This window comes from Pleuronectes platessa, chromosome 14, assembly GCF_947347685.1.
Source record: "Pleuronectes platessa chromosome 14, fPlePla1.1, whole genome shotgun sequence".
Classification (NCBI taxonomy): domain Eukaryota; kingdom Metazoa; phylum Chordata; class Actinopteri; order Pleuronectiformes; family Pleuronectidae; genus Pleuronectes; species Pleuronectes platessa.
In genome coordinates this window covers 9,406,700-9,926,308 of record NC_070639.1, presented here as the reverse complement: position 1 = coordinate 9,926,308, position 519,609 = coordinate 9,406,700, and the positions used below count along the sequence as shown (strand labels likewise).

The following is a 519,609-nucleotide window of genomic DNA, read 5'->3' as shown; positions in this document are numbered from 1 at the left end:
AGGACTTGGTTTGACAGTCAGGACTGGATTTGACAGTCAGGACTGGATTTGACAGTCAGGACTGGGTTTGACAGTCAGGACTGGGTTTGACAGTCAGGACTGGATTTGACAGTCAGGACTGGATTTGACAGTCAGGACTGGCTGTAGCGCACCGACTGGATTTGAAACTCGGGGGTGGATTTGAAACTCTACTCCAGACTGCTCTCCTCCTCCTCCTTCTCCTCATCCTCCTCCTCTCTCTGATCATAGACTGTATTGCCCCGCCAAAATCATAGACTGAATATAAAGGTACCAATCTCCCAATTCACCACTTGGCCCTACCCCTTTGGGCTTTGAAGGGGAAGTGTTGTCCCATTTCTCTATGACACCTCGTTTTCCGAGAGGATCTCCGGGTAAAATCCGGAGATTTGGCTATGGACTTGACCCGTAGTTGGCCTTTCACACATGCAGAGGCTCTTTTTACAGACGCGTTCAAACCGCATAAAATCCTCTGTGTTATTCAGGCGAGAGGTAGAGCAATAGATATATGGTTAGAGCAGCCAGGTGCAACAGACAGAGGCAGGAAGTGACATATCACCTCTGCAGCCGAGATCATGGGATCATGACCCCGTTGTCGGCCCTTATCAACACAAACTCTCTTAAAATCATGGTTGGTGCTTCTACGTGTGAGTAACGTGGTAATGTTCATTACATCCATGTCCCATATATGAAGTTTGAAAAAAATGTCCCCGCTTCAGTGCCAGGCAAAGTTGAATGGACGAGACTAACAATCCATTGAAATAACCGATGTAAACACGCCGGGTTCACAACGGACGCGGTAGCAACGTCGAAGCGCCGCGCATTACTTATAATATCACATACTTCTGCTGTTATCAGGCTGCAGTAAAAACGGCATTTAATCATTTTTTTCAAGCATATACTTACTTGTTGCTCCAACATTAACTGCAACAGCGTCCCAACATGTGTCTTTTTTAGTGTTGTCTTTATACAACATATGCTGAGAATCATACAACTCAAGTTACTTCTCCACTTCAATTATTAATTTAATGTCATTCATGTTGAAGATCTTGGGACAGGGCCAGTATAGCCTCTTGGTTAAGGGACAATCGAGAAGGATTTAGTGACATCTAGTGGTGAGGGTGCAGATTACAAGGTGCCATTTCCCTCTCCTACAGCTTGTAAGCAAAATTGTGGCTTTCAGGAAACACAATCTGGGGAAAAGGATGTAGATATAAATGCCCTTTATCATGTGACACACTGTCGAGTCGTCCATTTTTATAATCAGTCTTTGCTGTACACACTTAACTCAGATACTACAACTAAAGCAAAAATCTAACAACACATAGGCCAGGATTGACCCATATTTTTTGTATTTTAAGGTATTTAAAAAAAAGCCATTTTTGCTCACCTATGTTTAATTTCTATTCTGGCCAAAATAGGATTAGTATTTCTGCCATGTTTCTTCACTAACAGTAGGGATGCACCTGTGAGTACTTACCATAACTCTTAATGTTATATTTCTTTCTTTCAATATCAACTATTCCCTGTTGTAAACGTTTTTTTTTTATCTCACTGTATTTTTAGATTTGATAAAACAATACAGCTCTAGTAACTCTTAACTTTAACTCCATAATCTGTTGACATGTCTCCCTTCTACAATCAGATTCCTCTCGGTGACCAAAAGTATTGAGTATTGATTAATGTTTGTAATAAAAATGTGAGTAATCTTTGAATGTTTAAGGAAATAAGCCTCTTTAATTGATCAGAAACACGTAATTTATAAGTTCCTAATGTAATGTTTCTTTTTTACCACAGGATGGGAGTATACAACAAGAACTGGTCAAACACAAGCTCTGACCATAGACGAATATAAAAAGATTGGCACACTGGCTCTGACACAGATTGACGCAGGCAGTGACACCAGATAATATCTGCTTGTCTTTCCCCCACTATTTTCATATTAATGGTATAACTATCCTTCATCATTCGGTTTTCAGGAAACAAACGTACTGTAACAATGCACATGCTATTTGGAAATGACAAACCATTTACTAGCTGTGCCTGTTTTCTGTTAAATTGTTATTTATGTACACTAGGGGGAGATATTGACCACAGGGGGTCACCGGTGATTTCCCTACTGAGCCAGAAGTAACCGGTTATGGGTCGATATCACGTCATTTCATTTCATATCACAGTCTGTGGGTCAGTCCAGGTGCAGTCTCACATCCATTTCTAACACTATGTTTGCAGCTTTATATATTTTTAATTTGCCTGTTTTCATCGTCATCAGGTTTCAGACAAAAAAAGAGGATGTAATTATCCAGCACTAGAGAAACATTTTATTGTGTTTTTTCATTATAGTATATCTTTAGAACTGCACCCTGAATTGCAGTGGTGAAGAGATAGAAAGTAAAATACCAAATGAAATACTCTCGAAATTGCTTCTAAGTTCAGAATTTGGGTCGTTGTGCGTAATGAGTGGAAGTATCTGATGTATTCAGAGACAGTGTTGGAAAGTTTTTTTTCCATCCTGCTCTGTTTGTTCCATCCAATGAACCACACGTCCAATTTTCAACAACCAGGTCAACCTGTGCCTGCACTGGGTGAACTGCAGAGCCGGTTTCTTTTTATGAGAAAAGCTCTGGACTGAAGAGAATGTTAATGAACCTCAGAGAGGTGCGTCATACCGATATCACTGTGATGATATCACGCTCCACTTCACCGGCAAACCATTGAGCATTCTGTGGGAGGCACTCCATTACCCAGTTTCCCCCGAGTCACCTCCTTAACCTCCCCACAATCAGTGACATGGGTCAGTATTAATGGCCCGGACACTAATTAGTATGAAGCAGCACAATGCAAGCATGATATGTTTTAAGCAGCAGGGAACCAGTTCACAGCGGGTGCACCCCTCCCTTCTCCCGACTGTCCTTATTCCTTATGCACAAATACTGTGTGTAACTCACACACACAGTTAAAACACACACTTAAATGAACATGGGTGTAAAAATTCAACTGATGCTCCAAATATAGACCAGAATATGGAATGTATTGCCGCACTAAAGAAGTCATACTGTGTTCAAATCCTGCAATTTAACAAGGAGTATATTAAAAGAGATACAGAAACACAAACAATGGAAATATAGGAAATGGTAAAAGGTGCATAGTGGAAATCTACTGTTGACTTAAGTCTTTTGTCAGGTTTCCCTTCGGCTCCCCCACTGCATTCTCCTTTGTTGTCATACATTACTGGTGCATACATTACCCATGATGCAACTATATTGCATCAGTTCAGTTGGAGATTAAGGTATGCTAGAATATGTTCAGGTTATCATACTCTGCCAAGGAAGCCATTTTTTGACACGTCTGACTAAATCAGGCTCAGAATGGAGAACTGGTTATGCTGGTATTCCTTCCATGACAATTAACTGTTTTCCACCACTTCAGTAATTCATATCGTGCAGCGTATGCAGAGCAGCCATTACATCTGAACAATCCGGATTCTAAATAACTGAAGATAATATTTTCTTTGTAATCCACAAAGATCATACAACTTTGTAAATGAAAAAAAGTCACTAAAATCGACTGAGACATTTAAACTATAGATAGATAGATTATAGAAACCTTTTAATACAGGAAAACTGCAGCTCCCCTATTTACTTATTTGAATTTACAGGCAATTCTTATCTTGTCCAGTCCAATATGGCGATTGCGTTCATGTTTTTGTTGTTTGTCATGGTCTAAAATGTGTTTGCCTCTGAGGGGACAGAAAGCCAAAGAGTCCAAAACTATTTCCTAGTCACTATAAATGTTTTCAAATTCAGGAGCTGTATCCTTCCAAATATGTCTCTACAAAAACAGATCCAAGAGCTGGATCCTTCTCGGGCTCAGCTATCCCAGGTTTCAATGTGTTCTGTTGATTAAGCTAACAAGCTAGCCATGCGTGTGGCTGAGCTGCAGGAAGTGCAGCTGCACTGTGTGGCCCCTGAATTGGGACACTGCCTATTTCACCTCGTTTCGAGAACGATATATTTCGCACAGAATTTTATTTATTTTTATCGGAAATCGCACAACCTATTTATAGTATAATGCAATACCACATATAAGTTCATGTACTTATATCTTTGTGAGGACCATTTTAAGCATAGATCCTATAGAGTGAGGACATTTTGTCCAGTCTTCACTTTTTTCAATGGGCTGTTTGAGGGTTAAGACTTGGTTTTAGGGTTAGGGTTAAGGTTGGGATTAGGCATTTCGTTTTGATGCTAAAGTTGAGGGTAAGAGTTAGGGTTAGGGTTAGGGTTAGGTTTAGAGTTAAGGGGCTAGCGAATGTATTATGTAGATGAGTTTTCTTAAGAAGTACAAACGTGTCGGTGTGTGAAAAAAATAATGAATTGAAGCCTCTTAGTCGGTGAATCACACTTGGTTCTGTTGAGTGTTGCCAAGTCTTGTGTCCTGATTTCTGTAGGTGGCTCTGACTATACACATCTGCACAGGAATGTCCGCTGATAGCTTATCAGCCTGGCCCACTTGACTGCTGTCTGTTTGCTCAGCTCGGCGTCAATGACCTGAAACTCTTCATTCAAGCTTATCTCAGTTACTTATCCCTGCCTCTTTGCGTCATTTAATTGAGAGGCTCCCGTTTGTCGAAACCGTCTCCCCAGTCTTCAGTTTGCACGTTTCAAAGGATTGTTTGCTTTTGTCTGATAACAGAGCACTGACTCAACTCCACACACACGAAAGAGGAATGACGCAAAGGTGTTAGGTATCACTTCGGTAAACAGAAGGGGAATTGGTGGGTTACGGACATCAGACTTAAATGGAAGTGAGTGAGATGATTTGGCTGCACCCTCTCTCCCTCCCTCTCACTTAAACATGGACAAAACCACACACAGTTCTACGCCGCTCTCAACCTCATGGTAATGTGCTGTACTCGTGTGTTTACGAGTTACTTAAATTGGTTTATGACATTTTATTGAGAATCCACCACGCTGCTCGAGACCTACGCTCACTCCTTTTAAAGCCAAAGGAGGTTGTAAGGCAGCATCAGATTTTCAAGCAGACTTAAGACAGAAATAAGCCATTAAATCCTTAGAATTATAGAAAATATTGGCGACTTTGATGTAGCCTTTTTACCTCATTCCACATTCCAATAGGCCACTTAATGTTAGCCTGCAGAGTGATTATTAAGTTTGACTCGTGTCCAACAGAAATACATCTGGCCTTGTTGTGAACTCCCAATGTAAACACACTTCAACAGGAGTTGGCGAAAAACTTAAAAGGGTTTATTTGAAAGGTTCCAGCAAAAGAGTTATCAACACTCCTTAGCTCGGCCCATTACCGTCTTGGTGACACACATAGCCAAAATATCCCTCAAACCCATTGTTCCATTCACACTGCCCATTGCAATAATATATAGCTAAGCATGTGCACTAACCTGCAGTACGGCATCTTCAACTGCCATAAAATTAGCACCTAAAGCAGAATATAAGTAAATATTTGCAAAAACACAATACAAAATAAACATTAACTGTTGTATAAACTTGAATAACTTTAAAACACAAGTGACATGTCAAACAAACATTAATATTTAGTAACAAAAAAAGCAGGTTGCTTAGTGGCTCTTACGATTGATGAAAAAATCCTAAAAACAGCCACTTTATTAGAATTTGCTGATGTATTTGTTTGTGGGCCTCTACCTGTCATATATAGGATTTCATGAAATAGTGTTATAGCTGAAATATGCTCAGAATGAACAAGTATGTACAACGTTCAGCATGATTTAAGTCCACTGTACCACTTGTCGATGTGATCAGGACTTTAAGATAATTGTGTCACTGTAACCCTGAAGTTGGTGTTATTGTCAGATGGTTGATTCCGAACTCCTCTGATTATGACACTGTAAAGTTATTGATAAGACATTTATGATGCTGTTAGACGAGCCGACAAGCCCCTTAGGTAAAGCATAAAAAGTTTAGGATGGTGTCAATTGTAACTCATTAATACATATAATTACAATTCTGAGTAGTATTAAATTAAAGGTTATTTTTAGACCTTTTTTTCTAATATTTTATTGGAAGTACTGAAATACATTTTCAATTTAATTTAATGTCCTTTTGGTCACAGTAGGAAAATGTACAATTCAACAAAGACATTTTCCACACCCATTTACTGAAGGTATTAATTAGACATATAAGTGAATTTTCAGTGAAAGATTTCTGTTTGTCTGAGTCATGATACAATCCTGAGCTAATTTTAATTGTTTTATTATAACTTTCTGCTTACTTTTGCTTTTTCAACCCATTCATTGGTTTATTTTGGCAAATCTCTATAAACAGTTACAAAGAAATAAACAATAATTACCGTTAATACTTCTATGGTTCCCCTAGTAACTTATATCCCTTTTGTATGTGAGTGTATGCAACCATGATGCCAGAATTAAAGCTCTTCTGTCAACAAAATGTGACTATCTTAAAGATATTGTGATTTCAGCATTTATGTTTGTATACATATGCCTTTACTTACTCAGTTCCTCACTACACAAGTACCAGAGCAATATATGCTTCATTTCCTTCTCTCTTCCTGCCTTTCTTTATCTGGGTCAAAGGTAAAACTTCTGCTCAGGAGACCACTGCCCCCTCCTGTTGTAAATCCTTTCTCAGCAGCCTGACCAGTGTTTCACACGTCAACATTACCAACATTTACGCTCCACTGAACAAGCTCACAAGTTTAATGTTCCGCCTTTTGGGTTAAATGGGAGGCTACATTATTACAACTGCATCATGTCCTGACATTATTTACACTAATGCTGTCAGAGTACCATTTAACCACACCAACAAATTATTACTATTATTATTATTATTATTATTATTATTATTATTATTTCAACAATACATCCAATAAAGGACATATTCAGAGACCACATATATCAAATTCAGAACATTAATGTGAATTTGACCTTTTTTTTGTGTAATTTGTGAAGTGAACAAGAGTTCTTTGTCTCTATTGTAGGAACTGAAAGTATCAGGGCCGGACTGTCTGTCAGTACCTGACTGAACTGTTCCCCCAATTCACTCTTGATAACTATGCATCATGTTACAAGGAGGATGTGCTTGTGTAAATACTGTTACAATGCTTTAGCAAAAATGAGAATTGATAGTCCCGGATTTGTAGGGGAGGGAATGGCGTACTGTTTATTTAAATACCATCTCTTAGGTCATTCTGGAGAAGACGTAACATAAGAACTTCACCATAAAAGTCCAAAGGAAGACATAAAATACAGTGACTCAAGAGAGCTTCCTTGTTACCTTCTAGTACTTTTTGTTTATCTAACAGTCTTCTACAGAATGGACTGCATCCTCCATGTAAGTGGATGGAACATGGACCGAACTAATAAGTCACATTAAACCCATTCTTGTCAAAGATGGTTTCTGTCATTTCATGAAGTTCTTATGACACTGATGTTTGTTCAAGTGGAGTTTTTTTTTCTGCTCCATTCCCAGATTGCTACTGCACAGACTCCGTATGCACAATGTACAAGCTGTTTTATTACATATCATTAGAATTCATTCATTCTCAAATTTGACATCAGTGAGAATAGTAGGTTAAGTTGATTAAATTTGATAATGACTGTTGATTCAGTGAATCTATCACAAGCCAGAAGGCGCAACTCAGATGATAAAAAAATATGATATAATAAAATATAATGAACGGGCCTCATATCTTCCCGTAAGCATTATATAGACATTACGCAGAATTTCATGTTATATCTCCCACACGATTATGATGACTGTTTTTATTTTCACATATACTAGTGCAGGAATGTGAGATCCTCCTCAATCACTGTGGCTTACAGATTGTTTTTTGGCCTTATCTCAGGGCTGCATGTGTTGGAGCCAAATTGACCTAATGTATGCAAATCATCTGAGTAATTCCTCTTCTCTCTGATGGTATTGTTGCACGGACACACACGCACACACACACTGTAACACCATCTCTTGAAAGTAATCATCATGCTGCATTAAGCTGCAGTTCATTGTTCTGTGTTTTATATGCTTGGCTATGAATGTTAAGCTGCAGAACATGAGTGTACAATAGACTGTGGAGCACCTGGGGCAACTGAAGCATTCTGGTTCATCAGGTTACAACACATCAGGCCCTGCACCTGTCTCCGCCTGAGACAAAAAAAGACGACAGGACTGCAGAGATGTACCTTTGGGAGGAGTTCATTAGTCACTATGCACTCAGTGAGGTGTTCTCCCAGGAGAAGTAAGGCGATCATCGGGCTCAGCAGTGATGCCTTGTGTGGGGGGGGGGGGGCGGCGGCTTTGGAGGTGACATCAGCTGCTTCTGACGCCAGGGGCTGGCTCTTACGCAGAGATTAGAATTAACACCTGTTGTCTTCCTTCCTTTGTCTATCAGGAGTCTGTTTGCAGTTTCCCCTTTTGCTTTGTAATAGTAATTAACTAATAATAAAATGTTATATTGAACTCAGATATCATCTACCTTCCTCACTGTCATTGAATCTCATTAAAAATGGTGTTATTCTTAAGTCTTCGACCTCTGTGCCATAGACTTTAACTGTTTCCAGAGCTGCTAATAAACACAATCACCTTCATCTGCTGATATGTTCCTTTACTACAATAAACATGGCCACTGTCGCTTATTATGAGCCACTTATTTGGGTGTAAATACTTTCTTGTGGATCAAACCTGTTATGATATAAAACTGAAAGTAATGCACAATTTAATTTCAATTTAAAATCCTTAAAATCTTTGTTTCAGCATTTTCATTATTTACATCTTCAATGGGGATACATATAGGGGTTGGGAAAGTTGAAAACTACAGAGGGGCAGACTGGTGCATTTGTTTTGGTCTTTTCACCACCTTTCTTCATAAAACACCTCATGTCATTTTCCAGTCCTGTTCCTCTTAACTTTGTGTGACAAAAAATGTGCTGTGTAAACTTTATGTAACATTAAGAGCTCACATTTACTGAGCTACAACTTTGCACAATGCTGTAACCATGCTGCAGAGCTACACACTGAGTGTTTGACCCAGTTAGTTGGGGCACACACACACACACCCACACACACACATACACACACACTTACACACACACAGACACGTAGACAAACACACACACACACACACACACACCCTTTCACACATCAATGACTCTCACTCCAGAAAAAAACGTGTTCTATATATTCTCTCCTATTACATTAGTCTACTATGACGTCAATGAAAGGAAAAGAAAACAATAGTAATGAGAGAAGTGTGAAGTACAGTAGGTGCAGACCACTTTTCTTCTTTCTTTCTCTTTCTGTTCTTTCTCCTGGTGATTTATTTCCCTACTGAAACCTTTAACCCCGTGCTGCATCAGTAAACTCAGTTTTCTTTCAGTTCTCCTTTTAATTCGTTCTGCTCCAGTTTCTGCAGAGGGGAGATGAAATGTCAAACAGCAGACGTCACTCCTCACCCCCCCCAATTAAAACAATAAACGCCATATATGAGCAGCCGAGATATTTCACACCCTCATGCACACTTGCGTTTGCTGTAATACACATGCGGGTGAAAGCCAGAATAATCCAGTCTTTAGCACGACATAACACCTGTTATAATCGCTCAGCCCTCATGCACTAAATGCCAAGGAATATTATAGCAGATGTCATGGATTATGAAAGCTTTATGTGTACATGTGTATGAATCTCTCTCTGTCACCTGAGTGGAAAGACCGTGGGCAACCACTTAAATCGAATTAGTGTGTCTGTGTGTTGTGTGTGTGTCTGTGTGTGTGTGCAATGTGGAGTGTATCGGCTTGTCCGCAAACGCAAACATATGGTCCCTTGCAGTGTTTTTCTTTCCCAGTCGTGCATGCTCGTCTGGCAGACTGTCGTAGTAACGCAGGGGGAAGGGATGAACCGCAGCTGCTGTCTGACGTAAATGCAGCACAAATGCTCTGTTTGTGTGGTCGCAGCCCCTCTGACAGCTCTAACCAGTTAATGGGTTACCTCACTCTGCCCGCCTCTCCCCAACAACCTACTCCTGCAGCGTTGCTGAGCCTTCTGATGGATGTCGCAGTCGAGCCCGAGCAGCTGCTGAAAGCCCATTGACGACCGGAGTGGAAACCAGTAATAGACCCTCATCTGTCTGTAGTGATGCCAGTGCAGGCGACCGAGGGCACATGAGCTTGAGATAATTTGTGAAGAGTCACTGTATTCACTCGGCTGTACCTACACATGGCAGCAGCCCAATTAGGGACAGAACTCACTGGTCCGGTTTATATCTCATGAGGAGCAATATTCTGCCTGTGAAAGCAGTTTTATAATATATATATTCATTTTTTTAAAAGGAGGGTTAAAAAGTTTCACAGCATAACCCTGACTCAATAAATATGTATGGCTCTAGGGGACGACATTCATTTTGGTCCATCCTAACAATGAATGGATGGGTTGATATGTAATTAGTCAGACCTGAATTTTCAAGCCATTTGGTCAGATCTTGCATCCGTCCGGGGAAATATGTAAACATTTGTGACAGCTGTGTTTTCCAGACAACTTTACTTAACGGATAATTTTGTTGATCCTTCAGCTTTTGTTCTGGACCTGTCATGTAAATGCTCTGTGTTTATATCGTTTTTTATATAGTCCTAATGAACACTGAATGCACTTTACAGTACAGTTTGGCCATTAACCCATCACTCACACATACATACAGTGCCTCTATGTGCACTCTACCTAACATCACTCACACACTGTCATCCCAGGGGCAATCTTGGGGTTTAGTATCTTGCCCAAAGACACTTCGGAATGCGGAATGTGGGAGACTGGGAACGAACCTGCCGACCTTCTGTCCATTTGAGGACGACCTGAGGAGCAACGGGCTCCTCGTCAGCAGGTCAGACTCGCGCACACACACGTAGTTCATTTGAATTATTATTCTTGATTCAATTCTGAGCCCATTTTCTGACAAATTAGTTTCTTGGGTCTATAACCAATACTTTGGGGCGAAGAAAGTGAACATCCGGGCCAAGACTCCATCTTCTGTACCAGTTACATGAGACCTCGAAATGGAGTTGAATTTGGGAGACACGTGGTGTGTTTAGGCTCCAGACAACTTGGCTATTCTCTTTAAGAGTTATATCCTAAATCCATTAATATAGATCTACATATAGGAATACATGGATAAGGAAATCTAGTATAAATCTACCACCTCTTGGTTTATTATCACAAAGCTGGAACAGACTTCCCTGTTGCTTTAATCCTGTCTACACATTCCTGTATGCTGTAAATAAGAACAGAGTCCATGTGCTGGATGTAATAGATTGAGAGTGACGTAATTTGGGTAATTACATATTAAACCCTGTTTTATAAACCTCCTTGATGATGAAAATGTGGCTTTCTTACATATGTGTCACCATAAAGTGACCTCTGATTTAACAACCTTGTTGACTCGTTCCACTCCACCCTTTGTCTTTACCAACTCTGAAAACAAACCTGAGCACATGTCGTGTTTATGACAATTTATGGTGCAGTCACGCACGAATGCAAACCACAGAACATCTGACTCAGTTGCTGGAGGCTCAACAAGAGCAGCACAACAACCGTACACTATCTGTGGCCTGCAGTCAGCAAAGTGGATCCTAAACATGGAGCTGAAGACCTGCTCTCTTCTGCAGTTAAATAAAAACTGTAACAGGGAGGGTTTTCTTTCCTTCTCAGCAAAATCCACCACTCACCAGGTCAAGTATGATGGATTGATGCACCTCAGTCACTTCCACTGATCAACCCAGAAGAAAAGGAGCCATTTCAAGGTTACACGCTATTTCCCCCCCTGTGTGCTTGCGTCTGTTTAGCACAAAGGCGCCACACATGTGCAGAGTCTGCCTCGCGATGAATTGAGGGGTTGAGCTGGAGGAGGAAATTGACGTAGATATGCACAAAGACTCTGCGAGCAGTGCAGATTTGATTAGGGTGCAGTGATCTCGATGGAAGGCTCAGTACGGTTAAGAAGATTGTAAACGTGCCCCGGAGACTTTGACGCAGGCTGCTGACATCATTGCCCATACGTCTCTTCGACCAAGCAGCCTGCTCACTGCTCGCTGCCACACGGAGGAGGGAGGAGGAAGGTGGAGGGATGGGGGAGAGAGAAAAGGAGGAGAGCAGTGACAATGACTCTCATATCCTTTAAAGACGAGGCCTGATGTGATTGACGATAGGTTGAATTAATTATATTGTGGCAGAAGAATATTAAGAAACTGATTGGATCGAACCAAAAGCGATGATGAGGAGGAAGAGAAGAAGATGTCCTGCTGTCACTGGCTTAAAAAAAACGAATGGTATGAGGCGTTCATCCACCCACCAACCTGCACGACCAAGATATATATACTGTTACTCCTTCATCTTTTATAAATCCAGAACATCATTAGGGGTTGCAGAAATGTCACCATGCAACTCATGTTAATTATACACAGTATCACGCTGAGGTAATGATACTTGACTCATAGTGGGGGAGGCATGGATAACATGAAAAGGAGAAACTTTCCTAGAGAGCAGCATAGACTGCTGACGATGAGGCTGACGTCATATGTCTTTCGTAGCCGGTGCCAAAAGGAGAATAATTTATGGATGAAATCAGTCACATCCTCTTTAATCACGTGTTTATCACAAAGAGCATGGAAGAGAGTTTTGTGCTGATTTAGAGTCGAGTAGCTTCATATCCCTGCTGCTAAAAAAAGGCATCAGGTCTGACTGTGATTTTTACATTTTAAGGTGGAGGAGCAGATGCTGCTGCGTAGTGCGGCAGGTGACTCCTCTGGCTGCTCCGCACTCTTGGATATTTATTTTTCTTCCCTAAGTGGTTGTCATTTGCGGGCTGCAGCAGAAAGTAGTGCGAGGAGATAAAGCAGGGGGGAGGGAAATAAATGGGGGTGTGGGAGGTTGAAAAGCCTGGAAACAAAGAAGGGTCTGTGTGCTGCAGTTAATCTGAGGTTAATGATTAAAGTGAGCAGTGGGTGGCCTGGTACTGGATGAAGGGAACAGGTCGTGTTGGACAAGGGAACAGAGGAGGAACCGAGGCAAACTATCTGCTGCCGGCTTTCATCTCACAGCAGCCCTTAGCAACAAAGCCAAACACAACTCTAAACACTGCGTGGTTCATACAGGGGCCAGCTCCGACACTTCCTGTCTGTTAGTGTGTCTGACAACATTTTGGACAGACCCTCTGGCAAAGGTGCAAATTAAGCTGCTTTCAGGCCATGCACCGAGCTCCAGATAATCTCCTGACATTCTCCTGAGGGGCTATATGTAAAAAAAAAACAAGTGAGAGACTCTTGGTTTTCCTGCCAGGCCCTAGTTAAAACTCTGGAGAATTTCCAATTGATCCCATGTGACAAAACAGCATGAAATCCTCTGGAGGATTCACTGTGTGCAAGTGGGCGTGTGGATGACGCTCCTCATGTCCAACGTACACAAATAAAAGCAAAGAATGTCTACAGATAAAGAGCGGTACCATACATCATGAAGATTAAGATACATTTATTTGTCCCAAACACATGCACAGACATGCACACTCATACAATTGTAGGGAAATTTAACCTCTGCTTTTAACCAATCTGGTGCAGGACACACAGAGCAGTGAGCAACCATGTACGGCGCACGGGGAGCAAGGTGCCTTGCTCAGGGGCACTAGACAGGGTAGGGAGAATCCTCCTGGATTGTTGGACAGATCAATCCAGGTTCGTCTTTTTGTTGTTTCTCCGTAGAGTCAAACCAGAGAACTTTTCTGCCCATAGTCCAAGTTTCTGCCACTAGTCCACCGCCTCTCCATGCCGAGAGTCATTGTGGATGTGTTGTGAACAAAAACCTGAACGCTCCAGTGACTTCTGTTTCCTTGTGAACAGGTCTGAGCAGAGAATCTCCTGCTGTGTTCTTAATATGTGAACAGCAAATCTACAGAGAAAGTCCAGACCCAATTCTCTGGCCATTCTGCAGAGTTCGTGTCTGAAATCAGCTTTGGAAAGGATGTAGTACCTTTATGTCTAAAGAGCTCAAGGTGACTGTACTCATGCTCTCTCTGCATATTGCAATCTCAGCTGTTGATTTGATAAATTAAATGCTAATGAAGATTTACTCAGAGATGGTAAGCTGTGAAAGAGCTGCACGCTGACACATAATTGCACGCTTCACGAATGCACACTTTATGTGCCTGGTGGTTTTAGTACACTGTGTTCTTCCCTTTTTTTCGCTCTGCGCAGTAGCATGTGGAGTCTGATACCACCAGTGAGTATGACACATCAAGAAATGAAAAAAACAGTTTCAGACTGAATGATCAAACAGTCCTGCAGCTCCACAGTAAGCTGGGACATATTTTCTGGATTTATTGTTCTGGCACATCAGAATCACTGGCATTCGGCCGAGGAGAAACAAACAATATGTCCTGCACCAGCTGTGGAAGTGTGTGTGTGTGTGTGTGTGTGTGTGTGTGTGTGTGTGTGTGTGTGTGTGCATGTGTGCGTTTGCAGAGATTGAATAAGTGCTTTTGTGCAGAAGATAAGAAAGAAGCTGAAGATTAAAGTTTTGTGAGTCTCAGATAATGACTACCTCACATTCTGTCACATCATCTTATTCATCTCAAACATTTATAGAAAGAAAATGAGAGAACACCTAACCTGTTGGTGTTGGCTTGAAAAACAATTGAATAAATATATAATTCTTTCAATAGTCTGTAATTAAATTGTCTGTGAATGTTGCGTCACTGTATGTCCACATACATTTGTTCCAGTTTGATGAAAGTAGATATAAGGGAAAGTTAGAAGAACTTATAGCCAGTAGACCTCATCATACAAACCATCCATGTATGTGTACAAATGACCTTTCGGCCCCGGCTCTAGCTTTCCTTTTTTGGCATTGGTGCAGATGCGGTCCCCCCCCCCCTCCCCCCCCCCCCCTCTTTTCTCCTCCGCTCTAGCCATTCAGTCAGGAAGGTCCAGTGCTCACATTGCTAGAGCAGGCGAACACTCAGATGGCCTGGGCGTCATTTCTGCCTCTCAGACACCCTCCTTCACCCAGCTTAGGTCTCCTAATCCACGCTTAGCTGTTCTTTTCTCTGGCAGACTTCTCTCAAACTCTCCGGCACTGAATCAAAAACACATTACGCTTCACGCCGAGCGTTTATGCCGGTCGCCTCCCAACTGGCAACTGCGCAGGACGATGATGGAGGTCAAGTGGTGCGCATTAACAAAGAAAATGAGGAAATGAGTAAAGTGAGTTATGACGCAATGGCTCTGGCGTAAACGAAAAGATTGATAGGTCGGTTTAGATGAGTGCTGACAAGGACGAGTTACTGATGATGAGTGTTGCCGGAGCCTACACTGCAATCCAAATTTAATCACCAACTTTAATTAATACCAGATGTTGCTTCCTTTAACAAACATCAGCCACAACTTGAAGCCCTGAAGCTGAATGTGTCTTTACCACACTTTCCCTTCTCCAAAGCTGTTGTTGGACTTAGGAGCTGCAGCTGAGAGACCATATGGACTCTGAGCAGAGAGGTCAGGAGCACAAGATGCAGCCTCACCTGGAGGGATTCAATTTACAACCTTCCTTCCATCTGGACTCTTGCAGTGTCACTTTCAAGTCGCTGATGTTTGTCTCCTCCTCTAATGAATGACGTCAGAGAATGACGTCTGTATAGCCGATTGCCAAGTCAACTGCTCTCAGGCTACATCCACAATACTGCATTTTATAACAGTCTCTCTCCACACAGGCGTTTTGGCTCCGTATCAGCTTTAATCCTTGACCTTTGTAACACGCCTGAAAACGCATTTCACGTGACCACTCATGGACACTGGGCATGCGTGTGCAGGTGTACATAGGCAGGTATGCGCAGCCCGTATATAAGCGGTTGTATCATTGTAAATGTTGAATTTGACTGATTATCCATGTTGGGTTCTACACTGGTAGCCGGGGCTGATACTGGTTGTTTTCTTCCAGAGGGGTTTTTACGTCATTACTGACAAGAGCCAATCAGCAAGAGGTTCTTAGGGTCTACGTGTTAAAACATCTCAGTTTCCGCCGGTCCAGACTTATAGTGCTGCCCTGTAGTTTTCAAACTAAAATGGGGCCATCAGTATTTCCAAAGTTTCCGTTTAGCGGCTCGAATATCCAGAGTACCATTGACGCCAGGTGTATCCATAGCGAATTGATGTGTTTTCAAATGGAACTGGATGTAGCCTTATAGTACAGACATTTATCATTAAAAGAGGATCTTACAGACTTTGATATTACCCTGAGTTTGGGCGACCATATGTTCAAACCCCCCGTGCTCATGCTGATGCATATGTCTGTGCTGATGCACGCACCACAGGTGTCTTCATTGGAACAGAGGGAAATTATTTCAGCAATTCATACACATACTGAGCACACCTCTTAACACAATGGACACCATGATTGCTGCATTTTTGTTGCTAGGTACTAACCAAGAAAAGAGCAAACCCACTTAAGCTGTTAAGAAAAGACGTGAGAGAGCGTGATATTTAACGTTAACACGCTAACAGATTCAGACTAATCGGCCCGCAACAGCCTTGACAGCAGCACTTCACTGAATGGACACTCATATATTCCAATCATTGTTGAAGTCAAACGAAAAGTGTTTATGTTAGGTAATAAGTGGGGCAGAACATTAGAAATGTTTATGTATATCAGGGTTGGGGAAAAACTGGCCCCCAGGCCGTATACAGCCAGCACAACAATTTGATCTGACTCGTAAAACAATTCAACTCAGGAACTCACAAACATTAAAAAATATCCTGACTGACATCTATTATTTTCTTCATTAAATGAAATCAACTTAATATAGTAGAACATGTCCTTCACAGTGGGCCCTTCTGGCTGTATGTGTCAGGTCACGGTCAGGTTGAAGGAAACCTACACGTCATCACTGACTAGCATCATGAAGCCTGTCAAGAACAAAAGATACAGTATGGCATACTTCCCAAGGGAAATGGACAAACCAGAGACTGCAGATAAAGATGGACGACATGACAGCTCCACAAAACTGAAGCAAAATCATCTCAATCACACCCAGGTGCCTGGCTGCAGTATAGATCACAAACCCCGCCCCCTCCATGTTAGCAAATGGGACTTAAACTACATTTTTCTCTAAGATGCTTTCAGTCATTTTAGGTAGATCCTATCGCTGGTAACCTTGGTTTGAACTTGATGGTATGAGAAGGGGGCTGAAAGGTCATAATTGGTAGCTCAGAGTGACTCGCGATTGGAAGAGTGCCACCTGCAGTTTCCTTTTTGTGCAATGGGAGAAAGTACGTAGACATGTCATCCATCTATGTGTACAGTCTATGGGCCAAGCAATAAAGATAATCGAGTGTAGTTTAGGGGAAAACACTCACATTGATGAAAAAGGTCAATCCTGAGTGTGATTACAACTGGCTAATATGTTATATGTTGTGGGGACAGATTAATTTAGATAAAAAACTTTAGCCCAATTTTTATTTGGTGTTGCACTAAGTAAATGTAAGCATGCTAATATGTTAAACTAAGATGGTGAACATTTAAAACCCCATCAGCATCTTAGCTCTTAGATTTGTTTGTTCACATGAAGAGTCCTTCAATCCACGATACCCTCAGTTTCATCCCTTTATCCCAGTCTACATGCTGCAGGCTGATGAGAGCTTTGATGGCTTTATTTGTTTTATACATGATTTTAATCAGGTCATGCCTTTCCACAGATTTTCAACTGTCTCATATATCAAATCTATTTCATCGTGAGCAAGTCAATTCAATAAATCCCCTGTTAGTTCAGATTGTGTGGTTGTGTGTGTGTGTGTGTGTGTGTGTGTGTGTGTGTGTGTGTGTGTGTGTGTGTGTGTGTGTGTGTGGATAGATGGGAGAGAGATAGGCAAATAAAAGTGACTCAGAATTAATATTTTTTTATTCATTCACTCTCTATGTATTTGGAGCAGGAATAAGAGCATTACATCACTAAATCACTACAAGAGGTGCATCATCATGCTCCACTCAGCGATGACCTTTTCCTCGTGTCCTCATTGCTGCTCTCTCTGTTTTTGTACCCTCTCATCTGTTCTCTACAAAATGCACCATTTTACTTACTTTCTCTTCGCATACTTTTAAATTTGATCAACTCATTGAGCTTTCCAACTGTTGTGCTTGATTTGCTTTTCCTTTCATTTTTATTGTCACGCATACGGTCACCTTTCTGGATACCCCACGTCCCCTTCTCCTGCCACACTCAGCCCGGGATAATAGGCTGATCCGCGGTATGACGCACATAGCTCTATCTCCGGAGGGGCTTTTGCGCACACAAGCATTCATAAAGGCTCTGTGTAACTTGGTGTGCAGACACAGGCAGAGGCCAGGTATTTACATCTTGAGATAACTGACACCACAGGACTACTGTAACAGCGGCCCTGCTGATAGTATAATACACTCTGCATTCTTTAGCAGAAAGGGATTTTGATTTTGTTAAACTACAGCGTTTTCTTTTTGCTGAGTTAGCCCTTCAAACGCAGACTGCTAACTCTCACATGTTTTTATGCTATTAATGAAGCTATCACTAGCAGTTTAGCTTAATTTAGCTTATCTTAACATCTGGAAACAAAAAAATAGAAAGCCTGCACAAAGGAACTAGTGCTTTAATAAACAGCTATAAACATGCAACACAACAGATAAGGCTAAAAAAGCTGCTGACTATTCATGCTAGCAAAAGAGCGATGATGTCAATGACTCCCTCCCTTTTCACCGCATTACTATCTTCTCCATTTGTTAACAGTGGTCTAGAGGCCAACACATTAATTAGTTCAAAGCCGTTTTTTTTCCCGTCATTTAATTCTCCATTGGCAGCAAAAAAAGAGAAAAGATACCTGTTTAGATAGCTGTTCATAGCCTATAGATGTGCACTAATAGAGAGCTTTCATGCAATAGAGGCTATGAAACATTTTGATGTCTATTTCCTACTAACCTGGTTTTTGGGGACATTAGGGGACAACAACTCCATCACTAACATAGCTTTAGGCGTTGTTCAATTCTCAACACTTTAATTTCTCTCTGCTATCCATGTCCACAATACATGTAGGTAGCCCAGAGGTATGCAATCTTTCAGCTCTGCTGTCAACAAGCTCACTGTACTAGCTCAAAGATAATCGGAAAAGGAACTTCTGCCTATCTGTAGCCTATCTTTGCACGTAGATTGCAATGCAAGTAAGATGAATATAGTTTTTCATTTTCAATGTTGAATCAAACATTGTCCATCACTCTGACACCCTCGAGGCCTGTACCAACAAACTACGGAACAACAACTAGATGATCACTTGATTACAATAATTTAATTTAAATTTAGTTAATCCCTGTCTCTCAGGCAACATTTGTGTTTCCACCACATAATAATATTGAATGTGTTTTCTGTAGAAAATAGTTATTTTCCAGGTCAACCTAGATGAATTCAAATTCAGTGTAGGGAAATCCATGGGAATACCTGGAATATTGTTGATAAATATAATTTTTAAAGGAATTCTGACCAAAACCCCCAAAATATGTGAGACATTAGCGAGTAGTTGTGGGTGAGAAATCTGTGAGACCTCTTCAGTGGAATTGTTTGTTTGGGGAGGGCTGGTGCTGGCCCTCCTGGATGATAGCTTGACGCACAAACTCACGAGGACAGCCCTGCCTGCCAAAGTCAACAAGCACAGACAGACCAGCGTTAATTACTGAGAAAGAATAGGTCTCCTGTCCTCCACACCACACAATGACACCGAATGATCAGACAAAGGCGCTTTTCACAGACTGTCGGGCCGTAAAACCAAGGAGTAAGATAAATGGTTAAATGGAGGGTGATCAGAAAGTGAAACATCAGCCAGGTCTGTCAGTGATGTGTATGTACATATGATTTTAAAACATCGGAAGCTGCCTTATGTTTCACAAATATACAGCTAAATTAAACTTGAATGTATATTTTCTTATGTTTAATAAGAACGTCTCATTCAAATTACACCCGCCAAACAGGAAGCATCCATGACCTCACAGCAGACCTGAACTGAGAGCTGCTGTAGTTGCTAATGATGTGAGTAAGCCTGTACTGTATCAGCTGGTGGGTTGCTGTGGTGATTATGCTATAGATGGCACGGATGCAACAGATCCTCCAATCTCAACACCTATGGGTCGTTTGTCCGTCCCCTCTCATACAACCCATCTGGGTATTTCCTGAAATAGAATGCCAAAGGCAACAAGCATACCAGAACTTCTTCATCATGGTTACAATAATAAACACGCTGTTAAGCTAGTGGAACCATCAAAGCTTGGTTGCGTGTAGGCACACCTTGGTTGACATTAGGAGTCAGTGATGAATATAGGTTTCAAACATGAAACAAAGAGCGGTTTTCTGGTTCAAAGGCGTATTTTGTTAACCCTTCCATCCTAAACCTACTCCTAACATGGAATACATGTTCTACAGCGATGTCACCTGAGGTCCTTGTTTTTGTGCCTATCATAATTTCTATGGTCATTAGAACTTGCTCAACAATAAAAAGCAAGTGTCGGTCATAGTAAGTTGCTTTTACAGGTGACTTTCAGTGATAACAGGACGGCAATCTTGGAGCACGAAATTCATCCAGACTCAAAATATCTCGTAAACAATTGAATGGGTAAGGTTTATATTAACGCGTTTGAGCTTCCCAATAACTTCCTTATAACTACTAGTTCACTTGATTTCATATTTGTTCCCATGTTCCCCACAGGATTTGAAGTAAATGGTTCGTTGGTGTACTTGTGTGTCACCAACCGACCGACCTGCCTGCACACATCCTGCCTGTGCTTGCACTGCACAAGAACAAAGTCTTTATAAGCCTGGGAGGCGGAGAGGCATACACCACTGAAGCAATGACAAAAGCCAAAAGTTAGCAAGTGACTCATGAAAGAGTCGGCGTCGAGTAGATGTCAGGCAACGCTTGTACATATGGGTGTAGCTTTGACGAGAGGGCAGATGAAAGATGGGGGGATGTGCATGATGTGATTTCGAAAGGGTAGCCTGCGTTTGCTAGCTTTTCCGTTACTACCAACGATGGCTTTAAGTTTTTTTTCAACTTCTTGGCTCGACTGTACGAATAAATCTAATAAATAGGGAGTTGCAAATATTAACCATGCACTTCAAATGTAAATTAACATTATAAAATATGAGGATGAGACAATATGTGTGATCAGCCTGGATACAGTCACAGCTGATTCTTTATAGGACAAGTTGTACGGATGTTGAATTACACAGTATCACGCTTAGAGTCTGGACGTGTGACACACTCTACTATCAGTTTTGAGAGGTCTCTGTGAGGACAGTCTTTGAAAAGCTTGTCCGGAAATTTAAGTCACACACAAGTAATGAAAATAAAAGCATTGATTCCAAAGCTGAACAAACTGTGGATGGGAAAAACAACCTGTCAGTTATAGTTTCTATTACGCTAAATGAAGAATTATGTGTTGCCCCACTTAAAACATGGGATTTGTTCCTCTCCCACAGTGCCAGCTTTAATCTTGTTTGGTAGACACATATCTCACCATCAAAGGCTTTTCTGCCGTCTTGTGATCTTGAACTCCAAGTCCAGATTAACCCTGATGTGTTTTGTCAGAAAAGTGCAGCCAGGGGACATTGGAATTCAATTAGATCTGGAAGATAGTCATAATTACATGACACCAGTTTACCAGACGTCGATGTTTGATCTCATCTCTGCTTCTCTTCAAACCCTGCATGCCTGCTGTTTATTGATATGTTCAGATATGTAGGAAGCGATTAGTTTCAGTACTGGTGAAAGACGCAACCACAAAGCAAAAGGTCCACGGGTAAAAGGTGTTACTCATTTAATCCTGTAATCCACCCATGTGTTCCTCGTAAAAGTATTCAACTCCTTTAAAATTCAAATAAATGATGCCAGGGACTGAAATACCCCTTGACTTGACCTTTGTGCGCCCACATTAGACAACAAAGTACCAGTAACACTAAATTGAGCAAACCCACGCATGGCTCTATCATTGTGGTAACAAACAAGCAGCGTGCAGGGAATTGTGTCAGATAAGTCACCTGTTTTCAGTCACAACTGATTAACTTTGATGACAAAACAACAGCTTGGTCAGTCACATTGGTATTTTTCATCGCAGAGAATCTACACATGATAAGTAAAGGCTGTATTTTATTTTCTTTACAGGGAATAACTGTGACTTGCATGCGTGACTTTAGCAAACAATTAATATCACAAGTGTGTGTGTATGCTATCAAGTCATTTCTAGTAAATAAAAGTTGCTCCCTTGAAACTATTTTTCTGTGAAAGAGGTTTGACTCACATTCAACACATGCTTTTCAAGTCTCCTGCTCACAAGACTGTTATTTATTTCTTCAGGGGCAAAAAAGATTATCTGCATGTGTTGTGGTTTGGCATCACAAACGCCCTTCACAGCTTGACCCCACATGTGGGCCGTTAGCTGACGATTAATTCTCATTATTTATTTATATTTATCAAGTCCTCATAAAACCAGTAAGTTACACAGACAAATAAGGGCAATTTCAATGCACAAGTCTCTTAAAACAACTACTTGTCGTCACAGTGTGTTGCCTGAAAGTTCTAGAATTTTGTTTTTCAATCTCTAAATTGTTTGACAAACAGAGGCCCAGCTTGCTCGCGGATACGTGAGCTCATGCTGACATCTCATCACACAGTTTATATTACTGTGTCTGCCTTATCCACACGCAAGCAGTGCAACAAATGCAGCACGCATGTGAGGCCGATATTGAAACGGCATCCGGCCGAGACTTTCGGTTATGACAGCGAGATGTGGAGCAGAGGGCTGTGGGGTTTTGTTGTGAGTGTGCATCAAAATATTGCGTGACCTTTCAACTGAAACATTTTGCATGTGGTTTGCATTTCTTTAACATTTCAGACTGAGGGAGCGGAGGGTCTGTCTCTGTGCTGAGGTGGATGTTTGGTGTTTGCTCTCAGCCGCTCTGACTCTGAGCATGTTATGAAATGCTGCAGTCTGTCCACCACCTGTTACGTGTTATGGCCGTCATCTTTTATTTGGTTTTAACTTTGTCTCCGGTTGCAGACCAGACAGTGGCTTGGGAATTAGATGCAGACTCATTTCTTCTTTCACATACCAGTTTCATCCGATTAAAAAAAAAATCAGGATTACCCCCCATCTCGGAGCAGAAACACACACAAATACAGGAGTGGGTACACCCTTTGCTCTCTGGTACTGCACCAGTGACCCACAGAGATTGGTCAAAATTGGTCAGGAAAATCCCCTCAGCTGGATCTCAATCTGAGAGAAGACATTGGAAGAGGGAAGCTCCACTGAAAGTCAGCAGTAATTTAGATGTATCCTTTACCAGCACAGCTGTGTGGACATCTGATAGTATAAACACGAAAAACCCAGTTGCAGAACCTGATAATTACAATATTGAATTACCTTCTTAATGGTCACCTGCAGCACATTTTTAAATTAAAAGAAACTTAACAAAGCATGGCATTGTGGTTTCACTTCGATTTTTCTGCGTAGTAGCATGTGCTTTTATGTGCTTTTTTATGGCGGTAATGCACCTTGACATCGGTTGCCCCTCACCAATAGACAACACAAGAAGAAGAAGAAGAAGAAGAAGAAGAAGAAGAAGAAGAAGAAGAAGAAGAAGAAGAAGAAGAAGAAGAAGAAGAAGAAGAAGAAGAAGAAGCATGTGCGTATCTATCCTCCCTGTCCCCCCTCCGTCTGTCTTTTCTGTCTCAAACTGCTTCGCTCTCTCTGTGTCATAGTGGTTTCACCCTCTTTTTTGTCTCACCTGCTTTGTGGCGAGAGCAGAGAGGGAGCTCTCTGTACTTTTCACAACATTCCATTGACCTGATTTATTGCTGAGCCACTGAGTAAAGAGCAAATAAGCTTTATGGTGTTTGATGAACTCTCACAGCATCCGAATAGACACGAGGATCTGAAGAAAACCTTCAATTAAAGAGCCATTGTCTCCATAAACCTTTTTTATGGTGACATCTAGGTTTTTTACATTTGGAGATGTAGACACTATTTATAAATAAGTCTAGAAGTTATAGTTTGTATTATTAGGATTAATTATTGCTTAAAAGAAATGACCAGTGATTTAATTCAATATAATTTACTACCACTAGAGTAACCCATCAACCAGACATGGTGTTTTATTGCAAGGTAATATGAGAATATATTGCCAGTGCCTGACTAACATTTGTAATTGGATTATGGCCAAATATAAAGCACATTCAACCAAATACCTGTTCTTCTTCAAAGCATAAAAAAATCTATAAAGAATTAGTACATCATTAATAAGCCGTTACTCAAGCCACGGGTTTATTATCCATATATCCATCAGAAAGGGGGACCTATTAGAAATAGACTCCTATGATTTAATTGTATGATTTCTACTGTAAAAGGCCCATACTTTGGCTATTAATCTATTGGAATAGATGAACAAGCTTAAATGTTCAAAATAAACATTATTTTTCTCAAACTTCATATTGCAGTGGTGCCACTTTCACCCTTTGCCTGAAACGCTCTGTGTCAGCTCTTGGTCCACATTCCGAAAGGCTTCTGGTCAGCTGGCCCACTCTTTTACGATTGCCCAGGGCTTCCTGATTAGCTGTTAATTCCACTATAGCTTTTTGCAGAAAAAAGTGTAAGAGGTAAAAGAAGTTATTCTGATTTTGAAAAGTGTTTGTAATGTTCCTTTAATTGAGGCGCAATAATATATAAAGTTTTAAAACTGATGTATTAAGTAAATATATAACAGTAACAGAACAGAGCAGGCTAAATGAAAGCTTAATTTGTGGATTTTTCTTAAATTAAAAAGAATACAGATTCATTAGTTAATGCTTTTCTGAACAAATGATTACTGTGTTTATTTCATTAAATAATAATAGGGGGAAAAATACAGAAATTGTGGCATGTGCTTAAGTTTTTGACTCTGCGTTAACACCCTCATTGGCGTACATCACATCCTGTCACCAGCAATGAGACTTTCAATTCATGCTTTAGGAATTTTCCTCCTCTCATCCTGCAGATCATCAGAGTTCAGAGATATATTTAGGCCGTCCTCTCCACACAACATGTGTTGTCTACACATTACTTCATGGTGGATCTCTGTCTAGGATAATTGCCCGGGCCCCTTCTTGAATGACTGCAGACATTTTCATCTAAGTCTATTGACATTAAGCAGAATCCATTCTTCTCTCTGTCTGTGCAGAGTTTCCTGAGCCTCAGGCTGCCTCAAAATCCCAAAGCAACTTATCAGCCTGCTCTAGTTCACATGAAGCACAAATCAACATTAACTTACTGTTTCATTATTTTATTTTTCAAGTTAATTAAGAGAGCAGGGCCCACAGAGCAGAATAGATTAGAAAAGAATAAGCAGTGAGATGAGCTCAACAGAATACAATAGGATGTAGTAGAAAGTGTGATGAGCAGAGCATAATAAAATAATTGATTAGAATTGAATAAAATCTGTGATGAGCTGAATAGAATAGGATATTATAGAAGACGTTGTGGGCAGAGCATAACAATAGAATGGAATAGAACAGCTGAGCTGATGAGCTGAGCAAAAGAGTAGAATAGGAATAGGATAGAGTAGAGTAGAATATAACAGAAAGTGAAGTGATCTGAGCCTGAGCCTGAGTATAGAATAGATTAGAATAGCATAGAATAGAGCAGAGTAGAATGGAATAGAACAGAAATTGTGATGAGCTCAGCATGATAGAATCGAATAGAATAGACTATGCGAAGAGTAAAGTAATCTGTGGAGTAGAATCTGTAAAATAGAATCTGTAAAGTAGAATCTGTAGAGTACAATCTGTAGAGTAGAATCTGTAGAGTAGAATGATGCACTAACCACTCACGGTGTCATATAAGTAAGCAGCAGATCCAGTCTGACTGTGGATCACCAGTAGCTTGGCTCCTGTCGGAGTCGCTCGGCGCAGTGAGAGCGCGCGTGCCCGCGAGCAGCGGCCCCGGCAGAGGGAAACATCACGTGGTGACACATCTCCTCGACTGACGTCAGCGTCCCCATCTCCAAAGCAACCCCACCATCAGCACACGCGTCACCGTGCGCCGAGCCGCGCGGTTGCCCGGCAACCCGTACCTTGCGCTCGGGCCCGGCCTTGCACCCAGCGCGGAGCTCTGACGCGGGTGTGACGTCAATAAGGTGGGTATCAATTTGTTATGGTGGCGCGGGGAGGAGGGAGGCAGGGAGGAGGAGTTCCCCTATTGACAGCAGAAGCCCTCAGCTCCGCATTCCGCCGGAGCGCTCAGACACACGCCGGCCGCAGCGCAGTCCCGGGCCCCGCACACAACAAGTCCAACTCAGCCCGAGTGGAGACCAAGGAGGAAAAGTTGCTCCGCGGTGTCTTCTGCTGGTCCCGCGCTCTGCTGGTGCTGGTGGACACTTGTCTCTGGTTGTGGAATGGTCGCCGCTTCCTCTGAGATCCGTGTGAACTGCGAGAGAAGAAGCTTCATGTCCGCTCTTTAAGGTAAAAACGGCACTTTTGACTTTCACTTTTACAGCTTTTCCAACGTTTCAGTCAACTCCACTTCCAATCTGCGGAACTTTGGGCTGTATTTTACCTCCTGCGCGTTTTTATCAGCCAAAACTAACACATTAGGAAACATTTAACCATTTTTATTTATTTATTTCACACTTAAAAACAATTCAAAAGAAATAAAAAATACTCAACAATTAAAACAAAATGATTACGCCTCAAAATACCTTTATTTTCACCAATACTGTTTAACAATAAAGAACAATTTAGCACCTTATTGACCCTATGCTTCTTTTTCCCATGCACTGAACTCACCAATAATGCAAAAGAGTTCTCACGCTGCTGCACCACAGACCAACAAACACTGACTCTTATTTTTTTGCCAACCCTGGATAAAAGCATTCGCCCAATAAATGTAAAACATTCGTATCTGTTAATACTCAGAATCGACCAGATATACTTAGTCTGCAACTCTGTCTCTGCAGGTTCGAGCCTTAATTCATTCCAACTGTGTAACGTCGGCCTGGCGCAGCATGGTGATCATGACGGAGAAGAGCCGGGGGACTCAGTCCAGCTCTGCCCAGGGAAGACCGCTGCAGGTCGGCTTCTACGAGATTATCCGCACATTGGGAAAGGGCAACTTTGCAGTGGTGAAACTGGCCAGACATAAAGTCACCAAAACACAGGTCAGCGTCTCTTCTCCCTAGTGTCGGCCTGTGTGTATTTTAGATGTTAAACCTTAGATATTAAATGTATCTGTGTTTTCCTTCTCAGGTGGCCATAAAGATCATTGATAAGACCAGGCTGAATCCCTCCAACCTGGAGAAGATTTACAGAGAAGTGCAGATCATGAAGCTGCTGAACCACCCCCATATCATCAAGCTGTACCAGGTGTGTATCCTCTTTCACCTTCCTGCTGTGGGTCTGGTTCTCATGCATGTGTGTGTATGTGCGCCCAATGCTGTGGGAGTGGAGCCTTGTGTTATTCACCTGGTATCACATAAGCAGTGTCTCCAAACCCTGCAGCCTGGAAGGCTCCGTGTGCAGGGGAGTCAAGTGCAATGTGGCGGAGAGCTTCGAAAGTGGCAGACAAATGTGTTTTTCCCCCAGTAACAATGTTGTGGTGCAGAGCGTTGTGCCTCATTACTGTTGACATGTGGATGCAGCAGTGTCATTGTGTGTGGCACAAATAAGGGGCATTTGTTGTCCAGGTGATTTGCACTGGCTTGTTTCGTGCTGCTGACTCTCAGAGCACATTGAATCATAAGGACAGCACAGCGGCATTAGTGCAATCCATTTGACCTCTCCCTGTGTGTGTGCGTGTGTGTGTGTATGTGTGTGTGTGTGTGTGTGCGTGTGTGTGTTTGTGTGTGTGTGTGCGTTGGCCTGACTGTGTGTTTGTGTCACAGTTAGAATAACCATGGGCACCAGGGAACAATGCATTTCTCAGATGTTTTCTTTTATATAATGTCAGCGGTGACTGCAGAGACATGGGAAACATGGCGGTCAGGACAGACTGGTTAACGCTCTGACCACTGGTCTGAGCGTTAAGCCCACTTAGCATCTGTTCGAGCCAAGTGCAATTTGTCTGCTCTTCACGTGAAGTACGACTACCCACAGCGACGCTTTACATTTAATCACAATGACGACTTAGTGGGAAGAATCCGCTTTTTCGCCCTCAGCTGACCTTGCGAGTGCAGTGCCACACGTCTGCTGGTAAACAAAAAACAAACTGAAAAAAATGAACACACAAATCCTCTTTTTGTATTTCATTTTTTTTCTTCCTGCCCTTTGTTGAACTCTATAGTTAATTCATATCTAAAGGTGAACAGTTCTCACTTATTTTCATGCAAAAATAAGAGCTTCACAATATATACCTTTATAAGCCGGGTGTAGAGAATCCATTATCAGAACAATATAGAACAGAAACAATTTGTCATTAATGATATTTGGATAATTGTTAGTGACTTAATATTAAATATCCCGGTGGTTTGTCTTTTTGGTCAAACCAAACAAGAATTTTAAAGGCATCTTTGGGCCTAAGGAAACCCCCAAAAACGGCTTATTTATTTTGTAATATATGAAATGATAAATTGACTTATCCCAAACAATATTGATGGATCAATCAATAATGAAACCGATCATTAGATGTTAAAATGCCTCAAAAGCATCATATTATTTACAGAAATAGTGCTTTCAAGAAATATGTCATTTAAATTATGGGTCAGTGATGTGACATTTCTTTTTTGTATATGTTGTTAAGAAGTCAAATAAATTACAATATTAGATCAGTAAACCATAAAACAATTGTAGGAACAGAAAAGACATTAGTAAGATATATATTACAAAGTGCTGATACATTAAAATCTCTGTTTAATAATATATAATACAGTTCTCAGATGAGGGGACAATGGGACGTTAACCAGCTGAGAGGTTTTAACTGCGTTTCCATTCAGGGCTGATATAACAGCTGTTGGAATTCAGTACCAGTGATATTTAATGGCACAATGTGTGTGAAGTGTACAAAACTAATTTGTTAGAATTAAAAACCGAGTCAGAGGTCAAATGTTCTTTGTTCGAGTGAAGCCCATTTCCAAAACTACACGTTATCAAAGACTTATCTCAACATGTGATCATATAAAGAGAATACGAACAATTAGACTATATCTGTATATGTTGGATCTATAAACCAACTTGGGTGAGCTCTATCTGTCTGCGCCCTGTATGTCCTGCATCCCTGTGAATGTCTCCATGCCCTTGGGTGAGGTAATGTTAGTCAGATGCTTGGTACTTGGTGAGTAACAGGAACGTCTTGTGATCCGAGCCTTGCATCCTGTTTGCTGCAGAGTTTTGGGGAGCCGTCTGAGATCTCTGGCCCTGATGAATCAGCTGCTGTTTCCACTCTCCCAGGTGGTCTCATGGGAACAGAATGTTTTTTTTCCCCCTTTATTGTCATTGAAAACTCTTTCCCTCTGTCTTTGTCTCATCCTCTATTTGACCTTGTATCGACGAGCCACCGCTCTGCTCTTTATCTTCTTTAATCCCCCGCTCCCACTGGTGTAGTGGTTGGTAGAAATTTTGCTGAGATGCCATGAAGCATAAATTTGTGCAAACCTATAAAAAAATATTTTTGATTATAGTTGAGATCCCAGTAGTTTACCAATGTAAAACATCTCCTTAAAGCTACTTCATGGCAAAGAAACTGGCAAAATCTGGATGATAAGGAGTTAATCCTCGTGCTGGAGGAAGTGGGGAGGGGGTTGGGGGCTGATGGCCCTTGACGTGCCGTGCCTGCTCTTCAGAGCCATGACGTCATCCGCACCTCAAGGTGACAGCCCCTGAGAGCTGCCCTATCTCACAGATTAAGACTACTGGCCGCTCGGAGGCATCTGGGCATTGAATCATTCTCTGCTCGGCTTTCTCAGGGGCCTGGTGGCTTGAAAAGAATCACGCTCCACCATTCAGTGGAATTTAGTGACATTTAATCTAGAGCTGGCTGGCAGCGTCGCCCAGACAGGGCTTTGTCATCTGCTGAAAAATTGTTTTGTTGTGGAACCTTTTTAGCGGAACTGCTTGGATCCGGAGCGCTCTCCCAGGAAATGGGAGGCTTCTATGAGCTCCTGAAAAGGATTGTTCACAGCGTCTCTCCCAGGCCCACAAAGTGCACTGCGCCATCGCACTGATGTTTTTTTGTGATGCCTTCGACGTGTAAACAGCCTGTGTGCATTATCTCTGTCTCCAAGAAAATCATATTAAAGGGGTAGCTGGAAATCCAGTGCCAAGCTTCTAACCGGTGTCAGGGAAACAGTTCTAACCATTTAATATGTTTGTCTGAGTGTAACTGTTTGGGTCTGAGTTTACGGGTATAAACAGGATTTTAACCAGACGTGATACAAAAAGCACACAGAAGGCTGCTGGTGGCTTGTGCAACAAAACATGTCATGGAAATCCAGGGTGATTTGTGTGAGTGGAACTCATCTATGGAGAAGTATGAGAAGGGGATTTCTCTGGGTATAAAATGTCCCATTCAAAGAAATGCCTAGAGCAGACTCATCGGAAGGTCTTGGAGCAAAACATATTCTTCGTCACACCAGCTGCCCATGGCCCAGTTGAAATTAACTGTTTTCTTTTCATCTCCCCTCCGCTCAGGTCATGGAGACCAAAGACATGCTGTACATCGTGACGGAGTACGCGAACAACGGAGAGATGTTCGGTGAGTTCAGCTCTCAAATTTGCAAATAAGAGTGTATTCTGGATTGGTTGATCCTGATACTTTGACAGATGGAGCACCCCATATGACTGACTCTGTTGTGGAACATTATCTCCCCTGCAGACCACCTGACCTCAAATGGCCGCATGAGTGAGGATGAGGCACGAAACAAGTTTTGGCAGATTCTCACGGCGGTGGACTACTGCCATCGACACCACATCGTCCACCGCGACCTAAAAACCGAGAACCTGTTGCTGGACGCCAACATGAATATAAAACTGGCTGGTAGGTCTTCCATACACTGTTCACCTTAGCATGGTAACAAGATGCTTTATGATGGGAGTGTTGATTTTTTTCTCCCCACAATATTTTTATTTACATTTTTAACATCATGACATTCAGCCTTTTACATGTATATACTATATCACAGCATATACAGTTGCTACATTATCAAAAAACAAAGATTAAAAGTATCAACTCTGTTAATAACTGGTAATCTAAACTAAATGTAATGCAAGTATATTATTTGCAGCAGATGCAGTCTATAGAATATTTAGAGAGAAAAGCTCAGGAACTGCATTGTCCACAGAGATAAGTCTTTCACCTGATCGTCTCGTTGATTTTTATTAGAAAACCATTCCTTAATCTGATCTCAAATCAGTATTCTGTTCAGTCTTCGCCCAGAGACAGTCGGATTCCTATGCTTTTAAACCATGGTCGTGCTGCCTTTCTGCTAATTAAGTGCGAATAATTGACTCATTTAAACAAGACTAATGTTGAGCAGTTGAAATGACTTTGAAGCACAAACAGACACTTTTGCATTAAGAAATATTCCTGGTCAACTCTCATTGCAGAGCCAGACAACTGGTCATTTGTGAGAAAGGATATGAGGATATGTTCAGATGAGCTTGATGTGGTCTAGCCTGTGAATACCTCATCATCAGGATGACAAATTACATAGAGACACATCTGTGTCCCAGTGCCCTAAGCAGCTCACGCTGGAATGCAGAGAAAACAAACAAGTTTAAATAACACAACTGTGGTGTGTTACCTCCTGTGTCTTCTAGACTTTGGATTCGGAAACTTCTACAACGCAGGGGAGCCTCTGTCTACATGGTGTGGCAGCCCGCCTTACGCCGCCCCTGAGGTGTTTGAAGGAAAAGAGTATGAGGGGCCTCACCTTGACATTTGGGTAAGTTTGCATAAAGAGACTATAGACATCATGAATCAATAAAAGATAAACATCAACATTTAAAAAACGTAACGTTTTCTTTTTCGCTGTTTCTTAACAGAGCCTCGGTGTCGTACTCTACGTTCTTGTGTGCGGTTCTCTTCCGTTCGACGGACCCAGCCTTCCTGCGCTCAGACAGAGAGTCACAGAGGGACGATTCAGAATCCCCTTCTTCATGTCCCAAGGTAACCATCACTCTGACATCTGACGATTACTGCCTATTACCAATTCTATCTAAATGCAAATTGCTCACAGCCATTTGTTTCTCCTGTCGTCCAGACTGTGAGAACCTGATCCGTAAGATGCTGGTGGTGGACCCAGCCAAGAGAATCAGCATGGCCCAGATCAAGCAGCACCGCTGGATGCTGGCGGACCCAACGGCCGCCCAGAAGACCCTCAGCCACTCGCTCACCGAGTACAACTCGAACCTGGGCGACTACAGTGAACCCGTGCTGGGCATCATGAACACACTGGGCATCGACCGCCAGAGGACTATTGAGGTGACTGAATGAGAAAAGAATTGGGGTTTTATTGTGAGCATTTTATAGTCGCATTACAAACAGAGAGTTCACAGTCTCAGGTGACTTCATGAGGTGAGGTCAGACATGTATGGCATCAAATTAGGGCCCATCATATATCCCTGCATGCTTTATCACTCAGCTTTCTAGGACAGTTATCCTTCTATTTTCAAAAGCAGAAACGACATCTCGCTTTGTTGTCACCAAACAGATAATTTTTATAGTCGTCCCAGGCTTCTCTCAAAGACGAACACAGAGGTGGAGGGCAGGGGAAAGCTATTAAGGGACTGAGGGATGGATATAAACTCGGTTCAGGAGCGACAGAAATTAAACAAAGGGGCCAAACCACTAATCTACTGTCTTCCATCCTTTTCCCCTCAGTCTCTGCAGAGCAGCAGCTACAATCACTTCTCGGCTATCTACTATCTGCTGCTGGAGAGAGTGAGAGAGCATCGCACCCAGCAGCTCAGCCGCCAGTGTGGAACCTGGAGCCAGAGACCCAGGAGCACCTCAGATTCCACTGGCCCAGAGGTGAGCACTCCAGCTGGGTGTACCGACTAGTCCTGATCCAACCTGCAAAATGTACTCGAAGTCTGAAACGCTGTGTGCTTTCTGTTTGCCCCCAGGTCATAATGGAGTCCACTGACAGCTTTAGGACCACAGCGTTTTCAATTCCAGCCAAAAATACTCCCCCTGTGTACCCGGAGATGGAGTGTGATCAAGGGGGATTGTTCCAGGTAAACACATTCGCTCAAACTTGACAGCATTGAGCCGCTCAGACGTCCCCCTCAGTGGCTCACCGTCGTCCTGCCTCTGTTTCAGCGTGTGGTGTTTCCAGTGGAGGCCAGCTTTAACAGATTGCTCTGGAATCGCTCCATTTCACCCAACAGCCTGCTGGAGACGAGCATCAGTGAGGAGGTGCGACCCCGAGACCTGGAGGAGGAGGAGGCATCGCAAGCTCTTGGGCCCCTGCTCCCTCCCACCAACACCTACCGCCGACACACTCTGGCTGAGGTTTCGGCCCGTTTCCATCAGTGCAGCCCTCCATGTGAGCATGACCGACATATTTCAAAGGCACATTTTAATCCTCGCTCTATCGGCACCACCCAATCTAACTCCTTCACTGTTCTTCTAAATGTAGGTATTGTGGTGAGTCCCTCTGATGGTGCCTCCTCTGACAGCTGTCTGAAGTCCTCATCCAGTCCCGCCCGTACTTTACAGACTGCTATGGGTGAGATGTCAGCGCATCCAGCCTCTTGGGCTGAAGGTGGAGCTCTGCTGCCAGCAGGAGCTCCTCTGAGCCTCTCCTCCCACCTCCTCCCTCCCGCCCAGGGCAGCCTGCCCTCCGCCAGCTTCCAGGAGGGTCGCCGAGCCTCCGACACCTCTCTTACACAAGGTAAAGGATCATGACCTCAAGCATCGACTGTTTAATCCAATTCAAATCTTTCTCACATCTACTGTGTCACAGTGAAGGATCAGAGTAGTAGCACTGTGTAACCCTTTCCCATGCTCTTTCTGCAGGCCTCAAAGCTTTCCGCCAGCAGCTGAGGAAAAACACACGTACTAAAGGGCTTCTGGGATTAAATAAGATCAAGGGTCTGACGAGGCAGGTGGTTCCTCCCCTCTCCTTTAACCGCGGCAGCCGAGGTTCGATGGGTCCCGCCCTCTCTGAGCACCGCAGCATGCTGGAGGAGGTGCTGCACCAGCAAAGGTGAGCGCTTAAATATGGGATCATGAAGCGCAGAATTTGTCAAAAACGTGTAAGGAAATCACCTCAGGATAAAAATCATACTCGCTTTGTTTATGCCCCAAAGCACTTTGGGAACCACAGTTTCGAAACAGTCATCCCCTATAATAGGTCCGATCTTCTGTCTCTGTTTTCCAGGATGCTGCAGATCCAACACCAGCCGCAGCCTCAGGTCCAAGCAGCTCAGACTGGACATACCCAGAATCCATTGCTCTTTCTGGCGCAGCAGCAGTCGCCCTCTCCTCCGCCAACAACAGTGTTTGCTCCCTCCTCCATGTTTTACACCCCCACCACCTCCACCCTGCCTCCTCAACCACCTTCAGTGGCCGAACAGCAAAGCCCCTGGCAGCAAACCCTCGAGACTTCCTCCAGCGTCTGCTCCTCATCCTCCTCGTCCTGCTACTCATCCTCGCTGTCCCCCGTGGCCTCCGCTGCTTACCTCCTCGAGGCTCGCCTGCACATCAGCCAGCAACCCAACCCTCATCCCCACTCCAGCCTCCAGCAGCAGCCCGAGTCTGCAACGCTGGGCACCTGCCCCATCCTGTCCAAGCCGGTGGTGTGGAGCCTGGGTGGGGCCTCCGGCACAGATCCCGACGTGCAGGAGTTGGGACTGGCCGGGCAGCAGCCGCTCAGTAGCTGTGTGATGGTGAAGTAGAACTTCCGCCATGTTCGAGACCAACAATTGCTCTCCCTGTGGAGACAGCAAAAATGACTTGATTTTGAGCCCAGAAGAAGAAGACAAAGAAGAAGAAGTGATAAAAGAACAAGAGGAAGGAAGGAAGGAAAGGAGAAAGAACAAATGCAACCGAAAAACGTACACTTTATTTTCCATCACGGGCTACACATCTTGTACACATGTGTGTATGTTGTGTTTATGCTTTTGATATCATATAAGCTAAAGACTAAACAATAACCAAACTCTGGATGAGGTGTTCAATCTGTATGAGGCAGCCAGAGAAGCAATAATAGACTGAAAGACTCTCATCCTGCCTCCGGACGGACTCACTTGAATGAAGTGAGAGCTGACGTTAGCCAATGTGTTATGTCCTACATATGTGGATGCTGTCTAAGTCTACTTTTTCATTTTCTGTAAAAAGAAAGGCCCCATCTTCCTCATTCTTTTTTGTTTTTGGTGTTATTTCCTGTTGTCAATGTTTTTTCACTTGACTGGACAGAAAACCAAAATTCTTTCTTTCATTTTTGTTTTTTTCATTTCTCCCACAATGTTGGCCTTTCTAAAGACACATCTCTCTGTAGCAGAGCAATGACCATGCATTATTGTGTCCTAAGCTTACATACATTCACTTATGGGGTCTATTTTGGATTGTATTGAAACTGTGATTTCTTTTTTTTTCTGTGCAGGATTATTATAGCTACGCAAATGCTGCTTTTACCTCAAGCTGCAAAAAGACTGCTGCATCCTCATCAGCCAAAACTAAAGGAGGAGGGAGTGTAGCTGAATGAGCAAAGCACAATAGGTACATCAGTCAGCTCGATAGCACCTTATGCACAGTATGTGGATACTCCGATCCGTATTCCCCTCATTCGATAATCACTTCTTGTTAGATGCTTTTTACTACCTCCTCAGGCAAGAATTTGGAAACAGAAGAAAAACTTCAAACAACACGTTGATCCCAGAATACTAGAGGAATGACATTTTTCATGTGGACAAGGCAAAGACTGTGGGAACAGTGCAATATTTCACATTGAAATACACAGGAAAGGCAAGACTCTACATAGGATGGTCAAAATGTAAATGCCTGAGGCTTGTTTGATTCTCAACTCGTCTGCTTGACCTTGCTGTGCTAGCTAGCTGACTACAAACGGTACGAGCTACGTTACTGATTAACTTGACACTGTATAAATTGAGAGCACGAGACTGGAAGGCATTTCAAAAGGCTGATTCTGCACACAGCATTCTTGGGTGTGTTTTTGTTTGTTTTTTTAACCAAAGAGTGAACAGCACAAGAGCTGGGTGATCGCTCACAGATACACTACTGACTTTTCACTTTGAATGCTGTCTCGAAATGTAGCACGGTGGTTCGCTCGCATTTCCACATGTTCTCCTTAGCTTTTGCTGTGAGAAAGAAACCTCCCGTCGCCACCAAACCTTAACGCTACACATGTGAATATCTCCAGCTGTTACTGTCAGGACCATGGTGGTATTCATTTTTTTTGTACTTTTCTAGATGAGCAGAGTGAAAACATAGCAATACCATGTTGTGCTGTAAGTGAAACTTTCTTCAGTTGTCCATAAGTGGCTAGAAATTGGTACAAATGATGTTTGTGTGCAGATGATGTGTTAGAAAGCTGCAGGAGACGTTTGATATCGGACGTTTAGCAAGTTCTCTCATATCTGTGAAAGATCTTGTGGAGGAGAAGTGTTTTTCCAAACCAAGCTCTTTGTTGGAAACATGCAGTATTGATATTTATACCCGACATTTTATTTTTGTTGATTGCACTCGTTACCAACACACGTGCCTTTCTCTGAACAAACCCACAATCAGAGGTGTCCGTCTCTGATCACTACACTGAAGAAATTCAAATGATGCCTCCGTTATTGGCCGTTCACTCAGAAGCCCCTTTTGACAGCTTCTTCCACCTGTGAACTCGCTGTGTAGACAGAAGCAAGAATTGCACTTTATTCATATTTCTTATTACCGATTAGTTTTTTCTCATGATGACGAAAATATTTAAACAAAACTATTGAAACACTAAGACTCTCGATGCAAATCTGTAAAAATTACCCTTTTTGATAAACTTTGGATAATAAGAAGTATTTCATGTTTTTTTTTCTTTGTCATTCTTTTGTTATTTGTTACTTGACTGTGTGAGCATGTGCATGTCTGTGTGTGTGTGTGTGTCTGTGTGTGCATGTGTGGTTGCGTGGAGGGTAGGAGGAGAAACGAAAGGACAGAGAATGCTAGTTTGAGAAAGATTGTTTATTTATGTGGCTATTTATTTAAATAAACTTCACTTCCTAAACTTGCTGTGGTTTGAATGTTCTTTATAACGTGGACATGTTTATGGATGGTCGCTGCTCTTTTATCAACTTTTCTAACTTTTCAGATGCACTATCAATCGTGTTTACATTTAAAGATTATAAGAGAAGAGCTTTTTTGCTCAAATCTGACTTGTTTTCACCTGCAGGCTAATTTATTTTAATATTCATATTGCACATATTCTCTGCCTTTTAAATTGATTTTTTTACTTACAATTTCATGATCCATATACTAGAATATGTCAATTCACTAGTTTTAAAGGATATCTCACCCAAAAATGAAAGTACACTCATTATCTACTCACCACTATGCCGACGGAGGGATGGATGAAGTGTTCTAGTCCAAAAATAACTTCAGGAGTCTCAGGGGTAAACAGTGTTGCAGCCACATCCAACACAATTGACGTAACCTGTGAACACTTCTTAAAACGTACAAAACAGAAAAGTCATACCAAGCCTCCGTACTGCTCCTGTGGTGTCATCCAAGCGTCCGTAAGCCCCGACAATCACAACACTGCATCTATTGCCAGACCTTACGAGTATCGCAAGATGAGATATGCTTACGATAGCTAACGTCACGCATAGAGGCTAGAGTTTGTCAGGTGTGTGCGCGAGAACATGAACCTGGCTCCAGGCTGAGGATAACAGTGGAGGCTAAAAACATGATGCTAATACGCTGCTTCGAGTCGAATTTGAATGTCGGGCTTACGGACCCCTGGATGACACCGCAGCAATATGAAGGCATGTAATGTTGTATTTCTGTTCTTGTTTACGTTTGAAGAATTTAAACCCCAGTTACTTCAACTATATTGGCTTTTGCTGCAACGCTCTTTACGCCTGAGACTGTTTTGTGGACTCATATACTTCACCCACCCCACGTTCGGCATAGTTGTAATTAGAAAATGAGTGCATTTTCATTTTTGGGCAAACATTCCCTTTAAGAAAGTAACTTATTTTGGTATAACTGGTAATTATCAGTGACTCATAAGGAAATAATGTTATTATTGTATAACTCATGATAATGTGAGTGTTGCTTAATTAAGTTATTTTATCCACTTTATTTGATTAATATAAAAAACCAGCCAATCTTAATGTAAGTCAATAGAGGATCTTTAAACACTGACCTTTAGTGACAGTATTTTACTGTAAAAAATATTTCTATTGCTTCATCTTCTACCAGTCACTGATGATCAAGCACAGAGATGATGCACATCATCCTCTGCTATGATGCAGAGCGATGATGCATCAGACCCCGCGACCCTCCTGCTGGTCGGCTATTCATGAAACCGGGAACGGACAGGTGTCTGACGTCTGAGCAGAATTTACCGGCTGGCTGGACGTGAGAAGCCGAACCATCCGAGAGTCACGTGAACTCTGCTGCTCTCGTCTTCTCTCCCTGCTCATTCATTATCTGCAGCTAGATTAGAGACTAAGACAGTGGTGAATCCCCTTTCTAATTTCTACTGGACCCAACAGGGTGCTGCCTGTTCCAAACTTAGCAATGCGTGGATTTGCTGTTCACTGCATGTACAGATTTACAGGGTGATGACCCACCACAAATCACAAACTCGAAAATAGTCCTAATCGTTTGTACATGTAACATATGGCTTGACATTTGGCAATTAACATCAGGAATGTGCTCCTGGAGGCTCAGGGTGAAAGGAGCACTGTGCATTAGATGTCCAGCCACCACAAACATAACTGTCATCAGCTGCTGCCGAAGACTTGACCCTGTAGTAACCGACAAAATCTTTGTAACATGCTCAACAACACTGTCTGATTTATAGAAGTTTGCACAAACATAAACTGTGAGTTGTTGTTGAGGCATATTTTATGAATGAAATTCCACTAAAACTTGTTGATATTAGGTAGAAAACCAACAACTTAAAACAATTGATAATGCTGTACATATTTGATAAGGAGGGAGACTTAATTTCCTTCCTTTTAACGATTAAAACAATACAGACTGTCAGAGAAAAGTTCAAAAGCAAATGTCAGAAGAGAAAGGGCAAATAAACGCTTATGCCTAAAAACCATCACATACTCACATTTTTTTTAAATGGCCAATATTTTATATTTAGATTTTTTTAATGCTGATAATGGAATCAGCCTAAAAAAATACTGTATGTGATAAACTATTGATTTGACATTAGTGCCAGTTGGCAAGCGCGTTTTCCCCTTTTTACTTCTGCTCACAAAAAAAAGGGGAAGTTGTTTTTCCACACACAAATAAATTCCGCTATCGTGGTTTTATACCCATGTAATATCTAAAAGCTGAAGATAGTATCGGTTTTATTTTTATTTCTTACACATCTGAATCTGAATCGAACTATAGTAAAACATAAGTTACGCATAAGTGTTGGAGATACAGTCAATTAAAAGGACTAAGTTTTGTTTGAACTAATTGCTACATGCCATTTATTGAAAATCAATACTAAGCTTATGCAATAAAAAGTAGTAGACATAAATTTAACCCCTGTGGAACTCCACGTGGAACTCTGGACATAGAAATTTAACTGACAGACTGAGGGATTAAACTGAAAGTAATTCAGAGCTTTGACTGAGTCACATTTTCAATATATTGGTAACGTGTTGAAACTTTCAGAGGCTGCTGTTAATTCCAAACACTTACTGACACCTGATGTGCTGACATGATCACACCAGGAACAAGTCGACATTCGGCTGCTTATGTAATCTTACACACATCATACTTGCTCTTGGGCCAAGGCCCAGCTGAAATGTCCTTGTCAGAGTCTGTGTGCTGAGTATTCAGTATCTGCCTCTGTGACAGATAAATGGAGGTGATTCTGTTTATAACTCTCTGAGGTTGGTTGTGTATATGTGCATGTAAACTGAGCTCCAGGGTCGGGACAGTTCAGTGCGGGTCACCCCAGAGTGAAGAAACACGGGACTCAGTGTGGATTGTACAGTTTGTCCCTGAGCTCCCAGTGCTACATGACTTGGAGGCAAACAGGAGGAGGTGCAGAGAGAAGAGGACTTGGAGATGAGCGCTGATGGAGGAAGTCGATTCGGATCCTTCAGATTCTTTACTTCCTAAAAAGTTTCAACACAGCAAAAGTAATATCAACCAAATTTATTTTAAGGTGTCGAAACTGAAATTCAAACATCATGCTTAAAAAAGGCCTTAGCTGGTGGTGTACTATATTTTGTTATGATATTTTTATCACTAATGAATTGATGTGTATATAGCATTTCAAGCAACTTATACAATAAAACATTGGAGGTGATAAGTTACTTTAATCCTCCCCATTTAACAAGCTATAATGTATGTGTAAGTGGCTTTAATGACATGTTTAAGTGGTACTTAACGTACACATTCTCTCATGAAGATGTATGTGTTTAGAGTCCAGCCTCCAGTTATTGAGGAGTTATAGCTGTTGACATTCACGTTAATATCCACTTACAACCACATTTCACGGAGTAATAAACCACATATGTTTATATATTTAACACTCAATGAGGTTTAAAGTGAAGTGTTATCAGGAACAGGAGTTTGGTTCCAGAGCTGATATATTTAGCTGTGTTAAATCTGAAACTGTAGAGTTACGACTATATATTGTCAGCTGTGGATGAATCCATTTAGTGCGACTGGGAGTATGGGAGTGAAAATAAACTCCTGTGTGTATGTTTGAAAAAATGTCCCTTAACACATTGGTTTGGCTCATTGATATCTTTTTATTTATGTTTATGAAAAATAATAGAGGAATAATCAGGATCATTGTTTTATTGTTGTTTTGTGAACTTTGTATGAAATCTGTGAGAAAGTTTTTTGAACAGCGCTAGCCTTGAACTTGAAGTACAGTACTTGGATGTTTGTACTTACAACAAAGTGTAAGAGGAAAGTTCTTGAGCTGAGAGTAAAAAGGGACTTTCAAGGCATTTGGGGATTTGGCCTGGACTGTTACGCACTTGAGTGTGAGGCCCACTCAGATGAACCTATCTCACTTCCAACTCTGTTCCATCTACACACACCCACACAAAATAATCCAAGGTTCAACACACAGACAGCTCTACATTAAACTTTCAGACGTTTTGAATAAGTAATTCACTTATCAAAAGTGAAAGGGCATCGAGCAAAGAGGTTTCCCAGAATCGTTTATGTGGGCAAAAGCAGAAGAGAGAGAAGTTTAGGGGAAAAAAGCAAACGCTGGAGAGAAGAAGTGCAACTGTGGAAATGTAAAAACAAAAAAATCCCAGTGAAGGCCTGATGACAAAAGGGAAATTCAGAGTCAAAATGCCAGTGATACTGTAACAGTCACAAGGACTGTTGCATAAGAAACTATAAAGTGTCAGTTATTGCATTGCTGTGCACCACTGGCCTGAATGTGCTGTAAAGCAGATAAAAAAACAATGGGGGAAATATTCTCTACCAAGCCAATTTAGCGGCTTGTGAAGCTCTCCCCTCGCGGTGAGATTAGCACCCTGCTGATTGTGTGTACGTGAGCGACGGACTGTACACATGCGTCACTGCCAATAATCGAGCCCTCTGGCAGGATGAGTACGAATACCAGAGGTTTTGTGAAACTCGTGGACGTTAGCAGCACTCAGTTCACACACACGACGAGGGAAACAGCCACAAAAAGCTCTGAGATTGTTAAAAAGGAGCAATGAACTTTGTTTTTTTTGTACAAACTGTGCAGTACACATTAGCAGTGTCACAGCTGACAAAGAGACCACTCCAAGTCGGCATACAGGATTATTTAAGCCTTTGTTTTGTTAAACTCTGCCATGGAAATTAAAAGCTCACGATTTTCCTGTCTGCCCCTCCAGACTAATTTTTACAATGGTGAAAAGGGGAAACGTGCTGAATTGTGTCATTCTGTGTGGCTGAACATTTAAAAAAAGGGGGAATCACCATTTCTCACTAGCAACTCGGACATGTCAGAAATTCGTCCGACAGCCGGTCAGGAACACTGTCCACTCTGCGGCAAATGACGCAAAACAAAGCCGAAATTCGGTCCAACTGTAAAATGAGTGAAGTTTGAGAAAATATATGGAACAGAAAATATCCAATTTAATTTGGTGCTACATTATCTTTTCATGTCTTCATCTAATTCTTTCTATTTGTCGCACCCTATGTCAGGGTTTTCATCCTTTTGAGTCTGACCATTGATTTTATAGTGGCTATAAACAATATTTACTCAATAAAATGTTAAAACAAAGTGAAAAGGTCATTTGTAATGATAAATCTGCCTGCCTCAGAGCATTAATTTGTCCAATAGAAAAAAAACGGGGAGCTAATTACTGATGAAGTTGTTCATTCAGCAGCTAAAGAGCCTAATATTTCTCTCAGGAGTTGGTGGAGACCAGAATTAAAAGTGCAATTGTGTGAATAGACCTGGGAGACCCTGTGAACATGTCAAATTTATCTCATTATCTGGCAAAAATATCCCGCTTGAAGTCATTTCCCACGGGATTAATAAAGTATCCATCTATCTATTACTTCTTCACATCATCTAATAGAACGTTGTTGACATTGTAAAGCTTTCTGAGTGCAGTCAGTGATTCTGAGCATCAAAACTGAGCTAATAGGAAAACTGGTTGAAGTAAATAACAAAGGCCAGAAAACAAAGGCTGTTTCAACAACCTGGGCAGGTTGTTTTGCATGGCTCTACAGATATTTTCTTAGCTTTGTCTGACAGGATAAGGTCACTTTCAAGTGATACTGTACAGCAGGTAGTGCGTCACCTGTTAATGAGAGAAATGTGAGTACACAGGTACTCGGTACGTGGCTTATATTAAGTTTAAGTGAACAATTAAAGGAGGCGGCACAGGCACAGCATGACCTTTAAACACACCCAGCAGCGGAATTAGTAATATCTCCTGGAGCTGGGTCACATCATGCTATTAGGAGCTGGAACAAATAATTAGCAATGACTACAGGGAGTTCCCTTTCAGCAGAACCACGCCTCAAGAAGAATTTTCACTGGCAGCCGACCAAACTGTACCAATTTTCATGGTATTTAAAAAAAAAGATTAACTGAGTTTTCACATTTCATTCATCATTTGTTTCACTGTTCTGTTATATTTCCTGAAAATTGTGTCTTTCTAAATTTCGGACCATTGCCGCTAACCTATCCAGGGTGTACCCCACCTCTCACCCAGTGTTTCCACTCATTACATTGGAGAGAGGTTGGGAGATGTACAGCTGTGTGTGGAGTGGTTGAATGAGTTATGAAACTGTCACGGGTAACTTTATCAGACGAAAGTAGAGAAAAAACACTTTTGTCTCACAGAAATTGATTTTAAACAACTACTTCCTTTTTTGAAACGAAACAAACATGTTGTCCAGTAACATTTTGCTAATACATTCACTAGCATCATGTTTACGACTGTTAAGATAATGAAAATACAAATCTTTGCTCACGATGTTAACAGTAAACGGATCTGATCACAGTGACATGTTCTCAGATCATACTTTTGCATGCAAATTAGTTTTATATAAATGTAATTTCCAGGAGACAGAATTCGGCTTAATATGGATATTTACACACCTTATTTTAAAGCCGGTACAATGTTTTCGTATTGGTGCAAAACTTTTATTATGACACATTTTCCCCCTGACTGACAATGTAGGATGTCTGTCTATTTTTCACATGTAAAAACGAAACAAATCCCCATTAGACGTAAATCAACCTGAACTGAACGTTATATGAATGTATCTCCAGGACACAGGATTCCAGATTCACACGGATGCTACACCACTGCTCAAAATGTCTGAACCAATGACTGGACTCTTCCTCTTCATCCTATAATAATACAGTATTTTGTGGATTGACTGTAATTGTTATCATGATCATAATTATCCCGTCAAATTAAAACCAGCAGAACGTTTTTAATGTCTTCAAAACACCCTGCAACTAATTGTCTCCACCCTCTAGTCGGAGCTGTAATCTCTGACGACGCACTCGCCCTGAATATGAGGTGAATGTGCAGCGCTGACATTGTTCCTGTCTCTATGGCGACACCACCCAGGGACTCGGATTGGGAGGCTCAGACTTCACCACCACAAGACCAGTGTGGCACTACAGTAGAGAGAGAGAGAGATTAAAGGGACACACACACACACACGCACACGCACACACGCACGCACACAGTCAGCTGTGAGCGCTATGACGCACTTTGGGCTCTGTTAATATTGTACAGCAGGCTTTGGCGACCGTGTGAGCATTCCATTACAGGCTTTACATTCCATCACTGTCTCATACTGAGTTCATCAAGCAGCTGAGTTGGTCTCCCTCTGAACAGTCACACCCACACACACCACAAAACAAACCGTCCGTGTTCAGCCCCTCCACCTCCACCCAGCACGCTCCCCTTCCCACCAGCCCACCCACCAAGGCTCCAACCACTCTGGTGTTTTTAAAAATGTCATTTACTGTTTTATGCCCGTTAAAAATGGACGATGTGGCCAGAAATAATATCAAGATTTAAAAAAAAGTTCATATGAGTCAATAATTTTCACTATAAACGTCTCCTGGTTGGAGGCTGTGAAATAGACGTGTCTTTAATAAGAGCGATTGATCGAAATAATATTGTGGTAATAATGATAGTGTTTTTATTTCTGTTGAATATGTATCTTTCAATCTCACAAAGGAAATTCTGTGTTTGAAATCACATGTCATTTTTTTGGGGGGGGGGGGGCAATTCCTCGAAATGCATTCACCAGGCTTCTCAGAAATACAACCCCCGCCATGTTTAGAGTTGTTGTTGTTGTTGTTAAAGATGGAACTAGAGCAGTCCCCCCCCCCCCTTGTGTCATCTCTCACTTCAGTGTCAGAGATGGAGCCGAGGAGGAACGGCGATCACAGACACAGTCAGAGCCCCTCGTCGCACCACGTGGTCGCACCATGACACAGGAGTGTCACAAGTTGTGTCTCAGTGGAAACTTGGGAGGAGTTGTCGGGTGACGGCTGCGTCACAAGGGGCCTGACTCGTCGGCCTCCAGCTCCTGTTTCACTCGTGAACCCAGAGAGAACGCTGCTACTTTGTCGCTACATGACCACATGTTGCGGGACGGTATCATGGGTATAAGTGCTGCCCAGACTCCTTCCTGCACCACAAAGAGACATGAGTTGTTTATCTCATCAATTGTTGGAGTGGAATATATAGTGCAGACTTTCATGGTTCCCAGATAATGTATCTTAATGAGCGAAGAGTCTCAGCTTCAGAGATTCCCTGATACTTTGTTTTTTACCCCAAATGACTTTTTGAAACCTGAGACATCTATTGGTCCCTGCACTTGCAAATGTTTTTCAAGACACACTGTGTGGTTTAATCAATATTCCTGAATAGATCTTCCGGGAATCCAACCCACGGGGGTGCACATGTGCAGTCATCCTCATCCCCCTCATGACTGTGCAGTGACTGCGAGGGAAAGAGGGCTGCAGCTGACTTGTGATGTAATGTTGCTTTTGAGCAACCCCAACCTAACCCATAACCGTATGAGCTGAACATAAATAAGAAGAAATTCATTAATGTTGTTAAGATACAATACAATCAGACACACACACATAAATTGCTGCTGGTTTTGGGGGGGGTTATCGGTCAGAGTGGCCGCCTCACACTCTCTCCTCTCAATGACTGGCTCTTTGTCTCAGCTCGAGCTGGATGCAGCTTGTTTGTTTACCTCTGTCAACACTCGAGTGGCTGCAGTGGACACATGAGGCCATCGGCCAGAGCTGGAGTCGGAGAACGACGGCCTCACAATGCAGCCGACAAGTCTGAGGAAAGCTAACAAGTCTGCCTTTCATTTCTCTGAGCTGTTTCTCAGAGCTGATTGTAGAGATATGTCTCTTTCTGTGTGTGTGTGTGTGTGTGTGTGTGTGGGTGTGTGTGTGTGTGTGTAAGCTTCTCTAAGTGGGTCATGAGTGTTTGTGCAACCAGACGGAGGGCAGAGAAATGGGTCCAGTCAGGGGGCAAGGGTTGGCATTAGCAGAGCTGATTATTTGAGACAAGGAGCAATAGTTTGTTCCAGCCTGGCAGTCATAAGGCTCTGCTGAATTTGTCGAGGTAATTAACAGTCTCGTCTGACAGATTTGCGCCTCCTGCTCCTCTTTTTCCCCCCCTCATCATCCTCATCTGTCCGTTGCTCTATGTTCTGTCTGGTATACTCAAATCCTTCCGGGCTGATCGTCTGTCACTCCGCGAGTCCTCCACTCGGCTGTGTCTCTGTTCATTTACAAGGCTGCAGCCGCTCTCCCGAGCTGCCCGGTCGTGTTACTTCCTCTCCGTCTTTGTGTTGCACGAAGTTACTGCACAACCACATGACTGCAAGTCAGATGACAGGAACGAGTGCCTCCGTTCAAGAGGAAGTGAGCGCACATCCTGTTGACGTCATGATCTTATGTGGGACATGCCACTTCACTGAGGGGAAACAATTATAAATGAGTTTATTATTTCACTGCACAAAAACCTGTTTGGAAAATGCCAGGGTCCGTAAACAAAAGAGACGAGGAAGTTGAGGAAGTTGAGGGACTAGTGAGTGTTCACTTTTTCCACTGAAGTATTCTCTCCAGCTTAAACGGAAAACTCATTGGCCCGTAAGACGTACAGTGATGAAGCGAGCCTGGCAGCAGCTCTCAGGAGGCATCGAGCGGGAAAACCCTTTCACTCAGTGACGGTCTGGAGGCATTGACGTAAAAGATGAAAAAAACAGATGGGGAGGACGGGGGCTCCCAAAATGGAAAACCTCCTCAGTCAGAAGAACATCTCATCCGGCACAAATACACACATGCGTCCACAAACACCTCCACACGTGCACTGGAATATACACATAGGCGTTTATGCACACGTGCTATTTGTCTTCAACTCCTCTCACTGTTATTTAAAAATGTGCTAAACTGAATCAAACGCACCCATCACAAAATGTCCCACCTAGCTGCTGGAAACCTGTGTTTGATAGCAGGTGTGTGAGAGGTCGCTACGCTTCTCACACACCACACACACACCACCCGGTGCGTTCAGACTTCTGTGTCGGAGCTCATGTTGCACGTCTGTGGAAACGGAGACCGCCGAGGTTACATAAGTCTGCGGTATGCAAGGTCACCGTCAGCGGAGACACTGAAGTGCATCATGTGACCCAGAAGTGACACATTTTAATTGCGCTGGAGCCTTAAACAACGCGGCTGATACTTAAAATGTCAGTAGGAAGTAAATGGATTAAAGTCTAATGCAGTCAACAGTGAGAGTGATAAAGGGAAACATCACACCTCCTCAGACTGTGCGTGACAAACAAAGGACATTTTGTTACGATCAAAAAATGCTAACAACCAGTTATTAGGACATAATCTTTTAAAGGGTAATAATGGTGCCTTAATTAAACTAATCAAACTAAAAGACAAAGTGCTCCAGGTGCCAAGGCCCAACAGTCACCTTAAATTCAATCAAGCTGCACCTTATTCGACACACTCATACATATCAGTTCCATAAATACATCTGATTGATTTCATGAGGATCCATGAATTATTCTCGGGGAATTTGGAGAAAATGTTAAAAAACACTCTATCTCAGAATGTTAAAGAAAGTGATGAGTAATTCCTGGATCTGCCCCAAGGTCTGGATCCACATCAAAATTGAATGGGGTCTTATATCGCATCCTTCTACCAGCTTTTGTGATAATTTGTTTTTATCGCAATCTTGCAAACAAACAAACAAACAAGCCAACAAACAAGATTAAGATTAAGATTAAGATGCATTTATTTGTCCCAAACACATGCACAGACATGCACAGGCACACTCATGCAGGTAGGGAAATTTAACCTCTGCTTTTAACCCATCTGGTGCAGGACACACAGAGCAGTGAGCAGCCATGTACGGCGCCCAGGGAGCAGATGTTGGGGGAGTAAGGTGCCTTGCTCAGGGGCACTAGACAGGGTAGGGAGAATCCTCTTGGATTTTTGAACAGATCAATCCAGTTTCGTCTTTTAGTTTTTTCTCAGAGGAGTCGAACCAGAGACCTTTTCTGCCACTAGTCCACCGTCTCTCCTTTTTTTTTTTTCTTTATTAAGAAACAAAGAGACAGTGCTGAAAACAAAACCACCTCTGGAGGTAAAAAACAAATTCCTTTACATATTTTACACATATACATGCGCATATTTCAAAAAGAAGAAATTAATCCTGAAAATCAAAATTATCACAAAGACATCAGGAGCGATTCCTTTTGAGTTTATCTTTCATTTCCCCAAAGAGAGAGATTCCAGTAAATCTATGACAAACGCTCTGTTGAGTCTGTCGCAACTCAGTTTCTCTGCTGAGGTCACAACTGCTGCTTTCGGTTTCAGTCCAGGACACCTTGGGTCAACAGGTAACTGTGAAGATTGATCTCTGAGACTTCCTCAATGAAATAAACCAAACTTTGACAAAGCTGTCATTATCACAGGATTCTCCATTGAACAACAACCGCCCAACCAGATTTTTACTTAGGGTCTATGGCTGCAGCTTTGACCCCATCTCAAACAACGTTTTAAAAAGTTAGATTTCTCTTATTTACTGTTGCCTAAAAGTCAACATTTTACATTTGTGCAGGGATATGACCCCAGTTGTATTTTAGTTCATATTGGGCAGACAGCTCAGAAAGGCTGTTTAAAAATGTATGCATTTGTTGGAGAAACTGTGACTTTAAAAGCAGAACATTTTGAGAGCAAACACCAAAGTACAGAACAAACGGCTCCTGTAGGACTTTGATCACTGTAGCTGAACGAGTAAATAAATGTGACTCCGAGCCGAAACAAAGATTAAAATGCTCTTTGTGAAAACGTCCTGTAGTAAAAAGCCCACGTAAAACAGCAAAGTGCTGGAGATAATCTGTTAATGGACGTGTGATTTCAAAAAAACATTTTGCACTGGAGCCCTGTGACCCCGCGCTGCCAACCAGGCGATGCAGGCAGCCCTTGCATGTCATGAAGAATTGAAGAGGTGCAGCAGCTACTGGCCTGAGCTCTGGGTTTCGTAACAGAAAAGCCTCTCGGTCCCCCGAGAGACACCTACACAGAGCCTGGAGAGCAGCGTCTGTCTGGACGAGCTGACACGGCAGCACAATCTGACTCACAGCGGCTCCACACTCCAACTAATGCACCACCTCTGCCTTTCACTGCACATCAGCATCACACTCTTCTCAGAGGCACCACTGGGTCTGTGTGCTGGTGCACGTGGGGTTCTCTGCCCCAGTTCCTTTTTTTTTTCTTCACATGCACTCCGCACACTGTTGCATTGTCAGCAACAATTAAATGCTTTACATGCTTTCCGCCCATCATTTTCATATTTCTAGATTCCTATCTGCTCAGCTGCTGCAGTGGGTGTGTGTTCAAAGTCAAAGAATGTGAAAGTACAGGTCGGTCTGTGCTCAGCTGGGTTCTCCTCGCTACCACCCAGATTTGAAAATTTAATAACATTATGCTACCAAACCACGACACATATCCTCAGTATTTGAATTTGTATACTCACTGAGTCAGAGGTGTCATCAGTATAAATTGTTGCAGAGCCATGCAGAGGAAATAGTTCATAATGCTGCTTGAGTTTATCTGATTTGTACAAATTTGTGGGGAAAATATGTGGAGTAAGTTTGACATGCAACAAACATACATTTATAATATGTCATGTTACAAATACACACAATCTGTGTTAATAAGCATTACCCATTGACTGTGTATAAAGAAGTTGAGCATGACAGCCAAACTTAAGTGAAGCAAAAGCATCTTGATCGCCCCCTGGCAGCCGGCTGCGGTACATAACTCATAAATCCAACCCTGTCCATGTTGGTAGATTGGACATGGACCAAATTAAAAAGTCAAAGTAAACGTTGAATAAATGTTTCTTAAATATAATTTTTTTTTTTCATTTTAGGTACTTCTTATCAAACTGATGTATGTTCAAGTGTTAATGTTTCTGATAAGTTTGGTTTCATAGAGTTATTTGATGCCATGAAAACATCATGATAGACAGCTGAGGCTGACTCGAGTGCATGTATCGGAAGGTTTTCCAAATGAGCGGGATGCCAGTGTTCGTCTGCAGAATATTTTGGCTTTGTTCCTGGATAGTTGGAGGAAGTGGAGAGACATCATTCATCTTTATACAGCAGTCTATGTCGTGATCTGGCACGTTTAGGCCTCCGTAGTCAATATGTGGATCACGTGTCTGTTCCTCCATTTGTTTTCAGCGGTCCCCTCTATATAAAACTGTTTCATCTCTTCACTTTTGCTGCCGTCCTCCATGGGGAGAGGTCTGCGACAATGTGGTCGTAGAAATGTGGGATTTTAGCCTCTTTTGCGTTTGTGGTGCTCAACGATGACACAGACGATGAGAGGATTCTGTTACTTATCTCTTTCTGTCAGAAATAAATCGAGGTCGCCACCATGACATCCATCGTCTGAGCACAGAGTTCTAGACTCCTCTAGTTGAGATGTATAAAGGGTTTAAAAGGTGTAATAAATGGCTTTATTACTGGTTGATGACTCATTTATAGAAGTGGAAGAATATATTTATTGATCCCAAACACACATGCACAGTCACACTACATGCAGATTCGGGAAATTTGTCCTCTGCTTTTGACCCATCTGGTGAACATAGCAGGACACACAGAGCAGTGGGCAGCCATGCACGGCGCCCGGGGATGAGATGTTGGGGGAGTAAGGTGCCTTGCTCAGGGGAACTTAGAAAGTGGGGGTAGGGAGAGTCCTCTTCGGACTTTTCGAACAGATCCAGGGTTTGTCCATCCAGGTATGTTTTTATTGTCACTGCGAGGAGTCGAACCAGAGACCTTCCGGTCTGATGTCCGTAACTTTCTGCCCATAGTCCACCGCCTAGGAACTTAGACATGTCTTCGTCGAGCCGATTGTACCACTTATCCTCGGGTTGGGCTGCAGGACATCAAGACTAAAATCCATTTGTAAACGGCTCATTTACGACAGCAGAATCCGTGCGTTGCTGAAGTAAATTTGTATTAAACAATTGACAGTTAATAAGAAATCAGAAATTCTTAAAACTGTGTTCATGACTTTAATAACTTAGATTGAATTCCATGTGAATCTATAGCAAAGTGTCGGGCTGGAGGAGGATTATCCACAACCGGCTAATCCGTGAGTTGTTATTACTAATGGCTTATAACTGACGAACAGAACAATAGATTAACTGGCCACTCAGCTAATAATCACAGTTTAAAAATGGAGCCTTATTGGTAAAATGTCAGTAATCATAAGTTTACAGTAGCGTGACTTTGTGGAGAATCAGCTTGACTTTTAAAAGAGAGAACATTAACAAGTCACGTCTTATTGACAGTTCTCCTTCAGGCTGAAACAACCCAGTGCGTCCTTGGCGCAGGACGAGTTTAACACTTGGCTGACATCAGAGCAGCAGCACAGACGTGACCATTCGACAGTCGCTCGCTCAGGAGGGACGCTCTATGAAAATATGGGAAACAATAAACACATTTTGGCAACCGACGCCACTGTAAGCTGTGTCCTCTTGGCCCTGCCAATAAAGTTCAGGGGTTAGTTTCAAACTGCTGTGCTGCTCCTGAGGGGCCGGAGTGTGACGCACGAGAGAAATCAGAGCAAACAGCTGCTCTGCTCTGCGTCCATTTGACTTCTCTCCTCTCTCCGACTCAGTAGAAGTCGTTCGCCCACCGTCCGTCTGTCGGTGTATATTCAAGCCATGCCCCCCCCCCGCTGTTAGAATCACACGTCTTTCATCTGTTTTGTTGTGTAAGTGCAGAGGAGCCGTATGGTAGAAGCCTGAGAGGACGTATAGCAGAGAGGGGATGAGACATGGCAGGGGGCAGGGGGTTCTTTCATTTCATTGGGTGACACACTTGTGATTTATACGTTTTGACGAAGGGATGACGCAAAATGAGAAGGCTAAAACCGGGACATGTTCCCATCCTCAGCACTGTCCCCTACTCTCCTCTCCCCTACTCTCCTGTTCGCAGCCTTAAATAAAAACCCTGTGATTCTTCACAATGTTCTCCATTGTGCTGTGTTCCTGTTGGCTTCAGAGGCATTTCCTATCAGGAATCAACCCCTAGATCCCCGGGACTCCTCCTCCCAGAATAAACTGTGGGTTCTCCAGTGGAAAGGCATCTGAGTGAGAATCAGGGTTGACCTGAGATAGCTCTGACTTCATCTGGGGAAATTACGCAGAAAGAATTTTTCTCTGCATTTTAATGGAAAATTTTCAAGTGCAATAAGTACAGGATTGTTACGGCGCTCTGTCACAAATTGCTGTAAAAATACAGGGAATTCTGTACAGTGCTGCAGTATAATAAAGTATTTATTGTTCAACTGTACAACTCAGGCTGAATAATTTCCATTACTTCTTTTAACACAGTTGACGCATAGGAACAAAATGGGCGTTAAATGATATAAGAGGAAGGATTGAAGAGGATGATTGCCACGATGACTGACAGCAAAGAATTGGATACTGGGCCTGTTCCTGGGTTACTTTAGAGATGAAGTCCAAGTCATGTGGATGGCACCTGACCCTCACAGCCAGTACACAACTGACTGGGTAAGAATCACATGAGCAAATCTAGAGGAAACACAGTTGATTGCTTCATCACAAATGTCCTGTCCTCTATGAGATCACCCAGCCCAGTTCTTACTGTCTCGTGTTCAACTTGCAATCTCAAGAGGAGGCCACAAGCTCTGCAAAGAATCACAATTTACATGCTTTTTATCTTATTATGTTTTTTACGCATTTAAATGTTGACAACCCTGAGAGGGGAACAAAGGCCCACTAGGGCATGTGGTGTTAGGAACACAGGAGAAGCAGGTCCAGACAAAAAGGGGGAGAGAAACTGAAAGACAATGAGAAAAATGTACTTTAAGGTTTAATGGAACCTAAATGTATCTCCCTACAGGAACTGTACTTTCACCAGGTCTCCGCACAAGTGTTCTGTTCAGCTCAGTTTACTCCAGTGCTGTTTTTCAATTGTGAAGTTTCAGGTTCATCTATTTTCATAGTTAAAGGAGAAAACTGAATTCATCCAATGACATGCAGAGTGAGAACCTGTTCAGCATGAGGGAGGGAGTTTTTTTTATGGATTACATCATCATGGAATATGTTTGATGCTTTGTCTTCAATAAAAACCTAAACATTTAAGGCCATTTCTTAACTGAACTATTTTTATGCTTGCAGTTTGAAGTGAAAAACAGTATGATGGCCACAAAGCATTATAGTATTATACTGTAAAACATCTAAATACGCAGTACAGTACTGTAATATTTGAATGGTTATAAACTGATGTTTGTATGTATATACTGTAGAGTAAAATTATCTTGCTGGTGACTATAGCTGCCAGTAGTTTATTGTAAATTACCGGGTACATTTCTTAAAATTGTGTAATCAAGTCTGAAAATGTGTAAATTCTGAATAAGAGGGAATTTCAGCAAGTTCATAAAGCTGAATGAGGAATGTTAAAACAGGACTCAGAGTTTACAGACATCTAATTATGTCTCGAGCAGCTTTCAGACATGCAACGAGCTCTAGAGAGTCTCCAGAGTTTCTCCAAAGGACATGTATGTGTAAACACAAATGGAAGAGCCTCCAGGCCTTTCTCCATCTGCCCCCCCCCCCCTCCCCCAGTACGAAGAAGGTCGTAGAGAGAGAAGTCGATGTGAGAACACAGCAGGAGATCCTCTGCTGAATTCACTGCGAGCAAGTGGGGGGTTGATGACATTTCTAAAACGCGACAGACGCAAAAAATGAAAAGACGAAACATGAAGAAAACAAATCTCTCCAGTTGGGGTTGTTGTCAGCCGAGCAGGAGTTCCCCCGATGGTCAGGTCTGAAAACGGCTTTCCTTTTCTTTAACCATGTTCGGGATAGATAAATGATTTAAGACCACTCTTGGATGTATGTGGGGGGCGGGGGTTTGACCTTGACATGTGTGCCCTCTACTGAGTACAGCTCTAGTTTTTGATGCAACCATTGATCAAACTGCAGCACTATGAGCTAAAGGCTAATATCATCAGGCCCATGTCCTCGCAGTGTTAACTGTTAACACACGGCCGGCCGGCGCACAACACCTTCCCTCTAATAACAAACATGCGGTTAAGGTTACAGGGTGGTCACGGTTCGGTGAGGTTGTTAGAATAATGACTTTGTTAAGGATCCACGACTTTTGTGGTTACCATAATTAACATGATATAAATTCACTGGTGTGTCATTGAGTTCAGTGAATAAGATGTAGCCTCTTGTAAACCTCTGTGTGAGTTCGGCAAGATCATTGTGTACTTTACGGTGCCTCATGGCAGCTGCTTTAAAGCGGAGAAGATTTCTGGTTGTGGTTTTTGAATCAGACTTTCCCAGAAGTCTTTCACAAAACACTTTGTTCCACGATTAGAGGTTTTCTATTAAAACGCTTATCGTTACATCTACATGTCCACGGGGTGCAACTCACAGCCAGAGCTGCTTTTAGAAGAGCCGATAATGACCAGTGTAAAGAACCATGTAACCAGCACGGGAGGCCCATTTCTTCTTTTCTTTAAGATTGTCATCTTACACAATTGGTTTGCACACTTGAGTTCTTGTTGAGGTTGTTTTATGTGTAATTGAGCACAAACAAACCGGAGGGAGGATCTCAGCACAGACGTTTCTTGGTTTAGCATGCAGGGGACACAGACGCTGTGGAGGGAGCATTCCTCATCGTTAAACACTGAGCCGTGCTATTTGTCATCCCTATTGAATTTCCAACAGGCGAACGCTAATGGATCGAGCCCCAACCATTTGGGGTGCTGACGCAAGTGTGACTTTCTAGGCGAGGGGTCGTGCCTGGCTGCGGCTGCCTTGACCCAGTGACTTCACTCCGGCGAGTTGGGATAACGGAAGGGCGCGGGGAGGCGCGATGCTGGGCCGCGCCAGCAGGGCTGTTAACTGACACTGGAGTCGACTGGGTGACACGCAACTGCAGGCAGCAGCCCAGTGACAAGCGTCCTACGTCATCGACCTCAGAATCTGACGGCCCTTCCATTTGTGCCACTCGGACAGGGACATGTCATTCACACCTCACTGTGAGCCTTGTGCCTCGGGTTTCATGTCGAAAGGCACCAAGTGCGTACGAAGGACACTAACTGTTTTCTAACAATTGCACAAACTGACGTCATGTTTTATTTTCACTAATATTATTTTTTGTGCTGGGCTAGAAAAGTGACTTATTGTTGTTTCCTTTTGAGAAACTATCCCAGAACATGCGTGTTTACATTCTGTGGTATACACCTGGTTCCAAAACGTGTGTCAAAACCACGTGCGGTCTGTTTGAGCAGTGGCCACGTGTGCTCGTGAAGTGGTCGGCCTGCTGAGGGGTCGGCCTGAACCAAAGGTTGAAGAGAAAAGGAAGAAAAAAGAGAAAAGGATGAAAAAAAAAACTGTGATGGAATATAGAGATCTCCAGGTGCTGCTGTGATGCTAAAGCTGTTGGGATGTTTCCAAAGATATGTTTGAGCTCGGGTAAAGGTCTGGTTCCGACATTTAAAAAGACAAGTCTGTGTGATTTCGTGCTTCAGAGAATACCCACTCTATCTGCACAGAGTTGCATCACATGATTGCATGGATAAGAACCCACAGGAGCTGATGCACACTTGTCTCTGTGTATCCATGTCCATGCCTGTTTTGTTTTGACACTCTGACTAATCATCCACAGACCGTTCAAAAATAATTTGTTTTTCAAACTTAACGATTTACCACATTAATACCGATTAATAGCCCCTTCTGAAATTGTTGTATTGGAAGTACAGCTGCTTTGTATTTCATGATGAACAGAATCATTGAGTTTCCTGACCCCTTCAGAGAATCTCAGATTGACACGTACTGTAATAAAAAAATTATTTTCTTCATCATTGATTGGAGCCTTGTTCAAACCTGAACACAAAATGTCCAGAAAACTGGGTCTGCACAGTCTCCGCACTTTGTTTTTCACAACAGGAAATGGTTGGGGTCAAAACAACAGGAACATGTGTGACAGTAAATGGTAAATGGTTTTGTATTTATATAGCGCTTTTCTAGTCTTGATGACCACTCAAAGCGCTTTACAGTACAGTTTTACATTCACCCATTCACACACACATTCATACAGTGCATCTATTCGCAGCACTTTGTTATTCTATGGGGGGGCCATTCGGGGTTCAGCATCTTGCCCAAGGACACTTCGGCATGCAGATGGGTCAGACTGGGGATCGAACTGCCGACCTTCAGGTTGGAGAACGATCACTCTACTCCTCAGCCTTAGCCGCCCAGCAGTGACATCAGCGTCGGCCCATGTCACCCAAAACACTCAATTCTCATTGTCCTTCTGACCTGAACATTTTGGTCGGCGCCCTCTTTGTGTATTGCTCTTCTTTTTCATGCCGAGACATTTATGTGCTTTTCTTCTTCTGTCCATTGCGGGTTAGAAACGTCATCCACACACCATCACTGCGAAATCTCCAAACATTTCCCCGCTGTATTATCGCATGGGCTCAATCAGACATTTCACTTGGGGGACAGCTATACTGTAGAGGGTGGGTCCCACAAAAATAAAGCGTGCCATCATCATTCTAACTCAGGTTCAGCCTACCAGGAGGTCATTTGAGGGTCTCTCTGTCTGCAATGTGAAATTAAACACTGGATGATTGAGAAACTCACGGCTCCCCCTCCCTGAAGAACCCTGAGAGGCAAATAATTAAACTCTAACTCTGTAATTACTCTCATCAGGCAGAAGGAAGCTATGAGAGGCTGAACCGCACCTGTGTCATTGCATCATTTCCAAACACACCCGCTGTTTGTGGGGATCTCAAGTGCCCTGTTGATTGTGAAAACAGTCGAACTTTCCCATTACGTCAGGAAGCAGCCGAAGCTGAGCGACTCTCCTTCCAAACTAAACTGACCTGATCACAGGCCACATTCACTCCCTCAGGAAAAGACACATTAACGTATTTACAAGGAGCAGAAACTCACTGGGACTTTGCAGATTAGAAGGATAGAAGGAAAACAGTCCATTCATTTACAGCAGAGACGTTCAGACACTGAGCTGTTTGATATCATGAAGGCAGAACAAGAGAGGTCTAATCCCCGGTGAGGTCAAACTACTCAGTTTAAAACCTGAAGATGTGATAATCCAACGCACATTATCACTCTGCAGATTTATCTCTTGGTATCTGTACTTCTGAATATCGGATTCATTTTCATATTTTTGTAGTTTTTCTTTACACTATTTAAAGAATCCTGAAAAAACATACACACAAAACTATGACAAAGTGTTGGGGCAACGTTGGAATTTTAGGCTAAAAAAAAAATACTAAAGATTTTGGAAATAGTCTGTTTAGTCTGAAACCACCTTTTTTCAAGACTGGTGTTTCTTGTTGTCTTTAAGATGAATTGTTTTGAATCTTTGCTCTGGTTTTGAGCCTCAGGATTCACCTCAGGGTGGTGCCTATTAGAGAAAAGCGAGTTATCGGAAATGAACAATTGTGAATGTATTGAAAAAGAAGGAAACCACAGTTGCACTGAGACACAGGTCAGAGCGAAAACAGGTCAACAGCAGTTCGTAACAGAGGTGTTGTGAAGAGAGGGCCAAACCCATCAGACAGTGACATGAAGCAGAAAATGTCACGTGGAGGCTTCACCACAGGACGCAAAACACTCGTCAGCAGGAAGACATTTAAGGCCGGAGAGGAATTTAAAAGTAGAGCAGAAAGTGTGTAGAAACAAATGATCTGCAGAGCAAAGGAGTTCTGTGAAGCAGGGTGGAGGTGGCGTCGCCGCTGCTTCTGGAACAGGCTCAGAAATCTTTACTCATGAGGGCAGCAGCCGGATTCACTCAGACACACTTTCACAGCCAATTGACAGTCACATGTTTCCCAACTGCTCAGGAGGAACTTCATCGTGCAGCAGGGGACAATGAAGCCAGAACACCCTGCCCACACACCGCAGCGGTTTGTCGTCATCACTGGGTCACGTTCCTTCTTCTCCTCGCCACACTTTCCTCTTTCCATTGTTTTTGACAGAGACTGGTTTTTTGTGTCATCAGACTATAGAACCTGGTTCCAGATCTCTGCAGGTTCTCTTTCTGTTTTTAATGAACTGAACCCTTTTTTTGTATTTCAGGTTTACCAGGGGTTTGCATCTTGGGTTGACGCCTCTGAGGTTATGACGTCACAAAGTCTAACCTTGAATGCTCACCTCCATCCATCCATACTGATTATCTCTTCCAGGGTTACAAATGGGGAGCTGAAGAAAATCCCAGATGACATTGGGCAAGAGGGGGGGGGGGGGGGGGGGGGGGTACACCCTTGAAAGGTCAGCAGCATATCGCAGGGGCCAACACATGGAGACAAACCACCATTCATCCTGGAGATCGTTTTAATTTCCCATGCATCAACCTGCAACTGATTTTCTGGTCATCAACTAAACAATTACCATAGTTTAGCTTGTTTAGAATGCCACAACTGTTTCCTCCTAATATCCTGACAAATAACTCATTCATTCAATTCATACTATTGTCTTAATCAAGGTTAATATCAGAATATAGGTGTCAGCGTTTCTTCTGGCCGATGGCGATAGATCATATGACCTCACACACATACACATACACAAGCAGAACGTCCTTCAGTCAAGGACACAGTGATTGTCTGTGGTTTTCCATCTGCTGTTATATTTGTTGAGCTATGACTGGTTTTGCCCCCTCACAGTGGCCCTGTTTAATAATGGAGTTGATGGTTACAGTTTCCAGCTCAGCACTGAGTGTCACTTCCATGCGAAGTCAATATTCAGTGACATCGGAGCTGACAGGTCATTTGAAACGTTTTCCCTTACCACCCCCCCCCCCCCCCCCCCCTGTCAGGAATGACGGAGCAGTGAGAAACACATTCTTTCACAGAAGAGCCACAGGGCGTTTCTGATTGGATGACACAGACGAGGATGACGACATCAAACTGAACTGATGGAGAATCTCGCCTTTCACTTCCAACGTGGCTTGTGACATGTTTTAATGAATTAGGAGACTATGGAACAGTCCAAATAATTGGACCAGATGGAAACGATAATAACAATCAATGACAATATTATTTCAGCTATTTCATACACGATAAATATTATTCGGATTTGTTAGTTTCAGAGGAAAGGTCATACATTTTCCAACTAAAGCTGGTTACTGGTTTATATAATCGGCTGGTCTGGACAGCGGCTGAAGCAGCCACTACTGAAGTGATCAGTTTGTTATGAATTTAAATTTGTAAAAAGATCGTTATTCTTTTCTTTTTCATAAAAAACAGAGACATGCCTGATTTCTCACTGTCATGCCAATCCACTAAAGTTCTGAAAGATGTAAACAGCACAATGTAGGAGTAATAAATTAAAATTGAATACAATACGTCTGTGGAGTAAAGGAAACTACGGAACTGATTTTCAGTAGTGTGGGAAAAACGACAAATAAGGTGACATCACTGATTTTTAAATTGTGAAAGTGTCGTTTCAATTTCACAATTTAAATATCAGTTGACTTTGATGATACAAGTTGATGGTGTGTGTGACAGTGCAGCATTATGCCGTTCTCCCATTAAGTATTTGCAGTCTTACACTAATGTAAAATCATTTTTCGCATTATAATCTCCATAATTATATACTAAAAGGTTATGTGTAAATCTTACTAAATGCTAAGATGTATAGTATTAAAGTGAATGTATTAAATGTATAATAAATGTAATAAGTGACTAAAGGCAGGTTGGGATATCATCCTGTGATTAACTGAATATAAAACTGTGTTTCAGTATTGTCATGTCAACACACTCTTTTCGGTCTATGCTGTGTCACCTCTGCCTCCCTGTGGTCAACTGAGATATTGCAAAAAGCCAGAGGACATTAGAGAGAAAGAACATTTGATGAGGTTCTTCTTCAGAAAAGGAATTTCTGAGTAATGAGTACATTACACTTTATTAGAGTTTAAGTCCAGGAGGTGAGCTATCTGATCATTCGTTTTAAACCGTGAGCTCTAAGCCGTGGAATTAGTTTAATAAACAGCTAATTAGGTTTAAAAAAGCATTGGTGTACATTCAGTTCTTACTTTATTTCAATACAGCTCAGGAATGAGAAAAGCACTGACATGTTTGAGAGTTAAGTGATGTGATAACAAGAAATAATCTTACGAGTCATGATAAGTAAAAATGTTCAATTTAATCAGGTGAAATCAAGAAAAAAACAAGGGTGTCAATGCTGTCACAGCTTCATGAGCGGGTACCTGTCTGTTAGTCCTAGAATACACCTTGGAGGGTACAAACTTAAAAAATAGACTGATACGGAGAGGGAAGGACAAGTAGTCATGGCCGGAGGTTCAGAATCGCCCTGAACGCTCTCTGTCTCTGGAGCGACGCCTCTCGTGGTCACGGCCACCTCCTCCTCCTCCACCACCTCCTCCACCCCCACCACCTCCTCCTCCACCACCACCACCTCCTGCTCCACCTCCCCGACCTCTGTCTCTGGAGCGAGATCGTCTCTCTCTTGATCGGGAACGAGACCGATGACGGCTGTGGAAGAGCAGAAGTGTAGATTATAAATACAATGACATTAGTTGAACAGGGTATCCTCAAGTGTCTCGGTGTAAAGGTAGTGAGTAAGTTTTTACCCCTTCCTCCGGCGCCCGTAGAGCTCTCTCCTTAGTTCACGCGAGATGGGCTTCAGGTGCATGAAGTTACAGAAGCCACCACGAGTACATTCCCTGGAGAGAGGACAAATTCAAAAAGGACGTCATGACATATGATTCACATTTGAGGTATAATGACGTCAACAGCAAACACGTTATATACAGCAGCTACACGAGAAAACAAGCTTGTTCTCTGACATCGACAACTTAAAAAGTGATCAACAATAGCTTAATGGCAGAAGATGAAACATGACCATCTGGGCTTTCTACAGTCACTATGCCCTTGATCAGGAAAAATCCAACAATACTGCACAAACTATAAAACATTACGGAATTAAAAGACCTAATATTAGTCCCATTTCAGTCACACAAAAGGAAACATTGAGAAAATCCCATATTGTTAAATAACTGCAGTATTTAATTTGAAGTTAACTTCAACTGCGTTCGCTTAAAAGACAACCCGGAGAGATCTACTGCAGTCCCCATGTAGTGATTGCGGTTTCATTACTGAGATACCCAAAATGGCCAGAATCGAATCATTGTCTAAAGGCCGGCGCATGCTTCTGCGTTTTCAGGGGCCGCAAGAGCAAGTCCGGGCCCTTTACGTATCCCTTCTTACGTGCGCCGCCCAATTTGTTTTATCGTCCGGCAAAGCTCTGCAAGCCTCCCGCAGCCCGCAAGGCTGTGATTGGTCTGCTAACTACATCCTTTCCAGAGTCGCATTTCTGGTTTCATGCCGCATAATACCGATCTAAAACAACGGAAGATTTAGAAGAACGAATATGGACTAAATAGAAGAGCGTTTGGCAGAAGAGATCCGAAAGTATGACCACTTGTATACCCGTCACTGTCTGGCGGATTTGTCCGCCAGAAAGAGGCTACGAGGAGCCACAGTGGCGATGTAAATAAACAGTCGACGACGACTGCTGCCACACACGAGGAGGTGTCTCTAAGGCCGTCTTCAACAAAGAACGTTACTCCGCCTAGTGTTCTGGCGGTGAATTGCTTTGTAACACGCGCAACGCTTGGGGAAGGATGAATGACAACGAGTCCTTTGACACAACTGTGTGAAAGCCGCAGTTGCGGGACATGCGCCGGCCTTAAGAGTATCATATTTTCTCTTAACTAGATCCCCACTCGTGGTAATAATTACTAACTGTTATTAAGTCACTACCGGCAACAAAAATGTATGTTAAAGGCATCACATCTTTAAATACAACACGCTCAGACTCCTCTTTGGATGTAGCACCGTAAGCTAAACTTTTCCTTGTTAAACAACCTTCTTAAACAGTCAATGACCTCGACCTCAGCTCGGAGCACTCACCCCATTTCATACTGGCGACAGCAAGCTTCTCTGAAGTCTGTGACAGGAGAGAGCTCAGCATGGATGGGCTGCCCGTTAAACCACCGGTTATTCAGGTCAATCACGGCCTTCTCCGCGTCCTCCTCATAACGGAACTAGAAATATAAATATACAGGCAAGACATCAGTCTCTGTATACAAGATAAATACAGTAATGCTGACTTAATTTGCTTTTAGGCCCGATACTCACCTTTACGTACACATTTCCGACTAGGTGGTCCCCGAGGTTGTCACATACGTTCATCTCCTCCACTTCTCCATATTTTTCTTCCATCTCTGCGAAGACTTCCTGAAAAGGTGGAAGAGAGAAATGAAATAAAATTTGTCCATAAAAGGACCGGCTTGAAATTTTGGGAAATAATTCTTAACTTTGCTCCCTGCAGTAAACATTGTTTTGTTTGCCACCTTTTTGAATGCAGTAATTCAGCTACACAGCTGCTGTTCAGCGACCCCACGGTTGCATTGTTAAGGTCACAGGAGAAGAGTAAATGGATCTGGATGTTTTATCTTTATTAACCTTTATTTGACTGTGAAGCAACTCTAATTCTGTTTATACTCCTGAAAGATTCTGCTTTACGTAAAGGTGTTTAGGAATCAGATAAAACAACACTTGAGTGTTCACATTTCGAAATGGTACCATTGTCCTTATATCTATGAGTTTCTCGTAAAAACTTTTAAAGTGATGCGTTAATGGTTTGAGAAAAAGCAACACAGGAAAAAGCTCCAGAATGATGTGAATTACCTCAAAAAACTCATCGTAGTGCTCCTGCATCTCCATGTCACTGATGGCACCTGGTGGTTACAGGAGAGAAAAATAAATAAAACAGATATCATTTATATTTCTGCAACATATTAAATTCCAGAGAAAGGCTAGAAGGAGAGGCAGCGGTAGTGAGTGAGAAAACATAGGGTTATGATTAGAGAAAGTTATATATCTGTCACAAAGCTCTGTTGTGGGTCGAAGCACTTACAGGTGAGTCCATCAGCAGACTGGGCACTGTTTTGAGGGTTCCGGTAAATGTTCAGGAGGGCAATTGTCTGTAACACAAAAAAACAACATTTTTTAGATGCAAAGAACATGGGAAACTGTCAAAATTCAATAGTTAAATGAAACTTAGTAGAGAAATTAGTTGTAAGCGTAAATGCAGGCAAGGAACAAGACATGATCGATGAACTTATACCCATTACTTGTCCATTTCCATATTTCTTGTTGAACAGGCTTACGGCTACAGAATCAATGTTTCATCATTCAGTGTACAGCTAGGTGACCAAATCCTCTGTGTTCGTAAACTGAACACATCGCCAAAGGTATAAGTGTTTTAAAGGGAGATCACCAGTTACTGAATACTTGGTCGGATATTTACTCCATTTTACAGTCTTTTCCTGGTATGTACATTAACATGGTTTACAATTATTATTATGATTGTTTTGCAGACAGTAATTGATAATATAAATAAACAAAGTCACAAGGATAATTTATTGTAAACACAGAAAGAAAGGATTCAAAAACAACGCTGAGTAGTATGTTTGTAATACAAACGTGCGACTAGTTGAAATGAACTGAGTGTTTGTAAATACACTAAGATAGTAGAAAAATAAAGTTTAAAATCTGTATTGATACCAAGTTCTTACTATTATATAGCAATGAAAACTTAGGGTTAAAGACAGGAGGACAATGTTACCTGGCTGAAAGTTGGCTTATTGTGCAATCTGGAGCAGCGGTCTCCATGTCGACAGGCTCCAATTTTAAAATAAAAAGAGCAGTTGACCCTGGGGAAAGAGAAAATATGATGACAATGAGAAAAGGTAAACAAAACTGTTTTTGTGGATCTTATGCCAGTATTTACATGCAACTTCAGTTTAGGGTTAGCCCAACTAAACCTACAAGTGAAACAAACTGTGGGAGATTAACTTTACACTATGGTCTTAACTGCATTGAGTTTAGGGAGCTTCAATCCTTGGTCCTCCCCAAACTCTGGCAGGTTAACAGACATTGTTGTTTTATAAACACCCATGTATATAAGCGACCCATATTTTCAAGCCATACATTTTCCTTGAAATAAGCATTCCCTAAACATTTTTATTAATTCCCCGAAGTGTGTGGGGAGTTGTTTTAATGTTACCGGGTTAATTTCCACTCAATGCTTTATATTAAATCTGATTTATTTAATGGAACGATCCTTGATGTTCATCCCATCAGATATAGCAGTCATCTAGTCTCATTATCTCATTCACACTGTTTCCACTGTGCACATAAAAACAGGGTTAGGGAGTCAAGTGGTATATATTTGATGAAACGCTCGTGGAATATAATGTTTATACAAACACCTACATTTATCCAACAGTAATACTTTCATTTGTGAAAAGCAGCCTGTGTCAATAATCATCAAGGAATGATTCAAATCATCCATCATTCAACTCAATTGTTTTCTGTTATCAATTAACAACTAATGAAAATGAAAACTGCACGAAAAAGAAGTTATTGCTCAAAATTTAATCTTATATAGCGTTCAAACATTTTGAATTACAATGAATGGATGAATGAATATATGGGGTGAAGACATGCTGGGAGGAAGAGACACTGAAATACTATAAGTTTAGTAGTAGCACAATGGCGTTGCAGGATATTTCAAGCATTGGATGTACACCTGGTCTCACTTGTTACTTTAGGTTTAGTAGACTTAATGAAGCAGTTGTGATCAGGAACCAGTTTAATCTGAATACCGCGACGAAGTCGCCCTTCTGGTCCGTGTTTCCCAGTGGAACAAAGACAGGGATAGGGTTCAAAAAGTACCTAGCTTTAGCTTAGCCTGACTCAAAGGTCGATAGAAGTAACCGGGTCGCATTTACTTGAAGATAAGTGAGTAGGTGAGACTATTCATTCAAAAAAAGGTAACTCGTCCTCCAGTAACAGTAGCTAACGACGGCGGCGCGGTATTTTCCTGGGGTTAGCATGCTAGCACTGTTAGCTATAGCCAGCGTGTCGCTTCCAGCCATCGAAACTAAACACCACACACAAATTAATGGAAGTCACAGTAGCCTTAGTAAAAGAAACACATAAATGTGTGAAAGAATCAATTAAATCAGCGTTAATCACTTACTTATCTTTCTCTGTCCCAAAAATGGACGCCAGGTACTCTGCCATCTTGGCCGCCTGCGTTCACTCAGCGGCGGCAGCAACCCAACTTCCGCTTCAACACCTTCAGAATAAAAGCAGGATCTTTACTTGCATGATAAAACTAACTTTGCCTTCTTGCACAAAACCTGCAACAATTATAGTATCACTTAACAATTTGTTGTGTGGTCAAATAATTACAGGTACAATGAATGTTATGAACCTTAAGTTCAAACATTATTTGGGTTAATTATCATGTACATGTACAATGTGTAGTACGTTCTGGTAACAGTTGGATTGGTTTATAGTATGCATATGTTGACTTGCAATAATACATAAATATTAATTGTTGAGCGTAATGTCAGCAATTCATATTATCCATATTTCAATTAAAGTGATCAAAAAGACATCGTGAATCAGAAAAGTAAGGTATTTCTCCCCAAATTTTTTCATTATATTTGACATAATAATTAATGTATTAATGCAACTTTTCTCCACTGGTTAATACACATTATATTCAATAATCTATCCACGAAGCTGGGTTGTCCTAACACTATCATTTTAACTTAAATTTTTTAAGAAAAGAGTTACTGTTTAAAAGTTTGTTTTACCAGATGACTTAAAGTTATCATTAAATCATTATAGTTTAAGAGAGAAAGTGCTATTATGACCATTCTCGATCTTTTATGAGCTGACATCAAAGTTATTTTGTAAAACGTATTCATCTTTACTTAAACATTACTCTGAAAGCCGTAAAAAAATTATTCTGAAGGTGAACCGGAAGTATTCTTAAATAAAGTTTACTTCCGCTTTTAGTGAGACTTTCAAAACAAAAGCCGAACCCACGCTGTACATTTTGAAATACCCATTAGAATAATGTGACCATTTGGCGTCCTGAAATACCCAGAAAACAAACATCTGGGTTAAGCATTCAGTAAATGCAGTTATTAATACACAATAGTTAAAATATTGCAGATTTTAACGTGGATATTTAAATTTGTTCATGGTAAATCATAACATGCTACGATTCATATTAAATCATGCGTTATAGAGTATAGCTCTTTCTGGGCCGCTTTTATGGTCCATTGAATATTTTACAAATTATTCCCCCAGGTGCAACATTTTGACCAAGAAAATAAAAAACATTAATATTTTTTTCTAATCATAAATGCCACATAGTAGACCACTTTCTTATTTGATAAAAGATGTTTATTTCATAAACCAGATTCAAAATCAAATATGAAAAGACAAATATAACAACAAAGCAACAGCATAACATGAATTGATACTGGACTTTTCAATTGATAACATTGGCTAGTAGAATAACAAATTCAATAGCTGATGATTCAGTGCATAAAAAAAATACAGGAAGCTGCCTTTTAAGGCAAACAAGGAACTTGTTGGTTTAGTCTATGAAATGTAAAATGACCAGAGTAGTGCGCATTCGTGTTACCAAAGACATTTAACAAAAGTATTGGAACCAAGGGAGTTTTTCTTTTCCGTTTGTATACAAGCTTTTGTAAGGAAGGGGGCTATCTCCCTTTCCTTTGCATGTATTGAACTAAAAACATATACATGTGTATATGGCTTTATAGGTGTGTATGTGACCTGTTTGTTCCTGCTGTTTTTATCATGTCTACATGTCACTATTTTGTATGTTGGTTTGGGGGAAAATAACCAATTTGAGAGACTTCTGTTTGAAATGTGTGTTAACATCAATAAAAAAAGGATCCAGGGTTGGGTTGAAAGCCAGATAACGGGCACTTGCCATGGGCCGTTAAGAGCCCCAAGGTCCACTTGCCTGTTTGAGAGTTACAGAGGCAGGTACCCGTGCCATTTTACCACATAATTTTGAAAAGGTCTGTGTGAAAATCCAGTTTTAATAAGTTGAAGGATGAGAAATCTCCTTCATCCTGTTGAGAATATTTCAAACTGCTTATATTTGACATGAAGGTTTATTATGGATTTAACACACAGTATTCTAAAGATAGAAAAAAAAAAATAACTTAACAGAGTGAAGTTTACAAAGCATGCTGGCTACCTGGTGGAATAAAATGGGATGTTTGTGTTTAGCTTAATGAGAATTGAATTGTGGGTAATCAGTTTAAAATGGGTGACACAAGTGAAACCATGTTGAGCTACTTTATTAAAACCACAAAAAGTTGATCTGCTTGGACACATGTGTTTACCAAGAAGGGGGGAAATGTGTAAAAAAAATATATAAAACTGCGAGTTGAAATAAAGATACAGTTCCCCAGAAAGATTGTGTTTTTTGTTTTAGTTATAACTTGAGTGATGCCAGTTAGTCTCCGCCCTCCTCACTGTGTCTGTACTTCACCAAATAACTTGCATGATACGACTCGACTGTGTGAAATTTGGCTGCTTATCTACCACAGTTGAACTCTCTACATCTCGGAGGGCCTGGTTTTTAACAGGTATGAATACTTCCACGGACACCCGTGTTTGTTTGTACAGAAACTACCGAATCGTGCTCATGTACGTGGTCGTGTTTGTCGTGCTCGGACTCTTCCCGCTGTTTTGTAGCTCGCTTGCTACCTTGCTAGCTAGATGTTGTTGGTTCCTAGTTAGCTTCGTGGGGTGAGGCCGCCTTTATACGAATCAGGAACAAAGCTAGGCTAACACGGACGCCTCTCGCCACACCTATGATACACTTCCCCTTATATGAGAAGGAGAAGTTAATAAAAAAGTTAGTTACGGTACTTCGGCGCTAGCCAACCATGCTAACAGGAAAGCTCCCGGGGCGCTCACCGTCCAGCAACAAACAGCGCGTTCACATCCGCAGACGATAAACTCTGCTTTGGATTCGAGTACATACTTCTGTTTAGTCCTGGGTGGTGTTTGGCTGGAGATCGTTCCGGTGAGTTAGAAACATCTCACTCGGTCTGCGGTGTTAGTTTCCCCCGCATAAGTTGCCTCTTTGCATCGGACGCGGCTGCTCTCGGAAGTCTTGCGGCGCTGTAAACCTTAGCCAGGATTTCCGGCTCCTTTCCATTTGCCCTATGCTGTTTTGTTTCCGTTTATTCTATTTCCGTTTCAAAACTTTTCTTCGCACAGAGTTAAATTGTGTCTTATCGGACATTTATTTCGCGGTTATGATTTCGCGGCGCGGTTATGGGATAGTTTAACCGCTGTTTAGCACGTCGGGAGCGGGGCTTGTGTAACAGGGCTGCCTCGCCCCGGTGGAGCGTTTGCTCGCTAAATCTAAGCTAACTTGGTTCACCGCGGAACAGCTCCAATGCGGTGACACGTGTCACCCGGTGTGTAACTATCTGCTGGATGTGTTTTCTCCACATGTGCGTGTGATGTACGTTTATGTGTGGTGAATGTTTTTGCTCACTAATGGCCTACCGTCTGGCCTTTAGACGCCAGAGCCTCGCCCTCGAGTTGGCTAGCGTTAGCAGCCGCAGCAGTCGGTGAACTGTACCTCACAGCCAATGAGGAGTCGAGGCTCAGAGGCCTTATTATTACTATTATCACTACTAGTACTAATATTGCAGTGATTACACCGCTGTGTTGAGTATTCACAACATAAACACTTAACCCGCTGTCACAAACTTCACTGCACAATTCCCTATCTGTGTTTATTATATATTAAATTATCCGTTTTAATGGATTAAAGAAACTTTGTTGGTGTTTATCAGTCGTTTTTGCTGCTTAGACTTACAAATAAACAGATTTATTGATCCCAAATTGGGAAATCATTGTGTTACAGCAACATGTCAAGGGCATTGTACATAGAGCAAAGTAGCAATAAAAGGATACGAATAATTAATATAGTTTAAAATAGACTGTTATAAACATAAAATGTACTAGTAATTGTACATACTCCCTAACCAAATGATACACAGTAAAGAACTAAATAGAGTACCACGAGGGTTGTTTTTATTTTATATAATAACATTTATGTATTGTGTTGTTACTGGCTACTGGAGGGAGGTTCAACATATGTGCAATGCAATAATGCTCTGTTTTAGAGTGAGGTACAGTACAGAAATGTATATATATATTATAATGTAATTTCCTTACAGAATGATAACAATAATTTCTGTATGGCTATCTATTTTATTTTAATATATCACAATATCAATACCGATAGCAATACAACTGAAGCTCAAAATATATAATGCTTATGCATTCTGTAAACACAGTGATGAGGTATAATACATAATGGATCAACCCCTGATTTGTAACACTACAACCTAAACACTGAAATTTAGAGCTATACAATTAATTGATTAATCAATTAGTATTATATTGATTTATTCAGTATGATTACTAACGTTCTCTGATTCTGTCACATAAAAAGAATATTTTATTTTCGTCATTTGAAGAATGTTGTTTTGAAGCCAATGTTTATGTTGTGACTGTTTTTTGGTAAGTGTTTTACAAAAAATATCAAAACACAACTGTGTAATTGTTTGTGTTTGTCCTGAAAAGTGGCCGTTAACCATCTCTTTAATTACTTTCCAACAGCTTGGCTCTCTGCATAAAACAAAATGTCTAAAAGTGAAACAGAAGAGATGATAGAGATCGAGATCGATGAGCGGGAGAAACAGGCGTGCCTGGAGGAAGGGTAAGCATAATGGTTGTTTGAGGTGCCGATTCTTGCACATACAGTAACTGCAAATTAACAGTTCTCTCTTATTCTGTAGTGTCGAGGAGCAAACAATCACTGCATCTGATTTGATTCAGCAAGACATTGACATCAATGAGCCCATCGGAAATTTGAAAAAGCTTCTGGAGCCACGCATCCAAATACCACTGGATGCGTATGAGATCTGCCTGCAGGATATTCAGGTAATGTGATGTGTGCTGCTTCAGTCCAAAATGTGTATTCCAGAGCCTATGAAGATCCCTTTATGATCTAATACATTTGTTTCTGTTGCCTGAAACACATGTATAATGCAGGCCTGATAGTTGTCCCTTTCACTGCAGAGTATGCTCAGTCTTCTCTCTCTTGACTTCTGCTGTTTACTCTCTTTAGCTTCACCCGGATCACAGCCTCTTTGATCAAGGGGTCAAGACGGATGGAACAGTGCAGCTCAGTCTGCAAATTATAACCAAAGCAGGTACTCATCTCAACCACACTGACACAATGCTAATGGAACATTTCAGAGATCAGCAAATATACAGTACTGTCTTGCTGCTTGTGTCCAAATGTTAAATCTTTGTGGTTTGTCTTTTTTCAGGTGAGGAGAAGCTGAACATTTTGGAAATTGTGAAGCCAGTGGAAACAGTAGAAGTGGTCATCGATCCAGATGCGGCAGGGGAGGAGAGTACTCTGGTCGAGGAGGGTCAGCTGATTGCTGTGGACAGGTCCGGCCTCTCTGATGAGACCTCGGAACAGGTGACACGCTGGGCGGCAGCACTTGAAGGCTACCGTAAAGAGCAGGTCCGCCTCGGCATACCATATGGTGAGGAAAGTCTTTCTTAAAACCTTTACTGTGATGAGAAACGGTTCTTAATGTAGTGAGAAATATAGGTGGATGTTTCTAAATGAGGTGTGTCTCTCTCCCCACAGACCCCATGCTCTGGTCAGCTGACCAGGTGATCCACTGGGCTGTTTGGGTGATGAAGGAATTCAACATTGACGAGATGGAAATCGGCAGTATTCACATTCCAGGTAGAGACCTCTGCGGCTTCAGCCAAGAGGAGTTCCTTCAGAAAGTGCCTAATGGAGAGATACTGTGGAGTCACCTGGAGCTCCTACGCAAATGTAAGTTAGATGGTGTGGTTGTCCTACTCTTTGACCGTGTGTTTAGAATTGAGCAGAGCTAATGCAAAGTACATATTTGATCTCATCTGTCCAGGAAAATTCTAATTTAATTTGTCCCATGTTCATATTTCAGATGTGTTGGCAAGTCAGGATCAGTCTGGAGGAGACGCCACAGTCACAATTGATCAACGTAAGTGTTCCTGCTAAAAATCTGTTTTATATTTGACATAGTCCTTTTAGACAGTCTCACCTATGATTTGGATTTATCTTGGCTGATGAAATTCAGAATAAGTCCCCTTTTCTTGCTCACTGGGAAGCAAGGGGATTCAAAAACAATAATATTTGAAGGAGGGACATTTTTCCATTTGTGTCATTACCCATGCAAAACCAGACATGATCAGTTAATCGAAAGAAAATAAACTATCAACTATTTTGACAAAATCATTTAGGTATCTTTCAAGCAGTTATGCCAAATACTCTAGTCTCAGATTCCCACGTTATTTTAAAACAGATAAGATGAGTAATTGCATAGTTTTGTTTTTGCATTAAAGGCCAGACACAATAATTCCCTGAAAATAGTGATTAGCATTAATGAAATGAAAACGGTTGGAGACTGAATTGGTTATGAAAATAGTAATTAGTTGCAGCTCTAATGAAAATTGATTAACTTTCCATTTCTAACTTTTGCCTGTGTATCTCCAGCTGTGCAGATCATCCCGGCTCAGGTCAGCACCCCCACGACCATAAAGGTAATGAAGCAGGGTCGTGGTCCCAGAACTCCAAGAATCTCAGGCGGCGAGGAACGCAGCTCACCTGGCAACCGCACAGGTAGTACACACAAATGACAAAATAATTAGCTAATTAGGTTTCGAAATATTAGTTTGCTGCAACCAAATGCCACAACTTCCAGTTCAGTGTTTATTGATGGCATATGCCTTTATTATTTTAGGTATATATCAGTTTATCTTGAATTCTGCATTTGTCTGCTGCCAGGTAACAACGGTCAGATCCAGCTGTGGCAGTTCTTGCTGGAGCTGTTGACAGACAAAGATGCGAGAGATTGCATCTCCTGGGTGGGAGAGGAGGGCGAGTTCAAACTCAACCAGCCTGAACTTGTGGCTCAGAAATGGGGCCAACGCAAGAACAAGCCAACGATGAACTACGAGAAACTCAGCCGAGCTCTCAGGTTAGTCTCTTCTTTTTTATCTGTTATAAGGGTACTCCGTCTTCCATACAGTCAGTGAACTCAAATTCACAGCAGCAGAGGCTGAGAAATCTGGACCTTAAGTCACTAACACAGGTCAAGCTCCAAAAACAATGACTGCCACAATTAATGGGAAACTCAAATACAAATGATGAAGATGCATTCTTCCTTTTTGGGCACTTCAAGCACTTGTACCGTAACACCTGAAGTAGACAAGCATCAAATTCTAAGCGGCAGGTTGCTTGTCGAGGTTTTAACAAACTTACATTGCACTATGACTTTGTTTGGGTTGTGGGGCTTTTGTAGTTGTGTTGTGACTTCAACGTTTGTGTTGTGGTGTTGCATTTGGGTTTTTCATTAATGAGATTGTGGAGACCTCGTGGGGACCGTAGTAACTACGTGGTAACTGATATTCATGTCTGCTGGACTGTCCTTTAACTTTCTGTATGTGTTTGTAGGTGGCTTGTTGAAAAAAGTCTTGAATACTTGACCTGATGCCGTAATTGTGTGAATTTTTTTTATTTTTTTATTCAGGTATTACTATGATGGGGACATGATCAGCAAAGTGCAGGGCAAGCGCTTCGTCTACAAGTTTGTGTGCGACCTGAGGACTCTGATTGGCTACAGCGCTGCTGAGCTCAACAGCCTGGTGACAGAGTGTGAACAAAAGAAACTGGCACGCATGCAGATGCACGGCATGGGTCAGCCCATCACTACAGTGACCTTGGCAACCACGACACTAGACAAGGACAGTTGAGGGAGGCCGCGTTACAGCGCCCTCTCGCTCCTCCGCTGATGGGAAATCAAATCCATTTTTTTGACAGAGCTGTGTTCACTGAGCACGGAAATGCAAAGCTGATCCCTGATCAGTGTGGATTGACAACTTTGGTAATTTCTCTGCAGTTTAAGTCCAATTAGACTGGGGCAGATAAAATGTTTGTTTTTTTTGCTTTAATTCTAACCAAGAGATGCGTGTGCAGGTCAGGATGAAGTGCAGGATATGTGTGTGATTATTGAATGATGCTGTTGTGCATGTGACTGGAATGTTTGAACATGTGACTGAAGAACCAGCTTTGTGTAATGTGTTCCTCGTCTATAGCTAAGAATTGCTCCCACTGTATATACTGGTACTTAATGTTTTTTGATAGCCCCAAGGGCAAGTGTATTTTCATATTTTCCATTTATAGAGGACCCGTTTTGTATTTTATTTAGTGGTTGTTCCCTAAACTGTTGGACCCTTTTTTGTCCACTAGGGGGAATAAAGCAGCAAGCATTTTTTCTTAACGTCTTGGAATCAATCATTTCAGCATTATCAACTTCATTACTTCAAAATTGAGTCAGTACAGTGCAACAGGTAGTTTTACGTACATTCAAAACTTTATTCATGGTATAGTGAGTGTAGAAAGCCTCCTCTTACTCTAAGCAAACGGTTCATTTAACTACACACACAGAAAGGTCACCGAATCAATTAGAAACAAAAGCATCTTATTTTTCATCACAATCCTTCAAAGACACCCAGACTGAGCCTCAATACAAATTTCAAACATTCACCTGATTAAGACCATCAGTTAGTGTTTCTGTACATATGTGGAAATAGTGTGCAGAGGTGATATGTGTTGTATTTCTGTGGATTAAATGCACAATATGCAGGTCACATTCATGTTTACCGCAGGTGGAGGCGTAAATAACTTAATTTAGGGGAGAGGGAAAGGTGCTGATGTGAGATGTGGTCATCATCCCGTTGTCAATGGTAATGGTGTGTCTTCCACTCTGTGACGATTATTAAGAGACTTTACAACAGATGTGCAGATGACACTGTACATGTATACACAGGAAATGTAGAAAAATAGAATGTGCACGTGTGATTTGGTGAGGAACTGGAGAGGAGATTGGACCATCGAGAAACTTGCTCTGATCTTTGTAGAACTATCGTGTCCCATCCGTTCCCATCATCAGATACTTGCGCAGACTCCAAAATGCTGCACTGTACAATATTGCTGACACAGCCATAAAGACAGGCTAAATATGAGAAATGTGTGAATAAGGGGAAAAGACCACGCTTGATATTGAAACTGCATTAATGCGAACTGGATCTCCATCTTCCAAATACTTACAATCAAGAGAGAAATTGGAATGAAAAAAAATATCTGGAATGACACACTATCAGAGAAACCTTCCTTCTGGAGTTTAAACCAGGATCCTCATTCTAATAACAACCCAATGTGCAGCAACAGTGTGAACTGGCATCAGGGACTTAACAGCAATAATATTTGGTAATAATAATAATCAGACTTCCAAAATGACAGAGTGCATAGAACGCAAACAGTAACACGATCGTCTTCCTTTCGGATACTATTACACTTCATAGATTACATACAGTATAGAGCATTTTGCCCATGCAGCTAACACAACAGTGAAGCATGGAGATGAGCATAAAGAGAAACGATTGAGTTAAAGCAAGTCTCTGTGAGCACGAAGCAGACCAGATTCTGAATACTCTTTCTTCTCCATATCACAAGATCACAAACAAGACACTACAAATGTACATCCTGCTGAAATATCTAGGAAGAGGACCTCAACATACAGTTAACTGTATCTGTCATCAATATTGCCATGCACTACATATACTTACAGCTAATCTCTGTCTTAATATAATACACATTAAAAAAAAAATTGAAAACAAACATTCAATGGTTTTTTTAGGTTTTACACATTTTGATAATGTATATTTTTTCAGACATTTTTTTGTTATGGTTTTTTGAAAAAGAAACCTGACACACTTGGGCTTTAATCGTGCGGAGAGGAGCTTTGAGAGCCTCTCCTCCCGGTGCCAGCTCTAAGAGCTGTTATGTCATCAAACAGCACAGCTGTCATCTGAGAGCAGGGGAACAGGGTCGTGTGGGACAGTTTGAGGAAACAAGGAAAAACGAATTACCAGCTGGACTGACGAAGGAGAGACATGGAATTAATCGGGGTTAACATATTTCTGCTCTCTGGTACTGCCCTGACTATGTAAATAGTCAACAGGGTGGTGGCTGTTCAATACAAACACGTTTTTGTTCTCATTGGCTGAATCGGGTAGTTGAGACAGGGTACCCTTGTCTGAACAAATGCAGGTAAATGTATGCTGTGTGTTCCTCTGTACAACCAAGGGATCTGGAATTTAGAAGATTTGTTCCATGTCAGTTTCCTTTAGCCCAAACCCCCCACTGAGATATAAACTGTATCCTTCACTAACTTTAAAACAAGATAAAAACCAGCCTGTGTCTCGTCTTCACGCCTTCCCTCCCCCCCCCTCATCAAGGTGAGAAATGGAAGTTTGTCGGAGCTGAGGGCAAAGGACCTGAGTGGAACAGACCCTTCGAGTGGTGAGAGTGTGTGGTAGGGATATGCCTGAAGAAAATGTTGAGCAGTTCTTTAATTCTGAATCTGCTCGAAGAACTTGTAGGTGGGGTTTTCGTAGCCGTTCTGCTGCATCTTAGCCAGATGACGCTCCTCTGGTGTCACTGCTGCATCCACCTGCAAACACAGGGAAAACAAAAAGGCCAGTGAAACAAAAGGAGAGACGGTGAAATAGGGATTTCTGTGCTGCATGTTCATCCAGCTCTTTATTCTTACCTCGATTACGCCGTGGTGAATAGACGTGTACTGTTTCTTCCTCAGCATCACCAAGGTAATGACAATGACAGTTGCTATGACAACCCCTCCAACCATAAGTCCAATAATGGCACCTTTATTGGACCCCACATCTTCAGCGAAAAACACCTACATTAGAAGATAAAAAGAAAGAAAAAGAGTTATTGTGCACAAAGCACAGGCCACTGCAGGACCAGAACAATGAGTCTGTTATGTCGAAATCAAATGGTTTTCATCACCAGTTTCTGATGGTACACTTCATAACCAGCATTTTGCCTCTCCTCAGTCTCCATCCGCACTTTTGGCATCTCCTCTGGTTTCAGGGCAGACACTGATAGGACCAGAGCAAGCACAGACAAAGTGGGTTAAAGGAACAAACATGCACAAAGTTAAGTAGGTGTGCATTAGCATTTCTTTGTCCTAAATACAAGATTATATTAGTTGTTGTCTTGTGTCCAATAAAATAACGTGAACACACAGAAGGGCAAATAAGAAATTAAGATAAGGGCAAACTCAAGAATGCAATAATTATTACAGACATATCTTGATATTAAAGTGACCTATTAATAAACTGATGTTATTTTGAATCGGTCAATATGGGTTTTAGTTGTTCACATTTTACATGGATGTACATCATATTCACATGTGGAATAAAGTGCTATGTACGTTTACATTTTTTTAGCTGGATGAGGTTTTGGGTAAAATATTAGTTTCTTGCCCTACAAAGTCCTTCTCCTCCCTACAGAACAGCTTTGGCCTCCATTTAAAGAAGTCAGGTCCTTCCTCTCTTGCAAAAACTACAAGGCCATACATGCATTTATACCATCATGTCTTAAGTACTGTAAATCACTGTATTCAAGGTCAAGTCAGAGAACAACCCGACGCCTTCAGCTGGCAACCTTTACTGGGCACCAGTCAGTTTTAAAATAGATTTTAAGATTTATATCCCTTCATAGGTTAGGTCCCAGTTCTATTTCTGAATTACTGAATCTTTTCAAATCTTCAGATTCCATATGTCCGTGGCTGTAACATGCAAAGACGTGAAGCTATGTACCAAGAGAGGTGGTGACGAAGGGTATGACTCACCAGGTCGTGTGGGTAGTCCTCTGTCTGGAATTGGACGAGCATCAACAGGCTCAACTGAATAAAAAGTGAAAATAAAGAGATGATAAAATGTGAAATCATCTCATCAATGACTCACTACACCTTTCCAAAACAATTTTTTTGTTGACTTTAAACTTTATATGGAGAATATCTCATTTTGGAACTCATCAATGAGTCTCAGTGTATTTCCATTTCAATGGTGTGTGTGTGTGTGTGTGTGTGTGTGTGTGTGTGTATGTGTGTATGTGTGTATGTGTGTATGTGTGTTGGTGTGGGTGTGGGTGTGGGTGTGGGTGTGGGTGTTACCGTGGTTCTCTGTGTTGGGCTGATTGAAGCTCTCAGGGTGGATGAAGCCGAGTCCGTCCAGGCCAGGGTCCATGGGAGCAGAGCTGTAGGCCTGATCAGGCATCAGAGCGTCGTTGCCGTAGCTCACCCTGCCGTCCACCTGCAAACACAACAGAACATTGATATCAGGTAGGGTTTCTTTGAAAATGTAATCCAATCCTGATGATTATCTGCTCAAAACGGATATCTCTCGTGCTTGCTGATGTATTATGGCTAAAACCCTTGCAGCTTTAATCTGGTTTGCCCTTTAGAAACAGTATCCTGTCAAATTAATCGGTTATGTTTCTACTTCTATTATATATCGCTTTGCCATATAACACTCACAGCTATATGTGATCAGCTGAAACAAACTCTGGGCAAACACCCTTTGTCTCTGCCCCCTTGGTGTTTCATTGCTTTCTGCAGCTAGCTTCTCTGAGTATGACTGTGTTGACTTTGTCTTTTATCATTCGTAGAGGGTAGAGGTGATTCTATTTATATATATACATGAGATGGAGGGTTCATAGAGAACAGGCTCCATGCATATGAGAGTGGCTGCAGCTCGACTCACCCGCCCGTCGCTCTGCAGAGAAGAGACTTGCTGAGACAGCTCCGACTGAACTCTTTGCATTATCACCGCTAAGAAGGAAAAACAGAAAGTGAGTGAGGGAGAGCCACTGTGATGATAGCTGGGGGAGAGAAGGGGGAAAAAGTGGGAGTGAGAGAGATGTAAAAAATGCATTCCAAGTGAAGTCCATACAGCATCCTGATTATTAAAGACAGCCTGTAAAGATGCTGCGCTATCAGCACGCCATTCATCACTGGACCCAGGGCACGCTGTAAAACTTGTTTTCATCCTCTCTCAGCACTACAGGAGGTTGCAGGATTACTTCATTAGTGCAGTATCGATTCTCCCAAAGCACATTTAAGGTGGTTTAATTGGACCTCGTCCTTGGTAATGAGCAGATTGAGATTGATTTATAACATCTGCATTAGATTACAACAGGTTAATGAAAGGTCTCTGAAAGCACATTTTCAAAGCCGGTAGAAGTTAACTTAAACGAATAGATTGATACTTTGGAAAAAATGCTGATCTGCTGTCTTGCCCAGTGTTGAATACTTTACATCCTGTTTGTGTTATCTGGTCAAAAACCACTAATGTTGTTCTACGAAGGGGTCAATGGGAACTTGTGCACACTTTCCATGGACCCCTTCGTAGAACAACATTTGTGGTTTTTGACCAGATTTCACAAACAAGATGTAAAGTACTGATTGGTGAGATTTTAAGGTGCTGGAAGGTGAATTTTTAGATTGACTGCTTCTAGCCTTTATGATAAGCTAAGCTAACAACCTGCTGGATGTTAAAAGAATGGCATTGATCTTCATGGCTGAGAAGATGAAATATCAAAATGTCACCGTCTTCGGTAAGTTTTTTAAAGAATCCGAAAAACAAATCTGTCTGTCGTCTTATTGTGCATAAAATATATGATATCATCCCATGAATCACTAAATGAAAGGATGAAGAACAAAAATATAACCTTTACTTTATTTTCTTGATAGAGCACTCCTCCCATAAATGTAGATATGTTGACACAATTTAGAAGAAGTGAATCCTGCACGAGTCCATTAAGAATAAAGAATGAAGATGACACTTACCAACTTGGTTCTGGATCTCATTAGCCACAGTGGGCACTTTGTAGAGGAGACCCAATGACTGATTCATCCTCTCATCTATCACACGGAGATGAGTCAAAACCTGAAGGTCGAAGGAAACTGAATAAGTTCCAGTACAAACACTAAAAATGGTTAAAAAAATTGTTGATCTTCAAATTCATTAGACATAACCCTGTATGTGAAAATGTACTTAAATGTACATCACTTAATTGTAGCTCTCTTTTCAAACATTTTAAATCTTTCTGTCCTGTTTAAGTTTTACCGCAGTGATGCAAGTACCTGAGGTCGGATCTGTGCAGCCCTCTTGGGATCGACTGTACGGACATGCTCGTAGTGTTTGAGCGTGTGCTGCCGGTCCTTCTGTTCAGCACGGACGTACTTCTTCAGCAGACTCAACACCTGACGAGCCTGGTGGTGGAAGGGGTTTATGGTGTTAGTGTATAAATGAATTCCTATGAACACACCCGTGGCCGCAAGTCATAAATATTGTCTTGATTGAGAAAGTGCAAAGGTGTGTTTGTGGCTGTGTGTTAACATGCACGTTTACCCGTGGAGGGCTGGCCTGCAGGGCACTCAGGTAGTTTTCCACAGCCTGGCGTCGGCGGCTGTTGAGCAGAGCTTCCACTCGGGCCATGTGGGTCTCAACCAGCTGCTGCCTCTCTCCTGCTGCCTCCTGCTCCAAAGCCTCCACCTTCTCCTGGAAGTGCTGCGGAGCAAAGATGGGGTTGAAAATGTATTTTTTTTTCCTTTTCAAATTTCAATCTGGTTTCTCTGCTTATCTCGATAAATAATAACCGTGCACTGAAAATGATACATATTGCAAGTTCTAAGCTTGTGGCCATGTGTCCAATACATGTCGAAACATGAAATATTAAAACATTTCAATGACTCATATTAGAACCTCAAGGCTTAATATATCTTAATGTGCTGAATACGATCATTATGTTGTCATCAGTAGTAATTTATAAAGGAATAAATTGAATGATTTGAAGCTTGGGGTCATGTTTCACATTGACTTTCATTTAACGCCAAGATGATGCAGCTCAAATGTTTTCATTCAAAATAGTATTGACATTCACAAATGATGTTATAAAACAAACACAATAACAGTAGAGGTTGTGGTGTGTGTTTGTGTGTGTTTGCTACCTGGATAACAGCTTTCTTGTCGGCACGCGGAAGGTTCTTCGCCTGTCTCTCTGCCTCCTCCCACTCCCTCATCACCTGGACAATGAGAGTCCCGTCAGGCACAAAAACAACCTTTTCATGGCCTTGTCACATGACAGTGGAAAAAAAGTCATGTTAGGGATGTAAATGTAGACACACACACACCTGGGACATCTTTTCACGGTGTTTGGCCTCCAGGCTTTCCTTGGCTTTCTGGAAGTCAGAGTGTTCACTGTCGTCGTCAGGGGTTTCAAGGTACTGGTCCACAGCGTCTGGAGGACTGGGGGCCATGGTGGGCACTGAGGGAGAACCAGCAAGGAAGTGTCAAGTGCAGGGCAGTGGAGAAAAGAGTCTGATGTAAGGCAGAGCGACTGGAACAGTGAGTCTAAAACACAGCATTCTATAAAGGGCAACATTAGTTTCAGTTCAAGACACATATACAAGACTTATGACAGAATTTAAAAGACAGTGAAATCTGCAATAAGTTTAAATGCTGGTTAATAACATATACTATGTTAGATACACACAGAAAAATGCTAGTTTAAGAGAGATGCAGATTGTAAGGGGAGTGAAGGTGATAGGTTTTCCAGTGTAAGTGTGTTTATATGTCCGCCTGTGCCTTTGTTTGACGTGGGAGCCTGGAGATAAGATGAAAAGTGTTGAGTCAGGATCAGGGCAGTCGCTGCACCATTGAGGAGTGTGGTGCTTCTCTGGGTGGAAACAGCAAATCTGCCCATTAATCTTTAACAACACTCTGTCCTATTCACAAGCACAGAGACACTTAGCTAGTTAACACGTGTTGAGGACACTGTTACAGGCCAAAAACTCCCAGGTTAGACTCCTGTACAACAGCGGCAGCAAACAAAAGACCTTGCAGCTGGAATGCATGCAAGCATACGTGTACATAGATGCATGTACACACGTAATGACATATAAGGTTGAGTATTTATGCACCATGTCCACATGCTGTAAGAAGTATCCGTTAGTGTGACTGGTTAGAAAATGATGAAAAGAATCATTAAATGATATGGAAGAGGATGACCGGCTTCATGTGTGAGTCACAGGCTGAGCATCTTGGCTGCTTTCCAACATGAACACTCACTCGTTCCAATTGCCTTTTTTACTCCTTTCATTTCACTGCAGAGTTCAAACAAACGTAATACCCTAGTATTGTCTGATTAAGTATTCATATTAGTCAACTGAACTGTTTCTACATTATGATCCACAAGGGCACTGTAGTTTATGTAAGTCAATCCCACATACACCAATCTGCCACAAATACTAGAGAACCAAACTGTGTATTAATCAACAGCTGAAAGTAGTCCACAACAGACTCTCTATTTACTCTTTTTTGCTCTATAAACTCTTTTGGCAATGTTTGCTAAAACCTTCAGATTTCCAGCTGCTTTGATAAGATAATAATATAGCCCCTTTAAAAAAAATAAAGACTGGCTCAACATTGTGGGATTTTATTGATTCATAATCTTGTCTAAAGCTGTAGGAGAAAATCAATCCCCTTTTCAGCTAAATATGAAGCTACCGCTAGCAGGCAGTTAGCTTAACTTAGAACAAAAAAATATTTCTTGATATTTGTTGAAAATAGGAAATGATCCTGCAATGCTCAACACAGTACTAGAGGATGAGCAGCCGGATCCACTGGTTAGTGCTCTGTGTGGTTAAGAGCCATCAGTCACTCGTGATAGAGAGAAACAGAGACAGCGAATGAGACACAGAGACGATCTGGAGAAGCCTGAGGACAGGAATCAGGCTTGTGGTGCAGACACTTCAGGGTTTAGATGACTCCGGTCCTTGGACTTACACGAGCTGCTGCAGACAGCAAGGCAGTACTCCTCCGACTCAAAGTTATTCCTGTTGCCCCCACAGCCCCCAAACAAGAAGGGGGCACAGCGGCCCTTCGCAGGCACGAAGCACCAGCGCTCCAGCATGGCATGACAAGGGCCTGACTCAGCACGAGCCCAACAGACAGCTGAGGTGTGTGCACACAGGCAAACGCATATTAATAATTAATGAAAAATTGTGGGCTTATGAATTTCATGGAAAACATAAAAATGTGGCATGTCACGTGCCCAACAAACATTTTCCATAAAAAAATATCCACAGACTGAACTCATGTAAACAACGGGTGTGTGATCGCTTGAGTTTTTACCTCGAACAACTTCTTCAACTGATTCAGTGGTTGTCGTGGTAGTGGTGGTCATGTCAATGTTAGCATTGCGCTCATCGCTATCCCGTTCATCGGTCACATCGTCTTCCTCATCCTCGTCCTCCTCATCATCATCTTCGTCATCGTCCCTTTCATAGGTTTCCGCCTGTTCATCCTCGTCTTCGTCATCTTCTGTAGCGGCGGTCTCTGTGTCTGCTGGACGTGACATGCTGGGAAGAGGGTGGCTGGTTCAGCATTTGTATCAACGAGTGTGTGTATATGTGTGTGCACATGTGTTTCTGGTGATGATGATACCTGTTATCAGAGTACTCGGCCTCTGCTCCACCCCACCAGACGTCAGACATCTCCCCGTCCACCTCAGTGCTTTCCGTCTCTCGCTCTGCCTCCGCCGGACAGCAGACAAACTCCACCCCTCGGAAGCGGTCAATGCCACATGGCAACAGCATCCCGTAGTCGTGGAGATTCATTGTGCGGTCTCCACAGGACTAAATTTAATAACAGACATTAATCAGGTTTTCTTAGCCTCAATTTCTCACATATGAACAACATCCAAAGAGAAACGGTGAAAACATGCCGTTACTTCAGTCCTCATACTGTAATTGGTTTTCGGGGGTGACTGCACATTGAGGTACCATCAGAAATAATAATAAAGGATAATAAATAAAGAATGAAAGAAACACAATCAGAACAAAGTGTCAATGGGGTTTTACAGCAGACACGAGTGGTGGGAAGATAAAATGAAGGAGTGCTGAGTCACAGTGTGAGCCTACAGAGGACTAGAAGAAAAAGGGACCAGTGGAATGAAAAAGCCACCGGTTCATATAATGATACTGGGAGCATAAAAAAACGACACGAAGTTCATGTGTTATGATGAAATGCTATCTTGTTTCTTCTCACCTCTTTGGCCACTGTGTGCCAGTGCAGGTGGCTCTCGCACTGGTCCATTCGCTCCTGGTGCAGGAACTTACACTTGTCCGGGACGAGCAGGGCATCGCTCACAAACTCCCCAACTGCAACGTGAACATGGATTTGTCCGTCACACGTAGTTAGTGCCCTCATTCACACATGCAATCCTGCACACAAACACGCCAAGTAGAAGACACCTTTATAAGTAAAGCTGCTTACCCAGGCAGCGGTACGGCACCGCAATGTGCGTGTGACTGCGGTACTGCTTGCGGCCTTTCTTGTTCCAGTTCTGGATGCTGACGGGCTGATTGGCCTCCACAACATTAGTGATCTGCAACTCTGGGTACACCTGGGGTCCAGTGAGAGATAGTTATGTTCTTTGTCATTACATTACCTGCCTTTCTCTTTTGTCTGCTTGCTAGGTTACTGATTCTGTGCGTGTGTCCCTATCTCTAACCGTCTCTGCTTAAATACCTCTTGGCAGTACTGAAGGATTCCCTCCTTGGTGCCAATGCAGCTCTTGGTGCCGGAAGGGTCAGACTCCCATTTGCCCGTCTGTACATTGATGTGCATGTTGAGCTTTCCACAGAACATGGCCACCTGGGGCTCAGTTAGCAAACCCAGGGAGTCATCCGTGGGCACCTGGTCATACAAAGGGAAAGAAAAGACAACAATCAAGACCATTTGCACCAAACTGGCTTAAGTATCACTTCACCACAAAAATCTCCTGAAGCAGCTTATTTATATTTAGATCCCCTCAGTTTATTCAACGTCCTTTCTCATACAATCCTGGACATACATCTGTCTGTCTACATAGAACAAGAACAATCCTTATCAGAAGGATATAGGCCTCTTTGAATCATTTCAAAATACCACTGTACTTATAAGTTATTATATGAATAAACAAATAAAATCATTACTGGTTCAAGCCTAAGCAAGGCTAGGTACTAAGTTTTATCCCATTGAGCCTATAAGCCAGAGAGCTAAGTATTAAAGCTGCTATGCAGCACATGTCCCCTTTGTTAGCTTGTCTTAAGAGGCTTTATCCATTCCCTATATGAAAGTGCAATGAGAGTGTAGATAAGACAATACAGCAGAGGGTGGAAAACGTATTCAACCACAACTATAAAACCAAGCTGTTTGCCCCTGCTTTCATCTGTTCCACCTGCTTTCATCTGTTCCACCTGTTCAATAGGACATCTCTCTCTGCACTCAATCTTCACCTTCATTCGGGTTTGAGGAGAAATTGAAGTTACACTGTGTTTAACTTTCTAATCCGTTTTTTTCAAGCTAACAAAAGCCACCAAGCCATCTTCTGTCAGTCTTTAAATTACTAATTCCAATTTGAGGCAATGTCTGCCAGTGAAGCTCTGCATAATATTAGCTTCCTGTGAGTGTAATAGATTATAATTATTCATCTCCACTAAACCAGTTTTCTGACCTTTATTGCATAATATATTCAATTTATTTCTATAAATGTACGATTCCATTTTCTATATGACCATCTTGGCATGTCCACTTCGCTTGTGCTGTTTAAATAAAAATTGAAAAACTGCAGCTGTAAGCAGTGAGAGCACGAACCAATGCTTGGTTGAGCACAAGGAGTGTTATGTCAACATGTTACAGGCTACAGGAAATAAAACAAAATGAGGTTTAAAGACTCTGTGGTCACAACTCAGAATGCTAGGGTAACCTCCCAAAACCCAATCTTTTGTTCGGAATGCGTTTTCTCAGAGCTATATTTTTATAAAAAAATAGTTTTGTCTAGTAATTGAACTCCAAGTAAGTAAGTCACCAGTGTGTTACAAAACAACCTGGTATTTCTAATGCCTGGTGTACAAAAACAAAATGGCAAAATGTCAAAATAACACCACATTTGTGCAACACCTATATACATTTTCCATTAGCTTTAAACCCCAGACATCTACATTTAAGTCCAGTAGAGGATATTGAGCTAAACAGCTTTTACAGTTTTTAAGAAAAGTCTGATGTTGTCCTGCATAATTGGTTCTGGGAACATTTTCCACTGCAGCACACAGGGGTTTGGCTGAGGACTCTGCAGCTGCTGTGTCTGCTCTTCAGAGAGACTCTCCCTCAATAACGTGCATCCACGAACGCAGCATGCATGTGGAAATAAAACACAAGGTGGGTCTTATAATTCGCAATGTCTGCCTCGGTCATCCCTTTTTCCAGCTGATCCTTGGCTGCATGTTTGTCCACGGTCCAGCAGCAGTAAGCTGCAGGCGCCATCTTGCTTGTGTCAAACCAAAAAAAAGGGCTGCATCCTTTATTTTTCCATTTTCCTCAGACGTCTCACCACAGCTGCTCGACCCGCAGCAGAACCCACAACCCGCTCCGCATCAGCACAACTGAAAAACAACGTCGCTGTTGGAGGGTGTTGGTCATGAATATGATAGCTGAGGTTCTAAAGATGTATTCGACGTGGTTGTAGCTGCTGTATGTTTCTAGTTTGTCTAAACCCGACTACATCTTTTTACATGACTGACATGTTGGCAGAGAGCGGTTGCCATGCCAATCCGAGCCATTTTCTAGACAAAGCTAGCCGATGTTAGCTTCCCAGATCCTATCCCCAGCACTGGCTGTGGGATGGAACCCAGCTCGCTGACCAGCTGTAGAAGATAACAGTGGCTTGGTACCATAACAAAGGTGAGATTTCAAAACAAATATCATCCTGAGATAAACAAAAAACACGTCTGACAGGAGCCAGGCTGTCACCCACTGACATCTCAACGACAGGGCCTGGTAGCATCGCTTTGCTAATTCTGCGCAGTAAATACCTGAACCCGGTGAAACCCGGTGAATCAAGGCGTTAAAACCCGTCAGCGGACAACCATCTACAGGGTCGAGCTCCGTGAGGGGGTCGGGGGTGCCTGGGGGTCATGTCAGCGGGGCTGACGTGTTACACAACATTCCTGACGTGTTAGCGAATTGCACTTTAGAACAATAACTTCATTCACGTTCATGTTTTAACCGTTATTTTGAGTACGCCCTCGCCCGCCCGGCCGTCCGTCCACCTGGAGGCCGCTGCGGCTTCACGAAGGCCCCGGCCTCCGATGAGCGGAGCTGGTGCGGGGACAGCTCAGCTACTCTTCCTCCCCCCTCACGGTCCTCCGTCTGTACTCACCTCGGCTGAAAGCGTCAAGGTCGCCACCAGTAACAGCAAGAACGCCGTGTGCTCTCCCATGGCTTCCTCCGGCTGACCCCCGCTGTGTTCACGATGTCTGCGCTAGTGGACAGGTGTGGATCAATGCACATACACGTAGAAGCGGACGGTCGCGTGTGTGTGTGTGTGTGTTTGTCGACGCGGCGGAAGCCCGAGTGTTCCGATCCCGATCCCGATGCTTCCTCCCGGTTGAGCTCCTGAGCTCCTGACGGTGGCGTGACGCTGCGTCCAGGGGGCGTGGGCGAGGGCGCGTGTTAGTTCGAAGGACATACATATCTGACGATGAGGTAGATCAGTATGGAAGAACATAACTGCCTAAAAGCTAACACAAAATTATGAAATGGTAAAAAAAACGAAATTATTAGATTAAAAACATACAAATTATGAAATAGTGCGTCGCAGAATGATACAATAGTAAGAGGATATCATGAATCAGTCATATTTATGAGATATCAGTCGCATTATTGTAAGATAGTAGGTAAGTAAAGTAAGTAAATCCTGATTATGATATCCAATCATTATAAAATAGCCAATTTTAATTATTAGTTAGTTATTATTGTTTTGAGTTAATAAGTCTTTAATTTGAGTTGTTAAGTCGTTATTTTGGGTTTAACAAGTCATTATTGACTTAGTAGGACAAGAACGATGGTAATATTTTGAGTTAGTGAAACATTATTTTGGGATATTGTTATTTTGACTTAGTGGAATATTGTTTTGAAATACCAAGTTATTATGAGTTAGTCATTTTTTTTAGACACCTTGTCATTATTCTGCGACCATAATTTATTAATTTGAGTTACTTATTCATCATCATTAGGTTGAGAGTCATTACTTTTGTGATAGTGAGTAACTATTTGGAGTTAGAAAGTCATAATTTCTTTAACAAATTGGCAGAAATGATCCTGTTATAATCTACCTGTGTTGCATGATTGTGGTTCCTGCAATGCTCAATTTAACTTTAGAATATTTGTAAATCCGAAGAAGGCATTTAATTTAATCTCTCAGCAGTTTGCCCCCTCACCAAACTTGAACTGCCTAAAAGCTAACACAAAATTATGAAATGGTAAAAAAAACGAAATTATTAGATTAAAAACATACAAATTATGAAATAGTGCATCACGGAATGATACAATAGTAAGAGGAAATCATGAATCAGTCATATTTATGAGATGTCAGTCGCCTTATTGTAAGATAGTAGGTAAGTAAAGTAAGTAAATCTTGATTATGAGATCCAATTAATTATAAAATAGCATATTTTAATTATTAGTTAGTTATTATTGTTTGAGTTAATACGTCGTTATTTTGAGTTGTTAAGTCGTTATTTTGAGATAGCAAGTCATTATTGACTTACTAGGATAAGAACGATGGTAATATTTTGAGTTAGTGAAACATTATTTTGGGATATTGTTATTTTGACTTAGTGGAATATTGTTTTGAAATACCAAGTTATTATGAGTTAGTCATTTTTTTTTGACACCTTGTCATTATTCTGCGACCATAATTTATTATTTTGAGTTACTTATTCATCATCATTAAGTTGAGAGTCATTACTTTTGTGATATTGAGTAATTATTTGGAGTTAGAAAGTCATAATTTCTTTAACAAAGTGGCAGAAATGATCCTGTTATAATCTACCTGTGTTGCATGATTGTGGTTCCTGCAATGTTCAATTTAACTTTAGAATATTTGTAAATCCGAAGAAGGCATTTAATCTAATCTCTCAGCAGTTTGCCCTCACCAAACTGTATGGGTTCTCCTACGGAAACTCATGACTCTATTCTGTCGCAACAAAGACCATCAATGGTTTCACTTTCTCCCACACCGCTCACAGAAGACGTGTGTGGACGGCTCGCTTCTGTTCCCTGAAGACTGGGATTTTCCAACACTTACACAACTTTTTGACGGATCTTAACTTTTAATCAAAGGAATCAAACAACACAGCACAGATTGGAGTCATGTTTACAGCTTCATCGGTTAACATGAGATGCTTACTGGGAGTGTTTATGGTGTTAGCTGTCTCAGGTAAGTGTTCCTGGTTCAAACTGCTCAGTAGAGTTTGACACTATCTTCCGCTGTGGAAGGATTGTAGGCCTGGCTTGTAAATTATTACTAGGGCTGTGAAATGATTAAAATTTTTAATCAAATTAATCACAGGTTTCTATGGATTAATCATGATTAATCACATTACCGATTTTTTCGGAATATTTTTGTGAAAACAAGATTTATGACATTTAACTTTTCTTTTGTGCTGCAACTCAGCAGTTCTTCAGCAGTTATCATTGCTTTTCCATATGGAACATTAATATAATCTTCATCCTAAACAGAATTCGGGTTCCTTAGCCATTGTGTGGTTGAATAAAACTTTTTTTTTTTAATTAAACAGAAATTATTTGAGCTTCTTAGCCATAGGATGGTTGACATTTTTTATATTTTTTGTCACACAACCATTAACCACACCATGATACAATCTAATGCCTCTAAAGGCCCTCTTAGCTACTCGGTCTTTAGCCAGTTGGTGAGGCAAACTAACTTGTTCAAATTCTCTGACAGTAAAGCTGACCGCTTCTTTTGCACAATGTGTCCGGCGAGTGAGTCTGGTTTGGCGCATTCCACTTGAACGCCCCTCGCCGACCAACACATGCTTCGCGTTGCGGTGGTTACGCCGGGTTCACACCGGACGCGGAAGCGACGCCGAAGCGTGGCGTAAACGCTAATCCCTGGCGCGCCGGCGCTTGGCTGGTCACACCGGACGCGGTAGCGACGCCAAAGCGCCGCGCATTACTAATAATATCACATACTTCTGCTGTTATCAGCCTGCAGTAAAAACGGCATTTAATAATTTTTTTCAAGCATATACTTACTTGTTGCTCCAACATTAACTGCAACAGCGTCCCAACATGTGTCTTTTGTGGTGTTGTCTTTATACAACATATGCTGAGAATCAACAACTCAAGTTACTTCTCCACTTCAATGATTAATTTAATGTCATCCATGTTGAAGAACTTCTCCGCTGTTAGCTCCGGTAAATGTCGGGTGTTGAGGGTAAAATACGTATTCTCCACTCAAGCCTATGTGGAGAATACGTAGCCCCCCCCCCCCCCCCCCCCTCTTTTTTTTATCTTTATGACTGCTTGTGTGGCTGTAGTGGATGGGCAGAGGGGGACATTAAATAATGTGGTTGGTAAAAGTGGTAAAATTAAAACTCCAAGACAACAAAACGTGAATACAAAGTATGGGATGCATATTTGATCATTTATATCATATAAAATATGTCATCTATATCGTTTAAAATCATTTTTCAGTGTGTTTCCTGTCGCGATACGCTCGCGTCAAGCGGAAAAAATAGACTCGACGCCGAAACGATCGCTTCACGGCGCTGGGCAGCCGCGGCACAACGCTACGCTTCAGCCTCCGGTGTGTTCAGCGCTGCGGTTTAACATGGGAGTGGATGGGAGCCAGAGGATTGGCGCTGCGCTTACGCCTCGCTTCGGCGTCGCTTCCGCGTCCGGTGTGAACCCGGCGTTAGGCGGGTATTGCTACGGTGAAACGATAACGTCTTCTCGCAGAGTGTGCATATCACCTTGGTTTTACTGAATGTTCGATCTTTGTTTTTCTGGAACACGATCTTCCCGTCCAGAAGGTCCTCAGGTTCATCAGAATTATCCATGTTGTTTGTTTGTTTGAATGGCAGCTGCCGTCGACCGAAACCCTAGAGCGGCGACTAGTGCAGAGGCGGCGGAATTGGAAGGTCCTTCTGCGCATGCGTTAAATGCGTTAAAAAAAAACAACGAAATAATCCTGTAATTTAATCATAACGCGTTAACGCGTTATTTTTCACAGCTCTAGTATTTAATGCATGTAATGAAATCAGTCTAAAAATTGAGAGAGAGTTAGGGTTGCGAATGTCTGGTGGGAGGGAGATCCAGAGGTGATGGGCAGAGCGGCTGAAAGCTCTAGTTCCCATGGTGGACAAACTGGCAGGTGGTACAGTGAGGGGAATGGATGAAGAAGATCTGAGGGTGCGGGAGGGTTGTGTCGACGTGCACGAGTTCAGAAAGGGGTAGTGGAGCGATTTTGCAAGCTGTGGAAGTTACTTAGGCATTTGCCACGTGAAACCAGTTTCTGTTCATTTAAGATATCAAGGGGAAAGCACCACAAAGCTATTTAAAATGTTTTAAGTATCAAACGTGTTAACTTGTATGCACAGGTGAATTTTACTGTTGTACAAATATTATGAAATTTATATACCGTGACAAAATAAGCGTAAAATAATAATACATCGACGATGTCATAGTAATATGAGATTGTAAGATGGGATGTGTATAATATATTTATTGTTGTGTAACTATTAACATCAACGCTATAAAGAAGAACATATACAAGTAGTCAATTTTCAAAGCAGCAGGGAAACTTGTGTTTTTAAAGTATTGCAGTGTATGTGTTGATCAGGTCTATCGTCTATGTTCCACAGCGAATAAAGATGAGAACATCGAAGGCGTCGCAGGAAAAGATGTGCTTCTGCCATGCAACTGCCCACGCAGTACCCTGAAAATAGAATTGCACTGGCAAATGGAACCATCCGTACTTGTGATTTACCAAGGCGACTTGGTTGGAACATACAAGGGCAGAGCCATCATATTTCTGAATGATAGAGAGAAGAGCGGCAACTGCTCTCTTCGCCTGGTCAACATCACCACAAATGAAACGGGAAGATACAGATGCAGTTTCTTTCAAGAAGGAGTGTACAAGAAATTTTTCATAAACCTCACAGTGTCTGGTAAGTCATGATGCATACCTGCAGTATCTGTTCACTCATCCATTCACCAATCAATCTACAGCAGAGTTTTTTTCTTCCAGTTTTAAACTACCATTAACATACACTGTTTGTCAGCTCAATGTTAGCAACCTGAATGGGGGTTTAAGCCTTTTCCAGTGTGATGTAGAAGGACGCTACAGAGAACCAGAAATTCAATGGTATTTGGATGGAAAGCTTCTTATAAATTCATCCACCACCAACATAGAGCACACGTTCCCCATGGGTGCTCCTACTGGCCTCTACCGTTTCAAGAGGAAACTCTCCACTCAATTCAAGTGGACCTCAGAGGTTAAATGGGTCGTGAAGGCCAAAGGCATTAACCCCTAACATTCACTATTACTGCATTTCAGGTAACTCTTTGTTTTGGAGAGTATGGGAGTTATCCTGTATCTCGTCCATTGCTATCATCGACAATTGTAATACATGATATTAGTTGCAAAAGCAGCAATAGGTGGGTAGGTATGTGGGTTGGTAGATTGGTCAGTATACAGTATGTGAGTAGGTTAGTAGATTGGTTTGTAGGAAGGCAGGCAGGTGGGTAGGTAAGAAGGAAGAAGGTAGGTTTACATGGTAGATGGATATACTACGGCATGTAATAAAAACATCTTAAAACGCAAAGAATTGGTTAGGATATTTAAAATTAATTATATATGACATCAATTAATTGAGAAAAAATTGATTTGTTGGTTATTAATTGTCATGTTTTTGCACATTTTAAGGTAGTGCAACTCAAACCCGTGTCGAAACAACATCAAACGGCTGCATTCGATTCTTCAAAATCATCCCCACTATGTTGCTGCTCGGATTTTGCCTGGTCTGTGGTGCCATGGTGAGAGAGTAAGTCATTAAATCAACCTGGACTCTTCTGTGTTGATCGGTCAAACTTTTTATTTGATAACAAGGACAAGAGAAGAGGAGGGTCACAACTTCTGTGCTGAATTCTAATGTGGAAACAGTTTCACCTGAACTGTGGTTAGTAATGAATGTGGTTTCAAGCTCATGCGGAGGCTGTTTCCAGACAGGTTTCATCCTGTATCCAGCCACAGATGGATTTTTGTCAACTGTTAAAAGAGAAAGAGGAAGAGAGGGTAATGTGTCTGACCTTGAACTTGTACGTTTAAATGTATTTGGTTACATCTCAGGTATAACCAAAAGCAAAGAATTGTGAAAAATCCTCTTTCAACTAAAAACAACTGCTGTAGTTCCTGTAGCATATGACCAACAGTGAAACTTCATATTAAAAACAAGTACTAACTACAAAGGCAACAGCATACCTCCGACAAGGCCCATAGTCCTCTCAAATTCAATCAAGCTGCACCAAATTTTACACACTCATGGATTATAGCCCCCCAAATACTGCAGAATTTATTCATCAAGATCCATTCAATATTTTCTGGATAAACTTGGAAATTGTTGAAAAACGCTCTCACAATGTTGAAAAAATGTAGTTAAATCGTGGATGTGACCACTGATTCTGATCCACCTTAAATCTCCATGGGTTTTTCACTGAGACATCCTTCCACCGAGTATCTTGGAAGTCTGTCCAGTTGTCTTTTTGTAATTCTCTTAACAAACCAACACAAAATGCCTTGACAGAGGTAAATCACACATTATTTGCGAAACCATATGACGTATGATGTATTCTAAAAGGATTCCGATGGAGTTACATACTTAATAGGTAGTGTGACAATCTTGAGTAAATCACAATTGCTTTCTCTGTGTTTTCAGTCTTTATGTTCTCAATGTTGTTCATCCTTACAGAATAACTGAAATGTGATCCATTTGGTGATTTAATACTTTCTGTCATTAATTACATGTGAAAAAAATATTATTACAGAGATTTACTATATAAGTATATTAATATGGTTTTGTTTGGAACAACTGTATAAAATATTCACTGCATATTATGAACACAATATTTTCGATGTTTTATAATTGTACCATCTACAGCAAATACGGTGTTTTCGATCCATTTATTGGGGGTTTTCTTCATAAGGTCCTATGACAGGCACTTTCTTTGTTTTACACCAATCAACCATGGCATTAAAACCTGTCACTTGAAATTGTGGCTGAGGGGTGCTCAAGGATATGTTCTGCTGAAATCTGTTCTTCTGTAACATGTGACCGGCAGGTTGATTTGAATGTTGTTGCTTTGCTGGATTTGTTACACCTTTGTAAATAAACAGGTTAATGTAATTTTATGTAATATGTAGTAGGTTTTGGACGGAGCCCCAGTGGCATGTTTGATCATATCATTCAACCCTGAGAACTGTAAAATAATCAGGAATCTGAAGCAAGATGGAGGAGAGGGACTTGCAATAATATGTGACTTTTTTTTTCATTTTTAAAAGTCCGGAAGTAAGCCTACTGTTCCTTGGAAATACGTTGGAAGGAAAGCATAATAATCCTTTCACCCATATGACCTCATTTTGAGTCTGTGATGTGTGCCAATCACTTAAAAGTCTTGGCCAAATATTTCATCATATTGGCAATCAGTCACTCTGTTGTTGGAGTTCCAACATGCTTATTGCTGGTTCAGGGAATGTGCACAGACAACAACTACAAACTTAATTTTTTTTAGCTGAAAGAGTGTGAACTTTCAGCAGTTTGTTTTTACAGATTTGTGAGCGAGAGAGAGATAACCGGTACGGCATCAAATAAACATATTCGTGTTGGTTTTCCGCATTATCTACCAGAAATTCGCGCAGACATTCCCCTGTACCACCATGAGGGCCAATATATGCAAGATAAGTTCATTAACTGAAAGTAAATAAACAAAGGCTGGTTCAAAAAATTTAAGTTTAGAACACTGATTTCATTTATTTTCTATTTTTTTCAGCAGCCACATGCATATTATTACATTACCTTACATTTACATATAAAGTAAATCGTTTTGGGAAATACACATTCACAAAACATGAACAGATGATAATGGGGTGATCGAGGACAATGGTCTCTCAACTGTAAAGAATGTCGGTTCCCTGAGAAGCCCCCAATGTCAAATCACATAATGAATAAATGGTTATTGTTGATTGCTGATGATTGAAATTTTATTGGTTTCTTAAAACATGATACACATTTAATATAATGTTTTAAATCAATATTACTGTTTCTTTATTTAAGATAATGTTCTTTATGAAATAAATATGGCTTTACATGTTAATATAAATTATGACATTTTTAGGAATAATATACATTTTCTTGTTCATTTTCTCATTATACTTTTTACAATCGGTTAATATTGCCCCTGGTGTGCTTAAAGCAAGGTGATTTAGGCTTCTTTTTTTTAAGTCTGACACAAGTGTCCCAGATGATCAAATTCAGGCAGAATTTTATTTATGGCATAAAGAACACTAACAGCTATGGCATGTCTCCTTTTATTATGATATCCTGATATCTTCTTCTTGATTGGTTGGAAAACATATTAAGGAATAGAGAAATGAATAATATGTTGATCTAATATGTAAAACAAATATCGGAAGATTAGCCAAATACAAATATAATTTGCATCAGGAAGTCCCTAAATGCATATTTACCCATTAAAGAACTTAAATAATTGTTACCGAAAGCATGCTGTCCCACATGATCAACATGACTGATCATGTGGTCGAGCCGAAAAATGTTTTGGAAAAATAAGTGAAAAACATTTTAAACAACTCCATAGACATACATTATTATTATGTTGTTGTTGTTGTTGTTGTCCTGTTTTACTGCACACCTAATTCCTAACTTCAACACAGATAATTATTTACAGAAGTTGAAATAGTATGCAATATTATTCCTGAATCGAGTTTACGCTTTAAAGGTACTTACTGAGAATAAAATCGGTGCTCATCAACCAAAACGTAAAGGAACGCCCAGTAGACGTGCTACGTCATCACTGCGTCTGACGTTGTGAGATAACAGGAAGTAACACGGGCGGCTACGGAGCTAGCTCGAGGCTAGTGAGCAGAAATGAATCTGAACCTAATACGTAGTTCTGTGTGTTTTCACAGGCCGGAACAAGAGTGACGTTTTATCCACGGTAGGCTACGGTTTGAACGGTGTAAACTATATGTTGATCATATGTCTGTAAAGAGGTTGTATCTGAAGGAAGGGGGTTAGCTTGATGCTAATAGATATTGATTCAGACGATGATACATAGAAGATAATGGCAATCTACTTAGAAATGTATACTCTGTTTGTGTTTTATCCTATGTCATTGTGTAGACCTTTATGTGGACCCTCATTTTGAATAATAACGATCACACAATCATCTTAACACGCTCAGGACAGTCAGCAAATCCCACATAAATACTGAACAGCAGAGAGATGTCACCCGTCAGTGAAGTGTCTTCTATACACACAGCAGCATAAAGGAGGTTCCTGGGTAATGGGGTGGTTTTTTTTTTTTAAATCCAGTTTTAAACCTAAATAACTTATATCACATGTCCTATGACAAGTGTTCATCCTGGACGACTTTAAAGTTGCAGTGTGTAGAATTTAGTGACATAAATTGGAAGTTGCCTGTTGCAGCTAAACACCCCTCACCTCATCCTCCCCAACATGAGCCAGAACCTGTGGTAACCTTCAGTTTTCATTAAAACTCAAAGGGTGTGTAGTGTGTCCAGTCTGGTTTCTATGAGAAACATAGTGGCCTCCATAAGGGCCCATTCTAGGGCAAATGAGATAACAATTTGTATAATTTAGAGGAAACACATTCGTGAAAACATCACTGGGATTATCTTATATAAAATTTCTGTCAATAGATCCTTTTCACTTTAATCTTATACACTGGACCTTCTAAGAGAGAAAGTAAAGTGTTGGTTTATCTGAAGTCTGCAATGATTCAGAGGATAATCAATTAGATGGTTGGCAGTAGAATACTTGTATTTACTACATTGCACAGTATTGTAAACTGAATATTTACGTTTTTTTTACAAATTATTTAATGACAATCTCATGCTGTGAGAACTTGTGATGATCATTAATCCTTCATTCAGTTTTCTAGGGTTGTATATCAATGTTCAACTTATTAACTGATTATTAAAATACTGTTGAGGCTGTTTTAAATAAATTGGTGTTAATGCACTAACAGGTGAATTAATTCATTACAGTACTGGTGCAGTGCACATCCACACAAGGAATCTGCCATGGGCCAACGGAGGAGAGCGGCAGCTTTGAGCAATCCTTCATCTCAGGGAAAATCTGGAGCTCCTGCAGAGTCTGTCAGGGTCCTCAACAGGAAGCACAGCATTTGCATGGTGTCCGACTTCTTCTATCCAAATATGGGAGGAGTAGAAAGTCACATTTACCAGCTTTCCCAATGTCTGGTTGAAAAGGGACACAAGGTGGTAATCGTCACCCATGCCTATGGAAGGAGGAAGGGTCTTAGGTACCTGACCAATGGACTTAAGGTCTACTACCTTCCCCTGCAGGTGATGTACAACCAGTCCACAGCCACTACCTGTTTCCACAGTCTCCCACTGCTGCGCTGTGTGTTCTTCAGAGAACGCATCACTGTGGTGCATGCACACAGTTCGTTTTCTGCTCTGGCCCATGATGCACTGTTCCACGCCAAGACCATGGGCCTGAACACGGTTTGTGACTCATAATGAACCAAATGAAACATTTTAAAATCTTTTCATCTACCCCTGTACCCGTGCTCCACATGATCTAAAGACCATTATCATTCACAGGTATTCACTGACCACTCACTCTTTGGCTTCGCTGACATCAGCTCTGTGCTGACCAACAAGCTCCTGACTGTGACGCTGTGTGATACCAACCACATTGTGTGTGTGTCGTACACCAGTAAAGAGAACACGGTGCTCCGAGCAGCGCTCAACCCAGAGATAGTATCTGTTATTCCCAACGCTGTTGACCCTTTGGATTTTACCCCGGATCCCTCCCAGCGCCCAGACGACAGAATCACCATTGTCGTCATCAGCCGTCTTGTCTACCGCAAGGGTACAGAGAAAAACAATTGTATAAGCTATGTTTTGGTATTTCCAGCTGGCTGTAGTCAAAGCAGTGGAGTGTTTAGGTGAAGGGACAAAACTCTTTAAAACAATTCATCTTCAGGTCTTCTAAGAATAAATGTTCATTTACATACTTTTATTTAAAAGCGAGAACATTGGCTGACATAATAATCATATTTCTTCATCCACATAAATCCAGTATCAGTATATAAAGTGTTGTGGTATATGTGTTGCATAGCTTTCATTGTTAACACCGATTTTCTGCTCTTCGTCTCATAAGGAATCGATCTTCTTGGTGGCATAATCCCAGAGCTCTGCCTCAAACATCCAGATCTGCACTTTCTAGTTGGTGGAGAGGGGCCGAAGAGAATTGTGTTGGAGGAAGTGAGAGAGAAGTACCAGCTGCATGACAGGTCTTGCACATAATTCTTGAGAATATTTGACAGGATGGTATGATTTTAACCTCTTTAAGGATATGGTCCCTGTAAATTATTTCATAGAGTGTCTTTGTGGAAATACAGTGAATTGTTGCATTATCCAAGACAAGAATGTCCACAACCTATTTATTGCATGTGCCTAACTTCTTTCAATTGGAACTTTGCAGGGTGCGTCTTCTTGGCGCGTTGGAGCATAAAGATGTCTGCAGCGTTTTGGTGCAGGGTCACATCTTCCTCAACACATCACTGACCGAAGCGTTCTGCATGGCCATTGTGGAGGGAGCCAGCTGTGGACTTCAGGTCTGGTGCCATTCATGCAACAGTTTAATGAGAGGAAATGATGATGTGTGATGGGGGGCGGACAGTACGAGGCTTTCCAGTCCAAAGATACAGTATCCAGCTGATAATTTACCCATGAATTGAATTATTTATGGTAGTGGATCTACATGGAACAATATTAAACAAAACTTGATTAGATTATGATTGTTTACATTTGTGTTTACATTTGCATTCTAAAACTCATTCCGACCAAAAAGCTGATATTAAGCTTTTTGGTATCAAGATTCTAAGTCAGTTTTAAATTTAAATCAAAAAAAAAACTTTTCCAACCATGGATATAAAAGAGGAACTTAACAAACCAACACAGCGGAAGTCTAAATAGAATTGGGATGATATTGCTGTAGTTGTTGAAATCTTGTCATAGATTTCCTGTGGGTGTGCTCATAGGTGGCTGCTCAATTCCCTTTCATAGCAAATGACGAGAAAAGGGGGGAGAGGCAAAGCGAGATTTTTGGTGGAAAATGGTGATCATTAAAAACAAGCCAATACGTGACAATAACGGTTACAAATGGAGGACAGAAGCTGCGGTGCAGGAGCCAGACAGTCACATGTGAGAGGGGAAGTTTGGTTAGTTGGTGTTTGGCCTCAGAGGAGGAGAAACCCGTACTGTCGGCAATTAATTGAGGAACAGAAATAACAGAATAATGTGACCAGGTTCAGCTAATCTAAGGGACTAGTGCCCTTTCTCTAAAAGGTTTCCTGATGCTGAGATGAGATCAAGATCCGGATGCATATTTGGAGCGTGTCTGTACACGCTCACAGCAGCACTCACACAATGCTTTCATGCTGAGGGAGTTCTGATTTAAAACGGTCAGAAACTTGTACCCAGAAGAGGTCCATGAAATTATTGTTTTCAACCTGATACTAAGACTGTGTTCTGTTTAAATCTTTCAAAGAATGTGTTCAAAACTTTAGATTGATACTAGAACAGGTTATGTTGTACTCTCATATATGGCATCATTCACACCTCTGGTCTATATGTCTTCACTGCTTGTGCTTCAAGTTTTTGTTTTTAATTTGAAGGTGGTCAGCACCCGTGTCGGCGGCATTCCTGAAGTGTTACCTGAAGATCTGATCACCCTGTGTGAGCCCACTGTTGGCTCGCTGTGTGCTGGCCTAGAAACAGTTATCGCCCGGCAGCGGTCCGGCTCTGTCCCCTCCCCCGCATCCATCCATTCACGTGTGCAGACCCTCTACACCTGGAGAAACGTTGCAGAGAGGACTGAAAAAGTAAGTTCACCAAATGGAGGACAGAAGCACCTCAGTCACATCTTATCGCCACTTCAATACATGGATTCACGTTAGAGCTTGTCGATGGGCTTAAGACCTTCTCGCTCTTTGTTACTTTGGAATGATACAGGAATGTATTCTCTCTGTGTTTGGACTTCACTGAGGTGTGTTGTTTACATGATGTGCGTGCGTGCGTGCGTGTGTGTGTCATCGTTTGACTCGTCATCATTGGGTTTCCCCCCCTCAGGTCTACGACAGAGTGGCTGGAGAGGAGGTGCTGCCTTTGGACAGACGGTTACGGAGACTTAGGGCTCACTGCGGCCCCGTAGCCGGCTCCATCTTTGCATTCGTGGCTGTTGTAGACTTCCTCTTCCTGCTTCTCCTGCAGTGGTGGTTGCCAGATCGGTTCATGGACATCGCCGTGGACGCCACCGGCCCTCACGGACTGTGGAGGCATGAAACGAGCAGTAAAAAAGAAACCCATTCTAAAAGATCTGCGGAACCAGAAGCAGAACTCCATCACTCTATACCTCCGTCTCACTCCTAGCTGCAACTACTAAATGCTGAATGTGCTCACGGTAACTCCAAACACTGTTTACATTTACTTATCAAAGGGATCTTGTTTGAAAGCATTCTATTTAAGATTTTATTTTTATATTTACAAATTAAAATGGAAATCTGCAGGAGCCCGAGCGACTGTAATAAGCACTTTTTTGATTTGGTAAACACATTATAAATAGCACTGACCAGGGTGAGTAAAAGGGCTTATAAATTGTACTCTTACCGTTTCATTGTTCTAAACTGCAGTGAATTATTTCCAGTGTACTTTTTATGTTTAGTGCAAATTTGTATTTATTTTATTTTGATACCACTAATTTTACTCCGGTTTATCTTTTCTCTCCTTTGCGATTTACTGAATATTAAACCCGGGAGTTTTCTAAGACGATTGTGTGACTACCAGACGTCCCACTCCAGAAAATAAAGTGTACTTTAATTCATCTGTTTGTACTCTGTTTTATTGAGGTTGCCTCCAGTTTTATCTTGCAAGGACAATACACCCAGAAAGACATTGCAGAGCCGCTTACTTAGAGTTAGTTTTACAAAAGCGCCGGCTCTTAGGAATGAGGAGTACCAGACGAAACACAAAGGATCTGTGAAACGGGAGGTGATGGTGATGGGATGGGGCCCTATTCATTGCTGACAGTTGGGATTTGCATAGCGTCATGTTTGGAGGTCGGACATTATATCACGCCTACAAAAACAGCCTTGTTATGTGAGTTGATGCAGACAGCTTAAAGTGAAAATACTGAACTTTGTCACGCGTTACATTTGCAACGATAACAAGAGCTGCAGATATGTGACCATAGAACAAATCTGTAGAGAGACGTAAAGAGCTGTGTGACTGAATCTCATCAGAATTCATTTCAGAGGACGGAGATGTGTTTTATTGTAAGTAAGTGAAAGAATATTTTGATCACACAACTTGCGATGGTAAGATACAACTGTCCCTTTAGCTGAAAATGGGCCGTCATAACAGAAAATAGTGCAAAATCACTCAAGACAGATTTGGCGAAATGAAGTACAGCACACAGCTCTTGTACCTCTCAAATATGGAGAGGGTGAAACTTATACAGGTCTTTGTTTGTCCCTCTGCTTGTAGCCGTTCACATGCCCATTTCTGAGTATTTTATTCAAGGTACGTCAGTGGAGCGCCATTCCCACAACATATTCTAATGTAGACTAAATCCATGGACTCGGATGAGGGTGGGCGGAAGGTGTTAATGTGGGGGAGGTGGCCAAGGACCCAAATAAGAAAGGGAGTAGGGCCGTCTACAGGATTGTGTATCTGACCGGCTGAGTTTGAGTCCTGGACAGTCGGGGAAAAGTCTGCTGCTATTTCATTTTCTTCATGGCTGCTGTTCAAACAGAGGTTTCCCTGTGCACAGCTTGGCAGAGGCCTTTGTACATCTATGGGGGACTGGTATGCAATCCACTGATGGCTGGTAGGTGTATTTTTATTTTCTATTTGGTCAATTCGACTCAGTTATTTTGGGGGAAATAAAGCTCACAAAACTGGTTCTGATTTCTCATTTCACGAACAATTTCACAAAACTTCCAACAATAGGTAGTTTGTCTTTGCACATATTTGCATGAAAGCAACAAATATATGTCTCTATAGTTTTTCCTGGTTCTTTCAAAGTTACATTTTTGTAAATACAAAACTGAAGATCAGCTGAAACAAAGAAACTTTGTATAGAGGTATAGAGTGTGTGTTGTTCTGGGATTTTGGTTGTTCATGGCTGGGCCGAGCCTGAAAAACAAGATAAACGTGTATTCAGACGAGGCCATCTCAACCTCACAGAGCACACCATCTGTCTGTGACGTTCTTGAAAATGGAAATTTACCGATCGTGTCCTTTGTCTCTCAGACTACTGGTCGGACAGGTCCCCTCTCCATGAGGCTGCCTACCAGGGCAGACTGCTCCACCTCAGAAGCCTCATCGCTCAGGTAAACATAACCCTGCTCTGTCTTGATATTTATGATTCAGGCTCATATGTTGAATTAAAACCCTGACCATTCTCTTAACCTCCTGCAGGGCTTCCACTTGGACACACTCACCATGGACAGAGTCTCTCCCCTGCATGAAGCTTGTCTCGGTGGACATTATGCATGTGCCAAGTTCCTGTTGGACAACGGTGCAAATGTAAGAGCGCCACCCATTTTTCAGTTGAAGGAATGAGATGACAATTGAGCTCGAGCATAAAAACTGAATACTAAACGAGGGTTTTCTTTAACCGTCATTTGAGAAATGTGTGTATTTGATGATGGACAAAATACAAAGTCTTTGTTCTGCACTTAAACAGAATGTTGACATTTATTTGGAGATTAAACAGTTAACTCAACAGGTCATCTTCCAGAATTAGTATTTTCAGTTAAACGCTTATGAATCTGCCCATGTGGCCTTTTCTCCTCTGAGAATCAATTGGATCCATGCACACATCCCACACCCAGGACTTTAGGTAGAGCTTTGCCAGTCTTATCGGCCACTCTAAGTGCTATACAGTACAAGTCACAGTCAGCCATTTAGGCACATATTCATACAGAGCTTCACTAACTGTGGGCACAGCCATCAGGGGCACTTTTTTTACCCAGGGACATTTTGGGCACCACCTACCTTCTGGTCAGTTTTCGAACCAGTTTATGCTCTAAACCACGGCTGCCGATAGAAGAAATTGGGAGTTCTGATGCATCATTGATGATCATTAAAGACATTCAGTTGGCAATCCAATATGGTGTGATACATAAGTTCTGCGTTAAATCTTCCTAAGTGAAGGTTTACTTTTATAGGTAGATGGATAGAAGTGGAAGTGTTTCTAATGTTGCATCTCCCATGTGAATGTAAGTGAGGCTATGGACTAAATAACCAACTGTGTACCAAGCAGTGATGATAATGCAGCAGTGGAATCATGTGTCTTCATTTTTCCCTCCAACCAAAGGTGAACACAGTGTCAATAGATGGGGCCACACCTCTCTTCAACTCCTGCAGCAGCGGGAGTTCTGCCTGTGTCAAGCTCATTTTGCAGCACAGTGCCCTCATCAGCGCCCCCTGTCAGCTGGCATCGCCAATACACAAGGCCGCAAAGAGAGGTGTGTATGTGTAAACATGTACTGGTGTTTAAGATTTGTCACTATGATCTGTCACTGCTCAGGCTCTAACACTGAGGCGCTTCTTCATCAGGCCACAGAGAGTGTCTGGAGCTGCTGCTGAGCTACGGAGCACACGTTGACATGGAGCTGCCAGTAGTGGGGACTCCGCTGTACGCTGCCTGCACGGCTGGGGCCGCTGTCTCCGTGGAGCTGCTGCTTCGCACAGGTACTCTCATCTGTGACCTCAGTCCAAAAAGATTTAGCAGATAAATGAACTTCTTTTAGGTGTTTCACATTCTTTGATTCACTATTGATGCTACATTTGATTTACAGGGTGCTTTAAAAGATTCGGTCAGTTACACAAGTAAAATATAATTTAAAAACACAATGCCGAGACAAGACTATTGGGAACCTGGATTTTAATTTGCAACAAATTTTACACCCTCATGGACATCACGAAATTTGTTTCTTTTGGTTTTGAACTGTCTGATGGAAATTTTGCTTTTTGTTTAACTCTGTGTTACGCCCCCTATTGGCTCGGGGTGGGACATAACAAATGCAACAGGTTTGGGGAAGTGAGGGTGCAGTCACACAGACACAATATAAGGCAAAAGAAAGTATTCATTTAAACAAAGCATCACAGGGATCAACAAGGAATCTCAGTGGCACCAAAGAAAAGAACACAAAGAAACCCCCCCCCCCCCCCTTTACAGGTGCTTAGCACCAAAAAGTACAGCGGGTGGTGCTCACTCTAACCTGGGGTATTAACAAAAGTAAACCTACGTGTGTGTGTTAGATGTAGACCCCGGAGTATCTTACCAGTCCTCATTGTCCCTGTGCGCACAACAAACAAACATTAACAAAGACAAAACAAAAGTAGGCGGCTAACAACTCAAATAATAAAGGTAAAACTAAATCAATGCACCAGCAAATATCTAAGCTCAACCAAACAAAAACCAACAGCGCTCTGCCACAGCTCCACCCAAAAAGCCTCTCCCTTCGCTAACCAAACACAAAGAACTATTTAAAGTGTAAGGGTTGATTGTAGATCTGGACCAGGTGTGGTGATTTGTTATTGGACCCAGGTGAGTTGAGCGGCCATGATGCTTCTTCCTCTGTTTCCACTTCAATGACGCTTCCTGCTGAGAGCTCCCCCTTCAGGTCCCTGCAGGCATCACCACCCACCCAAGAGGAGGAGACAAAACAACAACACAAAACAGAACACAATACATGTACACATACAGGACATAAAGAACATGGTTTGTAACACTCGGGATGGAATAAGCTTTCGAGGAACATATTTCTTAAGCAAAAGCTATATTGAAGCTCCATCGAGGAGAATAGCAATGAGCAATCCAAGTTATGTAATGTCACTAAATTCTGAAGGTAATCTTCCACGCAGGACGTAGTACAAAAAATGTACTACATGTCCAAATAATGACATTTTTCAAGGGTTCACAGCATCTATCCATACTTGTGTGTGAACACTCTGTTGGACATGAAGTCATGGGGACATTAGTCTGGTCTATACCTGGAAATGCATCAATTGTCCCTAAAGGGCACCTGTATTGTGACTGTTGACTCCAGCCAGAGACTCATCATACTGTACTGCTTATAGGGACTGTCATTGTCTCCACCCCCTTTCACAGATCAGAAAAGTGTGTGGTGTTTATGGCTCTTGTTGATGTGGCTGCAAATGATCTAATATTATTCATAGCTCCGGTTTAAGTTCCCATGTAATAATGATTCCATTATAGCCACAGATTTTCCCTCTGTATTATTACTATTTCTCATCAAAATGGTGGAGCCTGTGAGGTGTTCTTCAGTTATGTGGTGTTCTTCAGTTATCCAGGAGATAAACCCTCTGTGCGTGTGTGTGCACACAGGAGCAGACGTTCAAATAGGATGTGGACAGGACAGCCCTTTGCACGCTGCAGTTCGATTTGGAGGAGCCGACGTCGTGGACCTTCTGCTGGACTTCGGAGCTGACGTGTGTTGTAGGAACACAGAGGGAAAAACTCCCCAGGACCTGTCAGCACAAAACAGCCCACTGAGAACCAAACTACAGACAAGAGGTGTGTTGTAGAGTAGGAGGGCACTCGCATCCATACTACGCACACAACCAAACAATGATTGATTCGTTCCTTGGAATTTGTGTCAACTTTGCTCTGTCTCTTCTGCCCAGGTCCGTACGCTCTGTCTGAGCTGAGTCGGTTCTGTATTCGCAGACGTCTGGGAAGGAATCGTCTGCACAGAGTGTCCAGCCTGTTCATTCCTGGCAGTATCCAGGACTTCCTCCTCTACGAATGAAGCATCTCCAGCTTGATTGTGAATCCCGGCTCGGCCAGGTTCTTTCTGTAAGGAGTTTGCATGTTCTCTCTACATCTGTGGGTGTTTCTCCGGGTACGCCAGCTTCCACCCAAATGGCCGAAGAAAAGCAGCTTAGGTTGTTTGGCATTTCTATTTGTTTGTAGGTGTGAATGGCTGTTTGTATCTGTATATCAGCCCCGTGATCTGCAGGCGGCCTGTGAAGGGTATAACCTGCCCCTGACCCCTATCAAAGGATGGATGCGTTTAATAATTACTGATCACGAAAAGTTCAGAGATCACCTGTATTCATATTCTAGCCACTGTGATGTATATTTATACATTTAAGGAAAAAATAACTGGATGTTGAATAAATATAAAAACAAGTGAAGTGGAATTTAATTGATTTTACATATCAACACCTGTTTACAGTTGTAGGGGTGTAAAACTGCATAGGCAAAGCAGATGCATAAAATATTTTGGAGGCTCCAGGGAGTTTGGGTCAACACTGTAAAGTCTTTCTAACTGTCTGGAAAATGTGGCATGGTGGTGTGGAGAGAATAGAGCTCAACAAGGGCTGTTATCCCCGCCAGGTCTCTGCAAAAGTCAAGAGGGTGGGAGCCACATTAGCCGGCCCTCAGCTAGCATAACACATGTGAACGAACATCCAAATGGTTTATAATCAAAGTCGAATTGTTGCTGGTGCAGATGTATGAAATGTATATATATTTTGTGACTATTGATTATAATACACAATGGTCCACTTTGACAGTGTTGCAGGAGTGCAATACTAGATCTACACTTTGATATTGCAATACAGGTTTTTACAGAATGTGCAAACCCCTGTTTTCACTGAGGGTAAATTTGTATTTTGTCAAAAGCATTGCACGAAATAATAGCAAGCCATCAGTGTCTTTATTAAAATTAATAAATTGTGATATGCTGCAGAAGAGTTGTACAATGTGTTTTAATTTTCTGGGTGAGCATAATATAAGAAACATCTCACGCATGCTTTTGTAGAGTTTTCAACTGTCAAAGGTTTTTATCAATAACAGGAAGATGTTTGTATGAAATGTGTTTATTCAATTTGCTGTAAATTTTCTCCCAAGAACATTTTTACAAAACAATGCATTTGAGCACAACATCAGTAAGAGATAAGGAACTGAGGAGTGAACTTAATTTAGTGGCAGGGGTTGCTCAGAGAGAATTGACTTTCCATTCTCAAATGCCAACCTCAAAGGTCTCCTCCGCAGAGACCTGAACATCTTTTTTGAGCTGATCTCACTTGACGTTTCTTAACCTACACAGCAAGAGTTCTAAACGAGTCATATTCAGTGCTATGATGTATTTGTCTTTATTTGAACTGTGTATGTGTGTAAATGGTTTTCCTACTGCTTGTGTCTAAATGCAGTGGTTAATTCTTTACCTTTGAGGCTATATTACCTTTCATTGACGTCTCCATCCCCTACACAAGGACCTTTGAAGGTGCTGTACCCCCAGTTCACGAATGATTCAAGAACTTGGCTGTTGACATTTTCGTTGAAGCCAAAGATCCCAGTGGGTGTACACGGAGGGTCCAGGCTATACACAAAGAGAAGGTCCTCAAAAGGCAAAAGATAACATAAAGATTGGAGACAATGATGAACAAGAATGTTTATAAAGATGGATGCTGTCTCTCCACTTCCTCCCACTGTCCAGCAATGAAGACAAAATATCCTGGATACGAAGTCTTCCATCTTGAACATCTAGAGCAGGAGTATCGGGGGTTGGAACCGTGAACACACATCATTGTAATGAGTACTGCCTAAAATGACTCAAACCATCTTTGAGAAAAATGTGATAAACGTGTAGTTTGACTTTTAAGTTTGGGCCATTCCTATTCGTTTCGATAGGGGAGGGGGGATGTATTGTTTATACTGCAGCCAGCAATCAGGGAGCGAGGGAGAGGCTTTGGCTTTTCTTTTTTGGAGCTGTCAGTGAAACCGGAGGAAGGTAGAGTTTAATATTAATATATAATATACTATTTTGAAATAAGAATATTAAAAAAACAAAAGCAAATGCCTCTATACTGAAAGAAACTTGTGATTAAGGTGTTAAAAATCTAGTAACTAATTCCAAACACAGATGTAATTTACAATAAACATATTTGATAACGGACCTCATTTATATGTATATAGTATATTTCTGTGCTTGAATTTATTGGTGTGGATGCTAAAAAGGCCGTTACTCCTGCATACTTCAACTGGTTTTAACCATTCAACTTTCCAAATCCCCGGCTCATTAAGGACATGTCTGCATTTCTTCCTGTAACAATTTGTTTTATCAATTTTGACATTTTTGGATAATTAATTCAAATATTTAGTTCTTCTTTTTTGGGTCTATTGGCGGGTGGCAACCAACAATGTGACCCCAGTTTGGTTTAAGTGCAGATCTGGTAAGTTTATGAAAACCACGGTGTTCTCATACGGTGGTTATGTTCGTCCTTGCACTACTCTGGTGGTTCAACCGCCTGGGAGACGAGCAGCATAGTTGCTTGTTGAATTGTTTGCTGAAGCTTTTACTCATCAGGTAAAGAGCAAACGGGTTCACACAGGAGTTGGTGAAAGCCAAGATGCGAGCACACACGCTAGCAATGAAGTGGCCCAGCGACGTGTCCACCTGGTCATAGTTGAAGGAGCGGTACAGGTAGATCACGTGACTGGGCAGCCAGCAGACGGCAAACAAGCCAACAAACACCAGCACCGTTTTGGCCAATCGCTTCCTGGACCTGATCTGAAATGAGAGAGAAATGACTTTTATAAACAAAACTGTATAAGATAAATTATGTGCATATGGAATGTTTTAACCATGATATTTGTGTTTGTTATTACTTAATTGTCTTTTTGTCCATTCAAAAATAAGATACAAGTCTTTTTTGTTTAAAAAAAAAGCAGCGTAAAAACAATATTTTTTAGTTTTATATCTATGTCTTGAGAGGAAATACACTTAACGCTCTGAGAGACTGTTTGGATTTTCTGTCGGACACTTCAGATCAGGAACACTACTGTGTTTTCCTTGTATTCGTGATCTGTTTGGTTGTTCACGCTCAATTTTCGTTTTCCTTATATTTTCTTCCTTGTTTTTTTTTTTCTTAATAAATTATCCTTCACCAAACCAGCTGCAGTGTCCTCTGTGGAAACCTGTAACAACCAGCAGTGTCCAAGTGTAGAAATAGTCCTGAATTTTACAGCCAACAAAATGGCAAAATAGTTTTAGGCTCAAGTTTGTTTGTAGTTTTAGGAATTAGACAATAACAGGTAGGCTACTATGAAATGTTTTATCTTTCGGTAGAACCAGGCCTGTGGTTTCCATTAGTTTCAGTATCCAACTTCTAATCTGACTCTCAAAAGAGAAAGCCTATTTCCCAAAATATCAAACCAAGTATATTTGGAACTTAATAGATTTGAATTATTTCCTGTTATGGTTCATGCAAAGACTATGTAAGCAAAACAAACTCCTCACAGAGACCTGTTTCTGGAGGTGAAGGTGTCCTTCAGCTGGGATATCCACAGAGCTTCTGAGCAGGCTGCGAGCGATGAAGCAGTAGTAGACAGATATGATGAAGAGTGGGACGATGTAGAAGATGAGGAAGGAGGCGGTGGAGTGGATCTGCGGGTGCAGCTTCCTGGCGTGAGGGTAGGGCGCACAGGTCATGAACGTCTCATTGGTTTGGCTGGTGGTGAAGGCGTGCAGGTCAGAGAAGACAGCTTCAGGAATCGCCAGAGTCAAAGAGAGCAGCCAAATCACCCCCACTCGTAAACAGATGCTGGACCTGTGGATGTCCAGCGGCTTGACGATGGCTTTGTACCTATAGGACGAGGACAAATTTGTGGCTAACTGTTGTAACCTGTGCATGGGAAAGAAGCTTCAACTTCAACAAAATTCGTAATAACCTAAAAGCTAACTGAGCAGGGGAAGAGTAGACATTGGACATTGAGCCGGTGGAGGCCATTAGCCTTAGAATTAAGTATTAGTCCATCGTAGATCATGACAGTGAATGGCAATCCTAATGGTGAATTGTTATGGTGGAAAGTGATAGTGGATAGTGATGTTTAAATTATTAACAAAATAAATGTAGTGTAACTTTATTGATTTAACATATCAAAATCTGTAGGGAAGATGTATGAAAACGTTTATTTTTCAGTCGATATTGATATAATACACAATGGTCCACCGTGACAGTGTTGCAGGAGTGCAATACTAGATCTACACTTTAATATTGTAATACAGGTTCTTATACAATTTGCAAACCTCTGTATTCATTGAGAGTAAATTTCTATTATGTAAAAAGCATTGTGAGAAATAACAGCATGCCATCAGTGTCTATATTAAAAGGAATGAATTGTGATGTGCTGCAGAAGAGTTGTCCAATGTGTTTAAATTATCTGTGTGTGCATAATATAAGAAGCATAACCTCTCATGTGTGCTTGTGTAGAGCTTTCAATTGTCACAGGATTTTATCAAGAACAGAAGGATGTTTGAATGACATGAGTTATTTCAATGTGCTCTAAATGTTCACTCACAGTGATGGTGAAACTGGGGTGTGTTGAGAACCTGATTGATTTATTGACATGCTTTGTTTCTAAAACTGTGCTCGGGCAAGACTTTTTTTACAAAAAAAAAATTTTGAGCACAAAATCAGCAAGAGATATGGATCTGAGGAACTGAGGAGTGGACTTTATTTCATTGCTGGTGTTGCTAAGAGACAATTAAATTCCAATTCTCAAATGCCAACCTCAAAGGTCTCCTCTGCAGAGACCTAAAAATCTAGTTTAAGCTGATCACATTTGACGTTTCTTAACCTAAACAGCAAGAGATGTAATTGTTTTTATTTGTACTGTGTGTGTGCGAGTGTGTGTGTGTGTGTGTGTGTTTGTGTGTGCGTGTGTGTGTTTGTGTGTGTCTGTGTGTGTATGTATGTTTACCTAAATGTTTGAGGGCCAATTTTGGTTCAATACCACCATTGTCAGGACATGCAAACGTCCAATAGCTTTCTTGGATTAAACAGCTGTTACACTGTTTACCCCTGAAACTCGAGCAGTGTTTTGTGGACTCAAATACTTCGCTCACCACTAAGGGTGAGTAGATAATGAGTGAATTTTCATTTTTTGGTGAACTATCCTTTTAATTACACCAAGGTTTGCTTTTCATGTGATATGTATGAATAATAATGAGCTCATGTATGTTTCTATCTTTTAGACTTGTGAACCAGTCCCGTTAAGTGCCACTGAGTACACACAGCTCCTGGCAACTGTGAAGGGCCTCAGAGATTCCTTCTATAAAGGCAGGGCTATGATTAAGTCTGTGAAGGTTGGGCTCACTTGCATGAAAGCGAACAAAGCAAGCTAAAGGTGGAGCTGAAAACTACCCAGGGGCTCCTTGCAAGAGTGACTGAGAAAAGACGTGCACACACCAAAGCCCACATCAGCTACCTGACTGAGCTTGCTCAAAAGGAGAACGAGCTGAAGAGCAGTGAGCTACTGTGGAGCACAAAAGTGCAGTCTCTTGAGGAGGAAAATAGGTATCTCCAGGAGCAGGCTTACCTGCTGAAAAGCCGACAGAGCCAGCTTGAGGAGGAGCTGAAACAAACACATCAGCTTCTCAAGAGAGAGACTGAGAAAAGCCAGGAACCCCCGATGGCCCTCGTAGACTGCATGACTGAGCTTGATAAAAAGGAGGAGCTCCAGGTGGAGCTTGATAACGTGAACCTGTGCCAGAAGCAGGCTCAGAATGAGGAAGTGTGCATCACAACGGTGCAGAGGTGGAGATGGAGAGCACACTGCACACAGAAGATTTAATAGAGCGCAAAATGCTCACAGAAGAGTTAATAGAGAGCAAGCTGGCCACAGAAGAGTTAACAGATAGCAAACTGCACACAGAAGAGTTAATAGAGAGCAAGCTGGCCACAGAAGAGTTAATAGAGAGCAAAATGTTCACAGAAGAGTTAATAGAGAGCAAGCTGGCCACAGAATATTCAATAGAGAGCAAAATGCTCACAGAAGATTCAATAGAGAGCAAGCTGCACACAGAAGATTCACTGGTGAGAAAGCTGCACACAGAAATTTTGATGGAGAACAAGCTGCACACAGAGGAGTCGATGGAGATGAAAAGCAGGAAGCAACCCAGAAAAAGAAGAAGGTGAAAGAAGGTCCAAGAGTTAACAGAGAGCAAACTGCACACGAGTTAATAGAGAGCTAAATGCTTACAGAAGAGTTAACAAAGAGCAAACTGCACACAGAAGAGTTAATAGAGAGCAAAATGCTCACAGAAGAGTTAACCGATAGCAAACTGCACACAGACGAGTTAATAGAGAGCAAGCTGGCCACAGAAGAGTTTACAGAGAGCAAACTGCACACAGAAGAGTTAATAGAGAGCAAAATGCTCACAGATCAGTTAACAGATAGCAAACTGCACACAGAAGAGTTAATAGAGAGCAAGCTGGCCACAGAAGAGTTAACAGAGAGCAAACTGCACACAGAAGAGTTAATAGAGAGCAAAATGTTCACAGAAGAGTTAATAGAGAGCAAGCTGGCCACAGAAGAGTTAACAGATAGCAAACTGCACACAGAGGAATTGATTGAGAGCAAACTGCACTCAGAAGATTCAGGGGTGAGAAAGCTGCACACAGAGGAGTCGATGGAGGTGAAAAGCAGGAAGCAACCCAGAAAAAGAAGGAGGCGAAAGAAGATCTGAGAGTTAATAGAGAGCAAAATGCTCACAGAAGATTCAATAGAGAGCAAGCTGCACACAGAAGATTCAGGGGTGAGAAAGCTGCACACAGAAATTTTGATGGAGAACAAGCTGCACACAGAGGAGTCGATGGAGATGAAAAGCAGGAAGCAACCCAGAAAAAGAAGAAGGTGAAAGAAGGTCCAAGAGTTAACAGAGAGCAAACTGCACACGAGTTAATAGAGAGCTAAATGCTTACAGAAGAGTTAACAAAGAGCAAACTGCACACAGAAGAGTTAATAGAGAGCAAAATGCTCACAGAAGAGTTAACCGATAGCAAACTGCACACAGACGAGTTAATAGAGAGCAAGCTGGCCACAGAAGAGTTAACAGAGAGCAAACTGCACACAGAAGAGTTAATAGAGAGCAAAATGTTCACAGAAGAGTTAACCGATAGCAAACTGCACACAGACGAGTTAATAGAGAGCAAGCTGGCCACAGAAGAGTTAACAGAGAGCAAACTGCACACAGAAGAGTTAATAGAGAGCAAAATGCTCACAGATCAGTTAACAGATAGCAAACTGCACACAGAAGAGTTAATAGAGAGCAAGCTGGCCACAGAAGAGTTAACAGAGAGCAAACTGCACACAGAAGAGTTAATAGAGAGCAAAATGTTCACAGAAGAGTTAATAGAGAGCAAGCTGGCCACAGAAGAGTTAACAGATAGCAAACTGCACACAGAGGAATTGATTGAGAGCAAACTGCACTCAGAAGATTCAGGGGTGAGAAAGCTGCACACAGAGGAGTCGATGGAGGTGAAAAGCAGGAAGCAACCCAGAAAAAGAAGGAGGCGAAAGAAGATCTGAGAGTTAATAGAGAGCAAAATGCTAACAGATGATTCGATTGAGAGCAAACTGCCCACAGAAGATTAATAGAGAGGAAGCTGCTCACAGAAGATTCTAGGGCTTTTTCTTTTATCACATCATATTTTTTAAAGAACATGTGCAACAATGATCTGTATCTACTAACAAAAAATAAGTATTTTGCTACAGTCAGCTTCCCTCTTCTATTAGTGCTTTTGTCTTCCGACCAACAGTTATTCTTTTCTTATGAGCAAATTCTTACTGCATCGCTTATATTGTTTGTTTTCTGTGTGGGGAAGTAATTGAGTGAAAAATGATATTGTTCATGTAACTGTGTAGCAATTTGAATAAACATTGACACACCTCTCCATTTATGTTAGTCTTTTCTCTTTTGTGGATGTGCTCTGTTACACACATCAGTTTAGACTTCGATCCACCATGAGAGAGGAATCGTTCACATGTGTCTCTCTCTGAGGTTTCTACGTTAATACGTTTTTTGATAGTTTTCCTCTCTCTTGTTGAGGGTCATGGACAGAGGATGTGGCACCTTGTTAAGACCTATGAGACGAATTGTTATTTGTAATTATGGGCTGTACAAATAGCATTTGATCATTTTTTTGTTTAGTTTGTTTCTTTCCTTCCATTTTCTGATGTACACATAGTGAACTGAATATTCTTACCCATTGCTTCTCGAGATTGGGCCATTTTTCTGAGGCGAATTAATCACCAATTCCTACCATGCAGTTTTACTCTGTATTTACCTTCACCTCTGCCGTTTCTATTCAGCACTGAGCCTGCCAGGGTGAGAAGTATTCTGCACATCACTGCCTTTCTGGAGACAGGAGCAGGAAACAGGCGAGAGGAGAACGACTGTCTGATTCTGTCTCCGGAGTAAGTGGTCTGAATTCATCCTAACAAGGATTTCTCTCTCTCTCTCTCTCTCTCTCTCTCTCTCTCTCTCTCTCTCTCTCTCTCTCTCTCTCTCTCTCTTTCTCTCTCTTCTCTGCTCTTACAGTAAGTTGTGCCAGACTATGTTTCCGAGGTGCCTGCTGGAAAGATCTTACAAAAAAATCTGATGTGCTGTCTGACAACTTTTCTATAATAAATTATTAATTCCTCCAAATTTAGAAAAAAACTAAAGTTAGTTGGCTGCATTTAACTTGATGACTGTTGAAATCGTTCCAACTAAACCTCCCCAATGTCACCGGGTACGTGGACATGTGTGAGTTAGCAATTGTAATATAGAGGATCATGAAAAAGTTTGAATGATTTGTAAAATGACGGAATCTGATGCTTCCTGTTCTGATGCAATGTCAAAATAATAGATATAAATCAAAGTTATGCTTTGGGGTTGTAGGCTCCCCTGCAGGGCACACAGGGTGCATGTGTACTATTTGTAGCAGTGGGGTCTGTGGTCATGATAATGCATCCAGGATGATGCTGAGACTATCTCAGACCAAATCCACCAAATTAAAACCAAATTCTCTCCAGGCATTGGATTCCACAGTGAACTCATTGAAAGAATTTCTCATTCCTAATACAATTTGATGACTTTTTCATCTTTGCGAAATTTTATCCTGTTCATTAAAAACGTGATATTACCCAGTGCAAGCTTCAGATTACATTGTATCACTGATGATTGGAACAAAAGACAATCATGTTATTCTGTTTTCTTCTGCGTGGATTTCATTTATTTTTAAAAACCCATATGTTTGAGGTGTGAATCGAGAATAAATTTTTTGGGGGGGTAAATTCAAATCAAACTTTTTAAAACAAGCCCGTCATTTGTTGTCCTACCGATCAGCGGCGAGAGCAGTGAGGGTGAACACGGAGACTCCCACCGAGGTGAGCTGGATGAACGGGATCAGTTTGCATCCAACGCGGCCAAAGAGCCACTCATCCACCAGGTAGCGGCTGGCGTCCACCGGGGCGCAGGTCACCAGCAGCAGCAGGTCCCCCAGAGCCAGACTGGACAGGAACAAGTTGGGCACCGTCCGCATTGACTTCACCAACAAACATGTCCTCATTAAAGTGACATTTCCGACCAGACCCACGATGATGATGATCCCATAGACGGCGGCGATTACGATGCCGGGGAGCCAGATGTTGTACCGGTGCTGCTCGGTGGAGTCCACAGACACTCTGGACACATTCAGAAACACTCGACCCCTGAGGTCCTCGGGGTCTGTGAGAAATGAGTCGTCCAGAGACATAGCAGTGAGGGGGATGAGGTGTCCAGCGGGAAAGTCTGGTGTCTCCGCATGGTGACTGGCTTTTCAACTATACGCCCTCCTGCCGGCGCGTGCGTCATTTTACGCGATCAGGTCTGACAAGATTGCAGGGGAGTGGAATAATTGGTTCGACCGGCTTGAACATACTTTTTTTTTCTTTCAAGGTTGCAAAAAGCATATTCCACGTGAATTGCTCAAATGATCTGCAGTGGATCTAGTTCAGGAGGGAACACACACTCAAGAGGAGAAGAGTTGCTTCTGTCACCGCTCAGAGGGGAATTACCGGTCAAACCAATATTTTTCATTTTCAAAATGACTGCAGTCTCCATGCAGTTTCCAAATATGTTATGACTGTGTGATTAAATGCAGAGCAGGAGTCAGTGAACCATTTTGAAGAAAGTGAATTGCAAATTGGGGTGTAGTTGGTGGTGGCTGGGCTGGAGGAGGGTTGGGGTTTGAGTTTTGCTTAAGAAACGGTGAAAAAGAGCAGGTGGTATCAGAGCAGGATGAACGGCCGAAGCTGGGAAACAGTAAATCCAACAGGCCGGCTCCAAGGTGAACAGGAGTCATGGATGTTGTTGGCACAATCTGAATAGAAGCATTTGAATCTTGGCCGTGTAATGCTCATTATGTGACTGAGCAATGTTGTGGTGTCTGGATGAAAGAGACTATGGTTTTATGTTATGGTGCATGTAAAGCAGTGGATCCCAAACTTTTTACAGTCCCGTACCCCTTCAGACATTCGATCTCCAGCTAATTACCCCCCGCAGAACGTGCGATAGGACACGAAAGATGGTGAGCTATGCAAAACGCACACCAAATATTTCCCCGAGTACCCCCTGAACCACTTTGCGTACCCCTGGGGGTACACGTACCCCAGTTTGGGAACCAATGATGTAAAGCATTGCTTATTTGGTCAGCTGCAGGAAGGTTAAATGGCAAGAGAAGAGAACCTGGAAGCCTTGCCCAGCAGATGCACACAAATACACGCACACACACACACACACACACACACACACACACACACACACACACACACGCACACACACACACACACACACACGCACACACACAAACACACGCACACACACACACACACACACACAAACAGAACGTCAGGAGAGAGCTATGGCCTGTACCCTGACCACATCTCATGCTGAAGTCATAATGTGATGTTATTTTATGTGCTTCAGATGGCTCCAACTGGGTCCCATAATCATTTTCTAATATAAATGGTAATTTAGTTTTTTTGTATCAAGACTTTAGATAAGACAGACGAAAAATGGGCTTCTTGAAGCATGACTTGAGCAATTTTCTCCGACATCTGAGAACTTTACTCCAAATTGACTAAACATTTTTTCAAAGAACAAAATAGCCGCAGAGTTACTAATTCTCAGAAGTCATTCCCCACCAAATGTGTATAGTTAGTTTTCGACCATTTGTGTAAAAACCGAGGGCGGAAACGGCCGCCAACCAGGAACGTGAATGAGAGAGAAACCGATACAGATTCCACCGTCGGCTTTTTTGAGTCATAAACAGATGGACCCAATTATGTTTTTCAGAGCTGCAACTTCTTCTTTTCTTCTTTGATGTAAAGGCAGCCCTCCCCCCACCCCCCAACACACACTCACCATCTCTTTCTATCCATTACCCTCACACAATGTCTTTCCATTTCATAAAAGTTTTTTTTAATTTGCATATCTTTTAGCTTTATTTTTGTTTTTTATGAAAACAGTTGCCCTTTTGCAGTCAAAAACGTAATTAGTCGTAGATTCATGAGACGACCTTTATTCGCACGTCCATATCTACCTGGCATTTGTCCTATAGCTCAATTCCTTTCAACTTATTTCCAATCAAAATATGATTCAAAGCATTTCACACACATCTTGGCTTAGATAACTACTTGAATCATCATGGAAATGGCACGTAGAGGGATAACGCTGTAGCAAACATGGCCGACCCGCAAATCTCTGAATATTAAATACTTCGGCTACTATAAAATGGAGCAGTGCAGGGGTTGAGGATGATTTCCAGCGGTCAAATAAAACTTAAAAGTAAATAGAAAGAGTGAACATGTCCCCCTAACTGTTTTTAAGGATTTTGTATCTTCTAAGACGGTGATCTCCAGGCTTTTACTTCAGCCACCTCCAGCTCTTCACCTTGTTTTGGGGTCTCTTTGCCTTTAGTCTGGTCCCAGCCAGTGGAACGCAGCTCAGGTAGACTCAGAGGTGAACGTGTCAGCCAAAGAGCTTTTGAGGATTTTCAACCTCTTCACCCTGAACAGCTTTTTGGACGATTCTGTCATATGTTTTGATCATTGTTTTCCTGATCCTGTGCACATCATATGGATCTGTATACCTCTCCATCCATCCTTTTGCTTTTGTAAATCCCTGTGTCCTCGTTCCACTGGCAGCCATATACAGCATGGACATAACCAGCACATGTTTGACAGGTTAGGCTTTGGGTCAAGAGCTGTTCCTTATTTTTCTCCACAATTTCCCATTTCATCAATTTTCAACATGACCTCGACTTCTTTCTATTTGTATTTCATTTGAACTGCCCTTTCTGTTTTTGAGGTTCACCAGCATCTCGTGGTGACTCATCTGAGGTCATGGTCACACAGTTTTCTCCTGCTGGGAAGTTGTACAACGTTCATTAACACATATGGTTTTGGCCCACAATACTGGCTCACCTTCATCTTCTGAAAGACCTGAGTTTACCTATTTTATAAAACCCAACTACATTAGACATCTCTCTCAAACTTCCATAACAGGATTACGGAATATCCAAGAGTCCAATTACTTTGAACCCTTGAAATTATGTCACCGTGTGTTGCAGGGGTTTTAGTTCTTCAGCACCACGGACAGCAGCCGGCTAAACTGAGGTCCTCGGCCGCCACCTGCTGGTACAGATGAGGAGTTGCCTGACTCATGCAAGGGTATACAGTCCATCATCATCATTATCGATAACAACATGTAGTTTATGTTGGTGGCACTTTATTGTAAATAAAATGATGACACTGAGTAATAGATTACAGTAGAGGAGGGCCCTTGCTGGGAACACAAGGGCCCTGTTCTCAGTGGTCAACAACACACTGCGCCCCCCAGATTCCCTTCCCCCACACTTCTACTCTACTGACCACTGTAACGCCCTGATGTCCTTTTTTAACACAAAAATAGCTACTATCCACCAGCAACTGACCTCTCACATGTCTAGTTGTCCACCCCCTCTAGTTCTCCACTCCCCTCTCTCTCTACCACTTTCATGCTTCCAACTCCCCTCTCCCTCCGAATTATCAGATGCCATCCGGAAATCCAAAACATCCACCTGCCAACTTGACCCCCTACCATCCTCCCTGGTTATAGCCTCCCTCCCCTCTCTACTGCCCCTGCTAACTGCCATTATCCATTCTTCCATGACCTCTGGTTCTGTCCCATCGTCTCTTAAATCTGCTGCAGTGACACCGACGCTGAAAAAACCTGGTTCAGACCCCAACAACTTCAATAACCTTCGTCCCATCTCCAAACTGCCATTTCTCTCAAAAATCCTGGAAAAGGAAGTGGCATCACAGGTCTATGCTCATCTCTCCAACAATAACCTCTATGAACAGTTCCAATCCGGTTTTCGCCCACGCCACAGCACAGAAACAGCCCTTCACAAATGACCTCCTGATGGCAGCTGACTCCGGACTATTATCCATCCTCATCCTCCTCGACCTGAGCGCGGCTTTTGACACCATATCCCACTCCACCCTCCTTGACAGACTAGCCTCCATTGGCATAACTGACACACCCCTAGACTGGTTCCGCTCATATCTCCATGGCCGTACTCAGTTCATCCAGTTAAAATCATTCACATCCCACCCATCCCCCCTCTCCTCTGGTGTTCCCCAGGGCTCGGTCCTTGGCCCTATCTTATTCATCATCTACCTCCTCCCACTTGGACTGATCTTCCGTAAATTCAACATTCATTTCCACTGTTACGCGGACGACACTCAGCTCTACGTTTCCTCCAAACCCACTTCCACCTTCCCACCCTCCTCCCTCTGTGCCTGTTTAAACGAAATCAAATCCAGGTTTTCCTCCAATTTCCTGAAATTAAACAGTGAAAAAACGGAGGCAGTCCTCATTGGCTCCAAACACACCCTCACCAAACAGCCCAGTTTCACCCTCACCATAGACAACACCTTGGTCTCCCCCTCTCCCCAGGTTAAGAGCTTGGGTGTCGTCCTCGACAGCACCCTATCATTTCATACCCACATCAACAACACTATCCGGTCTGCCTACTTCCACATCCGCAATATCAACCGACTCCGCCCCTCACTCACTCCCAACACCGCCGCAATCCTGGTTCACTCCCTTGTCACTTCCCGCCTGGATTACTGCAATTCCCTTCTCTTTGGTCTCCCACACAAACTCCTCCATAAACTTCAACTGGTACAGAATGCTGCTGCCCGTATCGTCACTAGAACACCATCCATCAGTCACATCACCCCCGTTCTACATCAACTTCACTGGCTTCCTATTAAACACCGCATTGACTATAAAATCCTCCTCCATACATTTAAGGCCATCCATAACCTCGCTCCTCCTTACCTTTCAGCCCTCCTCCATATCAATGCCCCTACCCGGTCGCTCAGGTCTGCTTCCTCCATCAGCCTGACCGTCCCCCAAGTCCATCGGTCCACCATGGGACCTAGAGCCTTCAGCCACTCTGCCCCTCACCTCTGGAACTCCCTCCCCCCTGACATCAGGAACATTGACCCAAATTCACTCACTCTTTTTAAATCTTGCATTAAAACCCACCTGTTTAGGCAGGCATATAACTTTTAATGTTCCTGTCTGCTGAAGCTGTTGTTCTGCTGCTGCTCTGCTTTGTGCATTTTAAAATTTTTAATTAACTGTATTGTTGACTGTTGTACGGCGACCTTGAGTATCCTGAAAGGCGCCTTATAAATAAAATGTATTATTATTATTATTATTACAAGTAGAGAAGTAAATATATCAACTAACAGTTTGTTTAAAAAAAAAAATAAGTTCACTATAGAGGTATGATATTGAATAAAACTTAAAGTATCATTATAATTACTGATGCAATACTGTGTTTGCAGCACTACAATGATACATTGTTTATGTATATAGCTATATACATACATATATATTCCATGCATGTGTCCCTCATACTGTTGGGTCACTTCATCCCAGTATGTCAATGATGTAAGTCCATATGTGACGATTCTTTGTGTGTGTGTGTGTGTGTGTTTGTGTGTGTTTGTGTATGTGTGTATGTGTGTGTGTGTGTGTGCGTGTATGTGTGTGTGTGTTTGTGTGTATGTGAACTATGTGTGTGACCTGAGTGAATAGTAATATCCCAGGAGATAAGACACAGACACATGCTGAAGGGCTCTTTGAGGTCTTGGTCGGGGGAGGCGAGCACAGTCTCAGATTTGTGACCCTGATGTCATCTTTGCAGTTACACAAGCAAAAAATAAGACGCATAAGCAGAGATAATATTTAATGTTGTATAACTGTTCAGTTTCTTGGACCAATCAACATTTTTTTAATATAGCATTGATCTTTCCTGACCTGTAGCCAAGTGTTTCAGTTGCCTACCACAAAAAAAGTTTGACATTTTGAGAAATATGCTTTATTAGCTTTCTTGCAGAGCGTTGTCATAGACGTGTTACACTGCTGTCATGTCTGTCCACTTAATATGGAGCTACTGTCAGAAGCAACATTTTCTTAAGACTGGCAAAGGAGAAACCACTAACTTGGCTCCACCAAGAAAAGCATAGAAACACCTTCAAAGTTCCCTTAATAACATATAGTTAGATCTTGTTTGTTTTGTGTGTATTTAATACCGACACGTAACAGTGCTACATTATTGATTAACTAGCGATTATATGCTTGACTATCACTCCATTGAGAAGCATCTTTTGTTTTTTCAGCCCAGTTTAGTTAAAAAAACAAAACAACACACACTCAATTCCACACTTACATTCACACAGCCTGATAATAATGACAAACATAGATTTGATTTTCATTGTCATATTTTGAAGTTATAGAAGTTATCATCTTTCATCGTATAATATAGTATTTTATTATGATTTATTTATCTTCTTGTAGTTTCACAAAACAGAGACAAATGAAAATATCTCACATGAATCAATTCTGATATAAACAGTTAATAGTATTGTGCCTCAGAATTCCTAAGTAACTTACCACCTAAATTCAAGTTTTCTTGTACTTCTTTTCTGTCCATGTCCCTAAATACATCTGCACTTTGATAAATGTTAAATTTCAATTCATCCTTCTTCGGTTTATTGGCAGGTGGCAACAAGGTAAAGGTGCATTGACACCATCTTGTGTTTATCGTGTTACTAAATCAATTTCAATACATTTATTTGACATCTTAATAGTCTCTTTAATAACTTAAAAAATACAAAACGTATGAAAAACAGTGATTTATTCAATATGAATTGAACCACCTTGCAGTCCACAAGTACAGCTGAAACAGTCAATGGTGCCGGAAAATGAACTGGTAACTACTTACGTCATTGTTTGTCTTACTGCGTTTCGTTTGATTGTTTTATTTAATTATTCGAATGTTTAATGTTTTAATAATTTCAAAGTTTGTGCATTTACTTAAGTTGTGATCCAAATTTTTTTAAGTCGCCCTCAGAACATATTACATCAAGTTCTGCAATGTTGGCAAGAGCTACTTATTCTAAATCTGTTTTATGGAAATCTATTAAAAAAATATGTCTATTAGTGAATAAACAACTGAAATAAAGAGTGGTTGTGTTTTTTCACCGTTTCCTTTAAATGTATGAATTGTTGTTTTCTTATTACATTTATTTTAACTACATCCATCTGAATCCCTAGAACAGCAATTCCCAAACTTAAGAATGCGGCAGCCCAATTTGAAAACTGAAAAATGTGAGCAGCCCAACCACACCTTTAATCACAAATATTTGATCCCCACACAGGACTCGAATCATACATATTATTCATTTTATAGCAAAAAAGAATTGTATATGACCGCAGGCATATGCAGTGCAAATCCATTAACGTCCACATTTAAGCATAACAATTTGCAAAGCAACTAATGCAAACAAAAGAGAAGTGCAAATAGGGTATTGTTAAAAATATGTTCTTACCGTTTGTATAATAGAGCACAACAAGAATATCCGGGAGAAGACAAACACAATTGAGGCGTTACCAAATATACTTAAGGCGTTTACCCCCCCCCCCCCCCCCCCCCCTTCAAGCAGTTTATCTCGAAATAATTGATATTGAATCACACATCGCGTAAAGTGAGACATTGTCACTTTACTAGTTGTGCCGCTCAGATGCTTTCTCAGCGTGAAAGATGCTCGAGGCTTGGATAAATATTGTCTCTGTTCAGTTTGTAAATGGCGGCGGCGTCTCAGCGCACACATAGGCTTGGGGGTTGTCCTGGGCCTGCGACAGCTCCTCACTTGAGTCCTTTCTGCGAGTCCTCTTTTTAGTTTTGAATGATTCAGTTGGACTTTCAGATTCCCCTTCGTCATTAGCAGCTTTCCTCTGCTCCATTTTGCTCGATCCAGCACACAAAAAAGTTCTCCCTCACCCATGATTCCCCCGCTAAGGATGCGTCCAACCATATTGTTGACTGATGTTTGAGAATATCAGAGCTCAGCATATGTATAATAGTAGAATCTAAGAAGCTGTGGATGGAAATATCCATGTCACAACTGTCCCTTCAGTCTATAGCAGGTTGGGATTTGAGAAAAACCAGGACCAAGGAAAAAGTTATCTTAATTTTTAGGGTTTTCCAGTTTATTTCTTCATTTATATAGCTTGTTATGTTGTATTGTATCAACATCTACAAGTCCTATGTTCAGCTTCATCTTTGTTTTCATAATATCACATACAACAGTGACATGTGTTGGACAGAATAGAGGAAAAAACACCAAACAAACTAAATAAATAAAAATGTACAACTGATATCATTATATTACAATACATTCTATTTATTTCATACCAATAAATGACATGGGTATGAACACAGATCGTTATTATTATTTCCTCATTATTAAAAACTCCATTTAAAAATGAATTAGTAAACATGACGCTGCGGTGCGCACGGACGCCTCTGTCGCCCCCTGCAGTCTCTCGCCGGGACGACACCGGGCTGTGAAAACATCCAGCCTCCCTGCTGATGCTGCGGCGGCTTGTGCCCCCGAGTCCCCGCCGTCCAGTGTGGGCCTGAGAACGAGAGAGCGCGCTGTGGCTGCGGGATGGATGAACGGGCCCTGAGCGAAGCAGCGCGCCGCGTTCCCCAGATGGCGGAGTGAGCGAGGATGCGCCTCCCCAGTTCCATCTTTGTGTCGGTGTCCCTGTTCACGGCCGAGACCACGGCGGCTCTGTACCTGAGCTCCACGTACCGCTCCGCCGGAGACCAGATCTGGCAGGGGCTCACGCTCCTCTTCACGCTCCTACCGTCCGTGCTCGTCCAGCTGACCCTCACCTTCATCCACCGGGACCTGGGCAGGGACCGACCGCTCATCCTGTTGCTGCACATTCTGCAGTTCGGACCCATCGTCAGGTCAGTGGGGACTTGTTTATTTGTGTGTGTCTATAATGCCCCCCCCCCCATACACAGAAACACACACACACACACACACACACACACACACACACACACACACACACACACACACACACACACACACACACACACAAACATACACACAAACACACAGGGAACCACAGTGTTTTTCATCTACTCTGCACCAGGCCATGAAACCAGCGTCATTACGCACAGGTGTCGACTCCACGGATGGCTTCTCGCGTTAAAAACATGTCCGGCCTCTGCAATACATAAGCTGCTTACTGCCGCTGGGATCGAAGCGTTGCCCACATGCTGTTGTTTTCATTTGTTCTCGGGCCTTTTCGCCCCCCCCACCCCCCGAATGGCTGCACACGTGCCGGAACAATGAAAGCCTATCTGTGGCATCGGAATCAAACGCTGATCAATGCTCCCACTCCTCATTGATATGCTCCACATACAGTCTGCTCGGCCCCCACAGTCAGAGCTCTCTCTGCGGGATCTCCTCCATCTCCCTGTTTGATCATCTTCGTGGTGATCTCACAGGCCCGAGCTGGGGCTGATTTATTCATGAAATCACTCGGCATGAAGGCTGGAGCACATCCAGCGGCTGACACACATACATCAGTGTGGCTGCTGCGCTCGGATGTAGGGACCTTTTATAACATCTGCACCCAAGCGGAGCAGATGCCTAATAGGCCTGGTCTTTCCCTGGGTAAGCTCTGCCCTGGTCTGGCTGGACCGTCTGCTTCTGCTAAAGGAATCAGAGCCTAATCCTGCGGTCCACACAGATTCCAACATACAGCCAGCTCGAGATCTGACCACAGGAATCCCATGGGAACCAAGTCATCCCCTGGAACATGGAAACTAGAGTTAAAACTGTTGGCCCATTAAGAAATCCATGGATTGGATTGAAAGCACAGCAATCAGCAACTATTTAAATGATCTTTTCATTTTAATTTGTCAAACTAAGGATAAATATTTGATGATTTTAGTGTCTCAAAATGTCTTCTCTAACATTATAGTAAGCTGAATCTGTGGGTGTGGTTATTGGTCTTAGAAGCTTCTTGATCACATTAACTTTACATTTAATTATAATCATCAATCGAATCATTGAGAAAGCAGACTAATCAATCATTAGAATAATTGTTCATCGGGGCTCTAATGGAAACACATAATTACAGTTGAAATGACCATTGAGGAGCTTTACACACAAGTAATCAAAACAATCTGATGATAATCCACTAATGTTTTTTCTTTGGTATGTTAGTGTTTGTTGTGTGGCAGCAGGTTGCATTATGTTTTGTCAGGAGGTCAGTCAATTGATCAATTTAAAGAACACACACAAAAGGAATGAGAATACTTATAAATGAGAGGTAAACAGGCACTTTGTCAATTTGTATGTAGTTACAACAAAAGTAAAACAAATCGGAGGAGGAATTATTATCTGCCCATTTACCTTTTAATATATATATAACAGTTTGTATTGAGATCTGAATAATTATTAAAGTAATTCTTCATAGTCTATTAACCATTTGATCTGGTTCCAAAACGTCAAATGTTTAAGGTGCGCTGCTTTTCTCTGTGTTTTGTATCATTGTGGATTCAGCGTCTCTGGGGTTTGGACACAAAAAAGCAACTTGGAGACGTCGGTGTGGACCTCATCAAATTGTGTTGAACAGTCTTCAGACAAATAACAGTTAGGATTTTATTAATCAAGATGACAACCATCAGATCAATCTTGATAATGAAAAGAATTGTTAGTTGCAGCCATACACGCATCAGCTTGTGAGTATAAACATTCAACTTAGCCTTTGTTTTGTTTAATATAAACAGTATTTCCTTTGGTCGTCCAGTAGAGCGGACGTCTCACACAGCGTATGTTGATTCCCCCAGCTGTGGCCTCTGTGGACGTGACCCTGCCCCCCCCCCCCCCCCCGTTTCCCCCTCGAGTGTGCATTCGAACGATTATTTCTCGGACCTCCACGTCTTCCCTCGGTGAAGAGCTCAACCAGGAATAGCACATGTCACCGCTGGCGCCTTATCTCTGACAGCACAGCCACAGAGGGGAATGTCCGCACTTCCTCTTCTCGGTATCATCCGCCCAAAACAACATGTCGAATATCTCAGGCATGAGTTCTTTTAGTCTTGTGTCAAAGCAGGAATGACACTGTATGTTGTTGGGTTGAAAACTTCTATTTATTAGGTTTTAATCAGCAACTCTTAATGCTTCCCGGCTGTGCTCATAACCACAAGTGCAGTTTAATTAGCCTGTTGAGTGTTTTTCTCTTGGGAACAGCTTCACAAAAAAATTATTAAATGCTTTCCTGCAGCTTTAAACCACTAGAATTTGTCCTCAGCTGAGAAATGTGTTTCACCTATTGTTACCTCTTCTGGATGTTTGAGTTTCCTGGTTGATGACGTGAATGTACAAGCTTATTTTGTGCCATCACAACTAGTTTGTTATGTAAGAGGGGTGTCAAGTCAGGATCCATTCGTGCAATGGCCGAACAGTCTAATTTTGATAGTAGATGTATAATAAAAAAAAGGAAGTGGTCGGATAATGTAAATTATTTATTTGTTAATGGGGATCTGCCTTCCTCTTAATCTGCATCAAAATGTAATGGGTACTTGTCAGGCCCAGGGCTCAACCCTCCACCATGTTTGTTGGAAATTAGTTCTGTAGTTTTTGTGTAGTCCTGCCAACAAATAAAACAACAAACAGACCCGGGTGAAAACGTATCCATCTTGGTGGAGTTAACAATTGTTTATCAACAGTTTGTCGCTAACCGAGGTCGTGTTCAGTCAGTTTTCAGACCTTTGTCTCTGAAACAGCTGCTGCACTTTAAAATAAGTGAGACTGAACCAAAACTGTGAAGCTGCTGAGCTGAGAACACAAAAACAAGCCGTAAAATAAGATTATTTGTGTTTTTGTCACTTTGTGCGACTTCTAGTTATAATCAAATTTATTGCTTGAAAAAATATTGATTCTGCCGAGTGAAGATTATTTAATTTGATCAAACTCTGTCCGTTTTCAATAACCAAGCAAAACATCAGCACGTTCACTTAAAACTTACTGAACTCTCCGAGTGTGGGTCTGATATTTATCACTACATCCTTGAATGAGACTTTGGCATTTCTTTTAAACCTTCAGTGTGCGTGTGAGTCCGGTGATAATCAGTCCGACCGTCAGTTCCTCTGTGAATTAAACCTCCTGCCTGACTGGTTTTAAGTGCTTCTTTATCGACTCGGCGCCGCTTCGACCTCTGGCTCTTTGCCCACATCTGCATTTAAGATGTCAGCTGACGACTGTGACGCACTGTCTCCGACAGATCTTCTGCTATTCATAATAACAGAGACACATAGATATCAATTTGAGACCAGATTTTCCCACATCTTCTGTAATTTATCATTAAAAATAAACCTGATGGATTATTTATTTAAGCCTCGGAAAACACATTGAGGAATAAGACCCTCATTTACAATGGTGCCGAGGGTACAATGAACAGTTAATACATTGAGAAAATAAATAAATAAATAAGAAGTGAAATAAATATGCATATATACATACAGCAACACATGGGAAAAGGTCACAAGCAATCAACCCTGACGATTCAATAAAATACTATAAATTACTATACCTGATTGTTTATGGGGTATATGTTTATTGTTTGTGGGGTATATGACAATCGTTTGGCTGAAGCTGTACTGAAGGTTTTCTAAGTGCTTGAGTAAAATCTGCTTTCCTCCACCAACAGATATTTTTTCTGAAATCATTCCTCTTCTCTATTCGGGCCATGAGCAGATTCTGTTTCTCTAGTGACTCCAGTGTAAAAGAGATGCGGAATTTAATCCAGAACCGTAATTAAATGTTCTCTAAAGCTAATAAGAGGCCTCGCAGTCTGAGTTACAAAAAAATTAAGTGTAACACAATACTGCGTCTGTCCTCTCACTCAGCTGCAGCTCAAACATGCGAAGTCTACGATGGAGTTTCATACTGAAAGTCTGTCACTTTTGAGCCTATATAGTTTTGAAAGTTTCGGGATGTCGAAGTCAGAAACTTCATGTTCGGTCACATTAGAGCTGATTTAGAAAGGTGTAGCTTGTGTGAAGAATAATTCTATCAGTGTACAAGAGCATGAGTTGTTTTGAGAAAGTAGGAATCCACTCTTTAGGTCATACATTGTATTTCGTAGCGTCTCGGATGTGCCCAAGAAAACAATCGGTACAGTTTAGGATCTGGTTCCCCTGTAGTTCATGTTACCTTCACCAAGGAGGTTATGTTTTCATCTGCTGTTGTTTGTTGTTTGTCTGTTGCTTAGTAAGATAACGCAAAAAAACTACAAGATGGATTACCATGATCCTTCTTTGTGCAGATCTGGATCAGAAGGTGGATCCAGGATTTTTTTTTACATTTTCTTAAAAAATTGTGAGTTAGGGTGTTTTCCACATTTTCAGATTTCCATACTTCGGCAATGAGTGTGTACAATTTATTGGAGTTGATTCAAAATATATAAAATCTGAATGGCACATACAGTCCATGTGCCATTCAGATATAGCTGTGGTTTGTTAGTGGTGCAGCATCGGTTCCCAGGGAGATCTAGATAACACACTAATCTGACTGATAAACGTTCTAAACAAACTAAGCTAAACCACAGGCCCCTAAACATCCGCATGTTCACTCTGTCATTGATGTTGATGTTTGAATGTCATATTAAATCATTTTGTTTCTGTAATGTGTCTGCATTACATGAGTGTCTCTAAACGTCAGAGAGTCGGCCGCTCCTCATGCTCTCTGTTCTGCTGTTGCACTGCAGGTGTCTGGAGGCGTTCTGTATCTATGGCAGCGTGGGCCGAGTGGAGGAGCCATATGTCAGCATCACCAGGAAGAAGCAGATCCCCCGCGGGGGTCAGTCTGAGGAGGTGGAGCGGCAGGTGGGGCAGGCGGAGGGGAAACTGTTCACGCACCGAGCAGCCTTCGCCCGCACCTCTGTCATCCAGGCCTTTCTGGGATCGGCGCCCCAGCTCACCCTGCAGCTCTACATCTGCGTCCTGCAGCAGGGGGTGTCCATCGGTAGAGGTGAGGGGGGGGGGGGGGGGGACTCTGGACTCTTTGATTAGGCTTCAGTTCATCCTAATCAATTCTGCGTCCTGTATCTGATATTGGGGATTCTCTCATCAGATTGATTCAGATCAGGGGTCAGTCCGTGTGTGTGTGTGTGTGTGTGTGTGTGTGTGTGTGTTCGCCAGTGTTTCGGTCACTGAGATTACCTCAAGGGATCACACACCATCTGTTCTCTGCATTAGGGCCAAACACACGAGGTTATAAATACAGTGGGCCAGTTTAATGTTCTCTGCAGCTGCGGCTCTGACACTTTCTATTTCACGCCCACCGATTTAACGACCAGGAAGTGATGAACAAAAGCTTCAGGGCCTTGACGGGGTAGATTCGCAATTCGCCACGACTGTCTTAGAACCAGTCAGGTGTCCATATGTACTCTAAAGGTTTAATGTGTGACTTGTATGCATTAAACCGATAAGACGAGTTGAGATGTGTAGTTTAATCAACCCAAATGTCTCCAGAAATGTTCCATCCCTGAGAAATCTGTAAATTGAATCAAGGTAGGACTCCGTCAGTGTCGTCATATTCTCTTTCCACATGTGTCAGCTTTGTGTTTGCCAAAGTCTGTTTATTATAATGAGGGGAGGAGATCACAAAAACAACCTGGAAACCGTCAACAAGCTGCTATCTATTGTGTTCGATTGAGAGATGCCCCTTGTGACCGAAACTGACTGTTGTGCATTTAAAACATTGTTGGTTGCTGTAACCCCTCCTACCATTCACTGTAGAAGATTCCTTCATTGTGTGCCTTCAGTGCACGTGATGAAATCTATTTATCCTCATCCAGAGTTTGGCTGATGATAGAATTAGGCTACAGCTACAGCTCATCCAAAGTTACAGTATGTTAACTACTAAATTTCTTACCTTCTTACTTTTAACAAAGACAGGAGAACCAGATTTTGTGAAAATCCAAAACACAAAACATTTCCAATTTCTGTTGTGTAGTGTGTATGAATGTAGAAACTCTCAAACCTCAAACTGTTTTTAGTTCTGTTTTAGGTCACTCTCACTAAAGATGTGTTATTTTGAATAGGCATATTTCCTACTGTATATATGTATATCTTCTTGGCAGCTTTATTCTCTAAATTATTCGTATTTTCTAAAAGGTGCCAAACAATTTTCTTTCTTGCACAAAAAGAAACTGAACTCTCACTTCTGGAAAAGACTTGAACATGTGATTCTTTTCTTTAATTGATGTCGTCCTCGTATTTATCTGTCTGTCCCTGTCAGGCACACTGATGGTGATCTCCCTCCTGTCCATTGTGTACGGAGCACTGCGCTGCAACATCTTGGCCATTAAGATCAAATATGACGACTATGAAGTGGACATCCGGCCGATGGCGTATCTGTGCATCTTCATGTGGAGGAGCTTCGAGATCGCCACCCGTGTGGTGGTGCTGGTGCTGTTCAGCTCCGTGCTGCAGCTCTGGGTTCTGCCTGTGGTTACGCTCAACTTCCTTGTTTTCTTCTTCTACCCCTGGATCCTGTTCTGGCAGAGTCACTCGCCGTTCCCAGAGAATATAGAAAAGACTCTGACCAGGGTAGGAACCACCATCGTTCTTTGCATGCTCACCTTCCTCTACGCCGGCATCAACATGTTCTGCTGGTCGGCCGTGCAGGTGAAACTCAACGACCCCGACCTCATCAATAAATCCCAGAACTGGTATCGCATGGCCGTGTACTACATGCTGCGTTTTGTGGAGAACGCCTCGCTGCTTCTGCTGTGGTACATCTACAAAACAGACTTCTACAAGTTCATCTGCGCGCCGCTGCTGGTGCTGCAGCTGCTGGTCGCCTACGCCATGGCCATCTCCTTCATGCTGGTCTTCTACCAGTTCTGTCATCCGTGTCGGAGGCTCTTCACCTCCAACATGTCCCAGGGCCTGTGGGACTGCTCGGCACTTCTGTGTCTCATGTGCGACTCCACTTCACCGCAGAACAGGCCGATGGGAAAGGACGCCTTTGAGCCGCCGAGGGCCTCCACGGGCCAGGAGCCGGCCGATGATGGAGCCCACGACTCGGCCAGTGAGGCCACAGGCGACGCCCCTAATGACACAACGTATGACATGCTCGACGACACAGTCTGTGACATTCCCAATGAAATGGGCAGTAATGTGGGAGGCGGAATCAATGGCGACATCAGCCACAGTCTCACCTGCAATGCTTAGAGCATCACAATGTGTACGGTGCCATTCAGAGCATCCACTCTGACAGTTATCATACCCTCAGCTACCTTTTAAGTGCCACATGGATCCGCCTGTGAGTTGAGTTTATATTTTAAATCCTTCAAACTTAATCTCACACATCCCAACTGTGTTTTCTATCATAGTGGGTTTCTTCTACATGAAGCAAACGTGTCCTTAACTTGAGATCTGTCCTGGCTGCAAACATGCTTAGTGTTAATCTGTTAGAAAACAATACAGAGGTGGTGCTCGGCCATCTCATCACCCGACATCCTGACCGGTCATCCTGCAGCCTGTTACAAATACAAACCCATGGATGCCATTATTTTTCCTTAGGTTTGGAAACTTTATATGCTGCATTACTGATCACAAGGAGCCATGCATTTGAATTGATTGTATTTACTATGTCTTTGGCATGGAGGTGTGCATGTGTGGAGCCTCTGGGTGAGGTGCATTAGTCTCCCGGGGGGTGAGGGTCTGTTTTCAACAGTTGTATATCTCTCTGGACCTCCTGCTTGTTTTTGCGGCTGCAAGCAATCAGCTTTTTTACTCCTTGATAAGAGCTTTATCAGAACCACGTGCTGCTTCCTCTGTATTTGTGCTTGTCACTGAGACAAGAATCTCCACATTTTGCCGATTTTAAAGAGGCCGTTGAATCACCAAACACGTTACTGTGAAAGCACGCACATCTAAGTGTAATGTTTCCTGCACGTTTACAAAAAAAAGTGGCTTTGATTCAAACGCTGAGCAGCAAATGCTGTTGTGATGTAAAATGCTATAGTTGCGTCTGTATGTCTGTCGTCAGTTACAACATTAACACTGAGTGCACAAATCTGTAACACAGTATATTTCTTTTTTTCCACCTTTATGTATAGTTGAGGGAATGTCAGTGTTGTTTGACCTGGCACTCCCTTTTTGCATTGTATCTGCAGAGGAGCGACGACCTCGCCAATCACATGAATGCTCTTGACATTTGTACAAATAAGACGAGCAAGCCAAAAAGATAAATAACTTGTGAAACACATTCTGATACATTAACAAGACACAAGGCATTTCAAAGAGGATACTTCAAAAAGAAAAGAACAAAAAAATCTAATAAATTTATATATTTATATGTGAAAGTTGTGTGAACGGTTTTTTCTTCTTGGATGAGATGAGCTCACTCTTTATGATCCGATGCTGATCTCTAGTGGACAAAAGCCCAAACTGCACGTTACAAAAAATGTCCCCTCTCCAAAGTATTTAGTGTCTGCTCAAGAAAGATGGGAAAGAATGATAGCAACAGTTTGTGTTTGTCTGCATACATTTAATGAATCCACAGTTCATGGTCAGTTATTGGTTAATTCACAAACAGCTTCAATAAACTCAACCTACAGTAAAACATTACAGTTTCTGAGGGAAAAGTGCCTTAGTGTTTTGGGACAGATCATTTAAACGACTCCATCCTTGAAATAAACTCCCTCCTACCTGCACAGCTACAGACCAGTATAAATATCAAGAAGACGAATGCAGACGGGCATAAACACTTTACATAAGTAATTCAGTATCAATCAAAACTTCTCATCTTAATAAATGGGAAACTTTTCTCTAGCAACTGTTCAGTCCTGTCGGTTTGGGAATGGAATGAAGGATATGGACAAGTCAGGTTTCTACATTCAAGGAAAGAGTATTGGGACAATTTTAAAGTTGACGGATCACAACATTTAGTGTTAAAACAAAACCACAAGGCTAACACTGACCATGACTTTGCAACTTATTCTCGGAGACGAGTCCGTCAAAATCAGACTGTAGTCTCACAAACCACGACTCTTATTTTGACGTTACGCATTTCCTGCCTGTGGGAAGAAACAAGCCACTTGTCCGTTGACGTCCACCTGAAGATCTTCCTGGTTTCTTGGTCACAGTGGGACTGCACTAGAGGAAAGAGCAGGACAAAGCCCTGTGCTGCGATCACAGCGCCACAGCAAACACACTGACCACACAGTACATGGTGCGATTCTCCCACCTGACTGTGCAGTTTCCTGAAAAACAGCACGAGAAAGTACACTGAAGTTACATTATCCCATGAAGGATTTGAACAGAATTATTCAAACACAGATATTGGAGCAGAGAACACTGATCGGGTAATTGTTAATAAATATCATATATGATATAGCACCCTATAAATGTTTGTTAGTGGAAGAAAAATATTCTGCAAGATTTCATATTCCAGTCCTAATTATATTTTTTTAATGAGAATGACTACACTTTGGTGATGGCACTGAGTTCCTGATCAGAATCCAGATCTTGTTCATCCAATCTTCAATCAGATAGATTACATTAAGTTTGAAATGTAAAATAAATATTTTAATAATTTTGCCAATTAAAGGTGCCTGTGTTTAAGACAACTGTGATTTTCTCATTCTGAATAAACAAAAAAGGGTTTTGTAGTCAAACATTTTTCTATTCCTGAAATAAGATATTGTATATTCAGGTACTAAGTCATATAGTTACTGGTATTTAACGATTGCATGTGATACCAGCTCTGATGTAGGTTGTGTCTCACCGTCAGTGGCAGTGTCCCAGTAGCAGGAGTTGGCCGTGTGGAGACCAGCACCGCTCTTCTGCATGATGGTACAGTTTACTGCAAAAAAAACAGAGACCAATATCAGTCACAAGTTTACCTCCATACACAACATGAGGTCCGTCATGTGTTAGCATCTCATGTTACTGTATGTGAGAGGTGCATGTAGTGGGCTCACCTATGTATTTGAACGAGCGTCCCTGTTTCACAAGGTGTGTCAGAGAGTGCTCCACTATACCGGCCGTCCACTGGTTCACTTTATTCTGGTTATAATCTGTCCCTCCGAGGACACCTTCAATACACTGAGACCAAACCACAGAAGACAAACACCGTCATCACACCAAAGAGTGGATTTACACTGAAATACAGTTTACTGATGTTTCCAGGTTTTTTAAAAACTCACCTCTTTAACTGAGACAGTGGCCTCATCGGCATTGAACACAACCTGCAGAATGATTGAAATACATCAGTGTTAGTCTATTTGAGTTTTTGCAGCAAGTCATTTTCAGCAGAAAGAGTTTGACTTCACGTTTTAAAAAGCTTTATTTTAACATATAGCGTAAGAGGAAACACAAGAGGGAATTCTGTGCTTTAAAGTTACAGCTTCCTGAATCAATTACTGACAGTAACATGAAATCAAATAAACTTATCCAAAGAGCTTTCTGCAACGAGGCATTGTATCTCCTACAATACACCTCAGGATGTTTACAGTGAAATCTAATCAACAGCTTAAAGCTAAAGACAAACTAGGCTCACATCATATTCAAACACTTAAAATGATTATATCAATTTGTGGTTTTACTCCTACATATATTTGACAACAGAAGTTACCGTATATTCTATGATTGTAGATTAAGATTTAGTTTAGCTGTATTTTTGAAGCACCTTCCATACACAGGTAGATTCAAGGTGCTGAATAAAAGGGACATTTAAAACAATGTGATAAGATACAAATAAAAGATTCAAAATCAGAAAAAGTATTTTAAAACATTTCTCAAGCAAAATAAAAGATTCAAATAGGTAAACGAAATACAAATGATAAATATATATATAAAATTGTAAAATAAACGTGCTTATTTATAGAATATACTGCTACTAGTATAAATGTGAATGATCTGACCCCACCCAGCCTGTAACACCGTTATTTGCAGCCATGGCTGCTTTAGCTAACACAAGCTGCTTAGCTCCAAAGCGCCTCGAGAGTAAATGACAGCGGCAGCTTTGAGGCTACGTAAAGTGAGAAATAGTAAAGAATAGTTTCACCTCATCTCCAGAGTTAAATTCCTCCATCGTTTCCACCACAGACACAAACGTCTGCTTCCCTGTCAGTTGTTCAGATTGTTGTCGCTTAGCACTTCCGGTGGTTTAGACTCAGCGAGCTCAGATAAAGAGGCGTCCGCTCCTCCTGAAGCAGATCACTGGGGTGTAATGTTGCCCCCCTGTGGCTGAGTTCGCACACTGCACCATACGTGTTACTGTCACATTATATTATTGGATATTAATAGATATAGAAATGGCATTCAAATGTTTTAGTTAGTTCTACTGACTTAAACCTGTTTCATGTATAACCAGGTAGTTGAATGTGATAATATTTTACATGCTCAGTGTAAATATCGAAATCCTCACATAAAAAAGTATTGTTCCCGAATGTGATATATTATAGGGGAGCTGGAGCCAATCCCAGGTTACATATAGAGACAACCTTTCACACTCATTTTCACACCTACTGTCAATTTGGAGTCTCCAGTTAACTAGATCCTGCATGTCTTGGAGCGTGGGAGGACACATGACATATCTGAGAACCATTTCTTTGAATCCCTTACATGTGACATCTCTACATATGTTAAACATGTGAAACATAACCTCACATGTATTCTTTGTGTGGGTTGTGTTCCTGTAATGAAGTGATGGTCATGACTAGATTTACTTTAGTGCTTTATCCATCAGGGACGGTACAACATTTTTAAACAAAAACACTAATCTGTTGTGCTGTATCTGTTGTCCATGGACTGATGTTACAGAGTCACACTAAAAAGAGGCATGGAATTGAAATAGGACAGAGCAGAGCAGAAAGGGGAATATTAATGTTGGTAAAGATAAAGTGCGCAGGGCATCATTATGCTCATTAACATGCAACACAGAAGCATGCAATAGCCCACAGAGTGTAACATACATCAAACAGGGGCATACATATAAATCACTGAGCGGCACAATAAAAGAAAAGCTCAGTACATAGGGTTAGGGTTAAGGACAGATCGACAAAAACACGCATAATCAGGTTATTAGAAAGCATATACAGGCTGTAATGATCAGGTATAATGTTGTCTTGTTGTAATATTCATGTATTCATTTGTGAGGTGTTTTCCTCATCATATCTGTCCTGTTTCCTTCCCCCAGCTAAATCCACTACTATTACATAAGACGTAATTCTGCAGCAGAGAAACAGACTCCCAGAGGAGCTCATAGAGGAAAAGGGGGAAATCCATAATACATAATGTACCAGCAGAGACAGCAGGGAGTTCCCCAGAACATACAGAGTCCAGCACTTGCAGAACAGGGAGCTGAGTTTCGACGGAATCCCCCTTTTAACTGGATATTTATGTTTATTAAAACAGTAACTTCTAGCTTAGTGAGGACACCCCAACCCGAATTAAACCTAATCTAAACCTAATATTATCTTAACCTTAAAATAAACCTAATGTGAACCTAAATCTAATTCTAGCTAATTCACATCACGAGGACTTGATTTTAAGAAATAAAAGTCTCCATAATGTGACTTTTTAAACAGATTTTGGTCCCTGCAAGAGTGGGAATACCTGAGCGCGCGCGCACACACACACACACACACACACACACACACACACACACACACACATACACACACACACACACATACATTTGTACATCTGTCTTAGTGGGGACATTTATTGGCATAATACATGTCCTAGCCCCTAACCCTAACCTTAACCATCCAAACTAAATGCCTAACCTTTAATTAACCCTCAAACCTCAAACACTCAGAAAGTGAGGACCGGCCAAAACGTACTCATTCTGCAGGTTGTAGGCTCGACATGGCTCTCCCAAAGACATCTGTACAAGTACATTCAGACGTACACACACACACACGCACGCTCATGCACGCGTACACCACGCCCCCTCCTGTCGGGAAAACCCTGGCTGTGGTCCCCTGTCTTCAGACGGTGCTCGCTGCACCGACACGCTGACGCTCGGGCTCTGATCCCCGGACACTCGCTCCTCTCCTGCCCGCCGCGCTCCCCCCTCCAGCCCGCAGCCTCCAGGTAAGACCCTCGCCGCTCCGCGGGTCCGGGACACCGAGCCCCGCCGCGCCTTCCTCTGGCATATGGCACACACGGTCCGCCGCTTCCGCTTGTTCCCGGTGGACGGGTCTTTATTTGCCTTGTTTGATGATCTTGGGGGGGGGGTTGGGAAGGGGCGTAGTGTCCACCGTCACGACCGCGACCCTCGGAGCGTTAATGTCGGTGGGACCAGACGGAGCCACTTCACCGGCCAAAGTTAGGCGCGTGTGTGCAGGTGCAATGCAGCAAAAGAAGAAGAAGCTGCTTCTCCTGGCTCGTGGTCTCGACGCCGGGTTCTAACCGGCAGTCAACTCAGGTCAATTCTATAGTCTGTGGAAACAAGTCAACTTCAGGTGGAAATATGTGACACTTGCCATGTAACATGAAGAAGCAGGGCAGCAGTTTGAACAGACAGGATGTGTGGATGATGTTATCTCCTGGTTTGGTGAAAGATTTCCTGTCTCAGAATCGTTTTAATCGCTCTGATGTTCCTAGAATATGTTTGTGCCTCATAGTTGATATTTGATAATGACCTTGTCCATGTTAGTTTAGTGTTTAATGTGGAATCACACAGAAAATCCCACAGCTCCTCAGGGATGACTGGAGACAGGAAAATGTGACAGAAACACAGCAGAGCACTCAGATACTGAGGAGAGAGTTTCCTGTTATTTAGTTTAACGCTCATTGATTATTAACGGGCTGGAAAAAAAGAATAGAAGCACATCTGTATTGAAAGACACACATTCAAAAACTGCAGCGTCCAAAATGAGCATAAAGATGAATCTCATTTTAATGTTCACGATGCATTGTTCTACAACAGCTGGATGTAAATGATAAACTGCTGGTTCCTGTCATCATGGTCAGTGGGGGCTCCAGGACTGGGGAGGCGTTCAGGTCCAGCGGCAGCCCCACATGCTGACCTCACACCAATCCAGTGGTGGAGTTTAGGCTCAGATTAGCTGGTGTTTGATTCCCCCTCACTCTGAGCGCATTTTGAAAATCAGCAGGATTTAAAGTCCTGCCTCGATAAGGTGTGAGTCTGTTTTACTGAATTACATGATGCCGACAGGAAGCACATTATAATTGGGTTGTTGGAGTTGCATTGGTTTCTTTATCAATCAATTTAGGGATGCAGCAAATCTATATGACTCATTGATTGCTCCTGGTCACAAGATGCCAAAGAAATATTGAAAAGGGCTTCAAATGTCCCAAATGGCAAATAAAATATGCTTCTTTTGTCCAACCACTGAAACAATAGGTCTCTAATCCCTTAAAACAAAAGCAGCAAGTCCTTGTTATCCAGATTAAACCGAGAAATGTTTGGCTTTTCTCTTTTTAAAGCCCAAAGACACACAATTGAAATTTGCAGATCAAGTTTTGAACCGACTACTTGATTTAATAGTGATTGCGTGTTCGGGATCTTCGTGCTTTAGTCTCATCTGCTGCATCAGGTCTGCACATTTTTAATGAAGCAACTTGAGCAGCTACTGAGTGTGAAGAAGAGAAAAGGTCACATCAACTTTCAGAAGAGGTGATTAGGTCTGTCGCTCTGTGGCAGCCGCTGGTCAATGTGGCTCCTCACATCGACCTGAGAAGCCGATATGTGTCGCGATCCTTCCCCTCGACAGACGTCCCTCAGAAAACACAAAGTCCCTGTGTTCAGACCGCCGCCAATTAAAACAAAGCATTAGTGCTAATGAGTAAAAAAACAACACCCATGAGTTCATTCATTACAATTAGTTTCATTATGAGGCCCCGCAAGTGGCTGTAATACGTAAGGGAGCCGTCTCTTTAAGGTTTATTTGTGACCAACCCTGACCAATGTTACATCGCTGTTCCGGCCTACAGTAATTTGTCGTCATGACTTTGCCCCAAATTGCTTCATTCGGCTTTAAGAAACACACGCTGCGTCTGCTGAGGCTGTTTTATCGTTGTCAGAGGGAGAATGGCTCCCTGATGATAACTGAGTAATACTGCACACACACACACACACACACACACAAGGCTGGAGGAGGAGAGAATAAATGGGCGAGTAGAGCTGGAGAATGAAGGGATTCCCTGATTTCTCTATGTGCAGGCAGCAGAGCTCATCCAGTGGAGCAGAAAGAGAAAGCCCCGGGGGAGTGCAGTCACACAGCATTAGAGGTCTGCCGTCTCCAAGATCTGGCAAAGACGGAGCGGAGGTGTGTGTGCTCGTGTGCGTGAGTGTGTGTGCACATTCACACAGACACACATTATAATGCATTTCTGCAGGCTGTAGCTCAGGGTGCCAGACGGATATGCAGTGTCCGACAAAAACCACAACACTAGACTATAAATACCATATTAGTTCAAAAGTCAGAGTCTGGCTTTTTCGTGCAATTCCAAAAACAAAAAAAATGTCTCACCAAAGTGTTTCATCTGTCGAATGATTCCAGAAATCATTGTCTGTCTGTATCGGCTTTGGATATCTAAAAAAAAACACTCATCTTATCAGCTTACACTTGGCATGTGTCTGGTTAAAGGTCCAAAGATGGAAAACACTGTGAACAAACATCCAACCAGCGCTCTGACTTTCTCAATCTCAGTAATGTGCGTCTTCACAAAAGCAGATTCTCCCCTTTCTGGCTTCACCTGAACTTTGAATAAACAGGTGCACAGCTCCTCGTGCAGCTTCAGGCCGCTGCAGACTGAGTGAGGCAGCAGGTCTTTATTTGCCGCAGCTTAATTACTGCAGGTCACTTTTACCGTTTCAGAGAGAAATCTGCCACCAGCATCACCACAGGCCAACCAAACAGGCCGATTTAGAAGGAGGACGTCAGTGATGTTTCTGACACGTGTGATAGATGCATAACTGAAAAAAGCCACAAAGTTTGCAAATATCATAGGATAAATATCAAATTTCAAAGTCGATGAGATTTGACAGCTTCCGACACTGAGAACAGAGTTTGTTGTCGATGTGCTGTAAACAAAAATACATGATTTTCACAGGGGAATCAATACTTCATGTCCGGCCTCCCGCTGCTGTTCGCAGGTTCCACCTCTCGACTGAATGCTCTGGTCATTTTGCTGTTGTTGTGAACACGTCTGACCCAGACAACCTCCTCCTGTGTTGTTCCTATGTGAAAGGCGACCTCTGGAGAATGTCTGGACCCAACTTTCCAGACATTTGCCCGAGTTCATGTCTGAAAAACGGCTCCAGGAACCGGAAATCGAACCCAGAGCCTTCTCGCCGTGAGGCAACAGCGCCAACAACCACCTCTGCAATATATGATCAATTATGAGATGCTGAGTTCAAGAGTGGACAGGAAATGCAAAAATAGAGATACATTGAATCCCAACAAACAAACTATTTTAACACATTCTGATGGTAAGATCAAACGACAGCACTGCAATATGTCTGTGTGGGAAATTTTCTCAATCTCACTGTTTTTTTTTAATTTCTGTTGACTAGAGCTGCTGGCATCCTCTTTGTAGCTCACATAAATCCTATTTACATTGCCCACTCCCTTGTCTAACAAACAACGAGCTGTAACAAGACAAGCGCCGTGGAGATACACACACGTCTCGTCCACCCTGACGATTATCTTATTAAAGCCTATTGTAATGCATGTGATAATCTGCGTTATTATATCATATCCAGATAAAACCCTGTAAACTGCTGTAGCAGACTGTCTTGCTGCATTGAGTGATATCCGTGGTGCCGTTCTGTGCGGAGTTTCCCTCCCTCCCACTCATTGATGCCCTTCTCCTCCACGGCTCTCCTGTGTGTGCTGCGTAAACCGTTTGGTATGCAGTCTATAGCCCCGGCCTCAGAGATACATTGCGTTCCCCCGTTCAATCACGCAGATGTGGGAGGAGAGGAAAGAAGAAGAAGAAGAAAAAAAAAATTCTGAAAAGCAGGAATGTAATTTGGAGGCAGTGCTGAGAGGAATGACTCAGTTCAGTAATAGATTGCCGGTCAGGGAGCGATGCTTCTGTGTCGCCCTGCACCGAAAACCTTTAATGTGGATGGACACACGCCTCTGTGGGCGCCGTGTGCCGCTCATGCTGAACTGAACCTCTGAGGGCTGTGATGGAAAATGGGACACTTCAACATCGAAATCAGGCCAATGGCGTGGACACACATGCAGGCTCAAAATACCCCCCCCCCCCTCCTCCTCCTATTCACATTACATGATTATTTTATTATTTCCCAGGACCAGGATCTTGACCAGTGTTTTGGAAAAGTCAACACAGCCGAGTGTACATCAAACACGGACAGCAATTCGATTCCTTGTTTGCAAGACGTGTACATCAAGGTGTTGAGTCAATACACGTGTTTGAGCAGATCAAGGCCATTGTAATGGCATCACTGGGTGGAATGGATTGAGGGAAATGAAACCACAGTGCTATTTACTGATGAACATTTCTATGGGAAGGTTCAGTGAAAGTGATTCAAAACGAGATGAAAGAATCTTCCATCAAATTTCATTTTGTTCACATAATATTCATTTAAAAATCTGAACACCATTAACTGCAGTTTGACAAAATAACCTGAATAGATTGGAGTGTATGTTTAATAATTTGCTTCAGGGCTGTGATGTGTTTGAAAGCTAAAGTGGCACTTTAGTTAAGATTCATTCTCTCAAATCTGTTGGACGATTATAATAACATTTGCAAAAGATGCTGAAAAAATGTATGTATGTGTTTATATTATATATTTTTAAGATATATAATATAAATATTGATTATATATTGATATTATTGAAAGGAGATGAAAGGGTAATGCAAAGTTAAAGGAACAATTTGACAGTTTGTGAAATGTGTAATTGCTTTTTGCTTAAAGTGAGACGAGAGGATTGATACAACTGAATATGAAGCCATTACCAGCATTTAGTTAGTTTAGCTTAGCTTAGCATGAGGACTGAAAACATGGGGGGAAATTGTTAGCAATGCTCATATAGACATATGACAGCGTTGTGTTAATCTTACTTTCTCTGCGTGAAAACTAATAGCTGCATGGCGTGTGAACAGCACATAAGCTGTTTATCTTCTGCTGAGGAAATAGACGATATTTTGTTCTTCATCAGGTCAAAGCGATCGCTCTTATCAAGGCAAGGCAGAAGCTCAGATGGATTTATGATGTCATTATAGGTGGAGACCCACAGGTGGAGGATTAAAGGGTAATTCCCAGTGTCGTAATAAGTATTAATCATCAGTATCAGCAGGATTTCCTGTCAACGTCACCCGTGTTCGTTGTTCAGAGCAAAATCCATAAAGAAACATCTGTATTCATGGTTCCAAGCTACACAAGTGAGAGAAGTCAAATTGGCCTCTTTTGCTTTAGTCTTTGACTTCTCTGACCATATCTTGCTCTCTCTGTTTTCCCTTCACAGGAGTCGGATCACAAGAGGAGTGCATTAATTCGCGCACCTCTAGGTGGTCGTTTTATTTCCTCGGGTAGTGAAGTTTCATCGTGCGCCTGATTGTAAGAGCCATCTGGAGTGTCAGTACGTCCTGGGCTGAATGTTGGTACACACATCTGCTGTGTTTTATGTGCCCATGGCAGTCAGAGCTGAAGGTTGTGGTATCGCCTTCTAATAAAATGTTTCTAACCTGGAATAACTGATATTGTTAATTGTTTGGTGATGCTTTAAAGACTACTTACATTAATAAGTACAAGCTTTGTGTTGGCAAGCTGGTCAAATCCTCCTCCACCAAACTGGTTGCAGAACATCTGGTCTTAACAAGTCTGGTCACAGGCAACAGGCATTATGTTTTCAGCTTGTTTGTCTGTCCTAACGTCCCATTCTTGTGAACACGATATCTCAAGAACGCCTTCAAAGGATTTCTTACAATTTAGTACAAAAATTCACTTGGACTCATGCGTGAAGTGATTAGAATTTGGCTGTCAAAAGTCAATTTTGTGGTGACCTCACAAATCCCTTTTTGACTCAAGAACGTCTTGAAAAAATCTGTCACTTAGAGTCACCGATAAACTGATTGGATTTGGGTGGTCAGAGGTCAGAGGTCAAAGTCATGTTGGCTTTACTGAACATGTTTTTGGCCTCCTGGCTAGAATATGTCAAGTTTGTCTTTAGAGAATTTCTTCATATTGTGACCTGTTGTCACATGGACTCAAAGATGAACTGAATACACAGCATTTCAGCATTCAAAGGTCCAGTGACCTCATTGTCTGGAAAAGAGTCTAATTTGTGATTCTGTTTTTTGACTTGATACTGTAGATAAATGCAGGCTGAGCTTTTCGAGCTGGAGGATTTAAGTACCACTTGGCTGAAACTGTTTTCTCTTTGCTGAAAGATGTTAATCCATCGATCCCTCCTCCAGTGTTGGTCAGCTCAGACACCCATCCATCCTCCAAACGCTGAATTTCATTGTGCATCTGTCTCCTTAATGTGTTAAAGCAAAAATTACACAAGGACTGATCTAAATTTTTTTTAAATCACAATCCATTTGCACCCACTCGGCATCAAATTACAGGTGCTTTCCACATTACACTCAGATTAAAGCTAACATTGCACTGAACACACGCACACCTTATTAGCCGTGCCTTGCGAAGATGATGCGCAGTGAAACGTGTTAGGCGAGCGGCGGCTAAACAGGATGGGAGGGCTATGAAATATTCAGACATGTTGGTGAAAAGAGAGGGAGCTCTCTGCGTCTCTGTGAAGAAGAAGCCGCCGCAGCAGCAGAAGAGGCCAAACTGAAAGTGGGTTAATAATTCCAACCTCAGTCTGGAAACCTCTTATCGTTGTTCTTTAAGTGTTCGCGCAGAGAAGTATTGAACACATGAGGCTGAAAACCAAAAGTGGAAAAAAATCCTTGATTTATCTTTTGATAATTTCTTGTAGAGTTTCTTAAATATCAGTTATCCCTTTTTTTTTGCAGAAGGTGTGCTAGAAAGGAAAAATGATATGGTCATTTTTGTTTTCGCTAAGGCAAGAGATTTCAGACAATCTCCAATCAGCGTGTAGTTGTGCGTGTGTGTTTGTGTTCCGACCAGACTGCCGGCACTCAAGCTGTCTCACAGTTTGCATCCGAAGCCTGACCGTTGACAGACTTTTGGCGTGGACGACAGATTGTGGCTTGAAATCTGGACCGTTTTCACTGCAGCTCCACAGAATAATCAAGACGCAAACAAACTGATTTACACAGGGTGCAGATGGGGAAGAAGAACGGTGAGGAACGGGGGGGGGGGGGGGGCTTAAATGATCATTATTTCCTTCAAGTTTAAAGGTTGAGTTTTGCTTGTTTATTAATGTAGATTTTTTATTTTGGCATTAACATTTGCTCATGATAAGCACTTGCTAACATCTTTTCTCAAATCCGTGGCAGATCAAAATGTACAGGAGCAAAATTAAGTAAAAACCGTCAGTTTTTCTTGTTAATTATCTTAATAACCAATCATTACATGGAAATTAATTCTGTTGAACATTTATTACACATTTGTTCTATCTATTAAGGAAAATTATATTGCGAAAATAATTGTTATCATTTTATCATCAATCATCAATGTGCTTTGGAGTCTTGTTGATTATTTTCTAGAAACATAGACATAAGAAAAGAGACAGAGGTGGATAATTATTGAGTTGTGTCTGTGTCATTTCATAAGATAATTGCTGTATTTATCATTTTCATTCACTGGCATCATCAGGTTCATGCAAAGAGGTTGTAATGTTATCAGTGAAACGGCTGCGGATACAATGAATGAATAATATGCAGCACATTGTATGCCAGGCTCTTTGTTTTCCTGCCCTCGACTTAATTTGAACATGACACACTTTACAGTAAAGAGGCTCTCGATGCTCTTTAACGATGCTGGCGCCCTGGCTGCAGAGATGGTACAGATGATGTGCTGTGATTGGTTCTCCACTTTTGTCCAGACAAAATAGCCTGATAACTTCTTCACAGGCAGGGCCGGAGTCACACAATACAGGGACCCAGCTGGGGGGTTGGGGTAATTGTCATGTCATGATGTTTACACCATATTTACAAGCAACCGAGAAGAAAGATTATCAATGTCAGTGTCAACAACTTTGTTCCGTTAACACTCCTGTAATTCAGCATTTAAGAGTTGCTATAATCTTCTCATATCTGATTTCACTTGTTTACACATCTGCAACACAACAAAAGTGGCAAATGGGCTACTGTGCTAGTTTAGCATTAGCGCGGAAAAACAATTACTAAGATGATCGAATGTGGTTAATGTGTCCCTGCTAAAGATCATCATGTTAGCATGATGTCATTTTTCAGCTGGAATCGCTGCTGTGCTGAAGACTCATGTTTAGGCACCAAACTTGAATTTAACTTGAATATAAGCTTCATTAGTTTGATGTTCAGTTGGACTGAGCTCTGATTACTCTTCTTATTCTCTGCACTGCACAAAGGCTTTTCGTCATGCTTCACCGGCTTGAGCCTTCGTAGGTCAGGAAATAATCTAAGGCCTTTTTTCCTTGTCTTTGTAATTCGATTTCATCACATTAGGTTAGTTTTTAAAGGGAGTACGTTTTGCAGTCAACAAGGGAGGAACGTCATCGTTTTTTTCACGTATGAAAGTGTTGAAATAAATAAACCTGAACCTTGTGTAATTTCCCTCACAGAAGTCATTCAGATGAAAGTGAAAAGCATTCAGGAAAAATCTGCTTTGCAACTGTGATCACACAATTATTGCTCTGTACGTTATCGGCTAAATGAGGAGGAGGAAAGTCTTGAACTTTGCTTTAGTCGCATTGAGCCTCATTCTTAGATGTGCCATGACTGAAAATCAAAGATTTCAAGGTCAGAACATTTAACCTGCATTGAAGTCATGGCTGAGTGCCTGTTATATCTGTCTGATTCCTTTTCCCCTTAAAGGGCTGATCTCCTCTGCTTTTATTCCATGAGTCACACCCAGCTGATCAACACAATCAACTAAAGCAGTCATCCATGCTCAGTCTCCGGCTCTGTGCCTTCTCTGCCGGTCTGCTTGCAGCAGTTGGAGGCCACGCTTCCGTTTCCTCTTAATTAGGGGATGAAATGGCACAAACAACCCATCACTGTGAGGACAATCCGCAGCGTTCAGATAAGGAGAGTGAGTCCAGTGAAGGTTAGAGTAGACGAGCAGAAAGTGGAGGGAGGACTGCTGCGGAAATAAGAGAGGACAGCTGACAGGGAGGCTGTGGATAAGGTTTTTTAGAGGCACTAACTCTGTTGGTTTGTTTTCCCTGTTTTTCTGCTCCATCGAGCCCCGCAGGAAACTGTGGAGGCGTGCAGGCCTGATAGGTCATTACTGACAGCAGCTCCTCGGAGAGCTGTAATGTTACGGTGGTAGTGACATGTGCGTGATGGCTGCGAGGGCAGTGCTTCAAATGTTAGTCGTGGTTGGGCAGGATCACGATGCATGTATTCTGGAAAACAACCCTGAGACTAGTGGAGGAAATATTATTTACTTAAATAAATCGACCAACACTGGAGAACATATTTAAGTCCTGCCGTGAAAAGGTACTTATTTTTCTTAAGTCTGTGGACTGGCTGCGCTGTTTGTCATCCGTACAGTTCTCACTCTATTTAATTCATCCATGATCTGCTCGTGCTGCCAGAGGGGAATGTCAGTCAATTGTCACTCCAGCCTCCCACTGGTCCTGAGCTTGCTGTCTCATTGTGAGGAGCCACGGGGTCGGAGCTTTGATGCTGTTCATATTCTGCATTAGCTACAATATCCAATAGTCGTGGAATAGCAGTGGAAATGTTATTCATAACATCTTCTAGTAGAAACATATCTTATTGTGGAGAGGAGCTCTGACTCGAGTATATGGAGTGAAAAATGAAAAATGGAAAAAACGCTGCGGGAGATTGTCTCGGTCAGGTGTGTTCCCAACAACAGGAACCTCTCTGGAACATTCAGTTGAGGGGAAGCGCCTGAGGAGAGCATACAGGAGGCCAAAGCCAGGAGACCGAAAGCTCTCCAATCTCGTTGTCTTTGCCAGTTTACATCTTCGTATATGTTTATTACATGTATGGCTCCTCTTTATCATCCTGAGATATTTATATTCTTCCAGTGTTGAGACCGTCGCATCATCAACATTCCCGCTCTGACTTTTACGGACATTTTACGAGGTAGTTGCCAGGAAAAGTTCCAGAAAATGTCCGCAGCAACTGACTCAATCATTTGCATCCTCCCATTTGAACTTCTCTGTCAAGCTCTTTATTTTTTCATTGTCCCCCTTAGTACTTCTGTCTCTTGTGTAAGAATGAGCGCAACAACGTGAATGCATTCGCAGGGGCACCATCAGAAAGCGAGTGATGTTATCCCCTTTACAATGTGTGACGCCTCTCTGTGGTAGAAGCCGTTTCACTCGGGTCATTCAGGACTCTGATAAACACTTCTTCCTTTTGGAGAATTGAACTGGTTTATTCCAGGACGTCTTTACCACGTCCTTCCTCTCCCCTGAGGTAACACTCATCTCCGGTGCGAGCATGATTATTTGCTGGCAGCCAATTTAGAGATTAAATCAAAAGCATTGGCTGCTGTTCTGGTGGAGGCTATCTTTCTTTTAGCTGCAACCTGACATCACCACCCTCCCTGTGGACCCATGATTAGAAGCAAAATGCCAAATCTTGTGAGGACAGAATGCTAGTCACCATTATCCGAGGTGTCAGGCTTGACGTAGGTGAGTTATTCATATCGCTGTCTAATGTCGCTTCATTACCTTTGAGCCAAGCGAGTAATTACGGTTTCAAATTGGATTCTGATTGACACACCACGACAGGTTGTCTCTCAGCAGAGTTATTGACTTGGGGAGGGTCCGGAGGACGAGGAGCGGTGACGAGAAGTTTTGCAGACAGATCTGCGCTTGATTGGAAGTGGCATGGACAGTGCGTCTGACAGGTCTCAAGGCAGGGGGGGGGTGCGGATCGTCCCTGAGGTGTGTGTGTGTCTAAGAGTCAAGAGAAAGACAGAGAGATCGCCACTTAAACACACAGTACACACAGGCAGAGACACTTTCCACTCGGACCAACATGTCATGTATCATTGAATGATTTGTTGCTTTTTGCTCGGTCGCTCAATCCAAACTTCTCCAGCGCATCTCATCTCATCTCATCTTGAGCTTTCCGAGGAGACGATGGCTGCCTATTGATTTCACCTTTGCTGAGAACCCAGGACCACATCCGACCCCTGGAAGTGGATTACTTGCGGGGAGATGCACAGCTAAGATAACAGGACAAATGTTATCAGCTTCATTTCCTCTAGGTTGAGATAAGCCGGAAGCTGTTTTTGAGCTACAACAACAAGCATGTGGGATGTTTGTCGCAGCACTCAGATATCGTGTGCTTGCTTTCTGTTTTATTTTTGCACTTTCAGTCTGTTGACTCACTGTTGTAGACTCACAATGGTACATTTAATTGTCCTTACTCTATGAGTCTTATGTGCAGCGGCCCTACTAAGATGCAGTGAGTGTTGCTGCTCTTTCATCATCACTATATCTTTCACCTGATAGTTCCCTCTGGATTTTCTCCTTGAATTAATGAATTAGGACAAATAACACCTGTCTGGATTTATAGTCCAGTTTGCTCTGCTGCCTTATGTGACTCTTTCTCTCACATGAGGTAATGAACATGTTGCTTTTATCATAGAGAATTTTTTATTAGATCTAAAGAGAATACACTAGTGGTGTACATGTTAAGATGTTCAAGGGACTTATCTGTGATGCAATTCATTTGAAGGGTGATATTGCATGGGAAGGAAAACTTTTTACAAAATATTGAACTAGAATGGCACATACCCCCACAAAGGCCCAACACTCCCCTCATGAAGCCACATTTAAATCCACTAAATCCGGATTTTTATTTGGATCTGCACCAGGTAAACAAACCCTGATCAGGCCCTTACAGAAAGTGATTAAAATTCCCAGATCCACCCTTTTGTCTGGGTCCATGATAGATAGCCTCCTTCGGGCTATCCTCCACCAAATCTTGTGGAAATCCCTTCAATCCTGCTGATAAACCATCCAACCAACACACAGAAAATATAACCTCCTTGGCTGAGGAAATCAAGTCCGGTCAATACCTCCACTTACATCCATCAATGCCTATTTAAGCCTTGCTATTTTGATGTTCCTTAGGGGGCTAACCAAAACACAGGATATCATTTAAATGCAATTCAAAACAATTATAGCTTTTAAAGTACACCACCTCACCTGTGGGATGCTTTGGCCTTTGGAGCTGGAAGAAACTAATTACTGCAGGTTAAACCAAGTTAAAAGGATTCATAAAAATGAAACATCCAACTGACACAGATTCTCTCTTTGTTCCCCACTAAAACAGATATAAGGTAAAAGACTGCCAGGCCTACAGGGAGAGGTTTATACAACTAGGAGTGTCTGAACATCACAGAGTCCTAGTCGAAAGCTATCTTTACATCATGTGGGACTGACAATAGAAATAGGAAAGAGTTTCTTTTAGGGTGGAAGATACTCCTAGAATTGAAACATAGTACTTTATCTTTTAAATTTGACTGTAAAGGATAAGCCTGGCTATTCTTATATTTCAATTCCCGTGACAAATCCAGAACCAACTATCATTTCTGTCACACCTAACTAATTTAATTTGTTTTAACAGATTAAGTCTTCTAATTAGATGACTGTAAAACTCTGACATTACTCCAAAATTATTAAGAAGGGCTGCATAACTACAGGGGCCAGGCGTTAATCCACATTAGTTTTTTTTAGCAACAGGATGATATAAATTATGTGGGATTGAGTGAGATGATATAAATTATAGAACACCCATGTTCAAAGTCAAGGGACATGTCTGCCAACAACACAAACACTCAAATATTTGTATAGTTTTGGCATATTTGCGGAGCTTATGTGCCAAATAGGACAAAGATACAGTATCAGGCTTTGGTCACACGCAGCATATTGACTAGTGAGATGAATTTTACAGTTGGTTTTGTCCTATGTATGTTATTTGTTGAAACAAGAAAAAAAACAGAAAAGCCTTATCATTTAATGACCTAGAACAGCAGACCTTGGCCGATGCGACGCCTCCGCATTTATTTACCTCTCTAACCACTTTAGCGTCATTAAGCGACTTTAGCGTCAACTGTATTTACTCCTCACATCAACATTGAGAGAAACCAAACCTCTCAAATTTCAATCAGAAAGCCGGCCCTTGTTATAGCCAATCAGAGGTACAGTACATTCGTATTTGTGGTGTGTGCCATAGCAGTGGTGAAAACAGCTGTGAAGTGTCATTATTGACTTCTATTAATGAATAATTGATGCTTCCTACACTTAGAGCATGCTTTTGAATGTATGTGTGTGTCTGCACCATATAAGACCCTGTGTTGTGACCTGCTGTTTAGTGGTCACCAGAGACGCTCCTTGCCACTCATCATCAGTGTCTGCTGCCGTCTGTGTCGCATCAATGATTCAAGAGGAGTGTGTACAGCATCCTGTGTATTATTACTGCAGGATTTAGGGGTTGTACATTCAAGCGAGTTAGTAAAGCCACAGTCCATTAGAGGCTGCAGGCTCAACCAACTATCATCTTGAAGAAAAGCTACCTTGACTCATGCCTACGTCTGTTACATGCAACTGGCAATGTGTTTGATTTATTAATGATATGGACTCACTACTCTCTCCAAGCATGGTGTTCTAGTGTACATGCGAAACAATGTAACGCCAGGGGAAATTATCTAGAAAAACCTTGTCCTCCCTTGGGGATGAAGAATCTGCTGATACGAGGCAAGAGGAGCTACGGTACTTTATGATTTATGTACGATCTCTAAAGCAAAAGGGATCTCCTGAGTTTCAGATGCGTGGGGCTCTTCTCTGAACCGACAGGGCTAAAAGCTGAAGTCTAAGCTGATGCATTTTTCGTTTGAAGAAGACGGGAGTGACCCACATTTCTGGAAGAAAATACCCGCACACCAAACAACGTTCTCTCAACCTTGTTTGCCCGACTTGGATGATCTCACAGAAAGCTTTTGTAACAGATCCAAAATGAGAATAGGATCCCACTACAAAATGGCGACTATATCGATTTATAGATATATATATAAAATTGATCAAGGTATAAAGTCCGGTCTAGAATTTGGAAACAGCCGCTGAAAAGAATCACCAATTGTGTGCTGATTGTTTGTCCTTTTTTTTTGAGCAGTTGTTATTTGTGTTGGTTTGGAAGCAGAGAAACAAAAGGCAGAGTAAATAAAGCATGATGACAAAGTGAAAGCACATTTATAAAAAAAAAAAAATGGAAATCTCTCATTTATAGAAAGTATTCAGTAGCCTACATTGTTGAAGCCCCTTGGTAGGAATCACAGCTTTAAGTCGTCTTGGGTAACAAGCTCAGCACATGGGTTTGAGCAGTTTATCCCAATTTCTTCTTCAGCAAATCCTCTCAAGCTTCGTCCCATTGATGTGACGCGTCTGAGCTGGCCTCCTCAGGTCTCTCCTCAGATCTTGAGCTGTGGTGTTAGAGTCCGGGCCTCAGCTGGGCCACTCAAGGACAGTAAGTGACTTGTCTCAAAGCCACTCTGTGTTTTCTTGGCGTCATGCCTCAGGTTGTTGTCGTGCTGAAAGGTGAACCTTGTCCCTGATGCTGAGCTGCCCCACTATAACCTGAAGCTGCCACCACCATCCTTCAACATGGGGGGGGGGGTCTACCACAATCCCTTTTCACAGCAGACATTTTGACATGACATAAGGAAGAGTACAAGATTATATAACAAAATGAAAAGCACCCAAGTTCTTTTTTGCACACATTTGACAATCTAATAGGACATGTCTGCTATAAAGGCCTGATTGAAGGAGTGCAGATGAGATGGGTGTCCTTCTGGCAGGTTTTCCAATTTCTGAAGCTCCGTTAGTTCTCTCCAGGTCACCTCCCTGAACCAAGCTCATCACTCCCCCGGCTGCAAACGTCCTCCATCTCACAGTTATTATTATTGATGCTACTGTTCTCCGAGGAACACTCAAAGCTTTAGAAATGGTTTCATGCCCTTGCCTTGATCAATGCCTCATAACAATTTTATCGCTGAGGTCTGCATGGAATTCCTTGAACTCACATGCTGACATGCTGATATGCAGTGAAGTGTCGGTCCCTTTAGAGAGCATGCACGTGTGCCTTTCTAAAAGATAATTTAGTTTAATGATAATTAACCGTTTCTAACACATGCTTTCACTGCGTCGTTATAGGTTATCGAGTATGGATTGATGGGGACGTTTTATTTTTTTACATGTTATCAATTTATAATTAAATGTACAACAAAATAAAATGGGTAAAAGGGTCTGAATACTTTACAAATCTTTGTGTTTTGATATTTGACGGTACCCACATTAATATTGTGGATATTTCAACCACGTCAAGAAGCTCTGATTCTGCCTGATATAAGTGTCCTTAGTTTCCACATTAACCTCAGGCCATTTTTATCAAAACAACTCAAACATGAGTAAATAGCAACATTTTCAGGAACTATTTTCTGCGGCACATGTGGCTATTTTATGTGTTTGTTTAATGGTTTGTAGACAGCATTAGAGAGAAATAACTTATAACAGGCTTTCGCTGCACAGACAATGGCAATGAAAAACGGATAATAAAAATGTAAATTATGAACAGAATTATCCTATAAGTCTGACAGGGCAGCTATTCACAGAGTGCACCCATCCAAGGCCGAGCATAACCCGGTGTGAAAAGCACAAACGTGGACCCTTTGTAATGTCAGTGACAGAGGGTAATAAAATAAAATGAGTCATCTTACACCGTATATGGTTCTTCTGGAAGAACAGTCCAGTATTAAACCTTATACTAAAGTAGTGAAGGACAGACGCTGTTGGAGGCTACGTGTGGCCCTGGTTTCTGACTTCATAGGTTATCTGCTCATTTGTGCGACTGCTGAATGTTTAGTAATGACTGTGTTTTATGTTTCTCATCCACATTTACTTTACTTTTATGCCAATTGTGGCAGCTCACCTGTGATCTGTAATTGTAATTGTCAGATGGTTGTGCTGTCTGTGAGCACCACTCTGACCGGTGGTAAAATGCAACGGTTACTAAACACCTGTGGTGTCAGATATTGCAGGTTGTGACAAATGCTGCAGTATGTCTTTGAACAACGTGCTCGTATGAGTAGTGGAGAAGATGCAAACTTTCCTCTCACTCTGTGTCGATGGTGCCGTGAGTCATCGTGCTTCCCTCTGAGCTGTGTTGTATTTTCAGGAGCATTTCCTGCTCAGCAGTTTTACTGTCTCCTCGCTGGTGTTTGCTCAGGGCAGAGAGCGCGGCAGCGGGAATGTGCGCTGTGTGTGCTCAGGGAGGGCTGCGTCAGACACCACGCCTACTGCAGCACACAATTCAAACTCTGTTCTCGCAGCACAGCTGTAATATGATAGAAGCTCAGATAAATGTTAGCTTTGCTTTGCTGATGTTGTTGACCCAGTGTTAGTCATGTGTGTCAGGTCCATCAGGAAGATCATGTGCCCGCAGTTTTCTCAGCTGCCAGGATATTCACGTGCTGTTCCAATCTCTTTTCTGAGGTTGTGATGGCCTAGATTTAATTTATTTAACCCTGCAATTTCAGTTTTTCTTATTTCAGTCTGTGCAGTGGTGTGTATCCCTAATGTTGAAGTATAGGGAAGCAAGCCTCTCGTAGTCCTGATACCTGGACTTTGGGTATTGACTATTGAGTAACACTAAGTATCGATCTGATACAAGTGCTTAAGTTAGTTGTGTTATAAATTGAAGTGCTGCTGCCACCCATTAAACATTGCATGTGCATATTCTGCAGGTAGCTGTGAAACCTGTTAGCATACCTCCAAACTGCTGACCAATATTTTTAAGCTTCCTTTAGTTAAATATGGGTCTACCAGTGTATTGCTGACTCACAATAATTGATTAGTAGAAAAGGGAAAAGTCGAGTAGACGTCAAATACATTTTTCTCAAAGATGCTTTCTTTCATTGCAGTTTGTTCACATCACACTGTTTGTTAAATTAAAGAGTTTTTCCAGTAGGTTTGGTTTGAATCACTTAATTGATGCTATACAAATTGGGGTGAAATGTCTTGATTAACAGCTGAGACTGGGTCCTGATTAGTGGGGCACATGTATAAGTGAGAAACAAATTAACACAAGATGGCAGCATCCACATCCAGGCTCTTCTGGCTTCAATTTTCTTCAATAAGAGGAGGTGGAGGCGCCTCGTACATCTTTATGTCCATGTGAAGAACTTGTGAGGAAGTTGTCATAACCTCGATTTGTTTTAAGCTCCCTCCAGATTATGTTAGCTCTCCTCTTAGGAAAAATACACATTTACCAGTGTGCAGCTGATTCACCACATAGCACCCATACATGTCAACATAAGAATAATGTCAAATTTCATTAAGTGGACTGAGCCCATAATTTGGCCCCATTGTTATGATACTAACGTATTGGATATATGTTGAAGTGGTATCAGTGGCAGTGCATCACCAGTTTAAAGTCCAAATTACTGAGAGGGACGAGATGTGATATTGTTGAGATTGAGATATGAACAACTGTGGATATTTCCAAACACTCTCTCCTGGAAGACATTGTTGCACTCGTTATCAATAGTTGAGTGAAGAATGAAAACTCCAGGCCAAACAGTCTCCTTAAATTCATTCAAGCTGCACCAAATTGCAGCAACAGTAGGTCCTGCACAATCCTACTGACAATCAAACTAACAGGGGTGAAAACCTTTCTTCCTTGGCGGAGGTAAGAAAAAACTTGAAAGGGAATTTCAATCTCCAATCACTGTGTTAAGTGGTTGTGAATATAAAATGCGAGGGTACTGTTTTTGCGCGTGTTCGTTATTTCCTCTATCAATTCTCTACCTCACAGAAGGAAAATCTCCTCGTTGGCCACAATGCAGCTGCAGCTCAGTTTAAAATGCTATAATCGTGGATGTCATGATGTGCCTCGGGCTGCAAATGAAGCTGGGATGATGTTTGCCGGTTCATTAGTGCTAATTCATGTAAAGTGGAGGGAAGAGAGGGAGAGGAGAGAGGACCAGGATGAAAGAGACAGTAATGAAGAAGGACTGAAGGGGGCTGGTGTGGGCTTATGCAGATCCCTCCACTTCATTCTACTTTTATTTCCCAACTTCATTTTTTTGTCTCTCTCCTCAGTTCCTCATATAACCCTGTATTAGTTTGTGATCTTCACAGTTTATTGACGGGATGGGAAGCTTATTTTCGTGCAAATCAGGTTATTCAGAGCAGTTAACTTGTTCAGCTGCTGCAGTGATAGAGAATCATGTCTCTTTTTCTGCGTGTGTGTGTGAACTCCTCGTTTTTGTTCCTCTGTGGGACGCTTTGTCCAGCACGAACACCGACCCCGTCAGGACCAGTAGACCTCATGTGGACCACAGCTCATAGCTAATGTAGCAAAGCCTTATTTGTGAGGTCCTGGTTAAGGTTAGGGGAAATATGTGAATCATAATTAACCAGGTAAGGTTAAGGTGAGGTTTATGCATGGATTGGTCATGGTTAAGGTTAAGGTTTTGGTTACGCAAATGTGCTCGGGCATGTGTGTATGTGTGTGTGTGGCATTCAAAGCACATAATTTATCTCTATCTCGCAGACACCTTATGTGAAATCAGAGCCACTTGGCATTTCCACAGCACTGGTGGGAGTGACATTTCCATTGCTTTACCCAGCATCGTTTATCATCATCAGCTCTTAGAGCCATGATCCGAAGGGTTGTCGCTTCTCCCGTCCATATGTCATAGTGTCTACAAATATGTCAAGATAGTTAACTACAAAAACTCTGCTAATAGTTGGGCGGAAACAAGAGTCTACAATCCACACAACAATTATTGAGACATTTCACCATAAACCACAAAATCAACCTTTGACGATCACCAAGGATTAAAGGCTTCGTGCTATGTGCACCATTTCACAGCACATCTCAATGGCTGATGAGGTATTTCAGTCTGAGCCAACTGATGGGCCGACTTTGTGATCCCTGCAGAGGCTTGCTTAATAAGTCTCTTCATACAGAGGCATCTGCCAAATTAATGTAGCGTAGCTATATAGCGTTGGCATGCAGGTGTGCACATAATTAGTACACGTCTTGCTGTGTATATCGGACGGAGCTTCGCTAATGGAAGCTGAGAAATGTCGATGTGAATGTCAGGCTCGGAGCCTAATTGGACGGTTGTTAAGATGCTGTGGAGCCGTCAAATGTCTTCCAATTACTTGTCCTTTTCCTTGTACGTCGGCAAATCATCTTTCTCTAATTCATGCAAGCACATTAACCTGGACTTTTACTGGACCTTCCATATTCGAACACATTTTTTAACCTATAAGGGTTACTCATAAATGGCTAGTTGCCTATATTTTGAATGTATTTGATATCTGATTGTGACACAGAGACGTCAGTCCCTTTGCTCTAATAGTGACGCCTGAAGCATGTGGGACGCTTGAGGAGATCAGTAGACAAGCAGACAGACCACGTGACTTGGTTCAGTTTCTTAGTCGACCTGCTTCTCTGGGGTTGTGAAGGGAATTTTCAGCCATAATTCCATTTTACTCCAATCACAGTGATCCAGACAGAAGGGAAACAACAGGGAGGTGAGGGGAAACAGAGGGAGCTGCCAGGCTTAAACAACCACTTCATCCCCTGCTGATTATCGTGACTGGTCCACTTAGTGAATGTAAACAAATCATGGTTCGTTCATTATGACGGTTCTGTTTGTCCAATGTTCTCCAGACATTGTGGGGTTTTTGATGCACTCCTACACTGTATTTAAATTAGATGGATGATGTCTCATTTCCTGAAAGCTGAACTATCCTGAATACCAACAGTGCCATCTTGCCCAGTCCTCCCATTGTTCAAAAATGAAGCCAAAATATCCAGGATACAGATGCTTGTGCTTTTGATGAAATCAGGATGTTGATCAGTGTGTGGATACGAGTTATGGAGGTCCCATCGATACATCCACTTAAAAGACTCAGTCATGACATGAAATAAAATCTTCTGCAGCCAGCAACCCGGGGGCGATAGAGACGCTTTAGCTTCACTTTTGTGGAGCGGTAATGTCGTCCATCTTTATTAACGGTCTGTGTTTTGACGCTGTAACTAACCTGCTGAAACACCCTCGCTGTGTTCTGGGAACTCTTAATTTACAACTTATTAACTGCTTCTGATCCATTTACAGTTTCTACTAAATTATTAACCTCAGATGTGTTTCACTGGCCTCTCCTTGTGTTTTTGTGTCTCCTCTAGGCTTCCTGTAAGTGGTCGTCTCTCGTCAGATTTCTCTAGGAATCAGAAGATTGGAAGACGAGGAAACACTAGTTTCCTTCCCCAGTAGCTGGGGAAGTTCAGGCTATGCCGGCACTCAAAGAACAAGAAACACCCGACCGTTAGCAGAACAGAACGCGGAGCACTTTGTATCAGGATGTAGTTCTTTCTGACTCCCTTCATGTAACATCGCTGCTGGCTGTTGTGACTGCCTGCGTCTAACTGAGGGATCAATGGAGCAGGCTGATAAGGATCTGAACCTCTCCTTTCTGCTGGAACATGAAAGAGACATGATCCTGAAGGTGCTGCAGAAAGACGAGAAACTGAGGAAACGAGAGGAGAAGAGGATACGGTGAGGACTCCAGTTCCACAGGTTTTCCCCTCACTCTGACTTTTCTTAACATCACTCCTGACGTCCTCCTCTTTCCTTTTCCAGGAAGCTGAAGAATGAGCTGCTGGAGATCAGACGGAAGGGAACCCGTCGGCCCCAGGATCTGGGGGAGCGACAGTGCGCTCGCTGCCTGAAGACGCTGGGCCTGATTTTCGACCGCGGGGAGCTCTGCGAGGAGTGTCAGCTGCGGGTCTGCAACAACTGTCGGGTTACGATCCACCAGGAACGCCAGTGGAGGTGCAACGTGTGTGCCAAGATCACGTAAGTGCGATGCCTGCAGGGACCAAATCGATGTCTAGTGTTTGGAAGACGAATGGAGACCAGATGGTTTGGATTAGATGGTAAATGACACAACATCTGGCTCTGCTTGTCACTGGCAGCCTCAGGTGTCTCGCTGCTGGGAGCTTCTCCAAGGCTTAAAGTAAAAATCCACCTAAAGACACTTGAGAGCTATTTATCATTTATTTATACCAGTGGTTCACTGCTGCATTTTATAGGGATTTTATTTATGCGATCCACACATGAGTGTCATTAGTTATACTTCCCAAATTTTGTTATTTTCTTAGTTTTAAAAGATCTAATAAGACTCACAAATGACATCATGCATCACATCTTCTTCAGCTGAAGTATTTGCTATTTGTTGTTTTGTGTTGACTTTGTTAACTTCTCTGACAGTTATTTCTGCTAATGAGGCATTCAAGTGTTGAACGGCTACTCTGCTGTTTCACTCAAAGTTTGACTCTTCCGCCCTCTGAGCTCCGTTTACAGGCGTGTTCTGTTACTATGGCAACTACCACCACTCTTACAGTATCATTAAAACAGTGTTTAATTCTGCGATTTAGAGATTCTTCCATTGTAAAAACATAATGTGAAATGCTGGTGGGTGAAAATGTCAACCTCATTTTTGTGGGATGAAAGATTATTTAAGGAGTTAATAAGTCTTGCAGCACCCAGCCTGTCATCAACGCGTCCAATTTGACAATTATTCGGTAGAACAACCAATGCAACATCTAATGTCTGATATAATGGTTTTGCAGATAATCCATACCACTTTGCCAAAAAAGACTTCATCACAAGCTTTCATAATGATTTTAAAGTTTAATCATCATCCCTCCAAAAATGTTTTCGATAAAAATTCAAGATTACAAACATCATGATGGAAAAATGTATGGCAGGACTTCTGACTGTGAAACATTTCCAGCTCTGCTACAGTGGGAATTATTCAGCACCACCTAAAATATTACTGGTTGTCTGTTCTCAGTGGGTTTTGTCTGATTACACCAATAAATAAATGATGATAACATCTAACAGTGTGACCTGGTGTTTTGAGGAGTTGAATTCTCAGTCAGTCTGTGTGTTTGCAGGGAGCTGAAGGTGGTGACAGGCGAGTGGTTCCTGGAGGAACGGTCCAAGCGCTTTGAGCAGGTAGCGCCGGGCACCGACGTGATCAAACAGACGATCCTGAGCAGCCCCATCAGTGAGTCCGACCACTCACATACACAGATCTAGAAAACTGTCAATGATCAATAATGAGCACTTTATTAGGAACACCGAGTGTCTCTAACGGCTTCAAAAAACAGCCTTGATTCTGCATTTCCTTAAGATTCTGCTCCATGTCGACAGGATTGCATCATAAAATCTCTGCAGATCTGTCGACTCTGGCATTCAGACAAAGATTGATTGGTATTAACGGGCCCCAGATCTGTCAAGAAAACATTACTCACACCATTACACCACCAGCAGTATCCTGGTCTGTTGACAAGGCAGGTTTGGTCAATGGATTCCTGCTGTTGTCGTCAAATTCCAACCCTGTCATTTGCAGTCTCATTAGAAATCAGACCAGGCTGTGGTTAATGGTAAAATGTAAATGTGCTGTACTTTTACAGTTATATTAACCACTCAAGGCGCTTCACTGTACAAGTCTCATTCGCCCAAGGAGACTCCAGAAAGCAGTTTGGAGGGATTGTCAAAGATCCCTCTCTTCCTGCTGAGCCTCAGCCGCCCCCATTTTTCCATTCTTTTTCTGTCCAGCGCTGGTGAATGTGTGTCCACTACTACCTCATGTGGGTTTCTGCTGCTGTAGTCAATCTGCCTCAAGGCTTCACGAGTTGTACTTTCTTAAAAAAACTTTTTTGCTCATCACAGTTGTAAAGACTTGTTATCGGAAAAACTGTAACCCAGTTATTTCACCTCCAATCTGCATCTCCTCTTGCTTCCATCCATTTTTCTGTTGTTCACAACATTGTAGGCAAACTGTGTCTGAAAAAGGATCAACAATTTAAAACTAAGATGTCATGTAACAATAGCTAAAGCTCCTGGCCGGTACCTGCATGATTGGACAATAATTATGAGTATGCAAATGTGCAGGCGTTCCTGATAAAGTGCTCGGTGAGTGCAGTAGGTGAAGTTGTCGGATATGTGTCGATTGTATTAATGCTTTATTGCTGGTTCTGATCCCAAGTTAAAGATGAAAAGCCTCCAGAGAACATACCGGCCCCTTCGGAGTCCGAGCGATCCACCACGCCAAGATCCAAGAGGAGTGCGATACGCAGCGCTATGGACGGTGTCAGGAGAAAAGAGTAAGATGTGAACAAAGACTGACAGCTGAGTTTATAGTCATACAAATTTGAATTTAATAGGGTTTACTCAGTGACTTATTCCATAGCATGAAAACACAAAAGAAGCGTGACAGAAGACAGGGCACCAGATCAGATCTGAAGAAGTCTGCAGGGTGTTGAAGGCTCACTTCAGCACGAATGCCTTAGATAAGATCAAATGGATGCTCCAGTGATTTCTGAGGCTCTGAAAGCAGTTCAAAACACATTTAGAAAAGCAACACGACAATAATTGGATTGTGCAGGCTAACATCACCACATCTTGTTGGCACTCTAATGGTTCCTGAAGGCATCGCAGGGCCTCAGTCAAAGACGCTGCACAGACAAAAAGCAGAAAAGATCTGATTAACAATACATGTTAGAGCCATTCTGTCAAAAAGAAATGAACTCAATTTGCTGCTTTGACTTCAAAATCTCAAGGAACGGTAACTATTTCATCAGAGCGGTGCCAGCAGAGTTCTCTCTAATACATCAAATAATCCATTGATTAAAAAGTAATAATTCCAAAAATTTACTTCATAACAAATAATAAATACTACAGCAATATTAATAGTTTGATCAAATATACATTTTACTTGCTTTGAATTTGGAAATTGTGGCAGCAAAGACAATTTGCATATCAGTATAAATATTCATATGCAGAATTTAATATATATATATGTTGTGCAATAGTGCTTAAAAAGTGTTACCATAGAATGGTGTGCCTTTATGCACTCAATAAATTTGTTTATCAAAATAAAATGTAAAACATTAATATTTAAAATATTAATATTAAATCATAACTTTAATTGGTTAAAGTTCTCGCGGGGCACCACCCTTCATAGAAGGGAAAAGATAGCCAATTTATTGATTAAGATCAGTCTCATTTAGATCTAGTTCAATTAGAAATCTCAATATTTTACCATTAAAGATTATATAATGGACAATGAAGGTTTATGGAGTTCTTAACAGTGTAACAGTTGGCAAGATTCACTTATGCAATATTAATGACAGAACATTTGTGAAAGAAGAACATTTATTATGAACATAATAAAGTATAAAAACACAAATTACTAAACAATCAAACTAACTAACAAGGAGGTGTGTGTGTGTGTGAATGTAAATTAGCATGCTTTAAAAATGGTCCCTAAGATAAGAGCCCCCCCTCCCCTTCTTCTGAGGTTGCTTTATGGCCGTTGCTTTACGGCTGAGGGGGAAGGTTTAACTTGGTGAGATGTTATGCGTGTCTGTGTGTATGTTAATCAGATAATGATAGTCAGGGACAAAGCCTGTGGCGAGCCTAACTGCCATTAACCTTCATTTAACTCATACCTACAACATCACAGCATATATCAAACTTATAAACACACACCGATCAAATAAACAGTCTTGCTTAGCGTAGTATAATTATTAGGGCTGTGAAATGATTAAAATTTTTAATCAAATTAATCACAGGTTTCTATGGATTAATCATGATTAATCACATTACCGATTTTCTCCGAATATTTTTGTGAAAACAAGATTTATGACATTTAACTTTTCTTTTGTGCTGCAACTCAGCAGTTCTTCAGCAGTTATCATTGCTTTTCCATATGGAACATTAATATAATCTAAATCCTAAACAATATTCGGGCTCCTTAGCCATTGTGTGGTTGAATAAAACTTTTTTTTTTAAATTAAACAGAATTTATTCGAGCTGCTTAGCCATAGGATGGTTGACATTTTTTATATTTTTTGTCACACAACCATTAACCACACCATGATACAATCTAATGCCTCTAAAGGCCCTCTTAGCTACTCGGTCTTTAGCCAGTTGGTGAGGCAAACTAACTTGTTCAAATTCTCTGACAGTAAAGCTGACCGCTTCTTTTGCACAATGTGTCCGGCGAGTGAGTCTGGTTTGGCGCATTCCACTTGAACGCCCCTCGCCGACCAACACATGCTTCGCGTTGCGAACACGATCTTCCCGTCCAGAAGGTCCTCAGGTTCATCAGAATTATCCATGTTGTTTGTTTGTTTGAATGGCAGCTGCCGTCTGACTGCATTAGAGCGGCGACTTACGCCGGGTTCACACCGGACGCGGAAGCGACGCCGAAGCGTGGCGTAAACGCTAATCCCCGGCGCGCCGGCGCTTGGCTGGTCACACCGGACGCGGTAGCGACGCATTACTAATAATATCACATACTTCTGCTGTTATCAGCCTGCAGTAAAATCGGCATTTAATCATTTTTTTCAAGCATATACTTACTTGTTGCTCCAACATTAACTGCAACAGCGTCCCAACATGTGTCTTTTTTGGTGTTGTCTTTATACAACATATGCTGAGAATCAACAACTCAAGTTACTTCTCCACTTCAATGATTAATTTAATGTCATCCATGTTGAAGAACTTCTCCGCTGTTAGCTCCGGTAAATGTCGGGTGTCGAGGGTAAATTACGTATTCTCCACTCAAGCCTATGTGGAGAATACGTAGCCCCCCCCCCCCCCCCCCCCTCTCTTTTTTATCTTTATGACTGCTTGTGTGGCTGTAGTGGATGGGCAGAGGGGGACATTAAATAATGTGGTTGGTAAAAGTGGTAAAATTTAAACTCCAAGACAACAGAACGTGAATACAAAGTATGGGATGCATATTTGATCATTTATATCATATAAAATATGTCATCTATATCGTTTAAAATCATTTTTCAGTGTGTTTCCTGTCGCGATACGCTCGCGTCAAGCGGAAAAAATAGACTCGACGCCGAAACGATCGCTTCACGGCGCTGGGCAGCCGCGGCACAACGCTACGCTTCAGCCTCCGGTGTGTTCAGCGCTGCGGTTTAACATGGGAGTGGATGGGAGCCAGAGGATTGGCGCTGCGCTTACGCCTCGCTTCGGCGTCGCTTCCGCGTCCGGTGTGAACCCGGCGTAATGCAGAGGCGGCGGAATTGGAAGGTCCTTCTGCGCATGCGTTAAATGCGTTAAAAAAAAAATTATTAAGCCCAGATTATGTTACCAGTCCGAGGGAAAGGGGAAAAGAAGTTGCAGTCCAGTTGCAGTTCTGTGACGTCTCCTGGGTTGGTGGTCGTAGAGTTCTGCATTCGCGATTCTGTCGAGCCGTGTGCTCAGATGCTGGTTGAAGTTTTCCTGCAGGACATCGCGTCGCTACGAGGAGTTTTGTAGAGCTTGAAGGGCGAGGAGATTTCCTTGAGAGGGGTGAGCTGGGAGCTGCACCTCTGACCTCCGGTTGTGGGTTGGATAGAGAAGGAAGCTGGATCAGCCAGGCCCTCGAAGGATTGGAGAAAGAGAGCAGCCTTCCGCCCTCGGCGGGATGGAAGAAGAGAGAGATTTTAGGCAGACCTCTCCTTATATTGGCCCTGGTGACCTCACAGGTCTTGGACCAGAGTGACCAATAGGAGTGACCCCCCAGGTTCTTGACACCTTTGTGTGATATTGCCCAGATCCCAGGAAATGCAGCATCCTGTTACATCCTCTGGGAGACTGAGTTCCTTGACTGTCTTAAGACAAAGGGAACATGTGGCACTCTGGGAGACTGAGTTCACTCCAGAACATGCGGCTCCCTTGTTTCAAGTTTGACTGAAGGGAGGCCTGTGGTTTGCACAAAAACCATGTCCCAACATATATATATATATATATATATATATATGTGTGTTTCAACCTGAGAAACAGTAGAGATAGACAATCAGGGGGTCCATAGGTTGTTCAGGTAGTGAAAGAAGAACAGACAGAAAAGTTTTTTGTTTCAGTTTTTCTTTACCTGCACAAATCATACTTTTTCAAATATTCACAGATTCAATGCAACACGTAATACATGTAAATGATATAAAAATCCACACTTTGGCTTCACTTTTGGGGAGCTGCCATGACAACATGTAGGGTTGAAACATTTCATTAAGAAACGAACATAGTCCACACTAATGCAAATGTATTATTTGGGAGCATCCCCTTCCAATCTGTGCGAGCAAGAAGGCAAATCAAAATGTTTCCTTCCTGTGGGGAAGCAACTCACAGCAGGGCTTTGGGTGGAGTTCAACTTTGGTGACCTTTGACTGACCCCTAATGGAGATGCTAGAGGAAAAGTCAATGGATCACTGAAATATGACATATGATCATTCTCTGGGGCGCATGAGCATCTGTACACAATCTTTTGGCAATCTATCCAATAACAGATGGGATTTTTCAGTGTGGACCCAAGTGGTGGATCAACCAACAGATCATCACCGTCATGTAAACAGCCATTCAGCTAACGTGGGTAAAAATTCTAAATCTGGATCATCGCAGATCACATAATCAGCAGACTTCAGGACGGGACAGAAAATAACCTATTTAGTGGAAATAATTGAATAACATATTTATGTACCAGGGCTGTACGTCTCTGCGGGATGCAAACTGTAGAGTTAAGTGACCAAGATGATCCTGATAAAGCAGAGAGAACCGACAGACACAGTGTAATGAATCTGAAGTAATGGACATGACCTTGTATCTCTAATATACAGTAGATAACTGGCTCTTTGTATGTATGTATGTGTGTGTGTTTGTTTGTGTGCTTGCAGAAGGATGAATAAAAAAGGCAACCGACTCACCTTGAAGCCACACAACGGAGTTGACAGTGCCAGCGTCAGATCTGGTTCGGACGGAGACGTTCAGAGTGAGCGAAGTGCTCGTTCTGCTCCGAGTCCACGTTCAAACAGGTAATAATATACTTAGAACAATCCATTGTATTTATCATCTTTCATACATAAAATGCACCTGGAAGTGCTTTACAATAAAATCAAAGACATGAAATAAGATTGATCAATAGGAAAGTGTTAGCAAGCAAACAAAGACTTAGGATAAAAACATAAAACTAGCAAAAGGTATTAAGGATGTTAAAAAATAACAATGGTGTTAAAAGAAATAATTTATTAAAAGCAAGGTGTCAATCAATATGTTTATTTATAAACACTTATAAAAGTGTTGACCATTTTAAAATGTCATTTCATATTCACAACACAGTGACACCGTGATTTAATACGAAATAAAATTGATATAATGATGTATACGAAAGCAATACAAAGTGTCTTCTCGTGTGGACACATATTATAGCACATTAGAAGATTAACACAGATTTGGAAACAGTCGATGAAGATCCCTGTTTAGCGGAGACAACAGCAGATGTTCTCAGAGCTCATCCTGCCGGCGTTGGTGCAGCCTCAGTCTCTTCAGTATAAAAACGACAGTGTAAAACCTCATGTGAATGGAGCAGATGTTTTCGATGGCTGAAAAAGTTAAATGCATTCAAGTAAATGGTTTTGAAAGTTCCGTCACATTGAAACATCTGCTAAAGTGATATTTAAATAAATCCAACTACCGCAGCCAAACAACCTCAGACAGGTTGTTTCAAGTGTTAGACGACTGTTCAAATCTTAAAATGTTGTCACTGGTACTGATACGTGCCAGTTGTGAACCTGCCTGTTTGACCTGGGCTGTTGGTTTGGCCTGTGGTGATGCTGGTGTGCAGTTTACTTTCTGAATCTGCTAAAGTGACCTGCAGTTATCGAGCCTGCTGGACTCTGAAGCTGCACCACCACTGGTTCACGAAGAGCTGTTCTTATTATTTCAGACCGATTTCATGCAAAATGCTCTTTGACAAGTGCTCGATACTTGTTGATGTCGTTGAACTCCGATCTTTCTGGTTTTCAGGGGCGGGGTTGTTGCCGTGGAGTCCTCAGGGATGCCCACAGTCCTTAACAACATGCGATCCCAAACTCCGGACACCTTGTCCACTGCCAGCGACAACCGGAGGGTCAGGGTCAGCAAATCCTACACACACATAGAAACACACACATTCTAGATTAAAATGCTCTTTTGACAGTTTTGGTGTTGACGTGTGTGTTTGTGTTTGCAAACAGCCTGACGGAGCGGAGAGCGTTGCCAGTTTACAGTCCAGCGACAGTGCGCCCGAGAAGAGAGGTGTCGGCCATCACAGGACAAACTCTGGCACCCCGACTATTTCTGTGTCCAAGGCCTCAGTCTCCTCAGGTACCTCCGTCAGATCCCACTCCTCCTGTTTCTTCTTCTTCTGTTTTTTCCTCCACATTAACTCAACTTGCCTCCTGCTGTTGTCTCACAGCTTCACAGCTCACACACAAACATTTCCCCATCAGAGTCACAGTTTGAAAATGTGTCAGAGGAAGCAGTATCACATCAGAAGGGATGTTAGACAGGCTAATCACGGCTGCGGCACAGACTGCTAAGTATCTTTTATAGGTTGAGATTATTCCCTACTCCAGATGGTACGTTTGCAGAAATGACACTATTGACTTTCGCTCCCCGTCACTCGCTGCTGCTCTTCTTTATGTGTGGAGCTCTCTCCTTTTAAAGTATAATCATCTTCACTTTCTGTCTGTGTCAGAGTCTTTATCTCTGCGAGTAACAGCTGTGTGTGAAGAGTTTAAAGTGGCTCCGCTTAGTATCTCCACTTTCACCCACAGATGTGTGACACCGTATCTTCAACAGTATATAAAAAACCTAGTACTTTTTTAAATATATATATATATATATAATTTTATCATACATTTCATTTTTGTGTCCAGAATTCTACTTTTAGGCATGTCCCTTACTTTATGGATACTTTCTTTAATGTCATTTTGAAACTGGAATAGCACTCATGAGAGCACATACCTCTGCAAAGGCCTAACAGTCCCCTTCAATTCAATTAAGCTGCAGCAAAATTCACACGCGCATTCAGATCCATAAATGATTCCCTAGGAAATCATTGATAACATCAACAAAATGTTATATCTCACAATGTTAGAGAAAGTGAATAGTTCCTGGATCCGACCCCTGATCCAGATCCGCACATGCTTCGACCCATAACACATCCTTCCACCAAGTCTCATTAAAATCCGTTTAGCGGTTTTTGGGTACTGATGCTTACAATCAAACAAACCGACCAACTCAGCATGCATTCTGCAGCTAACTACAAGTCCATGAAAATAGCATGAATTACTCAATTGTTGCATCAGTCCCTGCAGGCCCGAGCTCAGCAGGGACCCCAAACAACGGCTGATTACGTTAGTCCACAGGAACTTTTTGATAACCCCATTAAAGTCTATGATTTGCTATGATCAGGAGACTGTAATGAAAAGATCAGCACAACTATTGTTCTACCTAACAAGGTTAAATAGTGGGGCCCACAGGTTCCCTTTTGCCCGGGGCTCCCAAAGTCCTTTGAAACACTCCTGCCTGCAGGTTTTGGGTTTTCTTGTCACGCATCTTCAAGGTTCCTGACTCTAACTGTGTTGACTGGAGTTTTTTCAACACACACACACACACACACACACAAATACACAAATATATATTGTGGCTTAAAGTCTCGTCAACTCTCCCTCTTCATCGGCCTCCTCCTCTCTCCCCACATTAAAAAGAAATGACTGAGCGCATGAAGAAGAAAGAGTGCGACTGTCAACCACAATGGCTAATGCAGTACTCGCACCAGAAAAGCCTAATGATGGTGATGCACTTACACGAACGCGGCCACATTAAATTTTTACTCGCACACGTTCAAAAAATGGCTGCATATGAAAACAGGATGGGAAACGACTGATTTTAAAACAAGCCTGGTTCAGATGTTGGTTCTGATGTCACTGAGGAAATGGGATTTGTTAAGTCCAAATCAAACAAGTTGAGCTTTATTTCTTGTACATGAAGTGCACTATAATTTAAGTTCATTGCGATTTATTTTTGCAAGAATTGTATTCACAGGCGTGATCTTTATCCAAGCAGAACCACGGTCATGCTCATTAGTTTCCTCCCTCTTAAACTGTCTGCTTCTGTTTCTCAGTGTTTTGCCTCCCAGTCCCGCATTCCCTTCAAACGCCGTCTTTGAAACCACTTTGTCTCTCCTTCATTCCTCCTCCTCTGCACCCCCCCCCCCCCCCCCCCTTTTCCCTCTCCTCTCTCCCAGATCACAGTCGCTCAGAGATGGACCTATCAGTTCCCGGTTCTGAACCCACCAGTGACGAGGCCCTCAGCCTCAGAAGCCGCTCGGTCCCCGGCCTCAACGAAAAAGTAAACAGCGTCAGTATATGTCCTCTTCCTGTGTTCCCACTGTGTCCCCACACGCTGATCCCATATTCCTGCAGCGGTGTCGCCGCAGATTCTCGTCACAGCCGGAGCTTTCGAGTGTGAAATTTACAGAGACACTTAGAGAATTCAGTCCGTGCCCCTTTTTAAAAAAATCCATAAATACTGGTTGTCCATATCCAGCTCAGGATCTGTGGCTGAACGTGATGCGTCAGAGACGCGGGGCTGAATGTTAATTTCACTTCAGAGCTCCCTTCAAAGAGCATGAGGAGCATCTAAACGGCTGTAGGCTGAAAACAGGTGGAGGATGAGGCGGCCTGTTGTGGCGGCTCGGTCTTTGTGTTTATTGCATTCAAAGCTCTTCATGGATATACAAACACAGGGTCATACTCTCCTCCCCCCCCCCCCCCCCCCCCACACACACACACACACAAACACACACGCCATTTGGTCATAAAAGTACTCCTTCCTTCAAGCCAACACATTTACTGTACACCCAGTGACATTTTGATTTTGCTGGCGGAAAACAATTGTCCTCGACTTGTCTGATCGAATTTACCGGGAACTGGCTGCATCCACCCACACAGAGCAAATCATAAAGACGCACTGGCCAGCTTTCCAGACGTTGCCTCCCTTTTGATTACAACTGAGCGCTGTCATCTGCAGGAGTTTTCTGATGAGGATGCGGAGGAAGACATCGATGTCCTGATGTCGGCCCACAGCCAGACGGCCCGGCGACGCCTCAGCAACGCAGTGTCAACGGTAAAGCCCGTGTTCAAGCCACTGCAAACACAAAAATATGAAGAACATATTCTGTAAAGAGTCTTTATATGCACTCTCTGTTTACACATTGCCTCAGTGTCACCTGAGGAGTGAGTCAGGACTGTACGCTCCGGTGTTGACTGTGTAAACATCATGTGAGCTGTGGGGCCAATTTGCAGCACAAATATAACAGCCTGGGGAAACCTGCTGCATTTATAAAACTTGACTCGTAGTATGTTAATGTGAAACATTACTGCTTCGTAAAGGAGAGTAATGTGTATGTAGAAGTGTCTCTTTAGGTTAATACAGTAACTCAATGGTTTATATTTTAAACATTATACTCAAATGACTTACAGACATTTCTAGAAGAACCCTTGTGGCTGTAGGTATGCAGTTTTTTTAGTATTTTTTGCAAAATGGTTGTCTTTAAAACCTATTTCTATAACCTAAAACAATGACCCTTAGCATCAAGACCCTATTTTCGGAGAAATCAATGAAAATGTTACAGAAAGGTCAGGTTTAATACCTTTTTATTTGATTTCTGATCCAAATCAGCACCATCTTTACCTTTCACCAAATTTCAAGGAAATCTATAGTTTTTGCTATTCCTGCCAACTAACTAACTAACTCACAAACGCAGATGAAAACATAATCTCCTTTTACCATCCTTAAGCTAAGTGTTTTTTGTTATGTTTTTCTGGCTCATAACTTTATGCTTTTCTTTACTCTTAATATCATCGTTTTGATTTAAGAAATAGTTGTGATCGCTCTCAGCTCTCAGAACCAAGGAGCAGGCACACGCAGCTAGAAACTGGCTGGAGAACAGAGTGCAGTGCATGCACAGGAGACGGTGGATGAAAAATCAACATGGGTTAATGAATATCAAGCTTGGGTGTGTAAATTGGGTACAAACAGTCACAGCTCCAACTCCAGAGTTAGCGGCACTGACTCAGGAGTTGGAGCTTAGAACTGATATTGAATTGAAGTGTGTTGTGCTGACAGAGATGATGGATGGATTTCCAAGCATCAGCACATTAACCCAAAGCTCTCTTCATGGTTAAATGTGATATTAAATACCATGGACCCTTTGACTTTTCCCATGTTTACTCATTGGCTCCCGTGATCAGCTATAACTTATCCTGGCAGAAAATCCAGTTTTTCAAATGACCAACATAATTGGCTTTTGTCATGACGCATGGTACCGTCTATGTGTTTGTGTGAGTGTGTAATTTGAGAAGTAAGCAGCCAAGACAGATGTGCTTCCTGTCTCATTTATTATGTCGTATAATAGCGGCCGTCGCCAACCTGCTGTTGGTAGAGTGAATGGAATTGGAAGGAGGTGATGAGGGACATTATGCAGATAGATGAGTCCCTCGTTGATTCAATCTGTGATATACTCTGCCCACTAACACACTGTTGTGTCATAGAGGGCTCTGGGTGGATAATGAAAGCACAACTGTTGTGCTGTTTAGTGCCATTGATTATACTGTAGTGCAATTTACTGTGTGTTATAGTGTTTTTCAAGCTTTAGAGAAATTATTATTTCTATTCTATTAATCAAGTTTTGCTGTTGCATCAAATAAGCAATAAATATATATATATATATTTGAATGATTTCAGAAAGGTTGAGGTAAAATAAGAGTGTACAGCCTCAGAGCTCTGTAAGGTTACATGTGTCTGAACATCACTCTCTGTTAACCATTGTGAGCTAGTACTACATTTACTCTCCAGCATTTTATTTCCATTGTGTCAGATTTTCTTAAAGTGCCCTTAATACACTGCAAAGGATTGATAATGTACGTCTGATAACAAGCTCACATGAAATATGCAGGATTTTATAGATTTAAAGATGCTCGTTCTGCTGCTGTCAGGGATAACACAGAATAATGACGATAAGTAGCAATACATCTCTCTGTGCCGAGCGTGTCTTATGATTTACTATTCAGAGTTTTAGGTCTGTAGTCGGACCTCAGAAACTAACATTACCACATGGCACATCAGAGCAAGGGACGTCTTAGTTGAGGGAAAGGAGAAGATATAAGACAAACAACTGGACGACACACCCCTGGTCAAAGTGCAATCTTGACCTGATGCTGGTGCTTAACAAAACCCTAAAGCATCACCAAATTTATTTCTATTCATCCCAAGGGGATCATGTAATTTCTTTACAGATTTCCAATGCAATGAATCCATCAGTTGTTTAGATTTTTCAGTCTAATCAAATGATTGTCATTCCAGACCTAACCTGGCTGAAATGAATGGTTTTCAAAAGAATAAAGTAATTTGAGAAACCAATCATCTCTCTGGTTCTAGCTGTTACCCTGTGTGTGAATGTGTGTCTGTGTGTTTGTGTCTGTGTGTTGATTTCACCGCTGCTGTTTCCAGATCAGTTGTAATCTCTTGTTTCATCTGATAATCACCATGGTGACCGAGTGTAATGGGTTTTCTGGCTTTTCTGCCAGAGACTGGGTTTTGTGCAGCTCCTCCTCAGGGGCCGGGGGACTGTGCTCGGGGTCTTCCTCTAACACTAACACATCAAAAGCTCTGATGTCTCTCCTTCCCCTCTCTTTCTGCCTTCCGTCTTTCCTTCCTGTCTCTGTCTCTTAAATGAACCGGCTGCTAGTCTTCCACTCCTGGCTCAGAGAGAAGGTGGGGTTACCTGAATATCCCCGACTCAGATGCTGAGACTGTAAGTCTCCTCTTCCACGTTTATGCATGCGTTTATATTCACCACTGCATTATAGAAGAGTGAAGGTGCAGCTGCAGAGCTAAAATATTACATGCAAGATTCAATAATACATACATAGATTTAATTTAAACATACCGGTATGCTCCGAAAGGAAGCTGCATGTTCGGTGTGTGTTTGTGCTCATTCGTGTTGTGGTTTTATCCTCATCTCTTGCCATTAAGTCTAACCCCTTACATTGAAGTAGTCATTTATCCCAATGGCTCCCTGGAGGAGATAAACAATTTACCTTCTCCAGTATTCCTGTCTTCCCTGGACAGGAATACCATTATCAGTGGATTATACCAGTTATTTCCTGTCCTGAACTCTCGTGTTAGCCTGCTTCCCCAAGAACTGCTTTATAATTACCTGCTGGGGTCTTTTGTTCATGAAATGAGTTTTCCAGGTAAACAATATGAGGTAGTAAAATGGGTTTTGCAAGCTAGTTTGTGGAAGAATTATGACTTTTTAATTTTGTAATCTATGAAACTCAGAGGGTGTAGACATGCTCTGACTCTTAACTCACACAGATACAGGAGATGTAAATTTAACTTTCTGGATTTAACTGGTGAGAACAAGAAGACAAGACAAGTTTCATTCGTGTGTGTTTTTACTGTTGACTGTTTCCCTTTTTTGTTTTTGTCTTTTTTTGTTTTATTCTTCTGGTTATACAGCTATATATAATATACACATTTATTTAAAGGGGAATTGTAGCATTTTTTCAACTTGGGCCTCATGTTTATAAATGTGTGTTAATGTATGGTTCATGCTAAAACATTTGGAATCAGTGTAGTAGTCTCTTCTAGCAGCTGTGGCACTGTTATATTAGTGGCTATCGTGTCATATTTGGGGTCCACGAGATGGCCACGAAAATTGCTGCTCTCCACCAATAAAAGGCTCAAATTGTTATTCTGGCAATATTACTCTGTTATGTTTATACATTTTGTTGACTGCCACAGTTGCCCCATAATAATATATTGTATCCACTGCAACAAAATTTTGCATGTACCATTCATTTATAAATAGATGGCCCACGTTGAGTTTACCAACTAAAATCTGAAAGTTTCAGATTAAGAGGTGCTCCACTTGTCATGTATTTTATGCAATAGTACATTAAATATCTTTTATTCATCTTTCCTTCAGCAATTTGAGAAGATTTAAATATTGTAACAGACATTTTTCTCGACTTTGAATTTCAAAGATTGGTAGTTTAAGAAAAATAATTGGCAAAACAAAAACACACACAAATGAGAATCGCTGTCACTAATGCAATTTCATTTCACTCTCTCGGTTGTGTGCATGCATCACTTCAGGGGAAAAGCTTTACTGATCATCCCGACCCATGACGTCATTTCATGTGCAGTAATCCTGAATCCTGCTCATTCCTGAAAAGGGGTGTGTCACAGACATCTAATAATAATAATAATAATCCCAAAACACCAATGAAACACTAATTTCTGCACGTGATACAAACTGCAAACTTACACGGTATAAAAGTGACTCTTCCAACAGAAATGTTTGGAATTTGGTCAACAGTGTTTGACCTTTTTTCAATTTATTTACCGAGGGAAGCTTCACTGAGGACAGTGCTCTCTGTCATAAAGGTCAAGCTCACATCTCTACTATGTGTGGCCCACTGAATCCTTAAGCCTTCTGTAGACAAGTCTGACCCTCTTTGGATCCAGTATTAGTGATGTAATATCTTAATCTTAATCTTAATGTGGATCGACACAAATTTTTACTTTACTCATTAAGGGCTGCAAAGTATTTCCACCATGTTTCATCAGCATTTAGCAAAACGTTAAGAATAACAAAGGTATTTTCAGCATCTCCCCTCTTTTCTGGCCCGTACCGCTTGTGTAACCTGTCTCTTCTTTACATCTTCCTCTCTCTTTCACCCCTTTGACCTCCTCCTCCTCCTGTGTCTCCCTAACAGAGTAGTATAAACAGCATGATGAGCATGTACAGCGAGACTGGTGACTATGGCAACGCCAGGGTGAGCGGCGAGATCCTGTTGAACATCAGCTACAGCTACAAGACCGGGGCGCTCAACATCCTGGTCAAAGAGTGTCACAATCTGGCCACGGGAGACGAGAGGAAGCAGCGCACTGACGCGTAGGAGTGCACACACACACACACACACACACACACACACACACACACACACACACACACACACACACACACACAGATATCAATACCCATATCATGTGTTTTTTCCTGCTTTATTTGGATGGCAGCTGCAGATATTTGCTAAAATCACTGTCACTCTTCATAGTAACATTTATTGTTTAAATATCCGTCTTCATGTCATTGTTTTAATCGACAAATTCGATGATTTCTTGCCCAACATTGCTCTTTCTGTAAAAAAAAGCATTTTAATTCAAAATAAGTTTTGTATTTTATTGATATTGGCCACAAATATCCATAATTGCCTGTGCAATAAGCTGCTGTAATACAGTGGAGACAGGAAGAATCTGCATGTGATTGACTGAGTGTCTGTGTGGTTTTCACTGCAGATATGTGAAGACTTACCTGCTGCCGGACATGTCACGACAGAGCAAGAGGAAGACGAGCATCAAGGCCAACAACATTAACCCTGTTTTCAATGAGAATCTGAGGGTCAGTGGCTGAAAAGCTCCCCAACGGTCAGTCTTGATCTATGAAGCTTCATTCTTTTAGTAAAGCTCCTGTGTTTCCTCATCATGTCGTGCAGTACGTGATCAGCCACTCGCAGCTGGAGACTCGAACCCTGCAGGCGTCCGTGTGGCACCACGACCGCTTCGGACACAACAGCTTCCTGGGAGAAGTGGAGCTGTCGTTGGACACCTGCGAGTTCGATTCCCAGATTGAGGAGTGGTACTCTCTGCAGCCAAAGGTAGCAACCCCAAATCAGCACGTACACATGATGTCTTCTTATCCTGTGTTATACAATTTACAAACACACAACAAGTGCCTGAGAGGTTTGTGAAAATGTGTTTGTGTAGATGGAGAGCGGTGTAGACTCTACCATGCAGTATAAAGGAGAACTGACAGTCGTGTTGAAGTATATACCTGCAGAGAAAAACCTCACGCTGCCTCTGGACCAAGTGCAAGGTACACCCACAACTGTGATGTCTATTATTTATTATATTGTGGAACAGGTTGCAAAAGCTTTTGTGTTATTACCTCCGCAAAGGAGATTATGATTTCTCCAGCATGTTTGTTTGTATGTTAGTTGGCAGCATGGATGTTTAATGGGTCAGGAAAGAACCAATAAATTATGGTGTGGATCCAGATCAAGGGGCTGATCTAGGATTGTTTTTCACTTTCTTTAAAACTGTTAAATTGTTTTGTTTTTCACGATTTCACCAATTTCCCAGACAATAACTCATTCATACAACTGACACTTTTTGGGAGCTGATATTTAGGAGTATGTGGAGTTTTGTGCAGTTGTATTGAGTTGAAAGGAACTTTCAGGCTTTGGTATGCTATTACATTTTCAAATTTTGACAGAGAAATTAACTGTCAGTTTCCCATTTGTTCAATACCTTACATGGTCTGAAGGTTGCATATTTATTATTCTTTTAATCAGGTCGTTCCAACACTTCATTGAAGCCCTCAGAAGATATTAAGATCCTCTCAAGTAAAAGCTCACTGTGTGTACTAAGTTCAATTTGAAAGAATTGAAAGACCGAAATCTCTAATTTACAAATGTACACAAAGGTTTAGTTTTTGGTGAAGCCACTTTCACAGAAATTACCTCTTTGAATCTTAATTGGTAACAAGTAGATCATCTCAGCGTCTGTTAGCCGCTCTCTTCAGGCCTCTACAGATGGTCTGGGCTCTGGGCCACTCGATGACAGTCAGAGACTTGAAGCCTCTCCAGTGTTTTCTTTGCTTTAAGTGAACCTTCGCCTCATTCTCAGGCCGTGTGCGCTAGAGCAGGTTATCTTCAAGGACCTCTCTGTATTTGGCTGCACTCATCCATCCTTCAACTCAATACCATGCTGCACTGCAGGGATGGTTTTAGTCAGGTGATGAACAGACAGGTTACGAGACCAAACACATTAAAAAAATAGGTCTACGCAAAATAATTTACACAAAACGCTGCAACGAATCCAAAAGTTCCTCTAAAACAAAGCCTCATCAGGCGAGCAAGTTTCAGACAGACAACAACATTTAAAACAAAACAACTTCCTCATTTGGAATTTAATTGCATGGCAGTTATTTTTTATAGATAGTAAAACAAAATCGATCCCCTCCTCTTGCAAATTATGTCCAGAAAGCAAGAACGAAAAACACCATCACCTGATACCAGACATACTTCTGTGTGTGGTAACATATTCATCCGCTAGGCTTTACTTCTCATTTATTCAATTTCTAGCTTGATTTTCAAACTGATAAATGAGAACACTGAAAAGTGTTCTCTCACCTCTACCTTTCTCAATACTTTGTCTAGTACTCTAATTTGTGATTTAATTGTATTGATCGATTGATTGTTTGAGTCTTAATTACCTGTTGAATTGTTTTCCTTAAATCTAAAGCCTAATCATTGTTGTGTGGCTTGTTACACCTGAGTATAGCTTACTGTTGAAAAACATGTCGTGCGTCCATGTGTTTGTCTTTGTAAACACTTGTGTTCATATGCTTTCCATGTAAAGTACATACTACAGACCTGTTTTCTTTCTCAAGTGTTACATAAATAAATAAATGATTTGTTTGCTCTCTCCGTGTTTGCCTCTCTCCCTCCTCAGTGAAGAAAGGGTTCCTGAAAGGCAAGAAGAAGAGCAGCTTCACCCTCCCTCAAGGGGGCATGGTTGAGCTGCTCGTCAAAGGAGCTAAAAATCTGACGGCTGTGAAGTCTGGAGGAACGTCTGATCCGTTTGTAAAAGGGTGAGTTGCTCCCTGCTGGTTACCTGACCTGTGATTTACAAAGAAACAGCCCCAACACTGTGCAGTAATTTTAACTCTCACCTTCATCCCAGGTACCTGCTTCCAGACAGCAACAAGTCGACCAAGCACAAGACGGCGGTGGAGCGACGCACAGTGCACCCGCAGTGGAACCACACCTTCACCTACTGCGGCCTGCAGCCAGGGGACCTGGACAACGTCTGCCTGGAGCTCACCGTGTGGGACAAAGAGGCTCTGGCCAGCAACGTCTTCCTGGGAGGAGTCAGGCTGGGAGCCGGCACAGGTATGTGTAAGAAAAAGTAAAATGTCTGGATAGACCTTTCTGGTAGAGCTGCTTTCAGACATGCACTGAACTCCAGACATTTTTCCTGAAATGACCAAGAGAGTTGTATGAGAACGCATATGTCCAAATCAATTGCTCCGGACAATTTCCAGAACTTTTCCCCGTCAGCCCCCGAGTAAAATATCTTTAAAATGTCAGAGTTGGCCTATAGAGCTGGGAAATATCCGACACACAAAGTTGAAAAAAAAACTAAATTATACAAAGATCTCAGGATGATGAGGAGGAGCCAGACACGTAAACATGTGATTCTGCAGCAGAATATTTACATTACGACCCCTCGTCATATTTAAGAAATGCTGTTTTTCAGTGTTCGGGCTAACAGATTAATTTGGTTCTTCAAATATTGACATTATTTTGAGCTCATGATTATTTAACTAATTGTATCTTGATTTCTTTAATACTATAGAATGTGACAGACATTTTTTTCTCAATAACTGTACATTACTACAATTTAGACATAATTAAACTATACTTTGACAGTCTTGTATATTTGTTTGTATGCTTGTTAAAGAAGCTTGATAATAATTTTTATGTTTGTACAGCAAATATGAAGCTGGAGCGGTAATCCAGATAGTGTAAAGACGAGGAAGAGGGGGAATGGTTGTTCAAAAGATAAAAATTAAACCAGACCATATTTAAATCAGTTTTATTCCTGTACCCTAATAGTTTGAAACTGTTGTTTATTTATTCCTCTGTATTTATTTTTATCTTCACCGAGGAGGCTGTTTTCATTGGTCTTTGTTTGATTGTTATTTAGAAGGATTATTCAAAATACTTAATACTAAACCAGTGAACGGATTCAACATTTTGGTGAGAATCCAGATCCAGGAATCTTTCACTTTCTTTAACATTGTGTTTTTCAACATTACCTCAGACATGGCATTTATGAGTTTGTGCAATTTTGTGCAGATCCAAATAGAAATCTAGATCGAGTGAATTCAAATATGCATTTTACTGATTCCCTTATAGTCCTATGAAAATGTGTTGTTTTGTGAGCCCAGGGCCTCGAAACCTAATTCATTCATCCATTCATTTACAGTTCATCAAATATTAAAGAGTGAGCGGAGTGCCGAGGGAGCGTTTGTCTCCTCGGGGCTCCGCAGCACGAGTACTTCTAGCAAACTAAAACAAATGTTTGCTCGTTTGTTTGTTTCTCCCCTGAAGGGAAAAGCTATGGGAGCGAGGTAGACTGGATGGACTCCTACGGGGAGGAACAGCGGGTGTGGCAACGCATGACTGACAACCCAGAGGTCCCTCAGGAGTGCACACTGATGCTGCGATCCAGCATGCGCAAACGTGAGACATGAGCCGGACCAAAGCCCAGAGGATGAAGGATAAAGAAGGAGGGAGAGGAGGAAGAGAAAAAGAAGAAGGTTTGAGTGGTGGAGACTGGTCCCGACTTGTTCTCCACCCTGAGATGTTCAGATCCAGAACAGCCAGTCATGCCTTACACACTCATCTACATGTGTCCCTCAGCATCTAGTCTTGACCAAACACTGCTGTTCACCGCTGAATATAAAATAAGAAAACCTGTATGTAACTTACTATAGCTACAGAATAAGCACACGGTGTGGCTCCTGATGCGTCCGTCCTCGTCTCTGTGATACATTTACTAGAGTCATTTCCTCGTGTAGTAACGGCTGAGGTAGACCACAGTCGACAATGCACCAACCATTAATGTAGAAACGTAGACGTTCCCTTTACAACGAAGCTCCATCCTGGTCTGAAGCACACAATGGTGCCTCATTAACAGCTGTGTTCAGGGGTGGAAAGTGACTGGTGTTAGTGCGACTGTGCCATCCTACTCCAATTAATTATAACTGAGGCAGAGTGATGATGGACTGAGAACACTTGAAGACTCCTCAGAGTACGTACACACTGTGTGGTCACGGCCATGCTTCTGTTTCAGATGTATGAGGGATCCAAATAGAGAAACCCTCGATAAGCCTTTGGTTTTGCAGAGGGTAGCCCTGTAGCCTGGTTCCTGGTTTGAGTCCCTGTTGTGTGGGGTTTTCTCCCAGAGTCCATGTTAATTGTTGATTGAAGACTCTAAAGCTTATGTTGGCCTTGCGATACACTGACGACCTGTCCAGGGTGTGTACCCCCCCCCCACGACCCTCACAGGATAAGTGTTACAGATTCTATTCAATTTAAGGTAATGGATGGAAGTAGAAATACTTCACTCAAATACATTTAAGTTTACTCAAACTACACCAACGAGTCAAATATGCCTCTGAATAATGGTCGAAATATTCATCTTTTTTAATCATAATTTTGAATTCTTAATATTATAAATTGTTGACATTTGTGTTCAGTTTTCTCATATTTCACTTGTGAATTCTTGAATTAAATATTTCAAAAAATAATTGCAAGGTCATAATAACCTTAGACCTTTGACCAACAAATCATTATCCGTTCAACTGTACAAATGCTCACATGTTAAATGCGTCGCTTTGATGGATTCAGATGAAATTCTGGTCAAACATTTATCGTCCCCAGAGGATGAATCTGTGTGAGATGATCATCCAGGCAATTTCTCAACATTTACACACATTGATTCTCATATAGTTTGATTTCCAAGAACATTGGTGGCACTCAGTCCAATTGAGGGTTAATCATCACTGTTTTGGTGATTTATGAATGTCTCCGCAGCGCCACCATCAGGTCAAATCTTGCCAAATTCTAAATCCTTTTTCCGCCTAAAGCTAAACTTCATGATACTGAACATTATACCGTGATTGTGACCAAGTCAAGTAACAGGAGTACTCCCGCTCAGCTCGTTTCCACCCCTGACTGTCTGGTAAAACATAATCTGTGGCACAAAGTCTGGATGGATCCATGATTTAGACTAGATTCAATGTAAATGAACATGACACTGTATCAGTGTGATAATAGATATGCATGGTACTGTATTAGACAAGAACAAAAGGAGGTTATTAAAAGCACTGATAATGACATCACTTTACACTCAGAAGAGGACGTGTGATCTGCGGTGCGTTCCCAGGAACCCTGGGGCCGCCGCTGTGTGATAGAGTGAGTCAGCACTGAGCAACGTTGCGGTCATCTCAGGGGGAGCCCGACAACGTGGCAGTGGCGGTCACCTCGTCCCTGACACCCACGGCTTCGCGGCTCCGCGGCCCAACATCCTGGGACGAATCACGCAGTTCACAAAAAGATGAATTAAAAAGGTTCCTCCAGTGTAAAACCCTGCTCATCCATGTTTCATATTGGTTTGCCAGTTTCCGAACGCCCGTCCTTGGCAAAACCGAACTCCCAGAGCAAAATAGTTTCACACTCCACACTTAAAGTAATAACTCATGGTGTTCACTGTACAATGTATTTTAGATGAGAGGCTCGTGCAATACCTGATTAACTGAAGAAGCTCTTGATGTACATCATGTGGTGTCTCTGTTCCAAACATCAGATTCACTCCATTCAAGCCTTTTTGTCCAAAATATGTTACGGGAATATTTTCAAATAAACACATCTTTCCATAGACTAATTGTTTGATGGATTTTTTGAATGTTTCCAATTTTTCGAAATGTATACTAGACTATTTCGGTTTTTTCTTTGTAAGTGGTAGCCACAACACTAGTTGCGTATTTCTGACTGAAGGAGTGTACAAAAATCTTTTTCAGTCATTTATCATTGTTATTTCCACGCCTAGTCGGAGGTTTTCAAATTGCTTGCAAGTGTCAAAAACCTAAAGTTAATGAAGTGCTTTGATATGAGATAAACGTTGAAAATATTCACATTGAAACTCTTCTTTTTAAACAGTATTTCACAGGGATTTTGGCAAATCAAAAGACCAGTGGAATGATCAAAGGAGCTGCTGATTTATTTTCTGTCAAACTTTAAACAGTTTGATTAATTTCTGTGGCACAAACCAAACTTTTGAAACCTAAGGATTATTCGCAGTCTGAGTCGTTTTCATCATCAGCTTGTGCGACAGACTATAACTCAACTCTGCTTTATGGTTCCATCAGAAGAAAGTCATTGAGGGTTAAATCTGGAAAAGTCTGGATCCATCTTTACTTCCAGACCTGAAGAGAAAATGTATTTCTTGTTTAATTCATGTACAGTATACTTTTCATGGTTCAACGGTGTTTACCTGTCGTTCTGGTTACTTATTTGTCATGATTTGCCCTTCAGGGTCGCTGTAATTTTTTCTCACACACCTCTTTCGTGCACTCTCACTGACACACTGAAGATCACATCCTCCATGAAAAACATTTTTAATCAGTGTTTTGTAAATTCTGACGTATGTACTTTACAGTTTTCCATGGATTGTCAGAGAACATCATTATCCAAGAAAAGAGATATAAATATTACGAAAGGCGAAAGGATTTCTATAGTAAAAATACTTTTTGTACAAAATAGTAAAACATATTTCTGATTGAAAATATCAATAATAATAATAATAATAATAAAACATAAAGAAAGACGTGACTGAGGAATCAATATGATTGTAATGTACTGTATGACCCACTTAGTAATCTCCATGACTCTTTTGATGGCACACACACACAAACACACTACACACGCACACACCTTAGGATACAGGACTGAAATGAGTTCTCATTGGATGAGTTGGATGAGTAGTTGGGATGTTGCAGTGTTACCTGTGTGAGTTTAGGTAGAGTGGGACATGTGGACAGAAACAGAGCAGGTCCTGTCTGCTCTCACTGGGGAGGGAAAAGGATCAAAGATGGCCGACAGTCCGCAGATATGCACTGAAAAAGGCAGCCGTGTTTTTATGATTGACAGCCATGACCCGCCTCCTGCTGGAGCAACATCTCGTCCTTGCGGAGCGGGAAGGTGTCGATGGTGGTGAATAGTTCGGCCGCGGTGATAGGGAACGGGTAGCGTTGCTTGTCCATGCCCTGCTTGTCCACCAGCACCATTTGGAAAGACCTCTGTGTGATCTGGAGCAGTAACCTAGGAAACACACATCAGCCCAGTGAGCAGCTGTGGAGTGTGCGTGTGTGTGTGTGCGTGTGTGTGTATGCATGTGCTCCAGGTATAATGTGTATCTGTTGACACGGTCACACTATTGGGACTTGTCTTCGTATATATCGTTTTAAGTTGGAGACTTGTTTTTAGCTGTGTGTGTGTGTGTGTGTGTGTGTGTGTCGGTGGGTGTGTGTTTGTGGATGTGTGTCGGTGGGTGGGTGGGTGGGTGTACCTGATTTGCAGGGACAGCGCCGGGGTGAGCAGCTGGTGTCGCATCCGTCCAATCTGAGCAGGGTAAGTCCCGACCAGCTCGATCACTGTCACATGCCTCAGGTCCAGTCCACACTGGGCTTGCTGCTCCCACAGGTCAGACGGAGGAAAACAAGATGAATCCATAACTTTTATAACTTTGCTATTGATTCCAGTGCAGCACAAAACAAAACTGAGCACAGCTCCAAGTCCAGAGAGTATTAAACTCTGTTAAACTAAGTTGAGACAGCGCTCAGGCTGCAAGTAATGATTGTTTTCATGATTTATTCAAGTCCACATTCAAAAATGTGTTTTACTCATTGTTATTTCATTAGGATGCTCGATTTTCACTGAGCAGAATGATTTATGTGCAGTCTGATTGTATCATTAACTTTCCTCACAATAAATCTTACAAGGCTTAGTATTATATATATAACATTAATGAAACTGGTTTATACCAAAAAAACACACTTTGTGTTTGTAATTTTCTGTTATATAAACACATCACAGACTTATTCATATATCATTTAATTAATATATGGTTTACACGGTATAACGTAGCTGTAAACAGATCCGTGTTTAGTGATGTATTTGTTAACTACAGTTGCTCCAGTGGAAGCTGCTATATAAACTTAATGGCGACAGACTGTAAATAAAGATGGACGACATGTCGGAATCAGGCATAATGTCTCAAAGGCAAAATGAATTGATCGCCACCTGGTGGCTGGCTGCATTAAAGGACAAGTTATTGATTTCTATCTATGATAGATATAGATAAATAAATAAAAAATAATTTTCTTAAAATAGGAGAAAATTAAATGTGCCACAGGGACAACATTATTTCAAAATTGAATTACACAAAATAATAAAAAATTCCAGAACTCAAAAGGTTACATTTGTTCCTTTCAGCTAAAACAAATATTACTGCAAATATTTGACATTTTATTTATTGGTTATCAAAATAGTTGCTGATTAGAAATAACACAAACTGTTATTATTTGTTTGTCTTCCAGCTGATAACCCAGTCGCTCTGAAAGGTCGGGCGTTTAGAGACAGTTCAGAATTAATGGATTGTGACGAGCTCGGGAACATCCATCTCCGGCACCGCCTTATCACAGCCAGCGTCAGTATCATTTATTCATTGCCTTGACATTTTCTCTTTATCACGGCGCCCTCCCTCCTATTCTTCTGCTGCTTTGTCCCACTGAGCGAGAGAGTGAACCCAACACACAAACACACTGCGTTTCTCCATGGGAGCAGAGATGACACCAATCACTGCGATCGCCTCTGAGCTCCTGCTCGTGTTCTGTCGTTGCGTCGTGTCTCACCTGTAAGTTGGTCATCTGGAAGCGGTAATTATGATTGGCAGCCGTTGGCGCCGAGATGATGAGGAGCCGTCGCTTCTCGTAGAACTGGTCCAGTAGCGCTGCAGCTGTCCGGACGCCCACGTTGATGTTCATGGCTGCGATGACAATGAATGCACGATTAAGTGATAATGTAGAAAGGACGACGCACAGGGAATTTATCACAGCCAATAAGACGAGGGGATGCAGCATGATTTTATAATGTTTACTCCGTCTGTAAGTGAATCCAGCAGTGAATTGAACACTACATTTATTGCTAATTGTCTGTTGAGCTGCAACACAGGCTCGGCCAAACACAATTTCGTTTTGTCTTTCTCACAGATACAGACGAGCAACCGGCATTAGTTTTTCAGATCGATGGAAAGCAGCGGGGGCCTTTTTCACTTCAACTGAGCTTCTCACAGGGAGAGCAGTTAAGCACAGGTAGATAAATACAAACAAAGCATCTGCAACATGAAAATTTTAACTATAAAAAATGGAAAAACTAGAATTGATACTTTGCGTTTATGTGCCTCCACCAACCAGTTCAGTCACTGCATGTGCTCTAGAAATATGACAATTCACAATTATATGAGGTAAACGTGACCTTTGGCCTTTAACCACTAAAATCTTATCCCACTAAATCCAAGGGTTTAAGATATTCCCTAAAGGCAGACTTAAGATATAATGTTCAAAAGGCCAAAATCATGCTTTGTGAGGCCTGGACCTTTGACCGTTGACCACAGAAATCGTATCAGTTATTCTGGAAGTCTCAGTGAACATTTGTGCCAAATTTGAAGGTTTCTCTTGAGGTGTTCTTAGGATTACATGTTCATGTGGCAGAAAAGGATTATGTGAGGTTGGTTACTTTGACCTTTGTGTTCATACGGACGGGCTGTATGGACAACCTGAAAACAAACTGTGCTCGGACGCATGATAAAACCAAACCAGAGCAAAGAGATGTTTTTTGGTGATGAAGTAATTTCTTTCATAAATTATAAATCTGACATATCCTTGCAAATAAACCCCAATGCTGCAGATCCTTCCTTGATCAAACATTCATTTTTACAAATTGCTATGATAAATATTCCAATAAATGATAGGTTTAACTCTAAATTCAAGCTTGTTTGTGACATCTGTCTGTTAGTGGATGAGTGTGTGTTCATCGTCATGCAGTATACGTGCCTGCACAGGCTGTTTCTGTGCCAGACCAGGTGAGTCCGTACTGACACACTCTGGCAGCGCTGCCACGCAGCTCGTAGCCGCCCGTGCACGTGAACGCACACGTGGCGCCGTAGTTGTCTCCGTCACTGTTGCACTTCATGTAACCGTTGTCAGGGGCGAACAGTGAGCTGCAGCGGCGCACTGAACACAGAGACGCACACGAGGCACACAATGGGAGCTCAGTCAGACAACTCACGTTCGAACATTTATTGCAGCATTACAACAGGTTCAGTATTTGACGTCTAGGCTCCAACTTAATCACTCCCCCATATGATTACACAGGAATGATGGGAGTGATGAACAAATACTTTTAACCCCCCCGTTGGAGCATGCAGGTGGATGCTGGGGTGGTGGAGGGGCTGAAGCAGCTGGTGGCAATACTGCAGCAGCAGTGCGAGCCAGAGGGGATGATGGGAAATGTCTCTCTGAGCTAGCGAAGCTCGATTTGCCATAAATCTGACTTTTTACAAAGAGGGAGGAATTTAGTTGTTGCACTTCAACTGGAGAGCTGAGGTTTAAATAAGGAGTACTTGTGTCTTAATTCAGAGGCCAGATTTTTTAAAGTCTGTATGATTGGATGATATCATGAATTAATCCTAACTGTATAACACGGCTGACCTCATTCCAAAGGCTCAGACAGACACAGCTGTTTACCTGAGTGTGTTAATCCAGGAAATATCACATTATCACCTAGTAAATCTCTGGTGCTTGTTGGTTCAGGTGCTCATCAAAGCCGGGTGTATGCATCACATCATGAGTATGATGGAGGACACAGATTCCACTGAATCCATTAAATCCCTAAGCCAGAGGTTATACGGGGATATTTCTCATTAAACAGCTTCAACCTTGAACGGCTGTGTATTTGTTTTTTGTCATAAATTTTACTCGGGACTCAAAATTCGGAACTTGAAAGGTTCTGACTCGAGCTGAAGAAGACCCATCAACCACATATCATTAGTTCTCGTCTCTAGGAGGCAAAATCATATTTATGGAGAAGGAGCAGCTCCATCACAGCTGAGATTAAAACATCTGACCTTCTTCCAAAGAAATTACATCCTTCATAAAATATCCAAAGCAACAGATTCCTAGAAAAGTTCCTATAATTAAATAATTATATCAAATTTAAATTAAAGATGTTATTCTCCATGTTATTGAATTGTACTTCCCATTTATTTAACTTTTTTCCCCATTAAGCTGACCTGCTGTGCTCTAAACCAAATGACATGTAGGTTACATTAGCAATTGAACAGGGTCTGTTTCCTCTTTAAGTAGAACCTGTTAGGATCTGCTTTGATTGCTGCACCCTGCAGTGCTTCACCTCAGTCTAATCATCCTGGCCTCCTTATGTATTTCGTCTCTGTGCTCTTCTGTTCGGTTCCCCAGTGTTTCCTCACATTTCTTGTTCCCTGATGGGTTTGGTTAATCTGTCCTCTGTTAGAGTTTTGCCTCTTTGCAACGTGAGTTGGTTTTTTGATTGGATTCCCTGCATTTCTGCCTCCAACAAAGACTGTAACCTTGCTGTTCTTTTAGTTTTTTTCCCAAAATGTCACAGTTATTAAAGACTTTCCAGGAGACCACTTGGAAATAACCCCTTAGAATAAAGTTGTACTGAGACCCTGCCCCACACAGACAATCAGACACCGTCTTTAGAAACTCACCTCGCACTCTGACTGTGAAGCGGCAGGATCCTTTGTTCCCTGCTCGGTCAAACACGGTGTACGACATCTTGTGGAGCGCCTCTGGGAAGTCTGATTTGGAAGGTTTCCCTTTCAGGATAACGCTACAAAAGACAGGCTCAGGTTTAATCTTTCACTGTGATCTGGCTGCTTCAAGGGGGAATAACAAGTGTGTTGGGGATTAGACTGACTCTGTGAGGATGCCATCCGCAGTGTCGACACCCTCCGGTGTGTCCCAGGACACCCTCGCTGTCAGTTTTCCCGGCTCTGCCCACTTATCCTTCACAGTAGGACACTTTATCTTGGGAGGATCAATATCTACAGAGCGAGAAAGAGAAAACAAATGGTCGACATTAAAATGTACATGTGTTACTGCATGGATCACAAATGGAGAGTAGCCTGATGACTTTGGGGTGAAAGGCCGGATACAGCAACCAATAACCTTTTTTTCTGGATGTATGTGGTTTTACCATATTTTTAACTTGTAGACTGTCCTCTTTTTTTATTAATTTAAATTCAATTAATTAATTAAATAAGAAAAACTCATCTTAGCAACTAATGGCAGCGCCGACCTGTAGAAATCACCTCTAAAATACAAAATTGAGTTATCGAGGCATAGAGATGCTGAGAGACAGGTTGATATGAACGATTCAATTATTTAACAGATTTGTCTGGAGACTGGGTTGCAATAGTCACGGCCTGTTTTTAGGGCAATAACAGAAAAGTAAAATGCCTCATCGCTGTAAGGAGAATGAATCTTAACACACCGACAAAGGAGATTCAATGTCATTTCACAAACAACATCGGTGAGTATATGCTTGCTGTGTTGCAGTAACATCTGAAGCTGTGTGTGTGTGTGTGTGTGTGTGTGTGTGTGTGTGTGTATGTGTGTTTGTGTGTGTGTGTTGTGATTGCCCACTGTTACCAAGGCTGCAGGACTTTTCAGCCATTTCTATGTTCAGCTGAGTGCCTGAGCCTTATCGCTCATCTTTTCACAAAAAACTGTAATTTTCAGTTTCAGACTCAAGCTATAAAGACGTGAAATACATTCACATTTTTTGCTGGTGTGTGTGTGTGTGTGTGTCTTTGTATTTTACAGAAATCAATAATATGAATATAAACATGTATTTTAACCAGTCTCTCTCCATTGTAGGTTTTTCCAAGGCTTCCAGTCCTCTGCCACAGCATGAAAGACGGACACACACAGTCTCACCGACACAGGTAGGAACAGCAGCGCTCCACACTTTGGTGTGCTGGCAGCTCGCCGTCTTCTGGCCCGTCAGACTGAATCCAGGAGAGCAGAAGAACTCGCAGCGAGAGTTGAAGTAAGAGCCGTCCGAACACTTGTAGCCTCCGTTGACGGGCATGTCCAGCTTAGGACAGCGGATCTCTGTCAGAGAAGAGTTCAGTTCACAACTTTGTCTAAGGTCGTTGATAATCGTTACACCCAAACATGACATCTTCCAATAAAACCAAAAAGAGAAATACAACAAACTAAAAAGTCAAGACACTGGTTATATTTTTAACGTATGACTTTGATATCCTTATGCAAAAATAAGTCAACAGTGTTTCTCAGTCATTTCCAGGTTTAAAGTCCATATCTTGCTCTATATCTATCTCTATAAAATCAAGGCAAATTAAATTCGTCCAAATCAGTGCACTGATTCATAAAAATAAGTTCAGACTGTAAACGATGAGTCATACTGCACTAGATAAGTCAGTCTGTAGCTTTTACTAAACAAATCCCTTCGAACATCCTCCCACACACCGAGAAGTTTCCTCACCTCCCTCTTTGCTTGCTAATGACTTGCGGAATATAGCTTCTCTTCTTCAGTCTTTTCACGTACTTGAAATAATTTAAACCCGGTGCATTCATTCACTGATATTGGCCTATAATTAAAAGATATCAACCACTTTGTGTTGACCTTTTAAAGTTATGGTTTTCATTTTGCTTGATTATATCATTATTGCAGAACTAATCAGCCCCACTCTGTCTAGAAAAGCCACTTCATTTATCCTGGAGCAGCGGTGGGGGTTTAAGATTTAGTAGCATCTGCAGTAATTTTCCATCAATGTCTGAGCTATAATGGAGCAGATTAATGCCCCATGTCTCATAAATACTGTTTCTTTCCAAAGAGGCTTCACACTCGCCAGGAAGAGACTCCGGGGAGACATAATGGATCCAGGATATTGTTTGCGAATTTGACTGATTAAAAACAAATCTGCTGCAGATACGACTTGGATGGAAAACCCACATCTTCCCAAAGAAATAAACCTTGATGCTCAGGAATGTAAAAGATTATTGTTTTAAATCCACTTAAGACAACGCTTGTATATTTAGAGATATTAAATATGTGTAAAAAAGTGAAATTTCTGACTTTTTAAGACCACAGAGAAAACATTTTAAATCGAGTTGAGGTATGACAGATATGAAGGAATATCAGAGTCCGAGAATTACTCTCAGGGATATGAGCTCTATTGGGTGCCATTCAAGTTTAAGATGACGGTATATATAGAGACACCTAGAAACCAAATCTCTTTAACTACAGACACACAGAAGTTATCCATCCAATTTTGACCAGAATGTTTGTAGTTGATCAGTTAAAGATGGTCTGGTTTGTAGTTTTATTACATTGTGCTAATATCTAACAATGCATGCCGACAAAACAACTTCTCAAATGGCGACAGAAGTGGCGTTACATCAACATCATCGTAATTTAGACCTAGTATGTGACCCTTTTAAGGCCTAAAATTCAGATTATTACATTCATACACATACACCTCAGAAACCCCGCTGTGTGGATGGTAGTTCTCACCTCTGCAGGCGTAGTTAGAGGACCAGTGTTTGTTCGCCATGCACACCACCTCCGGGCTCTGGACCTCGTATCCCTGCTTACAGCGGATTTTACAGCGCGTCCCCATCACGTTCTTGTTGTGCTCTCCTCTGGGTGTGCGGCAGCTCACATCGCCGTGTTTTATCTTAATGGGCGCGCACCACGGGGCCCCTAAAGATGGAGGACAGATTATGACACTGACTTCCTTTCCACAGCATCAAGGCAATTCAGTGTTTTTATAGTTCCACCTGAAACTCAACACCACCACACTAATGGAGAAAGGGTTTGCTTTATCAGTGTTTAGTATGGGCTCAATAATATCTTACCTGAAGACTGTAAAAGCTAAGAAAGACTTCCCTGTGCTCTAAGTGTGAAAAAGCAGAAACACGCCCATCGTCTGAGTTCAGACAGATCCGGTGGATTTCTCATTACCTTCTCTGAGACTTCCCATAATCCAACAGTGTCTGATGAGGCAAGGAAGATGGTCTCACTTGAGGAAAAGATAAGGATGTGAAGAGGGCACTTACATTTCTCAATGTATGTGTGTGCTATAGAGGTTAAGATAAAAGTCTGTGTTTGGAGTGCGGCCCTATTTTTACTCTCAGCTCTGGTTATTATGCGTCTACTTCCATTTTCACCCCTCTGAGATTTTATCCCTGCAGAATTACAGCCCTGATTACACCGAGCACAAACACGTCAGTTGTATTTTCTTCCTCATTAAAGTGAAATCATGCACATCCACGACTGCCTTGTGAATATTAAGAGTTTGATTGATGCATCAACTTGAGGAACGTCAAAGGCTCATTGGTCCACACACACATCCAATGTTTTTATCGACCACAATTTTTTTTATCTCTATTTTTTATAAGCTAGATTTAACATGAAAGTCATGTGCTTCGTGTACGCCTCGAGTTATCACTAACTCTTATATTGCCCTTCGTTGCATTCGTTGTTATTATTATTATTATTGATAATAAACTAACTTTTCCACATCAGCAAAGTGTAAGAAGTTTGTTAAGACATTTTGAGCTCGGGCTCAGCCAAAGTAACAAAATTCACATCTGAAGATCGTACATATGTCTGCTGTATCTCATGACATTTTTTGGGGGATTATATTATGGACTACTTCCTACTTCAGACAAAAGCTGCTTTCAGACATGCACTGAAGTCCAGACATTCTCTTAACATTTTCCATGGGGTTTGTACGTGTGAAAGTAAATGTCAGAGTCAGCTGCTCTGGACATTTGCTAAACTTTTCCTGCTAGGCCCCTTGAAAAATGGTCGAATGAGCCCACTTGAGACTGGAAAAAACTAAAAGAATCCAAATGTCTCTGAATAAAAAAAGACAAGAGGAGGTAAACGAATACGCCTACTTGGTAAGACGAGATTCAAGAGCTTTTGACGATAAGGACCATGTTCAAGTGCTCTAAATGTTCCTGTTGCTGTTGCTGAGACATGTCTGACACAACCTCCTGTTGTATAGAAATAGTCCAGAACAGAATCCCCCGATTGAGCAAAACAACAACTGTCCCATCGCTCGAAAACTTCTCTTCTTGTCTCCTCCCATGGAAGACACGGCTGCCATCTCTACAACGCTTGCGTAAGAATCCCTTGTCTGATGCCAAGTTTGAGAGGCAACAAGGTTCGTTTCCAGAACATAGAAATCCAGACCTGCAGTTTGTTTCCTGCTGGCTCAGGACAAACCCCAACCCACAGGACCAACGCATTGTCTTTACACACTCGGAGAGGACACGCACCATATTAGGCAAACTTTCAGTTGGAATGAAAAGGGGATTCATTACACAGCGAACCTGCCTCTGGCCCTCTCTCTCTCTCTCTCTCTCTCTCTCTCTCTCTCTCTCTCTCTCTGTGTCTCTCTCTCTGCATGTGTGCATGTGTGTTGGCAGAGTCTCCAGAGCCGCTGAGTGAGAGAGAAAATAATACTACATTTCAGCTTTTACACACAGAGAGAGTTTGGTTTGGCCTGGACGATAATGTTCCGTATCTAAGTGACCCTGAATATAAAGTTGGAAGCTACTTTGACGAAACTGTGTCAGTTTACAAAGCTGGCCGAATGAGCTGGTGTTAAATTACGACTCTTTAAAGATGCAGTTCAATAAAAAATACAGTTTTTCTCATCTAACCCTGTCACTGTGAATTGCTGCTCTGACTATATAACAATCCTTGTGTTTTTTTCTCTTGCTGTAAAACTTTAAAGCAACACTGTGTAACGTTTACTGAGCAGCAGCGCCCTCTGCAGTCCCACTCACTGAACTGAAACACAACTGAACGGTGGGTATTACCCATAATCCCCAGGTTCCAGAACCAGAAGAGCTGCTGCTGTAACAAATCCACCAAGCTCTGTTTAGAATTGTTCATAATGTCAAAGTTTCCTGCTAAATATTGGAGATAAAAATAAATAGCTTTTAACGACTTATTTAAAGTTGAGCACTACTGTTTAACTTGTTTTTTTGATCAGAGACTTTGCTGGCATTTCAAAATCTAGATGTCTTTCTCATTTATGTTCTGATCTTACAATGCTGATCAAGGAGGTAGGACAGTTTACAGCACCACATATATATCACTTCAGATCTATCACCCACGCCACCAGCACTTTTGAGCAATCCAATTAAATCTAAGAGATTTTATTTAAATCCCCTTCATTACCCTGCAACATCTCGAGAAGGGAAGAAGATGCCCTAAGTGCCATTTCACTATAATTCATCAGGACGAGAGGAACTGTAGTTAACTTGCAAACAGCAGCTGCTCCTGATAAACAACAAACACTCCCTAGAAAGAAATAACCGTATGTGTATCTGCATGTTGTCACCTTTATATCGACGAGAATACGAGTCCTCATCGTCTCCGTAGGCGTACTGTCCTGACCCTGGGGGGGAGAGAGAAAAGAGAAAGAAAAAGCAACTACTATGACGAAAAGAGCTGCATCCAAGATGTTAGGCAACAATAGACAGCATCGTCCTGGGCTGAACTGTCTGCCTTTTTTCTTTTCAGCCACACAGCACCAAGAGCAGGCTGCATATCATTACTTAACTTTTCATTTGTACCAAACTCCAGGCGGCCATTATAAATCTTTTGGACAGGACACATCCAGAGAGGATGAACCCGTAAAGATCCCTGTTTTTTTTTTGCCAAGATGATTAGGGAAAATTGATACATGATTTGTTCTGCGACCCCCATTTCATGTTTGGTAGAAATGAAAGAAGAAGCTCCAGTTATTTTGAAACTTTTTGTTCCAAAACCGCTCCGATAGATCCTACTTACCATGGACAGGGATTTAATTTGAGTCATCTTTGAGCAGATTTATCAGACGGAGCAAAGGTTAATTCAGATGCTAAAACTTGCAGCGTTCAAGAAGTGAAATGTTTCTCAGAGCTGCTGCGGGACACAGCTGAGCGGCGCTGGTAAAAGACAAATGTGAGGAGAATTGTAATGAGCAAGGAGGATTATTTTTGGAGCGAGGAAGAAGGGATCAGGAGGAGCAGGTCAAGATGCAATAAAAACGAAGAGGGAAAAGGAAATGGGTGAGGAAGGGGTTAAAGTAGGGGGGAGGGGTGTTCAACCTTGGCCCCGGGATGTCCTGAAACCTCGGTGTGAATGTGTCCTCTGTTCGGGCTCCACAAGGGAGGAGTGTTCGAGCTCCTCCAGCTCCACATATCAGCCGCGTGTTGATCAATGAACCTGATACTGTGGTGAGCACATCTCCCGTCCCCCATTTCTCCTCATGGCTTTTCTGTCAGTTTAATAAAAAAAAGTGTCTGGACCCAAAACGCTGCAAGTCACACACACACACAACAAGCTTTGAGGTTTCAGCAGTCAGATCACACAGCGTGGATTCTGCAGAGCAAACCCACACACTGAGTGAGTCATATTTAGAGGTCTAATGGGAAAAAGTCTAGTAACGGCTTCTTAATGGGGAGAGGGAGGCAGAGAAAAGTATGGAAAACTAATAACAGGTGTGTGTGTGTGTGTGTGTGTGTGTGTGTGTGTGTGTGTGTGTGTGTGTGTGTGTGTGTGTGTGTGTGTGTGTGTGTGTGTGTGTGTGTGTGTGTGTGTGTGTGTGTGTGTGTGTGTGTGTTTGTGTCTTCTTCATAATGAGCCTTAGTTTTAGACTAAATCTCCAGAAAACAGATCAGTAAGAGTTCTGTAACATCGGATATAAAAACGTACACCACGTCAAACGGAGGCTACCTGTTTCTGATTGGCTGGTACATGTCCAGTAAACAATGAAGAGACCTTTTACTCTTCTCCAAATGTAAAAAAAAAACTATGGATATGTGTTTTAAAGTCATCATCCATAAGGTTTTTCATAAAAGCTTTGATACTTATTATAATTTAATGAATTAAAACAACTCACAGTCACATGTGTCTTTGAATGTCTTGTTTTGACCGAGCAAGAGTCCAAACACTAAAGATAATCAGTTTATTTGATAAATGACATTGAAAAGCCCCAACTGTCTTATTAGACAAGTTCTCATCAGAAAACGTATGTCACTTTTTCACAGATTTTCCTCGTTATTGAAAAAAATCACTTCTCAAAATGATTAATTCATAAAGGAGATATCTAAATGTATTCTCCAAGTACCCCTTTAAACAGACATCTTCATTGTTAGAGGCACAGCCCCACATACGTAAACCTCAGTTCAGACATATAATCGATATCTCTCCACTGATGGAAGAGAACCTTCCAAAACCCCATTAAAGAAATTGACCAATAAAAATTGCATAATTTTGTCCCTGTAGCATCCTGCAGCTAATAAATGCCTAAACATAAAAAATCTACTTGTGTTGCAAGTCCAGTCATTGCCTTTCACTCATTGTAGAAGAACCATGAGACAAGTTAGCCAAGCGATTGTTAAATTGTATTCATTTTTCTCTGATAAACATTATGAGCTGGGGTTTTCAGTCACAATGATAATTGCCTATAAAATATTTAAATGTCCGAAGCCAGACAATAAGCAATAAATGTTTGCAATTACAAACAAAACAGAACGATACGTCCAGAGGAACAATTTAACAGAAGTTTATTGTTATTTGTCGAGAGCTTTTTTCTTCTGGCCCTCTTATTTCTCCAAAGAAGAACATATAAATATTCAACATGAAATGAGCTTTGGCAACAAATGTAACGAATTAATTAAACAAATTAAACAGAGCTCTTTCGTTTGACGGTGTCTGAAGTTACCTTTTTTGATAAAAGACACTGAGGCAAGCCTACAGGGCCATAAATGTGTGTAAGACACCAACCCAAACTCTCTTTTTGTTTTGTTTTTCATGCTCTAATGATAAGGTTCATGGAAATAGATGATATCCTCCTTTCTTTCATATATTCGAAATGTCTTTATTTGCAGACCTAAACGTTTGCTGCAGTTATTTTTCTTGCCTTTAGCTGGAGGGGGCCGGGCTAGACTATTGACTATGTATAAAAAATAGACGACATGACTGCACTATAGGTCATTCATTTCAAAAAAGTAAAAGTACATGTCAAGTAACATTTTCTCGAAGATGGTTTTATTCGATGTAATAAAAACAAGGTTAAGTGTCATGATTGACCACTGAGACTGACTCGTGATTGGTCAAGCGTGTGTATCTATGGGATCTCGCTAACTTGACTGCATTCCCTGATCGTAACTGCTCAGACACTAAATGAGCACGGGGACAGTGTTTGCATTCGGGATACTTCAGCTTCATTTCTGAATATTCAGACGAAGTGGAGACGTGTCGTCTATCTTAATGTGGAGTGGGTCATCTGGACCTGCAGGCTCGACACTGCTCGGTCTGCAGCTCTGCATTTTGATTAACTTGACTGAACCAATTTTCCTACTTTTAAAAGAGAAAGATGCCTCAGTGGCAGTAGTGCAGACAGCAGAAAACCTCTGGGAGTGCGTAAGCTTTAAATTACAGAGGCTGATATTCCAATTAGCTTTTCTCTGCGGGTCTGTAATACACACTGTCATTATGTGAAGTCGGTTGAAGTATGGCTACAGGCTATCGGAGCAGGGGAGACGCCATGATTGCGCAGTTATGTAATATTTTTCTCAAGCACTAATGATTTCTGTTCCAGTTTTACTGTATTTACCAACACATCCACTCCGGCAGCCGTCTGTAAGAGCTGCTTCTTATGTCCCCATTAGTGGTTCAAAATAAACTTGAGTCAATGTTAAAATAATGTCACATATTTATCTATGTATATCCTTTAGGTGAATCTATTTACACGTTATCCAATGATCCCAATATCAATTAAATCTAATTCATATGTACAGTATAATGTCAGATTTCTGCTGTCTGGGATCTGAGTGATGAAATAATGCTGCATTTTCAGTAAAGGCTCAGATGCACATCATCACCACCAGAGGTGAGACGGAACCGAGTACATTTACTTAGTTACTGTACTAGAGTACATTTTGACATCTTAATGGAGTATCTCCTATTTTATTTCAGGTTAAATATGCTGAGTCTCAGAGACACAAGAGCGGTGATGTGTAAATTGGCCTTCATCGGAAACATAAATCTGAATTGCTCATAACGCTGCTGGAGGCTTTGCAGCTGTTCGCAAACACATTCATTAAATCAGTTTTATCAGGTGATAAAATATCGATGTTGTGTTTACGGCTTGTTCTGCTGCTCCTGGTTAATGCAGCTCTAAGTTATACACTGAACTATCAGCTATTCATTAATAAACACTAAGCTCCTGATCTCTTTCCTAGGCCACATTTCTCTGTCAGACACACACACACACGTCTGCAGTCACTGTTTTGCAGTGATTCTGCTATGTGGCTTTTCCTCAGGTTACTCACTGTGATCTCTCTGTTCCTGACCCACATCAGTACAAGACTCATCATGGAAAATGTGATCGACCTTTAATGAAAACTTGCAACAGAACAGTTTTTAAACAATTCTCACCCAGTTTCAGGCATTCACACACTACTGACAAATGAGCCTACTGACCCCTAAAACAAACACAAACATACCCCTGTAAAATAAACACACACACACACATACACACAGAGGAGCACAGAGCAAGAGAGGGGGAGAGAGAGCGAAAGAGAGAGAGTCGTGACTGTCGGCTCGACAAGCAGTTTTTAGTCTGTCAGTGTAAATCTGCTCTACAGTTTTGTTCATGTTGCAGCCTGTATGATCATACAGCAGCAGTGAGCCACTCTCATACCATCTACAGGCACATAGCCACGACACACACAAACACACACACACACACACACACACACACACACACACACACACACTGTTCTGAACTTTCTGGCTTCATCGTCTTCTTAGATTGGATGTTACACTTTCCTCTATTTCATTATTGCTTAATATGACTATTATTTCTATTTTTGACTAATAATTTCATCTAAAAAAAGTAAAGATATACAAATAAATCCCCATCACATTTCCCCAAAGTCTTATACCTTATGTAACCAACAATGATTCTAACTAAACTCACAATTTCGAGATGGAGCTAAAGAACTCAGAGATGCAAAAATTCAATTATTCATCGATCCTTAAATTGATAGCCGCCAATTCATTTTCTAGCATTCCACACGTCATTTGATTGATTGATTGATTGATCATTTGTTGCAGCTCTACCTCAGTGTTTGTGTGTTCGTGTTTTGTTAGGGACCTTCTCCAGTAGATCTAATGGGAACCAAAGCCTGGTCCCAATGGAGTAAAACGTCATTCCTGAAGTCCTGGTTCATGTTAGTGGTGAGATGTGAACTGGGGTTAGGTTCGGGTTAGGGTCAGAAGTGGTAAAGGTTAAGGTTTTGGTTCCAAGGCTTGTTTTAAGGCTAAGTTAAGGTTAAGGTTAAGTTGAGGGATAGGGTTAGAGAAGTAGTAACTGCTGTAATTCTTCAACCAATGTAGGTCAGTGTAATGTCGTCTGAAGTTATGCAGAAGTGTGTGTGTGTGTGTGTGTGTGTGTGTGTGTGTGTGTGTGTGTGTGTGTGTGTGTGTGTGTGTGTGTGTGTGTGTGTGTGTGTGTGTGTGTGTGTGTGTGTGTGTGTGTGTGTGTGTGTGTGTGTGTGTAAGTGTGAGAGAGAGGAAGACAGAGACCTTCTGTGTTTGCTCAACGCCAGGACAGAACCTCATCAGTACAGTAAAACACTCCCAGACCTCATGCACTCACAAGTTGAGGGCGTTTTTTAATCCGGTATATAAAATCGATTAACTGATTATTTGATCATTATTCACTTTCTAAAGACCACAGACATATGGAAGGATCAAATGAAAAGTTACAGTGGCGGTGCAGGGTTCTCATCTGAGCCTCAGCACAGAAACGTCCCCCAGATGCACACTGCACTCCCCCGGCTGTCTGTCCACCCCCTCCACGTAAACACAACCGCAGCTCACCAAAACCCAGCGGTGAGAGGAAGCCTCGATCTCGTGCGTAAAAAATGAAACGAGACGTCTTCCTTTCGGACAAACTTTGTCGCTCGGCCCCATCCTCCAGACCAGTGACTTCACACGTTTTCCACATTGAGTGCAAACATCAGAGGGTTGATTATTTTGGGGTTAATCGATAAAGTCACAGCGGTGGATGAGAGGCCCCTCGGTCGGCGCTTACCTTCGTACCCGGAGCAGAGACAGAGCTGGACGAGCAGGAGCAGCAGCGGCCACATGTCTGAACCGAGCGGGGCGCGGGACGGTCGCTGTTCAACACGTGAAGCGGAGCCTGCAGGAAAACTTCCAGCGAATTCCTGCTTCCAAAGGCCCGCCTCTCCGTCCTCAAACAAGGGAGGACTCTCCTCGGGCAGCCCGGGCCACCGGTGCGCAGGACACTGACACACTGTTTCTGTGCGTAAAACGGTCACATCTATCTCAATTACATCCACAGGAGAAATCTGACGCTTTTACTTTACCTAAAAACAGACGAGCAGAAAATCAGATTCAAAGAAACCATATAAATTATACCAATGTTATCCAATCTGAGGGATGAGAACCCATTAATAGGTCACAGGATAAATCTGAAGGGTCCTAAACAAGGATAGTTCATAAGATGATCAAACTTTATTGATCCTCAAAATGAGGGAAAGTCAGAATGAGTTAGACAATCGAATAAACAATAAAAGGCTATTGAGTAAAAATAAGAAAATTTACCAAAAGTACAGAATGTACATAACATCTACATTTCACAAGAAAAATATTGGTGGTACAAAAATATTATTGAGTAAAGTGCAGTGGCACAGGATATAAAGATGGACAACATGACTGCTCCACAAAAGTTAAACCAAAATGTATCTATCGCCAGCTGGTGGCTGGCTGCAGTACAGGTTATAAACCTTTTCTCCTCCATGTTTGCAGATGGGACCTACAGCAAACTAAAAAGTCAAATATACGTCAAATAAATTTGAGGCTTTTCAATTTCTATCTCCTCTCATCGTCAGGGACAAGTTGAAGTAAAACATTGGAAAGATATTTCTGATTTAATTCCTTATTTTGCCACTTGCTGATGCAGATGTGAAGATTTTACAGTAAATCTAGTTGGATCCAATATTTTTTAACCAAAGTGGATTGATACTGGCTCAACATGTTTATAGCAGACAGCTGATTATTCTTCTGTTTCATAAGAGCTGCTCATGTAAACAAACATTCACAGCGGAATGTTTTAGAGAAACTTCAGCGCTGGTGAAAGAATAATCAGTGTTTAATTTCCTCTACCACAAGCATGAAGTCGGCTTATAGAGTGTGTGTGAGGGTCTGTGTGTGTGTGTGTGTGTGGGTGTGTGTGCGTGTGCGTTTGGAGGCGAGTCCACAAAGGTGTTGAAGCGTTCCGTGTCTTGACTGGAAACAGGAAAAGGAGGCGTGCAGGACGATCCCCTGAGCTGTAATTACACGAGGGTTCGGCCAACGGTTAACGCCTGCATGAGCCTCAACCTGGCTCTTAGATCAGGGGAAGAAAGAGATAAAGACTGAACAGACTCCATCTTTGCTCACCTGGCTCTGAGGGATTGGTCTGACAACTTTAATGTGGTGTTACAGGCAATGATTTGGGATTGAGGCCGTCTCTGGGCTTTATCTTGTTGTGTCTAACGGTTGTTTACACAGAGTTAAACTGAGCGGGTGCTCTCACTGGGTATATTTTGAAGAATCTTTTAAGGTTTAAGTATTTGAATTTATGTTTTTAACGCCAATGTACACACAGTATGCACTTTAGTTCAACCATAATTATACAAAATCCAGGCAGAAAGAAGGATACAAATATGATCAGGAAGTACAAAACAATGTATATATACAATTTAATAAGTAAAACAAATCATATCCAATTATATACAGAGAACCAAAATGTTAATTTAACTTGTTTAATCAATCATTTCTTTATTTTAAACCAAAGTTATATTTCTAAAGGATGTTCTGTGATAGTCTGTATTTTTCTGTATTTTTCTTACAGTCAACAAATTCCTTGAAATGACTAAAACCAGCATTAAATTGCCTTGGCAAAAAGTACTGCAGATGTTTCCAGAGCCTGATAAATGATTATAATTATTATTATTTATCTTTAACTAAATCCACTGCTGACTGCACAATCTTTTTTTGACACCTATGAAATATATATTTTTGGAAATTTACAAATATATCTCTACAGCTAACAAATATCTATATGTATAATAATCAAAAAATATATTTTTACAGAAAAAAACGTTTTACTCATGTACCAAAAAATAAAACTTTCTCCGGCTCTAAATACCACTTGAATACCTTTTGCCTGTTCAGGAGCATTGAGCCTAGCCTTCACTGCAGGTCCAGATACTGCGGTAGAACATTGTTCCAGAACTGCTTCTCCTCTGGGTTCTTCTCTCCTGCAGGTCTCTGCCTCGTCCTCGGAGCTGGTTCTGGTTTTTCTCTTTGCTGCTTCTCTTTTCTGTCGGGAAGCAACTTCTGCGTGTCCTGTGTTTTTGTTTGGGTCTTTTTCGTTTCTTCTTCTTCTTCTTCTTCTTCTTCTTCTTCTTCTTCTTCTTTTTCTTCTTTTTCTTCTTCTTCTTCTTCTTCTTCTTCTTCTTTTTCTTCTTCTTCTTCTTCTTCTTCTTCTTCTTCTTCTTCTTCTTCTTCTTCTTCTTCTTCTTCTTCCTCTTCTTCTTCCGATTCTTCTCCTTCCTCCTCCTCTTCCTCCTCCTCACTCTCATTTTCTTCCTCGGCCACCTTTGAAACCTCTCCTCTTTCCCGACCCCCTTCTCCTTTCTCCTCTTCTCCTTCCTCTTCCTCTTCCTCATCTTCTCCTTCCTCCCCCTCTTCCTCCTCCTCACTTTCATTTTCTTCCTCAGCAACCTTTGCAACCTTTCCTCTTTCCCGACCCTCTTCTCCTTCCTCCTCTTCTTCCTCCTCCTCACTCTCATGTTCTTCCTTGGCAACCTTTGCAACCTCCCCTAATTTAAGACCCTCTTCTCCTTCCCCCTCTTCTTCCTCCTCTTCTCCTTCCTCCTCCTCTTCCTCTTCTTCACTCTCATGTTCTTCTTTGGCCACTTTTGCGAAATTTCCTCTTTCCTGACCCTTTTCTCCTTCCTCCTCTTCTTCTTCCTCCTCTTCTTCCTCCTCCTCACTCTCATGTCCGTCCTCAGCCACCTTTGCAACCTTTCCTCTATCCCAACCCTCTTCTTCTTCCTCCTTTTCTTCCTCACCCGCTTCTTCTCCCCCTTCATCCTCAATCTTTTGTTTACCTTGTTCCTGTCTCAGATTTGTGGGTCTTGTCTCTGTCAGTTTAACCATTGTTTCATTCTCTTCTTCGTCATCATCTTCTTCCTCATCCCCTTCCTCACCCCCACCACTTCCCCCCTCATCTGACAACTCCTCTTCCTCACACGCCTCATCTTCTTTTTCACTTTTTTCATCTTGCTCCTCCTCCTCTTCATCACTCTCGTTATCCTTCTCTTCCTCCTCTTCAATCTCAACACTCACTTCATCCTGGTTCTCATCATCTTTCCTATCTCCTATGCTCTCATCTGACTCTTCATCTTCTGAGTCTTTCTCCTCATCCTCACTTTCTGTGGAATCTTGATCATCTTTTTGCTCCTCAGTTTCACCCTCTTCGTCCTCTTCACTCTTGCTGTCAATTGTGCTCACCGACTCTTCACCACTTTCCTCTTCTTCGTCCTCACTCACCTCACTTTCATCCTCTTCCCCTTCTTCTTCATTGGAGTGTTCACTTCCCCCCTCCTCCTCTTCAACTGCGTCAGACTCACTTCCACCTTCACCCATCGCTTCACTGCTTTCTTCCTCTTCTCCTTCTTCCTCCTCTTCAATCTCCATACTATTGTTCATCTCAGTCCCTTTATCCTTTTCCTCACTGCTAGAGTTTGTTTCCTCCTCACCCTCTTCTTCCTCCGATTCATCATCTCCCTCTTGCTCCCCCTCTCCAGAAACACTCTCTTCTTCATCCTTTTTGTTACAGCTACTATTTCCTCTATCCTCCTCCTCTTCTTCCTCTTTGTCATCCACATTGCTTACACTCTGTCCCTCTTCTTCCTCATCTTCAGTTTCTCCCTTTTTATTCTCATCATCTTCTCCTACGTCTTCTCTGGAGACCTTTGAGGTTTTCTGATCTTCATCCTCCTGCTCTTCGTGGTCTTGCTGGAAAGTTTTCAAGTTGTGTACATCTGTTTGCGAACAGTCTTCAACCCCTGTCTGCTTGGTCGTGTTACTTTTCACAGCCTCATGTTCAGACTGATCACGATCATCGCAGTCATCTTCTTGAACTCTATTCCGAGACTCTAACGGGACACTGACTTGAGCGTGTTTCTTTGCGTTCTCTTCTTCTTGATTTGACGATTCTGCAGAGGTGAATGTCGAGGCGAACGAAGGCTGCCTAATCGCACTTTGCTTTGTGAACTTTTTCCCTCGACCGGATGCTTTGGACGGTGTTGAGACGGCTGTGTCCACCGGTACACTTGTCACTGCCTCAGCGAGGACCTCCACAGCTGCACCTACCATCCCATCAGCGGGAAGAACAGCGACTGCGTCACTGAGAATTTGTGCCCATCTTGGTTTATCCTCCTTAGCTTCCTTGTTTTCACTCTGTGAAACGAGCAGATCTCTATCAGCAGGTTCAAAGGCCTCCAGGAATTTGGCACCGCTGATAGAAACCTCCTCTGTTCTCTGAGGGGTTTGTGAGGAAAGTGTGTTGCCCACCACAGGTGTAGGTGTATCCTGCTGTGGAGATACAGTCTTATTTCTCCTAAGCGTGGCCCCTTTATTATCCTTAGTGCCTGCCTCACCTTTATCCTTGATCTCCTCTCCTTTTTCCCACAAAGGCTTTTCCTGTGCTATCTTTTCATCAGGTAACTTCTGCTCGTCTGCAGGTTTACCTTTCATTTTCTGATCCGTGCTATTGACAGATTTATCTGCACCGTGTTCTTCACTTCTACTTTGAACTGCATTATTTTCCACATGTTGACTTTTGACTGGTGTGGATTTGAGCTGTTGTTGCTTCTCTTTGACTTTCACAGGTGTCGACGTCACACTCAGGGCTTTCTCAGGGATGGTGACAGGTGTATTTCCTTTTTTCACCGATGACAGCTTTTTACTTTGACCTTTCCCTGCTGCAGATTTAACCTTGTGCACATCTCTCGCTGGGGCCCGTTTGACGTCTGTTCTTTTCATCTGGATTGGTGCACGTTTGACGTCTTCCTCTGCAGCATTTCCCTTGAAAGTTGAACTTCCTCTTTGAAAAGACATGCTGTTTGTTTCATTTCCTTCTGTGACCTTGATAACAGGAGATGTCTTGTCCAAAGCTGACAAGTTAGATTCCTCTCGGTTTGCTGTCCGTATCAATTCTATCACATCCTCTTGGTTCACGTGGACTTCTTGCAAATCTGTAATTTTCCTTCCACTTTCCTTCATTGCAGCTGCTTTCTGACCTGCTTTAGCCAAGTGAATAGATTGTGGAGCTTTTTCATTTAACTCTGATGGTTTATTCCTACTGTGTTTTGTGGATTTAACATGGTAGAGCTCCTTTTGTGCCTTTTTCTCATCTTGATTTGGGATTTTATGGGGCTGCTTAGTGATGTTCTCTTTTCCTTTGGATGTAACATTGTTGTTATTTTTCTTTGTTGTAGATGCTCCTTTCTTTAAAGAGCTGCAGCCTTTCAGGAGCTCGGCGGGGAAGGCCCCGTGAGAAGTTTTTTCTATTTTCCCTCCGGACTGGAGCTGCTCAGTAAACGCAGCATCGTCTTTTGTTGTTCTTCTGAGAGCTTGGCCCTTTTTCTTTTCCTGAAATAAATCAAAGAGAAAGCAGCGATTTGTTTGAATGTGAAATTTAAAATAAAACAGGCAGAAAAAGGTCATATGCTGAGTTAAAAAAAAGCAACAGACCTGCAATCAATGTGACTGTACATGTATAATTATGACATTTTACTGCCAAATTTCATCTGACTGTATAATTTCAGATGTGGCTGTTATTCATTAACAATATTTACAATAGATATTTTAAATATAACAGTGTATATACATCATCATGTCAGCAACAACACAAAAAATACACTATTTAGTATATTTTGAGATTAACTGTACAATTACATTTCTGCACAGTATGATTTTTAACAAAAAATTATAAAGGAAGTGTTATACAATTTCAAAGGGAAATCGTGGCATGTTATGTTGTTTAGATAGATTGAAATTATAATTCCAAGAATATCACAGAACATATGTTGATTACGGGCAAACATAACAAATCAGTCATCAACAAATCTGTCGTTGGTGTGGGCGTGAGAGAAAACCATGGTGACGGTGGAGAAAAAGAAGAGTTATCCTTAATTTTTATTTTACAGTGGAGATCAACAGATGGCGGTTAACTTGGGGTCAGTGAGATGATGTTTAATTGGTCGCAGAATTATCTTTTGTACCTCTCTAGATTATTTCTTTGTCACACATCAAGCCCTACACAACAGAGCAAAGGAGAGGTACAGCCAATGGAGTACTACTGCATATAATATTGAGTTTCTTGTATTTCAGAATTTCAAATGGATGCAACTTTATATATACTACACTTCACTACATTTCTTAGGGTAATATCCACTTAAGATGCCACAAAATGTTTTGACCTTTTAAGTGACTTGCATATTACATTCTAACATTCACAACATAGGTTTTTTAAATATGATGCAATTCTTAGTGCACAAAACCTAAATTGAATCACTTAAAGACCTAAACTGAGTCCATAATATTTTAATGTAATAAAAAATACCATACACTTTGTTTCACTTGTTTTTAAATGTTTCTAATCAATATTCTTAATAGTAATGTGTCAAATGACAATGTGGAATCAATGTGACAATGTAAAAGGAGTCACTCACAGTAAAACATTTAGCTGGATTATCAATAAGTATCAGCTGAACCTCCAGCATGGCCAGATTGATGGAGCCTTTGTATCTGCAGTCTATGGAGCTGGCAGAATGCCTCAGTATCTCTGATAACTCAGCTTACCTCTGATAAGCTGAGTTATCAGAGTCACTGTGTCATTTTCAGCCACAACAGGAAGCTGAAAAAGCTCCAAAAAAAAACCTGTGCACTAAATACTGAGCACCACACAGATAAAGGTACAGACTGTCTGGTGAATAAAGTGGAAAATAGCAATGAAAGAGACAAGTAGTTCCCTCAGTGGCTGGTGGAGACCAAAAACGGAGATGATAGAGATTAAAATATTAGACTTACAGTCTTTGTATAGTCAGAAACATGACTCGATGTGATGATAACTACTAAATGTGTAAATAAGGAATTATTTGATGATAAATTCCTCATGGTTGGTGGCTGTGGCTGAGGCTGAGGGGCTAGAGCGGTCCTCTTCTAACCAGAAGGTTGGTGGTTTGATCCCTGTCTTCCCCAGTCTTGGGCAAGATACTGAATCCCACATTACTGATCATAGATGTGTGAATGCTGTCAGATTTGCAGAACTCAATTAGGAAAAGGAAATGCCAACATGTGAGTCACTTTTTCATTTTAGTAACTTAATTCTATTGTTTTATCATCTTGTTAAGCACTTTGGAACTTTGTAAAAAAAACGTGCTACACAAATAAAGTGTATTATCATTATTTTTGTTGTTATTATTCATGAGTATGAGTTGTAAAAAATACCTCTGTACTTCTAAAAACTACAGCCAGGAGAGGAAGGAGTTACTGAGCACCACATGTTCATACATTACTCCACAGCTTGCTTCAACCCTGGCAATGGAAACGCTGATGAGATGTGGCAAAGCTCCTGCCAACTCTTCCAAAGCATTGTGTGGGTGTATGTATGTAAGTGTGTGTTTGTGTGTGTATATGTATGTGTGTGTGTGTGTGTGTGTGTGTCTGCGTGTGTGTGTGTGTGTTTGTGTGTATGTGTGTGTGTGTTTGTGTGTAGCCCAACAACATTTGTTTATTAGTAGAATAAGTCCAAACTAAAGAGCAAATTAATGTGAAATATTGAGACACTAAAACACACAAACACACAGGCTGCAGACACACACATACACACACACACACACACACACACATTGCTGGGCTAAGCACATTTCTTGGAAAACTAAGTGAGTGTTCAACATTGCCTCTTCCTGCCCTGGAGTGCACACAACCTCAACCACAGCCAAGGAGCCTACAGGGGAAAATAACGTCCAGCTATGAACAATGTGCTACACGCACCCATTATGAACTCCACTTTCACTCTGGTTCAACTCTCGTAACTGCAATATTCATTCTGCCTGTGCAATCCAATGTGTTAAGGGCGATGCATTCCACTGTATATATTCGTATCTACTTCTCTCTCGCTCTCACCATATCTGGCAAAATGTCAGAGTCGACTCCTCTTCTGTTCTGCAAATCTTCATTGATCACAAGTCTCTGAACATTTTCTCCCTCTGAAACAGAAGACAAGAGTGTGTTTAACATGTGTAACATCTAATATTTATTCATGGTTTACATGGATCTGCAACAACCACTGTTAAAATGACAGGTTTAATATACCTGTCGGTGATGAGGTGAGGCCTTCTCTCTCTCTGAGACCTGTAGTGTGTGATGACATTCTGCCATTTAAGGCCTTTTTTGCCCCCGACACGTTCGGGTTACGTTTAGTTACAGACTTTGGCGACAGTATGGAAGAGGGAAAGTCTCCGGGTTCAGATGTAGAGGAGGAGACTCTATGGGATTTACTCTGAAGTGATGATTGAGAATATAAGCTTGATGGCTTGGAGGATACAGATTCTGACAGAGGTGCGGGTGAGAGTGGTGGGCTTGGTGGTGTGTCCGACAGGGGTTTGGGGGGTGATGAAGGGGTGGTCACGTCCTTTGAACGTGTCGTGCGGGTTAAGACGTTTCTGGATGTTTGCCACGAGGTGTTGAGGAAGTCGGAGTTCAAACGCGGGAGGTTCTGGAACATTTCTCCAAACAGATCCACTGAGCTCTCCTGAAACACAAGAGGAGGTAAACAGCTAAATAATCATTACTGAGCTAAAGGTTTATGTCACATCTAATGAGCTCCTCCAACAGTTAGCTAGTGGCACTACAGCAGAGGCATATGCTATTGCAACACTGCCCCCTACTGGATTTAAACAATGATTACAATTATCTGAAACTAAAACCCCAAAAATATATATCTCTAGGATTTGAGCAGGAGACTGTTACAGACGTTTTAATACCACATGGAAACCAGTTAAATATCTCTTTCATCATCATACCCGCCAAATTATGATGGGAAACCACTAAGGCATAAATTATGTTCAGTACTACCCAGCAGTAATAGTAACATTTATTTCCAATGTTTTAAATGAAAGGGACCTGGACACAGTTAAATGGTTATGAATGCATTGATAGATTTTTTTAGCTTGTATGTTTTAATCCTGCGTTTTTTTTCAAAAACCTCTCATTCAAAAAACATGACAGTCAAAACTGCACTTCCATGGATTCTCACGGAAACATCCACAAAGATTGGTGTCAATCGAATGACGAGTTGTTGAGAAAATTATAATAGAGACGGACAGTTCCGTCAATTTATAATTAGAATTAGAAGTAGGTTCTCACTTTCTCTCTGTGGCGAGCTCGAGCAGCGAGGGCAGACTTTGGGACCAGTGGAGTTGGATCCGTCAAAGTGTCGAACTGGAGCATTTCTAAACGCAACAAGTTGTCATCGATGGTGACATCCGTCTCTGGGACCCCCTCCTGGCTCTGTGGTGGTCTGGGTGCAGCCAGTACCAGCATGTGGTTACAACCGCAGGACACCTGAATGTAGGAAAACACATGGCGTTTATAACTGTGTGCTGTATGATTCCTCAAATCGGCCTCAACAACCACTTAGACTGATTTACTCTCAGACACAAAGGATATACCACCTAGGAGATAGACAACAGTTACACAGCGATTCAAGCTGCAGAGCTTCGGGGTTATTGTTTTGCTAAAATACAGTCGACAGGCACACACTTGGAGCTACAGATGAAACGATCCACTTACTAACTGAACGTTGTATTTCAGAAAACGTCTACAAAGTGTTGGGCTGAACTGGTTTGTGAAGTTCTCCTCCCCTGAGCCCAGTTTTCCATGACGACTGTCACCAAATGTATAGAGCAGCCCGTTCTCTGCAGAGGAGGGGAAATAGCATGAAATCAGATTTAAAGGTTGTGTTATAATCCTGTAACTGTGGTTGTAATGAAATAATACGTGGATTCATCCATTTGTCAACAAACTCAAAATTAACAAAACATGTAGAAGAGTGATTATTTCTCAGGCAAAAATGTCCCACTGTTTCTCAGAAGGCTACGACAGATATAAAGGCCCCCCGTAATTGAAGAAAATGCATCTCCATTACCCCCTGGTGGCTGCAGTAAAGGCCACAAATTCCTGACTCCTCCATGTTAGTGGATGGGACGTGGATCATTTTTTATTTTCCTAAAAGATGGTTTCTGTCATTTTAGGTTTGATTTCAGGATAAACAGTTGAAACTGAATCAGTTTCCCCATCCACATAAAAAAATACATTATTTCGAAGCCTTGAATAAAATGTACAGTATTCAAAACATTCATGAACAACCTTGTGAACAACCCCAAAGCTGAACAGGCTTTACTGTTTTACATGCTATTATGATGACAAGAGAAATCTTACCAGTGATCACAGCAGTGTGGTTCTCTCCACAGGAGACATGTCTGATGCTGTTGTTAGAAAAGTGCTCCAGTGGTTTTGGCATATCGACCTCAAACAGAAACGTTCCATGGCCCAGCTGACCGTACTGACCCCTGCCGAAGGTGTACACGTGCCCCTCTGACAGAGACACAGACAAACAGGCCATACTGGTTATATACAGTTAACACCAGTGACTGTAATTATTAGAAAATATAATCGTTATATTTTTTTTATGACTTTAGTGTTTCCATTACATGATACTTGTACTCCACTATATTTCAAAAGAAGTATAGTTGTTTTTACATCATTACATTTATCTGAGTGATTGAGTTACTTCCTCGTTTAGATGAAATGTCGTTGACAGTTCCGCTTCTGTTGACAACACGCTGGAATAAATAGACTATATACTGGCCAATTCACTAACTCCTCGTTAGTATAGTGGATAGTATCCCCGCCTGTCACGCGGGAGACCGGGGTTCAATTCCCCGACGGGGAGGTAAAAACTTTTTGTCCGATTTTGATAAAAATGTACTGATAATGTGATTTTTCTTGACTAAATCCTTCAAAACAAACAAATGAAGTATTTTTTACACTTGCATCATTAATTTCACCACAATCAGTAAAGGATCTGAAGTCTTGCACCTATGATTACATGGAGGTCAAATATTTGTGTGTTTAGTTCAAACTGAGAAAATAAATAATAATGTCTGTAACACCTACCAGTGAGTACTGCAGTGTGCTCCCCTCCACAGGACACCTGGATGACACGACCCAGAATCCCTTGCACCCTCTGGGGGACTCTGTGATTGGCGAGCTGCTCTGTCTCGAGACCAAGACGTCCATTCATACTTTCACCAAACGTGTAAAGACCTCCAGCCACTGCAAACCAACACAATAATCCCAACACGAGGAATCATGTTTAAGACATCTGAATGTACAATATTGATGTAGGATCACTTTTAATGGGACTTTTTTCTATAAATAATTTATTGATCCCTAAAGTGGCAAACGCAAAAGCACATAAGTAAATAATTAAAGGAAAAATACTTGTTAAAAAAAGAGTTGCAGTACACAATGCGACCCAGCTACAGATTGATCTTCCAGTATTATTGTAGAAAACTTATATTAACTTTTAAGATAAACTGCCTGTCAAAATGTATTTTTGCTAATCATGTGCTACAGAGGTTGTTTGACAGAATAAAAAGATTGAGTCTTGTGCTGTGTTTGTGTTGTGTTTGTGTTGTACCTGTGACAAATGCTGAGTGGTGGTATCCACAGGAGACCCACACTACCGCCTCTCCAACATCCACCTCTCTGGGTTCTGCTGCTGATCCCTCGTCCCCTAAACCAAGCTGACCCACGGAGTTGTCTCCCCACATGAACAGCCTCCCGTCCTCTGCTAACACACAGAAACAGTAGTACAACAACGACACACACACTCATACAGTTTGGGTGAGGTGCAGCAGTTAATTCTCACGGGTGTTTTAACCTGTTAAGGCCGCTGAGGTGCTGCACCCTGCAGAGAGCATCCTGACTGGTGCATCGTCACAGAAAGGAGGCAGCAGGGTGAAGGACGTTGTGTTGATGCAGTGACCCAAACCGAGCTGTCCCTCGTGGTTACTGCCAGCACCGTACACACAACCCTGCCCTGGAAACATGCACGACCTTGTTCAACAGGAGAACCACCACTGAGCACAAACTATTCACCGAAATGGTCATTATTGATCTTACATGTGCAGACAATTGTGTGATCTCTCCCACAAGCTACAAGCTTCACCGTCTCAGACTTAAAGGCTAAAAAAGAGAAACATAGCCGTTGTTAATACAATCAATGGAATTTGTTAGTCAGATGACAAAATTAATCAAAAACAATATTAATTTATTGCTGCAAACATACTTCTGAGCCAGGATACCAAATATTGTTTGATTTCAACAAGTCAGTTGTGACGTTTTGCCAATTTCCTTTGTCATAAGTGAGTGTAAACTGCATATTGTTGGCTTTCGGACTGTAAAGTGATTCCGAGGTGTCACCTAGGGCCTTTTCGCTGTAAATTAAGAAATTAATAAGGAAATAAAACAGCTTATTATAGCTACAGTCTGAATGTGAAGTGAGGTACCTTTCACAGAGGCAGGTTTACTGGCTGCACGTTTAAATCCCAGTCCCAGTTGGCCGCAGGTGTTGGCACCAAACATGAGGATCCTCCCATTGTCTGCATAACCACAACAGATGTGAAAGTTTGACTTGGCTGCAGAAAATGACTTTTTGTCCATAAGTGTGCAAGGTTAGTATTCATTAAAAAAAAAATATATATATATATATATATATATATGTACCTGTGATGACAGCAGTGTGCGCCCCACCACAGGATATATGCACTGGATGGTCGTTCTTCAACCAGAATTTACTGGGTACATTGTCTGCAAAGCTGCTCTTTCCAAATGTGAAGATGGCTCCTGTTTCTTCAGGAAACAGAATAAAAGTTTGAAAAAAAATCTTGTCTTGTTCTATCTACCCCCACGCACACACACACACACACACACACACACACACACTCACACACACACATGCAGTATCTATACTGAGCAACGCACATCATTTCTGCACTGCACAGAGCTGACCTCTCTGTTCTGCTGACGAATGTGAGGTTCAACACAGGACCTGAAGGCAGCACTGTCTGACTGACTTCTCTCTAACTTAAAACAGGACCTGAAGGCTGCACTGTCTGACTGACTGCTCTCTAACTTAACACAGGACCTGAAGGCAGCACTGTCTGACTGACTGCTCTCTAACTTAACACAGTACCTGAAGGCAGCCCTGTCTGACTGACTGCTCTCTAACTTAACACGGGACCTGAAGGCAGCCCTGTCTGACTGACTGCTCTCTAACTTAACACAGTACCTGAAGTCAGCACTGTCTGACTGACTGCTCTCTATACACAGTACCTGAAGGCAGCACTGTCTGACTGACTGCTCTCACACAGTACCTGAAGGCAGCACTGTCTGACTGACTGCTCTCTAACTTAACACGGGACCTGAAGGCAGCACTGTCTGACTGAATGCTCTCTAACACCGGCTAAATCCCGGCCAAGCCTGCTGTCACATCTCATCTCTTTAAGAGGCAGCCTGACAGGAATAGCAACAGGTTTTTACAACACACACATACATTAGCAGTATTCAAAGGTAAATAGGACCTTACAGAGATGAGACTGTATGTGTAGAGAACAGGCTCACCGGGTATGTCTGCATCAGTCTGTCCGGTCATCTCCTCCACTGCCCCCCCTCACATGTCACATGTAGCTCTGTGCTCAGACCGGCAGATGAAGGAGAGGTCAGGGAGGGGAGGACCAGGAAGATCATCCTGGTTTTAACCAGGGATCAAGTCATGGGCAATGATAGTTTTGATTATATAAAGAGCAGACTAGTATTTTGTATTTGGTGTGGAGTGAAATAAAAAAGATCTACATAAAGATTTTCTGACACATTAGTTCCCATGAAATCCAGGATATCAGATGGATGCATATTTTTAATCCTCATTAAGACATGGCTCAAAATGCTTTATGAGAATCAGTAGATGTTTAAAATGGAAAGAGAAACCTTTCAGAAAAAGGGATAACATTTGTTAACAGGATTTATAAGTAAGTACAAGACAAAGAGATTACATATTTTGATTCTAAGAACATAAAATACACATTTTATTTGAAAACAGACAACAGAAAAACTGTTTTTGTTTGTTAAATAACCTGGTTTGGTTAGAAAAAAACTACAGAAAAGATGCCGAATTTGATTGAAAAGTTTAAAAAAAAAAAATCTTGCACACAAAGGAAAAAAAACACGGATTCAAGAAACGCAAACAACTCCAGTTCCCTACATGTTAAACTCCTGCACAAATGATGTATAATATGTAGAGACGTGTTCTCTGGGCAGGCTTTGGTTAATAATATTACATCATCAGTCCTGCAGCTCGAAGCCCCGCCTCCTCTCCTCCCCCTGCACTGACGTCAACAGCAGCCACGCTGTCGGTTGGCTGGTGATCCTCCGGCTGCATGTGGCTGAGAGGCAGTGAATCAATGCTGATGCAACTTTGAATCAAAACAAGCGCCTCCACAGAATTTGTATTTTGAGCTGAAATGTTTGTTAAACTATTTTCCGTCAACAGCCCAGTTTTCAAATGTCTGAAAACTTTGCACAGCCGCTCTGGACGCGGGCTTAGGTGAGAAGCTGCACATGCGTTATTTTGAACTTTCACGTTGGTTCAAAGTTATTCTGCTGTTAAAGTGCAGAGAACGTTTCATGCATTGTGATTTCATTTGTTCCTCTGCTCAGCTGTGGAGCTGCCTCCTTCGCCCCGGTGAGTTTGAAAGGTCGCAGTTGTCTCACTCTGAAAGATTTCAGCTCAGATGAGATCAAGAGGTTGTTGTGGGTGTCAGGAGATTTGAAACACAGGATCAAACATGAGAAACAGGTATGTTGCTGTTATAACCAAGGCTGTGTATTAATTTATCATTTTTTTAAAGTGTGTGCATCCTCTGTGTGAGTCACAAACTTAATATCATTTCTATTTTAGTATCTTCCTCTTCTGCAAGGAAAGTCCATTGCTATGATATTTGAGAAGAGGAGCACCAGAACAAGAATGTCCACAGAAACAGGTGCCTTGCTTTTATCTGCTCTGGTGTGTGCCATGTGGCTCAGTTAGACTCTTAGACATGAATGATAGTGGAGGTGGGTCATTGGAGGTAAAACTAATAAATGCACTGGACAGTTTTCCTTGGTTAAGTTCACACAAATGTCTATTATTACATTTATGTGCACGCTCGTAGAAGAATGTGACTTCCCACTGTTTGCTGGGCTCAAAGTTATTGTTGTATTGACATAATAGAACTGCTGAATGGACGACTTTCAGTACATCCCTGTAAAAAAGCCTCTGTGCAGCAGACATACACACACACACACACACACACACACACACACATTGCCTAATATGGGGACTCTATTCTTAACCGCGGTAACTACTTCCTTAACACTAACCTTAACTTAAACTTAACCAAAACCAAACCTAAAAACATGTCTTCACATTAAAATGTAATGATTTACGCTAGAGGTTTCGTCTCTAGTCTCAATAATGTAACTGTGTAAACAGATCTAGGTCCCCCACAACATGAGTGCATGAAAAATACCTGGACCACATCCACACACACTTGAGCTAAATCATCTAAATGTATTTTCAAGCTCTGTAGGCAAATTTAAGTTGTCTAAATATTATTATTGCAGGTTTTGCTCTGCTGGGTGGACACCCCTGTTTCCTCACCTCTCAGGACATCCACCTGGGCGTGAATGAGAGCAGTGCAGACACAGCCAGGTGAGTCTTAGAGTCAGGAGGTGAAATGGTCCCGATGGTCTCGAGCACTGTCCTCCTGTTCTTTATGATGCCATTTGAATTAGATTTAGATTTTGACATAGTCCAACCAGTGAACTTTTCTTTTTTGGTAACGATCCTTATTTTTGAAGTGACAGCGCCGTGTGTCTGATCTCGTAGATGAACCTCAGTCCCATGTTTAATATTTCATCCTCCTCCTCAGGGTTCTCTCAGGATTCTGTGATATTGTCTTGGCCCGAGTTTACAGTCACTCCACGTTAGAGGAGCTGGATAATGTTGCCTCGGTCCCCATCATCAACGGTCTCTCCGACCTCTACCACCCAATCCAAATCCTGGCCGACTTCCTCACTTTACAGGTATCTGACTCTTCACTTTACTCAATAAATGAAAATGATGTAGTGTTTTAAAATTACCTCTCTGCTACAGGAGCATTATGGGTCGCTCAGTGGATTAACAGTGAGCTGGATTGGAGACGGCAACAACGTCCTCCACTCCTTCATGATGACTGCAGCCAAACTGGGCGTTCATCTTAAGATTGCTACACCAAAGGTTTGTCTCGTTATACACAATCACAAGCATTTGTCTTCTCTTTGAGTCCACTTTTATCATTTCTGTTGGCAGATTGTCGTTTTCTAGTTAGCAGGTGTAGAGGCAGGCAGAGAACTGTCAGCGGCTCTTGGATGATTGAGAGAAAGGGCTTGGTTCGTCCCCAGCTCAGCCACAAGTCCAAGTGTGAAGAACCAAAAATGATCCAAAACTCGGGACACTTGTAGGAACTTATCATTATGGCAAAATGCCTTGAATTGTCCAACATTTGTGGTTAGGGATGTACAATACGTGGGACACTTGTAGGCACTTAACATTATAGCAAAAATGCCTAGAAATGTTCCGACTAATCAGAATGAGCCGTACACATCTAGCCACTTATCATTGAGGCAAAATGCTTGAAAAAATGTCCCACTCTTGGTGTTAGGAAGCACAATACTAGTGACACTTTTAGGCACTTTACATTAAAGCAAAATGCCTAGAAATGTCCCACACTAGTGGCTAAGGAAGTGCAATACTTGGGACACTTCTAGGCACTTATCATAGTAGCAAAATGCCTAGAAATGTCTCGACCAATCACAATGAGCCGGACACTTCTAGGCACTTATCATTGAAGCAAAATGCCTAGAAATGTCTTTTAGTCTTTTTTAGGCTTTTAGTCTTTAATGTTTCAACCTCGATCTTTGTTGGTTGCTCTGTTCTGAGCTATTTGCAATAAAAGATTTAATCCCATATAGTCTTGAGAGAGGAAATGCTTGAGGAACAAATCATTTAGCTTCTTTATCGCCATCTACATCAGCTTTTCTAACCAGATATTAACCTAAAACTCTATCTTCATAACAGGGGTATGAGCCAGAGAGGAGTGTTATTCAAGAGGCACAGAAACTCTGCAAAGAGGTGAGCTTGTCATTAGGCGCCACTCCTATAAACATACCTGAGGTCTGATAACATGAGCATGATGGTTTATTTTTGTCTCAGCACGGGACACAGCTTGTATTGACCTCTGACCCGATGGAGGCCGCACACGGCAGCAACGTTTTGGTGACTGACACCTGGGTCAGCATGGGACAGGAGGAGGAGAAGAAAAAGAGGCTGAAAGACTTTCATGGTTACCAGATTAAAATGAAGGTAAAATCGATTTGAGTACTTTTCATTCATATTTAAGGGAGAATCCAACCTCTTGACTTTTTCAGACTTTGTTTGGTACAGAACGCAGAAAGGGCCACCCACCAACATGCCTGTCGCTTAGGTGAAATAAGCAGGAGCCTGTTCCCACGCAACTGTACACACACTATCACTGAAAAACACCAACTATGTCTCAAACCGGCTCCTGTAAGAATAGATGACTCTAAACAAGGCAGTAGCATTTAACTGTGGGTTAAGTGTATGTTACTTTATTTATATGAACAAGGAACCAAGGTAAAAATTAAATCAGATGCACTTTTTATAAACAGAGAAAATTCTTTGCACGGTAGATTATCATATGAACAAAACTGCCTGGGTGATATTATCTGTAAAAGTGCACATAAAATGAATTGGTCAATACAAATACTGAATTTCTGTTACTGTCCAAAGGCACAAAAAAAAATTCTGTGAATAAAATAACTAGATGTGTAGGGATTGTAAACTGGTTCATACTTCATTAAGACCTTTGTATTTTGGGTCATTTCAGACAGGAAGTGTGGCCAAACCAGACTGGACCTTCCTACACTGTCTCCCCCGTAAAATGGAGGAGGTGGATGATGAGGTTTTCTACTCCTCCCGCTCCCTGGTCTTCACTGAGGCTGAGAACAGGAAGTGGACAATCATGGTGAGATGAAACGCAGGTTTCACAGGAACCTTGTGTGGGTTAAATTAGATCCTCTCAGTCGTTAACATCCTTCATGTTCATGGTATTCATCTGCATGTTTCTCTTCTCTCTCAGGGTCTGATGGTTTCTCTTCTGACTGACTACACTCCACAGATCCCCATGCCGAAGTTCTAACCTCAGGTTTTAACGTGGTGTTATAGTCCAACTGCAGGGGATTCTGCAGGACGAGACGATTTCTTGTTCACCATCTTAACACAAGATTAATGAGTTCAAAGTCGTTGTGTCAACATCTTTTTGATTTAGAGCAAAGATGGCATGGTTTGCCTGGCCCCGCTCCTCAATAGGAGACTGCGGCTGTCATGGTTTTCTGTTTACATTCTAAATTTACTGTGACTGAGCGCAATGATTGTGGCAAGTTTACAGCGGAAATGTAGCTTTTCAATGTGTGTTACTGAAAGAGATAAGATTAGCAACTTGTACACGTTAGGCCGAGCGTGATCATACCAAAACCATGTTTTTTACATATCTCAGCCAGTTTATGACAATTATAAACATTATGTTACTGCAGACTCATTTGCAGGATTGGATCCAATATAAAAGTATTGTTTATAACCGTAAGAAAATCTATTTATAGATTTTTAGTTAATTATTTTTTTGTCTCATGCATTAAACATGCCCAGATAGAAAGACCAAAATCCAAAATGTCAACATAAATAACAGATAATATTAAACAAATAATCCCTGCTGACTCACAGCAGCGGTATGGATAACATGTGATAATCATATATACAGTTGTTTATTGCTATACAAATGTTTTCACGTTTTAGCAAATGGAATAAAAAATGTTTAAAAAAACCTGGGCAATGTAGAAATATTGAAATAAATATTTAGTTTTTCAATAAATATCTCCAACCAGTGGTTCAATTTGTCGTCATGTCATTTTTGAGAGTGTAAATATCAGTTTTTTAATATTTTCTCTGACTTGTCCCTTAAGATTTGATGCAGAATCATGGGACAAAAAGAAAGAATACCAAACACTATAAATAATTTCAGTCCTTACAAACACTGCCAGAAGGCAAGAGCTGCCTTCGTTTCTTTTCCTTTCCAAATAATACATTTATTAATGAGGAGATTCATTCATAATGAAAATTTTAAGTCATTGAGTCAGACTGGGATCACATGAAGAGACGGCGGACACTGAGACAGTACAGACATCGAGGAAAAACTACTAAGAAACAAACCTAGTAACAGAGTGGCATCAAAGTAGAAACCTCAGGGCCACATGTGAGAGATCCCTCTCCCAGGACGGACAGAAGTGCGATAGATGCCGTATGGACCTGAAGACATCAAAAATATTAAAATATTTACAACATTGATAAGAGGAAACAGTTTTTAGCATAATGGAGAAGTATGTCAATATTTAAAGTATTTTTCATAAGAAAATGGAGGAGTTATTGCCGATAATAATAGAATATGTGAGAATATCAAGCAGTCTTGTTGTAATCAGTCCAGGATCAGCTGCCACCAAGAGTTATGAAATACACAAAACACAAGTAATGCAATAAAACACTAATACTGATCATAACATTTACATATTTGGGATTTACTGCAAGTCTGCTACATTACACTGCATCAATTTTACTTTGGAGCTTCTTATTCTATATATTATATCTATATTTTAAAAGCAGTATGATTTTATCTACATGCATGTGTTGTTACATAGATATTATAATGATATTACAATATTCATATTTATCAGCCTCAGATTCAGTGTCACCCTGGGTGCATCGGCTGGCAGACTGCGCCACCATATGGACGGAATCCGTCTTGCTTCCCTGCTTCTCATTGGCTGAAGGAGGATGACGCATTAGTGCGGGAAGCTTTGATCCACGTGGGTGGTCCTGCTGGAAAAAAACGAGGCTTCATTCACAAATATCAACAGATCGTCCCTAAAGACACATGTATACGTTTATATTGTTATTTCTGATATGAGATCAGACGCTTGGGCTTCACGTTGAACAAGAGGACGGATTAAATATCCTTTAAGAGGTTTTAAGCGCTTCTGAAGCTGTAGCGATGTAAAAACATGACACTATCTGAGCCGGAGGCTGAATAGGTGCTCAAGAAAACACGGCTGGACCACCCACACACCGGAGGAGGGGGGAGGAGGACGCCATTGCAGCCGCCGCTGGTCGAGTGTGATTCGGCTCCGATGTTTTCAGACTCCGTGGTGTCCCGGGTCCTGCAGAGACCCTCCAGCTCTCCGTCCCGGCGGGTCCCAGCGTGAAAGCAGAAGATGGAGGTTTTGTCGCCGCAGGGCCGAACATCTGGTGCCGCTGAGCCGAGCCCGAGCAGGTAAGAGCCGGGGGAGAAGTGGACGCGTTTCAGCGGCGGACAATGGGAGAAAGTTTTGAAGCTAACCCGGGCTAACTAACGGTTGACGTTTGAGCTAGCAATGTGTTCTCCCTCTTTTCTTCTTTCTACACTTTGATAAAGTTGATGTGTGTCTGGACTGAGATGTGGAGGAGGAAAACACCGCGTTTTAAAGTTTACTTTCACTCCCGGAGTTTTACTGTGAGCAGTTTGACTCTAACCGAGCTGAGAGATGCTAACAAATCCGCTGGAAAACAACGTAAACTAACGAGGCTAACGTGACAGTGTCAGGGTTTACAGCTTCACTACTTTGTTCTGAAACTGCGAACTTTTACTTCTAAAGGATTTATTCCTCCAGGCGCCAGCTCCACTTTTAAAGCTTGCAAAGAAGTAGCAGCTCAGTCTGGGTCCTGTTTTTGACTCAAAACCCGACGATGGTGATACATGTAAACTTGTGAACCTTCAGATATGGTTTTATAATATAAAAAAGTAGTCGACAAGTTGTTTTTTGGTGTCATGTATGTGATTTAATATCACTGGAGTTTTGATCACAGATTATTTGTTTCTGTCATTTTTCAAGCAAAAATGTCAAATATGCTCAGGCTGCAGATTTTGATATGTGACATTCTGCTGGTTTTCTTATTTTCAGGGTTTGTCAGACATGACCTGAGAAATCTGTTTACATTTCATAAACATGATGATTTATTGGGGAAGCGATGAAGTGATGATCACAATCGTCATTAGTTACAGCCCTTATATTATGTGATGACCTCATTATGATTACTAATGCATAAATATGTAAGAAACATTTAAATGTTGAATCTGGTTAACTTTGAGATAACTTAATACTTAAATGTAATGTTTGGCATTTGTTTAAACTTATAAATGAGCCTGAATTCAATCTTGGAGAAGAGCAGAAAATGCTATTTATCAAGTAAATGTAAATATATGCTTGTGTCCCTTTTTTCCACATGTTCTGTATAACTGGAAGAGTGAGTATGTGTGTATGTGTTAATAGGGGTGTCTTGTATTCCCCGGCCAAATGCGTTGACATGATACAGAAATAAGAAAGATGTGTGTGTAGTATGTATACTAACTCGGCTGTGGCTGAGGGCTAGAGCGGTCGTCCTCCAACCTGAAGGTCGGCAGTTCGATCCCCAGTCTGCCCATCTGCAAGCCGAAGTGTCCTTTGGCAAGATGCTGCACCCTGATTTGGCACTCATAGAACAACAAAGTGCTGCTAATAGGTGCACTGTATGAATGTGTGTGAATGGGTGAATGTCAAACTGTACTGTAAAGAGCTTTGAGTGATCATCAAGACCAGAAATGCGCCATATAAATATAAAAACATTACCAAAACCACTAGGTCATTTTCTATATAATAATAAAAACTGTAGGTCAATTTTTTATCTGCATAGAAACATACAGTATTGGGGAGTTTCAGTCATGTTGATGAAACAGGAAAGTTAAACTAAGTCTAGCAACAGATTTGTGATTTAAGGAGCCAAAACATGCAAACAGGAGTCTTTCCTGTCATTTCTCTTACCAGTTTTCCTTTTGTCCATGTCTTGTTCTTTAACAGTCTCCTACCATTCCTTCACCTGTCCGGTGGCCCAACCTCTCACCATGAACACCAGTAGGAACTGCACCGCAGCCGGCAATGGTGAGGGTCTGGCTGCCCTGGAGTCAGTCTCCATAGTGACCATCACGCTCCTCGCCTGCCTGGGGAACCTCCTGGTCGTGGTCACCCTTTATCGCAGGCCTTATCTGCTCACGCCCAGCAACAAGTTTGTGTTCAGCCTGACCCTGTCCAACCTGCTGCTGTCCACGCTGGTGCTGCCGTTCGTGGCCGTGAGCTCGGCCAAGAGGGAGTGGGTGTTCGGGGTGGTTTGGTGCAACTTCACCGCCCTGCTCTACCTGCTCATCAGCTCTGCCAGCATGCTCACCCTCGGGGCCATCGCCATTGACAGGTTGGTGCTGAGTTATGTTAAGTTGGATATTTTACACTTGACATCTACTGCACTTCTGTCCGTCCTGGGTGAGGGATCCCTCACATGTGGCTCTTTCTGAGGTTTCTACCTTCTTTCTACCCTGTTAAAGGTTTCTTTAGTAGTTTTTCCTTACCCTTGTTGACGGTTAAGGGCAGAGGATGTCACACCTTGTCAAAGCCTATGAGACAAATTGTGATTTGTGAATATGGGCTGTACAAAAACATTTGATTGATTGATTGAAAACAAGAGCCGGGGGCAACTGTGTCGACTGATAACAATTCTCATTACAAACTGCTCTAATTAAACGTGACGCATTATTCATGTTATCGGTTGTAAATGTTTGAGTTGTGCTTATTTAGATTCAGACTTCTTTAGTCGTTCAGAGAAAACAGTGGTTTGAGGTAAACAGAGGAGCGTTTGTGTGGTCAGAGTTCCCGTGCCTTTGATTACGACCGTTAACTCCCACCATAACCAGTGCAGCTGCATCAGATTGTTTTCCACAGCTTCCACGTGTCGGTGAGCGTGAGACAGGTTACTGCTGAGAAGGAATGTTTAACTTCCTTAATACACATTCTTATTTGTGCCACTGTAATTAAAACGAGTCTAATCACTGGAAACATGGCCCAACATTTGTTATAAGTGGAGCAGCCTTTTCATGGCCAAATAAAAACAGTTGCAAAGCATCTTGGCTGTACGTGTATATTCTATAGTTTAGCCCCTAAACGTAATTGATGATTACAGTTGGACACAAGTCTGGGGACGGCCGTAAAGTATTTATTGCGTAAATTTCTGAAAGGACATTTAGATTAATATTTTTCAAATGTTCATGCCAATGTTTCATTCCTTATGTAGCAGTAAGTTCCTTCACTGACTGACAAATTATTTAGCATAAGTTATATGTCATTTTTACATATTCTGTGAGCAACAAATCTGTTGTGGTAAATGCAAACTGCCTGTTTACCTCATTGTATATCAAAGCGTGTTTCTGCTGTAGTGGACTCGGAGAGAAACATGTGCATGCTCACTAACTCAATAAGTCTAGTTTTTTTCCCTTCAGCCTGCATCCTTGTAAATAAGATTAGTTAACAACCCACTTAGTTTACCATGGTATTTTCCTAGAGATTTTCCGAACTCAAGTGACAAGCATTAGACAGACTTACACATAGCAAGCTCAAATGTCCTCTGACGTGAATGCACCATTCATCCGTAGAGCCAGGGTTATTTCAATTCAAAATAAAAGTGACAGTTGAAACTGCGTACAGGTACATCGCTATTCAGTACTAATATTAAGCTTGATGATTTGTTTTTGAACATTCTTAAGAAATGAGACTGTTATTCAAGGTTTAATCTTATTTATTCTAATTTACAATTAATCAAATAAAATATGTAATTGTATTGTTTAAATAGTGTATCTTGTAAAAAAAAAAACTAAAACGCCTAAACATGTCTTGATACAGGTTTTCAATTTGAAATTTGTGATTTTTTTTTTCTCTTCCTTCTGTTTCCCTCAGTGTGATTTTGCACTCTATGATGACAAATTACTGTATTACAACTGTATTGCAAGTTACTTAGCCCTCCTGTTAATGTTCTCTGAAACATACAATCCCTACTGTTCTCACTGCTGTTCTAATTACCACAAGAACCTCGGGTGATACAGTACATGCTTTTGTTCTCTGTTTCTCCTCTGTTTCAGCTTTTCAGAAATCATTGTTGAAAGGGAAAGTGCAGCCTTGTGTTCCTGTTTCACACGTTCAGATCAGTTCCTTGATAAAAGGGGTTGAGTCTCCCTACTTGGTGCTTTCCTTACTAGTTTCCTCTTTTGTCGGGACAGGTACTACGCAGTGCTCTACCCGATGATCTACCCCATGAAGATCACAGGAAACCGGGCCGCCGTGGTCATCGCCTACGTGTGGTTACACTCTCTGATTGGCTGTGTGCCTCCTCTGTTCGGCTGGTCTTCCTTCGAGTTTGACTGCTACAAGTGGACCTGCGTTGCGTCTTGGCACAGAGAGCCGAGCTACACAGCCTTCTGGGTCAGCTGGTGCATCCTCCCACCATTGATCGTAATGCTGGCCTGCTACGGTGTCATTTTCCGCGTTGCCCGCATGAAAGCTCGTAAAGTCCACTGCGGCACAGTCGTGGTGAGTCAGGACGACTCGAATGGAGCTCAGAAGAACGGACGCAAGAACTCCAGCACCTCAAATTCCTCTAGTGGGAGCCGGCGGAGCCTTGTGTACGCAGGGAGCCAATTCAAGGCCTTTGTCACCATTTTAGTGGTGATAGGCGCCTTCCTGGTGACGTGGGGGCCGTATGTCAGTGTGGTGTGCACCGAGGCTCTGTGGGGACAGGGGAGTGTATCTCAGGGGCTGGAGACTCTGGTCGCATGGCTTTCCTTTTGCAGCGCCGCGTGCCACCCACTCATCTATGGTTTGTGGAATAAAACGGTGAGAAAGGAGCTGCTGGGGATGTTCTTTGGAGACCGCTACTACAGAGAGTCATTTGCTACTCGGCATAGGACGTCCCGACTCTTCAGCATCTCCAATAGAATCACAGGTGGGAGAGTTTCCTGGGCAGCTCAGTATGAATGAGGAAGTTGGTGGATTTCTGTATTTTGGATTTCTGACTTTTTTTATGGTAACCGTTCAGGTTGTAAGATTCAGGTGAAAGGCAGAAATTACAGATAAAATAATCCTAGTGATGTTTTCACTAGTATGTAATTGTATTACCCATTATATTTAAATACTTTATAGTTACATCGGGGCCGGGTCCTCTCTAGTGAGGCCGCCATGTTTTTTACATTAACCCAGACTGGACAAACTAAACACTTTTTATGACAATTGAAGCCTGCCACCGCTTCTCATTCACCTTGAGAGTACGGTGAGGGGTATTCAGCTGCAACATACAACTTCACTAGATGTCACTAAATTCGACATGCTGAACCTTTAATTTGTCATATTTGACTAAATGTGGTTAAAAATGTTTACACATACAAAGAGTTTGAATCTGGTTTCTAGTTGCGGTCATTGTGTGTTGTGTACACACCAAACCAAAACAATGTACAGTTAAACAAAATTATTTTTATAAAATATTATATTTTTCAATGAATTTGTAGTGGAAGGTGTCAGAACAATATATAGCATTTGATGAATTTTGTCAAGAATATATTAGATTGGTAATGAATGCAATGATTAACTTGAATACATTCAGGATAATTTAATGTATTATATTCATGTATAACGTTTTGTGTTGTGGTGTTGTTCTTTATTTGACGTATTTTATGTGATGTATATTATTTTCGTATGATAAGAGTTTACTTGTGCCCTTTCAGACTTGGGTATGTCTCCACACCTGACGGCCATGTTTGCTGGTGGAGGGCATCTGTTGGCCCCTGGTAGCAGCACAGGAGATACCGGCTTCAGTTTCACTCAGGACTCGTGTAAGTTTGCAATCTGGAAGCAGCGGGATTAAAAAAAACAAGTCCCCCCCCCCCCCCCCCCACGCCATTCGTTATTCTAATTTTACTTTATGCATCTGTGATAAGCTCCCCCTTTTCCTTTGTGTATTATATTGTGAAATGTGTGCATTAACAACACACTTCAAATACACCATATTGATTCTGATGTTACATGTGATACAGTCAACACAACATCTGATTTCAAGGCTGGATGACAAATTAATGACATTCTGAGAATCTTCTGCCAACATGTAATTTGCTGTGACTAGACGATTATCTAAATAGAAAACATACCTACAACCACTGTTCAATAAACTCACATACCTCACAAGTACACGTGAAGGACATACTAATCAAATACCAGTGTGATTGGAAAATATGTTAGTGGCTCTTTTTTGTGGGGTTGACTTTGCTTAAATATCTTGACCATACAATCAAAAAAATTCTAAGATTTCTCCATCTGTAAACAATGTTTTCACATGGCCACAAACTCAGCTACAGCTGCAACTCACTATGATTCATTTGTATTCATTCAGTGTACTATAAACTGCCCCAAAACAATTCAGACTTTAAAAATATTTAATTTTCATTTGTATAAAGCAGAGAAACTGGAATAAATAATTTTGAGACCACAACCCTCTGTCGTCCAGTGATAGTTCATATTATAAATTTACTGAGTTGTCATTTGGTCAATGACTGTTGATGGTTATTACCAGTGGAAGTTGGATGTTTCCCAACATACGTTTCATTCATGCCATTAAATTGTGTCTATTCTACTTAAGAAAACTCTATAGTTGATCCTTACTATATAAAAAAGAGACAATGTTATAAACATGAGGTGTGAAATGTCGTAACAAGGTCTTACTCACCATATTGCGTCATACTCCCTCAGCTTTGTTACCACAGGCTCCACATTCCTGTGTCACAGCTCATCTTTTCATTTGAGGATGACATAAATAAGACAAGTGATGTAAAGTGTAGACACTTTTCTGTCCTTTTCTGGCTAATTTATAAGGGTTTTAATTATTTGTAAAGTTTTTCTTTCCATGAACAAGGTTTTTGGTTTCCCCCCCACAGGCACAGACGTGATGCTGCTGGATGACTTCTCTGTTGACGGCACCTCCCAACAACAGCAGCACGGGAATCTATCCGGAAAGAGGAGGAGCTCGGTCACCTTTGAAGACCAGGTGGAGCAATCCAAAGGTATCTGTCATTTCCTCTCTTTCCCCAAAGATAAGACAGGGGGGTTAATGTCGCATTCACGGAGGATTTGCTAAATAAATAAAGATTAGTCAACAAATAATTCAGTATCTACACTTTTCTCCACAGCTGACGTCAACGCGTCCTCGGCCCAAGTCCACGCAGAGGAGCACAAATCTCTCGACACCTTTGCCTCCTGCCTTGCGATGGCCATAGAGAGCGATGCTAAGCTCACTCTGTTTGGCGAGGGTCTGGCTCTGCCTGGGGGATTGTTTGTGACGAGGGCGGTGCCGAGACCTAGATACTTAGACGGTCAGAGACTGAGGCTGGAGAGTATCGATGAAGGGATTGTCAAAGACGACAGAGATGAAGAAGAGCAGGACATAGAGGAGAAACCAGTCTGAAAGATGCGGCTCGTCTGGTAACTTGTCGGACATCCTTCGACCATACTCAGTTTATCCCCGGTGAACTGTGCTGGTTTCACACCCTCGATGCTATCATGTGACCTGTCCGAGCGGAGCCTGTCCTGCTCTGTGGTACACATGATGAAGTCTCGTGACACATAGGTACACCATACTTGAAATGATAAGGCAGAGGTACATTTCCACTTGGTCTGACCACACACAGTGCTCACCAGCAGTTTCTTTCCAAGCTTTTACACAGATTCATGTCATCAAATAAGTACGGTCACCTGAATGGTCTCGTGTAGTAAATCGTTCACTACATGTTATTGTTGTTCCTCAGAATCAAAAGGAACGGATGCGACATCAGGGCTGAGCTTTATGAAACAATATTCACTTCTATCTTCACAACACTGTTATCAGACCCCTTTAAAACTTTAACCCAAATACATAAAGACATGTTTTGAGCTCAGTTTGTCTGTTGTGTAGAAACAGATTTAGAGCCAAGTTGTGTTTGTACTTCACATTAGTAGTTCACATACACATTATGTATGACAATAACTTGATGATCAGGGGCATTGAAGGGGTTACAACTCAGGTTTTTTCAACATCAATTCTATATCTGCAGATTATTTACATGATTGAATATTTATTTGTCTATAAAATGACAGAAAACTGGAGTAAATTCCTGTTATAACCAACTCTCTATAACCCATAGACTTTCAGTTTATTAGCATTTCCCCAAAAAGTTGAAAGGATCGTATTTTTAGTTGTTGCCTAGATAATTAAAACGGTGGTGTGAATACAGAATGAGTTGTAATAGAAACGGATGAAGTGTGTGTGGAGATACATCAGTGATCACAGTGTATCTTTGTACTGCTCGGCCCTGAGCCTCACCATATCAACACAATCTGTGGCCCAATATCTCTAGTATTAGTAAAGTATATAAAGTGTGTTGCTTGTTGTGTAGATACCTGCAGGGACAGTCCCGACATTTCATGCTTATCTGCTTCAGACGACTGTGGACGTACCACAGTGATTGCACTTGAACACGTGGCATGTGCTCGTTCCCACAGAACCACTCTAGTGTCGTGTCGGAGGACGAGGTGATTATAACTGTTAAGTCGGCGTTTTCATATGTAAAGCAGAATAATAGCCAAACCAAATGAGGTAAGAGAACAGGATAATGAGATTGTAATATTAATGGAATCACATTAGCCCATGTTTCATTATGTCGTGGACCTACTGGGCGACAATGTCAGAAATAAGTGACTGTATTTTCCTTTATTGGTCATTAAGTCAACTCACTGAAAAATAAATTTAATTCATTGTTGAATCAGAGGACAAGTAAAGTCTTAATGAAAAGTAAAGGTCTTTAACTACAAAGTGTTTTTCTTGTTATCTAGTACATGTACATTTACCTCAGTTTCTACACTCCATCCTTTCCTTCACTGTCATTAAAGAACTTCTGAGATTTATGAGTAGAGCACGTCTTTGGTGCTTCAGTCTTACCTCGTATTTTCGTACTATGTTGCACAGGTACTACTTTTGTAAGAAAAAGCTGTTAACCTGAGAAGTGATGTAACCGTTTGAGTTTTACTATACAGAAAGTATTAATACCCATATTTGCATTAAAATTTCGTATCAAGATTCTTATATTAAAAGGTTTTTTTAACTTAAAAATGTCGTCCTTATTACGAGCTGCTGGGATTTGAAATCGTTACCACGTCTGCAATTCAACTAGTTCAGAAGGTTTTAAAACTCTTAAATTCAATTAAAGATTATTTTTGTCTTGCCCATCAAGCAGGATTTCTAATTTAACATTTTAGTGATATTGACGGATGAACTTTGTTTTCTGTAGTTTCTTATACCTTGGGAACTCTGTATATGTGGACTTTACCACTTCAGAAATCTAATGTGCAAAAATAGAAGCTTTTTAATTAAAGCTACATTTCATTGATAGATTTTTTTATAGTCGACATTAACCCAAAATCTTTAAGAAGCCATTTCGCTTTATTTTTTTCCAAATGTTGTAAAAGATAATAATTTAGTAACAACCCTTTGAGAAGAAACAACAGCGTATTAGAGCCACTTAAAAAGGAAAACAAATCTGAGATAGAGAACAAGGTCGTAATATTGCTAGAATAGTCTAAATTTTACGAGAATTAAGTCATAATATTTTATTCATAATTAGGAATGCTGTAATCGATTTTTCATCTGCGTCTATCAGATTTTTTTTTATACCAAAACTTTGAAGGCATAAAACTCGAGCACAGGTTAAACCTGCTTGTAATTTCCTTGAAATTTGTTATTTATCCTTGTAATATTTTGCCTTGTATACTATAGACTATATTATGACTTGTTTCTCATTTAAATATATTATTTTAATATATCACTCGAAATTTATATTTTCTTCTTAAATATGGCCCTAATACTCCGTCATAGAGATCCACAGCTTTTTTTCTTATTTTTTTCTCTTAAACAACAAATTTTTTACATTTTTCAAAATGTGTTTTACTGAAACTCCTTGTTCACATGCGTAACTGCCGCAGCATCACATCAACATCTCTTAGCTTTGTGCCACAAATTCAAAATGTCACACGTTAACACTGATCAAAGTTCACTCTCTCCTAACAAAATATTGCACTTTACATCCTCTCACACCAGTCGCCGTAATTCTCACACATAATATATATATATATATATACTGTATATACTGACGTCCTTTCCTTTTGCATTCACACAGTTTATCCTCGTACAGAAACATCAGTAAGAAAGTGATCTTAAAAAAACACAAGGGGGCCAAGAAATTGTACTAATTTCCGAAAGGAAGTATTCTACACTATACTTGTACAAATCAGTTTTTTTTTTGTTTTCAAGTGCTATACAGCAAGAAGAAATGATGTTTTCTGTAAAATAAAATCCCAGCAGGCTACTGCTCTTCCTCGTTTTCCTGACCCGAACCTTCAGAGCGGTCGCCCTCTAGTCGATCTACAGGACAGAAAAGGCACAAAAACAAGACATTTAGAATAAATAAGAAGATAAAAGTTTCTGTGGTCGGACATGAATATGCACAAATATTCCAGTGACTTGCAAGAAGTTTAAAAAACATAGCTCTGAGTGTACCTGATCGGATGTGGTTCAGAGAGGCCAACATCCGTAGCATGAAAGAGGCCGGGACTGTGATTGTGTTTCTCGTTTCTTCTAACATCAGCTCGTTCCGAGTTATGACCTTAAAAGAGAAGGAGCACGACAACAGAAAAGAGGTGTGTCAATAAGAGTGAGGAGCCACTTCGATTGGGCGGACGACAGGGAGTGTTTGGAGGGAATATCTAAAGACAATCCCGGACAATACGCTTAGCAGAACGGCCTCCGACACTTAGCTCCTCGTGCAGCTACAACAAATAACCACGGTTCTGAAGAACTGGCTGCTTTATGAGACACGTTTTAGTGTTTATGTTAACATGCACCGGGAATCGTATAGCTAAACCTAGAGAGGAATCTGGCACAGGGCAGGGTTTCCACTTCAGACTGATATCGGTGATCTCCTGTACCTCATTAGCGAGGACTCTGTTGAATGATGGCGAAACTTCCAGCGGCGACCACACCTTGATGTCGTAGTCTATCCCTGAAGAAGCGAGAACTGAAACAGACAAGAAAATGAAACGGTTAACGCCGTGGTCCACGTCATGGCGTCACCTTTAGGTTTTTAGACAGGATGATGAAAGTGTGAGGCTGGGGCTGGACTCACTGGGGTCGTAGGGGTGCGGCTGCAGGCAGTTGACCACGTGGTTGTCGGCTTCGAGCAGCATCAGGTGCTCGGCCGTGTGTCTGTCCCAGATGAAGATGTGGCCGCAGTCGGAGCCGCTCATCACAAAGTTGTTGCCCCAGAAACACGACTCCTTTATCTGCGCATAAAGAAAATGAAGGAAGTTCTGACTAAAATATTAAAATACACTTTTGCATTTACTAATTTCTGAACTAGCAAATTTTTTCTACAAAAAGTTGAAGTCCTGCTTTGAGAGGATTTTTCACAAGGTCTCCAAGCTCTTCTAACTAATGTGATACAAGTGGCCTGAGGTGTACCATTGTCCTGGAGTTGCGGTGGCCCTTGTAGACCATCTTGACCGAGGGTCTCCTGATGTTCTGGGTCTCGCTCTCCTCCATCTCCCTTCTTTCTTTCCTCCTGCGAAACAGCTCCTGGATGCGAGCTGCTGCCGAGCGTCTGGCGAACACAACAATAAAAAAAAAAAACATGTGTAAATATAAAGCCCACAGAAGAAGACCAGACGCCCCACATGCTGTCGCTGATGCTCATGAACGCCATGCTTTGAATTGATGCGGGATTTTTCGAAACCAGTAACAAGCTATTTTAAACTTGGAAGCAGCCACTTTAAAAAGAAAAATCACTTGCTTGCTCTGTCACAGCTGAATTAAGCCATTAAACGTGTTGTGCAAAAGTGCTGTCCACTCACTACACGACAACAGTGTGACTGAATGTGCATCACGTGGTTTTTCAAAGATGTCCGACTGGGGAAAATTTAAAACAGTGCTTCGGCTCCTTTTCACCAGGATGTCATGCACTCACACAGATTCGTTATTCACGCCTCATTCCTAACTTCTCTCCAGTGTAACATCTTCAAAATGCTCACACCGTGTTCAGAGTCAGTACTGACATGCACAACACTCTGTTAACTGTGTGTTTGTTAGTGTGAGGGAAACGATCAGACCAACACAAAAACCTTTCTCTTCATTCTACACAGTGTTGAGTTTTAAAGCGGCAGGTCACAGACATAGACTGTGTGTAAAGATGGACGACTTGACAGCGGCCCAAAAGTGAACCCAAATTATCTCTATCGCCCCCAGGTGGCTGGCAGCGTGGACCAACCCAATGAGTTAAAATACCGGTAAAAGGAAATGTTTCTTAAAGATAGTTTCTGTCATGTCAGGCGTTTATCACACTAATGTATGTCCAAATTTAAACAAATTATGTAAGTCTGGTTAAGTAGTTATTTGATGTTTAAAGTTGGGGGAAATGCCATGAGGGACAGCTGAGACTGATTCATGATTGGTCCAGAATGTGAATTGGAGGGACCTCCATAGTTTGGCTCTATCCCCCCCATTGCTACTGCACAGACTCTGGCTCCAAATAACATTGATAGCTCAAGATGGCAGCGTTTGCATCCGGGTTACTTCAGCTTGTTTTTGGACAACAGGAGGAAGTGGAGGCTTGTCGTCCATCTATATAAACAGTCTATGGTCACACACCTGACAGGTTAGATGCTTTGAGCTGCCAGTGCAAACATTTTACCTGATCATCCTATCTCCTACTGCAGATCCTCTGGTACTAAGTCTATATTTGTAGTAAAACAGTCAATTGCATGGTATTACAAAAAAATAAAAATAAGCAGATTACCAACTGTTAAAAAGTGAGCAGCATTTAGATCTAAGAGAAAATCATCTGACATCAACGCCATAAGGTTGTTTTCCTGCTCATAAAATATGAAGAAACGAGAGAGACATTTTGTTTGACGTACCTCTGTCCCTGTCCTCTGAGCCTCGTTGACGGGATGAGGATGGGATCGTCATCGCTGTCATCAGAGTCCTGGTTGCCCCGTGCGGGCTGACTCTGGCCCTCCCACTCTGATGGGAGCGGGCCGCATTGGCCCTCCCCGGTGGGCTCCGCCCTCCTGCAGCCTCCCGATGTGTCCTCCGCACCCTCCGGCTGACTCCTCTCCGTGCTGTCCCCCTGAGAGGAGCCCTCTGCCGCAGCCGGAGGCGTCGAGCTGCAGGAGGCGTCACACGGTGGCTCTGCAGAGGCGGCCGGCAAACTCTGCTGCCTCAAGGGCTCAGAGGGAACTGAGGGGGAAAGATATTATAATAAATTTCGTTTCTATTTTTACTCCTTAATTGGATTTGGCTCGTTTTGCTGTTTTCTAGTGTCACAATAGCCTTGTTTGTATAATACAATTAAGTAATAAAAAAAAAAAAATACTTAAAAAAAAAAGCTGGACGAGACAACTCACTTTGCCCTGATGCTGAACTCTCCGTGGACACACTCGCTCTGCTCTGTGCAGCCTCAGATGTTTTGCGAGCTCCGCTGCCCATAGTGCCAGAAGTGCTGCTCCTGTAGGAGAAAAACCAGTGATTGAGTCCCTCAAGCTTATAATGTGTTTTCAACTGTTCCTCCATAAAAAAACTTCTAACAAGATCGATGTTGCATCTATATCTACAACATTTGTGTCAATTGTTACATACAGAACATTCAGAGAGGGAAGGTTTTTGTAAATCAAGGAAACATCACTGAATGGAGATACAGTGCCTTGCATAAGTATTCACCCCCTTTGGACTTTTCTACATTTTGTCATGGTATAACCACAGATTAAAATGTATTTCATCGTGAGTTTATGTAATGGACCAACACAAAATAGTGCATCATTTGGAAGTGGGGGGAAATATTACATGGATTTCACAATTATTTACAAATAAAAATCTGAAAAGTGTTGAGTACATATGTATTCACCCCCTTTACTGTGAAACCCCTAACAAAGATCTGGTGCGACCAATTGCATTCACAAGTCACATTTGCAAGTCACATAATTAGTAAATAGGGTCCACCTGTCTGCAATTTAATCTCAGTATAAATACACCTGTTCTGTGACGGACTCAGAGTTTGTTGGAGATCATTACTGAACAAACAGCATCATGAAGACCAAGGAGCTCACCAAACAGGTCAGGGATAAAGTTGTGGAGAAATATGAAGCAGGGTTAGGTTATAAAAAAATATCCAGAGCTTTGAACATCTCTCTGAGCACCATAAAATCCATCATAAGAAAATGGAAAGAATATGGCACAACCGCAAACCTACCAAGAGGAGGCCGTCCACCCAAACTGAAGAGTCGGACAAGGAGAAAATTAATCAGAGAAGCAACCAGGAGGCCCATGGTTACTCTGGAGGAGTTGCAGAGATCCACAGCTGAGGTGGGAGAATCTGTCCACAGGACAACTATTAGTCGTCTACTCCACAAATCTGGCCTTTATGGAAGAGTGGCAAGAAGAAAGCCATTGTTGAAGGGATCCATAAAAAATCCCATTTGGAGTTTGCCAGAAGCCATGTGGGAGACACAGCAAACATGTGGAAGAAGGTGCTCTGGTCAGATGAGACCAAAATTGAACTTTTTGGCCTCAATGCAAAACGCTATGTGTGGCGAAAACCCAACACTGCCCATCACCCTGAGCACACCATCCCAACAGTGAAACATGGTGGTGGTAGCATCATGCTGTGGGGATGCTTCTCTTCAGCAGGTACAGGGAAACTGGTCAGAATAGAGGGAAAGATGGATGGAGCCAAATACAGGGAAATCCTTGAAGAAAATCTGATGCAGTCTGCAAAAGACTTGAGACTGGGGCGGAGGTTCATCTTCCAGCAGGACAATGACCCTAAACATACAGCCAGAGCTACAAAGGAATGGTTTGGATTAAAGAATGTTAATGTCTTAAAATGGCCCAGTCAAAGCCCAGACCTCAATCCAATAGAGAATCTATGGCAACACTTGAAGATTGCGGTTCACAGACGGTCTCCATCCAATCTGACTGAGCTTCATCTTTTTTGCCAAGAAGAATGGACAAACCTTTCCATCTCTAGATGTGCAAAGCTGGTAGAGGCATACCCCAAAAGACTTGCAGCTGTAATTGCAGCGAAAGGGGGTTCTACCAAGTATTGACACAGGGGGGTGAATACTTATGCACCCAACAGATGTCAACTTTTTTGTTCTCATTATTGTTTGTGTCACAATAACATTTATTTTGCACCTCCAAAGTACTATGCATGTTTTGTTGATCAAACGGGAAAAAGTTTATTTAAGTCTATTTGAATTCCAGTTAGTAACAGTACATAATGGGAAAAAGTCCAAGGGGGGTGAATACTTATGCAAGGCACTGTATAAGGAAAAAGAAACTCTGCCCCCTGTTGGTCATCTGTAAATATCACATTTTTTCTGGAATAAAGAACTACTCTGTAAACAAAAGACAATTTATGGATTCTCTAAGAGAGACTCTCTCAGCCGATGACTCACCACTCATCAGTGAAGTCAAGCTTGATGGTGCTGGTGGTGGTTCCCTCTGAGCTGTAATGTAGGCTGATGACCGGCTCTGCAGCACTGGGTCGACTGGTGCCGGTGGAGCTGGAGGAGGAGGGAGCGCTGCTGCTGCTGCTGCCGTTGCTGCTGCTGGCGACGACTAGTGCAGATACAGATTGACCAGGAGGTGGAGCTGCAGCTTCTGCTCCTCCTGAGACGAAGACACAAGCAAACACAGATTTATTGGTGTGGTAGAAAAATACCAGTTCTTGTTGTTAAATTAAAATGTTTGATTAAAACATGTAAAACGTTTCATTCCTGTTATTCACGTCATGTAAAGCACACTGGAAATATGTCTGTTGCATCACTTCCCATCGATTCAAAGCACTGAACACAGATGGGAACATGCAGCGCACGTTATTGGAGCAAACACACTGTAACACACACGCATCGATGACCAGCAGCCACAGCAACGAGACGGAAACACACAGGGACACAAGATACACAAGTCAAAGGCTTTGAATGATCGTTATACACACACACCTCAGTTTGTTAATAACAATCATGTCACAGAAATTCAACCTGGACTATATTACACGTTTTTATTGTCAGAGTTTTTGGAGCCATGTAGAGTTTAAAAAAATGTCAACCGTAGGCCACCAAATATGAAAGAACAAATCTCACTAATAGAACAAATTAGGTTCATATCTGCAATAATTGGATACTTAATACATTTGTAAGTAAAGGGACAATTCATTGTTTTTAACTTTCATTGATCAATAATTATCAGTTGTCCCCCTCTAGCATGAACAGGTTCATGTTCCCCTTGGATCTTAAATTATACAAAAAAAAAAACACTAGAATTCTCGTGGTTGATCAAACAATTGATCAAAAGTGTAATTATCAAAAAAAAAAAAATTAAATCGGTTAAATTTGGGTGAACTAATCTTAATAGTTAAAATAAATGTATTCATTCAGTAAATAAGTCAATATTCATTTCTATTGATGAGTTATTATTTGTTATTATCTGTGGTGGACAGATAATGTGAAAGTAAATCTGTGGATGACAAAGTATGAAAAAGACAGAGTCAAGGCAATGGAGGACACACTGGAGAGGTTCAACATGAGGAAAGGTGTTTTTTAGGGTGAGGAAGACAAAGCGGGTGGCAGGGTGGTGGGGGAGAGGACGCACCCTGCTGTTCATCAAGAGTCATGGATCCCATCTGTTTGTTAACCACAGACGAGGGGGAATCTGGAACACAAATGAGACCCGCTGAATATTGGACACAGAGGTCAAACCTGAGCGCTCACACAGTCAACGAGCAAGAGCGTGTGAGACAGAAACAACAAACACGATCCAACGCCAGGCAAGGGAAGCTGTTAAAATCAGCAAGTCCGATTCAAAACAATACAAAGTTCACACGTCTACTACAGAAGTACTGTTTTACCACCTCCGCCAAGGAGGTTGTGTTTTCACCCCTGTCCGTTTGTTGGTTTGTTTGTAAGAAGGATTACACAAAAACCACGGCACAGGTTTCCAAAAACATTGGTGGGAGGATGCAGTGTGGGTCAGGGAACAACCCTTTAAATCTTCGTGCAGATCCTGGATTCCCGCCCCACTGTCTTTAACATTGCAAAGCATTTTTCAGCATTTTCCCCTTAACTTCTCAGAGAATGGGATCAGGAATCCATTTCTAATGAAATATGGTTTCATAATGTGACTGTTGGGCCTTGGCGGAGGTATCCACTCTATTGAGTGTCATTCTAGTTTATCAATGATTTAGATCGGTGATGGTATACAAGTCCGGTAATCACAACCATCAAGATTTACCTATCCTGAGATCAATGCATTACCAAGTCTGCAACATGCTTTATATGTATAAAATATCCTCTGCTCTTCCTCTATAGTGACGGCTGGTTTCAACTTAAAAAAGCCATGACTCTTTATTCTCTCATTGAAGCACTAGTGTCAGATTAATTCCTGTTTGAGTACAACAAGCTCCTTTCAGACACGAGACCTCATGACATAAACATGACGGCAATTTCATACTTTGATCTCGTGTTCAAATAGGAAGTCTTCACTGCCTATTTGATTTGAACTGTATGGATGAATAAATCAATATCCAGCCACTTGACACATTCAATAGGAGAGTCCCAATGAATATATTGACATTCTATGCTGTTGTACATTATAGAATTAAGCAATTGCATTTGCTCTCTAATAAATAATGAAACTGAGAATGTGGATTCACTTTGAGAAGCATTTGTGAGCCTCCCAAGCTCACTGTGGTCATTAATTAAGGCTCAGGCTGCAAAATTTGAGAATAAGCTCATCCCTTCATATAACCACTTTAAACCTTTTACTATCCAAGCACAACATGCCAAATGTTATCTGAGTATTGTCGCTCTCTGTGTAAAGCTTCCGTCATTTCATATCAATGTTCCGTGTCTGAAAAGGGCTTCAGTTAGGACTCTCGAGTTGCAGTGAGATCAAAACCAAAGCGAATCAGTCCCTGTATTATGGTCACCAGTGTGCATCATCAAACACGGGTGAACAACCACATGAGCCATGAGGATGCCAAAGCAGAGTGTCATACGTCAGCTGGTGCCACTCCAACCGGAGGGTATGCAGGTGAGAACTCAAGCGACAGGGGGAGCGATGGAGTGAGAGCATTAGTGAGTGAGGGGCTGAACAAACAGCAGAGAGGCCACAGTGGCACCTATAGGGGTTAATAAGTACAAGGTGCATTATTGAAAAATGGAAAGAGGATCACTGTTGGATTAGTGGTAAGTTCTGGCAAGACCGAGTCTCTCTACAGCATGACTGTCTCTTCAAGCAGACATGTCTGCTGAGCCTAAGGGTTGGATGGCAGGGGAGGGGGCTCAGGCGGACAGCCCGTATGGACGGGCGGGGTGCTGTGGGGAGCTTGGAGGGGAGGGTAACCTGTACGGGGTGGCGTCTCAGCAGCAGCAGCAACAGAGGTAGCAGCTCTTTGTGACTGTCTTTCTCTCTCTGCAGAGGAAGAAGATGGCCCCGCCAGCTGACCGTGTCCCGGGGGGTCGGCCAGCCGAAGTAACCTCTGCAAACGCCTACACACTAAACTTATGGGAAGCCGGTGGGGACCGTACTCTGACAGAGAGGCAGAGGAGAAGAGGGAGAGTGAACGAAGCGATTAGCAGACTGAGAGGAGGAGGATATGAGGAAAAGGTCAGAAGCAGAGAGTCAGGGAAAGAAAATGAGGATGAGGAGGAAGAGGAGGACAACAGGATGCTGAAGGAGAAAAAGAGTGGAGTGAGGCAGCTGCTTGAGTGGAGAGGCTCCAACAAACACACACTTATACACAGAGTCACCCTCCAACTACTGATAAGGAGAGGATGCATATTCATGTAAAGAGTAACATTTCTTTGACTATTTGTGAAAACTTGACAGGTGACTGGTGTGTGTCTTTTTAACCTTTTACCTGAGAGTGCAGCTTCTGAGGTGGACGCGGCCGCCGGCGTGGGGGTCCTGGTCGCATCTGTCGAACTCCTCTGCTCTGATTCAGGGGAGGAGCTGAGGAGGGAGGTCGAAGGGGCCGAACTGTCCACTGATATGGAGCTGGAGGGAGGAGGTGCTGTAACTGTTGATGAAGACCCTGAGGAGGAAGAGGAGGTGGACTTAGGCATGGGGGCAGCAGCGGCAGTGGCAGCTGCAGGAGCAGCAGGTTCCACTGAAGTGTCTGTCATCACAGGCCTCTCGGGGGCACTGGGGCTCTGACTGGAGTCTCCTGCAGGGGCAGCTGGAGGATTTGACGAGGCCTCGGGACGGACGGCTGTTCCTGAAAAAGAGAATAATAACAGATATTTGTCAGCATGGAAAAGGTGTTCACTAAAGCTGCTTTCAGACCTGAACTGGAGTCTGGACATTATGCGGGAGGGGCTATTTGTGAGAACGCTTGAGTCAATTGCTCCGCAACCTTTCCGCCCATCTACACTAGCTAAACGCCAGGAACTGTTCGAATGAATCCACGAGAGAATACAACAGGGGAAAGTCCAGAAAAATCCTAGCGAGCGAGTGGGCCTGTGGAAGACGTCTTCTCACCTCTGGGCCGTGTCTGTGGCCGCGTTCCTCTGCTGCTCTGAGCCTCGCTGGCCTCCTCAAACCAACGAGACAACATGTCCGACATCCTCTGCATCAGAGACACGTTTGGGCTTTGCTCACCTACAAGAGTGAAGGAAACAAAAAAATACTGTAAGATGTTGTCAACTGTTCATACATCTTAACTTCATTCAGTTATTAATAACTGAATGATTAATAAGTTGAAACTACAAAAAACAGGGTGGTGAAGGAGCATACTTAAACAAATTTAAGTATGGTAATTCTGAACGTGAGAAAATAAACTTTCATCTCCCTGGTCGCTTGTATCGATCAGACCGCAAAATGTTCCCTTTTACTCCTGGAGAACGACAGCTTCCTCTTTGCAGATGGGACAGATGGACCAAAACAGTGGCTAAAATCTATACTCTTATATTAACAATTGATCACAGGTAATGTGAAAGGTATCATTCATAGTGACAGTTATCCTCAGTTCTGCAGAACTTTATGGTTTATGGCTCCAACTTTAGTACTCTGGTTCAATGTCACTGCTCTCACAATGCTGATCTGAAAAGTACCCGCTCAGCAACAGACAGGCGACTGGCTGGTGCACATAATGGAGCATTAAGCAGCTAAAACGCCAGATATTTGGATTAGGAACTGATGGGGACATGAAACAGGGCTAAATACTGGGCTTTAAATCTAGAAACACAACTCCAAATGAATGACAACTGTTAAAAAAGGATAAAAAGGATTTCGAGTTTGTATCCATTTAGGTTAGCACATAGCACAGTTAAAAAAGAGGAAAAATGTATGTTCTGATTTTGCAGCATAATCTGGAAATTACCGGGTTATTCAAATAGACAAAAGTGTGAGAAAATGAATGTATGATGAGCAACATCTAACAGCAATATGAAGGTGACCTTGTTAAATGTTCTCAGGGGCCTGATGTGTAATTTGAGACGCCTGCTTTAAACTAAACATACATGTGACTGTGATCTTACCGTCTCGTTCCCTCTCACTCTCCGGGCGAGCTCGGGGTCCAGTGTCAGACCAGTCCCCTCGTAGTCGGAGGCGTTTCACTGGAGGCTGCCTCAGCTGGGGAATCACACACACACACACACAAGGAAATATTAGAAGCTCGTCAGTCAAAGCAAGATCAAAATTAGCTCCGCTGCCAAAGCAAAACACTGCACCACTGACAGAGGTCAGTGTCCTCTTTTAAGTGCCCCCTCCTTCCTCACTGCACGACTAAGGTTGCAGTCTCTTTCCAGTCCCCTGGCTCGCACTGCTACAGGGCAACAGGCTGACGGCCACAAATAGAAAATGGGGGTCTTAGTGCAGCGACTATCAACTGCTTTACTTAAGAAATGTCATCGGGTCTGCACATGGGCTGGAGGTGGTGAAAGGGAGCAAGAGGATGAATGAGATAGTAGCGGGGGGGAAAGCCCCTGAATAAATGGGGTCACAGGTAGAAAAAAAGGGGAAGGCTGGGTAATGAGCTTCTTCTTGGCTGGCAGCCCCCAACCCCCTCATCCTGAACTATTTTGGAGGACAGAGGAACACTGCCTGCGTCAGTCGCTGAATTTGGAAAGGAATGCGTGTGGTGGTTGCATCTCGACACAGCTGAACTCACCACGACGCTTTGAAACACTGGCACCATGATCCAGCACATTCACTCTCATGTGCAGCAGCGACTGGTTCTCAATGTGAACACCTGTGTTTGTCTGAGGTCCAGTTTAACTGTCTGTTCATTTATCTGATCTCCAAACTCAGCCCTCAACCAGAGAGATAAACAATGACCGAAATATATCTAAGAAAATACTCGTGCTGTAGATTTGATTTTTTACTGATCTTCCATCATGTTTTTCTTTCCTTCTTCATCACTGCACCTCATCCCCCTCACCTCCGTCCTCCTTGTCTCTCTCTCAGGGTCATTTTGCTCCTCTCACTGCACTGCATCAGCCAGTACAGATTTAGCTCTGATGTCCGCAGTGTTCTCAAGGAAGCAGACAGCAACAACAAGCAGATATCGGCTCTGTTCACAACAAACAATCCTTCCATGGTTCCCACAGGTTGTATCTTACTGACTTCAAATTCTCAGTTCATTAACTTTAGCTTTAATATTTTTGTTCACCCAAACAGCCAAACAACTGCAAAACTGATTATATTCCCATCAGCCTAAGTTCTACTTTGCATTTCGCTTATTCAAGTAAAACATGTTAAGATCAAAGTGACTACAAATCAAGTAATCATTTGGATTTATCCTCAGGGCACCATGAATATCAGAGTAAAGTTTTAATGGCGATCAATCCAAACATTGTTGTGATATTCGTGTCTTTAAAGCTTAACCGCTAGCATGACTAAAAATACCCGTCCGGACTCGTGTGATGTGCGATGACACTGCTCGAGTCTGTCCTGCTCGCTCACCTCCTCCCTCCTCTCCTCGGACGGGCCCTTCAGCTCCCGGGCCTGGTCATCTTTGGGATTGAACAGGTAGATGTAATCGGAGGAGTAGCTGACCAGCACCTCCTGCCCGTCCTCGCTGTAGCAGAGGGACGTCACCCGGCACGACTTGTTGGTCAGGTGAGCGGGAACAAAACGAACGCACATGCCCGTCGTCCCCCGGCCCATGTAGTTACCTGAGGAAGAGAAACGGGGAGATATTCAGAAACTCTTCATGTCTGCTTCATCCCCTCCATCAGTCACCCTCCCTTACTAGTATTCTCTTAGATGGTTTGCAGTTTTCGCTTCTATGGAATTGGATATATCAGTGTTTTATATCATGACAAAGGTAAAATTGCATAACCACTAAATTAATTTTTGATATCTGTAATATTGTATGATCATTATTTTTATGTATTTTCACTTCTGATATTTGTAATGTAACGTATGTTTTAAATGTTTAATATCTGTATCTATGTTTTAAATGTGGACCCCACTAAAAGTAGCTCTGTCTTAGGGTAGAGCTAATGGGGATCCTTCTAAATAAATAAACAAACAAATAATAAATAACTGCTAAGGCCAATTGTGAGAATAAATGAAAATAAAGATTATTAGTAATATAAATTCCCTTCTTTGGTTATGTGAACCATATTTTTTAAATCTCAAGAACATCTGTAGTTGATAAGGCCTTTATAACATGATTGTTCAGATGTTCTCGACAAATTCAATCACATCCAAAAAGGCAGCACAACTCCACATCATCAACATAAATACAGAGAATGCAGAGTGAATAAGTGAATTGACCTGTCGTTCTGGTTCCCAGCATACGTCTGTCGTAGATTCGCACTGAGCTGTCGGAGCAGCCCACGGCCAGATAATATGGCACCAGTGGAGAGATGGATATAGAGGTCGCTGCCCTCCGACAGTTAATCAGGATGTCCTGGAATCCAAGAAAACACAATGTGGTTAACTTCACTAGAATAAAATTGTTATGTCTGCTCAGCAACTAAAGAAATGGCACTTTTTTAAAATATTTGCAGATAATTGTAGATAATCACAATATACACCTAGTTACCAGTTTATTGGGTACTCCGAGATAAAACTAAAACAGTCTAATACAACTGTCTTAAATCAAATCCTACCCTCATTAAGGTAATGATATTCTGTTTTTGATTTTTATGTTTTAAAGAGATGTTGATTTAACGTTATGGTTTTTTATTGTAAAGGATTATTCGGAGATGTGTTTCTAATATTTTGTCACATGTTGACCACATTCACATCAGTGAGGTTAGACCAAAGGATTAAGTCCAGACAGATGGACAGACAGAGAAACAATTGGGTCCAGTTGAGAAAATCGGAAAATACATTTTCAAAATAATTGTAGTTTTCCAGCTGTGGACGTTCAACTTGTAACACTGACATGTTGTAACTAAGAGAGAGAAGTAAGCATGAAACAGGAGAAGAGGCAACACAATCTGGGATACACACACACGCACGCACACACACACACACAACATCCATCTTTTCATCAGGCACTGGGCTTCCCCTGATGCAGACTGGCCTGAAGCCAAGACAACTGGATCAGACGAAGAAAGATGTTTGTGACAGAGAGCACTGCTGAGGACAAACTTATATGGGAAATGTGGGGGACAAAATCTTCACTATCTGCTCCTGCGATCAATTGATAATGATCAATGCGGATACAGAAAATACAGAACATTTTATTTTAGGATATATGACGACCACATGAATCCTAAAAAAGTCTGATGCTGAAAAAAGTTAGTTCAATGAAGTTATTCCTGAGCTGCTAATTATGTGCAAACATTTTTTATTTTATTGCTAAAGATTATGTCCAACGACCTGTGAAGAACATAATATCATTGTCATTGTAAATGTGCCCGATTTTTTTTATTTATTAAAAAAATTATCCTCTCGTTAATCAGTAAACATGGTTGGAGACCCTAATGTGATTTCTGCTCTGTGAATTGAGAACAGATATCCCAGTTGTCACCCTACATCTTTGCAGTCTTCTTTATTGCAGCTCGTCTTCGTGCGAAGATCGAACCATCGCACGGTGCCGTCCTCCCCGCATGACAGAAACGTGTAGGGGTCATTTGGTACCGTCATAATCTGACGGAAAACAGAGGGGGGAAACGAAGGTTACGATTAAAAACAAAACTTATTACATATCTCATAAGTGAGATATGTTGTTTCTACAGCACAGGTTCTGTGTTACGTTGACATTTCTCTGGTTCAGTACCTCATAAGCTGTCCCATAGTGACAGGTGAACTGGCATTGTCTGTTGAACTCAGGACTCTTCTCAGTGTGGGTGTAGTAGATGATGCCATCTCCAGAGCAGGAGATGATCTCCTGATCGTTGGTGTGCGGCATGAACTTCGCACTGAAGATGTTTGCCCGATGACCTGAACGTATGGATTTCTTAACCTGAAGAAAAGCAAATACATGAATGTTTGTTGGGACAATCTTTAACATATATAAACTACCTTTGAATATTCAAAAAGAAGAAATACTGAACTGAATTCGATTTGTTTCCCTGAAAACAAAATTTGCAAAAAAGAGAAAGTATGGATACATTTTTTTTAATTTCACTAATGACTATTAAAGTGCTTTCTTTTCCAGGAGTCTGTTGGCAGAGAATCACACCAATGCTAAAGACATGAGGTGATTCTTCCACTTTTTATCTACTTTTTGTATATTTGTTATGGGGCATACAAACACTCGGGGAAAATACATTTCAAACACCATCAAGTGTCTCTTCAGGTATCTCAGTGTGATCGCTGGTGGCTTGTTACAGCCAGGTTGGGGGTATGACGGTTATATTACAAACATGTAAAATTTGTAATAAAATAGGCATCCAAAGCTTTCAGTACAAGTAATCTACTAGTGGTCAAGTGCTACATCAAGCTGTTTTACCTCCTTTTCTTGTTCCTACGTTAAAAAAAATTCAGAGTAAGATGGACCTGTGTATTTAATTGTGATAACCTCTTTATTGATTAAGACCAACCTTCTTGTTGTATGGGCTCGTAATAACCAAAAATGTGTCGTCAGATCCTGACAGGAGGTATTCGCCTGTGTCGTTCCAGGATATCGTGTTGACCTGTGGAGACACAACAACTTGGATGAAGATAAGACAGAAATCCAGTTTACATTTAGACTGAAGTATTTATTAATTCATTGTTTAATGATTCCAGTTTCTCGGACGTGAGGATCCGCAGATTTCTTTACTCTTCACCTCACTGTAAACCGATATGGGACAAGCAGTTTCAAGACATCACATTTCACATGATATTTTATAGAGGATAAACCATGTGGCTCCCAAACTGGACTTCACCCCATAAAATTACATTTGTTTTCAGAACCTGTGCTTCTTGTGAGGTATTGTGTACTTTCAGTGCTGCAGGTCTCTAACATTATTTACAAATATTTACTTCCCACCATGAGTCACCAGGAATTCAGAGACATTCAGACCAACTTTCTCTTCTATTTTTCCTTTTCCCCCTGTTCCTACATTCAGCAGTGGCAGGCCATGGTGTATCAGCAGATCCAGCTCTTAGTATCCATCCTCTGCCTTTTAGTTAATACTCCACTGGTGCGGTCTCTATAATGTATTACTTCCTGCAGGGAAGCTGCTGCATCATCTTTTCTTCTCAGCTGCAAACTCATCTGGCCTAATATACCTGTACTTGCAAAGCGCTGATTAACCTTGTTATACTTTACAGCATTAAGGGCCTGAAAGGAAATCTTCAAAATAAGAAGACCCATGTGTTTCCCAATTTTTGCTGCATATAACAAGAAAGTAGCAAATGCATATAACTTAAACAAATATTTCCAAGTAAAACATTTCTCTCATTTGTTAATTGTCTGATTGTTTCAGCACTTTTCCAATAATTGTCCTGCCTTCAACGGCCCTTAGTTTTAACATAGAATATCTCAGCTCGTCTATATATAGATTAAGCAGCTAATATATTTCTAGCATGTATTAAAAAAATATTTCTCTGATCCTTGTTACTGTAGCAGTTCTGATTTACACAGGGCAGACATTAACTGCTGCTCTCCAGGGCCTTGTACACTTGTTGTTGTTGTTGGGGTGTTTTGCTGGGGCAGACAGCCGTGCCGATACTGAGACAGTACGCGTGACTGTTAACCCGTCAGCTTCAGGTTTCTAAGGGGTCAGAGATCTGCTCTCTGTTCGGACACCGAGGTCTCAAACTGGCCGAGGAACTGATGAGGGTAAAGTGTTTCCTTTGCAAGAGGACACATGCAAATAAAACAAGAACAAAAATGAATAGATGTAGAAATATGTGGAGCACTTACACAGCCATCGTGTACATTCAGTGTCGCTTCAAGTTTAAGCCTCTGGACAAATTCTCTCCTACCTGTGAAAAGAGAAAAACAAACTAAATCATGCTGCTGTAAAATAAGACTATAAATGCCAGAAAATAAAATAGTTTGATCTCGGAAAAGATTCTTCAGGATGACGTTATCACTTATTTGTGATATTTAAAAGACTGGATTTTAAAAACATATTAAAAGTTAAAACCTGTGGGATCTGAACACAGAGTCCACTTGTTGCTCTGTTTCAAGACTCTTCCTTGTCGTGATCATAACTGTTTAGACGGAGCATGATACATTATTCTCACAGTACCAAGGGTTCTCGTCATCTGTGTTGTGTATTAATTTCATATCATCTCAGCCTCTATGTTCCTAATCAAAAAGGGAGATCAGGTCTCAACATGTCACACAATCCTCTCTTCTATTATTGCCCAAATATCCAGCAAAAAACTTTATTCGGTTTTCTTAGACCAGGATGCTCAGAGCGAGGCTGCTCCTCCAAACCCCTGATCTGATCAAAACCAGGATACTACCACATAAACACACACTGTTTCACTAATAGACTGGTGGAACTTTCATTTCAGATTCGGGTTACAAATCATTATTGATACATCTGCTGATTCTGTTCTTGATTGATATAATATGAATCTAATAAAAGGATGAAGCAGCTGCAACTTCCTTCCTCCAAGATGCTCAAGTTGTTTGTCTTTTTTTTTTTTTTTAAATGATAAATCAAACGTCTTGTAAAGCAGTTGCACAAGCTAAAGCAAGAGTTGCCTGATCTATTGGGCAAACAGGTCTGTGCTACAACCGGAGGCTGTTTATACCCAACCTGCTCCAGCAAGTTTTATAAGCAGTGGAGGAATTGTCCTCTGACAGAGGCAGACCTGGAAAAGGCCTGACTTCAGAGCACTTTATATAACTGACAGTCAAACTCAAACTCACAGGGATTAACATTAATATGTATAAATATTAAAATGAATCAAAAAGATCAGATACTGACCCATACAGATACTGTGTTAGAGTTTTTTAGTCTCTAATCATCATGTAAAACAGCAGCCAATGACAATAACAACACATAATATTTCTAAAGTTCATGGGAAGTCCAACAGCTCTGACCTGATGAACACATGTAAATGTGCAACACAGTTATTTTCACCTGGAGGTTTCTCTGGAGGGAATTAATATAGACCACTACTTGCTACCCCCCAACCCCCCATCCACTTCGTAGAACTAAATATAACCCACAAGAGCTCTGACCCACACCTCTCTGCATGTCTCCTCTACTCACGCACAATAACAGCTCACCCCGTATCAGTCCTGCTAAATGCAGCAGTGACTAAACCTCAGTGGCCCCTGCCCCACCTCTGCAGGCTGGTAAATCTTCATTCAACCACTGTCAGGTGCTGACTTTTTGACACAATGCAGAAGAGCTCTCAAAACCTCTCTGCCTGCACCAGGAGCCCAGTCCTCTGTTTCCTCTGCAGTCACTTCGACTCTTACGTGTTGTTCCCTCGCGACCGACACAGAGACTTACATCAAAATCTATACCGACACGTCTTCAATGAGGACTTTATATCCACTGGGAAAATCAGATTGGTTCATTATTTAGCAATAGTCTGTGTAACCTCATGCAATCACCCACAGGATATGAAATAAAAATTCAAAACTGCATAATATTGATACACTTAATTTTACAGCTATTTTTTCCACATTCAAACACACCTTTCAGGGATCCAGTACATGTTTAATTCATTCAAATGTATTAAAATATTGTTTTGTGGAGGGGGGGGGGGGGGGGGGGGGTATTGAATGATGTGTAGGATTGGCCAATAAAAGAAAGAATATATTGGAAAATGTAATTATTACACTATAAAAAATGTTAATTACATGTCTATAAATCACTTATGCATTGTGCAGTGAGGAGTTCCAATATATTAACTAGATACACGCAGCATCTATTGCTCCTCTGTCCATCCTGGGAGAGGGCTGCCTCACATATAAATATAAAGATATTTCTTGCCTTATGAGAATAATTTTGAGTGATTAATCTACCTCAGATTTGCTAAATGTCTTGCTGTTCATCAAGTGTTGGTCATTCTCTGTCCATAAGGAACTCACTGAGGATAAAAAGTCAGTCTTTAAACTTCACAGACATAATCAAGTGACAGTCATTGTGATAAAGATCAATGTTGACTAATATGAACATTTTTATCTTGATAGAAAATGTTGGGCCAACCCTCCCGATGTGCTGCTGTCATGGTTATGACAATCGTTTGGATACAAGACTTAAACCCCACGTCACAGCTACATTCCAACAAAGAAACATAAAGCTACTAATCCCTCAGGGAACACAATATGTTAAAAAAGATCTTGTTTGTATGACCATCGTCTATATTTAAGTATATCATCATCTTGTCTGAAAAGTTCAACACTTACAGTTTCTAAAGATATGAAGTGCACATAGAAGCCTTTCCATCTATGACGTTTTATATATATATATGAATGACGACACTGTTGCTGTGAGCATTTTGAAGTCGACACACTGTTGGGCATGGACTCCTTTCAACTGCCTACAATTTCCTGCAGAACTGAAAACACATCAGACGCTTTAAGTGATCGATCCCTGTTTTTACTGTCATATGTTTTCAGGCCATGTTACTGGTGAACTTCAGAGTTCAGGTAGTGTGGTGGTCTCGCCTGCTGATGGCTCCTTAGCTCTGCATTATCCACCTGCGCAAATCCTGCGATTGCACGGAAATTGCCTCCGTGCTGCAATTCGTGTGCAATGTTCTGTAGTCGGTGAAAGAGGATATGTATATATATGTGTGAGATGTTGTTCTGTTAGAGAGCTGCAGTCATACATAACACATAATCCCATGTATGTGGCTGCTTTGGCTGGGAACTCTCACGTGTCTTCTTTGACTCCACTTCGTTATATTTACATGTGGAGGGATGTGCCTGTGCGGAGCAAGCGGCGGCAGCGGCAGCTCTCTTGCCTTATATAAGAACAACACAATGCAAACGAAGAACAACCTCAGAGGCCGTGTTGAGTTTGGCTGTCACTTCATCTGACTCCTCTGCAACCCACGATCACACAACAACACATCTCCTGCTCGCCTCCTCCTCCGCTGCCCCGCTAGCATCGCGTAGCTTCCTTTTGTTCTTACCTAAGTAGTTGGTCCTGATGGTGTTGGGCTCGTTGTATCCGATCAGGCGTTTATTTACATCCCACACCAGGTTCCCAGAGCAGGACATCGTGACCAAATGTGCTTTCAATTGACAATAACATTGAAACTAAGCGAACCGCTTTCCTATCGATGTCGCCTTGTCTCTCTATCGTCGGTTGATCGTCGGTTCTGCCATGGTCCGCGGGGATGGTGCTAACGTTAGCTAGCTGCGACACTCGGCGTTTGCATGTCGGATAAAAATAAGACTGGCTCCGGTCCTGCCTCCGCGGTGCCGCTCGGTTGGTGCGACCCGTCCCCCCGCTCAGTGAGCTGCTAACTGTCCGAGCTGTTAGCCTAGCCTGGTTTATTCCTGCTCGCAGACAGCGGTCAGCTGTGTCCACACAACGCGAGACAAACACACGGGCGCTCGTTTTAACACACCAAGCAGCTGACGGAAGAGAGCGGGGTTAGGCACGGAGTCGACAATAGCTGGAAAATGTTTGACTTTATTACCACAATAAAAGAACAGTCTTTATGTCCTAATAGATCAGCCAAGGAAGATATATTATTTTTGTCTGCGCTTGGTTGTCGCAGGGGCGGAACCAGGGCCCTGGCCAGGGGGCACTGGCCCCAGCTAATCTGATTTACACTTCAAGTGCTCCTGTCTTATCAGTGGTCATTAGAAAAAACATAATAATAATAATAATAATAATAATAATAATAATAATAATAATAATAATAATAACTCAAGTCTGTTCTTAAACGATACACATGTAATATCAAATGTATTACATTACATATCATTTAGCTGATGCTTTTATCCTAAGCGACCGACAATAAGTGCATTCAACCATGAGGGTACAGACTCAGAACAGCAAGGATCATGTAAGTACAATAGCTTAAAAAAAGCCAAACCACAAGTGCTACATGTAAGCGCAATATATCAGTGCGAGTAACTTTATTATATATAAACACCAGAGTGGACAATTTTTATTAGACATCATCTTCTTAAGCAAGGTATTATGGAATAAAATCTTCATTCATGGGTAAAATATTGCTCATGTCATGCCACTTCTATGGAAAACGTAAACCCCTGAACCAGCTCATTGTCAACGATTTCGAGACGTGCCTCTTCCTCACCTTCCCCTCCACATCCTCAGACACACACGGCCAACCAACAGACAAAACAAACAGACAAAAACATAACCTCCTTATTTGGAGGAAATAAAGCAGGATGTATTCTATCAGGGTATTGTTAGGTTTTGACAGAGGGGGATCTCTATAAAATGATGCCACTATAGCAGGACTTACATTTTATACCAATTATAACAAATTGCTTAGATAAAAACAAACAGCACAAAGTAATTCTGCCGGTTTGGAGCCCATGATCCATTTTGTACATAGAGCTGTTCTGAAAATATTCTGTTTTAGACTCAGAGGAAAGGTTAATCAATAATTCGTCTAAACCAGAGGTCTTCAACAGGGGGTCCGCGACCCCTAGGGGGTCCGCAGAGGTACTGCAGGGGGGTCGCGAAATGTTTGGTTGATGAGACCATTTTTTTAATTGTTTATAATTTTTGATTTATTTTCTAACCAATTTTTTTCCACAAATTGAAATGTCTTTAAATACACATTAACAGGCATCCAACATATTGAGAGGCTAATTTGACCCTCTGCTTGACAACCTCCATCCGTCCAAGGTTAGATAAGTTGTGAGCTACCCATCAGGGTCCGACATTTCACTAATGTGGGAGGACGTGTGCTATCCACAGATGGCTTGAGGATTCACTGTCTCTTCTGCATGTATGTTTAAAATAAAAAGATGAATCTGTGCATTACTTTAATAGCTCAGTGTTGTATGCAAGATGTATGTTTAGAAATGGCAGTGGCATGGCCAGCCTGTACCGTGCACTTGTTTAAATTAGAAACATGAATATATGAACCTGTGTTATATTTGAATAGCTTAGTATTGAATGCACAATAACAGGGTAGCTATGTTTATATATGGCACAAGGCCCAGTTTAATATTAAACACAGTTGTATACAATATATATAGTAGGGGGTCCCTGCTCCCTCTGTCAACCAGTTTGGGGGTCCTTGGCCTGAAAAACGTTGAAGATCCCTGGTCTAAACAAAGACTTGGGGCCCTCGTCTGAACACAAAGAAAATCAAAATAAGTTATTATAGTAAAGTAATGCAAAAATCTCAAAATATCATACAATTTTAGATTTAAGCATCAAGCACTTACATGGAGGGTACAACCAAAATCATACAAGCGCATATATTAGAAAGGACAAATATACAAACTATTAAATGTGGAATATCGTGCTTGTGTGTGTGTATGTGTACGTTTGGTTGGATTTGAGACGTTTTATAATATTTAACTGTGTATATATAATCTATTTAAATGTGTGGGATTTTACAGAGGTGATACCATTAACACCAACACCATATTTGTTTGTAGAAGAAATTCATAAAATCAAAGAATGTGAAACAAAATATTGACAAAAGAATATTTAAATATTCCTTTGTAGTGCGTCATCTTTATTTATTAAAAAATGTAAATGTATCGAAGAGGATTATTAGTACCCACCCACTTGGGATATGCCGGGTACAAAAAGTAGCGCCGTAATATGAACCAATCATATTGAGGTTCCGAGCTGGCCGGCCAATGAGAACAAAGGAAACCGAGAGCCCCGCCTCTCGCGTGGTAGGTTGCGTCGCACAGAAAGTCACCTCAGTGTCGGTCAGAGGAAGCAGCTACTGACGGTTAGCATCATTAGCATGGTGAGAGAGACACCGGGCGAAGGTCGACAGTAGGACGGTAGCATCCAGCGCTTCGCTCTCACCCGCCCGCCGCTCGTTTATTCTTCGGCACCCTACGAATAGGTTCAGACAAGTGGAGTTTATTAACCTAGTGGCTGCTAAAGGAAAGAAGCGTAGCAAGCTAGCCCTCTGAGCTAGCTTCAAGTTAGGTTCAGTGTCCTCATCTCTCCGCGTGAACATCCACGATCATGGCTGCGCTGAGAGCCTCCTACCACCGGATCATGGACCGGATCGAGCACATCCTGCCCGCCAAACTGAGACCCCTGTACAACCACCCGGCAGGTAATGCAGATGAGCAGGTTGGGTGTGTGTTTGTGACTGTGGGTGACGGCTGTGGGGCTCTGTCCGGCTGTGATTCGAGGTGATGTGGATGCACTAACTCGACTTTCCCCTCATCCTGGAGGGGAGAAGCCCCTGCACCTGACACCTGAGCTGCATGGAAGTCACTGTGTTAATAACGTGACTGGGAGACACGAATCTGCCTGGATGACAAACAACAGCGCAACACTTCAGTCAATGAAAAACCAAACAAGTTCAGATGTCCTGCTAAGTTCCTTGCTTCGATCGAAAGTCCAAATGTGTTCGTTTCTAAATAGTTTATTCAAAGCTAAGAGAAAAGCTACAGATCTTGACATCAACTTATTGTTGTAGTCTGAAATTGTTGCATTCCCAAATTTGTGTGAGGTATTTTAAAGTGTATTAGCCACTCCAGTTGTGACAAATGCCACTTTCACAAAGCTTTATTTGGTCGTCTCATTTCTAAATCTAAAATCTATCAGGAACACCTCATAGATAAATGCACCACAAACAACAGAAGATTGAAGAAACATGTCTAATAGAGTTTAAACTAAAGACTTGAGGACGATCAGACTGTATTGTTTTCACTGAGGCGTACCTAATAGACTGAGCATTTGTTTACATACACACACACATATGATCTCTGTGACACTGATATTTCCAGGGGGCTGAGATTAAGGAGCCTCAGGCGCCATTGGGCTCAGTTTGGTTTGTTTGGTCTGTGCAAGGGTACAGCAAGGACTTTCTTACCAGGTACAAAGGGGCGGGGACAGAAAGCCAACTCGCTCTGTGATGATTTGCCAGCAGACGTCCTCCTCCACGTTCAGCATTGGTCAGGAATGTGGTTAAAAGCTGGTTTTGCTTCCTGTGCAAAAGGTGTCAGAGTGTCTGTTTGTTAGATACCCAGGACTCGCTGTCGGGAGTAAGGTCTAACCCATCCACCCATTAGAGAAGCCTAGCAGGAAGTTAACTACCTTCACTTAAGGAGTAAAACCTCAGTGACACTCATTGTCATGTCACATCAAGTGGTGACATACTTTCCAAGGGCTGTGAGTGTTTTTATTGATGTTCGGGGTTTCTTTATCAGCCTGATGGTGTGATAGTCCATGTTATTGCTTTGGAACTTTTTGTTCTAAAATTACCTTAACATATTGTGTAATTAAGACCTGACCTTGAGAGAAGTTCAGAAGTTCTGGCATTAAAGGACAAATCGAAAAGTGACGCTATGCTTAAACCAACACGATCTGGTCACTTGTGTGGGCCTCAGCTGCAGCTCACCATTATTGATCTATCCGTCAATTGTTTTCTCGATTAATCATTGATTTGTTTTAGAGCTACAAAGAAATGGCCAAATTTCTGTTTTATATTGACAGGTTACAAAAAGAATCCTTTTTATTGGTGTCTTTGTGTTATTGTCTCTTATTTTTCAATGTTTTGTTCTAAGTCCCATTGCACCAATGAAGGGGGAGTGCAGACTGTTAGCAATCTGTTTGCTTTACATCAGATTTTCCTCTCTGAGAAGTTCTTGGAAGAAAGCTCTTATATGACGACAGAAGGTTTCAGAGCAGCAGGTTTTTATGTTCCCTCACATTTTCAATTCCTGTATTAAATAGTAAACGACCCAGAGCTGATAACGTCGATGCGTCTTCTCCCAGTGGCTTTGGAAGCTGACACGTCTGAGCATCTGTTTCCCTGATACTCACAAACACTGACTACGTTTACATAGAGACCAATAATCTCACTATTTACGTTATTCTGAACAAGACAGTTGCTTATAGAATATTCTATGTATATGTGACAGAGCAAACGTTCCTGCCAGGATTATAGAATTCTAACCTGCATCAGTGAGTCTTTTCTCATTTTAAATATGATAAACTTCTGGTTGTTTTTCCATCTTGTTTACTCTTGAACCCCATGTTCCTTTATCGAGAAATGCTGTGAAAACGCTACAGGACCTTATAACGCGATTAAAACACAAATTTGATTCAGGAAATGCTGTTGACATGGCAGTGACCTATTTTGATTATTGTCCTAACCTGGGTAATATCAGAATATTGCTGTCCATGTAAACCTTGTTTACTGAGATTAGTTACCTCTTACAGAAAACCTTATAATTAAACTACATAATGTTATGTCCATTGTTTCAAAAATGATGAAATTCACACTTCCAATTTCTTTTGTGTTTGATTCCAGGTCCAAGAACAGTTTTCTTCTGGGCCCCAGTGTTTAAATGGGTAATTGCATCTTTCACTCAGTAACTTGAATTACACCTGTTAGAGCAACGGTTTCCAACCTTTTTGGATTTTGACCCTTTAGTATAAAGATTTGTGAACTTTTCTTACGCTGTATCTGTTTGTAGCAGCCACTTAAGTCAGCGATGCAGTCTGTATTATTTTAACTGTTTTAGTGGCTTGTAGATACAAAATGATCCAATAAACAATTAGTAAGACCTAATAAACACAACTTTGTATTTTAGAAATGCTTCCATGTGTTTTGAAACATGTCAAAACCTGTTTGGGAGCCACAACAGGCTGCTTAGGTTGGGAACGGTCAAATCAGTTTAAAATGGGTTGTAATACTGTAACTACAGTAGAAAATCCTCCACACCAGATTTAATGGAGTAAAGACAATGTGGTGTCTTTTCTACAGGGTCTGGTCGGAGCCGGTTTGGCTGATATGACTCGTCCAGCAGACAAGCTCAGTAAATCCCAGTCTGCAGTGCTGACGGCCACAGGTGAGAAGAGATTTGAAACTGCAATTGTCTCAAAATTATCGTCTGAAACATGTTTTTCTTTTTGTTTGAAACCAAAATCCTGGGATCGAGGAAAATGTTACTGGCATCCCAACATGTTACATGTTCCCATTACCTACCTCCCACCTAAACTCCAACAGTTTGTGAAGTATTGAAAATATGGTTTAGTGCTTTGTGTGTATTTTTAAAACTTGGATTCTTCATTAATATTTCCTAATCGTCGGTCTATGATTTTGCCTCGTCTGTGCTAAAGGTCCCCTGATGCGTCTACTTTTGCAATATGTATCTTTGAACAAATCTTATCTCCCGACTTCTTTGCCAAAGCATAGACTCTGTTCTCATGAGCGACCGCTGGTTGAGCATTAGTGTGCATAACCTTCATGTCTACCTGCTGTCCTTCTCCACCAGGGCTCATCTGGTCCAGATACTCACTGGTCATCATCCCCAAGAACTGGAACCTGTTTGCTGTCAACTTCTTCGTCGGCAGCGCAGGAGCCTCCCAGCTCTGGAGGATCTGGAGGTTCGTTTTCAGTTCTCAGTAATACTTAGGAATCTAAGATAAGTGAACAGTAGCTTTCTGTTCAATATGTGTTCATCATAAATAAGTGATATGAAATCATGGCAGCAGGTTAATGTGTAAGTGCACAGAGTTGTAAATGTGTAACATACAGTAGTTAATACGAGGGCTTCATTTTCCAGAGTCCACATTTAAAGGATCTGCACCAGAGAAATGGGCTCAAACAAGGGGTGTACGATTCTGAAAGCCAGAAGAATCTAAACAATGTTCACAGTCAAGATACATGACGATAGAACCTCGATACCAAAGATCCACCCCTGGATAATTAGCTTGTTGAACCTTTCCGGATCTAGGGTGTTCTGTATTGACACATTTGTGACAGTAGAGCTCACACGTCCTCCAAAGCACAACAGTCTACTTTAATTCAATCAAACTGCGCCACATTACAAACACATCAGTTCCCTCAAAATGCTCAATAGGATCCATGAATGATTCCCTGGGAAAGTAGTGAAACTGTCCAAATCACATTATCTCTTAAATTTAAGAAGGGTAAATTCAATTCCTGGATCTGCCCTTTTGTTCAGAACCACGTCATACTTGAATGGGCCCTTTCCACTGTTGTTTGGTGGAAATTACGAACACACATGGACATTAGAGCATGCATATTTGTTCTTTCTCTTTAAGGAGCCGGTTGCGAATAAAGATAAGTTTTATGAACAGTTTGATCTAAAGTTACATATTTGTTTCTCTAACAGGTTCGAGCAGGATAAGAAGGCAGAGGCTAAAGAAGCTGCTCAATCCTGAGGGTTTTCTGTTGCCGGTGCTCCACCTGCAGAGGACTGAAAGGGAGACTTGAGATCAGGCACCGACCTGCCCCCTCATCATCATCATCATCATCATCTCTGTCTTCTTCAGTATATCCATGCCATAACCACGATTCCACCACATCAAGCCTGTCGTCCCTGTTGGAATTGTGCACTTTTCCTTAAGTTTCTAATTTCCTCAGGGTTTAAAAAAAAAACACATAAGAAAAAAGACATGATACATTTCTTGTCAAATGTACTCAACACATTTAAGAATGGTGGTCATCAGCGCACACGTTCAACTTGTTCAACAAGTTGAATGATTGTACATTAAGTTCATGCTTTATATATCATGCACTAATTTGGAAGTTTTGCTTTTTCCATCATTGTTTTTCAGGTGTAGCAGATCAGTACCTCGGTGCAATAATTTCCCAAAAAATATAACTTGAATCCTGAATTTGTGTTGAACGTGGTAGAAGGAATGTTTCCTAATGAAATTAAGAAGGACGCCATCAAGTTAGTTTTTTCTACCACTTGTTTAGAATTCGGTTGAGTCGCAGCATCTGTACCTCAGTGATGATTTAATCTGTATTTCATTACCATGTAACATTTCCTCCCATCTTAACGGCTTTAAAGTCTTTTAATCTGCGTGCGAGCAAATCCTAATTTATGAATCACTTGATTTAAGTTTTTTCTCTTTTAGTCCAAAGTGTATAGAAAGATGCTGTTATTTTCTGATATTGACACCAATGCCACATATTTAACATGTGCAGCTTTTTATTGATTGTTACGACAGAGTGAACCAGTAAAAACTGTTACTGACACGCTAACTCTGGCTCTTTGATTTTAAAACCCTCACTCTTGATGCCTCCTCGTTCTTAGAAAATATATTAGATATTTTTTTCTTTGACATGTTTCCACTGTCGTTACACTGAATATCCCCATTTGATTTGAGCAATAATTGGTGTCGTCACTTGAGTATTTCTTGATCTGCTTTGAGAAAAATGGCACTATGAAGGTCGATCATTGTGGCTCTCTAATAAATCATATTTAACACCTACAGTGGATTTAAGTTATGGACATTTTATACATAGTGACTGTATGATATATATTGGTCGATGAAATAAGCTCTGAAACAATAGAAGATGAGTTAACGTGTGATGGTGAAATAGGGAGCAGTTAATACAGGAGGCTTTGAACGTCTATTTGTGTCTATGGCTGCAGAACATGTGAGCCACTGTTTCCAGTATAAGCAATACATCTCTTCAAAGCCTCACCTGAGGAGCCTCTGCAGTATTTACCAATATACTCTGTCATACCTGTGTCAGTTAAAAAATGACCTTCAGTTTATAAGAGGACAACTCAATACATTTGACTGTTTTATCAAATTTTGTGAGTGCTTCCAAGCTTTGTATATATACCTAACTTTAAATTGTGATGTTGCTAGATAAATAGATAACAGTTTTTGCTTAAAGACGTTTGCCCACTTATGGTCTCAGCATCCTTGCTACTTGAAGTAGTGTTTTTAAGAAACATTGGAATAATGTTACCGTCTGCAACATGGAAGTAATAGTTAATATTAGACTTTAACTATTAAGACCTAATTTCATGGTTTGAGATTCTATCTTTTCAAGACCTGGGGACAGAAGCTGAACGTCGCCCCCTTTTGCTCAAACTCTGCATTACAGTAACATCTCAGGATCTACCATCCTCAACACCAGTGTAGTTCACAAAGAAAAACACATCCAGAGTTGATTTGTCATGACACCGTACAGGAATTTAAGGTTAAGATAGTATTAGGTAATATCTAGACAGTCAAAAACCCACACACCTCCTTGGGAATTACTCATTTAACCCAAGCTTGCATTAAAGTAGGAGGGTTATTTTTTTGGGACATCGGGTCTTTATAACCATAAACGTCAAGAGCAGACATAACAGGAAAGCCAGGGTCAGTCTGTATGGTACCAAAGGCAGAGCCATCCACAACATTTCATAAAAAGCGATTTTGTGTCAGGGTTAAACACAAAGTATTTGTGTTGACTCAGCCAATCAGAAATCAATTAGTTTCCCTTTAGTCCCTTAACACTGATACCATTCAAAATCCTGTCTGAACTTAGCACGTCACTGGTGTGGTGTTGCTATCTTGTACTGCAGGGTCACACATATTTGTGACAAAAGGCTCTCAGTTTCACCATCTTGTTTTTAAATAAAAACAGAAAGTACACAAATGCTGGTTAACCACAACATTTTATTCACAACCATAAATGATGAGCTTAGCGCTTTCCACCAACACGGGGTGCGCTGATCTTCATGGTCTTGGCAACCTTGGGTTTCTGTGCAGCCTTGGTGGTGGACTGTAGAAGGAGAAATTAATTTAATACATACAATTCAGAAATGCGTCATACAATTCAAAAAAATGAAGTGGCTTAATTATCCATTATAGACGAGCAGGCAGTTGATATTTTTCATGTACATTAAGAGGCAAACAAATAAACTACACTTCCAGTCATTTGAAAACCATGATGCTGAGCTCAGATGGAAGAACCAACGCATCAGGGGATCTTACCTTTGCACTTGGGGCAGCGGGCTTCCTGGATGCCTGCTTCACCTTCTTGACCTCCTTGGCAGCTCTGAGAGAAAACAGGTAGGTGAAAATAAATCCTATTGTCATCTAAGTCTTGCTAAACTGTGACATTAAATTACTGGGGGTAAAAAGTCCATCTGGCGGAACTGAAATCAAACTGTACATATTACAGTTACATGTGATAAGTATTGTAGCTTGTCAGAGAATTTGGAGGCTGATCAATGGTGAGAAGTCCATACAGACGTCAAGGACCAGTACTATGATCTCTAGTTTTTCTATGGCTGTAGGTGTGGAGTGAGCGCTGCTGCCAAGACTGCAAAACGCAATCCGACAGCAACACATAACACAGACCAACACCGTGCAGACCAGTCACCTGCAGCCAAACTCTGTGTGTGTGTGTGTTAGTGGGGTTCAATTGAGCAAATAAGCGAACATCTAGCAAATAAGTGAGGGTGACACAGACTACATATGCTCCTATACTCCTGGGCTTTGAAGTTTAGCAAGGCAAGATAAATCAAGGAGTCTAACGTCTGTATTGTGTCTTACCTGATGGCCTGTTCCCTCTGAGCCTTACGGACCTCAGGCTTCTGGTTCCTCTTGGCCATGATCTCTGCCAAGGAGGCCCCAGTGATGGCCCTCTGGAATTTGACAGCACGGCGGGTACGCTTCTTGCTCACCTCTTCCTGTTAAAAAACACACAAACGTTCATTTTTGGCCCAACATCACAATTGCAGATATTTCAGAGATGCACATGTCCAATCCAATTACAACCTGGTAGAAAATGTCTCTAGAAGGGAGAGAAATGGTCCCAAACCATCAGAAAAAAAGTCCATTTGTGTTAAGTGATACCTCATCCTCCACATGAACATCAATAATCTTACATACCGAATTTGCTGTTACTATGACTAGTCAATAAACAGGAACGTTCAATTGAAATGTTCAATTAGAATTATGGTGGCAATGAACTTTCCGCATACTTGATAAAATAAATGATTCACTGCAGTAACACTTTAAATGCTGTTTTTTTTAACTGCAGCTGGCGGAACTGAAATCAAACTGTACATATTACAGTTACATGTGATAAGTATTGTAGCTTGTCAGAGAATTTGGAGGCTGATCAATGGTGAGAAGTCCATACAGACGTCAAGGACCAGTACTATGATCTCTCGTTTTTCTATGGCTGTAGGTGTGGAGTGAGCACTGCTGCCAAGACTGCAAAACGCAATCCGACAGCAACACATAACACAGACCAACACTGTGCACACCAGTCACCTGCAGCCAAACTCTGTGAGTGGAAATAAGTGGAAACACCTACTACATGTACCATCTACTGTGATAGCGTGTTAATAGAGCTTTCAATCTGTTCAATCAGTCATAAATGTAATAGACCAGTGTGGCCTGCTGATCATGATGTGCAATAACAGGTCAAATGCCAATATCACATTAAACCAAATATCCGCACCTAAAGCTAATACATTACTCGACCAACAAATGCTACTTCATCAGCCGATACTGGCTGCTACAGTAGTGGCAGACACTATAACAATGTAGGCTAAAACCTAAATTAGATCATAACGAGGCTCTATGTCTCTACAGCGGCCCGGGTTGGATCCCGTCCCCCTTACAGCACTAAATCTATCAGATAAAAGCAAAAAAGCACCACAAATATACGAAACACCATCCACGCGCAGGCAGCTACTTACAGACTGTCCCTTCTTGTGCTTGCGTCTGTACAGCACAGTCCAGTTGATCTGTCGGGGGTTCCTCTTGGACAGGAAAGCAGCCTCGCACTTGTGGTTCAAGAACTGGAACACCTAGATGAAGACAATGACCTCAGCATTAATAACTTGTGATACACAATGTCCTAAGATCACCCACAGTCACCTCAACAGTTCAATTATTTGAGACTCCACACACTCAACGATCATCTGAATGATTTAGTGAATCAGTCCTGAATATCTGAAATTAATGCAAACATTTAACAGTTTAAGAGACAGTGTGCCGAGTGTTATGTATACACAATACTCTCAATTTCAATTTGGATTTTGAGGGGCACTATGAGAGAGAAATTACAGCTAAATGTCCATCTTTGTCAAGTAATCTACAATATACACCATAACAAATTACAAATTAAACTGATCAGTAACAATACACACATAGGAAATTATTATGAACAAAGTCTTTCAGTTGTAGGAAACTGCAGTCAAAGTTTAAAATTGGGTTTATCTAATACACAACTTTAATTGAGCACATTAGCCAACACACTGATCAAACAGAACTGTGGAGTTTGGTCACATGTTCGATATCATACTGAAAAAACTAGAACGTACCGTGACACATGATTTTGTTCTTAAAACCTAAGCAGTCAGTTACCTTGTTTGGTAGCTACATGGTGAGGCTAGGAGCTAACGTTAGCATGCTACATTTGATTCATTACAACTGGACGACCCCAGAGCTAAAGTTACACACATTTTAGTTTAAAGAGGGCATCACAACATGGATTTAATGTGGTTTTCATTAGATCTGCGGACAGTGTGGGGATAAACCGGTGGTTACCTTTCCGTCTATCCTGGCGTATCGGCGGCCATGGCCGGGGTATATCTTATACCCACTGAAACTGCACAACTCGACCCTGAAAACGACAAATACAAGCCATCACTTAAAGAGGAGAATACGGGCGAAACATTGATCTGTGTAGGATCGTTAACATGTTTATTTAAGGGTGAAGATGGCATTTGATAGTTTCCCCTTCACTCACTTCATGATGGCGACGAGAGGGCACACAACCGGAAAGAAAGCTGGCGGATACGGAAACGGAATTGAGAGGGTAAAATTTGACTTTAATACAAAAATAAACACTGAACATTTTTGTTTGGTAGTATTTTGTTTATATTTTCAGCGCTGTATATACGCATACAATATTGTTGTAATAAATATTTAAATCACATTACTACTTCAGATTTTCATTACATTGACGTCACTACCTAGCAGGCGTAGCAGCAACCGGCCAAGCGTTAATATCTTACTTTAAAACACCTTAATAAACGAATGGACGTTAACGTTATTACCAAGCTTATTTCCCAATGATTACAAGCTGGCAGGTGGTTTTCAGGAATCTAGGGCTGTTGTAGATTTTCCGCACCAATAAGACACCGCTATGCAATGAGACCGACAGTCGTCTTGGACTACATTTCCCAGGAGCCTCTCGGATTAGCCGTTTTGACAAGTGTCAGACGTTTCATGTTTCTCGCTTCACTGCGGCGGCGGCAGGTGTTTGTCCGGTGTTCCGGTTTAACTGGGGAACCTGGCAACTAGTAATTTGTTTTCTTTATTCCAGATGTTGTCGGTCGTTGGCAGACTCGGTCGCAGATTCGTCATTTTCACAAAGCGCCTGGGTCTGAAGTTGCAAAGTGCAACACCAAAAAGAGATTACAAATATACTCAATAACGTCACTCTTTTACTGTATATTAGCGCCAAAATCACGTCACATATCCAGGGTCACCTGATGGCAATGCCGCAGGGTTTAATTTCGAAAAACTATATTTTGCAAAAGTTTGGGATATATTATTGAATAACTTCACTGTAATACTGTGATCCCTCCTGCATGTGTTATAATGTCACAGATCCATCCAGCAGGACTTGCTTGACATGTAACATGAGTTTGGTGAGAATATACAGTATTACAGTGAAGTTATTGAATAATCATAATAAATATATCCCAAACTTATGCAAAATATATTTTTTCGATATTAAATCCTGTAGCATAGCCAGCAGGTGACCCTGGACCTGTGACATGATATTGTTGAGAATATACCTTTAATAACTGACTCTATTCAAGATTGAACTGGTTCAACAGGGAGGAGGAACATGAGAACAGGGAAGTGTCAGACTCCATTTTCACTCCATTTTCTGGATGAGCAGAAGGAAGGAAAGTGAGCAGGTGTTAACGTCCGTCTGCTGATCACATGACCCTACGTTTGTCGGTTCACACCTGGTGACAGACGTAATTTCATGTGATCGGATCCCAGAGACAGATTTGAACAGCAGGTCTGGAACAAAGAGCCTTAAAAGGACTAATTAACAGAGTTAACTCACAGTTGTGTCTGTGTGTGTGTGCGTGTGCGTGTGCGTGTGTCCTTGGTATTTTTTTCTTGTGGTTCTTGAACAGACTTGTTTGTCCTGATTCCTGTGAGCTCACAGTGTGTTTCATCTGACGATGAGTGGTTATGAGGTGGAAGAGGACGACAGAGCAGAGTCTTCAGTGCTCAGCTGTGTGTCTCTGAAGAGTGACATGTCCATGGAACTTCCACTGCTCTTCAGTAATGAACCTGGACCCTCACACACAGAGTAAGAAAATGTTTCTACTGTGACCTGCTCTGAAGAGGATTTACTTTCCTCTAGTGTTGCCCCTGCATTAGAACACTGCTTCATTGAAGTTGGTGACTAATATCACAGAATGTTTTTTATAATCCCACTAACGAATCAACCAACACTCAAACATACTGGGTGAAAACTAATCCTCCTTGACAAAAATAATGACAACCTGTGACTGTGACATGTGAGTTATCAGGAAATGTCTTCACAGAGAGAGGAAGAGGAGTCATGTTTCTGAGGAGGAGCAGTCGTCCTGCTGTGCTTCGTGTCAGGACGTCCTGAAGGATCCAGTCTCCACCAGCTGTGGACACTGGTTCTGCAGACAGTGCCTCACCTCATACTGGGACCAGTCTGGTTCTTCAGGAGACTCCTCCTGTCCCCAGTGTGCAGAAATATCCAGAACAGGAGCTGGAGGTCAGACAGACCAGCACTGTACATGTACCTCTGACAACAGCACATGTTGAAAACAATCAGCAGATTCTCAGATTATCTGTCTCTGACATTGTTTCTTGTCTTTCAGCAGATCGTGGTCTGCAGGAGGTTTTAGATGAACATAAACTCAGTCTGAGGAGGAGATGTGAACATGTGAATGAAGGAACTGATGAAACAGGAAGTAGAACGCTCCTCAACAGGATCTACACTGAGCTCCTCATCACAGAGGGACAGAGTGAAGAGGTTAATACTCAACATGAGGTGAGGACACTTGAGACGGCTTCCAAGATGAAGAGCCTCCACGACACTTCCATCAAGTGCCACGACATTTTTAAAGTCTCCACTGACCAGCAGAGCAGCATCAGAGTCGTCCTGACCAACGGCGTCGCTGGCGTTGGAAAAACCTTTTCGGTGCAGAAGTTCACTCGAGACTGGGCAGAGGGTTCAGAAAACCAAGATGTGGGTCTGCTGACTGTGCTTTCGTTCAGGGAGCTGAACCTGGTGAAAGACCAGCAGCACAGTCTTCTCACGCTGCTCCGTATTTTCCATCCATTCTCAGACATGAGAAGATTCCACAGGAGCTGACGGAGGCTGACAAGGACGTTCTTCTCAAGCTGGGGAAGCTGGCGTTTAAACATCTGACGAAAGGAAACATTATGTTCTATCAAGAAGACCTGGAGCAGTGTGGTCTTAATGTCACAGAGGCCTCAGTGTACTCAGGAGTTTGTACTGAGATCTTCAGAAGAGAGTTAGTGATCTTCCAGAAATCAGTCTACTGCTTTGTTCATCTGAGCGTTCAGGAGTTTATGGCTGCAGTCTACATGTTTTACCGTTACACACTCAACACAAAAGAACTCAACAACTTCTTGAGAATATCGGAGGACATAGACAGTACCTTCTCCCTGGATGACCTCCTGAAGAAGACCATGAAGAAATCCCTCACCAGTACAAATGGTCATCTGGACCTGTTTGTTCGCTTCCTTCACGGCCTCAGTCTGGAGTCCAACCAGAGAGTCTTAGGAGGCCTGCTGGGTCGGACAGAGAACAATCCAAAGATCATCCAGAGAGTGATAAACAACCTGAAGGAGATGCAGAGTGAAGACATTTCTCCTGACAGAAGCATCAACATCTTCCACTGTCTGACTGAGATGAACGACCACTCAGTTCATCAGCAGATGCGACTGTTCCTGAAGTCAGAGAACAAATCAAAGGAGAAACTCTCAGAGATCCACTGCTCAGCTCTGGCCTACATGCTGCAGATGTCAGAGGAGGTTCTGGATGAGTTGGACCTGAAGAAGTTCAACACATCAGAACAGGGTCGACGGAGACTGATCCCAGCTGTGAGGAACTGCAGGAAGGCTGTGTGAGTCCAGACATGATCAATAACATGTTCAATCAGTGTGTGTGTGTGTGTGTGTGTGTGTGTGTGTGTGTGTGTGTGTGTGTCCACTGAAATCTAATCAGTTTATCTTTGATTCCAACTGGTCAAAATGTGAAGAAATCCCCTAGAGACAGACTTAAGACTTCAAGAGGCCATGAACACCTTGACCTTTGACCACCTGAATCTAATGAGTTCCTCTGTTAGTCTAAATGAACGCTTGAACAAAATCTGAAAGGATCTCTTGAGGAGTTTTTAACATGTTCATGAGGCAAAGAGGGGATTTACCAGGGTGAGGGTCACATGGTCACGTTTTGTATGAATGTTGTGTTTTCTGATTTTATTCTAACTGATGTTTTCTTTAATTACAGACTCGGTGGTTGTGAATTCTCAGAGACTCACTGTGAAGTCGTGGCCTCAGCTCTGAAGTCAGACCCCTCACTCCTGACAGAACTGGTTATGAGTAACAACAAGCTGAAGGATTCAGGAGTCAAGCGGCTGTGTTCTGGACTGGAGAGTCCAAACTGTCGACTGGGGACTCTGAGGTCATTAAATCCTTGTTCACTTTTCAGACTTTCTTTCTTATTGGGTCATTATTTATTTAAATTCTCTCAGTTCTGCTCTGCTAAATGTCCCTCAGTCATCTGTCAGTCACCCAACCTCCCAGTCAAATCCAGCTCATCAACTCCATTCACCTGCACCTAATCACTAAGAAAGTGTCAGTAAATAACATGTGGACTGAGGCCGAGGACTCGTCCTCCTCAGGTTTTCAAAATAAGACACATTCTTATTGAAACACGTTGGACAGTTGATAAGTATAAAAACAAACAGGAAGTGACTGTCAGGAGCCATCCCTACTTTAAACAGTGTTTAATCACACAAGCCTGCTTAGTGACCAAACAAACATAAAAGAAGCTGATGAATGAAACAATGGTCCAACATGTCTGATCTGATATTTATCTTCAGGTCACAGACTGGACTGAGGTCCGCAGCATGTTGAGAGTCTGTGTTGACATGATTACGATCCACAACAACAGAAGGAAAGAGTCAAATATTCATATTTCTTTATCCAGGTTGGATCGCTGCAGTCTGTCAGACATCAGCTGTTCTTCTCTGGGTTCAGCTCTGAGGTCAAACCCCTCTCATCTGAGAGAACTGGATCTGAGTAACAACGACCTGCAGGACTCAGGAATGAAGGAGCTGTGTGGTTTTCTACAGAGTTCAACCTGTCGACTGGAAACTCTGAGGTCAGTTCACTGACTGAATTTTGTAGATCTTATATCTATAATACAGCATCTATACACAATTTATCTCATTTGCAATGTCGTCTAGCGCAGCTTCATCATTAGATAATGTATCTGTAAGGTGTTTATGGCCCAGTATTATAACCTATGTTTTATCTGAGTTTAATAAAAGAAAATTGCGGGTCATCCAGGTTTTTATGTCCTTGAGACATGCTTGGAGTTTAGTTAATTGATTACTTTGTTCAGGTTTTATTGACAAGTATAACTGGGTGTCATCCGCATTGCAGTGAAAATTAGAAGATGAGATTATTCTGGTCAGCTGATTAAGGCTGATCAGAGAGAAGCTGTCTAAATAATTGATTAGATTCTCAGCAGTTTTTATTTGTAATAGTCAGAATTTTATCATTAAAGAAGTTCATAAAGATACTGCTATTCATGGATGGAAGGATACTGGGTTCGTTGGATGTGTGACTCTGTCAACTACAGTGCTGAAGAGAAACCTGGGGTTGTTTGTATTTTCTTCTAGTAATGTGGAGTAGTAGGCAGCTCTTGCTTTGTGGAGCCTTCTTATAAACTCTAACACTACTCTTCCAGGCTAGGAGATATTTAACATGGTGGCTGGAGCGCCGCTTCCTATCTAGTTTTCTTGACGCTTGTTTTAATTCATGTGTCTTGGAATTATACCACAGAGCTAATTTACTATGTTTTACACTTTTCTGTTTTAGAGGCGCTATTGAGTCTAATGTAAATCGTAATGAGTTTGCAGAGCTATCGATGAGATGGTCGATCTCAGTGGAGCTAGGGTTTTTAAAGAATTCTTTGTTTATATCGACAGATAATATGGGGTTTAAATGTAATTGGAATTATTTCTTTACATTCACCTGCTCTATTCTCAAATGGACTCACTCAGAAACTTTATTACTGCATTATTAGGCTGCAGGAAAAGTTCCAGAAAATGTCCTGAACAACTTGACTCAGACTTCAGGTCTGAAAACGGAGACAATGATGTTTAGTCAAAGTCCTTTATTTTCTCACATGAACTCAGTTTAATTTACAGTTAAGTTTTATTCTTTATCCAGGTTGTGGGGCTGCAGTCTGTCAGAGAACCGCTGTTCTTCTCTGGCTGCAGCTCTGAGGTCAAACCCCTCTCATCTGAGAGGACTGTATCTGAGCTTCGCCAACGACCCGCAGGACTCAGGAGTGAAGGAGCTGTGTGGTTTTCTACAGAGTCTAACCTGTCGACTGGAGAAACTGGGGTCAGTTCACTAACTGACTTTTGTAGATCTCATATCTATAATACAGCATTTATACACAATTTATCTAATTTAATCCTGATTTAACATAATTCCTCTTCATATATAACTTGAATCCATTCATTAATTAATATGTGACATTTTAAATATTCAGCTTCTTGTTAAAGCACAGAGTTTAGTTCTGGATTTCCTAAACCGATCTGCAGGAGAGAGACAGATTCCCAATAATCTATTTGTACTGAATCAGGACTCTTTTTTTAGTCCAACATGTCTGATTTCATATTTATCTTCCATGTTATGAGTCTTTGCTGACGGGATTCAAGATTCAACAGATTATTGTCATATGCACAACAGTTACATTTAGCTGTCGCTGGCAATGAAATGCTTGGGTCACAGGCTCTCATTTAGCATTTATATGAATATTACACAAGCTAAAAATAATAAAATAAATATAGAATAGAATATCATTTTTTTTAATAAAAATAATACATATATATATATATATGTAAAATATGTAGATGTATAAACCTAAAGAAAAAGAAAAATTTTCTGCAATTATGCTAAGGTGCAGATTTAGTGGAATTCGTCCGGATAGGAGGAGTTTAAAAGTCTTATGGCCTGGGATCAGAAACTGTCTCTGAGCCTGGTGATGCGGGCCCCGAAGAACCTGAAGCTGCTGACTCGCTCCACGTTAGTCCCGTTGAAGGAGAAGGGTGTGTGCTCTACTCCTTGTCTCTTCCTGTAGTCCACGATCAGCTCCCTCGTTTTGCTGACGTTGAGATGGAGGTTCTTGTCCTGACGCCAAGATGGCAGGGCTCTGACCTCCTCTCTGTAGGCCTTCTTATCGTCGCTGGTGATCAGGCCTATGACAGTCGTGTCATCAGCAAACTTAATGATGGTGTTGGAGCTGTGGGTGGCCACGGCCACAGCGACCTATTTGGCCTGTAGGCAAACTGAAGAGGGTCAAGAGAGTCAGGGAGTCAGGAGGTGATGAAGGGATGGTCTCCTTGAAACATGCAGGGACTGTAGACTGGAGCAGTGACAGGTTGAAAATGTCTGTGAACACATCTGCCAGCTGATCTGCACACACCTTGAGAGCTCGGCCAGGGATACCATCAGGTCCAGGTGCCTTGCGTGTGTTAATCAGGTTAAGTGAGCTCCACACATCTGCTCTGGATATGACAGGGGGGCAGCGTTCCTCCTGGGCCTCTTCGATCTCCACACCTGGGGAGTTGCTCTCAAAGCAAAGAAGGTGTTCAGATCCTCTGGGAGAGATGTAGACACTACATCAGCACTGCTGGTCTTTGCTCTGTAGTCAGTCATGGTTCTGATTCCGCCCCACATGTTCCTAGTATTGGAGCCCTTGTAGTGGGATCCCTCTTTGTCCCTGTAAAGTCTCTTGGCACTGCTAATAGCACTCCGGAGCGCGTACCTGGACTTCCTGTACTCCTCCAGATCACCTGAGATGTAGGCATCAGTCCTTGCTTTGAGTTTTGTATGAACGTCACCATTATTCCAGGGCTTCTGGTTTGGGAATGTTCTTTCAGTAATCCTGGGTACGACGTCATTGATGCATTTGCTGATGTAGCAGATGACCGCTTCCGTTTATGTGTTGATGTTGTTGTCCTGGAACACGCACCACTCCGTCAAGCTGAAGCAGTCCTGTAGAGCCGAGTCTGACCATCACGTTACAAAACGTAATGTCCTGTTGAAAAGCCATCCTGCTCCGAAGTTCGTCCAGCCTGTTATCCAAAGACTGAACATTAGCCAGAAGAATACTTTGCAGTGGAGGCCGGTTCTCACGTTTCCTCAGCTGGACTAGGACGCCGGCCCGCGACCCTCTTTCCTTTGTTGCCTCCATGCTCCAGGTACGATAGTTAAACAGCGTTATGGCTATTCCCCCCTTTTGTTTGCAGGTGGTGGTGAAAAAGTATTATTCACCATCAACCTGATGTACAAAAGTAGTTCTCGATCATAAAGTATGATATGGCTCGCTTTGTCAGAGTGCACAATGCAGAATAAATAACAAAGAAAACCAAATAAGAGGAGAGCTGAGGGGGAGCTTGAGACACGGCAGCCTTCCTCTGCACCATTGTCACAGAGTATGTGTCTGTTATTTTCCCACATGAACTCAGTTTAATTTACAGTAAAGTTGTATTCTTTATTCAGGTTGTTTGGCCACAGACTGTCAGAGATCAGCTATTCTTCTCTGGCTTCAGCTCTGAGGTCAAACCCCTCTCATATGAGAGAACTTGGTCTGGGCCAAAACTACAACATGCGGGACTCAGGAGTGAAGGAGCTGTGTGGTTTTCTACAGAGTCCAACCTGTCGACTGGAGACTCTGAGGTCAGTTCACTGACTGACTTTTGTAGATCTTATATCTATAATAAAGCATCTATACACAATTTATCTCATTTAATCCTAATTTAACATAATTACTCTTCATACATAACATGAATCCATTCATTGATTAATCTTTGACATTTAAAATATTGAGCTACATGTTAAAATACTGAGTTTAGTTCTTGATTTCCTAAACTGATCTGCAGGACAGAGACCGGTTCCAAATAATCTATTTGTAATGAATCTGGACTCGTTTTTTAGTCCACCATGTCTGATTTCATATTTATCTTCCATGTTATGAGTCTGTGCTGACATGAATATGTGTCTGTTATTTTTACACATGAACTCAGTTAAATTTTTCATTTAAGTTTTATTCTTTATCCAGGTTGGGGGGCTGCAGTCTGTCAGAGATCAGCTGTTTGTCTCTGGCTTCAGCTCTGAGGTCAAACCCCTCTCATCTGAGAGAACTGAATCTGACTAACAACTGCCTGCAGGACTCAGGAGTGAATGAGCTGTGTGGTTTTCTACAGAGTCCAACCTGTCTACTGGAGACTCTGAGGTCAGTTCCCTGACTGAATTTTGTAGATCGCATTTCTATAATACAGCATTTATACACAATTTATCATTTAATTATAATTTAACATAATTCCACTTCATACATAACTTGAATCCATTCATTAATTAATCTGTGACATTTTAAATATTCACCTACATGTTAAAACACTGAGTTTAGTTCTGGATTTCCTAAACTCATCTGCAGGACAGAGACCGGGTTCAAATAATCTATTTGTACTGAATCAGGACTCGTTTTTAGTCCAACATGTCTGATTTCATATTTATCTTCCATGTTATGAGTCTGTGCTGACATGAATATGTGTTTGTTATTTTCACACATGAACTCAATTTAATTTACAATTAAGTTTTATTCTTTATCCAGTTTGGAGAACTGCAGACTGTCAGAGATCAGCTGTTCTTCTCTGGCTTCAGCTCTGAGGTCAAACCCCTCACATCTGAGAGGACTGTATCTGAGTAATAACCTCCTGCAGACCTCAGGAGTGAAGGAGCTGCTTGATCTACAGCAGAGTTCAACCTGTCGACTGGAGACTGTAAGGTCAGTAAATGGTTGGAGTCAGCCCACACTGCTTTCATCAGTGTTTTACTAAACACAGTCAGTATCACAGTACAGACCCAGGGTCTGTGCTACCAAGCAGGATTTGTGGTTATCAGGTTAACTTCAGGTTTAGTTATTTCAGTCCTACGAATTTCGTCCACTTCTTAAAGAGGTAAATCACCATGGTAACATCTGATTAAGAGCTAACCTGATGCAGTTTAAGTTGGAGATCAACCCGTATAAAAGCTCCGCCCACTGACCACAGTGACTCTACACTGTTGTGTGGTGCACATTCTCCTTAAAGGTAAGGATAAGGGAAGTTTAAATCAACGTCTGGTTGGTTCAGTTGATCTCTAACTCACCCAGTACATCTCAATCTCTCCAGACTCATCCTGTCACCAAAATACTAAATGCACTCAGTCAGCTTCCTGAAAATAGGACCATGTGTTTTTAGTGAGTAGTGATGTCAGAGGTTTCCACCACAGTGTGTGTCCTCAGAGTCAGTGAGACAGTGTGTGTCCTCAGAGTCAGTGAGACAGTGTGTGTCCTCAGAGACTGTGTGTCAGTCCAACTGTCCATGTCTGTGATTGGTCATACACAGTAGACCCCGCCCCTTTTATGTGCACGCTCAGATCTCGATGAGGAAAACCTGAGTTAACTTAACGAGTTGATAACCAACGTCATGTGACCACTCAGCCTGACTGTGTCTGTCTGTCTGGTTAAGTTGAGCTCGATCTCAGAAAGATGTTGAAGTGTCTTCGTAGTCATCAGTGAAGCTGTGAGAGGACGATGAGCTGCTTCACTGACTCACAGCTGATGAGGTGAGTCTCTGTAAACACTGATGTCTTCTTCTCTCAACAGCTGGAAGTGATCTTTGTTTAGCTGAGTGTGAAGAGGAAGAGGACAGTGTGTGTGGACAGAGGCTGAGCTGTGTCCTGAGGATCCAGAGGCTGAAGCAGCAGCAGCTTGTGTGTAGAGCGGCTCTGACTGGGCCTTGTTTCTGGGAAGCAGAATGGAGACAGAGCTCCAGAAGAATCAGAGGAGGTTGTTGTAATATGAAACACCACCACTAGATGGCCCTCGCTACCGATTGTGTTTATTCACATGAAGAATGTGTTTATTGAAATGAAAAACACAAGCAGAATATATAAACCCTCTATAAAGAGTAAAATATGTACATGTGTGTACAGATGGCGCTGTAGTATAACAGCAGAACATCCCAGTCAAAGCCTTTATATTCAGTCTATGAGTCAAACACATGGATCATTTCCTCTGTGACAAACCAGATGTAACGAGAAGAAAAACATCTCAGAGAGAAAAGTTCTGTTTCGTGTCTCTGCTTTAATGCTCAATAAACATCCTTCGACAGACTTCACTGGAATCATGACTCTTGTTTTCTGTCCTCTTGCAAACAAACAGGTGGAAACATCTCGCCCTTGGTGCAGGTAAAATAACAAAATCATCAGTTTTACATAATGGAAACAACCAGAAGAAAAGTGAATGAGACATTTACAGTATGAAGAAGAGTTGATGAAGAGCAGAGCATCTTTAAGTCTCTGAGGAAACTGTTCAATAAATGTTTTACCATATTTAATAGAAAACTGACCCCAGGACGTTTTATACAAACGTAGATGAAGATTCTTGTTGTACGTTCTTGACCACCACCTCAGAAAAACCACAAGGGGGAGACTGTAGCAGGCCTCTGGGAACAGCAGCATGCTGGGAAATAATTGATGGTGGGAGGTTCACAGCAGAGACAAGGGACAGAAAGTGTCTGAGAGACGATGTCCTGACGACAGTGGACATTTTGGGCCTGTTGTGTTGAACAGTTTGTGTTATTTTGTGGAGACACTTGTCTCAACATGATGATTTCACTTCATTTTCAAGCCCATCTCAGTTCTTTGTGACTTAAGGATAAGAAATGTTTGACAGAGTCAGTTCTTGACAGGCTCAAGTTCTCACTCTACGGAGAGGTCATCATGTGACTTTGTTATGATCCTCAACACAGGTGTGTCTGATCCATACATATATCTTTTATTATTCATCAGTTAATTTCATTCATCCACCAAACAAAACTATTTAAATTCAAAAACACAAGGAGCAGAAAGAAGAATCTGATCTAATCTGCCGCTGTTTCACAAGACGCTCATTAACTAGGTCGTTTCAGCTTTAGTTTAGGTTAGTTTAAGTTTGTGTTTAGCTCAGGTTTAGGTTAGTGTAAGTTTAGGTTAGGTTAGATTCAGGTTACATTTAACCTCTTTCTCTCCCTCAACAAACGTTTGAGGTAAACCGGAGCAGAGTGAGACATCTGTCTAACTTACAGACCATTTCTTAAATGAGAATATTTATTTGTGTTATTTGTTCTTAAAGAGTTTCGAGGCTTCAGCAGCAGAGGAGTAAGAAGAGAAAAGGATATCAGGATATCACAAGACTTAGTGTGGAAATGAGGACGGGAAAGTGTGTCTGTTTGATTTCTGTCTTTTAGAGACAAGTTGGAGAGTGGGGGTGCAAGGAGGAATTAGAGACAATAACAGTTTAAAGATGTCTCACATTGAATCATTGATTCATCCTGAGTTTTATTCATTTTTAGGTGAGTGTAGTTTAGTTGTTGACCTTTGATATAAAAGTTTTTGTTTCTCAGATCAAATACTTTTGTGTTTTTAACGATGAATCAAAGTTCTCAGGTCGTTGTTGCCTACAGATAGAGACGGTTTCTGGAGTGTGAACAGACTGTGTGAGGGCGTCTGGCCTGGAGGTTTCCGTACATCGCATAGTATTTTGAGAAACGTCTCCCGTCTACGTTTTGGACAGAAATATTTGACTCTTGTACTTGTATGTGTCCAGTACATCCAAGTTATACAGCGGTTAGGTGTGATAGGGTAGAGGGGATAGGAGGAGGGTGCTCTACATTTATCAAGGAAAATATGCCATGTAGAGTTCTGAGTAGCCTAAGGGGAAAGAAGAGGAAGAATATTTGGACAGAGCAAAACAAAATAACAAAAGATTACAGTAATATAACTATAAGTAACTGGTTTAAGGAAGAGGATTCAATTTATTTAAATCTATTTTATTCATGTACGTTTTATTCATTTATGTATTTCCGCAGACTAAAACTCCAGCCTAGTAGGTGGCGGTAATGCGCCTTTAACGTTAGGGGCCACCCGCCATTAAAAAAAACAAAAAGAAGAAGTATAAGCCTAAGAAGAAGACAGGTTCCCCAACCTGGAACACCGGGACGACAGGATGGGTGTAGCAGATTTAAAGTTTGATACCGATGTCGGTAAGAGCCTCGTTGGTTTGTTGTGGTCAGACGAACTGGAGTATGACGCGTTTGTTTCCAGGGGGCCGATGTGTTCTTGTAGCTAGCTAACGCTAGCCCTAGCGTGAATAACCGCCGCGAAGCCGTTAGCCTTGTCCAGAGGATCCACATCAAAACATCATGTGTCAGACTTGTCGCGATGATCACCCTTATTCACTCGCATGTGTGTTCTGTGGATGTTCAGATCGTAGCGGTGTGTATAATATGCAGTACCTTGACTCCCTCGCTGTCCTTGATAGTCCTCAGATATCATATGTCCTGCAGAACAATAGCACTAGAGTATATTTCAATTGTTCCGTTAAACCGGTTGAAACGACTCAGATATTGTCTTATGTGCCTATGATTTACACGTGATTACCCAAAACCAGCGCTGCCTTTAATGCAGCAGGGTTTTATCTCTACTGCTCTTAAAGATGAGGCCAGTTTGTATGTATAGCACATTATAACAACAAGTCAGTTCACAATTCAGAACACACAATATAAACAGGCTTCAGGAGCAACCGTGAAGGCAACATATGACCATGTGAAACTCTAAAAAAGAGTTGCATCAAGAAAATGAAGAAATAAATGAAGAAATTAAAGAGTGAAAGAAGTGCATTGTGAGAAATGAGAAACAAGTATGGCACTCAGCGGAGCGCATACCTTCAACAGTCCCCTTCAATTCAATCAAGCACCCAGTTCTCTGGGAGCTTGTTCCTCGTGTGTGCAGCTTAAAAACTGAACGCTGCTTTTCCGTGTTAGGATTTTACTCTGAGGACGGAAAGCAGACTTCACAGGTCTAGTTGGTTTATAACGTAGCAGCGGATCAGTAATGTATTGTGGCCCTAAACCATGAAGTGCTTAATAAACCAACAGCAGGATTTTTAAGGAAATTCTTTGACAGACATGGAGCCAGTATACAGATCTGAGCACTGGAGGGATGTGAGGACGCTGCAGTTTGGAACTTGAGCGTTGAACTTAAAAATCTTTAAAAGTTATTTTGCTGTTCCCATTCTTGAAGCACTGAATCGTTCTCGAATCAGGCTTCACAAACTTGTATACAATCCAAGAAGCCCTTGGTAAATTCCCTCAGCTTTTAACACAGGTTTTCTGTCAAATATTTAAGCCGAGTGCAGTAGCCCTCTGTATACTGTGTATGTTATAAGTGTGTTATGTAGCCGTGGTGATGATGCGCTCACCGTTGTTGTTGTGGTTTTCCAGTCGGTGTAATCTCCACCCTCTCTTCTCTCACAAGGACCTGTGGTGGATCTGTCTGCCCAGGGGATCCAGAAGCTGGATCCCAGTTTCACCTCTGACGACACGCACACTCTAGTCCTGGACCGGAACCACATCATGAAGCTGGACTATCTGGAGCGGAGCCCGGGCCTTCAGCAGGTAGTGACCACTTTGAAACGTTGACTGTTTTGTCTAACAGAATTATAGCTTAGTCATACAGGTTTCTTAATGGGAATACTGTCTAGTTTAATGATTGGACGTCCTGTGGTAATTCCTGGTCTTTTCCTCTTCAGCTGTCGGTGGCAGAAAACCGTCTGGTGAGAATGATGGGTGTGTCTCGGCTGACAGAGCTGAGAGTCCTCAATCTCCCCAACAACAGTATTGGGTATATTGAAGGGCTAAGAGATCTGCCCCACCTCCAGTGGCTCAACCTGTCTGGAAACAATATTAAGGTGAGTTAAAGAGAGATTCTCACACATTACAAATCATCATTTATTTACAAACATGTAAGTGCACCGATAAGTCTCAGCCCATTTGTTGATATGTTAAAGCGACTGTACGCTTTTTTTTTTTTTTTTTTTTACACAGGTCATTGAACAACTCACCAACTGTGCTTCTCTGCAACACCTGGATCTGTCTGACAATAACATATCAACCATCGGTGATATCACGAAACTGGTGGCATTAAAGGTGGGTGCTTCCCCATCTAGGTCAAAATCCAGCTCAAATAAAACAAAGAACTATTATTAAATCCGATTTCTGTACTGATTAATGTTCTTTCAGACACTTTTACTCCACGGAAATAGCATCACAACACTTCGCACTGTTCCTGCCCACCTGCCTGCCCGTTTATCCATTCTCTCCCTGGCAGAGAACGAGATAAGAGATCTCAATGAGGTAACTGTCTTTTTCTACGACTCCACACAGCAACAGGGATCTTCATTTAAAATATATTAGGGGCTTGTATTTATTCACACGTTTATGTTTTTTTCTTTTATTCCTGCTCCGTAGGTGTCATACCTGTCACCGCTGCATGACCTGGAGCAGCTGTCTATAATGAGCAACCCTTGTGTTATGGCGACCCCGTCATTGCCAGAGTTTGACTATCGGCCTTATATCATGAGCTGGTGCCTGAACCTAAAGGTCCTGGACGGCTACGTGGTGTCACAAAAAGAAGGGTGTGTACACGTCTATGCTGCTACATTGTGAAGTAACAGAGAGTATCCACACGTTTTGAATTTTCTTATATCTCGTGTGTAATTGTCACCATTACAGTCTTAAAGCGGAGTGGCTGTACAGTCAAGGAAAAGGACGCTTGTTTCGACCGGGTCAGCACGTGCAGCTCGTTCAGTACCTCACCACCGTTTGCCCTCTGACCTCATCGCCAGCCTTGGAGACGGCAGAAGACGCCAAGCTGGAGAAGATCCTCAATAAGCAGAGGTGTCCTGTCAATCTGATCCGGCTTTTAACACTGCATTTCTGATGAAGGAAAACATTTACTCCAACGACCTTTTGTTGTGCTGCCATGTTTTTTTTGCCTTTCAGGTTTCACCAAAGGCAGCTGTTGGAGGAGACGCAGGGGAGCGGTCACAGTCCCCCTCGTCCAACTCATCTTGACGTGGAGATGCACTGTTCTCCGGTTGCCACACCACCGGAGGGAGCCAGAGAGGTGAAGAAAAACACTGCAGCCGGACCAGATGTTGCTCCATCAGTCTCAGAGTCAGGTGGGAGAGTTTTGACTTAATACTCTGCTCGTCTCCAGGAAACAAATTGTTTTTATGAGTATATTTATGCCGTTTGTGTTTTAACTTCCAGAGCCAGTTGTGCAGGTCAACACTTGGGTGAGCGGGGATTCTTCCCAGCCGTCACTGCCAACAGTTCGCTGCGCAAAGCTCAGAGAGGAGCACTTGTCTTTGGAGGATGTTCACACAGATGAGGATAAACTCAATGGCAGCATGCTTTCCTCAGACTCCACTTATCTCCCCTTCATGTCTGACGTGGAGTCACTAACGATCCAGTCCGACAGCGAGGACGAGACAGAGACATTCGAGCCGGACTCCTTGGCCCCGAAGCGTCCAGCTCAGCCCAAAAAGCACAACACAAACGAGAAACAGAATTCGCCTCCGGTGGATACGCCAGAGAGGAAGACTCACGAAGAAGAGGTTATCTCTGGTGAGGCTGCAACAGTTCTCTCAACGGGGGTCAGAGTTAGTGTAGCACAAAATGACCTGGAAACACCCTCTGATTGTGTTAAAGTGGAGATGAAGGAAGCCCCCAAGCAGGAAGACGCTGGTATGTGTGTCAGAAAATCCAGTTCGATGGGAGCCGAGAGGGCGGCAGTGAGAATACAGTCCTGGTGGAGGGGACATTACACTCGAAGCTGTCACCACATGGCCCGAGAGGTGCGCAGCGAAATCCGCCTGTACAGGATGCAAGAGCACATCCTGTTCCTGTCTGAGAAGCTGGACAGGTAACTGACCGAGCATCAGCAATAATAAACTGTCTGTTTCATTTATGGCATAACTGTGGTTTCTGATAGATATTAACTTTATGGAACTAAAAGGTAAAACGTATGTGTTTGCAGTGCGCAGAAGCAGTATGAGGAAGAGAGACTACAAAGGCTTGTTCAGGAGGAGGCTGTGAAGTTTCTGTGGAAAGAGGTCGGTGATTGAAGAGGGTTATTTTAAAATGTCCTTCTCATTCACTTCACTTCACCTGATTCATTATTTACGTCGTATAATGCAGCTCTTCTGCAGCATCATGTCCAGAAATACTCTCTGGACTTGTGTGATTTCCAGCCTAATTAGTTTGAAACCTCTCTTGTGTTTAACATGCAGCTCCAGTCTATGCAGCAGTGGAAGACGTCTGTGGAGCACCGGCTGGCTGACATCGCTCAGGCTGCCACCCTGAATCAGACCTCATCTCCTGGACTGTGTAAGGTCGCGACCCCAGTGGCCTCCAGCACAACGAAGCCGCCTAGCACAGACGTCTCCTTCCCAGACTCTGGCTTCCAGTCGACGAGCAATCAGCAGGCCATGCTGGAGGACAGCTTCCTGAGCAGCGGGACAGAAGACTCCCTGAAGACGGTGCGAGCACTGAGTCCCGTTCCGAGCGGCTTCGCTGGTGTGGACAGCGCAGACTGCAGCTTGCTGGAGCAGTACCTCTCCTCTGTGCAGCAGAGAGCGGAGGAGGCGGAGGAGGTGGAGGAGGTGATCAGTGATAGAACAGCAAAATCACAGCCTTCATCGCCAGTCTCACCCGGTAATGCAGCACAGTCCCACTCCACCCAGCAGAGGGCAGTAGAAGCACAAAGAACGGAGGGAACGTCTGTCTGACAGTCAACACCTTTACAGAACTCCTGAGTCTGTGTAAATAGACACTGAGTGACCTGCACTCATCTCGATAGCTGACCCAGTTTTCAAGCAACTGCGCCCCGAGTCTGAACCCAGCTCAGGCTTGAAAACAAGTACTTTACTGTGAATGTAACCCGAGTTTTATACTTTATACTCTTATTTAAGTGACACTTTCCTCTTTGTGTGAAGACAATGATTGTGAGGTAGCTTCAGAAGTAGCTTGAAATCCGTTTTTTAGTCGTCTACAGTCAGAGGGTTTCTTCCTCTTCGTATGAAAAGACCAGGCACATTCACTTTGTCCATATCCACTGAATTATTAATACACTGCAATAAATAAGAAAAGATGCTGATGTTTTAAACGTAGCACACATCCGACCACATATGTTTCTATACCTGAGCAACAACATACATACTATATATATCAAGTCACAGTTTTAGTAGTTAACCTGACCGATTGTTAAAAAGATACATTTTTCTGTTAACCGAGTAATTTATGAGTTGACTAAATGTTTCAGCTCAGCAGGAGTCTTTTCCCCTCCATTAACCAGAACACTTGGTCCAGTAATACCTGAAATGACTGGTATGTCCAAATTGATATTCTCTAATTCCTTGCAGTGACCTCAGACTTGCTCAATAATCTTCGGAAAAAGGATGAAATCTGTTTATTAAGTGCTGATTAACATTTACAACTCTACTATAACCATTTATCAACTTATATAGAGTTTGACCAGGTGATGATATGTTTGCAAAATGTGTAAACGTGCGAATGTAAAAGGACTAGTTCAGTTGACGTGAAATGTTAATGATAAGAGCACATCCTTATGTGTTTTATTATATTTATATGTAAAGACGTTCCCATTCTGGTTGTGTGTCCTGATGAAATAAAAAGATTTTTCATTATAACATGGCCCTGCAGTGTTTCTATGTAGTAAAAATATAATACGACTATTGGTTAATTATTGGCAGTAACTAGGAAGAGGACAACAGCGGACATTAAGGCTAATAACATGTAAATGACGTTTTGAATGTCAGGGCTTACGGACACTGGGATGACACCACAGGAGCAGCATGGAGGCATTTTATGTTTTTTTCTGTTTATTACAGAAAATTGGACTATGGACAGAAAAGGTCTCTGTTTCGTCTCTGGTTCGACTCCACGGAGAAAAAACCAAAAAGACGAGTCTGGATTGGATTGGCTGCAACGCTGTTTTACCCCTGAGCCTCAGAAGTGTTTTGAGGAAACGGCGCAGTGGTGAGGAGACGACGGGTGGTTTTTCATTTTCCGGTGAACTATCCCTTTAAGGCAGAACCAAAACAAACGAACAAAAACCGTGTTATGGATTATTTTACGTTGTGATGGACTGACCACAAGATGGCGCTATAGGGGCAGAAATCTATACTCTCAGGCCCCGCCCCCCACTCGGCTCTGCCTCCTGAACCTGACACCGACTCTGACGAGCTGCTCTACCCGCTGCTGCAGCTTCTCACCCGGCCGCACCGTTAACCGCAACCTCCCTCTCCACCAGGCGGCTGACGGTACGACGTGGTGATGATCTCTCGTCCAAATGTGTAAGTGTTACTTTTTTTTAGCATGTCACGGCTGCACCACTGCTGCTTTAAGCTAACAACACGTTAGCCCTGTTGTTGATAACAGAGACGTTTCTGAATCTCTGAACGATCATCACTGTCCAGCAGCTTCTTCTTTGTCTGTGGCTCCTGCAGCCGCTGAGGTGATGGAGGCTGATGGTGCTTGTTGATTGACGACGACTCGCGATGGAGGAAATATGAGAACAGACGCTAACGGTCCTGGAGGTGTGTGCATACACAGCCAGGTACAGACACTGATCGTGATCCCGGGCTGGCTGTTCGAAGACATGTCCCAAATCCACTGGGTCCAGTTTGTTATTTGTGAACATTGTATTTTCAGTTAAATTCACATCACTTTGTTGATCTGCAGTGGGGCATCGTGAAAGAGAACACACACACACACACACACACACACACACACACACACACACACACAAAGGATAAACTGATTAAAGTGCATTATAACAGAGTACATATAGGTGCTTATTTTAAGTGCAGGGTTCATTAGTAGAGCACTAGAATAGACAGCTAATGAAACAACGCCCCCCCTGGGCCCTGACACCTGTCCTACTTACAAGAGCTGGAGCTCAGCTCCACTGGTTTGAAATCTGGTCTTGGTAGTCTCCAGGCTCTTTATGTTAATAGTGTATCCTTTGTGGATGTTTTGCGTCTCTTGGTGTCTTTTTTTCATAGTCTTTATTGTTTTTGGTCATTTTTCTCTCCATTTGTAATGGTCTTGCTGGATCAGGCGCCCTTTGATCCAGTGACAACAGGTCACTATTGCAAAATGTGGTCGGGATACACTGAGCAGAGAGTAGCAGCTTAGTAGTGTTAGGAATTTTAAATTCTAGCTGGTATGTGGGTCTGACTGTACTATTTGCAATAAAGGCAGAAGGGGGGGCCTTAAGCAGTTTTAGCCAGATATAAGGCCTTTATACAAATTATTTATAAATAACCCTTGCTGCATATTGTTAATAATGAATCTTATAATTGTTCTGAATTCCATCTTTTGGTATTAAACCATTATTCCCTTAGATTCATTCACATCACATATATTTCAAGCAGCTGTCTGATAAAGTTCTGGAGGTCGGACAGAGTTACTTTGTTGACATTGTTTTGTTTTGTTGTTTTGGTTTCGAGGATCCTAATGTTTACATCAACAGGACATTGTTTGGATATAGCAGGAACATCATATTCCTTTCTCCAATGGCCCACATTGCATCAGCTGTTTCAAGGCCTTTCATGAAGAGAACATTTTGCTTAGCAACTATCAGAGTAGTAGTAGCATCACGGAGAGCGGCTTCTAGTCACTTCCTGGATTCCTTGACAAGGGGCGGTGGACTACAGCTTTGGACCAATAAGGGTGAACATAATTGATTTGCGGTGACTCCCCTTCAATCTTTCATAACCAATCATATTAAATCTACTGTTATAATTATATCAAACCCCTTTTGTTTGGGGCCATTATTAACTACCTATTGCTAACTTATTTAGCCTAGGCTGTGATAATTGTCTCTAGCTATGCTGTTCAACTTTCATTGCATCTCAATAAATACTTAAATTGGACCAGTCCGGCTCATCTCTTATTTAGGATAAACCAACACTCCTGACATTAGCCCCTGTGAGTGGGCACGAGTCAGAGTTTACCGGCCGTTGTTAAGAGTGTGTCCTTCCATTTTCCATATCGCCTGTCCTGTGAAGGTTGGGTTAAAGACACAGGGAGGATATGTCAACTCCACAAAGAAAGGCCCCGGCCAACTGTCAGGTTCGAATTGAGAACTTCCTGCTGTAAGGTGACAGCGCTAACCACTAATCCACCATGCCAGGCCTTCTATTTAAGTACCTTCCATATATCTAGACAAGTTTTACTTTATTTATTTGACTGTGGAATGCATAGGCAAGTCCTGCATGATACTGATGTCAACTTCCTCAGTAGAAATAATAATCTCTCTTTAGCCGGTGTCTGTCTGTCTACAGGTCCTACAGAGAACTCTTCCATACAGAAAGTGGCTGCAGCCGAGCCACACAACAAGATTTCAGCCAGTCAGCAAAAGGGGTCATTTCTGCTATTAACAAAGGAAACAAGTAGAGAAGAGCAGGGGAGTGTTTGGGGAGAGGAGGAAGGGAGAGAGAGGAGGAGGAAGTGATAGAAGAGTGTTTTTTGTTTTGTTGTTCATTCTCCAGATCCATTGGTCCAGCTGCTGCCCAGAGATGCAAACAGCCACGTTCAGTTTTGACATTGGCAAGTTTGACGAATCTCAGCTCAAGGTCCACTTACTTTCATGATTGGAGTTTTCATGTCACACATTTGTTAAGTTATTTTGTTTAGATGGACAATTGTATTCTTAGTGTAACTGATCTGAACAGAAATTTTTGAGAAATTTTAAAGACCAAATGATACAACTTAAAAAAACTCTAAATATCTATAACTGGAGCTTGAGCTTGAATTGTTATGACTTAAAATGTATTTATTTTTCAAATATTGGAGAATAATAATACAAAAAAACTTGAGTAAAATTATTTACATTATAATAACTAAACAAATTATACCGCTTTACATGGTGTATCTAGTGACTGGTTTCTATGTCTGGCCCAATATGATTTTTAAAATTGAAAAAAGAATCTCCTACAAAAATACTTTTTTATTTTTAACTATTTTTGAATCATCTAACCAGCAGAGACAACATCTTTGAAAAATCTAAAACAATAAAAATTGTCTTTGTCTTCAGTCTCATGATCACATGATCCGTACATCTATTTTTAGCTTTCAAGAGCAGAAGCAGATTTTCCTGTTTTTCTGTCTTATAGCGTTCATCCGTCAGCATCGGGCGCTGAGGACGGAGTGATGCCATCATCGCTGTGGTGACAGCAGAGAGAGACGCGGGGCCTGATTCTGGGAGACAGAGGCAGGTCACCATGTGCCGGAATCTGTCCAAATACGCCCTCATCTTCCTCTTCCTCGCTCTGTTTGGACTCTTCTGGCTGCTCCGCAACATCCACAGTGTGGAGGTGAGGAAGGAGGATGGATCAGTGTTTTGTTCTAGCTGTTGGATAATATAGGGTAGCATAAGAAGTAACAGGACCCATCTCCAAATGTATCTTTTTATTTCACTGAACTCTAGACATTTTCCGGAGGGGCTGTACGTGAGAAAGCTAATTTCCAAGTAAATTGGTCGAAACATTTCCTTTAAATTTTCACGCCAGACGAGTAATATCTCCTGAAAACGTCCAAATGAGCCCACGTTAGACTGCAGCAGGAAAGTGTCTGGACAATTTACAGCTAGCGAGTGGGCGATCGATGAAGTTTCTAACATGTGGCAGACGCAAAACTGTGAAAATACAAATATCTCAGGAGAAAAAAAAAGAAGCGATACACGTAAAGGATGCCGCAGAGGATGTCAACCTGGAAAGACAACAGGATCCCAGAGCTTCTAACGCTAACACTGGGGTTGATGTGCAATAAACAAAAACGTTGAGCGGAATGTCCTGCCTGCAGCCTGCTCTACCCAGGCGCCTGACCCGGACATTCTTCTGCTGCATTCTTCAAATGTGAAAGAAAGTTCATGTCTGAAAAAAGCTGTAGTGTCAGGGCCTCAGTCAGTTTGCACAAATCTGTATTACATTCACTTACACTCATACTGTATTGTGCATCTGTATTTAATGCATTTGAATCTGCCAGTCACAGGTTGATAGTTTCATCTTTTCCAGCGTCACTTAACCTTTATTTGTCATGCTTTCTACAAGTCACCACTCTTCTCTTCCTCTCCAGAACTGGAACTGTCACACGATCTCTGCGCTCTACCAGCTGCAGAGCAGGATCCAGTCGTCCTTCCTCCCCACTTTCTATCACAACCACACCTTTTGTGCTCAGCTGGGCCAGAAACCCTCCCCCGAAGATGAGCTGGAAGAGCGCTACCTGCTGGACTCCATCGCCTGGCCCGGGCCCCTCACTCGCTCTGCCCAGACGGCCTTGCGCCTGACGAGCGACCCTTTGCACAGCCTGTTCGCCATCCTCCCCACCAAAGGGGGCAGGGAATGGCACGTGGGCGACCAGCTGGAGGTCCTTGTCCAGATGCACGACTTCCACGGCCGTCCCAAGCGCTATGGCGGTGATTTCATTTTGGCCAGACTGCACTCTCCGGAGCTCGGCGCCGGTGTGGCGGGCAATGTGCTGGACCACAGGAATGGATTCTACTCTGCTCTGTTCCCGCTCCTCTGGGTGGGATCTGCACAGGTCGAGGTCACGCTGGTGCACTCCAGCGAGGCGGTCTCGGTGTTGCAGCGGCTGAGGGAAGAGCGCCCCGACCGGGTGTTTTTTAAGAGCCTGTTCCGCTTGGGCTTCCTGTCTGAAACTACTGTGTGCAACATGTGCCTGCCGCCTGATCAGCAGCCTCTCTGCAACTACACAGACCTTTACACTGGAGAGCCATGGTACTGCTATAAGCCCAAGATACTCAGCTGCGACACCAGAGTCAACCACGCCAAAGGAGGCTACCTGAAACACCTCATCAGCAACCAGGAGGCACTGCTCTTCCAGAGGTCTGTCACTGATTGAAGAAAATATTGAATTTTTGGATGAGACTGGTTATATTGGGAGTTTTTCTTACTTTGAACAGATCCCATGAAAAGACCAAAAACAAATCCATCCCCTGTGTGACAGACCAACATTGTCCAAAAATGATTAAAAACACACCAGTTGATCCCAAATCGATCATCCTGCTTCTAGAAAGTGTGTCAATCGCCAGCTGAACGTTTTCATTTTAGCAACTATTTTCAGTTTGATTTATAGAGCTAGGCTGTTATAGGATTATAGGTGGGCGGGTGTTTGGGGCTAAGTGTCAAAGAGGCTGGGAACCCCTTTAAATATTTAGGGACGTTCTAAATGCCCTGTCACATAACTTTTGTTCATTTTGTCTGGCGATATTCTCTACACCTCACCCCATTTGTGACTGTGCTCTAACATTGTTTGTTTTGGTCTTCTAATCGCCTCTATCGCTAACATTGAACTACTTCTTTTGTGTTTTAGTGGCGTAAACATCAAAGTGCACATACACCCTTCAGGACCCGACAGAGTCACTGTGCTCCCACCAAGAAAAGGTACAGTTCACCTGCAGAGTGACACTAACATTTCAGTTGGAGCACGTTTTTTTTTGATTGAATCTACTCAGGTTAATTCAGTTCTCTGCACCATTTCTTGACTTGTGTCAGATAAAGTAGAGGCAGAGAGCAGTAGTGCAAAACCGGACGCCATTATGTTTGCGCCATCGGGGTATTACTACGAGGAGTCATGGAGGCCATTAGGGGGCGCCACACTGCGCCAGTTCAATGATACATCTGCCATCATTCGGTGTTTGAAGGACAAGATGATCCACCTTTACGGAGACTCCACCGTCAGGCAGTGGTTTGAGTACCTCATTGCTTTCGTCCCAGGTGAGGGTTGTTTTTTCTCTTAGATTTGTTTCGGTCCGTGTGAATCCCCCCCCCCCACACACTTGACCCTCTGTGTGTTTCTCTCTCCTCAGGGTTGAAGGAGTTCAACCTCAACAGTCCTAAAAACGTCGGGCCTTTCATGGCGGTGGACAACGCGCACAACATCCTCTTGAAATACCGCTGCCACGGCCCGCCCATCCGCTTCTCCACCGTCATGTCCAGCGAGTTGAGGTACATCTCCAACGAGCTGGACGGCCTCTCTGGGGGTCCCAACACCGTCGTGGTCCTCAGCATCTGGTCCCATTTCAGCACCTTCCCCGTGGAGGTGTACATACGACGGCTGCGCCACATTCGGCTGGCGCTGGTGCGACTCTTGGACCGGGCGCCGGGGACGCTCGTGGTGATCCGCTCGGCCAACCTCCAGGCCCTGGACCAGGAGGTGAGCCTGTACAACAGCGACTGGTACTCCCTGCAACTGGACGAGGTGCTCAGGGCCATGTTTAAGGGAATGAGCGTCCGGCTGGTGGACGCCTGGCAAATGACTGTAGCGCACCCCCTCCCCCACGCCCTCCATCCGCCACAAGCCATCGTCAAGAACATGATAGACATGCTGCTGTCTTACGTTTGCCCAGAGGAGAAGAAGAGCTGACAGGAGCAGGACAGTGACTTGGAGGAAACCTTGTGAATACACCGATATGTTCTTTAAATCTTTCATTTCCCTGAAGCAAACCTCCCCTCCCCCCCCTCCCCTACTGAAAGATTGACCAGATGATCTGACTGAACGATCTGTTTAATTGCCTGTTACATTTCGTCACAACCAGGGATGCCAAAGACCTCTTTGACATGTGCCGAGGTATTTTGAGTGTTTGCATTTCTTTTATCTAACCGGCCCGTACCTGCTGTCGTTTCTCAGAATCACAGTGTGAGCTTTGGGTCATTCATTTCAGTCTTTTTTCGCTCAGAATGTTCAGTGTTAAAGAATGGTCCTCTGATCAGAGCCACGTCACAACACGTCTGCTATTGTGTCTATTTGTTTACATGTGTAAACTGTGAGTCCATGTGCACTGAGTATGATCTATAATGTGAACCACATACTACCACATGAGTGTATTGTATCATGCATATCATTGCCCTGTAATGCAACTGTACGTGTGGCAGCTGCAGTGTTGGCTACCATGATTTTCTTTATCTATATGTTTTCTTATCTATAATTTCTTTATCCTCTCTATTTCAAAGATTGAACTGTGATAGTTCCAGTCGACTTTTACCCGAAGACGTCTCTGACTCACAAATCTGCCTCTTTGCCTTTCAGACAACAAATTTTACAGAGGTCAAAGTCATCAAATCAAAAGCAGGCATGTCCGTCCATCCCAGGCTTGACCTTGACGCAATGACTCCTTTGTATTAATATTTAACTTTATATTACAGACATTTTTTTCATTCCATGTTCAGTTTTGTGTTTAGGATGTTCTTTATGGACATTTGAGTATTATACAAAAATATCAAATAGTGTCACATGTTCATTAGAGCCCGACCAATATGGATTTTTTGGGATGATGGAGAGAAAAAAAGTGATGCTAAAATATCCAACGATATATATATGAGGACAAAAAATTCACTTCATTTTTTATTGAGGTTTGATATTTTACAGTTTAACCTTATCACAGCCTAAAAACAACCAAATATCTATTGAATGTAAACATTTATTTCTGCTTTGTTAAATCGATAATGTTTTTACATCCGCGAACTTAAACAATGATACAGATGTCTGTGAAAGGATCACATATCGGGCTCTAATGTTCATCATATGACATTAGTGATGGGGGGAGAAGACAGTGGAGGTTGTTTATTGAGAGTTTTCTGATCTTTGTGATACAAAGAGATAATGTGCCTATTTTATATCTAATTCCGTCCCTGAATCGATCAAAGTTTTTATTCATAATTTTTAATAACTGAGTTGTTATCATGTATTTCTTGTTTTGTTTTTCATATATCGTTAAAAAGATCAACAAATGTAGCCATGAGCGCAAACTGTGGGTTATAGATGGAGCAGTAAAAACCAACATGTCTGTGCACTGATCTTCATCTTTCAGGAAACTTCAAGATTTAAGAAGGGATAAATTATTCCTCAATGCTTCAGAGAGTTGATCGCTCATCTTAGGATTTCAGAAAGCCTGAAAGCCAAAGAGTGTAACTGCTCTACCTGAGGAGTCAGACTGGATTTGCTTGAATGAATGACGCAAGCAACTAAAATTTTTAAATTGTTTATGTTTTATATCAACCTTTCATCATAACCATCAGTTCATCGTTATCCTGGTATGGGGTAAAGACATGAAATTATTGTGTATTTTTTTTGTCTTATTTTTCAGCTTTGTACTTGAAATCAAAGATTATGTTGTACATCAGCTCTAACTCACATTTTATAGCCCATTCATTTTATGCCATCATGTTGCTGAGTCAGCACTAAGTGTCTAATCAAATAAAAATGTTTTGTTCATAAAACTGTGACAGGTCAGAACTGTGGTGGACGAGCTCTCATCAATGTTCCTTCGTGTTACTGTTGGAAATCGTGTTATCTGCAACGAAATCAGATTGCAGCTGATGTTAAAAGAGACATGCATCCAGTGTATCCAGCTAACATGAGGCTAAAAAGTAATCAAATGAAACCAGGATGTATCTCAGTGGAGCGTTTACCTCTGCCAAGGCCCAACAGACCCTTTAAATTCAATCTAGCTGCACCATATTGCACAGACTCCTGTAAATCTGCAAGCAAACGAATGAATGAGGCGAAAACATAGCCTCCTTCCAAATGAAAGTATTGAGTTTTTGGAGTTCTGTGAAACTGTGTCAAGGAAAGCAATGAAAGGGGATAAAATGCAACAAATCATTCATATTGTCACAACAATTTTATTGAAAAAGTTTAATTTTCTCTTTAAAAAACGTCAAGCTTGTCTCGCAGTACTAAAGCGCTCTGAGCATCATATTCTCTAAGAGTAAAATAAGATAAGATACATCTCATCTGTTACTTTGGCAAAAACACAACAGGCAGAGCTCCGTACTAAACTGGAGGAAAACACACTACCATAAAAGGAGACATCCTGACGGTCGCACTCAGTTGAGGGGAAAGCTTTCTCTGAGCATACTACAGAAAACAGGCAACAGAAACACAGGATGAAGCTGGAGTGTTTTTCAGTGTGTGCAGGTTAACACACGTGCACACACTGACCGGAGTGTGAAATATGAGGAAGCAGCTGAAGGGATGAGCAGGGCCACAGAGGCTCTAACTCATAATGTGGATCAGTGATGACCTGAGGTCACACAGTTAGAGGACCCCAGAGTTTCTGCTGGTCTGATGCATTTTCTCACCAAGTGTCAAAATGAGTTCTCATCGTCTGTGTCGGGACGAGAATGTTACTCGTGCACCAGCTCCGATGCTTGGGTCAGAAACAGATAATTCACTGCACATGCGTTTAAATACTGCATTACATCTCAGCTGGAGAATCTAGTGACGGAGAAGCAGTTTCAAACATAGAGTTATAGATGACACGCTTCAGGATGTTTGATATATCAAAAGGTTTTTCTTCGACTTTCAGAGAACGAAAAAAAAAGAAGTACAGCACAGGAAACAAGACACAGACCTGGTACCACATTCCTCCTGAGGTTAGCGTGAAGTTCCCCGGTTCACACAGGAAATTAAGATATCACTTGTGATTGGATCTTACTAACACGCATATAATCAAATAAACATGTGCGTCATTTGTGTTTGTGAGGGACAAATGATTTGTGTGTGTGTGTGTGTGTGTCGACATGAATCAGAGGGAGCAAGCAATGACTGAACACAATGAGCTGCAGATCTACTGTGACCAAAGATTCGACCAATTTAAGCGAAGCATCGGCCATTGTGTGCTGAACGACCTCGATGCTGGGGCCACAAACAAAAGAACATGGTCACTGAGAGGCGCAAAAATGGGTTTAACTCATTGTGAAACTGCAGCAGGTCGGAGACGTCAGCTGACCTGCTGCAGGCCCTTCATGTGATCCAGGACAGATTTGCATTCATGCAGCAAAGAAGAATGAGATCTCATGACACATTAAGGAGCGTTCACACTTGTGCTTAGAGCCGACCACTTGTGATCGGATCACTCAGGACAAATGTTAATTTGATACCAGGTCTGACCGGCATCATAGAGAAGATCTATATACAGCATGTGGCAGTGTTTGATGGGCAGCAAGTTGATAATGAGTGCTATGGAAACAACTTTTTTTTTTTTAAACAAACCATAATAAGAAAAAAAAAAGCATGTTGCATATCATTGGCTAAGTATGTATTTATGGAGGCAATGCAGAATTTGGGCGTGATGCCAGGGCAGAGTATTGAGTTTAGACACCAGCTGATCACACGTCCTGGACCTTCATGGCCTCCTGTGGCCAGCCGTAGGAGTCCAGAGTGAAGGAGTCGTAATCAGGACTGTAGATGTGAGACAGCACAAACGCCTCCTTGTCTTTAGGCTCGGGGTACACCGAAGCAATGTTGTGTTTGTACGCGTGGTTGACAACCTGGCGGAGGGGGACACATAATGGAATATGTGTGAGTGATTGCTCAGATATTAAGGATTAAGTCAGTCATTCAAGAGGCAATTTGACTCTTCAATGTCACTTTACACAAGGTCTGTAAAGTAAGGATTTGATTTTTAAGACCATGATGAATGAAATTTAAGACCTTTGTCAAGAGCGTCAGACATGAAGGAATATTAAGGAATATTCCAGAATTCCTGAATACTGAGATAAATGCTGAGCTCTCACTTATCATATTTGTAGTTTGACTATAACGTGGTAATATCTGTATCAGTGAGAAAGAAACTACAACACACAGAGACATGACAAACTATTCATGCTGTCAAAACATTTCTCTTAAAAAGGAAACAAATTTTAAAGTGAAACAGAAGTTAAATTAGATGAACATTACTATAATTAAGACTTACTTGAAAACATTTAAAGACCTATTATGTAATATTGAAAACTTCTAAGGGCTTAAGGCCAAAAATTCAGATCATTACATTTCAGACGTTTTAATACACCATGCAGAAACCCAGTTGAAGTATGTTTTTATTTTAAACATGAATGATATTTTACTACATTCAGTTGAAATGATGGTTTTATTAGTAAGCTGTGAGAACATGTTTGATGTAAAAATAATGAAGTAGACATTTTAAATAAAAAAAAATTCAATTAAAAAAATTTACTTATTTGAATTTTTCTTCTCCAAAAGATCTGGAAATATTTAACACATTAGTTTTTAGCTCGTCGTTCCATAACATCTGAAAACGCCACCATACCTCACCATTATATTTTAATGTAGGACTGTCATGTTGTAGAGGACACCTACCTTAACTGCTATCTTGAAGGACACCTCTCTGATGGTGCTCAGAGGAGGATAAAGCCGTCCCTCAGCCAGGTGCTCCTCTGTTACCATATCAGCTATCGCCTGGGAGTCACAATCAATAAAGTTCCACACGTCAGTCTCAGGTTCCCAACACGACATTTTGTTTTTAGAGCATCAATTAAGTAAATAAAACCAAACTTGTTGGACAAATGAACACTTGAACAAACATGAGTGTGATAAGAATGAACTAAAATGACAGAGACTATCGGTTTGGGAGCTAGGGAGCTGTCATCTCTTCAGTCTTTATATTAGGTCTATAGTCAGTAGGAGGAACGTACCTCTGCTGTGGTGAGGAAGATGTCGTCAGATATGTGGCGCACCCTGCAGGCTATAACACCCAAAGCCACTCCAGGAAAGACGTATGCGTTGTTTCCCTGCCCGGGGTAGAAGGTGCGTCCATCAGCCAGCGTCACCTTGTCAAACGGACTTCCACTGGCGAAGATGCCACGACCCTGATAACAGAGAAGAAGAGGAAAAATGAGAGGGATGATAGAGGTATCCTGTGACAGCAGAGGACAGTGACGCACAAGTGTGTTAGGATATAGATGGCAATATATAAAAAGGGAAGATTGACGGGGTATTTATCTCTATACAACCCGACAATAAAAGATGTCGTATGAATTTACTGGACAGCCATGTGTACCTGTTTTCTAAAAAAAAGGAAAGATCACTTTCCAAATATTCTCATTTGGGAAATCTTACAAAGTCTAAAAATTCCTGCTCAGTTTGGTGTCAAATTTCCTGATATACTGAAACAGGCCCCGGAGATACACACAATATTTCTTGGCAAAAAAGACGATTGATAGCTAGAAAGTGCCCTGCCAGGGCTAATGCCTCTCTGTGTTAAAGACAGATTGATTTTGATCTGTTCTTGTGGAGGGGTGGGTCCTGCCACACCCCTCCACAAGGGGTGGGTCCTGCCACACCCCTCCACAAAATGTCAAGGGAATTGGTTGACCTGCTTTTATGTAACACTGCTAACTACAGCAACTAACTAACAAACAACCACGAAAACATGATCTCCTAGCAGATGTAATGATGTTTGTGTTCTATGCTGACTTTGGGGTCTACGATCTGTTGAATGAGCCACCCTTCAGGGAGGCTGCACACCTCTCACCTCTGTGAGCGTGTAGCACTGCTCCGCCGTGCACTCTGCCTTGCTGGTGGGGTTGCTCAGGGCGAAGATGATGGGCCTCTCATTGAAGGACGCCATGTTTTTGATGATCTTCTCAGTAAATGCTCCTCTGATAGCAGCCACGCCTTCGTGTTCAGGACACAGAGGGAGAGTCCACAGTCAGTTTTACAACAGAAATGACTTCAATTAATGAGAGCATGTGAGTAACGGTTTATTTTGTAGGATTCATGAGTGCAATCACTGCATCTGGTTAAATTAGACTTACGTAATATTACATTGTAGTTTTAAGCTGGAACCGTTTTCTCTCCCTCTTTGTTTCCACAATAATGTCGTCGTAAAACATTAAAACACAGTGGATTTTAAGTGGAAATTATTATGGTCACTTTATCGCAGATTTGATTAGGGAACTGAAAATAGCTTCCACTTCATCATACATGCAGTGTACGAATTTGAGGTCCAGAATTAACATTTATTCCTTGTGAAACTTTGAGGCTTCAGATTAAATAAACGGCATGAATTAGTCGATTTATAGCTAATTAGAAAGTTGTTACTGTGGTGAAAAAAACTGTAGAGAAAGGAAATTCACCTTTAACAGGTTTCTCTGTTTTTCCACTGATCAAATAAATGGATGAAAGAGACAACGTGGGTTATAAAGTGGTTTCATGTATTAAATACATAAAAGTTCTTTGAGGGATGTTTCAGGATGTTTAGTGCGACAGCGTCTTGATGACACCCCACAGCTTTACAGCAGAAATCTACCAGTTGAACTCACCTATGATGGCAGTGGGTTTGATGGTTTCCACGACCTCCTCCAGTGTCTTCAGGTGTGGGTGGTCGTGGGCAAACTCCTCTTTCTCGTGGTTTATATGACCTCTTCCCTAAAATTGTTTAAAACTGTGTCTTTTATAAAACTCCACATGGTGCTGTTGAGTTATTTATAAGCAGGGGACATCTGAGAGGACTGAAGAGGCGAGGAACACACAAACCTTCACAATGAGACCTTTGGAGTCGACCATCCAGATCCTCTTGGCAGCTTCCTCTCTGGATACCCCCTCTTTGGCCATGGCCATGATGAGCAGGTTAGCGATACCCAGAGCCGCCTGGTACAAGAAAGCAAAGTTGGCCAACTCCCCATCTGCCTCACAGTCTCTAGCTTTGAATATCAGTCTCATTTTTATCTCTCTGGGATTAACTGCAGTTATTTATATTTTGAGTCAGGATAAAAATCAGCCCAACGTGTCTTCTCACCTCGCCTGCTCCTTGGAAAACAAAGGTGTGGTCTAACAGTTTGTTCTTGGTGAGCTTCAGAGCAGCTAAGACCCCGGCAACAGCTACTGAGGCCGTGCCTGAAAGAAAAAACACATTTTCACTGAATCACTTTTGTAAGAGGATTGAACTGAACACTGAAACATAAGACTGTTATTTATATATTTTGGGCTCTTGATCTAGTAGTAAACAGGCTGAAACCTTGGATGTCGTCGTTGAAGGTGCAGTAGCGATGCCTGTATTTGTTGAGGATGCGAAAGGCGTTGCTGTTGGCGAAATCCTCAAACTGAATGAGACAGTCCATCCCGTACCTGCAGAGCGACAGAGAGTTGATCAGACACCACGATCACCTGAACGCCTCCCGCTCAATAACGTTTCCACTCACTTGTCTGTCACCGCCTGCATGAACTCATCCACCAGGTCGTCATATTCCTTTCCTCTGATTCTCTTGTGCCTCAGTCCGATGTACAGTGGGTCATCGAGCAGCGTCTGCGCCAGAAACACTTCAGTTAATCAGTGAATCATTAAGAGACAACTTGACATTACTCTCAGGATTCGGAGTTGATGATGCTTTTGATTCAGTAGAGGATTACACAAGTCACCTCAGTGACTCTATAAGCTCGTCTGATATGTAATCTGTGACGACTGATAAGAGGCAGATATGAAGCACTGCACCAGCTCATAAAACCTCATTCCTGCAGCTCAGCTAATACTCGCCTGGTTGTCAGTGCCGACGTCCAGCAGGACCGGGAGACAATTATGTGGCCGAACACCCCCACACGCCGTGTAGAGCGCCAGCTTCCCGACAGGAATCCCCATCCCGTAGCTTCCAAGGTCACCAAGCCCGAGGATACGCTCCCCATCTGTCACAACGATGGCCTGCACACAGACAAAACACATAATGAGGCATTGTGTGTGTGTCTGTGTCTGTGTGCGTATGTGTGAAGAGCGAGCGTCATACCTTTATGTCTTCTTCTGGCCAGGAGTTGAGCATGGAGGCAATGTGTCCTTTGTCGTGGATGGTGATGAAGAGTCCTCTGCAAACAAGTAGTTTGGAAATAGAAGATATTACTATTGGTGGCGTTGTACAGCCAAGATTAAAAAGATATGATAGAGATCTGATGACATTGACTTTATTTAATTCAAAGTAATTTCATCATCCTTTGTGTGTAACCTAAAGTGACATTAAAACATTTTAATACTTTTTATAACCCCAATGTCAGTGTTTGAAACAAGCTCTTGATTGGTTTGGTTATAGATCTGAAAACTGCAGGAATGTCAGGAAAACAAGATAGGTTTTCCTGAAAGTTGTCCTGAAAGTTTTCCTGAGAGTCAGAGTCAGACGTCAACAAACCCCCCAGTGTGAGTCACACTCCTCTGTAAACCCTCACCGTGGTCTCCTGAAGGCGAGTCCGTACTGCTGACATGCCAGACCGACGGTGGGCGTGTACACGATGGGCATGAACTCCTCGATGTAAGAGGTCAACAAACGGTAGAACAGCTTCTCGTTTCTGTCCTGTAGCGTCATCAACAGGATGTACCTGAGATGGAGAGAGAGAGAGAGAGAGAGAGAGAGAGAGAGAGAGAGAGAGAGAGAGAGAGAGAGAGAGAGAAATCATGATTTATGGTTTGGAAATTTGCATCATGGTTCACAATTTTAATCAAAAATACCTGAATACTAGAACATATTGAGGTTTTAAACTACTAGAACCCTGTTGGCCTCTTTAGAAGCCCTTGTACTGCAGTGGATACACTTTTAATCAAGCAATGAATGACGAAAACAACTGTCGACAGTGACCCGGCACCAGATGTGACATGCTAAAGGAGATTTAACCAAACAAGTGGGACAGCCCCGATAAATATAAGCTCATGTAACATCTGCAGCTGCAGCGTGACAAATCTTGGTCTGCACTTCAGCAAAGGCGTTCGAGTTTGTTCTCTCACTTGTCCAGAGGGCTGGAGCGCGTCTCGTAGCTCTTCATGACCCGCAGGACCTGCACGTCCTGGGAGAGGAAGCAAGGGGGCAGCAGGCCGTGGATGCCCAGTTGGAGGCGCTCTTCCAGGGTGAACGCCATGCCCTGCAGGGTGGAAGAAAGATCGGTTATACAACACTTTGATGTCAGGGAGGAGTTTGCACAAAACTAAATAAAAAAAGCACACAATCCAGACCCCAGTGACTCACATGTTAGTCATCACGCTGTGCGGTGAATCATGACTCATACTTGCCCCCAAATACAGAGGTTTTTTTCATCTTTTTTTCTAAATTATAAATGATTCATTGTTTGTATGAAAACAAAACCAGGCCCAGTAGAAATGTCCTGCGTTGTTCAGCAGTGAATAACATGAGGCTGAGCATTTACTCGGGTGAGCTGTGTGGAGGGAGAGGTTTAATCTATTTATTCTGTCCAATAGCGGGACAGCCTGAACTCACTCCCTCCCAAATCAGATCCACTTCTCTTTCCTCCTCTCTTCTTCATCACTCTTTCCATTTCCTCTTGAATCTCACACACCAGAGGAAACTCAGACCTACATGAGGAATGAACTCACTTTCTATGGTCACTTTATTTTACCGTGTGTATTTTCTGAACACACTCTTGTCCCAGTAAATTGTTCATACTGGTAGAGCTGGATGTGAAATGTGACACTCTATTGGATAGTTGGTTTCTAATTAAAACCACAGTTTACAATCGATACCTCTACAGTTGCCCACAAGCTGCGTGCTTCCCCATTGAGGAGTATTTTTATGCTGAGCAACACTACAGCTTTAAGTTGTGTAGCAGCTTTCACTGTAGCTGCCCAACATAAGCTCTGCCTGCAAGGTCAGTTAAGGAGATACTACTGAGATACCGTGAATACCGATGCCTTAAATACCAAACATGAGAGAGGGAGAGAGACAGGCAGAGAGATAGGAGCAGAGAGAGGGAGAGCCACAGAGAGAAAGTTAATGTGGAGTACAATTTAAAAAAACTATTACCATCAGTGGGCATGGAACTTTTCACATGCAAACAGTATCGACAAATCAGAGGTCGATCGATATGGATTTCTAGGGGCTCATGTTGATATTAGGGAGGAAACATTTCTGATACTGATGTCAGCCAATATTTATATTTAAAAAATTGGTAATGATTCCTAAGATGTTGTTATCAAACCCTCATGAGTGAAGAAATGTAATTTAGACATGTATAAGCTCCCTTCTCACTTCCAACACTACAGCATAAACATGGACTGAAAGCATTGATGCACAGATGATGAATTCAGTGTTTCTTTTGCATCACTTTATAGTTATTTGTCGTTGTTTTGTCTTTTTAGTTTTGTATTTGCAATGTATTTGTGCACTCTATGTCTGGCTGGGCCCTGGGGCCTGTGCCCAGTAGGGCTGCTCAGTAATCCATCCATGAACCAGATCAGTGTGAACGTGGCCAAGGAAAAGTCACAGATTAACAGAGTTAAGGTAAACCTATTAGAGTGAGCAGGTAAAGAGGCTCTTAAGTAAACTCATTAAGGTGACACTCCTGACCAGCAGCTGTAGTGACGCCAGCCTACACACACACACACACAACTCCAATTCAAATCACAGTACTATGGTGTTATAATATCACAGGACAACATATAATTACAAGCCCAAATACAGTAAAGAAGGAGATTAATTTGTATAATTATATTACGTTTTAGAAAAGACACTGAGGAGCTGTGGTTGTAAAAATGTAGGTTCAAGAGTGTATTACCCTTTGTCCATAAAAAGATAATACACATGACAAAATAGGTGGAATAAGTATATGTGTAAAACAGAGCAAATCACCCACGCGGTATAAGACATTTCTAACAATGTAAATTCTTTAAACTTAAATAAAATTCAAAGAATTCCCCAAAAGGCAAAACCACCAACTTCAAGTAGAGCTCCACTTCCTGACTGCTTGCACCCAACTAACCTGTGAGTCAGCGTACAATACAAGTGCTGACTGGGCATCAACAGGGGAAGGAACTGCGTCCCCCGTCCTCAATCAAAGCTATAAACTCAGCTGAAGCTTCTTTATCTGTGCTGGTGTCCTCATAGAACAGCAAGGCAGCGAAAAAAAGAGGAAAGTTATTCCCCCGTTGTAAGGTTTTTACAGTGAAACCGCTGGTGAGTCACTTGCTGGATGTTTTTCTTTATTTCTGGCACAACCAGTGCCACTGCAGAATCTTTTGGAGGAGCAGTATTTTCCTCTTTAACACTGAAAACTACTCTTTCCATAATGTGACTGCAAATGTTTTACCGTTATAACAGACAATATAAATGATGGAAAAGGTTAAGATTCTTGCTCAAGAGAATTTGCTTGTTAATTCATACCAAGTCTACACTAAGGATTGACCCTTGAGGAACCCCCAAAAAAGGGGAAACTGAAGATTGTGAGTTTCCAACCACACCAGATTATTATTGTAACTAATAATATCAGCAGACCCTTTTACACCCACCAAGGTTTTATTCCTCCACTTAGGTCGACAAGCATCTGAAGTATCCTTCTTTGGGTATCACAACCAAACATTAGGGGAAAGTAGGAATGGAGGCTGCATGAACTGACCACACCCACGCCTTTAAATAACTTCCGCTTCAAAACCCTTTTATTAACATCGAATTTATGATGTTATGATTTTACTGAGACTGGAAAACAGCAGAGACAGAGAAGGACGACTGTACAAGCAGGAACCATTCTGAACATTCAAAGCTCTGCCCACTTGACTACCTCACTTTAGATAGCAGCTTTGACACTCATGTGCTATTCCAGCGCTGCATAAATGTGGTATTTACTTGCTATATATGGTATTCTCTGTTTGCATTTGTTCAACCATCATAGCATATGGTATGTTGGACTTAATGTTGTCTGCTGGAACAGTCATGTGACTGTAGTGGCAACACACGTTCCCCGACACAGAGAAGATCATTGCTTGTTCTTTGCTACACATTTGCACAACTAGTGCGTTAATGTTGTATTTGTTGAAAAATGCTATAGCCTACTTATATTACATAACTATTATTTATACATGTTCTGTATTTATTGTGTAGAATTTCTCATGGGTGTTTTTGCAGTATTCCCAGAGCATTACAGGGCCTGTGGAAGACCAGTTTGCATGACCTCTGTATGTGGTGCATGGTCAATAACACTCATGTGCAGGTAACACTCTGAACATCACCCACATAACCCACCACCAGTATTATGACACAGTAATGACATGAGCCTAAAAGCACGTCAATAACTTATAACTGCACCTCTCAAATGAATTAATATTAAACTGAGGGTGTGATAAGATCTGTATATAGAGTTCTTCTAATAACAATATCATAATAAACTTTATTTATAAACCACTCTTTAAAAACGAACTTATCTGTGAATTTGCGAACAACGTTGAACGTTAAATGTTGGATATTTTAAAGCTGAATTAGCTCCTTATTCTTCAACATGAAATGTTTTGGCTTCTCTAAGTCAGTTATGACAGCAAACAAAACATTTGAGCTTTAGTCAAAACAAAAATATGAGGATGTGTCTACTTGGGCTCTGAGAACCTGTGACAATTAATATCCGATGTCACTGGAAACTTAATGTCATAAATGTTTTATTGAACAGGAGATTATTGTTTAATCTATGAAATATACAGCAGGTTATCAGGGGCACTTTGGGGATCAGTGTCGAACATTGCACTTTGTACTTTCAATAAAATTCATAAGCTGCAGAAGCTCTGTATGAGGGTGTGTGTGATTTGTACTGTGAACGGGTGCAAGAGGTTGTGAACACTAGAAAAGCTCCATGTAAATGTCGTTTACAATTTGATGCTCTAAAATGCAAAATCTTGATATTGGCACACAGAGATCTCATTTATCAGCTGTGCAGTTTTCACAAACAGCACAGTGTTTTGACCTTACAAGTATATAACAATCGTCTTCTTGTTGCGTAGTTTTGTTTTTCAGTTATGACTGTCACACAAGATAATAAAAGAAGTTCTATGGATTTCATTCACAGTATGTGTCTGTTTTTAAAGGTTTAACCTGAGCCAGGTCATTCAACAATTATGGCAATCACCACTTCCACACAGCTAGGAGCATACAGCTGGTCGTTTACATTATACAGTGAGTTGTTTAAAATGCACTGGTCTCAGATCGGAATTCAGTTTGGCTCAGTTTACAAAGCCCAGGTATGGGAAAGGGAAAATGGTATTGAAGGATCTCTAGTTCACGACCTGGCCCTCACCTGGTGTTGTGGTTGAAACGTTGCCATGTGGCATTGTGTAGATATTTGCTCCATGAACCTGAGGTGTAGTTTTGTGTATTTAAGGATACAGGCAGTTGTGATCGTGAGGGAAAGTAGAAGACCCATTATGGACAGCTCACCTTGTTGAGGTGTGGGTTTCTGGTGATGTCGTAGCCTCGCTTCTTGGTGCTGATGCTGCCCTTGCGGGTCTTCCCGGAGTGACAGACCCGCACAGCCTGGAAAGAGGCTCTGTCCGCCGGCAGGCTCCCAGAGGGGTGACCCGGGGAGCCGGCCAGGACCCTCAGCCCGCCCGCGGCCGTGCGCCTGCACAGAGACAGCGCTGCTCTGCCTGGGAGAGAGTTCATCCTGCCTGCAGACAACCAGGGAGACAACCACGCTCAGAACCGGAGGCTGGTGGAAATACAAAGTCTTCTCCCGGTTACAAATATAAAGTATTGACAATAATGAATCCAGTAAACAACCTGCTGTAAGTCCACTAGCTTTACAGAAGCTGAGTCACTACAGTGATAAACAACAGCTCATATTACTCCTTTATCTCAGTGCTAAGAAAAACATTACAAACCGTAATAAGGTGGAAAGTATTGAGCTCTGGAGACTAAACCTCCAGCCGACTTGTTCCCGATTTTCACCCAGATATCCTGCAGCTAGCTCCTGTTATCATCCCGCAGATTTTAAGAGAATTAGCTCTTTCTTCACGGAACAAACTGCGCAGCTAATGCTAGCTGGCTAGCAGGAAGCTAACAACCAGCAGCTCCTTTTACCTGAAGATGACTTGAAGCTGCTGTGACTTCAGTCCTCAGGAGACTGTGCGATGTTCCTGTGGGTCAGTGGACGTTGAAGTGCGGGGATCGAACAGACGCGCAGCTGATCCAGGATCCTGTGACATTGACAGTTTTCACTTGCCGCGGTCAGTGCTTGCGGGTCAGTCCGCCCAGAGTCCGGCCTCCCAGAGCCGAGGAGCCGCCAATCACATGGAGGAGGAGCAGCCAGCACCTCCTCCCGGCTCCCTCACTGTAAACACTTACATCTGTAACAACTCTAAACAGAATCATATCCATGAGCCATTTAGTATCATCTTGTATTTGGAAGCACTGGAACAAAAGAATGGATTCATGGATACCTACATATTTTATGTTCTGGCATCAATTGTGTAACTTTGCCGTTGCTCAAGTTTTATGGCTTCAACCCGTTTTGTTAAACCCACAGCTCAGGGGGGGGAAAATGACACATATTTTAATTCTGAGTCATTTCTCACAAAAACATCTCTGCAGCGTGCAGAAGACAATTACAAATCCTGTGGCTCCCTATGCTGGACTACACATGGGCACACACTTTCTGGTTTAACTGGTTTAGTGCCCTCAAGGCAAATGATCAGAAACACCTGTCAGTATAATTTACTGCAGTACAGGTGGGTCACATGAAAACTTTCTACGAGGAACTTTGTTTTTTTTACTGACCCATACCCCATCCTTTCACCAAATTGTTGTCATCCATCAAGTAGTTTGGGCTAAATCTTGCTAACAAAAATACAAATAACAAACATTACCAGCTGCTAAACAGGTTTTAAGAACAGCTTTTTAATTAAAGGGAAAATTCAGTCAAGACCGTTAGACATTAAATGTAATGTCCAAGTACATAAAGTAAAAAAGAACATAAAGGAACCAATGCAAACTTGCTGTTTATCTGAAAATGTTTATTAAAAACATACATATATAGGACGTTGCATCTCTATTCATGTTTGCAACAAAAACAAACATTAATATCACAATTATATTTTCATCCAATAATTACACCAAGAGCTTCGATAGTGTCCACTAATGGTCCACCTTACTTCAAAGGTCCACAGAGTATTTTCCATTGCTTCTACAGTCTAATAATGTTACTACAGATAACGATTAAAAACAACGCATTAAATAGTACAACATATTTAGTAAAAATAAGAAATTATAAAAAACAAAGACACATCATATGTGTCTGAAAACTCACAAAGCATTCATGACAACCTAAATAACAAACACAAAGTCACAGTGTCCAACAATCTGTTGTTAAAACTGTGTTTACTTCACATACAACAGAAGGAAACATTTATCCACCACCAGAAGCTCAACACACACACACACATAACCACTTAATACAAAGACAAGAATCACACACAGTAATTATAAAATAAGACCAGGCTTAATATAACTGCAAGACTGTAATTCAAAGCCTCAAATGAACTTTTTCTTCATGCATAAGGATAATATTTTTACTACATACACAGTGGAAGTTTATCCATGCAATACATATTCCCAACTCAAGGGTACAGACCAACAAACTACATTCATGCACACTCATTGAACTGATGAAGCTATCTTTCTGTTTGTCTTCATTTTTCACCGTTCTGGAAACATTCAGGAAAGGGTCTAAACAGACGGAAATGCTTTAGATGACTACGCTCGTGCCACTACGGGAGCTTCTATCCTAAGAGATAGAAGAGAGAAGAGTGACAGAGATTTAGTTACAGGAAGACTTGATTGGTAGACAAATTCAAATTTGAACCTGATGATGGCACGAAAAGAAAAGATAGGTTACAACAATTCATCCTGTGAGACCATAAAATGTCAGAACCACATTTCAATGTAATCCTCCAAATACTTGGATAAACACACGAATGTCAACCTAATGAGGAACATCAGGAGATCCCTACAACCAGAAGGATTCATCCTCTGGGGATGTCTGTACAAAATTTCATTGCAATCCATTGAGTATCAAAATGTCCACTTTGCACAAAAGGGGTTGAAAGAGTGACATCCACTGATCCACTGATGCCTAACGTGGCTAAAAATTGATGAACAGAAGAATTGAAAAGTAGGCGTAAAGTGTGTGTCAGTGTCAGTATTCGTGTGTGGCTCTTACAGAAAGGCGGTGATAGTTCCTCCGGTCGCTGCTGTGTCCAGGATCGATCTCAACGGAGGAGTAACTGGGAGGCTTCTCTGGCCAACCCTTCCCTTTTCCTCCTCTCAGTCCACTGCTGTGCTCGTCGTCGGAGCTCCACGAAGCTTTGCGGCGCTGAGGAGGTGAATAGCTCCTCTCCCGTCGACCTGCTCTGCTGTGCAGCTCCTCCATCAGACCATCTCGACTTCGGGTTCTCGGTTTGGACCCGCCTCCTCGCCTCTTGGACCCGCGTCCTCTCTCATTCCTCGAACCCCTGGGGGGGCTCTTCCTCGCCTGTTATCCCAGTCGGAGTCATCACTGTACTCTCGTAAGATTCCTCGCCTGGGTGGAGAGACGTCTCGGTCTCTATACGTACGTCTGTCGCGGTGGGCACTTCCTCCAGAATGATTTGTACTCCCACTGGACGGACTATAAATTCTGGGGGCCCCCCGGGCTCCGCTTCCACCTGCAGGCCCCCTCTGAGAGGTGAAGCTGGGTACACGCTGGATTATAGGAGGCAGAGTGATCACCCTTCTCTCCACCCCTCTCACCCCCATCTCATCAAGGGCCGACAACATACTCGGAGGCCCGGGCGTGTATGGAACTGCTTGAGCAGGCGACTGGCGGTTTAGCTGAGGCCAAGGCTGTAGCGGAGGCCTGTGCTGGACAGTGTGTGGACCCATTTGAGGTTCCACTATATCCAGCCCCCTCACCTGGTTCTCCAGGTAGTCCAGCACCTGGTTGGGACCTTGAACGCTGCCGTGCATGCTGCCATTCATTGTGTAGGGGTGGTTGAGCGTGCTGGTGCTGCAGGGCCATCTGCTGCATGGGAGCCATGGCAAAGTTTTGTTTTGAAGGGTAGTCCGAGAATGACCCTGGAAAAAAGTTAGATAAAATATTTAGTTTACAACAGAATTTGGAGACAAATAAGTTCCAACATTTTTGCCAAGCCAATGGTTATTGGACAACCCGCTCTACTTCCTGGTCTATGTATCTTTATAGAATAGTAGGATGTTCTACAAGTAGCTAACAAACACGAGTGAGAAAGTCAACCGACAGTGGTGGGATTTGAACCCACGACTCCTGAGAGACTATAGTCTTAATCCAGCACCTGAGACACACTACCTTTTCACGCAATGAATTAAGGGTTTGGGATAGGTAGACATTATAACTATATTTGATTATGTTATGGGGTGAGTAGGAGGAGGTCCAGTCAGTAGTGAACTCTGATGCTTTTACAGGGTCTGGAGAAACACTCAACAAATTATTAACGATGAGTCTTATTGTGCTTTTGTGCCACTCACCTGAATACAGAATGGGGACACCGGTTTGGGAGGGATTGGAGCTGATGGGAGCGTAGATGGGTTGACCGTTCATCCAAGGAGCCATGGCCTTCTGAGCGTCTCGCATCATCCTGTGCTGCATCACAGCTGTAAACCCAGCAGAGAAGAGACGCCATTAAAAACCGTTAACGTATCTCCGCTCACTAATGTCTATGATGACTGAGTCGATTTTAGTTCATTATTATTGTTCCAAAGACAACAGGCAGCTGCTATTCATGCTCAGAAAAAAGAGAACTACTGCCGGTCACATACAGTCAATGTTCTAAACAAAAGCCGAGCAAGTTTCACACATCAAGTGACCACAATTTTTGCAACATTAAAATTGCTTTATACAAATACTTTATATAAAGTAATTTAAACTAAACCTAAAAAAAGGTTTATATGGTATTGCAGTAAAACCATGTGTAATATTACACTATCAGGGGTCATTCTGCTGTATAATGATTAATTTACCTAAGAACATGTTATTCATAAAACTTTGTTAAGATCTAGAATGGAATACTTTTTTATTTCTAAATTGTGGATACAAAATAAATAAAAATCATCTCTTCTACCTTTCTCAGGGCAGCAACAGGTCTGAGGGCAACACGGGCAGCGGACGTAGCAGCAGCACTTCTGTGGACAGCACTGACAGCAACATATGCAGAGCAGCATGATGAGCATGAGAGCGCCGATGATGATGAGCAGGACCGTCAGCCAGTCTGGAACAGAAAATAGGATTTTACTACTGTCACTTGAAGCACCTCAGTTAAACCAACTAATGCATCCAGGCTAACATGATATCAATCAACTGTATTAACGTATGGTAAACGATGAGTTTCACTTCCCGATCCGAGTCCCCCGACGTGTCACCAGCAGCATCGATGTTGCAGAAATACACACCGTTGTCCCACCACATCACCTCACTGATCACCAAGTCCGCCTCTGTTGAAAGATGATAGTAAAATAATCGTAAAATACAGAAATATTTGTTTAACAAAGTTCTAAGGTGGTGTCACCGATGCAAAAAGGAATAACAAATTTCAGGTGAATTTAATATCACAATATAAAAAGTTTTAACAAGCCTTTGCTTAGACACTTTTGCTTCTCCAGTTATGATTATAAAATTAAAAACGTTACAAGGCAAAAGTGCAAAAGAACATATATATATATATATATATATATATATATATATATATATATATTAACATGTATATTACTATTTCCTGTTTTTCTGCAAATACATTGTATCCAGCCTTTGTGCTGTCTTGCTAAATCATCTAATTAAACATCAGTGCATTCAGTAAGATTGGATAGAAATAATAAGTTAAACTGACTGTTTTGAATGGTGATTTTTCTCTCTCTGTAGTCAGCACCCAGGATGGGCTCATTCGAGCCTCTCTTCTGGATCACTGTGCGGACGGTGCGCTGGCGGTCCGGGCAGTCATTGGACGGGTCCTGACCCAGCTGCAGAGATGCCTGATAACCTTCAGAAACACAAGTCATTGCATTTATCTTCTTTTTTCTTTTGTTTCTGATATTTTCATTAAACGTTTACTCATGAAAATGATAAGAACTGAATTCAGGTGGTTAGAAGTTAGTGGTAAATAAACTATCAATCGAGGTTTGAAAAGCATATTTAACACAGAATTAATGAGGATTTGCTGATTTTGAAACTAATAAAAATAACTTCTCTAAAGGATAAAACAACTGTGAAACGTTCACCATCTATGGGAACCTTCCTGATGTTTTGTTCTTTCATCCCCATCCTTTGGTTCGGCAACATTACAGCCCTTAAAAAAATCCCTGCCCCTTTCCTGCCTCTTCTTACCTGTGGAGTAGTACTCCAGCACTGGGTCTTTACAGAACGACTTGAATCTCCAGGTGACCAGAACATCCTGAAGGTTCGCTGAGGTTGAATAGTCACAGTGCAGAATCACAGAAGCAAACAGAGTCGTGCTCCTCTCCGTCTCTGCAACGATCACCTGGATGGACAGCAGCTCTGACACAAGCAGGAACAACAGTCAGAAGGGCAAAAAGTCAGATATAATGTAAAATACCTACATGGCTCAATTCAAATTTCTGTACTTTTAAAACAGAAAAACTCCTGCTTTGCTTGTGTCGTGGCAATTAATAATAATCCCACCTTAGCAAGGACGAAACGAGACACAATTCTCTTACAGTATTGTCACACTTTAATGCTCGAGCATGGTACATACAACAGAGTTGAGTTTGTCATATGCACCCAGACAGAAGACAGTGGTTGGTATTTATACATTTGGCTAACCCCACCCATTCGGGAGGGGGTTGTTAAACAGTTAATGACTCAGGAGAAGCAGCACTTCAAACATCTTCAAGCTCCTCCTAGAGAGGAACAAACTTATTGATCAGCCTCTTTGATATAAAGGAAATAGGTGACGGATATCCTGTCCCCTGCTCTCAGACCCCTGGAGTGTAACATCTGTCTCCAAGATCCCTTCTTAGTGTCTACAACCACCACAAATCCCCCGTGTTGTAAGGTCTTTGTTAGGTGAATTTGTGTAAGGAACATCAAAGTAGTTCCTTACATCAATCATAATGCCTGGATAGCTAATTACTATCACACTGTGTCCGGACTAATTAGATGTGACTGGTTTAATCAGGCCAGCACTCACTCAGTTCTACAGGAAACAGCAACATCAAAGTTACATTTGTTAGAGATTCAATGATGATCAATCCAAGTATACATAAACATGATTATATTATGGTCACATGTTACATTGCCCTTACAATCCGTTATTTTGATCATAATGGATCAATAAAACTTTATAAGGTGGGGGAAATCCCACTCTGTCCGAAGTTGACGATTTAGGGTACTTCAGTTGTGTGATATATTATCAACGTCATCATATGGTGGAATCCAGTCTGAGATAGGGAAGAGGTCAATTTGCATAGCGGTAACAATGGCATAAGTGCATTGTTTGCGTATCAGACCAATCTTACAAGTGATAACAGAAATAGCAATCAAAAACATGAACAAACGACTGTGGGATTCTCTTGGTAAGCAGCTGTAACACTGGTCCCCACAGACTAAATACACCTTCTCTGGCAGTGCAGACTGTCTGTTAAAAGAAACAGTTTTTGTTTGATTTAAATAAGCATTTGCTGTAATTATGTGGCTAGGATCCTGTACACAGAAAAAACATTTGACATAGGATGCACTGGCAGAGGATCCCAAGCGACTGAGCAGTTGCGGGCTGAGGATTTAGCTGAAAATATAGGTTTTGAACAATTACTCAGATTTAAATTCTAAGACCATTATTTGGGTTTGAGTTTTCCAGGTGCTATCCACATTCCTGCCATGATGCGAAAAATATATTCTGGATTACTTACTTGCCAGCATTCTGTGTCATTGAAGCTAGCAGGCAGAGCTAGGAATTCTACATGTGGTTGGAGCATTGCATGCACAATGATCTTGAATTTGGATATTTTCCACAGTCAGTTTTGAACTCACTTGGTCTGTGCGCTCTGTTAAATAATTATAAGATAAAATAAATGATGTGCATTTTACTGTCGGGTTGGTTTATGATGAGTTGGTACTGGTCTTTCTTCTCTTCTTTTTTTTTCTTTATTTTTTAGTTCCTTCTGTCTCTTTTTCGCCGTTTCTTTATCTGCAACAGCTGTTGGTTGTTGTTATGGTTTTACACCTCAGTGAGAGCTGTCGTCTTTCTTCTGCTTTGTTCCTCGTCTGTGAGGGAAGCGACACTCTCTCCCTGGGCCTCCGTCTCAAGTGGAGGACTTATCAGCACCCAGTCTCCTGGTTTCCAATTATGCAACTGGCCCTCTGCTGGTTGCGGGATTGCTGCATTTACCTGTGTGTATAAGGCTTGTAGGAGCCATTTTTTATGTTGTGTAGGTATTTACTTTTCCACAAGGGTGCAGTATTGTTTCTGTTCCTTTCTTTTACCCCATAATCTGCCCCAGCTGTTAGAGATCAGGAGAGCTGATTAGTTTGAGTTGAGGGGTGGTGGGAGAGACACAGTTTTTACACGACAGCCAGAGAATCAAGAGAAGCTTTTTGTTTGTCAACTTGCCTTATCCTTTTTGTTGAAATAAACGGGAACCTCACCCAAAGACATCATAACCTTCGCAACCTTTCTTTTTTATTCACTCTGGAATCGAGTTAAGAACCATCCCAAACCACCATCAGGTGACAAGTTTTGTTTTTTGAATAGTCACCACACAAGTAAAAACTGTTTGCCCTGGATGGAGGACAAGTAAGGAGCTTTGCCTTGGATGGAAAGAGGCTGCTGTGTGGATCAAGAGGAGGCCATGGAGCTTGCAACCCCTTCCCCCTCTTCACCAGACAGAGCCAGATGAGAAAGGTAAAGGAAACAGCAGACAATAAAACTGCACGAACAAAGAAACTGAGCCTGTTTGAGTGATTTAATGGAACTGGACTGTGTTGATGCATTGGATTTTGGAACTGGATGTCATGAATGTTGATGAATGGAAAAGGTAATGAAAATGGAAAGCTAATTGGAAAATGGAGGAAAATGATCATCACCTGTGAATGACTGCTATTGTCTGCTGACGTCACATGTTGACATATTGACAGTGTGGAAATGGAGAAAAATGCTGATGTTGAAAATGTTATTCTTGAGGAGCGTGTTGCAAAAAGTGATGTTGCAACTGCAAACAGTGATGTTGCAAAACTTGAAGAACGTGCTGTAAAAAGTGATGTTGCAAAAAGAGAGAGAAAATTAACTGCAAAAGGTGTTTCATTACTAATCGAAAACCTACAAAAGAACCGGAAGTTAACCTTGAATCAAGCATCCAAAATCAAGTTGCAGATCGATGATCTGTTATCTGTCAAAATAACAACTGATTCTTTGAGCAATGTTGAAAATCTTATAAAGGAGTTTAATAAACTGTGTGATGCTGCTGCTGAAACTCATGATGCATTGATGGAAATGCCACTGCCTGAAGAAGAATGGAAAAGGCAGCAAACATGGTTTGAACAGAAATTTAAAGCAAAGGAAAAGTTCATGTGTGATGTGTATAAATGGTTGAAGGATGCTCAAACACATTGTGACAAAGAGTCTGTACTTCAGGAGGATGAGATTCAACCAAATGTTGACCAGGAGGATGAGATTCAACCCAATGATAGTATTTCAAATGTTTCCCCCCTTGGAAAAACACGGGTCTCATCTAAGTCTAAATCTTCGTCTAAATCTTCCATCACAAGCTCTGCATGCTTACGAGCAAAAGCTGAAAAGGCAGCACTAATCCAACACATGGCTGCTCTGGAGAGGAAACATGCACTGGAGGCTCAAGAGGAAAGATTGAAAAGACAAAAGGAACAACTGGAAATGGAAACCCAACTAGCTGCTGCTACAGCTAAAATAGCCATACTGGAAAGCAGTGTGGTGGGAAGTGGTTCTACACCATCCGATGGAATGGACTCATATTTCAATAAAGCCACAAAATCAAAAATGGAAATGTCACAAAGGTCAAAGTCAGAACCAGTGCAACAACCACCCTCACAGCAACCACCCTCACACCGGCATGATGCACGCCCTAAGGAAAGAAAATCTGCCCAAACACAACCATGGGAAACCCTCACTTCAATACAACCCATGCAATCCCTACAAAGACCACCAGGAGGCCATACAACTGTCTTCAATTCACTGCAAGGTCACAGGTCAAGCAATGTTTGTACCACACCACAAATGAACACAAATGAAAATAAAATACAGGACATTGGCAACATTATGCAGCGACAAACAGAAATCACTGCTCAGCTGGTTCAACAACAACACTCAGCATCTCTTCCACCTCGAGCAATACCCATATTTGATGGTGACCCTCTACAGTATGGATCTTTTATCATGGCCTTTGAGCAGGGGGTTGAAAGAAAAGTCAATAATCTCCAGGACTGCTTGTACTACCTAGAACAGCACACCAGGGGGCAGCCTAGAGAACTGGTCAGAAGCTGCTATCACATGCCAAATGATCAAGGCTATCACAGAGCCAAGTATTTGTTAAAGGAACACTTCGGCAATGAAATGAAGATTGGGGCAGCTTACATGGAAAAAGCTTTAAGTTGGCCACCAATAAAAGCTGAAGATGTTGCCGCTCTTCAAACATACATGTTGTTCTTGAGAGGATGTTGCAACATGATGGAAAGTCTACAATATATGGCAGAAATGAATGTACCATCAAACCTGAAACAGCTTGTGATGAAACTGCCCTACAAATTAAAAGAAAGATGGAGAGCAGCTGTTTGTGACCTACAGGAGAGACGAGGAAGTAGAGTTTTGTTCTCTGATTTGGTCAACTTTCTGGAACATCAGATCAAAATTCTCTCTGATCCTGTTTTTGGTAACCTACAAGACACACAAACTGCTACACTTAAAGGAAAAGCTCCCCCAAGATTTCCACCCAGGAATAAAAATCCAGCAACTGTGGCAGCTGTAAACACTTCAGCAGGTATAAGGTCTGCACCGCTCTACCATGCCTTTTCTTTATCAAAAAGCAAGACTACATCATGTTGCATATGTAAAGAGGATCACGCAATAGAAGATTGTGTACATCTTAAGAACAAAGTGCATCGTGAGAAACTTGATCTTTTAAGGCAAAGTGGTGTTTGTTTTGGTTGTCTAAAACCAGGTCATATCAGCAAGAGCTGCAAAAAACATCTAACATGTGATGTATGTAACTTCAGACATCCTACAATGCTTCACAATCCAGCTAAATTCAGAACATTTGAACAGTCAAACAACACTGTTGTCCCTCAGCAGACCTGTGCTCACACTGGGGCCGGTACACAGAAATGTGTTCTCTCAATTGTACCTGTACAAGTAAAGGTTAAGAATGGAAACAAAATTTTGACCACTTACGCTTTCCTTGATCCAGGAAGCTCAGCTACCTTTTGTACAGAACGCCTGATGAGACAGCTGAACATGGACAGTATCCAAACACACATCTTCCTGCGAACTATGGGACAAGCACACACTGTAAAGACTCATGTTCTGACTGGACTGGAAGTAGCTGGTTATGATGACAACAGGTTTCTAGACCTACCTGAGGTTTACACTCAACAAACCATGCCAGTTACAAGAAACAATATTGCGACAGAAAAGGATCTCAGAAGATGGCCTTACCTGCGAAAGATTAAAGTTCCCGAGCTTGAAGTTGGAGTGGATTTGTTGATTGGCACAAATGCCTCAAAGCTTTTGGAGCCTTGGGAAATCATTAACAGCTGTAATGATGGACCCTATGCTGTTCGGACCCTATTGGGGTGGGTGGTGAACGGCCCACTTAAAGGAAGTGGAAGTGATACAGGGAAGAATGGCTGCCCTACTGTCACTGTCAATAGGATCTCCATTGATAAAGTGGAACAGTTGTTAATCACACAATACAACCAAGACTTCAATGAAAGGTCATGTGATGACACTTTAATGTCAAGAGAAGATATGAGGTTTCACCACATTATGGAAAAAACAATTCGTCTTGAAAACAACCATTATTGTGTTGATTTACCTTTTAAGGATGATGATGTCATAATGCCAAACAATCGATGCATTGCTGAACAACGAGTCATGAGTTTGAAAAGAAAGTTTCAGAGGAACAAAGAGTATCATCAGGAGTATGTGCACTTCCTTAATGATGTTATTAAAAGTGGCTATGCGGAGCAGGTGCCTCAACAGCAACTGAACGGAACTGAAGGTAAAATCTGGTACATACCACATCATGGGGTGTATCATCCCAAGAAGAAAACCCTGAGAGTTGTATTCGACTGTGGAGCAAGTTTCAAAGGCACATCTTTGAACAGCCAGCTGTTACAAGGTCCTGACCTCACAAATTCCCTCTTTGGTGTTCTTCTGAGATTTAGGCAAGAAGCAGTTGCCATCATGACTGATGTTCAAGCTATGTTTCACCAAGTCCAAGTTTCTCAGAAACATGTTGATTTTCTCTGATTTTTGTGGTGGCATAATGGAAATGTAATGCAACCGTTGGTGGACTTCAGAATGAAAGTTCATATATTTGGAGCAACTTCATCACCGAGCTGCGCCAATTATGCGTTAAAGAGAGTTGCTGATGACAACACGGCTCATTACAGTGACAAAGTGTTACAGACCATCAAACAAAATTTTTACGTGGACGATTGTTTAAAGTCTGTGTCTTCAGAAGAGGAAGCTTTGCAAATGGTACAAGATCTCACTGCTGCATGTGCCAAAGGAGGCTTTCAGCTCTCAAAGTGGATGAGCAACAGTCGAGCAGTTCTTGCCAGCATCCCTGAAGAAAATCGTTCCAAAGCAACCAAAGAGCTCAATTTGGATAAAGACAACTTACCTGTTGAAAGAGCTCTTGGATTGCACTGGTGTGCAGAAACAGACATGTTCATGTTCAAGATTGCACTGGAAAATCGTCCATGTACCCGCCGTGGAATCTTGTCAGTGGTTAATTCTATCTATGACCCTCTTGGTTTCTTGTCACCATTCACACTGCCTCCTAAGCTGATGCTACAAGAGCTGTGCAAAAGAAAAATTGGTTGGGATGACACAATACCACAAACCTTTCTGCAGAAGTGGACACAGTGGCTGACAAATCTGCATAAATTGTCACTGTTAAAGGTGGAACGGTGTATCAAGCCGAAGAACTTTGGAAAGGTAAGCAATGCACAGCTGCATCACTTCTCAGATGCTAGTGAGTGTGGATACGGCGCTGTTTCTTATCTGAGATTGAAAGGCATCTCTGATGAAGTTAACATTGCTTTCATGGTTGGAAAGTCCAGAGTCGCCCCCATGAAACAAACCACAATACCAAGGCTTGAACTCACAGCTGCTGTATTAGCTGTCAGACTAGACAAGATGATTACAAAGGAGCTTCAACTGGAATTGGACCAGTCAGTGTTCTGGACCGACAGCACGACGGTGCTTAATTACATTTCAAGTGAAACAAAGAGATTCCACACATTTGTAGCGAACAGAGTGGCTGTCATAAGAGAAGCTACAGAGGTGGCCCAGTGGAGGTATATAGGCTCTAAACAGAACCCCGCTGATGAGGCTTCAAGAGGACTGTCAGCTGATGATTTTCTGAAATGTGAACGTTGGCTCAAAGGACCAGAGTTTCTGCTGACTGAGGAAAGGACCTGGCCAAAACAGGAGGTAAACAAACCTGCCGTCAGCTTGGATGACCCCGAGGTCAAACAAGACCTCACAGTTAATGCTTGTGTTGTTGATGATGCATCCAATACTATGAACAAGCTTCTAACCTATTTTTCAGACTGGGAAAAACTCAAAACTTCAGTCGCCTGGTTTTTGAAGTTTAAAGACCTACTTCAACAGCTAAGGAAAAAAGGTAAAACATGCAACAAAGGACATCAACACAAAGCAAAGATAAATGTTCAACCATTGACACGGGATGACTTACATAATGCAGAACTGGAAATTGCACGCCTCTGCCAACAGCAAAGATTTCACAGGGAAATCTCCCTCTTGGAGAAAGGAGCATCATCTGTGCCAACCAACAGTGACATCTACAGGTTGGATCCCACACTCCAAGATGGGCTGTTGAGAGTAGGAGGCCGCCTGAGAAAAGCATCCATGCCTGAAACAGTAAAACATCCAATAATTCTGTCTAAAGATCAATACATAAACAAAATTATCTTACAACATATTCACAAGCAAGTGGGTCACGCTGGACGTAATCATATGATATCTACACTTCGAAAAACCTACTGGATAACAAATGCAAACTCAGCCTGCAGGAAAATCATTGCTGATTGTGTTACCTGTCGTCGTCTTCAAGGGAGAGTTGGAGAACAGAAAATGTCTGACCTTCCAGCTGAAAGACTCCTGCCAGACTTGCCACCGTTTACTAATACAGGCGTGGATTATTTCGGCCCTATTGACATCAAAAGAGGTCGCAGCATGGTCAAAAGGTATGGCGTAATCTTCACATGCATGACCAGCCGGGCAGTACACCTTGAAGCAGCCCACTCACTGACAACAGATTCATGCATAAATGCCATCCGACGGTTCATGTGTCGACGTGGGCAAATCTCCAACCTCAGGTCAGACAACGGCACCAATTTTGTTGGAGCTGAAAGAGAGCTAAGGGAAGCTCTTAGAACCCTGGATCACAACAAAATTCAAAGTGCTTTGGCAAAAAGAGGAATAGCATGGACATTCAACCCTCCTGCTGGATCTCACTACGGCGGAACATGGGAGCGGATCATTCGCCTCATAAGAAAGGTGCTGTATTCCATTGTCAAACAGCAAACCATGGATGATGAGAGCTTTTGCACTATTCTTTGTGAAATTGAAGCCATTCTCAACAGTCGCCCAATAACCAAACTATCCGATGACCCTAATGACCTGGAAACACTTACACCCAACCACATTCTTCTGTTGAAGGCCAAACCCCTTCTTCCTCCTGGACTTTTTGATGATAGTGATATATACATCAAACGAAGATGGAGACAGGTACAGTATCTGTCAGATTTATTTTGGAAGCGGTGGGTATCTGCTTTATCTGTAGGGAAAACATGTCAACAGCCACATGACAATGCTCATTTCCTTCACATGGTGTTAGTTCAATGAACTCCATTTGCAAGCGATCAATCGGTTGGCCAGGGGGTTGTACGTCCTGGCCTCCTGTAGTGTTGCCTGTCAGAACATTTAAACATTTTGAAATAAAACGTAAAGGAGTAGTTTGGGAAACCAGACAATTTTCAATAAAACAGAAACAAACAAAACAACAAATAAACATTTAAACACACATGGACGGCCGTCCTTAGATTGACATACATTGTTAAAACATTTACATTCTGCTTTCTCTATGTTGTTAGCATGGCTCTGTGCTTCTGCTAAATCTGTGAGAGAAAGGAAAAAGGAATATCAATAACAGTATGTTGGTTAGTTGCCACTTCCTCTGCTACTGTATCTGCTTGAGCATTACCTGTTGAAAAACAGAATCACCTTTAGTGTGAGCTTCACACTTTACAGAGTAAAATGGCTGTTAATAGAATTAGGTTGCTGCTCTAGCAGAATGGACGATCCAGAATATGGCATTAACAATGTGACCTCTTGATATCATTCTGCTCTTAGACAGAGAGGCTGACCCAATGCCAAGCTATCTAATTTCTTTGAGGAGAAATACGCCACTGGTCGTTTGCACTAAACTGTTGTCATGAAACCCCGTTTCTCATTTACAGTCTGTGTAAATGATCTGTTTTGATCTGGTGGTCCCAGTGTAGGTGTCGAAGTCAGTCTGTTGTAGTTAGGTGAATGCTGTGTCAGCGTCTGTCGTCCACGTCAGGTTGTCGGTTGGTGTCAGTCCTTGGCCATGCATAACATACCGGAGTGGAGCCTCCAGGGAAGCATAATCACAGATCCACTGTTTACAGTAGTCCGTCATCCCTAAAAAAATTACATTAATTGTTTTTTTTAACGCAGTGTTAGAATCTTTAGGATGGCTTCCACTCATTTGAGCTCAATGTTTTTACCGCTGCTAGAAATTTTGTGTCCTAGGAAAGTTACACTTCTCTGGACAAATTGCAGCTTAGCCAGGCTGGCCTCGTGGCCCTGGTCTGCAAGATATTTTAGCATGCTACTGTGTCGACTTTAAAGGCCTGCGTTGTTGGTGAACAAATCATCGAATCATCAACATTTATATCAGCGCGCTTACCGCTGGTAATGCCAAGTCCTCCAGACTCACTTGCATAACCCGTGACCTGACTGCGCGGGATTCCACAAAACTTTTGGACATACGTCTGAACGTATATGATTTATCCGGAATTGTGAAAGCAAACCAATACTGAGAGTGTGGATGAACTGGGACACTGAAAAATGCATTAGCAAAATCAACAATTCAAAATAAACAAAAACTACATGCTTTCTGGTGGAACCAGAGAATCTTTTATATTATCCTCTCTTTTTTGTTTTATTTTAATTTATTTAATAGGCATTCTTACTGGTGAGTGTGCACATGGAATGATGACTCCGGTTTTCTACCAGTTTTTAAATTCTGGTGTTATCCCTGCTGCTGCTTCTGGATTGAGTGGATGTGCGCTCAAACATTAACGTTATGTGCTCTCTGGTGTCACATTGAGATGTTCAGTTTAAAATAATCCCAGATCATACTTATCATTAGTCCATACATTTTGTTGCACTTTTTGTAACTCTGAAGAGTCAATTGTTAAACTGCAAACCTTTTGTTTAAATTTAGCGGTTTGTTCTAAATACACATTTTCGTTTTCCCCCATAAAAATGCTCTGAAAATGGGCATCTGTGTGTTTGTATTGAGGAAGAATATTGAATTCCTTCTCCCCTATCCTCCCATTTACAATCTTGTGAACACTCAGTGACCATGTGTGCCAAATTTTCCCACTGCACATCATTTGCTTTAGCTAGAAATACATCTGGTGATGGGTTAAGTATATTAAAGATTTGCCTATTGTGGGGTCAACACAACAGTCAATGCTTACAATTTATTATCATAATACACCCAATCACTACTAATACAATTGCTTTCTTTAATCTTCCTGGAAACAGTTTTTTTTTTATGTCTGTTCCTTCACTAACTGTTGCTGTGCAATGTAAGTCAGATACTTGCATGACGCTGTGTGTGTGTGTGTGTGTGTGTTTGCTATTTCAAGCAGATCTGAGGTTATATACCTTGGCCCAGAGGGTAACAGGTCCCATTGGTGTAGGTACAGTGGCTAACCATGATCTGGTTGTACATATTCACTATGGATATCTCATGTTCTGGTGACTTAAACCCCTTCCTGTTTACAATGCAAAAATCAAGCCTAAGACCACATTTGGTGTCCTCCTAACAAATTTACAAGTCAACATGTATTTTATATCCCCATCTGTTTTGGTAACAGACCGTGGTGTGGTATATGATTATTTAATTTTGGTGCCTGATGCCCCAACAGTGAAAATATATATATACCACCCAATTTTGGAAGATAATGTTGTTTTGCGTCCCCAGAATCAACCAGAAATGAGATATTTTGCCTGCTACCTGTAGAGATATTTCAGGTAAAACTTCAGATCCACTTGCTTTTTGCCATGTTAAACAATTCTTTGTAATGTTTGTACGTGTGGTGTTGGGGGTGCGTTTCACCTGAATCTGGTGTCTCCTCCGCCTCTGCCTCAACCCATGCCTCATCCTCTGTGCAGTCTCTGGGATACGTGAAAAATAAGTCCAGTGGATCCCCTTTTCACCCTTGTCGTGTTACAGTCTCTCGCACAGTGGTCAGGGTCTTCTGGTGGCAACATTCAGCGGTTATCTTTGAAGACTTTAATCAATCTGACCACCTTTTCAGCAGGTTGTTCTCATAGAGTCTCTTCACATGTCCGCAAAACCGCATCTGTTCTCCAGTCATAGCGCATGTTTGTCTCTGGCCAGTCCCTTTATACTTGGCCCCTTGCCATTTCAGTTTCATGCTGTGGAGCAAGAGACTTCTGGTTTCTCTCAAAGTCTGCTTTTACTGTTATACAATTTGGGACAGTACTTCGAAAATTGCAGGCCCTCCTTGTGACGCTATGTCTGACAGTTCACTGGAAATTCAGCGCATCTCCTCTGGTGTCCAGGCTCTGTAGACATAAATCACTGCATCTGCGTCTGCTCTTGTTCTTGTTGAGATGGGACTGAGTCTGTCTGACCCAAGACTGTCTTGTGCCGCGATGGTTGCAGCAGCCTCACCCTGATTCTGGTGACATGGAGTTGGAGCGAATGCTGCGCCTGATGTGGTGTGTCCTGTTGAGGCAGACTGTCCTTGGAGGTCTCGGTATGAGATAGCAGGCTGTTGGTTCAGGTGGCTTTGATGAGCGGCTGAGGCAGGGAGGAGATCCAGTTCTTTCTGTGAATGTGAGAGCTGAGGACATTGATTAGTTTCCCTCCCCTCCCTCTTGCCCCCCTGTTCACTACTTTGTTGCCTGTTTCTTTTTTTTCTTTTCTTTTTTCAGATTCAATCCTCCACATCAAAAATGCTATCCAATTAATTTTGGTTTTACCATTCATTTTCTTATGTTTTACCAATTAATCTTGTAGCGCCTGTATTTGATTTATACAAAAACTTCCATTCTCAGGAAATCCCAATTTTTTTCACACCAGAAGCTGTTTACAGGAGTCATCACCATGTATCACACACATAATTTTTGCACATCCCATTAGATCACACACTTCAGTAAAAGGTTTGATATTAAGTTTCCCCATTTAAATTCAATTCGCAGTCACTCACTTACCAGCAAATAGATGACATTAATTGATAGTATTCTTATTAATTCCTTTATCAATGGGTCATCACCCCTAAGTAATATCACTCTACCTCACGCGTCACCCCGTGCTCTTCAATACTGTATCCTCCTTCAAAGAAAAATGTCAGATGCCGTATCGAACAATCTTCATTCCATAATCTCACAAGCAGCCTCTTCTCACCCTGGGAGTCGATTACGACTTGCCCTTCAGGAGAGGTAGACTTCGGGTCTTGGGCAATAATAATTAATAAAAAGAAAATCCTCTCACCGACTGCGCGCAGATTTAAACTTGGTCTTGAGAATGGTTTGAAGCGTGAATGAGTTAGGATCCCGGACCAGCCCCCAAATTGTCGTGGCAATTAATAATAATCCCACCTTAGCAAGGAGGAAACGAGACACAATTCTCTTACAGTATTGTCACACTTTAATGCTCGAGCATGGTACATACAACAGAGTTGAGTTTGTCATATGCACCCAGACAGAAGACAGTGGTTGGTATTTATACATTTGGCTAACCCCACCCATTCGGGAGGGGGTTGTTAAACAGTTAATGACACAGGAGAAGCAGCACTTCAAACATCTTCAAGCTCCTCCTAGAGAGGAACAAACTTATTGATCAGCCTCTTTGATATAAAGGAAATAGGTGACGGATATCCTGTCCCCTGCTCTCAGACCCCTGGAGTGTAACATCTGTCTCCAAGATCCCTTCTTAGTGTCTACAACCACCACAAATCCCCCGTGTTGTAAGGTCTTTGTTAGGTGAATTTGTGTAAGGAACATCAAAGTAGTTCCTTACATCAATCATAATGCCTGGATAGCTAATTACTATCACACTGTGTCCGGACTAATTAGATTACTGTGACTGGAGTAATCAGGCCAGCACTCACTCAGTTCTACAGGAAACAGCAACATCACAGTTACATTTGTTAGAGATTCAATGATGATCAATCCAAGTATACATAAACATGATTATATTATGGTCACATGTTACATTTCCCTTACACTTGTGTCATAGATTTGCTCTTGGATGGTGGAGTGATAAGAATCTGCCCAGACTGGTTAATAGTTTAGCCTTGAGGTCTTTCACTGCGCCAGCATTACCTCTGTGTAAAGAAACCATTTCATTAAACGTCAATCATGATCAGCGATTCAGGGCGTGAGAGAGGAAGGCACACTGATGACAGGCAACTGCTGCTAATACATGTTCTGCTAATTAGAACTAAAAATGTTATATTTTAATCAAATTTTTTATTTATGTTTTGACCAATTCTTTAAAAAAAAAAAAAAAATTATCTAATCAGAAAATTCCCATTGTGATACAATAATATAGGTACAGATAATACAAACAACATACTGAAACACAATGATATGATCAGACTACAGCACAACACGACACATAAGAAAAACATGGTATAAGAAATGACAGTTTTATTAAATCTGATTTTAAATAGAGATCAGTCGATATGATAATTATCATGATGACTGTCACATATTATCTCTTTTAAGTTTAAAGACCAGCATTTGCTTCTGAGTGATGCTTGTGGTTTTAAACTCTTCTCTGTTTTAGAAAGTAAACACACACGCGGCAGATCAGTTATGTGTTAAACCTTCTCACTGTGCAATACAAAAGCAGTGTATTGATATCTACTGAGCTTTTTTATATTGCTATTGATGCAAATTGTATAGTGATATACAGTGCCTTGCATAAGTATTCACCCCCCTTGGACTTTTTCCCATTATATACTGTTACTAACTGGAATTCAAATAGACCTAAATAAACTTTTTCTCGTTTGATCAACAAAACATGCATAGTACTTTGGAGGTGCAAAATACATTTTATTGTGACACAAACAATAATGAGAACAAAAAAGTTGATATCTGTTGGGTGCATAAGTATTCACCCCCCTGTGGCAATACTTGGTAGAACCCCCTTTCGCTGCAATTACAGCTGCAAGTCTTTTGGGGTATGTCTCTACCAGCTTTGCACATCTAGAGATGGAAAGGTTTGTCCATTCTTCTTGGCAAAAAAGATGAAGCTCAGTCAGATTGGATGGAGACCGTCTGTGAACCGCAATCTTCAAGTCTTGCCATAGATTCTCTATTGGATTGAGGTCTGGGCTTTGACTGGGCCATTTTAAGACATTAACATTCTTTAATCAAAACCATTCCTTTGTAGCTCTGGCTGTATGTTTAGGGTCATTGTCCTGCTGGAAGATGAACCTCCGCCCCAGTCTCAAGTCTTTTGCAGACTGCATCAGATTTTCTTCAAGGATTTCCCTGTATTTGGCTCCATCCATCTTTCCCTCTATTCTGACCAGTTTCCCTGTACCTGCTGAAGAGAAGCATCCCCATAGCATGATGCTACCACCACCATGTTTCACTGTTGGGATGGTGTGCTCAGGGTGATGGGCAGTGTTGGGTTTTCGCCACACATAGCGTTTTGCATTGAGGCCAAAAAGTTCAATTTTGGTCTCATCTGACCAGAGCACCTTCTTCCACATGTTTGCTGTGTCTCACACATGGCTTCTGGCAAACTCCAAGCGGGATTTTTTATGGATCCCTTTCAACAATGGCTTTCTTCTTGCCACTCTTCCATAAAGGCCAGATTTGTGGAGTAGACGACTAATAGTTGTCCTGTGGACAGATTCTCCCACCTCAGCTGTGGATCTCTGCAACTCCTCCAGAGTAACCATGGGCCTCCTGGTTGCTTCTCTCATTCATTTTCTCCTTGTCCGACTCTTCAGTTTGGGTGGACGGCCTCCTCTTGGTAGGTTTGCGGTTATGCCATATTCTTTCCATTTTCTTATGATGGATTTTATGGTGCTCAGAGAGATGTTCTAAGCTCTGGATATTTTTTTATAACCTAACCCTGCTTCATATTTCTCCACAACTTTATCCCTGACCTGTTTGGTGAGCTCCTTGGTCTTCATGATGCTGTTTGTTCAGTAATGATCTCCAACAAACTCTGAGTCCTTCACAGAACAGGTGTATTTATACTGAGATTAAATTGCAGACAGGTGGACCCTATTTACTAATTATGTGACTTGCAAATGTGACTTGTGAATGCAATTGGTCGCACCAGATCTTTGTTAGGGGTTTCACAGTAAAGGGGGTGAATACATATGCACACAACACTTTTCAGATTTTTATTTGTAAATAATTGTGAAATCCATGTAATATTTCCCCCCACTTCCAAATGATGCACTATTTTGGGTTGGTCCATTACATAAACTCACGATGAAATAAATTTTAATCTGTGGTTATACCATGACAAAATGTAGAAAAGTCCAAAGGGGGTGAATACTTATGCAAGGCACTGTATCTCAGTGTGATCGCTGGTGGCTTGTTACAGCCAGGTTGGGGGTATGACGGTTATATTACAAACATGTAAAATTTGTAATAAAATAGGCATCCAAAGCTTTCAGTACAAGTAATCTACTAGTGGTCAAGTGCTACATCAAGCTGTTTTACCTCCTTTTCTTGTTCCTACGTTAAAAAAAATTCAGAGTAAGATGGACCTGTGTATTTAATTGTGATAACCTCTTTATTGATTAAGACCAACCTTCTTGTTGTATGGGCTCGTAATAACCAAAAATGTGTCGTCAGATTCTGACAGGAGGTATTCGCCTGTGTCATTCCAGGATATCGTGTTGACCTGTGGAGACACAACAACTTGGATGAAGATAAGAGAGAAATCCAGTTTACATTTAGACTGAAGTATTTATTAATTCATTGTTTAATGATTCCAGTTTCTCGGACGTGAGGATCCGCAGATTTCTTTACTCTTCAAGACATCACATTTCACATGATATTTTATAGAGGATAAACCATGTGGCTCCCAAACTGGACTTCATCCCATAAAATTACATTTGTTTTCAGAACCTGTGCTTCTTGTGAGGTATTGTGTACTTTCAGTACTGCAGGTCTCTAACATTATTTACAAATATTTACTTCCCACCATGAGTCACCAGGAATTCAGAGACATTCAGACCAACTTTCTCTTCTATTTTTCCTTTTCCCTCTGTTCATACATTCAGCAGTGGCAGGCCATGCTGTATCAGCAGATCCAGCTCTTAGTATCCATCCTCTGCCTTTTAGTTAATACTCCACTGGTGCGGTCTCTATAATTTATGACTTTCTTGCGGGGAAGCTGCTGCATCATCTTTTCTTCTTAGATGCAAACTCATCTGGCCTAATATACCTGTACTTGCAAACCGCTGATTAACCTTGTTATACTTTACAGCATTAAGGGCCTGAAAGGAAATCTTCAAAATAAAAAGACCCATTTGTTTCCCAATTTTTGCTGCATATAACAAGAAAGTAGCAAATGCATATAACTTAAACAAATATTTCCAAGTAAAACATTTCTCTCATTTGTTAATTGTCTGATTGTTTCAGCACTTTTCCAATAATTGTCCTGCCTTCAACGGCCCTTAGTTTTAACATAGAATATCTCAGCTCGTCTATATATGGATTAAGCAGCTAATATATTTCTAGCATGTATTAAAAAAATATTCCTCTGATCCTTGTTACTGTAGCAGTTCTGATTTACACAGGGCAGACATTAACTGCTGCTCTCCAGGGCCTTGTACACTTGTTGTTGTTGTTGGGGTGTTTTGCTGGGGCAGACAGCCGTGCCGATACTGAGACAGTACGCGTGACTGTTAACCCGTCAGCTTCAGGTTTCTAAGGGGTCAGAGATCTGCTCTCTGTTCGGACACCGAGGTCTCAAACTGGCCGAGGAACTGATGAGGGGAAAGTGTTTCCTTTGCAAGAGGACACATGCAAATAAAACAAGAACAAAAATAAATAGATGTAGAAATATGTGGAGCACTTACACAGCCATCGTGTACATTCAGTGTCGCTTCAAGTTTAAGCCTCTGGACAAATTCTCTTCTACCTGTGAGAAGAGAAAAACAAAATATCACAATTTCGTTTCATATTGTTTCACAGTCCGTCCATCTGTCTAAATCATGCTGCTGTGAAAAGATGACTATAAATGCCAGAAAATAAAATAGTCTGATCTCGGAATCGATTCTTCAGGATGACGTTATCACTTATTTGTGATATTTAAAAGACTTGATTTTAAAAAGATATTAAAAGTTAAAACCTGTGGGATCTGAACACAGAGTTAACTTGTTGCTCTGTTTCAAGACTCTTCCTTGTCGTGATCATAACTGTTTAGACGGAGCATGATAGATTATTCTAACAGTACCAAGGGTTCTCGTCATCTGTGTTGTGTCTTAATTTCACATCATTTCAGCCTCTATGTTCCTAATATACTAGGAAGATCAGGTCTTAACATGTCACACAATCCGGTCTTCTATTATTGCCCAAATATCCAGAAAAATGTCATGGTGCGTAAGGTGGAGAGGGCTCTAGGCCCAGCCACCAGGGGCGGTTTGGTTTGGAAAAAATGTATTTCAAGAACTTCCTATCATAGTGCACACATTGGTTCTGTGTGACCATAATGGATGTGTGGGGAAAGCTGTTCAGATTTCAGCTCCTATCAGATCTGCTCCAAAAAAAAAAATTATTATAACATCAGTGCGATTTTTTTTTTGGTCCATTTGGTCAGTGGAGTTTAAGAGTCAATGATCTGGATCTTAGCCTTGTGAAGATCCTTTTGTGGAATTGATACTCGCCGTTTGTCGGGGTAGAAGAGGTGCAGTTGTCACTGAATGGGAGTGGGTTGTGGAGACATGGAGCCCAGATCCCAGAGTTTGAAAGGAAAACAAACAGAAAAGTGATTAATATTCTGATTCGCGTAACTGAGTTTAAAGTAGATTATATAAGATTATATTTGAAAAGGCAAATATACAAATAATCAAAACAAGACAAACATAGACCCTTCTTTTGTGGTCAACAATTTCTTTAACATTTTGAGGAGTAGTAGCCAAATAAGTGGACAATAAAAATAAAAGATTCAAAAAGTGGCAGAAAAGTGACAGAAATCTTTGGCATTTCATAAAATATTTAATGATAAACAAGCTGAATTTCAATAAGCAGCAGATTGGTCAGCGTTTGAGTATATGTGTTCAAACCGTTTTCCAAAAGTCATCGTCTGCTTCATTACATGATATCACATACAAAGGACAAATGTGTGAGACAGCTGAAACAAACAAAACAAAGTTAATAAAAGTCATTCTGCCACACTTTCCTTCATAAAGAACTCCCTATATTATATAATCAATATTAATTTATAATTATTATATAGTAATTTCCTCTTCCAAAGTCTTTATTCGTAACAGCCTTCCGTTATTTGTACCCAATTGAAACAATGATGTGTCTTCTTAAAGCTCCTGTCTCGTAAGACCAGGCCAACTCCTACCTGCAGAATGACAATAATATTTTTATGATCTAGACGTCTTAAATTTAGGACCGATTTAAGCAACGGTGGTTCTGGCTAGTCAAGCACCTCACTTCTGTGTAGGCTACTCAACTTCCTCCAGAATCCTACACTAACTAACTTAGTTGGCAGAGATGCAACATTTGCTCAAGTCGTCTTTCTTCTTTTAGTCCCGATCACCGGTGTGTCTCTTCTCTAATCTGAATTAGATTTAAGGATTTGTGCGTCACAGACTTATCTGTTGCGCCAAGACTCTGCACTGTTTAGACTTATTGCTGTTACAAACAACCTTTGTTCATTCCCTTGATTAACATTGCTTTGCCGTAGCCTTTCATTGCCTCCTAAAAATATTACACATATTATTTTACCTCCTTTCTCCTCCCCGCACACTCAGAATCCATAACTAAACAGAATTTGTTTTCTGCTTACCTTTTGGTTTGAGTATGTGGAGAATCGATAGGAGCAGCCTCGGACCTTGGGGGTCTCGGGTCTTTCTGGTCAAAAGACTTCTTTTCAGGATCTCGTCATCGAAACTTCTCTTAGGAATCACGTCGGGGTCACCAAATTGTTAAGCGTGTTTGTTTATCCTAAATATGAGAAGATGAGCCAAACTCGCTTTGTTCAATCAAGTATTTATTTAGAAAGCAATGAAAGATAACAATCAGCAAAGCAATGGGCATCTAACAAGTCGCATCAGAACACGAGACCCATCAGAACGCATCAAACAGCCGGCGCCTGTCTAATTTATAACAGTAGATCGTGGTTCTTCCGCCTCGAAAGTGCGCAGGCGTAGCCCCTCCTTCTTGGCTTTGGAATAAGGAAGTGACAAGTCTCAAAATGTTCATCTCTTGACCAGCCTTGACACAGCTGATGGCATGTGGGCCAACGGTGTTGACATTTGGAGAGAAGATTATTGTGTTCTTGCTATATCAAAACAATGTTCTGTTTGTACAGACATTCAAAACAATTTAACCAAAACAACGAAACAGCATTGTGACGCAGACACATTCTAATTTTCAAGATTAAACACTTGGAAGGAAAGGGTTATTATTAATCATTTGCGTGAAGGCCTTATCTGGCTCAAACTACTTCTATCTTTATTCATTTAGAGTTGAGTTAGACACACACTATAGCTAAAATATTGAAATCCTAACAATACACAGCCAGGTACAGACACTGATCGTGAATCCACTGGGTCCAGTTTGTTATTTGTGAACATTGTATTTTTAGTTAAATTCACATCACTTTGTTGATCTGCAGTGGGGCATCGTGAAAGAGAACACACACACACACACACACACACACACACACACACACACAAGGATAAACTGATTAAAGTGCATAATAACAGAGTACATATAGGTGCTTATTTTAAGTGCAGGGTTCATTAGTAGAGCACTAGAATAGACAACTAATGAAACAACGCCCCCCCTGGGCCCTGACACCTGTCCTACTTACAAGAGCTGGAGCTCAGCTCCACTGGTTTGAAATCTGGTCTTGGTAGTCTCCAGGCTCTTTATGTTAATAGTGTATCCTTTGTGGATGTTTTGCGTCTCTTGGTGTCTTTTTTTCATAGTCTTATTGTTTTTGGTCATTTTTCTCTCCATTTGTAATGGTCTTGCTGGATCAGGCGCCCTTTGATCCAGTGACAACAGGTCACTATTGCAAAATGTGGTCGGGATACACTGAGCAGAGAGTAGCAGCTTAGTAGTGTTAGGAATTTTAAATTCTAGCTGGTATGTGGGTCTGACTGTACTATTTGCAATAAAGGCAGAATGGGGGGCCTTGAGCAGCTTTAGCCAGATATAAGGCCTTTATACAAATTATTTATAAATAACCCTTGCTGCATATTGTTAATAATGAATCTTATAATTGTTCTGAATTCTAACTTTTGGTATTAAACCATTATTCCCTTAGACTCATTCACATCACATATATTTCAAGCAGCTGTCTGATAAAGTTCTGGAGGTCGGACAGAGTGACTTTGTTGACATTGTTTTGTTTCGTTGTTTTGGTTTCGAGGATCCTAATGTTTACATCAACAGGACATTGTTTGGATATAGCAGGAACATCAACTACCTGGATTCCTTGACAAGAGGCGTGGATTACAGCTTTGGACCAATAAGGGTGAACCAAATTGATTTGCGGTGACTCCCCTTCAATCTTTCATAACCAATCATATTAAATCTACTGTTATAATTATATCAAACCCCTTTTGTTCTGGGCCTTTATTAACTACCTATTGCTAACTTATTTAGCCTAGGCTGTGATAATTGTCCATAGCTATGTTGCTCAACTTTCATTGCATCTCAATAAATACTTAAATTGGACCAGTCCGGCTCATCTCTTATTTAGGATAAACCGACACGCCTGACAATTTGGTGACCCCGACGTGATCCTAAAGAGAATTTTTGACGGACGTGATCCTGAGAAGGAATCTTTTGACCAGAAAGACCGCAGACCTCGAGGTCTAGGCTGCTCCGATCGATCCTCCGCATTCTCACAAGAGCTCTAAATCAAAAGGTAGGCAGAAACCTGTTAAAGCAAATTCTGTATTAGTACATAGTCATTGTTATAGTAGTGAGAGTGCGGTGGAGAGATTGGAGATAAGATATAAATAAAGTTCTATGTTTTTTGAGATGCAATGAAATGAAATGAGATAAAGAAATGGTATGGAATGAGATAAAGGAATGGAATGAAATGAAGGGGAAATGAGATAGAGAAACCAAGAGAGGGATTTGAGGTTTTCGGCTTGGCGCAAAAGATTTCAAAATTTGACGATTCAAACAACTGTTTGCAAATACTGCAACCTATATTAGGAAGGGTGTGTTTTGGAGGAAGGGGTTAGCGTGCACAAAAAGAGTGAGGGACTTAACTGCCAAACACACTGTTGTTTAATCAGTCCTAAGGGGATAGAGATTCAGGAACCACCTTTGCAGTGGGATCTGGAGACGGGGTGTCCGATCCGACGGTACGGAGGTGATTGACGGGCCAGATACCCTGTTGAATGTGGATCCTGGGACAAAGATAATAAGGGTCTGCGAAAATATTGTGTACTGGGAAGTTGGTGCTGTTATGACGAGACCAGACGCTTAACTGCAACCAGTCACAAAGCTTTGGAGCGGCCCTTGAATTTGGAATATAACGGCTGTGAAAATATTGTTGGTCTGTACGTAGCATCTGATTTGACGAGGCTGAAGCTTAACTAACCAGACAGCAACTTTGGAGCAAGCCTAAGATTAGTTAACGTGACTCAGGTAATTATATAGGATAAGTCTTTAGCAGGCACCTGTGTCTGACGAGACTGGAGCTGGACTGACAGACGTCACAGTTGCCTGAGTCAAGCCTAGAAAGTTGTAAGACGCCAAGCTCCTATTTTTTATTATTATTGTGAGTTCATATGAATTTTCTTAATTTAAGCTTCTCGGGGAAAACCTATAGTGATCCAGAGCTGAGGCTGATCACTGTAGGAAGGCTTCCTCTGTCTGCTGTTTAGTTTTTTTGTCTCCGTGGGACTGCTGTTGCTGCAGTCGCCACGGTAACGCTTCCATATTTATTGTACATACATATATGCAATGTCCTTTTTGGCTTGTGTGGTTTATCATTAATGACCAAAAGACCTAAGAAATTACGCTGGCTTAGTTTTGTAAAAGTTATTGTGTTGCGTCTTTCACGTTTAGAAATCAGAGCTTATTTGAGATTCCAAGACAACGACTGAAAAAGGTAAAAGCAGGGGTACACTGCAAATGAAAACCTGTTTAAATCGTTGCAATGACTATTATCGCTGTGTAAAACGCATTGACCATAGATTTCGTTTTCAAGGATATTTTTATTTTTGTATTTATACAACTATCAGAGTAGTAGTAGCATCACGGACAGCGGCTTCTAGTCACTTCCTGGATTCCTTGACAAGGGGTGGTGGACTACAGCTTTGGAACAATAAGGGTGAACATAATTGATTTGCGGTGACTCCCCTTCAATCTTTCATAACCAATCATATTAAATCTACTGTTATAATTATATCAAACCCCTTTTGTTCGGGGCCATTATTAACTACCTATTGCTAACTTATTTAGCCTAGGCTGTGATAATTGTCTCTAGCTATGCTGTTCAACTTTCATTGCATCTCAATAAATACTTAAATTGGACCAGTCCGGCTCATCTCTTATTTAGGATAAACCAACACGCCTGACAGTAGCCCCTGTGAGTGGGCACGAGTCAGAGTTTACCGGCCGTTGTTAAGAGTGTGTCCTTCCATTTTCCATATCGCCTGTCCTGTGAAGGTTGGGTTAAAGACACAGGGAGGATATGTCAACTCCACAAACAAAGGCCCCGGCCAACTGTCAGGTTCGAATTGAGAACTTCCTGCTGTAAGGTGACAGCGCTAACCACTAATCCACCATGCCAGGCTGATAGCTGACCCAGTTTTCAAGCAACTGCGCCCCGAGTCTGAACCCAGCTCAGGCTTGAAAACAAGCACTGAGCAGAGAGTAGCAGCTTAGTAGTGTTGGGAATTTTAAATTCTAGCTGGTATGTGGGTCTGACTGTACTATTTGCAATAAAGGCAGAAGGGGGGGCCTTGAGCAGTTTTAGCCAGATATAAGGACTTTATACAAATTATTTATAAATAACCCTTGCTGCATATTGTTAATAATGAATCTTATAATTGTTCTGAATTCTAACTTTTGGTATTAAACCATTATTCCCTTAGACTCATTCACATCACATATATTTCAAGCAGCTGTCTGATAAAGTTCTGGAGGTCGGACAGAGTTACTTTGTTGACATTGTTTTGTTTTGTTGTTTTGGTTTCGAGGATCCTAATGTTTACATCAACAGGACATTGTTTGGATATAGCAGGAACATCATATTCCTTTCTCCAATGGCCCACATGGCATCAGCTGTGTCAAGGCCTTTCAAGAAGAGAACATTTTGCTTAGCAACTATCAGAGTAGTAGTAGCATCAGGGAGAGCGGCTTCTAGTCACTTCCTGGATTCCTTGACAAGGGGCGGTGGACTACAGCTTTGGACCAATAAGGGTGAACATAATTGATTTGCGGTGACTCCCCTTCAATCTTTCATAACCAATCATATTAAATCTACTGTTATAATTATATCAAACCCCTTTTGTTCGGGGCCATTATTAACTACCTATTGCTAACTTATTTAGCCTAGGCTGTGATAATTGTCTATAGCTATGCTGTTCAACTTTCATTGCATCTCAATAAATACTTAAATTGGACCAGTCCGGCTCATCTCTTATTTAGGATAAACCAACACGCCTGACAGTAGCCCCTGTGAGTGGGCACGAGTCAGAGTTTACCGGCCGTTGTTAAGAGTGTGTCCTTCCATTTTCCATATCGCCTGTCCTGTGAAGGTTGGGTTAAACTCCACAAAGAAAGGCCCCGGCCAACTGTCAGGTTCGAATTGAGAGCTTCCTGCTGTAAGGTGACAGCGCTAACCACTAATCCACCATGCCAGGCCTTCTATTTAAGTACCTTCCATATATCTAGACAAGTTTTACTTTATTTATTTGACTGTGGAATGCATAGGCAAGTCCTGCATGATACTGATGTCAACTTCCTCAGTAGAAATAATAATCTCTCTTTAGCCGGTGTCTGTTCTGTCTACAAGTCCTACAGAGAACTCTTCCATACAGAAAGTGGCTGCAGCCGAGCCACACAACAAGATTTCAGCCAGTCAGCAAAAGGGGTCATTTCTGCTATTAACAAAGGAAACAAGTAGAGAAGAGCAGGGGAGTGTTTGGGGAGAGGAGGAAGGGAGAGAGAGGAGGAGGAAGTGATAGAAGAGTGTTTTTTGTTTTGTTGTTCATTCTCCAGATCCATTGGTCCAGCTGCTGCCCAGAGATGCAAACAGCCACGTTCAGTTTTGACATTGGCAAGTTTGACGAATCCCAGCTCAAGGTCCACTTACTTTCATGATTGGAGTTTTCATGTCACACATTTGTTAAGCTACTTTGTTTAGATGGACAATTGTTATCTTAGTGTAACTGATCCGAACAGAAATTTTTGAGAAATTTTAAAGACCACATGATACAACTTAAAAAAACTCTAAATATCTATAACTGGAGCTTGAGCTTGGATTGTTATGACTTAAAATGTATTTATTTTTCACATATTGGGGAATGATAATACAAAAAAACTTGAGTAAAATTATTTACATTATAATAACTAAATAAATTATACCGCTTTACATGGTGTATCTAGTGACTGGTTTCTATGTCTGGCCCAATATGATTTTTAAAATTGAAAAAAGAATCTCCTACAAAAATACTTTTTTATTTTTAACTATTTTTGAATCATCTAACCAGCAGAGACAACATCTTTGAAAAATCTAAAACAATAAAAATTGTCTTTGTCTTCAGTCTCATGATCACATGATCCGTACATCTATTTTTAGCTTTCAAGAGCAGAAGCAGATTTTCCTGTTTTTCTGTCTTATAGCGTTCATCCGTCAGCATCGCTGTGGTGACAGCAGAGAGAGACGCGGGGCCTGATTCCGGGAGACAGAGGCAGGTCACCATGTGCCGGAATCTGTCCAAATACGCCCTCATCTTCCTCTTCCTCGCTCTGTTTGGACTCTTCTGGCTGCTCCGCAACATCCACAGTGTGGAGGTGAGGAAGGAGGATGGATCAGTGTTTTGTTCTAGCTGTTGGATAATATAGGGTAGCATAAGAAGTAACAGGACCCATCTCCAAATGTATCTTTTTATTTCACTGAACTCTAGACATTTTCCGGAGGGGCTGTACGTGAGAAAGCTAATTTCCAAGTAAATTGCTCGAAACATTTCCCTTAAATTTTCACGCCAGACGAGTAATATCTCCTGAAAACGTCCAAATGAGCCCACGTTAGACTGCAGCAGGAAAGTGTCTGGACAATTTACAGCTAGCGAGTGGGCAATCGATGACGTTTCTAACATGTGGCAGACGCAAAACTGTGAAAATACAAATATCTCAGGAGAAAAAAAAAGAAGCGATACACGTAAAGGATGCCGCAGAGGATGTCAACTTGGAAAGACAACAGGATCCCAGAGCTTCTAACGCTAACACTGGGGTTGATGTGCTGTAAACAAAAACGTTGAGCGGAATGTCCTGCCTGCAGCCTGCTCTACCCAGGCGCCTGACGCTCCAGAAATGGTCCTGTTGTGTTGAACTTTATGACCCGGACATTCTTCTGCTGCATTCTTCAAATGTGAAAGAAAGTTCCTGTCTGAAAAAAGCTTGAGTGTCAGGGCCTCAGTCGGTCTGCACAAATCTGTATTACATTCACTTACACTCATACTGTATTGTGCATCTGTATTTAATGCATTTGAATCTGCCAGTCACTTAACCTTTATTTGTCATGCTTTCTACAAGTCACCACTCTTCTCTTCCTCTCCAGAACTGGAACTGTCACACGATCTCAGCGCTCTACCAGCTGCAGAGCAGGATCCAGTCGTCCTTCCTCCCCACTTTCTATCACAACCACACCTTTTGTGCTCAGCTGGGCCAGAAACCCTCCCCCGAAGATGAGCTGGAAGAGCGCTACCTGCTGGACTCCATCGCCTGGCCCGGGCCCCTCACTCGCTCTGCCCAGACGGCCTTGCGCCTGACGAGCGACCCTTTGCACAGCCTGTTCGCCATCCTCCCCACCAAAGGGGGCAGGGAATGGCACGTGGGCGACCAGCTGGAGGTCCTTGTCCAGATGCACGACTTCCACGGCCGTCCCAAGCGCTATGGCGGTGATTTCATTTTGGCCAGACTGCACTCTCCGGAGCTCGGCGCCGGTGTGGCGGGCAATGTGCTGGACCACAGGAATGGATTCTACTCTGCTCTGTTCCCGCTCCTCTGGGTGGGATCTGCACAGGTCGAGGTCACGCTGGTGCACTCCAGCGAGGCGGTCTCGGTGTTGCAGCGGCTGAGGGAAGAGCGCCCCGACCGGGTGTTTTTTAAGAGCCTGTTCCGCTTGGGCTTCCTGTCTGAAACTACTGTGTGCAACATGTGCCTGCCGCCTGATCAGCAGCCTCTCTGCAACTACACAGACCTTTACACTGGAGAGCCATGGTACTGCTATAAGCCCAAGATACTCAGCTGCGACACCAGAGTCAACCACGCCAAAGGAGGCTACCTGAAACACCTCATCAGCAACCAGGAGGCACTGCTCTTCCAGAGGTCTGTCACTGATTGAAGAAAATATTGAATTTTTGGATGAGACTGGTTATATCGGGAGTTTTTCTTACTTTGAACAGATCCCATGAAAAGACCAAAAACAAATCCATCCCCTGTGCGACAGACCAACATTGTCCAAAAATGATTAAAAACACACCAGTTGATCCCAAATCGATCATCCTGCTTCTAGAAAGTGTGTCAATCGCCAGCTGAACGTTTTCATTTTAGCAACTATTATCAGTTTGATTTATAGAGCTAGGCTGTTATAGGATTATAGGTGGGCGGATGTTTGGGGCTAAGTGTCACAGAGGCTGGGAACCCCTTTAAATATTTAGGGACGTTCTAAATGCCCTGTCACATAACTTTTGTTCATTTTGTCTGGCGATATTCTCTTCACCTCACCCCATTTGTGACTGTGCTCTAACATTGTTTGTTTTGGTCTTCTAATAGGATTTGTTGACGGCAACAAAAATGGTATTCTTTAGCCTCTATCGCTAACATTGAACTACTTCTTTTGTGTTTTAGTGGCGTAAACATCAAAGTGCACATACACCCTTCAGGACCCGACAGAGTCACTGTGCTCCCACCAAGAAAAGGTACAGTTCACCTGCAGAGTGACACTAACATTTCAGTTGGAGCACGTTTTTTTTTTTATTGAATCTACTCAGGTTAATTCAGTTCTCTGCACCATTTCTTGACTTGTGTCAGATAAAGTAGAGGCAGAGAGCAGTAGTGCAAAACCGGACGCCATTATGCTCGCGCCATCGGGGTATTACTACGAGAAGTCATGGAGGCCATTAGGGGGCGCCACACTGCGCCAGTTCAATGATACATCTGCCATCATTCGGTGTTTGAAGGACAAGATGATCCACCTTTACGGAGACTCCACCATCAGGCAGTGGTTTGAGTACCTCATAGCTTTCGTCCCAGGTGAGGGTTGTTTTTTCTCTTAGATTTGTTTCGGTCCGTGTGAATCCCCCCCCCCCCCACACTTGACCCTCTGTGTGTTTCTCTCTCCTCAGGGTTGAAGGAGTTCAACCTCCACAGTCCTAAAAAGGTTGGGCCTTTCATGGCGGTGGACAACGCGCACAACATCCTCTTGAAATACCGCTGCCACGGCCCGCCCATCAGCTTCTCCACCGTCATGTCCAGCGAGTTGAGGTACATCTCCAACGAGCTGGACGGCCTCTCTGGGGGTCCCAACACCGTCGTGGTCCTCAGCATCTGGTCCCATTTCACCACCTTCCCCGTGGAGGTGTACATACGACGGCTGCGCCACATTCGGCTGGCGCTAGTGCGACTCTTGGACCGGGCGCCGGGGACGCTCGTGGTGATCCGCTCGGCCAACCTCCGGGCCCTGGACCAGGAGGTGAGCCTGTACAACAGCGACTGGTACTCCCTGCAGCTGGACGAGGTGCTCAGGGCCATGTTTAAGGGAATGAGCGTCCGGCTGGTGGACGCCTGGCAAATGACTGTAGCGCACCCACTCCCCCACGCCGTCCATCCGCCACAAGTCATCGTCAAGAACATGATAGACATGCTGCTGTCTTACGTTTGCCCAGAGGAGAAGAAGAGCTGACAGGAGCAGGACAGTGACTTGGAGGAAACCTTGTGAATACACCGATATGTTCTTTAAATCTTTCATTTCCCTGAAGCAAACCTCCCCTCCCCCCCCCCCCCCTACTGAAAGATTGACCAGATGATCTGACTGAACGATCTGTTTAATTGCCTGTTACATTTCGTCACAACCAGGGATGCCAAATCAAAAGCAGGCATGTCCGTCCATCCCAGGCTTGACCTTGACGCAATGACTCCTTTGTATTAATATTTAACTTTATATTACAGACATTTTTTTCATTCCATGTTCAGTTTTGTGTTTAGGATGTTCTTTATGGACATTTGAGTATTATACAAAAATATCAAATAGTGTCACATGTTCATTAGAGCCCGACCAATATGGATTTTTTGGGATGATGGAGAGAAAAAAAGTGATGCTAAAATTCACTTCATTTTTTATTGAGGTTTGATATTTTACAGTTGAACCTTATCACAGCCTAAAAACAACCAAATATCTATTGAATGTAAACATATATTTCTGCTTTGTTAAATCGATAATGTTTTTACATCAGCGAACTTAAACAATTATACAGATGTCTGTGAAAGGATCACATATCGGGCTCTAATGTTCATCATATGACATTAGTGATGGGGGGAGAAGACAGTGGAGGTTGTTTATTGAGAGTTTTCTGATCTTTGTGATACAAAGAGATAATGTGCCTATTTTATATCTAATTCCGTCCCTGAATCGATCAAAGTTTTTATTCATAATTTTTAATAACTGAGTTGTTATCATGTATTTCTTGTTTTGTTTTTCATATATCGTTAAAAAGATCAACAAATGTAGCCATGAGCGCAAACTGTGGGTTATAGATGGAGCAGTAAAAACCAACATGTCTGTGCACTGATCTTCATCATTCAGGAAACTTCAAGATTTAAGAAGGGATAAATTATTCCTCAATGCTTCAGAGAGTTGATCACTCATCTTAGGATTTCAGAAAGCCTGAAAGCCAAAGAGTGTAACTGCTCTACCTGAGGAGTCAGACTGGATTTGCTTGAATGAATGACGCAAGCAACTAAAATTTTTTAATTGTTTATGTTTATATCAACCTTTCATCATAACCATCAGTTCATCGTTATCCTGGTATGGGGTAAAGACATGAAATTATTGTGTATTTGATTTTTTTTTTTTTGTCTTATTTTTCAGCTCTGTACTTGAAATCAAAGATTATGTTGTACATCAGCTCTAACTCACATTTTATAGCCCATTCATTTTATGCCATCATGTTGCTGAGTCAGCACTAAGTTTCTAATCAAATAAAATGTTTTGTTCATAAAACTGTGACAGGTCAGAACTGTGGTGGACGAGCTCTCATCAATGTTCCTTCGTGTTACTGTTGGAAATCGTGTTATCTGCAACGAAATCAGATTGCAGCTGATGTTAAAAGAGACATGCATCCAGTGTATCCAGCTAACATGAGGCTAAAAAGTAATCAAATGAAACCAGGATGTATCTCAGTGGAGCGTTTACCTCTGCCAAGGCCCAACAGACCCTTTAAATTCAATCTAGCTGCACCATATTGCACAGACTCCTGTAAATCTGCAAGCAAACGAATGAATGAGGCGAAAACATAGCCTCCTTCCAAATGAAAGTATTGAGTTTTTGGAGTTCTGTGAAACTGTGTCAAGGAAAGCAATGAAAGGGGATAAAATGCAACAAATCATTCATATTGTCACAACAATTTTATTGAAAAAGTTTAATTTTCTCTTTAAAAAACGTCAAGCTTGTCTCGCAGTACTAAAGCGCTCTGAGCATCATATTCTCTAAGAGTAAAATAAGATAAGATACATCTCATCTGTTACTTTGGCAAAAACACAACAGGCAGAGCTCCGTACTAAACTGGAGGAAAACGCACTACCATAAAAGGAGACATCCTGACGGTCGCACTCAGTTGAGGGGAAAGCTTTCTCTGAGCATACTACAGAAAACATCAGAGGGAGCAAGCAATGACTGAACACAATGAGCTGCAGATCTACTGTGACCAAAGATTCGACCAATTTAAGCGAAGCATCGGCCATTGTGTGCCGATCGACCTCGATGCTGGGGCCACAAACAAAAGAACATGGTCACTGAGAGGCGCAAAAATGGGTTTAACTCATTGTGTAACTGCAGCAGGTCGGAGACGTCAGCTGACCTGCTGCAGGCCCTTCATGTGATCCAGGACAGATTTGCATTCACGCAGCAAAGAAGAATGAGATCTCATGACACATTAAGGAGCGTTCACACTTGTGCTTAGAGCCAACCTCTTGTGATCGGATCACTCAGGACAAATGTTAATTTGATACCAGGTCTGACCGGCATCATAGAGAAGATCTATATACAGCATGTGGCAGTGTTTGATGGGCAGCAAGTTGATAATGAGCGCTATGGAAACAACTTTTTTTTTTTTTAAACAAACCATAATAAGAAAAAAAAAAAGCATGTTGCATATCATTGGCTAAGTATGTATTTATGGAGGCAATGCAGAATTTGGGCGTGATGCCAGGGCAGAGTATTGAGTTTAGACACCAGCTGATCACACGTCCTGGACCTTCATGGCCTCCTGTGGCCAGCCGTACGAGTCCAGAGTGAAGGAGTCGTAATCAGGACTGTAGATGTGAGACAGCACAAACGCCTCCTTGTCTTTAGGCTCGGGGTACACCGAAGCAATGTTGTGTTTGTAAGCGTGGTTGACAACCTGGCAGAGGGGGACACATAATGGAATATGTGTGAGTGATTGCTCAGATATTAAGGATTAAGTCAGTCATTCAAGAGGCAATTTGACTCTTCAATGTCACTTTACACAAGGTCTGTAAAGTAAGGATTTGATTTTTAAGACCATGATGAATGAAATTTAAGACCGTTGTCAAGAGCGTCAGACATGAAGGAATATTAAGGAATATTCCAGAATTCCTGAATACTGAGATAAATGCTGAGCTCTCACTTATCATATTTGTAGTTTGACTATAACGTGGTAATATCTGTATCAGTGAGAAAGAAACTACAACACACAGAGACATGACAAACTATTCATGCTGTCAAAACATTTCTCTTAAAAAGGAAACAAATTTTAAAGTGCAACAGAAGTTAAATTAGATGAACATTACTATAATTAAGACTTACTTGAAAACATTTAAAGACCTATTATGTAATATTGAAAACTTCTAAGGGCTTAAGGCCAAAAATTCAGATCATTACATTTCAGACGTTTTAATACACCATGCAGAAACCCAGTTGAAGTATGTTTTTATTTTAAACATGAATGATATTTTACTACATTCAGTTGAAATGATGGTTTTATTAGTAAGCTGCGAGAACATGTTTGATGTAAAAATAATGAAGTAGACATTTTAAATTAAAAAAAAATTAAATTAAAAAAATGTACTTATTTGAATTTTTCTTCTCCAAAAGATCTGGAAATATTTAACACATTAGTTTTTAGCTCGTCGTTCCATAACATCTGAAAACGCCACCATACCTCACCATTATATTTTAATGTAGGACTGTCATGTTGTAGAGGACACCTACCTTAACTGCTATCTTGAAGGACACCTCTCTGATGGTGCTCAGAGGAGGATAAAGTCGTCCCTCAGCCAGGTGCTCCTCTGTTACCATATCAGCTATCGCCTGGGAGTCACAATCAATAAAGTTCCACACGTCAGTCTCAGGTTCCCAACACGACATTTTGTTTTTAGAGCATCAATTAAGTAAATAAAACCAAACTTGTTGGACAAATGAACACTTGAACAAACATGAGTGTGATAAGAATGAACTAAAATGACAGAGACTATCGGTTTGGGAGCTAGGGAGCTGTCATCTCTTCAGTCTTTATATTAGGTCTATAGTCAGTAGGAGGAACGTACCTCTGCTGTGGTGAGGAAGATGTCGTCAGATATGTGGCGCACCCTGCAGGCTATAACACCCAAAGCCACTCCAGGAAAGACGTATGCGTTGTTTCCCTGCCCGGGGTAGAAGGTGCGTCCATCAGCCAGCGTCACCTTGTCAAACGGACTTCCACTGGCGAAGATGCCACGACCCTGATAACAGAGAAGAAGAGGAAAAAAAGAGAGGGATGATAGAGGTATCCTGTGACAGCAGAGGACAGTGACGCACAAGTGTGTTAGGATATAGATGGCAATATATAAAAAGGGAAGATTGACGGGGTATTTATCTCTATACAACCCGACAATAAAAGATGTCCTATGAATTTACTGGACAGCCATGTGTACCTGTTTTCTAAAAAAAAAGGAAAGATCACTTTCCAAATATTCTCATTTGGGAAATCTTACAAAGTCTAAAAATTCCTGGTCAGTTTGGTGCCAAATTTCCTGATATACTGGAACAGGCCCCGGAGATACACACAATATTTCTTGGCAAAAAAGACGATTGATAGCTAGAAAGTGCCCTGCCAGGGCTAATGCCTCTCTGTGTGAAAGACAGATTGATATGTATCTGTTCTTGTGGAGGGGTGGGTCCTGCCACACCCCTCCACAAAATGTCAAGGGAATTGGTTGACCTGCTTTTATGTAACACTGCTAACTACAGTAACTAACTAACAAACAACCATGAAAACATGACCTCCTAGCAGATGTAATGATGTTTGTGTTCTATGCTGACTTTGGGGTCTACGATCTGTTGAATGAGCCACCCTTCAGGGAGGCTGCACACCTCTCACCTCTGTGAGCGTGTAGCACTGCTCCGCCGTGCACTCCGCCTTGCTGGTGGGGTTGCTCAGGGCGAAGATGATGGGCCTCTCATTGAAGGACGCCATGTTTTTGATGATCTTCTCAGTAAACGCTCCTCTGATAGCAGCCACGCCTTCGCGTTCAGGACACAGAGGGAGAGTCCACAGTCAGTTTTACAACAGAAATGACTTCAATTAATGAGAGCATGTGAGTAACGGTTTATTTTGTAGGATTCATGAGTGCAATCACTGCATCTGGTTAAAATAGACTTACATAAAATGACATTGTAGTTTTAAGCTGGAACCGTTTTCTCTCCCTCTTTGTTTCCACAATAATGTCGTCGTAAAACATTAAAACACAGTGGATTTTAAGTGGAAATTATTATGGTCACTTTATCGCAGATTTGATTAGGAAACTGAAAATAGCTTCCACTTCATCATACATGCAGTGTATGAATTTGAGGTCCAGAATTAACAGTTATTCCTTGTGAAACTTTGAGGCTTCAGATTAAATAAACAGCATGAATTAGTCGATTTATAGCTAATTAGAAAGTTGTTACTGTGGTGAAAAAAACTGTAGAGAAAGGAAATTCACCTTTAACAGGTTTCTCTGTTTTTCCACTGATCAAATAAATGGATGAAAAAGACAATGTGGGTTATAAAGTGGTTTCATGTATTAAATACATAAAAGTTCTTTGAGGGATGTTTCAGGATGTTTAGTGCGACAGCGTCTTGATGACACCCCACAGCTTTACAGCAGAAATCTACCAGTTGAACTCACCTATGATGGCAGTGGGTTTGATGGTTTCCACGACCTCCTCCAGGGTCTTCAGGTGCGGGTGGTCGTGGGCAAACTCCTCTTTCTCGTGGTTTATATGACCTCTTCCCTAAAATTGTTTAAAACTGTGTCTTTTATAAAACTCCACATGGTGCTGTTGAGTTATTTATAAGCAGGGGACATCTGAGAGGACTGAAGAGGCGAGGAACACACAAACCTTCACAATGAGACCTTTGGAGTCGACCATCCAGATCCTCTTGGCAGCTTCCTCTCTGGATACCCCCTCTTTGGCCATGGCCATGATGAGCAGGTTAGCGATACCCAGAGCCGCCTGGTACAAGAAAGCAAAGTTGGGCAACTCCCCATCTGCCTCACAGTCTCTAGCTTTGAATATCAGTCTCATTTGTATCTCTCTGGGATTAACTGCAGTTATTTATATTTTGAGTCAGGATAAAAATCAGCCCAACGTGTCTTCTCACCTCGCCTGCTCCTTGGAAAACAAAGGTGTGGTCTAACAGTTTGTTCTTGGTGAGCTTCAGAGCAGCTAAGACCCCGGCAACAGCTACTGAGGCCGTGCCTGAAAGAAAAAACACATTTTCACTGAATCACTTTTGTAAAGAGGATTGAACTGAACACTGAAACATAAGACTGTTATTTTATATATTTTGGGCTCTTGATCTAGTAGTAAACAGGCTGAAACCTTGGATGTCGTCGTTGAAGGTGCAGTAGCGATGCCTGTATTTGTTGAGGATGCGAAAGGCGTTGCTGTTGGCGAAATCCTCAAACTGAATGAGACAGTCCATCCCGTACCTGCAGAGCGACAGAGAGTTGATCAGACACCACGATCACCTGAACGCCTCCCGCTCAATAACGTTTCCACTCACTTGTCTGTCACCGCCTGCATGAACTCATCCACCAGGTCGTCATATTCCTTTCCTCTGATTCTCTTGTGCCTCAGTCCGATGTACAGTGGGTCATCGAGCAGCGTCTGCGCCAGAAACACTTCAGTTAATCAGTGAATCATTAAGAGACAACTTGACATTACTCTCAGGATTCGGAGTTGATGATGCCTTTGATTCAGTAGAGGATTACACAAGTCACCTCAGTGACTCTATAAGCTCGTCTGATATGTAATCTGTGACGACTGATAAGAGGCAGATATGAAGCACTGCACCAGCTCATAAAACCTCATTCCTGCAGCTCAGCTAATACTCGCCTGGTTGTCAGTGCCGACGTCCAGCAGGACCGGGAGACAATTATGTGGCCGAACACCCCCACACGCCGTGTAGAGCGCCAGCTTCCCGACAGGAATCCCCATCCCGTAGCTTCCAAGGTCACCAAGCCCGAGGATACGCTCCCCATCTGTCACAACGATGGCCTGCACAAAGACAAAACACATAATGAGGCATTGTGTGTGTGTCTGTGTCTGTGTGCGTATGTGTGAAGAGCGAGCGTCATACCTTTATGTCTTCTTCTGGCCAGGAGTTGAGCATGGAGGCAATGTGTCCTTTGTCGTGGATGGTGATGAAGAGTCCTCTGCAAACAAGTAGTTTGGAAAGAGAAGATATTACTATTGGTGGCGTTGTACAGCCAAGATTAAAAAGATATGATAGAGATCTGATGACATTGACTTTATTTAATTCAAAGTAATTTCATCATCCGTTGTGTGTAACCTAAAGTGACATTACAACATTTTAATACTTTTTATAACCCCAATGTCAGTGTTTGAAACAAGCTCTTGATTGGTTTGGTTATAGAACTGAAAACTGCAGGAATGTCAGGAAAACAAGATAGGTTTTCCTGAAAGTTTTCCTGAGAGTCAGAGTCAGACTTCAACAAACCCCCCAGTGTGAGTCACACTCCTCTGTAAACCCTCACCGTGGTCTCCTGAACCTGCTGACATGCCAGACCGACGGTGGGCGTGTACACGATGGGCATGAACTCCTCGATGTAAGAGGTCAACAAACGGTAGAACAGCTTCTCGTTTCTGTCCTGTAGCGTCATCAACAGGATATACCTGAGAGGGAGAGAGAGAGAGAGAGAGAGAGAGAGAGAGAGAGAGAAATATCATGATTTATGGTTTGGAAATTTGCATCATGGTACATGACTTTAATCGAAAATACCTGAATACTAGAACGTATTGAGGTTTTAAACTACTAGAACCCTGTTGGCCTCTTTAGAAGCCCTTGTACTGCAGTGGATACACTTTTAATCACGCGATGAAAGACGAAAACAACTGTCGACAGTGACCCGGCACCAGATGTGACATGCTAAAGGAGATTTAACCAAACAAGTGGGACAGCCCCGATAACTATAAGCTCATGTAACATCTGCAGCTGCAGCGTGACAAATCTTGGTCTGCACTTCAGCAAAGGCGTTTAAAAATACAGAGGGTTTTTTCATCTTTTTTTCTAAATTATAAATGATTCATTGTTTGTATGAAAACAAAACCAGGCCCAGTAGAAATGTCCTGCGTTGTTCAGCAGTGAATAACATGAGGCTGAGCATTTACTCGGGTGAGCTGTGTGGAGTGAGAGGTTTAATCTATTTATTCTGTCCAATAGCGGGACAGCCTGAACTCACTCCCTCCCAAATCAGATCCACTTCTCTTTCCTCCTCCCTTCTTCAGCACTCTTTCCATTTCCTCTTGAATCTCACACACCAGATGAAACAAAAACCAACATAAGGAATGAACTCACTTTCTATGGTCACTTTATTTTACCGTGTGTATTTTCTGAACACACTCTTGTCCCAGTAAATTGTTCATACTGGTAGAGCTGGGTGTGAAATGTGACACTCTATTGGATAGTTGGTTTCTTATTAAAACCACAGTTTACAATCGATACCTCTACAGTTGCCCACAAGCTGCGTGCTTCCCAATTGAGGAGTATTTTTATGCTGAGCAACACTACAGCTTTAAGTTGTGTAGCAGCTTTCACTGTAGCTGCCCAACATAAGCTCTGCCTGCAAGGTCAGTTAAGGAGATACTACTGAGATACCGTTAATACCGATGCCTTAAATACCAAACATGAGAGAGGGAGAGAGACAGGCAGAGAGATAGGAGCAGAGAGAGGGAGAGCCACAGAGAGAAAGTTAATGTGGAGTACAATTTAAAAAAACTATTACCATCAGTGGGCATGGAACTTTTCACATGCAAACAGTATCGACAAATCAGAGGTCGATCGATATGGATTTCTAGGGGCTCATGTTGATATTAGGGAGGAAACATTTCTGATACTGATGTCAGCCAATATTTATATTTAAAAAATTGGTAATGATTCCTAAGATGTTGTTATCAAACCCTCATGGGTGAAGAAATGTAATTGAGACATGTATAAGCTCCCCCCTCACTTCCAACACTACAGCATGAACATGGACTGAAAGCATTGATGCACAGATGATGTATTCAGTGTTTCTTTTGCATCACTTTATAGTTATTTGTCGTTGTTTTGTCTTTTTAGTTTTGTATTTGCAATGTATTTGTTCAGTCTATGTCTGGCTGGGCCCTGGGGCCTGTGCCCAGTAGGGCTGCTCAGTAATCCATCCATGAACCAGATCAGTGTGAACGTGGCCAAGGAAAAGTCACAGATTAACAGAGTTAAGGTAAACCTATTAGAGTGAGCAGGTAAAGAGGCTCTTAAGTAAACTCATTAAGGTGACACTCCTGACCAGCAGCTGTAGTGACACCAGCCTACACACACACACACAACTCCAATTCAAATCACAGTACTATGGTGTTATAATATCACAGGACAACATATAATTACAAGCCCAAATACAGTAAAGAAGGAGATTAATTTGTATAATTATATTACGTTTTAGAAAAGACACTGAGGAGCTGTGGTTGTAAAAATGTAGGTTCAAGAGTGTATTACCCTTTGTCCATAAAAAGATGATACACATGACAAAATAGGTGGAATAAGTATATGTGTAAAACAGAGCAAATCACCCACGCGGTATAAGACATTTCTAACAATGTAAATTCTTTAAACTTAAATAAAATTCAAAGAATTCCCCAAAAGGCAAAACCACCAACTTCAAGTAGAGCTCCACTTCCTGACTGCTTGCACCCAACTAACCTGTGAGTCAGCGTACAATACAAGTGCTGCGTCCCACGTCCTCAATCTAAGCTATAAACTCAGTTGAAGCTTCTTTATCTGTGCTGGTGTCCTCATAGAACAGCAAGGCAGCGAAAAAAAGAGGAAAGTTATTCCCCCGTTGTAAGGTTTTTACAATAAAACCGCTGGTGAGTCACTTGCTGGATGTTTTTCTTTATTTCTGGCACAACCAGTGCAACTGCAGAATCTTTTGGAGGAGCAGTCTTTTCCTCTTTAACACTGAAAACTACTCTTTCCATAATGTGACTGCAAATGTTTTACCGTTATAACAGACAATATAAATGATGGAAAAGGTTAAGATTCTTGCTCAAGAGAATTTGCTTGTTAATTCAAACCAAGTCTACACTAAGGATTGACCCTTGAGGAACCCCCAAAAAAGGGGAAACTGAAGATTGTGAGTTTCCAACCACACCAGATTATTATTGTAACAGATTATCAGCAGACCCTTTTACACCCACCAAGGTTTTATTCCTCCACTTAGGTCGACAAGCATCTGAAGTATCCTTCTTTGGGTATCACAACCAAACATTAGGGGAAAGTAGGAATGGAGGCTGCATGAACTGACCACACCCACGCCTTTAAATAACTTCCGCTTCAAAACCCTTTTATTAACATCGAATTTATGATGTTATGATTTTACTGAGACTGGAAAACAGCAGAGACAGAGAAGGACGACTGTACAAGCAGGAACCATTCTGAACATTCAAAGCTCTGCCCACTTGACTACCTCACTTTAGATAGCAGCTTTGACACTCATGTGCTATTCCAGCGCTGCATAAATGTGGTATTTACTTGCTATATATGGTATTCTCTGTTTGCATTTGTTCAACCATCATAGCATATGGTATGTTGGACTTAATGTTGTCTGCTGGAACAGTCATGTGACTGTAGTGGCAACACACGTTCCCCGACACAGAGAAGATCATTGCTTGTTCTTTGCTACACATTTGCACAACTAGTGCGTTAATGTTGTATTTGTTGAAAAATGCTATAGCCTACTTATATTACATAACTATTATTTATACATGTTCTGTATTTATTGTGTAGAATTTCTCATGGGTGTTTTTGCAGTATTCCCAGAGCATTACAGGGCCTGTGGAAGACCAGTTTGCATGACCTCTGTATGTGGTGCATGGTCAATAACACTCATGTGCAGGTAACACTCTGAACATCACCCACATAACCCACCACCAGTATTATGACACAGTAATGACATGAGCCTAAAAGCACGTCAATAACTTATAACTGCACCTCTCAAATGAATTAATATTAAACTGAGGGTGTGATAAGATCTGTATATAGAGTTCTTCTAATAACAATATCATAATAAACTTTATTTATAAACCACTCTTTAAAAACGGACTTATCTGTGAATTTGCGAACAACGTTGAACGTTAAATGTTGGATATTTTAAAGCTGAATTAGCTCCTTATTCTTCAAAGTGAACAGTTTTGGCTTCTCTAAGTCAGTTATGACAGCAAACAAAACATTTGAGCTTTAGTCAAAACAAAAATATGAGGATGTGTGTACTTGGGCTCTGAGAACCTGTGACAATTAATATCCGATGTCACTGGAAACTTAATGTCATAAATGTTTTATTGAACAGGAGATTATTGTTTAATCTATGAAATATACAGCAGGTTATCAGGGGCACTTTGGGGATCAGTGTCGAACATTGCACTTTGTACTTTCAATAAAATTCATAAGCTGCAGAAGCTCTGTATGAGGGTGTGTGTGATTTGTACTGTGAACAGGTGCAAGAGGTTGTGAAGACTAGAAAAGCTCCATGTAAATGTCGTTTACAATTTGATGCTCTAAAACGCAAAATCTTGATATTGGCACACAGAGATCTCATTTATCAGCTGTGCAGTTTTCACAAACAGCACAGTGTTTTGACCTTACAAGTATATCACAATCGTCTTCTTGTTGCGTAGTTTTGTTTTTCAGTTATGACTGTCACACAAGATAATAAAAGAAGTTCTATGGATTTCATTCACAGTATGCGTCTGTTTTTAAAGGTTTAACCTGAGCCAGGTCATTCAACAATTATGGCAATCACCACTTCCACACAGCGTTAGGAGCATACAGCTGGTCGTTTACGTTATATATACAGTGAGATGTTTAAAATGCACTGGTCTCAGATCGGAATTCAGTTTGGCTCAGTTTACAAAGCCCAGGTATGGGAAAGGGAAAATGGTATTGAAGGATCTCTAGTTCACGACCTGGCCCTCACCTGGTGTTGTGGTTGAAACGTTGCCATGTGTCATTGTGTAGATATTTGCTCCATGAACCTGAGGTGTATTTTTGTGTATTTAAGGATACAGGCACTTGTGATCGTGAGGGAAAGTAGAAGACCCATTATGGATAGCTCACCTTGTTGAGGTGTGGGTTTCTGGTGATGTCATAGCCTCGCTTCTTGGTGCTGATGCTGCCCTTGCGGGTCTTCCCGGAGTGACAGACCCGCACAGCCTGGAAAGAGGCTCTGTCCGCCGGCAGGCTCCCAGCGGGGTGACCCGGGGAGCCGGCCAGGACCCTCAGCCCGCCCGCGGCCGTGCGCCTGCACAGAGACAGCGCTGCTCTGCCTGGGAGAGAGTTCATCCTGCCTGCAGACAACCAGGGAGACAACCAGGCTCAGAACCGGAGGCTGGTGGAAATACGAAGTCTTCTCCCGGTTACAAATATAAAGTATTGACAATAATGAATCCAGTAAACAACCTGCTGTAAGTCCACTAGCTTTACAGAAGCTGAGTCACTAGAGTGATTAACAACAGCTCATATTACTCCTTTATCTCAGTGCTAAGAAAAACATTACAAACCGTAATAAGGTGGAAAGTATTGAGCTCTGGAGACTAAACCTCCAGCCGACTTGTTCCCGATTTTCACCCAGATATCCTGCAGCTAGCTCCTGTTATCATCCCGCAGATTTTAAGAGAATTAGCTCTTTCTTCACGGAACAAACTGCGCAGCTAATGCTAGCTGGCTAGCAGGAAGCTAACAACCAGCAGCTCCTTTTACCTGAAGATGACGTGAAGCTGCTGTGACTTCAGTCCTCAGGAGACGGTGCGGTGCTCCTGTGGGTCAGTGGACGTTGAAGTGCGGGGATCGAACAGACGCGCAGCTGATCCAGGATCCTGTGACATTGACAGTTTTCACTTGCCGCGGTCAGTGCTTGCGGGTCAGTCCGCCCAGAGTCCGGCCTCCCAGCACCGAGGAGCCGCCAATCACATGGAGGAGGAGCAGCCAGCACCTCCTCCCGGCTCCCTCACTGTAAACACTTACATCCAGGGCCGGGTCTAGACAGGCATGTATGAGGGGGCAGCCACAAATCTTGAGGGGGCATTGTGCCTAACCCTAACCCTAACCCTATTTAGTTTGAGGGGGCACAACATTTATTTGAGGGGGCCAGGCCCCCTCTTGCCCCTGCCTAGACCCGGCCCTGCTTACATCTGTAACAACTCTAAACAGAATCATATCCATGAGCCATTTAGTATCATCTTGTATTTGGAAGCACTGGAACAAAAGAATGGATTCATGGATACCTACATATTTTATGTTCTGGCATCAATTGTGTAACTTTGCCGTTGCTCAAGTTTCATGGCTTCATCCCGTTTTGTTAAACCCACAGCTCAGGGGGAAAAAATTACACATATTTTAATTCTGAGTCATTTCTCACAAAAACATCTCTGCACCGTGCAGAAGACAAATCCAAATCCTGTGGCTCCCTCTGCTGGACTACACATGGGCACACACTTTCTGGTTTAACTGGTTTAGTGCCCTCAAGACAAATTATCAGAAACACCTGTCAGTATAATTTACTGCAATACAGGTGGATCAACACCTGTTCGGTCACATGAAAACTTTCTACGAGGAACTTTGTTTTTTTAACAGACCCATACCCCATCCTTTCACCAAATTGTTGTCATCCATCAAGTAGTTTGGGCTAAATCTTGCTAACAAAAATAAAAATAACAAACATTACCAGCTGCTGAACAGGTTTTAAGAACAGCTTTTTAATTAAAGGGAAAATTCAGTCAAGACCGTTAGACATTAAATGTAATGTCCAAGTACATAAAGTAAAAAAGAACATAAAGGAACCAATGCAAACTTGCTGTTTATCTGAAAATGTTTATTAAAAACATACATATATAGGACGTTGCATCTCTATTCATGTTTGCAACAAAAACAAACATTAATATCACAATTACATTTTCATCCAATAATTACACCAAGAGCTTCGATAGTGTCCACTAATGGTCCACCTTACTTCAAATGTCCACAGAGTATTTTCCATTGCTTCTACAGTCTAATGTTACTACAGATAACGATTAAAAACAATGCATTAAATAGTACAAGATATTTTGTAAAAATAAGAAATTATAAAAAACAAAGACACATCATATGTGTCTGAAAACTCACAAAGCATTCATGACAACCTAAATAACAAACACAAAGTCACAGTGTCCAACAATCTGTTGTTAAAACTGTGTTTACTTCACAAACAACAGAAGGAAACATTTATCCACCACCAGAAGCTCAACACACACACACACACATAACCACTTAATACAAAGACAAGAATCACACACAGTAATTATAAAATAAGACCAGGCTTAATATAACTGCAAGACTGCAATTCAAAGCCTCAAATGAACTTTTTCTTCATGAATAAGAATCATATTTTTACTACATACACAGTGGAAGTTTATCCATGCAATACATATTCCCAACTCAAGGGTACAAACCAACAAACTACATTCATGCACACTCATTGAACTGATGAAGGTATCTTTCTGTTTGTCTTCATTTTTCACCGTTCTGGAAACATTCAGGAAAGGGTCTAAATAGACGGAAATGCTTTAGATGACTACGCTCGTGCCACTACGGGAGCTTCTATCCTAAGAGATAGAAGAGAGAAGAGTGACAGAGATAAGATTTAGTTACAGGAAGACTTGATTGGTAAACAAATTCAAATTTGGACCTGATGATGGCACGAAAGAAAAGATAGGTTACAACAATTCATCCTGTGAGACCATAAAATGTCAGAACCACATTTCAATGTAATCCTCCAAATACTTGGATAAACACACGAATGTCAACCTAATGAGGAACATCAGGAGATCCCTACAACCAGAAGGATTCGTCCTCTGGGGATGTCTGTACAACATTTCATTGCAATCCATTGAGTATCAAAATGTCCACTTTGCACAAAAGGGGTTGAAAGAGTGACATCCACTGATCCACTGATGCATAACGTGGCTAAAAATTGATGAACAGAAGAATTGAAAAGTAAGCGTAAAGTGTGTGTCAGTGTCAGTATTCGTGTGTGGCTCTTACAGAAAGGCGGTGATAGTTCCTCCGGTCGCTGCTGTGTCCAGGATCGATCTCAACGGAGGAGTAACTGGGAGGCTTCTCTGGCCAACCCTTCCCTTTTCCTCCTCTCAGTCCACTGCTGTGCTCGTCGTCGGAGCTCCACGAAGCTTTGCGGCGCTGAGGAGGTGAATAGCTCCTCTCCCGTCGACCTGCTCTGCTGTGCAGCTCCTCCATCAGACCATCTCGACTTCGGGTTCTCGGTTTGGACCCGCCTCCTCGCCTCTTGGACCCGCGTCCTCTCTCATTCCTCGAACCCCCTGGGGGGGCTCTTCCTCGCCGGTTATCCCAGTCGGAGTCATCACTGTACTCTCGTAAGATTCCTCGCCTGGGTGGAGAGACGTCTCGGTCTCTATACGTACGTCTGTCGCGGTGGGCACTTCCTCCAGAATGATTTGTACTCCCACTGGACGGACTATAAATTCTGGAGGCCCCCCGGGCTCCGCTTCCACCTGCAGGCCCCCTCTGAGAGGTGAAGCTGGGTACACGCTGGATTATAGGAGGCAGAGTGATCACCCTTCTCTCCACCCCTCTCACCCCCATCTCATCAAGGGCCGACAACATACTCGGAGGCCCGGGCGTGTATGGAACTGCTTGAGCAGGCGACTGGCGGTGTAGCTGAGGCCAAGGCTGTAGTGGAGGCCTGTGCTGGACAGTGTGCGGACCCATTTGAGGTTCCACTATATCCAGCCCCCTCACCTGGTTCTCCAGGTAGTCCAGCACCTGGTTGGGACCTTGGACGCTGCCGTGCATGCTGCCATTCATATGGTGTAGGGGTGGTTGAGCGTGCTGGTGCTGCAGGGCCATCTGCTGCATGGGAGCCATGGCAAAGTTTTGTTTTGAAGGGTGGTCCGAGAATGACCCTGGAAAAAAGTTAGATAAAATATTTAGTTTACAACAGAATTTGGAGACAAATAAGTTCCAAAAATGTTGCCAATCCAATGGTTATTGGACAACAGGCTCTACTTCCTGGTCTATGTATCTTTATAGAATAGTAGGATGTTCTACAAGTAGCTAACAAACATGAGTGAGAAAGTCAACCGACAGTGGTGGGATTTGAACCCACGACTCCTGAGAGACTATAGTCTTAATCCAGCACCTGAGACACACTACATTTTCACGCAATGAATTAAGGGTTTGGGATAGGTAGACATTATAACTATATTTGATTATGTTATGGGGTGAGTAGGAGGAGGTCCAGTCAGTAGTGAACTCTGATGCTTTTACAGGGTCTGGAGAGACACTCAACAAATTAGTAACGATGAGTCTTATTGTGCTTTTGTGCCACTCACCTGAATACAGAATGGGGACACCGGTTTGGGAGGGATTGGAGCTGATGGGAGCGTAGATGGGTTGACCGTTCATCCAAGGAGCCATGGCCTTCTGAGCGTCTCGCATCATCCTGTGCTGCATCACAGCTGTAAACCCAGCAGAGAAGAGACGCCATTAAAAACCGTTAACGTATCTCCGCTCACTAATGTCTATGATGACTGAGTCGATTTTAGTTCATTATTATTGTTCCAAAGACAACAGGCAGCTGCTATTCATGCTCATAAAAAAGAGAACTACTGCCGGTCACATACAGTCAAGTGACTCACAATTTTTGCAACATTATAATTCAAATACTTTATATAAAGTAATTTAAACTAAATCTGCTGACAGGTAAAAAAGGTTTATATGGTATTGCAGTAAAACCATGTGTAATATTACACTGTCAGGGGTCATTCTGCTGTATAATGATTAATTTACCTAAGAACATGTTATTCATAAAACTTTGTTAAGATCTAGAATGGAATACTTTTTTATTTCTAAATTGTGGATACAAAATAAATAAAAATCATCTCTTCTACCTTTCTCAGGGCAGCAACATGTCTGAGGGCAACACGGGCAGCGGACGTAGCAGCAGCACTTCTGTGGACAGCACTGACAGCAACATATGCAGAGCAGCATGATGAGCATGAGAGCGCCGATGATGATGAGCAGGACCGTCAGCCAGTCTGGAACAGAAAATAGGATTTTACTACTGTCACTTGAAGCACCTCAGTTAAACCAACTAATGCATCCAGGCTAACATGAAGTCCATCAACTGTATTAACGTACGGTAAACGATGAGTTTCACTTCCCGATCTGAGTCCCCCGACGTGTCACCAGCAGCATCGATGTTGCAGAAATACACACCGTTGTCCCACCACATCACCTCACTGATCACCAAGTCCGCCTCTGTTGAAAGATGATAGTAAAATAATCGTAAAATACAGAAATATTTGTTTAACAAAGTTCTAAGGTGGTGTCACCGATGCAAAAAGGAATAACAAATTTCAGGTGAATTTAATAACACAATATAAAAAGTTTTAACAAGCCTTTGTTTAGACACTTTTGCTTCTCCAGTTATGATTATAAAATTAAAAACGTTACAAGGCAAAAGTGCAAAAGAACATATATATATATATATATATATATATTAACATGTATATGATTATTTCCTGTTTTTCTGCAAATACATTGTATCCAGCCTTTGTGCTGTCTTGCTAAATCATCTAATTAAACATCAGTGCATTCAGTAAGATTGGATAGAAATAACAAGTTAAACTGACTGTTTTGAATGGTGATTTTTCTCTCTCTGTAGTCAGCACCCAGGATGGGCTCATTCGAGCCTCTTTTCTGGATCACTGTGCGGACGGTGCGCTGGCGGTCCGGGCAGTCATTGGACGGGTCCTGACCCAGCTGCAGAGATGCCTGATAACCTTCAGAAACACAAGTCATTGCATTTATCTTCTTTTTTCTTTTGTTTCTGATATGTTTATTAAACGTTTACTCATGAAAATGATAAGAACTGAATTCAGGTGGTTAGAAGTTAGTGGTAAATAAACTATCATCGAGGTTTGAAAAGCATATTTAACACAGAATTAATGAGGATTTGCTGATTCTGAAACTAATAAAAATCATTTCTCTAAAGGATAAAACAACTGTGAAACATTCACCATCTATGGGTTCTTTCATCCCCATCCTTTGGTTCGGCAACATTACAGCCCTTAAAAAAACCCCTGCCCCTTTCCTGCCTCTTCTTACCTGTGGAGTAGTACTCCAGCACTGGGTCTTTACAGAACGACTTGAATCTCCAGGTGACCAGAACATCCTGAAGGTTCGCTGAGGTTGAATAGTCACAGCGCAGAATCACAGAAGCAAACAGAGTCGTGCTCCTCTCCGTCTCTGCAACGATCACCTGGACGGACAGCAGCTCTGACACAAGCAGGAACAACAGTCAGATGCAAAAAGTCAGATATAATGTAAAATACCTACATGGCTCAATTCAAATTTCTGTACTTCTAAAACAGAAAAACTCCTGCTTTGCTTGTGTCATAGATTTGCTCTTGGATGGAGGAGTGATAAGAATCTGCCCAGACTGGTTAATAGTTTAGCCTTGAGGTCTTTCACTGCGCCAGCATTACCTCTGTGTAAAGAAACCATTTCATTAAACGTCAATCATGATCAGCGATTCAGGGCGTGAGAGAGGCAAGCACACTGATGACAGGCAACTGCTGCTAATAGAGAAAGAGAGGTAATAGGGTTTAAAGGGCAGTGTTTACATGTTCTCTTTTAAATGGTTTGTCCTGTTAGAACTCAGGCAGGCAGCAATTAACAACTTGTATTATCACTTTCATTATCTGATTAGTTTGAGAAATTAAAAGCCCCAAAAGCTCCTAAATCTAAATATATTCAGTTTACTATTCATTTAGGTCAAGCAATAGTTTGTATGATGTTCTTAAGAATTACTAAATAAGTAATCAAATGATTGTCTTACTTCTATGATGCATCATGAAGCTCTCACATCATTATTTAGCTAATGCCACTCATCAATAGGAATGGTGACAAAATAATAGCAACACATGTTCTTAAGCCATTGGGAAATAATTAAAGCTCAACACTGGGAAGACTGGGCAAAACTGATGAAGGAGATATCGTCCTCGTTATCATCTGCAGATTAAAAGCCTCTTTTGGGGAAAAAAATGAAATATATTTTAATCAAATAATATAATAATTTATCTAATCAGAAAATTCCCATTGTGATACATTAATATAGGTACAGATAATACAAACAACATACTGAAACACAATGATCAGACTACAGCACAACACGACACATAAGAAAAACATGGTATAAGAAATGACAGTTTTATTAAATCTGATCTTAAATAGAGATCAGTCGATATGATAATTATAATGATGACTGTCACATATTATCTCTTTTAAGTTTAAAGACCAGCATTTGCTTCTGAGTGATGCTTGTGGTTTTAAACTCTTCTTTGTTTCAGAAAGTACACACACGCAGCAGATCAGTTATGTGTTAAACCTTCTCACTGTGCAATACAAAAGCAGTGTATTGATATCTACTGAGCTTTTTTATATTGCTATTGATGCAAATTGTATAGTGATATTTATATTTATATATATTGTTATGGCCCAGTAATATTTGAGAGTAAATGCTGTGTACAAAGAAGTAGTGGTGCACCGTCACGTGACAACATATCGGCCTTGTTCTGTTTACACCTGTCGATTATTAACTTGAGCACATTGCTCTGAGTTTCATCTGTTTGTTTAAGTGGCTTCGCTCCACATTCCTGAATATAAACACAACGAAAGAACAGATAATAAAGTGTATATGTTATAAACGTTTTAATTATCTAAGAAGCGAGGCCTCACCTGTCGGTAGGTAAACCAGCAGCAGCAGCACCGTCACTATCGTATTACTCATCTCGCCGCTCTTTATCCTTCCGCGGAAGCTCGGCTCTTTATCCCGTCGGCGACTGAAAATCCGTTAAAAAGTAAAAAGTGTTCGGAGGAAAGCGTCCCGAGGCTGCTGCTCTTCATAGTAAACAGACTGCTACACGGTAGGACGCCATGATGTTCGGTGGGGGTTCGGGTCCCTGCGCTGAAAGACGAGTCCGTGAAGAGGGAACTTCAGATCACAAAGGTGACATCATGACTCCGCCCCCAGACAGGTGCAACATGGAGGACACAGAAGAAGAAGAAGAATAAGAAGAGGAGACACGTCACAGGCTTTATCCAAATAATCATTATCTACAGCAATTCAAGAAAGACTTGGATGAGATCTGGTCCTTTTGTGAAGTTCTCTAAAGCTGGTACTTTGTTGCTGATCATATTTACCCTAACCTTACATTACCGTGGGAAAATGTGTTTGGCCAAGACTCTGTTTGATTAATTTAATTAATATTATAACACAATTTTATTTCCATATTTTAGAATTTAGGACAAGGTGGTGAATATCCCTTGTACGTTTGAAGGTCTTCTGCACAATTTAAGTTTCCAACCAACAGTGCATGTTAGCAGGTGTTAGCGGCCAACAACAGATGATAAGGTCATAACCTCAGTTGTGCACCTTGGCGTCATCAGGAGCTTTGGCCCGAATTTGGTCATTTCTGCAGTACGACAATGTTAATCACACAAATCAGTATGTTGAGTAAACCATTTCACATTTCATTTCTCATTTAAATCCAGACTATACAGAGAAAACACCACTCTAAAAAGGTAAGATGGAAGAAACTTATATCTAAATCATTGCTTTATTAATTAGAAACTACTTTGTTTCCTGCTGAGTTCAAAGCTTCTGATGAGTTTTATCAAATTCAAATGCTGTTCATTTGGCAACTGATGACATTTTATGCTAATGTTAACATTAATCTAAATCGGTCTCTCTTGTCCCTCAGCATGTGAGCACAAATATTTTAGAAAACAGCCATTGGATTAAAAGGATGAAGCCTGTGTAATCTGAATGTAAAGGAGTGAAGCAGAAGGAGGTCAGTTTCACTGAGACGAAGGTTTTCATTTATTCAGTTTTGGCAAACAGCCGAAGAGTGTAAGGTTCACTCTCAGGATGAGTCATGTCGAGCGAGTGTCGGAGCTCTTTGTGTGAGTATGTTTACATCTCTTATCCAGGACATAGACCCTGGCCAGCTTCATTATTGACACAAAACAAGCACGCCTGAGCTGGACTCAAGAGCGGCTCTCAGCTCTCTGAAGTGTGGTGCTTCAAATCATGTGAAAAATGCTGCACGAATGAAAAGCATCAGTGTCTGTGCTTTCTATCAAAGTCCTCCCCTGGCAGTGTCTAGAGGAAACATAGAGAAAAACATTGTATTTTTTGTATCCCAGTTTTAAAATACCTACAACATATTTACAGAGATGGAGTAGTGGCACCAGAAGCAGCTCCTGTGGTACCTCTGCTTCCAGAGTTCTTCCAGGAAATCAAGGATGGTTAATTTGTTCAGGCCCAGAGACCGCTGCACCAAAGCCTTTGTATGAACTGTCAACATTTCTGATTAAAAATGAAAGCATTAAGAGATACTAATCGACAGCATAGACAAGTAGGATGACTAAGAAATTTACATATAGTTACACAAAACAGTGAAGAGACAAGTTAAACAATAACTACAAACAATGCTGTTGTGTGGATTACGGTCATTTTGTGTATCTTTCAGTCTCAGTGTCTCTCTCTTGGTTGGGGGGCCATGTCTGTGTTTAGGGTACCATTGTCCCATAAACCTTCCATGACAGTAGGTTATTTGACCTATATCATTACTGACATAGTTTCATTTTAGAACATTTAAAGGTGTTTAATTAATATTCGTTTATTACACAGGATAATCCTTGTGACTAATCATCGTGTAGAGTTTATTACTGCAGAGAATATTGGCTCTAAATATGATAATTTTTTTCTTGTTTTATTTTGTGCCGTAGTCCTTTGTAACCTGCCCCATTCACACATATCAAGTTTTTAAACTACACATGTAGCATGAGTGGAAACATTTGCAGACTGAGTAGATGGAAGTTATCAACAAAGCTCTAGTGTTTGTATGATTGTGTGTGTTTGATAAGCTACGATAAAATATTTCCATGGTACACACACATTATCACTCACATTGTTATCAAATAAAACAGCTACACAAACATTCAAGTATGTGACAGACAAAAGGTATTAATATCAAAACAATGATCTCATAACAATTTCAACGCAAATGTGTGAGCCCAAAAAACTGATGGATAATACAACCATGTCTAAGTATATATGATCTGATATGTAGCCATTAATTTAATCAGCGTCTTTGTTCATGATTTGTGTCATTTTAGTATTTTTCACCTATAAGCATTAAAAAAAATGTCTAATAAAATGTCTGATATGTATGATTAAGACCGACTTGGAAATTAAATGTCAAAAAAAAGTAACACCAGCGAAAATAACTGATAGTTGAGCTCCAAGCTGTGTTTGTTTCGAGGACACACACATTTTAAAGTATTTATTTGAGACAATGAAGACGTTAATGAAGTTTTCTTTATTCAAAAAGTATTTATTTAAGCAGTGCAATTCAAATCTGCTAGCAAATTCAAGGTACAGTACTTACATACAGTACAATATCAACAAGAGACAACCACACAAATACACAGTGAACCTGAGTTGCAGTGTATGAAAACTGTAGGAAAACAATAAGACTATGATGTTCTCTTTATTTTACAAAAGACCATTGGCAGAGAATTAAAAAAAAACACGTCTTGGCACTGGTATGAAGTACACAGTCACACAACTTTAAAAAAAATCTGATAAAACAGCTGTACAAACCACAGACATACTGTCTATATGCCACACATGCAGAAATACACTGGTGTAATAAATGCTCTTGAGTAAAAATGTCCAGTACGAACATAAACATCGGCACATGCTGCTTTGTGCATGTTTCTCTTCCATTTAAGTTGTTTTTTTCAGTGCAGTTACATCAGTAAGAGGAGTCAGGCTTCATGTGGCGGGTGGCGGAACAGTTATCCCCTCCTGCGTAGCAACAGGACGGTTTAAATGAACAGACTGGCAGTGCTGTGCAGATGGAGGCTGGGAAACCTCGTCACACAATGAGTGAGTCCCTGCTCGGTGCGGTGCTCTGTTAAGGAAAACACCAAGAGCCACACGATTAGAGGCTTCGCATTCATGCTCATGCGAGGTTAGTCCAGCCTGATTTCTGAGGTATCAAAGATTAATTACAGGTTATAGAAGTCATGCAGCTCAAGCCTGGTTAGTAAAAACTGTATCACTGATTCAACATGTGATTGTTTTTTGGGTAGTGAGCCTGAAAATAAGCGAGGTAACACTGTGATGGTTGCAGATTATACGAGTTCAAATGTGAATGTGATCATTTCAGTTTCACTTCTCGTTCATTCAATTCCTTTTTGAAAGACATTTGTTAAAGCTACCAAAAGCAAATCAGATTCAGTGTTAAGACCATATAACTTGCATGTACATTGCAAAAGAGACCGATTATGTACAAAATACTGTGAAACATTTTGAAATGTTAAAGCAGAGACTGGTGCTGTTCTCTTTTGTTCTTACTGTCAACAAAAACGAATGATGTCTCTCAGGACTGTTTTGAATTCACTTACCTTTCTGACGTAACAATAATTCTATACCTTCAGTTCTTAATTTTTTTTTAATTTGATAGAATCATTAGATAGCAAACAAGAAATGAAGGGGGCGAGATAAAGAAGGGACGACAACAACAAAAGTCTTAACTGGATTTGAACCACGGGTGTTGCAGTTAAATGGTCCCACTCTTAAACACTTTAACAGTGAAATTCTTAGCTTAGCACAAAGACAGGAAGCAGGGCAAACTCTTAGCCTAGCGTAGCTCCAAGGGTGGAAACAGTAAATCTCTTAAATTAGTTTAGCAAAAATACTGGAAAGAATAAAACTGTTCGCCTAACTCAGCAGAAAGACAGGAAGTAGTGAAACCTTTTGATTAGCTTGACACAAAGACTGGAAGCAGGGCAAAACCTAGCTTAGCACAATGACCCAAATTAGTGCCATGTTTTATTTAAAAAAGGTCATAATTTGTGCATTTGTTGGGGACTATCATCAGCCATGGATTAATAAATATTTGCGAGATTTGTGAGTTTGCACCAACCCCTGGACTGTAGACTGTTTGAATATCTACACTATTTTTGTGGTAATGGGCTTTAACCTGTCTGTCAACAATGAATAACACACAAAATCTCTGTGAGGTCCAAGGTGTTCCTGTCTCTCCCTGTTTTCTTATATATTAAGTACAACCACAATAAGATACAGATCAAATAGGCTAAAGTTTAGTTCCAGTTTCAGTTTTGTGCCCCTCCCCTTCTCAGTTTTTCTATAATTCTTTCACGGGATATTCCTCTGTGTTTGTGTTCAAGGACAGACATATTGGAATCCCCTTCTCCCTCTACTGATGTGGTGCAGTGAATAATTCCACTCATGGCAATTGTCTAAAGGAGTAGTTGTGTTTAACTGATCATGTGTTTTTTAAGAGATTATGGACAATGATGACGAAGAGAAACAGTTAATGTCAAGTTTGCAATACTATTCACTGCCTTTTCATGGGATTTGTTGACAATAAAAAAACTATAGAATATCACCAGCCGCATCCTGTAACTATTTACAGTATTCAGAGGCTCCTTTCCTGAGGAGCTGAAGAGGAAGGAAGTCCTTGTTCCTGCTACAAGTAACTCACCAGGTTTCGGCTCCTCTCCTCTCTGCCCGCCTGTAGTGTCTGGGACATTCCCTGTTGGGGGCGGGTGTAAGAGAAAGGCCTCATGGCGTGTTCAGTGGCTCTGTATCTGTCTGACCTGGGAGGTTCTGCAGTGCGGTACCGGTCTGTGGATGGGTCAGCCCTGCGGTACCGCTCAGCCTCCCGCTCAGAGTATGGAGGCAAAGGGTCATCCTCTTCTGGACGGTTGCTAGGTGACCGGCTGTTGTAACTATCGCTGCCTTTTCCTCTGGAGCTGCCTTTGGAGGGAGTGTCACTGTCCTCGTCCGTCCTCCCAGCGCCTCGCTCCGCTCCCCGCCCCCTCGCCTTGCTCTCCAACATGTTGTTGAGGAGGGCGTTGTCGTATCCTCTGCTCTGAGGTGGCCGACACGGACGGTCACTGTCCCATGTGTCCCTTCTCTTCTGGGGTAATGGCGAGGGGCTCCTGCGCCCCCAGCCATCATCCTCCTTTTTGTAGGAACGCCTGGGAGGGCTGTAATCCCGATCATACGGGCGGTACGGAGGCTCAGCCCGTCGACTGTGGGAGTCGTAGGAGTGAGCAAATTCCTCCAGCTCGTCCAGGGAGCCGGTGCGCCCTCTTCTGCCCAGCGTCTTTCTCTTCAGGTGCTCTGAGCGAGGGTTCCACCTACCAGCAAAAGAACACATCCAGTAACTCAGCCCACAGTGACGTGGGGGTTACACTTACATCACAAATTAGGTCAGCAATAAATAACCTTGAAAACTGAATGCACAATACATGAAGAATAAGCCAAGAAATAAAATCAACAGTAAAACATAGTAACTTCACCCCAGGATTGGTGATTTGGATGGAGGGGATAAATGTTGTAGAAAGAGCAAAGAAAGAGAGTGTGATGGAGGCAGCAGGGTCCCAATAGTTGTGGAGGGGTTCATGAATGGAGAGAACGGCCTTGAATTGAATCCTATGTAGGTCAGGGAACTGCTGAATGTGTTGAAAGACTGGTTTGGTTTTTTTAAGTGTTGGTAGATAAGCAGAGATATGAATACACAGTCACTATGTTTACATCAACAGCATAATTCAGATTATTCTGAATAGGACATTATGATGTTTACTTGAGTGACTAATATAATTAATATTCATAATCTCGATAATCTGATATGATTTACATCAACATTGCTACCTACTTGTGTACACTCACACCCAGAGCATATGTTGTCAAGCAGTTGTAAAAGGCCATATGTTGATGTTGCAAAAATGCTTATTCAGACTCTGTGGGTGAGACTTAATCAGGTTAATATCGAAATATTGTGTCTTGCTGCATGTGAGGAAATTTAATTGATAAGATCTGGGTGGTGTTGCTGAGGTTGCTGTCAGGATTACTGCAGGATTGTAAGAGTGTAAGGAGTAAGGCAACTGTAGGTTGTTTTTTTGTGAAGGATTATGGGACAATAATCGTTTATCACAATTCAGATTGAGAATATTGGGTCGCATCTATGGTCTAGTTTTAGTGATTCAGTTAGTCAGGATGGGTGAGTTGCAGCTGGACATCATCAGCATATAAACTGAAAAAAATACAGAAAAATTGAACGATAAAGCCACATATTGTAGCCTTTGTTCAAACAAGTATAGAGCTAATAACAACATTTCATGGGATCTTTACTCTCTTCAAACATAAGAACACATACAAACACAATTACACTTGCTATATCTTTTGGGACTGCACCTTCGGTCTAGTTCATCATCTGAGAGGTGTTCTCTGTCCCGTCTGGGCCCTCGCCTCTGTGTAGGTGGAGCTGCTCTCACTACTGACTGGCCATCGAGATCTGCGATGGGCGGGAGCACCTTCATCTGGACCGTCTGATACGTGTGTCTGAAGTCTGTTGTCCCTCCATCGTGCAGAGAGCTCAGTTCTGATAGGCTCCTGGCTGTGGGCACAGATGCATCAACCCAATTTCATCATGAAAATTGTTTTCAGGTACACTGTGAAATGTTGTTATAAAACATTTCAGAATAAGAGGTGGTCAGGTAGAAGTACTAAAGAGGTGTATTCGAGAGGAAGCAGGTTGCAAACTATATACTGTGCAGTATATAATCATGACTTCTGATTATAGCTCACTTTGAATTACTGAGGCCAGATATGTCTTCAGTGACTTAGCGCTTTACTATATACTCCACTGGGAGGTTATGCTTTTACGGTGCAAAAAGTACTCAACTGATTTGCACAAAACTTGGTGGAGGAATGGGGCGTAGTTACCCTTTAATGTTGATCTGTTTAAAATGGCAGATCCAGGAAGAGCAAGAGAGATGTGTGGAATTATTTGGCTATACTAAGTGTCAAGTGACTTGTTTTTTGACCCTTAACTTACAACCGGCAAGTGGTGCTGTGCACAACACATCATCTATCTGTCGAGCACCCACATTTAAATAAGAAATAAGAAACATTTGAGAGCCCATGTTGGCCCTAAAACCAGATTTGTTAGGCTTGTTGTTGGTGTGTATGTGTCTTGAGACACCAGAGAGTGATTGTGTTGTTTCTGAAAAAACTGGTGCAGTAACATTTTTCTGCCATTAAGAGAAGAAAACGTTTAGTTGGAATTACTCTACATGAACTTGCTCCACGTGCCTAAGACCATGTGTTTAGGTCGTTTAAATCGTCCAAATTCTTTTCATGGAATTTTTTCAAATATGTCAAATGCATTACGAGTAAAAGAAAGAGGGGCTGAACATATTAACATTCCTTTTTGAAAATGAGAAAGTCTTAGAGTAAGATGTTATGAAATGGATGTAAGGATTACATGAGAATTAGTTAATTTACACAAACCATGCACATAACATAAAAAAGACACTTGGACAAACACACACACACTGTCACACAGCCACACAGATTTCAGAGACTGGCCTCATCTGTGCAGGCTTACGTTTGCGTGCAGCCATCTTGGCAGAGGGAAACCGAGCCAGGTCCTTCTCTATGTAGTACAGAACTTTCGATGAGTCCTGGCTTTGACTGGCATTCAGTCGATAACCACTGCGCACTGTGGATGTGAATATACACACATACCCGTACACACAAACACACATCGTGACAAACAATAATCATGCAACAGACACTTGAATGGTTAACACAAATTCTTACAAGGCTAAATCTGAGACCCACAAAGATTAGATGTAAACCACAAACATGCATGTGGCTGATTGGACATTCCTGTTGTTTCCACGACAGACATGAGGAAGAGGGTTAGTGAAGGAAGCGGTTACAGAGCTTTCTAATATCGGGACCACATTGACGACACTCACCTGCCGCCAGGTTATGCTCCACTGAAGGGATGGAAGTAATTTTTGGGTCCATGTGGGATGACGGGGCAAGAGGGACCACAGTAGGGACACCAGGGATGTAGTAGGGATACACAGGTACCTGGCCCTGTTGTACACCCTTTGCCATCTTCCCTGCCTCATACACTGCACAGGATAACAACAAAAAAGTTAAACTACAGTAAGGCCATTAGCCCTTAGCCCTAAGCACTTCCCCTTTGTTTTGCATGTTCATGAGTAGGAGTAGGCTGTCCCCAAACCTGTTGGTATGGAGGCGTAGGGCTAATGCTTAGGAGTTTATAGCCCTCGAAACTCTTTTTTTCACACCATCACTTACCCCAAACTAAGGGGTACCCAGAATGCCTTGCAAATCACCGGCAAACTGGGAGAGAGACCCACAAATGTAGAATTTTCTCGAATAATAAGGAATAAAAATGTTCGATAATGATTGTAATATCTTAGTTTAATATCATTGTTTTCAAAACAACCTTTAAAAAAACATAGCGAGCCCTTGTGTTAGCATGCTAGCAATCTTCTTTTTTGCATGATAATCCCGTATTTTCACATAATTTCAGGGTGTGCTTTTGATTCATACATGAAATAATGCAGAGCATCCAAGCTTTTCAATTTCAAATGTCATTGATACACCTGCATTAGAATAGATGTTATTTGGATATTATAGGTTTGTCAGTTTAGAAACTGCAAACAATAGCATTGATTTATTTAAGATCTCAACAATGTTATTACAATGAAATTGTAGAGGAAGATTTCAACCACTACCCCTTGTGACTCCGTTTCAAAGGGCAAGATAACCCCCGAAAACAAAGGGTAGGGGTAGGGCCAAAGGGTGAAATGGGGTTGTGCCTTTACCTGCCATCATTAACGCAAATAAAGAAAGGGTAGTCTAGTCATGTTTAAATGTAATTAATTCAGTTTTTTTGTTACTTACGGTGTCTTGGACAGCAGCAGGTGTCAGGACAGCAGCAGCAGCTGACGTAGCAGCAGCAGGAGTGAGGACAACACTGGCACCAGCAGATCCCCATCAACAACAGGAACAAGATGCTTCCAAGGACTACAGATCCCACAAACGCCCACTCTGGAATAGACACACAAACATTGACAGATACAAATATATATTAATCTATTATTTCAGATGCACAGCTTTTCAGTTTAACTTCCCAATAAAGTGATTTTGACAATCAGACAAAACTGTTTTTTCCTGTTTTCTTAGCAGCAGCTAAAATTCTTGTTTACGTCATTGATTTAACTTCTTTAGTTTAACATTTTGACAGCATTTCACCAAAGTTGTTTCGGTGAGTACACTGCCATCATAAACAATAGACATGTTGGCCAAATCTACACTTGAATTTTAATTAATTACAACTCTCATTAAAAACCATGTTATCTTTCTGTTTCTTTCCGAATATGCATCCAAAGCCACAGAGCACTTAAATAGGAAACTTCAGCAGATCTCTAGGGAACTCTAAGTGACTCTTATCCATCATCACATCTCTTAAGTGTCCAGACTCTAACAACACACTTCCTCAGGGTGTGCCGTAAACCGAAATCCACTCGAAACCCCTCGCTCAGTCAACATGCTTCCCTTGTGAAATTCAAATTATGGCCAATGTATTTCTTTATGTTGCTTCAACCACCTACAGACCAAGTGTATATTCAGTTTGGGTTAGATTCTGTAACTGGTAACATTTCCTCAGTCATTCAATGTTTGTTAGTCAAAGTTTTTGATTAGGCTATGAGAATTATACATTAGGCCGCATTAGGAAAGCTAGAAAAGGCCAGGAAATGAGACATAAGTGCAGGTGAAGTGCCGTACCTGGCATAAACTCCACATCAAACTCAGGTAGGAGATCGTCCCGCTGACCTGTCCTGCCTGCAGAGAGAGGGAGAGCAGAGGTGAAGGCCGGCAGAGGAGGCAAAGCAAGAGTCAAAGTGTCAGGCAAATAGAAAATCTGGCAGCAGGGTGGATGATTAATGGCCATGCAGTAACAGAAGGGACTAACTTATCTTTTAAACAAAGCACTGATGTTAAATTAATGTAGTATGAATCTGTTTTATCAAGATTTGGTGAATTATCCTATAAGCTGTCTTTTCTTTAAGATCTATGAGGTCATGTCACATTTTTAGCCTTGTTTGCAGCATGACTATCAGTAGGTCAGTCCAGATATCTCAACAATCATTAAATCAACTGCCTTTCAGTTTTGAACATACATTCATAGTCCTCAGAGGATGAATCCTAATGGCTGTAGAGCTGCACTGAATTTTCCTGTAGTGACAACATGTCAATGTAAGTAGTTTTAATTGAAATATCTCAACAACCGGTGCAATTTCTCCAAACATTCATGCTCCCATCAGGATGAACTGCTGCTGGATCACTTTGGTGAACCTTAAACGTTTCTTCTAGCGCCACCATCAGGTCAACATTTCAGACTGGAATTCTTTGGTGTAAATACCTAATTCAGTCACTGCAAACATATGAACATGAATAAAGGTTAGAGTTCAAAGGTCAAACTCATTTTACTTTGAATCTAAATTTAGGAAGAGGCCTGCAGTGCCATGTTTCTGTGATGAGGTTCACAACAACCACGTGACCTCTCCACAGCACACGAATGAATGCACATGCTGATGTATGTTGCGCACAAACAGACACAGACACCATCAAATTGAGAGGTGCCAACAATGTGGGTGAGGACCAAGAGGGGGTTTTGGAAACTGGGGCATATCACGATTCTAGGGCAACAATTTACCACAGGAGTTAGTCTAAAAAGGTTGTTCAACTGGTGGTTGTGAAACAATGCCTCCTCTGTGCTTCATCTACAAGATAAACAGGTCAAAATGTAGAGAACCAAAAGAAAAATGCAGAAAAGAAAAGAGACAGTAGGCGTTTGTGTTTCTAATGTGTGTTTATCATGAGGTGGCGATAACAGACTATAATTAGGAGTAAAGACCAGTCACTGATTACAGGGAGACTTTATAACACTACAGGCAGTTTCTATGGTGAGTGGTGCTGAGTATGTGGTTTCTAGGATCATAGTAAAATAAAATGATATACTCCTCCCTGATAAAATAAGTAATCTTGCTTCCCTGGCCTGGCAAACTCATCTACATACCATGAGGCTCAGTAACACTGAGTAACCTGAGAGAGTGGAGCAGCTATGCAGGCCTGAGAGGGAGGGAGGCAGTGAAAGATGCAGGGAGAGCAGTAAAGGTCGAGGAATGAATAATGGAGTGCACGAGAAGATTTAGCAATTTAATTCTATTGAAAAATTAAACCAGAGATTAGAGAGACTGGGGGAGAAGAGGCAGGACAGGTTGGTGCTTTAACGCTTCATCAGTCGGATGAGAAGGTTGACAGGCGTCTTTGTACAGTTATATGGTATAAGTACAGTTGAAGCTAGTGCTGAATCCTGGTAAGTTTGGCTTAGCTTAGTTCAGCTTGAAGACTGAGAAAATCTGTGCTAAACTAATGGAGGATTAAAAAACAAGATGTAACATGTTAATGCTTGAACTTTAGAGGTACTGATATTGGTTTTAATTTGTCATTCAATTTTACAAACCGGGGTGACGCATTATGATTGACAGTTGAGACTGACTCATAATTAGTTGTAGTGCAACTGCTACTCAATCCCCGATCGCTATTGTGCCGACTCTGGGTTGAAATGTGCAAGATGGCAGCGTTCATATCCAGGGTAGTGTGGCTTCATTTCTGGATGCTGGAGACATCGAGATCCATCGTTCATCTTTACATACAGTCTATGGTTTAACCCTGTTTTCCCTGTTAAACTAACCTGCTCCTGTCAGGAGGTTGATTTTGAACTGACGAATATAAGACATATTATTATATTATCATCAGCGCAGTAAAAACTTCAGGAAATGCTAATCTGGCACTGAAGCGGTTTGACACACTCTCTAGTTTTAACTTTGACGGTGCAAAGTGGCAAAGCTAAGACAAAATCTAGACAAAAACCCAGAGTAGTTTTGTTATTCGCCCAAGTTTGACCCCCCCCCTTCTCTCCTGTGAGCTGATTATAATCAGATTAGTACACGGTGGAGAAAGATAACATGAAGGAACAAACTTAAACACCAGCTTATCATGGTCAGTTTTAACTTTAAGGAAGAAATCTCTTTTGGGTCACGTTCAGATCCCACTATCATGAGAGTTTACAGCCTCAGTTTGCTCCTTTTCTTTGTCTCTCTTCTTTTTCTTCCCCTCTCTTTACGTCTGCTCCAGCACCAACCCTTAACGTGCGCCCGTCGGCTGTGAGAAAGACCGTCGCCATGGTAACGGCTTAAGGAGTGGCTTTGGCAACAATGGTCACAATTTCTCTGGACCCGCTCCTTCAGGTTTCATTAACAGTAGATGGTGAATCTCCGACCTTTAGCACCAAAACATTAGCTGTTCAGTGCGGCTTCGAGAGCTCTGTTTAATCATTAATCGGCGGCGCCTTTACAATGGGCAAATACAACACACCCAAACATAAACGGTTGTGCAGCTGGAAATATGACCACATGGTGTCACAACTCTTACATTCATATTGTTCGACTGACTTAAGATGAACATAAAGTCCAGTCCTGCCAACCTGGCTAGTCAATGGAGTCCGTGAGCTGCTTTCAGACATGCACTGAACTCCAGTTATTTTCCTGGAATAGAGGAAAGGTTGGTGAGAAAGCAAAAGTCAGAGTCAGTTGCTCTGGACATTTTCCACAACTTTTCCTTCCAGCCCCTTAGTAAAATGTCAGTGAAAACACATGTGAGAATACGACAGGAAAATGACCGGCAAGTTCTCAGCGAGCAATGTGGTGTGTTTGGATATCAACTCGGAAAGACAACAAGATTCAAGAGCTGCAACCGGAGTTGATGTTTTGTAAACAAACAGGATTCATATCCTGCCTCCTGCCTGCTCTACCCAGACGCAACCCTTAACCTGAATTCCGGACATTTTCCTGTTGTTGTGAATCCGTCTGATCCAGACAATCTCCTGCTGCATTCTTCATATGTGAAAGGCAAACTCTGGATAACGCCCAGACCCAATTGTCCACACAATTTCTAAAGTTCCATGCCTGAAAACGGCTACTGTTATGAGCTGCACAACCCTGATGTTCATAATGCTCAGCTGACTTTAGACCAGCCAACTCGGATAAACAATTGAGCCCGTCATAAAGGATCAGGACAGTGTCCATGGAAGCTGGTGTAAGGACACTTTAGGACAAAGGCAACAAATATACTTTTCTAAAACCTTAACTAATGTATAAAAAGGACATTAAATATGCAAACATATAAACATATATAAGGACGACTGTTGTCAACTGATCATGATCTGGCTCAAAAAGTGTGTGCTGTCATTCCTTTCATTAAAGAGTTAAGCACAGACATACCAAGCACAAGTAACTCCAGCTGGCCCTCATTCTTCCCCTCCAGATCGTCAGCAATAATGACTTTACAGAAGTACACTCCACTGTCGCCCCACTTCAGCTCTCCGATCCGCAGGTCTGCTTCTGCACAAAGACAAGAAGACAGGGTTAAAAGTACTGAAGTAAAACAGTGTTTAATCGCGGCATTTTTTTAATTCAAATGGTCCTCTGTGGAGAACTGACATCTGTGTGTTAATTTATGAATACATGATACACCTGCAATCCGACAAGTTGAACCTTTCTCTTAAATTAGATTTAAATCAGTTGTTTTACTTTATCTAAGAAGCATCAAAGAAAAGGTACATCATCTTTATGAGTATCATACCTCGATGAATAATCACTTCTCAAAAGCCCTTATCAATTAATCAGGTAATTGCTATAGCACTAATATAATTATTAAGCTTTGCTGTTGTGTCATCTGCATAAAAACAACATGAAAATAAATTCTGAATGTTAACATGTCAACAACAACAACAAAAAACTTGATCGTTTAAGCTTTAATTGATCATGTTGGTATTTTTAAATATACTGAATGATGAGGGGAGCAGCCTTGTTGCATGTGGGTTGTTCAATCAGGACTTTTGGATAGAGGACAGGTGTTATGTCTTGATAAGGCTTGAGGTTTAAAAAGAGACATGAACAAGCTTGAGAGCAGCAGTTGCTGTTTGTGTGAGTGTGTGTTAAGGCCTGCTCTATTGTAAGACGAGGGACAAAAGGCGTTTATTTAGAGAACAGGAAACACAAAGCAGAGTCAGCTATGATTCCTGCTCAGGGATTAATCTCAGGGTGCAGTGGTCAAGCAGCTGCAGCCTTTCTTTCTCTTTAAATCGTATATTTCTCTTAGAGGATAAGATTTATGACATTACTGTTCACGATGGAGATGTCTCTGCCCTTGTAGTGCTCAGCCAGCGTCATGGAGGCTCCCTGCGCCGAGGCCACGACCCGAACCGTGCGGCCGCTGTCGGAGCACTCCAGGTGGGAAGTGGCTCCGAGATCGGAGGCCTGCACGCCCAGACTCTCTGGCAGGGTGAAGGACTCTCGTGTGCGGTCTCGACAGTAGGACTTGTACCACCACTGCACCACCGGGGCCTGGTTGGAGGCCGTTTGGTACTGACATGGGAGGACCACGGACTGGAAGAGCATCCCAAGCCGCTGCTTCTCCCGCACTGTGACATGGACACCATCACACACACACACTGACGCAGACAAAACAAACAGGGAGAGAAGATGACAGATAAGTGAAGGTGAAAGTTTCTCCAATGTCTAATTCAATAATAACGTCTAATGTCTTCAAACTGCCTTCTTGCCTTAGGGTCATTAAATAACTAATAATAAATCATTTTTGCAGCCCCGGGTTACCAGTTTGTATTCATAAATATTCATTCATTACTATTATTATCATATATTAATTTAATTCCATTCATTATTCATTCCAGTCCTTCATAAATTCTACCATCTTGGGGACCATTATGTTCATGTTTTCCATGTAATTGTTTTAAGGGATCAAAATTCAAGGTTCAAGTCCAAATTTTTGGTTAAATTGTTTATACTGCCTGTAATAAAAAGTAGAGCCAAAAAATGTTTTGAGTATGAAAGTATAAACACAGATGAATATGAGGTATCCTGAAAAATAAAAGTTTTCACATATAGTGCACAGGCAAACATAATATCTAATACTAATATGTCTGTGAAGGGCTTATATCGGCAGATTCTTTTCATTCAGGGTTTACTCAAGAGACCGTAACTTCAAGAGATGCCCACTTGAAGTATCTACATCGGTCTGCCGAGAGTTCAGATTAGCTTTTGATTTCCTGCACAGAATGAAGAAGGTGGATCTTGCTAACTTTAATTAGGAAGGCAAGTCTTCTCAGCCGATATGAAAAGCAGGCCCAGCTACCACCGTTTTATGTTATTTTGCAAGGTATTACTAATATATTTAGTCAAGGCTCATTCATAACAATGGGCTGGACAAAATATCACAAGGCTGTATAAGTTTTAGCTGAGTCTAAAAGGACAAAAACACTTTATAGACTGTAGGATGATGCACGTGATCACATCTCAGTTGCTGCACAAACAGCTGTTTACGTTGTTTGTCTGCAGAGATGCTTCACGATCACACTTCACCTGGGAGATACAGTAATATCCGTTATATCGTCAAAACAAAAGAAAGAGAGATTAGGTGTGTGCGAGGGAGGGGGGCTTCTCTGTTGCTTGGTACTAGGGTCAAGAAGGTTAAATTCCAGTGTGTGTGGGGGGCTGGGAGGCCCGTGGAGAGGCAGGGGGTTGTCATCACAGAGGGAGGGAGGGGATGGAGACGCTGGTGGGTGTATTCTGCGAGTCATATTAGCTCTAGGTGGGGCAGGAACTCGCTCTAAACGTTTCCCAGCAGACAGGAAATCAAAACAAAAGTCCACTAGCATGAGTCTCCTTCTGACCAGTAAGAGAAACGTATACAGTGTGCATTTATCGCGTTTATCTAGAGTGCTATATGCTTCTCCTAGGTTCCCTCTAAAATGAGAGCAAGTCGGTCTATTTCCACACCACCATCGGACTCCAGCAAACTCTAACTTTCATTATTTAAAAGGTGGACGGATTAGTCAGTTAGTCGATTAATGGATTGACACAAAAACAAACTAGAGTAGTGGGCATATACAGTGCCTTGCATAAGTATTCACCCCCTTTGGACTTTTCTACATTTTGTCATGGTATAACCACAGATTAAAATTTATTTCATCGTGAGTTTATGTAATGGGCCAACACAAAATAGTGCATCATTTGGAAGTGGGGGGAAATATTACATGGATTTCACAATTATTTACAAATAAAAATCTGAAAAGTGTTGAGTGCATATGTATTCACCCCCTTTACTGTGAAACCCCTAACAAAGATCTGGTGCGACCAATTGCATTCACAAGTCACATTTGCAAGTCACATAATTAGTAAATAGGGTCCACCTGTCTGCAATTTAATCTCAGTATAAATACACCTGTTCTGTGACGGACTCAGAGTTTGTTGGAGATCATTACTGAACGAACAGCATCATGAAGACCAAGGAGCTCACCAAACAGGTCAGGGATAAAGTTGTGGAGAAATATGAAGCAGGGTTAGGTTATAAAAAAATATCCAGAGCTTTGAACATCTCTCTGAGCACCATAAAATCCATCATAAGAAAATGGAAAGAATATGGCACAACCGCAAACCTACCAAGAGGAGGCCGTCCACCCAAACTGAAGAGTCGGACAAGGAGAAAATTAATCAGAGTAGCAACCAGGAGGCCCATGGTTACTCTGGAGGAGTTGCAGAGATCCACAGCTGAGGTGGGAGAATCTGTCCACAGGACAACTATTAGTCGTCTACTCCACAAATCTGGCCTTTATGGAAGAGTGGCAAGAAGAAAGCCATTGTTGAAAGGGATCCATAAAAAATCCCGTTTGGAGTTTGCCAGAAGCCATGTGGGAGACACAGCAAACATGTGGAAGAAGGTGCTCTGGTCAGATGAGACCAAAATTGAACTTTTTGGCCTCAATGCATGTGTGGCGAAAACCCAACACTGCCCATCACCCTGAGCACACCATCCCAACAGTGAAACATGGTGGTGGTAGCATCATGCTGTGGGGATGCTTCTCTTCAGCAGGTACAGGGAAACTGGTCAGAATAGAGGGAAAGATGGATGGAGCCAAATACAGGGAAATCCTTGAAGAAAATCTGATGCAGTCTGCAAAAGACTTGAGACTGGGGCGGAGGATCATCTTCCAGCAGGACAATGACCTCAAACATACAGCCAGAGCTACAAAGGAATGGTTTGGATTAAAGAATGATAATGTCTTAAAATGGCCCAGTCAAAGCCCAGACCTCAATCCAATAGAGAATCTATGGCAAGACTTGAAGATTGCGGTTCACAGATGGTCTCCATCCAATCTGACTGAGCTTCATCTTTTTTGCCAAGAAGAATGGACAAACCTTTCCATCTCTAGATGTGCAAAGCTGGTAGAGACATACCCCAAAAGACTTGCAGCTGTAATTGCAGCGAAAGGGGGTTCTACCAAGTATTGACACAGGGGGGTGAATACTTATGCACCCAACAGATGTCAACTTTTTTGTTCTCATTATTGTTTGTGTCACAATAAAATGTATTTTGCACCTCCAAAGTACTATGCATGTTTTGTTGATCAAACGGGAAAAAGTTTATTTAAGTCTATTTGAATTCCAGTTAGTAACAGTACATAATGGGAAAAAGTCCAAGGGGGGTGAATACTTATGCAAGGCACTGTATCTGCCCAGGCCAAATAGTCCCCTTTAATCCAATCAAGTAGCACCAAATTTCACAGGCTCATGAATATCAGTTCCCTAAATACGCCTGGGGTTTTTCATCAGGATACATTAATTATTGTCAGGGAATATTGTCTCAATGTAAAATCCATATTTGCATCAAAATGTAATGGGTTTTTCCCTGACTAATACGGCTTCCTTCCACTTAGTATCATAGTCAACCGTCCGGTTACTTTTGTGTTATCTTGTTCACAGACAAACAACAACCAAATTCACGGACAGGGGTGAAAACACATCCTCCTGTTGTGATAATTAAATTATTGTTTAGTAAATAAAATAATCAGTTTTCAAAATTGTATCTGATCACTTCTGTCTGATTGAGAATCATAATGAGTCTCCAATGGGAGTGTTTGTCCTCCATGACACACTAACCCCGGTCAGCATCACTATGTTTCTGATTTCTCTGACGAACAGAGAAGACGGTGATTAAACCAAATTATTTTACAGGATGAGAGAACAGGGGGGGCTCCTAAATTCTTCCCATGAAAGAGCATTGCTCTTCCCTTTGTTGCTTTTTTTTCATGGGTCAGTCCATTGTTAGGGCCCCCCTCCCTCTCTTGTCCCACTTGAGGAAGGGAGGAAGGGGGGGGGGGGGGGGGGGTGAAGTCACAGATTCCCGGCCAATGGGAGTGCCTGGCCTTATCCAGCTGGGTGCGGGCAGGCCAATTATCTGCTAGAGATTTAAACCAAACCGTTGCTACATGAATGCCATGAGTCTGAGGTGAGAGGAGGTTCTCAGAGGCAAACAGTAACTGCTATATGCATCACCTTTAACTATTGTTTACACTGAGCAGGTGTGACTCACTGTAGGTTAATGAACAGGTTGCACAGACAGCAGACAGTCTCCTCCTCCTCCTCCTCCTCTTGAGTAAAGACGAGGCCTCAGTTCATGGCAGCATATTTCAAAACAGTGTGTGGTCACAAATGTAGTCCAGGTCAAAGCTCTGTTAGCTCTGCTGCTGCTCCTGCTGCATGTTTCCTGAACACCACCAGACTTTTCCTCTGCAGAGCCGTCGGATTTCCTGCCTTTTCTGTGTCACGCATTCCTTCACATTGACTCAACGGCCCAACAACAAAAACAACACTGATAAGAGTGAATATAGTCTCCATGTTTTATCAATGATTTCACTCCAATGTGACACCAAAACTCAGTCTGGGAAAAATGAACATTCATTGTCATGATTGGTTTCACCCAGATGTGTCGTTGGGCGTCTTTAGACCTAATGTGCACTTTTTGAGGTGCAGATTTGCAACAACTGGTGAACTTTATTGTTACTGGGGATTAGGCTGTTCCTACGGATTACTTTCATTATCGATTAACCTGAAAATGTCTTTATATTAAATGATTGTTTTGCCTAAAAATGCCTGAAGTAATCATTTTTTATTCCAATCTTGAAAACACAACAAGAAATACCACAAGACTGGTCCACAGGGTAAAAAAGCAGGTACAGGACCAACGTAACATCAAACAAGTTGCTAGATATATTCAAACAAAGGCCTAAAACTCCTAACAAAATATTCAATCTACTATAAGAAATGTCAAGGAAAAGCATTAACATCTTTGTATTAGAGAAGCTCTGTCTAAATCAATGAATCAATGATGGATTATTATTAATTCTCTATTCATTCATAGTTACAGGAATGATCATTTCTTATTATAATCATTGCATCTTCATTGCATCTAAAGTAAACCACTCTATACACATATTATATTACATTGTGTGCAAACTATTACATTGGACTAGTTTAGTATAAAGTAACTCCCCGATGTTCACTATTGTACTTCAAAGGTTTCCTGTACCTAAAGGCCTGTAACAACACAATGATAAACACATGTGGAATATTGTTACCATGTAAGAATATGTGATGTTTACTATAACTATACACAATATAAATCAGCACACACTATAAATCCAGGGATTAGTAGCTTTACCCCACCAAGCCCCTGATGTGTTATTAGTTCTTAAAAACGGAGGGAACCATTTCTGTAAATGATTTGTTCAATCTTATCTTATTCACACAAATGGAAAATGCTAAAGAAAGACGAACAGTTAACTTGAAGGAAACCGCCTGTGCGGAGTAACGGTGCCTGGGATAATGAGGCGTTGAGTTTATAGGATCAACCTGTTGCGTAAAAAGGAGACATTTTAGCGAGGGTTAGGCGCTTTGTAGAATCAAAACGTGACTTACATGATGTCCCCAGTAAAACCGCCAGCTGGTATAAGTTCATTCTAATGTCCGTGTTAGAGTAAAGTGCACTTTATCCGCATGTTGCTCATCTCGTCGTGCGCAAAACTGCCGCTGCTGCAAACACAGGAGGCTCCAAAGAGAAGTAACGGGACTGTACCACTTCACACTCAGGAGGTGAGTCCCATCAACGACACGACAACACAGCATTGAGACCCAACCGTTTCTTCGGCACACGAGTCCACGAAACACGACAGGGAGGTTAGTTCGGTGGTTTACGGCTCTTTATTTCTCCCCGGAGCGGCTGTAGGAGCAGATGTCTGCGGCAGAGTCGAGAGGTCTGCCCGGCGTGGGTGTGGGGGAGGGAGGGGGGCAGACAGGGAGGGGGGCAGACAAGGGGGGGGGGGGGCCTTGGTTGGTCGATTTTTCGTTAATGATCATCACGATAAATGACACATTATTATTCATTTAACATTTAGAGCGAGTTTTTCCCAATGAGTAGGTTGTTGATAGTTCACCCAAAAATGAAATTTCACTTATTATCTCCTCAGCACTATGCCCACCCATGGAGGGGGTGGGTGAAGTGTTAGAGTCCACAAAACACTGCTGGAGTTTCAGGGGTAAACAGCATTGCAGCCAAATCCAAAATAATGGAAGTAAATGAGGACGATTCTTCCAACTTAAAAAAACGATACAAAAACAAGCCTCAGGTGTGTGTAAGCCCGACAGTCAAAATCGACTCAAAACGAGGTCATTTACACCATTATTTTCATATATATATATATATATAATGTTTATCAATCACAATCAATAATAATTTACTTTAAAACCACAGCTCAGGAGCAAAGAAGAACATTAAAGAAATAATAATGAGACATTTATCATGATAATTACCGATATCTCAATATCATTCTTGACCGGATCACCCAGCTCTACTTTCCTCCTCTTTTGGCATGTTTAAACATGTGTGATTTTTATGTATCATTATGTATTGATGTAACAAATTCCTGTATGTTTCTGTGTCTATTCTGTACGTTAGTCATATTGCTGTGTTTTAGAATATTATTTAATAAAAAAATATCAGTAATTATTGCAGTATAATTTCCCTCAATCAATGTAGCAAAAGTTCATTATATTTATATATATATACATATATATATATGTATATTAATATAAATCGTAAGCAATAATTCTTTTGCCAATTTTCTTTATTTAATTCAATTTTAATTAGCGCCAGCTCTTACAGTCAATATAAATCATTTATCACACAATGTGTAATATGTAATTAATGTAAAGGATAAAAACAAATTCAAGTAAAACACAAATTCAACATAAATTGACTCACTTTGCCTCTAATCCAAAGACATACAATAGAAAAATGTAATAAGCTTGGCTATTGACAGATGTTCATTACACACATAAAAAATTGCATCATTTTTAAACTATGAATTGAACAGACATTTCAAATCATGCAAAGAACTTTCATGGAGTGTAGATAATATTCATAATACTCTGCTATTTTTTCAATAATTACTGCAATACCTAGGTGTCCTAAGTGTGCAGGGTATTAGTCATTTATGAGATTTATGAGTTGTTGTTTTTTTATAAAATACGAAAAACACTACGAGAGAAACAATACTCATGTAATAAACTATTTAAAAAGGAAAATATGTCTGTTTACCATCAGATTTGATTTTTATTTCCTCTTTGACTAATGTGATATATAGAGCATGTTGACAGCACCTCGGCTAAGTTTAGGTTTAGTTAATGAATTCAGATTCTGTGTAATCAGACGAACCACATGCTCATGTTTTCTTTACCACCTGTTTTTCTCCTCTATCAGGATACCGATACATTATATAATTTTTCTTTTTGTTGACTATTCTAAATATTTTATGGTTGTTATTGTAATGTACTTTTTTTTAATTCAGGTCATCCTAAACTGATTATGAATGTTAACAAGCTGCCACTGGGGTGCAGAGCCAAAAGTTGCCAGGTTGATTTGGCAATCAGACCTTCAACCATGTTAAACCAACCAGGTTGGCTACGATGAATGATAATGGTCTTTAGAGAGCGTTCAGTAAGAAAGGATTACTCATTTCAGGGCCTGTTTTGATCGTCTCTATATTTCAAGCCTATTACGACCACGAGGCTCATCGAGATGATCTCGGCTGCCACGGCAGTTATCACGTTGGTCGTCAAGTCGATCTCGGCTGCCACGGTAATTATCACGTGGATCGTCAAGTCGATCTCGGCTGCCGCCATAACGATCACGAGGCTCATCGAGTCGATCTCGGCTGCCACGGGAACGATCGCGTTGATCGTCGAGTCGGTCTCGGCTGCCGCCATAACGATCACGAGGCTCATCAAGTCGATCACGGCTGCCACGGGAAAGATCGGGTTGTTCGTCGAGTCGGTCACGGCTGCCACGGGAAAGATCGGGTTGTTCGTCGAGTCGGTCACGGCTTCCACTATGATAGCTAGGTTTATCGTCGAGGTGCTCGCGACTCCCACGATAGTGATTAGGCTTGTCGTCCCGGTAACGTTTAGAGTCGATGTCACTGCCCTTGCCACTGTGACTGTTTTGATCATCGTCAAACGTGTGTCCAACTGCTGCAGTGTAAGTGCTTCGTAGAGCAGCTTCTTTCTCTTCGTGCTGTTTGTGCTGCTTTGTCTCACTGCTCGTCTCGTTGTCCAAGTACCGCTCTTCAGCCTCAGGAGCATCTCTGTCATAGAACTCCACTCCTGCAGGGGCACTAACAGAGACAAACAGGAATACTAATAATCAATACACTATAATTGATGTTGCTGGTGATGGACAGAGGTGTAAACACACACGACACACAATACGTACCCCTCAGCATACTTGTCCTTTTTGCCCTTTTTGCGCCAGCAACAGAAGACGACGATCCCCAGAACCAGGAAACCAGCGAGGACTCCTACAGCTATACCTGCAACGGAGCCCTCACTCATACCGCCTGCAGAGACAGGAAGAAACACAAGGGTTTTCTCACTCACCCTATTTGACCACCATTTACAGCTACATTAGTCATTCTGAGTGCAAGTGTTAAACTAAAGTTGGTTTATAAAGATGGACCATGTGTCTTCACTTCCTCCCATTGTGCAAAAATAGCCAAAATATCTTTGATACAGGCAGTGCCATCTCGTATCATCCTGCTGTCTTTGACGTCATATTGAGCGAGAGTGTGCAGATGTGATCTGGGTGTGGAACTGGTATCTCCCATCCACTAACATGGGGGAGGCGGATTTTAGGACCTATAGTGCATCCAGCCACCAGAGGATGATCAAGAGGATTTTACTTCTATGTTTGGGAGCTGTCATGTCATCCATCTTTATATAGAATCAATGTACACGTGAGGCCTACACATACTAAGAAGTGTTAAAGTTAAGTTAATTGTATCTTTGGAACACTAGAGGGGCAGCAGAATAAAACCGTGACCACAAGAATCATGGATTATTACCTGTCACTGACTTTGCAGGCTGATATTGTTGATATATTTCCTTGTAACTCGTCATAAAGCATTATGATTTTGCTAAATGTACCACTGGTTTAATGGAAAACTGTCAATGAAAAATATCAGTTCTGGAATTACAAGTTAAAAGCTATTTTTCATTTATTTCCTTCAGGGAAAAGTCTGATATGTTACTGGTTGAATGCTGTTCAATAACCTGCTGCTAACTTTTTTTCTCCTGATATTTGTTGCTGGCAGGATGTAGTGTACATTGAGTTAATGAGAGCTTTCGTGATGAAAGCAGCTGCAGGAAATAAGGTTAAGGGACATGGAACAGGCAAATGAACTAAAAGAGGAATTTATTTGAGGGTTCCTTGTGAAGAGATGAGTATGTACATAACGTCTTCACACTCACCAGGCGTCACTGCTAAGGTAAAGTTGCAGCTGGCAGTACCGACTCGATTTGTCGATGTGCACGTGAAGATCCCTGACGTCTCTCTTGAAATATTGAAAAGCGATAGAACTCCGTCCTCTGCAACATAATGAGATGAAGAGTCATTTGGTCATTCTGACACTGACGAATGGAAAATCTACTCTTGGACCAGCTGTCAAAGATGTCGGCCTCAACGAAACATACTTTCAGTTGTCTTAGGTGGAAATGCTCTGGGAGCGTTTCTGACATCGAAGCTCTTCCATTCATAGACAGGCTGAGGGGATCCCTCCTCAGACGAGCAGGTGAGGGAGATGTCGTTCCAGTACTCTGCTCTCCCATTTATGCTGCAGACCGGCGGAGAGGGCGGCACTGAGACAAAGCAGAGAATGCCAATGTAAAAACTGTCACTTTATTAAAAGGGAACTCTATTCATTCAATGTAATCATGGAGACATTGTTTGAATACATGCGTTCACTGCAGACAGATAACTAAAGTACGTCGGTGGTTAACTCTCACCCAGGACCAAAAGGGAAGTGGAGGCAGCAGTGTTTCCTTCGTCATCATTGGGGATCAAGACGTTGCACTGGAAACGACGGCTGTCCCGTATCGTCACCTTTTTCAGGGTGAGTGTGCTCACACGGTTTTGAAGGTCGACCTCCAGAGTGGCTCGGCCTTCAAAGGCAGGTGCAATGTCAATAGGATTATTCACAAAGTAGGTGGCCACCGATTCCTGGAGATATAAACACAAACAACATATATTAAGAAGAGATCTGCTCAATTTAATATAATAATAACATATGTTTACAGTATAATCAGTGCTGTGCCACAAGTCACCATGACACTGTGAGGTATAAGAGGCTAAAGTATAGTACAGAGTGTAAAGTTACATGCACTGAATTGAAATTATTTGCGAATGAAGTATGGAACTGACTGACAGTCGCAGGTCAAATTGACAGAATTGGGTCCAGCAAGTTCAAGAGTAATGCTGAGGATCAGTTAAAAAGACTTAGAAGTCTCAAAAAACTGTGTTTGTCGCCAATATTCATTGAGGAAACTTTAAAAATATCAAGATTTCAAAACAGAGTTTGGTGAATTTGTTACAGCAGCAGCTTATCGGTTCAGGAAGCTGGGGATCATTGGTAAAATTCACCATCCAGTTGTGTTTATAAGTTCAGTGAGTGGGATAACACAGTCAGCGCTCCGCTCAAGAAAGTGATAGGCTTAGTTTTTTCTTTAGTGGCTGCAGAGGGCGCTGTTGCTCAGTAAAAGTTCAACACATTTGTGCTGCTGGGCATTGAACGTTGACCCTTCAGTGACTCAACACTCCACAAGTTGGCAGCAAACCCCTCAACTCCCAACTTTTGCCACCTATATGATGAGTTACCATGAAATTTGGTTGAAAAGTTCCTTGTCCTCAGAGGATGTATCTCAATAAGTGATAAACTAACCGTCCTCTTAGTGACAGAGGCTGGGCAACATTTTCACTGAGTTAATAAAATATTTCAACGGGCACTTGAAGGATTGGGACAACTTTATCCAGTACCAATGAGTTATTAATGTATCTTGTCTTGGCTGGTTTTACATGCATGGCTTAAGTTGTTAAGTAAGTTAGTGATCCACAATGTTCACCGTCATTGATTATTTTAGTGTCCAACATTTTAGAGTAAGGAGGTAATAAGAATTTGATTGAGATGGTTTCGGATTGATTTGAAGATAGGAATACACAACAGATATGTTGGTGATGGGAATAAAAGGGTAATAAAGTGACGTAACACTTCACACCCATGAGTTTGACTTTACATTCCCACCCGTAGTTGAAATAACCCTGATGAATTCATTTACCTTTTTTCTTTTTCTGTCACAGGGAACTAAATATCCTAAGGCCCATTACTACTCAATATGGCAGGTAAACTTTAAGCGTTTTACCACATTATTTCCGCAATTAGCACATTTTACCATTACATATTTCTTTACAGGCAGTTAGTTTAAATTCTTACCATTGGAGCGTTGATTTCCTCGGGGTCGACATCCCAACGGAGGACAATTGTGTTGAAGTCGGTTCGGGCTGGGATGAAGGAGCAGGTCAAGGCAACGTCGCCTCCTCTTGCAACCATGTATTCAGGCTCAGGAATAGAAACCTCTAAGCTCCTGCAGCAGGGCAGCACTGAAACAACAAGGAATACCTAATAACAGATAACCAGTCCCTGCCCTCCTAAGTTTGTAATTATATAATTTTTTTATTTTTGCAAAAATGAATGACATCCAATTTTGTGACTCAAGAGAGAAATTCTTTAAATCTGAGTTACTCAAACTACAAAAGTTTATTGTATTCAATATATATTTGACACATTAATACAAATAAATAAATTGAATGTTATAAATAGTGAAATCTGCAGATCTTTTTTGAGGGAAACCAAACCCTAGTTCCGGTTTAGTGGCAAGACGTTAGATTAATGATTAACATGGACGATAATGGCACAGAGGTGTGGTGGTTCAGAGAAAAGAGAAAGAATGAAAGTATGAAACCAACCTGTGAGAATCAGAAATAGCTTTCGCCATCCGACCTGCTTCTTTGTCGCCATCGCAGTAACAGGATAAAACCATCCAGACATTAAAAGATATCTCAAACTGATGGTCTCAGTCCAGGAGTGAGAGACCGCCTAACCTTCACGGTTAACTCCCAGGTGCAGAGAGGATGACTCTTCCAGGTAATAAGTCAACAGGTACAGGTCACATGTCACATGTCACCAGAGGGCCAATCATTGAGGAAGAAGAAGTGGAACAAAAAGTGGGAACGCTGATTAGAACAAACACAGTTTTATTCAGCAGGTATAAGCACTAGGTACATTCTTCTGACTATACCTCAAATACAATTTTGAAACTAACAATATAGTAGCACTTAAATGGCACTTACTTATAGCACTTTGTCGTTTTGCTTTTTTTTAAAGAAATTCTTGATTCCTGTTGTTCTGGGATTGTACCCTCATGTTTAAATGCACTTATTGTTAGTTGCTTTGGATAAAAGCATCAGCTAAATGAAATGTAGTGTAATGTAGATAAATATTTTTCAAACTAAGCTGTAGCTGTAAACAAATATATATATTTTTTAATATATTTGTTTAGAGATATATTTCCTCTTATTATACCTCATATTAGCGGCTGTTGTGTGTGTGTAAACATATAAGAAATTAAAATAAATTAAACTACAGTTGATAATATAAAATGTCTTAGAAGCTGAACACGTATTTGTTGTCATTTAAAGTCAATCAATCAATCAATCAAATTTTATTTGTATAGCCCATATTCACAAATTACAATTCATCTCATAGGGCTTTAACAGGGTGTGGCATCCTCTGTCCTTAACCCTCAGCAAGAGTAAGGAAAAACTACTAAAAACCCTTTTAACAGGGTAAAAATATGTAGAAACCTCAGAGAGAGCCACATGTGAGGGATCCCTCTCCCAGGACGGACAGAAGTGCAATAGAAGCGACGTGCAGGAAAACATCATCAATAATCAAAGTCTCTAGCAGCATTTGATGAGGGTAGACATCCCGAAGGACAACCCCAACATGACATGCCAAGCAGTCCCGCTGCAAGCACAGTCCATGCTCAGCAACCATCTAGACCACGATCCACCATCCAGACCAGACGCCACTCCAGTCCTCAGTCACCGTCCACCGCCGCCCACCAGGACCCATCACAAGCCACCACCGCGGTCCTGGTCCACCGCCCGTGCCCAATGCCAACGCGACACAGGGTCCGCCACCAGCACCACGATCAGCCCAGAATCCGCCACAATGGATCCACCACCGCGACCCCCGGTGTACGATCCACAAACCGCAATCCATGGTGCGGCCACAGAGGCCCTGGATCTGCGGGTGATAAAGCAAAGGGATTCCGGGGAAGGGGGATAGGGATGGAGAAGAGGAAGGAGAAGCTGGAAAGAGAAGCTCTGTGTGTCATCTGTCATAAAATAGAACAAGTAACGTTCTGGCACACTAATTAGCTCTAACTATAAGCTTTATCAAAAAGGAAGGTTTTGAGTCTACTCTTAAATGAAAAGATGGTGACTGCCTCCCGAACTGAAAGTGGTAGATTATTCCACAGCCGAGGGGCTTGATGGCTACAAGCTCTGGCTCCTACTCTTTTTTTAGAGAATTTAGGGACGACAAGTAGGCTTGAATTCTGGGAGCGGAGTGCTCTAGCGGGTTTATAAGGTACTAACAGCTCTTTAAGGTAAAAAGGCGCCATATTATTAAGGGCCTTGAAGGTGAGGAGGAGAATTTTAAATTCTATTCTAGATTTAACTGGAAGCCAGTGTAGCGATGCTAATATTGGAGGAATGTGCTCTCTTCTCTTTGTTCTCGTCAGGACACGTGCTGCGGCATTTTGGACAAGCTGTAGAGTCTTTAACGACTTACTGCTGGAGCCAGATAATAATGAATTACAATAGTCCAGTCTCGATGTAACAAAGGCGTGGACTAGTTTTTCTGCATCTTTTTGGGAAAGGACATGTCTAATTTTGGAAATATTACGTAAGTGGAAAAAAGCGGTCCTAGAAATTTGTTTTAAGTGAGAATTAAAGGATAAATGAGGATCAAAGATCACTCCCAAGTTCCTGACTGTTTCATTGGAAGCAAGGGCAATGTCGTCTAGCGCAGCTATATCATTAGATAATGCATCTCTAAGGTGTTTGGGGCCAAGTATTATAACCTCTGTTTTGTCTGAGTTTAATAAGAGAAAATTGCGGGTCATCCAGGTTTTTATGTCCTTGAGACATGTTCGAAGTTTAGTTAATTGATTACTTTGTTCAGGTTTTATTGACAAATATAACTGGGTGTCATCCGCATAGCAGTGGAAATTTACCGAGTGTGTCCTGATAATGTTTCCTAGTGGAAGCATATATAATTAGAATAAAATTGGGCCGAGCACAGAGCCCTGTGGAACACCATGGTTAACTTTGGTGCGCACAGATGACTCATTAATTTGCACAAATTGGGAGCGATCAGAAAAATACGATTTAAACCAGTTAAGGGCGGTTCCATTAATGTTAATTAACTGTTTGAGTCTTTGTAATAAAATTTGATGGTCAATTGTGTCGAATGCTGCACTGAGATCTAACAGAACAAGGACAGACACAAGTCCCTGATCTGAGGCTATTAAAAGGTCATTAGTGACTTTTGCCAAGGCTGTCTCTGTACTGTGATTGGCTCTAAACCCCGATTGAAAGTCTTCATATATATTATTTTCCCGGAGAAACTCACACAGCTGATTGGCAACAACTTTTTCTAAGATTTTAGAGACGAAGGGGAGATTAGATATTGGTCTGTAATTGGCTAAAACCTCTGGGTCTAGGGTGGGTTTTTTGAGTAGGGGTTTGATGACAGCTATTTTAAAAGACTGTGGTACATAACCTGATGATAATGACAGATTGATGATGTTAAGTAACGAACTATCAATTAGGGGCAGAATTTCTTTAAGTAATTTGGTAGGAATGGGATCTAAGATACAGGTTGTTGGTTTAGAACCTGAGATTAATTTGGTAAACTGATCACGGGTGATCAGAGAGAAGCTGTCCAAGTAATGGGTAGGATTCTCAGCCTACAGGTATGACATTGTAAATGTCTGAAACAAATATAGTAGTAATAACAATATTGCCAATAATAAGAAATATAGTAATATTTTATATTTTCAGAAATAAAGAAAGGTTTGGGATGGAAAATGATTGTGTTTCCATAAGTAAGACATGCTACCTGTTACGGGTGGTTCTTTGGTTGGACCCCAAAGCAGACACTGAGAGCAGTCTAGTGTTGAGTAAAGTTTATTTTAACACCAGAAAACAGAGCAGGCAGGCTGTGGAGGCAGGGTGCTGGCTGGCCGAATAATCCAGGGGGGAAACGCAGGAGGGAAAACGAAAAAACCGAGGAGCAGCAACAAGGCACACCGAGGAGTCTGTGTAACAAAAGAAAACACTAATGGTTAAATACGAAACAAAATACGAAGGGCGAGAATCAGAGGTCGTCATAGGTACGCTACCGAACAAGACGGAATTATCTGGCAGAGTAGTGGAGTCGGGACCAGGCTTTTATGGAGTGGATGATGGGTGAGTGATTGCAGGTGTGCCTTGTTTGCTGAAGTGAGGAAGCCAGCCACACCCCCTGCCACAGACACCACCTGCAGGACAGGAACAGAACAGGAGAGGGAGACAAAGACAACACAACCAACAACAGAATCACCACAGTACCCCCCCCTCAAGGGACGCCTCCTGGTGGCCTACCCGGCTTGTCCGGGAACTCAGAATAAAAATCATGGAGGAGTGTGTGGTCGAGAATGAGGGAGCGGGAAATCCACTGCCGCTCCTCCGGCCCATAACCCTCCCAATCCACCAGATACTGAAACCCCCTGCCTCGCCGACGTACGTCCAATATCTTAGTAACCGTATAGGCAGGGTGGTCATCAATGCTCCGGGTGGGTGGAGGGGGCTCGGCCGGAGGGCTTAGCGGGCTGGTAGACACTGGCTTGAGGAGAGAGACATGGAAAGCTGGGTGGTAACCAGACGACAGGCTGACCGACGCCCCAAGCGCCTGGCAAAAGGCTCTCCACACACGGGCGGAGAACTGCGGACCCCTGTCTGATACAATGTCTACCGGGATGCCATGGAGACGGAACACATGCTGCACCAGAAGAGTGGCCGTCTCGAGGGCGGATGGCAGCTTCGGCAGGGGGATGAAGTGTACCGCCTTGGAGAAGCGGTCAACGATGGTAAGTATAACCGTGTTTCCCTCCGAAGGCGGCAGGCCCGTGATGAAGTCGACGGCGATGTGGGACCACGGCCGGTGGGGAATGGGCAGGGGACGGAGCAGGCCGGCAGGAGCCTGATGGGAAGCCTTACTCCGGGCGCAGACAGAACAGGCGGAAACGAACAGCTTAGTGTCTGCAGCCATCGAGGGCCACCAAAAACGTTGTTGTATGAGAGTCAAAGTCCGGTGGGAACCAGGGTGGCATGAAATCCTGGAGGAGTGCCCCCACTGGAGAACTGCGGATCTGGCAGCTGGAGGAACAAACAGACGTTTAGGTGGACACCCATGAGGAATTGGTTGGTCCTTCTGGGCTCCCTGGACCACTCCCTCTATCTCCCACCCAGCTGCTCCAACCACACAGGAGGAAGGTAAGATGGTACTCCCCGCAGCATCCTCCACCGGAGGGGCGAACTGACGGGACAAAGCATCTGGTTTGATGTTCCTGGTACCGGGTCTGAAGGTTAGACTGAAGTTAAAGCGTCCCAGGAACACGGCCCACCGAGCCTGGCGTGAGTTCAGCCTACGGGCAGAGCGAAGGTAGGAGAGATTCTTATGGTCAGACCAGACTATGAATGGGTGAATAGAGCCCTCAAGCCAGTGCCTCCACTCCTGGAGGGCCAGGACGACCGCTAATAACTCCCTGTTTCCTACATCGTAGTTCTTCTCCGCCGAGGAGAGCTGGCGGGAGAAAAAGGCGCAGGGGTGGAGCTTCTGGTCAGAGCGGTTCGCTGAGAAAGAACCGCCCCCACACCGGAGTCCGAAGCATCCACCTCCACCACGAACTGAACAGCAGAGTCAGGATGGACAAGCACTGGTGCAGAGGAAAACAAAAACTTTAGTTTAGCAAACGCCGCCTCTGCTGCCGGCGACCAATCAAAGGGGATCTTAACTGAAGTTAACTTGGTCAGAGGTGTGGCAACTTTGCTATAGTCACGGATAAACCTACGGTAGAAATTGGCGAATCCTAGAAACCTCTGTAGTTGCTTCCTTGATGTAGGAGTGGGCCATTCGGCCACTGCCTGAACCTTGGCAGGGTCGGTCTTAATTTGCCCTTTCTCCACAATAAACCCCAGAAAACTTACAGACGAAACGTACATTTCTCAGCCTTAGCATACAGTTTGTTCTCGAGAAGTCTTTTAAGCACCAGTGAAACGTGTTGAACATGTTCTTTGAAATTACGGGAAAAAATCAAAATGTCATCTAGATAAACAAAAACAAACCTATTCAACATATCCCGAAGCACATCATTAATAAGTGTTTGAAAAACAGCAGGTGCATTGGTGAGACCGAAAGGCATTACAAGATATTCAAAATGTCTTAACGGAGTGTTGAAACCGGTTTTCCACTCGTCCCCTTCCTTGACTCTGACCAAATGATAGGCATTACGAAGATCCAATTTGGTAAAGATGGTTGCTTCGTGTAGGGGCCCAAAGGCTGATTCAATCAGGGGAAGGGGATATTTATTCTTAATAGTGATGTCATTTAATCCTCTATAGTCGATACAGGGGCGGAGCGACTTATCCTTCTTGGCTACAAAGAAAAAGCCAGCTCCCATAGGTGAAGAGGAGGGTCGAATGAGGCCGGTTTTGAGCGAGTCTGTGATATAAGCCTCCATGGCGTCTCTCTCGGGTTTGGACAGATTGTACAGTTTACTGGACGGATAGGGGGCGCCCGAAAGCAAATTGATGCAGCAATCATAGGGTCTATGAGGGGGAAGGGACAAGGCACGATCTTTGCTAAACACATCTTGGAGATGGTGATAAACAGAGGGAACAGAGGTGAGATCGACCGGTTTGGGTGGAGATGGTGTGGTGGCTGGCCTGGAGGGAATGACAGAATGCAGACAGTGGGAGTGACAGAAAAGACTCCAATTGGTTATGGAGGAGGTGGACCAGTCTATGTGTGGGTTATGGAGCTTTAGCCAAGGGAGACCTAACACTTGCGGAGACGTGGGAGATGGGATAATGTACAGGGATATGGATTCATGATGGTTACCGGAGAGTAGTAGCGAAATGGAAACAGTGCGGTGAGTGACACGAGCCAGGAGCCTACCATCAAGGGCAAACACATCCTTGGGCTGAGGAAGAGGCTCAGAGGGAATGTGGGATTGCATAATCAAGTCAGAGTCAATAAAATTGTCATCTGCACCGGAGTCAATAAGGATGGACAGGGGTAGGGAACCCTGCGACCATGACACGGTGCCCTTAATTAGTAGGCGAGGAGGAGACAACGAAATAGATGAGTGGCTCACCAGCGCCCCTCCGGTGACTGATGAGCCCCCCCTTTTGGCAGTGCAGGGCAATGAGCCATCTGATGATCCTCCTGCCCACAGTACATGCAGAGCCTCTGGAGGCGACGACGCTGACGTTCCGTGGGAGTGAGCCTCATCTGTCCTAGTTGCATGGGCTCCTCGGGGCAGAGAGGAGAAGAGGCTGTCCGCGGAGGAGTCCCGTGGGGAGGGGATGGCGGACGAGAAGTTTCGGAGAACCCCGATGGTGAGAGCTCATTGTCTGTCTCACGGGAGGGGCGTGTCTCTCTCTCTCTGATCTCTCCCTACGTCTCTCACGGAGCCGGCTATCTAAACGAATAGCTAAAGAAACTAACTCATCCAGAGAGGTGGTCTCGTCCCGTGCTGCTAACTCGTCTCTCAACTCCTCCCGCAAACCCCGGAGGAAAACTGCCTGTAGGGCCCGCTCATCCCACCCGCTCTCGATTGCGAGAATGCGGAAATCTATGGAGTGAGTTGCTACTGAATTTTGCCCTTGGCGTAGCGAGAGGAGCCGACTGCTGGCCTCCTTGCTACGTAGGGGATGGTCGAAAACCCTGAGAAATTCGGCGGAGAATGACTGAAAGGAATCGCAGATGGGGGAGTTAGCGTGTGATATGGCAACAGACCAAGCCGCGGCGCGCTCCGACAGGAGACTCATAACAAAGGCGGTCCGCGACTGGTCTGAGGAATACGTGCGTGGCTGCTGATCAAAAACGAGACTGCACTGGTGAAGAAATTGTCTACATGACCCTAATTCTCCTGAATACCTGACGGGCGTGGGGATGAAGGGTTCCCGGGGTTGTGCAGAATGAGCGATGGGAAGAGCTGGTGGTACAGGAGCAGGAGCTGGAACCGGAGCTGGAAGGTGGACGGGAACCGTCGTGGTGAGGTGAGTAGACAGCTGGTCCAAGCGGCCACCGACTTGTGTCACATTAGAGGAGAGATTCTGGAGCGCCTCCATAATCTCTTGTAGAGCCGTCTCGTGCTGACCCATGCGAACTCCGTGGTTCGAAAGAGCCTGTCTAAATTTATCTGCGTCTGCGGGGTCCATTTTGGCCAGATAATTCTGTTACGGGTGGTTCTTTGGTTGGACCCCAAAGCAGACACTGAGAGCAGTCTAGTGTTGAGTAAAGTTTATTTTAACACCAGAAAACAGAGCAGGCAGGCTGTGGAGGCAGGGTGCTGGCTGGCCGAATAATCCAGGGGGGAAACGCAGGAGGGAAAACGAAAAAACCGAGGAGCAGCAACAAGGCACACCGAGGAGTCTGTGTAACAAAAGAAAACACTAATGGTTAAATACGAAACAAAATACGAAGGGCGAGAATCAGAGGTCGTCATAGGTACGCTACCGAACAAGACGGAATTATCTGGCATAGTAGTGGAGTCGGGACCAGGCTTTTATGGAGTGGATGATGGGTGAGTGATTGCAGGTGTGCCTTGTTTGCTGAAGTGAGGAAGCCAGCCACACCCCCTGCCACAGACACCACCTGCAGGACAGGAACAGAACAGGAGAGGGAGACAAAGACAACACAACCAACAACAGAATCACCACACTACCAGTACATCGTCTTAAGGGTTTGTTAAAATAGTTAATTTTATGTATAACTAATGTCAACAACTCAATATTAAAACGATCAAGATATTCTGGAATTAATTACTCAGTTGATCACAGTCAGTTTATTTTTGTCTTCCTACAAAGCCAAGGTATTTGTGGACATTATATCCCAACAACTGGTGCTTTACTCAAATTGACCTGCAGGGGGATGTATTACACAGAACACATAGAACTCAATCCCATACAAAGAGATGATCACTTGTCTCTTAGGTTCAGAAAATCACAGACAATATAAAAACATTGTTAACGTCCCTGCTGATAATGACCTTTGACCCTAATGCTTTAATTAGCACTAGTTTCTGCTGGTTTTGGGTGATTGGCTATTAATAGATAATAACAGCTACTATCAACCTTCCAAAAACAAGCAAACGTTAAATTAAAGGGCCATACCAGTCCACACATTTAACTTGTTAATCTAGTTTTATTTACATTTGAACAGTTTTACATGTCTATTTTCCCCACAATTCCAGATACCTCTTGCATTCTGATCGTATGGAACGACTTTGTATGGTCAGATTAACCTGGTGAGGGGCCCCAGGGCAAACATTAACTGCTGAGCCCTCATTAACCCCTCTCTTACCACCCTCTGTGCTGTGTGCATGATGTCTGACCTGTTCCCATCCAGTACAGTACACAATACATTCAACTCCATTACACGCAGGGACAACTTTTTGTTAGATTTTCTTTGGAATAATTCAGGTTATAAAACTAATCAGTGTTTGTAATTTTTTTATAAAACGGAGTAAAACATGTCAGCACAGTCCATTTGTAAACGTCCATCTTTGACCTTTTAGTCTGTTTCACTGGGTGAGGGAATCTAGTTAGGTGATGTAATTTAATAGTGATGTAATTCAATGGACAGTGAATCTCAATGGGTAAAATGCAGGAAGTGACTGGATTAGAAGGACACGTGTCTGCACCTCAAAACCCAACATATCAGAGAAGTGAAATTTCTTGGGTCAGGGGGAGGCCACGGACACATTGACCAGTTGCCTGTTGGACAGTTTTTTAAGACGGATGTGTAGAATGGATGGAGTGAGCGAGATCTATGCAGCTGAAAGTACCAACAATGGCAAATTACATAAAAATCCAAAATGTACCGGTTATTTTTCATTTAGATCCATGACTAAAGCTATCTCACAGTGATAAAGAAAGTGATCTATTGCGTTATCTTGCTCACAGTGTAACAAACCAAAGATGGAAAACATATCCAATATATAGGAGCCAACAAACAATTATGAAAACAGTACTGCTACCATGATTTTATTGTTGCTCCAGACTTATAATATGTTTTGCTTTCAGTTTTTGTGCATCTTGATAATTGCTATATTATTTTTGGGTAGTAATAATATGTTTGTAAATTCCATCTAATAGTCTGGGACTAAGTCGTAAATAAAGATATGTATGCTATGTAAGAAGAAGTGTTGTATCAGATTTTGGAATTTAGCTTTATTTTCTTTATCTTAATTGAAATGATTCTTTGACGTTGCTCTTTTTGCTGAGCGGACATGTTCTTGTACAACAAATTTCACAATACTCTTAACTTATCAGAAACAGCATTTACTGCTAAATTGGTTTACCAAAACAATACATTTACAGTAGTAAGTTTGTGCATGCGCATACATATGAAAATTGGTAAATATTATAAACTGTAGGAAAAGACGTGTGCAATATGAAAGATAGATTTGACGTAGGTATGGTATGACTGTTATCGACCTCTGAAAGTTCAAGTCTCACAGTCACAGGGGAGGGAATTCATGCCAAAAATGAAACTAGAGCTCTAACATGATGGTGAAAATGAAACTGTAGTTAATCGAGTGTATCTTATTGTTGTTGTACAGACCCAAACACATTTGAGTTTTCCTGACAACTTATCTTCACCTGACATGACTCTGAGAAGTGAATCAATCAATTAAATAAAAGGCTGCTTACAATACTCTGTCACTCTTACTCTTATCTTAGCACTCTTACTCTTATCGTAGCTCTTATCATTTCATTATTTATTATTCTAATTCTCTATTTAATTTGCTTTAAATCTTTGCATTTCTTTTAAAACTTGTCACGATGCCCTTAATATTTGATGTAAAGCACTTTGAAATGTGTTACACAGATAAACCTTGTTGTTATTGTTGTTGTTGTGTAAACAGTGTCAACGTGCTGTGGGTTAGATCCGCCCACGTCCTTCTGGGTAATTTTTAAGAGCAGTCAGATGATTATTTAAGTATGTAAATAAGTCACAACTAACAAACACTCCACCCTCTGTTTTACACTTCTATGCGCGTGTGCGTTTGCGCGTGTGTAGGGGAGACATACACAAACACACACACACACACACACACACACACACACACACACACACACAGACTCGGAGGCAGCCAGGCTCAGGGCTGGGATTTCGGGTTAAATATTCAAAATGGCGGACGGAGGAGCAGCGAGTCAAGATGAGAGTTCAGGACCAGGTAATGATTACAGCATTTTACATATTCATACTCATATTCAAACTGTGTTAGTCGCGAGGTATCGTGATGGGAACGCGGATCAAACCGAGGCGGACTCGAAGATGAACGCTGGTGTTGTGCGGGTTGAGTTTTTTTTTTTACACCCAGCGACTCCAACTGTAATTTGACAAGAGGAGGAAACGAGCTATTGCGGTGCGACGGCAAATTACATGGAAACATGCCTCCCCCCTTTGTGTGATTAGCCGTGTGTACGCCGCTACATATTCATACCAGCGCCGACAAACGCGGTTTAGCATATTTTATTAGTAGTCGGCGACGCGGCTCCGCTCGTATCTGACACATTTGAGATGTTTGACTAGCGCAGGTTGATTGAAGCGGGGGGTGCTAGCGGGCTAGCGTTAGCTCGCCTGCTAGCGCTCGGCTTTGTGTTGATGCTCACCGGAGCTTTTTGAGCGAGCTTTGCATATTCATTTGGTCGGTGCGCCGGGGCCAGCGGCGGCGCCCGGTTCCCATTTCGAGCCCTGTTCGGGTGCATGTGTTCGGGGGAATGCGTGATATCTCTGGTTGGTGGAGAGCACGGTGTCACATCTGTGAACAGGGAGCTCGACGTGATTTTTTTTTTTTTTTTTTTACAGCAGAGCATTTTTTTTTGCCTCAGCCTTTTGTGTGCACGGCGCTGAGGGAGAGCTCCCGGCAGCCTGTTGTGTTATTCATGCGGGCCTGCCTCAACCGGAGTGCGGACTTCAGCATATTCCACCAGCCGACAACGGGCTGGAGCTCCCCCTTTACAAACACTCACATCTATTTGTATTAAATAAATAATAACAAATAAAGTAAACCGAATGGGTGACGAGCGGCTAACTGGCTGCGATTCTCTGAACTTGCTGGGTTCGGAGGCGAACTTCTCGTTTGTGATGATTGAATTCCGCTGAAACTCCCGCTGAGGGGGGTGCAGCTAACTAACAATGGTGGGTTAGTGTTTAGTTCAACTTGTTTCTCAGCAGTCAAAACTACAGGCTGATAGAAGTTAGGGCCAAGCTTTTGTTTTTCTAACTTCGAGTGCCAGCAGTGTGGTTTTGTCGTCGCCAGGCACTAAACTTGACCTCGCGTCCGGCGATTGGACAAACGTGTTTGTAGATCCAGGATTTGAGAAGGAATAATTAGACACTTATACATGAAGTTCTGGAAACTGAACATTTATTGTAAAACAATGAAATACTTACAGAGAGTCTCTGGGGTTCTGCCTGGAAACGTCACCAGCTTCACTGGATCATGTCGAGAAGAAGCCCTGTTCAATCCTAAATCCACAGTATATATATCATCAGACACAGGGTGCATCACAGAGGAAGTCCTCTTTTTAGGAGACTCAGTTATTGTTCTAATGTATGCTGCTTCCTTAATGTGCAGCTATGCAAATTTGTTCACCTCACATTCACCTCAAACTGTGTTTTTTACTTTATCAGAATGTCACAAGTTCATGTGCATGGTTACCAGTCGGTTGATATGTCTGATTCCTGTCTCATTTCTCCTTTGTGTGGTTGTGCTCTGTGCGTGACCCTGCATCTAAGTCAAAAAGATAACACCTTATTCAAAGAAAAAGAAGTTGTAACATAAGCTTATGCTGAGTATTGTCTGGGTATCAGCTTCCTCTTTCCATCTCTCTGGCTTACAGTTCGTCTGAGGTACCAACGGTAGAAAACATGTGGTTTTCAGTTAAACAGTTCACAGTTCACAGTTTATACTTCGTTTTATGCATTATTGATAAATAGACTATACAGCTAATATTTATTCTCAGGATATAGGTAAAATATAGTCACAAGATACAGAGAAGCATAGATATCTCAACAGTGGATGCTGCTGTTGTTAATCTGCCTCATTTGAATATGTAATTTATTTTGTCGGCTCTTTTCGTGGCTCCTGGCCACGAGTTATTTCTGCAGTTTGAACCCGTTTCTGCAGCGAGCGCTTGCAGGAGTTTTGATCCAGTGAATAGAGAGACTGTACCTGTGTGACACCCCCCTCCCCTCCCACCCCTCAGCTCGGGGAGGGGTTGTGAGGCCCACTTCCGGAAGGCCACAATAATAACAGGCATGGCATTCTTACTATTCACTCTGCAGGTTTCATGGCCGGGCAAGACACAGCTTGACACAGCCCTGATGACACCCTCTTTTTCAGACTTGTGTGCTTTGACATTGAGTGGTTTATGAATGAGGTTAGTCCGTTGTAACGCCACCACAGAGGAGGGGCTTCTCACTTTTCTTTGCTCTTACAGTTAGCTGGAGAGTTGTTTTTTGCACCTATAGTTGCGCTCAGACATGCACAGAAATTCGCACATTTTCCTGACATTTTCAAGTATGTGAACATGCAAATCTCAAAGTCAGGTGCTTCCCCTAACATATTAAGGAACTTTCCCCGGCCAACTGCCAAATATCAGAGTGAACCCTTGTGAGATTTTGGCGGGACATTCTCCGAAAAAATTACAGCGAGCAATGGGATGTGTTGGAGGAGTTTCTAACACGCAATAGGTCAATAGTAGAGAAACAACACAAAAGAATGCTAATAATTTAGGATTAAAAGGACTTTGTTTTGGAAAGACGGCAAAATTCCTTTTGGTGATGAGGGCCGATGCTGCTGTCAATGTGTTTTAAACGGTAACCTGTGATCTCTGCAGCAGAATTTATTGGTTGTGTCCTGCTTTCTGCGTGCTCTACTCAAACGCTGCCCCTCGCCTGAATGTTCCTGACATTCTCCCATTGTTCTGACGTGTCTGACATGGAGAATGTCCAGCTGCATTCTACAAATCTGAAAGGCAATTTGTAACAAAGAAAAAAATCCAGATAATTTCTGGACTTTCTGTCTGAAAATAGCTTAACCTGTCTCCATTTTTCTGACCATTGATGTTTTGAGTGGATTTTTTTTTTTACCATCTTTATTAATCGAACTGAGATATTGAACAGAGCTCGAACTTGTGTCTTTTAAACATTTGGTCTATTTTAATAATCTTTATGTCTCAGGCATTACCGGTGAAGTAGACCTCTTTTTTTATGATGAAATACCCTAAAGTCATACCATTGTTACGGAGAATCACAGACTAACTTTGCCCACAGTAATAATATTATCACCTTGCAGGCAATTATGTGATGCATTGTAACACATTGTTGATGCTAAGTTATATTCTTTAAATCAAGCCAAGTGAGTTAAAGCATTAAATGTTGTGTATAGTTACATTTTCTGTCTGGTAGTATTTTTGGGCAACGATATCCATTGAATTTATAAAAAACTGTACTTGCACAAAAAATGATGATTGACTTATTAAACTTGGCTACTTAAAGAATAGATGAGAAATAATGCTGTCACCACCACACTTAGGGTACTTTTCTCATTTATTCAGTTTTACAGTTCCACCCTCATTCCAGCCTTGTAGTTCCACCATGAATATTCATTAATGTAAACACAGTTGCTATGAATAATGCATCACTTGTGGTAATACATTCAGAACATGCCACCTCAAAGTACTGAGGAGTCCTCGATGAAGGCTCCAATCAGACAAGTTTTTTCTCTGTGGATAAAGAGAGTCATAACTAATAAGAGCTATTTGGTGTGCGCTAGACAGGAAACTACTTTTTTTCTGGTGGTTCATTTCTGACTAAACAATGCAAAACAACAATGCCCTGTTTCAAGCAGGCAAGGTAAATGGAGGTCTTGCAAAAAGAAAAGGCCTTTATTGTTTAAATAATGTTTTATTTCTTTGGATAAATACCACACTTAACTTTGAGGTTGGATCAGGCTGAAGCATTTAAAATTGAGAAACACAAGTAGGGTTACTTGTGCTTCTCAATTTTTTTGCTAGATGCCAAAGTACAAATCAGAATTCTAGAGTATGTACCGTGAACTGTAGGTTTCAGGGGTGAACCAACAAAATGGGGGATGAAGGTACTAGCAATTGCCATGTTGTTCCTGATGACTTTCATGTGTCTAATTAGGGAGCATCAGTAAACATGAATAAACTACCAGGCTATATCTATCAGATACTCCCCCAAACACTCCCCCCTAGTCACATCACACGATAGCACATGCAGGTTAGATGAAATACAAACTTAAGTGGGTGAAACTCTGAATAATATAAGTTACATTTTAGCTGATTTCAGACATGCATTGGACTCTGGAGGAGGTGCACGTGTGAGTGCAAGTGTCAGAGTGAGACGCTCCGCAGATTTTACTGCAGGAAATTCCATTATATCATATTATTTTTAACAACTGATTTGGTTTATCTCGCATTAGTTTATATAATTGATTTAAGGACCTTTTATACTGCCAGATTAAAGTGAGGCTAAGGCACAGCTACATTTTCACAGAGACCTCTAACTTTCACAACATTGCCTTGTCAGAGTGCACCTTAGCAATGTCTGTAAAATGGTAATGTATATAAAAAGGATTCATCCTCTGTACTCTAAGCCTTAAATGTCTCTGTGTTGAAAATGGAACGTGGAGAGTTTTCGTTGGACTTTTTAATGCTTAATGCGCAACCGTCAAGTTGCTGCCTTGACTGTTTTCTAATGTAGCCTGTCTAATGAGGATGTCCCCTCCCTGTCATGTAATCAATGCAGCTCTTAATGTGATTTGTCATCAATTATTTTGCTAATATTTTTCAAACACTGGAGATGATTGACCAGATTTTACTGGGCAGGCCACAACCTGTGTACTGAGCACATGCACATTCACAAAGAGCATGTGGGGGAGGGAATAATTCGGACAGACATCATGTTCCCATCATTTTAAAGCAGAGACTAGTGGCAAATGTCAAATCCCAACTTGTTCATCAAACTTATTTAATTAGAATCTAAACTTCTTAGACTAGAAGAGCACTCAGTAGAGCTCATATCTTTGCTAAGGCTGAACAGTTTCCTAAAATCAAGCTGCACCAAATTGCACACACTTATAGATATCAGTCCTTTAAAGATGCCTTATGTGGAAAAAACCTGGATCTGTCCCAACATTTATTCGGTTCTATCTTTGGCCATGTCCCATCGTTCCACCTGGGTTACCTGAACATTCCTACATTAGTTGTTTTGTATTTCTGGTGACAAATAACCCATCCAACGGACCAATACACATAACAGCGGACAGGGAAGAAAAGTGTAATACATTTACCGGACTTTAATGAGTAGTCGATTTGTTTGCCAGCAGTTAGTGCTTATGGTAAGAAGATATTCTTGAGTATTGCAGTAAACCAAGAGAATATGTTGTTATGCCAATTACACATGAATAACCATAGGTTGATGCTAATATCAGCATCCTAGGTGATACATTTACATCTGAATTTAGGTTGTCAGCACCAATAAACTGCAGCAGTGAATCATGGCTGACCTGTGCATGTGTTGATTGGAAGTAGTTTAATATTCCTACTTTGCCAACCATATAGATACTGAATTTTAATATGGTTGGAGAGAAATTTCCACCTAGCCTGTAGGCCGTTGGCTAATGACCACTCAAGAGAAAACACATTCTCTTACAGCGATGTTACTTTTCATCAGATTGCCCTGCATCCTGTGTTTGGTATTTTCAGTGTTGCTTGTTTGCACCACCTATTGTCAAAATTGTGTAGTTTTTCAAAAACTTCAACTGGTATTAAAGGCTATTCTAAATGGTTTGGATATCCATGTTGATCCTACATTAAACCAGGAGGCTTAAGGGTTATTTGGTTATTAAGTCCGTTAAATTGAAAGATTATCTGTCGTGACCACACATCCTGTCTGCTGAAAACTCTGCTTAGTGCTCAGACGGTTCTGTTTGGAGAAAGTGCTTTTGATATATTCTGTATTTAAGATGAAGAATATAGGTATCAGGGCAGAATATGGAGGGGCTAATTAAGTTTTTGCTCAGTCTCATGTTGAGTCTCTCCGCTCACATTAACGACCCTGCAGTATTCAGTCAGCCTTCCTGTATTACCGTGCTAATGAGATACCTATTTAAAATTCTCTTCACAGGATGTTTGTATAATGTATTGTTCCACAGCAGGGTTTTTGCAGACTATCCAACCAAGTAAGTGTACATGTGTTTAGGTGCACTGGTGATAACTGCCTTAGCATCCATATCGCCTTTGTTTTTCCCATTGGTTGCATGATGTGAATGTTGAAGAGGTCATTAGGACGTGGACCAATTTCCCGATGTCTCAGCCTCACTCTGTGGAGATGGCCTATTTCAGATATTTTACACCAGTGTGCCAACTGTGTATACTCTGTGGCAGACAACTTGGTAAACAGCAGGCCGGAGCTAAATAAACACTGTTGTTTGAAGTGATGAACAGTGGAGATGGGTGTGGAGTATAATGCAGTATTAATTGATGTTGAAGTGATAACAAAAATAGAAGAAAAAAAATTGATTAAAGCTGTCCATATATATTCTGTTTACGGAGAATAGAGACAGATAAATATGATAACCCATTGACGGCTGTTGTGAATCTCATGATATTAATTAACTACCAGTTGCAACAGGTAAATTTGAAAGGACACACCTTTAACAACCTGAGTGAGTTGTAAGACTTAACATCACCACTCTGACTGAAAGTAACTATAACTTGTCAGCTGGTAGATACAAATACATTACTCCAAGTCTGACAACTTAATTATCTTGTATAAAAATTGTATTCAAATAATTTGAGATTTGACAGAAAATTTTACAATAATTCTTATAATTGATCAGTATTGTCTTTTTTTCCAAGCTAAAATGCCAAGTATTTATTGGTTCCAGACTTTCAATTGTAAGGATTTTGTTTAGCTTTCCTGTGACCTATATCACTCTAAACTTAATGTCTTTGGATTGGTGGTGGGACAAAACCAGAAGGTGTAAAATATGTAAGCTTGAAGTATAGGAGACATTTTACTGACCAAGAACAATTTGTTTAAATGGCCACATTGTAAACTGGATGAATAGTGTGGATGCAGGGGAACCTCGGGTATATCAGACAACAAAAACCTTCAGGAGCCACTGGTTGTGCGTCTTTAAAGTACACTGCTGTGTACAAACATTGCTCTCTGGTTGAAGACCTGCCCCTTGTGTACTCTCACTGCTGATAAAAGTATTTGTTGTAAGTATGAACTGTGTTAAAGCCACCATGCCCTCTTGGCATCATTAGATCAGGGCAGCTAGTATGTAAATGCATTTGTCCCCCAATGCAATAAGTGAAAGAGTTGATTAGTGCTAAAACCAGGAGTAGCATTGTGGACTTAGTTGGTAAGCCCCTTCCTCTGTATACCCCAATACAGTCATGCATTCCAATCCAGTCATTCTGATTCACCAGACACCTGTGCAGCGCCATAGCAAGAGCCCCCCCCGCTGTATTAACTCTCCAAGCATGCTGGAAATTAATTTAAAAGGCCCCAAAATGAAATAGTAATGGAATGTAAAGCTAATCTAAATATGCTAATCCCCAAGCACTTCATAAACATAGACAGCAAAAGCCTACCACCCACTCGCTGTGGGCACTCGCTGTGGAATGCTTTAGCCACAGGGGGTCTAGCAGTAATGACAGGCTTGTGTTGGATTAATGTGGAGTTATTTACTTCCGTTTGAGCAAGTCCCCCTCCCACTCGCACCCCTTCGTCCTCCTCAGTCCTCCTTAGCGGTTAGGTCGGGTCTCCATGACTCCTGGAGATTCTCTGAACGAGTAGTCTTGGACGTGCTATTAATGCAGTCTACTTTACCAACGCACTCAGACCACCCCCGACAGGCCTCACACTGCATTCTGGGATATCTTCGGCCTGGTACCTGCTCTTAGCTAATTACTTTTTAGCCGTGCACTGGCACAATAATTGGTCTTGTGCTGCTGCCTCCCCTCCCTCTGCTGCGCCAAGCGGTACTTTGAGTACTTTTTTTTTCACCCTTTTTTTCCTGTCGTCCTTATTCTCCTGTTTTTTTTTTTATCGTCCTCCAAAAGCCATCCAATTAATATGCTAATGAGCTGATAAATATTTATAGGGGTTTAAATAATGCAGAAAGCTTTCAGAGCCCGTTGTGAAATGCGTAGCTCGCAGGACTTCAAAGCCTTGCATTGCTAACGAGGCAGGGGCTGATTTGCATACGGCTTTAATCAGCTGAATACTGATTATGCTTCATTATAGAGTTGGGGTGGAGGGTGGGTGGGGGGTGTAGCAGAGTTGGAGGAGGCTGCCAGCTGCATTCGTCTTCATTCCAGCAAGAGAAGGAGAGGGTGAACTTTTTCTGAAGTACAGACAGACTTGGCACACTAGAGAGAGATGGAGAGAGGGAGTGCGGTGGAGGCACTGTAGAGAGAGCAGGCAGAGCTATAAGAAAAGAAAAGAGAGGGAGCGCACAGCGAGGGAAGGAGAGCTGTTTGCCTAAACTCTGCTGGCTTTCACGGTGAGCGTATCCCAGTGTTGTTCAGTGAACCGTGCGGTGGACAGTGCCACTGTGTCTGCGTGTAGCTCTGCTGGCATTGAACTCTGCTCGCTGCTGACCAGTGGAGAGTGAAGAGTGGGAGGAGAAGCAGAGTGCCGGACAGCCTGTTGGTGGGTTTGCACCGGCGGTGGCAATTTTCCTTGATAGGATCAGCAGCCATGCTGGAAAATCCAGGTGGAGCAGTTGTTGGTGAGTGTTTGATCAGCTGGGTTCCGTTGCTGTGTGAGACACAGGTTGCTTCAAAATGTCACTGATGCGAGTTCATGCACTGTATGTGCTAGGGCTGTTGTTTTTTTCTTCTATCACTGGGATTGTAGATAGAGTTGGTTTGTTTAGGTGATTCCTTTTGGCTCGGAAATGTTTGAATGATGATTAAAATACTAATGTTGAGAATCATGCAATTATGCAAAATATGCAGGCCACAAGAGAGACCACCCCTTGAATAACTGAAACAGGGCTGTGTTGTGTTTTTATCGGCGATAGTGTGTCTCACTATCTGTCTCTGTCTGGCTCTTCCAGATGCTAAAGTGAATAATCAGTCAGAAACTACTAAATGTGCAATGGAAAGTGGTGACGGGAACACTGGTGAGTGACCTCCAGCTTTTTTGATTGTCTTTTTTTTTTCTTTTTGCCTTTGCTAGGATGTAATCAGGATGTTTTACCGCAACATTCAACAGGTTTCATATACACTACTGAAATGAACATTGCAGACACTATTAGAGAATGCTCACTCCTTTGCACCTTTTTTGTATGATTAGGAAAATTTTATAATAGCTGACGGCAGCTTTCTAAAATCCCTGTGAGCAGTTCTCATTTTGTTTCCCTCACTTGTGAAACTTGAATATCACAGTAATTTGCTCTGTCTCAGTAATTTACTGATCCAAATGTTTGAATGACGTTTCAGTGCTCATCTTTATGTTTCTGTTGCATAGCGATGACTTACAAAAATATTAATGATACTGTATGCTTTGAGTTTCTAGTTCTCCTACGCGGTTAATATTTAATTTCATGATGATTCAACAGTGTGCATTTGAACAGATTTAAGCAACAGTTCTATAACCTTTATACCTGTACATAATGTGTTATCACTTGTAAAAATATATTTTACCAAAGATTTTTTAACCTGAAATCTGTTAATTTACCTCTCCTCAGTTTTCAGTATCGGTTCTTCATTAATATTGTGTTTAACATATATATAATGTCTGTGCTCTTCTGAGCGCACGCCTCATGAACCGTATTTCTTTCCTCAGGAATCCAAATCAATGGATTGGACTTTCAGAGACAGACGGTTCCAATCACAAATGCACATGCACAAGCCCTTCTCCAACAGGTAACACATGATGCACACCATCACGTACTTAACCGCACAGGACTTGATGTTTCTCTGTTTTTGCAGCAGGAGCCTTCTTTGTCGATTTAAATGTTATTCTGGTGTAACAAGACTGTTTAATTGTAAGCTTTAAAGTGACCGTATGAAGTTTGAACAGAGGTATGCTCATCTTCTCTCAAACATGCAGAAGCAAATCATTTAAATGAGCCAGGCTCTCCGGGTGTCGCCAGGCAACGAGGCAGATTAATCAACCCTGTATGCTAATTAGCTGCTCTGCGGTTGCTCGGAAACAGATGGCCGAGAATATGCAAATCTATGCAGAATTTACATGCACTGCATAACAGTTATTTTAATTAGCATCTCAACGCCCCCTCTGCTTTCCTCGTCTCCGAAGGCTGCAGCACATTTGAAATACCCACTTTCGCACCTCCTTTTTGATTTAAATTCCACTCCCTGCTCAGAGTCGAAAGGCTCATTCTCAGAGTGCTGCTCAGGTACACAGAGATTGGATCTTTCATTGTGGTTTGAGTTTCATGCCTTTTTTAACGGAAGTCTGTTTAAATTAAATACTCTTCCAAGTTGCTTTTAGGTAAAACCTTAAGAAAGTTTGTCATTTCTTAGTTTTGCCTCTAGGAAAATCTCCTCTAAGACCCAACCCCCCCCCCCCCCCTTCTTTGCTTCACCTCCACTAGTCTAAGTTGGAAGACTCGAGTGCTCTTCCGGCCTCCGTCCAGCAGAGTGTATTGCCTCAAACGCAGCTAATGTTGGCTGGGGGACAGATTGCTGGAGTAAGTGGCCTGTTGCCTCACTACCTAAAGTTAAAACCCAGTCGTAGCCATGCATCTGAGGTGACACCTGAACACCTGAACGTCACACAGGAGAGCTCGGGTGATGAAACCATCGCTCGCCCTGATTCTGTGGCTAAGGCTGGTGTCTCCTCTGCCTGTCTGTCCGTTCATCTTTGTGGTTGTTAGGCTATGTCCAAATTCCTCCATACTCGGACATAGTCTTCGCGTTTCTACACTCATGGTTGGGCCGACCTCACAACACTACTCATGTCCATCTTCTCCCTAAGGCTGTACTGTAGTTGAGAAGATCAGATGGCTTGAATGCGGCTGCTCGCTGTTGTGCTGTGCGGGAGTGAATGGCTTCTGTGCATGTGGAGTGTGTGCATGTTTGAGTTTGAACACGACATCAACATGATCATTTGCACTTTTGACCGGCTCAGCTGCATGAGTCTTTCCTCCATTTAGCTTGTCTGGGCTCATACTAGTGTTGCCATGAAAGCCAAAGTTTCAATACTACTTCGATACCTTCATGAAAAGTTAAATTTACATGGACGGTCAGTGCTTTAACCAGATGTATTCAGTATGGTGGTGAATCCACTTTAACTTCGACCTGTTAGGGTGTATACAAATTGAAATAATCAAAATGAGAAATTGGAATAGGCAGAGCTTCGATCGACTGCATGACAGTTAACTGGAGCAATTTAAACAGCAGTTGGCCGCAGCATAAACTAATGCAGTCCACCTGCTGTTACTATACTAGGGAACAAATTAAGTGTTATCTTAAGGTACTTAATTTAGACGGATTCCTCGCCTAAGAACAATGAGTTACATTTGTCACAACATAATCCTCTTCTGGTATTGTAGGACACATGATGGAAATGAAACTTAACATGGGTATCGAAGCCAAAACTTGAGTATTGTGACAACACTTACTTGTCCTGTCTGTATTATGCTGGAAACATATTTTTCTAAAGGAAGCTTATCGTTTTTCTGTTTCCCTTCTCTCTCTCTCGCTCTGAAACCTCCCTTGTCCCTGCCTCTCTGTCAACGTTTCTCCAGTTGACCCTGACCCCAGTACACCAGCAGCTGTGGCAAGCTCAGCTTCTGGCTGCAGCCGTCCAGCAGTCAGCCAGCCAGCAGAACAGCACCACTGGGGCGAGCATCTCAGCGTCTGCTGCCACACCCATTTCCCAGCTGTCACAACCCATCCAGATCACACAAGTATGACACAATCATGCAAATCCTCAAAACCTATTTTCACAAAACTTGTTAATGTTTAAATGTGGTCTTAAGTTGCAACACAAAGTATTGTTTTTAAAAAAGTAGCAGAAATACCACTACATTTATTTTACAACTGACCTAATGTAACATGTTAAATTATACTATTTTGTCAATAAGACTTTTAGACATGTTTCAGACCCCATTGAGGAGGTTATGTTTTCATCCCTGTTCATTTATTTGTTGGCTGGTTTGTGGGTTTAACATTATTTTTGTGTTATAATAAAGGAACAGACTTTTCTCATCATATAACATATAACTGCTGTACCAAGGGATTGCAGATAATATAAATGTTATTAATTTCCCGAATAGTACGCAAACCTCAAACATTGTATTATTTTACTGAATGACCCAGCAGCTGACATCCGTGTGGATAGAATGAAACTGCAGTAATTTGTCATCTTTGCATATTGTCACTAAAAACCGAACACAATACATTATTGTGGTAATTCATATTGTGTTTTTTCCCCTCCATCAGATACAGCCGCAGAATCTGCCTCAGTTTGTTCTGGTTCAGCCTGGCCACCACATCTCCTCACCCCATCAGTTCATCATCTCACAGCCGCCGACCCAACCAGGTAAGTTACACACGTGCAGTGTATCATTTGCATGCAGAACAAAATACACAGACAAATTATTGGATTGTCATTTAACATTTCTTCGGATTTTCCCTCCCTTGTCTTTCACTCTGCGGGCATACTGCAAGCCCTTCGAAATCTACCTCCAAACCAACATAACCTCCTGCCGACTCAACCTAACATCAACCTTGCAACTCAGGTTGGTAACGAAGCGAAGCAGGTCCACCACCTGCTAAACTGTTTCAGTTATACTGGTTTGACTTCACCATCAGTAATCCAGGTATAAGAATAAAAACACAACACAAAACCTTTGTTTATAGCTTTGCTTGTACTTTCTACTACAGTTTGACTTTTGCTCCCTTTTGCAGACCCCTCAATAACAGTCAAATTGAATATTTCGATTGAATATTTCTGCAGCCTGCAACTCCACCAGCAGCCACGTCTATTCAGTCCCTCCACAATCAGACACCACCCAAGCGGCTGGATACCCCCACTCTGGAGGAGCCGAGTGATCTTGAGGAGCTGGAGCAGTTCGCCAAGACCTTCAAACAGAGACGCATTAAACTGGGCTTCACACAGGTGAGTGAAGGACTGAATAGATTAGTTCAGTGATTCTCAGATTTGCAGTCTATATATCATCTTTTGTGTATATATGTATATACTAGGGCTCTAATGATTCTTGAACCAAAACCTAGCCCGTGGTGGAGACGTCCGTGTTTGAACTGGATTTAACTGAACTCAGTTGGGCTTGTGGTGGAGACTGAAACATACTTTGTAAATATATGGATTAACCTCTTGACATTGAGACTGTGGGAGACAAACACGTGCACACAAACCCCCTCTTTCCTATTCTTTGGTTATTTGCTTCACGTAGTTTCATGTGAAGTCAAGTTCAACATGTTCTCTAGTGTTCTTCTCTTTACTCTTCCAAATTTTGTTGTTTTAATAAAACCAAGAAATTCCCCCCCACTTTTTCTTACTACCCTGACCCCAAAAGAGATATAAAAAATTAAACAAAGTATGAAGCGAACCGTGGAATCTTAGTATCGTTACAGCCCTAATATTCAAATATTTCTTTGTATATATATAAGACATTGAATTATTGACTCAAAGGGGATTGTTTGCTGTGAGTAAAATTAATTGTGACCCTGGCGCTTAAATTACTGTCTCACTCTGTCTCTAGGGTGATGTTGGCCTGGCCATGGGGAAGCTGTATGGAAATGACTTCAGCCAAACCACAATCTCTCGCTTTGAGGCCTTGAACCTGAGCTTTAAGAACATGTGCAAACTCAAGCCACTGCTGGAGAAGTGGCTCAATGATGCAGGTTTGTCCCTGAACCAACCTGAATGAGTCAAACAGAGGCAAATGACACAAGGGGATAATACTTTTAATCCCCCTGCATGTGCATCCAGTTGTGTATCTTTTCAGTACCTTGTCTTTACCTCCCTCCCTCTCCTTTGTTCCGGTGCTGTTTGTGCAGAGAACCTGACATCTGACCAGGCCCTGTCCAGCCCCAGTTCTCTTGGCTCCCCAGGCATGGGCATAGAGGGGATTAACCGCAGACGGAAGAAGAGGACTAGTATTGAGACCAACATCCGAGTGGCCTTAGAAAAGAGCTTTCTGGAGGTGAGAAACTCTTACTCCTTTAGTCCCCGATATTGATCTGTCCAGGAAGTATGTTTCTATTCACAGTAAGCAAAACTTAGGGCAAGCCATTTGTTGCTTATTGTGCAAAAATTCCAAACAAAAGACAGACAAATTTGGAACATTTGGAAACAGTAGTATTGTTTAAAATGGATCCACAATGGGAGGTGGGTTGTACAGCAGCAGTGGTTCTGGGGTGGGGAAGGTTTTTTCCCGCTACCTGGTAAACCTGGCGGAAGTTTTGTGCATTTTACCAGTTTGTAAGTATGTACAATCATCATAGTATATATGTGACATGGAGGTAGCAAATCATTTAGTCTCCTCAGTGCTGACAGGGAATCCCTGGCTTCTTTGCCCTCTTCAAGCAGAACCAAAAACCTACCTCTGAAGAGATCACCATGATCGCTGACCAGCTCAACATGGAGAAGGAGGTGATCCGGGTCTGGTTCTGCAATCGCCGGCAGAAAGAGAAGAGGATTAACCCGCCCAGCAGTGGAGTATGCGGCACCCCCATCAAATCCATCTATACCCCCAGTAGTCCATTGGTAAGGTTGGCCACTCACACGTAATGATACTTGTAACACCAGTTTTTGAGATGGAGGAGAGATGTTTTCTTTGTAGTTGTAGATCATTGATGTTGAAACTGTGTTTTCAATCCTTCCCCTTGTTCTGTTGCTCAGGTGTCCAGCACAGCAAGCCTTGTGAGCAGTTCAACACCCACCACTCTGACTGTAAACCCAGTGATGCCTCTCACCAGCACCAATGTCTCCACTTTGACCTTCACAGGTGTGTGTGTGTGTGTGTGTGTTTGCTTTTTTTTAAAGTGTTTTCCTTATCACACAAAACAATAGAATTAAGGTTAACTTTTATATCTTGTATTTTCTATCCATTTCCCCAAAAGGCACAACAGCTGGAGCTACAAACACTGCATCTGTCATCTCCACTTCACCCATGCTCACCACAGCCAGCTCTCCGTCTTTAAGCCCATCCTTAAAGACGGAGACTATTCTGTCCACGATCGCGGAAAACAAGGCGACCATCTTTTCCCAGGCCCCGACATCCATAGCCACCACTTTGGGGAATGGTCAGGTGATAATGGCGTCCCCGGGGCTCACTGCAGCACTTCAGGGGGCTCAGTTACCCAACAGTGCTAGCTTTGCTGCTATGGCTGCTGCTGCAGGGCTCAACCCTGGACTGATGGCCTCCTCCCAGTTCCCTCCAGGGTTAGTACTGGCCATGGTCCAACTGGACATCTAATTCTAACCTCTGTTAATCTTGCTTAGTTGCTCTTCTTCCTCTTTGACCTATATGATCTTCATCTATGTTTGTGTCTGTAGGGGGGCCCTGCTCAGTTTGACTGCCGGTGGCCTCAGTCCTGCCTTCTTGAGTAACAGCACCCTGGCCACCATTCAAGGTGTGTACTAATATCACCAAAATACTGCAATTCACTTCCTGTGCACCGTATGGAGCTCGGGTTCCCAACCTTTTTGGAACGTTGGACTGTTTTTCTATTAACATCTCATTTGGATGGTTTGTCTTTCTTCAGAGAAAAAGACGCTTGCATAAAGTAGAGGATGAGCATAAAACCTGAATGAGAAGCTGAAATTAACTTTATTTACGTTATACAGCATTTCATAATGGTCAGTGTTAAATTAGAAAATCCGCTGTCTCACCCATGTAAAGTCCTCATACAGATTTTATCCAGTTACTGCACAGCCAATGAACAAATTCAATTAAACATAAGTTGATGGTTTGTAGGTGTGGAGGGAATATTAAAGTAAGCTTCATAAACTGTACTGGTGGGATGTTTCTGCCAATAAAATGGCCTCTCATAGTTTATATGTTTATATAATTGTTATTTCAGCTCTTCATGAATTATATCATCACCTAGAAGCACAGTTCAAGTCTCAGGGTTGGAGATTTGAGAATGTTTGAGTCTTAGGATTTAGAAAATCAATAAATACAATAACAAATAAATTGAGGAGTACATAAATGAGCAAATATAGATGAACATATCCAGATACAATTACACATTAAAAAATCAGACAAGAAAAATCTGAAATTGAATAAAGAGTAATCACATTTGCATATTAAAGTGGATAAGTCAGGCCACGCCCATGGAGTTAATCCTTCAGAGGGAAAATTACTTCTGCAATTATGAACATTTATCCTGCTGTGCGTCAAAAGTTTTAGATGATGAATAAAACTAATCCTGCTCTAAGTGAGAACCTTCAACTATCTTGTCCTCCTGACACTAAATCCACCACTTGCTTATTCTGTTTCACTTTCTCCACAGCTCTGGCTTCGAATGGCACAATCCCCATCACCTCTCTGGACGGCCATAACCTGCTGTTCGCCAACACCTCTGGTGGCAACGGGCACAACATGGTGACCTTCCTGAACCCCCAGAACCTGTCACTGCTCAACAACCCCGTCAGCCTGGTGTCCACTGGGATGGGGCTGCAGCTCGACGCTCACCATCAGTCCACGGCCGCTGTGCCTGTGCAAGCCTCAACCATTCCCGCCGCCTCCAAGGCTCAGTGAAGCCAGTCCGGCTGCACCCCGAGTTAACGCCCTATTTCTTATGTCGTGCACTACTCTTATCACACCATATAGGGAATAGGGAGGTCGTTATATGCTCTGTGCTTCACTAACCACGCCACATTCTTTCCGTTTTATCTATCATTATTTAATCTTTTGCTGCCACCAAAAAGAAAAGAATCTCAAATGAGGTTGAGGTTAACTCTTTGCTTTTTTTTTGCTTTCTTTTCCTTTATGATTCTTGGATGTTTTTTCCCACACACAGTTGCCAGATGGACACTGTTGTTGGCCTGCCGCTCCTCATGAACCTTGAAAAGTGTCCAGGAAGAAAATATCTTCGGCACCATCAAGCTGTTCACATGTCGCGTGTGTGTGTTGTGTGTGTGTGTGTATGTATATATATATATATACATATATCGATCCTCCTCTTTCCAGGTCAGAATTTTCTCTGAAACACTTCTAACCAAAAACTTTAGGATTTTTCTCTTTTAACGTTCAAACTAAACAGATTTATTACTAATATCACAATGTTCATCATCACTAATGGGGATTTGTGTGTCGACACCCCATCTTTAATTATTTTGGGTTTTTTGGACAGGCCTTGATGTAAATCATATCAAAGTTATATTTTAGAGACTTTTCTTTTTCTTTTCTTTTTTCTTTAGTGTTGTTTGACATTTTCAGAACTTTGTAAGTCTAATATTAAGTTAAGATTTAACTATCACTTTTTAATCGTGGTTATAAGGCTTTAATAACAAGTAATAAGTGGCCGATCTAAAGGTTATAATTGCTTTAAGGGTGGGAGGGACCAGGTGTGTCTCTTTTAGTCTCTCTTTGTGGAAACACTGAGGTTTGCATCACGCTGAAGTGGCGAAGTAGCCGCTAAGCTTGTGTAAAACGGCGGTCTAGGTGCGGATCATTGACACTGACAGGAAATGACTGAAAACGTGATGTTTGAGAGCTTTAAAAAAAAAAAGAGCTGCAGACATGCAATGGTGTTTCTGAAGGGTGATTTCGTTTTGGTTGTTGATCCAGTGGAAAACTGTACATTATGTTTGGATTCAGAGGTAGAAGGTAGACGTCTGCATTCGTTCTCTTCAGCTCAGGCAGATGCTGAGAGTTCAGTAACAGCGTTAACGCTCTACGACTAACTGGTCTTTTTTGTGGAGGACTAGTCGCGGGACATGGTCATCATACTAAACGTGTGATGCTTGGGTAGGCGAGGTTATTGTATTGTGGGTGGTTTGTTTTGTTTTGTTTTGTTTTTTAATACTAGTACCGTTGTATCTACTTGTGCACAGTATCTGTACCAAAAACTGGATGATGAGCTGCAGTCTGCCTTTTTTGGGAGGAATGGAATTCTGTCTTTCTTTTCTTTTCTTTTTTTTGTCTGCAGTCACTTGGCTGGCTAACGTACTTTAAGATATACCAAAAATATTTGTTAAAATAATTGCTGTGTGTAGTCAGTGTCGCTTAGTCTAGTCAATATATTTATGATAACAGAATCTCTCTTCATTGTCAACAGATCTTAGAAATGCAATATTTTGATGATCATTTTCCAAAGATGACCTTTTTATTATTTTTTTCTTTTATTTGACCAAGTGTCACATAGCTCAAAGTTTAATTGGCAGCACAACTGACCAAAAAGAGAGGGACTGTTGGTTTGGGGGCATTTTAAAGTATTTCCCTTTTTACTCTTTAAATTGATTTTGGGTTCTGGCCCCTGACGCGTGATTCTGGTTTCCTTTGAGCCATGGACGACTTGTTTTCCTTCTTTAATCAGTTTTTGGCCGTTTCGGTAGCAGTTTTGGACTTTTCTGAAGCAGAAATTAAAGGTTCTGTTCAGTTTTGTACTAATATTCAGCCATAAAAACAACAGCTTGAACCAAAGTGGTTTTTCTCAGTAGTTGATGTGCCTGTGCGAGCACACAAGTTGCTGTTCATCTCTACTTCTTCACGCCGCTGAAAGCAAAATATTTCCCTCGTCGCTCACCTCGATCAACACCTGATAATTCCTGATTTGGTGCTGCTGAACAAGGATCCTAGAAACCTAGCTTTAACAACTGGCTGCTGAAGCTCCCGGTGGACTTGTGCTGTTGAAAGGTCTGCATGCTTTCCTATAGCTTTATGACTGCTTCCTGTGCTAGGCAGGTTTTGTGGTTTGGACGCTCTAATCTTAGAGGGCTCACCTTTGTAAATGCATAGATCTGTTCATCTGATGGTACTACACCTCCTCTCAGCACCGCCATTTTGAACCAGCATGTTCTGAAACAATATGCTGCTCCCTTAGTCTGTCTGTAGGCTATGATAGTACCCAACACAGAGTCAGGCTAAATACTCCTATGTGCTACACATTTGACAACATCCCAAACAAAAGTAGCATTGTTCTGCTTGCAGTGATTACTATCAGATCACTGAGACTGTAAGCAGCAAACATTTGTTCTTGTTATCCTCCTCCTGTGTATGTCTTTTCTGTTGTCGATTTACTTTGACTGAATATACCTCAGCAGCACTTAAACACAAGGTTCACCCTTTGACATTTCTGTGTATAGACCAGTGTAGAATGTATAAGTACTGTCTGGCGTACCATTCAGAGTTTATACTGATAAACCACACATAGGAACCATACATAAAACAGACAACCTACTACTGCTATTTTCTAGTACTACTATTTATGGGGTATTTCCAGGTTTGATTATTATTTTGAGATCCTTCTTGCCAAAGTAAAAGCCTTTCTCTTCGCAGCTAGGCGCGTGTCTGGCTGCTCACAGTTTCCCCGTCTTTGAGGCCACGACAGGCCGAAAGGACTCAGTCCTGCTCCAGTGCTGTTCGTAGCTACTAAGAGTTGAACATGTGCTCGCAAGATGAACCAGTTACCATTGGTATCATAGGATGTTACTGAAATATTTATCTGAGGAAAGACTGAAGAATTAGAGAAACAAACCTTTCTTAATTCTATACATATAAATATATATATAAACACTTGTAAGATATTCATATTTTATATTTGAACTAGTATGTTATCAAGACTGAATGTAGTGTTTACCATGCTTACTAAAAAAAAACCTCCCCTAAATCTACCTTTTTTATTAGTGCGAAAAAAAGGTAATTCTTCTTTTTTCCAAAACCGTCGAGACCAAAAACGTAAGAGAAGAAATCTGAAGCCCTGGCGGAGCGTGAGCCGCTGACACCGGTGTCCGTCGTGTATCCACCAGGTCTTCACAGCGGGGGGGTCTGGTTCAGATGCTCCTGGCAGAAAGGTCCTGTGGTTTGGTAGGAGATTCTGAGGCATCCGATCTAAATCTTTTTAGAGGTTCTTTTGTTTTTTGGTTGAGTCATTGTACACTTGATTTGCTGTGCTGTCTTTAACAATCATTTGACTTTTTTTATATATATATTACTTTATGCCTTTAATTGTGTTGAATAGTGTGAGAGGGCAAGATCACTGGCTTTCTTAGTTTGACAAAGATTAACATTATCATTTATGCCTTATTGTTACGTAGAGGACAAGAGCATTGTAGCGTTGTTGTGCTGCGTGTGCGTGCGTGTGTGTGTGAGAGAGCTCACCTGGTGCATTGTTTCACTGAAAAAATACAGTGTGCTTTGGGCATTTTTGGCACTTGGAATGATTACGTTGCTACCTATGATTTTTAGGTGTGACTCAGACAGGTTGATGATACCTATGAGAAAAGCTTTACTAATAATTCCAGCAGGTGGGTGTGTGTGTGTGTGCGTGCGTGTGTGTGTGTGTGAGAGAGACAGCATGTCTTACAAAGAGAGAAAAGATAGGGTAGTCTGTAAACCATTATAGTGCATTTTTCCCATCTTCCGGCGGGTGTTTGAGTGGCTTTAAATAGAGGTGAGACACGGGAATACTTCTTTTTGTTGTTTGTCCAGGGGAGGGTTGGGGGTTCCTCTACTGATCAACTCGAGCCTTTAAGCAAGCCAGTTGTTGGTTTCTTATGGTTAGCTACAGTTTGGGTTCTACTTGTGTTCTTCTTTGCTAAGAGCTGATGATCTTCTTGCCACTGATTCTGCTTTGACACTTCGGGTTTCAGTTGGTAATTCTGAGATTTTTCATAATGCTTTCGTGAATCGGGCCACCCATCAAGTTGCCGTACGTTGATTCACCACACTGGTTTGCGGGTCTTTACGTGTTGACTTGGGCAGCGTGGAGCACCGTTAAGACAAAAGGAGCTGTTGTATACCTCATTTCTAACTCGAGACTGAGTGAAACCTGCTTTAATCTACTTAACAAATAAGATAAATATTTTATAAAATCTCACCAAAAAAATGATGAAAATACACAAACTTGTGTCAGTGGAGAAACGCGGTCATACCTGTACTTGGGGAAGAGTTGAGGAAGATTTCGCCACAAGGGGGAGAATATGTACCAGTACTCATGAATGTCTGCTGTTTTTCTTTCTTTATGTTGCACACTGATATATTTCAACATTGGGTGAAATTATATGTTTTTGTCAGGTTAATGTTGCTCTCTGTTATAGAAATTAACCACTTGATTGCTATGGTGTAGGTAGAAGTGCATTTTAATACCCCTCAGTCTTTTTTTGAGTTTGACAATCTTTTGAGTTTTATTTAATTCCCCCCCACTTTGACCTGGTACAGGTATGTTCACGTCTTCCCACGTGACGGTGTGCTGTCGCAGCCCGCTCTCGCTTCCCTGTGGTACCAACATTAACCAAAGACTTTAACTTGATTGTAAACAAACGACAGCCTCTCCCGCCTATCCCCGCCTCACTGCTCAGAATAAAATCCTTGCTGCACGACCTTGATTAACCTTTAAACAAATTATAATATAAAAAAAAAAAAAAATGTTTTTGCTTTTTATTGCATGCGAATGTGTATCGGCCCGGAATAAAGAACCCCTCTGGCCTCTCGCCGGTGCAGCGGTTTCAGTGCCTGTGGGCGGGGATCGGCGGGGGTTTGAACGGGAGCTGAGCGGGCTTCTCTCTGACAGACACGAACCAATCGGTTGGTAGCTGGGTGGTGTTTGTTAATACACACTGAGGGTTCATCCTGCGCACACTGTACATGCTCAGGACTCTGTATGTTTATCTGTCTTGAGCCCTGTTGCTAGGATGCTCCCCACCTCCACTCTATCCCTCCCTCCCTCTATCTCAAGGACTGTGGTGAAAATGCTGTTCCTGCCTCTCGCAGTGTGTCCGTCTCTTCCTCCTCACCTGTACACTGTAGTCCCAGGACATTTACCCTGTTGTCTCCAGGAATACACATCCTGCGGTCGCTAAACCTCACTGCTGTTTCCCCTCCTCCTCTTGCTCCCTTTCCCACTTCCACTCCGCTCTCTCCTTTGACATTGTCTCTTCACTACAGACTCTGTTCAGCTGTGACACTATGCATCATGGTCCTTCACTCTGCATGGACTGTGTCCCTCCGGCTCAGACCTCGGGCCAACGGGCTTCAGTGACACTTTGTTCAATGCTTTACTCTAACGTGCGGCCGTAGGACCTCACGAGCGCTATCCCAAAGCAAAAAATCCAAATATTTAACTTTTGACAAATGCAGATACCAAAGATATCTCTCTGTCCTGTGTCTCTCTCTCTCTCTCTCTCTCTCTCTCTCTCTCTCTCTCTCTCTATCTATCTCTCTCTCTATTTTCTGTCCCTTCCACCCTGCAGCATGTGTATTAAGAGACAAACCCAGCACTGGCTTTAGTCCTAGCCTCAGTAATTCCAAAGCTTAGATGTATATTTTGGTATATTTCTGAGAAAAACTTGCGTGAAAAGCGTCTGTTTCTCGTTTGTTTGTTGTAATCTCTCTTTTCTGTCACAGCATGGAACTAATTGCAAAACTGTCTTACTCTTGGTAGGTAAAAGATATAGTATTTTTGTATGTTTTTGGGTGTGTCATGTGTGTGATTATCAGTTCACAGCCCAAGTGACCATGGCTTTCAACAAACAGAGAAAACTAAGGGGAAAAAAAAGGCCAACCATGTACATAACAAGTCTGTATCTCAAGAAATGCATTCTGTAAAACATTAACAACTCATTTTGGAAACTTGGGTTCATCTTAAGGAATGTGTCCCTGTTTCCTCCCTTTTTTCTTACTCCGCAGTCCATTAAGAATTGACTTTCCAGGACTCTAATGTAAAGTCTTGGTTTCCATCCTGGACTACAACACTGAGGGACACTGCTCCGATCTTACTACAACGTATAAAAAGACAAAAAATAATAAAAAAAAAAAAAAAAAAAGGCCTCCCGTCATGGCGGCATAGAACTGAAAGATTGTGTAGGAGTTTTAATTATGTGAAACAGGATACATTGTAGTTTTTGATGCATTTGTCTGCTGTATTTTTGTTTGTTTTGTTTTATACACCTATAAAGATAATCTTTTACTGTAACTGTACAGTTCTCTTTTGTTGTAAACATCATTAAACCATTTTCCAAGTGATTTGACGGGTGCTTTTTGGGGATTCTGTCACGCCATATCGTATCGGAGGCAGATCAATTGCCACAAAATTCATGTTCACTAAAGAATAGCTAAATAGCTAAATAATGTACCTGAATAGATCCTAATATTCTCAAACATATTGTAATCTGTTATTATATTATACTCGCTGTCTATAGAATTGCAAGCCAAGGAATTGTGAATTAAAAATACATACATAGACGATGACAATACAGTAAATTGCATTTGTAATAATGTACATAACTGCAGACCATATATTAAATCATTTCTCCAACTATATTACATCTCCTTACAACTAGACTATAATGTGTTATAAACCCTTTTGGATTTGTTCATTTGGCTTTAGAAATGTTAGACAGGAATTTGTGTGTTTAAAATTTATTGAATACAAATACAGTAAATTCATTTTTTTGTATACAATATTTCTTCATAAGAATTTGTGTTGTGAAAGCTGGGGTATTTAAAGATATTGATTACAATACAGTTTAACATGGGTGTAATAATACATGACATGTCTCAGTTTTCGAATACTACTGAATCTATGAATTACTACTTAATGTGCTCGTATATTTACTTGCAACTATATTATAATGTGCTTTATGAACCTTGATTAAATGTGTATACACCTTTTGAAATGCCACAAAACTGCAAATGCTAGCACCGGCGTTTTGCTCAAAGCAGATGAGCCGCTACCATGGTTTTAAACTTCAAACAAGAAATGATCTATTGATCACTATTGATTAATTTTCTTTACTTATTTAGTGTGTAGGCTTCAATGTGAGAAAATAGCGAAGAAACTGCCAACTATCACATACAAATTGCATAAAATTTCCACATTTTAGAAGCTGGATGCACAGAATTTTGCATTTCTCTCGATATATATATTTTTGTTATATGTTATCGTAAAATAGTAGACGCTTAGCTTGTCTGTTAATTGACTGATTAATCAGATGATAATCTAATCTCAGCTACAATGAATTGTGAAGCCTGTTGACCCAGCAGTGCTGATGCAGAACATCAGGGAGGAGACTGAGCTGGAGGTGGAGCTGTGCTGATGAAAGTTTCGTCATCTCTCTGCCCAGGCTGCGCCGACTGTGGGGGAGCGAAGGGTGAGAGATGGACAAAGATCAGTCCCACACTTTAATGTGCACGTTTCCATTCACACTGACCACAGAGCAGAGTTCACCAGAAGACACTGTTTTAAAGGGATAATTCAACCATTATCCACTCACCACTAGAGTGGGTTAAGTGTTTGAGTCCACAAAAGACATTTGGAGTTTCAGGAGGAAAACAGTGCTGCAGCCAAATCCAATACAATTGAAGTAACTGGTGACAAGTCCAAATGTTTGATGTGAAAAAGGCGAATGGGGAGAATTGGACTCAATCTCCAAAAATGTATCTTTACCTTTTTATTAAAACAAGATCAGGGTTCAGTGAAACTTGATTAGTTTTATGGTTCTAACACATTATTTTACTTTGTCGTGTATTCGTTAGAGTAAAACATGTTGGTATATGCTTAAACCACATAATGACAGGTTAACATTTATGATGTCTATCCTCTGGACACTCAGACATTCTCAGAGAGTCCTCCAGATGTTTATCTTATTTGCACTCTACCTTTTGGTATGACCTTTGACCTAGGGAGTTGTCTTGACCAGCTAGTGGATGGAATCTTTTTGACCAATGTGTCTTCATGTTCGGACACAAAAATGTGCCCTTATTTAGTCAAACATCCCATAAGGGGACGTCATTTACCTGAAGTCAAGGGAGGAACCAATGTCCCTATATAACTGTGTGTAAGACCCCTGCAAGTCAGATTTTCACCATTTGGCTGTGTGATGTCTCCGGGTTTCTAGATGCCCGTCCTGACCTGTGAAACTTCTGTGTAATAAACTTTGTCGTGTATTCGTTAGAGTAAAACATGTTGGTATATGCTTAAACCACATAATGACAGGTTAACATTTATGATGTCTATCCTCTGGACACTCAGACATTCTCAGAGAGTCCTCCAGATGTTTATCTTATTTGCACTCTACCTTTTGGTATGACCTTTGACCTAGGGAGTTGTCTTGACCAGCTAGTGGATGGAATCTTTTTGACCAATGTGTCTTCATGTTCGGACACAAAAATGTGCCCTTATTTAGTCAAACATCCCATAAGGGGACGTCATTTACCTGAAGTCAAGGGAGGAACCAATGTCCCTATATAACTGTGTGTAAGACCCCTGCAAGTCAGATTTTCACCATTTGGCTGTGTGATGTCTCCGGGTTTCTAGATGCCCGTCCTGACCTGTGAAACTTCTGTGTAATAAACTTTGTCGTGTATTCGTTAGAGTAAAACATGTTGGTATATGCTTAAACCATATAATGACAGGTTAACATTTATGATGTCTATCCTCTGGACACTCAGACATTCTCAGAGAGTCCTCCAGATGTTTATCTTATTTGCACTCTACCTTTTGGTATGACCTTTGACCTAGGGAGTTGTCTTGACCAGCTAGTGGATGGAATCTTTTTGACCAATGTGTCTTCATGTTCGGACACAAAAATGTGCCCTTATTTAGTCAAACATCCCATAAGGGGACGTCATTTACCTGAAGTCAAGGGAGGAACCAATGTCCCTATATAACTGTGTGTAAGACCCCTGCAAGTCAGATTTTCACCATTTGGCTGTGTGATGTCTCCGGGTTTCTAGATGCCCGTCCTGACCTGTGAAACTTCTGTGTAATAAACTTTGTCGTGTATTCGTTAGAGTAAAACATGTTGGTATATGCTTAAACCATATAATGACAGGTTAACATTTATGATGTCTATCCTCTGGACACTCAGACATTCTCAGAGAGTCCTCCAGATGTTTATCTTATTTGCACTCTACCTTTTGGTATGACCTTTGACCTAGGGAGTTGTCTTGACCAGCTAGTGGATGGAATCTTTTTGACCAATGTGTCTTCATGTTCGGACACAAAAATGTGCCCTTATTTAGTCAAACATCCCATAAGGGGACGTCATTTACCTGAAGTCAAGGGAGGAACCAATGTCCCTATATAACTGTGTGTAAGACCCCTGCAAGTCAGATTTTCACCATTTGGCTGTGTGATGTCTCCGGGTTTCTAGATGCCCGTCCTGACCTGTGAAACTTCTGTGTAATAAACTTTGTTATACTGAAGGTACTAGGTCCTCGGAGTCCTTTCTTCATCATCAACAACTTCTACAACATCATCGACCTCTCGGCTACATAGAATATACGATAACTTGAATGTCACAATTTGAATAACTGTAAAATACTTCTTCTTATGTGAATAAATCACCTTACCTCAGGTTTCTTTCTCCTTTTGGCCCTTTTCTAGAGATGGAATACAACACGATGATAACAGTTTAGGTGGCTAAACAGTTGAAAGGTGACCTTAAAAAGTCTTTATCAACAGAGTAAGTGACTTACTCTTCTTTTTGATGGTTCAAGCATCTCATACGGATCAGCATCCATCGGTCTCCTAAGCTCCTACAGAGGGAAATATGAATAGATAAAACATGCAGTTCAGCAGCAGAGGTTAACATCATCTTGTGTGTGTGGCAGGGATAAGAGTCTCCTTTACCTGATAAATCCGGCCTTTATCTTCCTGTTTATTGGGGAGAAATACACAAAAAATTATCGAAATATTTGACATGCTTAATTTCAGTTAAGAAGCAGCCAATAATTATTCGTATTATTGAAGTGACTTTCACAAATAAAAAAGAATGTGGGTTGAAAAAAAGAGACTCACAGGTTCAACAGGTCCACATGAGAGCTACAGATGGACAAAGAAAAATAAATCTATTAAACACTTAATATGTATTTTTTTTGGAACTATTTTATGGAATAAAGTTCAAACAATAACAGTCAATCAAAACAAATGACCATAACACATTATTTGATGAACGAGATAATGAAGTAGGGTTGAATTCTTTATCTGATCAACATGGAAATTAATTATTAGTGAGGGAAAAGACAAAAAAACAACAACACAAGTTTGTATTTGAGAAGCTAAAATAAATAAATGATTAATGAGTTTAGAGCTACAGTGATTTACAAGTTAGTTATATAGTTTTTATATATGATGTACATGATTTGATAAATATGATGTATATTGTATAATTTGGTGTTAACATATATATATATAAGAAAATATAACAAATAATTTGGATCAAATTCTATTCAATGGTTCAAGCTTCTCAAATGTGTTGATATGTGAATTAACTGTCCATATTTGTGTTATTTATTTATTTTAACAATTTATTGATAATCTGAAGTTAATGTCAGCTATCTAATGTATAATAACTAGAGCTGTGAAAAATAACGCGTTAACGCGTTATGATTAAATTACAGGATTAATTCTTTTTTTTTTTTTTAACGCATTTAACGCATGCGCAGAAGGACCTTCCAATTCCGCCGCCTCTGCACTAGTCGCCGCTCTAATGCAGTCAGACGGCAGCTTCAAACAAACAAACAACATGGATAATTCTGATGAACCTGAGGACCTTCTGGACGGGAAGATCGTGTTCCAAAAAAACAAAGATCGAACATTCAGTAAAACCAAGGTGATATGCACACTCTGCGAGAAGACGTTATCGTTTCACCGTAGCAATAACCACCGCAACGCGAAGCATGTGTTGGTCGGCGAGGGGCGTTCAAGTGGAATGCGCCAAACCAGACTCACTCGCCGGACACATTGTGCAAAAGAAGCGGTCAGCTTTACTGTCAGAGAATTTGAACAAGTTAGTTTGCCTCACCAACTGGCTAAAGACCGAGTAGCTAAGAGGGCCTTTAGAGGCATTAGATTGTATCATGGTGTGGTTAATGGTTGTGTGACAAAAAATATAAAAAATGTCAACCATCCTATGGCTAAGAAGCTCAAATAATTTCTGTTTAATTTTTAAAAAAAAGTTTTATTCAACCACACAATGGCTAAGGAACCCGAATTCTGTTTAGGATGAAGATTATATTAATGTTCCATATGGAAAAGCAATGATAACTGCTGAAGAACTGCTGACTTGCAGCACAAAAGAAAAGTTAAATGTCATAAATCTTGTTTTCACAAAAATATTCCGAAAAAATCAGTAATGTGATTAATCATGATTAATCCATAGAAACCTGTGATTAATTTGATTAAAAATTGTAATCATTTCACAGCCCTAATAATAACTCACCTTTTCTTTAAAAAACAATGCAGTGACCACGATGCAGTAAATAATCAGGATCCCGTCGAGGAGAAAACAGACGACAGGTTCGGTGAACATATCTACAGAACAAACACAAGAGAAATACTCAACTGCAAGTATATGATGGAGGTAACAGTATTGTAGATGTATTAAGATACTATACTTCAGTCCTTTTTTTTTAAGGTTCAGTGTTTTACCTTAGTAAAAGTTGACTATTTCCTCAGCTACATTCATTTCAGAGAAAAGTAAGTGCAAAAAGTATTTATTCATGCTCAGCAGGTAAATTAATGTTACTTCACGGTTAATCATAATTCTGATTCCATTCAGCCATCGTTCATTTATTATTTATATCTCTGTTTTTTCTACTGTGACAAGTGTCACAATACACGAAAAAGGCTGATTGAGGGTAGAGCAGGGATTAGTAAGTACATTTATTTAAAACATAATTAACATAAACCAGATACCACAGATGATGGCTAAATATCTTGTATTTGTTTTTTGGGAAATGTCATTATTCATATTTTACCTTATTTCTTTAAAATAAATGCTTATATTTTAATTAATATTCCTGCTACTTGTTGTCATGTTGACTTATATAAAAGATAAATATGAAATAAGACTGCATCAAATTAAAATGATATAAATCAAAAATATAAATAATAAATACTCTCCTTCTCTCTCTGTCTACATATATATATATCATTCTGTATATATTAACACCGTGAGGTACATGTGAGGATTGAGTAAGACCTCTGAAACAGGAAATAAGATGAGTATGTGTATCAGTATACAGCTTCCTGTCAGTGCGATGGGCTCTCAGGTTTAGGTACAGGCGGATTTATATGACTCTGCGGTTGGAAAAAATAAAGAAGCTGTGAGAAGTTGTAAGAAAAACAGCCAGTGGTGGTGATTCACTCAGTCCCATTTCGATCCTCTCAAGATGTCATCTAGCTAAGGGTTATTTTTAGAATGTGAGATTTAGCAATGTGGCACCAGATTAAATACAATAAACATGCAGGAGAGTCAAATAAATTTAGACTTTTCCACTTCCAAAGCTACTCAAAGGGAACACAGGGGTCTTGTGGACATTGCTGATTAAGTAGGCTGTGTTTTTATATTATGGAGGTTGTGTTTTTATATAAGGGAGGCTTTTCTTCTAATAGCAGAATTATGGAAATACTAATGAACCGATTTTGTTTAAACTGGATGGAAGTGTGGGGTACGGACCAAAGAAGTTGTGTTATCTACTGAGTGTGGTGTTGTTCTTACAATGTCTTCAGTGTTATAACTCACACAGCTGTTTCTTTATGAAAGGATAGTGAGTGTTCCTAAGTCAGTCTCATGGCGAACATATTTATTTGGGATTCATAGAAACAAGATAGACTGCGATCAAAGGTTAAAAAAGGGCCATAGGTTACAAATGTGAATTAAATTAATAAATAAAGTTAAATGATTCATTGAATAATGAATGTTGTCGCTGTGGAAACTTATCGGTGGAGAATAACTTTTAATGTTTTCACTCAGTGTCCAGAGGGAGATTATTTATTTAGGCACACATTCTTGTAAACCCTTCATCTTGATGAATGCTGCTTCAATACATGATGGGATCCGAAATGGTTTTCATCACTTGGAAAATATTTTTCTCTCTCTCCATTACTGTGACATAAAAGAGAAAGTCTGGGAAACATCAGATGTTCGCAAACTTCTGCTCAACACAAACCCAAAGGATGGAAGAGGAGAACATTATTTTATTTTCTATGTTGACACTGCCTGGGAATTATAGATTAATTTCATAAATAGGGTGTGAAAAATTAAATGTCTGTGCCAGATATAAATATTGGATGTATTTAACGTTGTGCGATTATAAGAGAGTGGACTCGGCCGTAACTCAATTTTATTCTTGCGTTCCACATATAGCTTATTATATTCCCTAACTCCAAACGTTTTGCAAAACTTGAACTAGGTCTAGCCGAACTATAAAAGGCTATTGTCTGCAGCAAACACCACAACGGCTTTCTTTTCTTATTTTTTATCTGATGTGATTGCAAATAAATGTATTTATCCCTACAGAAATTATCTCAGCAAAAAGTAAGTGATCAAGGGATTTAAAGAGATTTGAAAAGGTAGCATACAAGAGATTTTTCCGGACTGTCAGAGGAGGCCTGAGTTTCCAAATGAGGTTGTCAATAAACAAAACTGTGTGGAGTTTAATTTTGCTGTTTTAATATAGGATTCTTATTCCTATCACTTAACAGGAGAAATGACTTCCCTTCTTTGACATTAAAATACAATTTACATTTAAACTCAATAATACCATTTAGGAAAATATGACTTTGTCTCACTTACCTCTACAGGAAACAGGCACCAGGAGCAGAAACAGCAGAAACACACTTCTCTCTCTCTCCTTTTGTCTGTACTAAAACACACTTTTCTCTCTTTCTTTCTGTGTATCTCACTCTGTTGCCTCTAGTTGTTGCCCCAGTTCAATGTTTTCCCCTCTCTGATCACAGGAAGTGGCTGAACTGACTGCCGCTCAGTGGACTGACACTAGGTTTTGATGTAGTTTAAACCCCACGCAGCCTCGACACTTGAACGCCCACAGAGAGAAAGTTTCACTCACTGTGTCCTGTTCGGTTGTTTTGCTCAAAACTTAAAACAAGCACTTCCTCTGGCTCGTTTTAACATCATGGACGAAGACCTCTGCCTTAACATTCAATACATAACTTTTTAATAAACTGTCCATAGCACATTATACATATAGATATACATATATGAGTGTTTTTAATTAGCAGTCTTTTAATAATTAATAATTTAATCTAATTTCATGTCAGTGGCAGTTGTAAGACAAATTACTTATAATTATTTAATGCCTTATAACATACTGCTTAGTTGTCTTATCATTCATTAAACATGAACACATCCAGCCACTGTATATTACACTACTATGTCTTTATCAGGTTTTTTATGGACCCTTACTGGTTGAATTAGAAAAATTAACACAAATTTATGGTCTTATATCTGCTTCTAACTAATCACTTAGGTTGTAATATAACTTAAGTTTACCACATATAAATTATGAATAAAGCTGGTACTGTTCAAATCATGTGTCAACTTCATACTGCAGGATAATTGTAGCATCCTAAAAGACTAGAAGGGCGTCCCACAGCATTCACCACATAGCTCTGTGAAGGCTGACCTATATATCACCATATTTAAGAAGGTAAAAAAATAACCTGATCCACCTCGAACTTTTATGGGTTCTTCCTAGAGTCATGATCCGCCCCAGACAACCAAATATCATGGAGATCGGAGCAGTGGTTTTCTGACTAGCCTTGCTGACTTGTTATTTTTAAAAGAATATGTAAGTGATCTCAATTCAATTTTGTTCATTTTAAATATCACAGACACAGATAGTCGTGTAAGTAAAAGGCAACTAAAGCTGTGGCGAACGCACAAACACACACGTTATCAAACAGAGTTTAACAATCTGATACAACAAGTAGAAATTAAATCCAAAATGTGGGGTTGGTTAACTGGACAAGAGAAATGTGACGAGTCCATCAGAAGTCTGCAAAAAGACTGATTTTACATTTATAGCTAACTCGTTTAAGTAACTGTATGTGTAAAAGGTCAAAACAGAGGTTGGCCTCATGATATTTAAATGTCTGTTTGTGTGTGTGTGTGTGTGTGTGTGTGTGTGTGTGTGTGTGTGTCTTTGTTTAAAGTGTAAAGGAAGGGGTTACAAATACAAGACCTCAGCAGCTTTCCAAATTATTGTGACTCGCTCCAGTTGCACAATCACACTGATCTGTGACACCAGTGAATGAGGTTTGCAGGTTAAGTTGCTCAAAGAGGAGACCGCATTTTCACATGTCTTTGCAAAAATGTTCAGGGTCTTCTGAGGACTGACCTTATGGACCTTTAATTAGATGTCTATACATCCAAGCATCTGGACCCTACATGCAACAAACAGATTCACATTTTTATTTACATCACTATTTGATCTTTTTTTAAATATCTAAACTTAATTTAATCATAGTAGTTTTTAACAGAATTTTTTTTTTAAAACTGTACAGAACAACAACAACAATAACCAACATTATGACATCCATACAATTACATTCATACCATCTAACAGTCATATATACTATGGAATGTGGCCACGGGGTCTCTATACAGCACTAAACCATTTGTAAGTAACTCAACACGAGTTTAATCACATCAACATACAAATAATCACATTTTTGTTATGAAAAATGTCCATCGATTGTCTTCAATGTTCAGCAACTCCAAAGTAGAGCTGTTGAAACCTCAACGTCTCTCGATGGAGCGTCTTCCTCCGCTGAGGCCCGACAGTCCCCTTCAATTCAGTCACGTTGCACCACATCACACACACTCATAAACGTCAGTTGCCTAAAGGAGCAAGATTTTTGTCACAAAAATCCATTTGTCCCTGGGTTGATAACGACATCCGGTTTGTTGAACCTAAAGTTTCATTAACACAACTGGTAACTTACAATTGAAATCAACCTAAAAACTATGCTTAAAAAAAGGTTTCAGAGCACCTCTATTGCATTTGATTATACTTCTTTCTTTAAGTGTGTCTTGTAAAGCACTTTATAACTTTACTTTGAAGGTTCCATATAAAGAAAGTTTATTATTATTATTATTATTATAAGTAGTAGTAGAACCTCTCTGTGTAATGACTATTTATTTTTTTACAGTTTTTTGCTTTAGTAAAAAAATGTGTACATCAATTGTATTTTTTGGATAATCTTCTTTTTTTTTTATTGAAACATTATCTGTTAAATCAACTTACAAATTTAATGTAGTAGTAAAATATTCCCCTTAAAACACAAACCTCTAGAATGTACTCTCCTGCAGTATTTGTACTGCATGTGGTACATGATAAAGCTGAAAGCTGAAATAAACAAGCTGGGGCTGACCACGTGACTTTCTGGGTGTTTCTTCTTCAGTCACATGACCCAGGGGTTCAGTCTCTGCTCCGACGCGGTGCACTAAACTCCTGAATCCCGCAGAAATAACTCACCACCTGCGGCTGTTACTTCACATCCGGAGCTTCAGGCGTGTGCCCGGGACGTTAGCGGGGGCTCCAGACACCGACAGCGGCTCTTTGTCCTCTCAACGAACCGCGGACTTTTGTTTCCCCCTCGGTTGTTGTGACGCTAACGTTAGCTTAGCCAGCTAGCATAACATCCACTCACCTCGCTAACCCGCAGCCGCGTCCTGACCCGGCGTCCGAGCGCCTGAGCAGCCGGTGAAGAGGGACAAGCAGCCGGATAAAAGCCGCAGAGCCATGACGCAGACCGCTGTCCAGTCCTGGAGCCTGGGACTAACGTTACACTTGGTGTTAGGTGAGTTATCCCCGGTTTCCAGCTCCGAAGGTCACAGATAACCACAACTGAATAATATAACTGTTTGTGTCAGTGAACATGAAGCTGAGTCGGTGTTTAACTCTGCTGAGTTCAATCTGTGTCCCCGGTCAGCCCGGTTCTCTGAGCAGTGAGTCCCTGGAGCCTTAGCCGAGTTCAGTCACTCATGAAGCGTCCAGGGTGAGGTTAGCTCCCGGTCCTCAGGTCTAATTATGCCCCACTGTCCTGGTCCTCAGACAAGTGTAGGCTTAATGTTTTTTTTATATCTAGAGATGGTTCAGTGATGACTAGACGAGGAGAACAAAAAGCTGTGAAATCGCCATTTTATTTTTGTCTTTTGGAATAAAACAAATGTTTAGCAAAACTGTAAAAGGCCATTGTCTGGATTAATGTGGTCCAGATTTACCAAGTGTTTCTTCTTCATCTAGACAGGTTCCTGTGTGGATTTTGCTGAAAATCATATTTGAATGTGTCTTAACAAATAAAACAAATTTTTCATTAATCAGAGGCTGTGTCATATAGTTTGTCTGGATTCGTGGGATCAGGATTTGTTAATCTGGAGCCAGACCATGCTGGTCTAGATGGCTTTTAGAGAAGAAGGAAATTTGCCAAACTCGTTTTACAAGACCTCACACAATTCAGAAACTTTCAACAATGTTCAGTATGTCAGAGGTACTCGAGTCCAGGTTTTCGTCATTTAGACCCGGCCTGAATAGTCTGATGTGGTCTAGAAAGGAAAAAAGGAGGTGCAATTGGTTTTCATGAATAAAATAAGAGTCTTAAACTCTCCTTATTGAACTAGTTCAGAATTTCCAACCCTGCCCTGGTTAGGTGAAGTGTTTACCTAGAGCTGGTCTGAACTGGTTGAGATGGATGATGTGAAAAGATGAAGTGAAAACGCCATTTTAGGTTTTTATATTGAGATCAAGTTTCACAAGATGTCAAACTGAGGTTTTAAACCATGTTCAGTATCTCACAGATACTGTGTACACACATATGACAAGTCCTTGGTACAAAGTGTTTGTGTTTTGTTAAGACCTGATCTGGATAACCATGAATAAAATCAGGGAAATTACCCCTTTATGTTTTCACAAATAAAATAAAGATTTCACAAATCAGAGTGTAGTTCTGAGTAGATCAATAGTTGGAAAGTCTATGTGCTCTGAATTGTGGTTTTTGATCTAGACCTGGTCTGATGTGGTCTAGAGGTAGTAGAGAAGTGGAATTTTACTTAATTCATTAATAAAACAAAGGCTTTGTGAATCTTAGATTGTTTTAAACTGATTATTTGAATAGTATTTGTTAATGATGGTTGGAGTTATTTGTATCTAGACCCAGATGAATAAAAAATAAGGTGTAAAATCAATTATTATTTTTTGTTTTATGAGGGGTAAATATTTTTTGCAAATAGGTTCTTTGTATTCTATATTTTGTAATTGTTTTAGATGCTTTTAAACAACACGTCTTTTCATGAAGGTTGAATATTTATGTATTGTATTTTATAGGCATTATCAAATAATGATTTACTTAATATCACCTGTAATTTAGCACCTGACTCATACCTGAATTTATTTTGTAGCCGTCGCTCTGCACCAGGGTTTTGCTACCGTTGCTCCACCTACAGTCGCCCCGACCACCGCTGCACCGCACAAAGACCCCAGCAGCCCTGAAAGAGGGAACTACGTGGTGAGCAACAATGGTACCGTCTGCTTGCTGGCATCCATGGGCCTCCAGCTCAACATCAGCTTCAGCTCCTTGTCCCAGAATAAGGTATCAAATTATTCTATGTGAATACTGTTGGAGCTACAAATGAAGACTGTCCCAGGTTTTTAAATGCTTCACCTTTTATTTACAGACCGTGCAGGAGGTTGTAAACATTCAGCCTAACGCGACAAATAGCTCTGGATCATGCAAGTCGGACATCGCCACCCTGAGGCTGACAACAGATGCACAGAAAACCAACCTCACCTTTTCCTTCACCCTGGTACGTTACTGCATTTGCTCTGTCGCTGCTTTGTACGTCACAAACATTTTAATAAAACCATGTGTCATTTCTCCTTTGGTCTACAGTACAACATTGAGCAGGCTTTCATTTTAATAGTACTTCCTGGAACAGCCAGTAGATGGCAGCTAGAGCATGAGGAACTGGCATTGACTTCTGTCATACGGTCTTATTTTTCCAGAATACAACATCCAACAAGTACCACTTGAGTAGCGTGTCTCTGTCCGCAGCCTGGCCAGACATGAAAGGTGAGTGCACTTTACCCCCCAGTGTAAATACAAGCTGCCTTCTATCAGATGAATAAGCATATGTCCAACAGATAATATGTTTATAACCATTTTGCAATACATTTAGATTATATTATTAATATGGCACCGAAATCTTTGGTAATGACTTATTGTACAGGTCAGTTCTTTCTTGTAATTTATCGATCATTTCTCAAATTTCATGGGAAGAGACGGACAGGAATCACAGATAAACATATAGATACAGCTTTATCTTCTTTTCTAAGAAGTTAGTTTGTTATTTCCATGTAATAGTGTATTACCTTCTGTCCCTTGTTTCAGACCCCGTCTCAGTGCGCAACAACAGTCTGGACTACCTGCGAGGAAGCCTGGGCTTCTCGTACATGTGCCGAGAGAAGCAAACCCTGGACGTGGTCCAGACTGTGTCCATCAACATTGTCCAGGTGCAGGTGCAGCCGTTCGGTCTGACTGGAAGTCAGTTTGGAGCCGGTAAAACACATTGTTTGACTCGAACGAGAGTAGATTTTCTCATTATCAGTTTTGTCATTGTCTAGTAAAGTGTTAGAAAAATAATTTTCTACTTTGTTTCTTCTCGCCTCACTCAGCGGAGGAATGTCAGTTGGATGAAGATGACATGTTGATCCCCATCATCGTCGGAGCAGCTTTAGCGGGTCTTGTCGTGATCGTGCTCTTGGCCTACCTCATCGGCAGGAAGAGGAGCCACGCCGGCTACCAAACCATCTGAGGTGGCTCGTCACTCGCACATCCCCCCCCTCCAGGGCCGGAGAGCGATAATACCCACCCATGATATTAACCACTGTTTTATGAGACTTAACACTTCACCTTGTGCCCCTCTGTCCCCGCACCCTTCATCTCTGTGTGTGCTGTTCTTTGCCCTTATCAGTAACACTAGCTGTCATCAAGTTGTGAGATTGATATGTGCTTTCTGAACTGACCCAGTCTTTCATTAAAAAAGGGACGTTGTTTGGAGATTGAAGTGAAGAGAGGGAGAAGCAGAGGATGTTGTCAGAGGGTCCACGAGAGTCCTCAACTTGTGTCGTACTATTTATGATTTCTGTGAAAGGAAACTTTGGGGGATTTGAGGGAATCGCTACTGTAGCTTTTCTTATCCGATTCTGGGTGACCATGTTTAATGATGTCACCCAAACGAGTTGTGTTATTATAAAGGGAATGTTTCTAGCTGTTTAACTTGATCCACTTCAGACAGTTAAGAACTGACATTTTTTTTATTGAAACTCTACATTTAGGCCAGTTTGCAGATTTTAGGGAACACGCTAAAACATGGAAACCTAATGAAAAGTGTGTGTGTGAGGAGACGCCTGAGTGGCTGTGTTATATTTAGGAATTCATTTTGTCCACTGGGATTCGTGATGAAATGCATGTCTTTCTTTCTTATAGGTACTCAACACATTTTGTATGAAGATGCAGCTGCAGGCTTTGTAGGGTTGAAGGCATTTTAAGCTTTTTTTCTTTTCTCATGAAGAGGAAGTTTGGCATTTTTGGGAAATGGGCTCATTTGCGCACTTGTTAGGATTTAGATGAAAAGATTTATAACCCTCTTATATTCACTAAATCTCCAGCTACAGCAAGGAGAAGGTTTGCTTAGTTTGGCATTAAGACTTGAAGGGAGGCCAATTTGTTTCAAGTGTTCTTGGTTTGGAGCGGTGTATTTTGGAGTAGATGCTAGAAAGTGAACACATCAGGCTTATAACCTGCAAAAATCACAATTTATCAGTTTTGCACTTTGGTTCTTGTACAGATATAACAAACTAGACACAGTGGGACGTTAGTCTTAAACTTTTGGACCCCACTGTGTAACACACAACACATCAGGCGCTGATAGGTGGATATTAGTTCTTATCTCTAAGCTTCCAGTCTCCATGTTAAGCTAAAGTAGCCATCTTCATGCTGCAGCTTCATATTCATTGCAGACACATGAATATTTCGTATTTCCCAAAGTTACGATCGTGTATATTTTGGATTCCTCCGATACAAAATCGACTCGCCATGATTTGCTTAAACAATCTAAGAAGTGCTGTCGGCTAAGTGCATGAAAAAGCTCAGGACATAATTGTATGGACATAATAATATTGCTCTGTTAAAGTCCACTGGTTGGTTTTGTTTGTTTAACTTGGGTTTGGGCCCACTTGGGACTTTGGTTGCTGAATGGAAAGAAGTTGCACTAAATTCCTGACACTCGGCCTGTGTAACAGTTCAAACGGCCAAAATGCTCTGGTCAGTGTTCATCAGTGCCTTCCCAGCTGCTACATGGGTGGTATTATAGCAAAGCCAATATTCACAGAGGTGCTCGCTCACTCATCGACACCCCGCGCTGCCATTTCTGGGACATTTCCATTGTGTCTCACGTCGCCCTGTACTGTTACTAGCATTAATATGCATTGTTTGATGTAAAAAGCGAGAGTTCCGTTTTATGTTTTTGTATGTTTCTCTTCTCCCTCATCTAAATATCCTTGTAGTGACTTGATATGGTTTTAATGGATTCGTTTGAGCTGTTTTCTAAAGGAAAGGTCAATAAAAGTGAACAAACATAACAGTTTGACTCTTTGTTTTGCCATCGTCCAGTTACTCAGCTGTCAAACCAGTTCCTGGTCGCTCTGGTTCCTGCTCAGAAGTGAGAGTTCATTATGTAAGAATAATTGTATTGAAAAGTTTCAATCCTTATGCTTTTAATTTGTTTTTTTGTGTATCAAATACTTAATTACTATTTTGTTATGTAAAGAATGAGAATAGATTACTTTTACTAAACTATTAGTTAAATCCCTGTTAAAGGTTTGGACAAAGTGTAACTACAGTAAAGATTGTACGTCATTGAGGTTTAAATCAGTCTCTTAATGGCTGGAAGTAAAGCCAGCAGGACCATGAACTACAGTGTTTTAATAGTTAGGAATTCTATACACTTTGCTTATAAGATTTTTTTTTCCAAATTATGTATATGTAAACGCAGGGTAAGGAAAGTTGTCCAAAGATGTCTGACAGCAATGACGTAACAGTCCTCAGGTCCCATGGAGACTGTCTAGACGAGGCCCGTTCAATAAATCCTTTTCCACGATTAGATATCTCTACGTTGCAGGAGTTGGGCCAGAGGACTCTTCTCCTGCTAACCTCCCTTATAGATAGTGGAATATTTGGTACAGATCACATTTAAAACCATTAAAGTGTCACAAAGACACACAATACCTTTTTGGATGTGTTGTGTTTTTGTCTCTTTTTTTCTTGTAATATTTCAATTTTTTCAAAGGGTGGAGGGTCTTTGACATATTTATGTCCAAGGGCCCATTGTGTCATAATCTGACCATGACTGTAGGTTAATTACATATATACAAATAGCAGCTATTTATTGACATATCACATCAGAAGATTTTTATTTGTTTATTTGTAATTGATTTATTTCACCAAATTGATCATGTACAGGTTATTGTTGCCAAAAGTCAGAGCTTTGAAGACATTTTTCTCAATTTACAAATGTTTCCCTGTCCTTGAACACAGTCTGTTTCCCCAATAAAAATATATTAAACCGGCTCCCATTTAAAGTTTATCCAGGTTGTAGATAGAGAAGGAATGGAAGTTCATGCCTCTTGAAATGGTGTCCAAATCTCACTTGTAGTTTCAAAGTGGAATGTTGCTTTTTATTATTCAACCCCAGGTTTGGCACAGCCCAATAACCGGTTGTTTAAGATGATCATGTTACGCTAAAATGTCCACTTTGTCGAAACTTTGTTTGGCGGAGGAATGTTTTAGGTCAATTAGGAAATAAGAAAAACGTGTTCTTGTTAATAATTAAACATGTACAACTGTTTCATATAAATGTGGACAGCACCACATCAAATTCTTAACTTTTAATTTGACTTCAAATGGTAAAATATTGGTGAAAACGACATTTGATTTTTTTGGTACCATTCAAAAGGCATGCACTAAAGGTGATCTCTTAAAAACTGATATTCTCCACAATGATAAAAACTAATACTAGCATTTCTCTGAGTTATTGCAATACCATAAAGCATCAGGTGTAGTAGTATCTATACCTGCAAAAAATATTCATAAGACTGTACCGGCCAGCGAAACTCAAGGTTCAAAACGTTGCTTCAGCACATTCTGCAGATATCCAGTCTGCTGGATTAGAGTTCAACATATCTAAAGCCGACACTACGTCCCCTGGCATGTGAGTCCAATAAGCACAAAGTTCCCGACAGACGAACAGTTGATCCAAAACTTTACGGTTGTCTCGATTCCCCCGACAGGATTTGTTGTCTGCATTTCTCTCTCAGTTTCTCAATAGTTGCCATTGAGAGACTTCCGGGTTCTGTAAATATTTTCTGTAGAAAAGAGTTGAGTAGGGACTTTCAATTTCTACAAACTCAAACAATTTAGATTTTCATTAGTTCAGATTCTCTCTGCGTTTCATTCATTATAACAGGGAATAAATGAAGGTCCCTTATTTTAAAAAGGTCACAGTAGTGAACCAATTAAACCAAGTAAATTTAAATTATTACTATAATAATTATTATTAACATTATGTTTAAAAGAATATCTGGACGGAACAATACTTTCAAAGAAATTAGCTTGAGATTCAGAAACATGTCTATTTCCTGACATTTTATACAACAAATGATCAATTAATTATGTATTAAGCAGATTATAACAATGTAATAAACTCTTAGCCGCCGCCTCAATGTACTTAACACAGGTGATTTTTTCCCCCTTAAGTTTGTCAGTGGTGTAAAGATGGCATTGGTGTCAGAACTGATACAAAGTACGAAGCAAGTAAAATCAAAAATCCATAACTGTGATGTGAAAAGTTGTTTGTAGCCATGTTACTGCTGATCTCACCTGCATGAAGGTGTGGCAGTCCAGCGTGAAAGCTCCACACGTGATCTGTTTGAAGCACTCGCACACGTCGCACAGAGAGCGCGCTCTCAGGATCTCCGGCTGGTGGTGAGCGATGAGTGTCAGAGCAACACGGAAAAGAACCTTAGAGCCTTCATAGAACAGACAATCCCAGATCCGTAGAACTGTCTGCGAGTATAGAGGAACAAGCGAGATGTCTGTTGAATGACCTGCTTCAACATCCATGTGACATTCTCATAGTGTCTGCCCCGTTTTTCTCACCTCTATTGGGAGGATGTCAATGTAGAGGCAGATGAACCAGCGTGACACCACCAGGGTCCATATGCCGGGATACTGAGCCATGAGCTGTCCGACTGCAGGAGACTTTGTCTTCACCAGCTCATCAATAACCTCCTGGTCAGTCTTCAGCCCCAACATGGCCGGGCTGTAGTAGTCTGTCAAATGAATCCCACAGTTAGATGAGCTGACTCATTGGTCGGCTATTCATACACATCTCGTAGATCAGGTCTAAATGTCTCAGATTTCTTTTTTCAATCTGAATTTTTTCCAAAGTGGAGTGCCACAAGGCTCCAACCTAGCCCTACTAATATTCAGTTTTTAACACTAACAAATAGGGATCATCATGAGCTTCATTATACAGATGACACAGGATATATATTGTCACTATTAAAAATGCTTTAGCTGGCTTCATTCACTAAATAATCAGTTATTGGTGCACTTGTGGCTTGCCTAGTTGAGCATAAACCACTTTGGGTGAGCTCTTACTGCACCAACTCGGGTTGAGATCTGGCCCGGGACTTGCTGCAGTGTATTCCTTCTTTCTCACCAACTTCTCTGTCTCTGCACTATTGCAATTAATGAACGTTGATCAGTCTACAGTCTCCTGAACTGTTTTTCAGATGACCCACAACAGTGATTATTACAAATATATGTATTGCCTTGTTTGGATATAAGATAAATTTTGCTTATAATACCTTGATCAAATAAATGTTGATATTATGGATGATCTTCATTTTCAGCTGCACATGGAAAACAACATAATTTCTTCTCTCATTTTTAAAGATAATATCTTTTCTTTCTTCCCCTTGTTAACAGGGACATGTGGGGACCTTTGCTAAAGTTGTGTGTTGCCCTCAAATAAACCTGTTGAACATTTTGTCTTTAAAATATGTTTATTTTGAACCTCATTCATATTCCACCTTTGCTTTATCTCTCTGAGTAAAATGAAATCCTCAGAGGAGGTTTGAAGGGACATTCATTGTGTGTGTGAGGAATAAAGAAGATGCTCGACCTGGAAGTATTCTGCCCAACAGTGCATCCATGAGCCAGAAGGATTTCTCTTCATCTTTGGTGATGATGATGAGGTAGCCTACAATGAAGTTCATTCCCTGGAATAAACAAACAACACTTTGTCTGTAGAGAAAGTTTGTGAGAACATGTGTCACCTTTATGAGTAACAAAAGTTATTTACACTGTCTTTATTTATTTAGCTCTCACGTTGCATCTTGAGCTAATAGCTGGGACTACAGTAAACTGTCAGTCCTGTTCTTTATGTAAACAGACACTTTCCTCACCTGACAGTACCCCACTGTTTGATTATGGTGTCCATACGCCAGCAGCACGTTGTACAGCGCCCTCTGCAGGCCGGGCTCAGCTTTGCTCTGGAAGAGGACGTTGTTCGGAAATGTCCTGTTAATATCTACCAAAAAAAAAAGTATCTTATTTCTAAATCATTTTGTGATATAAAGTTGAATTGACGTTTATGACCAAAGGCGCTATCCATACATTTTAACATCTATTTTAAAGAATGATAACAGTGAACGCCACAATAACAACAATGAGACAACATAAAAAAATAAAATAAATAAAAATAATTACAAATGTTTCAATAAACAGTTGAGATTGTCACAACTACAAATTATATAGGTTATTTGCCAAAGTGCAGAACAGGCCAATAATTAAGGCAACAATAATATTTTATAATTTAACTAGACTTACGTGTTTAATAAGGTTGAGCTGTGTGTAGGTTTTGGTAAATAGGGTCGCAATTACCGTTTAGTCTCACCTGTTTGAATGGTTTCCTTCAGCTTGGGGTCATGCTCCGCGGCCAGCAGGGACTGGTAATGACCCGGGTTACTCTCCAGTCGTTCCTGGGCACCACTTGCCGCCATCCAGATCTTGGCCCGGTGCTCGTTGGGAACTCCTTTACGCACGTACCTCTTCACTTCCAATACACATTTTATAATCCCATTACACAACCGCAGAGCGACAGAGCTACACCACAACTGGACAGTGGTGTGTGTGAATGAGTGTTTGTACCTGTCAGGTTCTTCTCCACGTGAGGTTTCTCTTGAAGGAGCTTGGACCATCTCAGGGATCTTCTGTTGAGGACAGCCACGTACTCGTCCATCATCTCCTTGTAGGATTCAAAATCATGAGGTCTCTCAAAGCCGTAGGGGTCAATCCTGCAGGGGGCAAATCCACATCCAACCAAAAGCTTACAAATTAGTACAAAACACTGATGAATGCTATGAAGGAAGAATCAACAGGAGGGTCACCTTCCTCCCCCACCCTTCTTTCCTTCTCTTTTCTTTCTCGCCTGATGACAGACACTACAACAGCCAGAGCTGGGTAGGGTTTCTGCAGCAGGGAGATCAAATACCCAACGTGGATGACGAGTGAGTTTTAAGTTACTTTCAAGTGGGATTATAGCAAGGAGCAAAATTCACGCTTGTTTCACATAACAACACAAAGCTGAGATATTTCTGATAATCCTGGAAGCTGCTGTACGGGGCCTGTCAAGTGGGATTACAGGAGCAAAGGAGAAACATTCACAAAAACAGTACAGAGCTACATTTCTGATAAGTCTGGTGGAAAGTGTACAAGTTTCTTAAAAGTATAAAGTAAATCAGGAAAGTGAGGAAGGAAGGAAGCAATAATGATTCATCAACCATTTGAAAAACTTAGTAAGTAAAGGTGACACATGGAGTCAGAGTCTTACCTCTCACCGCCATTAATACATGTTGGAGGCTGAGCAGCATTTCCTTGAGTTTCCCTCTCCATCGTGCTGCAGGTACAGAAGTTCACCGAGGCTCGAAACAACCAGCACGGTGGAGGTTATTTCATTTTTACCTCCGGCTGCTGTCAAGGTAAATAACAAAGCGACCTGCGTCTCCAATGTCTCATCTTACAGCACTCGCTCTCTGAGAGGAGGGGCCGGGTTAGGAGTGACCAGGTGACCTGATGGATTTGCATACAAAACAACTGTAGGAAGAGAATCAGGAGTGCTGGCTTTTGTTCTCTTGCATGTCACAGTCCATAATGATGAATAGTAGTAGATCTGAATACAGTGGTGTTAATGATGGTATCAGCAATTTCACGATTGCCAAGGAGGCAATGTTATTCACCCAGTCACTTTGTTTGGAAGTTAGTAAAGAAGAATAAGCAAAACCCACTGGACAGATTAAAGCAAAACTTGAATGCAGGGATAGTTCTGAGAAGAATCCTTGAAAGGTTCAATGTGTAACATTGGGTGAAAGAGATCTATTGAAAGAAATTGAATTTAATCAATCTAAGTGATGTTTTCACTAGTGTGTGAGCATCTTAATTGTAGGAATTATTTTCTTTACCATAGAATACGCCCTTTATCAGGAGCTATGTTTTTTTTTTTACAGTAGCCCATACTGGACAAATTAAAGGGCATAGTTATGGATGAAAAATGTCATGGTTTAGGGGACAGATTAGGGCATCTAGTGAATTTAAAGTTAATTTGGTGAGCAGACTATTGGGTCTTGGTGGAGATATGCTCTCTACTCAAAGCCCAAAAGGTTCCTCAACCTACCACAGATAGTATTTTCTTGTCTGGTCTTGTCTGGTCTTGTCTTAGCTGAATTTGGTCCAAATTCAGCTAATTGTAATAAAGACATCGTTAATTGTATACTAGCACCAAAGAGGTCGATGGTTTGACTGTTTGTCAACAGGGTTACACAATAACTACAAAACAGATTTCCACAGATACTTGGTGGGCGGATGTGACATGGACCAAGAAAGAATTCATTGAATTTGGGTGCAAATCCAGACTACGATCATTTTTTCCCACTTTCTTTAGCATTACAAAATACGTTTTTTTTTGACATTTTAACAATTTCCTAGAGAATAACTTATATAGAAAATAACACACATTTAGGGATCTGATATGTGTAAAATTTGCTACAGCTTAATTTAAGGGGATTGAGGTATGTACTCTACTGAGTCCTCTTCTAGCTTTCAGTGCATTTTGAACTGAGCCACATCAAAATCTCTGCTGTGAATAAGCCAATAAACAATATATGTCACGTTATTATTGCCATCATACTAATTCTGTTTTATGAAACCCATTCTTGTCTAATCGGTTGTCCTGTATGTGATAAATAAAATGTCCATTATATATTATGGACAATAAAAGAGCTACATACATGTATGATTATGGAAAAGCTCATGCTTTATTCATCTTTCTTAAATGAACAATATACTTAGGCTACTTACAGGATGTATCAACAATATATTGTTTTCACTACCTTCAGTAACACTGAACAGATGGGCTTGAACAGAAACATGAATATTGAACAGACAGGAGTTTATTCTTAAGGCTTACGTTATTGTCCTGTTGCCCTCTTTAGCGTCCTGGCTTCTGACGTAAGGGCTCTGTGCTGCCATAACATACAGATATGTGCCATGCAATCCTAAGGGCCTGTACGTGTGTCTTAAAATAAATTTGTCTTAACTGCAGCAGAGCAGATTTCTCAAGACGGATCAACTGATGAAATGACTCTACGCTTTCCTAACTTTTGCAAAGAAATTATCTTTTGAAAATAAAAATAAAATCATGAATACTGTGGAAAGGAGTTATTACATTTAGGATTTAAGACCCAATCCCGACTGCGATTATTCAGTCAAATCAATACCACCAACCAATATCAATCATCTAAATTAAAGCACTGCCTTTACTCTCATTTATTTGTGAAACCAGCCCAAAATGTAGCAAAACGTGTTCAACATGCTTTCAATGAGAAGCTCACAACTCCATGATTTGACAGATCCACCGAACATTTAAACCGACAGCAAATCATCCACAATATTGAGGCATCCCGTTAGAGATCTGAGCATTTCCTGTACATAAAAGAAATCATCTTTTGCATTTATAAATTCAACATATTTATATTATTCTTCATATAGCTCTCTTTGTAAACTGTCCCAATAGATACAGTATGTACAGTAAAAACTGCAACAGTTCAGTTGGTGCTGGTGTCGTGAGCATGATGTCCCGAAGTTAGAGTAAGACATTGGAACTTTGCACAGTCACTCAGAGCTTCATATAACAAAACAAAGCTGACTAGAAAGAATCTTAAAACACACAGCATTCTCCTCTCTTGTCCTTTCAGAGTGCACACAGCCAGTAACCTCCTCTCAGTGCTGTGTCTGTCCTCACATACAGGGCTGCGGCCTGACGGCTATCGCTCCTCCTGGAGCAGAGCAGAGGGGCGTCCAGGATACTGAGAATCCAACAGGAGAGACATGAGGTGAATCTGGCAGCGTCCATATGACGCCTCAGTCTCACGAGGACAGTTGTTCCCAGTTTTTTTACTCAGCTCCCTGAAAGGGGGTTTCCTGACAGTTCCAAGTGCTTCTGTTTTCTCTCTGAAGTTTACAATTTCCACTTTTTTTGTACAAGTCTTAAAAAAAACTATGAAGTCACTGTAAAAGAAACAACGTTCTGGCTTTCCAGAGTTGTGATTGGATTTAGAGAGTTTTACGTTTTGATCCTGTTACAATCGGTCGAGCGAATTCCACAAAATCATCTATAAGAACTGGCCACGCTCCTGGGAAAGAAAACACAACATATGATTAGTGTCACAGTGATGGATGAATGATTATTTTGAACTTTTCATCCACTGTTTCATTTCCAACTCACCTTCCTCATCATAATTTGACATGTCATCTGCAATCATGTTACCAAAGTCCAACAATAGGTTCCACGTGTCCTTTGGAATTGATCGTTTATGGTGTTCCTGGAAAAAAACAGCTGATGAACATACTAGTATATGCAGAGTTTCACACATGACTTTTCTCTTGTTTAGTCAGCCATTTAAATGATATTGTATTGCAGGTTTAGATCTTATCAAACATCTGGTGTGACTGGCTGATCCCACTCTTTTACGAATATGTTTAACAATCTCCGCATCATGTGTTTTAGCCCTGAATAAAAAGTTATCTTCATACATACTAACAGACCTGAAAACACATATCAGGTGACCATTCATGTACACAGGTCATGCGAGTGCTTCTTTCAAAAGAAAGCAGATTGTCAACTCTACAGCTGGTTGCTTAGTTACAGAAAAAAACTACAAACAAGAAACAACAATGGTGAAAATTAAGAGCAGGGATTTTTTTTCTTCAGAGTTTTTAAACTATAATCAGGCCAGTGGCGTTTGAAGCATTTTAGGCGTTCAAAAACTAGAGTAGTGTGGACGGCAGGCGCAAACGTATCAACACTGATGCCTTTTAAAACTAAAACGTAATAGAGTAGATGTGACCTTAGTAATTTGATTACTTGAACTTAGTGTGCTCTTAGTTTCCTTCTAATGTAATTTAAGTCTGTACCTCATTGCATAGACGTCACTAACATTGTTTTTATGTAAAGTAAAATGAGGTCAGGGTTTGTTGTGGCCAGAAAAGCTAAATCAGTGTCCAGCTATGACTGATATAAAGACTGAACTTTTAGATTTAAACTGACAAAAGAAACAGTTTTTAATGTGAATGGCTGATAACCTGCTCGACACATCCATGCGTTCACTTTGACTCACCAGAAGAAATCTATTCCAAAGATCGAGGAACTTAAATCGTCCTGAGAGAACCAGGTTCCAGTAGGCTACAGCCATCTCCAAGTCTGCACACACACACACACACAGAGAGAAGACCAACTCTTAAAAATCTATAACAGAACTGGGCAAGATGCTGTTACTATTATCACTCGGTTTACCTAAACCCTTCTGTCCAGGATTTTTGGCAAAATTAAAGGTGAACTGGTAGAAGTCCTTGAACTTTCCAGTATCTTTTAGCTCCTGCTCTAATCTTGGCAACATGGCCTTCAGTTTTTCTGGGCTGTCACACCTGAAAATAGAAGACAAAATGAGCAACAGCCTCTGAATGATCATACGTGAACAAGCCGACCCAACTGCAGCGTGACGGCGCATATACCGAAGTGAACTGTGACACATGAGCCTCAAAAGTCAAAACAAGCCGCGCTTCCATTGAGTAACTCCATGAAGACACAGAATACTCAAGTGGTGGTTGACTGAGTCTATATATAGACGGCCTTCCCTCCCCGAGAGCCACACCAAGAGATCGACCAGGCAGAGCTACTTCAGCCACAGTGTTTATGTCCCACTCGGTAGCATGTCACAGGCTGTTGATGTCAACACTCACCCCAGCTCCGTCATTCCATCCACAAACTCCTTCTTGGAGAACTCGCACTGAGTGGCCGCACGCAACTTCCATGCAACGACCAGCACGGAGTTGCTGGCTGGATCCAGTGAGAGGTCGTCACAAAACTGCTGGATCCCGTCAATACCAATCTTATTCTCATCCTGTGGATCTATCAGGAAAAAAGTAACACATTTATGCAAACATGTTATGCCTATAAGTTATATATAATTATTTTTGGAAAAGCTCTATTCAATTAAACATATCACAGTATAAAAAAACACTCTTAAATTATCCCACCTACCTTTATAGCGATTGTAGAGCTGCTCCAACCTTTTCCGGTCCACGGAGGTTTTCATGGATTCCTTACAGTAAAGATCTGGGTTCTGAAAATAGTTGTCGGTCGCCACTTCTAGTTTCCAGTCATTCTGCGTGAGGCAGTACACAGCTGTCTTTTCCCCAGCTTGCGTGAAGGACATGAACTGCCGTACCTTGTCCCTCTGCGAAGATTTCAGCTTATGCTGTGTAAGTACAGGACAGGGGCTGTCAGACACCGGTGCAATCAGACCAAGGAGCACAGAAAACAACGCGCAAACACAGAGGGACACACAGACAAAAAGACAGAACGAGACAAACACATCTACAAGCATTCAGGCAACGTTGTAAGGACAGTGCAGAGCGGGAGGCACTCACAAGCACACTGACACATATTTAAAGAGGTTAGTCTGTCACACCAACAAACACACAGGACAGTGGGTGAGCCAAGACGCTGTGGGGATAATTATGTCGAGTCCAAAAGCAACTTGACTGGCTGGGCTTTTCTGAAGGGGGATGTTGTGGATTCTCAAAGCACATGCTGTACCCCTGTGGGCCCCTCAGATAACTACATTCATAGATGTAACATGAGTAGGGTAAAGAGATGCCAGCACCAGGACCTAGAGGTGCAACAAGTCTGGAGTGTAACACAAGCACTCTGCCCGGAATACTTACAAATATATAAATATATATATATACATATTATAAAAAGTAATGATATGTCAGAATATTGTTAACAGTGATACTGTGAGGATAATTGGAGGAAGGTAAAGTTAAGCTTAAAAAAAATTAGGTTTTAAAAAAAGAATATAATAAATCAGTAATGATGTAAGCAGTAAGAGTCAGTGTATATTTGACTGAGGGAGTCAATTCAGAGGACTTTATCATTAAATGGTAATGCAGCCTTTAAAGACCAGTAATAAACACTGTTCACGCTTCAAAGTTAAAAAAATACTTTTGACCAAATTCTAAATGATATCTCATTCCTGACACTATACAAATGTTATGATCAGCTGATTAGTTGATTAGTCTATTGTAGCTGCATCAACAAGTTGAGAAGACTACTGCCAAAAAAACAAATCAATAATAATATCAGTCAATTTTTTGGGTTAAATACCGAACATTTGGTATTAATTGTTGCAGATTTGATGTTTTATGTCACAGTAACCTGAATATTTGTGGGTTTTAAATTGCTGATCAGAAAAAAAGAGACATCTGAAGATGCCACTTTGGCCTTTGAGAAATCATTAACTTTCACTTCTCATTTGTTTTGGACACCAGTGATCACTTTATCAGGAAAAATGTCTGATTCATTTATAATGAAAACAACCGCTTGTTGCAGCCATATATAAATACTCAGCAATAAATGAGAAATAAGATTATAAACACTTTAGTTTGTTTTTATGAGGAAAAAAAAAGAAAGTTGGAGCTAATCAAATATGATAATTTTATCATATAGTCTCCTGACACAATATCATGTTATGAATATCCAAATAATCAATTGCACAACAAACAGTAAGATGATTATATTAGTTTTAATACTGCTTTGATAAGTTAATAATAATATCAGCCACTTTTAAGAAAATATGCCAAAATTTAGTTTTTTTCAGCTTCTTAGAGTTTTATTTTCCACTTTTTAATCACAGTAACCTGAATATTTGGTGTTTTTTGGCCGTTGATCAGACAATGACAAAACACGTGAACTGTCAATTGAGAAAATAACAGTAATTTATCAAGAGAATCACTGCTTGCTTTAAAGTGGTTGAGTTGATCGATCATGATTGAATGCACTTATTGGAATGTATCTTTTGATAAAAGAATCAGCTAAATGATATGCAATGTAATGAATATGACACTTTGCTTGTTTTAATCTTACATTTCAGTAACATGAGTAATGTTGATTGGACAGAACAACCAGGTTGAAGACTTCAGCTTGAACCCTGGGAAACTGTGGTGCAGTTTCTGAGATTTTACAGTATAATTGATTATGTTAAAAAAACAACTGTGGATGAGTTAATAATGGAAAATATATCCGAGCAATTATAGATCGTATCCTGAAGAAGCACACAGCAGCACCTCCTCAGAGCAACTGCACGATCAGAGCACTTGGACGAAGAGTTTCCTGAAACCAGAGACTGAAACAGTGACTTCTCCAACCTTCCCTGGTTCATATTCATTCAACTCAAATTAAGTCACGCGTCTGTGGTTGAGCACAGACGCGGATTATGGTGTCACCAGAATGGGCAACGCTGGGTTAGCATTGTCTACACACCACCCGGCTAGGAACTTCTCCCGGCTAACGCTAGCTAAGTTAGCCAGGGACTGTCTCGCTGACATTAGCGGTGGCGCTGAACCCGTTGGACCTGACTGCTGGTGTGGATTACACCGACATGACCCCCTGTGGGTCCGGGTGTGAGCTCCAGAGACTGACCATGCTCGCAGCCGAAGTTACCAGGCTACCCAACAGGGACGTGTAGCTAGCTAGCTGCTCTCAAAACATCAACTGACCTTCCCTGTTAACAGCAGCAAACACAAGCGACTGAGCACCGCGGGCTCGTCAAACCGCGACACGACGTGCACTTTTAATACTGTGACACCATAGGTGAAGCTGGGTCTTCACGGTGCTAAAGCCGATGCCTGGGTTCGTGTTTATTTTGGTTACCTACCATTTTTACACCCGCTGGTTCACCAGTTCGGTAGCCCGACCGACGCTCATTGTGCGCATGCGCCGAAGCAGTCGAGCAGAGCTATTTATGGTTTGAACAGAAACTGTTCATGTTGTCGTTTGACTTATTTGTAAACAATAGATGTCAAACAGTTAGTGAAAATAACAATAGAGTAAAAATGGGAACGATTCCAATAGTATAATAAAGCAAATACAGTAGTACTCAAAGGAACTGTAAAAACTTGATTCAACAACCTTTCAACATTTTCTCTAGGAATGCTGGTTGAGCTGCAGGACTTTTGTATCAGCCTGCATTAGATATAGGTTTTCCAAATAATAATATCAATTTCCCTATTGTGACACAATATAATTCTCTATAGCCTTAAAAGTAACATTAGATTTTAATCAACAGTTCCATCCCTGAGACACTGGACATTTTACAACAGTAGGAAGGATTTATTGCAGAACTGCAGTATTAGGGTAGTTTTGGAATATAGATCAGTCATCATTACTCTCTGCCTTTTTGGAACTAAACATAGTCCCCTTTAAGAATGTAGGACAAGATGGAGATTATCCCTTGTATGCTCTACCACACTAATTAATGCCTATACACCAGTTGATGTTAGTGACCACCAGCAGATGTTAGGGTATATTATAATATAATATAATATAATATAATATAATAAGTATATATCAAATAAACTGGATACTGCCTATGAAAGTTCTACATAAACCTTCCTGACCCTCACTGGATTATAATTTTAGTTTACACATAAGGAAAACTATGCGAAGAGTAAAATCAACTTTAAAAACATTTCTTATGTAGTGCAGGCTCTGAATTTAAAAGATGTTATGGCCTGACATTGCAGAATGGTGATCCTCTTTAAATCAAACCAAACTGTAATGAAATGTTTGATTGAAAAGAAGTCTAGGTTAATGGTTGTTTTTCGATTGGAGCAATCTTGAAATTGGTTATTAGGCGTACAGATCCTTAAATATGGAGGAAGGATCTGTTATTAAAGAACTGCACAACAAATATGCAATTTGTTGAGCAATTGTTTAACTTGATAAACTGCGATGATGCCTGACTTTAAAAACTTAAGAAATGACTGTGGTGTAAAAGTAAATGTTGTTTGGTGGCTCAGCTGGATTTTATCTCATGAGAAAGGGAATCCACCCTTGAATAAGAGTGAATATAAACACGGCTCTGCAGCTGATACAGTATCTGTGGGAACCAGCCTTCCTCTTTTTTGTTGGCTCTGTTTTACAGTGACTAAGGCTCCAATGACATCGAGCACACTGACGTCATGCTAGTCACACTCACAGCAGCATGCAATTGATCTTTAAGACGCAATTGTTGGAAAACTACTGTCAACTCATTCAATTACTTTACACTTGTGGTAAACTGTGGGCTTTATTGTTGTTGAAATTGAATTGACCCAGACTTAAAAATGTATCCTGACTGCATAACTGTTACTTTATATACGTTATAAAACTGACATGACAATCCTTAAGTTCAAGCAGGAGCTTGTTTGTGTTCAATTCAGATGTCATCATCTCATTTGTTGAGGATCACAATCAGAGGTTGTTGATCCACCAGGGGCATTGGGTTTTGTTACAGTCCCTACAGCCAAGAATATAAATATATACCGACCAGGACCAGTACAATGGTGAGAAATACAAAATATAGGAAAGAGTATACATTAAATGGTTTTAAAACTATGTGCCTTGTAATGCAATTTATAAAAAAGCCAAGTTGAATGTGTAAAAATACAGTACAAAATACAGTACAACGGAACAATATATATTAATATAAATATTATTAAGAATACATATATATATATATATATACCTACATATTTTCAAAATTAAAAGTTTATTTCATTCATCAACCAAACAAAACAATTTGAAAGCAAACACTACATGTCAAATCTTGAATCTTGTCTAAATACAATTACACATTTAAATAGCTGCAGGCCCACACAGCCCAGGAGCATTTTGAAGGTGGGCTGTGTTGTTTTTCTGTTGTCTTTTAGGCTTGAAGAAGTTGTCACCAGTTACTTCAATTGTATTGTATTTGGATGCAACACTGGTTACCCCTGAATCCTAAAAAGTGTTTAGTGGACTCAAACACTTCACCCACCCCTCCATCGGCACAGTGGTGAGTAGATAATGAGTGAATGTTTTGGTGAACATCGATAACGGGTATATTCGATCCATTCTGGGTGCCACCAAAACTTTTTATCTGCAATAACCAGAGGGGCATAGAAGTGCGGGAGTGAAGCAAAAGCAGCCTCTCCCTCCTGTACGAGAGGTGGCGCTGTGAGCACGTTGGACACCGGTTGCTCTCCTCCGGGCTGCAGAGAAGCAGAGTGTGGGCACGAAACACTTTGACTGTCCTGCTGTCGTATCGTCGCCGTCGACCAATCACACTCCTGCAAACCCAGACACCGCCAAGATCAGATTGAGAGTCGCGCTGCTGTAGCAAGTGGCTAACTCACACAGAGGAGGCTAACGAGCAACTTGCTAGCCTGCGAAGTGCACCGGTAAGTCGCTCCCATCGACTTGCGGCTCGCTGTCAATCCGCTTAAAAAACAAAGTTCTCCATTTTAAAGACATGTTTTATCAAGCGGTCGTCTAAAGCCGCTCCTGAGGACTTGCAGCCCGTGAACAGGAGTTTGATCGAAGCTCATTCTGCTGGTGTTCTCGGTGACAGCTGTGGATTAGCTCGCCGGCTAGCTGCTAGCGTAGCGCTTGTTGGCTAACAAAGCGCCGGTGCTCGAGGCTTTTCAAACCGAAACATCCAGTCAGGTCGTCGCTAAACTAACAAACGAAGCGTTGCTAACTAGCAGAGTAGCAGCACTCAACACTGCACCTTTACTATAATGCATTTTTCTGATAAGTTGCTAATGTACTGTATGGGTAGCTGAGACTAATGTAGTCATTAAGGGGGGCTTTTAGTTTAGTGTAACGCTCCACGGTGATTATGACCGAATGGTTATCGTCTGATATGTAAAACTATATTTATTTTTCAAAACTATTCTCATCACAAACCCTCTGTATTGTGGAACCACGACACTTATAATAAACGAACAAAAGTTATTACATTTACAGAATGTAAATATTCAGGTTAGTTTGTTTAATATTGATATTGATATGGTGATTAATGTATTCAGGTTGTGCTGAATGTAAACTCTTGGTGCTGTTATGTTGGTCGCTGACCAGTTGCGAGGTGATAAGTATGTGACAACTAAATGTCAGTGATTGTCAATAACATAAGAAATAAGACAATAATTAGCTTCTAGTAACAGGCATTTCAGAAGTTGTTTCCATACTATATTTTCTGTTAGTTTTACATATAGATGATCACCATTCACAGTAGAAGCAAAGCACATTATGTTTGTGTTTGTTGCCTCCATGTATTTTCGTGGTCCACCTTTCTTCAATTGAAAACGAAGACTTTTTTTAATGCAGCTTCCACAATCGACCAACAGGCTGAATCGCAGCTTCATACCGATCAACATCACAACACAGAAACCTGGGGAGACAACAAACCCAGGAGTTAAATACTCATCACTAATAAAATACTCTGCACTTACAATTAAGGGCAAAAGTACTTCGACTTGACTTAGTTTGTTTCCTGTTCGGAAGGGATTTAGACCTCCTCTTCCTCCATTCTCAAATGCCAACAACAACAGCCGTCGAAGAAACGGGGGAGTGCACTCGTAAGTGCACAGAATTACTATTTTCGCTTTATCCTCTCTGGTACACGCACGCACGTTTCTTACATGTTCACCCACACTCCAGTATGTCAGGAATGCGTAGCGTGCAACCTGCAAATGCTGTCTTTTTGAACGCGAATCCTTTCCAAAACGTGCAGAAGCTAACGAGCTAGCTAGCTGTGAGTGAGCTGAATGTAACGCTAGCGGTAACAGTTAGCTAGCTGCATTCAACAAAAGCTTGTTCACTGCTGCTCTGGGAACAACTGGGTGTTGTTACTACTCCGTGCATCCTCGTTGTCTGGAACCGAGTGGAACGATCACTTATTAGCGGGTCTTTTTGGTGCAGGAAAGTTGTAACGTTTGCTTGACCCGTGGAAGTTCGACGATGCCTCTCCGGAGGACGTGCTCGGTACCTGAAGTAGGCCTCCTGCACACTTAGCGGAGAAAAGTTGTGGCCATCGATGGGTTGTTAAATGTGGATTTCGGCTGTCACGCTGCAGTCAGACTTATTTCTCAAAGCCTCATTTGTTTGAGCTTTTTATAAAAATACGCACATTTCAAGTTATTTTTAATCCTGTAAGAGGAATATCCGGTCACTCAAGCTAACGACAGTGATGTAGCTTCGTACAATGTGCTGGCATCAAGCACTTAGAATGGGCCTTAGTGCAGAAATAAGTTTAGTTTAATTACATAACAAATGTATTTGATGAATGTATTTAAACACAATATTGTGCAGACAAATGTAATGGTTTTAGCTTTTTTGGGGCAAATTAACCAGAGTCATTATTCAGAAGTTTGTCCTCTGTTTGTCTCCAGGGGTCTGAAGAGTGAAGCTTAAAGGGACATCTTCTTTTCGGATTGAATCTCAACTCCTCCGATCCCTTGGGATCATGGCAAAAGATGTAAGTAATCCAACACATTGTTTTTTACTGGAAGACAGTTTTGCCCATTGTTTCACTTTGCAGATACTGTAGCTGATATTAGCTGATGGTGTAGTGGTTATGTTGCTGCAATATTCCTATGTTTATACTCCTGGTTTCTTTTTTCCAAATCTGGACTCATGAATCATCTGTAACTTGTGGAATTTTAGATCGTCTTTCGTTCATGTCCTATGCAGGCTGGTTTGATTGAAACAAACGGAGAGCTGAAGGTTTTCATCGATCAGAATATGAGCCCAAGCAAAGGTACAAATTATGAATAATTGTCATCTACATAGAAAGTGTACAAAGTATTTTCTTTAGATAACATGAAGCCAAGCACAAGGAACCAATATGCCCCCATGTGTAGTCCTATGTGCTAATAGCTGGCCGATAGAGGGCAATGGAGTTTCTATCACGAGCTCTACTCATTACTGGTCTTCTTGTGTCTTCTATCAGGTGTCCTATCTTTGGTTACTGTCCAGCCCACAGCTGCCCCTGTGGCAAAACAGCTGCTACCCAAAACCCTTGGGCCATCCAACGTGAACATCACGGCACACATGCAACATTTGCCACACATGGTGAGTGATGCTCGACAAACGTCTGGCTTTTGTGCTTTCACAACCAGATTTGTGGGTTAGTTTACAGAACCTCTAAATAGTTATACAATATTCAGCTTTCTAAATGGTCAGTGACCTGCCGATGCTTTTGTGTATGCATGTGCATGCTGGGCTTCTCTACTGTGTCTTACTGTTGTGTAAGCCCCCTCCATTATCATTGTGAGGTGACCGGGCGGAGGGTAGGTGGAGGCAGTTGATCCTAAGCTTATCAACTCTACAGTCAGCAGGATTACACCCATCATCCCATTATACTGTAGATATGTAATATATACATAACGTAAATCAGCTTAGATATCACCTGATTGATGGAATCGATTCCCAATCTTTTCGATACGTCATTGCAATATTAATTCAAAGCAATGTCTCGTATTGATTTGGTCTTACCATGGTCATGACCAGTAATTATTATTCAATAAATATCTCTCAAATACTACATTTATATTTTTCCTGATGCGAGGGACCCCATTCACGTTTTCTTATCTCTTCAGTAAAACTTTATTTACATGATACATTTTTAATACACATAGCTGGTGTATTTTGGAGAAGAACTAATTTTATGCTGACAGCCTCACAAGATTACAGAGGATTTTGAGTTTTAATATTTACGCGTTCTTGTCCAAGGAGATGTGGCCAAGTCTCCTTCATGTCAGCAGCATATTTACTCCTTCTTGTCCTATGTCCTCTGCAGGTAATTGGCACACCTCAGCGGCCCACGGTATCAAACACCATTTTGGTGAACAGTCCACATACACCAAGTTCACAGTTCCTCACTCAGAGTCAACCATCAGACGCCTCTCCATGGTCATCGGGGTAAGTCCTCAAAAAGATCCTCAATTGTATGAATTTGGGGTATTGTCGAGCTCGGTCAGGATTAAGTTTTAATAGCATGTGTAAAGTCTGATATTATTCCATGTCAAAAAGGAAATGCATACATTTTGACATGATAATCATTGTGCTTCTATGGGGGGTCTTTTCTGTCTGCAGTAAGCGTGGTAAGAAAGGAGAAAAGAATGGGAAGGGCTTGAGGCATTTCTCCATGAAAGTGTGTGAGAAGGTGCAGAAGAAAGGAGTCACCACCTACAATGAGGTTGCAGATGAACTTGTGGCAGAATTCAGCTCTGCAGATAACCACATGTCACCCAACGACTCGGTGAGTGCGGCATGACATTTTTTTCTTAACTAAATTGTATACATGTAGACATGTTTGTTAAAGGGTTTAATAAAGCCAGATATTTTACAATTTTAATGATTTCGTTGTCATATTAATATTAAGAATATTGTGTTTTTTTCCTTTTTAGCACGTGTATGACCAGAAGAACATTCGGCGGCGTGTGTATGATGCGCTCAATGTGCTCATGGCCATGAACATTATCTCTAAAGAGAAGAAAGAAATTAAGTGGATTGGCCTTCCCACCAACTCGGCACAGGAGTGCCAAAACCTAGAGGTAGAAAAACCCTGAAGACTGTTGTTTTAATAGCTTGTATTGGGGATGTTAACTCTCAATCATTGTATGTTATCAATCGTAATAATTTATTTCATATTAACTGTAGGTGGAAAGACAAAGGCGGCTGGAGAGGATTAAGCAGAAACAATCACAACTTCAGGAGCTCATACTGCAGGTGGGGAAGAGTTGAATGCTTCTCTGTGTGTGTGTTGTGGCTGATCATCACTTACAGCCACTATAGCTCTGAGGCCAGCTTAAATGTAACTACATCTCAATACCACAGAAGCTATGGAGAAAGCATGTGAGCTCTACAATAACTGAAACTGGCCTTTATGTGTTCCTCTACCTGTTTCTGCTATGAATGAAACATTGAGCAAGTTAAATAAAATAATGCTTCCCCCTTTCCTCATAGCAGTTATGCATGCAAAAATGTATATGTTTACTTTGGGTATAAAATGAATGCATCGCTAAGCTTGATAATGTCCTGTGTGTATGACAATCTGTGAGAATTCTGTGCTGAGCTACAAACCATTTACTTTAATGGACTGCCTTTACATCGCTGGTGAATATATCCAGCTAAAGAATGTTTTGTTAATAATGTAAAATGTGGTATCACAGGAAAGTCACCACTCTGTTTAGCTTCATCAAAGTTTTCACCTTTCCTTGATCTTGTCTTAATAGCAAATAGCGTTTAAGAACCTGGTTCAGCGGAACAGACAAACAGAGCAGCAGGCAAACAGACCTCCACCTCCCAACTCCATCATCCACCTTCCATTTATTATTGTCAACACCAGCAAGAAAACTGTCATCGACTGCAGCATCTCCAACGACAAGTACGTGCTTCATCTTCTGCATTTTTATTAAACGAATGATAAAGTGGTCTCCCAAAGTTTCTAACTAACATGTCAGGATCAGGTGCAGGTTCCAGGGTGTGACGCCTGTGGGTTTCTGTCTTTAGAGATAGACCTGACATAACCATGTTTGCTGTTGCTTCATTGTAGAGTGGTTCGCAGTGCTTTTGCTGTGTCATTCTCACTTGTTCCCATCATCAGTATCAGGAGAAATCCTACTGTGTGGTTGGCCCGTCACTTCGTCATAGTGGAAGCTGTAGCTGTTTGTGTTTATTTGATGGTCACAAAGTTTTCAGCAAGCAGGCACCCGAGATTGCATTGCGCATTAGATCAAACTGCGCTATTAAGAAATGTAAGTAATGGTATATATGTATCAGTAAGTTATAAAACTGATGACAGGCCTAAATGAGACCTGGCTGTTGCTTTTATAGAGAGAAGAACTGCCAATCTCTAACTCCACTGTACAATCACAGTGGGCATCATCATTTACCCTCGAACCCCTTCATTGGACGGGTTACATACAACAACAAGCGGAGAATCGCGGGCTGACCGGCGCTGAGAAATGTGGGTCAGGTGTGAACAGCCAGGCTTCGGATCCTTCGAATACAAAGTTGAAACGCAAATAATCGTTTCAACTCGATTATAGTAGTTTGGAGATCGTTTGACCCAATAATCGAAATCACGATTATATTTCGATTAATCGAGCAGCCCTAGCTTCCTCAGTGTTTCAGGGAAACACACAAGGTTTGGAGAAGCAAATAGTCAATTGAAGGTGAAACATTTCCTCTAGTTTCTTGACCGTGAAATGTAAAATTTGAGTTGAACCTTATTATTATTATTCCTACGTTCCTATAACATATCTTGATGTCTGCCTGCAGTTTGACTACGGCTGTGTTATTCAAAGTTTTTTGCTGCGCTAGCTTAAGAGTCCATTTGTATATATCTAATTACAACAGTTTTGCACTGACCCTACTCCTAAAAACATAATGGATTTTTCCAAAATGCACATTTATCGCACAAACAAAATTTATACTGACAAAGTTAACAAGATCAGATATATTGCATCTCTAGTATTTTCCATTGTTTGAAATACACAATTTACTCCTTTAAACACATAAATAGCATTCTGATAACTTTCTCTCTTTCTCATCTGCAGGTTTGAGTATTTGTTCAACTTTGACAGCATGTTTGAGATCCATGATGACATCGAGGTGCTGAAGCGAATGGGCATGGCCTGTGGTTTGGAGGTGGGAAAGTGTTCTCCAGAGGATCTGAAGGTCGCACGAAACTTGGTGCCCAAAGCTCTGGAGCCCTACGTTATAGGTCAGTGCCACAGCTTGTTTACCCAGAAACATTTCAATAGTTGGCTCTAGAGATGTCGGGATTTACAGATTTTTGAAATAACCGCGGTTTCATAACCGCAAAAATTGTGAAAACGACGATATCTAACTATGATTTCTTGCCTCTCGGGTGTCACGTAATTTGTGTGTGCGCTTGTGTCTGTATTACCAAGAGGGACTTGAAGTAACATCCTTATTTCCACCAACGCTGGCCAAAAAGCTCATCGGAGGAGTTCTCATTGAGAAGAAATCGATGTTTAGTTTCAGTTTCTGTCCAGCTCCGAAGGAGCAGCTGACATGCTGTCACACACACACACACACACACACACACACACACACACACACACACACACACACACACACACACACACACACACACTCTCCCTATTAACCATTGTAAATGTAGTCGAGAGTTTAATTCACCTATACTGAGAGGTACTAGTATAATAAGGAGATGAAGAATGTGGTTTGAACCAGGGCAATATGTCTGTTTATTTTTTCACAACTAGTTCACAACACAGAACAACTTCCTTTGGCGACGCTTCACAATAAAATTCCCAAATAGAGACACTGCTCATGATGACAGGAAACAAAAAAATCAATAACCAACATTCCACAATAAAGCAACTTAATAAAATAGCTAAAATAAATATTTTTTTAAAAGCCTAATGTTACACTATAAGAACTAACTGGATATAGTTGATAAATATTGATATTAATAATAAATATTTTACATTATTGGCTATATTATTGTTAGCTTTTTCCTTCCATAATATCAATAATCTCGGAAACCGTGAGAATTCCTCATATCGTGACATCCCTAGTTGGTTCTATATCCTGTAAACATACTGAAAAGGATTACGTAACAATTACAGGTATTGTAAGTTGAAAGATTTTAATTTGATGAAAATGTGTGTGAAATTCATCTGATGACCTTGAAATAATGAAGATAGTGCAGTTGTAAGTTAAGAAGTCGAGTCTTTACTTGTGGGAGATAAATGTCTGTTGAGGAGTTGATATATTTTGGCTTCATTTCTAGATGGTAGGAGGAAGTGGAGACACATCTTCCGTCTTTATTCACTTTATTCACGTGATGTGTTCACTAACAGTGGGTCTTCATTGTTACAGTGGTGTGACTTCAGCAGCATGATCAATTCAGGTATCATCAAATTCATTTTTCTGTAGGTTGATGTATTTTCTCTTTTCTCAGAGATGGCAAAGGGTCCCATTAGTAATGTCTACATCACTGGAGGATCCTCAGCGAATGGAGCTCGTTACCCGGCAAGCAGGTGAGAAGGTTAACATGTAAAGCAACCAACACATGTGACAGAAATCACTTTGTCGTACTCATCATGCTCCTGTATCACCTTGTCCACCATTCACTTGTTTTCTAACTGAACAATCAAATCCTCCTCCTCGTAGTGATGGCTGCACCGACGGCACTATGGCCTCCAGCTCAAATGACTCTCACTACAGCGGCTCTCGTGTAGAGACTCCAGTGTCGTACATGGGGGATGACGACGACGAGGATGAGTACGACGAGAACGACGACGAAGACTAAACCTGTCTTTAGACCAGCGCTCCAACAAGCACAGTCCCTCAAACCACCTTCACCGTGGGAATCTAGTCCCCCTGTTTGTGTGTGCTTCTTCCACCTTTCCCCCTGCTCCCCATGCCTGTATTTCTGTCTGGCTTTTCAGGGGTGTAGATGAAATATTGAACAGAGGTGTGTGCGTGTGTTTTCGCACCCATCTTTTTGAATCCTGTGCACATGCACTACAGCTCTGGGGGTGGTGTCGTCCAAGGGAACTGTGGTCTGTGGCCCTGCCACCACACTGAAGTCTTTGTATGCCTAATCTACTTCTCAATAAGCCATCCCACTAAAAACAACCCTCTGTAAAATCTACTGCTGTTGGAGAATGTAAAATGTACTTGTTGGAATAGATATTCCTATTATGTTCCAATTACATTTAGCAGACATGATGATCAAAATGTTCCTCGATGGCCAAAGTGTCTGCTTAGCGCTTGTTAGAGCAGCACCATGGACTCTGAATGGCCTGACACAGTTGCCATGTCATCTCAGGATGGGGCTCCATCGGATGTGTCGATACCTTTTTTTTGTTTTATGTTCTGGGCAATAATTCGAAATAGTTTCTTATCCCCCATTGTGTTGGGCCGACTTCCTTCTGTTCTATAGGCAGCTGCTTTCCTGATCTTGTTTGCTAGTTATGTTTATATATATTTTTTGTATTTCTGGAGTTGATGAATTCTCCATCACCACCCTGTTAACGCCTTGGTAGTGTTTACAAAAATTATGGCACCAGCAAGGTCAGAACTTTCATAACCCAGGCTCCTGATAGGTGAATAAGCTTTGTTTGTTAATTACGTACATGAGTCCTACAACGATTGTAGCTTATAGTATCCTTTAGAGGCCAGTGGTAAGAGATAAAAAATATTGATGTAACAAAATGTGTGGTTGTGTAGGTCTTGGTGTGTTTCTTCAAAGATCTCTTTTAAAACTGAGCAACACATGTACTGACTTCCAAATACCTTTTCTGTAATCTAATATAAGTTTGCAAATTAAATATAGATTGTTTTAATAAGTTTGTTTCTATAATGTACAGTATGTAGGTTTGTTGCAGCTAAAAGTTGACCAACAGTTTGTGTCGCGCCTGGAACAACATCGCAATTTCTGTAAAGACACCTCGTACCTCAAAGTATTTTTTTCTTTCAACCAACTGAAACATGTAGCCTTCCTGTAAGTTCCAGTAGTATTTGCTCTTTAAACAAACCATCTGAGAAGATCTGTATTGAAGAGGCTCAAATGCTTTGAGAGCCTCTTCATCAAAAGCACATGGCTGCACAGTGGCACACAGACATGTGCAGGGGAAAGGTGGGTTTGAGGAGGCGTCTGCCCGTCAGAGGAAATCCTCATTAGCCTGCTCCGAACTCCAGAAGAGGGAGATTTGTCTGAGGTGAGAACAATTCATTATTTTCTCATTTACTTGCATACTATTGGTATTTATTTTAAGCTAGAGTTGTTACATGATTATTTGCATTTAACTTTATTACAGACATGAATACAGAAGTGTAACTGCTGACAATGACACTGCCCTACTTTTGATCAAGTGTGTCCAAATGTTCTTGACATGGAGAACAGACAAGGGTCGAAATGTAGCACACCCTGTTAGCACTTGAGCCGATGTCAACAGGGAATGAGAAGTGTAATCCTGCAGCCACAGAACACGTCCGTGCATGTCGCTTTAAATCAATTTTGCTTCTAAAACTTGCACATTTTAAAGCGTGGGGACAGGTTTTTATCACATTTAACTTTGAGGAAGGTTCAAATGATTATACTTGCAGATCTTGGCCTCAGTAGAAACCCCTGTAAAGGTCAGTGGTGGACGACTTGCTTGTGTTTCTTGTCTGAAACTCATGCGAGTCCACTGTGCAACTACTGAATATACCATGACCTGGATGAGTGGAAATCTATTGATATACATAGATATTTTTGTTTTGGAGCCGATCATCCTGTTCCTCCTCTCTGCTCCAGGTGAGAAGCTACATCACGTCCTAGAAGCTGAACACCCGGTTTAGACGAGGAAGAAGGTGTCTCTGGTTCTGTTCCATCGTGTTTGATCTTTTTCTTTAAACCCAGTTGAGAGCCTGCCATGGTAGGAATGCAAGGATAAAAAACTGTTGTTCCATTTAACAAATTTGTCCATTTTGTGACAAATTTTGCTGAAGTTAATGAGTCAAATAGAAAGTATGTTCTCTAAAGTTAGAAATTAGGAAGTAAAGGTTTGGTACTTTAGGAGACATCCTCTTTATTTGTCAGGCAGCTAAAGCCATAACGCATTGAATGTTCTTAGACACTTTCTTTGCAGTCAGTGTCGGGTAGTCCTTTCCGTGGACCTGCGAGAACGTCAGTGGAAGCATTTGAAAATGTTTTGAACTTGTTCTTTAAATTTCCTGTTTTTCAGAACACCTATGCTTTCACATGTATCTATTTGATTTTTTGTTAAAGGATTAGGCAAAAAAACACTTGACAAATTGGTGAATCTAAGAAATTCCTATTTAATTGCCCAGGGAATAAGTCATGTCTTGATGAAAAAACATTCCACACATTTAGGGGACTGATCCCTGTGTTTGTGAAATTTGGTGCAGCTTGACTACATCTCAGACTTTTGGCTTTGGTGGCGGTATGTGCGGCTGAAGGCTGTTCTAGTCTAATCAAATGTTAAATATTAACACCATTTGGTATCTTCATAGAAAACCTAGTTAAATCTATTGATTTTCTGTTGGACTCAAACAGGATTTTTCCACATCTTTATTTTTATTATGCACCAATGACATGACTGGTTATATGAAAACTAATTGCCAGGTGGTTACTGGTGAAACCTCAGCTGCAGATACTCAGTGTTCCTCTGTTCTAGCAGATGCTCCGCACACTTTGTCTGGGGCATTAGGGTGTTAATGGATTACTGAAAGGTGTTGACTCAAGTGGTTGTGTGTGAGACTGAGGGTGGTACAGTGCTCAAACTGTGCCTGGATCTCTTTCAGACACTACTCTTCAGTCCCCCCCTTTCTCTCCTGGCTTCTGCCACTCGTCTGTGATCAGTTTTCCTCTTTCCTCGCCCTCGCTTCGTTCTTCTCTTCGCCTCACCCCTGCACATTAGAGAACAGCATTTCTTCTCTGGCTCCAATGTCTCCTCTCTGTATCGCCTAACAGTCACATACCCTCAACATGGATATCGGAGGTCTGACCACAGTGGTCGCAAATTCTGCGTACATCAATGCCCGTGGAAGCATCGATGGCTCCAACGCTGCAGCAGCTCGGGAGAAGAAGTACCATTCCCGCCTCAAACTGCCCCACATCACCGTGTGTGAGGACCTGAGGGATACCCTGGATTTGGCCTTTGACTCGGCCTGTGTGGAACAACCCATCGGCAAACGCCTCTTTAGGGAGTTCTTGGATGCAAATCAAGAGTATCACGGTGCTTGTCGTTTGTGGAAAGACATCGAGGGCTATGACCTGGCCGAGGATTCTGACAGGGCGAAGAAGGCCTCAAAGATTGTCCAGCGTTACATGGACCCCTCTGCCAAACACTACTGCCCCTTCCTGTCTGAGGACATCATCGCGAAGGTGAAGGAGGACCAGGGGTCTGTACGGGATGATTTGTTCGTTGCAGCGCTGGCCAGGATGCTGGACTACCTGCGGGAGGCTCCCTACACTTTCTTCCTGGAGAGCCTGTACATGAAGAGGTTCTTGCAGTGGAAGTGGCTGGAGATGCAGCCCATGGACGCAGACTGGTTCCTGGACTTCCGCGTGCTGGGGAAAGGAGGGTTTGGGGAGGTGTCGGCCTGTCAGATGAAAGCCACGGGGAAACTTTATGCCTGTAAGAAACTCAACAAGAAGAGGCTGAAGAAGAGGAAAGGCTTTGAGGTGAGAGAACAAACCTGATTCATGATGTTGGTCTTTTGTATTAGGCCAAGATTATGAAGATTATTCATATCAGCCTTTTTAAATCAAATACACACAGTAGTGTTTCAAAAGAAAAGGGCTGCAGTAATGTTATTCTTATTTCTCAATTATGACCATGTTTAACAAGAAGAAGCCGTTATGTTCTTCAGGTTTTGTGCATTCAGTGTCTGACATTACTGGCTTTAAGTTAGAGTAAGTTAACAAAATATCCTATCATTGAACCATCGTTTTAACTCATAAATACAGTGAGGTAGAGACCTGTAATTAAATTATAGCCGAGTAAAATAATGAACAAAAAAGAAACAGTGAAAGGAACTTAAGCCTAATGTAAAGAGAACAAATAATTTCAAGCCAAATTATGCAAAGCTTTATTCACAGCACATTTAATTCCAGGTTGAAGAACAATGTGCTGCACAAGCTACTGTGGTTGTTCCCAGAAAAGAATGTGGAAATTAAGATAAATATTAGACACATAAAAACTATCACCAATTTAAAGTGTGAAAAAATAATAAATAAAATAATATTAGGTTGAATTTATATAGCGCCTTTCAAGAGACCTAAGGACGCTTATCGTACAAGATACGATTAGATAAAATAATTATTAGACAAATAAAATAAGACAAAATAATAAGATAAAAGTAATACAAAATAAATAGTAAGTAAAGCCAGACTACTGAAAGGTGCAGCAAAACATTTTTGTTTTCAGTTTCGCTTTTTGAGTTATCTCTAATGCAAACTATTTTGGTAAAGAAGAATCTAATGACTAAATAATGAAATAGTTATTCAAAAGTAAATAAAAATGAGTCTGTTTAAACACAAGTTAAAATCAGAGATTTAATTTACCATAAAAATATGGTTGTGCATCTTATTCCATGTTGCATGTGCACAGTGACAATACCAGTCCAACATTAATAAATCTATGGAAAAAAAAAATCATGTATTTGGCTCAATCTACACACTGGGCTTCAAAAGCGCTGCTCTTTATTGTGCAGGTGTTTAGTGTCTGTTTGTTTCTGAGAAAGTGTCCCACACTGATGGAGCTGCACTGGTGCTAATCACCTTTGTCCCAGCAGCCTCTGTCTCGTTTGGCTTGAGCCTGCAGTATTAAACACTGTGACGGGGATAGAGTGATTACTGGGAGCTTTAGTGAAAAGCTCTTCTGAATGGAACTCCTTGGCACAGTTACATCTTGCCCTTGACATGTCTGAGGTCATTCTTTGAAATGTATTTCGTCAATGACACGAAAGCGCAGCGCACAGTTTGCTTCAGCTCGTTGAAAGAAAAAATACTTTTCCAGTTTTTTTCCCTCTTGTGCATTTTCTCTCAAAAGTGTCTCTCTGACCTCTCTCATGTAGGGTGCCATGGTGGAGAAGAGGATTCTTGAGAAGGTTCACAGTCCCTTCATTGTGTCATTGGCGTACGCCTTCCAGACAAAGGAGGAGCTTTGTCTGGTCATGACCATCATGAATGGAGGAGACCTCAAGTAACTTCACACTCTCACATAGGCTCATTGATGAAGGAGTGACTGCACTTCACACTACTTTCCTCTTTGCATTATTGGCAGACTCGTACTCGTGCATCAGAAAGTCGGCTGTGACAGCAGCTATTAGAATATTTGACAAGCTGGAACATGAACCATAATTCAACTAACAGTGTCCTTACAGTGGGATGAATTAAATGTACTAATATTCACATGTGTGTATTATCAATCGTTGCATCTCAAATCATTAACTTTATTTAAAGATGGACTGCTCCCAAAACTGAAGCCCAATCTTCTCAATCGCCACCTGGTGGCTGACTGCGGTACAGCTCATAAATTCTGATTCCTCACTGTTAATGTGTCAATCCAAAAGCTCAAAAGTTGGATGGTCACTTTAGACGGTTCTTATGACACTGAAGTTGTTTAAGTGTTTATGTTTCTAGTTAGTTTGGTTTTACTAATGCTATGTAAGAAAAAATGGGTTAAATAACCCTAACCCTAACCCTGATTGACAGCTGAGACTGACTCAGGATTGGTCAAATGCATTTATCGATATCCCTACTGAGGGTCCATCCGCTGATCAACACTGTGCAGACAGCGTTTGTATTTCAGCTTCATTTATGGATACTGGGGGGAAGAGGAGATGCGTTGTCCGTCTTCATTTACAGTCAATGAGACAGACACTTGGGTGCATGTGACATCATGTGTGGTGGAAACAGCATGTGAACTAAAGATCTCAATGACATTCAGGAGTATAGTACAGTTGCTGTAGATAAGCTGGACTTCAGGCAAACATGTATCCTCGGCAGATGTTCATTTCCATGAGAGGAATAATCCTGAGTGGTCCCTCTTATAAAGCACCAGTCACTTAAATACACATCAAATAAACTAAGTGAGATCTGTTGATTTAAAAATCTAACAATAGGATCCGCAAATGTAAAAGGCGCAAAGCCCATAGTGGCAAATGTATTCAGATGACATATTTTTCTATTAGAGCCAAGTCTGACCTGTCGTGTCCCTGTGCCAGGTACCACATCTACCTGGTGGATGAGAACAACCCGGGCTTTGACGAGCCCAGAGCCTGTTTTTACACAGCTCAGATCATCCAGGGTATGGAGCACCTGCACCAGAAGAGAATCATCTACAGAGATCTGAAACCAGAAAACGTGCTGCTCGATAATGATGGTAATCATGTCCCTCACGTGAAAACTAGCCCTCATCCGTGTGTAACTATTGGCTGATGAAGATTTCTTTACGTTGTCGAACAGGGAACGTGCGTATCTCTGACCTGGGTCTCGCTGTGGAGCTAAAAGAAGGAAAAACATTGACCAAAGGTTACGCTGGGACACCAGGTGAGTCTCATCTGTGTCTAGTGAGTAAAACACGTCATATTTAAAGGTGTAGTAGTCTCACTGTAGCCTGATCAGAACATACATTTCGTTTGTCATTGATTTACGCTGATTCTTTCAGGGTACATGTCTCCAGAGATGCTGAAAGGAGAAAAGTATGACACCTCGGTCGACTACTACACTCTGGGGGTGACGTTGTTTGAGTTCATGGCGGCCAAGAACCCGTTCAGGAACAGGGGGGAGAAAGTGAGTCGCCCTTTATTACCTCCGCATGAAAAACGACTGAACCGATTTTATTGACACCTAATGGGAGGATGATGGGTCATGGAAGAACACATTAACATTTGGAGCAGATTTGTTTCAGGGAGTGCATCCAGGATATATAAAAAAAAAACATTCTTTTACATGGTTAGATAGATGTTGCGTTTTGGGGAAATTTTTGTGAACCTCTAAACAAATAACGCAGAATTTAATTTAGGAGAAACCGGCATGTGTAGAGTGCTAATATCTATGAACCACTGAAATTGTATGTATCTGATCTTAATAGATTGCATTAAATGCAACATGGTGATGAATCGGCCAATCAGATCTCAGTATACGCTCTCAGAGAACACAAAAGGATGTGTCATGGCTCAGGGGAGTCTCTGTTACATTTTGGAGAAGAACATTTCTGTGTATTTTTACCTGATCTCAATATGCGCTCTCCAAATCCACTTTTACTGTGACTGTGAGATAAAACTGGAGGATGAGATGTTGGTCTCTTCTTCAGGTCGACCGTGAGGAGATGAAGGAGCGTGTGCTGACGCGGGTGGTGGACTATCCGGAGAATTTCAGTGCGAATGCGAAGTCGCTCTGTGAAGGGCTGCTGGCCAAACAGGTGGACGAGCGGATGGGTTTTAAGAACGGAAGCTGTGACGCGATCAGAGCTCACCCATTTTTTCAGGACATCAACTGGAGGAAACTGAACGCAGGTATCATCCATTTCTTTTTGCTTTCTTATCTTGCTCAGGGTTGAACATACATTAAATAATTTTTTCGCTAATTTCGAAGTTATTCCGACTTTAAATGCTTTTCTTTTAGCATTTCGATTTTTTCAGATCCATATCTCTAACCCTGACCCTTGCCTCTTCAGGTATCCTCTCTCCTCCTTTTGTCCCTGACCCTAAAGTGGTGTACGCTAAAAGCCTGGACGACGTCGGAGCGTTCTCCTCGGTGAAGGGAGTGGCCTTGGATGATCCCGATAAAACCTTTTTCGATGAGTTTTCCTCTGGCAACATCGCCATCCCGTGGCAGGAGGAGATGATCGACATGGGTATTTATGGAGAACTCAACCTCTGGGGCCCTGAAGGCAGCATCCCAAACGACCTCCGCAGGGAGTCCATACTAGAGCAGCCAAAGTCTTCGACCTGCTGCGTATCGTAGAGTCGTTGAAAGACCTTGAAATAACATCAGTGTACAGACTCAAACATTCAGGGCAGACGCACGTCTCTTCTGAATTTTGTGAATCGCAGAATAAAAACGGTTTAAACCTAACTTTTTATTCAGGGCATGAACAGAAAAAACAGAGCGGAGGTGAACTTCCAACCTGTAGTCGACATGATTATTGATTTCGTATAGAAAAGTGAACGTTTTGACATTATTCCCCCAATTGTCTCTATTCTCCCTCCCTCACTCTCTACACCTTCACCTCTCTTTCTCCCCTCACTCTCTGGTTGTATGTGCATGATATACATTATTATAAAGCTTTTAGATTTAAAAATGTATTTTTTTTATCTCACATTTTGGAGTCGGGATGCAGTGATATGATACCTCTGGTGCTCAGCGACTGTCACATGTTTCACATTTTCTCCTGTAGAGAGTATGCTTTCTGTAGTGAGGGCTTCTTTTTTCTTCTTTTCCTTAATCAGAGGTATTTTAAATTGATTACCACAAAGAGGGAAATATTTACAATAAATCCATTTATTTTTTAAATCAAATTATTGAACAAAAGTTGAATGAAGTCTCAAATGTATGAAAAAATACTGACGAATAAAATAGTTTATGAAAACTTGAGTCAGGAAGTTTATTTTGTGTCTGTGTGACAACAAACAAAAACACTATCTAGGAATGTCATTAAAACCTTTTCTTTCTTTTTTCAAACACCTAATTTTTAACTTTTGGGAAAACTCAGGCTCCTGTCACTCCTTCGCTGTGGCCTGGTAGATCCTCACCTCCTGCTGTTGGAGCTCAGAGAGCAGCGTCGTGTTAAAACTGCTCTCAAAGCGCTCGCTGAACCTCAGGTCTGACTGGAACCGGATCTTATTGGCCCAAAGCAGCGTTGTTCGACTTCCTGGTTGGCAAAAGTAATGCATGGTCTGCAGCAGCTCCTCCAGTGAGTTGTGGTGATAGACGACGTCTGCCGCGAGCACGTAGTCGTAGTGGTAGGAGAGATGGGGGAAGTCCCGCTCCAGGTGCTGACCCCAGGTCAGGGCCGCCACCTGAGGGGTGTAGCGGGAGCGGCCCCTGGTGTTTCGCAGAAGGTTAAAAGTCAGATTAGGCAAGATGTCCGGCAGGTCGGTGGCTGTCACCCAAGCCCCTGGACAAGAGAAGAGATAAACACACAGCTGAGGAAAAGGTTGGACGATACGGAAACAACGAAAGGATTTTATTTTACCCGTGAGTTGGCACTTAAATCATAACGCACATGCAAAAATTATATCGACATGTAGCATGTGAGGCCATCAAGTTTAGCCTTTTTAGCCTGCTCCTCATGAAACACCTTCTTGTGTCATTTAACTTTATTGTTGTTTGTAGTGACCTCACTAACGCCAGCCAACTGAAGTCTACAAATTGATCCACACCAGGGCCGGGTCTAGGCAGGGGCAAGAGGGGGCCTGGCCCCCTCAAATAAATGTTGTGCCCCCTCAAACTAAATAGGGTTAGGGTTAGGGTTAGGCACAATGCCCCCTCAAGATTTGTGGCTGCCCCCTCATACATGCCTGTCTAGACCCGGCCCTGATCCACACCTGAACATATTCCCAAACCAGTGCTGTTTTACTCCAGTGGCTGGCTGTATCAGTAAACCACTGAGCCTTTTTGTCTTGAGAAATTACACTATGCATTATTTAACTCTTCGTTTTGTATGTCCTCAGTGGGAGCCATTGGAACTGGGGCAGAGAACAGATGAACTAAAGTCTAGTTTTTATAGCTACATGGCATTACTTTATATTTGACTTCTGCCAAGGACTTTATTTTCTCGTCTGTGTTTGTTAGTTTGCATGATTACCCAAAAACTGCTCAAACCAATAATAACCCACAGAAGACAACATTCGATATTTGGTGCAACTCTATCCCTGAGGTTCAAATTTCTTGATGAATACATCAGGCATGTTAATAGGACTGATATAAGCTCAATTTGTTTAAGATCCCCCAAAAAATCTGGATCTGGCGAATTTTAGTGGGACATGGTGGTGAACTCCACTGACTTGTTATTAAATACACAAACACTTATCAAGTGAGCGACCAAAAATAGAAAAGAAATGTTAACGTGTAGCAGCTCAGAGGCCAGTTTAAGGATTTGTAAAGCTTATTTATAATTATTATAATTATTATATTATTATAATATTATATCATATACTATATTCTAATATATTAAATGTGTGGTTTTATAAGTGTTGAATATTAAAGGCCGTGTGGAAAAGAAGTAGAACGAGGGAAACTGAAAGTTTGCTGGCTGCATGTAAATGGCAAATTTAATTATAAATTATGGGAACTGCTGGATTAGTCAAAAAATGTCAAAGTCTTGACCTTATTATGTTATGATTTGGCTCTTAAAATTGAACTGAATTGAATACCTTTTATTTTAGTTAATCTTTTAGCATTGAGTTTTGTGAAGCACTTTGTAACCTTTTTCGAATAAGTGCTTTCAGATAAAGTTATTATATAATCATTATAGAACTTAAATTCCACTTTGAGTGTATCACAATATTGCATGACCTCAAAGACCTTTGTATCTCTGACAGGAGCGGCTGCATATTTAATGAAAGAAGACGTACAGGTCGGTCTTTAAACTCGTATTCTTTTTGGAATGTCACAGACGCTCAAATTGAAGTGCTTGTGAATTATTGTTCATAAATTCATGGATTTCCTTTGACAGACAAACAAGGAGAAAACAGATCTGAAGAAATACATGAATTGCTTTCGACTGAAAAGATGTTTTATTTGATGGGCATGAATGAACTTGTGTTTCCACTGCATGCATTATAGAGAATCCGAAAGGATGAGAGCATTACTCCAATGATCACTTTGTTCATCCAGACATCTTTTTAAATCTCTTTACAGTCACTGGCTTGTTTGCTGTGTGAGAGATGTGGTGTGGGGGAATGGTCATGGTCGTCAGACAAAGAATCTCAATGTTTTGAAATGATCCCTCATGTTCCCTTCACTTTCTCCACCAGACCAAATGTTGCTTTTGCACAAAAGATGAATAGATGAATGTAAAGAATTCGGGTTAGGGTTAGCACCAGAGGGAATTAACTTGATAACCCCCCCCCCCCCCCGACACAAAATTCACTATTATCGTTGGATAACAGCTCTTTTGACAAATTCAGTCTCATTTTCCACAGATGGACGACCCTTCTCCACTTCTTCTCATTGTATGAAAGTGAAGCCAAAATGTAAGGGGGCCGCCATCTTACACAGGCGGTGCCATTTGGAGCCAGTCTGCAGCGTAGTGAGCAGGAAGTGGAGCCATGGTATCGAGGTCCCACTGTTACACATGCTGGACCAATCACGAGTCAGTCTCAGCTGTCATTCATGACAGTTCACTCTGTTTTTATAGCATCAAATTATTGAGTGAAACCAAAAGCTGTGATTGTGAATGTGTGTTTTGAATATTTGTTTATAGAAAGGCAATATCTCTCTATACAGTAATCCATAATGTGTGACTCAGGTGCATTATCTCAGTCTTACCCAGCAGACTTGCCAGTATGGAGAGTAAACCAGTCCCGGCTCCGATCTCCAGCACAGCTTTGTCCATCAGGTTCACTTGACTGCGGTTATTTTCCAGGAACTGGCACAAAGCGACAGCCTGCAGAGCAAAGTCTCATCATGACACCGATTACGACCATGTAAGTGAATGAGAACAGCACACCATCGTTGTGGAGCGTATACCCCGGGCCAGATCAGAGCGCCATAACTATCTATTGATTCGCGGATGCTGATGTCATGACCCGCAAAATGAAAGGACTCCTTCCCCAGAGCGTAGTAAACACTCGGCTCCCAGATGTTCCTCCGGTCCAAAGCCTCTCCGGCCATCACTTTTTGGTCTGTGAGTCCTTAGAAGCAGGAAGAGGTAAAGTGACGGTTATGCAAAGCCACACCTGAAAAACTAAAGAAAAACGATTGATTCCTACTTGACCTTCGTCTGTTGTTTCCTGCTTGGTTTGTAGTTTCACGTCCTCGATCTCGTCATTTTCCTCCGTCTGGTTTCCAGGAGTCTTCTGTCTCACAGTTTTGGAGACTTTGGAGAATTTCTCCATGAGCAATAAATACAATAAATACAACTGAAAAAGAACATTTGTATTAACTCTTTGCAGTAATTGGATGACACTTGCTCCTCAGAAATGTCTAAAATTAGCCTGTAGTCCCAGGACATTTGAGCCAAACCAGTCATATTGCCATGATTTTCTGTGTGTTTCATAATCCCCGTAGAATGAATATTAATGACTTTGGTACTTGATCTGACTTTTCTTTTAAGGACTGCCAGCAACTCAAAATATTCACTGAATTATCTCAACACCTACAACATTCTAGATATAAAATATATATTATTTAGCCTTTTGAGATGTTATTGCATTTAACAACGCTAATACACAAAATTGTCACCTCCCCATTTAACACATTCACAGTGTCAGTGACAGATTAATCAGATAAGAGGGGAGGAGAAAAACATCTTTAAACTTTAAAAACCACAACCAGCAACTAGAATTCTTCTCTCTTTCTGTAGCTAGTATTGTTCTCTCATTTTTTATTTTTTGGTGTATCACAATATTGTGTATTATTAAAATATATTAAAAGAGGAACTATGAAAGTAATTCACAAGTCAATTATTCCATAGACAATTTTCTTTTTCTATTTCTGTTTCATTGCTGATAATGACTTCTCCACGTAGTTTTTCATATGGCTTTATCTAGCAAAATAGTGAGCATAGTAAACCCTAGAGTAAAACATGCCTTACTGACATGAGCATGTTAGCATTGTTAGAATGAGAATGTCGACGAAAGCATGTGGCTCAAATCAGCCTGAGCATCATGGGAGAGAGATTTATAGCATCGCTTCAAATTGTGTTATTGGAAATATGTTCGGACTTTAGGCTTCATTCTCTGAGATTATTAATTAATTTTAAAATGTAGTTTATCTTCTGTACTTTAAAAAAACGAATGAATATAGGCATAAAAAATAAAATTATATAATGAAACATCTGCCCATATAGAAAATTAGTCAAGCACCAACTGGGGGGATGTGTTAAAATACTCATTTAGTTCTTTTCTGCAATTTGACGTCACACTATTTTTTCCAGCATTTGAATTATCAAAAAAATGTGCTCCTTTGCTGCCAGTGTTTATCTTTGTGTTTATTTTTAGTGAGCTCTGATTTATGTGTTTATGATCGGTTCAGTAAAGATTGGACTTGGATCAGAGTCGACTGAATGACCCTGCACTCTGCTCTGGAGCCCAGAAACACAGCTGGTTAAACCCTGAGGTCAACACGCTGCATACAGAGAAAAACAGACATACCCCAGGTGCACTTCACAGTCTGCTGCACCTACACTCAAAAATGGGAACTGTGATAAAAGCATTTGATTTTATCGTAAAATATTTTGTTTTGAAATAAGTCAAAGTGATTTTTTTCTGTTATTCTTCTCATTTGATGAAAAAGTCAACAACCAAACAAAAAACAGGTGTGAACCTACCCGTCTGAACCAGGTCTCCTCTTAGCCCCTCGTCTCGTTGTGCGCTCACGTCTCTGTTGTGTTCTTGTGTTTATAGAGAGGCATCATGGATGACACACCCCTGAGCCCGGCGCTGGTCTGTGGGGTCACTGGCTGCCGGATTATAAGAGACAGAAGCAAACAAACAGATTTATAAAGGTCTGACAGTGAGAGAGACACAACACAACACAGACCCCTCCCAGCACTTAACCTCCACCCTTACTGTCAGCTTGTATATTAAAGTCTATACAGTACTTCAGCTGTAAAATCAAATCCATTGTTTCCTTTACTCTAAGGAATAATTCAACAACATCTGTGAGGCGCTTCTTATCATTCCCTGCTTTGGTTCATTATAGACCAGACATCTGGCGGCACAGGCAGGAGCTCCAGGTATAGGGACACGTAAACATTTGACAACAAAATGTATTCAAATGAGCCTGCAGAGCTGTATGAGGTCTGTCAGGGACGTGTGGAATGGAAGTGTTGCCACCTGGCAAGCTCAGAGGAAAACAATTTTTTGTTTTGTTTTTTTACAACAAGTCTATCAGCAGCAGGATGAGGAAACTGTTCTCCCCCAGCAGGTATAATTAAATCTAAACCTGAGTCCTTGGTGAAAGATTTGATTCATAGCAATGTATTTGAAGTCTATGTCAATAACTGTATTAAATTTTGAAATAAAGCTGGAATCAAAACCGACTGTAAACCATATTAACATGTAGAGTCCATATCTCTAAAATATGAGTGCTGAAATAAAACTTTATTATTCTTATTTTCATTCTCCCGATATGTGTTATCTCCTATTGATCGTCCCCTCACCTGGCGTGTTTGTTTGTCAATCACTCGCGGAATAAAACCTTCAGATAGTTAAGAAATTACAACAAATTAACACAGAGATGAGTTACAGTGGTTGATAATACAGTGAGTAGGGGTGAGCGGGTTAATGTGAGAATTTTTTTTACATTTGCTCCCCTCTGGGCATAAAATGATATATCAGTAAAATGTACACATTTCCCATTAATTCAGGATGTTTTCTAGCAATGGAAATGATCAGAATGTCTTCAGGACAAAGGGCAGTGAAAATATGATTGTTTTTTAAAAAGTGGTCTTGTGTCTCACTTTACCCCTAAGCTGTGTAAAGCGAGACAGACCAGAGAAATCAAGGGGGCACTTACTTTTTCCACTTTAAAACTCTCATAACAACACATGTTGTACTAGTTAAAATCCTGACAGCTAGATTGACAACCACTAATATCTTGTTTCTCTGTCCAATTGGCAGGGACAGGGATATTGTTTTTCTCTGCGTATTCAAATGCCAGTTCACGGCACTTAACTGGAGCAAGGCCATGGAACTGGTCAGCTAGTTGTTTCAAGTGTTTGTCAAGCTCCTCCTCCATCTCATCTGTGAATATTCTCTTTGCCTCAGCTACTGCACCCCAGGCTACTGATTTTACTTTCCCTTTCCCTTTTTTCTTTATGAATCTTTTGAGGATTGTCTTATCAATATTTCTATCCCTTCCAGCTTTTCTTAAGGACTTCTTTCCTTACATGACCTCAGCGGCTGCACTCTCCATCTCTGCGAGGGGTGTTTGGCCCCAGGTTGTCTTCCTGGTGTAGTTTCTTGGCATGATGGCTTTCTACAATGTTTATGACATTAAAAATAAAACATATGTAATGTAATATAACACTAAAATATGTTTAAGACTAAACTAAACTTGTGCTTCATGTCTCACTTTACCCCACAGCCAACATTTTAGAAAAAACAACCTCTCTTAGCAATTCAGGCTAATCTTCAGCTAGCATCAATCACATCACGTTTTTCTACCTGAATCAATTTGTTTTGACAAAACAGTGGATTTAGTTCAAAGCAAGAAAATTTACTTTTACATGCAAAAAACACATTTTTGTAAAAATACATAATTACCACAGAACCAGCACAAACTTCTCCTTCATGGCAAGGGGGGACTGGGAGGGTCTTGAAAACATAATGGTCACATGACCTAAAATGGGTTCCGTTGCCTAGATACAGGGGGTGTCTCACATTACCCGATATCTGACATTACCCAGCTCTCCCCTAACTGAGGATTAGAAATATATTCACTTCTTTTTTTATGATAATAAGAAGCCCGCAGACTGGATTAATTGAGGATTGTCTCATCTTCTGGTTTTCATCCCTCCCAATGTTTAATTAATGACCCCCCCCCCCCCCCCCCCCCCCCCCGTTCACTTTCACACATTCCTGCAGCGTGACAAGAGACGGAGCAACATATGCCATCTCACTGCATCAGTAAAGAGGGAACAGACTGATTCTCCAACAGGGATGCAGATAATTACAATCCAGTCACTAATTAGACAGTTTTCACTTGACCAAATGACCGTACATGCAGAAAGTCAGTCTGTTCACTAAACATCAGGATGAAAGCAACTCTGTAAACACTTATAAACTCACAAATAACTTCAGGGGTTCATTCTTAAAGACTTATTGCTATCAGGGATGTAGCACTGGATTGGCTAACCTCTTTTATGTCAATTACGTCCTGATCTGTTGGAAGATGCCTCCTCCTCCTGTGCACGTGTCTTTTTTGGGGTCCCCCAAGGGTCCGTTTTGGGTCCCCTCTTATTTTACATACTTTACATGCTACTCCTGGGGCAAAGTCTGCAAAATCACAACACAGATTTTCATTGCCATGCAGATGAGGACTTTTTAACTCTGTTTTGAACGGTGCATATAAATAAAAACAGATTTTCTGTTCCATTGTTCCAAATTGTTCCATGAGAAATTCATCTCAGATCAACTTTGCTATGTGTTTTTAGCATTGCTTTCCACATATTTTTCCTCAGAAAATCCATTATGAGAATTATTATTATCATAGACAATATCTTTAAATCAACCAGTCAACCAATCAACCATCTAAATGGCATTACCACACTATGTCAAGCTTGGACTTTATGTTTTATGACTTCTAAGTTATTTGAGTACATGCATGCCTATTCTGATCATGAAATTATATTTGGATATCACATTAAGAAAGACATTTCCAACAATTATTTTGGCTCAGTCATGCTCAACCCGGTGAACCACACAGATGAATGAAATACACAGATTACCGCTGGTATGCATCTGTTCTATAAAAGGCCGTGGTGTAAACATTGTCTAGAGTCTGTTTTAGAACCAGTGGCAGTGTGCAGCTTGTAATGTGCAGTTTATGACTGAACATGGATACGGGGGTAACATCGTACCAAGAGCTCGTAAGCCTGGCTGCTCACAGGGCTTTAGTTGGGACGATTCACCGCCACAGACACACACACACACATGGATGCCACCAAACAACTGGTTGTCCTGTGTGAAATGAGAAAATGAGTTGAACTGACAGATGGAAGCAGCAACACTGAGTCACTCTCATCTAAATGGCAACAATAATAATCAGTCAAGGTATTAGGGGATTTTCAGGGCATCAGAATCCTAAGACCAGGGGCCCATTCATATTCATCCATATTCCATTCATCAATCATTCTTGATGAATGTCATTTTGGACTGACTGTATGAAAAAGAATACCAAAACCCTTTTTCAACCGTTATTCGTCAGTTTTATTGTAAATACCCAACCGGTGATAATGATTAACCAGAGCTGATTAAGTGTATAGTCTGAAAATATGACTTTCTAATGTACCCAGTAATGCTGTTGGATACCTGGTGTCTCCCCAGTAATTAATTGGAAATGCAAATTCCACCATGATCTTTTAAATCCGGAAAAAGCCACTCTTCCCAGTAGAGGAACAATGGTGAATCTGCAGGGCTCACAGTGTATTTCTCAGAAACGAATCCAACTGTTTAATTTGAATCTTCTTTTTCTAATGAATGGCTTTGTTTGTGCTGGCGATGCATGGGTGTAAATAAGTAATGAAAAAAGAATAAGGAAAAGCAGAGGGATGAAGAGCTGTCCATCATCACCTTAGAGTTGGTAATCCTCACCTCCATGTCCAAAGGTCAGGGAAAGCTTTCGCTGGCCAGTGGAAAGTGAGTCACACAGCAGCAACAACGTGGGCCCCGGCAGGCTTTACAGTAGCTGCATGTGTGGCCTGACTGTGAGACTATATCAGCTATTGGGTGCTAAGCTGCTGTAATTCATAAGGGTGTGTTAGGATTTGTATTCAATGAGTTTAGGTGGCATGTTAGGTAGAAAACACACAGCACATATCCAGACCTGTAATATTTGCTTTTGCCACCATGGCAGTTTTTTTGGTATCAGGAAAGAGCGACTGCTTCCTGATGCTGTGAAACAACTGGACCCTGAGCCGAGGGAGGTGAGGATGAGGTTTATGTGTCACCATAGATACGTCTGTATCACTGCAACACTCCTCGTCACAAGCCCCACGCTGAGAATTTACACTCATCTCAAATACATGTGTGTTATTGTGTGGGTATTAAAGAAATTGTTTTAAAGAAAGTATTTGTACCTGATGTATTCACAATATACAGTAGATGTGCTATTTTGAGACACATTCAAGTTGCATTGAAGTGTGTTTAAATACACAAAATCGGTTTCACACATACTCAATCATGTCATGAATGTATTTCTTGAATACTATTAAAATATTTTTTTCAGAGTCATTCAAAGATTATTCTATGCATCTTACATCTTTACCATTATCTCCAATGTCTTTACACAAACATACACACAATAATATAATAAAATTCAAACTTTACTTGGTAATAAGGACAAATAAGAGTTCAGCTTGGGTTAGTCCCCTCCTGGACCCGCCCCTGGATCAGCCCCTTTGTTGTTGTCTGGTCACCAATGTAATTTTGGTCCTTGCAGCTTTTACACTGTCTAACATTGACATACAAATAAGTCAGATGTATTATTATTATTTGTATTATTGTTATATTAGCTGGTATCTGCTGAAAAGCTGCTTAACAAATGTGAATACATATAATACATATACTTAATCAAACTGAACATGTGCAGAGAAATATAGTATTTCCACTGTCTTATTGGGCTCCCCCGACAGCTAATCAGCAAAGGTCCACTGGGATCCGTCCAAAAGCTAGAGCCACTGCTCTGACAGATAACAGGAGATAAATGAGGTGCAATCAGACATGGGAGTCTTTTACTTCATCCATCCTCCAGATAGAACTCACACAATGTGTGATCTGCAGTGAAGAGTAAATTATTGTTTCATATTCTCAGCATCACATAGCCACCAGGGAATAGCGCCTGTCCAGAATAACTGCAGGCAACAATGAAAAGAGGCAGATTATCAACAACAGAGCCGTAGAGAAGTTGAATTATTTAGAATTATACTCGTGGATCTCTGAGATAGTGATGGTGAACGTGTGAAGGCCTCAGCATCTGCAGCTCTCTCACACTGTTTGAGGAACTGGAAGTACTTTACCTCAAGCACCACAACAGAACAGCGCAGCCCTGTGGTCAAAACGAGCCACACAGCACATGAGAGGATTGATGAAGTCTGTAAACTCACAATGCTTCTCATTAACACTGAGATATTTTTTGCTCTTTGTAATTTGCTTTTGCTCTTTTTTGCTCACACATTTTCTGTTTATGTCTGTTAAGCACTTTGGAAACCTGTTTTTTATTTCTCTTACATATTTCTCCATACGGGGGCGGAAGAGACAAAATCCTCACTCCATGTAAACATGTTTCTGTGAAGTGAACCCACAAGTCAGAAGTTACATCCTTATATTTTGGGATCACTCTGGTTTCCACTGTTGGATTCTGTTTTGTGTTTTTCTTTGTGTCGTCTTGCTTTTCCTACTACCTCACTTTCAGTTTTTTGATCTGCTTCATTTAATGTTCTATAATCCCTGCCCATTATTTTAATAGGACATTGTTTTATCTATATAGATTGCTGTCATCAGAATGTGCCCCTTAACCTCTCCTTTAAAAATCCAATAAAACATTCAAATAAAATAAAGCTTTCTCTTGCTATTAAGTTCACCAGAGGTTATTAAGAGTTGAAAAAAATCAAACAGGTATTTTCCAATGTTACAAAACCTTTAGCTACAAATTCCCACCTTTTGTTTTCTGTGTCTCAACCACTGCTCTGCCACAAAACACGGTCATAGATGATTATAATTAAAGCTGCACACCCCTTTATCTCTTTTTTTACATTCAATCATGATCAACAATTAACCTGTTAAATATTAAGAATTCAGCTTTTGCTGTTTTCCATATAAACACACATGTCCACTCCGTCACCTCTGTACAAGGTATTTGTTTTTATTGATTGCGCCAAGGAGGATCTATTTTCATCAGTATTTTAATTTATTTTATTTAAGTATTTCCTACACTAAAAGTATTTTTCAAATATACATTTGAGCATGTGATTGTTGTATGAAGTTTTTTTGCTGATCATATTGTCTCTTGAGCACCTCCATCAACAACAGGCCAGTCTTGCACCGCTGCCTCCTCAGAGAGAATCCATGAGAGAATCCATCTTCATTCTCGCCTCCTCATTTGAGAATCAGTTCCCCAAAGATGAGATCTGCTTTCACATAAAGTCCTATGCCTGCCCCTCGTCCATGATCGCAGCATCTGGGACGGCCTCTTGACTTTGAAACGGTTCATTCCTCATCTCAGGCTCCAGATCCATGACTGGTTCCTCGTCCATCGTCACAAGTCCCGCCTCTTCTGAAAGAGGTTCAACGACGGCCTCTTCATAATCAAAAGGTTCATTCCTCATCTCAGGCACCAGCTCCATGTTTAGTTCTTCATCCTTCTTCACGAGCAGCTCCTCTTCTGATAGAGGTTCAATGGCAGAATTTTGGCTCTGAAAAGCTGCCCTCATAGACTTCTCCATCTCGTACAGCTCTGCTTCGCTCAATTCCTCTCTGAACATGCTCACGTCGTCCTGTGGCTCAGACTCCATGACTTGCTCATCTATGATTTCATAATTTCTCTCCATGTCCATGTGCCTCTCTTCAACCTCCTGACCCGCTTCAGCATCCGCCTCCAGGTTCATCTGCACGTGAAACTCCTCATCAAACATCGGGTTCTCTCTGAGTTCTGGCTCTAGTTGAACATCTGGTTCGACCTTAAAGTCGGAGTCAGCTCGCATCGGCTCTTGGTCTACCTTAACTTGTGGCTCTGGCTCATCCTCTGGCTCTGCTTTAACCTCCTGCTCCGCTTTCACATCTTGTTGCTCTTTAACTTCTTGCTCCATCTTAACGTGCTTCTTCACGAGCAGCTCCTCTTCTGATAGAGGTTCAACAGCAGAATTTTGGCTCTGAAAAGCTGCCCTCATAGACTTCTCCATCTCGTACAGCTCTGCTTCGCTCAATTCCTCTCTGAACATGCTCACGTCGTCCTGTGGCTCAGACTCCATGACTTGCTCATCTATGATTTCATAATATCTCTCCATGTCCATGTGCCTCTCTTCAACCTCCTGGCCCGGTTCAGCCTCCGCCTCCAGGTTCATCTGCACGTGAAACTCCTCATCAAACATCGGGTTCTCTCTGAGTTCTGGCTCTTGTTGAACATCTGGTTTGACCTTAACCTCTGACTCCTCCTTAAAGTCGGAGACAGCTCGCATCGGCTCTTGATCTACCTTAACTATTGGCTCTGGCTCACCCTCTGGCTCTGCTTTAACCTCCTGCTCCACCTTCACATCTTGTTCCTCTTTAACCTCTTGCTCCACCTTAACGTTTTGTTCCTTTTTAACTTCTGGCACTGCCTTAACCTCTTGTTCTTCAACTTCTGGCTCCACCTTTACCTCTTGTTCCTCTTGAACTTCTGGCTCTGCTACAAACGTTTGCTGCACTTTAACCTCTGGCCTTACTACAACCTCTACAATTTCTTGCTCCACCTTATCGTGTGGCTCCACTTGAACCTCTACTTCCTTCAGATTCTCTTTCTGGATCTGCTCCATGTCCTCCTGAGCTGCAGATGATTTTTGGGAGCCCAGTCTTGCCTGTGGTGCGGGAACTTCCACATGACCCTGCTCAGGCTCCAAGTCTGCCACTAGGGGGGGCTGCTCTTCTGTTGATAAATCAGGATCTTGTGCCACACCAGGAGCAAGTAGAGGCATCGCCAGAGTCACTGTAAAGAGTAAATATTTAAAGTTAAATTTGATGAGATCCTTATCACAGAGCCGGAAAAGACCCCCCCCCCCCCCCCCCCCGCTACTTTATATGACTACAATAATAACATAAACAACTTCAAACCAGATGTTTGTGTTTTCCATCTTTTCTTTTACCGTGTGTATCTTTGTGGTTCTTCTGTCTTTTTGTGGTAATTTTACGTCTCTGTTTTTGTGTTCTCTTTGTGTGTCTATGATTGTGCCTCTTTTAATTATTTGGCATCTCTTTGTGTCCCTTTTGTCTTTTTTGTGGTCTTTTAGTGCTCATTTGTTCTCTTGTAATAATCAATCATCTTTTATTGCACCTTTTACAGTGGTGGAGGAACTCAAACACTTTACTTAAGTCAAAGTACAAATTATTAGATTAAACCAAGTAAGGGTCAAAGTACCAGATGTTTTTTTATGAGTAAAAGTGACACTTTTAAAATGCAATAAATCCAGTGTACAACCAAGTACAAGGGCACATCAAGCAGCTATCAAGTCTCTCTGGTAGAGAAGAAACAGACTTCTGTGATGCTCAAAAATGTGTCTGGTAAAGAATTAAAAGCTACATCACATACTCCAGCAATAGCCCCAGCTTGCATTAATCAGAGAAAATCTCTGAAACACAATGAAAAGTAATAAAGAGAAATTAGTAGAATGAAAATCTGAAAAAAACATATCTCTTACCTGCCACACTCAGTAAGAACAAAAGCAATGTCTTCATCTTGATATGTTGGATTAAATCTGAATATTTATTATCAACTATAGACGGTGATCTACTGTAAAATCTTCCTCACAGAGTTATATCCAACTGTTCATGTGCCTTTATGTGTCTCCGCTCAAAGTAAAACGGTATTTATCAGGTTTCCTTATAGTTCTCCTTATCTTTATGAATACCACTGGTCCTGCCCCTTTTCGTTTCTTCCGCCTCTCAGTAAGTTATCAGCACGTATCCTTCCCGTCAACGTATCTCGCCAATAGTCCTCATTTTATCCTCTTTTGTTTCCTTGTGGCATGAAGTGGGTCATAATGAAGTAAGGAGAGACTTCTCATAAGTGGTATGAAGGGCAGGAACCATGAGCTAATGCTTCTTCCTTTACCTTTTCCGTATATACATTTTTTTTACCTTTGGCCTTCATTTATTTTTCCTAAAATAATCCCTTTGTTGACCAAAGGGATAACTTCATTGAACTAACTGAGAAAATTGGTTCAGCTTTCGTTGCTGGAAACAATGTGAAGCAAAACTTTGTGTGTTGATCAGATTCGAAAATATTTGATTGATCCTCGGATGGAGAACTGGGTTTCGTTAGAATTGCTCCTGCAAAGAATAGAAATATAGACAGACCAAGACAATAACAATGAAAAGAAATGCAAAATGTAGATAAGAATATAGAATAATAAAGATTGTAAAAATATGTGCATACATATGCAGGAAGAAGCCAAGATTGAAATAGATTAAAAAGTTGTTATTAGTGCAACACTGCACTTCACCTAATCATGTCATGTGGACTCTGACCTGCTGAATTCCAATGAATCATTATTTGCAGTTCCTGAAAGAACAGTCGAACCCCACACAGATCAGGGCTGGTGAAATCTTTTCTTATTATTTCCTGTTTATCATTAATGTCCTAAAATGCTGCGGTGGTTGAAAAAAGGGGAAGTACACAGACTGTGATAATGAGGAAACAGATTTGCTTCACTGTGATACATTAACCAATATTTACTCATCTTTAATGTGGGAAAATGGTTCCTCGTGAACAAAAAGAAAAGTTCCGATAATGAATATTTAGCTCAGTCAACCAGTTTTTTAACTTTGTGGTCAAATTTTGATTCTGATTTTGTTTCTCAAACTTATTTTCTCACCTGCTGTGACATTATGTTGTTTTGATGTTATTAGGTTATCCATCATTCCGTCCCATTCTCGTGAACATGATAATCCAAGAACTTCTTGAGGGAATTTCTCTCACATTCATTTGGACTCAAGGATGAACTGATTACATTTGGGGGTCAGAGGTCAACTATAAAGGTCATGTGACCTCACAAAGCCCGTTTTGCCTTGTTAAACTTGTTATGTTCAGAAAGCAACAAGAGAATTCTTTCAAAACTGGCACAAATGTTCACTTAGTCAAATGGATGAATTGATGTGTGAATGGTTAAAGGTCAAAGTTGACTTAACAATCTTTATTTTGTTTTGTAAAATATTATCTTATGAATGTCTCAAGAAAATCCTTTCAAAGTTGGCTCCAAATTTCACATAGTCTAAAAAACAAAATTAATTTCGTGGTCAAAGGTCAAGGTCTCTGTGGCCTCATAAGACACTTTATGTTTTTGGCCTCTTGAACATGATATTTCAAGTCTGCCTTTAGGAACTTTCTTCAAATATGAACTTGTCGTCCCTTGGACTCCGAGATGAACTTAATAGATTTTAATTCTTAAAGATCAAAGGTCAAAGTTATATAGCAGAGGCATACAACCGCAGCACGGTAATTCTATTTTTGACCCTTCATTTGCTCACATGTGCCCATATCTGGGGTCTAGTTTATCAAAATCTGATTTATGGTCAAAAATATTGAACATGTAAAGTGATGTTTACAAATAAATCCAAACTTTACCACATGTCAACCAAAGGTGTAATAATATTCTTTGTAAGATTATGACTTTTTTCATCTCATTAGTTGAGGACTTTATTCTTAAATACAAAGATTTATTTTCTTAAACGTTACTTCATTACTCCACCGAACTATTTTCATCACTTTGGAAACAATATGTAAAACTGGTCAATTCAAATAGATTTAAGAAGAACTCCACTGATCTTACACACACTCATACGGTCAGTTGTAAAATCAGATAATGTTTAGCTTGAGGCTAATGTTAACGTGTCCATGTGACAGAACAAATTGGTTCGGGGCTGATACAAACCAGTCACAGTATTGTGTTGAATTTTGGTGAAGTAAAAATGTGTCAAACATACCAAAAACATTTAAAGTTAACCATCCCTGAATCTATAATCTAGAAGGTGTGATAGTTTGTTTGGGTGGATGTTTGCGGTCGCTGAGCGGCCGTGTGTGTCGTGGTGGACGCCTGTGTGTGTGTGTCTCACTTTGTGTTACATGACATCAGTGTGCCCCGGCCACAGTGCAGCAGCTGGGACTGTTTATCATGAACAGGTGCTGCAGCTGAGGTTTTGTGAGTCCGTATATCACGCTCGGTCTCCGCTTGTGTTGGTGCACACGTGCCTACATGTATGGCCCCTGTGTGGGTCTTTGTGTGTGCATATGGCCACAAATGCAAGCATGTGTGCACATTAAGCAGACTGAGCTACAATGGGCCGTTGTGTGGCTGCCACTGCTGCTGAGAAACCTAATAGCCAAGGACACAGTAGCTCAACCAGCAGCTGTTTCATCTCTGCACCTCCGATTACACTCATCACTGAGGACGTGTGGAAAACACTCAGCCTCCCGAACAAAGTTTCATCTGGTCACACTTTGAATAAGAATCATTTCAGAAATACAGAATTAACACATGGAAGGCAGATTAAAGTGTGACAGTGTATATTCTACTGCTGGAGATTTAACGCAGCATGGTACAGTAGAAGTTGTTCAGGTTCATATCGCCACCTTGATAATTTACCTACCTTTTCTATTTGCTGTAGATGTGTTGTCATACTGATGAAGATCTTTTCTCAGTTTGCGTTTGTTGTTTATTTACATATATTGGATAATATTGTAGTGCGCTGAAGTGCAAATCACAACAACAATGGGAAAACACAACATCAATTCACAAAACACGGCTTGACCTGCAAATAAAACGAGATGTACCTGCTGTCCACAAGGATCATCAGTGATTGGACAAATGCTCTATCCATCTTGTAAACAGGAAAGAAATAATCTTTCTGGAAAAAGAAAACTAGAGCCAGGACCAGGGGATCGAACACAGACAACAGATAGCGCCATTTTTTGTTAGTGTGTTGTCATTAGTTGTGTTTTTGTTTGATCGTTTAGTTCCGCCAACCTTTTCTTTATTTGTTTGCTGCTGCTCTTTGTGACTTGCTGTTGTGTTTTTTGTTTGGTTTTCCAATTTGACGTTGTGTTTTCCCGATTTTTTGTTGTGTTGGGTGATTTGCGATTCCGTTTTTTGTTTTAAATTTTTTAATTTGCAGCTGTTTTCCCATTCTCCATTGGGATTTGCACTGTGGGGCCACCATATCTGGGCTACCATAAAAGGTACCTCAAAATGGTTATTGTTAGAAATAATGTTCAAATAATAAATATCATAGGGCTTATCAGAGATTTGTTTTATTTGTCTTAAGGATACCCATGAAATACTAACAACACACTCCAACTGTACGGTCATTAAACGCGTCTGGGCTCACGTGAGCTTCAGGACAACAGCAGCTCCGCCGCCTGTGCGCGCTCCCCGGCAGTTGTCGTGGACGCGCCTGTGCGTGCAGCAGATGAGGGTAAAGAAGCTGCTGCAGAAAGTTTGGAGTAAAACCGAATCTGACGCTGCAGGAACAGGACGGAACATAACTTCTGTAACTGAGCATGAACACCATGGAGATGTGGCTGCTGTCGCTTCTCTTCACTTTACTCTGCAGTAAGTTTTTTTTCAGAATCTTTATTAATAAGAAGAAAATAAGCTGTGATGGTTTATTACCTCAAGACAAACTGGTGGAACTGATATATGATGTGTACAGGCAGATGTTTTTACATTTCACCCTTTATTAACACATTTCTACAGGCTGCTCTTTGCATTTTGTGTTTTATTCATATGCAACTTTGACGATTTTGGCCCAGTTATCTACTAAAAAATATTTTAGGAAAGTTATAAAGTTTCTGAAGGTGTGCAAAAGAAATAGAAAACTCATATATGCATTCAACCAAAGCTAGAGTTAGGGACTGTACACAAATTGATGGTAAGGGGAAGTGTGGGGGTCCAAACATTGATTTTAAAAAAAGCAAAACATCTAATGCATTATTCATATTTTACACACTGCCAAAACATACTATTCACAATTTAAAGAGATAACACATACATTTAAATAAATGTTACTTTTATCTGAAATATGTTCTAATGTGTCTCTTTTCTATACATTTTTTGCATATATAATTCTGATTTGAGAAAAAAAAAATCCCCCCAAAAAGGTCCTTTCAAGCTTCAAGTTTTCATTCTACCTCCCTAATATTTTCCACACAGACCCTATAAGAATTGTGATGAATCTTACAATTGAGGGAACGTGCATTTTCTGCATTAACTACATAAACAAGGTGTGTTGTACTAATAGTTAGCTTGTGTGCAACCGGTGGAGTTTAGCGATGCCTCCGTTGTGATTTATTTGATGGAAGGGGCCAGACCAAGAATGTCTCTGGAGGGGATCTCGGCCCGTCTGACAAAACAAGCCGAGCAGCAATCCTCTGTTCAGCTACGTACCTATCCCATCAATAGAAAGGGGGGAGGTGGGACACCCTTATAAGGAGGGGTCCCCCAAAAGTGGACATAGGGGTACAGAAACGTTCCTTATACTGGCAATGGAGGCTGATATGTCAGGTTATAACTAAACAGATTGTGTTATTATATCTTGTTATATATATATCACATATATATCACAAAGGCACATTGGACTCTGCTGTATAACTACATATGCATAACAAACACAAACAGGGGAGGAGGTGTCATGAGCACCAGGGGATGAGATTGTCCAGGGAGTGGTTTTGCTCTGGTCTCCGTGTTTACACTGAGCCCACTCTGATGCCGTTTGAACCCGAGATCCACAGACTGATGAGATGCATCACATGGCCCAGCGGAGGTCCAGGCGTTACAGCTTGGTGATAGCCCCTGAGTGACCCTGCTGTTAATTGGACTGAGATGATAACGGCCACTCACTATCTGGAAAAAAATTGCATTTGAAGTTGCTTTGGGGATTTTTAAAGGGAAGAGGCAAGTTTCCAGATGAGATGCTTCATATCAGTAATCACAGCTTTGATATAGAGTGTATATGTGTGTGTTTTTGTTTGTGTGTGTGTGTGTGTGTGTGTGTGTGCGTGTGTGTGCGCGCTTGTGTGTGTGTTTTGATCTTTCTTGAATTTACCCATGAGGACCACTCAGAGATGAAAAGATTGGAACCCCTCATCTTCGTTTGGACAGAGCTGGCAAAAAAGTTTAGAACATTTTGGGCAAAATACATTTTTCATTAGTTTCCTGTCTGTTGGATGTTGTCACTTACATCATCAAACAGCACGTCTGTAAAATGAAGCCTAAACAGCTGACAACCTGAAACACGTATATTTAAATATGCTCAGTAATAAACAAAAACACGTCAAACGTTGACTATGGACTATATAATTCTGTATATCCATGAACATTTGATGTTGCTGTGTATTTTACCTTGTTTTACCATTTACATGAGTTAAGATCATGTAAGTTATTGATTTGATGTTGAGTCAGAGTAATCTTTAAAATGTTTAGGTTTGGACGAAGGTCAAAGTAAATAATACGGTGGAGAGGTTTCAGAGTTCAATCAGTGTAGAGCCTTAGAAGTGTGCAATTCTGTGTGTGTGTGTGTGTGTGTGTGGTTGCGTGTGCGTGAGTGACGTGTTTGTGTGTGTGTTGTGCCAGCTGAGAAGGGTAAGGTTACACACACACTTACATAGATACTGTCTACATTTTCCCTCCCTCTCTATACTACCAAAGGAATTAAATGTGTGTGCGTGTGTTTGTTTCTGTTAGTGTGTGCGTGAGTGCGTGAGTGCGTGTGTGCGTGTGTGTGTGTGTAGGTGTGTGTGTGAAGGGACAGATCACTGAGAGAGGTTATCAGGTTGGGATAAAGCTGCTTGTCAGAGCGTCATCCATCACTTGCATTCCTACACCACCGCTCCTGGTACCACCAGGATGTAGCTTCACACTCCGTATCTTTGTGCGAGTGTGTGTATGGGATCTTTTGCCATCTTTGAGAGGACCATTTTCAGTTTTAAAGGACATCTTGACTGGTCCTCATTACTTCTGTTGAATGTTAAGATGTTAGTTAAACATTTGGCTGGAATTAGGGTTAGGGGCTTGGAAATGCTTTGCATCAATTATTGTCTTCACAAGTACCAAGAGACAGAGTTATTGTGCCTTTTTTTTTATATATGGTCATCAATTGATATATTTTACAATCAACTTGAAAAAGTAGCTTATAATGTGAATTAGTCTAATGTTGCTCTTAGGAAAGAGGTGTTGAGTTGTTATTTAACGCTTCAAACACATAAATACAAAAAAATGTTTTCCACATTCCGACTTCCGAGCACATGAACACACTGAAGTCGGAACAATGAGTCCAATGAGCTGCGGCAGGCTCTCAGTGTTAACAGTTGATACATTTTACTATGTTTAATGTTGTGATTCTCCGTGTGAGATTGTATTTCTCTTCTAGAATGTAACTAGAAAAGGATTGAAAGAGTAAACCTGATTTAGAAAAAAGTGAATTGACCCCTCCTGTCCCTACAGGTCCCGGCTGTCTGTCAGTGACAGTGAGCAGCAGTAAAACCAATGTAGAGGTCCACGAGCACACAGGTGAGACTGTTTTCAACATTTCCACTTCCTGAGCATCATTTCTGTTTTCAAATGTGTGACTTTCAAGACTGAAAATGGATAAAGTCGTTAAACATATGTTTTATTTTGATGAGAGCTTGAATTTTATTATTTTCTTTGACATTGATGAAGTGGAAACAGAAGATGTCTTATTTCATGATAAAAACGGGGGTAAATTAACACAGGTAACGAGCCGAACAACAACAGTGTCTGTAAAAAATACCTTATTGTACCTTAGACAGAATTATACTCAGTGCTGATTAGGTTTCAAATTAAAAAGAAACTTGTATAAAGTCGTGTTTCCCGTCCTGTCAGATGCTCTGCTGTCCTGTGAGTTCAAGACAGAGACAGAACAAAACCCTCGTATTGAGTGGAAGAAGAGAGGGAAGAGCGTGTCATACGTGTACTTCGATAAAAGATTTATTGGTGAGTAACTCCCATGATTTCAAAATCACCATCCATTCATCCCTATATCACATTTAATTTTGTTATTCTTTCATTATTGATACCACTTAGTTAAACTGTGTCCACCTTCTGCCCATCTTCACCTCAGGGCCTTACACGGGGCGGGCCACTATAGATGGAGCTACACTGATGTTGCACTCGGTCACTCAGAAAGACTCGGGCGAGTATCGCTGTGAGGTGACCGCCCTCAACGATCACGTCAAACTTGGAGAGACGACTGTAACTCTCAATGTGCTGGGTATGTATCTATCAATCGATCAATCAATCAATCAATCAATCTATCTATCTATCTATCTATCTATCTATCTATCTATCTATCTATCTATCTATCCTTCTATCCATCTATCTATCTATCTACCTATCTATCTATCTATCTATCCTTCTGTTCATCTATCTATCTATCTATCTATCTATCTATCTATCTATCTATCTATCTATCTATCTATCTACCTATCTATCTATCTATCTATCTATCTATCTATCTATCTATCTATCTATCTATCTATCTATCTATCTATATATATATCTGTCTATATATCTATCTATCCTTCTATCCATCTATCCATCTATCTATCTATCTATCTATCTATCTATCTATCTATCTGTCTATCTAATCAGATGACCACACTGCACCCACCAAACAACAAATATGAATATTTCTATGTTTTAAGGTGGATTTTGTCCTTTGTATAAATGACAAATGCAGTGTTTCTCCCCTCAGTGCCTCCTCATGTGCCGTCCTGTGCGGTGCCGAGCTCCATGTTCGTGGGCTCAGACCTGGAGCTGCTCTGTAAGGACAAACTGAGCGTTCCTCCTGCCACCTACCGCTGGTACAAAGACAACAAGGCCCTGACAGCCACAGCCGACACGCCGTACGGAATCGACACCCACACGGGCACACTGGTGAGTATGGCCGAAAATTTCTGAACACACACGCAACATCTCCTGGTTGTTGTTGATCTCATTTCCCTTCTTTTTGTGTGTTTGGAGCAGAAGTTGAAGAGTGTGTCCAAAACAGACACAGGGATGTACCGCTGTGAGTCCTCCAACAATGCGGGGGCGCCCAAGAGTTGTGTAGCCCAACAACTCAACGTTAAGGACTGTAAGTGGTTTTGACACACATGTCATGATCATGGATTGTCTGTAAAGATGGCCGACATGGCAGCTCCCCAGAAGTGAAGCTAAAGCGTCTTGAGTGTAACCTGGTGGTTGGCTGCAGAATAGGTCATAACCCCACCTTCCCAATTGTAGCAGTTGGGACATGGACCAGAGTAAAAAATCAAAGTAATGATACAATTTTTTCTTTGCCCTCTTTCTAGATCCCTTGAATATGACAGTTTTGATAGCAGGTGCTGCAGCTTTTCTGATGCTCGTGGTCTTCTGCTGCATCTGTGTGTGTGTGTGTCGACGCCGAGGCTGCTGCAGGAGTGAGTAGTGTACTCTTATTCAGCGTGTGTGTGTGTGAGCAATGAATAATTTCACGTTAACACAATATATAGATGTAAAATATATTTTTGTATGAGATATGGTGGATTAGTATAAAATTAAGATGGTAATAATAATAACTTTATTTAAAGAGCACTTTTAACAAGAAGACTTATGTTTCAAATACTGAAGGAGCTAAATAAATAATAATGCAATAATGATAGTAGAGATAAACCCCACGAGGATTTTGACCTCCAAAGAAAGTGTTTCAGCCTTGTAAATAGTTATATATGGAAGTACCTATTACTCTGTAGATTACTTAGGTAGATATTAGGTAGAGTCAATTGTCCATCATCTAGTATGATTTTGATAATTGAAGATTTTAACTTTTCCCTGTCCTCTGCTCTTTGTCGTGTCTTTGAACAGAAGAAAAAAGGCTAAAAAGGTGAGCGCCTCACTTTTCAGCTTCTCCACTTTGTTCGGCCTGCAGCTGTGATGTGTTTATGACCAGTAATGAGCTCAGACTGAATCACCGCCCTTTGTCTTTCAGCAACATGTCCTACAACCCGACGCCTCCTCCTCCTCCCAGCCGCAACGTGAGTGATCAAAGCGGCTGCTATCACGACAGGGCTTGTTTTGCTGGCAGCCGTGAATTTGGGTCGCCATTAAACACTGTTGATAAGTCGCTGATAATGCAAATGAAAGGAAATGTTTCATTGTATGTCTCTCTCTCTCTCTCTCTCTCTCTCTCTCTCTCTCTCTCTCTCTTACAGCTCAAGCATTACAAACAAACTCAGTCCTTTATGATCTGAGAGTGAAACACTGAGTCGGACTTCAGATCATCCAGAGTCAGGAGGGTTTCCTTAATGTCCGGCACAACTTGCTTTTGGACGTCTGCTCTCTGCTGCCTTGAACTCATTCACAGTAATATCGTCTAATATCAGGCAAAATAACGATTTCTGCAAAAACCTTGCTGCCTCCTATAAATGGCCTTTTATGTGTTGCCAGTTTGAGGGAGGGATCTTGTATCCAAATCTACTGTAAATTCAAATTCAGCTCAACTTTTTTATAATGATGTGATATATATTTCATAACCTTCTTTTTTAGTGTGCTTTTGAAAATCTTTTTAAAACTGACTTTTTTTCATGTTGTTGACTTGTGTTTTGTTTTCAGTTATTTTGCTCTCAAACGCCATCTATAGGCTGTTAACTGTAACTATCCACAATAATTAGGGTAAAGACTGTATATTTCTCGTCACAAATGATTGTATCCTGCTTTCACTTATCTACATACACAGATATTACTTGTTATTTTTATATATTTTTATAAACCTGTTTGTATGTTTATCTCATGTTGAAATTGTCCTTATGTTATTCTTTGGTTGTATAGATTTTCATGATGTGAATTGAGTGAAAATTGGACAGGTGTCTGCATACACTGAATGATGCGTTGGAGGCTTTCAAAATGTTTTGACACTCAAATATTTGATGAGTCTATTTCCTGATCAATAAAGAAATGTAAATAAAAATCAGCACATCAGTGCTGCACATTGGTTTGTGTGTTATTGTAACAAAGCACAGGGAATGGGAAGTCTGATGGGTATAAAATACAAAAAACATCCCCTAACGAATATTTATTGTGTGTCCCACACTGTGATTCTTGTACTGCGGTCAAGCCAGCCGACACAGAAATTATAATGCACTCATATAACTACTCTTATGGTAAATGCATCCAATACGTCCAGAAAGGGAACGGCAACGGAGAACTCCAAGTTAGAGGAAGAACACATGTGGGCCTACGTCCGGTTTTCAAAATAAACTGTTGACATGGCGCCTATACATAATGCATAATTGAAAAATAATTTCTTGGATTTAATTCAGAAGAAGTATATAATTTCTTACCTCTGTCATTAAAATGAATAGCATTTTGACAATATCAATTATAGAATTTACAAAATAAAAATCACACATTTTAAGCTTCAAGTAGGTAATTTCTGGATACTTCAAAGTACTGTTAAAACATTGCTCAATTAGTTCAGAGAGGGACTGATATGCCTGTGTCCAGCACCTCTCTGACTACCTACATACTGAATATCAAACATGTTTACTGTATAGATTGAGAGATTTTTCAAAGTAAAGTCCAACATGTGTACAATCAAATCAGTTCATTTCTGGATATTTCAAAGTTCTATAAAGACACTTTGCTCAATAAGTTCAGAGTGAGTCAGATATGTCTGAGTTCAGGAACTCTCTTACTACCTACATACTGAATATCAAACATATTTACTGTACAGATTAAGAGATTCTTCAAAGAAAAGTCCAACTTTTTCACTGTGGAATATATCATTTCAGGATATTTCAAAGGCCTCAATATCTTTTAATAAAATTATTTTTTCAAAATGTTCTGTCCTTTTTCCCTGCATGTTAGAAAAGGACAAACATACAAAGGGTTTATTTAAGACCATGTACTGTACAAACATGTTAATGAATTTCGGGCTTATTACTTCCCACTGACACAGTGGAATACTAATATCTATTGGTTGATGAAAATAAGAATTTTATTTGTTTAGCACTTTTCAAACTTAGATAGATAGATAGATGGGTACTTTATTAATTCCGTGGGAAATTCAGATCTTCCTATATTTCCTTACTAAAAGTATATTTAGATCGAAGTTAAAGGAAAGACACACTAAAGATGAAACCTAACATCATGATACATTGAAATCACTTCTGAAAGGTTTTGAGTGGAGATCTGAATGTTGACATGTCTGTGCAGTGTCTGCTGTGTTGTGGTGTTCTAGAGGGAGGGGTCCGTTATTGAGAAGATTCTGTCACCCCAGGTCTGATGCCTATATTAATTATTTAATTCATATTTATCTGTTATTCTCTATTTTATTCAATCATTTTTGTATAGATCAGTCTTTCGGATGTGCTCACAGTCAGATTCCCTCGAACAGACCACTAGATGGCGTCACTCGCCTGACTGAATGTTTTCATATCACAGACTATAGGCTTTCAGCTAAGAGATGCCCTCCTTTGTCCATTATCTGCGTAAGAACAGTGGCACTATTGTTCTCCTCCCTTTGTACTCGTCTTCCTGCTTATTGTGATGCCCATAAATTACAAGTCTTGAAGAAGCACAGATTGCTGACGGCTTCACTTCCACGTGTTTGATGCATTATCAGTGTCTGTACTGCAGATTTAAAGGTTTGACTTGTGTTACTATCAACTCATTCTGGATATGTTGACATCTGGCTTGTGGATAAGCTACAGTGTCCCGGTAACGGATCTACTCCCGTGGTCTTAACCTTCTCTGACCATCACTTTAAGTGCACACTATTGATGTGCTAATATGGCTCGCTTACTGGCTCCGACCTTGTGATCACTTACTGCAGCTGGAAGGAAAGAGTGAGCTGTAAACATGCACATTTTGCTTAGTCATTTCTGAGTAAAAAAAAAAAAAAAAAAAAACTATCTTTAACGGGAAATGCAACGATTACAGTAAAACGATAATGCATGATGAGTTTGTAGAATTTCCAAATCATTGAAAACTGCACTCCTCACCATGTACAGACCACTGTGCAGGCAAAATCAAAACTATATCTATCAGATAAAACTATTCAAACACTTTTCGGCTTTCACCTTATATTTCATGCCTTGTGTATAAGGCCAATTCAGGATGAAAGTTCAGTTATTGATCCTTATTTATACCCATACACGTCATCATACACATCCCCTTATTACAGGTTATTTTTTATTCTCACTACACATATTGATAGAAAATACGGATGTGAACCACTTCAGACAATGATGCAGCACAAAATGTACGTGAGCCTAAAGTGGCCCACTTGTAAATTAGCTAATGTGGCCAAAATATCCCAAAACTAATCAGAGCCTGTTGGCAAACATGCGGTGCTCAATGCAAAGTGTAATCTGGACGTGATCCTAAAATGGCCCATGTGGTAAATGGTGAAAAAGGGCCAAATAGCATAAAATAAATTTGGAAGACATGATGTATTTCTATTGCAACATTTGGCCCAGACAGGCAAACATGAGCGGAACGCCCAAATACCATCATCTCAGGCGTTATGTGGGCTGGATGACAGGGTGGCAGTGTGGGCCAAATCTGGGCCAAAACAATTTCGCTATGTAGGAATGGCCACTCACCACTGTCACCACCGGTTTTCATAGATTGTAACATATGTATTTATTATAGATTATGAGCCTGAATAACAAATTTTTATTATATTGTTTTACATTTTTGGTATTTTTAATAATAATAATAATTAAAACAAAACATATCTAAAATAATTGCAAGAATATGATGATACTCAAGTCTGGCCAGTTTTTCTCTGTATTCTCTTCACCTGTTATACCTGAAATTTGTTTTGATAGTTTAGTGTTGTTGTGTGTTAGCTGGAGTCCAGTTTGCTCTTGTTTTTTGTGTCAGTGCTTCTCACTAAATGCTGCTGCTCTCGACTGAAAATACTGTGGATATTACTTGTGTTGTAACCAGTGAGGAAAGAAATATTGAGAATTGTTAAATGTTAAAATACTCCTTTGTGAATGAAAATGCTACGTTCCCAAATCAATAAAACTACTAATCATGTTCGACCTAAAGCAGCGTTTTAATGTAGCTTGTCGAGGTGGAGATCATTCAGACTGTTTTATACTTAATTACTCTACGTATAGTTCAAGGAGCCGGCTCTCATGGTCCGCCCACATGAATAATACTTTTCTTTCTTACATCATCTCTCGGGACTGTGTGGGTGTGAACTGACTGGGCTTGACGTCTCACTCACTTCTCCTGTCCGTCTCTTTTCTGGACAAGTTACAATTTTATTATCCGTGTAACAACATGTCGTTTGAGTTTCCAGCAGAGCTTTGCACAACTAACACCTGAGCAACTTATAGCTTGTATAAATAATGTTGTAAATAGTTTTGATTTCTTAGCTTTTTTTCTACATTTGCACACTTGTTTGGTCATGTAGCTTCTCTGAGAACTGGCCCCAGTTCTTCTGTGGATCGGCCTCGTCGTCCTCTGCCTCTTCATGTGTTTCCAGTCTGTCTCCATGATGTGAAGATCAGCTGCAGCACTCTCCTCACGTCGCTGGATGTTTATTTATGACTCTGAGGTCACCGTCATGCTGCAGAAGGAATTAAGGAACCATGTGAAAACGTACGTTTTAAAATTAAATCGAAATATTTACACTTAGAATCAGATTATCAATATCAATTAAATGACGGACCTCTGGAATAACAAGTGGAATATTTTCCTCTGATGTGTGGTGGAGAGGAAATAAAGAAATAAGGCAGCAAAATGAAAGAAGCATGAATTGAAAATATTCAATTAAAATACCTTTAAACTTTACTACTTTTCCCAGCTGTCTACCTCTGCCAATCAGGGTCATGTCATCATCACTTCATATTCATCATCATCTTTACCCATACAACTTTGGAGCGGATCCAGGAATTTGTATTCACTTTCAATGACATTGACAGATAGGGCTTTTTTATTGAGATTTTCACCACTTTCCCAGAGAATAATTCATGGATCATGGTCTTGAAGTCAGACATACGATAGTCAGCTATAGTACCATAATAAAATGCAATAAAAATACATTTCATAGAGCTGTAATGACTGTGAAGTATGTGGTGAATAATCTTTGAATAATCTAGGGGGTTTCTCTTTGCAAATATAAATTCATCGATGTCGAAAACGAAACGTTACACATGCAAATTGGCCAACTGGAGTTCCTGGGTAGTATATTGCAAAGAGCACACACAGTCACACAGAGCTCCATTGAGGGATCTTCAGTCACTGCACTTTACTGCTGCGGCTGGCACAATAACATCTGTGACTGGAATTACCCAAATGATAAACCCAAGGACACCCACCCACCCACACACACACACACACACACACACACCCACACCCACACACAGACACACACACACACACACACACACACACACACACACACACACACACACACACACACACACACACACACAGACTGTTACATCCGGATCTTGCGGCTGGTTAATGTCACTGCTCAACTGGCCACTACATTGTTTTGTGGTTTCTTTTGAACATCTTAACAGGCCTTCTTTATGGATGCTCGCTGTGGATTACAGCTCCAGGGCGCTGTTACATCACATTTTTTAAGTGTGCGTGTTTGTGTGTGTGTCTGTATCTGTCAGATAGGGACAGAGGAAAGAGAGGGAGAGTGTGTTAAAATAAGTGAGAGAGAGTGAAAAAGAGAGAGTGAGCAGTTGAGCTTGAGTGGGAGGTGGCTGTCAAATGAAATCTATGTCAGTACCAGTGTTTTTCTCCTCAGATGTTAAATTAAGCCTCAAGTCAGGTTTCCTCCAAGACTTTCTCCTCTCTGTGCGGCCCGATGCCAAAAGCGGCCCAGCCTTACCCTCCATGTGTACTGTGAGCAGAGCTCCCCTGAACACCCGCGGGAGCATGGCTCACCTACGAACAGGTGGCACAGCAACACAGCACAGCGCATGGCACACTACCCTCAGGGAAGCTGTTCTTTAAATTTTTTAACAATAATTTTGCTGCCGAAAAAAATGAACCTGTTTCTACCACTTCTTTTGTGTGAGTTCAGTTTATTCGTATTCTCGCCTCCGATATTTTTGCGCTTCTTCAGCTCCTCTTCTACCGTGGCCCTCTGCATTAGCAACTCATGGGTTATGCAAAGCTTACATCATACAGCCATTGAAGTATTTGTGCCTCTGGGAAATCGACCACTGACACAGGGATTACCACAGGAAACTCTCTCCTCCCGCTGTGGCAGTAAGAAATAGCAACATTTAAACATTTAAACCCTACCAGACGACATCCCCTCCAGTTTCATTAAATCTTTATACTGAGGTTGTTGTACAATACCAAGATGCTGTGTGTGTGTGTGTGTGTGTGTGTGTGTGTGTGTGTGTGTGTGTGCGTGTGCGTGTGTGTGTGTGTGTGTACGCGCGCGTGCGTGCGTGCGTGAGAGTTGGGAAGCAGAAGGAAATTTCGCTGTCTGTTTTGTTCTCTTATTCAGCACTGTTCACTCACAAGACTGTAATTACAGCAGAAAGAGGATGGAAAAGTTTTTACCCCTACGCACGCACACACGCACACACACACACACACACTAACACACACATACATAATCTAGTCTTTATGCACAGGCAATTAGTCAGGACTATTACTCCCACAGCAGCATTGTACTTATTTGAGCACTCAGAAATGAACAGTGTGGGCAAAGTGTTATATAGATGAAATGTTTGAGCTACATGTGTGTGTTTGTGTGTGTGTGTGTGTTCATGTGTGAGAGAGAGAGAGGGAGAGAAAGAGCATTACGTTATTTTGCGTACTGAATGCCAAGTAGGTTTGTTAATCGCAGATGTATTAAAACAATTTGTTTGACAAATCCAGTCAACAGACCTGACTTTTATCAGACGCCAAAATGAAAAAGCTGCGTAAATGCAGACTTGAATTCTCAGAGTCTCCGAGAGAAATCGAGGACACCCCCGGTGAGGGCTGAAGCGAAGAAAATCATTATATCTCAGAGTTTATGATGACGCATTTAAATGTCTCCCTTTATCTGAACAACAATGGAAAACTCAAAGAAAAGCAGCTTACTTTGGAAAGGACACAAGCAAATATTAGGCGGATGAAACGTGCCATGAAACAGGTCATTGAGCAAAGGTGTGGAGATACAGAGCAGTGGTTTAATGCCTCAGTTCAGATGAGATCAGAATCAGAATCAGAATCAGAAAGTATTTATTGCCAAGTAGGTTTATACCTACAAGGTATTTGCTCTGGTTATTGGTGCATACAATGAACATAGAACATAAAAACATAAAAACACAATAAATACAACACACATAAGAAAGGCAATAAAAAGAAACAATATATATTTACTCACTATTTACTTCTTAATTACTCCCTTTTTCTAATATTTATACAAAGTAACATTTATTTACACATAAACATATCTAAATAAAAGATATATAATAGATAAAAGATATAAAAAGTGAAGTGAAAAGTGAAATGCAAGATGCAAGACAGTGAACAGTGTCAGATTGCAATATGCAATGTAATGCAGTATAATATAATATAATATAATGTGTTAATTTAACACATCCTTGAGGTGTGGGGGCGGAAAGAAGTCAGAGTCAGGTGGGGGTCAAGGGCCTTGTTGATAAGGCCAACTGCAGCCGGGAAGAAGCTGGTCTTGTGGCGGGAGGTTTTGGTCCTGATGGACCGCAGCCTCCTGCCCGAGGGAAGAACCTCAAAGAGTTTGTGACCTGGGTGGGAGGGATCAGTGAGTCTGAGTGTGTGTTGTTGTTGTTGCACTGGTCAGTTTTCAGTTCCCGGCAGCATTTCAGAGCATCACCTGAATAATGTGCAGTGGACAGTCTAGTGCTACAATATTTTAGTTAGGGAGGAAATGATGCTGTCACATTATGGTCAGTGAGCGAGTGGATATACAGTACAAATATGGAAAATCCAGTTGTCCCGACACACTTTACTATAACTCCCGTCTTTAGCATTTAAAAGCAGCGCATGAACACACAATACATTATTTATACTGTAACTGTGAGCAGATCGAAATTTTCAATAATATATTTTTCAAACACCATAGACACCAGAGAAGCATCTCTATATAGGTCACAAATCTAGCCTCATATCCATCTTAGTGGATGGGATATAGGTCTAGAACAAAAAAGTCAAATTACACGTCACAATTTTTTCTCAATGACGGTTTCTGTTATTTTAGGCATTTCTTATGCTTATGTTTGAGTGTTTATGTAATACAGTAACTTTGGTTTGAGTTATTTGGTACAATAAAACAAGGTGAATGATCAACAGCTATATGGGACTGAGTTGTGATTGGCTCAGCGTGTGAATTGGTGGGAGCCCGTTACCACAGCTCCATACCTCCATCACTTCCGCTCAAAATCTGTCTTCAACACAAAATGACAAGGTTCCTATCCAGGGATTTTCAGCTTCATTTCTGAATAGTGTAAGAAAGTGGAGACGTGTTGTCTATCTCTATATTTGTACAATCAAAAATAGGCATCATACATTTGCATATAAAAAGTAATCTTGGATTGGATACATTTATAGGTATTAACAAGACAAACAATAATCTACAAATTAAATAGGAATCTACCGATAAATAGTTCAAATGAAAAAACAGTCTATATGTACTTCCTTTAACCATACATGAAAGAGTTCAAACATCAATATTGGGATTTACAATGCTAACAGTGTAAGGAAAAAATTGCAAATTGGCTAACTGGCTAGCAGCGTTTTTTTTCCTTTTGTAAAGCCACAGGTAAATCTAATATGACACACTCAGAACACGAAAAAATAGAAACGTCCTGTTACCCTAACTTCTCAGGGTTTAAAAGAAAAAACATTTCGGAAAATCCAAGTGTACAGGTCAGAGGACTATATAACATAGATTGAGTCGTTTTTAGTTGTTCAAATGAAGAGCTGTTACATACTAAATCTTTAAATAGAACGTGTACACCATAAAGTATGCTTGTCCAGTGCCGTCAGTATGTGTGCGCCTCGCTGCCCATCAGTAGCTTGGATCCTGTGCTGCAGTGTGTGTATTTGATCAGACTGTTTAGCATTCAAGAGCAAGCCTCAGCACTCAAGTACTCTCAGTATTATGCTTTTAAATCACTCCCCCCAGAGGAGCGCAGGGATAGAGAGAGCGAGGAGGGAGCAGTAAGGGATGCAGAAACAGAAGGATCCTTATGGGAAGAGTGAAATTCCATAGGACAAAAGCCTGTTATTGAATTCCTGTCATGATTCTCCGGATAATAACCTCCACTATCCAGCCCCCGAGAAGCATTTGAGGTCTTGCACAATCCCAGCCCCAACCGGTTTCACTGTACGACTGCGTACAATCCACTGCACTGTCCCACCACTTTCTGGAAGCTACTTAACGCCTCTGTATTGGATAAGACCGCCTGTCACTCGAGCAGAGCTTATGAAACACATCACAATACATCCCATATGTATGTGAAATGCCAAACGACCGAGGTGAAGTCATGCCCTGTTAGAGAAAGGATCCAAGCTTTAGCTGAATGCTAAGCCTGCACTAATCACCGGGCTGCAGGAGCGATGATGAGGCCTGATTGCTGGTGTGATTTGAGCCTCCACCGACCCACAGCTCATCAATATAGCTCACAGCTCGTCTCTGTAACACACTGCACTGCAGCAGGACGCAGGCCGGATGAATATTTATCAAAGCCATAAAAAGGCAAGGGAAACAATTTATTCGTCACAGAGAACAGGCAGGGGCCCAAACTACCCTGGCTGCATTTTCGAAACAATGCTGTAATTCAAACACACGGTGTGCCGGGGAAATGCATTGATATCAAATTGTTTGTACACAACCTGGTAGGACACACTGTCAATGCCTCTGCTTCGGCAACAGCCATGATGTCTACAGGTTTTCCGTCCGTCCCATTCTTGTGAACACAATATATCAAGATCGCCTTGAGGGCATTACTTCAAAGTTTGGTCCAACACATCAGTTGGACTCAAGAATGAATAGATGTAGATTCAGTAGATGGATTAGAGACACCACATCTTTCTTGAAACTGGAGAAAATCTGATATACTCTGAAAGGTTCCATACAGAGGTTTGAGAGAACCTGGATCCCTGTCTAGTCGTACTATGAGAGCATACAAAGCCCACTACAGGAGAAAGACTATATGGAAACTGGGGGTGGACGGGTCTTATTGTGGGTAGGGGTATAACCATTAGATTTTTGGTGTGTAATTGTATAATTGTATTGATTACCCAAAAAACAACAATAAAAAAGTTTTAAAGAAAAATAAAAAAAAGAATGAAAAAATGTAGAATTCGCTGGTCAAAGGTCAAAGGTCAAGGTCCCTGTGACATGACAAAACACATTTTAGTCTTATGAATGCTATATCTCCATGACATCGTAAGGGTATTTGGTTCACAGGGTCACTTAGAAGTACGGACAAACTGATTTGATTTTTGGGGTCAAAATTCAAGGTCACAGTGACCTCACTAATCACATTCTTTTGCCTTGTGAATGCAATATCTCAGAAACACTTCCACGGAGTCCTTCCAAATTTGGTACAAACGTTTTGGGCTCATGGATGAACTGATTAGAATTTGGTGGTCAAAGGTCACTGATCGAAACGTGAATCAAATGGACAATAGAATGGACTTGTGAACACAATATCTTAAGAATGTCTTGAGTGAATTTCTTCAGATTTGGTGCAAACCTTCATTTGAACTCAAATATGACCAGATTAGATTTTTGTGGTCAAAGGTCAAGGTCCTGGTGGCCTCACAAAACATGATTTTGACCTCTTGAACGTGATATCTCAAACTCTGCGTTTAGAGGGATTTCGACCACTCAAATATGAACACATTACATATGGTGATGAAAGGTCAAAGATCACAGTGAATTCATATTATTGTTAATGTTTAATGTCAGAAACACATGTAGGAACTGATACTGCACCGGTCGGCAGAGGGATACAAGCTCAGGGCTGTATTTCTAGTTTCACTTTTTTTAGCTGATTGGTGAATGAAAAGAGGACCAGGTATAGTTGAGTGTTCTCTAGATTAGAATAATTGTCTCTGCTAATCTGCTGGGATTCATTATGGAGATGACATATAGGACAGTTCTACCTCCCGGATTATAGAGTGAAGAGTTAAAGCCTTTCAAGCTGCATGTCCGCAGAACGTTCCCAAAATGTGAGCAAACATGAAGGAGAGCGATTTTATCCTCTCTGAGTCCACCCTCCTCTTGCCCTCAGACACAACTCATCCCCTCCGGTTCTTGCTCAACCCCCCTCAGCCCAGTGAGCTGGCTGAAGACAACCCCCCACACATCTTATTAAACCCTCGAGTCTACAGGACGACCCTTTCATGTGGAAAAGATTTAAGCAAGGAGGAGAATTTAGTGAATTCTGTCCTCATTTCCGTATGCTGTACGCACCAAATCCCCAGAATATATTTGAGTCTGGCTGTGTTCTGGCCTCAGAGACCAGCTTTTCTCTCTTTTTTTCTGTATTTCTCCATTCTGATTAACTGAGAGGGCACATTTGATGTGCTGGCTTTGATTAGAACATGTTAAAAATACCTCCTCCCCACACCTCTTCATCTACTCCATCCTGCCTTCTGCCGCCCCTCTCGGTCCACCTCTCCCACTCTGTCTGTACTCGGCTTTTTTCCACTCTAATTTTTCGTCCACATAGATTCCCTTTGTCCCTTTCTCCTCGTATGATTAAAGGCTTTACTTCAGATGTATATTTATCAGATTCCTTGCTTCCTTGCTATGATTATGTTTCTTTTGCTTTGGCACACTTTTTCTGTTTTCTGCCGGAGGTCAATGTTTGATTATAGCTTGGTTCTCCCTTGTCTTGATGAGTGGTGCTGTCTTCCTGGTGCTCTCCCTTCCTATCAGGCCGAGTGACCTTGACAGAAAAACAGAGAAAGTGACAAATTCAGCTTCTCTGGTTGGAAAAAAAACTAAAAAAACATAAAAATGGAAGAAGCATAGAGACAGCTCAGGACCACAACGTCTGATTATTTTGTTTCACATATCTACGAGGGAACAAAATACAGCTTAAATGATGAAATACAAGAATGAAGGTAGGATGTATCATGAACTCCTGTTGCTCTATATTAAGAAATTATAATGGCGCCTTGTGTCTGGGGTTGTTGAGCAGGTGGACCCAAGATGCCAAATCAAATAAACAGAGGGTTCACAAAAAGCCGAAAGTGAAAAAACCTAGAGCACACTGGGGAAAACACTAGGAAATTACGAGAGATAGACCCGGCGCAGAGGAAAGAATTATATACACAGGGAAGTCAATTGAACACAGGTCAAACCCATGAGGACCAGTGCAGACATCACAAGGGCGGGAAACAGGACAAAGACAGGAAGTCAAGATGGAAAATACACAAGGAGCTGAAACTACAAAAATAAAACAGGAAACAGAACACGGGGATAAATCATGAAAAACAGGAACAGGTCAAATACAAACATAAATACATGGAGGTTATAATGAAACTGAAAACACTCTTCATAAAGCGGCGAGATTAAACAGTCTGGAGCTGTAGCCATGATACGTTGAGGTTAGGTTCTTTTATTATATGTTCTTTTTGATTATTTGTCAGCTGAAATCTCATCTTCAGCCTTTACAGTGGCTTATTTACACTTTCAGCATTTACTGAGCAACATTTTCCATTACTTTAGTTTGGGTGTAAGTGCAGTATTAACTCTCTCGCAGCTCTATTTTTGGCTCTTTATTGGCTAAACATACAATGATATGTTTAACGGCTAACCACTAACAGCTGCCTGCCGTTTGGCGCTGAGCAGGCAGTGTGTGTACAGTACAAACAGTTAACTGCTGAATATGATGCAATGGGAGATTTAATCAAAACGGTAAAGTCGTGGGTGGACAGCTGCAAGGACAATAAAACTATCAAAGAGAAACAACGCAGTTTAAAAAAAAAACTGTGTTAATTCGTAGACCAATAACTTTTGACTCATCTCATATAGTAATTTTATAATATTTTAATAGTGAGGAACAAAAAACAGGATAAATTATTTTCCCTCTAACCCTTTCACTACATAATGTCTGTGACAGATTTTAAGCCTTTTTTGTCCCCTTTCTTAACCTTCTTTGAAACAAAATGAACCAACAAATGTCATATTAGTACACTTATCAACCTAATATAAACAATATGATCCCTAAGTGCTGCTTGTTTTTTCTGTAATATTTTCAGCTCGTGGTGCACGCTCGCAGGCTTTAACAGGCTTTAATAGATAGCTGGCTCTTGAGTATTTGGCACAGTCTTGAAATATATCAGTGAGATTTGGTGCTTCTCTTCCCCTGTCTATTCTGTCTCTCCTGCTGATTGCACATCCAGACTTATGATTCCTCTGCAGCACAGGCAGGAATCCATTCAACCAAGGACAATATCATAACTGTGTGTTATGTCTGCAGAACGTGTTCGAGAGCGAAAGAGAGCAAGAAAATTAATGTTTGCCCAGAGGAATTACATTCTCCGCCTCTCGCCATACCTGCTATTCATCCAGAGAAGAAAAAAGTAATGAATTTGGCACTGAATCACTGCAGATGTTATCAGTTGCATGGTGCATAATCTGCAAGCTTCTGATGAACAGACTGCACATTTCATTCAAAAATTCCACCGGCACCACAAACAATGTGTGAGTGAATATTTTATGGAAATATAATAGGATGTGATACTGAGGAAAAAAGGAGGCAGTGCAGGTAGTGCAGACAGTACAGTGTATCTCCAGGTAATAAGGCTTCTATTGTTCCTCAGTGTGCAGGTGCACGCTGAAGGTCAGAGCTGAAAGTAGAGCCTGAGACAGAGTTTAGGGCTGGTTGCTGAAAAGCTGTGTAATTGACAAACCATCAAAAGTTTCACCACCATGCTGTATGGGGTTTTACAGCTGTGCTAAATGCTAATGTAACTATGCCATAGATATATATGAAGATGGACGACATGACAGCTCCTGAAAGTGAAGCCAATCTATCATACTGATGTATTTTCTAATTTTTCAGATAACTTTGTTTTTGATTCGTTATTTATTTGATGTTAAGGTTAGAGGGTGTCATGATTGACATCTGAGACTGCCTTGTGATTGTGATTGCCTTTTGACAAAAAAGATTTGCTAATCCAATTGAAGCACAATGTGTAGTTGCATTGTACCATTGCGTTCTTCCTTTTTGGGAGCTCCAAGCACCTGTATAGCATCACATCTGAAATAGAGAAGAAAACAATCTTAAGTGGTGGCTGGCTTGGAGTATCGCAAACAACGGCTCACTTGACCGCAGTCTCTCTGCTCATTTGTCAATTTCTGTTGTTAGTCACTTCCGTTTTCAACGTGCTCGTGTGCAACGTCTCAGCCTCCCGAATTGACTTTCTCTAGTTTCAAAACTCTTAGCAAGAATTTTGCAAGAAGATTTACCCATCCCCTTGATAAGGTTCATTTAGGTCAACCATCTCTCTTATCTTTGTAAAGCAGCCTTTTCTCACAATTGCATCACATACACAATGCCAAAAGTAACTACAAAAATGAACAAAATTCTGAAGTTATTAAAAAACAATGGCTGGAGGGTATATGGTCTGTTTTGTAAAAAAGGTACAATATTTATTAATATTTGTACTTTACTGGGTTAAATAACAGAATCTGTATCTTTCAAATAGAGAATAAAAGCAGGATTGATAGAGAGGTGGACAGAGATCATAGGACACCACAGGAGATGGCCACAGCCACAGTAAATTCGGCCAAAAGGAAGTTTTGCTCCCACTATAAATGGAAGCCATTTATCATTCCTTCATTGCAGTCGGACAAACATTCTCGTTTTTCTCCACTCTCCATCTGTCATATCTGTCTCGCCACATCTATCATTCACTGTCATTGCCTCTGACTCCACACATGCTGTGCCACTTTTCCTCCACACTTTTAGTTTGAGCTCTTTCTGCTGCTTTCAGTTCTCATCACTGATGATTTCTCATCCATTAGAAATAATCTGATGGGTAGACGCTGAATATTTATTACAAAGAATTACTATGGATATTTACACTATCATGTCATGTTTTTCTTTGTGTATAAATGGCAATAAATAGTAGTATCCAGCTATGTTAGTTTAATGATATCCTGAGGCAGAAAGGCATCATGGGAATCATTGTCTTCACCGAGGTTGAGGAATTTTTGACCAGCCTCATACAGTACTGTGCATAGCACTATATATTATTTATATAATATGTATTGTATATTACACATTTGTTTGTACAGGACAATAATGCCTGTCTAATTCCACAGATACTCCCTTCTCTCTCTCAGCAGTACCCAAGGTCAGGTTACAGATAAAGGCCAACCTACAGCACATTGTAGCGTCTACTTAGGGACTTTCATATCTAACTCAAAGGCTCCAGACAGAGAGGACACCAACTTCAGCTGTGTTTTGATTCCCATCCCAGCAACACGACCCTCCTCCGCTTCAAACTCACATCCTCTTTAACTTTCTCACCCCATTATCTCCTCTTTTGTTTCAGCCTCTGTCTCCTCTGTGCTCCCTCCCACACCCCTCTCACCCATCACTCCACCACACATTCAGATCTTTGTCTGTCAACCTCTGGCACGGGGATTGTTTATTCAGCCATGCATCACGACTTAGCAACCCCCCTCCCCCTGTCTGAATATCACTTTCTTTTCCCCCCCATCTAATCTGTCCCCCTGTTCCACAGACCCACACACCTCCTGGGGTTTGAAGTCAGGGCAGATCAGTATGCTTAGTCATTGGTTCTCTAGTCAGCCAGGAAGTCACACAGGAACAACGTTTACAGATGGTTCAAACCGGAAAGAGCAAAGAGGAAAGAGATGTTTGGGTTTGCAGAACGTTCAGCTATGGGCCAACATATGGAAACATGGTGTGCAAGATACAGATCTTAGATAACGGCGACAGTTAGCAACGGCTTGTAAATACCTCTGAGAGTTTAGGGTAGGTGGATAGCAGTTACACGTCGCCACCACAAAATATTATTATATTATTTATAATATTATAAGGTATTTCATTTTTATTCTTATATTTTGAATGAAGTTTTTCATGTTATTAGTAAACATGAACAAGATTTTGTCTTATCACTCTAACACTCTACATAATGACATCAGATCCACACACAGGTCAACAAGACAACTCCAAACCAGCTCGTAGAAAATAAACAAAAAATAAATAAATAAATGCAAACTGCCGCATGTCTACATCAATGTTATATAACCTATTTACAGTGATTCTGCTGCATTTTTGTCATAATTCATATTTTCCTTTTTCATTATCATATTTGATTATCATTGATAAAGAATAATTTAGTAACAAAAGAACATTTTAACATCGTTAAAAACAAAAACATTTCTTTGAGGAATGAATGATAATTTCTTTATAATTGGAAAAAAAATGTTTAACAATGACACACTTAATAGCAGAGACTCTAGATGTTGCACAATAGTTCTCAGAAAAGCTGACATCCATATTCCCACAAAAGAAAGTGGTGAGCTATGCAAACTGTCTGCTGATCAGTGTCCTATCTGAACAGGATGTTTCATATCTCTTGTTATGAAAAACATTCTTAGACTGTCAGATTGAGAACATGATAGTGCAGAGATCTATTGGAAATGTGGTTTATCTTGCAAATTGACTGTAAGAAAGTACGTCAATGCACACGTAAAAGAAGAGAAGAAAAACTAAACACATGTAGGGAGGAAGGAGAGTGACCAGAAGGAAATGTTTTATAGCTGAAGCACATGTGCAGACAGGAGGGCACTGACTTGTGGTTGGGTGGAGTCACTGCTGCAGAGGAGCTGGACTTTAAGGTCCTGTTTTTCAACAAGCTGTAGTATAATGCTTATTCAGCCTTTTCCCTGTGGCGTGTCTGTAGGAGTATCAGACGCAGCACTCGGGCCTTCAGGGAATGTTCATTTCATCCAGCGGCTCTTTCATGTGACTGAGCTCCTCTCAGTGGCGTTGCTCTCTGAACTCCGTTAGAATTCTACTGTTTTAAGGAAGGTTAAAGTACACAAATACAAACTGCAGCTGAATATCCAGGTCTCCAGTGTTTCATTTTCATGTATCATCACAAAGAAAGCCTGGGCAACTATTAGCATAGGCAAGCTACGAGACAAAATGTTCTGATTGACACCAGCGTGTGAAAGAAAAAATTCAAAATCGCTGTATTGCAACAAGAAATTGTCAATTAAATGGGCAATGAGTAACTTCAGCTTCAGACCTAGTTTGATGACATGTTTTGAACCATTGCTGAAGAGAATCCACCAGACACGACTCAGGTGGTTTCATTCATGTTACGCAATTCATGACAAGGGACTAATACAAACAGTGGCAGGGAAAAACAGCCGACTAGCTAACTGGCCAAGTAGCTAGCATTCTGGTTTTCCTTCATCATATGTCTTTTGCCCCAAAAGTTCTATCAAGCAAAGCCATGGGTAAAGATAGAATGCAATTGAAAGGCGTCCAAAAAAAAAGCGTCCTGCAGAGGAAATCAGGAGATTTGGGTCCTGACTTTCACCGCAGTTTGCCTTTTACACATTTAGGCCTACAACATAGCGTGGAGAAAGTCTGCAGACACTCCGGAGGTTCTCACGTTCACCACCTCCAGATAGAAATTGCGGAGGATCTCCAGAGTTCAGTGTCTGAAAGCAGCACGAGATGCCTTTGCTCTGGGTTGGTCACAGATGGCTCTACACAGTTTGGCTTTTTACTCTAATGTAACATTCACTTAAAGTCAATTTTTCTAAAGGTTACTTTCACAAAGTTACTTGAGTGCACTTCAAGTCTGTCTTCTCTTTATGTTCACTTTAAAATTACTGCACATCTACAACTGTCGCATGTGATACATGGAGGGTAGAAGAACACCAGTCTCCTGCCTGTTTGGATTTGAACCCTTTAATGTCTTTCTCTACCGTCTAAATTGATAAACAAATTATTTATAATCTAGACAAAAGTTTTTTCTCATTGCTTTCCTGTTTAAAAGTTTTGAGGTTGTTAAAAGTATTAGATAGTTCCAACCAAATATTGTGGATGAAGATGGACGATGTGACAGCTCTCCAAAAGTGAAGCCAAAGTGTCTCGATAGCCACCTAGTGGCTAGCAACATTATAGGTCATAAACCAAGTCAAAAGTACCCGTTTAGTCATTTTTTTTTTTAAATAGTGTCTGTCATTTTATGAAGTTGCTATCACACTGTTCTAGGACTTATTTGATACTACAAAAAAATAGGATGAAATGTCATATTAACAGCTGAGAGTTGTTATTGGTCCTCAATACTGCGGCTCGATCAACCCATTCTTCTGCACAGACTCTTTCTCTCCATGGGATACAAGGGGATCTCCATTAGAATTTGACTTAAGTTTTTGGGCTTGCACAGTGTTCAGCTGCATAGCAGGAATTTGTAATGACTTAACAGGTGTTATATTACCCATCCTCCTATAAACTGGGCTATTCATGTCAAAATATCCCTGTCAAATACTTAGATACTTCTCCAGAGCTTAAGGACCCCGGAGAGAAAATGTACAGTTCAGATCTCTCCAACCTGAGCAGGGGAGAGTGAAGGGAGAGAGAAGAACCAGTATCGGGTGGGGCAAGGAACTGAATCCCGGTTGGCCACAGTGAAGGGAAGCCAAAGAAGGAGAAACATGATCATACCTTCTGGTTATTGCAGGAACCCTCACAACAGTAATATGTACAAGTTGAGACCTATGAAGCAGGATTAGCTGGTAACTTTAGGTCTAACCCTGAATTTTCAGGGTGAGAGTAATGGAGTAACTTGTCTCAGTTGCAGACTCTTTTCAATCTACATATTCACTCAGCTCCTCAGAGACATGTTCAAAACAACGCTCACAAAATTAAAATTACCTTTTCTTTTAGCTGTGTTTTGGTCTCCACCATCCAAATTCTGGCTCTTACTCTAATACCCAAATATGTTCTTCATCACTGACAATCATGGTTGTCTCCTGTTTGGTTCTGACTAGGCTGTACGAATAGAATTTATCCGTGCTGTGAGAAAAAATATACAATCATCAGCATTAGCAGCATGGACATGTGAGTAAATGCACAACAGTGTTTCATTTTGTAATCTGTAGATCTTTGTTTGTATTCAAGATGGATATTTTTTTAATTCAAATGGGTGAAAATAAGAAGTGAATATCTAATTACACTTCATCTAAGCCAAACACATACATCTCCTGAGCATCCAGAGTAAAAAACAAACACCTCAGAAATGAGAAGCAACACCCTACAGTGAAAGTGGCACAGCAGCTGATTTAAAAAATAACAGTGTCTCTGTCTGTCATTGCATTTGTTCTTTTCCCCTGCTGATTTCCCCGAGCAACCCCTGCACTGTCGCAGCTTTCTTTCATTCAACGCACTCCAGCCAGGCATGAGATGGTTGTGAAAATGTTATCTCACATGATGGTGACCTCTCAGGGCCATAATGCCGCGATGCCGCTCCAACTGAAAGACTCGAATGGATCTGTGATGACCTGTGTGCTTCCCCCACCCCACCCAGTCATCACACTCGGACGAATGCCCTTCTCATTCAATGCTCCTAATAGCCGCCTCCGGGCTGAGATGCTGGGGAGAATGGATAGTGTAGCAAGGATAATTTTGATGGTCTGCCAGATGTTCCTCTAAAATCATACAGTCCCTTGTGGGATCATCCCTCAGCTTACGTTTTTACCTTGACAGACCCGCAACCTGCTGCAGAGTGGATGTGCAACTCACTTTCTTTGGCACGGTATGTTGAGTTCCTTCAACTTATCCTGTCGAACAACACTAAGACACATAGAGCTCTCACATTGGTAAAAAATGCACAACAGATGCATTATTTTAACTTACCCCCTTAAGTTAGATTTTTCTTTGCGAACTGCTTCAACAACTCAACCTCTTCCCATTATGGTTTCTCATTGAAAGACCACTCTCCACTTCTGCGATACTATTTGTAATTGATCCCATTGAAGTGACTTGATTATATTGGTCATTGTTCTGTGTAGTTGTGGGGGACTCGCCGTGCTCCCAGCTGAATCCACTCAGCTGTGTGAAATTCATTTTTAAACCTGTTTTAAATGATTTGATTTAAGACAAAAACATTTATCACAGCTCCAATTTTTTGAGTACATTTCGCCTCCCTTTTTTTTTTATTCTCTGCATGTGTTATCATGAAAAAAATGAAAAACTTTTTTTGTTTCGGTCATGTGAGACCTTGAGCCACAGATTTGGCACCTGCTGCCTTTTCATAGTAAATTTTTTTCTAACTTTAGATACTTTCATTTTCAGTCTCAACAACTATTGAGGAGACAAGAAATCAAGACTGCTACAGGATGAATGCTCTGACTTTGAATGCAGCTTCGCCCGCTACTTCAGCTATCCTCTAAATTGTCCCAACACCTACCAGATGGTTTGATAAAAAAAATTCCATGGGGGATCACTTATTTTTCTCTCAGCAGTAGCATCATAAAGTCCAATTTTAAATCTCTCCTATAAAACTTAACACATTCCCATCCACCTCACCTGTTTAGTGCTAATTCACAAAATCAGCCCAATAACATACTAAACTATTCCCATCAACTTCAAATGTTAAGCTATAATTCACATAAAAGGAGTTGCTAACATGTAAAACTAAACAGATACCCATCAACCTCAGCTGTTTATTTTCTTTTAGAACATTACATGTTAATCAACAAATTTCTGTAAATGTGCCAGTGTTGGCAAAGCTTTAATTGCAGTCCTTTTGCGAAATGTTTTTATAACCAATTATTATCATGCTAACATGCTAAACCAAACAAATGGCCTATCAACTTCAAATGTTACATCTCATTTATGACTTTATAACCTCAGCTCACATCTCTGCTCATGTGCCAGTGTGAGACACCTTGCTTATTTTCAGCTGCAGTACTTAATTGGCAAGATGTTTTGATAACAAATAGGCTATTATTAATTCATTAATCATTTATAAATCACTGTACACGATCAGGATAAAAGAACCGAATATGTCATGCTTTCAAATACATTACCCCTCAGTACCAGGTAAACCGTGACGTGTGAGGTCAGAGTGCATGTTAGTGACGTATCAGCTCTCTAGAGTCATATGAGCCTCATGTATTTTTTATCTAAACACTTAGTTAATGTGTTGGAAGCAAGCAGACGGTGGGATACGATTTGCCGTAATTAGAGGGACAGCTGACAGAAGAGACAATTAGTTGGGGAAAATTGTGCGTTCACAGGCAATTCCAGAATACTTGTGATCATGAGCTTGTGATTGCAGTGTTTGTTCTGCTAATAATTAAAGAAAAAGGATAATAAATAGAAATGTTCTTTGAAACAATACGCCTGTCGAGGGTGTAAATTTATGATTTATCAAGTGTTCAATGTTGTCTTGTTTGTTCTTCTTTGTTTATTCTACTAACATAAACAATGATTTTTGCATATGGATGGAGCAATGTGAACTTCATAAAAGATACTGTTCTGCTGGGAAATCCTACAAACTTGTCATTTTCTGTAGAGCCGAACAAATTTAAACCGCATGCTAGTATTGGCCTTTGCTATAAATATATGTTATAGATGTTGAGCTACAATCTGAATTCACTCAATTGCTTCTTCTGGGCACCACAGCTAAATATATGACTGCCATCTAAATATGTCCTCATGCTGTCTTTCAAATCTCTTATTTCTGCTGTGCTAAATCAGTCCGTCTGTCTCTTTCTGTTGCAGGGAGTCTTACTAATTACCATTTCAAACCTCTACTTTGGCTGCTATGTTCCCTCATTATATCTGGAAGAGTCTGGCCAGCTTTGGGGGGAAGGAAAACAAGCGTTTAGAGCTTCAAAAGAAGGACACTGATTTTCAAGAACCACACATTCATAACACAGGAGTGGCTTTGGTGGTGAATATGGTGACACACATTTAGTGATTATTATACCTTAAGCGTGGCACCATTAAATGTTGTGCTTTTGGGCATTCAATAAATGTGGCCATCAGAAAAATATTGAATTTAAAATATTAAATAATAACTTGAATTGACTTCAAAGCTACCTCGGGGCACCACCCTTCAAAGGAAGGTAAAATATGGCCAATTTATTGATTTAGTCTGATGAAAGTACTAAATGTGGTGACAATGGCGAGCTTGTTCTGGCAGGCAACTCGAGCTGCGCCAATCATATTACATACATCATGTGACATACATCATGTGACATACCTCAATCTCCACAACCATCTATAATACACACCCACCTTATCAGGTGGTCTATTTAACCAGAGAGACATTTCCCATCACCCCTCTTACTCGTACTGTTGCTGCAGTATTGCTACGTGTTGCTTCAGCCCTTCCACCACCTGTCAGGCGTGTTGGTTTATCCTAAATAAGAGATGAGCCGGACTGGTCCGATTTAAGTATTTATTGAGATGCAATGTAAGTTGAACAGCATAGCTAGGGACAATTATCACAGCCTAGGCTAAATCAGTTAGCAATAGGTAGTTAATAATGGCCCCGAACAAAAGGGGTTTGATATAATTATAACAGTAGATTTATTATGATTGGTCATAAAAGATTGGAGGGGAATCACCGCAAATCAATTTGGTTCTCCCTTATTGGTCCAAAGCTGTAGTCCACCGCCTCTTGTCAAGGAATCCAGGAAGTGACTAGAAGCCGCTCTCCGTGACGCTACTACTACTCTGATAGTTGCTAAGCAAAATGTTCTCTTCATGAAAAGGCCTTGACACAGCTGATGCCATGTGGGCCATTGGAGAAAGGAATATGATGTTCCTGCTATATCCAAACAATGTCCTGTTGATGTAAACATTAGGATCAACGAAACAAAACAATGTCAACAAAGTCACTCTGTCTGACCTCCAGAACTTATCAGACAGCTGCATGAAATATATGTGATGTGAATGAATCTAAGGTAATAATGGTTTAATACCAAAAGTTAGAATTCAGAACAATTATAAGATTCATTATTAACACTATGCAGCAAGGGTTATTTATAAATAATTTGTATAAAGGCCTTATCTGGCTTAAACTGCTCAAGACCCCCCCTCCTGTCTTTATTGCAAATAGTACAGTCAGACCCACACAACAGCTACAATATTGAATTCTCACACACCCCAGCATCCACCTGTAGGCTCCAACGGGGGGTTACAGGTATTTACTCATCACCCCCATCATTCCTGTGTAATGATATGGGGGAGTGATTTAAGTTCGAGCCTAGACGCCAAACACTAAATCTGTTGTAATAAATATATTAAATGATCGAACGTGAGTTGTCTGACTGAACTACAAATTTGGAACTCTGATGAATGACTAAATTAATATTTATTATCAAAATTACCACGTCATTAGATCGCAAAGTTGAAGCATGTGTAATTCTTGACCGTGTAGACGTTGGCAGAATTCACCCTAATGCAACATTAATGAAGACAGCATTTGTGTTAAAGAAAATTATTCATTATAAAAATGATAAATGTATAAACACACAAACTAACTAAAGGTGTACTTACTATATACAGATGTGCAAATGTGTGAGTCAGTATGTGTGTAAAATGGCGGCTGGCCACTATGAAGATAAAAGACCCCTGGAGTGTTGGGGTCATGTGGCTGAATTTAATGAAATGTTGTGGTTGTGTTGGCAAGATGTTTTGTCAAAGCAGCTCGTACTGAAGTTCATAGGCAGGCTCTTGAATCTCTGCCTTTTGGAAGGTTTTATCAGTCTGCCTCAGGCAGGCCTGCTTGGAGGTTGGAAGAGCTGGGGCAGGGAGAGGTCTCACTGGCTGGGTGAGCAGGAGATGTACCTACCCATCCTCCTGAAGAAGTCAGCAGAAAAGAGGAGAGATATCCACCTCTCCTCCAGGAGAAGTGAGTAGAAAGAGAAAGAAAAGAGGGGGAACTCGGCTTCTACAGGCCTGCTGATCTCATGGTTCATGGGACACAGTGACCAATAGTTGTTAGTGTTGTGTCTAGGGGCAGTTTTATCACCTAGGTGTGAAGTTGAAGCACCCTGGGAGACTGAGTTCCAGAGGCTCTCTTTTGTCTCCAAGACAAAGAAGACAGATGGTTGCAAGCTTTGGCTACACAACTGTTGTTCACAAATACTAGGTCCAAACCCACACCATGTTACTGATGCTGGTATGAGTGCCTTTCGGTGTTATTTGTACATGGATTACAAGCTTTCTCACTGCAAAATATTTACAGCCCGGCTCTCCAGCAACAGTTAGCCACACTGGGAATGAATTATGTATTTCTAACAATACTGATTGCTAATATCAACGCAAATGTCTTCTGCTTAACCTGTTGTGCTCTTCATACTTCATCATAACAAGATTAATTCAGACTGTGAAATAATGCAGCAGGCCAAGGCAATTTCATTTAGTCCTCCACTTTATCTTAATAACATTTCACCCTATTTGTTTTGTCATGCAAATCCCCATAGCCCAGAACTTCTTGATGGATTAGACAGGTTTGAGTCTCATCACGCGTGCACCTCATTCTGCGTAGGCTACCTGTTTCATTATAAAACCATAAGCCTGTGAGAAGGTGTGAATTATGGAGAAACGTTATTTACCCTGAAAAACAACCAGACCTCAGGAGAAAGAAATATGTGCTGAAGATATGACATACAATCTTAATTTGTATTTAAGTATGATGTGTAGGTAGTGATATGAACTTGATGCATAAAAACTAGGTGCTTCTCTTGTGTGTGGGTGCGGGGGTCCTGCACACGTTGAGAATGTCAAGGAGAAACAGGAGTCCAACAGGAGTGGAATCCCAAGATCAGACATACATTAGTTCTGGTGCTCGAATATTACAGTTGGTTCTGGCTCATTGGACAATATATTGTTTTTGTAGTTTTAAAAAAGTTGATTGTTTTCAGATATTTCTAACCTGTGAAAAAACATTTCAGTAGCAAAATCACACACTGTTCAGCTAGTGAGGAAAGATACAGGGAAAGAATAGAATAATTTCATCTTATTCCCAGTAATCGTTCAAAGAGGGTTTTGCTGCCTGCTACTGCCTAACCCTTTGGTACACCCCTTTTGAAAAATAACTGATAAAAGAGCTGGAACAGAGTAATGTTAAAGGAATTGAGAAGGGGGAAGACTTGCGGTTATTTCTTATTTCTTTTCATGCTGAAGCAAAGTTTCAGGAAATTGCTCAGAGCATCGTCTGAGGGAAGTTTTTGAAATCCTTTGTTTCTTCCTGCTGATCATAAGAGGTGAAAGTTTAAAGCCTTTCTCAGTTTGTTGCAACAGAGGAAGTGTTGAATTTATTTACTTTTTGTCTGCAGCAACCATTGGCACCACCCTGTCCTGGCCAGAGAGCAGCAGAGAAAACTTACATGCGGGACCTTTAACTTACAACAATAACTCATACTAACAAAAAAATGCCCGATGTCAGTAAAGGTTATAATGTATTATTGGTTTATTGCTGATGCATGTATCAGTAACCTCTGTTGTTAGCCAAAGTTAAAGCTCATATACTGCTGTGTACTATAATCTATAACAGTGGACCATATTGTATTAGATTACATTTTAATCTGTATGTGACAACCCTCCCAGTCTGAACTCTCTGAGACGACCTGTTTCCTGTCAGTTTTGCTGCCTTGTTCTGGTTTTTGAACTTTGGCTTGTTTTGGGATTTTATGTTTTTTACCTTTGCAGCGAAATAAAAACTGTTAATTTGAACTTTGAGTTTAATCTCTTTCCATGGTCCAGTCATCACATTGTGACATAACCTCAGTTGTAAAAAAAAAACAACTGACAGTTTCTCCCTCTTAATGTGGTGGAGTAGCATAAAATGAAAATAATCATATATAACGATACAACTTGTACTTTAAAATGTACTGGAGCCAATGTACTTCGACCAGTGAGGAGAGCTTAAGGAGATAATTTTGAATCCCCCAACCTGAGCGATCGTACAGGACATCTGTACCTAACCTCAGTTATGACTGATTTGGCCCCAATGGTGGCAGGCATACCAGACATGTGTCACCATGGCTACAATAATAAACACTTATGTTTATGAAATGGTCGTGATGTGGTTTTGGCACACAATGACTTTGTCGGGGTTACGGAAAGCTCATGATTTGGGTAACATGAGCACGTACTTCAGATTAGGGGATTTTCACTGTCATGGTTACGATAATAAAAACGAGGTTAAGGTTATGAACGGTCATGGATCAAACAAACATTATACAATATTGGTTTCACACAAATAAAAGACAGCCGTCTCATGTGTGACAGTCTTGTTGACCATTCCATCCTCCCCAACTTTATCACTCTCTATAAAACATCATCTGTCATCCTACCTTGCTTAGTACAGCAGATTATAGTGGTTGTCTAACAATAACACATAACGATAGGTTGTAATTGGCTGCTGACCTATTTGGTCATCTTGCTTAAGCATACTGCACAAGCACTTAGAATACAAAATTGTTTGAACATATGAATCCACACGCTTTGAGTTTCCAAGCAACATTGTAATTAAGTCCAATTTCACACATCAGAGACACAAAATAAGGATTTTGCGTCTGTATTCTTTGTGCTTTGGCTTCGTACAACTAGCAAAAGTAAAAACCATGAAGGCTTTTGTATCTGAGAGACGACAAGCCGAGTGTGGGCTGTGAATGCAATTGTATAATTTCTACAGCCAGCTGTCAGTGGAGCCATCACAGTGCATGTACTAAATGTATACATGAATATGTAAATGTATTTATTGAGTTTTGTTCATATGTAGATGCTAAATCCTTAGCATCCCATTTGGAAGACAGTAGTGGAGTGAAACTCTCCCAGCGCACCAGCCATCATACACAGACCTGTCAATCAAAACCTCGGTCGCCATGGAAACAACCTAGTTCCCAAGTAGCACAAGGCGGGTGCAGCAATATAATAGAGGAGCAGACAGAGCCGTGCTTGCCTGTGTATGTGTTGCTTTTAAAGCGACCACCCTCATCCTTGTCTTTTCCAGTTGGACAAAATAAGACCGGGGGGAGAAGAGAGAGTGTGACACAGCATCTGGCAACTGTACCCAGAATATACACAAATAGAAAACAAGTTGAAATGTCCTCTAATACAAACACAAGCCAGCTTAGGTAGGGGGTGCTTTTTTTTTTTCGTGAAAGTAAATCTCATGCCCCAGCCACATGACATCTCTTCCAGCGTTTCTCTGGAAACGATATTGTAGATTCAGAGAGGTTTAGACAAGGGTTTCGAGGAGCTCAAGATGACTTATCTTATCAAGAACATGCAATCATTAAAGCTATTACAGCCAGCTTACATCAGGCTGATAACAGACACGTTATAAGCACAGAAAGAAAATAACAGAGGTGGAAGGAAGCGATAAGGACGAAGCAATCTTCCTGAGTTGCAGTTCAAAATGGAATATTGATAGAGAAACACACTATAGGTTGTCATGGGACGACAGTAGAGTTTCTACCAAATTGCAGAAATGCTAATTCAAAGTCAAATATTATCAGTGGGGTGACTGTTGTGGCCTCACACTGTCAGACATGTAGAAAGAAGACTAATTGCTCTGTGAGCTGTGAAGCCTGTGCAGGAGAAACTGACGATAAAATAAATAGAGCAAAGCAAGTCTGACGCCCAGGAGACGAAAGGATAGAAAGAGAGAACTAAAAAGTGACAAAAGGTTAGCTGATGGCATCCGCCGTCGCCGTATGCTGGGGCTGCAGGAGCGGGGCGGCCATCTCACAGGAAGTGACAGGTACAGTGTGAAGAAGTCTCAGGGAAACCTCATGGGATCCAACACTGCTGTTACAAACAGCAGCATGAATTAATGTAACTGTAAGTGACAGCAACTGGCAGGGTCTGAGCAGTGTGGATCCACTGTAATAAAAATACGCTTCAAAATATCAGAATTTACATTCAGTGATGTTTCCATCTAACTGGCGGACTGAAATCATTCTTGAAAAGTTCGTACGGAAAATCAATTATACTCGTCCTCTTTCACCCTCTATTTTGAAATGTTGGCGAAAGTTAAGTGCTTCCACATTTTCAGGTCCTTTAAATAAGGACCTTTATCCACAAAGAAACAACTGAATATTAGAAAAATGTTAAATATCTGAATTAATCAGTAATTAATTAGCCAAGTGCCTCAAATTGTACTGACTGTCATTAAATAAAGCATAAGATAAGCCCCACAGGTTCTGGTCCAGGCTCTTGTCATCTAACGCTCAGACTACTGCAACTCCCTCCTGGCTGGTGTGCCCGCCAGTGCCATCCGACCTCTGCAGCTCATCGAGAATGCAGCAGCTCGACTGGCCGCTCCTCTGCTCCCTTCACTGGTTACCAGTGCCTACCCGCATCAGCTAAAATATACTAGTACTTGCGTGCCGTGCTGCGAACGGAGCGGGCCCAGTCTACATCCAGGACTTGGTTAGAACCTTACACCCCAGCCCGTCCACTTCACTCCATTTATCATGTGTTTATTATTGTTCCCATTCCAACAAAGGTCCAGTATGATGCTGTGAGTTGGAGCCGACAGTAGGGTCCTAAAGGCGAAAACAAGGTTTCTGTTTTTCAGATTGATTTAATGTGGACGCTGAAGATGAGATTTGGATTCGGGAATCTCCCCTTCACATCTTCATCGCCAAATCTATAAGTGAGCCCATGTTGGAACACAGGAGGAAATTTACAGTGGGCCAGCAGGCAGTGATGCTGTTTCTAACAGGCGACAGATGCCAAACTGAAAACGCCCCAAAAGAATACAAATATCACGGGATGGAATAGAGGAGCAACACATGCAGAAGATGCTGATGTCAACTTGGAAAGCCGACAAAATACGAGAGCTGTGGCGATTCGGGCGGATGCCGTTGTTGATGTGCTGTAAACAATAACCCTGGAGTTTTTACATCATGTTCTGCTTCATGCATGCTCTACCCAGGCACCGCCTCTCACCGGTGGAAATGTTCCTGTTGTTTTGAATTTGTCTGATATGTGAAAGGCATTTTTAAGTGCGTCACAAAAGGTTGGATGCAGATGCAGCGTGACTGGTTGAATTACTTCAGGTGGCTGACTGCTGACTGCTGCAGGTTGGCTTACAGGGACAGCAGGCTTTTCTTTGGGGCGTACATTTGAGCTGAGAAAGAAAATCTGGAGAAAAGGGTCTTAATCTGAGATAATGGTGTTTAGTGTGGAGTCCCTTGGGGTCTCTGTTACACGCAGAGGTCATGTGGAGGTGTCAACAGACTAACAAAAACACTGAATACTGAATTTCTCCTCCGGGGTCGTCGAGTTCATTCAATTTTTGTTGAGCACAGGAAGAAACCTGGAAAAGAGCAAGTGTAGTGGCTACCACAACAAACCCATCATTCACTGTGCTTCCTAAGGCACATGTAATATTTAGGTGGAACAAGTGTGGGAACGAACCAAGTGAAAAGCAGAAGACAGAGCAGACAACCACTACGCCTAACTCACCTTTAGACTAATTTATTATTTTCCCTTCATCTGTTCCTGAATATTTAATAAGTGGCAGGGGCCATATCACAGTGATGTGTCCTATGCTGACATTTCAGATTTGTCTGCAGTATTTTATCTATTCTCCTGCTGTGGTGCATTTTTCTAGTGTAGTGTAGTCTGGTACTCCTCTGAAGGCTATATGAAAGGAGAACTGTCAACTAACATATGAAATCAGCACAGGCAGATGAAATGGTTGTTAGTGAGCGTGTATTTTTAGGTTTAAACACTTCAATCTTTTTTTGGACTTTAAATTTGTCTGTAACTATTTACTTTCAGTATTTTGTGTGAGTTGAATGACTTTCTGAGGTCTGGAGAAGTATAAGTGGTTCCTGTGGGCTCACTTGGCTGTGACTTTGATTCACAGGGAATAGTCCTGCTAAAAATGATGGTATGCAAAACAATTTTTTTAAAATTATTCCTTATCCCGCCCTTGTTCGATAATAGTAGATAATATTTTAATATAATGCCAATATTAAGGAATTATAAAATAGTCAATAATTAGGCAACGGAACTCCGTGCCATTAAAGCTGTGATTTGTGGTAGGAAGGTGAATTACTGAAGAAGAATGACCAGTGTCAGTTATGAAGTGGAGTGTATGGAGAAACGTTCAACTTGTGTAGAATTGTCAGACTGTAAACAAGTATTTGCCGGGATATCTGCTGTCTTCACCGGAAGCCCCAAAATATTGGCCTTTGCCCCCAGAGGTTAATTTGTCATCACACCATAGCTGATGGACTATCTGTTTATAACTGTAAGTATTTCCTCTGTTTTGATGTGTTTTGCTCCTCTTGCTGTACCTGTTTGCAAATTATCTATATCGCTGTTAACCATAACCATGCGTATTTAGTTGATTACACACAGTGAGTACTCCATCCATCATGCTGATCTTGTTAGTTAAGACCCATGAAAACATAACCCTTCAACAATGTCATAAAATACAATGGAGTGTGGCAATCGTATTTCCAGCCCATTCACAGCCATTAACACCAGATGATTTGTCGTCTTTTTCCCGTGCACGCAGACCACAGAGACGAGCACATCAAACATGCAGGGCCATCAAATGGTCCATTGCCACCAGATTTAATTGTCTCTCTTGAATGTCTGCTTAGGGCAAAGTTACCCATGCTGTCATTTCACTGCATCATGTGCTGTTTACTTATCACTCACGGTGTGTCAGGAATCAGGATGGAGTATAAACCTAATAAAATGCTCTCAGGTCTCATCCTTCAATCTGTCAACCCCTCGTCAAACACCTCCACCGTCATTTTGTCGATATGAATGAGCCCATCAAATCAGCACGGCTTCATCTTGATGTGTTGACTCACATCATTCCTAAATCGGTCGAGATGCTGCGATCAAGGGAAACAGATGGCATGAAATAGCCGCGACACTGAAGCCTGGAAAAGCCCGAGCACATCAGCATATCGCCATGGAAACCGTCACGCTCCTGTGAGTTCCTAATGGTCACAATTAGTTGAGAGGGACAACAAAGTGGGTCGGACCGGAGAGCTGGCCAGATGTTCAGCTGTGGTTTTTTAGCTGTGGATGAAAGCTGGGACTGCCTTCTGTTATGAGTCCCGGTGATGATCACAAAGGGAGCGACGATGAGGGTCTTGCTGGTGGCAGTGTTTTGGTTTTAAAAGAGCTGACAGTACATGCTCTCAGGAAACAGCAGAAAGGATGTGAGCCTCACCGGCCTTTTCCTAAGCATTGCCGAATGACCTTTATTCTGATGGATGGGAGGGTTCAGCTTTGAGTGTGCATAAAACTGAGAGAACATATTTTTGGTAGTGTGAGACGTGTCAGTGAAGTCAGACGCTGTGTCTCAGATCATTAATTCACAGTACAGCACATTCTGTACACTCAAGCAGGGCCGTGGTCCACTAACCGTGGATGACAATTACAAAATTTGACAATGGCTATAAAATAAATGTTTTGCCTCCTTGTGCGTCGTGCGAAATAGAATTGCTCGACTTTCGCAGCCCGATGGTGACCGTTAGGTGTGTGAAGAGTCAGTTTACACTCAAATGCTTTCGAAGCACTTTGACATACTTGTCATTGTGAACACATTTTCACACTTAAAACAGTGACTATCAAGTTGGAACACAGCAAGACTTTGTTTTTTTCAAAGAGAGGTAAAAGAAAACCTAGTGATTAACTAATTCCCAAGGCGATAACATAAAATAGCACTATATTTTCTAAGGCTCCTTGGGTCCTCATGTTTAAAGAAAACTAAAACTGAAATATGCATTAATTAACTCATGTAGAAACTGATACATTTTTTTAGGTTAAACATCCAGACATTGTGTTAGGGCAAAATAACAATGAGCATGTTTGTGTCTATCAAGAGCTAATAGCAAACATTTCTGCTCCTTATTTCCATGTCTTACATGAATCATCAGTTTGGATCTTGGACCTTGATTGTGAATCGTGATCATGAATGTGGATCACATGTGTCTCTCTCTGAAGTTTCTACATTTTCCTCCTGGTTAATATCTTTTTTTGAGGTATTTTTTTCCTTACTCTTGTTGAGGGTTAAGCACAGAGGATGTTGCACCTTGATGTCCGATCAGGCAGATTGTGATTTGTGACTAGGGGTCAAACAAATAAAATTTGATTCCTTGAGGTTTGTGAGGCTGCTGACTCTGCAGCTGTACAGGATGCACTTTTATACACAAACTAAACACAGTATACGCTTCATCCACAGTCCATATGCACTCACTTTCTCACACCTGGTTACGCACCTTTTTCTCAGTGAGAAATTCCTTTTTCGCTCGTCCACTACAAAGCGCTGCAGTATAATGAAATGTGGCTGACTGACACCTGGACACTGGCGATAAGCACCTGAATCCAGTGTTTCACAAAGGGATTGCTGAGCTGCTGGGGGAGGGGTGTCTGTTGAGACGACTGTAGGTGACCTTTCTGTGCAGAGGTCTTAGCATACTGCTCTGGGCTGGAAACCCACTTTCCACTTGCCCACACACACTCACCACTTTTCAGTCACAGTCTGTGAGCACACCAATGAATTTGTGTGAGTCACCGTCCTCCAAACACCCCGGTCTTTAGCTGCACTTTGAAGAGAACAGCGTGTGTGCAATGGAGCCCGTGTCGCTGGCTGCATCATTTTGTGGCAACATTGTGAGGATCCATGCAAATGCCCTGACTCATGCATGCTTGTTCGGTTCTTTGTGTGTGTGTCTTTGTGGTTGCATGGGAAAGAGCCAGTTTAAGACCGCCATTAGTGTTCCTGCTCTTTTCTCGGAGAGGCCATCCGAGCATCCTGCAGAGTTTCGTTTGTTAAAGAGGATGTTTCCACTGTAAACACCATCTACTGCAAGTTTTTCTTCCAGTTGGCGTCATGGTTCACAGACTGCTTGTTAGATCTCTTTGTGTTGTGATTTATTATTCATTGGCACATTTGGTGGTGCAGCAGTAATTGCAGCATGCAGAAGCAGTGCCTGCATCCGATGGAGCACAAATGAATAAATAAATCGCGACCAGGGCGCTAGTTGAACAGGTGACATTTACTGATGAGGCAATTAAGAGAGCAGCGCACAAACACATGACCTGATTCCTGCATGGCACAATAACAGCAAAATCTCTGTCTCGCTCGCTCTGTCATGTTAGCAAACCTTAACAAATATCCATTGCCCAGATTATTTGTTTATCCGAATGTCTGTGTATATTTATAAAACTTAATAATTCTTTATTAAAATGTCCAACCTTTGTACCTTGACCTTTGTACTTACATTATTCAAAAAGTTTCTCAAAACTACAATCTAAAAATCCCCATTTTTTCCAAGGTAACAGGACGTTTCATTTTCCTGCCTAATCTTTGGGTCCCTGTCACACTTTGAAGTTGAATCTGCATATCTGTTCATTACAGTTCACCTATTCAAAAAAACATAAAGTTTAATGTCCCCATATAACCCAGCCAGACACCTACGGCCCTCTTTCACTGTGTATTTACAGAACTTTTTTTAATTTCCTCAGTGGCTTTGGAAACTTCCCCCTGTTTAATGATCCTGATGCTTTGGTAAACAACCGCTTCTTAATGGAATGCAACTGTTTTAACTCGATTTAATTGCATGCATGTTGGGAGTGTCACAGTGGATGTGTCGTGTGAACACATCATTTTTTTATCATTGCCTTTATCATTAATTCTTCTTTCATTCATTACTATCCTTCTTAGCACTCGGGATGATTAAATTATCTGTTTAAAGCAGTGGCTCGAAACACCGGGGTTTAATGTTCCCTCTGAGGTATCACAAGATGAATCTGATAGAGGATTCATGTGATAAGAAAGTGAAAAAAATAAAATAAAAAGGTTGTGTTATTAACTTGGAATAATGTTACCCCTTCCTTCCTCTCTCCTTAAAGTGAAACCATCTGAGAACTTCACTCTTTGATGCGCAAATCCTAGACATGTACAACCTTGTTTGCGAGTAAACTCTCCTTAATTAGGGCAGAAGCCCAAAAGTTTTGGAATCACATGGGTTGAACCACTAAATGAATAACAAACTTGACATGACATTTTTTTCTAAAGCAAAAGTACAACATTCTGGCTAATAAAAATGTTCACATTCTAGTTTAGAGTTTTTATCGAAACCACTCACTTGAAAATATGTTGTAAATATAAGGCTGGTGCCAGAAGCACATCGAGAGCAAAAGTCATAGGACACAAGAAACAATATTTTAAATTATTGTTGTGGAGGACAACACCACAACAAAATCTGGAGTTTTTGGTAAACTACACTTTTGAAGGCGTTTGTGAAGATCCTATTGACTTTAAACGCGTTTTGCATGTTGACCAAATATCTGCATTCGTGTGGACACTAAAGCTGCTTTCAGACATGCACTGAACACCGCAGCTCTGCCATATTTTCTCTAGAGGAATGAAACAAACAAAACAATAAGAAAACAAATATCTCCAGGTGAAAAACCAGTGTCATGGAAGTAGAAGACCCTGACCAAGATGTCAAGAGAGTTTGTTCTGATAAGATCATTTGATCTACACAGCAGAGCTATTACGTCACTTCCTGTCTCTGTCTGCTGCTCCACCTTTCCCGAAAAGAATGTGGAGGATTTGATGCTATTGTGAACGTGTCTGTGCAGAAAACCTCCTGCCGCGTCATCTGGTCATCTATAAAGGCAGATTGCTGGTAAACTCTGCAGCCATTTGACTGGATTTTACCCGCAAGCCATGTCTGAACAGGGCTTAATGGCATGTGGTGCATTCATGTAACGTCCTGTTCCAGCTGCGAGAGAGTGGTAGTTTGAAGATGTGGTGGGCATGGTGGGTTGGATCACAGATGTTGGAGGCCATGATATCCAGCCTGGATTGTCTCAACTTTCAGTAGTTGTGCCCCAAAGATCCTTCCTGGTGCAGCTGGCATGTGTACATGTACCTACATCAGGGTCTATAGTTTTGCTAGAAGGTCCCACTTCCGCTTCCTTAGAAATACATTCCCAGGGGTGATTCAGTTTTCAAGTTGAGTCAACTACATCCTGGTTAGCCTGTTAAAAACCTGATTGTTGGCAGCGCGACAGGCTGTTGGAGTCCTAGTCAGTGAAGTTGGTGTTATCTTTGAACTTGATGAATGTGTTTGTTATGTCGACAAGAAGATAGTCAAGGTCCTGCAGGAGGAACTAGACTGAGAACCCACAATAGGCAGTTGATTGTAACTGGGACTAGTACGCAGTCCCCTTCTGACTCATCAGTGTCACAGTCAATGTAAGGCAGTAGTGAAAAGGTCAAACTCAAGATTCTCTGTGAGTTGGTTTAACTCTGCTAACGAGAGTCTTGTAAGATGGCAACATTAACAAAGAAAGGTGGTCAGCCGATTACAGATAAGGGCAGAGCACAGCCTCGTATTCCTTGTCCACATTAGTAGAAACATGTTCTAACGTGTTGTCCCCTCAAGCTGAACTTCAAACACTCTGATAAAATCTGGGGAGAAGTGACCTGAGGTATCACTGAATGAACTCCCCTGCTACAAATGAACTCCTCCAGGCTGGCAGCTCTGTTGTCAGCTAATAGTTATGTGTAGTATTTGTGCGTTCCGGATCTGCTGCATTAGTTTGTGTTTTATATAGCCTTTAGCATCCCCCACTCCTGCTTCCGAAGGCACTGCTGGTATCTTCCTTCCGGCATAATCGCCCAAACTGATCCTGGTGATGAAACGATCTCTCTTGATAAAGGCTTTCAGTCAAAACAGTGCTTGATTGTATGTAGTGCACACTGTCAGAAATCATTGTCGTGTCATGATCAGACTAGCCTCTGTTCCGCTAACCTCTGCGACTCACTGTATGTTCATTCAGCATTTCTTTATGTTCCTGGAGTTGACAAATTGCCCAGCACTAGTTGCTGTAGGAAACTGAAGCCCATGTAATTTTCTGTCTAAAAACGTCGACGGGGTTCAGTTCTCTCTCCTCTGCTATCCGTACAGACATGTCATGTCTGACTCACTTCTTCTGTGAAGCCAGGATGTTTAACCCCTTGAGGGTCACATGCATGGGACACTTGGAAAGACTTGTAGGCGTGTTTAAGCCTGTAACTGACTGAAATGGTTGAAGAACAGTAACCTCTTTATTTTGTACATTATCCGGTTTTTGCCCAAAAGGGTGGATTATGTCAGAAAAAACAATAATGTTGACCTGTTTTTAGAAAGACCTTCCTACCTAAACCTACGAAAACATCAATATGATATACACTTATAAAAAAGCTCTGCTCAAAGGCTGTACTGTTAGTTAAAAGTGTAGTTAGAAAATGTCAGAGAGATTTTATGTGAGATTTCTTTACTTCTGGAAGAGAACCAAGAAGTTCTGGTTTCACTTCAGCTGTGATGAAGGCTGGAAACAGGAGGA

The 519,609-nt window shown here is 41.5% G+C and overlaps 36 protein-coding genes, 4 long non-coding RNA genes, 3 other non-coding genes and 1 pseudogene across 84 annotated transcripts; 20 read left to right on the top strand and 24 right to left on the bottom strand.

The window, feature by feature from the left end:
- Nucleotides 1-26,269: 26,269 nt before the first annotated feature.
- Nucleotides 26,270-37,254, top strand: sik1 (salt-inducible kinase 1). The gene is made up of 14 exons (XM_053439590.1): nt 26,270-26,554; nt 27,049-27,249; nt 27,338-27,454; nt 30,713-30,776; nt 30,897-31,058; nt 31,841-31,965; nt 32,066-32,189; nt 32,284-32,504; nt 32,904-33,053; nt 33,149-33,259; nt 33,345-33,570; nt 33,664-33,918; nt 34,044-34,233; nt 34,408-37,254. Exons 2-14 carry the CDS (start codon nt 27,097-27,099, stop codon nt 34,922-34,924), a joined length of 2,415 nt encoding a protein of 804 aa, XP_053295565.1. The 5' UTR covers nt 26,270-26,554; nt 27,049-27,096; the 3' UTR covers nt 34,925-37,254.
- Nucleotides 37,255-60,411: 23,157 nt separating this feature from the next.
- Nucleotides 60,412-68,357, bottom strand: u2af1 (U2 small nuclear RNA auxiliary factor 1). The gene is made up of 9 exons (XM_053439518.1): nt 68,210-68,357; nt 65,360-65,458; nt 63,941-64,028; nt 63,230-63,296; nt 63,001-63,050; nt 62,449-62,547; nt 62,221-62,354; nt 60,879-60,971; nt 60,412-60,780 (listed from the first exon to the last, which is right to left on the bottom strand). Exons 2-9 carry the CDS (start codon nt 65,401-65,403, stop codon nt 60,588-60,590), a joined length of 768 nt encoding a protein of 255 aa, XP_053295493.1. The 5' UTR covers nt 65,404-65,458; nt 68,210-68,357; the 3' UTR covers nt 60,412-60,587.
- On the top strand, nt 67,652-73,598 carry gabpa (GA binding protein transcription factor subunit alpha). Of its 3 annotated transcripts, none has more exons than XM_053439513.1 (10): nt 67,652-67,808; nt 69,868-69,967; nt 70,047-70,191; nt 70,379-70,463; nt 70,584-70,808; nt 70,916-71,110; nt 71,244-71,300; nt 71,813-71,938; nt 72,104-72,296; nt 72,849-73,598. In XM_053439513.1, exons 2-10 carry the CDS (start codon nt 69,891-69,893, stop codon nt 73,069-73,071), a joined length of 1,326 nt encoding a protein of 441 aa, XP_053295488.1. In that variant the 5' UTR covers nt 67,652-67,808; nt 69,868-69,890; the 3' UTR covers nt 73,072-73,598. The 3 variants fall into 3 exon arrangements, with proteins under 3 accessions (XP_053295488.1, XP_053295489.1, XP_053295490.1); XM_053439514.1 differs by lacking the exon at nt 67,652-67,808 and adding an exon at nt 67,964-68,251; XM_053439515.1 differs by lacking the exon at nt 67,652-67,808 and adding an exon at nt 68,369-68,651.
- Nucleotides 73,599-73,669: 71 nt separating this feature from the next.
- LOC128455715 (amyloid-beta A4 protein) lies at nt 73,670-90,181 on the bottom strand. Of its 4 annotated transcripts, none has more exons than XM_053439507.1 (18): nt 90,072-90,181; nt 83,782-83,949; nt 83,527-83,656; nt 83,299-83,411; nt 82,696-82,886; nt 82,384-82,610; nt 82,036-82,203; nt 80,382-80,515; nt 80,199-80,273; nt 79,600-79,758; nt 79,332-79,460; nt 79,035-79,134; nt 77,950-78,017; nt 77,361-77,499; nt 77,037-77,090; nt 76,190-76,281; nt 75,933-76,079; nt 73,670-75,833 (listed from the first exon to the last, which is right to left on the bottom strand). In XM_053439507.1, the coding sequence occupies exons 1-18, from the start codon at nt 90,156-90,158 to the stop codon at nt 75,732-75,734; spliced, it is 2,283 nt and encodes a 760-aa protein (XP_053295482.1). In that variant the 5' UTR covers nt 90,159-90,181; the 3' UTR covers nt 73,670-75,731. The 4 variants fall into 4 exon arrangements, with proteins under 4 accessions (XP_053295482.1, XP_053295483.1, XP_053295484.1 ...); XM_053439508.1 differs by lacking the exon at nt 90,072-90,181 and adding an exon at nt 86,453-86,710; XM_053439509.1 differs by lacking the exon at nt 82,036-82,203 and having other exon boundaries at nt 90,072-90,173.
- piga (phosphatidylinositol glycan anchor biosynthesis, class A) lies at nt 88,263-100,271 on the top strand. 2 transcript variants are annotated; one of them, XM_053439512.1, is made up of 10 exons: nt 88,263-88,513; nt 90,963-91,268; nt 92,027-95,331; nt 96,404-96,637; nt 96,725-96,886; nt 96,986-97,256; nt 97,548-97,680; nt 97,872-98,004; nt 99,067-99,273; nt 99,521-100,271. In XM_053439512.1, exons 4-10 carry the CDS (start codon nt 96,440-96,442, stop codon nt 99,818-99,820), a joined length of 1,404 nt encoding a protein of 467 aa, XP_053295487.1. In that variant the 5' UTR covers nt 88,263-88,513; nt 90,963-91,268; nt 92,027-95,331; nt 96,404-96,439; the 3' UTR covers nt 99,821-100,271. The 2 variants fall into 2 exon arrangements, with proteins under 2 accessions (XP_053295487.1, XP_053295486.1); XM_053439511.1 differs by having other exon boundaries at nt 96,404-96,886.
- A 130-nt stretch (nt 100,272-100,401) lies between these two features.
- asb11 (ankyrin repeat and SOCS box containing 11) lies at nt 100,402-106,178 on the top strand. Its single transcript, XM_053439517.1, has 7 exons — nt 100,402-101,276; nt 101,702-101,781; nt 101,870-101,977; nt 102,771-102,921; nt 103,013-103,147; nt 104,808-104,996; nt 105,107-106,178. The coding sequence occupies exons 1-7, from the start codon at nt 101,183-101,185 to the stop codon at nt 105,229-105,231; spliced, it is 882 nt and encodes a 293-aa protein (XP_053295492.1). The 5' UTR covers nt 100,402-101,182; the 3' UTR covers nt 105,232-106,178.
- LOC128455718 (gastrin-releasing peptide receptor-like) lies at nt 105,790-115,110 on the bottom strand (annotated as a pseudogene).
- An 8,157-nt stretch (nt 115,111-123,267) lies between these two features.
- Nucleotides 123,268-132,048, top strand: xk (X-linked Kx blood group (McLeod syndrome)). The gene is made up of 3 exons (XM_053439504.1): nt 123,268-123,619; nt 128,440-128,702; nt 129,975-132,048. Exons 1-3 carry the CDS (start codon nt 123,375-123,377, stop codon nt 130,910-130,912), a joined length of 1,446 nt encoding a protein of 481 aa, XP_053295479.1. The 5' UTR covers nt 123,268-123,374; the 3' UTR covers nt 130,913-132,048.
- Nucleotides 132,049-132,212: 164 nt separating this feature from the next.
- Nucleotides 132,213-134,893, bottom strand: LOC128455714 (dynein light chain Tctex-type 3). Its single transcript, XM_053439505.1, has 5 exons — nt 134,754-134,893; nt 133,894-133,935; nt 133,669-133,792; nt 133,473-133,550; nt 132,213-132,948 (listed from the first exon to the last, which is right to left on the bottom strand). The coding sequence occupies exons 1-5, from the start codon at nt 134,778-134,780 to the stop codon at nt 132,878-132,880; spliced, it is 342 nt and encodes a 113-aa protein (XP_053295480.1). The 5' UTR covers nt 134,781-134,893; the 3' UTR covers nt 132,213-132,877.
- A 1,761-nt stretch (nt 134,894-136,654) lies between these two features.
- sytl5 (synaptotagmin-like 5) lies at nt 136,655-180,307 on the top strand. 4 transcript variants are annotated; one of them, XM_053439529.1, is made up of 17 exons: nt 136,655-136,789; nt 157,016-157,385; nt 157,470-157,685; nt 158,789-158,901; nt 159,886-160,003; nt 164,573-164,710; nt 165,702-165,804; nt 165,911-166,040; nt 167,968-168,080; nt 168,753-168,848; nt 173,510-173,688; nt 174,093-174,195; nt 174,290-174,451; nt 174,561-174,669; nt 176,310-176,448; nt 176,541-176,749; nt 177,974-180,307. In XM_053439529.1, exons 2-17 carry the CDS (start codon nt 157,267-157,269, stop codon nt 178,114-178,116), a joined length of 2,190 nt encoding a protein of 729 aa, XP_053295504.1. In that variant the 5' UTR covers nt 136,655-136,789; nt 157,016-157,266; the 3' UTR covers nt 178,117-180,307. The 4 variants fall into 4 exon arrangements, with proteins under 4 accessions (XP_053295504.1, XP_053295505.1, XP_053295501.1 ...); XM_053439530.1 differs by having other exon boundaries at nt 165,702-165,810; nt 167,968-168,071; XM_053439526.1 differs by having other exon boundaries at nt 165,702-165,810.
- On the bottom strand, nt 164,907-168,927 carry LOC128455726 (uncharacterized). The gene is made up of 2 exons (XR_008341758.1): nt 168,646-168,927; nt 164,907-165,821 (listed from the first exon to the last, which is right to left on the bottom strand). It is a non-coding gene; the product is annotated as an uncharacterized LOC128455726 (long non-coding RNA).
- A 720-nt stretch (nt 180,308-181,027) lies between the features above and the next one.
- Nucleotides 181,028-197,884, bottom strand: srpx (sushi-repeat containing protein X-linked). Of its 3 annotated transcripts, XM_053439533.1 has the most exons (11): nt 197,670-197,823; nt 192,670-192,839; nt 191,919-191,975; nt 189,071-189,259; nt 187,468-187,644; nt 186,446-186,572; nt 186,237-186,358; nt 184,540-184,719; nt 183,340-183,473; nt 181,995-182,116; nt 181,028-181,747 (listed from the first exon to the last, which is right to left on the bottom strand). In XM_053439533.1, the coding sequence occupies exons 4-11, from the start codon at nt 189,174-189,176 to the stop codon at nt 181,564-181,566; spliced, it is 1,152 nt and encodes a 383-aa protein (XP_053295508.1). In that variant the 5' UTR covers nt 189,177-189,259; nt 191,919-191,975; nt 192,670-192,839; nt 197,670-197,823; the 3' UTR covers nt 181,028-181,563. The 3 variants fall into 3 exon arrangements, with proteins under 3 accessions (XP_053295508.1, XP_053295506.1, XP_053295507.1); XM_053439531.1 differs by lacking the exon at nt 192,670-192,839 and having other exon boundaries at nt 197,670-197,876; XM_053439532.1 differs by lacking the exons at nt 191,919-191,975; nt 192,670-192,839 and having other exon boundaries at nt 197,670-197,884.
- A 1,511-nt stretch (nt 197,885-199,395) lies between these two features.
- rpgra (retinitis pigmentosa GTPase regulator a) lies at nt 199,396-211,439 on the bottom strand. Its single transcript, XM_053440329.1, has 13 exons — nt 211,409-211,439; nt 210,512-210,637; nt 210,295-210,387; nt 209,909-209,971; nt 209,667-209,825; nt 209,424-209,573; nt 208,898-209,056; nt 208,160-208,315; nt 207,512-207,636; nt 207,086-207,283; nt 206,033-206,471; nt 205,844-205,926; nt 199,396-202,192 (listed from the first exon to the last, which is right to left on the bottom strand). The coding sequence occupies exons 1-13, from the start codon at nt 211,437-211,439 to the stop codon at nt 199,835-199,837; spliced, it is 4,140 nt and encodes a 1,379-aa protein (XP_053296304.1). The 3' UTR covers nt 199,396-199,834.
- On the top strand, nt 208,602-208,673 carry trnad-guc (transfer RNA aspartic acid (anticodon GUC)). The gene has a single exon. It is a non-coding gene; the product is annotated as a tRNA-Asp (tRNA).
- A 746-nt stretch (nt 211,440-212,185) lies between the features above and the next one.
- otc (ornithine transcarbamylase) lies at nt 212,186-216,831 on the top strand. The gene is made up of 10 exons (XM_053440742.1): nt 212,186-212,387; nt 212,501-212,639; nt 212,742-212,823; nt 213,446-213,533; nt 213,754-213,907; nt 213,978-214,100; nt 214,941-214,994; nt 215,076-215,225; nt 215,770-215,907; nt 216,022-216,831. Exons 1-10 carry the CDS (start codon nt 212,305-212,307, stop codon nt 216,079-216,081), a joined length of 1,071 nt encoding a protein of 356 aa, XP_053296717.1. The 5' UTR covers nt 212,186-212,304; the 3' UTR covers nt 216,082-216,831.
- A 1,019-nt stretch (nt 216,832-217,850) lies between these two features.
- Nucleotides 217,851-227,965, top strand: gpr161a (G protein-coupled receptor 161a). Its single transcript, XM_053440741.1, has 6 exons — nt 217,851-218,262; nt 219,863-220,250; nt 222,103-222,824; nt 223,600-223,707; nt 224,803-224,928; nt 225,055-227,965. Exons 2-6 carry the CDS (start codon nt 219,907-219,909, stop codon nt 225,327-225,329), a joined length of 1,575 nt encoding a protein of 524 aa, XP_053296716.1. The 5' UTR covers nt 217,851-218,262; nt 219,863-219,906; the 3' UTR covers nt 225,330-227,965.
- On the bottom strand, nt 227,321-247,866 carry dcaf6 (ddb1 and cul4 associated factor 6). 3 transcript variants are annotated; one of them, XM_053440736.1, is made up of 20 exons: nt 247,449-247,866; nt 244,261-244,322; nt 242,951-243,043; nt 242,185-242,370; nt 241,941-242,054; nt 240,729-240,864; nt 239,910-240,121; nt 238,484-238,577; nt 237,486-237,605; nt 236,866-237,222; nt 234,597-234,656; nt 233,402-233,615; nt 231,353-231,453; nt 230,864-231,185; nt 230,638-230,679; nt 229,413-229,551; nt 229,078-229,234; nt 228,881-228,969; nt 228,453-228,558; nt 227,321-228,317 (listed from the first exon to the last, which is right to left on the bottom strand). In XM_053440736.1, the coding sequence occupies exons 1-20, from the start codon at nt 247,534-247,536 to the stop codon at nt 228,259-228,261; spliced, it is 2,751 nt and encodes a 916-aa protein (XP_053296711.1). In that variant the 5' UTR covers nt 247,537-247,866; the 3' UTR covers nt 227,321-228,258. The 3 variants fall into 3 exon arrangements, with proteins under 3 accessions (XP_053296711.1, XP_053296712.1, XP_053296713.1); XM_053440737.1 differs by lacking the exon at nt 230,638-230,679; XM_053440738.1 differs by lacking the exon at nt 234,597-234,656.
- A 2,299-nt stretch (nt 247,867-250,165) lies between these two features.
- Nucleotides 250,166-255,703, top strand: mpc2b (mitochondrial pyruvate carrier 2b). Its single transcript, XM_053440744.1, has 5 exons — nt 250,166-250,556; nt 252,765-252,805; nt 253,221-253,305; nt 253,732-253,843; nt 254,596-255,703. Exons 1-5 carry the CDS (start codon nt 250,463-250,465, stop codon nt 254,642-254,644), a joined length of 381 nt encoding a protein of 126 aa, XP_053296719.1. The 5' UTR covers nt 250,166-250,462; the 3' UTR covers nt 254,645-255,703.
- Nucleotides 255,704-256,871: 1,168 nt separating this feature from the next.
- rpl24 (ribosomal protein L24) lies at nt 256,872-260,036 on the bottom strand. Its single transcript, XM_053440743.1, has 6 exons — nt 259,986-260,036; nt 259,784-259,859; nt 258,931-259,041; nt 257,774-257,910; nt 257,210-257,273; nt 256,872-256,997 (listed from the first exon to the last, which is right to left on the bottom strand). Exons 1-6 carry the CDS (start codon nt 259,988-259,990, stop codon nt 256,917-256,919), a joined length of 474 nt encoding a protein of 157 aa, XP_053296718.1. The 5' UTR covers nt 259,991-260,036; the 3' UTR covers nt 256,872-256,916.
- Nucleotides 257,421-257,601, bottom strand: LOC128456545 (small nucleolar RNA SNORA23). Its single transcript, XR_008341863.1, has one exon. It is a non-coding gene; the product is annotated as a small nucleolar RNA SNORA23 (small nucleolar RNA).
- LOC128456544 (small nucleolar RNA SNORA23) lies at nt 258,320-258,500 on the bottom strand. Its single transcript, XR_008341862.1, has one exon. It is a non-coding gene; the product is annotated as a small nucleolar RNA SNORA23 (small nucleolar RNA).
- Nucleotides 260,037-260,522: 486 nt separating the features above from the next.
- On the top strand, nt 260,523-270,734 carry LOC128456534 (NACHT, LRR and PYD domains-containing protein 3-like). Its single transcript, XM_053440745.1, is given in 12 exon segments — nt 260,523-260,541; nt 261,085-261,575; nt 261,814-262,016; nt 262,123-262,569; nt 262,572-263,397; nt 263,784-263,957; nt 264,486-264,659; nt 265,736-265,912; nt 268,079-268,255; nt 268,638-268,811; nt 269,190-269,363; nt 270,225-270,734. Coding segments are annotated over 11 exon segments (2,667 nt in total). The 5' UTR covers nt 260,523-260,541; nt 261,085-261,444; the 3' UTR covers nt 270,235-270,734.
- A 1,790-nt stretch (nt 270,735-272,524) lies between these two features.
- On the top strand, nt 272,525-278,153 carry cep97 (centrosomal protein 97). Its single transcript, XM_053439428.1, has 11 exons — nt 272,525-272,643; nt 273,917-274,056; nt 274,191-274,349; nt 274,486-274,587; nt 274,681-274,794; nt 274,909-275,075; nt 275,173-275,337; nt 275,443-275,621; nt 275,713-276,367; nt 276,482-276,557; nt 276,735-278,153. The coding sequence occupies exons 1-11, from the start codon at nt 272,607-272,609 to the stop codon at nt 277,230-277,232; spliced, it is 2,292 nt and encodes a 763-aa protein (XP_053295403.1). The 5' UTR covers nt 272,525-272,606; the 3' UTR covers nt 277,233-278,153.
- Nucleotides 278,154-278,366: 213 nt separating this feature from the next.
- Nucleotides 278,367-286,785, top strand: LOC128455680 (NXPE family member 3). Of its 5 annotated transcripts, none has more exons than XM_053439439.1 (8): nt 278,367-278,819; nt 278,943-279,082; nt 281,646-281,664; nt 281,695-281,846; nt 282,607-283,376; nt 283,864-283,934; nt 284,046-284,267; nt 284,360-286,785. In XM_053439439.1, exons 2-8 carry the CDS (start codon nt 279,035-279,037, stop codon nt 284,914-284,916), a joined length of 1,839 nt encoding a protein of 612 aa, XP_053295414.1. In that variant the 5' UTR covers nt 278,367-278,819; nt 278,943-279,034; the 3' UTR covers nt 284,917-286,785. The 5 variants fall into 5 exon arrangements, with proteins under 5 accessions (XP_053295414.1, XP_053295417.1, XP_053295416.1 ...); XM_053439438.1 differs by having other exon boundaries at nt 278,717-278,819; nt 278,946-279,082; XM_053439440.1 differs by having other exon boundaries at nt 278,746-278,819; nt 278,973-279,082.
- A 373-nt stretch (nt 286,786-287,158) lies between these two features.
- On the bottom strand, nt 287,159-299,350 carry LOC128455677 (NADP-dependent malic enzyme). Its single transcript, XM_053439432.1, has 15 exons — nt 299,118-299,350; nt 298,476-298,705; nt 294,056-294,189; nt 293,503-293,652; nt 293,073-293,148; nt 292,829-292,990; nt 292,497-292,600; nt 292,313-292,422; nt 292,094-292,191; nt 291,832-291,945; nt 291,618-291,723; nt 290,828-290,970; nt 289,989-290,162; nt 289,654-289,752; nt 287,159-288,824 (listed from the first exon to the last, which is right to left on the bottom strand). Exons 2-15 carry the CDS (start codon nt 298,698-298,700, stop codon nt 288,663-288,665), a joined length of 1,857 nt encoding a protein of 618 aa, XP_053295407.1. The 5' UTR covers nt 298,701-298,705; nt 299,118-299,350; the 3' UTR covers nt 287,159-288,662.
- A 678-nt stretch (nt 299,351-300,028) lies between these two features.
- On the bottom strand, nt 300,029-305,976 carry LOC128456238 (immunoglobulin-like domain-containing receptor 1). The gene is given in 11 exon segments (XM_053440328.1): nt 300,029-300,819; nt 301,255-301,550; nt 301,553-302,052; nt 302,054-302,147; nt 302,577-302,702; nt 303,170-303,316; nt 303,420-303,539; nt 303,932-304,081; nt 304,426-304,596; nt 305,249-305,254; nt 305,967-305,976. Coding segments are annotated over 11 exon segments (1,659 nt in total). The 3' UTR covers nt 300,029-300,780.
- Nucleotides 305,977-306,559: 583 nt separating this feature from the next.
- LOC128455678 (NXPE family member 3) lies at nt 306,560-334,262 on the top strand. 4 transcript variants are annotated; one of them, XM_053439437.1, is made up of 6 exons: nt 306,560-307,091; nt 329,663-329,833; nt 330,600-331,369; nt 331,892-331,962; nt 332,075-332,296; nt 332,389-334,262. In XM_053439437.1, exons 1-6 carry the CDS (start codon nt 307,083-307,085, stop codon nt 332,943-332,945), a joined length of 1,800 nt encoding a protein of 599 aa, XP_053295412.1. In that variant the 5' UTR covers nt 306,560-307,082; the 3' UTR covers nt 332,946-334,262. The 4 variants fall into 4 exon arrangements, with proteins under 4 accessions (XP_053295412.1, XP_053295410.1, XP_053295409.1 ...); XM_053439435.1 differs by having other exon boundaries at nt 306,564-306,958; XM_053439434.1 differs by lacking the exon at nt 306,560-307,091 and adding an exon at nt 316,832-329,122 and having other exon boundaries at nt 332,081-332,296.
- A 389-nt stretch (nt 334,263-334,651) lies between these two features.
- LOC128455682 (NADP-dependent malic enzyme, mitochondrial-like) lies at nt 334,652-340,438 on the bottom strand. The gene is given in 13 exon segments (XM_053439444.1): nt 334,652-335,661; nt 336,492-336,590; nt 336,827-337,000; nt 337,639-337,781; nt 338,429-338,534; nt 338,643-338,756; nt 338,905-339,002; nt 339,126-339,235; nt 339,310-339,413; nt 339,642-339,803; nt 339,886-339,961; nt 340,304-340,318; nt 340,320-340,438. Coding segments are annotated over 13 exon segments (1,473 nt in total). The 5' UTR covers nt 340,430-340,438; the 3' UTR covers nt 334,652-335,499.
- Nucleotides 340,439-346,648: 6,210 nt separating this feature from the next.
- On the bottom strand, nt 346,649-352,913 carry LOC128455681 (immunoglobulin-like domain-containing receptor 1). The gene is made up of 8 exons (XM_053439443.1): nt 352,612-352,913; nt 350,980-351,150; nt 350,505-350,654; nt 350,011-350,130; nt 349,761-349,907; nt 349,203-349,328; nt 347,878-348,773; nt 346,649-347,438 (listed from the first exon to the last, which is right to left on the bottom strand). The coding sequence occupies exons 1-8, from the start codon at nt 352,661-352,663 to the stop codon at nt 347,400-347,402; spliced, it is 1,701 nt and encodes a 566-aa protein (XP_053295418.1). The 5' UTR covers nt 352,664-352,913; the 3' UTR covers nt 346,649-347,399.
- On the top strand, nt 352,405-354,903 carry LOC128455684 (uncharacterized). Its single transcript, XR_008341757.1, has 4 exons — nt 352,405-353,051; nt 353,428-353,457; nt 353,764-353,838; nt 354,110-354,903. It is a non-coding gene; the product is annotated as an uncharacterized LOC128455684 (long non-coding RNA).
- Nucleotides 354,904-355,244: 341 nt separating this feature from the next.
- Nucleotides 355,245-373,060, bottom strand: ildr2 (immunoglobulin-like domain containing receptor 2). Of its 3 annotated transcripts, XM_053439429.1 has the most exons (10): nt 372,709-373,060; nt 367,056-367,385; nt 366,154-366,273; nt 362,594-362,650; nt 361,709-361,855; nt 360,745-360,906; nt 360,369-360,482; nt 359,174-359,375; nt 357,456-358,116; nt 355,245-355,856 (listed from the first exon to the last, which is right to left on the bottom strand). In XM_053439429.1, exons 1-10 carry the CDS (start codon nt 372,746-372,748, stop codon nt 355,821-355,823), a joined length of 1,869 nt encoding a protein of 622 aa, XP_053295404.1. In that variant the 5' UTR covers nt 372,749-373,060; the 3' UTR covers nt 355,245-355,820. The 3 variants fall into 3 exon arrangements, with proteins under 3 accessions (XP_053295404.1, XP_053295406.1, XP_053295405.1); XM_053439431.1 differs by lacking the exon at nt 360,369-360,482; XM_053439430.1 differs by lacking the exon at nt 362,594-362,650.
- Nucleotides 373,061-374,827: 1,767 nt separating this feature from the next.
- On the bottom strand, nt 374,828-379,269 carry LOC128456237 (cell surface A33 antigen). The gene is made up of 7 exons (XM_053440327.1): nt 379,142-379,269; nt 378,609-378,775; nt 377,128-377,341; nt 376,816-376,980; nt 376,594-376,710; nt 375,560-375,683; nt 374,828-375,461 (listed from the first exon to the last, which is right to left on the bottom strand). Exons 1-7 carry the CDS (start codon nt 379,221-379,223, stop codon nt 374,828-374,830), a joined length of 1,503 nt encoding a protein of 500 aa, XP_053296302.1. The 5' UTR covers nt 379,224-379,269.
- A 7,186-nt stretch (nt 379,270-386,455) lies between these two features.
- LOC128455461 (uncharacterized) lies at nt 386,456-391,119 on the bottom strand. Its single transcript, XR_008341736.1, has 3 exons — nt 390,978-391,119; nt 387,030-387,167; nt 386,456-386,945 (listed from the first exon to the last, which is right to left on the bottom strand). It is a non-coding gene; the product is annotated as an uncharacterized LOC128455461 (long non-coding RNA).
- Nucleotides 389,605-412,761, top strand: pou2f1b (POU class 2 homeobox 1b). 12 transcript variants are annotated; one of them, XM_053439120.1, is made up of 15 exons: nt 389,605-389,754; nt 398,692-398,757; nt 399,423-399,502; nt 400,195-400,290; nt 401,350-401,511; nt 402,047-402,146; nt 402,248-402,345; nt 402,564-402,725; nt 403,330-403,471; nt 403,628-403,773; nt 404,160-404,336; nt 404,472-404,577; nt 404,693-405,014; nt 405,129-405,205; nt 406,088-412,761. In XM_053439120.1, the coding sequence occupies exons 1-15, from the start codon at nt 389,709-389,711 to the stop codon at nt 406,333-406,335; spliced, it is 2,028 nt and encodes a 675-aa protein (XP_053295095.1). In that variant the 5' UTR covers nt 389,605-389,708; the 3' UTR covers nt 406,336-412,761. The 12 variants fall into 12 exon arrangements, with proteins under 12 accessions (XP_053295095.1, XP_053295094.1, XP_053295093.1 ...); XM_053439119.1 differs by having other exon boundaries at nt 389,606-389,754; nt 404,157-404,336; XM_053439118.1 differs by having other exon boundaries at nt 389,606-389,754; nt 403,619-403,773.
- Nucleotides 411,966-420,599, bottom strand: LOC128455460 (T-cell surface glycoprotein CD3 zeta chain). The gene is made up of 7 exons (XM_053439130.1): nt 420,321-420,599; nt 417,963-418,054; nt 416,540-416,563; nt 416,372-416,395; nt 416,218-416,277; nt 416,092-416,121; nt 411,966-413,871 (listed from the first exon to the last, which is right to left on the bottom strand). The coding sequence occupies exons 2-7, from the start codon at nt 418,050-418,052 to the stop codon at nt 413,797-413,799; spliced, it is 303 nt and encodes a 100-aa protein (XP_053295105.1). The 5' UTR covers nt 418,053-418,054; nt 420,321-420,599; the 3' UTR covers nt 411,966-413,796.
- Nucleotides 420,600-422,944: 2,345 nt separating this feature from the next.
- lamp1b (lysosomal associated membrane protein 1b) lies at nt 422,945-428,187 on the top strand. The gene is made up of 6 exons (XM_053439289.1): nt 422,945-423,349; nt 424,947-425,137; nt 425,223-425,351; nt 425,551-425,617; nt 425,936-426,103; nt 426,220-428,187. The coding sequence occupies exons 1-6, from the start codon at nt 423,292-423,294 to the stop codon at nt 426,357-426,359; spliced, it is 753 nt and encodes a 250-aa protein (XP_053295264.1). The 5' UTR covers nt 422,945-423,291; the 3' UTR covers nt 426,360-428,187.
- An 825-nt stretch (nt 428,188-429,012) lies between these two features.
- Nucleotides 429,013-433,905, bottom strand: LOC128455603 (growth hormone-regulated TBC protein 1-A). Of its 2 annotated transcripts, XM_053439287.1 has the most exons (8): nt 433,503-433,905; nt 432,821-432,966; nt 432,567-432,725; nt 432,076-432,200; nt 431,793-431,889; nt 430,763-430,935; nt 430,484-430,669; nt 429,013-429,969 (listed from the first exon to the last, which is right to left on the bottom strand). In XM_053439287.1, exons 1-8 carry the CDS (start codon nt 433,562-433,564, stop codon nt 429,868-429,870), a joined length of 1,050 nt encoding a protein of 349 aa, XP_053295262.1. In that variant the 5' UTR covers nt 433,565-433,905; the 3' UTR covers nt 429,013-429,867. The 2 variants fall into 2 exon arrangements, with proteins under 2 accessions (XP_053295262.1, XP_053295263.1); XM_053439288.1 differs by lacking the exon at nt 433,503-433,905 and having other exon boundaries at nt 432,567-432,720; nt 432,821-432,961.
- Nucleotides 433,906-434,960: 1,055 nt separating this feature from the next.
- dcun1d2a (DCN1, defective in cullin neddylation 1, domain containing 2a) lies at nt 434,961-441,021 on the bottom strand. 2 transcript variants are annotated; one of them, XM_053439286.1, is made up of 7 exons: nt 440,944-441,021; nt 438,267-438,483; nt 437,966-438,134; nt 437,520-437,650; nt 437,344-437,426; nt 436,452-436,548; nt 434,961-436,359 (listed from the first exon to the last, which is right to left on the bottom strand). In XM_053439286.1, the coding sequence occupies exons 1-7, from the start codon at nt 440,944-440,946 to the stop codon at nt 436,280-436,282; spliced, it is 780 nt and encodes a 259-aa protein (XP_053295261.1). In that variant the 5' UTR covers nt 440,947-441,021; the 3' UTR covers nt 434,961-436,279. The 2 variants fall into 2 exon arrangements, with proteins under 2 accessions (XP_053295261.1, XP_053295260.1); XM_053439285.1 differs by lacking the exon at nt 440,944-441,021 and having other exon boundaries at nt 438,267-438,822.
- A 2,308-nt stretch (nt 441,022-443,329) lies between these two features.
- tfdp1a (transcription factor Dp-1, a) lies at nt 443,330-452,440 on the top strand. 6 transcript variants are annotated; one of them, XM_053440123.1, is made up of 12 exons: nt 443,330-443,488; nt 445,481-445,566; nt 445,782-445,848; nt 446,041-446,162; nt 446,890-447,011; nt 447,186-447,351; nt 447,500-447,646; nt 447,753-447,821; nt 448,328-448,479; nt 449,654-449,820; nt 451,048-451,126; nt 451,260-452,440. In XM_053440123.1, exons 2-12 carry the CDS (start codon nt 445,555-445,557, stop codon nt 451,396-451,398), a joined length of 1,242 nt encoding a protein of 413 aa, XP_053296098.1. In that variant the 5' UTR covers nt 443,330-443,488; nt 445,481-445,554; the 3' UTR covers nt 451,399-452,440. The 6 variants fall into 6 exon arrangements, with proteins under 6 accessions (XP_053296098.1, XP_053296095.1, XP_053296096.1 ...); XM_053440120.1 differs by having other exon boundaries at nt 445,755-445,848; XM_053440121.1 differs by lacking the exon at nt 443,330-443,488 and adding an exon at nt 444,462-444,707 and having other exon boundaries at nt 445,755-445,848.
- Nucleotides 452,441-452,593: 153 nt separating this feature from the next.
- On the top strand, nt 452,594-460,167 carry LOC128456075 (rhodopsin kinase GRK1). Of its 2 annotated transcripts, XM_053440117.1 has the most exons (8): nt 452,594-453,511; nt 454,570-455,283; nt 456,678-456,805; nt 457,830-457,987; nt 458,071-458,154; nt 458,273-458,397; nt 458,921-459,122; nt 459,284-460,167. In XM_053440117.1, exons 1-8 carry the CDS (start codon nt 453,509-453,511, stop codon nt 459,571-459,573), a joined length of 1,704 nt encoding a protein of 567 aa, XP_053296092.1. In that variant the 5' UTR covers nt 452,594-453,508; the 3' UTR covers nt 459,574-460,167. The 2 variants fall into 2 exon arrangements, with proteins under 2 accessions (XP_053296092.1, XP_053296093.1); XM_053440118.1 differs by lacking the exon at nt 452,594-453,511 and having other exon boundaries at nt 453,698-455,283.
- On the bottom strand, nt 460,092-465,399 carry mettl21cb (methyltransferase 21C, AARS1 lysine b). Its single transcript, XM_053440326.1, has 6 exons — nt 465,345-465,399; nt 465,104-465,166; nt 463,550-463,651; nt 463,303-463,466; nt 463,102-463,219; nt 460,092-460,726 (listed from the first exon to the last, which is right to left on the bottom strand). The coding sequence occupies exons 1-6, from the start codon at nt 465,397-465,399 to the stop codon at nt 460,329-460,331; spliced, it is 900 nt and encodes a 299-aa protein (XP_053296301.1). The 3' UTR covers nt 460,092-460,328.
- Nucleotides 465,400-471,533: 6,134 nt separating this feature from the next.
- LOC128455915 (probable inactive protein kinase DDB_G0270444) lies at nt 471,534-474,017 on the bottom strand. Its single transcript, XM_053439876.1, has 2 exons — nt 473,888-474,017; nt 471,534-473,178 (listed from the first exon to the last, which is right to left on the bottom strand). Exons 1-2 carry the CDS (start codon nt 473,922-473,924, stop codon nt 471,644-471,646), a joined length of 1,572 nt encoding a protein of 523 aa, XP_053295851.1. The 5' UTR covers nt 473,925-474,017; the 3' UTR covers nt 471,534-471,643.
- A 3,617-nt stretch (nt 474,018-477,634) lies between these two features.
- Nucleotides 477,635-484,210, top strand: jam2b (junctional adhesion molecule 2b). The gene is made up of 10 exons (XM_053439875.1): nt 477,635-477,796; nt 480,686-480,751; nt 481,085-481,195; nt 481,323-481,472; nt 481,956-482,137; nt 482,228-482,336; nt 482,554-482,661; nt 483,086-483,104; nt 483,210-483,255; nt 483,433-484,210. Exons 1-10 carry the CDS (start codon nt 477,745-477,747, stop codon nt 483,469-483,471), a joined length of 882 nt encoding a protein of 293 aa, XP_053295850.1. The 5' UTR covers nt 477,635-477,744; the 3' UTR covers nt 483,472-484,210.
- A 9,917-nt stretch (nt 484,211-494,127) lies between these two features.
- On the bottom strand, nt 494,128-497,604 carry LOC128456295 (uncharacterized). Its single transcript, XR_008341820.1, has 2 exons — nt 497,414-497,604; nt 494,128-495,141 (listed from the first exon to the last, which is right to left on the bottom strand). It is a non-coding gene; the product is annotated as an uncharacterized LOC128456295 (long non-coding RNA).
- Nucleotides 497,605-519,609: the final 22,005 nt, after the last annotated feature.

Excerpts from the sequence above, each read along its gene's own strand:
- LOC128456237 (XM_053440327.1), bottom strand. The coding sequence starts at position 379,223 with ATGTCTGGATGGTTTTATCCTGTTACTGCGATGGCGACAAAGAAGCAG. Across the intron at positions 377,342-378,608 it reads AGGAAATCAACGCTCCAATG|GAATCGGTGGCCACCTACTT; the intron begins GTAAGAATTTAA and ends TTATATCTCCAG. Across the intron at positions 376,711-376,815 it reads TCCACCTAAGACAACTGAAA|AGGACGGAGTTCTATCGCTT; the intron begins GTATGTTTCGTT and ends ATTATGTTGCAG.
- dcun1d2a (XM_053439285.1), bottom strand. The coding sequence starts at position 438,612 with ATGCTTGTAGATGTGTTTGTCTCGTTCTGTCTTTTTGTCTGTGTGTCC. Across the intron at positions 438,135-438,266 it reads GCTCTACAATCGCTATAAAG|ATCCACAGGATGAGAATAAG; the intron begins GTAGGTGGGATA and ends TTTTCCTGATAG. Across the intron at positions 437,427-437,519 it reads TCCTGGACAGAAGGGTTTAG|ACTTGGAGATGGCTGTAGCC; the intron begins GTAAACCGAGTG and ends GTGTGTGTGCAG.
- pou2f1b (XM_053439117.1), top strand. The coding sequence starts at position 389,709 with ATGGCGGACGGAGGAGCAGCGAGTCAAGATGAGAGTTCAGGACCAG. Across the intron at positions 398,758-399,422 it reads AAGTGGTGACGGGAACACTG|GAATCCAAATCAATGGATTG; the intron begins GTGAGTGACCTC and ends TTCTTTCCTCAG. Across the intron at positions 405,015-405,128 it reads TCCTCCCAGTTCCCTCCAGG|GGGGGCCCTGCTCAGTTTGA; the intron begins GTTAGTACTGGC and ends TTGTGTCTGTAG.
- LOC128455603 (XM_053439287.1), bottom strand. The coding sequence starts at position 433,564 with ATGGAGAGGGAAACTCAAGGAAATGCTGCTCAGCCTCCAACATGTATT. Across the intron at positions 432,967-433,502 it reads TGTATTAATGGCGGTGAGAG|GATTGACCCCTACGGCTTTG; the intron begins GTAAGACTCTGA and ends TGCCCCCTGCAG. Across the intron at positions 430,670-430,762 it reads TTGACATCCTCCCAATAGAG|ACAGTTCTACGGATCTGGGA; the intron begins GTGAGAAAAACG and ends CTATACTCGCAG.
- jam2b (XM_053439875.1), top strand. The coding sequence starts at position 477,745 with ATGAACACCATGGAGATGTGGCTGCTGTCGCTTCTCTTCACTTTACTC. Across the intron at positions 481,473-481,955 it reads TGTAACTCTCAATGTGCTGG|TGCCTCCTCATGTGCCGTCC; the intron begins GTATGTATCTAT and ends TTCTCCCCTCAG. Across the intron at positions 483,256-483,432 it reads CTCCTCCTCCCAGCCGCAAC|CTCAAGCATTACAAACAAAC; the intron begins GTGAGTGATCAA and ends TCTCTCTTACAG.
- srpx (XM_053439531.1), bottom strand. The coding sequence starts at position 197,724 with ATGTGGCCGCTGCTGCTCCTGCTCGTCCAGCTCTGTCTCTGCTCCGGG. Across the intron at positions 191,976-197,669 it reads TCTCTGCTCCGGGTACGAAG|GGTCAGGACAGTACGCCTAC; the intron begins GTAAGCGCCGAC and ends TCTCCCCCCCAG. Across the intron at positions 186,359-186,445 it reads GCGGATGGCATCCTCACAGA|CGTTATCCTGAAAGGGAAAC; the intron begins GTCAGTCTAATC and ends TGTCTTTTGTAG.
- LOC128456075 (XM_053440117.1), top strand. Across the intron at positions 455,284-456,677 it reads AGAAGAGGAAAGGCTTTGAG|GGTGCCATGGTGGAGAAGAG; the intron begins GTGAGAGAACAA and ends TCTCTCATGTAG. Across the intron at positions 456,806-457,829 it reads ATGAATGGAGGAGACCTCAA|GTACCACATCTACCTGGTGG; the intron begins GTAACTTCACAC and ends TCCCTGTGCCAG.
- gabpa (XM_053439513.1), top strand. The coding sequence starts at position 69,891 with ATGTCTAAAAGTGAAACAGAAGAGATGATAGAGATCGAGATCGATGAG. Across the intron at positions 70,809-70,915 it reads CCGCCTCGGCATACCATATG|ACCCCATGCTCTGGTCAGCT; the intron begins GTGAGGAAAGTC and ends CTCTCCCCACAG. Across the intron at positions 71,301-71,812 it reads CACAGTCACAATTGATCAAC|CTGTGCAGATCATCCCGGCT; the intron begins GTAAGTGTTCCT and ends GTGTATCTCCAG.
- gpr161a (XM_053440741.1), top strand. The coding sequence starts at position 219,907 with ATGAACACCAGTAGGAACTGCACCGCAGCCGGCAATGGTGAGGGTCTG. Across the intron at positions 223,708-224,802 it reads CAGTTTCACTCAGGACTCGT|GCACAGACGTGATGCTGCTG; the intron begins GTAAGTTTGCAA and ends TCCCCCCCACAG. Across the intron at positions 224,929-225,054 it reads CCAGGTGGAGCAATCCAAAG|CTGACGTCAACGCGTCCTCG; the intron begins GTATCTGTCATT and ends TTTTCTCCACAG.
- sik1 (XM_053439590.1), top strand. The coding sequence starts at position 27,097 with ATGGTGATCATGACGGAGAAGAGCCGGGGGACTCAGTCCAGCTCTGCC. Across the intron at positions 27,455-30,712 it reads ATATCATCAAGCTGTACCAG|GTCATGGAGACCAAAGACAT; the intron begins GTGTGTATCCTC and ends CCCTCCGCTCAG. Across the intron at positions 33,260-33,344 it reads ATCAAGGGGGATTGTTCCAG|CGTGTGGTGTTTCCAGTGGA; the intron begins GTAAACACATTC and ends CCTCTGTTTCAG.
- otc (XM_053440742.1), top strand. The coding sequence starts at position 212,305 with ATGTTTGTTAAACTATTTTCCGTCAACAGCCCAGTTTTCAAATGTCTG. Across the intron at positions 213,908-213,977 it reads CCGACTTCCTCACTTTACAG|GAGCATTATGGGTCGCTCAG; the intron begins GTATCTGACTCT and ends TCTCTGCTACAG. Across the intron at positions 215,908-216,021 it reads ACAGGAAGTGGACAATCATG|GGTCTGATGGTTTCTCTTCT; the intron begins GTGAGATGAAAC and ends CTTCTCTCTCAG.
- LOC128455915 (XM_053439876.1), bottom strand. The coding sequence starts at position 473,924 with ATGAAGACATTGCTTTTGTTCTTACTGAGTGTGGCAG. Across the intron at positions 473,179-473,887 it reads GTTCTTACTGAGTGTGGCAG|TGACTCTGGCGATGCCTCTA; the intron begins GTAAGAGATATG and ends TACTCTTTACAG.
- mettl21cb (XM_053440326.1), bottom strand. The coding sequence starts at position 465,399 with ATGGATTTGATTTTACAGCTGAAGTACTGTATAGACTTTAATATACAA. Across the intron at positions 463,467-463,549 it reads GCAGGAAACAACAGACGAAG|GACTCACAGACCAAAAAGTG; the intron begins GTCAAGTAGGAA and ends CCTGCTTCTAAG. Across the intron at positions 460,727-463,101 it reads CATACTGGCAAGTCTGCTGG|GGGCTTGGGTGACAGCCACC; the intron begins GTAAGACTGAGA and ends TCTCTTGTCCAG.
- rpl24 (XM_053440743.1), bottom strand. Across the intron at positions 257,911-258,930 it reads AGCACAAGAAGGGACAGTCT|GAAGAGGTGAGCAAGAAGCG; the intron begins GTAAGTAGCTGC and ends GTTTTTTAACAG. Across the intron at positions 257,274-257,773 it reads CAGAGGGAACAGGCCATCAG|AGCTGCCAAGGAGGTCAAGA; the intron begins GTAAGACACAAT and ends GTTTTCTCTCAG.
- ildr2 (XM_053439429.1), bottom strand. The coding sequence starts at position 372,748 with ATGAACTTATACCAGCTGGCGGTTTTACTGGGGACATCAT. Across the intron at positions 366,274-367,055 it reads AGACATCTCCATCGTGAACA|AAGCAGACCTGCGGATCGGA; the intron begins GTAATGTCATAA and ends GTCTTTGTGCAG. Across the intron at positions 358,117-359,173 it reads GATGATGAACTAGACCGAAG|GTGGAACCCTCGCTCAGAGC; the intron begins GTGCAGTCCCAA and ends TTTTGCTGGTAG.
- cep97 (XM_053439428.1), top strand. The coding sequence starts at position 272,607 with ATGGGTGTAGCAGATTTAAAGTTTGATACCGATGTCG. Across the intron at positions 274,588-274,680 it reads CGAAACTGGTGGCATTAAAG|ACACTTTTACTCCACGGAAA; the intron begins GTGGGTGCTTCC and ends ATGTTCTTTCAG. Across the intron at positions 276,368-276,481 it reads CTGTCTGAGAAGCTGGACAG|TGCGCAGAAGCAGTATGAGG; the intron begins GTAACTGACCGA and ends ATGTGTTTGCAG.
- asb11 (XM_053439517.1), top strand. The coding sequence starts at position 101,183 with ATGGCTGCTGTTCAAACAGAGGTTTCCCTGTGCACAGCTTGGCAGAGG. Across the intron at positions 101,978-102,770 it reads TGTTGGACAACGGTGCAAAT|GTGAACACAGTGTCAATAGA; the intron begins GTAAGAGCGCCA and ends CTCCAACCAAAG. Across the intron at positions 102,922-103,012 it reads ACACAAGGCCGCAAAGAGAG|GCCACAGAGAGTGTCTGGAG; the intron begins GTGTGTATGTGT and ends CTTCTTCATCAG.
- LOC128455681 (XM_053439443.1), bottom strand. The coding sequence starts at position 352,663 with ATGAGTAATACGATAGTGACGGTGCTGCTGCTGCTGGTTTACCTACCG. Across the intron at positions 350,131-350,504 it reads AAAAATCACCATTCAAAACA|AGGCGGACTTGGTGATCAGT; the intron begins GTCAGTTTAACT and ends ATCTTTCAACAG. Across the intron at positions 349,908-350,010 it reads AGTGAAACTCATCGTTTACC|ACTGGCTGACGGTCCTGCTC; the intron begins GTACGTTAATAC and ends TTTCTGTTCCAG.
- mpc2b (XM_053440744.1), top strand. The coding sequence starts at position 250,463 with ATGGCTGCGCTGAGAGCCTCCTACCACCGGATCATGGACCGGATCGAG. Across the intron at positions 252,806-253,220 it reads GGGCCCCAGTGTTTAAATGG|GGTCTGGTCGGAGCCGGTTT; the intron begins GTAATTGCATCT and ends TCTTTTCTACAG. Across the intron at positions 253,306-253,731 it reads TGCAGTGCTGACGGCCACAG|GGCTCATCTGGTCCAGATAC; the intron begins GTGAGAAGAGAT and ends CTTCTCCACCAG.
- LOC128455460 (XM_053439130.1), bottom strand. The coding sequence starts at position 418,052 with ATGTTCACCGAACCTGTCGTCTGTTTTCTCCTCGACGGGATCCTGATT. Across the intron at positions 416,396-416,539 it reads CATGTGGACCTGTTGAACCT|GAAGATAAAGGCCGGATTTA; the intron begins GTGAGTCTCTTT and ends CCCAATAAACAG. Across the intron at positions 413,872-416,091 it reads AAAGGAGAAAGAAACCTGAG|TCGGCGCAGCCTGGGCAGAG; the intron begins GTAAGGTGATTT and ends GCTCCCCCACAG.
- dcaf6 (XM_053440736.1), bottom strand. The coding sequence starts at position 247,536 with ATGTCCTGCTCTGGGAACCTGGTGTGGGATGTAAATAAACGCCTGATC. Across the intron at positions 237,606-238,483 it reads GAGTGAGAGGGAACGAGACG|GTGAGCAAAGCCCAAACGTG; the intron begins GTAAGATCACAG and ends TCACTCTTGTAG. Across the intron at positions 234,657-236,865 it reads CTCAGAAGCTGCACTCTCAG|ATTCCCCCTCGTCTGTGGTT; the intron begins GTAAAAGGTTAA and ends TTTGTGTTCCAG.
- piga (XM_053439511.1), top strand. The coding sequence starts at position 96,440 with ATGGGCCAACGGAGGAGAGCGGCAGCTTTGAGCAATCCTTCATCTCAG. Across the intron at positions 97,257-97,547 it reads CCGTCTTGTCTACCGCAAGG|GAATCGATCTTCTTGGTGGC; the intron begins GTACAGAGAAAA and ends TCGTCTCATAAG. Across the intron at positions 99,274-99,520 it reads TTGCAGAGAGGACTGAAAAA|GTCTACGACAGAGTGGCTGG; the intron begins GTAAGTTCACCA and ends TCCCCCCCTCAG.
- u2af1 (XM_053439518.1), bottom strand. The coding sequence starts at position 65,403 with ATGGCAGAGTACCTGGCGTCCATTTTTGGGACAGAGAAAGATAA. Across the intron at positions 64,029-65,359 it reads TTTGGGACAGAGAAAGATAA|GGTCAACTGCTCTTTTTATT; the intron begins GTAAGTGATTAA and ends CTCTTTCCCCAG. Across the intron at positions 60,972-62,220 it reads TGTCGCCAGTATGAAATGGG|GGAATGTACTCGTGGTGGCT; the intron begins GTGAGTGCTCCG and ends TCCTCTCTCCAG.
- sytl5 (XM_053439526.1), top strand. The coding sequence starts at position 157,267 with ATGGAGCAGGCTGATAAGGATCTGAACCTCTCCTTTCTGCTGGAACAT. Across the intron at positions 157,386-157,469 it reads CGAGAGGAGAAGAGGATACG|GAAGCTGAAGAATGAGCTGC; the intron begins GTGAGGACTCCA and ends TTCCTTTTCCAG. Across the intron at positions 164,711-165,701 it reads CCGAGTCCACGTTCAAACAG|GGGCGGGGTTGTTGCCGTGG; the intron begins GTAATAATATAC and ends TCTGGTTTTCAG.
- xk (XM_053439504.1), top strand. The coding sequence starts at position 123,375 with ATGCGCCTCCCCAGTTCCATCTTTGTGTCGGTGTCCCTGTTCACGGCC. Across the intron at positions 123,620-128,439 it reads CAGTTCGGACCCATCGTCAG|GTGTCTGGAGGCGTTCTGTA; the intron begins GTCAGTGGGGAC and ends GTTGCACTGCAG. Across the intron at positions 128,703-129,974 it reads GGGGGTGTCCATCGGTAGAG|GCACACTGATGGTGATCTCC; the intron begins GTGAGGGGGGGG and ends TGTCCCTGTCAG.
- LOC128455677 (XM_053439432.1), bottom strand. The coding sequence starts at position 298,700 with ATGAACTCTCTCCCAGGCAGAGCAGCGCTGTCTCTGTGCAGGCGCACG. Across the intron at positions 290,971-291,617 it reads CAAACCCACTGCCATCATAG|GCGTGGCTGCTATCAGAGGA; the intron begins GTGAGTTCAACT and ends CTGAACACGAAG. Across the intron at positions 290,163-290,827 it reads AGTGCTACACGCTCACAGAG|GGTCGTGGCATCTTCGCCAG; the intron begins GTGAGAGGTGTG and ends CTCTGTTATCAG.
- rpgra (XM_053440329.1), bottom strand. The coding sequence starts at position 211,439 with ATGACCGGACAGACTGATGCAGACATACCCG. Across the intron at positions 210,638-211,408 it reads GACTGATGCAGACATACCCG|AAACAGGAGCCATCTTCACA; the intron begins GTGAGCCTGTTC and ends TGTTTCCTGAAG. Across the intron at positions 207,284-207,511 it reads TGAAATACAACGTTCAGTTA|GTGTCCTGCGGTTGTAACCA; the intron begins GTAAGTGGATCG and ends TCCTACATTCAG.
- LOC128455678 (XM_053439433.1), top strand. The coding sequence starts at position 329,066 with ATGCAAACAGCCACGTTCAGTTTTGACATTGGCAAGTTTGACGAATCC. Across the intron at positions 329,834-330,599 it reads GCAACATCCACAGTGTGGAG|AACTGGAACTGTCACACGAT; the intron begins GTGAGGAAGGAG and ends CTTCCTCTCCAG. Across the intron at positions 331,370-331,891 it reads GAGGCACTGCTCTTCCAGAG|TGGCGTAAACATCAAAGTGC; the intron begins GTCTGTCACTGA and ends TTTGTGTTTTAG.
- lamp1b (XM_053439289.1), top strand. The coding sequence starts at position 423,292 with ATGACGCAGACCGCTGTCCAGTCCTGGAGCCTGGGACTAACGTTACAC. Across the intron at positions 425,352-425,550 it reads TCACCTTTTCCTTCACCCTG|AATACAACATCCAACAAGTA; the intron begins GTACGTTACTGC and ends TTATTTTTCCAG. Across the intron at positions 425,618-425,935 it reads AGCCTGGCCAGACATGAAAG|ACCCCGTCTCAGTGCGCAAC; the intron begins GTGAGTGCACTT and ends CCCTTGTTTCAG.
- tfdp1a (XM_053440120.1), top strand. Across the intron at positions 447,822-448,327 it reads TTCAGGAGCTCATACTGCAG|CAAATAGCGTTTAAGAACCT; the intron begins GTGGGGAAGAGT and ends TTGTCTTAATAG. Across the intron at positions 448,480-449,653 it reads TGCAGCATCTCCAACGACAA|GTTTGAGTATTTGTTCAACT; the intron begins GTACGTGCTTCA and ends TCTCATCTGCAG.
- LOC128455715 (XM_053439507.1), bottom strand. The coding sequence starts at position 90,158 with ATGGATAATTCTGATGAACCTGAGGACCTTCTGGACGGGAAGATCGTG. Across the intron at positions 82,204-82,383 it reads AGTTGAAGAAGTTGTTCGAG|CTGTCTGTTGGGCTCGTGCT; the intron begins GTAAAAACTCAA and ends CACACACCTCAG. Across the intron at positions 79,461-79,599 it reads TGCAGGCCAGCCCTCCACGG|GCTCGTCAGGTGTTGAGTCT; the intron begins GTAAACGTGCAT and ends TTCCACCACCAG.
- LOC128455680 (XM_053439439.1), top strand. The coding sequence starts at position 279,035 with ATGAGAACAGACGCTAACGGTCCTGGAGGTGTGTGCATACACAGCCAG. Across the intron at positions 281,847-282,606 it reads GCAACATCCACAGTGTGGAG|AACTGGAACTGTCACACGAT; the intron begins GTGAGGAAGGAG and ends CTTCCTCTCCAG. Across the intron at positions 283,935-284,045 it reads TGTGCTCCCACCAAGAAAAG|ATAAAGTAGAGGCAGAGAGC; the intron begins GTACAGTTCACC and ends GACTTGTGTCAG.
- LOC128455714 (XM_053439505.1), bottom strand. The coding sequence starts at position 134,780 with ATGGAGGAATTTAACTCTGGAGATGAG. Across the intron at positions 133,551-133,668 it reads ACGCTCGTTCAAATACATAG|TAAACTGTACCATCATGCAG; the intron begins GTGAGCCCACTA and ends TTTTTTTTGCAG. Across the intron at positions 132,949-133,472 it reads CTGGGACACTGCCACTGACG|GAAACTGCACAGTCAGGTGG; the intron begins GTGAGACACAAC and ends GCTGTTTTTCAG.